The following is a 576,716-nucleotide window of genomic DNA, read 5'->3' on the forward strand; positions in this document are numbered from 1 at the left end:
GTGTCAAAGCCTATTTAAATACATAACAGAGTGTGTAAAATCAAGCCTTGCAGGGTGCCTTCTGTAAACATAAATTCTTTATCTGTCCCCTTTTTCTTTCATCTTTTATAACTCCATTCTTTTTCCCTTACGTTCCCTGGGTTGTGTCCAAATACAAACTATCTCCTCATATAGCCATCCTAAATATTTATTACCTGTGTGATCTTTTTAATTTCTGTGTCTTTGTTTTACTCTGCATATTTGAACTACGCATATAATAAACTTCTATTACTATAGACCCCCTTTTACCATATTTCTCTTTCTTATCAAACTCCTTTGATCTTCTTTCATTTCATACATCTTTTTCCTGAGCTTGTGTCCTCTGACTAATGGCACCTTCCTTCACAAGCCAGCACTCCCCTGGCTGATTTCTTTCCCCTAAAGCTCATTCCCAGGATTTTTTTCTCCGTTTCAAACTCCTTTATTCCTATTCCCTGCTAATCCCCTGTTCCCCATCTTGCACTCACCATCACATATTCTTCAGTCCCTTGCTGTTTTACCACATCCCCTTCAGCAGATTGATAGTGCAATTTTAAGTGAAACTAAGAAACTTTAATATCGCTCTGATCCTTCTTGGGTTTAGGCTTTTGGTTAGAGCTAGAAGCAAAATGGGAAGGGGAGGGAAGAGAGGGCGGGATAGGAAAGGAACAGCTGAGGAGAGACAGAAATGCAAACTTGGTAGCTCTTCACAGTCTGATGATTTCCCAAAGAGTGTCCGCTCAGCTGGGCAGCAGAGCAATGTGAGCCACCAGATGTGCTACTGTAACGCTGGTGTCAACAAGAGCTGTTCATGCAGCTTTTGGCCAGCACATGATGCAGGATGTCATTGCCTTTCTGTGTAGCCAGGATGCACCCCACCAACTTAGCAATGCAAGGATTTAGAAAACAGAGCAGGATAAGTAAACAAAGAGTAGAACTGTCTATTAGGAGGACAGGCCTATCGAGGAAAGCCCCAGCAAAGTCAATATGGCAACAGAAAGGTGGTTGTCTAGCTTGCCAAAGGAAAGCCATGTATTTATTGACAAATAAAGGTAGGTCTATACTGCAACAAATTTCTCTCTGCTGGCAGAGACACCTTAATTAGAAAGTCCATACTGCATGGTTCTGTTTCGACAGTGCCCTAACTGCACTCACAACACCGAAGACAAGAAGCCAGGCAGCTCAAGGCCAGCATCCCAGTCTGCTGCCCTTCTAGACTTGATTTTGCCATGGGTGGAATATCACCTCAGGTATCCCTCATTTATGTTCCAAAGCATGTATGGCACTGATGTGCAGATTTATACTTCTGATTTTCTAGATCTTCTGGTATTAATATTTTCAAGAATCCAAAAGATGAAAAGTAAGTTTGTTGTTGTATATAAAATGCTGTTCAGTACTGGTGGGAAAATTTGTATTCCTGAAAATAAAATGCATAGCGAGAAAGGAAGGATATATGCATTGCATTTGTGCTAGTGAGTAGCACAGATGAGAATGTGACCCAGAAAGGGGCTTAAACCCTGTGCAAGCACTAAGATTTGGTATTACATTTATTAAGCAAGACTCAGACAGGAAGATTATTCACCTGTTATTCCTTTCAAAAATTTGGCCTACTGTGTTACATGTGACATAATTAACAAAACATTACAGCATGTTTCAATGAACCCAGCTATGTGCAATTTTCTCCGAAGTGTGATTAAAGAAATGATTGGAGAGCAAATGGAACAGCTTTTACTGAGACAGCTAACAATGAGACACATTGGATTCTTATTATCTGCTATTAGCTTTGGCTTTCAGGTAGGAGAAAAATACATTTTAGGAATCATTCAGTGTCTTATTAAAATAAGTCCTGAAACATGCCGGTTGGTCAGAAAGTTGACTATTTGTTTTATTTTACTTATCTTCACAAAAAATATGGAGCCTGTGGAAAGCTACTCCAAAAGATTTGTTTAAAAGCTCAGCTCCTTAGAAATCTCTGCATATTCCACAAAGAAGCAGAGACATTAGCAATAGATGGAGCTGGAGTTAACGCTCTAATTTAGGTTCTGTTTTTGACAGAGTGCGACAGTTGTAAAACCTTTGGCAACTCTTACACAGCTTTCAAAATCCCTGGCAGCTGGGTACCTGCTTAGTAGTTCTGGGCCTTTGTCTCTTTCTGCCTAAGTTTCCAGGGCCCATTTTGAATGAAGTGAGAGTTTATCACTCTGCTGAGAGTGCTGATGCCCCAGCTAATGTTGCCAACCATGGAATAGGTGCCTTGGGTCTGGGATCCAGCCCAGTCTCCCCTGTGCCAATTTGCCTTGTATTTAAGGCAACCAGCAAACCGTTACAACTTCCAGCTGTCATGCAAGGCTGTCTTCTTCTTTCTGGAATAAAATCCTGAGCCTATTGGGAGGAACTCGTATCAGGAGCAAGGAGATGCTGTCTCTTTAAGAGGCAAGCCACCTCTAACTTCTGCCAAACTCTGACCTTGAAGAGGGAATCTCTGTCTCACTGGTCTTTCACAAGACTTTATGTTCCCCAGCTCCCAGCCCTGGGTTGACTCAGCCTCACACCATTCAAAATGCACCAGCCTGTGGCACCATGCACCACAGATCATCTATTCCTGCTCTAGATACTATCATAACACAAATAATCATAAATGTGCTGTGTAAACTGTGGTGTGATCCCTCCCTGCAGTGCTAAAAGCCTTTTGCTTCTCCCCATTATTCTTGGAGGTGAGGATGCCCAAAGTACTATTCTAGACAATTGACTCTCAATTGCACTCCTCTTTTGTGAGGATACTTACTTGTTCCTTTCCGCTTTCAAATTTCAGCTTTCTATTTTTCCTTCCACTTGCTGACTGTACAGTACTTTCTGCTTAACTGAAAGCTTTTGCAGCTAACCGAGTAAAGCTCTGCATTTGTGGTAGACCTGGAGGGTTAAGTCCATTTTCCTCAGAGAACTGAATATTACTTCCCACTGCAAGAGAACTTGAAATTGTCTTTAGGAAATTAAAACAATTTAGTATGTGGCATTGCAAAATGTGTTGTCTGAGGACAGTCAATATCCACAAAAAGAACCACTTGCCCCTATCAAAAACCTCAACCCTTCCCCTGGAAAACAGCTTAATCCTCTCATTCCCCTAACCTCTTAAGGAGCCTGGCCTCATTGAGAAAACTGTATGCAAGATTAGGCCCAGGAGTGTTTTCTCAGTCTCTGTCAGCTTCTTCTGTGCTTCTGCTTAGAACATTTTTTAGCCACTGTTTGGTTTTCCACTACAGATTTCAGTACAAGGAATAGTACACGGATTCCCCACAGAAAGCCAGAGTGTTTTAGTAAAGCACAACAGCAAAACTGAGACAGATGTAGGTGTGTTGACTTCCATGGAGTGTGTCAGCTTTCACTTGCTGAGTCTAACAGCTGTTGATGGTCCTTAAGAACTTGCTCAGAAAGAAGAGTCTGCAGTAGATCATGTGTGACTTCCAGACAGGATTAGGGAAGGAAGATTACTGATGCATGGGTTTACAAGGAAGGCAGGTGTTTTGGTTTCACAGCAGCTAATTGCACCACTCTGCACCTGTGGGCCACGTTCATGCCCACCTGCATTTGAGATTTTAAATTTATTTACATTAACCTCATTATTTTCCCACAACTGGAGATCTGTAAGAAAAACATCGGGAAAAAAGAAGACTGGAAAAAAAAAACCCAACATTCCCATACAAATTAAACCCAGTGCCAACCTCCTGGGTCAGAAATTACATCTTCTACGTAGATGGTTCAGTACCACTTATCCTGTCATTTCAATGCCTACAGATCATTTTTAAAACTGCCTGCTTTTTGTTGGAATAGCCAACAGTGGTAGAGCCACTGGGCTTTGATTTCCTTTTGCAGGGAAGGCTCAGGTCTCAGTTGCTACCTTTCATGTTTCCTGTACTACTAATGACTACTGTGGAGCTCCTCTCTGTGGGAGCTATGACACAGAGAGCCATTTCACTACTGCTACGAGACACATTCAGTTGAGTTCCTTGAGTGTATATATCACTAAAACAGTAGATTCAGATAAAGCAAGGCACATAATTCTATACAGATTTCAGAAAATATTTTCTACTAAACTGCAATAAGAAAATGCATCAGTAAAAACCACTGTTTTAAGGAGGGAAAGTAGCAGGAGCCACTTAATGTATTAGCCTACTACCAAGACAGCCAGTAAGTACTGCAGAACTGTTCACTAAGACACAGACATAAATTAAAACAAATGAAGACATCTATTATAACATCTGATCCAGACTCATGTTCTCTATGAAAGCCTGTCTGAAAAACTCCCTTTTTATATAAGTAATATCAATAGTTATCAACTTTTTGTTATCTGCCATTTACAAGAGTACTATGAAAAAACAGCCAGTGACTCCCGGCAGGAGCATATATATTTTTAAATGCATGACAAGGCCAACTGTTTTACTTCCAGACACAACCTTCACTATCACTGAAATCCTTTTTAATATCAGAATGGTACTAGAGGTGCTGAGTAGTCACAAATCAGCAAGAACCAGACATTCCTTTCACAAGCTCTTGGAGCTGGATTTAGGTGCTCAACTGTAGACACATGTGATAACTTTAACCACCACTTCTTCATAGGGGTTATTTTAGACCTATCATCTCTCTTGGATAGTGTAGACCATGTGGTTTTTCTGACACATAACGAGAATGTTCTTGCAATAGATAGATACACTCTTAAATCATTATTTTCCTTTCATTCCATATGGTCTAGGTGCCTTTGACATAATTTAAAAATACAGTGCAGCAGCACAATTTAAGATAAACCACTACCAATAAGCCAAGCAATTTAAAATCTCATATCACCTTCACTTTCATACAAGTCCACCCAACATACAATTCCTCTCAACCTTCCTGGAGGAAAAAAAAAAAAAAAAAAGAACTCAGCAATGTGGCTTTAAAATGTCATTTGAAATTATACAGACATTCAGTAGTAAAACAGTTGACTGAGATATTTGATCTATAACATCACTGCATGATAGAAAACCAGTTGCAGAGACCACAATCCTTCAAATGTAAATAATGAATTAAAGATATGATTTTGGATAAATATAAAATGATGCCATTCTGGAGGGCTGTCAGTTCCTTCTGACTCATAGCTCCCCTCTTCAATTTCCCCTGCAATGGACCTACATATAGCACTTCTTAAATCCCAGAATCATCCCCATATGAAGTTCTCTAGTAGACTACTTTGTCATTTCTTTAAATCTTCAGCTTTACGTGAATTGTGTCCTTATCAAAAGCCACTGGAGCAGTTAAAAGTCTGTTCACACGATGGGCTCAAATCAAGCCCTTCATGGAAAGTTACACACTGCAGTGCCGCTATCCTTCTGACAATGGCTTTATATCACTGTTTCAAATGATCCAACCATAGCAGTCAATCTGTTAGCATTTTACACTTACTTTTCCTAGGTGCAAACAGTGAAGAATTGGGCCTTCCGTCACTTCCAGCTTTCATAAGGTTTCAACAAACTGGGCAGCATTTTGCCCCTTGTTTCACCCCTGAAACTACATCCCTGCCACAGGTTCACAGCAGCGTGACTGAGCACAGCATCTGGCAGAAAGCCCAGAATTTGACCTGGCAGGTTTATGGCGTATGGAGATGATATTAACACACATCATGAGCCAAACCTGCACTCTGGCTGCTTAATAAAAATGCTACCACCTCCATTGTTACATTTAACCTCTTATACTAACAATAAAGCAGACCAAAATGCTAAGAACGAGTTAGCCCACAAAATTTACTATTTATCAGCCACAAGCAATTTGCATTTTGTAACCCTTTTTTACTGTTAATAACTTTTTGAGTAACAGCAACTGAACGGTAATAGGTGGACCAGCAACATTTCACTGTACATTTAGAGCATTTATTAAATTTCCATGTGGTTGCAGAAGCACTAGAAAAATGTATTTACAGAGCAAAAGTTTCGCTTTAAGTTAATACAAGGTGTTTACTTAAGTATAGACATCATAGTAAACAAATGGTTTTCAGTGCCATGAGACTAATCCATAATTTTTGGAAAGAATTATTTGTGATCTGATCTTTTTCCCTCACCTAAGAGGCTAAAATAAAATGAAGTAAAAAAAAAAAAAAAAAACCCACACGAAGTTAACCAGACATTCTGTTTGGATTAAAAGAAAATAATTTACCTTGGGACTTCTTAGCTGTTTCTGTCATTAAGTATTTTAATAAGGAATATCAAGATATTCTGAGATATGGAATGATTTCAGGCAATGTAAAAGATTAAAAACATCATTCATTAGATGAGTGGTCAGCATGCAGTGGCAGAATGGTCACAATTCATTTTCTTGCCTATATTCAGCTAATTCTAATTACCCAGAAGGTATAATAATATGTGAAGAGCAACAAACACGTACCATACATAGATTTGCTCCCTGTCTTTGCCTACATTATCTTCCCAAGCCCCTTACCACTATTCCTTCAGCCAGGTGACTGTATTTGACTAACAGCTGAACAAAACAGCACTAGTGCTGGGATGAATTAACATCAATTAGCATTTAAATTGCATGTTTAAATGAGTGTGTTAATGGATGCATGCAATTTCTAACTCTCTCCCTTCCACTTCCAGCCTTATCTAGTGCCAGAGATTTGTCAGACAGCTCGTATCAATCTGCCTAATCTCAGATTTAGAATGCCTGCTCCCCTGCATACACTTTACTGGAGGAAAATAAGGAAAATTCTTATAGATTGGCTTTAAATTTACAATGGACTTTGACGTACATTTTACCAACTGCATCTGATTTTACAGCTACCTTTGAGAGGCCAAATATTACCTGATTTACAACTGCTTCCTGGTGCCTTCACATGTGCTGTGCTTCTTGCTAGACTGGAGGAAATTTGGCCCTGTTTCGCTGTCTGTCTGTATGGACGGCAGTCTGTTAGTGCCTGTGCCATGACATCTCTCCCTTCCTCTTAGATGAAGCTCTGAATATCAAACCATGGTTCCTAATGGGTGGTACGAGTAAAGTCCAAGAGAAAATTGCCTACTGCTAGTTGTTAGTGCCATGAACGAATTCATTCTAATCTGCATACCAAAATTTTTACTGATGGATATTCTGGAGTTTTAAATTATACAGAGTTCCTCTTCCCTAAGATGAATTTGTAGTATCACTGTATTATGAGAGATAGCTTGTGCCGTTCATGGCATCATTATTATATTAATTTATTATTTTTTTTATAGAAACAAAGAATCTGTACAACCTCAGGTAATAAAATAAAAATAGGAGCTACGGTAAACCAAAAATCACTTCAAAAGTTTTTTCTGACTTGCCTGTCAGTTCTGGCTCCAAAGTCAAAGCCACATCAGTCTCACACAAAGACTGTGAGCTTGGGAGCCCAACCAGAGATCCACCTTCAGTACCTACATACCCCATACGCCCACACAGTGCTCAAGTAGCACACCAAGCCTGATCTCCATGTACTCAAGATGCCCGGGGACAGACTAGCAGGTGTCTGTAGGATTTATACAAGGCAACTCTGGGAATAGAAGGCTCTATAGATGTAAATAAGACTACCTCCAAATTATGCTATCAACAGTAGACATGAGGGTCCAACTGCTTAAAAACATGAATCCAGCTCTGGACCAAACCAATACTAAAAATATAACACCTATACAAATACTGTATCAAAGCAAAATTTCAAAAGCAACTTTATATATCCACATTGAAATATAAAGCATCAGAGACAATAAAAAACATTTCAGACAGATTTTGATGGGAATCATCTAATCTACAATTAACTGAGAAACACCACTATTACAAGAAAATTGCAGTAGGCAGAGAATTGTAGATGAAGTGCAGCAGCAGTTGCAATTCTGTGATAATTCCATTTTGTTCTGCTGTCTGGCCTCAAAGATGTTATGCTATTCTTTAGATATTCCATGTCTATGCACTGTCCTGAGGTTGATTTTTTTATACAATAGATGAAAGCTCCTAAGTTTTTCTTGAATAACATACTACTATGGCAAACCGACTTATCAAGGTTAACCATTCTTCTTGCCTACTACCTTCAAAAATTACATCCTCAAGAGAAATTAACCAACTAAGTCAGATAGTGTGGGCAAATTTAATTAACTAAATGTCAGAGTCCACAGTTTTTACAGATGACATAAAGAGAAAAAGGGATAGGGCATAACCTTGAGGTACTTGTTATTGCTGCCAAATGCTTAAAGGATTGTTCACCTGGATATGAAGCTTTCTGTCTGTGGCCCCAATTAATATATGTGTGTATCACAGCATGTCCCTCAAAAGGCAGTTGCAATGTGATGTTTCTTACTCTCATTGAAGAAAGCCCAGGGTGTAAGGGAGTAAAATACAAAGGGCTCTGCCAGAGCAGCTCTGAGCAGCTCTCACACTCATCAGGCAGGAGAGATCTGGACCCAGTGCTGCTCCTTAATTGCAACCACGGCAGGGAAGCCCAAGCTTTTGCCCAGCTCAGGTTTATGCTGGCAAACGGCCAGAGACCTTGGGCTGGCCACATGTTTGCATCAAATCGTAAATCTGCAGCTACCCTCTGCCTTACCACGGCTGCTAGAAGCTAGGCACCAGGTTGCTAGAACCTAGCTGCCCCAGCTAAGAGAAGCTGGGCAGCAGGTCCCCAGGCATTGTCCTGAAGCTTTTTTTTTATGTCACAGCATACACTACCTTTGCAAAAACAGCTGTGTGCTCTAAATACTGAACAAGTATATAATTTCCTGTTCCATCTATACTGGTTTTGGGGGAGACAATACAGTATTTGTCCAGATTTTTGTAAATCCCAAGGTTGATTAAAAATCTGTCACTGACTGAGCTCTAATATCCTGCTGTTCTGAGCCAGTGAAAGCTTGAGGTGGTGAACATTAAGTTTTGCCCTTTGCTCTGGGAGAGAGAAAGGAGAACACTAATTTCATCAAGAGCAGTCCCTCCTGGTCCCTCGTGGGAGCCCTTGGTGCCCATCCACTGCCATCCCAGGAAGGGGACAGCACAAATCTAGCACTTGCTTTCCCTCAGTGATGCACGCCCATGAGGTGCAAAGCCTACACAGGACTGCCAAAGAGTCAAGACTTACATGATGCCATGAGATCATTAAAAACCATTTAGCTGGAATGACCCAATGAATTGCTATTATGAAGAACAGCTTAAAAAGAAACTTCTATACGTTTCCCAACAAACTTACTACAGTGTACCCATAGTCATTTAAAACTAGCCTGGGAGTGGTAGATGGAATCGGCAGGAGGATTAAAGAGTTAAAAAGTTTCATAAGCAGAATGGAAAATGAATGAGGAATCACAGAGAGAAATAAATCTTACACCAGGACTTCTAAAAAAGATCTGCAGTACACTAACCAGCCTATGATAAACTCAGGAATAAAGAGGAAGAAAGGGGAGGAATAGAATGCAATGGCTTATAGGAATAATTCGGCCCTAGTAAAATTCTTTTTAATGCTTATAAATGACACAAATATATCAATTCTCTAGTCTGAATTATCATAAATAAATAAGAAAACAGCCTTCAGACTATAAGTTTTTGGAATCACAACATAAACATAAACATAAACACAAACATAAACATAAAATAGGTTTGGTTTTCTTTAAAGAAAATATTGGATATTAATAGGTGAACATAATGGTTGGTGGCAACAAGATATTAATTATTAAGGTTTAGCAGACAATACTCTATATTTGATATTTCAGTGAGATGCAGTAAGGTGGAGGTTTTTTATTATTTTTTACTGAGAGTCCATAGACCCATCTCTAAGGATTTATGGGAAATATAGTTGTTATTCCTAGGCAGAAACAATCTTCAGAATTTTCCAGGCAGCTTCATATTGAGAGAAATTTTCCCATAATGTAAACACTGTTGGGAAATTGTCCTTTCTAGACATCCTTTCTTAGGCTCTGTTCTGATAGGAATGAGCTAAAATAAAACCATAAGAAGTGAATATGCACAAAGAGCATTTGTTGTTTGATTCACATTCCCCAAAGACTGTTAATGCCTTCAGAGATGTCAAATCATCATAAAGGATATACTGCAGAGAAGCACTGTGTGAAAGGAGATGAACTTTATTAGAATTCAGAAATAATGAAATAACACGGTTGACTGATACAAGTGACACTGATTTACGCCAGCTAAGGGTCTCCTCTGCTGATGCTTTTGATATGTACCTTGAAACACAGTCTGGTTATGCAGGCTTTTGAAACAATTGCTATATACACATACAGCGCTAAAAGTACTGAGTTTTCATATGTTTGACCTGTGGTTTATCTGAAAAAACTTTTGTTCAAGAGCCATGTGGGCTATATATATTAAGGAGGGTGAATCAAGGAGAGATTTACTGCAGAGCTTGCTTTCTGCTAATAGGCTCTGCCCTCTGCTCCCCAGGAATGTGTTTCTTCTCCCCAGTAGCCTCACTGCTTCCCTAATCTCTACTGTCCCCTTCCTCTCCAACCCCAGTAAGGCAGAAGTGAGGAGGAGAGGGAAGATCATTACTCCCCTGTCTGCTTCACGTGGGTGTAAAGCACCCTGCAGTAACAGAGGGAGGCTACCAGAAGCAGCAGGCTCTATGAGCATTTGGCTACATGAGTAGTAACACACAAAAAACCATAGTCATCTGCTAGTGTTACTTCCCTTTTGTCAAATATTCTAAAGCTAATTATAGAGGATTAGAAGATTGTGCCTGTTGCTGCTCAGAAATCCTATTGTTTGCCATCAGGCTGAGGTGCCAATCATCATACAACAAAGCTGCCAGGCGGTGGTACCGCTGCACCGATGTGCAGGCAAATACCTTTTGCCAGTTCCCAGAGTGGTTATGAGCAGACACAGTGCAGCCTGAGCTCACAGCAGAGGGGCTGAGCATGCAGAAGAAGCCAGGGAGGCTCCACATGCCCCAGCAAGGACACGTGCCCAGGAATGCCCTCAGCACCCTGACCAACGGCCCCAGAGGGCCTCAGTTCACGCTATTAAATGAGGAAGCAACATCCAGACTGTCCACTGGAAATGGTCCCTAGCTCATGTCAGCTCCAAGACCCAGCCCAGAATGAGTTTGGGAGAAGGGTCATTAGCCTAGACAAAAATCACACCAGCTCCATGCTAAAATGCAACATAGACAGCCAGTTCCTGGTACCCAGGAGCATCACATGGCAATTTTTAACCTACTACACATCCAGGACCAGGATCCTGCTCCCTGTGGTACCCATGTGAGTGATACTATCACCCCTGAGTACACACCATCATTTTACCCCTAATTAGCATGTCCAAGCATCCCTGTTTTGAGGGGGTTTACCTTGTTACCAGCCAGCCAGAGCTGTTCCAGCTGGGATTACAGCACAGCAGGATTACCTCCCTCTCAGTTTGAGGGGATTGCAGGTGGGGAGAGGGCACGCTGCCATGTCGGACACCCCATCAGCCTGGGGTAAGCAAACAGAAGATGCCAGTCAAGCCTGGCTGTGACCTCGCTCAGCTAATGCTTGATGAACAGTTCCAGTGCAGTATGCATCCATCCTCTCCATAAGTATAAAAGAAAACAGCTATACCCTGGCTGTCTTCCACAGAACCCTTCATCCTAACCATGCTGGGTCAGGGGGTAAGACTGGTGAATAGCACTGCAGATGGATTTTAAGACTACATGCTGAATGCAGCAAAAAGGCAATTAGGATAGAACCTCAAGTCTGAAAGGGCTGAGTACTGAGGACCTTCATTACCCACAAAGTAATATAAAACTGAATAGACAATTAACCTGCAGTCATTGATAGCTACTCGTGAGTGCTTAAGCACTCTCACAGACACTGTCCATCCTCTTTGCAAGGCACAAATAAGAAGTAAAGACTTAGAACAAGACGTTCATATTGCATTTAACATGAAAAATCAGTCTTCATTGAACTTGGATACAGCAATCCCATTTCCTACAATGGTTCTCTGTACAAAGGCAAAATCATTCACTACTGTTTCATGAATCCCAAAAGTATAATGTTAGTAAGAAAAAATTCCTATTACTGCATATTGGAAAAGAGAAAATTCCTGAAAGACAGCAAACAGAAAAGAGAGAGCAGAGCAGAGCAGAGCAAAAAGGAAAGGGGAAGGGAAAGGGAAGGGGAAGGGGAAGGGGAAGGGGAAGGGGAAGGGGAAGGGGAAGGGGAAGGGGAAGGGGAAGGGAAGGGAAGGGAAGGGAAGGGAAGGGAAGGGAAGGGAAGGGAAGGGAAGGGAAGGGAAGGGAAGGGAAGGGAAGGGAAGGGAAGGGAAGGGAAGGGAAGGGAAGGGAAGGGAAGGGAAGGGAAGGGAAGGGAAGGGAAGGGAAGGGGAAGGGAAGGGAAGAGAAGGAAGAGGAGAGGAGAGGAGAGGAGAGGAGAGGAGAGGAGAGGAGAGGAGAGGAGAGGAGAGGAGAGGAGAGGAGAGGAGAGGAGAGGAGAGGAGAGGAGAGGAGAGGAGAGGAGAGGAGAGGAGAGGAGAGGAGAGGAGAGGAGAGAAAAGAAAAAAGAAAAGAAAAGAAAAGAAAAGAAAAGAAAAGAAAAGAAAAGAAAAGAAAAGAAAAGAAAAGAAAAGAAAAGAAAAGAAAAGAAAAGAAAAGAAAAGAAAAGAAAAGAAAAGAAAAAAGATAAAAGAAAAAAAGGCTTGAGAAAGGAAGATTTTTTTTTCTTCGTAGTTCAAATGCAATAAACTCTAATTAGAATTATTTTATTCATTCAGACAGACTTTACTTCCATCAATATTTTTCTATGAATTCAAGTACCTGAAAAGAATGTTCTATTTCTTTTTTTATGCATCTCTGCTGTTGGAATTAACCCTTCAAGGAACAAAGAGGCTGATAGAGGTTCCTGCATGCACTCAAAGCCAATTGTGCTACCTACTCCTTTAGATCAGCTTCAAATCAAATTGTAACAGGCAAGCAATTGCTCACTCCTAAGTGCTTATGTGGTTCTGTTCTTGTTTAGATCTTATGAGACTGCTAAAGCCATCACTTAAAGCTTGCTTGTAAGAGCTATGTCAAATTATTTTGTACCAATTTGAGTTCTTGTATATCTATTATTTACCACTTCAGTGATTTAAAACACAGCAGAAATTTCAGTGGTTTTGCTGCTGAACTGAGCTAGATTGGCTGGAGAGGGAGGCAGAGACAACAGTGTGAGCAAACTGTGCCACTGTGCTGGTTAAATGAGGCTAATGGTTATTTTTTTGTCTGGACAAGTCTGCCAAAACAAGTATTACTTTTAGCGTGCTTTGCAGTTTCGGAACGTGCTACTTCAATTATTTTTCCTATTAATCCTTCTCCTACATATTAATCATTTCCCTATATATTCCTTCTCTTTTTTTTTCTTTCTCTTTTTTTTTTTTTTTTTTTTTTTTTTTGTGATTGCCTATCCTGTAATACTTTCAAAGGACAAGTGATACATTTACAAGAGTCAAAACCTGAGCCCTGCACTGGTTTCCTTTTTTCTGAAAGGACAGTGTGACATGTCTGTAGCTGTGCAAGTTAGAGATAGAGTTAGATCACATGGTCCTCTCAGGCTCTGTCCAGTACGACGTTTTCTTTCACAGTAGCCCGGTTTGTTTTTAGAAGTCCCCAAAAACGGTTCCCCTCTCAGTTCTGCCATAGCTTCATCTTCTGCACTGAATGGATGTTGTCTCAAAAAGCTGTTCACAGTCTTAACCTGACTTTTTTATGGAAGATAACCACATTTCCATTACATCTGTGCACAGCTTTAGGGTAGTGTAAAAGCAATCAGTGACTATTACATATAAATACCACTCTGTTAGAAGTAGTGCATGTGTTGTTAAAGTACATAATTGGTGTCCTGCAATGCCATTGCCTTGTACCTAGGTATATTCCTGGATATGCTGTAATGAGGCACTTCAAGAGGTATTCACACCATCTAACCTCAGCTGGCCTATATAGTCAACAGCAAAAGGTAGGCATCTAACTCAAGTGCTTCAGATTGCTCTCTGGAGGAGCCTACCTTTTTCCATTAACTATGTAGGGTGTTTAGGTGCCTCGTTTCAGTGCTTCAATTAGATGCCTAAAGTTTGAAGACTGAATACCTACTTTGTGACTTTACTATCTTAGATCTCCGCTGGCTGTGCTGTATATCATATTACTTGACAAATTTGGGCTTTACAAGATGGTAATTACCAAGTTCTCTTCATTTCTTTTCAGACTTGCTCACCTAAATTGTACTTTTATAGTGAAGCGCTGGCACTTATTTCTGGTGAACTGAATTGCCCTTCCCTATTGCTTCATTTCTGTTCTTCATACTTCTGCTGTATTTCTGAGCCTATAGTAATTGTTCCTATTTCCACTCAGTCTGTTTGCGAAATTTACATAATAACTTTTCTTTATTCCATACCTGAAACCAACAGTGTTATGATCTATGAGATTTGAGGAATGTCAAAAAGACAAGTATTTCTTCACCTGTGGAATATTAATATTCTGTGTCAAGAAGAATATCATATATCAAAAACCACATTTTTTTCTCCAGATCATGTAATTGTCATAGGAAGGCAATATTCTATGCTTAAACACATTTATTGCCTCTGTTACTTTCTCTTTGCTATTAAATATTTTTATTATATTGGCTAACTAAAACCTTATGATTTGTTACAGATCTTCCAGAGCTGCTGACAGAGCTAATTGCTAAATAGCCACTGATCTGTGCTCCGGGTAACTTTATTATCCGCCTTGATGTCACCTCCAATCCTTTTGCACAGAAGCTTTATAAGGCTTTAACATTTATTGAATTTGACCAAACAAATTGACCATCCTGTTACATGTGAGAACAAGATTTAGTAATTTGCCTGGATCTTTTACCCTGGAAATTTCAAGCCAGCACATCAATTTTCAAAGGTCACTTGCTAGCTCTATTTCATTTTACTTTCCTTTTCCCAGTCTGCTTGCTTTCCAGTGAGTCATTCTTGTTGCTTTTCAGCCCATTCTGGGGTGACAGAGCTCATTACTTCTTCAAGACTCAGGAGAAGAGTACACTGCATGGCCGGTGTCATGTAGCAAGCCAGAATCGCTAACGAAATTCACCTGTATTTGCACGTGCAATAGGGAGTCTTGACAAAACAGAGTTCCTGAAGGCCACCTACACTCTTCACTGCTTGTATCATGCAGTCAGAAATAATGCTTGTGATGCAGGCATGGGTAAAAACTTGACAGAGCAAAAGATGGGGTCCAAATAATTAATTATTTAGCTCCAGCTGGAAGAATAAATTGAGAATCAATATGTCTGCATACCCTAAAACAATATTATTTTTGAAGGCTGGGTTGCACACTGTTTTTTTCTCTTCAGTAAAGTTACTTTTGCCTGGCTTCTTCCCCTACCTTCTGCTTTTTCCTAAGTTCTTCAACTGATATTGTTATGTCAGCATGTTAGTTAATCCTATTGCAGCTTTTATCAAACTGGCAGACTAGCTCTGTGGTGGTTTTATGACATGGTTGTTCTGACAGATTGCTCCCACATGACACTGGAAAACACAGTGACTCAGAGGAGCAGGTGGGAGTGTGCACTTTCAACCAGCTGATTTGATGGATGAAAAAACCTCATAGAAGCCTATCGTAGTGAGAGGTTATAATGCTGTCTTCCAAACACATTCACTTTCATCACACCTGTAGTGAGAGGCTGTGCAAATTGTTGTCATATTAATTTCAGTGATAATTAGGAAAAGCAAAAGCCCCACGTTTCTTTCTGTTTCTGTGTCTCACAAATATACATATATGAAGTTTCTTGATCAGACCAGTACTTCTTACAGTCCATTACCCTCCCTTCTGATAAGGACCACTATTAGATTTTTCAGAAGACATGCACAAAATAGTCACAAAATAAGGGACTTTAAAATGACTAGATTAGGTTTATTGCAGCCTTCATGGTCTAAAGGCAGGTTTATCCCTTGAAGTATGTGAGATTGCAATCAATGAAGAACTGTTAAAATTTACTGTTCTTGCTATTGTAGTTCTTGGTCGTTTTGTTAGCTATTGAAAAGTCATATTTAAGTGTCCTGCTAAAATCCGAAGTGTCAGTAGTAGCATACAGCAATTAGATCAGTAGACTGATTGCCCCTTGTCTGAAAGAAAGTTTCCATCCAGCCACATAGAGTTTGCCAGCTTCTAAGCCCACTGTATGCTTTTCTGTTCCTTGGATTACTAGCCTCCGTGAAAATGCTCTCACAGTTTACCTCCTCTAAACTTCTTGTTATCATTTTATGTTTTTGTCATGAAGTTTCTTACTTCCTTCCTCCTAAATGAAGCAATGTCTAGATTTCTTACTCCCTTTTTTTGTCACTATGTCTATATTGTTTCCTAAGCCTTATTTGACATTCCTTTTTCACTAGCAATGATTTTTGTAGCCTCTGGCCACAAATTATACTCATAAGTGCAGGACACAACCTCCATATATACATATATAACATACATTTAGATGAAGTCCCTTCTCATATAGGAGCCATTTGTATTGTTTCTTAGAAAAGGATGTGACAGAATAGGGTGCAGGTAGGAGAAGAAGGAATGAAACCAAGTGAGCTGTGGTGATCAGAGATAAAATGAGCTTTTTCCTAGGAAGGTTTCCAGCCTTCCTAGGAGCTGCAGCAAGTGCAGGTACATCCTCACAGGTTACATCCACCTTGTTACCTGTGCATTATTAAAAAGCTCCAAAGGCCAGAACTGGTTTACATCACAATTAAGTTCCACTTCAGTGAAATTTAGTATTAAAAGTACAGGGAAACCTAACAAAAAATACAAGTTCTCTCTTCTTCCTTTCATCCCCTAACTTCCTTATTTCTTTCACACCCACACTATTTTTTATGTATGTGCTTGATGCCTCAGAGTTCAACGTGAACGTTTGGTTTGTGTGAAAATTATCTCCTTGCATTTCAGGTAGTTATTACAATAGTGTATTTGTACATTACTGTCTAATCAGCTTTACCATGCAAGAATAGATGATCATTTATATTACCTTCACTTCATAACCCACATCTTTTGTACTAGTTAACTCAGTCAGAGTAATACAAAGCATGTTGCATATTTCAGCTGAAAAAGTCATCCATTAACAAGTTCCCCCATTAATGGTTAAGGATTAGTTAGTATGTCTCACATCTTGCTACATTTATTTGCTAGAATTTAAACAGGCAATATGAATAAATTCAAGATTTTTTACTCTTTGATATTCTTATATGTACACATAGCACCTATTATTAGTGTTTTCTAACATATTTGGGCAATTGAATGGTTTGGCATGACCCTGGACCAAAATTTTCTAGACTAAACCTTCTGAAATCAGTTCAGTTATGTTGAAGAGACTTTCACCCCTGATACAGGAATTTCTGCTGTTAAATGCACACCAGAAAATATCAAATATGTACTTTCTAAATATTTTTTATGGAGCACTATATTAACCCTTTCAAAGATAGAATTGCATGAATGTTGGTGACCACTTTAAAATATATAGACATGACTAATTTTAACCTGAAAAGGAGGGGGGGGGGGGGAGGGGGAGCATTTGTTGTTTCCTTCTTCTCCTTCCCTCTTCAACGTCTATCATGGCAAATACTAGAAAAAAAGATAAAAAAGCAGGTTTCCCATTACAGTACTTATGGCTTTGGGACTGCAAGGTGCACCAAGAGATAAGAATTCAGAATTAAAAAAGACCATGATAAGACTCTCAAAGACCATTTCACTCTTAAACTACCTGTTCTAGGAGACACTCTCTGGGTGTGCATTTTATTTATCGGAGAGCTATGGTCAGTGAAACAGTAGCAATTGGCTAGTGCAAGTAGACTGGAACTAGCAAGTAATACATCTGTGGAAAGCTGTTCGCTGTGAGTCATACTCTGGTGAGCAAACTGTTATAAGTACTCCTAAAATACATGGACTGTGAGGGGAAGGAGAGAAGCACAGGTTTTTAAATAGCAATGATTTTCAGAATTAGGAATACGTTGTGGAAGTTCAGCTGTACACAAAATTACATGTATGCTAAGTGTAGGCTAGTGTTACTACAATGCACCATTTTGTAAAATGTTTAAATATGGATGAGAGTATGAATGTAAAAGCCATGAACAATCTAGTCTGTTTCCCACACATACACCAGAGCAAATAATGATGTGATTTGAGAGGCATAATGACAATATTGTGCCTATAATGCATTTGCCCAAAGGTACACTTGTGCATATGTTTTCTATTCATTTTTGTTCTCTATTGCACATTTCCCTCAACTTAATTATTCCATTGATTGTAATTAAGCTCCCTCTAAGCCTGTGAGTGTGGAGTGCATTTTAAAAATAAATATGAGCAAGCTGACTTCCTTCTGAAGCTTTTCTAAATCCTCACAGCTCTATAACATGCCTAACAGGCACTTTATCTGAGAACAAAAATGCATTTTATTTTAGATACTTTATATGACTTTATCCATTTTTAAACAGAGAGAAGGAAAATCTGCTCATTTTCAAACTATGGAAATCAAACCTATGGCAAATCTTGTAATCTATCTTTCCTGTTATTTGTATTACATTAGCACCTATTACAATTTGGGCATCCCTACAGAGATAAATATTCCTTTATGGTAGCTGCTGAACAAACATACGTTAAGGAACACTCCTTGCCCAGAAACAAGGCTTATGCACAGATACCTTGATGGGCTGAAGACAAGAGCAGAAAACATAATAGTAACTAGATAGTAACAGAACTAACTGTGTAACTAGATACAGTTTTTGCATAAAGCAGTAGTCTCAGTTTGCCACCTGTCTAGCCATCTCAACATTGCAACCTATTTTCATAACTTGAATACATTCTTTGTATTCTCAAATGTTCATATGTTACTGATATCCCTCAACTGCACTGTAGCACCCGATGGCTGGGGTATTTTTCTCTCTCTCTCTCTCCTCACTTCTCCAAAGCTACAAGTTGTCCCATAAGAGTAAATGATGGTACAATAGCTTTGTCATATAAACAATAAATGATATGTCATGTATATATGCTTCTGAGGTGAAGGTGCTGTGAGAAGCTTGCATGAAGTCTGTTTTCATCTAGCTTAATTAATGATCAATGAGATCTCTTTATACCTCAGCATCGCCATGTCTATCAATAGTGCAATAATATTATGTGACTGTAACATGTTCTAAAACAGGATAATTTGAAATCTATAGGTATCTAAAGAGTTCTGGTGACAGCTGATGCCAGAATTGAACCAAAACAAACTGGAAAATATTTAATTAGAAACAACTAGCAAAATCTCATTTATACAATAGGGTATAGGTATCCAGTATATCATCAGATGAAACACAGCATACAAAATATCAGATTGCAGCAGGTGAAGTAGTAAGGGCAGAAAGAGGGATTTGCAATAAAATAATAAGAATTATGCCTCATCATTTTGTACCTCTTTGCAGTATATTGAAGAATCACAACATGCATTCCATTGTGCCTCTGGCGAGACACATCAGCTAGCAGCTGCCTATGGACCTCTTCGCAGCTCTCCAGCTGTTTCTATTTTTCATTAAGTCTGGGTGGAGGAGGATACAATGCAGTACCACAGCCCCATTTGCTACCTGCCTCATACACTGAAATTTCTGAGAGGAAAGTAGTGGTTTGTTCCTGAAGTGGTGATATTTTCACTGACTTCTTAGCTTTAGTATTCCCAGAAAAATGCTTAAAAGCTTCTCCTCCTGCTGTAGCCAGCAGGAGTGAAACATCACTGTTATCTGAAACACCACCTTGTGCAAGTGGGTCCTGTAGAAGGAAATGTAAAAGGAGCAGGAGGTCATGGATATGCAGTGACCATCGTGTCAAGATGGCACAGTCAATGAATGGCCAGCCCTCAGTATTTGGCATTTCTGTGGTGATGCAGAGAATGTAACCAAATTTCTGGATGTGGGTTTAGCATACATGAATCACTGTTTTAGCATAAACATATTTAGTATTTTGCAGACCATATGGTAAGTAATGTAACAGCTTAGATGAGCTGAGATTGATGCCTTGGATTCATTATGCTATGGTGACTTACAGACTTCTGTGTGCTGGGAGAACTAGAAAACTTACTCATGATAACTATATGTTGCTGCACTTGGATAAACTTGTGGATAGATATAGACAATAAGGGGTGCTTCTGTGTCACGATAAATCTAAGGTGTGTTGTTTCTGTACTGGCCGTGCCTGTACCGTGTTGTGTTTCAGATTTGTGGCTAAACCAGCTAACAGATAACACGCCAGTGTCTTGGCTCTTGCTGAACAGTGCCTGCACATTGCCAGCGCGGTCTCTTTTTCCCGCTCTGCCCCCCAGCAAGCAGGCTACGGGAGAGCAAGGAGTTATGAGGTTACAGGGTTGGGACAGCTGACCCAAACCAGGCAGAGGGATATTCCATACCATATGATGTCATGCTCAGAAATAAAAAACTGAAGTAGTGGAAGAGGGAACAGGGAACTTTGGCTTTCAGAGTGGCCATTGCTCAGAGACTGGCTGGGCATCAGTCTTCTTGTGGGAGGTGGTGAGTGACTTCTTTGCATCACCTGCATGACTTTGCATTTTTTTCCCTTTCCTTCACCTATTGAACTGTTTTTGTCTTAACCCACCAGCTTTCTCACTTTTGTTCTTCCTGTTCTCTCCCCCTTCCCCTTGCATCTGTTATGGATATGCCGTGCTTTCTAATTTTTATTTGGGGAATTGCTTCAACAGTCTCAAGTGGCCGACCTTGGCAACTACTGTATGATACTATGGTAGCCAGGAGCAATTAGAATCTCTACAAGGACATTCACAGAAGTAAGGCCAGATACTGCTCCAAATAACATTGGTGGTAAAGTTTCTGCTTGCTTCAGTTCTCAGTAGGTTTGACTCACAAGATAAAAGTGGATCATGTCCTGAACTCTAAGAAACACTGGCCAGAACCCAAAAAAAATAGCAAGAAGGAAGGCTACCAAGCCTGTACCTTTGTACACTCTATCTGTAATTATTTTACAAATTTGTCCAGAGAACTGATTAAAATGTTGACTAGGATTCAGCTGCAAATGGGATCTCTGCAGTTTTTTTATTAGAGACTGACTTCTGGCAGTGTTACAGTTACTCTGTGGGATTTATCAGTTTACCACTTTTTAATTCCTTCAATATGGACTACACTGATTTTGTACAGTACTAATTTTCATCATGTTTAATTAAATAAAACATTTTACATAAATTTGTATGTCAATACAGTTACTTTCATCAGCTGTACACACAATCTCATCAAAAGCAATACCAAATTTACTCAAAAAGACCAAATTTCATTAAGACCATGTTCCCTCATGTTAAATATATTAACCTCTATCAATTCTTTATTAGGCATATCAATATCAGCTCATCTATGATTTTTCCAATGGTAATTTCATGCTGACCGTTTTAACACTTCCCAGGAAATTACCATTTTCTGTGTTTTTGAATTATTATTATATTAATTATTTGTGTCCTGGTATATTCTGTCCTCCAATATTTGTCACAAAACAGTGTCAAGACTTTTAAGAACTCCACTGACCTTTGACAAAGAAATTCAGACACAAATTGTCTGGTCCTGAGAATATAAACTTTAAATGTAATAGTTGTGGCCTGGTATTATTCTTAACCACTGGAAGAAAAAAAAGTAATATGAGCATCATTTCTCAGATATAAGTGTGAGATTGATAGGTCTGCTAAATATAAGATATATGTCTATTTTATTAGGGCATTTCTAAGTTTTTCCAGTAGGTATCTTACTTTGCTTCCTCCAAAAAACTGTAGAGAAGTAGCTGGTGAATATTTCAGACTTTCTTCCATTGTGACACATAATTTAACATCTTTTTCCTGGACTCACACCTGTATAAGAGGTTTCATGCTGTCCTGATATATTTAAACATTCTTTCTCACTCTGAGGAAGAAATCCTCAGGATGTTTAAACATAAAAGCCTTAAGGCCAGCTGATGGCATCTTGCTATTATGAGCCCTGTGCATGCCACTGCTCCTTCCTCCGCTCCTTCATCAGATCCTATCTTTAGCTATTTACATTATAAGGCTTTAATGCTGACCTTTTCCTATTCTCATCCATGGTCTGCATTCTAACTTACTGATTTATTCCCATCGTCTACAGAAATCCTCTACTTTCCTTTTAAAAACAATCCAGTTATTTATTTCACCTTTTTTGTGAAGCTTGATTATTTTTAGCCAAAGACAGCTTTTTTAATTGCTGAATTGTGCTCTGGGGCAAAGGTTCATCACCTACTGGTTCTGTGTGCAATGCTCAATTAGCATTCGCATGGGTATATTTGATTTTTTTTTATTTCTGGATATTGCTTATTATTTTCAGTTTGTAAAACTAACTGTTCAAAAGAACAAAGTATGAATATTACTGGCCAGAACTAATATTCTGTATAACTATAGCAAAAAAAGTGCTAGATCTTGATTGTTCATATTAGCCATCAGATTTTAGAGCAAGGATCAAGTCCTCATAGATCTACTATGGAATTACTCCGAGCTTGTTTCGTTTGTCTACCAGACAGTTACTGATTTCATTGCTTAGGAATTCAAATTGTTTCTAAAAAATGCAAAATAAAACCTATGGTTAAAGGTGTCCTGGATCAAATTTTCCTATAAAAATTGCTGAAAAGGTGTTTATTCCCTCTAACATACTAATTTGTTCTCTAAACAATTTTAATCAATATGTCCCTCTATTATTTATCAGTCTGAATACTAATCCGTACATTTTCTGCTTCCTGTCCTTTTAAAATTTCAGTTACTTCGACATAGAAAATATCTTTACAACAATTTCTTCTGCCCACATTTTCATTTTTTCCAAGGTGTTGCCAGCAATGTTAACATCCAAGTCATGTGAAACACCCTTCCGCATTTCAGTAATAGCCACCCAATCAGATATTGTTTCATAAATGAATACTTCTTATTCCTCTTATTACCAGGGCTCCTAGCTAGTACTAATGTAGAGACCACTGAAAAATATCTTCTTTCTCCATAATATGACACCAGGATTCTTTATATCAACTTATTTTATACACCCATGAGTAAAGGATAGCATATTTTTTCACACTTCCTTGAAAGCCATTGCAAGCTGTCGTAAAATGAATTTTGATTTGATAGGAACTGATTAGATTAAAACCTTCAATATTGTCAGATATTCTTTTAAAAAAAGTGAAAGTGACCAAATTAATTCATTTTCTGCAACAAAAAGGCATGACGGTCATAATATTAATAATTTAAATTACTATAACACATTACAGTTATAGCAATCAAATTGCCAATCTGGAATGGCTATTATATTTTCAACGTTCATGAACAATGATGTAGATGTTGGTTCCTTAATTATTAACTCTGCAGAAAAACTAACCCCTCTCAGGAATTTGGCATATTTCTTTCAGCTTCAAATTAAGGAAGAAAACAACATAGCAACAACAGTTTTTACAATACAGAATTTAAATATTTGAACACTCTAGTAGGAGAAGTGATCAAATCAAATTTAAGTGTGACAAGTCTGCTAGATTCAGGATACATCTCCAGTGAATCACTTTAACGTTGGTTGTTTTTTTTTTTTTCAACTGGATTGCTGCATTAAGAATGATTTTTAAAAGATTTTACAGGTTTTGCATGGTAGGTCTTCTCAAGTCTAAGAGTTTGGACAGGTCCAAATGCAATTAATCTATTTGAACATAGGCCAGTGGATTATTTAAATGCAGAGTTTTAATAGTACTTGCTTAAATAGTTTATATCCTCCTGAATTAGAGAAACAAATCCTACAATCTGACAGTGTATTATTTTTAATATTTTGTTTCATCGGTTTCAGTCTTGCTGACTGTCACTTTTCTGTGTTTATTTATAAAGGGAGGGCATCGAAAATACTGACCTAAATGCTAAAAAAAAATGCATACAGAAGTTAAATAAAGACCTGAGGAGGAGGTTAATATTTAGGGTAAGTCTTCCTATACTTGAACCCTTCCTGTTAAATGTCATCTTAAAAGACAGCCTAAAGGGTCTGTCAATAATGTATATTTCATAGTAAGATAAAATGAAGAAGAAAGAATTAAAAAGATCACATCCCACCTACCTTTATGATCAGCTAAAATATAAAGGAGATTCACCTGGAATTCTGAATATGTTTCAAAAAAATTATCCCCAATACTGTCTAAATTACTATTAATAACTATGGCTCTCTAAAAAGCAGGATGTTATGGCTTGTACTTTGCACTGAATTTCTAGACAATATTTAGCTTATATTCACCCAACTTGCAGTAGAGCCAGAGAAGTTCATGTCTGTCCACATCCATCTACTTACATAATTTCCCTTTACAAATGAGAAAACAAAAGAAACTTTCAGAGCCTATAAAGGCTCAGGAGCTGTATACAGATGATAGTCCTGCTGGGGGAACACAGGCCCTGGCATTTCCCCTTCAACTCCGTATGCCTGGCGGAGTCCTGAAGGAGCTAGCAGATGTTATGGCAGGACCTTTTTCTATTGTCTGCCAAAGGTCTTGGGAATCTGGGGAGGTCCCTGCTGACTGGAAGCTAGCTAGATGAAATTTAACAAGTCCAAATGCTAGGCTCTGCACCTAGGACAGAATAATGCCGGGCACAAGTGTGAACTGGTAGAGGAGTGTCTGGAGAGCAGCACTGCAGGAAGGGGTCTGGGGGAGCTGGCTGATGACAGGCTCAACATGAGTCAGCAGTGTGCCCCGGCAGCCAAGAGGGCAAACTGCATCCTGGGTGCATCAAATACAGCATAATCCCACAGATCCATGGGCTCTGATAGGATGCACTCATGAGTGCTGAAGGAGCTGGCAGATGTTATTGCTAAGCCACTCTCTTTGAATGGTCATGGAGGACAGGAGAGGTGCCTGAGGACTGGAGGGAAGCCAATGTCACTCCAGTCTTCAAAAAGAGCAAGAAGGAGGACCCAGGACACTACAGGCCTGTCAGCCTCACCTCCATCCCTGGAAAGGTGATGGAACAGCTCACCCTGGAGGTCATCTCAAAGCTAGAGGAAAGAAGATTATCAAGAGTAGTCAGCATGGATTCACCAAGGGAAAATCATGCCTAACCAACCTAATGACCTTCAGTGATGGAATGACTGGCTGGGTAGACAAGGGGAGAACAGTAGATGTTGTCTGCCTTCGCCTCAGCAAGGGTTTTGGCACTGTCTCCCACAACATCTTCACAGGTAAGCTCAGGCAGTGTGGGTTAGATGAGCGGACAGTGAGGGGGACCAAGAACTGGCTGAATGGCAGAGCCCAGAGAGTTGTGGTCAACAGCACAGGGTCTCGCTGGAGGCCTGTAGCTCACAATGTTCCCCAGGGGTCAGTACTGGGTCCAGTCCTGTTCAACTTATCCATCAGTGACCTGGAGGAAGGGACAGCGCATACCCCCAGCAAGTCTGCTGATGATGCAAAACTGGGAGGAGTGGCTGGTACCCCAGAAGGCTACGCTGCCATTCAGCGAGATCTGGGCAGGCTACAGAGCTGGGTGGAGGGGAACCTAATGACATCCAACAAAAGCAAGTGCAGGGTCCTGCACCTGGGGAGGAATAATCCCATGCACCAGTACAGGCTGGGGCTGACCTGCTGGAAGGCAGCTCTGTGGGGAAGGACCTGGGGGTTCTGGTGGACAGCAAGGTGCCATGGGCCAGCAGTGTGCCCTTGTGGCCAAGAAGGAAAATAGCATCCTGGGGTACGTTGAGGAAAAATGGCCAGTGTTGATGGAGAAGATCCTTCCCCTCTACTCTGCCCAGGTGAGGCCACATCTGGAGTGCTGGGTCCAGTTCTGGGCTTCCCAGTTCAAGAGAGACAGGGAGCTGCTGGAGAGGGTCCAGCAGAGGGCTATAAGATGATGAGGGGACTGGAGCATGTCCCTTTAAAGGAAAGGCTGAGAGAGCTGGGCCTGCTTAGCCTGGAGAAGAGAAGACTGAGAGGGAATCTTAGCAGTGTCTACCACTGTCTTCAGGGAGAGTGTCAAGATGTTGAGGCCAGGCTCTTTTCAGTGGTGCCCAGTGCCAGGACAAGGGGCAATGGGCACAAACTGCAACACAGAAAGTTCCAGCTGAATATGAGGAAAAAACTTCTTTACCTTGAGGGTGACAGAAGTGGAGTCTCCTTCTCTGGAGATACTCAAAACCTGTCTGGACACAACTCTGTGCAATCTACTCTAGGAGAACATGCTTTAGCAGGGAGTTGGACTAGATGAACTCCATAGCTCTCTTCCAACCTTGACCATTCTGTGATTCTGTGATAACCAGCCAGTCAAAAGAGGTGATTATCCCACTGTATTCAGCATCTGTGGCCTCACCTTGAGCATTGTGTGCAGTTCTGGGCCCCACAATTTAAGAAGGATGTGAAGGTCCTTGAATGCATCCAGAGGAGGGCAACAAAGCTGGTGAAAGGGTTGGAAGGCATGCCCTATGAGAAGCTGCTAAGGACTTTGGGCTTGTCTAGTTTGGAGAAAAAGCTGAGGGGTGACTTTGCTCTCCACAGCCTCCTGAGGAGGGCAAGTGGAAGGGGACATGCTGATCTCTTCTCCCTGGGATCCAGTGATAGCACGTGTGGGAATGGTTCAAATCTGCACCAGGACAGGTTTAATCTGGATGTCAGGCATTTATTGAACAAAAGGTTGATCGAACACTGGCACAGGCTTCCTAGAGATGTGGTCATCCCCTGAGCCTATCGGTGTTTAAGAGACATTTGGACAATGCCCTTAACAACATGCTTTAACTTCTGGTCAGCCCTGAACTGGTCAGGAAGTTGACTAGATGGTCCTTGTAGGTCCCTTCCAACTGAAATAGTCTATTCTTCTCTATTCCATTCTGTTCTACCTTGGGATGAGCTCTAGTACCTCAGATTCAAACACTGCTTAGAGAGGGAGTGTTGGGATGAAAAAAGAAGAAAAGGGAAAAAAAAGAAAAAAAAAAAGATGTTTGAAAAAAAGTATGTAACTCTGTGATTGGATTGCCATGAAGTCAAGGTTTGATAACCAAATTACCTTTCAGTCTTCCATTGACATGTTTCTCAGTTCTAATAATGTAGAATATAAATTTCTACAAAATTAAATGCAGGACATCTCCCATAGGGCTTTGAAAAATGTTCTTATGATGTGTGGTAGGCAAAACGTTACTATGTCTTTTCAGAACTCTCTTCAGTGCACTTGTAATCACATTGATTTAATGAGTACTGTTGTGTACAAATACTCACAGGTGACACAAGACAGCCAAGAATTGTTCACTCCCAGGAAGAGAAACCAGCTTTCATGGAGCTGAGCATCCCACACTAGGTTGTGAACAACTTTGTCAAGAAATTCTTCCACTTCTAGGCAGAACAGGAGAAAGGAACAAGATGTGAATGACGACATTGTGGTTAATGTCAATATTTAGAAATTATTGAGAACTGCACTCTTGCATTCCTTTGCCCTGTTGAACTCCTAACAAACTCAAGAAAGTCTGATCTAAAAGAACAGAGATTTTTACTCCCTTTCTTTTAACTTTTCACTCTTTAGTTGATGTTCATGTTCCTAATAATGAAGATAAAAAACATACATGTCCACATAGAAAGATATATTTATTTTCATCCTGTTTAAATTTAGACCTCCAAAAAACATTCATACAGCTCTAAAGACACATCCTCCTATTACTTAGATATTTTTATACAAATGTAATTCAGCTGACTACGCCGGAGTTATTACCTATTTATACATGTATAAATAAGAAAAAACTCAGGGCAATATTTTCCTACAATGGCATACAATAGTCTATGTGACCAGGAGACTGAAAAAGTCAGGGCAAACGTTTTTCATTTTAAGGTATGCTGAATCGTATGCTTCTTAGATGCTAAACCATATTTCCATGGACCAATGTGCATTCAGGTAACATACTGTACCAGTCAGAGAAATTGTAATAAAATACAATCTTGTATTAAACTCTAACTCATATATATATATAGGGAGAGTTTAATCATACTGGAAGAATTCCTAGGGTTTTTATAAGTTTGTAAAAGTAGCATCATGCCTTTTTATATCAGGTGTAGGTGAACTTGAACATGAAACATACAGCTTTAAATAAAATAAGTATCAAAATCCACTAATTTATAAATTCAAATCACTTACTATAATGAACTGGCTAATCCAGGTTTAGAAGCAGAGCAGTTTACATCAAAGCTCTATTGTCAGTACTTTATTGTCAAAAGCAGACAACAAAAATGATAAAAGTCTAGTTTTCTGGAGAAGTTTTCTGGTTTAACAGATCCATAGTAAAGAAGTGGGGATTTCATTGTGAGGTCAACTTCTATCATCCTGATACTGGGCAATTCAATTTCCTGATTTTTTTTTTTCCAGCTAAAATCCTTCACTGTCATATCTATATATAGACTTAAATTTTATACAGTAGGACTTGTCCTTTGCTGGCCTATCATTGACCTCAGCTCAGCTGTTGTAGTAACAGTATTAACTTTATTAGCAATAGCAATAGCAGTAGTAGTCTATTTACCCAAATGCAGTTCCGCTGTTGCAATATACTTTAGTGCAGTCAACATTTGTCCAAACAAATGAATCTTCAGGTTTGAAGCATTTCTCATTATTCATGCACACTGCCATTAATTTGTTATGCAGGAGATTCAGAATGAGGGAATGAGCTGTGTTGCTGCGTTTTCTATGATTTGGCTTTTATTACAGCAACAGTGACTGATAGAATTATTCCCTTATCTACAAAAACACGAGCAGACTTATGCAATTTTAATATCTACAGCTAAGTCCAGGCAGATAGCTCAACAGAGGAGTTCAAACATTCTTATGCAGTTCTAGTTATTCAGTGGTTTAGAACATCCCTTCACTGTCAACAGCAACCATTAAGGTAACATATAATGTTTAAGTTACATTTAAACATTTACGGACAAGAAGAACTACTGGAAATTCAAACTATTCTCTTGCTTCTGCTTTGCTGCTTTGTATTACCCTGATACTGTAAACCAGTCAGGCAATCTGCTCACTCAAGCCCATGCTCTATCTTGACCCCCTGTACACTCCCTTGCAGGTTGCACCAAGTCTTATAACTCCTTGGCAAGAGGAGCATTTGCAATTGTGCTCTCCATAGAGTGGTGTCATCACAGTACTTTTCCAGTGATGTAAGGAAAATTCCATAAAGCCCTCAATAAGTTTTCCTGAGTTCATCCACCTACTTTTGATTTCTCAGCTTTCCTTGGTTAGTGTTAAATTTGTCTTTAACTTCTTCCTTACACCATCCCATCGCTTCCTATTCTGTAGCATAAAATCTGTATTCTAACTGCTTACATGATGTCTGCAACAGCTCCATTTGTCCTTATTCACAGCTCCAGACAACACCATGAACACAGCATTTACGTAATTGTAGTTTACATATTGCAAAAAAAAATATTAAATTAACTGTTTTAAATAATTGTGGGGAAGATTAAATGGATCAGGAAAAAAAAAAACCAAACTTCACATGACAAATTTAAGAGAAGTGGAAAAGAGTCATTATTTGTATCAGTTTTAGATGTGATGCTCAAGAATTCTATAAGAAGTAATAAAATGTATTTATCTACTTGTCATTCTGGATACTCCTAACATTCATACTCCTAACATTCTCAGATACTTTTTCCATCTGTGGTCTTAAGACTTTTACTGTACTTCAGAAATGATTTTGCAATATAAGATATAACTATGCAGTATAAGACAGATTTTTTTACTGCATATTTTGTCTTTACAAGGTAATTGCCATTTCTTCTGTTTTTCAAATTATAAATATTTTGCTTTTGTTACAACCTGTTCTTGTTATGTACGCTGTGGTTCTTTTAAGCCTCTGTTTTCTTATCTGTGTGCAAACTCATACACAGATTTATACAAAAATCTATTACAATTCATTTAAGTTGAATCATCAACTAAAAGGAAAAGAGGAAAAAAGGATGAGAGCTATTTGATCTCATTTTAGTTATTCGGTAGGTAGATATCCAGTAGCTGTCTAGGACAAACCGTGTTTTGGAGCTCCATCTCTAATTACTGCAAAGAGATAAATACATTCACCTTGGTTTATATTTTCTAAGAATATTATACTTGTGCCTATTATAACCATGACTGATAACTTTGGTGGAATATGCGGGTAAATGTCTTACTAAGCAGTTTTCTCCTGTCCACTCCTTCACAGATGTAGAAATAGCTCTTTTTGTATTAAATAAAATGGTGACTATTTCATACTAAATTAGTATTTTCTTTCAGAGATCACTTCTTGGTGATCTCTTTCTCTCCTTTCTTCATTTTTCTAAACAAGTCCTCTAATCTCAGTATAGTTGTTAAACATGAGTGTTTTCAATAACGTCACACATTTTTGATAACCAAGTATGATTCAAGATCTCTCAATTATTATACCTCTTTATGTCCACTTTTGCATGTCCACTGAACAGTCTTTATATATCCTTCATCATACATAGCTGTCTAACAATCAAATTTAAGAAAAAATGGTCAAAGCATTAATAGAAATCTTAAGATAAATGGTCTAGTATTTCACTTCACTACCTTTGTGGTAACAATAGTGTCTGGTTTACTGGTGGGTTTTTTTTCAAGTCACTTATGAACATTAGCTAACATATTCTTCAAGTATCCTTCAGCTTTTTCATCAATGCCTTTTATCTAGTTCTTTGCCAAGGAACAAGGGAAGAGGCAGGCAGTGAGTTTAAAACTTCAGAAAAGGAAAATATCTCTTCAAAGTCATTGTATCTTAGTAGAAATATGTTGTACCACAAAGTAGATCTATTTTCTAAAGGAAGGGAAAATCATTTTGGTCAGAAGAAGTCACTGTTACATGACACAAGTTTGTGTATGACATATTAAGTTGAGAGAAATAATATTTTTGTTCAGCCTAGTGCAGCTTTAACTATTGGTCAGAGTTGATTTTTTCACTGAATAATGTTTATTTAAAAATTAAAAATAAAATTTAAAAGCGCAAAATGTTCCTTTAAATACATTGCATGATAATTGCACTCACTGAAGTTACTTCTGTTGTGAGGGAGAACACCTAAACATTCTGCATTTATATAACTGTCAAAATGCACAGTGATATGCTACATCACTTACTAATGGACAACATCGGCATTGTTGGGAAACTGAGGTAGTTTATTAATCAGTTAATCAATGCTCCTATTAGCTTGGCATTTAGCATCAAGACACTTCTAGTTTAAAATAGGAAGGGGAAAGAGATTATGCCATATTTTGGAAAAGTAGTGGTGGTGGTGGTGTGAAAAAAAACATAAAATCAACCCTCATTCTGCCTGTAGTTGAGGAAGGGATCAGAAGTGAAATGAAAAGAGGGGATTTATTTAAAAAACGCGTTGCCTGAACACTGTCTGACTGATCTTTTAAAATAATTTCTGAAAACATTTGAGACAGTGCGGTTCACATATGTTACTAAATTTATTGTTTGGTCTTCTTAATGTAGCGAAACATTAGTAAACCGCACCTGTGCATGGTTCGGAGCATTGTGGCTGTCGTGCGATTTTACACAGAAAGGATGAAACAGAGATACTTCTCTCTTGGCTCTGACACAGATAGGAAAGCTGTATTCATAAAGTATGCCAATATCTGAAATGATAAGGACATTCTGTCAACTGACAGGAATGGGAATTTTTGAAGTATATGCTGCACATCTGCTAATATCCTTTAAAATTAATGCTGCCTTCTATTAGCAAGAGAAAGTAAGTGCTCAAATAAAAGGATAAAGAGAGCTGGCGGGAAGAATCAATGAAAATTAGCTTCTCGGTTTTCTGACTGCAGGTGGTAATATTTACATTTCTTTTTGGGGTAGGATCTAGAAAAGGATCTAGAAACACTAATAAGAACTATGTCCTAATATGGACAAGTTACTGTACAAATACTGAAATATAGTAATGGGGTAAAGTCCTGGTGCTTACGTTACAAGCATGAGAAAATCAAACAGATGCAGATACAAAATTGACGACTGTGATACCCAACAAAGACTTCTCCTACCTCATAATTAATGGTAATTGTATTCTTACTGTGATTTAATTAAAACCAAATGGAATTTTACTCATGAAAGGTTTCATCATCATCATCATCACATTTTAACCCTACATGTCCGCTGAACAGTCGAGAAGCTTCAGTCTGCTATCCAAAGTCCCCTGTAATCAACATGGAAAAGATTCAAATGGTTATTTTTAAAAATAGTTCTTCTACAAATATTCAAAGTGAGAATGGTTCGTAGAGGATAGACCATTCTTTTAGGTTGGGATGACATGGAAATCAGTTCTGGGCAGATTGCTCCAGAACTGTGAAAGACCACTCCATACTTACACAGTTTTGCACCCAACCACTGCTGGAGAAATAATACTGACATTTTGTCTGACCTAAAAAAGTTGTTCTCATCTTCTCATGTGATAGTTATTCTTTAATAGAAAAATGTGAATTATAATCTCTTTTCCAAAGAGCCAAGTGTTAAGGGACAGATAAATTTTCTAAAAGTGTGTAAGTACTCTTCAGTAGGTTAAAAAATAAATTTATAGACCACTTCACTTCTAGATATAATGCAGACAAAAGTGCTTCACCAGTATGTTAATGAGCCTTTCATCTGAGAATTCAAATTCTTTACAGCCTTTCCTTAATTAATCCTCTCATCTAACTTAAGAATCTGATTCTTAAAATTGTTTTTGTGGTTTATATGAAAGCTTGAATATAAACAGAACATTTCTCATGAAGATTTATTTGTTTCAAAAAGGCATTTCCATCAACATAGATTTAATGTTGGTCTACTCATTAACCAAAAACAGCTGTGTTAAACTTATGTAAAATAAACTGCAGCAAATGGTTTAGTAAGATCTTTTATTCCTCAATGTAGTAACAGAATCCAAGGGGAAAATTGCAATAAAATTCTGGACTTTGAGTATGTGCTTTATCACCATGTATACTCATTAGATGTCCTGGTTTCATCCTTTAAAGTCACAGAAAATGTGACTTTGAAGAATAATTACCTAAGGGAGAACACACAGAAATGTGAATGAGAAGGATCCTCTCTCAAAGATATTCTGAATGTGTGACTAAAGAGACACAACCCAAAAACAGTCACAGAAGACAGAGAACACAATTTTAGACTAAGATTATAATCAACTTTGTTGAGCATAATTGACTTTTCAGGAATGTGAGACTGGAGGAACAAAACTCTAAAAAGAGATTTTCATTACACAGAATGAAGCAGAAGAGATATTTCTGGGAGAAATTCAAGGCAGCTAGTCCAAATACCTTCAGTGGCAGAAAGTTAAAAGTGTGAATGAGACACTATTAGTTGTAATACACTGTAAACCACATAAATATGGGACATGAAATTTATCTCACCTAATTTAGGTCTCTTAAAATTATTTACCAAGTCTAAGTCACTTGGTCTTGAAAGAATGACTCTCTCTAGGTGGGTGTCTCCAAAGACTGCAGTGATTTTTCCTGAAGGGTCCCAGCACTCTCCACAGTTTGTAGAGCCTAGACTCAGCAATTTTATTTTTAATACAGTTACATTTAAGTGAGGAGCTAAAGAATGATACGGTAAAAGGGACACAATAATCAGATAGGGAATGAATTTTTGTTGGTTACTTCAAGGCCAGCTACTGTCGGTCTCCCCCACAATGGCATTTCAAAGACTGCTCAGCTTTTTCAGAACTAGGCAGTCTCCCAACCAGGCAGCCCACTCCAGAGCCTGCTTCTCCCATCGACAAAGAATCCCAAATATCTCAGCCCTTTTAAATATTGGTTTATCTCAAGATTGGATTTGCAATATTAGGTCCTTTTATTGAAGTCTGCAGTAAGGATCAAGCAAAAACCTCTTCAGTAGGTCTCAGTTGCATTAATCTGTTCAGCAGCCCAGTTCCAGAGATCCCAAAAGATACCGTCTTTCGATCTTAACTCAGTTCTGTTATTAGCTATTATCTGCCTTTTAGTTATCACCAGTCTACTATGCATTTAATTAACCATATGCTAAAAAAGTTTGAATCTAATCGTTGCTATATACCAGTTCACCTATAAGGCTTTTCTTAGCATGCACATTTACATCATAAAGTGACACCATTGCAAGTGCAGACTTTCATTATCTTCATGGGGTATTGCAGACATCCTGCTTATTAAGCTGTTGTCCAGCTGTTTAGCAGTCACACCTTAAGCAATCCAGCACCCCGTTTGCACAGCCACAGAAAGGCGGTTTTCTGCTTTGCAGGCACACATAGTGCCGCTTCAGCAATTATTTATAACAAAGATATTGGAGTGCATTACAGTGTACAGTAAAAAACAAATCAAGTGAACAGTTCTTTCAGTGAATGGTGATGATGAATCAATAAATTAAATCAAAAGAATACAGAAAAGGAAATACAAGATTTTTAGTCTGTACAGGTCATCAGCATTGGTGCTGAAGTCAACAGATAGGAAAGGAAACTCAAACACAGGCATCAAAATCAGAGAAGGGGTGGACTGGAAGAAAATACTGCTGGAAGATCACAACCATAGCAGAATTGAAGAGATGTGTCAAAAGCAAATCAAGGTACAAATCATGAGAGAGGATAAGGAAGATAAGAGACTCTGATAGAGACTAGGGAGTTTTGATCCTAATAATCAATGTCAGTATATGACTGTGTGTCTAAAAATTATTTTGAAGACGAGTGAAAATATGTGCTTTTAGATTTGATTGTTTCCAGGGCATTACATTTGAAAGATATTCTATTTACTATAGGCTTGGAGAAAGACTATATTTGTTCTTTGAGCTTTGCATCATAACAGAAGTACTCAATATACCTTTTCCTTTAAACATAACTCATATGGAAGAAGCTATTTTGATTATGATTCCTGTTCAGTTTGAGTTCTTAAGCCAAAATAAGGCTTGTTCTAGCCAACAGCTGAGCTAAGATTTTTGCAGTTTAGTCAGCTGAAAAGTTCTCTGGAATATCCTTCTATAAATTAGAAGTAATCAATACCATCTATTGTGCAGCATTAAAAAAACTTTTCAGCAAAACCACAGAAAGATGGTAGTGAGCCTAACAATGTAAAGCAAAAACATTAGTGTGGCACAAAGCCGCCGGCTTTTCTTGTTTGTTTTTTTTTTTTTAAACACTAAGTTACAACGTTTCTAATTTCTGATGTTACTAATATAAAAGAAGGGGAACAATTTCTTTAAACAATTTCCTGTATTTTGATCGACTCTCCTGTAGCTGAAACAGCTTTGAAGGGAGCAGCTGGGTCTGTCAGGGCTTATTTTAAAGAAGGGAGAAAGAAGTAATTGTTTTGGTCTGCTCACCTGGGTCTTTTGAACTGGAAAAGACTGATGGAAATTTTACAGTAAAGGAGGAAGAACTAGTATGACTATTCCATCAAAAAAGCAAGAGGAAATTTGTTGATGAGCTTGTAGGCTTTCCTCCTCTTTGCAGTATAGAAAAGTAAGTAGCTTGTTACAGAAAGGCAGTAAAATGGGAAGAGGGGAGAAAAAAAACCACCTTTTTATGGAAAGAGATACTTTTTTTCCCAATAAATTGACATTAGAAATATATTGTAAATTAGCTGCTGTCATTATGTGTTTATATAATGTTTTCTTCTTTGACTGTACTAGAATAGTCAGTTCTACCTAGAAAGAACTTGGCATACTCATCTCAAAATATTAATGAAGAGGTTTTTCATAAACTTATGTTTCTTTCTGTGAAGTCTTAAGATGGCTAACTGCTGAAATTTATCAGAGAACAAAGGTGAAAAAATGTCTTTTTTGAGATACAAAACAAAAAAAACCTATCTGAGAATGTGATCAATAATTTTCTGAAGGGGCAATTTTAAATTACTGGTTCAGTAGAATCCAAAAAATCCAAAGAGATTTATTATTCTAGCAAAAATTCATTAAAAAATATAAAACTTCTAAATTAACAAGATCTGAGTAACTGAATTTGAAAAATTTCATTTAGAACTTCTTTTAGCTTTTCTTTCCTTCCTAAATTAGGAAAGAGCAAACTACAATAAAAGCCCAAATAAGATCACTTCTGTTTTATTAAAACAATCCTCTTATGTTGACCCAGGCTGAATTATCTGAGAATATTTTATTTCATAAGAAACTTCAGATACAGTTACTTTTTACGATGTAAGAGGTAAAGAAATATACAAAGAAATCAGCTGTGTTATGGGAACGCAGTGACAGCCAATTCTACCACTTACCTTCTTTCTTTTCCACCTGACCATGTCCTTGAGAAAACCCAAATAAAAGTTGTCTCTCTCTGCACGCTACTAGACAATCCTTAGAATCTGCCAGCTCTGGATATAGGATTGATGCTTCCTGGAAGTAGGTCTTCGAGGCTCCCTTTTATAGCCCATGTGCTACCATTTCTTATTCTGCCAGGAGAGAGAAGTATTTAGGTCTTACTTCAGTTCTCTGAGAACACAGTAATGGCAGATATTCTTTCCTGAAAAAAAATACTGCTATCTAAATGTTTTGGCTAGTCATCCCCTTTGTGGAAATGTGATTCAGTTTAGGTTCCAGCCCAGAAACACTTCTTCAGAAGTGGCTGGCTTAGTTAAACAAAATAAGAGGTGGATGATATTCCCTTATGTTTGAACTGCTGCGTGGTTGTATAGAGTGAAAAGCAAGAAACAGTAAATGATTCCATTGTTAGACATCCTTTGTCTCTAAAGGCATTCATGACATGGATGCATTCAAAATATCTTGAAGTCTAATGGTAACAGATGGATGAGAGTTAGTGGCAGTTACTCTCTGTCGTATTTACAACACACGTTTGTTTTAGCAAAGTTGTGCTTGTTCCTTTTTGTACATATTGTTAGGAATAAATTGGATACCACAGTTGCAGTAAATAGAGTAAGGTGATGCTCTCACTGTCTTCTATGTGTTGGATTTGTTCTTAACTCTCCTGGGTCCATGTTTTTAACTGACCTATCGTGCACCTAGCTGTTGTTTGGTTTATTAACCATGATTATTATGCAAATGAGAAACAAGGCTGAAAGAAGTCTGAAAAATCAGAACACAGCAACGTACAAAATACCGTAGGAAAAACAACACAGAAACTAAGTGAGACTCCAGAATGTGGCAATTCCATTCCAAGAGGCTTTCTGCAAATAGAAGCAAAAGTATCAGGACCTGGGGATCCGGGTGGAAACCAAGCTGAACATAAGCCAGCAACATGCTTTTGCTGCAGAATAGGCTAGTGGTATCCTGGGCTGCATTAAGCAAAGTACTGCCAGCAGGCTGAGGGAGGTTAACCTTCTCCTCTACTCAGCACTGGTGAGGTCCCACCTGGAGCACTGTGTCCAGAGCTGGCAAAGAGGTTTGGACATACTGGAGAGAGTCCAACAAAGGGCCACTAAGGTGATCAAGGTGATCAAGGAGTGGTGGAAGGCAGGCAGGCAGGCAGGCAGGCAGGCAGGGAGGGAGGGAGGGAGGGAGGGAGGGAGGATGGAAGGAAGGAAGGAAGGAAGGGAGGAAGGGAGGAAGGGAGGAAGGGAGGAAGGGAGGAGGGGAGGAAGGGGGGGAGGAAGGGGGGGGAGGGAGGGAGGGAGGAAGGAAGGAAGGAAGGAAGGAAGGAAGGAAGGACTTCAGCTGCCACCTAAATTCACTGGACCCCTTCTTTGATCACAAAATTCCTTCTGCACCAATCATTTCCCCCCTGAACATGTCCAGACATGTCCTGGACTAGGTGAATTTGTACCTTGCACATGACCCTGGATTTCAGAAGCCAGGCAGCACCCTGTTAAATTCCCAGCAAGGACTGAGTCTTCTGCATATGGCTAACAAACACATAGAATTGGACTTCTCACAAAATGCAATTATGGAGGCAGGCAACAGAGCCTAGCTTCTGTATAATTTCCCTTGAGCCTTACTATAAGTGAGAATCATGGGTTTCCACTTTATGCTGCATACATTTTATAATAAAATACATTAACCAAACTGAAAAATTGTTCCTGTGATTTAGGAATCAAACCCAGGGTATCCCTGGCCAAGGACATCAAACTTACCTCTCACCCATTCCTCCATTGCCTTAGTTTCCTAAGTTGCCATGTATTCCTTCAACAGAGGGCTGAATATCTATAATGTGAATAAATTACAGAACCCAAATCTCTGACCTTTGAGTTGTCTTTAAGCATTAAAATGATGTGCAAATTGTGAGTACTGCCAGCATTTTTCCATACCAGGCCTATGCTCAATATTTCTTACTGTCTTCTAAATTGTATCATAAAAGGGAAAGTAACTGCATATACAGCAGAGTGTTCTGTAATAAATTGTAAGGATTTTTCCTGAAAATTTGTTAAAGAATTTGTTAAAACTACCCTTATTAAATAAATATTTCTGATTCTAAAGCTTCTTTTAATTATATGACCTTCCAGTCCTTTGCAAAGGTGTGTTAAATCTAATTAATTTTTTTTTCAATGTATATGCACTGGTAAAATGGGAGATAGAAACATCAAAATTAGTTTACTAACATTTTGCTTAAAGGCAAACTTCATTACAGTGCTAATGCAAAATTTTGAACACTCTTAAATCATAACGACGGAATTACTACCACCAAGAGTCAGCAACCGCATAGAGGCAGAACCTAGTATTCTTCATCCAAGGCCCACGGTCTAGTTGTGGAACCAGATTCCATCAAGTCCCCAAAACTACTTGTAGAAGCCAAAAGTTTTCAGATTTTCTATTAGCTATGTTGAAGTGAACACTTTCAAACTCTGTATTAGCGAATACAGAAATTTATACTATAATTTGTTTTAGGTTTGATTATAGACTCACTTTGCTGAGTGATGGAGAATGAATCATTTCAAGGCTGCTGGATGGAACCTCAAAACTCAACAAAATTAGGAAAAGAGTCAGTCAGAAGGAAGGCATACCAAAATCTTCCTCATAAAAAATTTGTTTGGTTGTAAAATAACATTTTTCATTGCAAACCACCACAGATTAACATTTTTTACCTTTAAAGGCAACGTCATGATAAATAAGTGGAAAAAATCATCTTCTAATTTTTATTTTCAAAAATCTGAATATTATTATTGATTTTTTCATCTTTTACTCATAGAATATATAAAATATATTACTGTGTGTTGATTTCCTTGGTCTTCCACAGTAACTTCTCAACTTGTTTCTATCTTTTGCCAAACTCTAAGGGGTAGACATAGGCACAAAGAAGTGCCACACATAATAGATTCTATTGGATCTACTGATAAGAAGGAAAAGGCATTTCTGTGAAAGTGATCAAAATTAAGATTTTTATTATAAACATAAAAATGTATTGGAAAATCCTAAAAGGAAAGAAGTATGAAATGAAATTTGGAACAATTTTCAAAAAGCATATACTTCCTTCCCTGCTTTTTCAGTAAGTTGCTAATTATTCTTTGCAGCCTGAAAGCCACATATTTCTTAAGCATTAAAGAGTGAAAGGGTACTGATAAATCAGCAGGTGCCTCTTTCCATTTCTAATAATACAAATAACTTTAGAAATCCACCTATGTATCCCAAGGACCTTCTCAATTTTTTGAACATTCAGAACAAATCAGTTTTGACGTATGTTTGAAGAATGGGCAAAGGTTAGGGCTTGTTCCTATTTCATCTGAGTTAGTTTGGCCATGATGGTTCGGAAGCAACTCATTCGTTCCCATGGCAATGCAGCAAATTCTGTAAAACTCTGCTTCTGTCATGGCAAATGAAGAAATTTTTTTTGTGAAAATATACCAGTTGAAGGAAAATATCAGATAACAGACAAACCTAAGGTCCTTGAAGATAAATAATTAATTTCAAAGGGATTTGCAAGCAATTCATAGACTGAAAATAGGTCAATAGAAATTTGAGAGCACTCCAATATGAAAAAGTGCAGAGGAAGTCAAGGCAGGAACTCTTAATAAAATAAGAATTCAAAAAGTTCCCTTCTGGGACAGATTCTGCCATGTGGACTCCTTCTGGGTATCATGAAGGGTCCTAAAAGCCCCTCCTGAATAGCTAACAAAGAAATAGCAGATAACTTCTTTGAACATCAAACTCCAAAAAGCAGGAAGACCATTCCCTGAAGAACACCTTATTCGGGCTTTAGAGACAGGAGGAGGGATCACTGCAAGAAACGCCATGTCTTGACCCATCAGGGAGCATGAATTGTCTCAAAGAAGGCAGGAATAGGCTTTTTGATAGGGAAACAGGATGGGCATTTCTCTCACTGTAGTTCTTTCTGGCAGCATCACAGGGCATTACCCAAGGCATTACACCAGGAATTAATGTAACCCTAATCTAACCAAAAAAAGATGTTTTCAGAAAAGCATGAGCCATTCCCTTACAACAATCCTATTCATTTCAACTACAGTTCCCATCCATGAACCTTCAAACTGTTAGAACAGTAATGAATCTAGTTCTCTGTTTTCATTCATCTGCCCCCCCCCCAAAAAAAAGAACAAAAAAACCCAACCAAAAACCAAATTCTAAATTATCTCAAATCACGTGAAACCAAAAAGGTCAAGACTTAATTGTGAAGATCCACAAATCTAGTACAATGCTAGTATATTACAGCTATTATTTCATGGGAATAAACCAAATTTTCACCATATGAAATGTGGATTTATGAGCGTAGTCTTTCTTATTCTAAAACAAATAGGAATAATTATATTGATTATAATAGAAGTTGCCAAATAATTTTTCTTCTAATAAAACAGTAACATTTTAGTGGAAAAGAAAAAACATAGAGGGTTGTGTTTAGACGGGAAGCCTTTTGACTACCCAGGCAAAACCTGAACTAAGTTTATTGCACTGAAAGTGATTTAATTTGGAAGGTAGCCCATCACTTGCTTTGTTTGCAGAGTAAGTGGGTCACTATACCCACAGAATATGGTTTCATCACTTTCTTGATAACGAACCAATAATGTAGTCAGAACAGTTACCATTTCTCTCACTTACTCTAGCTGAATATAGATGTTTCGTTCACTATTGCTTGATTTCTGTTTAATGCTTCAAGCATATATGCAGCAATTGAATGCAGGCCAGCCTCTCCAAAGTGAGTAGTCTGTTTTCCATGATCTCTTTGCCTTTAACATCACCATTAAAAGAAAACTTCTGCCATTTTCAGTCTGTATACATAACCTCAAATGGTCCTTTGAAATTTTAAACCCAGAACTGTTAAATAGAAACTGAAGACTGCTGTTGCCATGTTTCAGTTCTATTTTGGATCTTAATTTAAGTGTCCATTTATTTTCAACTTTCATTAGAACTATTTATTTGTTTCCCAGTCAGCCCTTGGGGTCACCGTTAGATGATCAGGATTGTAGTATGCTGAACATAGACAGGCACGTGATGGGAAGACAGCCTTCAAGTCAAATAAATTACAGTCTAAATAATTCCCGCTCTCAGAGTCACTGCTTTGAATTTTAGTGATGAAAATGAGGGAAAAGTGGGCAAACTCTTTTCTTTTGTTTTTGGGTCGGGATGTGAGATGTAGGTGAGCTCTCTGTTGTTCAAATCAGAAGTGAGATAATCTAGATATCCTCTTGAACCTTAACTGTACTGCTGTTCATTCTTAATATGCACCTGTGTGACTGGGACAAAAAGATCCTCAATAACATGGGCAACTTCCTTACCCACTTGTGTTGTCAGTAGATTGATACTATGGAGAGATCATTTAATACAAACTTACATATTGTGTTTAAAATAACACAGGGAAAATCTACTTGCTTGTATTGTCCTCAGCATCATTATACTCTTGGAGCTCTGCAATAAGGGTTTGAGGGTTTTTACCTCTGCGAGGTGGGGGATTTTTCTTCACTGTAGTCACATTAAAATGGTAACAAACAGCTCTGAGGATGCTGTGACTCAATTTCTGGATCATCTTGTTGTCTCAAGGGCCTTTCCAGCCACAGGTCTCCCCTGCTGTCAACAGTTTTTGCACCTTTTGGAAAGCTGCAGAGGAATTTTGTTCCTGTAGCTCAGCTGCCTCAGTTCATCTTCTAGTGTATTAGATTCAGCTGTTGAAGCAAATGTATTTCTCCTGCTGCTCCAGACTGTGACTTCTGATCTGTGCAGAGCCACACATTTATTTTGCTGTCCCTGTTTTGGGGGAAGTGGGTTTGGGCAAAGAAATGGACAGGCATCTAGTGGCAGGTCTGTGTGAACCACCTCAGTAAGCTAGGTGAGCTCTCCAGAAGCTGAGTTCTTTCACTTTTGAACCAATTCAGCAAGTTACAGCGTTTTAAGCCTGAACCCTGTAAGTGAAGCTGCCTCTGAGGAACCCACGATAGACAATCCTCAGACAGGTTGAGGAAAGCTTTGCTTTACCAGGGTGTGGAGGTGGCATAGCTCTCCAAATACATCAAGCATAATAACGTCAAAATGCAGATTATTTCACCCTCAAATGAAAAGGCTGTACATGGATCCTAGAACTAAAACCACAGCCAAAGCTCCTTAGCAATGACAGAAAACAGCCAAAACTTATTTTCAGTAGGAAACAAGTGGCAACAAATTCTATATACCATGTGTGCATCTGGCATGTTTAATTATTATTTTAAAACCTATTTTAATACTGTTTGCATCCTACTATAACCCACTTAAACCAAAAAGACTAGAGAGGTAATTCAGACAGACACTGAGTGAGGGTGCATAAGATAGGCAGGTACTCTGCTGCTCTTTAACTGCATCAGCAAGTCTGACAGTCCTCATGAGCTGGTGATTATTTAGACTTAACCATGACCTCTGATGTTGGTCTTCTTTCCAAAGGCAAGAGATATAAACCACAAAGATCATAAGACTTGCTCAGGGGAAACAAAAAAGTCACATGTAAATTAACAATTTCTGAATCTGATATTGTTCTATCAATGGTTTATAGTTAAGGTCAGAAACAGTAATTCCATTAGTGGCCACTCAGCTAGCAGAGTTCTTTTGGATCATTCCCATGAAATTTAAGAAAAGTACAACTCTTGAACTAACACCCCAACAGATATCTTTGTTTAAGTTTGCCAATGACCACACTTTTAAGCTTGTGTTGATTCATGCCAGCACAAGAAACAGGGTGCTGAGATATGCCGCTATCCTGAGGCCCTTGCAACACCTCCTAATGACACTGCTGCATGGCACTGCTGTACCGAGAAGGGGAAAACCAAGCTGGAAGGTAGACAAAGTCTGTACAACTGTAAGCGGAATAAGCACCTTTTAGCACACTATTCCTATTTTGATCACTAAACACACTGCTTCTGTTGCAGTATCCTCTGCCTTTAACAGTTTTTTCTGTATAGATCATGCATGTATTTATCTATGGCAAATAGGCCAAGTTAGCATTGTACCATCCAACTGTTCCCATGAACTTTTCATGTTGAGTATAAAAGTGTCTTACATTAGTATAGAATATCCTCTATCTAGACAAAAATAGTTGTATAACAAAAAGTGTTTTCATAATTAAATCTAGTGATAAACATTTGGAGGCAATTTTTATTGCTTTATCATCATTAGATTAGCTGAAGTGGTGGACTTTTAACATGCAGGTGAGGTTTATATTATTTTTTTAAATAACTGGTATGAAGAAAGGGTTAACACATTTTATAATAATTTTGCAAAGTTGGTATTTAGCTTTGTTTGAATTTAGAGCAAAATCTCCACAGCTCTGCCTAAATTTGTAATGAAAAAGAAAACCTGGCAGACCACAGTTCCATGCTGTCCCAGACCTAGAGGTTCAGGGAAAGCAGTTGAACTCCAATCATAGATATTTAGAAGTGACTATGCCCATGATTTCTGACTCAATATGCCAGGGAAGTGGTAGCCCAAAGCCCTGACATTTTTTGTCGAGTGAACTGCAGAAGACGTGAGCCTAATAGCTTGAGAGCTGCATCTTTGCTGTCCGTCAGGAAGACTGCTAAAATTGGGTTACAAAATTTTGCAAAAAACTCACATTACCAATGGATACCCACAACACAAATAGAGTTCAGCCAGAACAATGCCTAATGACACCCAAAGCTTCAGTGACAGTAAATGATCATCATGTAGTATTTAATGTATCACAAATTAACTTTCTTCAGTGAAGGTATTACATCTGTGAGTTCCTCAATAGCTCTATCTTAAAGTCATTGATGCCCTTTAAAAAAACAGAGAGAGAAAGCTGGGAGCATTTATTGATTTCAACTCAGACCTGAACCAAAAGTAAAAACCTTCCAAAGTCAGGTTGCTGGTAGGAAGATAATGACTCTATTACAACTAGGGAAAAATAGACCTATCTGGATATGAAGCAGAAACAAAACTTATCAAGAGATGCAGGTAGTACCAACATTCTATCAGACTACACTGAAGTTAAAAAAGTTGGCATCACAGTAAATGAAAATCTGAGATTGTTAGATCTGTAGCCTGATTTTGAAATCAAAGCATTTTGGCTTAATGAAAACAAGGAAAAAAAAAAAAAAAGGGGGTGTGGGGTGTGGTAGGGGGTGGGGGGGTTGGGGGGTTCTGGAGAGACATTTTAGCTGAACCATCTTCAAATCCATTTGCATTTATCCACATGGAACTTCAATATCTTTTGAGGTCCATTAATTAGTACCCTGACTGCTAAAGTTTCCCTGTGTCATCCAGTAGAGATTTTTAACCTTAAAAAGTATAGGATAATGAGTGCTCATATGACACAAAGGAACTACAGTGCACACAAAAAATGATTCTGTCAGTTACAAAAAAAAAAGTATTTAGTACCATAGAGTGATTTTTTCCAGTGTCGCAGTCGACTGCCTTCAATGTCTGTTGTCTCCAAGGCTGAGTGAATCACCTTTTAAATATATATAAAGTTCTCCTGTGAAATCACTTTGTCAGTAGCTCAGCTGCACAAGGTAGGGATAATCTATATCAAAAATTCCTGACAGGGACTGTGCTTCCTTAGCAGGTCTTTGAAACCTTCCTACTCAGTGACCTCAGACTTCAATGAGTCACTGTAAAAAAGACAAGCTGCTGTATGTAGGTAATGAATGCACAGATTCATACTGCCGCTATTACAGCTATGAAAAAAATGAACATTTCTGGAAACGAAAACCTGTGAAGTTTATATTTGGAAAAAGAAATGTAAGAAAATCTCACTGATTTCATAGTGTGTGTCTATACCATCAGATGGGTTCAGTGCCTCTTTCACTCTGTGACATGTATCTCCAAGTCATCTGCACTGCATATACGTTGCAAACCAGGTTCTCTCCTTAGCAAAAAGAGCCAGAAGACATTTTTGCTCAGAAGGTTGCATTGTATAAGCAGTATGAATGTGGCTAGCCTACTGCATAAAGCTCTGCACTTGAGTGGTACAGACATGAGCTTGCTTGTCTGGAACGTCAAAGACATAGTAAGAGTACTCATGCTGTAATACAGCATTAAGAAGAAAGTTTTTATTCTTCCCACTCTAATCACTCATTATGGCACTGTTCCCTTAGGACATATATGTGGAATAGCTCTTTCTACCAAGGCCCAGGATGTAGTTTTGTCAAGACACACTGATCAGCTAGAGGAAGAGGGAAAATTATGTAGTTCCCTACTGCCTTCCTTTTTTAATTTCATTTTTCCCAATATAAAACCTTTCCATCTTATATTGTAGACTAAGGTGCCAGACTAAGGTCTTAGGTGCCAAACAGCACATAGCATGTTTGCATATGCATAGCACACAATGCATATGACAATATAATAAATGCAACTTGCTGTAGTCCTTTGTTACAAAAATCACTAGAACCAGTAGAAAATTGTATTATAAATTATCTCTTTTACTCCAGTGTTTTTACAGGTTTACATAAGGACAAAGAATGGCAGATGTATTTCTCAAAATTCAGCTAGTGGCCAAAGTGCAGGATTGGATAAGTGAGAGCTGGATGAGTTCTCCATCTTACTAAATTAATTTGAAACCATAGTCACTTCACCTAACTACACCTAGCAAACGGCCATAAGTCAGGAGCACAGCCTTTTCCCTTTATGCAGTCTAGAAAAATAGGCAACTCCAGGGAAAAGTTCACCCCCTATAACTGTCTACAACTGACCAGTTTGGGAATCACCTGTCTGAGTTCAGCAGCTGTATACAAAGGACGTGGCACATGAAGAAGCATCATGGCTGCCTGGAGGTGGTTTCTGTAACTTGCAAGTGTTTTAATTGGCTTCTTCTCCTATGAGCAGGGTTAAGGACACACATCCACGTTCCTCCTTCACACTACTTTTGAGCAGATGCCCTCATCCAGACCTAGCTGTGCTGAAAGCCATTGCTGTTCCCTGCTGCTTATCAATCACTTCTGCAAATACCCAGTTCACTGATTGTTGTACAAATTCACACCAGAAGCAGGTGAAACAAAGCCCATGTTCACTGTGTATCTTTTTTTTTTTTTTTGTTTAATTAATACTCCACATGGCCTCTCAAGGAGGGAACAAGAAATCATGAAAGCGATGGTTTTTTTATAAAAGCTCAATGGAACTTCAGAAATTGCCCCATCTTTTAATAAATTCATTATTGTTTGTATACATTTAGACAGGTACATGCATAACACACATAAATGCGTATCAGCAGTCACACCTTGGAAATGCATGAATACAAACATTTCCAATTAATTACACATACATCTGGTCTCTGTGGGTTGTTAGCAGGGTACTTTAGTTTTATAGTTACAAACTCAGGAGCTCACATTCAAATCCAGTTTGTAAGCTGTGGATTGCACTCCAGTCTGTAGTCATTAACTGCTCTCAGCCTGAGGGCCATACTCTACCCCCAGGGCTATTTTTGAAGCATAACTCTCCAGTCCTGGGGTGCAGTTTTCCTATATTTTATTTTTCCAGCCATGTGTATACGATTTATTATGCTTTCACATCTGTTTAATACAAGAGCTGCATGTAACACACAAGGACATATAGTTTACGTGTTACCATGGCTTATGACAGAATCTGTATTTAACCAGCTGAAGTGAAGCACATGAAAAAGCTTATTCTAAAGTACTAAATATACATAGGGTATATAAGGCACACATCATTATCAGGAGAACTCTTCAAGTAGGAAGAAGGCTGCTTTTGTGATCTGTAACTTTTGACAGCCTGAGTTTTTTTACTTAAAATTGATAATAACTGTATGGATAACTTAAGACTTTTCCTAATAAATTAGGCTGTGTGGTCACATGTTTTGACACATTAATTACTTTTCAGTATAAAACAGTTGTCAATCTTTCCAGCAAAATTCAGTGAAAACCATGGTAACTGCCATCAGAAAACAATTAAACTACTTCCCATTGTCTGTGTTCCTGTAGCAATTGGTCCTCTGTGCAGTACAGATGACATAGGCTCTAAAACCTGAAAATTGTATAAAAATAATTTCTAACAGGGGTTTTACATGTATTCCAACCATTACAACAAACAAGGAAACAAACAGGTCAATTTGAGGGAAAGCATTCCTTTAATATTCACTGTTTCCTGGGTCTTTTAGGAGCTGGGAAGATACAGAAAAGAAAAGGGTTCCCTGGGAAGTGCCAGGGCAGGGCCTCTGGGTAGAAGCAAAAGGGAATGCTCATTCCTTCTTGATGATTATTGTTTCATATTTTTGCCCTTCCTCTTATTAATGCATAGCTAACGCATTTACTGCACCAGTTTCTATCATGAGTTTCTAACACTGGAGACTTTTGTTGTTTTTCTGATGTGCAGAAAACTCAGCAGGGAATAACCTATCGTTTCCCTCCTGCTGTTTTGTAAATTGACAGATTAGAGTGTGATCTAAGTCCTTTTTTACCAAAAAGTTGTTTCAACACTCTTCTGTACCAGCCTCTAGGGTTCTGGACAATGAAGACAACTGGTGAAGTGTCTGAATCCATAAATTCCTTGCAAACTGCTTAGACTCATTTTGTCATCCCACTGATACTGCTATGCCAGATTATCATGTCTCTTCAAGAACACTGATATGCATGAACAAAGCAGTTTAATTTCCAGGAAGATAGTCCTGGGAAAGTGAGGGTAAGAGGCAAGGGCATGTTTGTTTGTGGGTTTTCTCCTGTGCAATTTAGGCAGTTCTGCTTGTTTTATTCTGACCAGTTTCTTTCTTTTTTTCTACTCCTGTATTTTTTTTTAATTTGACCAATGTGTTTTGCCAAATGAGGTAAAACATTGTCTTCAATTCTGCTGTTCACTTGAGATCAGTACAAAGCACTTCTGTGCTTTCCTTACATTTTGTAAACCTTACATGATGTGTACATTTTTCCTTTAATCCATTTGGAATGAGCTTTTTGACATCTTTTTAAAAAGTCCTGCATAATATTAGAATACGCTTCAGACTGAAAATACAGCCTTGAAATATCTTGTCCCAGCAATACTATGTTAATAGACCTATTCTCTGTGCAAGATGTTGTCCTCGGCAGTTTCAGTTCACTTTTCAGGTGAAAAAGATGAACATTTTCCTTTCTTGACAAGGCAAGTACATACTTCACTCTAGAACTGACTCCAGCATGGTTTAGCCAAATTATATAGTGTGCATTTTAGAAGAAAAAAAATCTGTCTGTTCTGTCTTCAGTTAAAAAAACATTTATAGTAACTGTAAAAGTGATCCTTGTGTGTTTGTGGGAGGCACAGGGACTCACTTCTGACAGTAAAATTAGTGGACTGCTTTAGATAGTCTTGAAGTCACAGAAATAAATTAACATTTCTCTGACCAGCATTCAGCTTCTTCTAATCTTGGAAGGCAGCAGATACAAGAAACACAGAACAATTTGGCATCAACTATCACTCAGAAAACTTCTGTCCTTGCAGACAGTGAAGAACATTCCCATGTTGTGTATTTTAACTGTCCAGCTCTGCTTAAGAGGTCACATGTTCCACCTTTTTTTCTGCAATGATCAGTGCTTTTTTTTTATGTCAGTTCTTCTACTTATTCTACAATTTTCAGAAAAATATGTCCGTTGACTTTGACTTAAAGATTCAGATTTGGGAAGATGGATGGCTTTTAAAGCTTTTAATAATTTTCCTATAAGAACACATCTTCTAGTCTTCCTTAATGATTTTGAATCTGTGTTCTTCCATTCAGTTCACCATCTGATTGAGCCCTGCTGATTTCTCACCTGCACTGGATTTTTTTCTTAGTAGCAAAGTAGAAAGTAAACATATATTTTACGGTTTATTGTTTGCATATCTCTTTGCACTCAGATTTAGTCCATGTTATTCCACTTTCAAAACTTAGAAGAAAGACCTGTGTCAAGTGCCTAGTTACCTGAGGTTCCCTTCACAGTCAGGAGTGAGACAGAGCAGGAGATCCTCATAGGCTGACCTTACATGGTTCTGCAAAAAAGCTGTTTGCAGAGAGAAGGCACCTGGACTCCCTGTTTAGACACTGATTATTTGGTAAAGTAGACAAAATAAACCAGAATCTGATTCACTACTGAACTCCATCCATTTACATTCAGGTGCCGATTACTTTGTTTCTCTCATTGCATTGAATTGTACATCTCTGAATTTAAATCAGTACATATTCCATATGATTTCAAATTTTCAGTATATTTTTCTCACTTTGTGGCACTGTTGATTTTTCCCAGGAACAGATCCCCTGAAATAAAAACGTTATCATTATCTCCTTTGTCTGGGCAGTGCTTCCTATGTCGGCACTTACAAACTCTTACATACTGACATAATTCACAGTAGTTTTTGCAATTTCCATCTCCTGTGAACCACTGTTGTGCTCTTAATTGTGAACTGCTCCGCGTGGCTTCACGATTCAGGTATACATCCTTGCAGTGCTTCAGATCTTCCATCACTTCTAACATGCAAACACTATGGCTCAGGGACTTCAGTAGACAATTTCTTTGGTCTGGAAAACATTACTTTTTCAGTGGTAAGTTCTGAATCTTTTAGTAGCTTCTTTTGGAGTGCTTTGCCCTAGATAGTCTCATAATTTAGTCAGATATTAAGGACCAGGTTAACTCCAAAACCAAAAGATAGCTTTGTATAACTTGAAATTGTACAAATTCCTCCACAAATTCTTACAAACCTTTTCCCGAGTCTGTCTAAAAATTGTTCGCATGCTTCATTTTTATGTGAAGTGTGAAGTACTCCTTGAATTTTGTACTGCACTTTCAGAGTTAGCCTCTCTGCTTCAGCTACTGAAAACCATTAAAACATCAAGCAGTTCAAAACCACCTACTGTCAGAAACGAGGCTGCCTTCTGTCTCTTTTTGCTGCTGCTCATTGCTTGTAGTTCCTTTTAAACTTCCTCTAGTTGTCCTCTACGTTTCCCAAGGGGTTTAACTCTGCTGGGGTCTTGAAAACTCCTTTCTTCTATTCAGGGTGTAGCTCCATTGATTTTATTCCTGTTCCAGTGTTTGGCTCAGCAACTGCAGAGAACAGGGGGATGGCAGAGACCGGCTCCACTTCATGAAGCCATTCTTAAAGTTCCTTCACAACAGGTCATTTTCTTCCAATTATCACAGACAAAAACATCCTAAAAGGGGAGTTTCCCACAAAGTGAAGGGTAGCAAGAGACAGGACATAGAGAGAACAAGATGAGAAAATCTGTGGAGAGCCCAGAACTGGCTGTGGCCTACTGAGAAATGTCAGACTTGTCAGAAAGAGAATCAAACAGAGCAGCTAATGAGCCTAAGTAACAGGCACAGTCCTTTCCCTTGTGATCTTCCTCTTTGCCTCCTTCAGGCTGCCTGGGCAATAAATATCCCTTGGGGCAGAAGAGGGCATTTGCATCTCAAGGGAAATTGCAACCTGAGCTAGGGCTGTTATGCTGCTGAGGTTTGTCCTGCCATCTTGTGAGACCAGCAGCAGAGGAAATGGGCATATCTCAAAAATAGGAAATGGTCAGATTTTTAGCAAAAACATACAAAAGGTCTGTGATGCTGTTCTCAGCTTTACCTCTTCATTCTTCTGAGAGTTCAGAAATAGCTTCATTATCTATAGAAACACAACTCCCCTCAACTGAAACATTTTCTGCCATTGACATTTGGCTTTGTACAATATTGGCATAGAACCAAAATATTTTAAAGGTGTTTTGCTTTGGGTTTTGGGGTTGTTTTTTTGGGGGGCAGGAGGTGTAGGGGGGAAGAAGCAAGAGGCAAATAGAAACGGAAATAAAACCAACAGCTTAGCTAACTAGGTCACTTGGTAGGGATATGAACTCTTGTGTCAGTGTCTCTTTGTATAAATAATTAAACATACACTGCATTAGAAAGGTGGAGATTAGCTATCTATGCGCTGATAATAAAGGACCTTGTCTAGGCTGCAAGACACTTACAGAAAAGCCCTTTTTCTTAATTTTGTAAATCAGACACTTGATCTATCCATAAGACTCAACTGAATCTTGTAGCTACCAGTATACAGGTGTCCTGTGTTGAAGCTCACCCTTTATGTCACCCCAAAATTCCTTCCTTGATGCCAAAAATATTTATATGCATTACCTTGGAGATGCTAAATTTTGCAAACACTATTTTTTTTCTTAAAGTTTTAATTATTGAAAATTTCTAACTAATTATAGAAAAAGCTGGGGTTTATTTAAAGTTAACTGATGAAAATGAACAAGTGTTTCATGACAGAAACTTTTTTGAAATTTATGCATTTTCTTCAAATGTAACAAAAGTTATTCACTTTCAACAAAAATAGAAAACTAAAAAATATTTTAGTAAAATTGATATCTTTTTAAACTGAGATTTATAAGAAAAAAAGATTTGTAGTTTTTTCACTCAGAAATATTTCTTCCATTTTATTAATGAGCTTTGCATGTATTATCCTATTTACAAAGCAACCAGGGCAATTCTTCATTCAGGACTTGTATGTGAAAGGTTAAGTAGTTTTTCTCATCGATGGCAATGGTTACTTCATTACTACAGTATTTCAATTGTGTGCTGTTGTGATAGAATGGAAATAAAACTACTTATGCAGTGGTAAAAATGGAGTTATGCAGGAATAATCAACCTCCCACAAACAGAGGAAACTTGTTTGCATACAAGACAGTTTTTAAAAGGCCAGGTAAAAGGAGGTTAGATTTGCTTGCAAGGAACATAAAATCACCACAGAGGGTCCAGTGCTCCCTCTTCATTACAGTGCAGGGCTGAGTTCCTATGCAAACATCTGACCAGCGCACTTTGGATTCCAGGACACCATGGTACCCTGCTGTTGTTTTGATGGGAAAGAAGAAGTGATGAAACAAACTGGGCATTTCAGCCTCTGCCCTACCTCAGCTTAAAACATAAGATGCTGTGAGTGTTGTTCTGTTGTACACTGATCAATGTGATTGTAGCTTTGAAGCTGGCTCTACATCATGCAGCAAAGATATCTTTGATTAATCCCCTCCTGGTTAGTTTAAGTGATAGAAAGCCCCCTGAGGACTTAGGCTTGCTCTTCTTCTTTGCAGAGATCAGAGACTAATAGTTTCTTCCTGTGTTATTCTTGTCTTGTGTAAAGAGGATTTGTACAAGGAAGTCCCTGGTGTAAACAGTATTGAAAAATTGTTCTAAAGGATTAAAGCTTCTCTAACGATCTGATCCAGGGAGTGTGTCTTCTAGCAGCCTGCACTGATGTACTGAGGTCTGGGCATCAAGTAATGAGGCAGTGCACTAGACATAATGTTTTGAGAATATGTGAAAGGCAGAAGCATCATCTATCAGTATATTTATTAGAATAAATATTAGTGGCAGTCTGTAGAGGGATGAAGCTGAGTTAATTAACATTGATAATATACAGCTGTGGGCTGGCTTCAGGGACGATGGGTGCAGCTGTGGCTGTTCTGTTAAGAGGCTGGGCAGTCAATGAAAAGGGAGCAGCCAAGGAAGAGAAAGGAGGAAGAAGCAGAGAGAAGAGAGAACATGTGCTCTGGGTGAGGAGAGATGAGAAGGCAGGGGAGGGACTGACATGAAGAGTATGTTGGTATGGGATGGTAAAAGACCTTGTTGCAACTTGATAGTTTGGACAGTGCTGCAACAGCCGTCCTTCCTGTTTAAAGGGAGGTAATTTTGCTCAAGAAATTACATATGTGAGAGCACACTAGTATAGTATTTACTATTTTGCCTTGATAATAAAAGCAGGTGAGTACTAGGGAAGTAGGGTGAGGGTGAAATCCTACAGCTTCACTAAATTCTCAGACTGTTCCTGTACTGTTACTTTAAGACTGAAAAGGACAGGTTGTTTTATTCCCATAACAAAATGTTTTCCAATGTCACTTCTAATTCAACAAACAGAAATGTCTGTATGACTGTCAAAAAAATCTCTAAAGCTTAATGACCTTTCAACAACTTTTTCCAATATGTATTTGTCTTCTTTTCAGACACTTCTGAAAACACCAATTTTTGCAACTTAAGCAGATCTTCAGTGAGGAGTTCATGCTTAGAGCATCTTTCAAATTCATTGCTTGTTTCTTACCAAATATGCATTTGTTAGTTTTTTCTGTTAGCCGAGAGCTTAAGGAAAAGGTAGAACAATTACATTTAATGGGCAGGATTGTTGTGTAAACATCCTGCCCATTATTTATTTTTGGAAATATAGAAACCAATGGAGCCATTGAAGTGTAAGGTCACATTTGCTTAGAGCAAAATCTGTGTCAAGATTTCAGTCTCCCTGCATCTTTTTTTTTTTATTTTTTAAGCATGGAGGCTATATAGGAAAGAGATGTGGACTGAATGCCAATACAACACTTGAAAGAATGCTTGTGCTTCCATAGAACAACTCAGGAAGGAGAGGTAAGAGGAGAAGTAAAACAGTTGATGCTTTTCTGTGTAAACAGTGACTCTTGGAAAAAAATACTGTTTGCACACATACATATGCACGCAGAGATCAAATTAAGATGGCCTGGAAATACTAAGTAATTTTTTCCGAAGGTTCCTACATCTTGACTGGGCAATTGAGATGTTCTTTATTGGTCCTTATTTTCTGATGTGTGAGTGGGAAGATTCTTCTTACTTTTAATGAAAAAAATGTATGTGAAATATTGATTATATGGATTAAAAGTTATGTAGTTCTTAAATTTATCACCCAACACCTGTCATATAAGTCAGTGGAGGAATAGATAACATCAGTTATCTTCTTTACAGATGGCCTCTTTATTCTGGATTAGTCTGAGAATTACAGCAAGAAATACAGATACTTGGCTATACATCTGCCCTAGGTCCTGGAGCATAGCCTCTGGGTCACAGACCCCCTGTGCCTTTCCTGGCATCGTTCACTTCCCATCTCTATGATCCTGAACCTGTGCTACCCTCATCCCTTCCAACTTCTCTTTGCTCATGTGTTGTCTCACCTCTCCACAGCCCTCTACCTCAGTTCATTGTTCAGGTGACACCAGCTCTCACACGGATGTCCTATTTGAATGCAATGTAGCAAACTGATAAATTCTTAAAGCTGACACCGAAAGAAATAATCCTACCTTTCTTACCTCCCCATTTGGCTTATTCCAGTCTAATGTCTTGCCAGACTTCTACCCTGAGCCTGCCTCAAAGCGGTCCTGGTCATAGTCTGCCCATGGATCGTTTGAGAGTCTGCAGCACTCGCACTCCTTGCCCAGGTTTTGTACTCTTGTTTCACCGGTGTCCTCGCATGGACCAGCTGTTGTTTCCCTTTTCCCAGCCTATTCACATCTCTTGTTGTCCCTGCTGGCCACATTGCCTCCATTTGCTTCCTCTGCCCTGCTTTCACTGCTGACTGAGTACAAAAGTAAATGGCTTGTGGCTGGCCTGCTGCCGCTGGGCTTTTGCACCAGGGTTGCCCAGGTTCCTACCCAGGCATGAGCAGCAAGATTAGTCCACCACAGTGAATGAGAGGTGGCTGCAGTATATTTGAACAGAGAATTGTAAAGAACAAGTTCTTTGGCAGAGGTGAAAGGAAGCAGACTAGATGGGATCTTCGGTTAATAAAAATCAGCATAATTACATTATTTTATATTTCCAAACTTTCCCATCCTTGTGTATGAAATAAGAAAATTGCCACCACAGCCCCCATTTCATCAGGGCACTTCAGCATATATTAGTAATCTATATTTATTCAACAAAGTTTTCAGCAGATGTTTTACTTTAATTCTCACAGAGGTCAGCATATAAGAGCATATTTAAATGCTTACCATAATAGAATTAGAATGAAGCATCTGGGTGTAAGAAGAAAAGCAGTCTGCTGCACAAAAGGTAAAAGAAATCTGAAGAGATAAAAATATCAGATTCATTCTTCTTTTACACAACACCTCATCAAAGCTGATTACTAGCATATCAGACTCAACATCAAATTTTGGGGTGCTTTTGTAAATTTGGTGCCTTCTGTAAATTTACTTTCTTGGGTACATTTCTTGGTCAGCTGAAATGGTCTGCATAAAGATTTCAGTTACCTTCTTCTATCTGATCTTTCCTTTCCCCCCCCCCCCCCACACACACATTTAATATACAATCAAGGAAAAGAAAACCAAGAACACAGAAGCATTCAGGAAAGCAATCAGATTCTCCAGTTACTGCTGAAATAACTCCCTGAAGATGACATGTTATGCTTCCTTTCCGTTTTTACTTGGCAATCCTCAAAAGCACGTCACATAGGTGACCTCTCTCGTCCTATCTTTGTCCTCCAACATTAATTAGTTTATGCTTTGTGACTGACTCCTGCTGACTAGTATCTCTGAAGTTAATCACGTCACTGGGGACATTTGTGTAAGCTTAGGTTCTATGTAATAGCACTAATTATAAAAGGAGATGTAAGGTTATTTGGCTACAGAAGTGTTATTTCTTGAAGTTACAGAAAACAAAGGTAAGTTTTCAGATAACACTGGTGAGAGGAACAAGTCAAATATGAACTGGCTTTGTGCTGCTCGCTAGTTCATTAATACCTCCATTTGTCTTTCCTCATTCTTCCTCACCCACAACAATGGTATTAGTCCTTTTTGGGAGACAAGGAGTAAGACTTTAGTGCAGATTTCTTCAGAAAAGCTTAGGGCAAGGAAGAAGGAGTACAGGAGAAGAGGTTGCTTGAGAGGATTTTTATAGGAACAAAGGACTATATCTCCCTTTTGTGTATGTATCCTTTGGTAGTGCCATCATCTCATTATGGAGGTGCTCTGTATTTCACTCTTACAAAGATTTATTTTTCTATTTGGGTTTTGCTTTGAAACAGAGAATTTTGGCATTTAAAATGTTGGTTTCCATTGGCCTGACCCTGAAAGGCAGCATGAGGTCAACTTCTGGCCAAAAGCAATGCTTTGGGCCAGTGACACCAATAGGAGTTCTGATAAAGTTAGCACTGGTAGTTCTGGCAGTAAACCGTGATGTTTACCCCTGCTCTATAGCTCTGAAGTGGTCTTCAGTTAGGACAGTGGTACAAACGCAGTTGAACTGAGAAGCAGTGTGAAATTTTACCTATGACACTCATTGGATTGTTCTCCCTTTGTGTTTAAACTAGGAAGCAGAAAAACAAAACCACTAGAAAGCAGAAGTATTAACCACTGGCTTGGAAAGAGAAATGGCATGAAATTTTACCAAGTGCCCAGTGGATTTTGAATTAGAAAGGGTGATCTTTCTAGTTAAGTAAAGGGAAAATAATTAACTAATGTGGAAGCTGAAATTATGTTTAAAATCAGTGGGTGATTCATATTTCAGATGTGATGCAATGCAATGGGATGGGATAGGATAGGATACAATACAATAGGATGCCTGCAATTTCTAAGTTACTTAATAAGTCACTGGAAGCGTGAAAGTGCCAGAAAATATGCCCTGACCATAGTCATAGTTTCATAAAACTGATTGCCAAGGAGGATAAAGGTACATGCTGAAACCAGAATAATTCTGACCCTCATAGCACACCTCCTGCAGTACATGCGGGTAACAGAACAGCTGTTTCAATAGCTAACACTCCTCACGATTGACAGCGTGAAGACTGATGCCAATGTCAATCATTTCTCCTGATGCTAAAGCATTCCTCCTGATGCTAGATCTTAAGCACAAAAGACATAACCTCACTTCTGCTGCCCTATCAAATACAGGAAACCAAAATGTCTTCATTTGCAAAATGCTGGTAGCACAATCCAAGCCCTGCAGAGATCCACTCGCAGTGCTACAGCCAGAGACAGGCTGTGAGACTGAAATGTTCGTCAAAGTTTCAATCATCCAATGTGTGAAATGACAGCATTTCATCCGTATGTTCTCATTGCACATATTTTAAAGGGACAGTTAAGCAATTTAAATCAGGGACAGTACTGATCACATAATTATACCTAAATATTTTCTGAATATGTGCAGTGAAAATGTAATTTCTGTCTGGGAGACTGGTTGGCTTAGCACTTCCTCCAGCAAGCTTGTTTGAATTCAGAGCAGACTGAATTTCTTGGAAACTCTCATGCTTCAATATGCTGTTATTTAGTCTAAGTAAAATACACCAAAAACTTCATTCCAGTGTGGTCCAAAACTGAACAAAAGTAGGAGTTGTACATACACTTTTTGTCAGGGTTAACTAGGACAGAAAGGATTTCCCATCTTCCCATGATACAAAGGTCATGCAGATTACGATCTTCAAGGCAGTATGCTTTGAGAAACCCAGCTTTACCACTATTCTGCTGCATTAATTTAGTAGATAGAAGATTCATGATAAGATGGAAGCCAATCTGCTAGCCACCATTAAAGTAATTATTTAGTTTTCTATCTATTTTAAAAATAATTCTCTTTACGTTAGTAGTTTTGTCACAGTCTATATAGAATCAAGTGAAATGATGTTTTTTGAGTTGACAGACAGGATATTACATGAAGCTAAGTAGTTCTAGCAAAATTATTTTTGCATCTGCTTGGAAGAACTCTTTAGTAGTTTATGCATTTGTTCCTTAATTTGATTTAGAATATTTTATTTGTAGAAAATTGTTATTTTCTGGGTTTGGCTTTCCTGTTGCTTTGGGGTTTTTTGTTTTCCTGTCAGCGGTGCAAGCCCATCCTTTCCACACCTATTCTCCTTACAGTGTATGTATAACCTCTGCATGCAGGCATCTGCAGGAGCCATCTGACTGGAGGAAAAGAGATGATGGTCAAAGATTAGCAGGGCAGTACTCTTCTTACCATAAAGATGTACTTTGACGCAAAAGTTCTGGCTCTAAAGATCTGGAACAATCAGGAATGTTCATTAGATGTAAGAAATGAAACCAATTGATCATCATAATTAAAGACTTTGGAAACAAAAAATTCTATTTCTTTTTTTTATTATTATTTTATTTCCCATCCTCAGTCAGAATTCTGAGTATCTTACTCACCTGGACAAGTAATGTATTGGAAGAGGTTTCTCCAATACAGTCTTCTCTACATGAGCATAAAACCATGAGAATTACTACAATGGTGAGCAAAATGTTCCACATAGTCCTGCACACTGTATCAAGGGCAGAAGTTGTTTTTTTCATCATAAAGATCCAATAATTCAGTCCCTTGGATGCTTTTTATGTGAAAACAGAGCCTTGAAACTTTTTCTAGAAATACTTGAAACTGATACTATAACATTTCAAGAGGAAGGACACTCAGGGTTTGTGTCTCTACTGTGCATTGCTTGTTCCATTGTTTTCCTTAGCTATTTTATAATGTAAAGCTCTGTCTTGTAAACCCTGCCCAGTCCTGGATCTGGATTTCGTATTGTATTACAGAGTCCTTAAAACCCATGCATAGGGACAGCCATGCAGACTTGCATTCCACAGGCAAGGTGGTGCGGAGTCTGGTCCAGAATGCTGGCTGGTGTTACAGTGAGACTATCATCATGAAAGGCAAAATGGAAACCTGTCAAAATATCCTGTTTCATTTGTTCTTTGTTAACACCAGCTTTGTTTTCCTGGATATTTAACACTCATTCAATGCAAAAGTCATAACCTAAAATTCTTATCCTAACACGTAGTCCATGAGCCAGATCTGGCCCACAAACTGTGTTAGTCATTTAGACCAAGTAACGATGCTAAGGGTATATAAAGTGTTGCATGGGCATGCAGGCTGCATATAGACAGACCCAGGTCAGGGCTGGCTGGATTTATTAGACCACATGAAACACAGTGCAAATACGGATTTACCTGATCCTGCCCAGAACAGCTGACTCAGGGGAAAAAAACACACTAAGGTTAGCCCTGGGCAAGTATTGGAAGCTGAAACTGTTAATTCCTGTTTGGTCATTCCTCTTCTGTTTTTGCATTAAATGATGCTCTATTAAAAGTGTATGGGTACTGCAAAAAAATTATGTTGTTCCTATTGTAGCTAGTAACATTTAGAAATGGTGCAAGGCCAAAACATTTATTTAGAAAATTTTAGCAAACTTTTTGAAGATGATCTTTTAAAGGTGAGCTGGAACATAAAGTTTATAGTTGTAAACCCATGAACAGGTGGAAGAGAGAAAGCTTAGAAGTTTGAAATTCATTGCCAGAATGCAATTGTTTGTGCCTTCAAGCAGGAAATGTTTCAGGGGGGTTACTGGTTGTGGGGGGTTTTTTCAGCATTGTTGTCCTGACATCATCCTGCTACATTTATCAAAAGTTGCTACATCCTCACTAGACCCAAGTCCAGACCCATGTACATACAACAGAATAAAGATGAGCTGGGCAAGCAGCACCATATTTGATCCTCATACTTGTTTCCCAGCCCAATTTTCAAGGTCACAAGTTATGTGAGCTTCTTTCTATATGACAGCACCTATGTTTCTAGTCATCAACACTGTCTTAGAAGGGAGCACTGCATTTCAACCTAGGAGCTACATAAATGGCTAAAATGTAAGAGAGAATCTTTACTGGTGCAGTTTTCATACTGTAGTCCAGGCAGGTGTTGCACACCTGTACAAGTGTACAAATATTAATGACTGCATCTATGTAAATATCTATTAATTTCATAGGTATCCATGGAAATATAAATCTTCCTAAGCTTGCTTTGAACAGAGCTCACTGAAGGAGTGATCAGTTTTCCTATGAATCCCCAAACTTGGTTCTGACAGAGTTGATGGGATTTTAAGGCATATTCTTAATAAATGTGCTCTACTTGGGCAGTGCATTTAGTTTGTCCTTGGGAGTTTTTCACTCCGTTCTCCACACTTGATCCTCCAAAACCCTAACCCAGTAACCTTTCACCAAACTGTGTGTGAGAAGGAAAAGCTAATAGGAGGATTCCTGATGTCCTGGAAATGGAAAAGTCAGGCAGAAATTGGGTTTTGAAGTGGGTTTTATCTTACTCAGTTTTAGCTGTGTAAAGGCTCTGTTATCTGTGGTGAGAACTGGCAATGCACAACTATCCTAAGCAAAATATCCCTGAAGGTTTCTGTCTCTATTGACTATTAGGGAAGTCTGTGAACAGCCTTGGCCCAGAGACTGAACTTTTTGATTCTAAAGCTTGGAGAAAATAATTATATCCATGTCCCCCGTAATAACTGTCACAATAATCTTTAGTTATTACAGTAAGTCCTTCAGCACAGGAAAGATCATAGTGGATCAATTTTGCTGCATTTGATTAATCATCCTTTCTTCAGTGTTGTGCCCTATCTAGACCACTAAGTAATTTCTAGAAATGTAAATCAATGTAAAACTTCAAATGCACCTCTATATTAAAAGAAACCTAGTATTTCAAATTCCTTATGCTTTATATAAGATGATACCCATTGCTTTGAAGAGCAAACTGCTTCTGCAAGGGCACTGTATTGATTCAAATAGAAATGTCCAGAAAAAAGAGAGAAGCACTAGATAACTAAAAGGTTAAATAGAAAGCTAGACTTAAAATATTCATGCTGCTAATAACAACTAATTACATGAGTTCTCCATTTGCAAGCAAGCCTGATCTACAAATACCTTTCATAGAACATCATTCAAAGTAATTCAAAGTAATTCCCACCTTAGCTAGGAGAGTAACACTCCCAAGGGGCATTAGGGCTGTTTGATCTGCATGTTTTCTGGGTTTTGAATTTGAATGAAAAATTGCATTTACTCTTCCTATCAGAAAAAGAAGGCAGGAAGGCAGGAAAGGTCTGTGTCTTCTTGAATACTTGTTCCTGATAAAAAAAAGAAAAACATGTTATAGATCAACAAACTTGAAGAACAGCAGTTCTGGCTCTTCTAAATATTTGTGTTAAACCCTTGCAATCCTTTGGAAGAATTACGGTTTAGAACCACGTGGATTTGCCATAGAACAGTTTAGCTACCAGCAGCATCCTTTTTACAGCTCCCCATGCATTTATTGCTGTTTTAAGAAGGCAGAGATTAGGAAAGACAATATGAAGTGTTTTGCTAACAGTTTACTCTCTCAGAAAAAAAAGACACGTTGGAGGCCAGATCTTATTTCCTTCACACATATTGGTCCTGAATCAACAATGTACTTCAGCACGTTCCTAGCTTTAAGCGCTTAGATATGCATCCCCAGACTGAGTCCTGAGACTAATGTCCTGTCGTGACCGTATTAACAAACATGATCTTACTGCATCCTCCAGTTTCCTTAGGAGACAAGGAGCTGCTCAACAATCCCACAAGGCCTGTAACGTAGATGATCAGAGGATTTGCACAGTGGAACATACTGACTATACCTGTCACACAGGATAGAGACACCCACTTTGAGCTGGGAGGCTGCAAACAGCGTTACAGTTAGACATAAGCTAAAAGAACTTGCAAAATTGGGGTCACTTGGTCCTGTCCCTCAGGAAAAGCATCAACTTCTGAGGGATTATGCTTACCAAAAAGCTGATGAGACTCATGCCTTTTACATATGATATAGCTTAATCTAAATTGAAGGGATTCTAAGGGAACTATCCTATTTCCTACTGACTCCCATAGAATCAGTCCATGTGTTATGACAGCAAAAAAAGTCTATAAAAAGACAAGCACCTTGAAACGCAGACTGCTACTAAGTCTTCATCCCCATTTACAGGATTTATTAAAATAATATAAAAAGGAAATAATAGGAACCATCATTTTAGCAAGGTGACCTTCAGAAAGGACACTTCAAAAAAGAAACTGTAATTCTTCACAAAGAATACATAATGTGTACAGTCCACAGCCATGTAACTCTGAACAGACTGCACTTAGAGCTTTCAGCATGTTGGTGAAGAGAGTAGGTATGTTAATTGCATAATTACAGCTTTATATAGTGGTATTTGTGTTAGATGAATTTATAATTTACTATTACTGTATGTTGTAGTGGATTAATATCCACTTATCAGTCTAAAAACAGCCCTGTATCCATTACACTAAAACTCACTTAAAGGTAGAATAATCACACTAATAGAATAAATGTTCTGATCATAGGGAAGTCCTTTTATTTAAAAGAACATGTGAGGCATCAGCAAGGACAGAAAGTCCTTGAAAGGGTCATCTGTCCAGTATTAGACTATAAGATGTATGCAGAGACCTTCAAGGCTTCTACTGAAAGTCAAATTTACCATAATCTTCATCAATAAGGGAAAAATAGATAATTTAACAACTTGGTCCTTCACATTGCTGAGTATCAGGGCTAACTCCTTGCAGTTTCACAGTCCATCTAAATAATAAAGACTGTGAATGTTCAATTAAGTAGATAAGGATACAAGGCATCAGTACACCAAGACAATGTATAAACCACTGCTCCTGATAGGAACACCTGAACTTAATTAACTCTTATCCTGTTCAGAATGGGAGTTTTTAGCACCCTTCATCTATATTATCTTTACTGGTGGCAAATTGACAGTTACCAATACTTACCTTTCCTTCTGACAAAGCTTAAAATGTAAAGAATGCAGGAAGAGTACTGAAGCAGAATATTCGGATGAAGTAGCTTAAATTTATTATCAAAAATAATAATACCTAGTGTATAGCTTTACTTGATTATTAATGGTTGCACCTAAACCAGAAAAGCTGTAAAAATGCAGGCATTTTTATTTATATTGAAATTAATTGGAACTCCAATGAAAGTAATATTTCCAAACAGTGTTAATGTTTTGTGTCCAGCTCTCTTTGGCTACGTTACACTTTTTTTTACCCACGAAAGCAAAGAAACAGCAGTCCACAGCCCAAGGTACCACCTCACAGCTACACTGCTGAAGTTTTGGGGGCATAAGAAGTATGTCACACTTAAAATGTGTGAAGATCATAGAAAGCATCAACAGGATAATCAGGAGAGCAACAGTGTGTTTAGGATCTAGCTCCAGCTCATTTCTGGTGTGTGCATGGGATTTACCACTGAGATGACTATTTAGTTTGCATCAGAACGGAGCCCAGGTGAGAACAAGGTTGTATTTCTATATGTATTTCTGTATATAAGATATTTCTGTATCCTAGATGCCTTAGTATAATATTAGCAGCAATTTTAGGCACTATAAACAGTAACACTGTTGCTACCTAAAGGTGTCCTAAGCAAGATAGACTTGTCACATATCAGTGGTACTGTCTGCTGATATGGCTTTTGCTTCTCCCAAGAGGTAAAATCTTCTGTACCCAGATGTTTAGACAGGGGTTTATTGATCACTGTATGCCTTTCTGGTTTATGAACATGTATTATGAGGGATTGTATTTGTGACAATCACTCTGTTTTTCCTTTTATATATAAATATATATATGTATATTTGAGACAGGCACCATCTATTGATTTTGATAACTCACGTATGGTTTTATGAACATCCCTTCTTAGTAACAGCAGTAAGGTGGAGACCACATGTAGATATTTGTGCATATAAATGGAAACATTTTTTTCATTTGCTTTAGCTTGTACTTCTGTTCTGTTCTGTAGTCCAAGGATGTAGCACCTGAGAAAAAAGCAACCCTGTTAAGGCATCACATTCTGATACCTATAGGATCATGATTTTCTCCACTGAAAACAGGCTGGTTGTCTTCATTATACAACAAAATATATCATCTGTGCAGAATGTGTATGTAAAGTAGTTCAGTGTAACTTCAACAGACCAGATAGTAGACTTAGTCACACAGTTATTTCCACATCTAATTTCTATTATTAAGTAAAATTGCAGCAGCGGTTCAAAGTTCAGACATACTTAGGTAGGAAGCTAAGAGGAAAAAATAATGAAAAGGAAATACATCTTCAAAGTGCAAAAGACACAAAGCATTGATTGAGAAAATAGTGACTGAATGAGAGTTGCAGTAGCTGAAAACCCTCTGACAGAGTACTTAGCAGCAATTTATACAGGCACATAAAATCCCTGTATGCAGACAGAGATGTCAAATGCAAATGTAAATATGAAGAAATTATCCAACAGTGCGATGTGACCAGAAGCAAAACATTTCTGTATCTGGTCACTGTATTTTAAAAGTAAAATGACATAAATGAGGACTTAAAAGAGGGCAAACAGAACAACAGAGAGATTCAAAAATTCCTTTGGCAGCTCAGAAAGCTTAGAGAGGTTGCTAGGTAGGCTTTTAAGGGAAAACTGCACTGAGAGTAAGAAAAACCAACTCTGCAAGAAATTAGTGTTTGAGTGGATACTGCAGTCATGCCAGCAATGAAAGTGAAACCTATAGTATTAAAATAGTCTGAAGTTGTGGTGGATTTTTTTTTTTTTATGAGAGCTTAACTCCTTCCACACCGGCCTTCTACTAGAGCTTCTATATACACAGAACTCTTATTACCAAAGGCAGATGTCCAGAGGTTCAAACCCAAACCCGAAAGCCTTTGTACATACAATTCAAAGTTGGATTAGATCACTGAAGTTAAGCCATTCCTATGCACGACTGGCAGCTCCATAAAGAGCAGTAACACATACTTGACAGCCATGGGGTAGCATGCTCATAGATGTCTCCACAGCACACACCCTAAACAAGGCTGAAACTTACACCTCAGCTTGACAGCAAAATGTTTTAAATGCTTTACTGGCATATGCCCACAGTGGGGCAAAGTGTGCTGAAAACCTGCCAAAAGGCTAAAGTACATGAATACACACCTTTGGTGACAGCTAGGCAATGCCTGGGCATAGATGAAGTTCCACAGGAGCCTGAGCGAAGTATTAGCTCATAAGCTGAGACAAAATGACTTTTAACAGTGGTCTTTAATATCTATTTTGTGCTTAAAAACAAGTTATTTTGTGGTCTTTCTCTCATTTCAGTCCAACATCAGATGCATTTATTCTTTCTAAAACATCATATATCTGAACTAGGGCAAATGCATAAATTTACCTAAACATGTTGCCTGTGAGGTATTACCAAGGAAAGTTAGGATTTACAATGCAGAAGTTAATTCAGAGGTGATAAGGTGATAGTAGGTTGACAACAGAGGACAAATTTCAGCTTCCTTAAGACCAAGGACTGAAAGAATAAGTAATTTTCTTTTGGATTAGGATCCAAAGGATTTCAGAAGGCCCAAAGATTACAAAGGGGGGGGGGGGGGGGGGAGCGGGGAGGGGAGTGACAGAACAGAAGGAAATAATATCTGCATAACCACTGTTAACATTTATTTCTTAACAGTCAAAACATTACAGTGTTTCCCTAAACTAAGAATTCTTTTTGAAAAAATGAAAAATGTATGTCCCCATTCCTTATTATAAAGCCAAGTTTCACAAGCTTATCTTACTCTAACTTTATTGTGTTGTATCAAGAAGCATGTTCATGACTAGGCCTATCTCAAGTCAAAATCAAATCTTTAGATACTATTTAGAAAACATAAAAAAGCCCATCAAAGTTCATGTATTCTAGAAAATTAATGCACTGTGCCCTTACTGCATTTCCTTAATAGACGGGAAGGGAAGGCAGGACTTTCTACCTACTAGCCAGTTTCTCTCAATTCATGCAGACAGGCATGCCTGCAAAGGACCATATATCTCATATGAAGATAGGCACGTGACATTTGGGGGCTGAATTGCTCTTTTGAATTACTTCTGCCTCTAACAGGGAAAGCTAGTTTGGACCAGCCAGTGAACTTTTAGATGACTGTGTAATGACTGTTTATCTACGGTACACACATCCTACCAATACAGCAGCAAATAAAAGCTGTTAGTGATTCCAGGGCTAATTCATAATTTGTTAATGAAGGTGTAGGAAAAAATGTAAAGCCTTCAATTTTCCTGTTACTAACAAGCAATAAAAAATTTACGTTAGGTTTTAGCAGTAAAAGATAATGAAATTATAGCAGGAAAATGAGTACTTGGTTTACTAGCAAATACCAAGTAAGTGCTAAACAGAGCTCATACGGGTCCTAGAGGGAGTATAGAAGAGGCAGGATTACGCCTAAACCTTCATATTGTGCTGAAATCCAATGTGCACTGTTTCTCACCTTGCGGATCAGAAACTCAAGCAAACAAAGAGCAACTGTTTTAATGTATACTTCAAATTTGGGGGTATAATGCAAGACCTCCCAGAATAGTTAGGGTGAATAAACTTAGAAATGAGGACACATTTTTCATGGGTTTACTCAGCATTTAGTTATGTAGATCGAGGGAAAAAAAGTAAGTGGAAGTAGTGCGAAGAACATATTGTTTCTTTCAGATAAGAAATGTTTTATGAATTCCTATGAAGTGTAGGAAAATGCATAATGAAAAATTATGCCATCAGTAATGTAAAATGGAAGGAGAGAAATGGAACAAGTTAGGCCTGCAGCATTATGTTTGTGTAAAAGAGCTCTTCTATAACCTTGTCCTGATAAACAAAGAAAATATGTTTCAAACTTTTTTTTTTATAAATCTTTATGTTTTCACTCTACCGGTGAAATAAGATAGACAGTAATTAGTAAAAGATACTGAGTACAGCATCATGTCTTTGAAAGCAGCATATGTGAAAGATTTGCTTTAACAGTGTTTAAGTGCAGAAAGGAAAAAAAACCCCACCACTTATTGCTCATTCCGTTATAATACTTCCGATTGGTAGAAACATAGCAGGATACACTTACCCTTACTTATTTCTAAAGGTAATGCTGTTTGCACAGGTGACAATTTTTTTTATGCTCAAAGGCACATTCATCAGTGATACAAATAATTGTCTTAGGGCTACGTATGAACCTGCCTGTAAAAACTGTACTTGGGAAATGTTCAGGAAAAAAGAAAGGGCTAGAGTAAAACTGCAACATGGTCGACTTGTCTAGAGTCAATATATTATGTTGTTATTAGGAAATTTAGTCTTAGTCTTGCCCCTGCCAGAGTATGCCACTTTCACCTGAGATGGGAGGCAGTCCCCATGTGTCAAAGCGGTTGTCCTCAGAGTGGGATCAGTTGAGAGGAAGGACATAACCTGATCCAATGTCATCAGCACAAAGAGGATGAACAGAGCTCCTCCAGCTTGTAGTAGCAGAGTATTAAATTAGAGGGAACTCCAATTATCTGCCATGGCTCTATTTGTGCAATAGCAAGCTACAATAAAATTAATGCAGAAATATGGGCAGAAGAGCTCAGTGGAGACGAGAGACTTTACAACATAAAAAACCAACTCTTGGTCTTTGACACTTTTTAGGGCTGTTTTAAGAGGACTATATGCTAAATGTTTCATTGGAGTTATTCATAATATAATAACACTACTGGTAAATGTAGGATCTGGCAGCAAAGACTAGATCTTTCTTGACTTTTCTTGAAGTTAAGAGTCAAGAAAATGTCAACAGTTCAGATCTCTGTAGTTATTTATAGATTGCACTTTGAATGTTATCTTGTCTGCAGGAGCAGGGAGTGTGGCAGCCCATGCTCTGGATAGGCCTCCACAGATCAGTGAAAATGGCTGGAAGCCCTCAAAGTGTGCAAAATGTGTTTTGTGCCTGGTTTTTGCTTCCTGTATAACATGGGAGTGATGTCTGTGAGCTTAGGAAGATTTGTGTACTGCAGCATTTCTAGGCTAAGGTCAGGGGTTAAATCTAATGCTGCTAATGAGCTCCCTGCACAGGAGCCCCTTGTGGGGGACCAAAGGTATTTTCAAGTCCAGTGGAGCCCATTTTATGAATGCAACCTCTTTAGAAATAAATAGACCAGATTTAAGGTAATGCCTAAAAAAAGTCATATGAATGAGAAAGTGCCTGTATTAACTGGATTACTATGAATTTAGATAAAGGAAGAAAAAGTTGTTGCTTAGAACTGTGATGGTGCTATTAAAAATGGTCATTCTGGGTGTAATCTCCAGCTATATGCCTGAGGTCAAAAAAATTGCATCACTGTTCTGATGTTAGTATTTAATATGAAATTATATCTTTGGTGGAAAAGTGCTCTTTGTCTGACATAGAGCATGGAGCTTTTGTTTATGATGTTTATTAGAGCTTACCAGGAAAGGTGGGTAATGTAGGGTGATAAAAGCATACTAATTTTCTTTGACAAATATCTCTCAAGTATTTTCCATTGTGAATTGTACATTAAACTGCTATTTCTTTCATGAATTTCCTTTTCTTACAGCTATGCGATACTGATTCCACACATATTGTACAGCAATTCTAATGCTCACACACAATGAAGTAGTATAAAGAGTGTTAAGAAAACAAGATTATAATAAATAAACATAAGGATAAATATTTTTGCAGTCATGCTTCTTCAAACAAGTCATAGCAATACAAAGCCTGAAGTAATTCAAAAACACATACGTAATCCAGGTACGTTAAAAGAAATTATTGACTTCTCTTCCCGCTATAAATTTTGGTTTGCCTTGATTCTAAGATACTGCTTTCAGCTAAACTAAAGCTGACGGACCTGCCTTTCTGCATAAGAGGTGAGACCAGTGTAGGCTTCTGTCCTTTTACTCCTGGCAGGAATTTCCGGAATAGTATGAAAGATGGACAGGTAAGAACTGAGATGAGATACTTTGGTTAGAGAAATTATTCCCTGTCCTTAGCAAGAACATCAGAAAGTGTTTAGATGAAAATAGCTATAACAAAATATGAATTCCATGAGCTTTTCCAGCTGAGATAATTAATTTAACAGGAAATCTCTAAAACCTGAAAAACTCCCTACTTTTCATCAACTGAAACAAAAATATTTGACCTGAAAACAAGGAAATCCTGGAGCTCTTACAGGCAAAATAAATGAAAATGAGAAGCCTGGGGAACATGGACTAACAGTTCTTCAATTTTCATTAGAAAAAAATGTTGAAATATATTATTTTTTTACTGGGACAAATCAAAAGTATCTGAACTTGATCTGAGGGGCTGTGGGATCTTTCACAGTGATCCCTTTCACCCAGACAGCCTCTTGCCAACTTTAAAAACCTTGAGGAGTACACAGAATCATAGAATCATTTAGGTTGGAAAAGACATTTGAGATCATCAGGTCCAGCCGCCAACCCAGGACTGCCAAGACCATCACTAAACCATGCCCCTATGCATTCTTTCATCACCTCAGTCCCTCACAGCTGGTCCCTGCCACTCCTGCCCCCTCAGGGGGAGGCTCCTCACACCCTGCCCTGCCCCAGCCTGGGGTCCATCCCACGGGAGACAGGGGAGACAGCTCTCCAGGAGCTTCTCCAACGCGAGCCCTTCCCACGGGCAGCAGTTCCTCACATCCTGACGCAGCACAGGTTCCCCCGGTGGGCACAGCCCCTCAGGCCCAGCCGGCTCCAGCCCAGGGCCTCCGTGGGGCCACAGGCCCTGCCAGGAGCTGCTCCAGCCTGGGCTCCTCTCCCCATGGGGCCACAGGCCCCGCCAGGAGCCAGCTCTACCACAGGTTTCCCAAGGGGTCACAGCCTCCTCCGGGCATCCCCCTGCTCCGGCGTGGGGTCCTCCAGGGGCTGCAGGTGGGGATCTGCCCCACCATGGGCTCCCTGGGCTGAGGGCACAGCTGCCTCACCGTGGGCTTCACCAGGGGCTGCCGGGGAACCTCTGCTCTGGTGCCTGGAGCCCCCCCGCCTCCTCCTGCACCGACCTGGGGGGCTGCAGAGTTGTCTTTCTCACATATTCTCACTCCTCTCTCTGGCTGCAGTTGCACAGGGTTTTTCCCCCCTTCTTAAATACGTTATCGCAGAGGTGCTACCACTGTCACTGATGGGCTCGGCCTGGGCCAGCAGCGAGTCCCTCTCGGAGCCAGCTGGCATCAGCTCTGTCCGACATGGGGGACGCTGCCAGCAGCTTCTCACAGGAGCCACCCCTGTAGCCTCCCCGCTACCAAAACCTTGCCACCCAATCCAGTACAGAGGGATGAGAGAAAACTAAGTTGCAGAGAAGGAACCAGTGTGCAAAGAAAACAGAATGGCGAACATAAGATGATAAATAGAAAGGGCAGAAAAACATGATGTTTACACAAAAGGAGTTAAAGAAAGGTCAGAATGACTCTGGGATTTATGAGCACTAATAAGAAAAAAAAAGATTAAAAAATAAAAAGAGGCTTATTAAAGTGCTTATATACAAATGGAAAGGGCTTAGCAGCAAAGATAAGAGAGCTGATGGCATACATGCAGTTGGAACTTGTGATATTGTGGGAATAGCCAAACTGGGCTAGAAAATAACAAGAATGGGGAGATTACTGTGCGTGGAGGTAGAGTTCTGAGGAGACGGGGAAGGAGGGAAAGGGGGACATGTAGTGGGAAGATTCAGGAGTATTGCAAAGGATAATTTAGGGAGGATATAGAGGTATATTTGAAAAATAACTTATTATAGGCATATTCCAATACTACTCAGTGCAGCGGATGAGTGAATTTCAAAATTCATGTGCAAGTTGCAAACAAGTAAGCTGATGTAGATACTTGCAAAAGAGTAGTAAGGGTACCAGTACAAATTAACTCTACACATAAAATAAGAAGATACCAGAAGTGCATTTAGGCATTTCTACTTATTCTAGCTATTAGGTACTTTATACAGTAGTAATCAGCACACTGAGCTATATGTCTACAAGAGTTTTACTCCTCAAGGCTCTAAAGTTGACTTATTGAACACCTCAGTTACCACAGACATCCATAAGAATGGAGGTCACTTAACAGTTGAAAGGTCTTTCATTCACAAAAATCAGTCAGTCAGGAAAAAAGTGGGCAGACAGACAGCACAGGATTCCTTATCTTCAGAGGAGAGAGCATAAGTGAAGTAGAGAATCTGGAGGGCTACAGATGAGGCAAAACAAGGATGTATTACTCAGAAGGAAAAGGAGTTCTTTACCTGGTGGTTGACTTTTCTGAAATATGAATATGCATAGCAGTCATCTTAAAAAAAAAGAATGCAGTGGAAAACTTGAGAGATGAGAGGAGGATCAGCACTTGGGGGTGCTAGCTAATCAAACCCAGCAGTGCCTGCCAGCGCACTCTTCCATGTGGTGGAGTCATGCTTTAGAGGGATAGTGTCATCTCTTGTCAAGTGCCCTGGGGTAAGCAGCACATGACTTGCTCAAACTCTTGAAATCAAGATTTGTTGATCTATGGTAGCTGGATTAACTACTTACTGCTCCTATATGAAGCCTGAAGGAGCTTCTTTTGCACATGGTTACTTTACAGATGAATCTTTATTTATAAGCTGGTATAGATCTTGGAAGGAGAAAGTATAGCAAGGACACAAATGTCTGCTGCAAATTGCTTTACTAACTTTACCATGATGGCTGCTGCTTTACAAATAAGAAAATTATTATAAAAATGACCATAATCATACCAAAGCCCAGCTAGCCTGGTATCCTGTTTCTAACAGGCGTTTCTTAGGAAAAGTAGAAAGAGCTGACAAGTGTGCAATGAAATTCCTACAGGAAGCCCTGCCAGTTCCAGCAATCACCAGCTCAAAAAGCCTTGCTAACAAAGACATTGGGTGTTTGTTTAATGGATTTTTTTTTCTTCCTTGAATTTGTCTTAGCACTTTTTCAACCCATTTTTGCCTTTAGTATTAAACACAGTAGCAATAAAGTCAAATTGGATCCTGAGCTGCATACATAGGGGCATTAATAGCAGACACAGAGTTGTGATCATCCATCTCAGCATTGTCAGGCCACATCTGGAGTAGTGTGTTCAGTTCTGGTCTCCAGAAGTCAAAAAAGACATTGACAGACTGGAGAGGGCCTAAAAGAGGGCTACAAAGACAATCAAAGTGCTGGAGAACCTGCCCTGTGAGGAATGACTGAAGTAAAGTCTTTTCTCCCTGGAGAAGAGAAGGCTCAGGGGACACTTTATCACAGTATTCTAGTACTTAAAGGACAGCTGCAAAGAGGATGGAGGCTCTCTCTTCACAAGGAGCCATGCAGAAAAGACAAGCTGCACAAGGAGAGGTTTCATCTCAATATAAGAAAGATTTGTTCTACATTGAGAACCACCATTTACTTGAACAGCTTCCACAGCGATGTGGTAGAGTCCCCATCACCAGAGGTTTTCAAGATGCAATAGGACAGGGTGCCAGATAATCTCATGTAGGCTCCCTTTCCCACAGAAGGTTGGACTAGATGATCTCTCAAGGTCCCTTCTGATCTGCCTGATATTATGATATCCTATGGTAATGATTCCATGGTTTGATTATGCACTATGAAAAAGTACTTTTTGTTTGCTTTAAGCTTGCTACCTGATAATTTCATTTGGAGCCTCTTTAAATCTTTCATGAAACAATGAATAAATGTTTCCTGCTCACATACCTTATGAATAATTCATTATTTTATAGATCTCTGTCTTAATCATCTTTTTTCATATACAGAGAGCTCTAATCAACAATAAGCCATTCCTTACCTTTGATCTCACTAGTTGCCTTTCCTTCTACTCTTTATAGTTCCCTATATGTTTTTAGTGATAAGGGACACAAGAACTGTACTCAGATACTCAAAGAGTGGGCAAACCACTGAGCTGCAGTGTAGCATAATGATTTTTCTGTTTTGTGTGGTGGTCATGATTGTTTTGTGCTTCTTAATGACTCCTAACATTTGTTTTGCTCTTTTGATTGTTGTTCAGTATAGAGCTGTTATTTTCATAAAACTGTCAGCTATAACTCTGACATCTTTTTCCCACATTGCAATCTGCAATATAGAGAATATCTGTGTTTATTTATAATCTTGGTTTTTCCCCAAATGTACTACTTTGCATTAATGAACACAGAATTTCATCTGCCATTTTGTTACATTTTGTGTATTTACGCAGTAACATAAACAGTAGAATTCCTTTCAAACAATCTGTTTTCATAAACCCCATATTTTGATAACTTTGAAAAAGCTGTTTATGCCCTCTGCACCCACTACGTCCTATGACACTGAGATAAGAGCAAGTTGAGAAGAATGTAGGAGAAAAGAACTTGAGAGAGAAATACATATGTCTAGGTTTTCCAGAGCTTCTCTTCATAGAAAACCTATTTGCGGATTCCAAGTTGGCGTAAAAATAACCTGTCAGTCTCCCTTGTGACTGTGTAGCTGGCACTACTGAAAAGTACAGATTCTTTCTATTAGGACCATCCTATACGATGTCTGAAAGGTGTTTTTTGATAGAATTCAGAACATAACCCAAGTATGAGAAACTATATATATCATCTTAAGACTTTGAGTCGCCTAATTTTACAACAGACATTATGTCATTACCTTGAAGGTCTCTGAAAACCTAGATTTAATAGCTAAATTGTATATCTGTAGTGAGATTGCCCTAATTGCTCATCAGCATAAGGGAATTCACAGAGAAAGTGCTAAATTTTGCATTTTGAGAAAAATTCTTCATCTGTGTTGAAATACATAACATTATAAGTATTACGTTTTCTGGATTAAAGCCCTGTGGAAGTGGATAAGCCTAATCCATCCAAGGCATTGTTAGAGTGGCCTAAGATGGCAGAATTCCTCTCACCTGAATCTAGAGAATTGCCTTAAAACTACTTACAAGCTTTACAAATCACCATCAAATGTTACTGTCATGAGAGAGATACACTTTTTAAGGTGTGAATCGTATGACTTGCTGTAGCAAGGGGTGAATCTCACATCTTCCTTTAACTATACTGACAACATCTTCAGTGACCATAAGGGGATTTGGGGTGATCAACTCAGCTGGACCCAATCCCAGATCAAAATGATGCCAGTACTCCACAGCAGCTATTCTAGGCTGTAAAGCATGCTAAAGTGTGTTCCAAAAGATCATATTTTCCCATCAAAACGATTTAAAGTCTTAAGAGAGTAAGAAGGTAATGGTCACAGAAGGAACAGCCAAAGATGTCAAATAATATAGTAGTACTCCAGGAATTAAACTCCATTTAGCATTCAAGCAGAAATCTGAAATACTGGCAGTCGTGGACTGGAGTTTAAGGCATATTCTTTTCTTGATAGTTTGAATGTGTTTGTCTTCCTGCTCAGCAGGAAACACATTAGTGAAAAAATATCAGATGTGGTCTCACTGGAGAATTAGTCTAATTTATACAAAGATCCAATAATTATGAGGGAGTAACAATGGCAAAACCACTATTGGAATAAAATTCTCTTTCCTAGGCTGGGCAAATTACAGGAATGCTCTCCTTTTTTCTGCATACATTCAGAAACTTTGATTTTTTGTTACAATTTCATTTCTGAATTTTCTGTTTGGCTGATTTTGGTTTTAGCCTGGCTTCTGGAGGAATAAAGACTATTTGATTATGTTGACAGTTTGTCTGTTCTTTCCTCACATATTTTTTACACAATTGTTCTTGAAAATAACAAAAATCTCAGTGAAGCTAAGCTCCTAAAATCTCTATGAAATCTGGAAGAAAATGGAGAGAGACTTTGAGTTCTTGAAAGCCTGCAGTAAGAATGCAATTCTTATTAGATACCAGAGAAATTATGCAAAAAAGCAAGTATGACAAAGTGTCATAAGTCTTGTCTTGAATGTCATGGGTATTTTTCATCTTGTAACAAAATACCTAGTTTCTGTTTAGAACATTTTACCAGAAAATAAATGAATGCAAAGGCAGTCTAAGATACCAGTCACAATGATGGGAATGATGAGTTGACACCACATCTCCCACTTTCTTGAGAAATAAATTATGTACATATGTGCATACAATAGATGAATTTGCTGCTCATTCTAATAAGACCAATACATATGTTACTGTTAATCTCTAAAAGCTGAAAGTAGGAAAAAAAAAAAAAAAGAAGAAGAATTAGAGCAGTGTCAATTCCAAAAATTCCTCCATATTAAATTTGCTAGATTTATATATATATATATGTGCTGCTGAATTGTTGCCAAAAAGCAATGTGACAGATTAAATTTTTCTGGATTTGCAAAAATCTTTTGTAACTCTTTGGATGTGCTTCAGTGTCTCTTGTCAGATTAAAAATCTAATGTTTTTAATGCATGAAAACGGTGAAATAAAACTCAGTGATTCTGTCACCCTAAGGACTTACTACAATCAGTAACACCAGTCTTGATCAGACAAAAACCCAGACAAGCAAGGAAACTGAAATTTTCCCAGATGTTAATTTTTAGTCATTAAAAAAAGTTGAAATTTTTTATTTTCTTTTTTCTAAGTATAACATGGCAAACCTGATCCAGAAATATGAAAGAGGCCTCTTGAATTCTGATATATGTTTTGAATCAGGAGACAGACCACTGAAACTAGCTCAACAGGAAATACTCTCCCAGAATGAAGAGCATCCATTCACATCTCCCAGCACTTTAGGAAACCTGCAGGACTGCATCAGTGCATGGTGGCATCAGTGCAACAAGTATCTGAACCTATCCTAACTATAACACCATCCTCTAAAGAAAAGAGATTTGGATGGACTAAGATGCAGAAACAGTATTGCAAGATTTTATGAGAATAACTTGTTAATAGCAGTTTTCCTCTGCAGGTGTGTTCACAGCATACATGCAGGCTAGCAAACTCTTAAGATACGATCACATGGTCACTGTATGGTTGTGTTCCACTGAAATCTTCAGGGAAAGGATTTAAAAAAATGGAAACGATGCATGTATTTGTGTTCCTTCTCTCCAGCTGAGGACAGCAACAAAACCATTCAGTAGATGTTGATGAAGTTGCTCCATTAACTTCATGGGAGATGGAGCAACTTTCAGCAGCTGATGAACTGACCAAATGCCAGGTGGCATAAGGAGAGTAACAGGGAAATTGAAGGCAACTGAGTCTGACACAAGCCCTGTTACTGCAGAAGATCTGTGTGTCATGTAGGCTCTATTCCTCTGTGAAGACAACCCCACCAGGTGCTTTAGCATTTGACTTTGTGCCAGTCCAGGCTTACATGCATGCTTAGCTTTAAGCTTGCCTCCTCCTTTAGCATTTTACAAGATTTCAGCTATAGTGCCTGCAGGACTGATCCTTTTTTCTATTGGAATTGCAAAATTCATGTTAAGAACAAAATCAAACAGGTCATGGCAGCTGACAGAAAGGCAAAACCTCAAGCTGTATAAAAATGACTGGCAGGATATTTCTGGTGTTGTCACATCACCAAAAGGCTTGTAAAGCTTTCAGGCTTTCACAGTGAACAGCACCATCTGATGCCAGCTATATTCCTGGGACTGCTCTTCCTTTTTCTGGTGTAATTCAGAGACAAGTTAGGCATTTCTCAAAAGACTCCAGTTTGCTCTTTGATTAATTGCCTCTCTCCAGCCAACTTCAATTCAAAGAAGACAAGGGCCTCATTCTTAACAATGTTGCATATTTTATCCTCTCCAATTGTTTAGCAAATCCCTTATTCTGTTATAAGTTTTTCTTTCCCCCCCCGACATTTCACCCACTATATTATGGGCATCATCTGAGGATTTAAATCCAATAGCTGTTACTGTGGCTCCAAAGCTTCAAATCAAAATTGAAATATGTAGTTCAGCTGTTCTTCTATAAATATGTAGCAATTATAAAGAAATAAGGGTCAATATAGAATCCCAGAGAGCTTTGCAATAACCTGCATTCACTATATTTAACTAGAGACATAAAAGCTACTTAGTTTCAAGGAAGCATTTAAGTATTACAAATGATGAATTTACAAATTCATGAATTATTGATGAAATAGAAACCTCTCTGGAATTGAGCAACTTTTATTTGAACATATTCTCCATATTTATGTACAGGCATCTTAACAGTGTTTTTCAATTCCAGTTTTGGATTTTAAATATACAGCAGGAATCTCTCATTTTGTAAGCATCTGGTGAATTTGCATTACAAGTATGGTTTGCACCAAAGGTTGTCAGTATATTGTCATCCCAGTCTAAAGTTCTCCAGCTCAAAACCACATCCAGTTTTCCTCTATCCTTCCTGCTTTGCTCAAGAAGGTGGCATTTGGTGTACAAGGGTGTCTCAGTGGTGCGCCGGCATCATTTGGGAAGAAGTATGTGGTTGATTGTCTGTTGGACTCACAGCCCTCTTTGTCATTCCAGAAAATATTTCTGTTACTATTCCCATCTACAGGATTCAGATTGAACCAGTTCATGCACTTCAGAAACTGCTGGTGCAATTTGACAGGATAGCACCCCTTATTAGCAAATATCAGCATCCACTGATAACTTTCCAAATGAAAAATTAGCCACTTTGCAACACCTATTTAAATATACAGTGTATTCAACTCTCAGAAAAAAGAAGACAAATCCTGTGTCTGTGGTTCTCATGCCAGTGGAATATGAGCACAGGAAAAAACAGTGCCTTGTTAAATTATGAAAAAAATCTCATTTTGGTATTCTCTTGAAGGAAAATCTCAGATTCAGGTGTGGAATGCCATATTCAAGGAGGTTTGGGGCCAAGATTTCCAAGATTTTTATCTGCTGGAATAACTTCATGCAGATGCAATTTCATCCAGATGCAAAATGATGTCACTTATGCATCAGAGACATTGATTTTTGCAGCTCACTGAGAGGGCCATGAAGCTCAGATTAAAACAAGTTGCCTATAGGGAAGCTGTCATTCCTAGAAATCAGTTGTGATGAGGACCAACACACTGGTTGACACTGGGCCCCAGTCACCCTTCCTTGTTGGTTTTCTTTGAAAGCGGTCTTTTTGGCAAACACATGAACCCTTCTTCTAATGGGGAAAATGACTAGTGAAGGAAAAGTTGTGAAACCAACTATTTTTAAATCCTTGTTTGGACACAATGAAATGGATCTTTGACAGGGATGAATGAAATAACATAAAAGTGGGAAAGCCTTTCATTTTCTTCAATTGTCTGGAAATTGACTCTAAAAAGGACAAAAATCTATGAGCTACCCATTAGCTTTATTACTGTTACTACTGCAAGAAGCCTATCAGGACAACATGCAGACAAACACATAATTCTGAGCCTTGCTTCATCCCCAACATGACAGTCACTGTCCAGGTGCCCTCAGACTTTATTCTTATAGGACACAATATGTGTTACATCAAAACTGGCAAGAGAAGTCAGAAGAGCTAGAGATCTCCCATCCTGTATTTAAACAAGTCATGGTTTCAGCCACACAAAGTCAGAAAAAATTATCAACTCTGTTTTTCTGCCCTCTCTTTTCATCACAGGTCATCTAATAATGCTTGCTTTCCCAAATTTAATTTGGAGCATTAGCCTTTAAAACACAAGATTTACACCTTCCATTACAATTTGCATGTGTCAGTTAGATTCCCCAGATGTGTATGTTTGTCCAGTCAGGCCAAAGGCACCAAACTTTGTTTGATTGGTGTTAGTTACCATTAGTTACTCTGCAAAGCTATCATGATTACCAACATGTGGGCATCACAAAAAGAGATATCAGTTGGATTCCGCACTGCAGCCTGCTGTACAACTCCCCAGATTACTCTTTGACAGTCCTCAAGGCTCTGCATCTCTTGCCTTTTCTCAGTCCTGTCATTGTTCTGTGGAGACTGTTTTCCATGATTTCTCCATCAATATGATGGTTTCTCCCCTGATTTTTTTTTTTCCTGTTCCTGCTATACTGCAGCCTTTTACCTAGGGCTGATGTTGCTTTCTAGTATTTTCACTCCTGGGTTTTGAGATTGTGTTCCTTCCCCAAGTTCAGAAAGAAGCTGAGACAAAGAAGCCAGCCCAGGCAGAGGGTTTGGCACCTTTTCACACTTACAATCATTATTATTTTGTAAACCACCTACCACCTTAGGCTCTGCTAATCAGAAGGAATTTGAGTGCCCAAAATTGCAAGGACATTCAAGGCTACAAATGATTTGTGCACATCAAGGGATGAAACTGTACCTTTTGTACCAGTGCCGGTGACATTTCTTTTTACTAAAAGAAGGTGCTATGCTACGCTGTGAAATCCAGTCCTAGCATGGCTACCCAGCACAGAACGATGTCTGCTCACAAGCCCTGCCTGTTGCTTGTTGCCTCTTTACCTCCATAACAAAAGTCTTCTGAAATGGGGAATATGGAGAATGTCCTTGTGTCCAGAGAAAGACTGTAATGATACAACCTCACTGAGTGTGGCAAGGGACTTCTTGTGTTGTAACAAAGACAAAAGGGAAGAAGCTGGGTTTTGTGGCTGGTTTCACATTATAGTTTTAAACTGAGGCTTAGTAGGAGATTCAGAGAACACTTGCTGAAAAATTTGAACAACTTCTGTGCTAAAACTGAAAGAACTCTCTCCCTTGGGTCTTTTCATCCTCGATGGTGAATGGCCTGGCAAAATTTCCCAATTTTCTCTTGCATTGCATGTTTCAGCTAGTATGTGATATATTTCTGTCCCACTGGGGTAGCCTGAGAATTTGACAGCTTCCTAAGCTATGAAGGAAGACCAAGGTTTTTCACCATTCCTTTTGTAGCCCCTCAGGCCATCCTTGCCAGACACGGGAGCAAAAACAATGCTATTCTTTTGGTGAGTCTATTAATAAATACAATGATAATTAAAGAAACCAAAACCAAAACCAAAAACCAGTAGTACTTTTGGAGCATAACAGCAGTTTCCTTTACAGGGCAGGATGAAGAAAACAGGATACGAGAGGTCATTGCTGTAAGGAGAAGAGCAAAATGTCAATTTGGCACCCCATTTCTGTGACCCAAGAACTAGCACAGCTGTTTACCATTTCCATCCCACAACTACCTGACCAACTACAGACCTCGTGGCCTCAGGTCTGGCTCAAACTGTGTGCAGAGCTGTGCCAGCCGTTCTGTAAGGCTGACTGCAAAGTGCAGAGCACATGTAGGACAGCAGTGGCAGGCATGGTTGCTGGCAGAATACATTGCTTAAAAGGTTAGTCCCTTCAACCATCCCTCTTCTGTTCCATGTTTTATGATTATTTACTCTGCTTTTAACAACAAAAGAACTAAACCTCACAGGATAATGACCTGTTTTCAAGTAGGTATGAATCAATGGAGGAAGGAAATGGAGGAAAAGGTGTATAATAGGAGTTACATCTTAAGCAAAAATGTGATGGCTGCTGGCCCCATTCAATCCTTGGTCTAAGGCTGTACAATTTCTCCTTTTGCCCTTCATCCCTCTGCAAGATGATTCCCATGCTGTGTTTCTAGAGGGAAACAAAACTGCATGGCATAACTCAGTCTAGAATGACACATTTCCAAGCATTCATCTATAAAACCCTTCTTATTAAATGAAAATTTTGCACTGAGAAACTACTATTTATTCCATAATGTTTGCTTAATTTCTGTTTTTATCATATGAAGAGGAATTCTGTAGTTCTGTTTATGATATCAAATGCTCTGATTTTTCATAATTAAGAGCTTTGTTTGTCAAATTGTTGATGTTTGCACATCACAGCAGTGGAGAGAACAGTGCTGTGTACACATAGAGGATGTTCAAAGAGAATGCAACTGCAGGCTGTTGATGTTTGCACAAGCTGTAGCTCTCAGCAAAATCTGCAGTTCTATATTGGGACATCTTTGTATAACATATACTCATCCCAAACTTTCTCCCCTTCTTGCATTAGGGAAATCTTTCATTCAAATAACGACCTCAGAACTATAAACCCATTTCCTGCTTGACTTAACACTGTGGTTTTGTTAATCTGGTGTCTAGGATTATCCAATTTGCATGTGAAGCAGGAGTATTTTCATTCTGGGACCTGGATGAAAAGTTTTCCCCATGAAGTGAAAATGACCTTTCCACAAAAAGAAACAACAGAAGAAGATGTTTTTAGTCTGTTACCACTCTGCAATCAGGAGAAAGACTTAAATACCTTGTATGATTCTTAGTTCTTTAAAAGAAAAGGGTGGGTCATGCCTCTCTGTGCTATGGTGTTAGAGGGAGATGATCTTCACCGTGAAGTGTGTTTTAGCTTCTGCAAGCAGAACTCCTGAATTAACACCATTCCCCTACTGCTTTCTATTATATAAAGAGTTGTGTATATGTATAAAGATAGGTTGGTTACAGTCAGTGAACAGCACAGGGCATTCCTGTTGGTTTTCTTGAAATGTGGAAAAAAGTCTGCCTAAAACTTTTAACTGTCTCATTAAAGGAAATCAGTGTTTCCTCCTGCTGCTACAGAAGAGGCGTGCTGGAAAGTACAGTTGGGGACAGTCTCCCACGCATGTGTGGCTGTCTTCAGGACTGTCCATAACAAAATCCTGATTTTCTGTGAAAGTTTTGAAGAATGCTTCATCTCTTCTAGATTCTGTTCTGGCAACCACCCTTTCAGAAAATTAAACAGTTTTCATAATTTTCTTTATTCTTCAATGTCTCTTAGTGATTCTTGTCAATGCTTATTGTGAAGACAGTATTCTGGAAACAGAAGTCAAAGCTGAGCAATCTCATCCACCCTGTATTTTTCATGAAAAAAAAAAAAAAAAAAAAGCCATCCTTTTTTCTTGCATATATTGTCATGTAGTTTTGAAATGTATTGGTGCACAGAGCTTCCATTTCTCATAGGAGACACCTCTGTGGTCTTAGAGGCCTCATTATTAACCATTTTCTTAATAGCCAAAATTTACTTAATTTCTGGTTTTACAGTTATGACTCAATGAACAAGCTTTAAAGTTTCTCATCCTTCACTGGAGCAATAAAATCCTGATCCTATACTTCCATGAAAACTTTAAATGGTATGAATTGAATTTCCTCTTGTAAAAATAATGATAATGAGGCTATAGATAGAACAAGGTAAGCCTGTGTTTTTCTAAAGGGTTCATGTGAGTGACCTGTCCTTCTTCCTTTGTGTTGTGTGTAATTTGTTACACCATTAAATTTATATGTTTCAGAGTGCTGATATATAGTTCTATTCAGTTTTACAGCTAAGGACTGAGAGGTCCCACTCAGGGAGAAAAATTACTTGTTCCTAAGATGATACACAAAGTTTTTGCAGAAGAGGAAATCAAAACTCTTTAGAGATTCCAGATTAGTATCAGAAATATTACAGTATTTTAATTAGTGTATAAATCCATTTTGCACTTCTGTAATAGAAATATTTCATTTAAAATTATTATCTGAAATCATGGATACCAACTTGTTAGCAATTTTGGCAGCAATGGCTGTCTTTGTCCAGGTGGTTATCCACAGAAAATTGTGGAAGATACTCTGACAGGGCTATGACACCCTTGACACCCTGCTTCCTGACACCCTGTCCCTTGACCAATACCAGCAGCATAGACAGACTGCTGACACCCTGACCAACATCAGCATACTCATGTACAACAATTCTTTCAAATCACACTACCATCGGTGGCGCCAAGAGGCACCGTGACTCTTACCTGCATTCAGAAGATATTTGCACTATTGAAAGTTGCTGCCAGATGACCCAGACACCAAGTGTCCCTGGCAATCCACCAGAGCCGTGGCATTCCCGTGTTTACTATCGGTGACTGGGTGAGTCACCTCATGGGTATGGTTTTGCTCATCTTTCCTACTGCCTCAAAAAAGTTTTGGTTTCTAATGTATTGTCAGACTCTGTCACTGTTCAGACCACAGACTATCAGTTTGAATAATTGAACTGAATATATGTTGGAGATGTTCCCTGGGTTGAACAGTTCCCACTCTCCAGTAAAAAGCAAATGTGTCCCTGACTGTCCATGCTAAACATTCACCCACTACTACATATTCAAGACTTCAATTTAGAAATTATATTCTAGCTTTAACTGTCATAATAGAGCATAAAAGTAAATAATTCAACAGCAAAGTTCTAGAGAGAACTAGGAAAATTGCACCAATATAGACTTAATTATATTTAAAAAAAAATAATATGTAGTTTTGGATCCGTGTATGTTTCAGATTTCAAAGCTACAACTAGCATATACAGTATTTTAAAATATGCTTTTCTTAAAAGAGCACTTGGAATTCATTCTACTGGAACTTTATGTTTACAGTGTGAACATTTTTAAAGATCCTTGATAAACATTAGAGGTTGCTGCTCATTCCCTGTATAATTGTCAGTTTTACAGAATATTGCAAACCTTGTTTTTGAACTGTGTTAAAACCTGTGCATTTTCATTGGGATTCCATAATTTCCATGTCATCCAAGGAAACTCATCAACTCCTAATTCTGAGCAGTGATACTGTTGATGTAATAAGAACACTGAAGAGCCAATTAATAGCATGATATAGTCTTATGACTTTTGATATACATTTGAATATGATGCATTCATTAATTAGGCTGAGATGCAGTATCTTTTATTGATGTTATCCTCAATTCTGGAAGAACTTTCTGAATTACTTTTAATAATTCTTTAATTAGCTCTTAAGTTTGCAATAGAGAATTCCATTCTTGTTAGCAATAGAACATCAAAACAATATCTCATCGGAAAGTAGAAGTTAATCCGTAGATCATGTTAACTTGGTTTCTGAGTCAAGCACACCTGCATTTTCGTGTACAATACATGCCCCAGTTCCTGGAAAGCTTTGAATTCCAGTAGTGTCTATTGTGATACTTCCTGAAAACATATGTGCGCTATCATATATTTAAACTAAATGCCCTTCAGCTAGAGCTAAATCATAAAGATTTAGTAAAGATGCCAGTGCAGGACTGATTCATTCTTCTGTTTTCTCCTTTGACATGAATTCATGCAACTCTTCTTCAATAATTGCAATTCAGAGCTTGACTTGTTATCTTGCATTTTGAGGTTTATAGTCTTTGAGGTAGCCTAATAACTATTTTTTTTAACATTTTGGTGAACATTTAATATTTCTTAAGGTCTTGCAGGCAAAACACAAGAGATCCAGCAAATATTTTTGTTATGCAATATTACAAAAATTTGGGGGTTTGGAGATGTCATTCTGAACTGAAAGTGTGAGTAGGTGGTACTGCAGATATGTTTAATTTACAGTAAAGATTTTCTGGTACAAATATTTTGTTCATATTATAATTTTCTAATATAATATCTTTTTGATAGACCAATCTTAAAACAATAGTATTCTTTCATTCCTTTTTTTTTATTTTACATTCTCCATTCTATATTTAATCTGTGAGACAGTAAGACAATTTTTATAATCAAAATTTGAATCAATTCTATAATAATAATATTAATTTTTTATTATTATTTTGCACAATTGTACAATTATAAAATGTGTATTGATGTATTAAAAAGGTCAGCATAGCTGTCCTGGAAAATGTTTTGACTATTTCTTCTTCAATGGAACTCCTATCTCTATGTCTTCTCTTTCTGTAATCAGCTGTTAGAACAGTACTTTTAAAAGCTGTTTTTTATCTTTGATGATCCATAAAGCATCACACTTCAGCAAATTATTGTTTAATAAGCTTGTCACAAAGCCCTAAGTGCCAGGAAGTTTCATTAGTCATTATATAATGGATTGATACTCACTGGTGTGGAAACCACAGTTCAGAATTTTACCTCCATATATCAGTATTTAAGGTTGATTGTTCTGAAAAATATGATGCAGTACTGTTTTGCTTTAAATGGGAAAGACAATTTTTATAAGAAACTTTTTCATTGTTTTGTGGGGTTTTTTATAAACTAATTCTTTACTCCATCACTCTTCCCTTTTCTTATTTGTTACACAATTGAGTACTTGACTGAAACCTGAGTTATTTGAGCCACTTCTGAAGTCGTTGGCACAATTGTCCTACTTTGTGCATCATGAATGATCAGCGACACTGACAGAGAATGGGCTGTTCTGTCTCAGGGGAGGATTTTGCTTAGTGAATACTGGTTCTCTGGGTGTATTACAGTAACTGCTAGCTTTCACATTGTTATGTAAAGTGAACCCTAATTAATCCAGCAGTGAAAGATGTGCTTCATCTTCTGAAACTAGCTCATTATGACAAATGTAAACAACTCTGTCCAAGCACTCTGTGTGCATACTAACTTCTGCCGTAATGATGCTTACTGTCTGATTGACTTAGCTTTGTCTGATTTTTTACTATAAATACACAATTTCTAATTTTTGTTCCCTTTTCATCTTTAGCATTCAGTTTGGTGTTTCATAATAACCTGCCTTAAAGTAAACATCCCTTTTAGTACTTTCAACTGCTTGGCATCTGTGCAGTACTCCCCAAAATTGCTACTTTCTCACTGGCCAGGAATGGTCCACCCATGGGCATGCAGTACAGCAAAGAGGTGGCAGTTCCCAGTGATGGGAATCAACAGGTTTAGGGAAGATTCAAAGAGCAGTTTATTTCTTATATAACCTTACATTAAGGCAGCTTTCTAATAGAAACCAAGTCTAGTAAGCAACTTTAATGGAATCAATAGTAACTTGTCCTTGGTGCCTTCAACCCCCCTGAGGGTGCAGAAGTCATCCAGTAAGAGATTTAAAGCCCTTAGGAAGTGGGGTTTTTTGGTTTTGCCTGTAAAGGGTTGAGAACACAAGCTAGTTACCAAGGTAAGTCAGGATACCCCATCTTTGATATCTATTTGCTGGATCCTCTTTCCACCGTGTGAAATAAGTCTATACTACCGCACAGTCATGTAAAAACCAATTAATGAATGGAAGGCATAGGAACAAGTACATCTTCTCTTTCCAAAGGAATAGAAGCCAGGCTTTGGCTCTTTCCTTCATTCATTCTGTGACTATTCAGGGATAAGAAAGAAAATTAACAGAAAGGAAAAGATCACTGGAGAAAAGAAAATGCAGAAGGGAAGAGGAGGCACAAGTGAAAACAGTCCCCAGTTCTAGCATGAGCACTTGCCAGGGCTTTCCTTTCAAGCCCAGCCACTTCTTTTTTCTGCTCTTCAGGATGGGAGCTGCTTTCATCTTCCCTTTCCCTTGTCCACCTCTTCTGGAGCTTGCTTGTTGCCAGAATACGAAGCAGCTTGGTTCAGAGTGTTGCCACTTAGAGGTTGTATTATAGATCATTTTGATCTCCGTTTAGCTGTACCTCATTAGAGGAGCATGTTTTGTTTAAGTAGAGATGAGGTTATTCATAAGTAATTCAGTGCCACTGAGAGAAAAATCAATTGTAGGAACATTAAATTTTCATTAAACATGTTAAATGTAACCTGACAGTCAAATGGTCTCCAGTCGTATAGGGTTTACTGCAGTATTACTTTAAGTAACAGATGAAAGCAGGATTAGGTGGTAAAGAATACTTTGCATGGCTTAAGATAAAGGATAAAAGTGGGGTATTTTTCCATTAGCATCCACTCTGCAGGGATCCTCAATTACTTACAGGGCCATGTGAACTCCTGGAGATATTGTGAGTTTGAAGTGAGTAGTACATGCAAGACAGGAGCAGATTGGAACTGTCTGGGCAAAGAAAAATCAGACACACTTGTTCTTGTGGAATATGACATGTTTTGTAGCTCTTTTAAGCCTGAGAACACTCCACACCACAATTTCTTGTGCTACATTCTCCCTAATCTCACAAAGATTTCCTCACTTTTCTTTTGATGATTTTGACAGGACCTCCTTGTTTTCCTGTCCCATAACATTGATCTCATCCCACTCAACACAAAAGTTTCTAGGTGCTCTCCCCCACAAACTAATTCTCGACTTCACACAAGTGTTTTGCCTCCCCTCTCCTTATTCTCTGTGATGCTAACTCTCTGCTAATATACCCAGTCATCTAGTTCATGGCCCATACTTCCCTCATAGCCATTAAACAGTCCTCAGTCCTGTGAGAGTGCCACACTTAGCCCACACTTAGCTGTACCCCCGACCCTGCTCCTGCAATTTGACTGTGCCCCAGCTTGCTTTCCTCCCATGCTCTTCCTCCCTCCAATGCAACTTCTCTTTCCTCCCACTTCTGCTGCTGCTCCTGACTTGCATTTGTGCCTGTACCCCAGGCTATTGCTCCTCCATTCCACTCTCCAGTCCCTTCCTTCCCTATTCTCAGTCACCAGCTTACCTAGGTCTTTTATTTTTGCCAGAGAACAAGCTGCAGATAACCCCTTTCCTGTGGGAAATTACGTTGCTGCTGGTTGTACATCCCTTGGCTGTAGCATGGGGTGGTAAAACTCCCCAGCCTGTAGTGTGGAGGACTGTGACTGCCTTCCAAATAGAGCTTTGCAGATGAAGCAGCACCATCATTAAGCTTGTGCTGTCAGATGTTTATGACATTCCCAGAATCTTTTACAGCTGGCCTTTCCAAGTTTGGCGTGTAACAACAGCATAGCATGATCCTATTAATTTGAGTGTGAGGTTTCATTCAGCTCTTGCCTGTGATGTTTCATTTCTGTTTATCTACCACAACTAACTGACTGCTTTTCAGAATGGGATGTATGTGTGTGACACATCTTTCTCTGGTTCCTCTGATAAGTCAGTGTGTAGCAGTCAATCATCAGGCACAAGTATGAGAAGAATCTGAATTTTATTTCACAGTTGCTGCCTGTCTCTTTTGTTCCGATACATCTACCTAAGCATAGAAAGTGATATTGTAGAACTACAGAAGATCTGATTAGATATATTACTGTTTTTTTCTGCCATCACAGATAACTGCAGTAATGCAGCTATCATAGTGTTTTGTTACTTACCTGTTCCAGCCTTTGGAAGACATCAGCAACTGCTCTTCAGAACAAGTCCGCGTTGAAGTTTGCTCTTGAATTCTATGTAAAGAGAAAATAAGTGTACATATGCCGTTAGTACCTTGACTGACTCTTCTGCCTGGATAGTTTCTGGTAAAAATCTTGATCTTGATTGACCCAAATTAAACAGATATTTTTCATGTCTTACAGCAGACCTCTACTGGTTTATGTAGAGCTGAGCTGTGATAAACATGTCTTTGCTCCACAAGTCATCTTTTTAACATCATTATCTTCTTAAAATAAAGATGGTAAAATAACAAAACTGGTTGAATTCACAGGGAAAAATTCTTTAATTCACTTGAAAATAAACAAAGCTCCATTTCAAATACAACTACTTTGTAATAAAATATGTTAATCAATGCATTGTCCAAGGTTTCATCTTTAAAAAAGCTGAAAGCATTTTTTTTTTTTAAAAAAAAAAAAGATCTTCTGCACTCTCACTTAAAAATTTTATGGACCCAAAACCTTTTATTTGCATGTGGAAATCAGACTGATAAATGAACTGTCAATTGGCACATTATCAAGTGGTCTGAAGAATTCAAACTAAACTATTTGCCTTATGAAGTTGTTCACATATATCCACCAAGCTGTTTTGAGAAATTCAGGGTTCTGGTGAATGTTGTATATTTTCCTATGTGTTCCTAAGAATTAACCTGTTCGCCTGAGTGAAAAACCTTCGAGTTTCACAGGATCGCTAAGAGTTAGCAGACAGCCAGACAGCTGAATCCTGAGTGCTGTGTATTGCACTGCAAACTGCCCAGTGACTGCTCAGTGACTGTGAGGTAGACTGTGGACTCGTATCCTTTGCCTACAAACACTCTCAACTAACTGAGTAGCACTATTGATAGACTATTGCTAAGAATAATTGCTTCCACACACTGAAAATAAGGGGTTTATGCGTACTCTGGTTTGAACAGATTTTTTCAATTCAAGAATATGCTGTTTTGGCTCCTTCCAGCCTGTTTTAATGCTGACCTCCCTGGAGAGTTTCTAAATAGTTATGATTGTCAGTTCAGGAAAGCAGCAGAATTTCTGCCACCTTAGAGGCAATGAAGATGTCACAGCAGGTTCGATCATGACTGCTTCAAAAAATGTTGCAAACTTTTGATGGATGGCATTTCGGAGCAGGGGGTCATGTCACTTAACTTGCTTTTAAGGGCAAAGAAAGGTGGGCTTGGGGTTTGTCCTTTTTTGTCCTTTTTTGGTGGTTGTTTAACAAATAAGCTTCTATTCATATGCCCTAGCTTTCAGCATATTTATCTTTGCATTGGTTAAGTGATGCATAGATGAAAGATGATTTCTGGTTTTGTACATGCAGCCCCCAGCAGAGAAGAGCATCTCATGAGAGAGGAGAGGACTGTCCAGCAGTGCTCTTCTGCGCCCTCCAATCAGCAGAGCATTTGCACGGGTATCACTTTATCTGCTACAACTTAGACTTGTAGATTAGTTTAATATAAGCTTAGGCAGTTTCTGTGTGAACAGAGGCTGTGAGACAGAAATGTGTATTACATCCATCCTGTTACCAGCATAGGTCTATTATTAGTCATGTCTTCTGAATATCTTTTTTTTCAAGGTAGTCGACAAGTTTTTACAAAAATCCTAATTAAGAAATTAATTTTCTGTCTTTTCTATAGGCAGTGAGTAAAAACTGGGTAAAGGCTATCAGGATCTGATCTGTTTTGAACAATTTTCTATTTCACTTTCAAAGAAACATGTAAACTTTCTTCATTTTGAAATGCTAGAAGTTGTTTTCATAACGAGAATGTTGGTATTTTTAAGCTAAGCCTAGACAGGCGCATAGAGGGGCATTTTAGGCTGTTTGCCACATCAGTCAAAACAACTTCATTGGAGCTGAGTAAGGCAAACAACAGAACAGCTGAACACAGGACACGACTTTAGAATATACAAAATGTGCTGGAGTAAATACGTTTCTGTGTTGGTATGACAGCAGATAAAGATACAGTAATGTTCTTTCAGGTTTATTTACAATTTGAGTATATCCCAATGCATAAAATCATACATGGTACCAGATCTTCTGAACTAAGGCTATTGGCCATAGCTCTAACTGAAGTACAATTGAAGTATGATTTAATTTGCTGCTTGCTAAATTCTGAACCATTTCAAGTTTTATAGGGAGAAATATTTTCAAAAGAATATCTATGGTATAACTTCTATATTACCTTTAGTTTATATGTACTGCACAATGCTTATGACAAACTCACAAATCCTTGGAAATGCATAGTTGTAGGAGCATGCGGCCAATCCTTCACATTAAAGAGCACTCTCACAGAAGGTAAATTATTACCACCAGCCTCATATTTATACAGTGAAGCTGAGGATGTTAAGAAGCCTGTGTGCTGTGAAGCCTGTTGTGGGATACTGCTCCAAACTTAAACTGTGCAGGCACGATGGAGCCCCATTATCACGAAGTAACTCATACTAGCAGAGGATTTGAATTTAGTCTATGTCTTTGTATTTCCCTGCCTTATGGATTTATAATTCATTCTTACCATATGTTTCAGTCAGATTCATTGTGAACACTTAGTTTTAATTTTTATACTAGATTGCTGTCAATTCCTATTGAAAAAATTAAACTAAGCTTCAGAGAGGTGATTTGTATGTAAGAGTTCAAAAGTTCTTAGAACAGCCATTCAGAAAAGTTGATATCCTAAGCTAAAAAATTCATTGCAGAAGTTAAACTTAAGACTTGTTCTAATATGAGAAACTGTAGGCAGGCCTTTTCCTGTCCCTCATTATTGTATGTAGTTATGAATATATCTAGCACCTCAGATCTCGCACTCGCTTCACTTTGTATTTTATGGTGCAGTTTTATGATATTTTTTGTATGTAAAGCACTACGTGATTTGGGATCTAAGTTCCAGTGCTCCAGAAGTGCCCTTGTCACCTTCAGAGATTCCCAGACTGGAACAGTGCCCATAAGGATTGAGGGTGGAATAAAGAGTGATGTCCTTGGGTCTTCTGGTTCCATTTGCTTTCCTTCCATTATGCTGTCCTGCTTACATTTCAGAATTCATTTTTCCTTTGAAGACATCCAAGAATGAAGTTGACTTGTTGGAGTGAGAACTCAACAGGGTGTCTTTTAGATTGTTGTTATCCTAACCACAGATGGCGGAGGGCTGGGATCTGGACCCTGAAAGCTTTCAAATCCATGGCATTTACTGCCCAGACAGCTGCCTTTACTGCTTTATCTGACCTACCCTATTGAAACCAAGGTGCGGTGGGAAATTCAGGAAGGACCCTTAAGAGGAAATCTGCGGCCCAGCAGATAAGGTAGTAATGAGGGAGTTTGGGGCTCAATTTTCTCTTTCCAGCACTATTTCACCTTTCATAAAAACCTTTGTCCATGAGGGAGTTTGTATACTTCAGTCTTTGGAGGGCTGTGTATCTTCTGTCTTTTGGTGAAGACTCTATCTAGTAGGTCTATATTTTTGCCTTCCAGCTGTCTTTTCAAAAGCAGTTACAATGAGGTCTGACTCTGCTAGTGTGTGACAAACTCAACTTGAAAGCATGTAGGTCCCTGTAGGCTTCCCTTTCACATCCTAATGAGGTAGAGAGGCGTCCAGAGCCCATAGCTTCTTGAGTTAGAGTGAGCCTGTAGATCCTAAAGAAACCAGAAAGGCGTTGAGGGAACCTTGAGATCAAAAGGACAGACACATAGTGAATATCATCTGACCAGTTTTTTATGGTGCACCATTACTGAATTTGTTGGGTGTTTGGAGGTAGTCTTTAGGGTTTTCTTCCTGTCAATTCCTGTTTAGTCGCTCAGACTAAAGCAGAAACTGAATAGCCAAAAGAAAATAGTTTCAATATTTTTAAGGAGTGAAATACTGTAAAAAAAAAAATCTTTTTCTTAATTGCACTAGATTAAAAAGTGCAATTTCCCAGCTTATTTCCTCATTCTTTTTCTTTGCATTGGACAGAGCTTTTCTGACATTACAGACTGGCTTCAATACATAAAATCTTTCTAATAAATCTCAGTCTTGTTTCAGATATTCCCACTAGAACTGCTGGAACTGCTTTTGTGGGGGTTTGTAATGAAGATCTGTTGCTTCAAGCAAACTGAGAAGCTCCTTCTTTCATTGTCTTGATTTATCAGCAGCCTTTGATACTGTTGACCATGGGGTCCTATTACATTGCCTTCAGCACCTCCTGGGTTTTTCAGGCTCCACGCTGGCCTGTTTCACATCTTATTTAATGGAACACTGTCTCTACAGTTATATACTGCAGTTCTCTCGTCATACTGATGCCTAAAGCTGTGTTGTGCAATTGGATTTTGATGGTGCAATTTGCCATGACAAAACTGCAGTATAGTAAAACTCTCACTTTTCTTTGTTAATTTTTTGTATATAACATACACACCAGGTGTACAAGGGTGATAACTGTTTGAGAAATTATGCAGCTGTTTGTTTATAGATCTGTACGGTAATGAGATCTCTAACAATACTTGACACTTGCATGTAACTGATTTAGGTTCTAAGACCATATGGTATTAAAATTGCTGGTTTTATGCTGAGAAGAAGCTATTGTAAAACAAAAAAAAGTGACTATATTACTAAATATATTCTTTCCTTCTCAATGCCATGCATTGAAAGAAAGGTGTTCTTCCTGTTGGCAAGCAGTGTCTGTTACATACAGATTTTTTACTGTTTCCATCAGTCACTGATGTTAATGGGGAGCCAGTAACTTGGTGACAGAGCTTGGGCATCAGAAAGGTAAATGTGGAAAATATCCCAGGGTAAAAGTTTGTTCTGTCTCTGCTTCCTGCACCTGTAGGCCAGAGACACACTTCCTTCTTTGCTGGATTTCCTGCCATTCATCCATTTTGCAGCATCCTGTGCAGCAGAGGAGCTATGCCTCCTCTCTGCTGCAGGGCTTCAGCAGATGCAATGTAAACGCCACTCCAGGCCTGACTGAAACTAGCCCCCTGCATGTGCATGTGCATGTGCATGTGCATGTGCATGTGCATGGGAACTCCTTTGTAGTTATCTGGACGTTATGAATCAGGTTTGATGTATTTGCTGTAAAACTGCCTGAGCATCACTACCAAGAAAGAACATTGATTGCTTTTACTATTTTATATCTCATGAGTTTCTGAGATAAGTATTCCCTATTCTGGTAATTCTAGAGCTTTATAGCAGTGAGGATATGAATCTGAGATTTGTATCCACTAATTCAAAATTAACTCAGTCTATATTAGGTTGTCTAGTACTTAGAACAGAAAGTAGTAATGAGATTAAAAAGGTTTGGGTTTTGTTGTTGTTAAGGGGGGTGGGGGGAGTTGTTAGGACAGGTCCATTTAAAATATTTCCAATGAAAAATCTACAGCCTATTTCTCACTTCCACCTTAAGTCCTTGGATACACAAAATACTTTTTAGTAAAAATGGGAAAGGTAAGAATTATCTACATGACCAGGTGTGTTTTGCTGGTTCCATTTTCCTCTTTCCAGTTTATCATTTCTCTTGTGGACAACCATGCCAGGTACAGTGATGTAAGAGAAATGGTGAAGTTTTCAGTCCTTGATTTTGCAGTCACACCCCCCAAGACCTCCAACATGCCTTTGCTCACAAGCCTATCACTGTTCTTGCAATTAGGATTGTGGCAAGAGCACACAGTGCTGCATCCATTTACGTTGTGTCCAAATTCATAGACATGGTATCTTGGGATTGAAATGCTACTTCCCTAACCCATGCTGAGTTTCTGGGATAGATCTTGCCTTCTTCCTGTATGTCTGTGTTCATGACCAAAAAATACATGTGGAAACCTCTTCATGCTTGATATGGAAGTTTTTGCAGTGTGTAAAGAATAGCTTTCATTTAAAGTGCCATCTTCTGACCTTCTTTAAACCTTGTTTATTCATATAGACTCGTCTCTAATCTAACAGGGTATTATGCCCAGTTTAATGCTTGCTTATAATAGCATGATAAAATTTCCTATTGCATGCTATTTGATGGATTCCAGCAATTTTTCTCTGCTAGTTTAAAAGCCTGTGCTTGTAGCTGTGGAGGGCTGCTTTCAATGGACCAATAACTATGCCCACACTGCTAAACAAAAGCATCAGGGAATAAACCTAAGATCTGTGTCCCAGACCACTTATTTCTTAAGTAACAATATCTTTGTATCTTTGAGTCAGAGAATGGCCCCTTTCAGCACTACTAGGCAGCTCGAAGGACAGCATGCACAGAGGACACTGGGCTCTGAAGGGACGGACCCAGGGGCAGGTGCTACAGCGTGCAGACCTGACCAGCCAGTGCTAGCTGGTCTCAAGGCCAGCTACCATTTGTGCTTCATTCATTTCAGACACAGCTAATGAATCTGCCTCTAACAGGGAAAAAAGCCTGTGGTGACAGCTGGTACCTGTTAACAGAGAAAGTCTAAGGTAGTTTGGGGTTAAGAATGGGAAACTTGCTAGGTTAGAACTGTGTCTGTTAAAAAACATAGGCCACTAGAGTGTATTTCTATAGGTTTGGCAATTCAATTTGGTTTTCTGTGAGCTGACATCAGAAGGGGAAAAGATGTAAATAAATGAGGCCTACCAGCCTTCCCTGTAATGACTCTTGTATTCCTGCAGGCAGAGCTTCCACCCTGGTTCCTCACCTTCAGCTGGGCTAACCAACCAACTGCAGTGTTAGCTTATTGCAAATTAGATGAGATTTCTGGTTTTGTGGGATTCTTCTGACAGCAGCTTGACCTTCAGCAACCTACATCAGGGTTTTTTCCATAGTAGAGATGGGCTTACAGAATGAAATTCAGTGAGATTTGTTAAGGTATTTAGCTCCAGTGTTTTGGTTCAGCCTCATTTCTGCTGCATTATACTTCACACTTTCCATTAGGTGAAGTGTAATTTAAAAATGTTGGAAGAAGCCCTCTTTTGAAAGCACTCCCTTTATCTTTGCATGGCCCTCACTTCCAAATGTAGCAAAGTAAAGCGATGTGGAATCCATTCATTAAATGACACATTAAGCAGCCAATGCCTTTTTTCTATATTGCCTGCAATAAAATATATTCAAAGCACTCCATATTTCATTAAAATTATCAGCAAAATGATTTTCATCTAATGTTATTTCTGCTTTTAATAAAAAGGCCCTGCAAAATGAATAAGTGAACATTTTTCCTTCCTTTCTTTCTCTTTTTACAATTATGATATTGAAAAAATCCCACAAGTGAGGGAATGACCCATAAATTGAGTTATGAAGGTCATATTCTATAAAGAGCAGATATTTTCCATATATCTTTAAAGGCACAATCAGTCCTATGGGGTATAAGCTATTTTAGTTCACAGTGAATCTTAAAACTATGCCCTGAGCATGATATAAGACTGGTTACAGTAGTCCATACTGACTCCAAAGTGCATGTTTCAAATACTTGTACGTACTTGATCGTTGTGAATTTTATAGGTGCTATGGCCATATTAACATTGTAACAACAGGTTTTACCTAAATTGTCAAGTTTAGAGTAGTCTTGAAAGATTTATTTGAAAGTCTGAGCTGTGACAATTAGATTATTTCACTATGATGGTGTTCATTGTTTACTGATTAGAGAGAGACTTTGAAATCTGAGAAATTATTAAATCTGAAATGGTCATTTAGAAAAAAAAAAGACTTTGTAGACAGAATAATTACGTTTCTTTTGATCTTAAGCTTATTGTGAATATAGATAAATGTAAGCTTTGCTGCAGGTACCTCAGATGGCTGCCACATACCCTGGAGAGCTTGAAAGTAGGAGTGCAGCTCATCCAGAAGTTACAAAGAATAGTAAATCCATGGGGTGTGTGGAAATTATCTGTATTTATAGGAATTAAGGTAATTCATAGAACTGTGTTTAAAATAATTATACAATTGATAAAAATAATGGTTTCCATTTAAACAGTTAAGAGATGCTTATAAGGTTACAAAAGAGGTACATTAGAAGTTTTTTAGCTTTCAATAAGGTTGTGAGTCAGGATTCTCTCTTAATTTTTAATGTTAATGTAATAGAAACAGGTCATATCATAGGAAGGAAGTTATGAGAAACTGTTTGCCCTGAAGCAGAGCAATGGGGATTAATATAAAGCACGTAGGTTTATCACATAATAATGTGCTATTTTTTAACAGCTTTAATATGAGCTGTAATTATAAGTATCCCATCTGCAGAATTAGGAAAGAATAGTGAGATAAAAAGTGGGGAAAAAATTAAATTTGGGTCTAGAAATTAAAAAAGAAGAGGCAAAGAACAGGCAATTATTTCTTGGCACTATGATTTGGAAAGTCACAGTCATATTTCATTCCAGAATCCTGTGAAGACATACAGACAATGAAGTACAAAGCTGGAGTAGTACAGAAGAATTAACGTATTGGAGGAAATAATACAATCAGATAAATTATTTTGTTGGCTACTTCTTTAGGAAGCAGAAACTAAATGTTATGTCTTGAACAATCTTCCTGAGCTAAAATGTGATCCTCTCCATGTGCTAGGATTTCGAACAGCAGTGTTTCAGGGTCTGTGAGGCTGTTGAGCCCCACACTTTGGTTACCCCATTTGTTCTGTTTGAATGTTGCTTATCAGATATTTTACAGACCACCTTAATTCCTTTCTCTTAGATCAGCCTGCTTAGCTTCTGCACCTCACATGCTGCAGGTGTCCCTTTAGAGATACCAAGGCTCTAGCCTCATCAGTACCCTGCCGAGACCTTTATCAGTCGCAGGCAGAGAGTTTTCTGATTGGATTAAAGATTGATTATACACTAATCACACCATCTAGACAGGCAGACAGGCAGCTTGTGGTCAATGGGATCTTGTAATCAGTGCTGGGATAATAACATGCATGCAGCTGGGATTGTTGAACAGCAGGTTTCAATGCACAACCTCCGTACTCTGAAAAAGACCATTTACATCTTAGACATCTTTGAGAAGAAATGGATAGTCAATTTGCCAGCGGGAACATTAGTTGAAAGTATTTCCCAAAGCATTAAGACTGCTATCTAATGGTGGTAAGTGCCTTCCTTTCCAAAAGCTATCTGTAAAGGTCTCCGCAAAAGGTCCATGAAAATAGCTGCAGTCTACCGACTGCACATTTGTAACAGCCTTGGAGATACTAAAAATTTGCCAGTTTCCAACTGTATCAGCCAAACACGACGATGAAGTTTTACTTACCTTGGATCAACTCAATATTCACTTCTGAAGACAGCAAATCTCCTTGAGGTGAATTTGCCCCTGACACCTCAGCTCATTGTGGAATGCAGCCCTTGCTCAAATGTACAGGTGAGATAAACAGAGCTGCAGAATATATCGTCTCTGAGGTTGATTTAGGTAGCCATATGTTCATATGCCTCTGAAAAAGAAATTGACTCACACACAAACACATCCTTCCAGAAAACAGGTGGCTTTGCAGCTGAGAAAGTGTGTTAGCAGCTTACTGTTTGAGCCTGTTTCTGTGGGGAACAATGATGGATGAGTAGCCCTTGGAATTGTCACTTTATGGCATTAAAATTAGAGGTCTAAATGTGTTGTGACATTACTGACTGCCACTTTTAGCACAAATGTTCTGTTTGGGAGTATCAGGACTTCCTGACTTTTGGGGGAGCAGGGGTCGGTGGGAAACAATCACCTGGCTATCTCTCTGTTCCCCTCCAGTTTTATCGCAGGACAGGCATTCAGCAAACAGAATTAGGAGCTGCTTTTGGAGGAGACTGTCCTGCTCACATATTATTTTGCCAATATGTTAGTTAAAAAGATACATTTTTTATTGTTTCAAAAGTTAGTAAAATAGCATCTTCTTGTAGGATTCTGACAGCTGTAATCAATGCCTAAGCTCAAACATATGAGGGGTTTTAGGATTTTTGTCAGAAAACAATACTAGACATGGGCAACAACTCGATGGCATTTCTAGAGAATTTTCTTTCTGTCAACCACCGTACGTTAAGTAGACCCATGCTTCAAATTACACGTATTTGAAAACACCAGCTAGAACTCTTAGGATTTGCCTCCGCTTCAAAGCCAAGCAGAACCGTGTATAGAAAAACCTGTAACAATCTATAGCATGGCTTTTTGTTACCTACATGTTTAGGAGAATCTTCTGATTTTGCAAGAAATTGCACAAGAATAAGTTTGGATAGGTGGCTGTGCAGCAACACCAAGTATTACTATAATACAGTTGGACACCAAATGTGTAAGATTATTCACACTTTCAGTAAGGAGCAATAAAATAGATTTCAGCATTTCTTTTAACTTGTAAACATGTGCAGATAATGATTATCTTGTGCTCTCCGTTTGCAAGCTATAATTACAATACCTGCATAAAGGCAACAGTGAATAGAATCCTAATCACCAAGGGTGGCTGTTACCTAGCAGAGATTCAAGCAATATTTATTTCATTTTTAAAATTGAGTGTTTCCTTAAAAACGTAAAGTATGCATAAAAGTCAGAGCTAAGGGATACTCTATTTTCAATTTCTTATTACTGAATAGAAAGCTTTTTTAAATTTTTCATAAACATTTAACATTTAGGCAAATTCAAAAAACCATTTAGTTTTCTTGATTATGTTTTTTCTCGCTAGAAAAATCTGAAGGTTTTTTTTTTTTTAATTAGAGGGAAAACAAACAACAACAACAAACCCAAGAACAACCCACCAAACCCCCCGTGGCTTGAGTGAAAATTGTGGACCTCAGGCTCTGACAATTGGTTTTGTCACAGTCAGGTTTTGTTTACTACAGGAAGATTCCATGCTGTACCACCATAACTACTATTTCATTTAAAGACTCAGGTTTTTACTTTCTCTAGTTAAAGATGGGCTAATCATCCAAGGTTTGGAAATCTTAAAAAAAACCCTGTAACAACTCAAACTGTTAATATCTACATGTGAACACTGACTACAGAATTTCCCATTTTCTCATTTCCCAAAGGGAGAGAAGACTGCCCCTGTGAGATGCAAAATTAGTTTTGCCCAGCTGTCTGTAAGGAGCTCTGCAAGGGAGAATATAACTTCCCTTGGTACCAAAGGCAGGGACAAGTGACATCTACTCCTTCCACATGGTCTCCCAGGTGTATCTGAGGAGCATCCCCACGACCATGGCTTGCTTCCCCAGGACCACGGAGGTAGAAGGCAGAGAGCACAGCAAGGAGATGACAAAGCACCAGGAGGCTTCCTGAAGGAGGTGGGAGCAAAAAACAGCTGTTATGCACATCCTCCCCTTCGTGAATGGTGGCATAAAAGGAATACTGAGAATTGAAAACCTGGGAATTATCAGTAACATTAGATCTATGCTGAAGGGTTTAATGTCACACTTGGTTACTACATAGAAGGGAATGCATCTAATCAGAGCATCTGGCAATGCAAAAGCTTGTGATTTCATTTATCTTTTTTATTTTATCTATTTTGGGAAAAAAAAAAAGAATTCCTTGATGGTGGTTTCACATGTTGAATTAATCTCTAAAATGAAAAGAGGTGTGGGTTTTAAAAATTAAAATAATTAATATCCTTTCTGGCACCTTGAAAAGTCTGCATAGGTTACCATATATTCTGATTACCCTATCCTCCTCTTTTCCCTTGAATGAACTTTTCCTTTTTTATATTGTCCAAGCTTTAAAAATCCAAATCTGAACTTGAAATGAAAATAGAGAACCATTCTCCCCATGACTGAAATACCATCAGTACAACTATTGTAGACTTCAGTAAAGATCAGTGAAAATCAAACTTGTTGTCCACCTCACCTTCTACCCAAAGGCCACAAATACAGGTCTCCTTCCAAACACCTCTAAATGAGGAAAGTTTCACTCTAAATTGTGTCCTTGAGTCCTAGAGCCCATCTCTGTCACTTGTAGTACGTACAAGATCTGACTCACCAATACTGGCAAGTTTCTTATTTCTGTACTAAGCAGAAGTGTTTGTGATAGCATTATCAGGAGGAATTTATTTCTGTAAAAATAAAACATATCTGATTAATGTGGATAAGTGAAGAACCTGAAGATGGAGATGATCTATTCAGTGCAACAGTGCAATGACTGAGGCAAAGAAACTTTCTTACTAGAAGAGGGAGAACTATGAGAAATTCTATTTAAAAGCACATTGCTTAAGCTGATTTAATTAATTAAAATCTCCATAATGAAAAGATTCCAGGGATGCATACGTACATGCCTGTGTTTGCCCAGGTCACTCGTACCAATATTAAGTTTTAATCAATCTCATTGGGCAATTTTAAAATACCTAATGAAAGTCTATATAGAACATTTCCATTAAAATCTCATCTCCTGAACAGAAACATCTCTGATTGAAATCTACATGAAATTCCTTTACATAGGAAAGGTACAGATTTAAAACATGAACTGTCTATTTACCCTCATTTAGTTACAGGTTGCCATAAATTCATATATAGAACTTTAACTCAAGTTAAGGTGAAAAGGAAAAGTTGGAAGTCAGCATAAGATATGAAAATATGTGCTAAAAATTCTGTAGCAATGATCATTGCCTTCTAATAGAGTCATTGAAGGTTAAGGTAAAGGTTGTCAAAAAAAGAAAAGTTCCCCATCATTTAATGTTCTGCTGATGAAATGACAAAGTAATAATTACACTCAGGGTTGTGAAATTCTACAAAGTTGGAGAATGAAATTATATGGAAGACGTTGTTGAAAAGAATAAAATACCCGTTTCACTGTTAAAGACGGAAGAGCAGAGACTTTCAATTCACTGGATGATGGGAGCAAGGTAGGCTTCAAGCACGAACCCAGCAAGAAATAAAAGCTGAAGCCAACAAGGCTCTATACTAACAAGTGCTGAGAAATCATGTGAAATGCTTGAAGTGATACCGGGAACTGGACAGGATGAGTGAGTGAGCAAAGAGCTCCATCAAATTTAAGTGGGAAAAGTCTGGGTAAGGAAAGGCACTATCTGCAAAAGGAAAAAAAGGGAAGTTTCAAGGGTGAAGTCAGGTTTGCATCTGGTGAAAAGCCATAAAGCAAAACGATACTATCTGCAGATTTGAATTTGAAGTGGACTAACTGAATAAAATCCAGAAGACGCTTCTCTTAAAAATGTAGAGCATACTCTGCCCTTGGATTGCTATTTCTAGATAACATGGTACACTTAGTAAAATTAAAGTTCCTAAGTAAATACAAGGGTAGATAATTTATAGTTCCATTTGCTTCTTTTATATCTGAATGCAGTTTCCCTAAGCACATCACCAATGGATGTGGCTTGTTTAATCAAAGAGATTGCTAGCTTGTACATCTTGTGAGGAGTTTATAAATGTTTTTGTTCCTTGGGGAAAAAAGGCAAGTTCGGTTGCAGGGCTGTTGTACGACTTATTCCAGACAGTTAATGTTGTTTGATTCCTCCCCACAGACCTGGCACCAGAACAGTGTTTGCTCTGAGGGAGGCTAAGCCCAAATGGGACAACGTCTCTTATTACTCTTAAGGAAAACATTTACTGAAAACAGTGCTTGTGGTAGCCAGTATAGGAAAAAACAGCAAGATGCTGTTTTAAAACAAAATCAAAACATATTGTAAAGAAACAGTAATGCCATAGGGATTTATTTTGCTCTTAGAACTGCTGGGGGTGTTGCAGACAGGGAACTAGTATATAGATTTGCTGCTTAGTATATTTGTTTGTTGGTTTGTTTTTAAGCTGAAAAATCTATTTACATCCCTTAAGTCTTCAAAGAAAACCTTTCTTCCAGAATTGTTTTAGAGAATGCCAGAAACAGAGTGCCACTGCATAGTACAGGGATTACAGAAGTCAAATAAATTTATTTCCGGTCTCTAAACATAAATTACATTAACTTTCTACTTTTTTCCTGGTCTTATTAAATGTAGCTCTGTGTGTCATGCAGAAATGCCAGCTGTTGTGTAATGAAGGCACATGAGGTGCTAGTTCTTTAGTGAGGATGGTCTCAGTGGTGTTGAGCTACGAGATTATGAAAGACTTCTCTCAACTCTAATACCAAACTGAACAGGTTCTTGTTGGATGAAGTCCATCCTTGCACTAAATAAACAACTGAGGAAAAGAACATTTATAGTTCAGTGATAAAATGGAGACAAGTTGGCTTGGGTTACTTAAACAAAAGACTGTTTACTTCAGAAGTGTTCAATATTATTGCATTTGGAAATTGCATTTGGAAATAGGAAGGGGAGTTAAGCTACATAACAAGATTTTGTTTAAAGTGTAAGGTAGTTTCCTAATGCAGTGTAGTATGATTCTCACATGAACATCCAGCCTGGCCATCTATAAAGATGCGGGACAACTAAACGCAATAGAAAAATTTCATTATAGAGATCCAGAACATGACATATGTAGTGCTTATTGGGTTTGGACCATTATGCTTACACAGCAAACATGAGTGAAAAATTAATCTAGGCTTTTTATTCTTTGTTGGTTTTTTTTTTTTTTTAAAGCAGTTATGACACTTTATTATGCACTGTTTCCTCTCTTCACCGTCATAAATATTACTACTTGTCCTACAGGATGGCATGGTTGTGCGTTGCTAAGCAATCTCTTGATATTAATGGAAAGAATCTAAATAAATATATAGGTTGCGTGGAAATACATACACAAGTAGTCACATAGCTAATGTCAGCCCTTCTTACCAACAGCATCTTGAGATCATTGCTCTGTGTTTCAGTGAAAGAGCCAGCTTCTGCTAATTTGGCATCCCATTCTGCAGTTATTCGTATTTACTTGTATGTTTTTGTACAAAGGAACCACACTGAAGTCAGAAACGTTTCCTTGATTAAATATTAAAGCACTGGGATCTTGCAGAACTATAGTATCTTTTACTGTGGAAAATAATGCTTTAGTCTTTGTTATTTAAGGACAAGGCCTTCTGCAAAAGTGTCTGCTTGTGGCTAAATGCAGGCAATGTTATTCATGTGTATTGCCAAGTGCAATTCAATGATGATCTTGTGTAACATGCAACAAGTTTTTGCCTGTTCAGTCCCTGTTAGGTTCAGGCAACAGCTCAACACCCACCAGCTCCTGACAAAGCCTACTCCTGTCATGTGCCTTTTGAGTGCTCAGCATCAGGGAAGAGATGAAACTCTGACTCCACTTCTGTGCATCAGGCCCATATGAGAAGGCCACAAGGCTCCAATTAAGTAGCTGTATAAACTCCCATGTCTCCTACAGGAATTCGCCTTTCTGTTTCCATTAAGAGATGAGCAAATGCCCAGCAGTAAATAGCGCTGCACATATGCCTTTAATCTAATCAAATGCCTGGGAAACTAAGTGGTCTTCAGTGGACTTTGACTCAGGATAGTGCTTTTGTTGTATATGAGACATCTTGGGCTCCGGAACTGTTTTTGCTTAAAAATCTCAATATATTGAGTCTTTCACCTAGCTTCTTCCTCTGAGACAGATCTGTAATGCTGAGGTATTAACTGGTAGAAATGACGCATTAACTGCTCTTCTCTCAGCCTGTTCCTTCAATGAAAGTCTTTCCCATTAAAATGTAACTGGATGCATTTCATAATTTATACCATATCATGGGATTTGGACCTGATGTCAGATGCTTCATAGTTTCTTCTCTGTATTAAATCACTGCTAATACTTCCATTCTTTATATATCAGAAAACAGATATTTCTGGAAACAGAACTGCATGATGCGATAATCTCACCTCCAAATAGTGAGATAAATACAGAAGTCTTAAAACCATTCATTAAAGAAGTCTCCAGAGTTGGGCAACCCTGAAAAAGTCAGAAAACTCATGGGAGGCTGAGTAGAATTAAAAAAGAAAGTGATTCACTAGGTTATGATATTCTTTGACCACTATTAATTCACCCTTTTTAAATGGGTGAATTTTCTTTCTAGTGGAGGATTTTATGGCCTGGAAATAGGAATGATTTCTACTCAAAATCTGGACATCTGTGTGTCAGAACAAACACAAACCAGTCTGTAATCTTGAAGACTGGCAAGGTCAGTTAAACGCATTTAATTTGATTTTAGCTATCTCAGACTCCAATGAACTCCTGCCTAATAGAAATGGATTTTATAAACAACCCAATACATACGGTCCATAATGTTGCCTTAAAAAGTACGACAATCTCAACCAATCCTTTCCTTAGACAAACTTGGATGTGTTTCTTTAAAATCAGAATCTGGCCTTTATCTTTCCTGCCACCCTATACATTTTCCCTACTTAAAATGGGTTGGAAAGACACATACAGAAATAAGTTTGTAAGCAGCAGAACAAATTGTATTGGATTGGTTGCTTTAATTAAAAGGTATTTTGAAAACAAGGATTCAATATTATTATTTTCAATTGAATGTATGAATAGGCATTTAACAAGATAATCAGACTTTTATTAAAAAATAAAAGTAGTTTTATAATACAGGCATCTAACTTTTTCTTCTATGTGATAATTATAAATGAAGAATCTATAGGAACCTTTAATAAAGGCTTGTAAAAATGAAATGCAGTGCTGGAATTTCAATATAGGAGCCTACTGTGTGACACAGGTAATCCTTATTGGTTTTGAAACATTGTGCAAACACATCAAACAGTAAAAATCTGACTTCCTGTGGGTCTGTGACTTACGGTCACAAATATATTCTGTTGTGTAATAAAGGGCTCATATTGCTGCCTTTCCCTTGCAAACATAATGATAAGGTCTTTGATCTGTAGTGGCCACCTTTTTGCATAAAATATGTAGGTATGAATATCTTTGAAATTTCTGCCCATTAGCTTTGGCTGAAATTGGCCAAAGAATCCCAGAAGCTTTAAAGGTGACAGTTAGAGGAGTAAATACGTGCATAATTCTCAGGAAACTAGGTGGAAGAAATGACTGCCCAAAATAGACTGGGTCATACAAGAATGAGATCAAGCTTGTGCCAGTGTCAATTGCTACATAAATTTAGTGATATGATTCACACTGACACATTTTATATTTGTACTGGTGATTTTCACTGACATTTAACTCAAATGTGTAGCTCTGTAGAGGCAAAGAAAACTTGTGCGTGAAGAATAGTGAAATCCAGATTGTTTCTTAATACTGAGTGATAAATTTAAACTACTTATTTTACTGTTGAGGGTTTGGCATGATCAAATTCTATGTGATAAAACTGTCTCCCAGACAAAGTCCATCACTGGGTCAAATTCCTCTTTACTTTGAACTCATAGTTTTATTTATGGCTATAACTTGATCGATGATTTGAATAGGAGGCTTTATACTGTATGTCTGTAATGCCAAAAAATAGAACATGATTTTCACTGTGTGATGCATGTGAGGAGCTAACATCAAATACTGTCATCTATTACACAAGTACAGCTCTGCTCACTGAAATGCATATGTGTAAATTTGGTGTGTAGTTTCATTTTACATCTGAGATATACTGCTGCCAAAAGGGGCTGCTCCACCCTTTGCTAATCACACAGTCTTTTTGTCCTTTCGTTGGATGCAGTAATTAGAAGACTGCAGGATGGAACAGAAATATATGTTTCATGGCTTACTTTTCTGTCACGTAAGCCAGTCAGGCTGTCCTACATTGTACTAAATGTTGCTTTCTGGCAAGACTCCTCAGCACTTAGATGGAAGCAACTTTTAACTGGCAGGTGAAATTAATTCATTGTGCTCTTGTTTTGGGAAGATAAAGGAAAGGGGATGATCAAATAGGGAACACATCTTCTTAAACTGCCCAAATATGAGGCATTTATAGTTCCTGTGGCTGAACTGAGGTATTATCAGCTTGTCCTATCAGGTCTTCGTGACTTTGCAGAATGTATCTATCTCTGTGTGGCTCTGTCCATCTAGGAAAAAAAAAAAAAAACCACAAACAAACAAAAAAAAAAAAACACAAACCCCACACCATAGCAGGTCTGGAGATGTATCTGAATCTATACATAAGCAAACTGAGCAACAGTCTAGGGCAGCAGGCTGTTGGGACAAAGTGATAAACGGTAGCTTCAAAGACAGAATTTCCCAGAGATCTTTTTAAGAGATTTTGATCTCCCCAAGTTTTAATGAGGCTAGTAACCATCATCCGGAACAATCATGTGTTGTTGAGTTTTAAAGAAATGTAGACGTATCTGCGTGTTGATACAACAACGTACGTGAAATTCTCTATACAGTTGGATGTTTTGTGTTGTGATTGTTGGGCTTTTTTTCCTGGAATTCAAAGGCAGTTTGTATATTGTTCACCTTTGTAACTGAGGTGGAAGCAGAGTGATGAAGCGTAATGTTAGCTCAGGATCCATTCAAGACTCAGGCTGGTGGGAGCAAGGATGAGAAGGTGTTGCTGTGTGTCCGGCCAGTTCTGATACTCTTCTTCTAAGCATCTTTATTGGAAAATATATAGAAAGAGTTAGAGTAAATCCTTCTAAATAACAAAGAGCTTTTGAAAAGGGGATGGGGCTCAAAACTGATGAAAATTGATACAAATATGCACAACAAGTGTAGAAAAAGACAGAAGGGAGGTTCAGAAGAAAGAACCAGTAAGGACATTGAGCAGAGTATCCCTGGCTGCGCAGCAGTCCCTGAGAGCATCTGAGGATCCTGTGGGTGCCACCCAACAGAGCTATGCAAAGAGGTGTGATAATACTGAGGACCAGAATTAGACTGAAACCACCCCATTAAGTTCCTTCCTCATGGCTACAGTTTGAAGGAGATGAAGGAGAGAAGTCCTTTGATTTTCTGAGGGAATCTGTAAGCACAAAGATACAGAAAAATGTTCAGCCAGAATATCAAAATGTCCACCAGAGGAGGTAGAAGAAGGCTGCAGTCTGGTGCAGAGAACATAAGTAAGCAGATTTTCTTTTTGCTACAAAAGGGACTAGAGAAGTGCAATGAATTTCCACTGACCCATGTTTCCAATGGAAGACTGTAGAATTAAAGTAAAATAATATCTACCTAACGAAGATTTTTTTAACCTTTTTGGTGATAAGATGCCTTGCCTTTTGGTGTTTAGATGATCACAAAGCTGTGAAAATTGAAAGTATTGATGATGCATTCAAAATGCAGTCTAGAGGTATCTGGCTGGACAATATTTCTCTTTCTCCACTACTTGCTGGTATGACCTTATGAGCTCACCTGACAGTGATCTCTGTTGGACTAGGAACCAGGACCAAATGAAGGCTTCTCTTCCTCAGAAAAGAATTATTTGCCAGTCATGGTCAGAAACAGGACATAGAGATGTATTTTTCAGGTGACATACTATGACAGTTCCTCTGTTAAGCAACAGAAAACTCAGAATGTATCTGACTACTTGCCTCCCAGGCTACTCATATCACAGCACATATAACAGGAGCATCCAAAATGCATTATGGCTTTCTAAATGCAGGTTAAATAAAACAGTCACAGTGTTGCTACATCTCCTGCTAAAAGCAAGCCTTGGGTAAAAACTTTCATTCCTGGCAAGTTCTCATTTTCTGACATTTAATAGGAAGTACAGGATGTGATGATGCTGATTTCTTTTTTAAGACAACTTTGTTACAGAGACTTGAGTGGTTAAAGTTGCAAATCCCCAAGCAAGTAAGTCAGGAGAATGTCAAGTGAACAGAGGCAAAGCCATGTCTGTGTTAGGCTGTCATTACTTCAGGCGTCAGTCACCAATGAAACCTAACAAAAGTCAAAGTAACCTGTTTTCAGACATTTAAATCTCCAGTGAAGCACATGCACTCTGGTCAGAAAAAACCACAAATTTTCACTCTTAGAGACATTATCTGGATGTAACAAACAGTTTTTTTCTCTGGATGTAATAAACAGGTTTTTTAACTTCAAATGAAACTATTTGTAAATAGACTGATGTTAAAAACCTGCCATCATACTGTTAGAAAATTCTTCATTGGCTAACAGTAATAATTTTCATAGACATTTGAACAATGGATTGCATCCCTCTTGAACTTTAGAGTAGATGACCTTGAAGTGCAAACTGTCAATAATATCAAGTAAAACTTTTTTTTCTTATAATTCTGAATTATGGCAATGATTTGAGAACACGAACAAACCTGTCAAAATTCACTGATATTGCAATAATGAGGATCCCTACTCTTCATCTTGCATGTAAAATAAACATACTATTCAATTTTTGATGCCACTTTAAAAGCAACTTTCTTTCCAAAGGCACTTTCTGTGGCCTTTTTAATCTCCTTTTCAAGATTTCACCTGTAATTTCAATAGTAAGATTATTCAGAAAACGAATTTCCTTTAAAAAAAGCAAAACCTTTTTCTAGCCATGCAGTGAATTGAGACCCTGTGTGCATCCACATTGCTAAGCATGTGTTGTGAAAAGAGCCCTCAGCAGTGTACCAGTTTCCTAGGCCTTGTCAGCGGTGTGATACACCATCACACTCTGGGAAAAACAGTTGTATAATTTTGTTCAGAAAAAGTCTTCAGGGATATTTCACATAAAGGGATTTTATTCACTGACTATGATATGAGTCAAAATCTCTTAGACTTGTTACCATAGCTATTCTTGACTGCTACTGCTGGTATTTTCTATACATATAAAATGTACTTTCCTTCAGAATTCAGGAATGAATTCTTGTAAAAAGCTTCAATAAATGATAGAAATACATTTCCTGCCTTTACATATAATTATGTAAAATAAGGATCTTCAATTTTAAACTTGTTCTTCATTCTAGCGCAGAAAATATGCTTAAGAAAGGGGAGATGATATTATCAGTTGAAATACTGCCGTATAACTAAGGATAAAAATTGGGGTTTCAAAAGATGTCTATCATTTATTGAAAAAGCAGGGATGTACGGAGACTCAGTCTATTAAAAACTTCTGTAGATAGTGTTACTCTACGCTTGTAGAAAACTCGGGTTTTTGCTGCCACTCCCACCTCCACAAACCACAGGCAAGCAGGGATATGGGGAGATTTCCCCGATGGGCTGGCAGAAGGAGGCAGCGCTGCCCGGAGAGTTTGCGGCTTTACGAGAGTTTGCAGTGGAAGCTGTTCCGTTAAGTATTGCTTATTGAGGGCTTAAAATGAGTAGATGGCAGGATAAAATACCTGCAGTATGAACAAGAGAGAAAACTTAAACATTAAAAAGAGAGTTTGAGTTTAATTTGTGGAAGAGTGAAAGCGGGTTAGAGAAGCATATATGTTATAGCAAATGCAAGAATCCATTAAGTCAGTTAATATTGTCCCTAAGGTTCCCACTGCAGAGACTTAGCCTGAAAGGTTACAGTGCTTATTGCTCAACAAATCTCTGAAGGAGCTTCCCCAGGTACTTAGTATAAGCAAACATTAGTGCAAATGTATGTTTTAGAAGGAGTGCTAATATCTCTCTCCTGATCTCTGCCAGGGTCTGCACTGAAATACAGAAATCATCCATTATGTAAATGAGATAGCCAACAGTTAGGAAAGATTTGTTTTTCATTTAATGTTATAGAAACATTTCCTGTGGCTTAAATCATAGCAGTTCTACCTCTTTAAACAAAAACTGTGGAGAGGAAAAGAGAAAAAACCTTCATGGAAAATATGCTGGTGCAATTGTGAAGGGAGCATTGGCAGGTGCTTCATGAAGCTTCAGGAAAAGCTGACTGACATTGTATGGGTAAAGGAGGAATTTTGTCTTCAATGGAGCTTCTTCTTTGACTGTTCTGCCCATCTAACAGAAATCTGTCCTTGATGTGAGCCTCTGGCTGCTGAAGCTTTTGTAACTCAGCCACATGTGCTGCTCTCTGCACTGTTTTGAGCATTAAAGTGAGTTCTCCACCATTAAACTCATTCCTCTGGCAACTTTCCCTGTATTTCTGACCTGTCCAATAATTTTTTTAGCCCTCTGGCCGATTTCAACCAACTTGGAGATAGCGGTTGGAGAAAATGAAGTTCCTACGAGTACTGTGAAAAGCAGTGACAATATGGCAATTTTATGAAACTGCCACCTCACACTTCTGAGAATATCCTGCTTTCTTTATCTGATTTTGTACTAGGCAAAATAATGGGGGGGTGGATGTTTAAGACTCAGATGTTTACATTCCTGAAGAAGATATCTGTACACATCTCTGTGCTGCTGTGCTGTCTGGTCCTCATATTCTCATGTTAGAGATTATAATCTCCTTGGCTGGAGCAATACTGTTAACAAAACAGAACTGGGACCCCACTTTGCTTTGACACAGAATGAAAAACTCCATTACGTGAAGGCATGAAGCAACTCTGTGCAAGCAGCACAGAAACAACAGCTCTCATGCCCAGTTTAAATAACTCTTTAAAACAAAATACAACAAGCATCCAGCAGTCTGCTCAGTAATGTGACCATTTATTTCCAACTTCATAAAGCCAAAGAAAGCCTGTTAATATCAGCAGCTAATTACAGTGCCTCCTTCTCTCTCCAGACACATAAAAGAAGCTGTGAAGTGCAGAAGGGAGAGACTGCAGCAGTGGCAGATTGAGGCTCTTCTTGTTAAATTAAATCTGGCTGAAGATGGAATGTGTTAGAGTGGACAGCAGTGATAATGCGTACTGTTTCTTTAGTGTGTCTATGTATAAATTAACTACCTTTAAGTGCTATTTGGACAATAAACCTTCAGCAGTTTTCCTTCTAGTTCCGCATATGCTGCAATAATTACAAGCATAACTTTATTTACTCCTGGCAGTAAAAGTATGAATAAATGATGTCTCATTGCCATGGTCATGTTCTTTCTTTGGCCTCTTCTCTCATTCTGCTCTATCTCAGATCACGTCCTCTGCTCTGGTACTGCTATGAAACACAAAGTTGGCAGAGGTCTTGCTGCATGACATATTTTCCTTGCACTCAGGTCTTTAAACATTTGGTCTACCTATTTTCTGAAAGAAATGTGAAGCTGTGATAGAAAAACAGAGCACCTGTAGTGCTTGTGCAATGCCATGGTGCTGTGTCATGGCCCATGTTATTTCCAGATGATTTAAAACATTGCTGACTATTACCTCTTTCTTACTTTATCAGGTTTCCCTTTCAAATCATAGCACCTTGCCATCAGTACTGAAACTAATTTGGCTGTGACCCTTGTGCTCGGTGGCTAAATTGATTTTTCTCTTCCTAATTCTTGTTTTCCCTTCCATTACAAAGTACCACTAGGATTCCCACATGGGTAATGCATCAGAGTTTTTAGACAACTGGGTAAAATAATCCTGTATTCTCATGACTTGCAAAAAAGTGGTCAAAAAATAACAATATCCAACAGAAGAAAAAGCAACCTAGGATTAAGATGTATATAGACTATGTCTTGCTAATTTTGCACAGGAAATTTGGAGAGGTAGTTGCATTTCTCTTTTGTGCCTGTAATGCCTGTAATTACATTTTCAGTTTGTTTATAAGATTCTCATTATTTAAGAAGCACATTAGGCCAGTATTTGCAAATAGATGAATTTTTACTTGAATAGACAGAGTACAGGAAAAAAGATACTGTAATGCCAGTAAAGTTGTAAAGCCATCTTTATCTGGAATACTCGGGTGATGTAAAAATTAGATATTCCAATTACAGGCAGAAATTTGGGGTTTGAGTTTTGTATGTGTGCATGTGTGTGTATTGCATTTGTTGCTTTTAATTCAGATTTCCTAAGCTCAGGGTTATATAGAAAGCCACTGATATATTTTGGGAACAACAAAGGCTTGATTTTCAGTCACCCTTCATATTCACAGCTTTCAGTCAATGTGTTTTTCTCTGAAAATCAAATTAAGGTTCCTAAACACAAGGCTTTGCTCCTAATTTTAGGTGTTCAAGCAGTGGTTAATTGGAGCTTAATGTTGGATTTACATTACATTTCACTGTATAGGGTTGCTTGTTCCTCCCCTCCTTGTGATCAAATACTTAAAGGCACAAACTCCAAACCTCTTATGTTAACACACTCTTCAGATGAAGGTAGGTGCATCTAGGAATCTTTGCAAAAGCAAGACAGGTTTTTTATTTGCTTCAAAGTTTCATCAGAATAAACCTATTTTTTATATAAAAGCAAAAGTTTTACTGTTTTTCTCTTCTGGAAGACTTGGAGGGGGGATAGATTTTCTTTTACATGGCAGGAGTTCTATCCACAGAGCCTTATGCGGCATCTCCCTGCTGCTGGTTGCTGGACCTCATTACAGAAAGCAGCGTTGGAGCCTGCCCTGCTCTGCCGCGGTGGGGTGGGAGCTCTTTTCCACACAGGTGGAGCTCTGTTAAGCATCAGGGGGTAGATACGATACTCTTGATTTTTAACTCCCATTTGGAGATTCCCTCAGCCACACTGCACATCTTGGCAGTGCGCAGCAGTGTGCTTTTCCCTTTGTTTGCTCGGTGCTTAGGGGCAGCTGGCTGGCAGGTTGGTGACGAGTGCCTGGGGTATGGCCAAGGAGAAGGTAGGGGTGCTGCTTCAAGGAACACACACCTGCTGGAGGAATGGGCCAACGTGACCTCACCTCACGTGCATACATATACCTGCCAATTCCTAACCGGCACCCGCCTGCGTCACACTCTTTGCTCTATACATGTTATATATCAGGTGCCTACAGATTATACTCCAGATCTGTGGAGTGAGGCTTGCTCTTGTGACTGCAGAGATCAGGAACCTTACTCCTTCCCAGGGAGGCTGCGGATGCTGCAGAGCAGAGTTTTACTTTTCCATTGACCTCTTTTGTGCTGTGATAATGAGTGCAGATAATGCTTAAATATTTTTGTTTCAATGAAAAGAAAGACTATAGATACACTGTGACTTTAGGAATATGTTTTGCTGTGCAACAGTGGACACTGAACTAAAGATCATCTAGACTAAGAGGAGAATGTCCTGTCAACCAACACAAAGCATCAGAAAGAAGGGGAAGCCTTCATTTCCCGAAGGTATAAAGAGGATCTGACTCTTCCATCCTGGCACAGAATAACATCACAACACGGACAGATATTTGGTCCTAAACCCTGTATCTTAATTTCTTCTCAGTCGAAATAAGTTTACTGCCAGCTTTATAGCACATTCTATGATTCTTTGATGAAAAATATTTCACCAGTGCAAATTATTATTGTATTACTTTTGGCAGACAGAATGTTTAGCAAGTCATTTGAAACGTACGCTTTTTCAAAACCCGCTAACAGCACTGGGAATCTTTACATAGAATCTTAATTTATCCCTTTATACTTCAATTGTTTTTTGAATATTTCCTTTGAACCACTGAGCGATTTTAAATCTGAAAAGAGAATTTGAGGAACAATATACAATTTAAACACACATCAGGTTTTTAAAAAATTAGGTTTATGCCTTTGATGTAGCCTAGACAAATGAACACATTTCAGAAACATCTCACTTCTTTAGCTACTGACTGATGAAAGTGCTGCCTAATTTTTAAGCAATTAGCTCTTCTAGTTACTGAGATATGAACAACTGCAAATGAGAACTTTATGCGGCAAGTAAAGTCAGTCTCCATACAGACTTTCAAAGCTGGAGAGCAGATGCTGCTCACCATCCCATGCTCTGCAGTTCGGAATATTTCAGCTAAGCATTGCGCTCCTTCTCCATTGGTTAATAAAGGCAGGCAAACCACAGGGAATGACAGAAAGAAATTAAATGCTATATGAACAGGCACTTGATAAAAAAATCTCTCCTTAACAGCATGAATATACTCATGTATTTATTATATATATATTTATTTATTTGAGTGAAAGTGCATTTTATATTGCAATGACCTTTTGGCAGCTTTGTACTTTCCTGTATCATAAGGCTAATGAAACAGTCAATTAAATTAATCCTCTGCAAAATTAAAGTGAATGAGAAATGAACACAGCTATAAGCTATAGAATTCACAGCCAGAAGATACTGGCAGGGAAACAGGTTAGTGCTGTTTGATAAAGAATTAGATACTTAGCCCAAACTGCAGATGCTCTGCACAGAGATCCTCGGAAGTCAATGGGGGTAGTTTTGACAAGGGTTGCATTGTTTACATGGCAGAATCTCTTGTTTATCTTCCCACTGACCCTTCTAAAGAAATGGCTTTTTCCTTAAATTAAAACTGATTCTTTCTCGACTGGAAAAAAGTACAAGACTTTCTATCTTTGCCAAAATCTCCAGATATTGTGATTCTGAAATTATCCTTTACCTCTAAGATGTAGCTCCTTTTGGGAAGAAACCATTGCACTGGAACAAGAATAAGCATATGGAATTGCCAGTACAAATCTCATTAATCCTTTAACAGAGTAACCTTCATGACTGGATTTGGAAATAGGGAATGCAACGTTGCCTCCTTTATTAATTAGTGGGTGGAATCAATTAACTGCTAACTACTAACTAAATAGCCAATCCTGCAAACACTTAAGCATCTGCATATCTTTAGGCACAAAAGTAATCCTGCTGACACTGATGAGAGAGCTCTATGCTTAAAATTAAACCAGGTTGTGTTAGAAAAATAGAGGTCTTAAATTACAATATTTTTCTACAGAGAGCCTGTGTTGCCAACTAACTCGTAGAGCAGTGGGTTTTGTATTTACCTGTGACTATTCACCTGTTTATCTGAAGAAAGCCCTATTGAAAATAGTACGCTAATCAAGACTGAAATGCACAGCCACATTCTGTACTGGTAGAGGGGGGAAAGAGGTGTGTCAGTAATTTAAAAATAGTGAAATAAACCAACCATATATTGCTTAACAAATTTCTGTCTTGTTATGATAAAATTCAGATTTTAAAAATACAAAGTAACTCCAGGAATGTAACACAGAGTAACAACACTACGATGAAAGTGGTTGTTCATATGTATTAATATGTTCCACTCAGTTCTCAAACTCCGTGCTTTCTCCTGCGCTCTCCCCTCAGTTTCAGTTCTCACAGCTGTCAATAGCTGTCTGTAAGTGTCATTGGCCTGCCTCAGGCCATTCATCATCATCTAGCAGATCCAAAATCCTGGGTACTCTGCAGCTTGTTGATATGATGACCATCACCAGCAAGATAGTTAACATCACCTCGCTGAGTATATTTGCCTGGTAAATTTAGAAGAGATTTCTGGTGCTACTCCATGTAGGCCATGGTGAGCATTTGAGGCTTTGTACAAGGAACCAACTGCAAACATCAGCCTGCACCTATCTTGCTCCCTGTAGTAGGAGCAAATGTGTAGTAGCTTAGGAGAAGTATAAACTGTGCTCTGTCATTGGGGTTTTATTCTTTTTTTTTTTTCCCAACTCTATCACAGAGGATTGTAAATCAAAGTACGAAGAACACAACAAACAACACTGAAACAGGCGACAAACTGCATTTTGCAACTTTGGACTTAATATTCTTTTAATGCCCAAACAATGCTATGTCTTAGGAACAAGATAAAAGCGCTAACAGTGTATCAAATTCCTGTGAAATGATTCCCCTACTTTGCATGGTATAACATCACCTATTGAGGAATGCATTTGTTTAAGACACTGCTACATCTGATTATAAGATTATATTTAAGAAGATAAATATACTTTACCAAGTATTACTTTAGCACTTATTTAGTGCTAAACTATAATCCTGTTCTATGTAAATGGCTAGAATACAAAACAGATCTGCCCTGACTTAATGAAAAATATTTTCTCCTTTCAGTTTATGTGCTTCTACAGATGTGGGCTTTTCTGAGTTGCAAATGCTTCCTTTTAGAGTTCTTCCTCTTCACACCCTGGAGGGGCAAAAAGCAGATTAGGATTTTGGGGTTTTGTTGTTTGTTTGGAATAGAATTTTTTCATGAATACCAAAATGAGAACTGTAGCATGAAGAATAACTTAAATAGCTTTCTAGCATTGTACAAACAAACCATGAAAACCTGAAATAAATGAAAAATATTGAACTATGGAATTGAGACTCTGGGTGAAATTAGGTGCAGTATCAACTTAATATCCAGGACACATCTTCCATATGAGATTACAAAGGTCACCTGTTATAAAGTCCGCATTTACCAACAGTTATATCCTGCTCTGTGAGTGTGTGTTTATGTGTGTATTTCACATGTTAAAGAATTGCAACTGTTGTAAATTATTATTTTTTTCTATGGAAAACAATTTCTATTTTGCACTGTGTTTACATACACCAAATCATTAAATCTGGGGAGAAGGCTGGCTATTTAAGCGCTGAAAACACAGGCTTCTAGGTTTAAAATGTATGTCTTAATGAGGGAGCTGCTGGAGGTAGCAGCATGGGATGGAAAGGCACATTGTACTGATTCAGCAATATTTTTTTTTCCTTCCACGCATGTGAGTTCACACAGACTGACTTTCAGCCCTAATTTCCCATTCTCCTTTCAGTGGGCTGCGCCCCCTCAAGGAGATAATACTCCTATGGCTGCACCATCCTAGAGCTGTACAGCTATTGCCTGACAGGCACGTCATTGATGTCAAAAGCTAGTTACATCTAGAAGGTATAAAATAACAGAGAGTACTTCAGAAAAGATGCTATATATATAGACCCTGCCTCACTCCTGTGGGCCAGCTCCCTCTGCCAGCCAAGCTTTTCAAAAGCTCTGCCTTCTCCTGGGGAAGACATCTGCTGGTTGTAGCAAAGCATCTGACAGCTGGGAAACCCAGAAGTATTATTCCAGGCTGAGGTGGTGGTGGTGGGACGCTTTCCACCTGGGACTAAGGGAGCGTTATGGATGAATCTGTGTGACAAATCATGCAGGCAGATCATCTCCTTCTCCTTGGCAAAAGGCTCCTCTGGAAGCTCTGTGCTGTACAGCGGCTCCAAATCTGCCCTCAGCATTCTGCTGTCACATGTGCAAATTCAGTACTTGAACTAAATTGAGGTTAGGTATGGTCTAACATGAGCTGCAACAGTCAAATGCTAACTGTGTTACACTTCCAAGTCCTGTAGTTGTGAATTTCTGTAATATGGCCTCCCTTCCTCCAATTTCCTTGTGCTCAATCCACAGTTTGATTAGTCTTCACCATTTTTTCCTGTGGGCTTATCGTTCCCAGTAAGATATATCTGACAATGCAGATTGCGGTGTGACTGCTAGGTGTTAACAGACACGGATCAGTTTATACCTGTTATGGGATTACATCCTGCAGTGGTGCAACAAGGTCCTGGTTTGCTGTTTGTCCCACTCAGGGTCAACTCAAAAACCAGGCAGATGGGTTGACTTGTTGGTTGTTTCCATTTTGGTAAGAGTCAAAGCTTCCCATGCTAAAACTTCTTTGCATGACAGACCTTCTCAAATAAGGCAATCCATAAGAATATTTTTATTTCTTTTGCTCAGAATGTGAAAATATTAAAAACACATGTGGCACTTATATTTCCACTTCCTCACCTCATTTACCAGCCTTGCTCACAGCCTGTATCAGCCATTAATTTGTGCAAGGTACCACTGAGGCACATACTCCTGGCAGGGGAGAAAGAAAATTTTTGTGGTTGTTTTTAATATAAGAATGTCAGCTTTAGTTTGTCCCTGTGTATACAAATTTTACGTTTGAATAGTGAGTGATACACATAATACTAAGAAGTTGAATTTGTGCAAGTTCTCATGTTCCTGAAGCTGGGATTCATGGTGAAATAAGAGCGAGAACAGAGAGCAAGGAGAAAAGTTTGTCTGAATTACCAGTGTCTGAGACTTCTTTTAATAAGACACTGTTTAAAGGACTAACAAGCAGCTCTGGTTCCTGCTGCTAATATAACTGTATTTGAACTTAGACTTGTTAATAATACTATCTTTGGTTTATTACATCAATATTTTTTCCAAAGAATGGTGAATTTTTCTCTTCCTGACTTTTCCTGATAAGCTTATGTGCTAAAAAATACAATGAGACTATTGGTGTAATTTGCTGAGCAGATAATATTGTGTGACTTTAAGGTCAGCAGTGGTGTTTGCAAGAGGGAAGGTGGCTACATTTAAACAGAAGATTACACAAATGTTATTGGCCAGTCACAGGATATAAAATTGTAAATCCTCTTTTATAATAAATTAATTTGGATATTAAGGAAGCAGTGAAGAAATATAATCACAGGTAAATGTAGCTGGAAGATGTAAAATTATTTTTGGATGCTTTGTCTTTTTTTTGAGTAACCATATGATGTTGTAAGGGGGGGGGGGGGGGGGGGGGGGGGCCCGAGGGTGGAATGCACACAAGTTATCATTTTTCCTTGTTATATGGACATCCAGTAAGTAATATTACCCTTTTGTCCCAAAGAATTTTTGAGACAAAATTTTGGTATTTCTTTATTTTGAGCAGACAGTAATTGCTTGGACATAGGCTGGATCTTATATATATAAATTTTTCGCTTTGTTCCCTTGTATATGCAGCACACAAAAGCAGCAAGGTCCTATATCATTTGGCTTTTTCATTGGCAGCATGAAAGAACACTATTTTGTTGAAAGTTTAAGTCTAAAATTATCTTAACCTTTCCTGTGCTGGTTGTACCACTGCTTTACAGGTTTTAGAGGGCTATTGGAGAAGCATCACGGTTTCTTCCCCCAAGACAGTTTAGAAAATAGCCACAGAGCTTTCAGATTTGATTTTTAACCAAGATGACAAATAAAAGTTGGAGAAATCCTAGTTAAATTAGAAGAATGGGGTGAATGATGCCCACCCTGGTTCAATGAATTCTTGTGAGACCAAACAGACTAAAAAAGTTGGCTGAAGTCCTATTCCTCCCAAATATGCAGCTCTATCCCACTAGATCATATTCCTTATAAGACAACATGGGTGCATGCGTACATTCTCGGAATTGGCATAATCTCATGTCACAGTTTTTTCTACAAAAGATGGAGGCTAATGATAAGATTTTAGGTGGCTCACTTCCAGACCTTCAAGCTTCTTTACCTGCAGGTTGAAAAATTATGATTTCTCTGGGGAGAATGTCTTAAAATCTTAACACGAGATATATTGAGCCTTACTGGAGTATACAGCTGCTGGTAACAGGGATTGTCCAAATTCATGGGCTGACTGGGCCTTTCTTATAAAGGTATATTATAAGGAGGGATGAAAAATGGATGTAGATTCACCAGCTTCTCAGCTGTTTTATGTATATTGGGGATAAGAATGGGAGTTGATATTTCCCTTCCCAGTAGTCAGCTTTCCTTTCCTGCTCCCTACCACTGGCCCTAAGGTCTAGTGCAAATTGATTAATGAGCTCTGCATTCTCACAGCTGCAGATTTTATCATATCAGAGCTGTAGGGCTGTCCCGTCTCCCCATCCATGCCCCCCTGCTGCCCCCCACAATAAGAACAGCTCAAAAATTATGCATGACTGCTTATAGGTTTTGCAGACATTTTTTCCTCTTACCAGGATCCCCTCCATCATGCACTAGTTTTAACTAGTTGTTCTTCATACCAAAGCTACATGTAGAAAGAATTGCTATACTGTGCCAACTCTTAAATTCACAGTGACTGAATTGTGAACTAACAGTTGTCTTTGTATAAATGCAGCATATAAATACAGTTCAGGTGGGCGGGGGGGGAGGAGACCAAAAAAAACCTGGTTCATTTACCTAAGCTTTGTTCATGATGAAAGTCACTTTCAGGGATTCTGTTATCAAGGTTATTTATTTTGCAAACCAGGGTGCCATTTCTCGACATTTTTTCAGTAATCCATTAAGGATATTTTGAAAACAAGATCTTACTTTTATATAACACGTTATTTTTTCATAAATAATCCTGAGTTCTCTCTGGCCTCAGTAGCCTGCATTGCAATTCTGTTTCAAGTTTTGTCATACTACTGAAGTAGAAGGAAAAATAAAACTGAACTCTGCTAAGCTATTTTCTTTGTCCTACAAGAATACTAAAACTGAGTTACACAGAGCTGTGTATTCCTAGCTGGGTTGTAATCACTTGCAGTTTATTCTTTTTATTTATGGCACACATCTAGGAAAAAGTAAAAAGAGAATAAGCTCTCAACAGCCTCACATCTGTCCCCTTCTATTGTTACAATAACATGGTAGAATTCTGTTTTCAAATGTTTTACAGATCCAAAGTATTTCTAAATTTAATTAATATTGAAGTTTAATAAAATTATGCACAAACCCATTATTTTGTGACATTAATGAAGTCTACTTTTTGAGCACAATTTGTATAGACAGCACTAAAATACATTAACATTAGGTCACCTGCTTTCCATTTATAACAATAAGCTCACATTTTCAGAAAGGGTAATCTTAAACAACAGTTTTTCAGTGCAAACTGTACATCTTTATCTTAAAATTCCAAATGTTTCAACAATAGAAGATGATTAAGAACTACACAACTATTCTTCATCTCTCAATGATTTATGACACAGAGAAAGACCTTTTCTTGAGAGTTCAAGGTGCTAAAGAGGAGTATGTTTAAGTTGCCAGCTCCCTGCCTTCCCCTTTATTTACTAGGCACAGAATTTACTCCACTGTGCCATCATACTAGAAAATGAGCCTATCAATTTTATTGCATGTTTGGCCTTTGGCGTGGACATACATATATATATATACGGTTGGGATCTCCACCATTTATATAAGCACATGCAGAAAATGAAAATAAAGCATACACATTCCTCTAGCAGCTAAAATAGAAAGACAAAATGCAATGGCAAGACTCATCTTCCCATAATGGGCTTTAGTATTTATTTACAATAACCTGTACAACATGTTATATGATTTCTAGTCACTGAAATAAGTGGTTTGCTTGTCCCAAGGAGCTCACTATTTAATCATGGAAAAATAAATAGCCAGCAGGGAGAAGAAAAGCAGTAAATATTTGAGAATGTTAACAAAACCCTCTGCTTTTTTTTTTTTCTGTGTATATAATTTCAAGTTCATTGTTCTTTAAATTTTGAGCATATTTGCAATAAATCGCACGGCTACTGATTTTAGGTTTTTATTAAAGTTGTGGTCAGTATTAATAAAACAAGTGGTACAACTGAGTACTACTATTTCTGGTTGTCTTGATAATGAGGTCAGTGAAAGTTTATAATTTACCTGAAAAGGGCTAATATATCACCTCAACATTCTAATTGAATAAAATAAAAAGGAAATCAAAACACAAATAAAAATCTGATAAGATTAAATAATCCACCCATGCATTGAAGTAACTACCAGCAAACTGAGGGTATTTTTAAAAATGCTGTTAATATCCTGTGTCTTTCCTTCACCTACTTTGTTTCCTCTTTTTTCTTTTCACATGACATCTCCTACAGTAATTGTCATTCTGAGGAAATCTAACAATAACTAAAATCATGCCCATAGGTCTTAAGTTCCCTGTTAATAAATTGGCGTATGGGCTGGGTACAACACATTAGGCCAGAACCACAGGACCTTCATTACTTGGAATTATGCAGGACATCTCTGTAGCATTCACCTGTGGACTGGCTGCTAAACAGTGGCACAGGACGGTTGTGTCCTGGTTTACCCTGACTCGGTGTTGCACTACTTATCACCTTGGTGTGTGGACAGACGGGCAGAAAACACGTGCACGTACTGGTCTTTAAAATTCTCATCTGTTCAACCCAGTTATCTAGTAAAGGATAATAGTTGACATGCAATTGATGAGTTTGCAGTGGTGAGTGGCAAATCAAAAAGCAGTGAAGGAGATACTACTGTGTGTAATCTGTGGGGTCAACCAGGGGAGGCAGCGCTGGAGTTATCCCTCCCATTCCTTCTCTTTTAATCCCATCCTTAAGGAACCAGTTACTGTATTTTATATGTTTCTGTTAGCTCCTTTGCCTTCTTTCCGTGGATGTGATGTTACTCTTGCACGTTCTTTGTTTCCTCTGTCATGCCCTAAACCCACATCTACCCAGCTCCTGCACTGATCAAGAGCTGCCCACTTGTGTTAATACCACGAGGACCTCTAGTTTTGTCCTGGGTTCGTATGCTCCAGCCCACCATTCTCATCCTAGGCTTTCCTCTTGGGGGGCCACTTTTACATTCCCCCCCCCCCAGGATTAGCCAGCATCACATGGCGTATACATAAGGAACACCACATTGAACAGAACTCCCATGAAGAGTTGTCAATGATGGGAAAGAGGCTTGGCCCGTTGCCTTTACTTTCTCATTCATTTACTTTTCACTGCCTGGAGTTTGATGGCAGAGCTCTCTTGTTGCTGATATTCTCTGTTGGATATAGTAAGTATTTTCATGTGTTTCATCCAGCAAGTTTGGTGTGTTGGAGTTTTTTTCCTTCATATCTCATGAGCATGACTCAGATTTGTGTGTCTACCTCCAGCATACTGAGCAGCTGAACCTGTGGCCGGGCTTTCTGGGAAAAGCTATGATAAAAGAGCTGTTCTTGGTTTTGTTTATATTCTAAGGTTATTTGGAACAGCCTGAGGTAGACTAGAGGGCATTCAGATGGAGCGCTGTTCCAGACAACTTCTGTGATCTTCACAACCAAACCAGTGTGCTGCTAGAGCTGAGCACAGCTGATAGAGAAGTTAGATGATGTCCAGTTCTGTGGTATTTCTCTCAGAAAAAAACCCAAACAACAAAACCAAACCAAAAGCCAAACTAAAACTATTCTGTGTCGTTTAGGAACCTGAAGCTTTGTAAGAGTTTCCACAGAATTTCCCCAGTCTATATGAAGGTTGTCAGACAGATCGCCTAGGTGAGTCACTGAAATAGGTTGTTACAGACATGTATTCCTGGGTGATTTGTAATCACTATGTGCCTTTTATGTATATCTGGCATCAAGGATAGAAGTACAAAAAGAATATAATTCTTAAATTGTATTTAATGGACTAAGAGTTATCATTATTATTATTACCAAAAAGATTTTGTACTTCTATTTTTAAATGCTGTGTAATTCTATGATGCTTCTCCATTTAATTAATGTGCCAGTACAATAAAATAAGACACAAAATCATTATTTTGTGACATTAATGAAGTCTACTTTTCGAGCATAATTTGAATAGGCAATTGAACAACAGTGCACTAAAACATATTAAAACCAGGTCATCTGCTTTGCATTTCTAACAATAAGCCCACACTTCCATGAAGGGTAATCTTAAACCACATTTTTTTTTCAGAGCAGCCAGTACATCTTTATCTTAAAATTCCAAATGTTTCAACAATAGAAGATTGTTAAGAACTAGACAATTATTTTTCAGCACCCATTGATTAATGACTTAGTCTATGACACACAGAGAAAGTGTAGAACAAAGGAGTGCATTATAATAATGCACAAGCATTAAACCATCTTCATTAATAGGGTCTTTTTGGATTCTGCTTAGCATAAAACAAAATATGCCATAAAGAAAGTGAAGTATTAGCTTTAAATATCTCTTTAAACTTGCTTGATAAAAATAAAGCTTACATTGTGCCCTTAATCTTAAAAATATTTTGTTTTCCTGGATTTACACATCCTCCAAACTAGGTGAACTGTAGCAGTATTTCTGAGCTATGATTTCAGCTCAGTTCTTATAGGCCACATCCTACATATTTCATATTTTATATTAGGGCTTTACATTAAAATTTGACCGTTGTTCTTTTTCCTATTCTGTGCAAGAACAGAGTTAAAGATACTGCTCGACATTACTAGGAGTAACAAAATCTGAATATTTGAAATTAGTTAACCTGTTGAGATTTTGTAATACAAAGAAGTTAAATCTTACTGATGAACATAAGAAATAATAACATAGCAGAAGTACAACATTAACTATAAAAGATTCAACTTTGTTAATGCTTTTTCAATTTTTTCAATTTTCAAATTTCATTTTTTTCAATTTTTTTTCAATTGCCACAATCCTATAGATGCTTTCATGTTTTTATCTGTGAGCTGTTTTGGCTCCTCCTTTTACAAATTTATTTTTAACTCTGGCATCATGCCTCCTCCCATTGATCTTGTCAAGGTTGATACTTACAAAGTGCATGCCCACATGTTTCCAAGACTGGGACCTTAGGTATGTTCAGTGTGTTCTCTATCTTTTTACAACTATTTGTACTTAGGGCTTGCTTGTTTGCTTTCTTGTTTTTCAGCTATTAAGTTCATTTGAAATAGAATAATATTTTTTCCCTGTGTTATTGTGAGTCTGTGCTCCATGTTCACAGTTTGCATCACACACATCTCAAAGAACGAGGCTAAAATATGAGCGAGGTATAGACCGTGTTCATAGCACTTGGGATGGACGGAAGAAGATGGATTATGGAGAGGTTGTTGGAGCTAAGTGAATAATTCACAGTGAATAATTAATTTGACAAACTTAGCCTCTTTGTAAGTACAGACCAGATAACAGTCTCTTCTCATTCATTCATTATTCAGATTTATTCAGTAAGTATCTTTTGAATAGGGCACAGCACAGAGAAGCTAAGGCATCTCATCATGGCTGTGAAAGCATGAATTAAAATCTCTCCTTGGATTCATATTTCATTTAACTCCTCTGCAAATGGAGACCTGCTCATCTGGGCCAAGCAGACAGTCAGAAGAATTGCTGTGGTGTGGGCCAAAAGCCCATCCAGCCCAGTCTGACACCTAGAAAGCCGCGTTTGTCTCCTTTCCTGATTTCCACCTTCAAAAAAGAATTGCTTTATAGGATGAGGCTGGCCGCAGAGGATGATCACAGTTCACCCTGGCTGTTTTCAAAAGTGGCAGGTTGACAGAAAGATATGGGTTTCCAGGGATTCGAGTAAGGTAAAAGGGACATTTTCTTTTAAATTTCTATTGGAACGGCAGGCCTGAAGAATGAGGTCCCACTCACATGTACTACCCCAGCTGCATGTTGCTGCATGTTCTGCACACACCTACAACGTGCAAGCCTGGTTAACTGGGATATTGCTTTGGAGGAGAATCTCTTCTTGGGCTGAGACTCTTGACGCTTAATGGGAAGCAAGAAATACTGGGAATCACCAGCTGAGGTACCCAAATGTTTGGTGGTTGACAATAAGCAATGTAACTGTTACTGACTGTAAGTTGTTCAGTTGCATGCAGGGTCCCAAAATAAAAGATTTCTGCCCCAAAGAGCTTATAGACAGACAAGATATGAAAAGTGTAAGGGAAAAAGGTTAAAGATATGAAACCAATTTACAGCAGGAATTCTGCCAGACTGGCTTTAATTGATGAAGCTTTTATTCTTATTTACTTGCCTAAGAAACTTCCACACAGAAAAAAAAAATTTAATTTGAATTCCATTTGATGTAATGTCATATACTGTACACTATATCTAATAATGGTAATTAGTATTGTTTTTGTTTTCTACCCAGATGTAACAATGCTTAGATGAACTGTTTTTCACTTTAATTTCATTAATTTAAATATGTGTATCTGATAAAATATTTACTGACAGCTTATCTGGCAAGGACATACATGGTTCAATAAACACGAATCACACTGTAGTTTGTACATATTTTATAACATTAATTTGTTGGTCGATGTTTAACAGCTTAACGCTAGAACCATTTCATCATGCATTCTATTAGTTTATCAATAAACTCTCATATCTCCTAAATGGTAAGCTGTAAAAAAAGAAAGAAAGAATAATCCTCCCCATCTCTATTAGCATATGACTGATGAAAAATAAAATTAATGTTAATTAAAATGTATTGATGTCACAAAGCAATCATGATTTTGAACTTGCATATGAAAGAAAGTATTTTTCTGCAAAAATTTATGAAACACTTTCTTTTATAGTATTAGAGGAGAAACTCAGTGTCATAGGTACTGCATTTTCATCAACTATTTTGATTAAAAAGAACGTTAAAAGCAACAATTCAGTTTTTTTCAGGCTTCTAGGCTTCACTTTGTTTATTTTATTTTGTGTCATGTCAATGACAAACTCTTAAGCACTGACATAACTTTGCTTTTATGTCTGTCCCCTTCATGTCCCAAATGGTCTCTTACTGAAGCAAAGTTAGCGATAGCCTCTGGTCCTCAAGGGCAGACCCATACCATGTTGAGATAACAGAAGAAAGCCTCAGATATTTATCTTAGCTCTCAAAATTTCTCACAGCAAAATGGAGTTGGATGATTTTTAGGTTTTTAAGTAGCCACTTTAGGTATTCCCATTTAGGTCATTGCTAGACTTCAGGTTCTTCCTCCAATCAGCTCTAGATGCTGACTACCCTTTAAACCTTGTCCCCTCAGTGCTGGTGCATACTTGAATTAAACCCAAACTAAATCTTTAGAATCAACAATTTGAAGGACATTTCGCTAAGTGCTGAGTCAGGGCTAGTGTTTCTGCTCCTCTGCAGGATATCCTGAGCCTTATGGCCAGCGAGACCTTGCTTACACCTCAGCGTGGCATCGTGACTATTGCAACTACTGCAGGATCAGGATTTGGCATTAGAAGTGAATCCCACCCAAAGCTCACAAGTAACTTGGATGCTTAACGTCTGGTGCACCTACAATTTCATTGCTGTCACAGCACAAACTTGTTCTGTTGTTAGGGTTTTCTTTCATACAGTTCTTGAATCATCTAACTTGATCGTATTTCTTCAGTGACAGTTAGAGGGAGCTTAGATGAAACATTTTCCTCCACGCAACAGGAGATGGTTTTAAGAATTGACCAAAGCCATTTAGTGTAGCTTTTGCTGCAATTCACACAGAAAGAAACCACCAGCAAGGCATATGCACAGTGATGGCTTATCTAAATCGTCCTCAAATTCAGCTTATTGTTTTATATACTTCAGAAGAAACAATGTAGCTTTGGCACAGTTTTTACTATATTTGAATTGTTTTGCTGTGATGCTTTTGTACTGTCCATATATTTCAGTGATTTATTTGGACAGAAAATAATGAAAAATTTAACTAATTAAAGTGATTTCACATATATTCCTTGGGCAGGAGAACTGCAGCTACAAATGTTGTTGTAAGTGAAGTTGAAAGTCTTGTATGTGTTTGCAGGATAGTAGATGTAGCTTGAAATACAGAGCAGGCTCTTGCACATCAGCATCTTGCCTGTCCCTCTGCTGGTCTATAACCACTTTCAAACTCCATGTCTTCTCTTTATTTTTTATTTTGTTTTGTTTTAAAGGCATTACAAAAGTGTTTGTATGAACATAATGCCCATGAAAAATGATATAGTGGCTCGTTTGAAGACTGAAACGCACTCTTCACAGGTTGAGTGACTCCTAAACATAAGCAATAGATGCTTCCAGGGAGCATCTGACCTTAACTTTGGAAGCCCAGAGGTAATCAGAATGAGGTATAATCCACATGCTCAGCTTTTGCCATGCCTTCCTTCCATTCTGTCCCCTGCTGGAAGAAAACAGTGCCATATCCTGTACCATAACATTTGGTGGCTCTTTGCAATTGTTACTGTTTATAAAGAAGGGTGTTCAAATAATAAGAGATACACAGAGACCTGATGCTGTAATTTTGAGGCTTGGGAATTTCATGAACAGTCATCTTGTTGTAAGACTGGGTTGTGGGGTAGGGTTTTTTTCTTTCATTAAGTTACATTAATTGCTCCTCTTTTTAAGCATTTACAATGATAATTTACATTAATTCATATGGTCTGTTGCTTACCCCTTTCTCATCCAGCAGATGCTTTCCTTCCTTGGAGTAGTTGCAGAGGACTGCGTGCCACAGCACTTGCTTTGCAAAGAAAGAAAACATCTACTGTTGATTTGTTCCTCTCAGTCAGCCCACATACCTGTGTGATTTCATCCATGGGTGTAGAGATCAGACCATTTTTACTGAGTGCTCTTTTTCAGAAGGTAACTACAGTGCCTAGTAAAAGTGGGCCCTGATTTGTAGTGGACTCTGCAGCAACAGAACTGGTTTCTGCCTCTCAGCTTGCCATGTGAGTTTTATTTGTTACAGATGCATAAATGTTCACAGCAGGGAAACAACAACAATCTGCTCTGACTTTAAATTTCCGACATCTAGCCCAATTCTTAATGCTTTCTAATTTGCTCACTGATATCTCTTCATACCCTGAACAGCACTCAAATTTACAATCTGGTATCAGTCCTTCAGTCCATTCTTAATTTAGCCTATAGCTCCATTGTATGTCTTCCCACATAAAAACCATCCACTTTTTTCAGGCATTCCCTATAATTCTCTGTTCATTTCAGTAGCTTTACTGTAGACATTTTTTCCCCTGTGGTCCATATTTTTCCTGAACATGCAGCGCACAAAACCACACACATTACCTGAGGACTTAGCAGAGCTAAGTAGGTCAGAAAGATTGCTTTCTGAGCCCAGTAGATGGTACTCCTGTTTAGATAGTTCAATCCAATATTTGCTAGTTTTGCAGCAGAGTGATGTTGCTGACAAATGCAGGCTGATTGAGCCAAAATACTCCAAATATACTACAGAAAATGATCCTACAGTAAGCAAAAGAGATGACCTAGACAAGCTCATTGATATTCTTCATATTTTTCACTGCATTATGAATATTATTCATATATATATGAACTATAACTATATTCTATATTATATCTAATCCTGTTCTTATTGAAGGTTTGCAATAAACCTTTATTGACTTCAACATCAATGGGAATGGGTTTGTCATTTCTGTTGATTATATAGAGGCATTTAGTTATACTTCTCTTTTTTATAGTGTACTTTCAATGAACCATAGATGCATCCATATAAGATGATAAGAAGGTATCAAACTCAGTACTTTCAATGCCAAAAATATAAGTTGATGCTCTTTCAACTAAGCAGAATGCCATTAATAGAAATTAGCAGTGTAAAGGCCATGCACCACAGGGAGATGCAAACTTGGGCTTCACAGACAGATATCCTGGAATACTTTTTATTTTACATAGCCTTAAAAACTAAGCAAAAGAACTCAAAATGCCTTTTATGAATTTGTAAGTCTTAGTCCACTATTGTATACATGCCTCAGAGGAATAAGAAAGCTTTTCCCTTTTGACTTGAACCCTCACCGTCCCTTTCCAGGAGGCTAGGTAAAGCTTCAGTGCAATCTGAATCTTTGAGATTAAAAGACTGATTTATCATTTGCTAACCAAAAGAACCATGCTGTCATAGGAAGATGGTGGGTTGATTTGGAATACTTATCAACCACAAAGAAAATCCCTGGAAACAAATAAAATCACTAGGAAAAAATACAAGCTTATTTATAAATTCCTTAACATTTTGCCTGTACTCTAACACAACAATGATTTTTGACACTAGTAGCTTTACCCAGCGCAGGCAAACAAGCTTTGAATTATTGCTCTGCTGCAATGTAACAATTCCATTGCTCTGACCCTTGGTGTCTTGCAAAATACAGTAGAACAATAATTGTCAATCCTTCCTATACAATGTGTTAGATTTGACAGAGGCCAGCATTAGCTACAAGACCTTTGGCTGGTGCTCAGAGAGGTAATATCTCTTCTCTAGTTCAGCTGATAAAATGTTAAATAGAATCAATGTTTGCCATGCTTTTGCAGAGAAGGAGATAAAAACAGTTTTTACAGTATAACATGTTTTTTAATAGACAGAAAGTAGATGCCAGTATATCTCAAAGTGCTTTGGTAAATACCCTATAAAAATGTCAAAAGTTTTAATTTTTCTAAAGAGAAAATGGCATAAATATTACTTTCTATTCGGAGTGTGAATAATTTAACAAGGCTTTTCCATGTGCAGAAAATAGAGGGGTTTGTTACGTACCTTACATGAGTAATACATGAAGGAAAAAGACTGACTCATAGACATTTTGTGTCAGCATGTGATTTGTACAAAGTGAGCACATAATCTGATGTGAAAATGAAATGCATCAGCATGGTAGATGCTCCTCTTTGGCACTATGAAGGAGCTGGTGGCAAGGTCAGCAGTTGCATCTTCTAAGCCCCTCACGTTGTAAGCTGTTGGTAGTTAATATTTAGCTTCGGTCCTAGAGCCTGAGTCTTCTGTCTGTCATCTCTGAACATTTTGATCGAAAAAGTTAAAGAGAAAGAGACAGATATGGCATGAGGCAGTGCTCCGTATCTAAGGGGGAAATAAGACTTTTAGACCAGAAAGAAAACCAGCATGTGAAAGGAAAGCACATATTTTTGTAATTCAATTTAATAAAATTATTCCTTTTGGTACATTTCTAGGCTGTGCACACAAAAATGTATAATGTTGAAATAAATAGCAACAAAGATGACTCCTCGTGATTAAATTTATTCCCTAATCTCTACCCATATAAAACTAATTGTGAACCATACAAATCTTTGCTTCCTACTTCTGCTGCATGTTGCTGACTATGCTGTCAGCTCAAGTTCATGAAGACTGGGGCAAAGAAAAGTCACTGTTCAATCAAGAAGCTGCCTGTGAGAAAACAGCTACTGCACAAGACAATAATTTGACACTGAGCTTGAGTATCCATCGTGATCTTCATGAAAAAGATGAAACTAGGATGTGCTTGAATCCTAGAAATTCAAACTTTTGAATTCCTGGGAATTTTCTCTGTGCTGGGACATTGAGGGTCCCAAGCAGTTCATCATTACACAGCGAAGACATGCACATCTTCAGAGCAGTAAGTATTAACAACAAGGTGAACAAGGTGGAAAACAACCGCTTAGAAGATCTTTCAGGTTTTGAGAAGAATTTGTATTGTGCTTATTCACACAGAAAATACACTTCAATTGGCAAGCTGCCTTACCTGTTGCATTGTGGATGCTGGTAGAGTAAAGCACTATTTGTGCTGAGTCTGTGTGGCAGGATTTAGGCACTGCTTCAGCTTTGTTTGCTTCTCCCATTTCACCCCACGCATATCCTTGCTGGTGTCCTTATCCCCATCCCTGTCCCTGCTTCCTTCATCTTCACTTTCTCTAAACTCTCCAGTGACTGAGGCGCCGTCTTTGCTGGTACAAAAGTCTGGTTCTACAGCAAGATAACAAAGGAGATAATTATCTAACTGCAAAATGTGATGGAGACAAAAGACTCTTGTGATGTTTACTGAAAAATACCTTCTGGAGTTCGTCTTTCTGCATCCTTCAATCTCCCATCTCCCCCCCCTCCTTGCCCAAAGGTTGAGTCACCTAGTTTTTACCTTGCAACAAACCTCCCATGCCTTCAGTATGCTGTCAGTGACATGTTTGGTTTTCAAGATGGGGTAGTTACAACATTTTGTTTTTAAGGGTCTCCACTCCCAGTCTTAGTCAGCTGGTCTCTGACTGTGAATTTTAAAAGAGGATTGAAAAACATGTTAGCAGACACTAAATTTTGAATAGTAAGTATTTGCCTCAGAAATTAAATGATGACCTATTATTTGCAGGATAGAAAAGCAGTACTGCACTGGCTGGCCCCCTGTCCTCAGGAAAGGATTCATGTTTCAGGGTTTCATGCTTCAAATAGGAACAGTCACCAGTAAATCTCCCACAAACGAGTTGGGCTGCAAACATAGTTATGCTTAAGGAATTCAATTTCATTTGATAAACAAGAAGAGCAGCAAGGTATCCTTCAGCAGAGGCACATTAGAAGCAGCCAGGAACAGTACGGGAGAAAGCATCCAGAAAGACAAGCAAGGGGAAAACTAGCTGAAAATGTACTGAACGCCCCTGAAAAATAAATAGGTAGAGAGATGCATAGATACATACATACATACGTACACAGATAAATAAAAGCCAACCCCTTGAATGTTGGCTAAATATATTGTGTGGAAAGAGGTAACAGTAAGCACGAACATTTATTGTTTGAAAGCATGGGAGAAAGGTTTATGAAGCAAAGCAATCTGTAACCAGTCCTTTTTTTCTCTTTCCTACATTTCCAAAAGATTAGCCCAATGCCAAACCAGTTATCTATCCTCCTGCCTCTGAAACAGGCACCTGGCAATTACAGCTTTGCAAAGGTGCCGGCTTCCCTTTGTGGCTGTGTGTGAAAGAAACAAAATACCCACTTTCATCTTTGCATCTGAGTGCATTTGTACTACACACATACATGGGATTTTTCTACAAAGACAGAAAGGCAAGGTCTGATTTTTCATCATACATTTAAAAGTGAACTCTCACTGCAGGCACAAGGCTTTGTAAGCATGGGAGCAGCTAGCTCTTGTCTTCGCACATTTATTCCTGAGGAACCCAAGCTCGCTGAGGAAATATGCACATTTTAGTACTAATGCTGCTAGATTGTGTATACTGGTGGTTGTACATATATATTCATGCATTTACCAACAGCACTGCTTGGAGGTAGGGCGAAGAAACATACAGCAAAAAAAGTCTATTACCAGGAAAGGTAAAAATTTAGCGACACAATTTAGTAAATTGTATGAAGCGTGGCGTTCAGCACTCAGGAAAACGCCCAGATATTCAGCTCCTTATCTAAAGCATGTCCAAACTATCTGCACTTCTTGAGTCTGCAAAGCTGAACTGGAAATTGGACAAGACAGGCTTTTCTGGTATTGCCTGTTTCTGGCTTAGACAGATAGGGGATGATAGCATCTTTCTTTACACACTTTTGCAGCCTTCCAGGCTAACCAGAAAGCACAGTGATGTGCAGGAGAGATAATGAAGCCCAGGATTATCTTCAGCAGGCCCTTGATTTTATTCCCAGTGGAGGTCTGATCCTGCGTGACCCTTTGTGTGAGGAGTGCGGCTAGTCTGCCCTCCGAAATGTGTCCTTCCCATCCAGTGGTAAGGCGGCGTGGATGGCTGCGTGGTCTTACTCAGGGCTGCCTCTGCAGAAGATGGGCAACCCATGGATTTGTTTCCTTGATGACTTCTCCTACATAATTGAGGCAACAATGGAAAAATTAAAGCAGTGGATTCCACAGATACCAAACCCACTGTCACTTGTAGGTTTAACTCCTGGAGCACCTTCCTGTGTCAGAAAATGTGGGTACCTGCCAAAACTGAGCTTTTGTGGCATTTTGCTTAATATTGGAGGATGCAGACCCTGCTATGGACTCCTCAAAGCTTGGGAAGTACACCTACCCTGATTCAGCTGAAAGCTGTCTGGCCTAAAGAAACTAGAAGAAAAAAGGCAAGGTTTGTTCACTGTATTGAAAAGGGGGAGGGGGGAAACCAAACCAAACCAAAAAAATCAAAAGCTTGAATTTGTTTGCCTTGAGCTCATTTTCGTTTGTAGGCAGATGCATTTGCAAGAACCAGATTGGTTCTTTATAACAGTGAAAGCAAGCAGCCACATTCAATGATTGAAAACAAGGTTACAGAATAAATCTGATCTACATTTAAAGTGCATTAATAAAGAAATTGAACAAGTGTTTTGTTTAGTGTACGTTTTACTTTAACCAGAAAAATGGACATTCCAGGGCTCAGGTGAAGAGAACCATAAATAAAATTACCTGGTATTATGAAGAGGGGGGAAGGGATGTATGGAATGTTCATAAATAACAGAAAGCATTGATCAGTGATGGTGAAATATCAGTGAACTCTGCAGAGCACTTTGAGTCACCTCCTTGTCTTCGATTATGTTCAAATGTAATACTTAAACTGTAAACCTTTAAATGGGAATCAGACCCAAAAGTCTTGAAGACCTGAGGCTTCAGAAAACGGTCACTGAATTTGATCCAAATGTCAGAACAAAATTGCAGAGAAGGACTTCACATCGCTGGACTTGGAAATGAAATTAAAAATCAATTAACACTTTTTATCCATTCTTTCTCTCCTTGAATATTAATGAGTAAGTAAGGGGAATAGTAGCATCTGAAGAATTTGCAGTATTAATACTGTATGTAGTCAAAAGCTTCTTTTCCAAGTTGTTTTTTTTAAAAAAAAATCATATACTATAAATATTTCTTTAAATGTAAAAATAATAAAGTCAGCGGGTTTCTTACTTTCTACATATGATCTTTTGCTTCCTGAAAGAAAATGCTTTAGGCTACTGTGTTTCTTTGGCTGCAAACCATGTTTTTTAAAAAACAAAACATAGAGGTTTCACCCTATTTCTTACAGGACCAGCTCAGATATTCGGCGTGGTTTCAAGGACAGCCTTGTTTTAATGACAGCCTTCCTGATTCTTAAGGAAATGGAGTTTTCTCTGGTTTCTTGGTCCACTTGGGAGGTGGGCACTGACACTCCGGATCAGCTGCTGGCGGCAAGGGCTGCATTGTAATGCAGAACAAATGAGGGTTGGATACATGCCCTCATCACATTCAGCCGCCACTGCTGCCACTTACAATTACAAAGGACAAGAGCAGGAGACACTTCAGCAGCGGGGAAGCATGACCTGCGAGCCGCAGCTCATTTTGCACTGCACTTATTCAATACAGCACTGCCCTATAATTTCCTATAGCATTGTTATCTGTTAGCCGTTTACACAGTCACACCTTCATTATGTCCCCGGTTGCCAGCGCCGGCTGCTTGTCACATCTATTGATTGCACTGAGGCTGCAATTTGCATGGATCAGTCGTGAATGTCCTCAGAGAGACTGATACCCCTTGCAGGGGCTGATACGCCTGCCGAGGACTCATACCCCATAGAGGGACTGGACTGATACCTCTTACAGGAACTGGTGCCTCTTACAGGGACTTTTGCTCCTGTCAAGGCCTGATACCCCTGCTGAAGTGTGACATCTCTTGTGGCAACTGATAACTGCTGGGTGCTGATGCCCCTAGCAGGCACTGATCCCCTTTCAGGCAGTGATGCCCTTGGGGGCACCGATACCCATTGTAGGTACTGATACCCATTGTAGGTACTGATACCCATTGTAGGTACTACTGCTTCTGCCAAGGACTCTGCCAGGACTGACATACCTGCCAGGGAACAATATCCCTTTTGAGGGAACAGCAGCCAGCAGGACCTTGCTGAGGGCTCTGGGTGGCTCCCCCCAGCAGCTGGCAGACCCAGGCAAAGATCCCAACACCCCAATGGGATACCCCACACAGGAGGGTCTCAGAGAGACCGTCCTTGCCTTGGAGCAAGCACAGTACTTGGTAGATTCCAGTCACCGTGATTGCCTCATAGATAGGCACAAGGGGCTCAACATCCACATCCCTCTGTCGACTTGGCATTAATCTCTGCAATTATTGGGTGGGTGTTTTAGTGCAGAGGCTTGAGGAAGGGCCGAGACACAGAGCACAAGAAGGGGAAATGGTATTAGATGAATGTCAGTGTTGTCTGTATTGCGCTAGGTTTTCTATTACCCGACCGTAATGAAAGAGACTCTCAAAGGGTGCAAGTATGTGCGTGAACCTGAGGGTGTCTCCCACAGATGCAGGCTGATATGTCAGCAATCACTGCTGGCACATCCAAGAAAGACAACACCCCACAGCGGGGGTTGGGGTGGGGGGGTGGGGGGTGGGGGGTGTCGTATGTCCTGAGCTGGGGATGCTGTGCTCTAAACACTAAAGTTGTGTGCATATGTGCAAACCTCACTGAGATGTGGGTGTTTTGCTGGAATCAAACAGATGCAGTACTTAATTCTGCTCGTGTTTTAAGTCAGTAGTAATGGTCTGCTGTCTTTGGCTGGAAGCAGGACTGGATCTGATATCCGAAGTAGCTGAAGATCTCTGCCTAAAAACTGTTTAAGTGGGTGCACAAGCAGAAGACAACAAGGTCATGAGATGGGGCTCAGAGAAGCGCTAATTGCCACGTTCCAGGAGGAATATAAATAGCCTCCTGAAAGGTTTGGTGATTCATTTGCCCTTTCTCTCCTGTACCTTTGTGTTTCAGGGAGAGGTTTTGTGAGATTTTGGCTGCAGAAGGAAGGAATACAAGCTATCTGAACCAACGATGGTAGCTCAGCTGGATAACAAAATCCTCACATTATTGCAGAGCAGGCAACTACGCAAACCGTTTCAAATCCTCTCCACAAGTAGAGTGCAGATAAAAGCAGGCAGCAAAATGTTTCTGAAATTATCTGTGATGGAGTAAAATCATGCATCATTTCATGAGGGATGCCGAATCAATGCTTATTACTAACAAGTAAGGTGTTTAAATCTTTCAATGGATATGGGAAGAAAAGAAAGAGAAGGAAGTGTCTGAGATGAGCACAGTAAATTGTAACATGAATTTAAAATAAATCCATCGTAATTATTATTATTTTAAGTTGTAACATATGTATTCCTGGTCATTCTCTATCCCTTCCTTTCAGTTTATGACATCGGTTAATGTACTTATCCGTTCACTTCATTTGTGTCTTGTATTCTCCTTTTCTTTCGCTGTCACACACAGCATTTTAATGAAATGACACCAGTACATATGAGAGCCACCGACTGTAGAAAAACAATCTAGTGCCAGTAAAATGTTGGTAATTGAGAATTTTGCCTTTGTCTTCAGGGGGAGGAAAGTCAGGTATCCTAGTCTAAAAACAAGAATTAGCATAGCTGGTTTTGAGAACTAATTCTGAAAAAAGCCAGGTATGTCCCAGTGTGGTGTTAAACATTTCACAGTTTCAGTATTAACTAATGCATAACAATTCTCAGTTTCAGAATTTTTCAATATCCACAGTAAATTATTATCATTTTATTTGTTATTGCATCAAAGTAGATGACATTAAACGAACTGCTTTCTACATACAGCTGGAGCTGTTGTTTTGGTTGGATATTTATTTTTTTGGTGAAGTATTACATTTCTGTTCCCAGTCAGAAGGTCATGCAAGCCACAGTACAGCCCGGACACTTACCTTTCACTAGTCCTGCAATACAGAACAACACAGTGTTGCTTTAAAAATTTACAGCTAAGGTCAGGGCCAAAGGAATCAAATCAGCCCGTGCAAGCAGCGGAGCACAGGGGTTGGTGCGGCGGGGTCATCCATATGTCAGTGGTACTGCAAAGGGAGGGCGATGGAGCTGCTCAGGCAGATAGTATCGCACATGGTTACCTGAATTTTGATAGCCATTAATATTTATATTTTTAAAAGGGTACTGAAAATAGCTAACTCAAAAGTAAGACATCGTGGAAAAACATGCTGTACTGAACGTAGGCTCCTCAGACAACAGCACAGCTCATCCTGAGACAAATCCGGCCGCAATTTCAATCTCTCTGCTTGAGCAGCATCGCTTGGGCAGATGTAGAAAGAGAGAGGAAAAATCCTGCTAAAACTTCCAGAAGTCCTGACAGGCTCTGCATCGGGCTATCAGCGTGAAACATGTTTTCTATCCAGATTGTCCTCTGAGCTCAAGGAAACTATACTCCCAGCCTTCTATCTCAGTATGATTAAGGAGGCATCCCGTACAATACAGCCCACTCTAAATTATGATTTTTCAATGTTTGTAGTTTTACCCAAAAGTTTTTATGTGAGTTGTTTAAATCCAAGAATAATGGTGAAGATAAAAGAGCAAGAAAGCTTTCTTGTGCTTTTTCAGTATTTGCTGAAACTAATAATTCAGTGTCATATGTGATGATGTAGTGAGTCAGCAAACATGAAATATCTCTAGGAAGCTCTTTGTTCTGCTATTTTTTTTCACCCAGTGCTTCTGGTTGTCAACAGGAACACATAAAACAAATTTTCAGATTCTAAATAAAGCATCTTACATATGAACCTAATACTTCTTGCTGGGGGGGGGGGGGGGGAAGACAATTAAGAAAATTAAGTAAAGCACTGATGTGTAATTTTATTTAACTGTTTTCCCCTTTGATAAAGATGTTAACAGAAATCTTGATCATTTGATCATTTGATGAGGATGTTTATGAAACTGATTCTATAAATGGGAATGTCTGGTTTATAACTCCGGATTCAGGAGACTATTTTGTATTTTACATTTATGTAATTCCAACCTTCCTTTCCTTTGTCCCTCTCTTATTCTTATACTGGGTTTGGTTTCTAATAAAATCTAGGGAGAAACAAGCAACGGTCATCAAATTTTACCTATTTTTAAGGCAAGGTCCACTTGTACCTATGTTGGCTGGTTTTAGGATTCAAAGAAATGCTGAAAAATCCCATATTGCCCAAGATTCACTCAATATTCAATTCACTTGTGGAAAAAGAGAAAGATGTTTCCAAAATAAACTTTGTGCTACCATCTGGAGGCCTGTCTTTTTGCGGCTGTGTACCAAGGAGCACAAGTGACAAGGCTTTTCACTCAGTTCTTCACCTGTTTGAAGTGTCAAAATTAGATGAGATTAATCCAAACTCAGGTCTCCAGCCTTGTGATTAAACAACGGATTTAAAACTGTATTTCCACTGAATCTTTCCCTACCACTAAGCCTGGCAGAGTTCACATCTGCCAGTTTTATTCAAAAACTGTCCAGCAGTAAAGAGAAGTTCATTATTTTAAAATAACTCATGTCAGTTTGGCTACTGTTTGATTTGAAACAGCACTTGCATTTTAAGGCTTCAGTGGCTGCCTGTCATTGTCATCCTGATGTAAAACTGAACTTTACTGGTATGACACGTAGAAATTAATGCCTGAATGTAGATTCAGTGAGAAAAGCTAAGGGAAGAAAGTTTTGGACAGAGGGCAGAGGCAAAAACCTTAACGTGAAGGGCTCCTTAGCTACTACTAATTAACATCGTAACTGGCAGGCCCACCATGTCACTAGTGAATTGTTATGAAGTACAATGAGTTTGTCTTTTTCTTATATGAAGGGAGGCTTCAGGATTCACCACTGAGATGGACATGTTGGGCTTTAACAGGTTTACCTGGGGTCCTAGAATAACATCTTTGACTTCCATCTGTTTGTTGAGTTTGGAGTGAGACTGGTTTGCTGAACCATCCAGAGATGTCATGTTGTTCTTTGGGACTTCTGGAGTGAGGGAGACACAGGCTAATTACTGTTGTCTCTGTGTCTCTTGGTGCCTCTGCTTCTCTTAATGTATGTTTTGGATCTGTCATCTGTCTTTGCTGCTGCTTGAGTTTCCCTGACTAGTCTGTGGACCCTGGGTGGAGCAAATATCACTCTCCTTCAGTGGCTCAGTTGCTGTAAAAGACCCACATGCAAGCACCTCTAGCTACCTTTCTTTTCTGCAGACAGATGCTTCAGCACCTCTACTTTCCTGATGCCTATCTGATAGGATTTGGATGAGCGAAAATCAGTAGTAGTGCAGAAGAAATAAAATTAAGGGGGAACTGATGTGGGAAGTAAAGGATAAACGTATAACAGTATTGACTGCATTGGATTATGCCTTCCCTTATTCAAGATAATTCAACAAATTTTTTGATTCAAGAACTGCTACTGTTTTCTCAGTGGTGCTGATGGATACTTATTTAGGTCTGTGATGGCAACTATAGCTCCCTGACATTCCTTTATTCACATTATGGCATCATCTAGACATCTCAAGCAAGAGTTGGGGGTCCATATTTGTAGGAGCTTTGAAACAGAACAAGGTCTTAAAAAAACAGATTAGTCAGGATGAGTTTGGTACAATGCTCTGGGTGATGCTCTGTTTGTGTTGAGAAAGGAATGTACTCTGAATAATTAGAAAAGACAGGTGGGCATCTGAAGGAGAAAAGGAGACCATCAAGTCAGGAAATCGTTTAACAAAGAAAATTGAAAGGTCTACTCCATCTAGATCTCACCTATTGTGAATGAAATGATTAGGTGTCAAAATCAAATGAATATGTATGTAAAGATGTTGTGTAACCTCTCACGAAAACTGTATAAAATACCTAACTTTTCACTGAAAACTTTGGAGCTAGTTTGTCCAGTGCGAATCAGCTAGCTCCCCAACATTGCACAAAATGAATACCTTTGCTGCTTAAAGACAAAATTTGTCTCTGAGCAGTTACTCTGTGCTGTCTTGGCATCAGCTTCACCTAGACACAATCAAGAGACAACATTTATCTCAATAGTTTACTGACAAACCAGTGAAACAAAAATGACAAGAAGCAATATGGTTTGCTGAAATTTTATAGAACATAGACATTTAGATGACTTACCTAAGGTCATGTCCTTCAATGTCAGTTAAGGCCTGACTTCAGACTTGGAATGTTCAAACCCTGCACTAATTCCATGATGATATTCTAGTACAGTAAGGTTGTCTACAAGAGGAGTCTTCAGCCAAATGATGCCTGTCTACATTTAGCAACATGTCATAATTTAGAACCATCCTAGCATGAAACAGAAAGGGACCCAAACAGCTGCTGAGTGTGGCAATCAGGAGGAATACTAGCCAGAACTTCAAGCTACATTTAAACTGTTCTACATCAATTATCTATCATATAGGAAATAAACCCCACAGAATTGTTTAATAGCACTAGGTAGCCTTTATGTCACTTGTTTTTCTCTGCTGGCAGTATGTATCCTTTCTGTTTCTGACTTCGAAATGGCCATACTGTGCAACACAGACAACCTTCTGCAGGCAAATTGTTGTATCAGATGGTTTATTAGGAGGATGCACAGGGACAAATAATATCTTTTCATGATCTTCATTATAGACTTTTTAGGCTAGTTCATTCAAAAAATATGGATTATTTTCTCAATGGCTTCATTCTGACTGTCTGTTTTAGGGTGCTTAGCAGAGGCTGTAGGGCCTTACAGATCTTAGAAAGCTGTAGGACTGTTACTGCTGGCCAAGTGTTGGAAAGCATATGTAAATACAGAGGTCCTCCTTTGTTTTCATACAATTTTGTTCTGCGTTTACATCCTGAACTGTTCCTTTTGGGTTTGCAGTGATTATATATCATATAAACCAGAATGACTTTTGAAAGATATGTTTAAAAATAAGGTGACAGAAAAATGCAGTGAAACACCTTTTGTAAAGTAATAGGATATCACTGAAACCTGATGAATCTGCCAGGGAATCTAACCAGAGGTTAATGCAATTTAATACACTTCTCTTACACTGACCATTATTATACCTTAGCCTCAGCCACTGTCACTAACAAGGTCAGTGACTGGTGCTGGAGGTCTAAAGGGAAAGGCTGTAATACTAAACATATGTATGCTTGCAAACGTAAACTTTAGTCAAATTATAGTTCTATAACAACTTCTTTAAACTCTAACACATTGTATTACTGAAATAATGCTATACAATAACTATGCTGTAGTATTTTTCAGTACTGCCTTATTTCTGTACAATGCAGTTACTGCATGATTACTCTATAAAACATTTTTAGAGTCCCTGAGAAGTTGGTTAAGGTTTCTCATGACATAGGCTAGCAGCATTCATTTTAAAAGATGGTAGAGTCTTTCATCAAAAATTTTGGAAGTCTTTGTAAACCACGTGACTGCTAGGGGGAGAATTTACTAATTGTTTAACTTTTGGAAGATTTCCAAACTGAAAAGATTAGGGGAGCAAGTATATTGTATGCAAACAGCCCTGGTCACTTTAGCTTTCCTTAATCCCTGTGGTATTTGCATCTGTATATTACTGATGAAAAAGCCATCAGCACAGAAAAATTAAGGTCTTCATTTTTAAGCCTGGTCACTGTTTTGCACAATCCTCTTCTCAGGTGATGAGAGTTCCCAGTCTGAGGCAACTGCATGATGAGGGTGATGCTGCAGTCCAATCTCTTGGGAAATCCTTGCAGACGTCCACCCAGAGAGGTGAGCTGGGGCCACAGTGGCACCCCTGCACCCCTGCCCCACCGAGGGCTGACCAGGTGCCCCTCTCCTCTGCCTGTGGGTGCTGCCAGAGCCAGGCAGTGCTGGTCTGTGCCACTGCCCTTGGCTGGTGCCGGAATGGGCACCGGGCAAACTGGGCTGCAGTTCCTTGCACTGAACAGCCTTGCTGCAGCATGGGGAGCTTTCCCCCAGCAGATTCATTGTTTTAAATGGTTTATTCAAATAATGTAGAAGGACTATAACGACTTTTCAGCTTTTCAGTATTTCAATATTACAGAGTGAATATTTAATCATTTAAAAATAATAATAACTAGCTGTTGCACCTTGATGCATTTTCAAGTGCTTAAAGGAAAAGTGTATTTGATTACCTGCCTGCATACTGGGACACTGGGGCACAGGAAGAGTCTGGTCAGTGGAGGCCTTATGGAAGGTCTGTATATGAACAAACCGACTATGACCAGTCGTGGCCAGGACCGAAACATCTGAAGGGAAAATCAGGTTTCAGCCGTCCCTGCTTTGGGGATACTTTCATTCCCCTTTTTGGTTTAGTGTATTACAAACACAAGAAATCCTATTAAAATCAAAACTGTTTCTAGTGATGAGCTGTATCTCTGGTCACCTCAAGAGTCAGAGCTGCTGAGTTATATTTTCATATGCCCATCCAAACATCTTTCAGAAGAGTTTTGTTTCATCCCCAGTGACTGCTGCTGGTTTCTGTGGTATATACAGACTTACTAATTACAATGATTTGCAGTCTTTGGCATCTAGGTATTTTCCCCATTAAAGTTACTATTGTCTGAGCAGCTTTGAAATGTTTACCTCATGCTCATCACGGAGTTGGACGTCGCTTGTTGCTGGCATGTTGCACAGAGAACCCCCATCAGAATAGATGTGGGGCCTGGAAGAAATGAGGGGAAGAGGAGGAGCTTCTCCTGTGGGAGATGAAACTTGGCTGCTGTGGCTTTCCCATAGCAGGGAGTGTATTGCATCCCAAATTCCTTCTGTTCTGTTGTAGTTCAATGAAGAGGGAAAATCCTTTTAGCATTGTCCCGCTATCCAATGCCACAGCATTACCCAGATGGGCTATTTCATGTGCAATAATATGCAAAGCAGACAGGAAGACCTGTCTGCAGTAAGGCGTTTTGCTGGCAAACTTGATACACTGAATATGGATCCATACCCTCATTGCTTCATCACCACCCTGTGATGTTTGGCCCCAAAGCTAAAGAGGCTGTTGCTGAAATAGCCACACTGACAGCTCCTTGTAAGTAGGGCAAGAGTGGATTAGTGCAGGCATTTTGCGGCAGAAGGCTCTGGAGTCTCACCTGTGCAGCCACACGTTTGCATTCATGTCCTGCTTTAATGCCCTTGAGCATCTTTTGTCTTCCAAATTTTAAGGGCCTTATTTTTTTTCTCTCTACCTGTGCAGACAGGAGGGAGAAAAAATAAGCAGAAATGGGGAGGGGAGGATGGGAGAAAAATAAAGGGTGGCTGCTACATCCCTTTCCCAACTCAGGAGCCTATAGGGCACGTCTGCTCCCAAGCAGCAAATTACAAAGGTCTCTACCATGGCCTGCTGCTCTCAGCATCCACAGCTCGTTAAGGAAGGGACAGTGCAGCTGGAAACTGGGGAATACGGCAGCCAGATGGCCTCTTCTTCAAGGGTTTGTGCATATTCTGGGAAGTGCAGAGTCTGGAGCTTGCTTCTCCCATTTGCTGTGCTGCTCACCAGGACCCTTTTTGCTCTGGCAGGAGCAGCCCCTGCAAATGCTGCAATACTGTTGTGGAACATCCTTGGTACATCTTAGATGCTCAGGGTCATTTTACATATTTGCATTTCTGTAAGTTCTATGTAGCATTATTTATTTTTTAAAAATCATTTCACCTGCAATTTTTGTGATAACATGTTATTGAAAATCAAGTTACTCCAACTTTCAGAAAAACAGAGGGATAAAGAAAAAACAGATTTCATATTGATTTTACTTCATCTAAATATGTTTGTACAGAAAAAGTACTGGCCACCCATAATACTCATGGGGTTACTATTCAGATTTGGATAACTGTTCCAAAGATTTATTCCTCAAGTTGCTTATCTGAAGTCCTTAACTGAAATAAGGGTGGGCTCCTTTTTTTCTTCAGCCATTTTCATTTTTCTCCATTTCTGTTGATTACTAACTCTACACTATATTGCTTAGGCATAGAAATTTAAATGGTAATGTATAATTAAGGTGTGCAACCTGGCATCCAGTTTCACACTCTCTTTCCCCGTCATACTCTCATGGTCACCATCACTCTTCCAGTTAATAAACTATTTGAACTGCCCTTCAGCTCTCCTCTTTGGAGAGAACCTGAGCGAAGTGAATTGTCACAAATCCTGCAAAGCCTGGACTCCTTGCTTGGGTACCTCCAGTGCTGAGAGAGATCTGTCTATCTCACAAGAACAGCAATATAGGTTTTGATGTACTGGCTGAGATCAGCAGTTGTGATGGGTCACGAGAGGAGTCCCAGCTCCCCAGACAGAACAGGGAAGAGTATTTCACATCAGGACTCACACCTTAAACCCTCCTGCCTGTCTGATTCGCCTAGGCCTGAGCAGGTGGCTGTGCATTGGTGTGCCGTGCGTTTCTTCACGGGCTGTAAGTCAAGGTGTGTGAAGTTATTGCCTTTAGAACAATCTGAAATACTTCAGCTTGAAGGTAATAAACAAAACAACCTCCATAGCCAGGCCCATGCAGATGGGAGAAGTCCTAAGCTCCTTTACTCAACAAAAAGGAGCATGAAATATCAGGAATGATCATTACCAGGGCACTCAGGAACAACTGTAATTTCTGTGGGGTGGTAAGGTTATCAGGTGCATTGGCCATTAGTAGACATAAGCATGTAACTGAAAGCCAGCTAGTCTTATTTTATAATTTAGCTTTTTTCCCACCTTGTTGATACTGCTTTCTTTTATTTCCTAGACTAAGTTTATGCCACTTTACCATAGCGCTTGAAATCATATACCTGTTTGCCTGGGAGGAGAGACAGACCCATTTGTGTGGGACTGGTAACCTTGTATTTAAGTTTAAAAAGGGTGTTGAAACAGGGGATGTCACTGGGTGAAGAAGCTGACTCCTTCCATTACTGAGAACAAGAGGAATAAGTACCACACATTCCTTAAATGGGAATCCTATTGACTTTGCAGCTGGGCAGTATAAAAAATGACAGCCCTTCACCTCTACTCATAGCCAAGGGGACACCTTCCACCAACATGACTTCAGCTGTCTTCATGCCTTCACCAGTCCTTCAACCAGGCTAGGAGGGAGCTATACTACCAGTAGAGCTCAGCTGTTGCTGTTGGCTTGCTGATGCCGTGCCTATGCCTAGAACTGAAAAGCAGTTCAATGAAATTGTTAGCACTGAATGATAGTTTCTGAGAATCGGTGGCTTTTCGGGTTGGGTTGGTAGCACAACTTCTCTAGGGACTGGCAACGCCAGTCTATCTTTTTAGCACCTCAGATCCCAGTAATTTTAAGAATATAACAAAATGTTATCAAAAAGAAAGTCTTCAGAAACTTTAATGAACGTGTTAAGCTTGAAGCCACTCCTAAAAATGAATGAACGTTGCAGGATGCTTATTTTCTTTCTAATTGGATCTTGCTTCTCTTTTAGATCCCTAATGGATAGAACACAGATTGGTACTGAAGCACAGAAGACACTTTTCTAAATGTGGCTTCTAAATTGAGTGACTTAAATTCCAGACTGGTCAGAAGTTTGATGTGCAGCTGAATGTGAGGTGGGTTTTGTGGTAGCATTACTACCTCACACACAGCTACAAGATTTTGCCATGTTAATAAATGAGGGTCAGCTGTGGTCAGGACAACAGAAACTAGAAGGAAAAGGGGAGAATAGTTAAAGGCTGAAGGCTCAAACGAAAAACAAAAAATAGTGAGCACCTCTCTGTTTTCCTGCAGACCTGTTTTTCTCCCTGAAACAGAAGCAATTTAAAGAGGTGTTTACTTAAGCTACATAGCAGTTGAAAGGTTTGATTCTTTTGGGTGATGTGTATGTTATAAAAAGAAATCCAGCCAGTAACCTGTAAAAGGTAGGCATGTAAAAATCTACTTTCACACAGGGCTTCCTGAATTACATCTGACATTCAAGCCATGTGGGTCAGAATTCACAGGCTCTCCAGCCTTAGCTGGTGAGGTAGGGAAGGCAGTTCCCCCCTGTGCTCTGTGCTGTGCCACATAGCTGGAAGTGAGGGTACATAGGGCCTTCTTACCATATGCAACCTGCTTCGTGAAGGGTGGGCTCCAAGAGGTGACATCACCTTGTCACGCTTGTGATATCCAAACCCTGGTTTAATGAGCACTTTTAGAGACTTTAATGGAAATATTTTTGTTTGTTTAATTTGAAAATCTGTGCAATGTGTAGCTCTGCCTCATCCAAAAATGACAGAGGCCTAAAACTGCCAAACACAGAGGGTTTCTAATAGCTGGGAGAGTTGCAGTGGAAGTGCTTAGCAGCAGGAGCTGGGTAACCTACATTCCAGCAAGAGGAAGTTTTAGATTAAAGGAGTTCTGATAAACAGGGTTTTACTGCGCTCCTCCAGCCAACTACAAATGCAGTAAGCACTAATGATGACATTAATTATTTAGCATGATTTTTTCTTGATATTCCTCTGTTTTCCATCTGCTGCGTAGGTTTCCAGATTCGTAATTTTAAGTTAGATAATAACTAAGGAGGACAGAGCACAGAAACAGTAGGTCCCTTGTAACTTAACGCAGTATCTTATCTGTTGCATATCTGGGCTTTTTGTAATGAACGTGTAATGCTTTGTAGCCAAGCTTTTCATAGGAATGCTGTTGTCATCTTTCCTCTCTGTAAAAGCCCCTCTGCTCCCGACACTTTAATTGCACAGTTGCCTAAATGAGGCACTGCGGAGTGTTAATGTATGAGTCTGAGCGACAACACACTCCTCTTTTCACAGAGCTTTTGCCCTTGGTCCTGAATTTAGCAGAGCACGTACCTGAAAAATAACCGGAGATTCAAGGGGAATCGCTACACTTATCCGCTTGCATAAGGTTTGTTGACACAGGGATCCTTCAACAGAAACTCATACTCTTTCCCTGGGAATAATAAGCAACGCAATTAGTGAACTAGCTACTAAGTGTGTGGCTGGGGAAGACAGCAGCGGCATTTCTGTATTTCTGGAAGCAGTGTTCAGTGTCCACATGGTCTAAAACAGAAAAGGGGGAAAACAAGGGGGGGGGGGGGGGGGGGGCGCAAAAAAGAAAGCCAGAAAAGGCTTGCAATCCAGCCTGCAGCCTCCCTTCTTGCAAGCTGCCCCTCCGGCTTCTCCCAGGCAGGCGGCAGGATGCTGTCGGTCCCTGCGGGGCCGTTCTCCCTCGCGTTCTCCCGGGTGCCGGGCACAGCCGGCCGCCCAGGGGGAGCGGGGCTGGGGGGCGAGGGCTGGCGGAGCTGATGTCAGAGCAGGGCGGCGGGAGCGATTGGGCTGCGGGAGACTTTGCAGCAGCAAATCCGCCCCCCTCGCCTCCCCCCACCACCCTCCACCCCCCACCCCCGCACCGTTGGCTTCAAAGCGGCCGGTGCCCAGCAACTCGCAGCGGTGCAAAAAGTGGGCGCGGGGCCGGCAGAGCCGCCCCCGGGCATCGCCCCGGCCGGGCCCGGCACGTCGGGGCGGAGGCGCGACCCCTCGCCGTGAGCGCTGGGCAGCGCCGAGCAGCCGGCCCTACCCACCGCGCTATAAAAGCCGCCTCCAGAAAGAGGAGAAACTCCGCGGGAGGAAAACATCTCGCTGCCGTGCCGTGCCGTGCCGCGCCGCTGAAGTACGGGCATGACATCCGTCCTGGGCAGCAGCAGGGCGTCGGGAGGGCCGAGCGGGCAGCTGAAATGCAAGTCCAAGAGAAGGAGGAGGAGGAGATCAAAGAGGAAAGGTAAGGGAATTTTCACCTTTGGCTTTTTTTTTCTCCCGCTCTCTGCCGGTCTCCCGCACGACACCGGCTGCTCCTGTTTTTATTGTCTGGGCATGGCGCACCGGCACCGGCCCTGCCGCTGCCCCGACGGCCGGTGCGGGGCGGGCGGCGCCTTCCCCGCTGCGCCACCGGCGGGGTCCGGCCGGAGACCGGAGGGGCCGCGGCTCTGCCCCGCAGGCGGGTCCTCTCCGCCCCCTCCCCTCCGTTTGGGGCTGAGGCCGAACCCCCGCGGGGGTGCCGGCGGGCGGGGGCTCGGTGGGCTCTGTCCGGGGCAGCGCGGCGGAGCCGTCCGGGGATTCCGCGGCCCCGGCCCCCGCCGCGCCCGCCGGCCGGGCCCCTGGCAGGGCAGAGCCCCCCGGGGCAGCGCGCAGCCCGGCCGGCGGGCCGCCCCCCGCAGCTATCTCTTCTTGTCTTTTTGTAGATCAGGTCTACCGAGTTCGGCTGTCTCGGTGCTGTCCCCCTTCCCGGAGCGACCTTCCTTAGGAAGGCGCTACTTGCCCTAAGCACGGAAAGTGAAGCTACAGGGTGTCATTGCGAACGGGGACTGTGCCCTGGATAAAGGCTCCTCTCAAGGCTGTCCTGTTTCCCCTCCCGTAGAAGGGATGACACACTACTGCCGGGTTTTTGACGTTTTGCCTGCAAAAGCTGAAGTTAACAGGCTGTGAACACTTTAAAGTGAAATAAAGGGACAGGAGAAGCAGGGTGCCGAGGGTGCCCAGCCGCAAGGCGCTTCATTGCGGAGGCGCCAACTCCAGGTGCTTCCCTAAGCAGTAAATAGCGTCTAAGCTGGAATTGTCATCATTGTGCGGGACTAACACAAGTTTTAGCTAGGTGGTCAACTCGGGCTGAATATGCTATATCTTCTGCTGATTTTAGAAAACCTGATTGTAGGTGCCATTAGCTAAGTGTCTTTTAATTATTGATTACGGTAAAGCCGGTAGGCGCAGTAGTTGGTAACTTTTTAGAAAGGTGTCAGAGCAGCCTTTGTCTAGTAGCTGGTCAAATGCTCCATGCTAGACTGTCTCATTGGACTGTCACTGTTCTAACTTTCATCTCTGAACTCTCTCCATTCAAAATCACAGTAACAAACGGTGACCTGGCCACACGTGAAAACAGCCATGCAGATATATCAGGACTTCGAGTAGGGGTGTAACCTTGACTGTTACTCTGTGTCTTTAGCAGACACCTGGTCTCTGTTACTCTCTGTTACAGAATTGATTTAAAACACTTAAGTGAAGAGACACTTTCTGTACTCGGTCTCTTTAAATCTACTTGTGCTGAAGTTGTGCTCTGCAGACTTCTTTATGCTGTATTTAATCTAGCAAAACTACTTTTTTAGGGACATGCAAACTTAGTCTAGCTTTAGCGTCCCTGCACTTGGCCAAGAGGAAAGAGTAACCCATTAACCGATGCAATGGAGAAAAACTGCTTTGTTGTACATCATAAGTGTTAATTTTGTTTCTAAAAAGCAGAAAAAAGTGAGTCTTTCAATAAGACTTTTCTGATGTGTCCTTTGTTGCTCTATGTTTTGCCAAAATAAGTTGGAAATTGAATGTCTTTAAAAACCCACAAAAACTTCCTAAACAATAACTTGGTAGATGGCAGCTATTTGCAGAATACACAGCTGGAGGTTGATGGCATTCTGGAAGGTGCCTGGCTGACCAATATCAATAAGAATGCACTTGAAAGGCTCATTTTTTTTTTTATTTTATTCCTCCAAATGTGGTACTGCAGCCACTTTCCAAATAATGTAGTTGGTTAGTACACTAATTATGGGGAACAATGCTTGTGTTCTTGTGATTTTGATTTTATGTCATCACAGTATATATTCATAAAAATACACATTCCTGTAAATTTGTGCAGGCAAAAAAATGCATGTAACTTCAGGCATGCCCAGTATAAAACCTGTTGGATTTTACTATTATGCTAGTTTATTTACTGATCATCTATTTCTGTGTCTTTTTTTGGTGGTGTCTAAAGCAAAGGTGTTGTTTAAAAAACTGACTATCCTGGAGACTGGTCAAGAAAATGTTTGTTAGGCTCATAAATTACTATGCCTTTATGAGAATGAATATGGGCTCTACTATTTTGCAGGTTTGATCTGTTTAATAGATTGTGAAAAATCCTTGTAGCGAATTACACCAAAGACACTTGCCTTTAACTATTCTCCAGCACATATTTTGTTGTTTATAGCAAGAATACTTTTAGTAGATGCTTTAAAGTCTGTAATTACACACATATATTTACACACACAGAGATACCTATGGACCCATGTAGCCAAAAAATAAATAAATCACTGTAGACTTAAATTTAAACTGAGCATTAATCAGAGCAAGGAAATGAAATTATCTGTCACTTCCCCACTCCTTCAGAAGATGGACTCAAGAAATTACTTATACAACTTAATATATTTTATTACACGTTACATATGAACTATGCTTAAAATAAGGTTGAGACATTGCCTGATAGAATATCTAGGAATGTGTAGCAGTAGAAGTAAATATTATTCTCTATTTAATAGCGTCATTTTTCCTCTTCTGATTTTCTTTCTGTGTTTTCAGTCATATTTTTGTCCTGGTTAGTGTGAATTATAAATTAGTGTGTCTGGCTATAACACTTTACTCCATTTCTTTTGCACCTGAATATTTGGTTTTAGGAGTTTCCTGGGGGCAGAAAGCAAGTTCAAGTAAGGAAAGCAAACAGTGTTCTCTGAATAGTGGAATTTCCCTGTGCATTTAGGCTAAAAAACAATAAAAATTTGCTGAAAGAGAGAGAGAATTTCCATATATGCAAACTGAACACTGAAAAGTGTAGGACACTGAGTGTGATTCCAGTGTACAATAACATTGTCCAATAATTAATTTGCATGCATCTTATTTTTGCGCTTGTGAAATCCAGCAACCCTTTCAGTATAAAGATCCTGCCTTGAAGACTGAACGTTGAATGTCCATGCAATGAATATCACATTGCAAACATAGATTTCATTCAGTTTCACACTACACTCACAAAGTGTGTTAAAAAGCTAAAATGTGAATATTCATAACCATTTATTAAATTAGTATAGGTAGGAATATATTCATTGTCTTTTAGAAAATAAGTATGTTAACTCCCAGTGGGAAGTAAAAATCTTAGTTTCTCAAAGACTTAATGAAAAATAAATATGGATGCTTGCCAGATTGTCTGCATAGTAATTGTGTGTAAAAGCATTAATAAGTATTTTATGTTTTTCTCTGTTTAATCTGCGTGTATAAAATGAGTAGATGTTAGAAAACTATGCCTAATGATTTAGAGAAATCCATTGAAAATTTTTAGGCTTTATAAAAAGTTACTGTATTTGTGGGTTCTTGTTGTGTTTCATCCAGGGCTCTCGAGTATGACAAAGCACTGGCAGAATTCAGCACAGTGGCCTCGGCACGATTTGTGCAGATTTTATAGCCTGTGGTATAGATTTTGAAAAGGAGGCTTGTTTTCTGAGATAAATGATTACAAGCAGACCAAACAAAAGCAGAGTTGCCTTTTAGTGATAATACTAAAAAGGCCACACTTCAGCAGCCTCCGGCAACTTCTTAGAAATCAACATATAGAAAGTTAGTGTGAAATGGGTGATTGGAGGTATGCCCCTTCTGGGTTATTTTACACTATAAGACAACAAATAAGCCACCTTATTTGTAATGACATTTTATAGAGCTAGCAATTAAAGTTAATTACTGGAAACGGGAGGGAATATGGTATCCCTGATGTGGTGGAAAGCATGGCTGAGGTTGCTGCTGGTACAATAGGACATGAAACAAAAGTTGACAGAATAAACTAAATAAAGGCAGCAAGCGGGTGAGAGAGGCAAAGTGATTGTGAAATGAAATTCCATGAAAAATTAATGAAATAGAAAGATTGTGCTGAGAACGGAGGGAGGAAACCAGCTTGGTTCTTCATCATCCTGCAATGCCAAAGTAATAAATGAGCGTGTTTCATCTTGGCGAGGTTCAGGGACACAACTCCTTCCCCACAACAGGATTGCGCCGTGCTTCAGGATGTGTTCCGCTTATCTCAACCCCTGACAGCTCGAGAGGAAGGGACTGGATTTAGTGATAAAATTAAATTGATTAAACCTTTATCCATCATTTAATTTGGTACCTTTCTTTTTTTCTTTTCTTTTTTACTGTTACCTCCAATTTCCAGTGATCCATGTAATGACAGCAATTTGAGATAGCATCAAGGACATTAGCTACGATGACTGAACTTAAATTTAGAATAAAAATATGGGATTCATGAGTCCATATCTAAATAGCAAGTGATTGGGTTATAGCAGAGTTGTATCTACCTAGCAACAGCACGTAAGTGTGAGGACAATAAAATGGTGCATTTTACTTTCAGAGGGAATAAAATATATCAACTTTTATCTCAAAATATTAATTATGTAAGTATAAAACCCACTGATATAAATATTGACCATCTCTTACATGAGCAAGGACTTATATAGCCATTTTTGCCTTTTTGAACACAGAAATTAAGTCAGATATTTTGCTTTTTTCAGAGGTGATGCAGAAGTGTATAAAGCTAGTGGCAAAGTATCATACTGTTGGAAATTGCTTCATATTGCTTAAAATTTTGTAGCTTCTCCTTGGTGATTTGGGTAGGGAAATTCTCCCATAGGGTGAGAGCTTTGCTTACAAATTCCAGTTTAAGTGGTATTAATGGAGTTTTCAAAAGATTTAACGGCATCTCTTTTGAAGGGATACCCTACAAATGGGAAACACTGCACTAAAAATTAAAGATCAGATGAAACTGCCTTATGAAATATTGAAGTAACCAAAGGTCTGCGCAAACTGTTTTCTTAGGTTCCTTTAATGCACTTTAGGTTAGCAAGTTGCATTAAAAATGCCAACATTAAAATGTCTGTCTGATCTCTGTTAATTGTACTACTTTTGAATTACTGCTGGCCAATATTATATATGTTTTGCAAGTAGTAATGAACCTGAATTGATCCCTGTGTTTACAGCTAACTATCTCTACAACCTTTCAGGCAGTTTACCGTTTTTTCCATGTAAACTATTAGTTATCCAGACAAAAAAAGCTGATACACATCAGTAGATAAAACATTCTCAAGGCATCTGTGATGAACTTGATGTTTTCTGTGTAAAACAGCTCATTTTGCTTGCGAATTATTGAAGTTCCAGTAGTAAAACGAAGTGCTTACCTTTCTGCTCTAGCCGACCTTTGTTCCCAGCTATATGAATTTGAAACGAAGCAGCGAACCCAGAGGAGTTTTAACAGCATATTGTGATATATAATATATTAAAAAGACTGCTTTTTTAACTGGTGGAAGCAGCTTGTCAACCCATACTAATAGGCAACCCTCTCAGAGTCATAAAATAATCAAATTTAATGCTATAACAGAAAGCATTAAATGGATGGTGTTATCACCTTTCAGTCAGTCTAGAATTTCTTACTACGTATGATAGGTTTGAAATATGAAGGTGTATGTTTGGGTTCTGAATTAACAATACCCACTTTGAACTAAGGACTGGACATCGCCATGGATGGTTTAATGAAAATCTCTGTTAAATAAAGCGTGATAACAGGGGAAGCACAGAGCAGGGCAGAGTGCGTGAAGAGCAGCGTGGCTAATATTGAAGATATTACAGTGTCGTTAATGAATTAAAGGTTTATTTTCACTGGGTATATTCTGTTTCATTCTGGCTTTACTCGCTCCAAAAGGAATACTAGAAATAGTGAGGATTCAGAAACATATGGCAATATGGGATTAGAGATGTGTAAAATTTCAGTAGAAGAAAATTGTTAAGATTTATATTGTTACTTTGGGGATAAGAAAGAAAACAGTAGAATTATATTAAAGAAGGAAAGATTTTTAAGAAGGTAAACGGGCTACTCTGATTTATTTCGGATTCTTTTATTCACAAAAACGGGCCTTTAAGGAAACAGAATTTCAGCATGTTTAATAGGAGTGAAAGGACTTTTTCTGTTGATACAGTGTGTAGCTGGCCTGGGAAATACATTCATTCAAGCTATGGAAAAACAGAACTTATGTGTGCATAGGGAGTTGAGTTATTTGATTAGCTCAGCTGAGACTAACGTTAGAAAGTTTGCTGCTCGCTTCAGTGGATGTAGGCTTGGGCTTTAGGTAGGATACATTAAGAAGGATTTGGGTTTTTTAATATGAGATATGAATCCTCTTTTTCAGGAAAATATCTGATTTCTGACTCACTTGGATTACATGGGAAGGTGATTTGTAGGCAGTTTAATCGCTCCTGTTCACTGTGAGGCTTGTTGTACTCTCCTGTTGTCACAGCTGAAGCTGTAGCACGGCAGTTCAGGAGGTGCCTCTCTGCTTGGCTTCGCGGCAGTGGTAATGTGCATCCCTCCGCCCGTGTGCCTCCCAAAACCGGGAACACAGCTGTGAGGAAGGCAGGCGCATTTCCTTGGAATATTCCTGATGGCTTTTTAAGTCGCCTTCCTCTCTGTTCCCACTCAACGCCCTGCATGATGTATGTAAAAAGAGACTGAAGTTGAGACTGATTCCCAGTCTCTTACTTTGATGCTGTAGTGAGGTTAGGAGGATAACGACCTGTTTCTTATTCCCTTGCAAAAAGAAACAAAAGAGTGGCATAAAAGGGGGTACAGACAAACTTTAAAAATGCAATGATTTGTTAAGCAGAAAAAAAAGCAGTTACTGGCATGACTGCTTGTGCATCATCATCAGATGAATATTGTGTAGTAGGAGATTACCCCTGCAAACCAATAGTCTGTCTTTGTGAAAGTGTTCCTGCTGGGTGAGGTTTTGGTCCCAGTGCTGTACCAACTATTGAATCTGATTTTGGAGGTGTGCCACTTGCGAGTGCTGTTTCTGAAACCTGCAGTACGTTCTGGTGGCGTTTTATGTGCAGTTCAGGACTGAGGAATGGGCAGTAAGTAGATCTCAGCAAAATACTTCATGTTAAAGTGTGATATTCCCCCCCCCCCCCCCCCTTTTACATTATCTTTGTTCCTTATAAGAGAAATGGTGCTCAAAATTATTAGCAGAGTCACCTTTCTCTAACTGCTAATGAAACATCAGCATGAAGAGTCAAAGCTGCTGGGAGGAGTGGGGAGAAATAAGTACAAATTGACAGATATTTTACCTCCATCTCCATAGAAGAAAACTTACACACAACTAATTTTATGCAATTGCCCACTTCTTGCCACTTCTCAGAGACTGTGACTATTTAAGGAATAAATAGTGGGGTTTAACAAATGCAAAATGACAGCTTTCAAGCCAATTCTAATAATGTATTACCTTTGCATAAGGCCTGCTGCTGCTGCCCCTACTCCCAGTAAAACTGAAATTGAAACTTCCCAGCATGAGTCAGGGTGGCAGAACTATGCTCCTATATACATGTGCCTGTGCCTTAATATATATGTACATATATATATTTTTGTATGGAATATAAACTTTTGCTTCACTTGTCTAGTAGTATTAAATGAATGACTACAATAAACTCCAAGTTATATTAGACAAAGGGTCTTTAAGCCTGTAGAGTCCAAAAAATATTTACATAAGGGATTTTTGTATTGAAGTATTTTTAGAGATGTAAAAAAATACGTTTGTATAATTTGTGTGTTTATACACATCCATCTGTATGTGTTGTATAAACTTGTGATTTTAAAAATATGTGTATAAACATTCTCATAATATTTGTGTATGATCTTCCTCTAAGTAATACTGACGGTCTTACAGACAAATCACAAGACAGAACTGCACAAGGACTATAACATTATTTTTTTTAGAGTGAGGAAAAAAAAAAACCAAATGAAAGAAACTTCTTATAAGTGAGATTTTAAAAGGGTGGTTCTATATTCTATATTTGTAGGTATGTTTTTTGAGTAACTAAGTAATTCAGAATGCTGAAGACAGATGCTTATGTCAGGAAGCACCTGAACCTTTACCAAAAAGGTGGATTTGGGCTTAAGTTTCTTTGTGTGCTGATCTTTCTCCAGCTGAATCTTATGGAAGAACCGACATAACTGGGAGCAGAAGCCAACCCTGAGCTTGTGCTCTGTATTACATCCATGCCAGCAGCCCTGCCACAAACCGCCAGGCAAAATGCCTATGGATTCTTGAACAATATTTAACTGAAATCAGCTTTCATTAGCTGATTTCCAGGTTGTAATTTTGCTCCCTCATGCCAATGGTGAATTGCTATTTGCATGTCAGTATGAAGGGTGATTTGGGGAGTCAAGGGGCAGAGCCGCAGTGGTCTGTCTTTCTTCCATTGTTGAGCAGCGCAGATGGTAATTAAATTGGAGCTCAGCTCTTGCTGCTCCTAGATTTAGGAGTTTAAAAGAAACCATACAAAAAAGGGAATGTTTTCTAATATCACTGACAGCAGTCTCCTCCAGCTGCAACTGCTGCAAAGATTATTGATTGATCTGTGTTTATAATTTATTTATGCTAAAGCATCTGATGTGTGTCTGTAAAATCTGTTTCTAAAATAAAGATACTTGACTCGTTTTCAGTTCATGTTTATAATGGCCAGTTTTTACAGCTGTGTGACAGAGGTTTGCTTTACCTGGTGCTGTGCCCACAAGGAGCACTTTTTGTGCCTTCTGCTAGAATCCATAAGCACAAGTCATTCGATCCTTTTTTTTTTTTTTTTTTTAAGAAAAAGAAAAAAGTTTCACTGCAAATCCTTTAGATTTCATACACAGAAAGAAGAGGGAATATACAGTACTCAAGCATAAATGTGAAGCATTTTGGTTCTGCCAGCACAAGCCAAAAGCTAGCCTTTCTAGGTTAACTCATATGCTGCCAATAATACTTTCAAAATGAGACTTTATTTCTGCATTTGTTTTGCTAAAAAAAAAAAACAACTGAAGAATTTTGGAATCTTTGCATGGTATAATACAAGGTGTGAAATGTAAGGTAAAAACAGGCAGTGAGATACTAACAGTGCCAGTTACCAGAAGATGGTTATTAGGTGTCAAAAAAAAAAAATGTACACTGGTTTTGATTAGTCAGAAATGAAACTGCCTTTTTCAGTTTAGAAATGTGATTAGTAATAGAAGTAGTTTAACAGAACACTGCTTTATAGATCAGTTAGCTCAGGCACATCTTTAGGCAGGTGATACATTCTGCTTAAATGAGGTAAGAAACCATAGACAAAGAAGTTTTGGCAGATTTTCCTGAAGGCTACCAGTGAATTCCTTATTAAATTTATACTTTCATGATGTAATGCACATTGGACTATTTTCCCTGCCAGTGATGAAGATCATCCTTTTTAGATAATTCCAACTCACCCCAGCCAGCAAGGACTCTTATTGCCCAGAGTTAATAAAAATGCATCAGTGTAATCAGACTAGGTAGATGCTCAAAGTATTTATGGAAAGTCATTATTAACTCTTACAGACAGAGAGAGGCCACATTCCCCCTGTTTACAGAGAGGGAAACTGAGTCAGGGCAGTTAATCGTTTGCAGAGTTAATTAGCAAGAGGTACGACTTCAGGAGGCAGCAGCTCCCGTTCCAAGTATCAAAAGGAACTGTTTCTCGTTCTTACCCATCTTTTCTGTCTTTGCATCACATCGCTTAGGTCTATCATTGCAAAATACTCGTGTGACATGGCAGGTCCCTGGGAGCACCGCTCATTTCAGGGCGGACGGTGTGCCAGGCTGCATGCAGGCAGCCAGCACTCGCATGCAGAAGCAGGTATAATCCCTGCCTGCAAGGCAGCCTGCTACAGTTGTTTGCAAAACAGTTCTGCCTGGTGGTGTTTGAAAAAGGGCTTTTTATTTACTTATCTATTTCGTGTGTAAACAAATGCATGGGATCAGATTCTTCTTTGGTGTTAAATCACTTTTGCTCTTCAGTTCCTGGAGACCTTTGATTTCTGCCATGAATGGCTTGTTATACATGCTGAGGGCAAGATTTCTGTGGATCCGAGGTTATATTTAAAAGGAAACTTTCTTCAATATTAGCAGCACATTGCTGACATGTGTGTAGAATAACTCTGTTTTTATAACATGCATTAATGCCTTCAGATGTTACGAGAATTTGCTTATGGAATTGATTCAAACTGTTACAGATTTTTTTTAAAAAAATGAGGATTCTCCTTTTAAATGAATCACTTAATTTTAGTAGGATTAGATCGTATCTATATTTCATAACTTTCCATTAAAAATCTTAGTTACAGTGCCTACATTTGTGCCTTGCCTGTAGTTCATCAATTTTGTATATGCACGTGCTTCTTGGAAGACCAGCCGACTATTCCACTTTAGCTGAAACTACTGTAAATTGACTGTACTCTTTATCCATAAAATAATCTGACTAGAATGTGGCAGAGAATTCTAAGATGAAAAAAAGAACCAAGCCCTGGTTTCTAAGTCCAGGAAAGAAATTCTAAAATTTAAAAACAATTTAAAAAATTCTGTTCCCTATACTTTAATTTTGCCTCAGAAAACTCTAAGTCCTCATCTTAGAGTCTCCAAAATTAACTTAAAGCAAGAAGTAACAAATTACATGCTGCTTTGGGTCTTGTAGAGAGCTGTTTTAACGGGAGTATGAATTAAACAATATAGAAGCTGTCTCAATCTATTGTTAATGATTAAAAAGATAACCGCAAAGGCTCCAAAAAGCCAGTTGGTCTTAAAATAAAACATCATGTACGTAACACGGAAAATCCATGTGTTTATCACATATTTGCACTTTTTAAATTTGTTTCTTTCTTTACCAAAACACCCTTCTCTTTCTTCCCCTTGTTACTATCTTAAACCCATTGTTTGTATCCTCACCTACTAAAGCAGTTGTTATTCATACAAATTATGAAAATGAAAGTATATGTGAGATTGCTATCTGGATAAGACCAATAATATATCATTGAAGGTCTTTGAGGTAACGTATGGCCTTAGAACAGCAAAACCACTTGTTCGGTCTTTCTATTGCTGCTCAGAAAAACAGTAAATAATAAGTAACAAGATCTGCATACAAATATGCAAATGTTTCAATTTTTTGTGGAATCAGAAACTGAATAAGAAGTTCTCTTTTCCAAAAAACTGTCTACATATAAAAATTCTTTAATGCACTTACTTGCCAGCATGTATTTCTTAGGGCTCGTTCTGTTTTAGCACGTCTAAACGTATCTTCCTGCCACATTCTGAGCTGAATAGATGTTTCGCTGACACTGGCATGTAAAGCTAGTTTCTGCGCTGTTTAGGCAGAAATAGGAGACAGCAAAAAGTAGTGGTAAGGGGCTGAGACTATTACTATAATGGCCATTATCGCAAAAGCAATGTGTGCTTCATATGCAGGCAGTTGGATGAAGAGAGTGGTTTCTTAATCTTGGTTAATCTTGTTTTCAGGTAATTTTCCTTTTGTTGGTTTGCCCCATGCTATATTGTTTCAAATGCTGGCGTCGGGCACATACCTGTCTGCAGATGCAATCATGCACAGACCTCATACAGACAATTGACTGAATTTCCATCTGTCATTTCCCCGGGCTCCAGCAGGTATCAGTGAGTTTGTGCATTGTAGAAGAGATGATGATGACTCACTGAAACCCACATGGCAAAAAAAGACTTCTCAGTGATTGTCAGCACAAGCTTTGCATAGAGATGAAGTACAGGTGGGCAGGCACGCTAGAGGAGATGAGATGCTCGCAGCACATCTGTGGCCAAAAGCATGGCTTAAGCACAGCAACAATGCAGCTCCCTGCCCAAATGCTGGAAACTGGTTTCTATCAGCCCTTTCTAGCAGACAGCTTGTCTTTGCCGAATGTTGACAACATATTACATAAATTTCCCTGCAACAGCTTGTTCCAGAAACTTTCCCCAGTAATGTAGATTAAGTTAGAATTCTGTTTTGACTGCTGTAATGCATATTCATTAGATAAAAGCCCAGACAATTACTGTTATAGTTTCACTAGCAGGTGGAGCATGTTTTAGGATTTGATGGGCATAGGATTTGCTGGAATAATCTCAGAGAAATTTAGGGGATTATTTATGTGAATGGGGGGGTTGTATGAAAAGTGAGAATGTAAGCAGATTTGAAGGTGATTTCATTATGGTTTTATATTAGTTTGCTTTTACTATTTTAAATCTAGAATAAGTTCATACTTTGAACAAATGAAGTCTCTTAGGGCAAGTAACGAACCACACAAATAAAAGCTACCTAAGTAATATAGTTTAAAATTGTGTAGATAGTAAACAGCGGTATTTCTAAAGGAATAAAACTTTATTGCGTTCATTTCCCAAAACTAGAAAAAAAATATTTTCTCTTTTCACTTGTATAATGTTCACTTTCAACCATTACGTACATTAAAGTTGTAGATTAATTTTTGTTGAGTAGGCAATATTACAGAAAATATGCATGCATCACCATTGCTGAGAATTTGTGAACAAAAGCACCATTTATTTGTTTATTTCCACTAGAAAAGAGGAAAAGGTTGAGAGCAGAATCGAGACTAAGAGAATAGGAGCCCGATCCTGTGCTGTTACATGGGAATCTTTCTTTTTCAGGTGCACCAGCCCCTGCTGCTTATGGGACCTTCATCTCATAGGTCATCCTCACATGTGAGGTCATGTTGTCTTCAGTGGAGATTGACCTTGGCAGTAATTTTTATAGGGGTTATGGTCATGCTAACTGGCATATCAGTAGTAGTTCACTGCCAAATTAGAGTTTCAAAAAGAAAACAAGGAAGATAAAATTGCATGCTCAGGAAAGCACTTTATTTTGTCCCTGCAACACAGCATCAGAATTTCACATTAAAGGAGTTTTAAAAATATACTTGCATAGCACAGAAGTTATCAGTCTAGACTCCCCATCTGTTGAACGCCTCGTAAGTAAGAATCAGTAGCAGTTCAGTATCTGGTTTAAACAGAAATCATAATGTAAAAATGCTAATAATTTCTCTACGCTGTTTTGTTAGTAATGGAACTTCAAAGCTATGAATGCATATGTTTATATTCAATTTCTATTTATATACTTAAACACAGTCACTCTAGTACTATGCATATTAATGTGCCAATATGTGCTCCAGCAACGCGTATATTAACGGGTATGCATATTTATATAAAGGGCTGAACTCACTGGAAGTTTTGTCTTAGGCTTCATAAGAAGCTTGGCTCAAACCCTGATTTTTTTAATAAACATTGGGCAAATTTTCCAGGAATGGATTTAGATCATAACATTGTCTTTTTGTTGTAGCTGTTTTTTGATTCTTAAGCACAAGTTTTTTACAAGCTGCATCGTTTTCACCAGCTTGTGTAGAGATATTTCTCTGTTGACAGAGCTGCTTCCATACTCCCTTTGCCATCCTCTTTTGTCTTTCTTGTTTAAGTGTGTTTTAATCATGTTTTGTAATCCCCTATGCTGTTATAACTGATTAATTAGCAAACCTTCAGTTTCAGGCTCTGAATTTTTCTCTTAGGCTCAGACCATTTATAATCTTAGCTGAAAAGACAAAATTGAACATCTGCCTTGTAATTCATCTCTTTGCATCTTGTACCCATCGTGATTATTGTTTGTTCTTTATTAAGGGTGAAATGTTACACTCTGTGTTATCTGGGCTCTTCGCCTGAAAATAAATCCATGCTGATGGGCTACAGGGAAATGGTGAAAGTCAAGGAGTCCACAACTTGCATTCTTTTATAGAAATTTTGGACCTCAGATGTCCATTTTTTCAAGAATCAACTTAGAGAAACTGTGGCTGGGAAAAGATAATGATAGAGATGAATTGTTTGTTTCAGAACTTTAATCAGTTTATATTTTCAAAATTTTCTTTGCAAAGGTGAGAGATAGAAACGTACATTTATTTGTATATTTATGAAAAGTAAATAAATCCAGAATTTCATTCAATCATAGGATGCCAGAACCTATGGTTTTCAGAAAATCACATTACAAGACCTGCAGCTGTACCAACTGCTGGTGGCAGTGAAGGGACCATGCTTCTTCAGAAGTTCAGGTCTGAGCTTCCCTCAGCTCCTTGTCAAGATTTCCACATGAAGCCTGTTTTCTCAGATCTTCTGCAGGGAGCATTTTTTCTTTGCTGCACTTGCTGTGCATTTTTGCCAGAACCAACCAATTCCCCTAAAAATAAGTCCATTCACCACCACCCCCCCTTTCCCCCCCTTCCCCCCCCCCCCCCCCCCGCCCCCAAATGCCAGCCCCAAGCTGGCATTTTTGCCAGAACCAACCAATTCCCCTAAAAATAAGACCATTCACCACCCCCCCAACCCCCCCATGTGTCTTGGTATAGCCAGGATTGACATTTCAAGGGATTGAAGGGGGATTGTGTATCCATTTGCCATTACCTATTTACAGCTGGAAATCATGGGCTGGCAAACTTCCTCTCCCCCCTCACAGCGTGAAGGAATAGTGGAAGAGAAATTCTGCCAAGATGTTGTACATTTGTCAGGACAGCTAGAAAAGTGGCACATACAGTTATTTCTTTGCTTATCCAACCTTCTCTCCTAGTCACAGTCTCAAGCAACAGGCAGCAGCACAGAGAGGACTTCTTTACCCAAAAGTAAGGGGGTGTCTCCAAGTGTCACATAATTTATGCAGAAGTTGCTTGTTTCTCCTGATACCCACATGAACTTAGTCATCCGAAGGACCCTGTTCTCTTTGGCGTGAACTGGGCCAAAGTGGGGTATTAAGGCTCTTCCGTATATAATGTCTTACATTGGTTAAAGGCCTGATGGTGGTAACCAGCTGCTGGGGTTTCTTGCAAATACGCATTTCTGTTATTCATGCAATGTGAGCCTTTCAAAATCTTTGAGAGCTCCCAATGCTTCCCAACAGGGTTACTGCAGGTTTTGGAACAATACTGTAAAATAATATAGTTATAAATATTTTCATTATGGAAATAAAAGAGGAAAGAAAACAGCTAATGTAAAAAAAAAATCAACTGATTTTTGTATTTCTTTCACAAATCTGTGCTATCTTTGTAGATACTAGATTAAAAAATAATTGCAAATATGAATAAGAAATAACATGTGCAGAAAACTTCATTTCAGCTAGAATTAGCAATGTGAAGTGCCTTTCTGAGGCTGTGATTCCAGTCTGCCAGTTTTCCAGAGTGCACAGAGCAAGTGTGTCTGTGACTAACGGAGCCCGTGAAGCATTTTGAAACAGTCTCTAGTGCTCACTTCGTTCTCCAGGAAGAACTAATTTTAAATGTTGCAGGCCTTTCAGGAGGTACAGCATCTTCCTCTCAACTGCCTCTTTTTTTCTCTTTGGTTTGTTTTTTTGGTGGTGTGTTGTTTTTTGTTTTTTTTTTAAAGAGATCTCATCTCTTGCAGATGTTTATTCACTTACAGCCTCCTATTGTCCAGCTGCACTGTTCTCTTCTCGGCCTCCCCTCAGCTGCTGTCTTTGGAGAGCAATGTTCAGCAAGGAGCAGCTGGCTCTGATGCTACTTGGTTAGGCTGAATTCTGGGGCAAGAGAGTGTTTCTTTAGAAGAAGCAATGTCTCAAGGGTTGATGGGGCTTAGGGGAGATGCGAGACCCCACCTATAACAACGTGTCCTCCACCGGGAGAGCTGATGTGAGGCTCGCACGCAAGGCACACATCTGTGTTGCCTCTGCATGTGTGTTCCATAGCGCTGTTTTAGGAAGTCCATGAACCCTGTGTGTCTGTCCAGATGCAGGTCAGGGACTTCTGTCTGGTGTGTGTGAGTGAGCTGCTGAAATTTTGGGGTCACAGGATGGTCCAAATAGCAGCCAGCTCTGCTGGATGTGCTCACATGAACCTGTGAGAGGTTTGTTACTAGGGAGACACACAGCCGTGTTTCTTATGTCTGCTGGTGGCATGGTGGGAGCACAGTGGCCTGTTGGCTCCCCCAGCCCCTTCAGCAAGGAAGACGTGTCTTACCTGACTGTTATCTGGGGTCTGGGGGCAGGTTCACACACTTGCAAAATGAATTTCTGCTAAATGAAGTTCTTTTCTGAAACTGGCAAGGCTGAAACTTCAAATTATCTCCTCCTTTATTACTAGGACATATTTTTAGGCCCTAATTCATGTCTCATGTGAGCACAGTCCTCCCACTCCTATGTTGGGAGTACTGAACCGGAGGCTGAGGGCTGCGTGTTACATTTTCTAGGAATAGATGCTACCCAAGATTTTGAATATTTACATTCTTTAACTTGAAACAAAAAAATCTGCCCAGTGGTTTTAGTCCTGCATATGGTTTTAAAATTGTGAAAAATCAAAGCATGAACTGCTATCCTTTGTTTTCTTGTTGCTCAATCCTCATTTTTATTTTGGTTGCGTGGAAGGGGATCTTTGCTTAGTTAGTTTGCATCTAGCTGCTGCAAATGGCAAAAAAAAAGTAGAATATATGCCCGATTCCTATTAAAATATTTTGGATGTCTCCTGTTTTCTGCACTCTCCTCTTGAGCTGCAATACCACAGCCATGGCCCCCCATGAGTGCCTGGAGCCATTTATGCCCTGCTGGGTTCGGTGGGCAGCGTGAGGGCAAATCCAGCAGCACACTTGTGTCCCCTTCCTGCCGGCGCACTGCAGCCAGTGTTTAGGGAGGTAAACTCTGCTAAAAATTCCCTCCTGGGAGCCCTAACGTGCAGCAAGGGCAGCCTCTGGTCTTCAGAGGAGGCTCCGGCTGATGTTGTCAGGTGGCAGTGAGAGGATCTTACAGAGGGGGCTTGGCCCCACCGCAGCCTGGCCAGATGCGGTGGCTCAGCACACTGGTGAGCTGTGGGAGCTGTGGCTGCAATGGCACAGCCCCTGCCCTGCTGCGCAGCCCCCCGCCCAGCGCCCCTGCGGACATGGGCCTGGAGGTAGCTGCATCAGCGCCAGTGGCTGTGAAGCAAGGGACTCCACTCATTAAAAAACCCTGCTGGTACGTGATTTAGCAAGCTACCGAGCTAGATGATGAGCTCCAAAGAGGACGGGGGTTTATTTATTCTGCAAAGGCAGCCACAGCCCCCATAAGCACTGGCCCTGCAGGGGGAGGCAGCCAGGGCCGGTGGGCCAGGCCCTGCCCTCCCTGCGGGCGCACGCTTGTGCCCATGTTATTCCTCTGCTGTTGGACATCCCTGTCCTCCACCCCCTGGTTATGGTGTTCATGCTGTGCTGACACAGGGTGGCCCTGCAGCCTGCATCCCATGGAGCTGCTCTCAGGCACACAGGCTTTCCGTAGGATGCCCGCAAGCCCAGGTACTGCAGGAATTCGCATCAGAGTAACCGTGGTCTCCTAAGGCAGGGTGCTCGGATCCTGGATGTTGTCTGGGGCCATCGTGCTCATACCATTCCAAGGAGCAGAGAAACAAGGTTTTATCAACAAGGGAGGGTGGCAGGAGGGCTGTCTTGGTGCCTCTGTGTTTGGAAGGGGAGACAAGTCAAGAAGGCTCTGGGTACTGCCACTCCACAAACAAATTATAAAATATATATGTTTCGCTACAGAACAGGGATGGAGTGATACATCAGATAAAACCTAAAGTCAGTATTTTATTTTTTAAAATAATAAAGTCTCTTGTTCTGCCGGCATACTTCACAGACTAATATGATCTACCCAATAACTACTGTCTTGAAAAAGAAAAGAAAAAAAGTAAAACCAGTGTATAGAACCTGGGAAAGGTATGCTTCATACCTTTACATAAATCAGGCAAAAATAAATGAGACATTTAGAAAATGCAAATCAAATCTGTTCTTTGTTTTAATCTGTTATTATAGGAGCTTGCAATGGTGGGATTAGAAAATGATCACTGAAAAATATTATTGGTGTACTGAATTTCAAGTCACTGAGGACTCTTTCATTTAAAAAAAACCATCAGCAAAAGGCTATATCAATATATGAATGGAGAGGAATCAGATATTTCTGTTACTGCAAAAAATTAATAACATAAGTCATTAGCATTAGTGCAACTTGCTTCTCTTTCTAATTTACAGCCACAGATCTAGATTAACTGTAAAATATTCCAGGGTTTAGGACACACTGTCCTCTATTGAATGCTTAGCCTGGAAAGGTTATTAACATTGAATGGGGACTGTTCTCTCAGGAGAGCTGCAGATAAAATGACCAGGGAAAGAAATAGCACAACTTCTTAAATTAGCATAATTAGTAATTATCTCTTAATAGCCCCACTTGGCTTTGGAGACTTGGCACTTGAAATTCCGCTTAAAGTTCAGTGAGGAAAAACAAATTTCACGCTGAAATGTCTCAATAACACAGCTGAGCTGCTGAGGTAATCGTCTGGTTTAGGTAAAGGGAAGGAGATGAACATATGGATAGGGAAGATCTCTCCTGCTTTCCTGTAAGCTCTCTGTTTATGTTTGCATATGTAAAGCACTCGAGGCTTAATGGTACAATTCCACTTTCTCTGGCGGCCAGGGGAGGGCAGGAGGATGAGTGGGACTTTTCTGTCTTCTTTAGTGGAGAGAAATAGATGAAGATAATAAACTGAAATGAGGAAATCCCATTCATTTTCCACTAGAATAGTGTAATTCCTTTTGCCATTCTAGCTGAAATAAAAACCCCGGAGACAAACAAGCCAAGCAGTGTATAGAAACAGGAGCCTTTATCCTAGCCAGTGGCAGAACTAAAACCTTCTCAAATGGGGACGGTTCTCTAACAATTAATTCAAGGTAAAATCAGATAAATAAGAACAGGGAGCGTGGTAACCCTAATTTCTTTCTTTCTATGGCAAGAAAACAGATGGCGCTCTTAAGATGCTTTTGGCTGGGAAAGAACAAAAGTGGAAGATAAATATTTACCAATTTTACATGCCTAAAGCCCAGCCTTCTTTATCCTCAGGCTGAAATCAATTTATCAGTCCTTCCTGATCAAAACAAGCCCTTGTTATTAAGAAAGCATGTTTTGATTTACATGTTGCACAGCTGAGTGGAAGCTTTCCACTGGGAAACACTTACACATTTACATATACAACTGATAAGCCTTCCTAAACTAGTTTGAAATAGGAAAAGAAGTTTAACTCTAACCTCTTTGGCAGGCAAGGAAATTCATGTTGGGTGCCAAAGCATCAGTAATGGATTTATTGAGGTGATAGTTTGGTTTTTTGTTTTGCTTGTTTTCTTTTTGTTTTCTTTTGGTGTATATATATATACACACACACACACACACACACACATATATATATATGCACATATATTTTTTTTAAGTGCCAGACTGCCATATCTTGAAGGTGCAGAGAGTTGAGGGTGCAGTGGTTCATGCCATACATGACCCCTCCTGAGGTAGGGTCAGCTGCCCTGTAGAAGAGGCACTTTTTGTTCCACCAGCAGAGCGAAGGACCCCTTTGCTGCAGGGAAATAACTTTTGGTGCCATGTCAACGCACAAAATAGGAAAGATGAAGATAAACTAGTCAGAAGAGGTTGACAGCTGTTATAAAACTGATCGGCTGACACATTCATGGCCAGAGGAGGAAAAGGTTTGGCTTAGAAACTCTAATTAAGGCTGGCCAAGGTCCATTAGCTCATCTTCACTAGTAGCTTCGCAGCCTCACACCCTATGTATCACCCTTATTATACAGGTTCTAGGTGATAAATGTGATTAAGCAAGCTGCTATGCTGTGTTTCCAAGGCCCAGCCTCTGAAAGCAATTCAAATTCTTCTATCAACCAGCAAAATCCATTTCAAAATTCAGAAAGAGCATGAAGGCAAAGAGGGAGAAGGGAGAACAGAAATGGAAGCAGATCAAAAGGGATGAAATGACATTTGAGAGGTATGGAAATGAGGAGAATATTGAGACTGAATTAATTACAAAAAATCCTAAAAGATGCAGAAATCCAGCAAGTCTGATGTAAATATTTGCGTATTGATAAAAAACAGGGAGATGGGGCAAACTGAAACAAATGCATTTCTCCTTGTTCCCCACCACTCAGTCCTACTCCCAAATGAACACTTGACAAATAAATTAAACTCAAGCACTAACAGTGGAGAGAGTGCAGAAAAATACTCAGATGGACACCTGAGATATCTCCTGATAGGCTGTACGTGGGCAGCTGCTGAGAAGAAAATGCTACAAAAGAAAAATGCCCGCTCCTTGACAAGCCTCTTTGTTGAGTGATTGATATGTTTCTCCTTTCCTCTTTCCCTGTAACATTGGGAATGTGAGCTGTTGCTTTGAGGTCAGAACTATTAAAAAATAATAATCTGTGAATACTAGCTTGACTTTTTTTTTTCAGTGCATATATATGGAGGCAGCGGGTTGATTTTTCTTCGTACCTTAGACTGGGTTTTTTAGAGTAGATTTTTCAGAACAAGTCTTTGTCATTTTGCTCTTAAGTTTCATCTTAAGAAATACAGGAGAACCGGTTGGGTAGTTGCACACACATCTTGTTTGCTTGCAAAGTTCATTGGAAAGATGATCACAATTGTTAAATTCAGGAACCCTGACTTTGATTTTTGACTCTGCTGCTGGTTTTTTTTGTGACTGTGGCAACTTGCTTGCCTCCCCTCTTCATAGAGTCCATGAGGGCAGACAGAATACGTTCATCACTATTATTTATAATCTCTTTGCACTGTGAGACCTTTAGAGAACACAAATTATGTCTGAAATGACGTGGTCTTGATCTAATTTGGGACTTCTTGGTTACTATTGTAAAAGTAATAGCAATGTAACTAATTAGCATTAAGTTTTATTTCTAGGCATGGAGGAGGCTGAGTGTATAATCTGCAGGTGAAATTCCAAAGGCTACTTTTTTGACATTTGATCTTGTCTGACAGTGATTAATTATTTTGCTTAATTGTTCGATGCTTGGAAAACCTTAGTGACGTGCAAAAGGCATTTCTGTTCTGTTAAAACCAGTGCTAGAGAAGAGTACTCGGCAGTTCAGTCAGGATTGGATCTTTAAAACTGGACAGAGCAAGGAAGAGAAGAAACGCACAAAATTACCTGAGTAGAAAAATGCCTGAGGATAATTCATTCTCTTAAAAAATGCCATTGGGTTATATCAGCTTCATAGGTAGCATTTAATTGTGTCAAGCTGATCATCTGCCACCTTGTTCCATTTTTTCTTTCCTTTTCCAATTTTTGGAACCACCAATTTTGACTATTTCTTGAATTGCTGGTAATTCAGAACAGGGGGTGAATAAGAACATCCTGTGTATTATATTTGTGTTGCTTTCAAACAGAGTTAAGCATAACCTACATATCTAGATCATGGTAAGGAAATATCAATAATTTTAAGTGGAAGAGTAAATTGGACAACCTAACAGACCTATAAGGTCTATTCTCCTTCATTTAATGGAAGTAGGTCAATGTAGGTTTTATGCTGTTCACATTAGTGTCATTCATTTTAGCTTTTCTAATAAAAGCTAATGGCTAGTTAAAGGATTATTGGAACAGAATATCAGAAAAGAAATCAGAAAAAGATAAATGGGTAAAGAAACATAACAGAAAGGAAAGCCCTAAATCATTGGAATGTTCCTATAAAATTTGTTAAATAACATCAACTAACTCTCTGGTTCTGAAACTCCTATTTGCACCATGACTAAAGTACAAATGAACTGGAACATGAGAAAAAAGATATCTTGTGTACTTCTTTGGCTTCAGATCAATTCTTTAACACTCAGGAGGTGCTAACAATGGGCTTTACAAAATCCTGCCGTAATTCCCATTTAAGTCTAAGAGTGGTTATTAGATATTTGAGACTACCAGGATCTGGCTCTATCCTGTGTGGTTCTGCTTTAGCTATGAAGAACTTGCTGGTTTAGCTCCTATTCATTTTGACAGCCAGGTGCCTGCCTGAGGGAATGATCAGTGGCACAAGGAATGCTGGGTCATAATTATAAAATAAAGATAGGGAGAATCTTGTCCTGTCTGCTGTTACTAGCACAAGGAAGATTTATTGAAAAAAATCAAAGGGCAAATCAAAGGAGTATATAAACTTATATACAAATGCACACACAAAAATCCCATAGCAGTTTTTTTCATTTGCCTTCTACAGTTTTTGATAATATTGCAATTATTCTTGTCGTTAAGAAACTAGTACTTTAATATTTCTCATTCAGGGACTTGGAAAGTCATGAATGACAAGAGAAGGAATTGGGATTCTTTTTATTTGCTTTTCAGCTTTCGGTTAAGGCATAGACTATGCTTTCATATCTTTCCTGAAAGACTAGAAAGCTTTCAAAACTCTTCAGAAAGGGTGAAAAACTTGTTCAGCTTCACACAAAAAAGCATACAGATCTCCTTCATATCCTGCACTTCAAGTCACTGACTTTTTCTCAGTCTTTTCTTAATAATACTTGAAAGAAACCAAGTTAACATGTGTACCTTAAACTGGTTCATGTTAAAGTGCATTTCTTGCGCTGAATTCTCATTATGGCACTTGGGGAACCGTTAATATTTAGTATGTTTGTCTTAGACTCCTGCCAGGGTACTGTGAATGGTTCCCCTCTTGGGCCACAAGCTCCGTGCAGGCTGTGCCTTGTCCCTTCTCATAGCCTGGAATGGCTGTGGGATGTGGGAAGACTTTTGGCTGATGGTGTCGTCTTTGACTCTTCATTGCCCCACTTTCATTAGGCCACTCCAGCCCCCCAAAAAAACAGAAGAAGAAGAAAAGAAAAAAATCAGCACATCAGCGATAGTAAAACCCACTAACAAAACGGGTGAAGAGCATAAGGAAATTTTAGGTGGTTTAGATTCTTTACCTCAAAAAACTGTTTCAGGACATACCTTAGATTCAGTCTGAGCCCTTATGGACTTGGCATACCTTAGGCTTTGCTAAATTTTTTCCCAAACCAAGAGAAAAAAAATCCCGTTCTTTTACAATTGCCAGAGTCAAACAAATTTCCCATTGCATGCTGAGCTAAGGATATCTCTTCTTTGTCCCCAAGCAAAATACTCTAGTAGCAACTGGAAGCCTTATAATTAGGAGAAAGTGGGAGAAATTAGTTATTTCAGTAGGTCATACTCTAGTAAATGGAAAACTACAAAGCGCTCTGTGCTCCTCTGCTCCTCACACAGTTGTGAATTCAGTTGAGGTCCTCTAGGCTGCAAGACTGAGCATGTTTGCGTGGTCAGGAAACCAATGAAAACACTTTTTCTTAGTTGCTGTGAAACAGAAAACCACAGGCAGATGTCAAGAAGAATGAGTGGTAAAATTTCCTCCAGGGCTGCTTTGTTTTGGAGTAAGACCAATCCCTAAGTAGCAGTCATCAGTGGCTGACCTAAGAGATGGTTCAAGATGCAATGCGCACTTTATATTAGGAAACATGGGAAATAGAAACAATGTTTTGCATTTTGGGAGATGGCAAAATTTTGGATGAACTAAAAGGTGAGTAGATAATTTTGTAAAACCATTGAAAAACAGTCTCTGGAGCAGTAAGAGTGCATTAGTTCCAATTAGTGGTATTGTAGAAGGTGTTTGAATTTATTTGACAATCGCTGAAGTCAATCATTTTAATTTTACCCCTCAGTATGACACTGTTTTAAAAATTCTTTGAATTCAGTTTTGAAAAGAAGTCCCAAGTGTTTGCTCTCACTTCTGAAGGAATTATTTTATTTTACACACACACACATATTGTAGTTTCAATTCTGTTTTTCTTTGTTTCTGAGAAGAAACTGAGAAGTTGATTGACCCTCAGATGACTTTTCTTAATCCAGTCTCTCAGCTTGGTGAGCCGTTCTGGAAAAAAACTAATATATATATATATATTTATATATATGATTTCAAGGAGATGCCAGTTTGCATCCTGGGCTCATCAAAAGCATTGTGGCCAGCAGGTTAAGCGGGGTGATTCTCACCTCTACTCTGCTCTCATGAGAATTGACCTGGAGTACTGCATTCAGCTCTGGGGCCCCAGCATAAGAAAGACATGGATTTGCTCGAGCAGGTCCAGAGGAGGGCCACCAAGATGATCAGAGGGCTGGAGCACCTCCCATGTGAGAACAGGCTGAGAGAGTTCGGATTGTTTAGCCTAGGGAAGGGAAAGCTCTGGGGAGACCTTATAGCAGCCTTCCAGTACCTAAAGGGGCCTGCAAGAAAGCTGGAAAGGGACTTTTTACAAGGGCATATAAGCAATAGGATGAGGGGGAATGGCTTTAAACTGAAAGAGTGTAGATTTAGATTAGATATTAGGAAGAAATTATTTACTATGAGGTTGGTGAGGCACTGGCACAGGCTGCTCAGAGAAGCTGTGGATGCCCCATCCCTGGCAGTGCTCAAGGCCAGGCTGGACGGGGCTTGGAGCAGCCTGGGCTAGTGGCAGGTGTCCCTGCCCATGGCAGGGGTGTTGGAACTAGGTGATCTTTAAGGTCCCTTCCAACACAAACCATTCTATGATTCAATCTATGATTCTATGTTTTGATACCACAGAGGTGCCATTTAGTGTACATCTTACCTATTAAGGTCTTGAAGGATACATAAAGTTGTATACTAACATTGCAACTTACTCCAGGTGAGCAGCTTGCAGATGAATTCCCTGTAGTCTGATGAGTCATGTGCAGCTTCGATTTCTGCAGTGCTGTCTGAACCATCTGTGGCCCAATGCACTTGTGCCTATGCAGCATAACTCCTAAGTTGTATATACCTAAGGTTAGTCAACAGTATTTTAAGTGTATATTTATCCTCATCCCTTTAGGGGTTTGATAATGAAATCGGTCCTTTGCTTTTCCCTGCCGTTCCCCCAGGCATCTGTGGTTATAGAAAGAATCCGGTGTCATGACAGAGATGAATTGTCATTGCATACTTAATTCTTAAATATAATGTTTATCTTTAACTCCCACTGACTCCAGATGGATTTGTATGAGACCTTATGAACTTTGAACTCCTAGACTTGCTGTACCCTCCTTAAAGAACAGGTGATCATGAAGCTTTTATTTTGGAAATAATAATTTAAAAAACTTGGGAGAGAGGATCAAAACCCAGAAGAACTCAGCCCAGATAATTACATTGAGATTTTATAACCAACAGGTTGCATCAGTCACAAAGAAATTAATCAGAAAAAGTAGCAGTTCAGCTTGCAGTGGCATGAGCTGCCAGTTTTCCTTCTGTCTCCCAATGAAGAGCGAGCTGAGATCTGCTTTAAATTCTGACGTCTGGTGAAGTGTAATGATGTATGATTCGGTACACAAGCTAGTACATTACACAACTAACTCTGCCATTTATGAGGCTCTCTAAATACAGAAAAGCAGATTTTTTAAGTAATGCAGTAAATAACAGAGTGGATATTTTGGTTCAAGGAAATGTATAAGCCTTGAGGCTGAATTCAGGCAAGGACATTTTTATGGGGATACAGATCCTGGATCATCAAGACCATATGCCTACCTGTCTGTAGTTTCTGTATTACCCAGTGATCATTACTGCTTGACATCTTGCAATAAATATTCATAATTGACTAGACATAATACAAGAAACAAACTGATCTCATTTAATTTAGCCAAAAAACCCCCCACCAAACCAATAATCTGAGCCGTCAGTTTCAAAACTTTCTTATACAACTGGTCTAGTGGAAGATGTCAGTGCCCATGACAGTGGGGTTGGAACTAAATAATCATTAAGGTCCCTTCCAACCCAAACCATCTGTGATTCTATGATATGTAATTGTGGGTCTCTGTTGTTCAAATCAGTGGAAATTAGATGTGTCAGCATCACCAAACATCTTTAACTGTGAAATCTCAGTGAAAATAATTTCTTTGCTCATTCCTTGGCTGAAAGGAGAGTTTGGCCATTGATTTCAGGGGTGGAGCTTAAGTTCCCACAGCCCTGCATAAGACTTGCTGCGTTAGCTCAGAGCTGGGAGTTGGCCAGCCTTTTGCCTCCAGCAGCAATCAGCAGCAGACCCTTAGGAAGGGGCTAAGCACAGGACGGGCAATGTAGGAAATCTTCCTGTCCTGTATGTTTACATTGAGGAGGTTACGGGAATGCCAGAGCCAGAAGTTACATCGGCACAGCAGTGTTCAGTGGCCACTGGTGGGCATGAATGTGTCCCATCCTTTTGAACATGTGTAATTTAATAGATACATAGTCTTGCTTAAGCCAACAGGTTGACTGAAAGGTAGGTATTATGCAGTTGTTTGCTAGTTCCAGACTTTTCCTATCAATTACCTTTGATAAAGTTATAGTGATAACAATAGCATCTATAATTAACTGTTCAATTCTTTATTTACCAGCAGGACATTAGTTCAGCACAGCTCAAATTCTGCATCCACAGCACAAACAGAAATAAGTGATAGAGTACAGCTTCTGGACCCCTCGCCTTTTGCTTGCAAGCTGAAAACAGCACATGAGGCTGTTCAGGTTTTGGCTGATGAGGGACCTTCTGCCATGGCCGTGCCAGGGGGCACCCTTACTCTCCCAAATTCCACCACGAAAACGCAGGTGGAGGGTGCAGAGGTCTCCCCGTGCACCAGAATCCACAGGGAGCTGCAGGACACCTCACACTGAAGGAGCTCCATCCTTCAGCTGCAGTGCCAGACCCAAGCTTTACTGGGTTTCACTGGGGGTGAAGACAACTTCTGCTACATTGTTCTTTGGAACTGTGAGGTTTTAAATGAGAAACTGATGGGATCACAGAGGAAAATTGACTCCAGTGGAGTCAGTAGATTGCATTGACTTGCACCAGTGCTGCAGTTACCCGTAATTTTCAAAAAGAGGTTCTGACTCTCCAGTTTCCCTATTAAGAGATTTAAACTTTTTTTAAATGTTATTATATTACTACATTTTGCTATTTATTTTTGTTCTACCATGTACTAGGTTTGCATATACTCCTAGGCAAAAAAATGTTTACTTCTAAATTTACTGCTCTCATGATTCCTTTATTTAATATCACAACATAATACATGAGGAAAAATAATACATTTCTCTTTTTATATCAGCTCCAGAGTTTTACTATCCATCCAGCTGGCAAGGCCCACAGAAGTCACTTTCCCATGGAGCAAAAGCAGCTCGGAGTCTGCGGCTCACAGTGCCAGGGGACCTGGTTCCCTGTACATGGTCCTGTACCCAATTATCCTTGTAACACATCTGCTCTGTGTGTTTCCACTGCTGATTACAGGTCCCCCTTACCTTGACATTATTTTCAAAAATCTGTTGGACTGGAATGGGCATTTTGTTATTGTCAAAAAGCTTAGATCAGATGCAGACTGTTGATTATGACCAGCAAATAGGCAGCATACGTGCATCCATACGTGCCGTCATGTGCTTTATTCTAACTACACGCATAGTCCTGTTAAAATAAATGGGACAGTGTTGATTTAAAATAAGTATATTTCTAACAAGCTGTGTAGGAGTGGGGGTTATGGACACACACATTGTTAGCTCATAGATACCATGTGCATCTAATTAAAAATTTTTTTTAGCTTTTCTATTCAATAGCTTAGCTTTTCCTGTGCTGCAATATTAGAAAGCTGGGAACTGAACTTACTGGCTATTACTGATAAATCATGGCTTATAATTACTTTTAGTTGATTTATGCTTTCAGATTTTGGGGGAAAATGTTTTCTTCTCAAAGAAGAGCACATTTTGACATTTATAGTGAACTGAAAATCTGGAAAAATGTTTCTGTCAAGAAGCAGTAATATTGTTATGACTGAAAGAAAACATGGCATGGAGAATAAAATGTTTATTTGCCATTTATAAGACTAATGCAACATTTAAAAAGTTTTGAACTGAACACTTACAGATATTGACACATTTGTAAAAAAAGTTGCTGTTGTCAAATCTGTAGGTTTTCAGCTGAGAAAACAAGCTCTTCACTGTACTCCAATGCAAGCTAAGGTTCTGTCTGCATCCTTGTTTCCCACAGCACCTGCAGCTTATATAGATGTATCCAAGAGAAGTTGTTTGGGGTTTTTGTTTTTAGTATTCCTAGCAACACAGCCCTTTTTTTTTTTTTTTTTTTTTTTCTTTTTTTGTCTGAGCTCTGTTCTATTCCAAAGACTTGTGCTGCCAGCTGCACTAACTAGTTTAAAGCTAACAGGAGCCTGTCTGTGACTGCAGTGACAGCCGTGGGGCTGGGCTAACATCCACAGCCCTGAATGTGGAACATAGCACATGGACGGGGTGAATGCAAACACCCCTAATAGCAATAGATGACAGAAACCAGGTGGTTTCCTGGGCTGTTTGCTGGCCTATGTGCTGCAGGTATTGCTGCATGAAGCCCTCAAAAGCAATGTCAAACTGAAGCAAAGGATGTTGTCTCTCAATGCCTTGCTGAATTCACTCAGCCATTCCTGTATTGGCTGCCCCACGTGAAAGAGGAATGCAAGAAAGATTTAACAGTGTTGTAAGCCCAGCTTGTCCTGCTTTTCCCAAAGAAGCCAAATGAAAGGCAAAAGGTTGGAGGAAGGAAATGTGGCTTTTGATTTTTTTGTTACTTTGCCCTTATGGCCATGTACTGCTTTGCCAAACCTATCATTCATAGCTCTGAGAAATTCTGGCGTGTTGCAGTAAACCAATGGAGACACTTTGTGCATTAGCTGCAGACTTCTGTTATAATCCAAACAACATTTAACTTGCTTCCAGTTTCATACAAATTAGCTGCTCATCAACTCCGTTATTACACAAATGTGTAGCAGCTGCACTGCAGAAACTGATTACTTTGAAACTCCTTCAATTCAACTCTCTTATGCAACCTTCTCGTCATTTTACTCAATTGATTAACTCAGTCCAATTTTACTATTAATTTAATTTCACTGTTGTCCAAGGCCTCATATAATTTTTCATATGTTTGTATCTTTTGGGCCTGGCTGTGTCTAATACACCCTTAAATCAATTATCTAAAGAACTCTGTTAGGCCTTAATAATTTAAAATATTATCACCAGGCAGCAAGTATCCATTAAAAAGAAATATTGTAATAGGTATAAAACCTGAAAAATTTAATGGCATAGAAATAACATGGGTTATTTTGCTGATTCAAAATTTTATTGTCTACCCCTTCTTGCCATATCCAATAAAACCTTAAGCTAACTTCTGTGAAAAGCTCAGAAAGCAGTAAACAAATAAATAAATAACATTAAGGCTTGAAGAACCTTAGCGGTGGTATCTGTGGTTAGAAAAAATGTCAGTTATTGTGGAACTTGTCTCTTAGATCTGATGCATTCTGGACGCATTCACTCAACAGATGAAAAAAAACCCTTGTTGTTTTCATTGGGAAATTCATTGAAATGAGAGTCAGTTCTCTGCACACTTAATTTAAACTTCATTCAGGCTTACAAAACCTGTCAGGCTGGTCATCACTAACTATGTTTAAGGTCAGGATAACTTTTCTTCTCCTTTCCCACTTACTTTTTCTGTTCCTATTGCCCATCAGCCATCCAGACAATATTACATAGCACTGTCATCTGTGATGATTCTTCTCCAGATTGACCAGATTGCATGTTATACCTCCGTTAATCATTGGACCTGCTGGTACCAGGTTACTGGCTCAGGGGCAGATGTTTTTCTATCTATATATTTAATCCCACCACCAGAAATGGGCCTCAGAGCACCCTGACCGCCAGCAATATCTATTGCTGTTATTAGGTAGTGATAGGCCACAGAAGGTCATTCAAATCAGAGGCCCTGAACAATGGATGATACATGTTGGTGGAAAGGGTATGGAAAGCAAGAGCAACAGCTGTATACAGACAAATGAGATTGGACTTATTTCTTCCGAAGTGACTGTGGGGAAAGGAAAGGAGAAATGGAGAGTTGGGCAGGTTACTGGGCTTCTATGGGGAGCACTAAGGTGCTCATCTGAGATGCTAATAAAGAGTCACTGCCAAGAGACAGAGTGGAAGGTTGGGCAGTGGGAATGGGAGGGAGTATATGGGGGAGCTGAGCAGTCAGAAATTGATTTGTTGCTAGAAGTGTGCTATAGCACTACTTGTATAGTTCAGCAGAGCCTTGTCTACCTAAAGCAAACACTGAAACTCTTATCTGCGCCCACTGGAAATCACCACAGGCCAACTGTGGTGTAAGAGCCCATGTCAAGTGATTGTGCCAACACCCATTTGATGTCTCCGTTTAAATTAATCATATAGTATAAGGCTGAAGGAAAGAACATATAGCTAAATGTTCGTCTTCTGCTTTGAAGTTAACGTCTTTGTTTCACTTTTGCTTTTTCTGTTACAGCAGGAGACCTGTACTTTAATTGCAACAGTCCATTATTCTGATCTTAGCCCATCAAGAGGCCCTTTATTAAATAATAGGAAGGATGATTTTCTGTAAAATCTATCCTCTTGGAAATAACTGATGGCCTGATAAGTTCGAAAGTGGGTGATTTTTGTAGTCCAGTTTTCTACCAGGAGATAAAGCAAAATTGTCCTGCATTTAGAAGTTAATCCGGTTCTTCTACCCCTCTTACCTTCTCTGTAGAAGCAAAGGCTCCCCCAGGCACGTGTTTCCAAGTTCTCTAACAAGTCTGTGAGCATGACAGCCATAGTCTGACTGCACAAGACCTTAGGGACAAGCCTATCTTTTCTGTTTTGTGTTATTTAATGCTTATCATTACAGAGTTCCTGCGTTATACTGTGATATAAATAATAATGATAAAGTATGAAGATATTTTCTTAAGTAAATCAGCAAGCAGTCAGTTCTAATACTGTACTGCTATTTGTTTTACGTATTCTGTGCAGATAAACCACAGGTGCTCTTTTTCCATATGAAAGGTAACTTATCTATAAAACAAATAAGATGGGCACCAGCTGCCCAAATTGCTCTCTAATGCTGTTTAAACAGTGTTCTTTGTGTTTCCAGGAGAAAATCTTCTTTTTAAGCCTATAAATGGCAGCATAAGTTCACTTAGGTGTACAATAAATATTCTGCTTAAAAATAAACCCCAAAGCTTTCCTCATCAAGCACCAGTAGCTTAGGTCCTGCCCTTAGGAAGGTGCTTTTTTGAGGGTTTAACTCATGAAGTTGTTGATGAAACAAGAGACACTGAAGGGCCCAAAAATGTATCTGAGAACCACTTACATTTTGTATGGGACATAAGCCCCTAATATCCTCTGTTCTCATCCTGTGACCAGTATAAGAGTTTTGGAAACCCCTTCTGACTTGATGGAGAACACCACGGCCCAGACAGATGGCAGAGGAGAAGGTAATAGGGCTTATAAAATGTTGGGACCCTCTTGATACGTACAGGAATATCTTGGGGAGTTCATTCTCACTTACTGTGTTGCGCTGCTTTAACCTACAAGCCATTCAGACAGATACCAGGTTTTAGTTTTCCTCATTCAAAAAGCTGTTTGTTTTCCTTTCCAGAGTACTGAATCAGCTCCCTGATGTTCCTTTCTTGCTCTTTCTTGCCCCCTTCCCAAACTAAGCAGTAGGAGGAGATGAAACGTTGACAGCATGTCCATCGTACAGGGCAATTTCCACTGATGGATGACACGTCCATAACAGGTGAATCATCATTCTCATTTCTGTCTTTGAAAAACATTAGTAACTATTAGTCAGTGTTATCACTGGACTCTCCTTTGCAGCAGCTGCACTGCTCTGACTGCTCCACTTTGTCACTGTCTTTGCCCCTTTGCTTGCCTAGCATTTGACATTATGGACATTGACCTGCCTTGGCCTCCCTCTTACAGGTATAAATTATGCTATTCTAATCCTCTGGCTTCTTTTCTCACTTCTACCACTTTTGTGCTTATTCAGTTCAACAGATACCAGTTTACCTAGACACAGGTGTGGTCTTATCCTCTTTGGGTAGCCTGAATCCACTATATATATTAGATGCAACCAGACTGAGAGAGTTGTAACCCAAATTCTGAATCTTCTGGCTCTTCCCATAAGATGCTGAGTATCTCTTTATAGCCCTTGATGTTGTCTGTTTCTTTCTAGAAGGCTGTTCTGCTTTTTTACAGTATGAAATGATAATAAATGAGAAGGGAAAAGAAAAGAAGTTAGACAGAAGTGGTAGTAGGTGTGATCATGCAAATATTTGAAATGAAGGCATTTAAAATCATCAGCTGTTTTCACTGGTGTCACTAGGCTTGTGATAAAGTTTAAAATGGGAATGACCGGGATCAGGTCTTTAATGATGTCAGATTTATTAAAGTTTAGTACTTATCACTGAGAGTGCACATGAAAACTTTTTTCCCACCTTAACCAATAACGAGGATATAATTAGCATACAAAGAAAATGAAAGATAAGACGAAATCACATTTTAAATAAAGTTTGGGGAGGTTAAAAAATGCCTCTTAGAAGGCTCAGGGCATAAAATTCAACAAGAATCAGGATCCTCTTCTCCTCCTCTTGTCCTTGAGGTTTTTGTGTTCCAGGAGCTGTGGAATAAAGTGATAGAGCTCTTACCAAAAGGATGCAACGTACTTGAAGGTCTCTCTCTCCCCTATGTGCTCATCTGTCACCTGCACTCCTAAGTAAATAGCCAGGTCACAAAGAATTAATCTTGGAGAGGTCAAAAGTGCCATAGCATTTGCCAACCAGCCTTTCAGTTCAGAGTACAGATTAAGCAACCACAATAGAGAGGGAGCCTGATGAAATCGATCATTCAGCTTGGGAGAAATCATAATTAGCTTTCCTGTAAAGCAGCTCCACAGGAACACAGCCTCTGAGGCTCCCCAAGACTATGACAGATCTCTGGGAATGTCATCTTCTTATCCCTTCTGGGATTCAGCTAGTCTGCTGCATTACGTGCGTGAGATGTGCAAGCCTTTCTCCTTCTCAGGGTGCTGACCAGCCAGGTGGGAAGGGTCACGTTCTTGCATAGTCACCACTCAAAGACTTGGTCCAGTTTCCTTTTCCCAGCTGTAGCCCCATACTATGCAGTGAACAGCAAGGAAGGGAAGCAGTGAGGGAACCAAGGAAGAGGCTATTTTTAGCTCCTTGTTGTCCAAAATCTGTTAGCTGTTCTGCTGCTACATTATTCCTGAGCATGTATTTGTAACTGTACTGGATGCAATAAGAAAGTACACTGGTGCTCAGTGCAATATGTGACAGACCCTTATTCCTGCACCTGCATCAGTTTCTCTCTTCAGCCCTGCTGGAATAAAAAAAATATTTCTTGCAAAGTCGCTTATACTTGCTTCTAACTTTATTGTAATAAACACTGACCTTTTAAACCACTAAGCCTATAGAGGGCTAAATTATAGAGTTTACCTCCCTAGATGCTCCTTAACTGTCATAATGAAGGAAGTTTACAGTGGGAAAGTGAATGAAGCAAGCATGTTTTTAACCATATGGTAATTATCTGCTATCTGTACAAAAGACATAAAGTGTTGTTTACCGGATGTGAAAAGACCATCTGAGAAGGGATTCCCTGGAGAGGGAGTAAGGGAGATTTGGCACGGTGGCTGCTCTTCAGATGGCTTGTAATAGACTCTATAAATTTGGAATATGCTATTGTTAATCAGTAGAGATTGGAGATGCTTGGCACATAATGTTTTAGTTTTAAGGAGCAGGTGATTGTCTTGCCAAGCAGACTTTTTTTTTTAAAAAAACCTCTAATTGAATCATGCAAATGCGTAATTGTTGGTCGAGCTTTTAAAGTAATAATAAAGAAAAATGTGTAAAATCACATCCTTAACTCTTTTATATCAGTGGCACATTAAATACGAAGGAAAAGTTACTCTGGTAGTAGAGTTATCCTAAGATGAATAAGCTGTAGGCTGTATTCAACTCACTTAAAAATTATAACTTAGTTTGAATTCTCTTGTCTTGCTTCTAGTACCTAAGTAATATATCCTTTGCTTCCTAAAAAAAAAGAAGGGAGGGGAGAAAAGAGAATGTGTCATGGTTATAATTGTAACCACACAAGATTGCAAATAATTTAATTTTGAGTACATTAAATTATTCAGAATAATTGCCAAGGGTCATTTGCACAAATATACTTAAACCGCTTTAGCACTTTAATACTAAAAAAATTAGTTGTGAAAATCCAACCAAATCATTTGCACTAGAGCAGCTGAGTCTGTTGCACACTTACAGGCCCTTAAAACTGCCCAGAATTGCACAGAGACAGTCAGCCTCAGACATGTGAAAAACAGGTTTTGGTGAAAACTGATGTGCTAAGTGTCAAGTAAAGAACATTAGTTTCATTATTTTATTTTTTGACCGATTGTTTAGAGCTTTAGTCATAAAACCAAAAATTTTTTATGTGCTCTATGTTGAAAATATTCACTCTATAGATAATGCTGATTTCTTATGAAACTGTCTTTGATGTGGTAGGCATACATACTGCAGAAAAAGTATTGCAGTTTGAACTGAGAATGTGTCTGATCAGGCCCTGCATAATTTTTCATTTTCATTTGTGTGTTTCTCAAAAACCCTCTTCACTGAAAAAGGAAAAATATGTATTAGTCACTCTTATTTGCTGTGTTTCATACTTGGCATGCAGAAGGATTCCAGGCTGAACATGCCAAGTTCAAGCAGTGAGACCCTCAGGTGGAGATTTCAGAGAAGTAAAATGAGAAGCTGAGTTGTATAGATGGAAGGAGCTCATGAATAAGAATGTAGGAGACATGAAGAAACAGGCTAAACCATGAAAGGATATGAAGGAAATAATGTGAAGAAAATGGAGATAAGATCCGAAGACAGAGCATGATCCTTAGAGGAGAATGAATGAGCCAATGAGAAGGCTTTAAGAGAGCAAAGCTGGGAAAGAAGGTGGGATGCTGTGACGGACAGATTCAAAGGCAGCAACAAGGAAAAACTTGAACAAAACCCCACACTTTTTCCACACGGCTATATGCTGTCCCTCAGCAACTCCTAAAGATGTAGGATGTCAGCCTTAAAGTCCTTACTTGTATGAGAAGTCCTTTGGTACCTGTCAGACTTCCAGTTGGGTTAGTCACTTGAGTAGGTATTTCAAGGAGTAAGTCCTTAAGGTATAAAGTTTTTATGGCAATTTTTCAAAGCAGGCTCTAAAGCCCAGTGCACATTTATGGTCCCATTTAAATGAAAAACAATAATATATGATGTTGTCTGAATATTATACTTAATGAGCTATATTTTCTTTTAAAATAAAGTTACAGACTATAACCAGAACATTATGCTTCTATAAATTTCATGAGACTTTTTTCTAAACACCTCAGTCTATAAAAGTCAATGACTCACAGAGTAGACATAATCTAAGGGAAACTTTGACCTTTTGCATAATAACAGCCTTACAGCCTGTCATGTCAATGCTCTGCTTCCTCTGAGTGTACTCTGAAGGCCTCAGTAAAATAACCATTACAGCAATTTCCATCTGGAACTTGCATTTTAATAATTCTGTAATTATATCTAAGTAGTAATTGCCTTTACGTGATGCTTTTTTTGCATTGTTACTCAATAGCCCACATGATTATGCACCCCTTAACTCAGAGCAATCCACCTTGTAGGACTTGAGGAAGCAGGTTGCGAGTGGTATGATGGAGCTCTTGTTTCTTATGACTGTTAGAGCAAACTGGATGTCTTTACTCAAATATGAAAAATACTACTGTTCCACTGATCTATCTGGTTATAGGTTATTTAAGTCTAACTGTTCAAAGCTGCCTAGTTCTCATTGTCCATCAAACCCCCTTCTGTCTGACGCAGCTGCCATTCGCAGCATCTTTGGTCAGGTGCACAGAGGCTGAGCTCAGGTGACATTTCTTTTTACTCGAGAGGAGAGACAAGATGTGCTCACATCTATGAATTGCCTCTTCTCACTTTCCTCGTGTCTGACTTTTCTTGATAGATGCAAGAATATGATACCTGTTCTTCCTTCTCCAGTTGTTAATTTTTATTCTACATTTCCCATATTGTAGAGTATGTTCTGTTCTCAGGTTAAAACAATTTACGTAGATTTCAGGACTTTACAGAAAAAGTTTTTGTGTATTTGATGTCTGTGGGTTACACTGGGAGTAACTGTGGCAGAGGACATGTGCAGATTTGCCGAAGAATTTTGCCCTTTACCTTTCCTAATCTCAAAAGTCATAAGCCAACATTCCTCTGATATCAGGTTATATACAGTAGACACTGATAAAATTGACTTTCAGTTACTAAGATGGCATTCAACAGGAGATGAAAATTAATTTTTGTGACTTTTTGTATGGAAGTCCTTGGGTTTCTTGAAAGGGCTTTTTGTGAAACCAGGCTTTGAATGCTTATTTAGAAAGTCAGGAAAGAAGCTTGCTACGTCCTTCATGCTGGAGAATGTCCTGTCTTGGTAAACCGGTTACCTTTGTCTTATCAAGTATCTGCTCAAAGAGTAATTAAATAAATAACTTGTGCTAAAGTGTGGGTTGATCCCTGCAAAAATACTTACCAGTCTATGCTAATTCCATGAGTTACGGGGGTGGGGGGGTGAGGGGGCAGGGGTGTGTAATGTGTGTGTGCGAGGAGGAAGAACAGAGGAATTTAAAAATAGCTAAACGGATTATTTTGAATTATTACCCTACTTGAAAAAAAAATCAATATATTATTTTGGCTGTATTTTCCTGTTTTTTCAGAAGATTCTCAAATTATACTCAACTTTTTGTCCTATACAGGGTTACATAGTTTGCTTTGTTCATAGTTGTGTCCTTTCTTCAGCAAATAAAAAATAGAAATACTGCTTTTCTTTGCTGCAGAGAGGACACACAAAAAAGTGTTGTGAGTAATTTTTTCTTCTGATTTATCTACTAAGCCAACCCTGGAACTGAGCACAATTCTACATACAATCTTGTGGGCTCCAGCATATCATCTCTTTTGTATTTGGGTGGAAGAGAGTATAAGAAGACATGAACTCATGCATGATCTGTGTAAAGAAAACTCCCTGAAGAGAGAACAAAGATCTCGAGTAGCCTTGCTATTTGTTACTTACTCAAGTATCTATGTTTGCTTCACTGTAGACAAGCTGTGAGCTCCACCAAGCAAATATCTGGTAAGCTGTATCAGCATTCAGGGTCTTCACAGTACTTGAAGTGACTTGAGATTGGATTCGGTACTGCTCCACCTGGTGAGTGATGCTGGTTTGAGGTTGATTGATAGAATAACACGACCAACCAAGAGCAATGTTTATTACCTATCCTAATTCTAAGATGCTAAGACTGAAACACTGGGAAAGCTTTGTCAGGCGTATTTTGGAGCTGTATGTGATTTGTCAGGCCGTGTAACACTGACGGTGTGATCTGGAACAGGACATACAAACTGCACTTCTTTCACCTATCTAGGCAAAAATGCATCCACTGTACTTCACTGAAACTTCCTTTATCTATATTCTGCTTGTTTCTTTCCTGTGTCCTTTATTCATGCTTTCTGATTTATTCGATGTTTTATGTTTACTGACCCCCACTGCTTCACTGGGAGCCTTTTTATTAGCTTTGGATCTCAGTCTAGTACTTCATTCTTATCCTAAGTCCAGAAATCAAGATAATATTTTACTCCTTGGATCTATACAATCAAATACAAGTGTTTGACTTCATGCATGTTTTTAGTCCCTTTAAGTTCATTGGTACTTTCACATTCATTTCAGTGAAACTGATGTGCAAAGTACTTGCTTGAAGTTAAGCATGCATTTGTTTGCAGAAAGGGAATTTAAGAAATATGATTATTAAGTTAGGTGAGAATTACTGTAATGCCTGATCTTTTTATTTTATAACCTTCTTCACAAAGAAATTGCTTCCTTCTCTTATCATTTAACAGACTAACAACAAAAGATTTTATCTTTCCCTGCACACAACTCACTTCTGTTATTTCCAGTATATACTCAAACAGTGTTTTGACCTCTAAATGGTGATGTGCACAGGTTAGTAACATTTATCTTGTAAAGTTCTAACCTTCAGGTTCCATACAGATCATCAAATAGGAAGATGAAGAATGCATACAAAATGTTTAATTCCGCTTTGCAATGCAGAGCATTCAGGAAACTGGCAAAAATAATTGCAGGAGGGTTTTTTTTTATACTTCAAGTGAATAAGCCTGACTTTGGGATGTTTGTATTCTTTTTTTTTTCCTGTAGGAAGAGCAAGTGGCTGAGAATTCTGGATGGAAATGATGGGGTTTTGTTTTGCAGTAGTACGATGGGTCTAGTGTGTTTTCTGAATGTGAATGTGGTCTCACTGGCAGGGTTCGCACACAGATGTGTGGTGTTAATATAGTGGATAATTGGATATTGCAAATGAATTATCCAAATGTGGTAACTAACAGGATAATGACCCTAGCTGATGTATTCAACACTCTTTTAACATGAAGAAGGAAAAAACCCCCACAGTTATAAGAATAAATGTGCCTCATTACATTTGGATTTTTTTAAATCAGTAGCAGTCTAAATTACCATGATGTAATTCAGAATATTTCTGTATGCACATATATTCTCATATGCAGAATATACCCACACAGCAATATATATACATGTGTAGAGAAGTATGCTAATGGTATAGGTATTCTGTTATAGTAGATATATGATATATATTAAAATAACAGATTCTCTGAGAGGTCCTTGGCACATCTTACAGCACAATGCCAGAGAAGCTCCCATTACATCTGTAAGAGTTATGATTACAATGTTGAGATAAATTAATTAAAAAAAGCCAAAAGAGAGGAAAACTGGGAGATCCAGCTATCAAGGATATTATTACAGATATTGATCAATCGGGAGATGCACTGATCTTACCAGCTGAAAATCTAAACATGATCTTTTTCCTCCACTTTTTTTTATCTTTAATTGTTTTTTTTTTGGTTTTTTTTTTTTTTTTTTTTTACTCCTATTATGCAGTTGTCTGTCTTGGTCACTTCTGTCCCTTGTTTCACACAAAACTACACTATAGCAAGAAACATTTTGAATTTGTTCAGTAAAATACTGTTTTCTGCTGTATGTGGTAGGGAAATTTCCCCAAGCTTTATTTTCCTTCCAGTTAAAATTAAATGAAAATATTGTGATGAGTTATCATTTCAGGTCCTACTGAAAACTGAATTATTTTCTTCTCTGAATCTTTATTTGTAGAGTATTATTCATTTTCTTAACTAAATTAACCAAGGTTCCCAAAACCGTGATTACCTTCTGCAAAAATGGCTTAAACATAGCATAGTGTCTGAGTTCATAGAGTACAACCAGCATCTTGTTTCTTATTTGGGTACTATGCTTGCAATGAATATTTCTGGTTATTATTTTGAGGGATGTTTCAGGGGTCAGATATCCTGCAATTCTTGTAATTTTTCGTTGAAATTTAGCTCTGGAAACAATTTGCTGTTTATCACTATAGGTACAAAAATTGCTTGGTCTGCATTGTCCAAATGCAGAATAACTTCTCCAGTCACCATTATTGTCAGTAGAATTCACATGCTTTCTAAGGTATTTGACAGTGCTGCTGACATCTCACAATCTGTAGGCAACCTGGGTAAAACTTAAGACATATTCCCTTGCAGTATTTTTAATAAAAATAGCTACACAACACATTCAGTGATTTCATTTCAGGTGTCACAGTTTGTTTTATTTAAACCAGAAAACAAATCAGATATTACCTTGGTCTTTTATTGTTTGTGGCATTTAATATAATTTTGGAGGGCTATTTGGTGTGTAATTTTAGATCATAACAATATGAACTGTGATATCAAATAAATTCTCCTTGACTTTTTAAAGGATTAAAATATTATTTTACAAAAATGGTTTTCAAGTTTGCTTGCCGGACTGTGCTTCAAAAATAAATTCAGAAAATAGATGAATTGCATTTCTATCATCTTGAAAATTATGCACAATATTGGACATAAAGGTCACAACATTTTTAACTATTTAAATTCGTAAGATGTACAGGGCAGACTAAATCCATCAAAGGACTCACTCCTGGCTGACTTACTACACCAGATGGATGTACATGCTGTTACATTAATTTTAATGTGTTTGCCTTAAAAGGTATGCATTTAGGTGTGCCAAAGACCTAACATTCGTATGCAATAGGAAAAGCATAATGTTTTACTTCTGGGGTTAAGAGGAGAAGGCGGCAATAGTAATGAAAAGTTGCTAGGCACAAGAAAGGGGTTTTAAAGGTATGTGGGGCTGTAAAAAATCATGTGTTATTATGAAACCCATCTTTTGTAAAAAGCAAAACCTTCCAAAACAACTTTCCTTAGAGATTTTTAAAAATAAGGCAATAAATGCTGCACCCCTATGAGTTAATAAAGGAAGCTCCTGTCAGTACATGTACACGGCTTAAAATGGAAATTTAAGACATAACATAAAATAATGGTTTTGTTTATTCCAGACTGGGTATACTTATGACTCTATGTGTAGTTGTATTGCTTACACACTGCTAGAGATCACTAATGCTGATCCCATAAAGGATCAAACTTTGCACTTTCCTTCAACATGAGGAAACTGAAATATAAATTATAGCTGAACTCTAACCACCAAAACCATGGAATACAGACTACTACTGTTTCCTTAGTTACAACAGGTTTGCAGACACAGCACACTGAATCTTTAAAACAATGTCTGGAAACCTTTGCCCAGCTTGTGATTTACAACCACAAGCTTTGTGTGTGTGTGTGAGTAACAGAAGCAGCAGTTTCTGTGGGCATCCTGCTTTCCCCTCTCCACCTGTTCCCTCCTCTGTACTGTCAAGTCCTTGATTTTGCAGTTTATTTTACAAGCAGGAGTCTCTTTTTGACGAAATCATAAGAAAAGCCTAAGTATTACCAGAACTATTGTCATGTATTTGTGAAAATATGCTTAATTTTGAGATGGACAGCATAATCTGATGTATAGATGTGTAAGGTAGGACCTGATTTACACTCCTTTCTATCTTGGATGCAGAGTTTGGTTATGAATCATGTTCCTTTTGCCTCTCCTTGAGTCTGCCCTGATTTCACTGTTACCTGTGTGGGTCAAGGACTAGCCTTTTTTTGGTGTTTGTGCTGGTCCTAATACTGTCTGAAGCTTTTCAACAAAGCCATAATATAAAATAATAAAAGACACATTATAAAACTTAATGGGAAATGAAAATAAGTTTTCATCCTGGGGTGGAGGGGGGAATAAGCTTTTGAGGAGTGGAAGTATAAGGCATGATCACAATGATCAAATTCCATCTTAAGCCATACTTGACCCTTTCATCACAACCAGCAATTTAAAAAGTCTTAAATATTAACTTAGCTGTGCCTTGCTAATATGCTATGAAAGCTTTGCAGTCTCAGAAACACGTCAGAGACCTATCGATGAATTTTATCATAAAATACAGAAACTGCCTAGTTGCTCAGAATGTGCTAAAATGAGAAGGTGAAGCAGCGCTGCATGCTGGAAATGTCACTGCAAAATGAGAACCATTAAGACAGTGTCACAACACGTCTCGGGGAGAGACGGCAATTGCTGCCACTCTGCCAAGGACATCATTTTAAAGGGTGTACTGAGTTCAAGACAGGCACGTAGTTGCAAAGCGTGTCTTTGTGGAAATGAACAGGGAAGCGTATTTTGTTGGTTGGTCAAGAAGCAGCAATCCATGTTGCTGCCATTGGGGATTAAGATACAGCAACAGCAACCTCAAAAGACGTATGTCCCAAACTTTGGAAAAGCTGAGTCCTTTCCTGAGACATGTAACTTCTCCATTCAACCTCCTTCTTTGTCTTCTCCCCAAGTTGAGAGTAATCCAGGTTTTCACAGAGGAAATGACAACCAGCTACTTATATTCATCTTCTTGCTCCAAAAACCTGAGCTGTTGTTGGCCATCAGAAGCGGTCTGCAGCTCCCTGAAAAAAACATAACCTTTAACACCATCTGCCTTCAAGGGACGAAGCAGCCACTGTCCAAAACTTTGCAGTTCTTTGAACTAAATGGTGTTTTGGAAAACAGTGGTTTGGAAACGCTGCTGTTTGTGGTCATATTCACTGTCCTGTAAGCTACAGAAGATCATCATCTGTCTGATCAAAGTAAATATTTAAGGAAAAATTACAAAAGTAAAGTACTGGCTTTCAGCTCTTTAGCTCTTATTTAAAGGAAGGAAGTCAATAGATGGGATAAAGGAAGGAAGTCAATAGATGGGAATGATTGGACTTGGTACTTGATTTTTTTCTAGTTCATCAGTGTACTTAAGTCTGCCTGAAACAGAGGAACCTTAGAAGGATGAGACAGATTTGCTCTTTATGGCATGAGAAAATCCAGAAGATTTTTTTACATTAATTCACTGTAAAGATTATTCTTTTTTATCACCATAAAGAAAGGAGGAGTTAATATATACATTTTAACATGGTGCAATCGATTTCTTGTCTGATGTTGGTAAAGGCAGGATTCTAAGTCTGATTGGCAGAAGAAACCCTAGGGTTAGCCACTAAAGATAGCCATTATCATTTATTAAGCAGGTGTTGAAATGAATTGGTCTTTTATCGTAATGCAGATTTACAGTGCATTAGGCAATCCATTTTTCAATTTAGTGTACTGCCTCTGATAAATTAACAGATGTCGATTGATTTTTTTTTCCTTCAGTCCCCCTGTTTACACCTGACAGCCAGTGCTTTATAGCTGAGCAGTTATTTGAAGTTATAAACATTATAATTAGCAATTTTTTAATTAGGCTGACAATTAACAGGAGATTTGCAAAGCTGCTAATTTGACATGTCATACTCTCTACAGTGTTTATGTTAACCACTACTTGAGTGAATTCAATTGAACAGAACTACGGTGTCTGAAAAATCAATCTCAAAAGAACTCTTTTCCCCACTTGGCTAACATTATGGCACTTCAGGCAGAGAAGTGGGACTTCCGTGAAATTTTACAATATGACATTTCCAACAATTGAAGTTTAAACAATGTGCCCATGTTAGCTCAGAGATGCAATTAAACATGATTTGCCAAACACAGGCATGTGCTAGACCCTTTTACTAATAGTAGGCTTTTAAGGTTTTATTTTTTAAGGACTAAGACCAAAAGAAAACAACCAGCCACCCACCCACAGACAACACAGAGCCTCAGCCCTGAAGATAACCTTTGTTCTTTGAGATGAACAAAGGAAAAAGAAAATAAATCATTCTAGTAAGCGTCTGTGTGGTCATGGATGAAATCCATGTAGCTTTTCCAGAAGAATTCTGCATTTCCCAGTACAAACTGGTGTGGTGTGAATAGAAGTGTTACAGCAGTCCAGCTGCAGCAGGTCAGAATCTCCTGGCTCTCTCTGTTAATCTGACCTTCCTCTCAGGTGGTACAAAATGCCCTTCTTTGTAATTTGATTTTTTCTGGGGTCATGATCCAGTGAATGCTATGGCCAGTCCTGACACAGAGCAGGCTGGGTGGACACAAGGCAGTATGGGGGTTGGAGTGCTCAGTAAGAGAGAGGAGCCTGGGTATGGGAAGAAACAACTGATAAAAAGTTGTCTGCCAACACCAGGGTTAAGATAAATTGGTGGGGCAGCTGAGAAAACATGTTTCTGGTTGGCTGCGGTTGAAAGGACCAGAAGTGATGTGTTCTTAGGTCTCTGTGAATTAAGGTACCTCATCACATGCACTTTGTAAGGGAAACAAAGCTAGCTTTTAAATGCGAATGAACTTGGCTTTCACTGGGAAAGCTTTCCTTAAAGAACAAGGGTATTTCCTTCTCTTACATAGGCATTTTCTTAACTTTATTTCAAGGGTTTTTTGCATCAAGTTATGTACTTTCATCAGGTACCTGCTTCTTTTGTATCCTGTTTCTGAATTGGCTCCTCATTCTCTCTGCTTGATGGCTCATCTGGTGGAAGCACCAGATTAGCCCTGAAAGGAGAACAAGATAACAATAAAAAGAAAGAAAAAAAATGCAGCCTTTTGCACACCTTTTTAAAATCCTACTTCTTTAATCCTCTGCAGCCATTGAGAGATAATCACACCCCTTCCCATGTCAGCCTTTCTTCTCTGAGGTCCTCACTTGTGATGGAGGTGAGACACATCCCTAACTTGACTGATGGTGAAGAAGTACCAGGAGGAACCAGGATGTGCAGAAAGTGCCACTCTCCGAAATACTCCCACCCTGCAGTCTCCCCACAGGAGCTCAAAAGAAGATCTAGACACAGTTATTGAAAGCTTTTATTCTAGCAATACCTCTACCTCCACGTATCTGTGGTTTTCACCACTTTCTGAACTCATCTGCTTCCTAAAAGCTGCATGAGAATGAACAAGATGAGGTACTTATGCAGATTTCACTCCAGTCCAATAGGAAGGTAAAGAAAAGGGCTTATTTAAAGGGTGATCTCAATAAAGGTCTCGGGAGTTGATTCAAAATGGGAAAATACTTTGTGTATCCTCACCTTTAATGTGGGATTTAACAGGTAAATAGTATCCTGCTAAAATTAAAAATATGGTCCCTGATGGTGACATGGCATTGAATTAATTTCATTTGAATAGTGAAGATTTTTACTACCTGGAAGTCTTACATGAAGTCACTGATGAACAGATCCTTGGCTGGCGCAGACTGTGACAGGATCTGCCTCTAAAATATCCTGTTTTCTCACACAGAGTTAATTACTTCATTTTCTATTTTTTTTCAGTGTGCAAATAAGACATAGTTTTGGGATCACAACCAGATATGTTTTATAACTTAGAAAACTTAAATGCCAATTTCTTTCTGGAGCAATTGGACAAAGAGTATCTTAAAATGGCTGTATCAGAACAAATGGGGAATCTATACCAAATGAGTTATAATTAAATATGTAAAGCTGTGGTGCGAGCATCTTACTATTTTTGAGCTCAAACAGTTCTAATTAGTTACATGGATATTACCACGTTTGACATGAAGTATATTGAAGAATCCATCTACTACTTGTTTTATGTAAAATCCTCGTTGCTCATTTCAAACAGTGAGTCAAGCACTGCTGCCAGGGAGTGCTATTAAGGGGTGAAGTATCCAATTTTTTCCCCTGTGGGACCAACACCCACCCCCTAAGCAGTAATTCTTCTCTGAGAATGAGTCAGAAAAAACATATTTAATCACGACTAGCATTCACAGCAAAGCTCATCTTCCTTACGTTAATTGGGCAGGGAAGAGAGAAAGTTCTGGATTATGAAGATGTCCTTGGGAAACTAAGAGTCAGGGAGAACTCAAGAAATGAGTAGGAGGGGACTTTCACATGGAAATTTTTGAAAAAGGAGAAGAGATTGTTTAAAATCTGGAGTTCCAACTGGGTTTTTCCCATTAAAAACCTGAGACACTTGTGGTAGATGGACTGATTTCTAGATAAAATACATACAGGTCACAACTGAATCAAGAAGAAAAGGTTTATCTTGGGAGAAAACGGAGAGGGGGAGGGGGTAAAGGTGGACCCTGAGGATAGTTATTAAGATAGAAGTTAGTTCTAGACAGCAATTACAAAAAAGAGAAGAGAGTATCCCTGCCAGCATGGGAGATAGGATCACTATTTGAGGACATCTGGAGGTGGTGTAGGCTCCAAGGGCGGTACATGGGGCACTGACAGTCTTCAGCCCATCAGGGTAACAAACCCTACAGCCAGGATGAAACTGCACATCATAAAGGAAAATATATCTTTACCATAAAGTCCAATAAAATAGATACTTTGGGAGAGGATTTAACTCCTCAAAGCAAACTGCTTAATGTCATTATTGCCCTTTGGAACTCTTGCATAACATCAAGACCCCATCCCATTAGGAAAAAGGAGAGAAAGGAGACACTCTGCTAATGAATATCCCAGAAAAGGACGTGAACAACACTCTAATTGAGAAAACTATTTATTTTGAGCTGTTTATTTAAGCACAGGAGGATTCCTAATGGAGCCATCAGACCTCACTCATTGGCTAATAGTTTAATTAGGCCCATCTGGTGGAGGCTGTGGAGAGAACTGTCCCAGCTCTCATATTGGCAGAGAGGTAATTTGTCATCCCGTGGCCCAGTGACTGGCACGCGAACATCTCTAAAGCCAAACAGAAGCTCAGCAATCTGTCTCACATGAGAATAGCTGAGAGCTGTTGGAGGCATTTGTGTGGTTCACCTTGGCACACCGAGGAGAAATGAGACTATTGCACAGTATCCTTGAGATAACCTCAGCAGAGAAATTCAGACAGAGTCCCTGAAAGTCAAGTCAGTCTTGCCATTATCAGCCAAACTGAATATAGGGAAAAGATTTTTCCTCTCTTTTTCTCAACATCTCCTCTTCTTTGCCATCCTGATAAAACAATATGGTAAGGACGTTTTCTATTAGTTTCTGCTCAGGAGCATCTGTACTTCACATACAAATTCACTCCTACAAAGTCTTGAAACAAAAGAATTTTCCTCTTGGATAGGAGGAACTTGCTGGTTTGAAGATATCCCGTTTCTACAAAATGGTATCAAGTGATGAAGCTGCAAATAAAGAACAGCACTGCAGAGACTTCACGCAGCTGTAACCAGTCTGTAAGCTAAGTTGATTAAACTATGGGTTAATTCAACTGAAGAAGGAAAAAATTTCAAAACTGTAACAGCAACTGCTTTAAAAGCTGAAATTGATATTTTCTTCTCAGTTTGGTGTTACCGTTAGTATTGGTGTTAGAAGATGTTAAAACTAGCGCTGCCTCTTTAGGGGTAATACCTGAGAAAATATGGGACAACATACCAACAAAAGTTGTATCTCACATTTGTTTATCCACTAGTATTTATGTGGTACTTTTTCTTGTTCTTCATTCTATTATAATGCACTGCCTTTTCCAAAACCTCGAAAGCACTTAATATGTCAAATATTTTATCAGCTTTTTTTTGCAGGCTCATAATATCAGTGCTGACTAAAGTAAAAGAAGCAAAAAGCTCATCCAATGTAAACATAGCAGTTTCATTATAAATGACACTTGAAGACTGTGACTGGCCTCAGAGGAGGCATCACAGCTTATAAAATCTGTAAGTCAATAAATCATTCTGCTTTATACATGTCAGGTACCTATCTGTACCTTAAGAAGAAAAAGGTGGAGACAATATAGAGATTAAAAGGAAATGATGCTTAAGAATTGAAAGCAGCTGAAGTGATTGTTTGAATTAGTCTCATGGGCAAACAGTCCATTGTGATCTCTTGGCCAAAACATATTAGTATCCTTAAATTATTTTTCTGTACCTGGTGATATTCACCATCGTTTTCTCAAGTGAAAGTTAATGCTCCTTTTTTATGGTAGGATTTTTTCATGAGCTAGACATTGCAGAATCAAAATGCTGTGTTTTAATATCATAAATTGAGCTTGAGCAACCTGATCTAGTGAAACATGTCTCTGCCCATAGCAGAAGGTTGGACTAGATGATCTTTGAAGGTCCCTTCCAACATAAACCATTCTATGATTCTATGAAATTGGATTTTGCTGCTCTTCTCACCTCATCTAGTAGTGCATGCTATTGTAGATGCACAGTCATCTGTTCATACTTTGTAGAGGCTAAGTCCTGTGTATCATTCTTACAATGGATGCAATGCAGTAACAAACAAAGAAGGACTGGTTGGGGATGTGAAGGTTGGGAGCAGCCTTGGCTACAGCGACCATGAGATGGTGGAGTTCAGGATCCTGCATGGAGGAAGCAGGGCAACAAGTAGAATTGCAACCCTGGACTTAGGAGACCTGACTTTGGCCTCTTCAAGGGCCTGCTTGGAGGGATCCCATGGTTTGGGACTCTGGAAGGTAGGGGGGTCCAAGAGAGCTGATATTCAAGCATCACTTCTTCCAAGCTCAAGATCACTGCATCCCTATGAGTAAGAAATCAAGCAAAGCGGGCAGGAGGCCTGCATGGATGAACAAGGAGCTTCTGGCAAACCTCAAAGAGAAGAAGGAAGTTTGCCAAGTGTAGGAAAGGGGACAGGCCACTTGGGAGGAATATAGGGATGTTCTCGGAATATGCAGGGACTCAACGAGGAAGGCTAAGGTCTATTTGGAATTAAATCTGGCAAGGCAGATCAAGGACAACAAGAAAGGCTTACTGGAGGCCTGTAGATAACGATGTTCTCCAGGGACTACTGAGTCCAGTTCTGGGCTCCCCAGTTGAAGAGAGACGGGGAGCTAACTACTCTAGAGGGTCCAGCAGAGGGCTACGAAGATGATGAGGGGACTGGAGCATCTCTCTTACAAGGAAAGGAAAGGCTGAGAGACCTGGGCCTGCTTAGCCTGGAGAAGACTGAGAGGGGATCTTAGCAACATATACAACAACTTGGTCTACAAATATCTTAGGGGCAGGTGTCAAGAGGATGGGGCCAGGCTCTTCTCACTGGTTCCCAGAGACAGGACAAGGGGCAACAGGCACAAACTGCAGTGCAGGGAGCTCCACCTGAATATGAGGAAAAACATCTTTACCTTGAGGGTGCCAGAGCCCTGGCATAGGCTGCCCAGAGAGGCTGTGGGGTCTCCTCTGGGGACATTCAAAACCCGCCTGGATGTGATTGTGCAACCAGCTCTAGAAGACCCTGCTTTAGCAGGGGGTTGGGCTAGATGGTTTCCAGAGCTCCCTTCCCTGACCATTCTGATAGACATGTTTTGAAATTTACACAAGTGAGTTCAAAGAGTTTCAGTCTGCAGTTTCAAACCTAGGAAATAATGCAGTTTACTAAAATTCTGCCAGTCTAGTTGCCCCTTTAATTAATTTTGCTTCATATGCAAGTACAAGCATCATTAGTTTGTATCATTTTTAGCAACATCCCGAAAGAATCAGCAAGTCAGCTTTGTGTTCAGCCTGATAAACTGTCAAGACAATTTTGCCGGCAAAGCTAACTCGCGCAGTGCAAATATTTACCAAGAGATTATCTATTCTTAAAACAAAGTCACTAATCCAGGTTGTCTCTTCCAGACATAACTCTGAACATGTATACTGAGTGAGCTAAAAGCATAGTAACAAAAACGTTTTGCAGTGTAAGAAAGAGCCTCGTGATCTTCTGCTGCCTTCAGCCAAATCTCTTTTGAAAGCTCATTGTTGTGTGTCTTACTGCATTGTGAATTCTGTTGTTTACAAAAGTGGAGGAGACAGTGGGTAAAGTGGAAATCTTGTTCTATTTATATATGTACTTGACTGGTATTAACTGGTGTTTTTTACTCCTACTGATCAGTTTCCTCTTCACTTGCCTGTCTCACTTGTCAATACCACCTAGGACAGGTGACAGTCTTGTTCTTGTTCCTTGTATTCCAGCTAAAATCTGTTGTGTTTTTTGTCTGGAGTGTCTAATTTTGGATTTGTATTTGTACTTCTATGATACAAGTACTTTATAATATGTGAAATGCTACTGGAATTACTCAGCAGCATGACTACTTGCTACTGGAAAAGCACAAGAGTGCCTCACATAGTTTGCAGAACACGGAATTGAATTGATCTGCCATCATCTTTATGCTGGTAAAGTTGACATATAGAAATGAGGCCCTGGAGATAAGATCAGCCTGAAGCTACAGCAGAGCTCCATGGACCACAACAGCCACATCCCTTCCAGCTTGGGAGGTGTAGGAGGGGTTTCTAAAGGAGGGGTTTCCACGGGAGCCGCCCCCCTGAGTCCTGGTGCCACAAGGAGGGCAAGAAGGACGGGTGTCCAAGACACAGGACTGCCCAGCTGCCCACCCTGGGGGGGTATAGAGTGGCTGTCTAACACATGCGGTGAAGGGCAAAAATGGTAGCAGGATGATAGATGACTCAGAGCAAAGTGGTGTATTACTTCAGGGAACTCAGGGAACCCCAAAGTAGATTAGAGGGATATTTTTCCTGTGAAGAATGAGAAAAAAAAGATATCAAAGGTTTGTTCACTCTTATATGTTAGGAAAAGGCAATCCAACAGGAAAAGGCTCAAGCTATCAATTTATCTTTGTGGGAGACTGTATGGTTATTTATCTTTTTTAATTATGCTTCAAAAGAAACATGGTGCTGCAATAAATAACATTAGGCAACAATAAAGGGAACAGCACAGAGAGCTGACTGTAACGTGTTCCCCTCACCCTCTTTGTTTTAACCTCCATAAAAGTATGGGGTTTTCCATGTTGTTTGAGATGTTCAAGACTGTGATATTTCTGGAAGCAAGTGAAACACAGCTGCTCGCTGATTAAAGGGATACAAGAGATGGCAGGATTACATTAGTATGATGCATGTGCTGCTACTCAGGGACCAGTGAGTTTGCAAATTTAGTGCCAGATACACACACACAGTCGCACCTGAGCACATCTGAAAATGTGCCACTTTCACCAAAGCCTGAGCAGAGTTTATCATCGCTCATCTACTGGAGAAAAAACATAAAATTCCTTGATGAGGACTGGGAAAGCACTGATACCTCTTTTAATAAAATTCCAGTAACTTTGAAGGATCTTTTTCTCTTTTAACTCTCAAAATGCCAGCTAGGAAAAGCACATGAGCCGCAGTGTTTGTGTTGGGCTAGATCTACTGCACAGTGAAAGCATTTTCAGAAATAAATAATATTATAGGGCTTACTTTGAGAGGTTTTCACTCAAGACACTTATGAAGAGGTTTGCTTTCCAGAAGGTTGAGTAAATGGCATCTCTCTGAAGTTTGCATCTTAAAGATTGACACAGCTTGGGCAGTCAAATTCACTGCTCTTTCATGTTGTTTGGTATTTGGAAGCAAATTAAAGGGAGTTAGTTAAGACTTTTTCTGGTATAACTTTGGGCCTAAAATTTTTTTGTAATCATGCTGGCAGTAATGTAACAATTTATCTTGCAGACAAGTTAACAACGTCATAATTTCAAAAGCTAAACAGTCTTTCATATTTCTTTCAGTGGGAGAGAACTGTTGGGATTTTCATGTATGTTTTGCCTTTGTAAAAAATTCTTTCAGCAGGAGAGAACTGTTGGGGTTTTCATGTGTTTTGCCTTTGCGAAAATAGAAGTTGGAGTGTGAAACATAGATCATCCTTCACACTCATTAGCATTTAATGGCTTCTCAATTGTTAACAGATTTGATGTAGCTATTAGGAAAGATAAGACTGGGTTGTGATTTACATCTACATTTTCCAATCCTGTAGCAGTCAGTTATATTACATTTTCCTAAGTGTAGTGTCAGATGTCTGAAATAAATTTTCAATTCTCTGAAAAAAGTAATACAGACAATGATAAAGGAAAATGCTAATATGCCCTCTCCAATGTCTTTGCAAAGTGATCATTCTGATATTTTTTCAAAGCACAGGAAATTTTCCCCAACAGAAATAATAATTAATTGTGCAATTTGAAAATGTAAGATGAATGTATTCTGCACAACTTAACCCTATAGCATAATAGCTTAAAAAACTATAAACTTTCACAACAGAATGATTTGCCTAAATTGTAATACAGAAAAGTTATTTGAAGATTCATATTTTGCTGGTTTTTTAATGTATGACTTTACATTTTTATCAGGAACAGAGTATTTGGTTTGGCTTATTGAAAAGCAAACACCCTTCTGTACATGTGCAGATGGACTAGGATGTAGCTATTACACTTTGCATATATTTTAACTTCTCAGAAGCTATCAGCTCCAAAAAGAGCTGTCAAACCCAAGAGCACCATGGCATTGTATTTAGAAATATTTTTAGTGTCAGGAATGATTTGAACTATCCAACTTGAACCACAGAGTATATGGCTAGCTGAATCTTAACATCCAAATATAGGCTACTGCAGTCCCATGTGTTCATGGCATGTCCCTCTTCCTTCCTTGCCCTCAAAGACAGGGCTGAACCTAACCCTGAAAGAAATACAGATGTTTAGGATCTACACACTGGCGATATATACTTGACATGCCTCTCTGGTTTGATTCCTTTGCAGTCCAGCACTCACTGCCCAATAGTTGTATGTCCTGTAGCACTAGAACAAGCCAGACTCCAGAAAATCACCGGGATCACCAGAAGGTCCGATAGAAGGTGTTTTGTTGGCAGGAGTGTCATTACAAACATAGCTGAGACAGAGTCAGGGCTTTCAGATGAAGGAAAGGTTCCTCTTGTCAGAGAAATCAATATGCCGCCGCAATATGGGAAACAATATTCTGAGGGGGGTTTATTTGGAATTTTCCATTTTATCTGCCATCTCCTTCTGCAGGCAACTGTACTCACAGAACATTGATGGGCAACTACATACCACTGGCATTTTGACATAGGATATTAATGTACTGTCCTGTGCTGGCTGTATTATGGTCTAGACAGTCTCCGGTGGAAGCTGAACAAAACTCTTGCCTATGTGGTTTGTTTATTGCAGCAGAGGAGCTTTAACAGGAAAGATAGAAACTTTTGGTATTATTGTGCTGTACTTAATGTATGGAGGCAGAGGATTTGAATTTTCGGGTGTGCTGATTCAGTGTTTCATGACCTTTGTGGACTGAAGGCAAAAGTACAAGTTTTGATTGCTATTTTTAAAAGAAGGAAAATGGTCTGGAAAGTTCCCTTGCATGGTTTGTCCAGTAGGTTAATGATCTAATGGCTCTTTTGGATCTAATGATCTGCTAATCTTCCTCAAACTGAGAGGGTGACTTGAATGCATGGTATTAGATATTTCAGTATTGACTGCAACCTTCTGAGGACAGCCTTTACGTCCTGCTGTGTTAACCCTTGCTTTGAACCATAGTATCAAAAGTTTCTGCACTTGTAAATCCTCAGGCTGGTGTTATTACCTCTCCCATATTGGGGGCAGAAGAAGGGAGTAGGGAAAGAAATGAGTCAGGCAGCTTTTCTTAGAGAGGGCATAGCTTGAGATGATATTTGCACGGTGCTGTTAGAAAGTGCCCTGAATGCACTTTTCATCACATGGCAAATTAGATGTCTTCCTGTCAGAAAGATAGACTCTAAAAATGTAAAATGTCTGCGGCAGAGATTTCCAACTGCCAACAAAAGGCTCACTTTCATGAGGAAAATAATTTAAAATGCTTCTGAGTCATTGTGAAAAATACGGGCCATGACTGTGTCTGCAAAACCCCATTGAGCTGAGGCAACGCAGACAAGAAAAATTGCATTCATACCACTGTGATCATCATCTGTCCATTCAGCACGGTGCTCTCCAGGAAAAGACAAAGCTGGAGTGACAGCTCAAGGAGCAGCCTGCACCTTTCTGTGTCACTGCTTGTGCTAACCTGTGGCACCGCGTGGGATTGGGTGGGGGGAGAGGAGTGTGACAAAGGAAACCCTCCACGCAGGTTGCTTTTTCCTCCTCTCTTTCCTTCATCCCTGAAGTCTTGATGTAAACTTGCTGTGATAGATGCAGGTGGCTAAAAATAGTGTGGGTTTTGTGTACCATACTAGCAACTGAATAATTTTCTGCTGTAAGCAGGATGCCAAGGGACAGCAAAAACCTGATGGTAATGGCAGGTAAGGTACAATGATGGAGTGCAGCTTCCAGCCCACTAAATCAGTGGCAGAGTACTTGGCACATTTGCCAATGCTGCTGCAGCCAGAGAAAAGCCCTGGGGAAACACTCCCTACATTTAAAAATTATACTTGAGGTATACATGTTTTATACTAGGAGTTTGATAATTTATCCTTGCAGCTTAGGAGGCCTGCAGTAACAAGTGATAGTTCTTGTTATATTACTTGTTGCAGCTTCTGCCTCCTGGATTTTCAGATTCTCTGCTTCTAGTCAAGAGTATACCATATATATTCCCCCACAAGTGTAACTGTCTTGGGGCATGGAAGTTTAAAAATTACAGTAAAGGATGGACACAATCTAGGAAGAAACCATCACAATCAGTTCAGCTTCTCCTGTTTGCACCTCTCATACCATCAGCACTACACCTGGAAGTTATTTCATACAATTACAGCAGATGAGACAGTTCTTTGTACAGGATTGTCTCTGACTTTTGGACAAGTAGGAAGCCCACTATAAAGATTCCCATTTTGACACTTCGGTGAGTATAAATCCCATTACTATTTAGAGTCCTAAGGCCGTACTAACTGTGAGTAGGGACAGTTTCCATCATCTGGAATGAAATCCCGATCCTTTTGAAGTCAAACAGCAAAATTCCCGTTGACTTCAGTAGGACAGATTTAACTGCTAGAGCTGTGCAAGATTGTAAGTCACCTGCCGCTAGTCAGATCCTTCAGCAGTGGGTATTTTTATTGAGTCGACCTCATTTATGGAGTTGCCTCAGAAAGTCTGCTTAGACTCAGGAAAGATACAACGGGAATAAAGCAGGTGCCTTCCTAATTGGAAAGTGGGGGAGGCTGAGTTTTTCAAGAGGTATTTAGTGCTAAATAAGGAATAGAATTGTTTCCCTGGGGAGCTTGAAATCCTTTTCAAACTTTTATAGCTTTCTGTTTCTTTGCCTCTGGTTCCCACTGCCAGATGGAGCATTACATGTCCCAGAAGGATGCACTTCTGTATCCTCACCAGGCTTGCCACACAAGGGACGATGGAGGAAGCAGCCGGGAAGCAAGCCTCCTATTTAAGGGGTGGTGGGCAGCGCTGCTGCTCATGGGGTGCAAAGAGGCAGTGCAGAACAGGGTGCCTTGCCCCTCCTGTGCCCAGTATTGTGAATTGTATGGCAAAGCATGTCTGAATTCCTGAGCTGAGTAATGGGCTGTGAATTGTATCCCCGCTGCAGCAGTATGATCTGAGATGTATAAATTTTCTACTCAGCATCTTTGTTTCTCCCACCACTGCAAGAAAATCAGATTTGGGAGGGTCCTTAGATCCTTTCCTCTGGATGATGAATGCAGTCTATAGCCACACTCTCCTTCATTATGCAAATGGTTCAGACTAATCTTCCTTCCCTCCACTTCCCTATTTAAATGCGCTATTGTGAACAAAAGACCCAGTGCTGTTGCAAGGACTAGTATTGAACTGTTCACATCATTAGTTTAAATGAGATTACGATTACACCATCTGCATTCGGTTGTACTCCATTCAAACCTTGTCATTGCTTTTGCCAAACTCAACATCTTTTGGGGTGTTTCTTTGAACACCATTTATCTGTATTTCCAGACCATTCAAAGACAGTTCACTGCCTGTAATGGGTGCATTTAATTTCCTTTACTTAAACATTGCTGATTTGCTGGGTCTTCATGTCAGATTTCCTGTTCCACATTATTAGTATTTAAACTTGCACCTTTTTAAAATCAGATGTCAAATTAACCTCACATTGCTCTTTTTCCAAGCATTCCTTGCTTGCTAGAATACCCTGGAAATTAGCTAATTTTCTCTCATGCCTGACACTGGCAGCCAGATACGAAAGCCAGCTTCACCAGCTGCCAGAATTCACCATCCAGTTGCTGGCCCTGCTAAGCACACGTAGGACTCAAACCAGAAACCCTGTGGTCTCCTGGCAGCAGATCTGTTGATAGATGTGAAAGGGAGCCGTGTCCTGTGTCACAAATCTCAGCTTCCATGAGCTGGAAGCAGCTCTTCCCACATCTCCTCCCGCCATGGCAATGTGCTGCTTGGCACACCCATGGTCCCAGGACCGGTTGACATCCAACTGCCTGAGCGGTACTTGCTCTCCTGGTGTGATCTGGCTGAAGTCTAAGGTGCTCTTTAGTTCTTAACAATGAAGTTCTGCCAGTCTGACTGATGCACCTTCAATAGCCTGCTTTATATGTAGTAGGACATTTCCAGCAATGCCCTCAGTTTTTATATCAATGTTTGCATTTGGTGACGTTTGCCTGTCGTGGAAGTCACCCTCCATGCCCCAGCTGCATTTAGCCACTGTGCTGGTGGCAATTCCCCACCGCTGTGTCCTTCCTCAAATCCTTTCTCAGGACTGGTGAAGGTTGCCAAGCATGGCATGCCTGGCAGCCTGCTCCTGTTCTGTTCTGTTCTGTCCGTCTCTATTCCCACTGATCCGACAGAGCACCAGAGGGGTCACGGGCATTTGTCCTTTGGCTGCCAGGGGTGGCTCTGGTGACCGGTGATTAGGCAGCTGGGCCTTCTTTTCCCCTTGCTCATCTGTGTCTTGCCTGAAGTACTTGCAGGGACAAATAAGAGGCTTGGGGAGAGCGTGCTGAGATATGGCTATAGGAGGAAAGAGGCACTGGACCAGCCCTTTCCTTTTTATTTAAACCAGCTGTTGTCACATGAGCTGTCTGCTGGCTGTCCCCTACCTTCCAGAAGAATTTAAGTTGAGAGCAGCCTGTGACATGCTTTGCATCATTTCTGCCATCGGAGGTAGAACTTCCGATTGCAGAAGACTGCATCCAGAATAAGGTTACAGCCATGTAACATGTAACACTAATCATTAAATTTGCATAAAATTGCACAGGGAGGACAGCACAACGTGGCTGCTCCGAACAAGATACATTCAGTGAGAACAAAAGTAGTCCCATTTATGTACGAGCACACAGGAGTTATTTCTTCCTCCGATTTTGTAAGTATTTCTTTTCCTTATTAGAGGACTATCCATTCAGTGTAAGGACTTTATTTTCTGTGTACTTTATGGCTCTGTGTGTTGTGGAGGCTTCAGGAATAGCAATAACCATACAACACAAAGTTACAACACGCACATAGTATACAACACAAATCTTTTATTAAAGAGAGATGAAAGATGGCCAGAGTTAAATTACTGACCTGGGTCTCCGTAGAGCTGAAAAATTCCCTGAGGTCTGCGCCATCCCTCCTCAGCATTTTCAGTTTCCCGCATATAAAATAGAAATACTCATTCCTTTCTGAGTGCTCTAAATATTTAAACTGTAAGCTCTGTATACTGTCTTATGGCATATATATACTCAGTACTTAGTTCAGCTGGCTGCAGTCTTTCACGGGGCCCCTAGATGCTACTAAAATTTAAATTATGAATGAGTAATGTTGCAATATTTTCTGTCACATTCACCAAAGATCATCCTACCGAGGTTTGGAATGCCACTTATTGATTAGACAAGATTTTAAATGTCTGCTTGAAGTGTCATAGAAAAAGCCCACCAATCCACATGGCTTTAATCAAATGTATATCAAATAAAAGCAATAAAAAAAAGGTAGCCAGCATCTGTCTGCATTCAGATTTGAAATATAAGGAGCATTTGGAAGATGAGAACAAGACCTTGAGCTTTGGTGTATTACAGCTTTTGCGTAGACCACTATTAAAGTTGGTTCATTAAGTCAGAGATATAAGTAAACAACATTTCTACTTTTTCATGACTGTTTTGCCAACCTACATACCTAGAAAATCATACCTTTTCCCAAGATGTCCGACTTTTTGTTATTTTCTGGGGGTGAAGTCCCTATATTAAGCTGCTTTCCTATGTTGCAGTGTAATTTCTACATCAGTCTTGCCATTATAAATTATTAGAAATCTGTTCAATTTTTTCTGTTTAGCTTCAAGTTTAACTAGTCCTTTGAGAACAGTAATGGCAGCTAATGAGACTTGTGAAGACTCTTCTGCTGTTTCAAAGTGCCCGTATAGCGAGGAGTGGAAAGCTAAGATTCCCTTATCCTGTTTATGACCTGACTCCAAATGATACACACTGCTGGAGAGAAGGTAATTTAGTGCCCGTTATTACCATACAATCCTGCACCTCCTTTGAAGCTGTCAGCTTCAAAATCAACTCCAGTCGTGTATGTTCATTTGAAACCTCTTCCAAGCTTTTTATCAAAGCATGACACAGAGCTGCTTCCTAAACACCTTCCCTTTCTCGCACACCCAAATTAACCACTTTCTCCTCATCTAACCAAAGGGGGAGATACTTTGAGGTCCAAGCATATATAGTAACTGTTGAAACATGGCATAAAAAGAGAGAACATGCTAATTAGATTACTGAGGCACTTTAAAAGGATTTGCTTCCCTTATAGAGTGTGCAACACGGCTGGCATGTTAATTCAGTTGTAAAGTAAATTATTTAAACTAATAAATCATTAACTTCACATTTTAGTGAAGTCTCTCGTTAAGATTCAAAACATGGAAATTTAATGCATTTATGAAAGTACAAGACAATGCTCAGGTTGTTTGTAAGGTGGCGGGTTTGGCTCCTCCTGTGCCTGAAGTCAGACGAGCGGATTCTCAGCTGTGGGGTTGCTATGATCTACAGGTGTCCTCCAGCCCAGTTTCTTCCTCTGCTGACCTTGGTATCTGATGTATGGGCACATCACTCAGCACTTGGCTGCAGAGAGGCTGGAGTACTTGTAAAGGTTTTACAAGTTATGAGGGAATTTGGTATTTGAAATAATCTATTTGTGGAAGGACATGGGGGAACATTTTATGACCCTTTGCTTTTTTTTATAAACTGAGCCTTCCCTGTGAATTTAATCTGTCCTCCCTTCCCTGTTTCTCAGCTACGATGAACGTGATGCTAATTCTGTCTGCGTGGAGCTATTTCTGTTGAATAGTGTTCTGTGCTCTGCAGCAGTCCCTTGCTCTTTCAGGCCAGCAATGGCCAAGTACACCTAGAACATGCTCCTTGATGGGTTGTTACCAGGGGATGCAGGCATTTTTCATTAGTAGGTGGAAAAAAAAAAAGAAAAAAATTGGGGAAGGCTGTGGGATACCTTAACTGTATTTTATACAAACTGTATTTTATACAATGCCTGAGGGAGTCACAAAGTCACCAATGCCCATGGATGAACCAGGTAGCCAGCAGGTTAGAAGAGATAGCAACATCTCAGGCACAGCAAGAGGGAAATGAAGACTTTGTCCATTTCTGGATCTCTGATGTAATCTTTAAGTTAAAAGGGAAAAGGAAGCTGAAGCAAAACAATGTGAAAATTAAGGAAGGGATCCTCACAGGTTCTGTTACCCTTCCACTCAGGTTTCTCCTCTAACTCCTCTAACAAAGGCACACAAGCTAATCCATATAGAAATCACCTTCTAGGTAATACAGTAAAATCAGTATATATCTTTGGCTGGTTTCTTGGCAGCTTCAGAAAGTAAATAAGTCAGGAGGTCAGGGAACCTTTCTGTGATAGGGGAAGTCACAGGAGCATGACTCCTCTAAGGATTTGGACTTCTAATTGCAAATCAACTTGAACATTAGCAAAGCTGAGATCCATGCAGCAGATTCCCATAGTTTGTATACAGACAACAGCAAATCTGGCAGCTGAATCAAAAGAAACCACAAGAAGGTTATCTCTACTGGTTGTGTTCTTTATCATATGGAAGTTTACTATCAAAAGCAGCTGTACATACCCTTCAAAGAGCATTGTCTCTTCATATGAAATTTTGCAAGAGATGGGGCTGACTTTCTACTTGCTAAAGGGAAGGAGGAGGACGCCTATCATTAATATGTACCAAAAATGTTAAGTGCTTAGTGCTACAAGCAGCAAAATCTTGTAACTGCTCCATGGAAGTGAAGTTCTGGAATAACCAGTTTCAAATATTTGACAGCAAGTTTCATTAATGTATATATTCCTGCTGTGCAAAGACATAATGAAACCAATTTCCATAGAAACATCACCAAACATTAGACTTCTTCATATGTGTGGGATTGGTATGCAACTATTGGTAATAAAGCAGTGTTAAAAAAAATAAGAGATGGCCATATAAAACCAGAATAAAAAGAATGTGCTTAGGATGCTTTGCAAAGCAACTGTGATATCTGGGGAAAAAGCGTGTGTCCTGTTCTGACTATGCACCAAACCTGAGGAGAAAACCTGTGCACCACTTGGAAACCATACACAGGGATCTCCACTACAGCCAGTTTTTAAGTACAGCTGCCAGTAATTTAGAAGTTTTATCATTTTATGAAGAAGTTACTTTATATTTTATATACTTTTATATAAATATAAATATATATATACACGTAGAGGAATTATAGAGGACTGTATGAAAAATTTATTTGTAAAAAGGTTGTAATGATTGTTAAAAACATAAGGTATGAAATGTTAAGAAAAAAAAGAAAAGGGGAATTGTAGAAGAATGAAGCTGGGTTAATTAGTATTGATAATATACAGCTGTGGGCTGGCTTCAGGGGTGGCAGGTTGGTCGATGTAGATAAGGTGCAGCTGTGGCTGGTTAAGTGAAGTGGTTAAGAGCCAATGAAGAGAGAGCAGCTGAGGAAGAAGCAAGAGGAGATAGAACATGTGCTCTGAATGAGGTGAGATGGGGAAAAGGTAGCAGAGGAACTGGCATGAAGAGTATGTTGGTATGGGATGTAAAAGACCATGTTGCAGCTTGATAGTTTGGAGAGTGCTGTGACATATACATATATACACACAGACTTTTATAGAAAGCCTGAATAGTTAGGCTGCAAGTATTGGATCACCTCATAGCGACAACGAAGCTGCTCTGAACAGACAGCTTGGTACTCAAATGTCGGTGCACCCAAACTGTGCTATTCAGATCAGTATGGCACTGTGTGCTGGAAGTAAATATTGCTTTGAATCCAAGCTTTTAAGACAGTCTTGTGACTATTTGGGTTTTAAAAAAGTAGCGCTTCTTACCCAAGCACTGCATTACAGTACTTCTGTAGGAGCACAGGATGTATTTTGATCTGTTCCAACCTGTTACCTCTTAAGAAAGTGGCTCCGTCCGTGACTTGAAACCTAAACTCTCAAAACTGCTGTCCTGTTGGTCATATAAGCTAACCATTGCTGGATGTTTTAAATAGACTCCTCATTTCTGATTAGAGTTGCCGCCTACATCTGGATCATCACTGATTTCAGTGAGCCATATCAGAGGCTGCCATATCAAAGATGCCTGGATCAGCAGAGTCTGGTATTATCAGAGACAGAAAAGGACCAGCTTTGTGAAAACATGACTGAGTGTATGTGAACATATGTGGAGGTTTGTTAGAATATAAACGTTAAGCTAATCTTTCCTGTTTAGAAATCTGATCTGCCTAAATTACTGGGAGGAAGAGGGAAACAAGAATACCATTAAAATAAAATCCTGTGGTATTATCAACAGCAAGCCTACTGCACTTCAGAAATGTGTTACTTGCAGTTAATGTGCAGTGGGTGTTAAAGAAATATTTAAACTATCTTTCAAGGATTTAAATGAAAATTGGCTTCTATAAATACCAATAGGTTTACTTAAATGCATCCAACTGTGACAAAGAAGTGGTAGGAGGGGAAGTAAATCAGAAGGAATTAAAATGCATTTGTTTTGAGAAGTGACTACTGATTTCAGTGAAAAGCCATATTGGGTTGAATAGAAATGGTGAATATTTGCTCATTTCTTTAAACCACATTCTTTCCATATATCAGTATCGGTTCCACTGTTAATGAAATGAATTCAATTAAATGGATTCAGCAAAACCTTATCAATTAGAAAAATTAAACTGGCAACAGTAGCGGTAACACCTAAGTCTTTGATGCAAAAAGAATAATCCCATTGAAATTGATAAAATAAGCACAGAATTAATCCCAGGTACTGGATTGAATATAAATGAGTTGAGGACGTATCCTGGCTGTAGCCTGTGTGTGTTTGTACTACATAGAATATAACTGCAAGCAGCAATTAAGCATGGTACTAGAGCATGGCTGTAACTGTTCATATATATGTATAGCTGTTCCTTAACAAATTCATCTAGGAGATGCAGGAGTTTGGGAGTCTGGGATCACATTCATTGGAATAAGAACAATAGACAATCAAGGCATTTAGGGAAGGTCAATTATACAGTAAGGTGTGTTCATGTAATATTTTGCCATATTATTATCTTGTCTTTTATGTAGTTTTAAACCCATGCATAGATTTTTGTGCATTAGACAGTGGATTTTTCTGTGACTTAATAGAGACATAAGCAAAGTGTATTACAGAGCCACAGATTTAATAGAGAGAAGAGCTGATCCACTGTGTGACCTTCCTGCTCTTTGTCCTTTTCTAGGCTGGAGAAACGACAGCTGTGGTTGATGCAGGGCCACACTGAGGAGCGCTCTGTGCAAGCGGGGACGGTCCCGTTCCTGCCTGGAGCGTGACTTGCCCCAGTTGTGTTTCCTTTGGCTACAGTAATGAGCTCACAGTAAAGGTCAGGCAGTACATAAACCTGTGGGAACAGTGCTCTTGAATTCAGGAAACCCCATATTTGTCCATGCAGTGTAGGACCTCAAAGAGCTCATAGGGAGTGTGATTAAAGGAATTTCTATCTCAGCCTCCAAGCTCAGCTCCATAGCTCTAGAGCTGCATCTCTGCATCCCCCCTAATCAGAAGCTTCCAATCCCAATTCTCACTTTGGTGGAGTGTTTGCAATTGGATTTGTAGGTGGCAAAGGAAAACATTAAAAGGGATGCATTTTTCTCAAGCTGGGGAAATTTCCTCTTTTGTTTCTATTTCCATATGTACTGCATAAAGAAAGGACCATGGGATCATTTTTATAGGATCAAGACATTCTGATTTTGAGAGGTCTCTGCCTTGTCTCAGTGGACTTTTAAGGTGCATTTTATATGTTTGAGATTATTTCCGCTCCCCACCCTCCCCGAAAAAAAAACCCCAAAAACAAACAACAAAAAGCAAACCTGATTTGTCTACTTTTATTTTGTAACATACTTCCTATGCTGGGATTTTACCTGGTTAAATCAGTAGATCCATTCTTCAGCAGATGAAACTGTCAGAGATGCAGAGATAGTCACAGGCAATAGTTTCATGTATTGCACCAGTATGACACCAATAAGTCTCCAGTTTTACCCCAGGCAAGGAGCAGGTCATAGTTTTCTTTGCAATAAACTTTTTCTGCTACCACATCCCTTTTCCATAGCTTAGCATCTCCTTGCTTCCACAGTAATTAAATAACTGAGCAGCTATTGGTGAAGTACAAGTATATATATTTGAACTGGGGTCCCTTCTCATACCAAGAAGAGATGTTGATCTGTTCTGTAACATCTTCTTTTCCAGATGGCTAGGCAGAATGTGCTGCTGGTTTGGTTCACTAATGATTTTATAATGTATTTTAATCTGACATGACAATTGCCTAGATCATTCTTACAGATATATTTCTTAAAAGCCAAATAAATATATCTAGCAGTACCACATCATCTGAATGTAATTGGAGGAAGCCACAGGCTTCCTACCTGCATTAATCAACTGTAGATGAGCTTAATTAATCTCTCAGATTTAAATGGAGAAAGAGAAATGAGAGCTATTTGCTTGAAAGCCAGTATAGCAGGCTTTGAAAACATAAGAGCTGTCCTGTTTACAGGTAGGGATGTGTAATGGTTGGTGTCTTGCTTAAAAACTCTTCATCTCTGTGAAGGAAACACAGTCAAACACTTGGGGCTTGATTTTGTTCCAAAACATAATTTTTTTTCCCAAGACAGAACTTGCCTAAAGCTCAGTTGTGTATATGAAGCTCCATCACTAATAATACCTCACAGACTTACCTCCTTCAATAACTCTTTATCACTTATTTCCTAGGAGAGTAAAAATGTGTCATTTTTATTAATATTTTATCAAATTTATAGGGGCTAAAAGAGGTAGAATAATAACAGGATACCCAACTACAATCTCCTTTTAGGCTGCCCCATTTTCTCTGTTACAATTTGGGTAGCTGAGGTGATGCTTAAATAGAAATGTAAGTCAGAGGTAAAATTTAGATACAAATAACAAATTATGTTGATAACAGGATTTTGTGCTTTAAGCATAAGACAAAGAAGTGCCTCTTTTTGTAATTTTTACATTTGTTTCGTATTTTGTTTGGGGGTAAATCTGCCAAAACTGTAACACAGCTGGCAATCTCAAATTTAGGAGCTTTTGTCTTCATCTTCTTCCTGACACAAATAGTAGCTTTCTTGTGCTTGCAGATTCATGAAAACTAAATCCAGGAGAATAATTATTTTGTCCAGTCCAACCAGTATATTACAAACTATTAGATCTCATTGACTCTGAGTTCTGCAATTTGTGTTCAGCCAAAGCATGCTTTCCATCAAGGCCTCTACGGTTGCCTGGAAGAGATACAAGGACAGAAACTTCACCACTTCCTTTAATAATTTTTTCCAGTGGTTAGTCAGCCTCGCTGTCTCAAATTTGTGCTTCGTTCCTAATTAGAACTTGTCTGACATCAATTTTCAGCCAGTGGTGTTGCTGGGCACAGAGGTGGTCTGGCCTCTTAGGTCTCTCACTTTTTCTGTCACGTAATTGATTTTTCATGAACAGCACAAAGTAAGGCTGAAATTAGACCAGCAAAGCAATAGGGGACATGGTGGATCAGAAAACCTTTCTGCGAGATATGAAGGTAATTTTTTATCCTATTTATTCTAATATTTTATTGAGCTTTGCATCGTTAGTGGATACTCTTTAACCGTGACTTCCTCTGAGGCAGCACATTGATGATGCTAATACTGAGAAAATATATTAATCATTTGGCCTCTGGCACACTCTGCTGTAGTTTTCTCCCTAGCTCATTCTCCCATTTCTCAACAGTATGGTAATCAACCTGCAATTTTGATCTCTTGGTGATGGTTCAGACACATGTAATCCAGATCTCCGTTCTACAAATCTGGGCTTGTGAAGCTGGTTCCTCTGGATTGCTTTAGACTCATAGAATCATCACAGAATCAGAATCATTTAGGTTGTAAAAGACCTTTGAGATCATCAAGTCCAACTGTTAACCCAGACTACCAAGTCCATCACTAAACCATGTCCCTAAGCACTGCATCTACGCATTTTTTAAAGACCTCCAAGGACAGTGCTTCCACCAGTTCCCCAGGCAGCCTGTTCCAATGCTTGACCACTCTTTCAGTGAAGAAATTTTCCCTAATATCCAATCTAAACCTCCCCTGGCACAACTTGAGGCTGTTTCCTCTTGTCCTGTCATTTGTTATCTGGGAGAAGAGACCGACCCCACCTGCCTACAGCCTCCTGTCAGGGAGTTGTAGAGAGCAACAAGGTCCCCCCTGAGTCTTCTCTTCTCATGACCAAACCACCCCAGTTCCCTCAGCTGCTCCTCATCAGACTTGTGCCCCAGACCCTTCACCAGCTCCATTGCCCGTCTCTGGACACGCTCCAGCATCTCTACGTCCCTCTTGCAGTGAGGGGCCCAAACCTGAACACAGGATTTGAGGTGCAGCCTCACCAGTGCTGAGTGCAGGGGGACAATCATTCCCCTCTCCCTGCTTGCCACAGTATTTCTGACACAAGCCAGGATGCTGTTGGCCTTCTTGGCCACCTGGTCACACTGCTGGTTTATGTTCAGCTGGCTGTCAGCCAGCACCACCAGGCCCTTTTTTTCCAGGCAGCTTTCCAGCCACCTGCCCCAGCCCATAGTGCTGCATGGGGTTGTTGTGACCCAAGTGCAGGACCCGGCACTGAGCCGTGTTGAACCTCATACATCTGGCCTTGGCCCATCAGTCCAGCCTGCCCAGATCCCTCTGAAGAGCCTTCCTGCCCTCGAGCAGGCTTAGGCTCCTCTGCATGTAGGCACGTCTCTTGTACATGTAATCTCATTGTATAGGCATAGGTATGCGCATGCAGATGCTCTCAGACACTACATCTCATTTAGATAATAATGGTAGTTGATAGCAGGAATTGATTTACAAGGTCTCTTGATGTTTTCATTAAATGGATCATTTATGCACTTTATATATTTTTAAATATTTGCTCTTTAGGTCTAGTGGTAGCTCTTCCCGTATGGAACTGACTGGAGTTGGCTTATAGATTAAAACCTAAGAAATAAAAATGAAACACAAGTTCCACCAGCTTTGAAGGTAATTTGCTAACTAGCAGTGCCCAGTGCATTCCCATGCACCTAAGAAATCCAAACTGACCGAATGTCTCTAAAGCCTTTTTCCAGAAAGAGGTCAGTTGGGTTGTAAATTTAATCATGACAGAATAAATGTCATGGGATGCAATCTGTGGTCAGAAGGATCTAGTGATGGCATCTCAGAATGGGCAAATGCCAGTAACTCAGATTTTATGCATCCCATATATTCCATTTTTGGTTCTTCCTGCTGTCCCACACCCAAAGTATGTATTCCAGCAATTTCAGCGTGGAGTCTGTTTCTTTCAGCTATTGGATCTGTTCCACTTCGTTTAAATAAAGGTCCCAACTCTATTCTGATTCAGAATCAAACCAGTTTCCAGCATGCCAACATTTCTAGACTGTATTTCAACATTCCCTGTAGATAAGAATTAACAGAAAACCTTGTTTTGGAAAGTTTCAGGACAAATATATTGAAAAGGATTTTTAAAAATATTTTTCTCAGTTTTAGATACTTTCCATTATGGGGACTGTTACCTAAAATTTAATCTTGCTTTGAATTATCAGAGATAATTACTGATTCAGATTACTAAAGGGCATAGCAGCCTATTACTGCTGTTGTGCATTGCACAGCAGTCTTGCATGTCTTCCCCACAACTGCACCATGAATAAATGTTTTAGGGCTGGCCATTATAAAAAGAAGGACATCAGCAGAAAATAATCAGTTGCATGTGTTTTGGTGAAGTTAGTGCTAACTTTGAAGTACTGGCATAATATAGAGTGAGTGGCAGACCTTTTATCAGCAAGCAACCTTTTTTGTGGTTTGATAACATAGTATTTTCTCTCCTCTGAAACGATCATTAGTACCATGCCCATCTCCTTAATAATAATAATAAAAATAATGTGGGGTGAGGGGTTTTTTCCAAGTCATGAGGGATATGCTATCAAAAATTTGATTAAAAGATTCATTCCAAAATTTTGGAATCTGAATGAAACCTTTTTAATTTCACTTGCCTCATGTGCCACAGGGTATTGGTTTATGTGTGAATGGATGAAAAAAAAAGTTTCAGTGAAGTCTAGATAGCATGCCAAATGTCAGTGCTGTCTTGGAAGCACCTTTATTATCAGTGATAGCTTATCTGGTTTCAGATAAAGCAGAATTATTCAAAATGTCTTAATAAAAGTATCTCTCTTTCATCTGCTAAATGGCAGCTTATTGATTTCTTCGCTGTGCTATTACAGTAAAAGAATTTGAAATGTTTTGAAAACATCCCTTAGAGCCACACAACAATAATTAACAGCATAGCAAATGCTGAGCAGCAAGTAGCTGATAATGACAGAGTCTAATGTCGACTGAATGCAATTAATCATGGATACTACCCATAGAGCTTTGGATTTATACTCACTTATTATAAAGCACTGATGAGGTCCCCTCTCGATCTTTCACAATGTATGTATTAAGAGTATCTCTTCACCCTAAGCAGAAGCAAGCAGAAGGAATGCTTTGAGACTTGTATTTCTTAATATGTTTACTATCGCTCCATTATGCAGTTAGTGGCTGGTATTCTCCTAGGAAGGCAGTATCATAGAGAAGCAGGAGCAGTTCACGCCTCTAATCTTTCCAGCAGACAAGACAACAGCACAGTTGTCTGAGATTATATATATATATATATATATGCACAGTCGCAATGTGGCAAAGAAGTGCCACTATTTTGATACAGGATACCTTTACACAGCTTGAAAACAACCTTTCATTGCCCAGCTTTGCTGAGGGTAAGCAACCGTGATCAGTGCTGTGTGCATACCGGTGGCTTCATAATTCATATAAAATTGCATTCATTCTTTTCCTCCTTTGTTGTTCCTGCCATCATGTTCCACTTGATCGATCCACTCTTAACAGCTGTTTGGCACTTGACAAAGTGACTAGACTCTTAACCCTGAAGTGAGTTCAGAGCAAGTAAAAGGGCACAGGAGTTTGTCATGTTGCAGCACACTTTCAGTTCGACCTGAACTCTTAACGGATGAGTAAAGAGGATCTCAATATTTAGAACTGCAGCTCTCCAAACTCAGTTCAAACACAACTCACAGACTCACCTAACCCCCAAGAAAGGAAACAGGAGGAAATAATGACTCTTAAGCGGAAGGATGTATGCATTCCTAGTCCTTAACAAATTCTTGGTGGGAAGACCACCCATATCTCCTCCTCTACGTACAAAAGAATTTAATTTCAAATTTGAATGTGAAGGAATAACTCCAGTGGTAGTCAAGGCATCTGGCTGATAGGTGTGGTCATTGGCAGACTGATCAAAAGGCTTAAATACGCTCTTAAATGTTTCACTAAATATGGGAAATGAAATATACTGGTTGAACCTTACTGCTCCTTGTTCCTCACCAACCAATTCAGGAATGAAAGTCTCCTGACGAAATCAAATCATCTTCAAGGACTTGCAAGAAAAAACACAGCAACAAAACACTTTTTAGAAGACAACGGGGCCAAAAGAGTGAATAAAAATTCTTGATATGGGTGGAAGGGTTCTTTAGGAGTGACTGAAGCTGGGCCCTCAAAACTCCATTGGTGCTGAAGACACGGCTATGGAGTCAGATCCCTTTCTGGCTACTGCCATCCACTCCTTTTTTGAGTTCACAGTAAGTCTGTGGAGCACATAGACATGAAATGTTACCTAAGATGACGGTTTAATTGGATTCCATACCTGACCTGATACTTCAGCAAAAAGTGAAAACATCCACTGAATTGATGTGGTTTTTATTAATTTTGGAGGACTCGAAACTACTGTTCTTAAACTGGAAAGGATGTAAGTTTCTGGGGTTTAGCCAAAAATCAGTATTGGAATGAGAGAATGGGAAGGAAACCTCCCACTTGGCCAGACTGTTCCCCAGCTGAATTTCCTCAGAATTGGAGCATATGATATGAAAAGTTGTTTTCAGTAGAATATTATATTATATGATATTATATTCAACTTTTGTCTTTCTGAGGTAACTCCTATGAGATAAACTCACCCTGAAAAATTTTCATATATGAAGTCAAGAAAACAAAGCAAAAAATGTGATTGACAATATTTCACTCTATCTGGAAAGAATACTGGGGTTTTGCTCCTTGTCATCTCTCTTTTAAGGTATTCCTCCGTAGCACTTTGGTGAGTGATAGATGGACGTTGCTTTCCTAATACCTTGCTTTAAGTAAGTGACTCACTTGAAATCTGATTTTCAAACAAGAAATAAAACTTCAGAGCATGGGTAATAATTGCAAAGAAGTCTTGAGTAATTTTCCATGTAAGTAGAATGCCCTTGTTTCAATATCTTAATCAACTTATATTCATGACTATTCAGTACTCCTGCATATTCAAATGGATTTCTTTTAATAACACCTTTCTGATTAAAATGCTTTTTTTGAAAACAGGAAAAGAAGGAAGCAGTTTGTGGGGCAAGTACTATATGACAATAAATGAAGAAACAATAAAAAAACCCAAGCAGTAAAGACTGAAACAATGGTTACCTGGTTGACTTTCTGGAGTTGCCTTCACAAGTTCATTTTCTGCCTGCAAGTGAAACAGACAAAAATGTTTTAGTTAGGCAACTGGGAAACCAAAAATTTTATTTTGTTTTCCCAGAAAAATAAACTTTTCAAAAATCCTCTGTGTCCCTGTAAATCAATAAATAATAAGCAAAACCAATAGGAAGTCAGCAAAATAATCATAGTTTTTGAATAAAGGGGAAATTTCAGTTATTCAGGATTTTTTTTTTTCCTAAGGATGACATTTGTCATGTGTCATTCTAGTCTAATTAAAGTAGAAGACATCTTTAAAGCCAAAGATACCTGGAAGCTGAAATGATCATTTTCTTTCCTATCACCCACATTTTCTGTCTTCCCGTTTTTTTTTCCTAAAGCCAGAATTGAATGCAACACTCCTGAAAACCGGAGGACCATACAGGCATTTTTTCTTTCATGTGTATCTTTTTGATTTTACTCCTAAGTGCACTGAAATCTTTTGGTTTGCCATTGGCATTAGTGGAAGCACTAATGAGAATGCCTATCAAATGTCTATCTGTCCAACATCAACATAAGGTTCATATTTTGCCCTTGTTTCCATACCAAAAACTATAGAAAGAGAACTGTTTGTTCAAGACAAGGTGTTACAAAGTATCAGTGACATACTAGTTATATAATCTGTTTATTTTCTGCCTTATCACTTATTATCAGTGCTTGTTTCGCTTCTCACCACCACAGAGCAAATGCCAGGCAAGCAGCAGATTTTTACATAATTTTCTACTACACCTAGAAACACTGTCCCTTTACTTCTATAAGAGCGGCTGTCATGAGTCTGAATTTATGACTCTGTATGTGTGTTATGTTCATGATAGACATTAAGTCTTCCAGGTATAATTTTCTGTAAAGAAAAGTAATTTTATTTCCAGCTGAATAGGCACTGTATCATACTACCCAAGTCAAACAAAGTTATTATTTGGCTTTTCGCCAAGTTGTACAGTATAGAAAGGTCATATTTTTAATAGCTTTGTACTCCATGGTAATCAAATTTGTAAGCCTGGAGAAATAAACTACTTGAATATATCAGTGTTCGCTGTGCATGTTTAACCACTGCTGTTCTGTTCATGTGGTACTCCTCCTCCATGCTGCCACAGCAGAGCAGGCTGGGTTTTACTCTTATCTTGGTTATTAGCTTTGTACATTAAGGTGTAACATGCTATTTATGTAAGAGCAGGACTACTAATTTGAACTGTTTCTTGCTAAACTCCAGTTTTGAGGACTAAACCAAAAGATACTGTTCTCTATCAAATGTCTGCTGACAGGCAAACAAGGTTACATCTCTGTAAACCTGGGTGCACGTAAGTGTTAATAACTTGCTCAAATCAACAATAATTAGAAAGAACACCTGCTTTTAAAAGTCATTTTTCTTCTGCTTGACTGGGCATTGCATTTGCAGGAAATGGATGCTGATTACATGCAAATGAAATTTCTAAGGGTTTCTTGTGTTTCATTTTTAAAAATGATCATGCCCTGTTGTGTATCAGGAGCAATCCAGCTCAGTTATTGTTCAGCAGCACCTGTTATGTCAAAAAAGAGCTGTGAAACCTTGAAAAGTCCAGAGGAAAAGAGAAAATTTTGCATCAGCACTTGGGCTATCTATCTTCTTAAACATTAGATTAACCTGAGGTTTTTGTGATTTTATAATAGCAGTTGTTATGAATTGGCTTAGAGTCAAGGTGCAGTCTGACTGGTGAGAGGAGATGAATTATTAACCTGTAACACAAGGGTTGGGAATTGGGGCTGCCAGACAGGACTGTTTGTGCGATGTGTATTGATGGCTTCTTGACAAGGAGCTTTTTGTCTGTCTCAGAATAGCTAAGGCTAGTTGCAATAGCCACACTGCTTTGGTAATGATACCTTTCCTGGTCATTGCTTTCATTGACCTTTTCCTTTTTCTTTCTTGAATTTTACCTTGCCTACAATGTGGTGGTCAGAGTTGGAATTCTACAACCTTTGGCCATGCTGCTTGACCTCTACAATACCGCGAGACTCAGAATCTAACCACTATTTTGAATAGTCTCTCTTACATTTAATTGCTAAAAAAGGTACTAAACACCATTTAGTACTTAGCCAGAAAACCTAAGCAATATTGTCATGGAGACAGAAATCTTCCTCATTTGTTACAGATTTCATTGCTACAGCGCACTGCTAGAACTGGGCTTTATGTTTTGCCTATACAACATACGCTACAAAATTTGAATCCAAATGAATTAAAAATGTCAATTTAAACTGCATTGTTAAGTCATATGTTGTAAATCCCTTATTTAAAATTAAAGTGGTCTTCATTGGCTTTAGCTTAATTCACTTTGGAAATGTCCATATAGAACTGCAATGTATTTTAATTAGTCAACTTAAAAAGCTCATTTGCTGTCATTTACGTGGGCATTGCTTGTACTATCCTTTGCCTAGAACATGTTCTCTGACAAAAAGCCTTTACTTTGTCAAACTGGTGCTTTTCCTAAGCATTAGAGAAGCAGCAAGACGTTTTACCACTGTCAAAGAGTTTTTACTTCATGACTGGGTTTCATCGTATTGTTCCCAGGACTCACCTCTAAAAGGCACACACTGCTGTGTGTTCTAGTGTGTTCTGGGCCCTCTCCTGCACCAGCTTTCACACAGCAGGGATCCCCAGCCCATCAGAGCACGCTGCTCCATCTACGCACAGATCTGTCAGCTTGCAAGTGCGACAGGCTGGGGGCCCTGCTTTGCATTTTGAGTAAGTAGGTCACAGAAGCAATGGCTTTTGTGAAGTGAGCCTGCATAACTTAGAAAATTATTATTTGTGGAGGATGAAATGGTTGCTTCAGTATGTTTGACAAAGGTTCTTCAGAAGTAGTCTTTGGGCGTGCATTGAGAAATAAAGAAAATGTAGTGCGTTTTGATTTTTACTCTTTTTTTCTTAACTCTCCAGTTTGTAGCCAACTTTTCTTCTAATGACCATTTTTTTCTTGCCTACTGAAATTTCTTAAATATAACCCAGAAAGAAATGCTTTTTGTTCAGAGAAATTTTTTCCCTTTCTTTGAAAAGTTCCTCTGCCAGCTTATTCTAAAGTAAATTTTAGTTTCAATTAATTATCAACAAGTAACTTGTGTCATCACATGGAGAATAGGATTTAACAGAACAGAAATATGAGCAGATTCTTGATGTTTGAGATCAGGCATCACAAAATTTTAACAGATGAAATGGTGTCATGAGCATAATTACATTTAAAGTTCTATGATTTCTTGTTGCCATGTTCATAATAGGGTCACCATCATCTTGGTGATGACCAGGTACCAAACATCAAAACTAATTTTCTTGAGATGCAGTTACAGACATTTACAAGACGAGATAAATTTAAACTTGCACAACTTTGTTCCAACAAGAGGTATGTCAGGACTGAACTGGATTGAAATCTTTGAAGAGGCAATTCATTTTTCCATTACGGAGGAAGTTGTCTTCTGATAATTTTAACAGACTGAATTAGATCTCTGAGTTAAGATTTGAAATGACAAAAGGCTGATTTTAAATACTTCCTATGTTTTGCATGTAGGGCTCCAGGTTGTGACTGCTCTGCTGGCAGAGTGGTTGTGTACGGCAGAACAAACAGCCCATGGCAGGTACACACCACTCGTGTGGCAGCTCCATTCTGAATGAGATGACTGATTGCAGTCCACTTGCAAAGGATATTGTGGATGGGCTCAGTGGTGGCTGCAGCCAGGCAAAAAAAAAAAAAAAAAAAGTAGCGTCAAAAATTTCCTCCTTTAAGAGATGTAGACTCTGACTTATGGTTAGGCTTTGACTGTATGATCACCATCTGATACATCCATCTTTGGGACCAAGTCCTGTGAAGGCAAGTGTTGGGATACCTTACCTTTCCATATGTTTTGGTATTTCTTTCCAAAGATGTCTGTGAATCTGTTCCTTATTGACACATGTACGATACCTGAAATGTTACATGATGTCCCTCTTTCCCTCCTGTTTGGTGCCTGCTATTTCTCCTTTCCTTGGACTAGTGCTACAGGACAGGGATGGCACATAAGCAACAAGGAGGCATTTTGCACTCTGGTGGTGTTTACAGTTTCAGCACAATCAGTCAAACATTTGGACTGAAATGGCAATGTCACGATGGACCCACTTCTATTGCCTCCCAGGAAAAGCATCCAGTGCCTTATGGATGCCAGTCTCAACCAAAGAGACATTAAAACCAAATAAGGTCATTCTCTGAAACTTTCATCCAGAAAAATCTCATTAAAATCAAACTGAGATCTTTACCTCCTTACAAGTGCAGAAAACAAGGGATTTAATTCACTCTATGCAGCTGTTATCCCCGTGCAGCAGCTGGAGCAACCAGCCAACTGCAGGCTGTTCTCCCAGCTTGTGACCTGGAACTCCTTTAAACCACACAGCATCTTTTGTGCAGTGCTGCACTAGCCTTTTGGCCTTTAAGTCAACAAGACACTATCCCAACATGGGAACATGAAAATCTGGAAGCAAGAGCTTTATTTTGATGGGTGGAAATGTTTGGGGTTTTTTTGTTTCAGGAACTGTCAAACTTAGCTGGGAATGAGCTGTAATTCCTAAGCAGTGCAGTGTCTGCACCCTGGTAATGGTAAGGTGGTCAAAAGATTGTCTGGAAGTCATGGAGGAAAAGGACAACAAAAGGGACATTAACTTAATTAAGTCAGTAAAGAGTAAAAGAAGGCCACATGAGTGTTTGTCTGTGTGACAACGTACCTTTTCTTTATATTCCCTTTAAGGTTAAACAAGGGATGTATCATTGGAAAGGCAGGTTGATTGTCTGTGAAAACGTCAGTTAAGCTTTAAAGGAAATAGTCAATGAGCATAAAATTCACAAATTCATAAATCAGTAACTTTGTATGATATGAAAAGGAATCTAGTGCTGCATTTTCCTTATAAGCCCTGTCTCATTATGGGTGGTTCTAAGGGACCGACTGTGGAGAACTGAAAAACAAGAGGTTTGAGTACAGCAGGAAGTTAGAAGGTAAGTACAGGGACAAACAAGCAGGGAAATCTGCAGGTCCCAGCAAGACGGAACAACTGGCGAAATTGTGTTGATTACATGATGAGAGCCTGTGACATGGGCAGAGACTTGATGGAATACAGGGAAGAAACCTAAAACACGGGATTTCCAAAGCCACTAGAGGGGATGAATGTGTTCTCAACCCGCTAAACTCCTGCACAGTACTTGATCTTAACAGTTTGATGTTTTCTCTTGTTTAACACCTGTAATATAGTCTGTGGTCACTGAGACAGAAACGGTTTCCCAGGATGTGAAAGGGCAGTGCCTGAAGTCAGACTTCCCACTACCCTTCCTTCTTCTTACTGTTCCCCTGGGCCAGGTGGAAAAGGACAAAGCCAAATCCTTAAAATTCTTAACTCATATTAAGTAACTGGCACATAGGACTTCCCAATATTTCCGATGTATTTCATGCCTGTTTTTGCTGTGCCTAGTGCTGAGCACATTTTTGATGGCTAGCGCTGCTGTGGGTGGCTCTTTCCAGGGGTATCCAACCAAAAGCAATGATGATTTAAGGTAAGACAGAGGTGAATGAGAAGGAGTGGTGCAGGATACAGATATATGTTTAAAGGCAGATATGCAACTAATTTGCTATGATGCCTAATCTGTAGTCCCATACATATTAAACACTGAGGTCAAATAATTTCTAATGTATTTTGCACAACTGCATTAAAGATTTCTCTGAACAGAAAGAGATGGCGCTGTCAAGTGTCAGGGACAACCTGTCCCTGCCTTCCCCAGGCACTAAGGAGGGCAGTTTCCAGCATGGAGCAGCTATGCAGCTAATTGTTTGCCTGTAAAAGTCTGGTAGACTGCATGATAGTGTAAGTGATGTGTATCTAAACCGAAAGAGAAATCACTTAGTGATTCCTTAATTGCATTCATTTGTATGGATGAAGAAATAAGTTGTTCCCTTAAGATTTCAGGTAGCATTGTCTAATGTTGGGCATCCCATGTATGTATTTTGTAAGGGAACAGACTCCAGCCCAGCCAAAAAATGAGTGAGAAGTCCAGGAAGGAACTGTCATACTCTGAAGCAAAACATTTCAGTGAACAAAGGAGAATATGAACTGTGCTCTCAGGTCCAGAACCAAACTCAAATATCATTGTGAATGTGCTTCTAATTGTTTGGATCATGCGAGGTATTACTGATCCAGGAGCTGTCTGGGAAGGGAGTACTCATGTCTACAGGCATCTGAGGAATGCATGGAGTCACAAAATGGAAAGAGTAGAGCAAAGAAAGGGGGGTGGGGGGAGGTACAACACAAGGTTTCTTTTGCTTGATTTCCCTTCTTTTTCTACTTAAATATTTGTATTGCAGCCCTGAGACAGCAAATGGTTAACAGCCAAAGACAAAACCCACTGTGACCGTCAGGTCTCTGTGCAATCATCAGCAGAACTAGCTATTCTAGCCAATTTAATAGCTTGAAAATGAACTCATTAGTGGTCTTTTATCAGTGGAAAAAAGTCTATTAAATCCGGATGTGTGAAGAAGCAGTACAGAGGCTCATTTCCATCCCACTTGTGACCTGAACAAATCAGAGAAATGCTTTTCAAGGAACAGGGTCAGGCTTGACTGCAATAAGATATTTTCTACACACAGCACCCAACTTGTATCTTTCCTTCAAGTTTCTGATGCAGTTAATTTTAATTTACAGTCTATTTGTCACTCCCCACATCTCTCCCTCTCGCCTCCTTCCCAGTACTGCTGTCATCCATAAACATCTGGGCTGTTTATACTTTATAAAGAGAAAACGTACTATAGTCTGTTGGATTTCTTGGTATACCTTCCCAGTGATAGCCCTCTGACAGCTCTGGGCTCCGCTTCTCGCTGATCGAGGCAGTAAGTAAAGATTCAGATCCTCATCTGGAAACTAAGGACCACAACAGAATGGTCTGGCTGGAGACCTGGTCAGAGCTATGGGCAGAGGGAAAACATACTCTAACCTTCTTTCTGCCCCTTTGGAGAACAGAAAACCACATGTGAAGTGTTTGAAATTTAGTTCCCCAAAAAGAGGCAAAAGCACTGTTTATGTCAGGGTATCGACATTGCTCTGGGACTATGCTTTAAAATTATCTATAAACAGCTGTTTCTATATTTCTTGCTTCTGATGTGAAACACAATGTTGAGTAAGCTGATGAACCTGGCACTAAAATACACGTTTGACTCAGAAGGTGGTATATCTTGTGGGATAACATTGTCAGGCAGCTGTCTGCCTTTCAGCAACAGTCCACAGTGAGTTTTAAGAGGAGATGAGCATTTAAGGACTGTTGTTGGTAGAAATACTCAAAAAACATGTCATGTCTTAGCATGAATGAGTTAATTATCTTTATAGAACTAACTGTACAAACAACTGCTTCAGACACTTCTGGAACACTGCATTTCCACGAGGGATGCTATCGTTCCTAGAGAGCTGTACGCTGCCACTGCACACACAGTGAAATAACACTGTCTTCAACTCAGTATCGGAAAGACTGTTTCCCTTCTTCCTTGCAACTATTTGGTCAGAAGTTGAACTCGTAATGGAATTAAATTATTTTTTAAAAAATTTTAATTCCAGACATTTTATGCACATGTATTTAAACTTAAATTACTTAATAATATACTAGGATTACTAAGTGGCCTCTCATCCTGCCCTGAAACATAACCCTATTATTCCAGTCTTAGCTGTCTTATGAATAGAAAATCCCAGCTATGGTAAATTCCTTTGAAATGACTCTGGGATTTTACAGTGAGTCTGTGGGCTAGTTTGAGACCACCGAACTCATTTACTGTTGTCTGTTAAGCCAGGCATGAATCACAAATCTCTGGGGTGAAAATTCACTTTATTAACCCCCTGGATCACCCAGCTACCAAGGCAACAGCTTGCTGCAATGAGTAACTCCATAACTAAAGCATCAACCACACGAAATTGAAATCCCTTGATTAGAACAGGGGCTGGTAAACCGCAGACTGGGCACATAAATACTTCCCAGAAGTTTGTTTAGCTCTTAGCAGAAGCTGTTCTCCTTCACTTGCTTTGAAAGGAACAAAATTGAAAACTGTTCCCCAGATTGCTTTGCCAGCCCAGAGCCGGCCTGATAACTTGTTTTGCGTGGTCCCAGCCTCATGGCACACCGTGGCGATTCTCCTGTCATTGCCTTGCATGCTCCTTCTTGCGTTCCCCTGTCCTGGGGGATGCCCGTCAGTCCAGGAGGTCTGGACATCTTATTAGCTTGTCTTGTAGGTGCTGTAAGGTTTGCTGAGAGCCTATCATGCACTTTATTGTGCAACAGAAGAAGAGACGCAGGTGATACTTTACCCCATGCAGTCCAAACGTAAATTTGGAATTAAGACTACATATTTATTTAATATTTTAATGTAAACAGAAATCTCATTTACCTAGGAAAAAGGTTCTACCTTATTAGGCCTTCTGAAGTCTGGTTTAATTGCTGTGTCTCTCAAAGACATAAAAAAAGGTCATGGAATTACAAGAATATGGCAAGTGATTGCAACAGGAAAATTTTGTTGGAACGAATAAGTGTCTGTCTGACTTAAGGTATTAAGATTTGTATCCCTGAGCAGCAGAAGGTGTCCTGCAGCACAGGCAGGCTGCGGTGGAGCACTCTTAGGCAGGTACCATTATTACAGAGCATCATTCAATCTGCTTTCTCACTGAAGCTTTTGACACGCTGAAAATTTGTTTGTAAAATTCCACTGTGCTTTGCTTAGCACATCTATAGACCGTCAGATGTGTGCATTTGTTACTAAGAAGTAATTTTATGTTATCTGAAGTCCCATTTTTATGTTTCAAAGTCTTTCTCCACACATCACTGGGAATGTTAAATTCTCACAAAGGAAGGGGAGAGAACCATTTAAATAACACGCATACAGATAACATGCTGCCTTTTATTCTTTGTTCTCAGAAAGTATGTACTGTACAAGAAAAGAACATGGTCACCTATCCCCTTACTGGAGAAACTGTCATTCCTAATTCATTTAAACAGGGTACTTAAGATGCCTTGAGCAAACTGAAATAGCGTTAAAGGAAAATTAATCTAGTCTGACTGGAGAAAACTAGGGTTTTTTTTCTTTCTAGAAGTGTAACACATTTGTTAAAGAAAGAGGTCATGCTGCTTTTGTAGGCTCATTTGGGAGGAGTGTTAATCTTTGCCGTGCTTTCACCTCCCCATGGTGGGAGGATGGCAGCACAGCCAACACTGTCCGAGCCATAGTGATGGGGTGGATGCTCCTGGCGTTGCTTGCATTTGGTTTGCATCTGGGCAGCACTGCAAGTCGAAAGGGGATGTTCTGCCCGGCTGGGAAACAAAGCCCCTCATCCCTGCCTGCCTCGGGAGGGAGACCTGATGATGGCAGGGCAGCAGCACTGGCTTTGGATGTCTTCCATAAAGCAATCGTGAAATAAAAGAGCAAGTCCTCTGTGCCCAAGAGGGTGAACCAGGCTGCAGGGTTATGACTGCTGAGAGGCTGAACCACTCCGGAGTGAGCCTCCCATAATAACTCTACAGACATTATCTGTTGGCCCTGCCTGAACTAGGCGTGTTAAGCAGACACCTTGAAGGGCAGAGTTTAACCTCTTCTCTGCACCATAATTGTTGGAAGAGGCATGTGTTGGCTGAGAATAACTTCTCAGCCTTGTCTTTCCTTCCCACATTCCAAGGAGCCCTGTTCCTGTAGCTTTTTGTGTTGAAGGATTTTTACGTTGTTGCTCTGTAAACGGGAGATCTAAAGCAGTGATTTTTCTAGGCACCCTAGTGAAAGTACTTTGTAGAAATCAACATACTGTTTTGCATTAATCTTACAAATTTACTCTTTTCTGGAGAGGGGAGAAAGACAGTACTGACATGCATGGTGGTTTGTTGTTTGTTATGATACATACTGCTCGCTGTCAGCTGGGTGGCAACGTCAGTGTGCTATTCCTCAAAATAACAGTTGAGATTAATTAATGGGTAACGTGTCAAGGTAGAAACCCTTCTTTATGTGGCTGGGTATTTTCAAGAATACCACAAAAGTCTTTCTAATGGTTGTGCGGTGGTATTTAATGATGTTGTTGTATAAGACTAATATCACTACTTGTAGAGTTTTTTCCTACGACTTTAGAAGCACGTTGATTTTTTGAAGGGCTAATTTCTGTAATCTGTATTCTTGGAAAATGTTTGCACCTTTGTCCTGAAAATGTATTTCAGGGAAAAGTAAGAGCCACAGTCAATTCTGAAATTGCAAAGGTAGGTAAAAAAACCCAACACAAACAAAATCCCAAGATGTAAATTTTTCATTGATTATATTAAAGTTCTATAAACGTGTCAATGAGGGAAAGGTTCTTTTTTTAAAAAAAGAGAATTATAAACTCACATGATTTCTCATTAAAAAAAAACGAACTAGATATTATCCTGGTTATAAATAAAGTATTTAGAAGAAAGGTGAACAGACTGCAGTCTTTATTTAGGGACTAAAAAAATATTCCCAAAATTCTATCCTGGCATCAATGGAAAAAAATTTTTTGGAAAATACTGAGGTATAAGCTGTTTAGAAAAATAAAGGAGTTTGTCCATATACATATACTTAAAAATTCTGGACTATATATGTGTAGCATTTTTTAATTTTCTTTATAGATTTACAAATCACCATGCCATAGTATATCACATGGATATTTAGAGCTAGACATTGCAACATGGCTAAGATACTTATCTAGTACTACACCCCAAAAATACATTAAGTGAAACCTTCCAGAAGTCCAGGCCAATACTTACCGCTGTCATGTTATCTTCTTTGTAAACTTAAGTGGTCTATACATGCTAGCATAGCTTCATTGTTACACAGGTTGCACAACACCTGATGTGTAAGTTAATATGTTAGATAGCAGCAGGACAAAACTGGATATTTTCTGGACAGAAGTCTTTCTGGGTTCTGATTTGAATCCTCTGAAATACCCAATTTTATACATCATAGCTTGAAGAGTGTGATGCTCTTAAAGAAACACATCATACCTAGGCTGACACAGTCATCCTGAAGGTCAGATCTTAATGTTTAGTAATTACTGGTTTTGAATGCAACCTAACATTACTTTAAAGTGCTTATAATTATGTGTGTTTATAATTTATTGTCATATTAGAATCTCATTATTATAGTAACACCAAGAACATTAGGTTCAAACGTCTTTTCTCTGTTCCCTGTTCTGCTGACCAAATTGTTGCTCCTTTTGCAGTTCAGGACATGCTTCGAAAACATACCTTCTGTTCTGCTTCAGTGGGGAATGAGCAGGAACCATTAGCCTGTCTGATGAAATGGGATTGAACTCTTGCATAAATCCCCAAACAATGGTGAATTCCACCTTGTAAGAAAAAAAAAAAAAAAGAAAGAAAAAAAAGGCATGTCATTAGTTCTCTGCTGCCATTTCCTGCAGGTTATCAGCTTTAGAGCACTCCTTTGAAGTGTCATATAGCTGGTTTTGAAATAGGAAGAAATGATCTTGGAACTTTTGAAGAATATTGGCATTTCTCCTTTAACAAATTAGAAGCTGAAGGAAAGCAATTGAAAAAAAAGTGTCTTGTCTCGCCTCCCTGCTCCATCAAAACGCTGTCCTTTAGGCAAGATCTTTCAGGGATATACTGTCTCCTGACTGTCATCACTTATACCATAGAGAATCACCTATGCAAAGCTGAGAAAATCTGAGAAAAGCAATGTTGTTCCACCAGTCTGCAGACTACTGTAAGTATTAATATGGTCATGTAAAGATTCCTACATAAATTACAATGGTACTGAAAGGATGACAGTAGCATCTGATAATGACTTACAGTTCTGAGACCCCAATGTCAAAATTTTCTTGTTCAGACAGATGAATTTCATAAAACTGTTATAGACAGACAGAGAAAATATAGTAGCTGTGACTCTTGTGTTGCTCCTGTCTAATAAGACTGAGCTTTGAAAAAGTCATTGCATGATTATTTTGATTTAAAGGAAAGAGAGGTCATATTTTTCCTGTATAGAATTGTGTCTATAGAGGGACATGTTATGTAATGCTGGCTGCATTTAAGGACCAAAAATCTTAAGATAATATTGATTTAATCTGTTAAGTAGGTTTTCTGTTGCAGTCTTTTATTAATTGAAGTGGTCACTGCAGCACTGAATGTTCTTATTCCTGAAAATTATTTTGGCATAATGGGTTCACTCTGACTTCAGCCTACCTTTTTATAGCCACTGTGAGTCCTGAGTAGCACAGTCTGAAAGGTGAGATACCCAGCTCACAGACACGTGTCGCTGTACTGGAGGAATGCACAAAGTGCAAACACATGTATCTGTACAACAGTAAATTACCCAGGCATCATTTGAGCTGCATCTTTTAGCACTACAGTTCAGCTGATAAAAAACACAGCTGGGAGCCCCCATCCCAGAGATGCTGCTGCAGCTGGCAGCCATGAGCAGGGGGAAAGCATAGCACAGCCTTGAGTGAACTCAGCAGCTCCTGAAATAATACTGGAACTGGGGTTCAAGGCTGCTCTCTCCAAGATTGTTTTCACCATAGCAGTGGGACACATCAGCTTTCAGCTGACTAAAACCCATTCAAGTATCTCTCCTATTCATTCCGATAATTTTCATTTCTCTTCTATGTTTCCCACAAAAGATGTAACGGAGACTATCTAGATGAGTAACATAAATAAAATTTTACCTGTGATTGGAAGCCCAGCACTAGTTTGTAAGGTGTAAGAACAGATGTGATGTGATCCACTTTCTATCAGGCCTTTGTTCCATTTATTCTCTTTGCTTTCCTGTTCAGTTAACTTTTAACAAGAGTGAACTCCTTTGAACAAGCCCCTTGTTCATTCATTTTAGTACTTTCATTTATCTCCTGGTGCCTGCTGTGGATAAGAAGCCTAAAGGTATTTCATTAATGAAGCATGTGAAAATGAACCAAGTGGACAAAGCTATTAATTAATTTTCATGTTTTTGCTTATCAGGGTTGTGCAAGATAGTTTGGACAGATTAAGAACACATTTTAACCTTATCCCAAATGCTAACTGAATGAAACTGGAAGTCAAAGTATTTAGCAGCTTCTGTAGCACACACCACTCACATCTGCCCACTGCGGGTCAAGAGCAACACAAGGATTGCTGGCTTTCGGCTCAGGAAGTGCAAGCGACAAACACTCATCCGAATGGGGAATACTCACTTGCAATAGCAGGAGTGTCTGTAATCTCGGGTACGCAACTATTAGCACGTAGCTTCTCATATCAACATTTGAACAGGTGTCTTAATGTACAGACTACAGAGGAAAACTCTAGCAATACCCCTTTGCAGGTTAAAAGGGGACATATACATCAGAAATACTAGTCTTTCAATTAAAAGTAACACAGAAATTCGTGAATACTACTTTTATTGTAAAAACCTAGGAGTGGCCCTGTGGCTCACAGCAGGTGTGTATGGAGCTCAGTCCTGTGCCTCTGCCAGTGTGGACACGAGGGCAGCGCATGTGCTGCTCTGCGTAGTCTCTCACCACCCACTGACCCGCAGCTGAAGCAGTTCCGGAGCTAGACATTGTGTTTTCCACTGCTGCAGGAATAACAGGAAAAAAAAGGTGTGCAAATGACTTGACTAGTGTATATAAATTGTCCAGCTTAAGCCTAATTGATATGATTGCAAAAAAACGCAGAGTCAATTGATTTCAGAGCTCTTTTGAGTTTACTGTATATGAGCTATTCTTTCTAAAGCTGCCTTGGTGCAGTTGTCCCAGGTTTTACCTGATTTATGGGTCCATGCCTATAAGGGCTAAGTGCCCTTCACTCCTCGTTAATTAAGTCCAACTCAAAGTCACCCATTAGAATTTCTCTTCTAATTCCAGTCCCTGTAATCACTTGTTTTCTTATGCACTGTACGTTTCACTCCTTTGCCTGGATTCCAGTTTCAGAAAACTCTCCCTATAATGCTGCTCCTACTCTACCTCCTGAGTTACATGAAGTGTCTCGGCATCTCATTTCTCTACACTGCATGTTACTTTTAGAGTTCTGGTCAGATCTTCCCCTGCCTAGAAAGCTGATCTTCTTTAAAAATCTGTTTGGATACTGTTTTCAGCCTCTTGAATGTAGATGATATTCCATTTTTTGTTGGTATCTGCTAGTGCATTTTATTTTCCTTGAACAAATGCTTCAGTACAGGTCCCTATTCCCCTCTTACTGTAGGTTGCTATTTAATGAGTTTTGGTAAGCTTAGATGCTGAGATAGATAGATAGATTCTGCTTCCTACATTTAATATAATGTGTTGCCATGGAGATAACTTCTTCTCTATCTGACAAGTGACAAATAAGCCAAAGAAGGCATTGCCAAAATAGTTCAAAGACTGGAAATATGACATTAAAAAAAATCTTTTTTGCCACTGAGCTAAATTATTTATTTTGCCGCTCTTTTTGCTGTTCTATTTTATCTCTTCTTTCTGGAACCAACTTTCACATCTCTGCTCCTGCTAACAGGACTGGCAGGCATGTCCCTTTGGAGCCCGTCCCTGTTCCGCTCCATGAACTGGATTACGGGTTACTCAGGATGGAACTGGCATTTGCCTCCCTTGTCTTGCTCTCTGCGCCCTCATTGGCAAACGCTGAAAAGATTTTCTTCATCACAGATCCATTACTTGGGTTTTTCATGATCCCACATCTAGCAGTTCACTGTGCAGCACTGCGGGAATTGTACCAGTTGGGATAACTCACAAGCTGGTCTCCTTCTGGGGTTTACAGCCTCGTTATTTTAGCTTGTCCTTGGTATTTCTCCAAAGCTGTTTGCCATTGTGTGAGTAACTCCACTGGATTAGCAATTTAGGGTTTTGTTCTTGGGGGTTGCTAGTTTAATTGGTTAGATGGATTGAATAATCCATTTAAAATATCCACCTGTCAGGGTAGAGCTAGACAGTCGCCACCCTATATGTGTTCAGACACATGCTGAAACACTGAAGTCAAAATTGTTCTCTTTTGCCTTATTAAAAGCCCTCGGGAGCATTGCCATTTGATTTAGCCCCTGACTCAGCAGTGAGGGCAGTGCGCTTGGAAAGCACAAGGCAAAGGAGTCTTCTCAGCAGTGGAAATGGCATGAATAGTGGGAGCAGTGCATGGAGCTTCTCCGGAGAAAGAAGATAGAAACTCTGTTGACCTTGAATGCTTCCAGTTGACCAATGAGCTCCATACTAAAAGATACATTTTCTAAGGTTATCATTCATTTTCACTTTGCAAAGGCTGCTACAAGGGCTGTGCCTTACTGCACCAACCACTACCCTGGCTTGTCTCTCCCGTCTCTGGTGTATTCACGTCAGCACCATTTATTTGTTTCCAAAAAGGACTGACTGAATTTCACGTCTGTGATGTAAATACCAACATCTTAAGAAAAGCTTTGGCTGACAGGAATGCACATGGTAGAGTTTTCAGAGCAAAGCACAATGAACCACTAGGTTAGGAAACCTGAAATCCCACCCCGCTCTGCTAGGAAAGCTCACCGCTCTCTCCATTGCATATTAATTTATGGAAGGCATATGAGTTTGAATATGAAATACCAACACATCTGAGTTGCAGTGAAATGGTGCTCCTGTAAATATACAAGTTGTATTTTTCAAATTCTTCAGAAATGTAAAATTTGCAAACTCTAATTTTTTGGTTTTTTTACCTGAATATTGAGTAATCTTCAATTGTATTCTTTCCATCAACAGAATAATTTGTCACATACCTCACAAAAGTTACTTTTTTCCCTAGCTTTATGATCTAAGCAATATAGGAAAGGCATATCCAAATGGTTGCTCTGGCCTCCACCAAAATTACTCTAATTTGACAAAATAATTTTATTTGTTGGTCAAGTAGTCTTTTGAAATGTGTTGTTTCTTTAAAAAATATCTAAATGTGTCTCAGGGAATCCAAAGTAGGAAAATTGCAGCTAAGTAGTCAATTAAGTTCTTAATTGCATGTAAGTATTGACAAAAGCACTACTCTTTGGTGTTCTCCATAAGAAAGAAATGACAGAGAGCTGAGAATTCAGGAGCAAGAAGGTGAGAACAAAAGGATGGGTATATGCCATGGAAGAGGAAAAGAACATTTCTGATCTGTGCATTTAATAGTTCCTGAATATTTTTTGCTTGAAATTAGTCACATGAGAACCTGGTAGTCCCCATTAGCAGCTCTTCTTCTAAGCCTTCTCTCGGTTGTGAATGTTCACATTTTTTGAATTGATTTTTCATGTTTAAATGTATCAGTTGAAACCACTTAGTTTCACTTGGCTTCACACTAGAACTATTAAAATTCCTGTCATTATCTTTCTTTGCTGTAAATTGGAAGAGATTTGGAAAATAGTAAGTGCAACTGAACTGAGATTCTAAAAAGGATTTCTTGTGAATATTTTATGTAAGGATTTTTAAAACAATGGTCTAAAATATGTGTGGAAAATATTCTGAATCTTTTGTATTGAGTAATGTTGATGTGCCGGAGTGAATTGCATTTGGCCATTCCAAAATAAAAATTCTGTATCAGTCAACTACCGCAATGATGAAGCTGCATCTGACTGTAAGAGAGAGTTCTCACTTTAGCAATCTTTTGTGTATATTAGAAAATTATTATATTAGGGTATACATTACAAAATAATAAAATTTCTAAAATGGTGGTTGAAACAAATGTCATGAGGTCTCCAGTCCAAACTCCTAGTCAAAACAAACCTGTTGCCAACACTGGATTAGGTCAGCATGGATATGTCTAGCCAAGGATGGCGCCTATACAGCCTTGCTCTGTCATATTTTCCTGTTAAGGAGAATTTGGCTCTTCCACCTTTGTAAAACCCCTTCAGGTACTTGCAGGCTGCTACTAGATCACCTGTTAGCCTTCATTGCCCCAGACCAAGCAACCTCAGATGTCTAGTGTCCCATGCTCTAGGCCTTGGACCATCTATGTAGCCTTGTGGTGGACTCTGCCAGTTTCTCAGGGTAACTCCTAAACATGGGGACAGAAACCTGGGCACAATATTCCATTTTTGGTGTCACCAGTACCAACTGGAGGTAGGTTGTAACTATCCTGACCTGCTAGCCAAGTTCCTTCTAAGGCAGCCTTTTGCGCATTTTGCTTTATTTGCTTTATCTGGCTCACATTCAGCTCATTGTCCATCACTACACCAGGACTTCTCCAGCAGAGCTGTTACTCTCAGCAAGTCAGTTCCCAGTGGGTAGTCCTGCCTGCTGCAGAACAGTTCACTTACTGAGCCCCAGGAGATTCTCCAGGTTTTCCAAAGTCTGCTTTCTCCAACCTTTACCTGCTGGAGGACAAGCCATTCACCTTAATTTGGGATCATTTGCAGGGACGCAGTGCTGACATCATTTGGGTTGTAGAGGTAGATATCACACAATGTAAGACCTGCAGCAGTCCCTGGGATATTTTTGGCAAAGCAGTGGCTGTCATGCAGTCCCCATGATGTAGCGCATAGCCTGATTTCACTTTGCTGAAAGAGTATTGAATAAAACATAGAAAGAACACAATCCTAATATTCTCTTACATTAGGGCAGAATCGTTCTTTGTATAAGTCTTCTGTATTTGGAAATTATTTTTCTCGTTATTTGTGCGAGTTGATAATCTTTCACATTTTAACAATAGTAAACAATATTATTAGAAAGGTTTAATGTTTTGTATTGAGAAGTCATAACTTTGAGAGAGTGGAATTGATATTTGTAGATCCTTGCTAGCTAATAAGTACCTTCTTTTTTTTTTTTTTAATTTAAAGAAATGCCTCTTCTGTCCATCTAGGTACTGAAAAGCTTCTGTGAAATGTTATTAGTGTTTAAGAAGAAGCACTGGGTATCCGTCAAGAGCTTTACTGCTAGCAAACTACTGGCGTTTACTTCAAATCTGTGCATTTGTATATTTTAGTATTCACCCTGTGCTAAGAAAATAATCTGGCAACTAATTATCTGCACAACTTTGTACAAGTCACTTATGCCAGCTCCAGTGCATATTCATAGAATATTCAGTATATCTGTTCCGAAGGACTGTAATTCAGAAAGGGACTTATACAGCCCAGACTGAGGCAGATGCACATCTGAATGAAGCCAAGAGGTGCAGCATGCAGCGTGCTCTCCCCTGTGCTTATAGTCAACAGACTTCAGCCACGGCAAGGTTCAAACTCGTATTTTCTTTGTTTTTGATAACAAAAGAGAGGACTTACATCATCCAAGTCTATTGGAAAAACATCTAATATGTGAAAAAATCCCACATATCACAATAATAAGGCAAACGTTTTTCCTCAGGAACACAGGCGGAGTTCAGCTTCGCTTTAGGGCATGGATATGCAGACCCAGGGTTACCTGGACAAGAAGTGGCTGTTGGGCCAGGTGTCCAACATTAGCTGCAGGAGAGCTGAAACTAAAAGGTTACCCTTTTGCCAGTAATATCCCTCCTCTCCTCCTAGGGGAGAACGCATCCCCCTCAGTGAGGGAGTACAAATGAAGTTGCCTGATCTCCTGCAGACTTCTCTCTCTCTCCTCTCCACCCCCACCCCCACCTCATCCTCTCTCACACTCATGCTCATCACTTTCTGGGAGCAGGCATGCTCTTGACATTTTACTCATAGCAAAGAGGGCAACCATCACCTTTGACTAAAAACTTTCTTTAGATCAGTACCTAACGTGAAGTGTTGACTGCCTGCACGTCAGATGGCTGTTTTCCTAAGGGTTTTGGAGAGCAAGGATGTTAACCTGGAGGGCCTGTACGATCGTGTAACGTTGCTTCTGTTGTTTCTTACTGTTTGTTGATGACAGTAAAGGGATAGACTGACTCGGTGCTTTAACCAATACCGTAGCCATAAGACAAGTTTGCTTCTAGTTTATTACATCTTCTGGCAGGTTGCGTATGTAGAGGGTGTCTCTTGGAGAGCGAGCAGGTGGACTTATCCACTGTTGTTTAAAGTTGGCTCAAGTCCTTTTGCAGAACCATTGCCATGTTTTTATCCAGGGTAACTTGGTAGCTCGAGGGCTGGACAGTCAGTCCATGTGATTTCTCCCAGGATTCACTTTCAGGCTCTTTGCTGTTTTATATCCACCTGCTTCCTTTCGGAAATGTGGTTAGACTGTAGGATTAGAGCCGTCACCACTCTGCCAGTGATGAATAACCAACGTGCTTGTCATTCTCCTCAATCGTGCCATGAATGCTTTATGCCACCCTTAGCAGATGTTCTTTGATGGAAAACTTGCAAACTAGTTAGGATAAAAATCTCATCAAGGAAGGTTTAGTAAATATCTCTAGACCCAAGCTTTAGTATTCAGTTGAAATGTGATTCTTGATTTTTTAACAAACACCACTGGAAAGCCTGGAATGCTTCCCTTCTACTAAGTTTGAATGCCCTTCATTAAATATCAAAATATCGAGTGCCAAGTTACCCCTAAAAGGTAAAGGCTGTGTTTTGAGGCATTCATTCTTTATGTACAGTCTTATCTCAGTGAACTACCTCAGCCAAATCAGCTGCAGTCGATCACTGTGGGAAGCCGCCCCGTGGGACTGGGGCTGCGGTCCCCCGGGGAGGGCAACATACATTCTTGGGCTAGTCACAGTCATCAGAAATGGTTGTCCTCAGGCTGTCCAAAGTAAGGCTGAGGTGCTCAGTGAGGTGCCAAAGGCTTTTATTTGGGTCCTTGGCTTTGTTTTATGTGGTCCCCTGCCCCTGACACTGTTTTAAATTTTCAGAATTATTTTAGAAGTTCCTGGCAAGACCAAACAACACTTTAAGGAAACAGCATCATAATTTTGGTGTACATTCGCCCCATGCCTCCGTGTCCTTCATGCTCTCATAAGCCCCTTTATCTAAATACTACATCTTTGTCCAGAGCCTGCATAGCAGAACTTACAAACAGAAATAGATTATTACATATCCTTCATCATATCTTTGAAACAGTTTCCTTCATCAGCATCAAAGCAATCTTTTCATGCATTTGGATCAGAACAAAAGACTTCTGAGCCACCTTTCCTTCCATTTATGTAGGTTTTACTTTAATACCTGGAGAGCTACCCTTATTTACAGAGGACTAATCAAATGGATTGATCTTCTGCCTAGTTTTGCTGCTCCTGTTTTACTTGGTAATGTTTTCTTATTTCCCTCTGTTTAAAAATAATGATAGTAAGTATTTTTCTCTGCTGTCTCTGGTGCAGCACTTATAACAAAAGTATTGCTTAGGTTTTCACACAAATGTCATCTTCCTGATGAAGTCTGACAGGGCAATTGTAATTCCTAGAATGGAAATGTTTCAGGGATTGTATATGTTCGGTGAAAGTCTTTAAAAAAATTGGTGAATGTTGGGTCAGATATAAGGAGCCATAAACAGTTCTGGGAAATGAACTGTTAACTATCTTCCAAACACTGCAGAGGGATACGTCTCAGTGCTGATCCTCAGGGATTACTCCTGTGGGTGATCTCCACAGGCATTCTGCTCGCCATGTTTCTCATGGTTTCTGTAATCAAAATGCCAGCTGGTATTGCTTGGGGCACCACTCTGTTAAGAAACAATTTAAAAACATGATGAGTTGAACTAGGAAAGGACCCCTGAACTTTTAAGGGTATTGAGTACCAGGAGAGTGGAACTCCTTTGGAAATGGTCAGGCTTGGTTCTATGGGCATGAGGAGGAACTCGGCTGAGTTTATCATTACTCTGCCTTCAATAACCATCCATATTGTCATTTTTAGTTATATTCTTAGTTACCAAGGGGCAACTAAGCCTGATGCCTTGCATACTTTCACATTGATGTGGCTCTGTTGACTTTCCTTTACAGGAGTGTGAAATAAAAAATTAATGTATTAAGGAAACATTTTACTCTCTCTAATCACACAAAAGGTAATATTTTTAGAGTAACGTAGGGAAAATAAAAGAGGAGTAGCATAGCTGAATGTCAGACTTGAACATTCAGTAGAAAAATGAGGCTTGGGATGCATAAAATTTCTGTTTAGGCAACTTCAAACTAATTTTATGAACTGTTCACCCAGCTCAACTTTCTTTTTCTATCTCATTTTCCTTTACCAGCTAAAAACAAATACAGCAAACATCAGTAGACCTTGAAAAACATTAAAATTGAGCACAAGGTTCCTCCTTTCTTTCAATATATCTCAGCTAAATTGAAACACCACTATATTTTAAGACGACAGCTTTCAAGAAAACATGATATCAAGTTTAACTTTAAAAAAAGATTATGTTTTAGTTCAGTCTAAGAAATTTCTGTAATGATATACTCCAGAATGTGTTGTAAAGAACTATTAAAATACACCTTCAAAAATGAAATGTGGTATACCAAATTATTTAAAGATCTGCATGTGTGCTGCTTTGTCTTTACAAGTTGATAATTATAAAGTTATAAACTGCAAAGAAACTACAGCCAAAGGCATTCATTATGGTGTTAGATTGAAGTGTATACTATTGCATTTGTAAGCACTCTTTTTTTCTTTTTTTTTTTTTTTTTGTTACTGCTTTTTGAATATGAATTGGCATTTGCATCCCTTGGAACAAAATGAGTTCCAAATTGATTCCATAGACCACAATAGCCGAGCAGCTCCAGTGACTGCTCGGTGCCAGAACCATTAGATTTGACATGGCCTTTTGTATGAGCAGATCTGAGTTAGAAAAGTAGATGCTATTAATTGGTCCCAAAATTCAGAGATGTGGGTAGCTGGCCATTTAACTAGGCTTCTCCACTTTAGAAGGCTTCTCAAGCTGTATACCTGTGCACTGACCTCTGCAGGAGAGTTTTGTTTCTGGTATGAGGCACACTCAAGGATCTGTTCCTTTATCCCCTTGAAGAACCAGCAAAGAAACTGGCTGTCTTAACCAGACAAGCAAACAGCGTGTCCGTCAGCCAGGGCAATGCACAGGAGCTGTTTGGAGCCATTGGGAACGGTTGGTGAAGCTGTCTCAAAGCAGCTCTGCTGCGGTGTCACTGTCCAGATGCAGGTTTGTTTCTCTGAGAATTGTTGATAATCTTCAGTGATGGGAGCCGGAGTGTGCTTTGAAGAAGAGGTGCAAAGACATACTCTGAATTTCATGGGTCAATACCCTGCCTTGAAACAGGGGTTAGTTACAGGAAAGACAGGCCATAAGCTTTGAGAAGGGAGGGCTTGGGGTTTTTGCTGAAGCTGCAAGTTCTGTGTGGCAACTCGGACTCTGCTGGACTTTGGGTGCTTTGCTGTTGTCCTCAGCAGGATCAGGATTACACATCTGGATTTGCCTCTCATGGCCCAAAGATCACGAGGGATGCAAAAGGAATGAGACAAATGCCCAGCTGGTGCCACCAACTGGTACAGGTACATGAAAGCCCATATCATTGCCTTGATTTACATTGTTTGGAGATTTAGTTCTGAACACAACCACCTTGTTAGAATTAGGACAGATGATATCTGCTGAACCTCATCACTGCCATTGCTGCACTGCTTAGATATGAAGACAAACTTCACCTCGTTAAATGAGAAAAACACACCCTCGCCTGGGGCTGCCCAGCTTCTCACAGGATCTGAACCTCTGCCTCTCTTGCCTGAAGCACAAGGCAGCCTGGCTTTATGGACTGTCAGCAAAAGATCCTTATCTTCACCCCTTCTCTGTCCCTCCTTGTCCTGTCTGAAGGACATAGCAAAACCAGGTTTGCTAAAACTCACCTTATGCATTGCTTCCATTTTGTTCTGATTTTGGCATGAAAAGCTCTCTTTTTCTGAACCCCATAAAAATTGAAGAACTGCTTAGGCTGATTTTATTCCTTCCCAAAAAGGCTGAAATCCAGCCTGTCTTCCTGTCTGAATGAGGGCTTAGGACATTCACTCTAACAGAAAATTGTTTGCTGCTTACTGTCTTAACCAGCTAGAAACATATGTTTTAACCATTATTCTTCCAGAGGGTTGTTAGAAGTTACTGCACAAGCATAAGCCAGCACGATTCCATTTTGTTTCCAGGAACTTTTGCATTTACTCTTTCCAAAGCAATTCAGTGAAAAATATGCTGATACCATAAGCACCGAGAGACAGAGATCTAATAATTCAGGATGCAAAGTGTTTCTACTAAAATTTACCAAAATATGGCTTTAATTGATGTCGTGACTGAGTACTGCTATGACTCATGGCATTTTGATGGTGTCTGTGAAATGGAAGGACCTAAAGCTTCAGACCATCCATCATATGCAGATGTTTATTTTACTGCAAGGATTCCCATTCCTGTAAAGTGGTTTGCGTGGGTGGGTTATAGTTGGGAGCACCAGCATTCTCCATGCCATCCTGACTCATAGCTAACTGGAGAAACTCAGCACTGCCAGGTGTGATGCCCTACAGAAGTTGTGTTTATTTCAGAATTTGTAAAGTATAAAAAGAAATAAAATGCTGACATGCAGATGATGCAGACAGGTCCACTGCAGATGACCAGTGGAGATCACTTGTGCAGTTATGTTTTCCACTTGGTTTAGTCAGGGCAGGATTGTTTTATGGACTCACTGTTGAGGTTAGGGATGGTTATAGACTGGGAAAAAAGTTAGAAGTTTCTTGATTCCAATTGGAGTCCACCTCTAATGAGAGTATTTTTTTATTGAGCAGTAAGGTGCTGTTAATAAAACATCAGTGATGATCCACTAGGGTCTTTCCTGTTCATATTGATGCTCATGTAAGGGCTTAGATGACTACACTGATAGGCCCAAGATAAGCAGGCAATATGAGAGTGCACAGATAAGATCATATATTTGCCTTGTTATTCTGCTATATTGTGTTTGTAATAAGTTGTGCAGTGCTATTTAATTTGTAGTTATTATGCACAAGATTGATAGATTCTCGTTATCTTTTATATAAAGCAGAGTACACAGACAGGGTCAGCCTTAGGTAAAAAATTCAAGGAATTTTTTGAGACCCTGCAGGCCTGTCCAGTCCATCCAGGCCAGTTTCCTGATGATCAGGTTATTTTCTTGGTACCTGGCCACATATACGGCTTGCCTGGTCATATCCCTAGGCAAGGTAAACTCTTCAGATACAAGGATGCCCAAGGAGGTAGCAGCTGCAGAGCTGAGGGGTAACCCCCTCCCACATCTCTTGTTCTAAACCAGAGACTAAGCCAAGACCTGTGCCCTTAGTCTGGGATAAGTGGTACCAGCCATGAGAGGCAGGAACTTAGGGATGAGCATGATGAGGATGTGATGGGGGACAGGAGAGTGAGGAGCCAGGGGCCCAAGTCATGGCTTGAGGACTAAAGTGCAGTCGAGTGATGTAGGTTGGGATAGAGGAGATGACAGCTACCACCACCAGCATGAAAGGTGAAGACAAATTTGCATTTTTCAGACCCACCTAGGTCCTAAATTTCGGTGGACTCCAAAATGTCTAAAGCCTATCCTGAAAGTGATTTTCAAATGTTAGTTTTTTTTAAAAAGGATATATGTTGATATTACAGTTCAGTAATACTAGACACTCACCTGGAGGGTAAAGTTAAGATTACATGTTAAATTTTCGGCTGTCATAACTTGAATGTTATTCAAGAAATATTTTTATAAAAGGGATTTGTATTTGCCTGCGTGACTTAGGGTGCCAGGTGGCTGAAGGTACTTCAGCTTTGTTTTCTCTAACACTGACTGGCCGCAGTTGCTCACTCTTTTAAATACTGCATGTACTTAAGGAAAAATACTGCTCTTTAAGAAAAAATAAAACATCTCACTGTTGCTAAAAGACATATGAAAAAGTCAGTTCTGTATAAAATCAAGAAGCACATCTCCTCATCTGACGAGAACCTACTTATGCTTCAAGCTCTCAAAGAAAACACCTCACCAGGGTCCACCTCTCCTAAAGACCTTGGTGATAGGATAAAGAGCCTGAGACACCTATACTAAATGATTAATTTAGCTTGAGAGAATAATGTCTTTGCCCCAGCTTGGAGATGTAGATGTGACAAAGGTGTATAGGATCAGATCTCCCTGTGGTATTGACCCAGTCTCAATTCACAGCTTTGTGGTCTTCACAGGACATGCCATCTTTTGTACAGTGCAGTTTCATGCCACTATCCATGTAGCCCTGCAACAAGTATTGCTATTGCGTGTAACAGGCCGTAGGCTCTGTGTTGAGTTTGTAAGGCCTCAGGACTGAGTCTTGATAAGTTTATTCTGTCTGAACTTCTCCTGACCTGCCTGCAGCTTTGATTTCCCTGGTTTAGCTGTGACAGCAAATTCTTTAATTGACCAGGTAGCTATGGCTAATTTGTTTTACTTTGTGTGGTAAAACCAATAGCTTGATATAGATAGCAGTAACAAGCACTTACGCTGCGTAGAATGAAATATTTATGGCTCTAACACAGCGATGTCATGCAGACAAATGCAGACTTGGCATGAAAGTAGGTGCCTTGAGAGATGGGGACATAGGATGGGCACAGAGGCATGCAGGCATGGGGTGACAAGAGACAGGGCACAGGTAAGCACTGGGGTCCCCATGGCTATAGACAGCTCAAAAGTGGTCAAAGACATGCAGACATGGAGATGGAAAAAAATGGGTTTGGGGTAACTCAGGGAACACAGAAATAGTATCTAACATGCAAAAGTCTTCATGTAATGAAATTTGGATGTGTATAGCTGCAGACCAGCAAAAAATGAGCACTGGCACAAAAGCATGTCACCAAATATAGAAAAAAAAACCTAAACAAACAAACTCAAGCTCATCCTGGAGTTAAGAAGAAGACACTACATGGACATCATATTTGTCCTAGTGTACGATGTATAACAAAAGTTGTGTGTCACAGCAAGGTGGAAATATATTGCTTTGTTTTGCTTGTAATCCTTGTTGAGTAATACTGGTATATTCAGCCCTTAACATAAAAAACAAATACTGAGAAGCTGGTTTGATTGAAGGTGATCTAGAGTTCTGTTCTGCTTCAGTGTTGCACTAGATGGGAATAAAGTCAGATGAAACAAATGTTTGTTTGGTATTAATGAAATAAAAAATCCCCTACCTTGGCACAAGAAAACTAAAATCTGAATGGCAAATAGTTGCATATTTTTCTTCCTAGTGTACCATCATGCATGAACCACAGCTTTAATTCCGGTGTTAGTCTTCATTATGTATAAAATGGCACAGTTCTGCTGGTATAACTCTCTTACCTTTAATAAAGGAATAGGATTGGGAAATTTGGCTTAATTGCATAGTTTTAGGTCAGAGCAGTATTTCAAGCATCTAAGTCGTGTTAGTTGAGACATCCCAGGGTCTGAAAGAGCAGAAGAGGCTATTAGTTGTTCTTCTGGGTACTAAATTGGTACAGATGTGAGATACTCCTGGTGTAGTTCAGTACCTGCTATGTCTCTGGCATGTCTCTGAAGTCCTCCCCCACAGTGGGTCTGCATGCAGGTGGGCAGGCAACGTGGCTTTGACTGAACTGTATGCTAATCAGACTTTTGGATGAAGATGGACAATAATTAAAGTCAGTGTAAAATTATCCAGAAGGCAGTAACACATTTTAACAGGCCATATCTCTTTGACATTTATAACATAGGAAGAGTATGTTTTCTCCTTAGGGGTGCAAACCCAGAAGGTGTTTGATCTGACCTCGCTGGGGACCTCACAACCTCCAAAAAGATGTGCCATGCCTTGCAGAATTCAGCTATAAGGCGTAAAAACATGTTTGTGTTTCTTTCTATTTCTCTGCCACAGGCATCAGCCTGGCTTGCAGCCTCACTCACATGCAGAGAACAGCAGCAGAAAACAATAATTCTGTTCTGCCGAGGCAGCAGTGCAACGGTCTTGCTTTGAACGTCACCTCACATATCAGCTACTTTTTTTGCTTCTCATGCATGGAAGTACTTACACTCACCAGAGTGGAAGAAATTTTTTTGCCGGCTCTTGTGGACTCATCTGTTTGAGCAGAATGGGCTTTCAGGTGGTAAAGGTGTCTAAAAAGGTACACACGAAAGGCCACCCAGGAGTTTTCAGATCTCCAGGGAGACATCTTTCCAGCTTGGACTCCCATAGAACAAAAATTACGGCCAATTCAAAGCAACTTCTACTTACCCTCTGAATGCATAGCAATGGGTTCCCTGCTGTCCCAGAGGAAAAAAGCTGATTTGGGATGAATAGTGACGCTGGTGTACAGGGAACTGCACAGAAGGAAATGCAGATGTTTCAGAGGTCATGTCATGCTTTTCTGTTCCACCAGTGCTGTGTGGTGGAGCACACATGTTTACCCAGAGTGTAAAAAAAATTTGTCGTTTGATTTAGAATGGCAGCTAAGGCAGGAGTTACACTATTGTGCACATAAATTTACTCATGATTATTTCTCCAAAATGAGATGTATGCAATGGGCCTAGAAAAATATTGGTGGGGGTCTAGAATATGGAGGTAGCAGTCCTGCACTAATACAGCTTTATGGCATCGGTCTGGCTGGTTTGGAGCATAGGTGGGACTTCATGAGTAAAACTCCTCCTGGGAGAGATATTAATCCAGTCTACCATGGTCTATAGGAACTTTCGCAAGGTGGAAATGATGAACAAGGTGGCAGTGTGCTATTCAAGAGAATTCCCTACACAGATAGCAGAGGCACTGGGGCAGTTCCCTTGCACATAAAGGGTTTGGGGTGTCATGGGGCTCCATAATTTTCTGTCTATCCCAAGGTGATCAGCCACCACTTAATCTATTTTCCCATCTCATCATCATGTAAATGCAATGTAGTGTGTTTCTTTAAGAAGCTATTAGACTGCTAAGGCAAATATTTTCGATTTGATTGGATAGACCTCAGATTCCAAACATACTTTCCATTTTACTTACAACCAATATACAGAAAAAAAATTATGGAATGTAATCAGGAATGAACAGAAGCCTCTCAAAAAATAAAGCAGCATTGTCACTAGGGTTGATATAATAAGGTCAATAATTTGGGAATAATGCTGCTGTGTCAGTATTTCTATGCACTTTTCTTCTCAGGGGTTCATAAATCTCTGATAAAAAAGCAGTTGTCTCAGAATGAAAAAACAGTGGGCAAAATTTTATATAAAATTAGTTCAGCATTGGTTTTAATCTGAAATATTTTTGTGCTTTCCACTGCTGGTTTGCTCATCTTTGACAAAAGAAGACAAATAGTTACTTTTATAAAATAATCCTGAGGAGGTAAAAAGCTCTCATTCGAGCTCAGCTGTTCAAATTTAGACTCCTCTGAACTGTGCAATTTCCCTCCCACTGTCATGCTGGGAGGCAGCAGGAGGGAAGGCTTGGAAGGAAGAATCGTCTTCACTACCTTGACTGCTGGCCGCAGCGCGCGCAGGTCAGGGCCCTTTGCTTGCACCTGGCCTCCAAGCATTTTGTTTCTGCTGAGACAATGCCCTCCACATCTGTGTGCCTGCTAATGGGCATATGTAAAACTGGCGGTGTCCTGGTGACGGTGTGCTATTTAATAGCCAAGCTGAGCAACAGCCCTCCAGGTGGGCATTGTGTTGCCTGTTCTGCTGGTAGGACACATCTGGACGGTTGAGGCCACAGAAGACTGGTACAAGTTGTGTGGCAATATAAAATAGCAGTGGAAGCAAAGGGAGAGGAAAAAGGATGGAAACGGTGCATTAGGGTTTTCGTTTGACAGCATAATGTTGTTAGGGTACTAAATTTAGGGTAGTAGAGACACAGATGGTGTAAAGATGTTCTCAGAACTGCATGCTCAACGTATCTTGAACTAAATGGGCATAAATAAAAAGGACACAGCTCAATGGTATGCAACATTAGACACCGAAATGCCTTTTAAAATCTGTCCTTTTTATTTAACGTCTAAATTGTAAAATCTGGACACCTGTAAACTTCTAAGAATTTCAGCCTTTGCATTCTTTGTCCATTTAGGCATTTCTGGATATTTTATCTTTGGTATAATTAAACTATGGGAAACTAGCAGATAATTCTGTAGTTTGAATGTTATGGATTTATATTTTCTAAACTAATTTTTAAGAATTATGAACCTGTGCTGGACTTCATGGTCTGTAGTTGATCAAGAGCTCTAAAATAGTAGGTAATGTTAATTAATTCAATCAAATGCTTATTAGTGTGTTTTACAAGTAGAATAATTTCAGTGGTTTTGACTTTATTAAAATAATAATAGATGTATTTTTACTGTGACATAAGAAGCTACAATAAATTAATGGTTATGTTTCTCATCTCATTAAAAAGGTAGCAGCTTGATATTGCATTGTTACTGCTGATTATTTTTACAGTGAGAAAATGTATGGCTATTCCTTGCAGGCAATAATGATAGATAATAATTGGTTTTAAAGATGCCACCAGAAAACCCTAGTGACTGGAGGAAGTAAAACAGTTCCAGCACGACCAAATGAAATAAAATATGCTATATATTGCAATGTATTATAAAACTACTTCTGGTACTGAATGCCTGCTCAATACCACAAAAAATGCTTATAAGGTTTTTCAATACTTAGCCAAAAGTCAGCATATGTTTTCATCTGATGTATAATTGCATATGACAATAATGTACAGGAAAGTGAACCAGTATCTGCAGTTCAGTTGGATTTGCACAGATACTATATTCAGACATTGTGAACAAAATCTATTATTGTCATACAAGCACATTTAGAACTCAGCTGAAAACAAGATTCAGTGGAACATTTGTACTATCCAAAAAGAACGGTGAATAATTCTGCAGAAATTAGGAGAAATGCCACCAGAAAGAGAATTGCTACTTCAAGTCTAACTATATTTGCTTGCTTTTCCTGTGATAATTTTTAAACTAATGTAAGGAACATATTGCATTTGCTGAGGTGTCTTTGGAAAATCACACTTCTTTTTCTTATGGAGAGCAAGGGGTTTTTTTACAGAGGACTCTACCCAGATAATGCTTTATTAACTGAACTTTATTTTCTGCACTATATTAATTCCATTCGTTCATCATTCTTCCCTGCACAGCTGTGTTGCTGTGGGAGCTCTGAGAAAATGTGTAGAGAAGGAGTGTTGTTGGTTGTCATGTGGGGCTATGGTGGAACAGAATTTGGCTTTAAAAAAAAGGAAATAATTCCAGACATTTTTGTAGAATAGGTCAGTGTTCATGCCTCGTAAGCTAAACAAAATAGAAGTAACCAGACAAAGGAATTATATTGTGGAATAAGAGATCCCCAAGGGGTTTTACACAGGTTTAACTTCCGTGTCTGTAACTATACCACTAAAATGCTTTGCCAGATTAGGCTGAACAACTGTTCCGAACCTAAAGACAGTCTGCGGTAGCTCTCTCAGGATCCCTTCAGTGTTGCTGTGAAAACAGGAGTGTGGAAGTTGAACAGAGGTCATATCCTGTGAGAGAAGAGGGTAGCCTTTTAACCCACTAAATGGATCTCCTCCAGGGTAGAGAGGCCAAGGCATCACCCTGTGATTACAGTGGGAAATGTTCTCCTTCCAAAGCCATACCCCTGGGTACCAGAATATACTACTGTGTGCTTCTAAGGACCTGCTCCCCCTAGTCTGTTCTTCAAGGGCCTTAATTTGGTTGGAAAAGAAGGATTAGACACTTCTATGACTTGGTAGCAGATGGTCATGTTGTTGTGTTGGCTACACCTGTCTTCTAGCCACTGCCGTCAGAGGCTGGCCTCCCTGCAGGGAGACCGATCCTAGGCTGAGCTCAAGCACTGCCTTGTGAATTGGGATGCTGAAGATACCAGCACCTACTCCCTTCTGCCCTGGCAAAGGGTTGGCAACCTCTGGGAGACATCAGAATTGAAGAGTTTTCTTTAATTAAAGCTAAATCAGCTAAAAATCCACTGTCAGAGCCCTACCTACACAGTGGTGGAAGTGGTCAGATTTGACACCTAAAGGCACCTAGACATGCAGATCCATTTCAGATCCAGCCTTCTAAAAATATCCTTTGCTGCATCAGTTCTCAAATTTGTTTTTCATTAACTTCCCTCTTAAGGCAAAGATTTTCAAATTTTTCTACCTTAATATCAGATCCTAGGTATCGAAATCAGAATTCAAAAGACATGAGCAGGTTTGAGTGTGTTCTGGATACCACTGGCTCTTACTAAACTAGTCAGAGCCAAAGTCACTTATTTTGAAGGCAGAGTTTAGTTTTATGTGTCAGGATGTTGTATCCAGCAGGTTTCAAAATAACTTAGGGATGAGTAATGTCAGGTTCACCTCCTTTCATTTTTGCCTTCCAATAAAGGTTCATTGGAAATTTATCTTGCCATGATTACAGAAAGTAGAGCAAAATTGCATGTTTTCCATCTGGGGAAGCCTTGTCGCTTCTAATGGGAAGTTGGTTGGGAAAATAATGACCATCTAAAAAGCCTGATAAGCTAGGAAATGTCAGACAGCTATTCATTTCTTCACATTTTTAATATAGAACTACAGTGAAATACTTAAATCACTATCATTTCATTATTTTAGAGCACCATGTTACGTAAGTAGCCAGAAATATCTTGCTATCCAGATGCAACAGCTAAAATGTTGAACAAGAATTTTTTCTAAACCTGATGTATAGAAACTCTGTTAAGACCTTCCTACAGATCTTTTCCATGCAGTGCATGCTGTCAATACACTTTTTATAGAGACTGTGCCTCACACAAAAAAAACCCCAAAACAAAACACCAAAACCAACAAAACACCAAAACCAAACAAACAGACTATACCAATACATGACAAACTATCTTTGTTGTAGACTAAAATAATTGTATCCAAAGTGATAACTATCACACCTTCCCATTACTTTTCTCTCCCATCTTTACCAACTATACTGTAGTAGTGGGCATAATACTGGAAATTTAAAGCTACCAGAAATTTCACTGAAATCATAGCTTTCACTGTGTAATTGCAATCTCTAATTGCCTAAATGCAGCCTATTTGCACTGTTTGGTTAGGCAAGTATACCACCTAAGGCATTTGATTCCTAGTCACACAGTTTATATTTTCCAGAACATTTTTGGTGAAAGCATCTCTTTCCAGAATAGTTTTTGACACAATGGGATCTTGATCACAGCTGGGGTTTCTGGTTGCTGTTGTAATGCAGAGCATAGTAATGACCTCACCTCCAAGAGAGGACAAATGAAAAACTATCAGATAAAATAAATTAAAGGTGAAGAAGAGGACTGAATTTGGTTTGAGAGTCATCATCTTTGGAGGGATATTTTCTTTCTTTTCTTTTCTTTGTTGTGAACCTCTCTTGGTTTTGCCTGTACTGTAGGTACAGTGTCATGTGGCTTGGTGCTTTTCCTTTTGAAATCAATAATCATTCAAATTACGTCGCACTTACCCTAACCCAATACATTTTTTTCTCTGTACAGAGCTAATAAATAATATTCAAAAAAATTTCTCCTTGGCACATGTTTTACAGAAAATTCTTCATAATTATGCATCCCTGTGCATGAGGAAACATATATCTACATGTTCTTGAGTTGGTTTACCATGTAAGTTAGAGTGTCACATATACACAAAAAAAACCCAAAAAATTAAAGGTTAGCTTTGAATTGTGCAAAAGACCAAAGATTCTGTAATGACTGCTTGTTGGAATGGGGGTTGTCAAACTCATTGTCATGATAATTACTCTCGTGTTCAGTCTTCTAACTAGTATTAGTTAGAAAGTGTGACATTCAAGGGGATTGCTTATGATAAACACTGTCAGCCTCTAGCGACCAATATTTCCATGCTCCAGCACTTACCATTTAATTTCTCCAAATAGAGAAAAAAAATTAATATTTTTAAAAGAAAAGGAATAAAAAGCCTTAAAATTGAGTGTTTAACCTGTTCTGTCTGCAGAGCTGTCTTGTTGGGTAGTTGCTTTGAAACACAGCATATTACAGCACCCAGTCACAGTTTTTCACTTTTGTAACATCTTCCTTGAAGAGGCTTCATAGTATTTTGTGAATATAAGGAAAGTTCTCCTTGTTACCAGAGGCAGACAAGTGTCAAATCTATTGTACTAATTATGAAATCAAAGTTTCATTGATGCTTTTAGTCCTTTTAGAAAGCAGAGTTGAAAGACACTTTCAGGCATTACACCTGCCTGTTGGTGGCACTGACAAAAAATAAGGTTTTACAGTTGAATCATAATCTTTAAAAAAAAATTTTCCCATCTTCATTGCTCCTCAGGCAAGGGCTTACATGAACAAGAGCAATACTAATACCAGGAGAGAGCAAAGGAGTATTGACTACACTCAAACTGCTGTCTAATGCACTATTAAACAAACTGAAAAGGGTGGGGGAAGAAACTCTTTTCCATATTTCTTTCCATTAAAAGGTTTAAGGGATTCTTTAATATATAGAGAGAATATTCTTATTCAGGGTAATGTGATTTTTCTTGCACTCTCTGAACCACCTCTTAGGCTGTTTGGCAGATATTTCCCATATGGTCCAGAGTAGGGTCTGCACCTCTAGACCAGCAAAAGCTGTCTCTTCCTTCACAAGGCTATGAGGAAGCTAAGAACAGCACAGCAAGGACCTCCTTCTGCCCCTCTCAAAGGCCATGCACTTGTGTCCTTCGGAGCCCAAAGCTCAGCCTTATTTGAAGCTGGCCCTTTGCAGTTTAAGTGGTGCAGACACCACGGCGTTGCTAGCATGGTGTCCTTAATGGATGCGCCACAGAAAGAGAGTGACTCCATCAAACCCAAGTACAGGCTTTTAATTCCCTTTGGTCCTGAGCGCTCACTTATCACTATCTCACAGCATCCTACATCCAAATCAAACCTGCCAGCTGCTTGGAGCTTGAGTTGTATTTAATTTAGTTAGTTAAAGCGGCACCTCAACTGTTCCCTCCCAACTGCAGACAGGTTCCTTTCAAGCTATGCTGAGTGGGCGTTTTCTCTCCTGACATGAAAGGGCAGCCAATTTGTAAGGGGGAAAATTAAATGTAGGACACTTAGTTCATATGAGAGGAAGGAAGATAGAGCAGGGGGGTGAGACAGGGGTATAGCATTTATAATGTGCGCTACACGCACCCACATTCATGCCAAAACAGTAGCAATACTAGATCAAACAGCTAGTAATTTTTGAGCAGTTGGTAATACTTTGAATCTTTCCACAACAAGCAATTCTGCATCTGTTGCTAAGACTTGATAAGTTTTATGATTTTTTTGTTTCCCCAAGGAGAAAGAAAACTCAGATTTCCTTCTACCCCTGGAAATCCACTAAAGCCCTAAACCAAAATATTTAACTACAAATGTGAGTGATCTGAATTCAAATTTTTATGTGCTCAAGAGTCCCTTTATGACTTTGAGCAAGTCACTCAGCAGTTACCACTACAGTGCTCCAGTTCTTCGTCTGTGAAACAGGACTAGATCATCCTCCTTTTAGGTCTCCATTTACTGTAGTTCACTCAGGAACCTTCTGAAGCAGGGACTGGCCATGGATATATGCAGCACCTACCAAAATTAACTCTAAGGTCTATTTTCCTTTCAGTCTGCCTGCTTGAATCCCCTTAATGCTAGTCTCTACAGAACTGTGACCCTGAAGCAGGGGATTATAAAAGAGGATTTAACTGTGGGAAAGAATAAGAGTGGATATGTAAATGCTAGAAGACACCAAGTGATTGTGCAGCAGGAGGGCAGGCATGTGCTGCATGCCTTAGGAAAGACAGCCATGAGTCCTGCTGAAGTTTTACCTTCTGAGATGTTTCCTAGAGAATGACACATTTCAGAGGGTAGATGTGTGTAGCTTGTACCAACGCATGGATCAAGCCTGTTTTGGCACACAAACTTTCTGCACGATGGAGAGACCACTGTTGTGGAGGCTTTTGCATCACTAATTTTTCTGGAAGCCTGGGAGTGAAATGCAGTAATTGAGATTCACATGTGTATTCATTGCATTGGTGTTCCTCACAAATGGCAAATGTGTTTTCCTTGGCGAATTTAGACTCAGTACTTGCTTTTTATCTTTTTGAAGATAACAAGCTCATTCACATCCTCACCCCTGTCCCATGCCTTCCTGCCCTGGAGCATAAGCTGCCTCCAAAAGCAAGAAGGCAACGAGTTCATCCAAAAGGGAAGAGCAGAGGGGCTGCTTGATTTTTTCCTAAAGAAAGCAAAGGTCTTTTGGCATCTACTGACAAATCCTGAAGCACAACTATTGCAGTATTAGCTGCTACAATCAGCAACCAGGTCCTCTTGCGTACAGTGTCATCCATACACCCTTAGGAGATCATTCCTGTATTAAGACCTTACTGTCTATGTAAACCAAGTTGAATGGCAAACAGATTTTGGAATTTGTGCTGACTTAGGTCTGTTGTCTTTATTCCTATGGCTGTGTCCTGAGTTTAACTGATTAGATTAGAGGTTCCCCATGGGACTTTGGGATAAACAGCTTTGTATTACTTAAAGTTCACAGAATTCAATCCGCTCTTTTGATATAGGAGGTCAGAAAATATTAAAAAGATTATGCACACAAATACAGTGTTTGATGCTGATTGTTCCTTTCTCCACGATTGATTTGCCATGGTGTCTTGTAATTTAGTCATGCAAAGGAGCGGTGATGGATGATGTAAATTATTTTGGTTTTCCCTTTTGACTTAAATAATAATTGCCAATATCTTAACGCAATATGGAAATAAGAGGATAAGACTTAGCAAAGTATTGAAAAGTTACTTTTTTTTCTTTAAGGCAGCAGCAATTAAAAGCATGAGTTTATTATTCAGAAAGACTTTCTTAAAGAGAGTGAAAACATCACAGTATAAGAACACCACCTGAACGCTGACAGGCAATGCTACCAGATGCACATAGAAATAAAAGACAAACAAATGGAGTTATCTCCTTTTTTTGAGCCAGTGGTCCTTTTTTCAAACCTTAACTCATTGCAAGAGATACAAAATTAATAGGTTCTGAAGATGAAAATACAGGTTCTGGCATTGAAGTGAGCATTTTGCAAAGCTGCCTCTTATGCATCTCTCTAGGGATGGAAGCTTAGAAACACAAATTGGAACTGGAAAATAGAATGTAAAGCAGCCCAAGACAACTGAGCTGGACCCTGCAGAGCTGCATCCATCCCCACTATAAATCACGGTATTTTAGTGACCCTACGCTTGTCTTCATTACTATCTTGATTTGAAAGAACTGTTTTCTAACACAGTCTGTTGTACAGATTGTATGTATGTTGTACAAACCATACAGTTTACCAGAAAGATCACAGGACCCTACACTGAGGCAGGAGAAGTTTCTTATCCAGGACTTGTCATCCAGGTTAAGGGTGGCCAGACTTGCTGACCTTAAGCTTGTTTCCCAGTGCCTTTGTATTAACAAGCCTCATTGCTTCTCCACCAAAGAGGCTGGTCTTCGAGAGATGTAGATGACAGGAGGTAACAGCAGTTCCCCAGGTGTCCCGTGGCTGGATTGTGTGAGGAGTGTGAGGACGTGTCCACAGGAGTGGCACAGGCAGTGAGGTTTCAGCAATGCCTGGTAGCCAACAGCAGCCAGGGACTCGGGTCACCTAGCACAGGTCTGCTGCCAGCTGTGCAATGTAGCCCTGACATGTGAGCCTCACTTGAACCATGGCTGTGCTGATAAATCTGAACAGATTGACTGTTTTGATGAAAATCAGAGAAAAGAAGACAGGAAGTGGAACAAAAGAAGCAGAGGTCTCTGAGGTCGCTCGTGTGAGCTCAGTGAAGAACTGCAAACCTGTATCCTCATCCCCTGATGCCCAGTGTCCCATGCTGCCTGCGGAAACCACACTGCCAGTTTTCTTTCATCTTCATACTGCAGAACTTGAGCCTCCCAAAAGTACCAGTGGAAAGCTGTGAGGGAGCTCATATTCCTTTTGTTCCTTTAGACCTTGTCCTTTAGAAGATATCTACTTATAGGCTACACATCTGATTTCAAGTTTCAATCTACATGCTGAATCCTGTTTCATAAGACATCAGTCTCTCAAGTTCATGAAATTCTCATCCTTAATGCTCACTCTTTGGACTATATACTGCAGCCAGGACCCTGTGTAGATGATACAGTGGCTCTGTTCCTGTTCACACAGAATTGCAAGACAGGAGAAGGCACGTGATGATAAGATGCTTTTGGTGAAAGCTTGTTCCTACATCTTCTGTATTCTGCTGTGACTGCCAGGTACCACTGGGAGAGGCAGGACTTTTTACAGCATCATGCTTTTGTCGGTGTGGCCCCTTGATGAAAGGGGATGGTGCTAGGTCACTGCAAGAAATAACTTTCTCTGTTGGGATATTGTGTTCTGAGTGAGGGCTTGCAAGGACAATAGACTGACCAAGAGGGTGGAATTTAAATAGTTTCTTTCTCCTGGCTGAGGCAATGCTTCCAGTACACAAAAGGCAGCTGTGTGTCTCTATCAGAAGCAGCTGTCTGCCAGCCATACAAAGGGTATTGTTCCTGCTGTTTCCCACGGAACAAAGGCACACATATGGGAATCACAGGATGTGATAAAAAAGGGGGAGATAGCCAGGAGCTAATTGGAAGTGGCAAAACCCTTCATACACTTTCTCATCCTGTAATATCTAAATTCACCACCTCAGATACAGAAAGTGCTCCTTCGGCCAAGACAAGGATCAGAAGATCAGATTCAAGTATGGAAAATAAAAAAATGATGTTTGATGTCTGATTCCTCTGTGCCATGGAAACATGAGACTTTCAAATAAAAATCCACCAAAAATAAGTAAGCTAGCAATGCATTAGAATGCGTGAAACCACAAATTATTCTGGTAAACCTGTTCTTACACTGCTTGTGCAGATAATGTGCACGTGCTTTTACAGTAATAAGCATATTCCATGGATTTCTGTATTACCTGCAAAGCACTCAGGCTGATTATGACCAAGTTTAATTTGGTCCTAATCAGCTCCAGGCAAGTGGACCGCGAAATTAGCTTGACACATTAATTTTATGTTTTATAGTAGGTAGCCCTGCCCAATTTGCCTGACTGTGCTAGACCAATTTTATAAGTCTATCTATAAATGCATGAATATAGATATATATATATAAAGCATTTCAGCTGTCTCGAACACAGGTGCCATGATATAAGATGTTCCACTTTTTCTTTGGACTACAGGCAATCCCTCTTGGGCCTCACATTTAAAGCATCACACTTTCTTTTAGTTCCAGTCTGCTGATGGTGCTAATGTTTAGTGACAGTTACTCAGTACTAATGATCACCTTTGGGGATTTTCAGAGTGCTTTCCTCTTGCTGGTCATTGGTGAAATGTAATCAATAAATCTGCCAGCCAGGCTTTTCCTCTTGCCTTTCCTATTGGAATTAAATGAACATCACAATAACAGATTTGCGATGGAGTTCCCTTGCCATCCAGAGCCATTCTGTACATGAGTAATGCCAGTTTAACTGATCTATGAAGTGTACTATAAAATTATAAATACACCGAAGAAAACAGATGAGTAATACTTATATTAAGATTGTTCTTGGGTATAATTCTTGACTGGAAAAAAGGGGGAAAGTTAAAAATTGTTTAAATATTTGTTCTGTTTGGTTCTTGCTTTTTTTTCTGATGAACTGCTCCTATCAGCTTTTCTTTCTAACTTGCATCTATTGGCATGAAGGACCGTTCCTTATTTTTCTTTTCTGACAAGTTGTTCCAACCATTTTTTTCTTTCCATTTTAAAGTGGCGTGTTACTGTATTTTACATTCTGCAACTGCCTTTAAAAGTTTTGCATTGCTGTTCACCAGGCTAGTTGTGTGTTCTCATTATGTAATTTATCAGTATTATCAATTAAGAGTTAATAATCTTTCATCTGAAAAATTACACTGTTGATTTTAAAACACTGTCCTTAGTACAGTGACATCATTTTCTATCTATGATTGTTAGAGTAATTTCTCATGGTTTTCCATCTGTCTGATACAGTATTCAAACAGATGTTAAACGTTTCCCGCGGAGAGTTCTGTGCCTTTGACCAGAGGTAAAGCAAGATATTGCAAAGTACCATGAGAAACTTCCATGAAAGATTAAAATTTTCCTCAAATTTTTATGCAAGTTTCAGGAGAACTGCTTCTGGAAGACAGGGTCTGTGCTCATGTGCTAAGAAGTAGTATAATTCGAGAGCTGCCTGTGTTTGTGTTACAGGGCTGTGGGGCAATAGCTAAAAGCATCTCATGTGATAACAAGTAAAGTGGGTGTTTCTGAATGTTTGTAACATTGTCACAGAGTGAAAGCTCCCAGGCCTTTCAAAACCAACGGTGGCTTTCATAGATAACAGGGAGGAAGAAAATCAGAGTAGGAAACCTTGATTGTCTACCTTCTGCTTCTTTGCTTCGCCAGTGGGAAAGCACAGAGTTTATGTCCTTCCGTAGCTCATTAAGCTTTTCCAAGGGTTGGCAACTTAAAAGCTGAAATCTGTAAATAAATGGTTACAATAATTACTGTCTAAATGTAGTCTAAAATAGCTACACCTGAGGAAGTCAAGAATTAAGTAAAAAGAGTCCTCTCATGGCAGTCACCTCCTTCCTTTGGCTGATCGCTTACCACTTTCTTGGGTATATCCTGGGCAAGCGAAGGACAGTTGGCTCAAGCACTTGTTCTTCCTGTCAATAACTTTTCAAATGCAAGTCCTGTGAACACCTTTTCCTTTGAGTGCAGCAGCCGAGGAGCATGGGAGCCGCTGCCCTGGCTGAGCATCCCGGGCTGCCCACACGGCTGAGCTCATGCTGTGCTTGTCCAGCTGGGCACAGGTCTGTGGCCAGGAGACCTTCTCTTTGGCTACTCAACAAGTGCTGCCATTTTTCTCCTGCTTCAGGAGCCAATTCTCACAGTGACTGTCTTGTTTGATACGTGGGTTTGAGTCACCAGCGAGAAACCAGTGTCAGAGCTGTGGCAGCAGAGTGGGCGGCAGGGGGCTGATAGGTTACATTCCCCTGAGCTTGCTATAAACACATTTAGAGTTTCAATAACTCTCAGTTACCAAAATCAAAATGACTCACACTCTGCCTTAGTCCTTGTAGGATGAGGGGCAACTTTTCTGCCAATTAAGAAAAGTAAATGCTATCAACTTGAAAACTGCAGTTCCCAGGACCGTGAGTTGTGTGAGCAGGGAAAGGAAAGGAAAAGCAAGGGAGACAAAAGAGGGTGAACTTGTGCCGTCTTACAGTGTTCTGATCCGGTGGTGCCCCAACTCCTACAAACTCAAACTGAGTCATCTTGAGGATTTAGGCCTATTTTGACATCATTTTCTTGTAAAAGCAACTATTGCAATTCTGCCAATCAAAATGTTTTCGATCCCATGTCTTTTTGAACATGTTAATCATAAATGTAATGCATTTTTCTTAAGCCAAAGGTAATCAAATAGTGAACCTGAAAATGGCATATGTGTAATGAAGTATTTCAGAAACAGAACTTGGGAATAAGCTACGAACATATGCACATACGAAATGTGCAACACCTACGTTTGTGTTCTGTATCACTCCTCATATATGAGTTCTGTCACACACATGTGAATAAGGAACATATGGCTTTCAAAAAATACTCCTGTGGATGCTCTTAAAATACATCTCACAAGAAGTGATTCCCTTCTTCTGAGGAAAACTTCCATAGATTTTCTCCCCCTGTGCACAGGTATTTTAATCTTTTCATCGACGTCTTTGTTGTCTGAACAGGCTAGCATGCAGAGGCTGCCCAGTTAGTCCCCAAAACAGCAGGGAAAAAACCTTCTGTGAACCCAGCCCAGGTGCTAACCAGGGGCTGTGACTTACCATGGGGAGGAGCTGCTGTCCCCACCAAGGCAAAAGGACCCTGGGAGGATTAAACACCAATCAGTGAGGTTACATCTTCTCAGAGCCTCCTTCTCCTCCTCTGTTTCTGACGTGGAGGAGGCATGGACATGAACAACTTTCCTGCCTCACAAGGATAGAGGGGAGAGAGGATGAGTTTTTAAAAGCCCAATGAGATAAACATTGCTGAGGTTATTCCAGTTGCTGCATCCTGCCATGAAGTTTTTAAGGAAACCCTGACAGCATCACTCTGAGAGAGCAATGCATGACCAACCCTGCCTGCTCAGCCTTCTCCCTGACCTTGGCCATGCCAGTCATCTGGCAGAGGGGCTGCCCTGTGATCTGAATCATTAACACGGTCCAGGTTAACAACAGGCCTCCATGAAAAACATAGAGGTTATATTTAACTCAGAGCTGTGATTAGAGCAGACCCTGCCACGGGAACAGCAGCGTGAGGTGGGAACGGTGAGATGTGCTGCAGGGAGAGGTGACATGGTGGAGCGTGCAAGGGAAGGGCTTCAGCTGGGCTTGTCCCTGGGGTATACTCTCCAAAATGTCTGCAAAAGAAACCATAAACAGCAGTTGATTTACGCTTTGATACTGAAGTGTTTCTTTTTAACAATTATGATAAATTACTTGAAAAGAAAGACTTCCAATGCAACCTAAATCCTGTATGTGATGCAGCATTGCTGTGCATCAGGGCCAGAGCTTTAGCTGGGACAGTGCAGTGCTGCTACCCCACAAGCATCACCCTCTGCAGCAAGCACACCGACTCGGTAGGAACTGTCTGAGCATACCTCCAGGTAGATGTGTCCTTGTGATCCTTCTGGCATAAATGTTAGGAAGGTAAAGACTTGCTGCTGGGCTTGGGTGGTTTCTGAGCAGTGAAGAATAACTGCATGAGGCTCGGCTGCAGGTTTGTGATAGGCAGGTCCATTAAAGCTGCTCTTTTCTGTTTTGTCACGTTTAGGTTTTGTTAAGCACAGAGAGTTGTGCTGCCAGCACTTCTAAGAGGGCATAATGAGAGCAAAGTCAGTTGCTCACAGGAGTAAGTGGCATGTCCAATAGAAAATACTGACAGGATCAGGCCCTGGTACTAAAAAAAATTCTCATTAAAAGGTTTTCATTTTTTATCACTTCCATTCAGCCCTGTCACCCTTGTTCAATAACTTAACACTACTGACTTCGGCTGAGTAAAGATTACACGTGAATGCCATGACTGATGGATTAGGCCACAACATGTGAGATATATTTTCTCTTTGGTCTTTTTACAGATGACAATTATAGCATTTGTGCAGGCTGATAAAACTACAGTGCTACAAATACTAAATTAAATATTTGTTCTAGTTTTTTTCCCTATTTTCAGTAATTGCATGCATGCCAACATATTTTGAATCCAGTCCAGCATTCTTTGCACTGTATAACTTTCAGAAACGTGACAATTATAAGCCATTAAATTGACAGATGCCAATTTATAACGTAAATCAGTGCTTGTGTTATAATACTGAATTGACATTTATTATGTAATTAATAATTAGAACGGGCATTCTTTCAAGCCATTCACCATTACAAAGGGCTAAATTATGTCCCTAAGGAGTAACCTTAAGTTAAGAAACTGCATAGGTGCGCACCTCGGGGGAAGCACAGGAAGGTTGGGAATTTTGGGTGGGGTCTCCCGTACGGAGATGGCACAGACTTTCTGCAGAAAACAAAATCTGTCCACCGGTGCAGAATGTGCTTAACCAGGCTGGAACATATTTCTGTACAGCCCTAAGTGCATATAGGTGCCCACTTATTCCTAGTGGATATCTCTATAGGAGCAGGACATAGCTTGGGCTACATGATACAGAAAATATGCATAAGAAAATAAGTTGCTATAGGCTATTGCTGTTTTAACATGAGTGTTGCATATTTCCATGTTAACATAAGAAGTATTTCCATATGCTCCACAACTTATTCACAGTTATCCATCCTGAGGCCATCTGCCCAGACCTCAAAGGACAGATATGGAAGCAAATTATTTGGCTTGTTCTGAGAGAGCATTTTGTATGGGAGCTCACTTCCCATATACATGCCTGTGTTGTTAACAGAAAAGCCAGTTTCACTGTAATCTGACAGCTGCTGACAGAGAAACCGTTATCTGCCCATCCTGGGAGGGCTGATAACACCAATCTTCATAGCATCTAAAAACCTGTGCTGAGGGATAAGGAAAGAAATTAACACACTTGGAAAAGAAAATCATTGCAAGTTACTAACATTTAAATCAGCTTTCATTAATGTGAACCATGTTCTACTGGGACATAAGTCTAGGACCACCCCATTACCTTTGTCTGACCAAATCACTTTGGGCGCAGTCTGACTTGCAAAAGGCAAGGCTTCTAAATAAATGCAGCTTCCTTTTTCTTTTTCTTTTTCTTTTTTTTTTTTTTTAATTTTATTTTTGGTAGTCAGTTTTTTTGTATAGAAACCCAGCTCGGCCTGGAAATGAAGGCATGTAACAATTTTGCTGTGCATCAAATGAGCATCTAACTTTTTCTGTTGTCATAAAATAAAACCAGAAGAAACAAAACTGCAAAAACATGCTGTTAAAGTAACTGTGTTTGGATGAAAGCAAGGAAATTCAGAGTTAAGTGCCTCGTGTCCTTTAACTCAACCCCATTGTGTCTAGAGAGATTGCACTTTGCAGCACTTCACTGTGCGATTTCCATCCCTGCAATCCCAAACACAATGGGGTGAATTAAGACTGGAGAGGAAGCATTAACTCTTTGTTGCTGTGGGTGCTGTCAGACAAGCTGGCTATTTGTGTAATAACTTGCTGAAAAATGAGATTCAAACTGCTAAGAAAAGTCAGGGCTTGGTAGTCCCCTCAGAGTCCAGTCTGCTGCTGAAGACCAAATTAACACAAATCAACAAAGCACTACAGCATAGCCCTATTTTTACTCTTTTTTTTTTTTTCTTCCCTGTCTCTCATATTGCCAGCCCCCAGGCAACAGAAGTGTGAAGTGAATATTTCATGCATATCCTTATACACAAAAAATTATATACATAATACATTATAGATCCTTTTACTTCCATACATAATATCCCACATGGTGATTTCTTCTCCAGAAAGGGACTTGTGAGAAAATGGCAAGTCTATTCTGGGTTGTAACTGTAGGCAACATGTTACTAAGCCTCTTGCCACCAAAAATTGAATATAAAAGAAGCTGTGCACTGATTCAGTGTAATAAAAGGCATTGTTGGTTTTGTGGTTTTTAAACAACTCTTATGTGTAGTACGTTATTTTTGGAGTTGTTGGCAGCAGTTGCTAGAGCTGCTAAAGCCCTACAATCAATTCTGTGTTGCTGACATAAGGAAACCAGTGCTTGATGTGGCTCATCAGAGATTCCAATTGTCCTATTGCTCCGCAAACATGGGTACTTCCAGTCTGCAACATGTGTGACAGAGCGTTTACCTGATCAGATATTCCTACAGACTTCCAACAGGCTGCAAATGACATTGGTATCTCTGAGAGCTCAGTCAAGAGCTTCCTCTCCTAATATGATGGATATCATAAAACTGGACATAGCGGGATTCACAGAGGAGATGGAAATGGCCACATGAACTCAGATGTGGCGAGCAAACCACGGCCACACATAGCCCTGCCAAACCAACTGGGGACAGACAAGGAAAGACACCCTGTAGGCTAGCTGTTAGGGCATGCCGCTGGAGGCTTAGCACAAGACCTTCATGTAACTATTCTCAAAGTCTGTCTCCTCAATGTGCGTTTATAACCCAAAGTGATGGCTTCATTTCCAGCATCAAACTCCTGCCACAGTCAGAAAATCAGGCTGCAGGTTTGATGTCATCTTTTTTTTTTTTTTTTTTCCCTAAGCAGGTAGTTTAACGTGAGTCCTCTCTAGCCTTGAGACTTATTTGTGTGACTTTGGATATTGAGGCATGGGGAGATTAAGCGACTTTGTCAGTGACTTTCATTACTCAGGTAGGCCTTTCATTACTTTCATTACTGTGGTAGGTCTAGGAATTAGACCTTGATGTTGGGCATTCAGAGGAGTACTTTTCTTCCCTAATAACTAAGTGGTAATACACCGCATTCTTATTTGGAAGATTCACATTTGATTTTCAGTTCTTTCATCTCCAGAGAAAGGAGTGCTCTGGAGTCTGAGCACTCAGCATCTGAAAGTACACAAGCCAGTATTCCTGTCAATTAATGGATGTTACAGGAATGGAGAATGTCCACTCTGACAGACACATTTAAAGGAAGGGGTGAAACAGTAGGGAATATTGCAAGCTAATTGTTCCCATCTGAACTATTTTTCCCAACTACTTTTTCTTGTGCTTCTATTACAGGTTGAATTCAATTGCTCTTTAAGCACATGTCCTACATAAAGGGCATAATGGCTGAGTTGAGAATAAACATAAAAAATGTGAATAATTTTAAGATAAGCAACCAGCCATCATTAATTCACTTGGTACTCATTAAAGTAATATTAATAATGACTTATGCATTGGATATTAATATAGTCTTCCACTAAAAAGCTGGTTCGCTTCTCATTTTATTTCAAAGAAAATAATTGATACTTAAAACTTCACCTATTCTGCCTTGTTTCCAAATCTTTTAAAAGTTAAAATCAGGAAAATAAATTATCTGTAAGGTGAGCAGTGAGCTATGAAGCTTTTTTCTCCCTAGGTCAAACATCAAATGTAAACCAGGGTAAAAATGATGAGGATTTGGTGGAAATTCAATAGCCCACCTAAAAGGAACTGGTGAGTTGCCTCCAGCTGCTGGCAAGCAGGTGTCTCTGGTGGCTTCTGCAGGGGTTTTCCTTGCAGAAGGGCCAGTGGAACTGCAGGCACACATTAGGGATGGTGGGAGCCAGCCTATGTAGGAGCCAGCCCACACAGTTACTGCCCAGTGTGTCTGTTTAGGTTATAACCCATGGTGGGAACAAGAGTTTCATTTCCATGGTTGTCAATCTAGAGCATTTCATGAGCAATATTACTTTCCAGATGCAAGGGTCAGGCTTGGCGATACTGATGTTTGCAGCAAAAGGCACAGTAAAGGCAGAATCCATTGCCTTGCTTTGTTCTGAGGGTTTTTTCAGGTGCTGCGTTCCATCATAAGAAAGATGAGAAATGTTGACATTGTTTTGCCAATAAGTTGAAATGACAGTCTCTCCACTAATATGCTCACAGTAAGTGCAAGCTTTCAGTTATGGGAAAAGATGTGAACGAAAATTTTTGTTTTCTTTCCTGTTTGAAGTAAGGAGACTTTATTGGGTATGTTCCACATTTCAAAAATTCGCCTTCATCTGGCAGTTTTGTATGGAAATTTATGTGTACCCTGGTGCTATCTGAAATGGAATGCATTCAGAACACTTTTATTCAATGTGAATTCTTTGGGGAATAAACATGTTTAACAATGAGTACTATCATCTGTAGATTGCTGAAGTTCTTAATTGGCCTCCAATTAAGCCTAAGATTATTGAGGATGCTATAATTGATCTCACTTTCAGATGTAATAAACTATTAAAAGCCAAAAGCAAAACCAGAATTCTGCTTCTGGACATAATATAAAACCAATTGAAAATTGCTTGAAAGGGAATGCCCTGCTTAGTCTTTACTCTTAGTCTAGTCTGACTAGCCCTCCAGGAAATCTCTGTGGTTTTATAAAATCAGTTTATATACTCATTAGTGTTTAATAGCCAGTATTTTCCAGCAAGTTTTATTTTACTGTAGAGATTAGTAATATGTTAACTCCTTAAAATTCAACCATAGAGCAGGCATAAGTAAAACCTGCTGTTGCAGGAAGGCTCATTGGGATGAAAGAGCAGCTATTCCTCTTGGAAAAGGAGAATATGAAATAGTGGGGGTGCACTTTTGCTCCTTTTGACCTGAAAAAAGCATCCACTTTGTGATCACAGCCTGCTCCTGAAGGGTGTGACTTGGGGCAGTTCCCACCACTAAGCAGTGCCTTGCCCTCCTTTTGGGTAAACACGTGCTCTCGGTTCGTTCTTCCGTCTCTCTGGCTGGACTTTTAGTGGTCTTGGCAGCATGCAGCCCATGGATATACCACCTTCATCCTGCCGTGTCAGACCCTGCATTGAGGTAGCAGAGGTGTCACCCGTGTCTTACCCACCACCCCTGCAGTGGAGCAGAAACTGCTGCCCAGGGACAGGGAGAAGGCTATGGCTGGGCTTCCTTTGCCCTAGCAAGATGTGGCTGGGCATGTCTGCCAGTTTGCTACCCTAGCTATTTGTTTCCCCTTGTTTTCTTATATTTTTTTTCACATGTACATTCTCCAGACATTGCCCTCTAGTGCATAATAGTTTCCCATGTTTGCACTCCAGGGCCCAGTGTCAGACATGGGCAAGGGATAAAAAATAACTTATTTTTCCCATTGTTATTGACAAGTGGGACACACACACACACCTTTATTTGGTCCCTAAACAACAAGAAGACAAAATTAAAAAGAGTAGCTGCCACTGCTCACATAAAAATCCAAACTGTCTGTTAAACCTCTAATTATCAGCTTGCCTTGTGGGTAAAATGGTACCATTCAATTATTGGTTTTTGTTCGCCTGTCAGCTGCAAAAAACATATTATCACTGCTTTTCAAACCAGCAAAAAGAGCAGAAATTCTGCAAATTGCTTTCTAAACGTAGTTACTTTAAACCTAATACCTCTCTGCAGTGTGTCAGCAATTGTATAATGCGATGTTGCATGCAAATTGTATTTAACGTAGGTATTCCAATTATTTGTTTTACATTATGTAATTTTAGTGAAATGATTTCCTTTGTTGCCCCATTATGTGTGGTTCAGTTTGACACATCCAACTTAGCATGTTAAAAATAAACACGCACACACACATACACACTTGCCTGCATACATTTTATCAAGCTACTGTAAATACAAGCAAAAATTGTCAAATGATAGTTCTCTGCAGCCATGGTGAGGTGAGAAATAAAACCGTTTTTTCAAGAATAATCTCAGGACTGATTGTATTTGACAGTCTTTCTATGTATTTATTTACTTACTTACTTAATCGTGGAGGGCATAGGTGTCTAGGATATCCTTGATCAATTCATTTCCCCTTTGCTTGTGTGTGGTGCTGGCAGCCGCTGCCAGCGAGCACCACAGCCCACACCCTCCCAGCCACGGCAGGTAACGCGGTGGCTCTGTTACACAGCTGAAACGACTGAAGCTCCACTACTCTCATGATAAAATACATGACACATTTACATCCTACTTGCCCGGTGGATTTTGGGTGTTTCACTCCCTTAGCTTTCCATTTTTCTATTCACATCATGTGAAATCTATTTTAGTAAAGCAGAGGGAGCTCGGGGAATATTTCCCATGGAGGGTGTTAAGACCTCTCCTTCCCCTCCCTGACCTCTCCCTCTGCACAGCCTTGTAAGTGCTCTCTGCCATAAGCAGGGATCTGTAACACCATCACTGGTGGCAAGTAAATACCATTTTTGCTGAGCTCCTAATTTGTGAGCAATGCATCTTATCAAGGCAGGCTGAGAGACAGCTCTGGTTCAGCCTTTTTGTACCACATATTGCTTCTGCCGTTCTATAGGATCCTGCAGGCAAGGATTCCTGGCATTTGCTTTCTTTGGCCAAAATTGTGATTTTTGAAGTATTCTAGCACTTGTTAAGATAGAGGTTTCTGTAAGGTCCAGAACCCTCCTGCTCCCAGTGGGAAAATTCTGTGGGTTTATTTGCAAAAATAATGCTGATGTATCTTACCGGCTTGAACCGGGTCCTACTCTTCCTTTCTAATGTTAGCCAGAGCAATTTGTCCACTTATTTTTTTATTTGTTTGTTTGTTTGTTTGTTTATTTATTTATCTATCTATTTAGGGGTGAAGCTGGAATACTGCAATTCTGCTTTAAAAAGCTATCAGGAAAAATTTCAGTTTAAGAACATAATCTATTATTCATCTTTTGCTATGGGAGGAAATACTTTGCTGAGGAAAAGCTCAGTGCTTGACTTGCCAGTTAGAAAATCTGCTTGCCTTAGGCAAGTGGTGAGGAGACTATTTCAAGGCTAGTTTAACCCCCAGATAGGCTTTCGTTTAGTTTTCACAATGATGGCGCAAGATGCTTTTTCCTGGACGAAGCACAGCAAAACAGAAGTACCAGCAGAGTGAGTTTCTCCAGAGTTTCCATGTCTAATCATTGCCTGTCCTTACTCAAAGACAAATTATGGTTTGACTTCTAGTGACTGAGAAGAGACCGCGAGGGGTCAGAGGCAAGGAGATTCAGAGAGGCCAGGCAGCCAGGAGAGGCAAGTCACACCTCATTAGTAGGCATGCAGGTAGGAGAGCTTTAGATTTGTTTCAGGCCCCTTGCAAAGGTGCCTTGACAGCTTGAGTTATGCTGACAGCCTCCCCTCAAAGGGAAAGAGAGTGTCAGGCAAGAGAGATGAAACATGTTTCACTGTCACCCTCCACACAGCATAAATGGATGGCCCAGCATCTTGCCATCAGCGACGTTCCCATCTGGGGAAAAAATGGAAGAGTTGAGTTTGATGTTATAAATCACCATAATTTGTTACAATTTCCAAAGACAAATATGACAGGGTGGAATTACTTTGCGGTGCTGAGACAGTCATTTGCAGAAGCCATAAAGTGCCAGTATAAATCTGAGGATGAGATATATTTAATCTGAAGAAACAGAGCACAATATCACCTCACTATATTGTGTTTACCAAGAATTTAGCTGCAGTGATGCTATGGTATTGCAGATTGCTCATTTCATTTTACCCTTTGAAATCAAAATTACTATTTTATAAAAATTTTAATGAGGCAGAAAGATTCTTTTGTATAGTCTGTATTTGCTCCATTGAAAGGCGGAATTATTTATTATGTCCTCCAACAAAATGATGCAATGCTCAGTTTTGGCAATGGAAATATTTTGGGGGGTTTACAAGTGAGATTACAGGGAGCCATGATGCACTGTTATGCATTCGGGGCTGCTTCTTCATGGTTGTTCCTGTTTAACAGCTCTTAAAATAACAAACCTGCTGACATACTACTCTTTTTGGAAGTGTCCAGGTCAAAAAAGCTGTCTCTTGAAACCTTTTTTTTTTTTTCTCCCCTCCACTGATGATGGCAGAGTCCACGAAGAGATTCTGAAGACAAGTTGGAAAAAATCAGAGATGAATTGGTGTTACCTTGTGACATTTAGCCTAGTTTATCGATTTTGTCTCTTCTGTAGCAGACACCATTGGAGGTAGTACATAGAAAGGAATGTGAGTGTTCAAAGTATAGAAACTGAAGACAAAATTGCTAATCATTGCCTGTATGTCATGGGTAGTTTGCTTAGCCCGTCTATACCTTGATCTACCCACACGTAACAGGACATTGCCAGTCTTTCTCACCCTTCCTGTAAAATGATAAGTGGCCCATAAGTAAAAGGATTTCCAAAGAAGAGTGCAAAGTCCTTCTCAATAGTATTCACTTTAATAGCAATCTTTTTATTTCCCAAGTGAGGGGATGATGGCATATTATGCATCTTTTTCTTTAAAGGCCAGAAGAAGAGAGAAATAGGTCTAAATGTTGATTTGGCACTTACTTAGATAAGCCTCCCTCAAGCCCTGCTTTTTACTTCCATAAATTCCAGCATTTTTATGTCAGTGAGTAGATGACGATATGTTCACCCATTCCACATTTGGGTGTTATCAGGAAAGAGATGAAACACATTTCGGTATTTCAGTTGCTACTGAATAAATCAAACCACTGTGATGCAGTGTGATGGTATGAAAATTTCGCAGCCTGTGAAGTCAGTCACTCATACGTGATGAAACTGGATCACTTTCCTTAAAACACGCTCTTAGCCGGAGCTCTCAATATGTCAGCTCGCTGCTCTGGAAGAAACTGGCAGGTGTTTGAGCTTGTTGAAATGACAGTAACTTTAGTATATGTTAAGAAGAAATGGCTTAGTGCTGCCTTTCCCTCTTCCTACTGTCCTACGGGTGGAGTTTAGCTTGTTTCAGCCCTTTGAGGTGTCATTCATGAAGTCTAACAACTACAAGCAGGCAGCCCACAATAATTGCCTGTACAATTTGTACCTTTGCTGCTTTCTAATTTTCTGAGCTCTGCACTTGTCAGTGCATCCAATACACAGCAATAATAATGGGACATTTGTTTTTATGCTTGTGTTATCGTTGTGTTTTCATTTTGGTTCTTAAAAGAGGAGCTAATGTGAGTGGCTACTACCCACGGAAAGTGAGGTGTGTTTCTGAAAGGGTGGCCTTTCAGGAGCGTGTGAACTGGCATGTCTCTGCAGATGCTAGGGGACCTGCAGTGGGTTTGTAATCCTGCTTTAGACAGAATGAAAATAACATGAGTAGAAGGGAAGAATATCCTTTTCCTTGCTGAAATGATGTATAAATAGCATGTGAAATCTCTTCGGTGTGACTGCACAGGTAGCTTCTGGTCTACTTCCAAAAATGCTCTCGCCTGTTTCCCACACCTCTTCTAAAGACCTGCTGTCTCTATTTAGAGGGAAAAAAGTTAAAAAATTACTGAATAAAAATAAACACCTGACTTCCATCATGAGGCAGAGGTTAACATAGGAGAGTTTCAAATCTTTCTCCTGTTATATATTCAGTTTAGAAGGAAAGAAGCAGTTCAGCATCTCACGCTGATTTACTCCTTCAATGGAGTAGCGTTGGAAGGAAAATTAAGGCAGTGCTCGCACACACACCACATACTGTGAACATCTGCTAAACTAAACACTGAAAAGCCAGGTGAGCAGAAGTTACAGCTTGTTTCCTACAGCCTGGCCTAGGCTGCCTCAGCGATGGTCAGACCTACTTTGCCCCGAGAGCAGCATGGTGCGAGGTGAAGGAGCAGCCAACAGGCGGGAAATGCCCGGCGGCACCCGCCGCGCCTCTAGCAGGGCGTGCAACAGAAGTGGGCGGCTGGAGACAGCTCGGGTTTGCACAGCAGGATATTTCCTTTCAGACAAAAACTGAGTTTAGCAGAGGAGACGGTACAGCTGGAGCCTGGCTGCCCTGGGCTGGTGGAGGTAGGCAGGGTGGGACGGAGGTTTGCAGTTCTCCCTGGCGCAAAAAAGGAGAGAGACACAAAAACTGAGGAAAAGAGTTTTGTGCATTTGTTTGTCTAAATTTCCCCACTTTTTTGCCTCAGCGCTGACCTTCAAGTCATACCGAAACAATCCTGAAAATGTTTCAATCCATTTTGCTGCGAGTGCTCCCAGAGGAAAGTGGCTGGACATTTCTCCGTGTGATGGGAGGGAGACATAATCACCCGTCTGGGGCACCCCGAGGTGCTGCGCAGCCGTTAACGGAAGGTGATAAGGGCAGCCATGCCTTTCTCCAGCAGAAACGGCAGCTTTTTCTGAGTGCCAGCGGCCTGCGCACTGCTGTGCAAACTGCTCCCCTGCCATTCCCACCTCTCTGCCCCCTCAGGGCCCAGACAACCTTTAACTCCCAAGTTGTCGGGGTTGGGGGCGTGGGGTGGGGTGAGGGTGGCGGCGGGAGTTCTTGACATTTTCAGTGTTTTAACAACAACAAAGTCCTTGCAGTTGTATCACTTTGTGCAAGCTGTTGCCTGACCTTGTAAAGCTGCTGCCAGCGTGGAAATGGTTTGCGGGCAATGTCAGCAAGAGGAAGAGGGAGCTGTAGGAGAGAGCGGGGAGAAGTATGTGAGCTGCCACCAGTGCTTTCCAGAGCATTCAGGGTGAGGAAGTACGGTGAGGAGTTCTTGGCTGGTAACTGCTGCTTCACCAGCTTGGGCTGGTCCTGCTGGCAGGGGCATTGCTCACTGACTCAACCACCTGCGTAGGGATCTCCTTTATGTGTCCCTTTGTCACCACACGTTTTACTTCTCTTACCGAGAATCTGTAAGACAACCCAAAGGGTTTTTTTCCCCTTTTTGTTCTGTCACTGTGTGACCATAGCTAAGTGTCTAACCATGCTGGCTGTGTTCAGATCTCCTGTGGTAAGACATCGTGACTATATCTTCATTGTCATGCTCTAGCAGCTCTGGTTCATAGAAAATATGAATTATTTTTTCATCCCCTTGACCTTAAAAAACAAGAGTAGTCATGATTTCACAGTTTGGCACATAGAGTGCACAATGTGTGTGTAGCTCCAAGAGCACCTGGAGTTTTTCAAGTTCACATGGTGACCTGTTGCAGATTCCTGGTATCTGGGGTTGAAGTAGAACCACTTATCCAGCATCTCTTGATCTGTGCAAACCGGTGGATGTTTAGGAATTGACTACAGCCACTTTACCTAGAAAAACTCACCCCAGTGAAAATGAAAACAAGTGATAGACATTTGCAGCATGCACCAAATGAAAAAGAAGCTGCCTTGCATTTATATACCCACTGCACCTCTTCTTTCTCATCGCCTGATCCAGAGAGGATCGCTGTGTTGTCCTCTCTCCTCATACACCCTTCTTTACAGCACTACTTCACGGAAGATAAGTTCTCTGTAAGCCATTTTTGAGACAATTCCAACCTTTGTGAATCAAAGTGAATGGAGGAGAGGGGAGACCCTAGCCTTGCAGATTACTTTTCTTGGTTCAAAGACAAAACCTGGAGAACCTATCTTCTGGTTCTGGCTGACTCCCGTCAGCAGAAGACCCCTGTGCTCCAGGAGGATGGCTGACCAGTCTTTGAAAGACAGAGGAGGAGCAGAGGCTCTGTGGCTTAGTTCTCAGATCTGGTGGTGGGCATCCCATTGCACACCTATTTCCACTGGTCCAGTGTAGATAGCTTCACAGGCATCGTGTCCTCCAGCACTTGCCATAAAGCTCTCTACAGTCCAGGCTGGGGAGAAGGCAGGGGATGAAAGGGTGCTCTGCTAAGCTTTCCTGTGCTCTAGGGCCAAACTCAGTTTCACAGTAATTTAATTTAATGCTCATTCAGTACCTAGCAATTGTACAGCCATTCTGAATTTGCCCTTTCATCAGTCTGATAATAAAGAGCATATTCTGCTCTGAAAATTACTGGGAATGTGAACTTCATTAGTGTTCATTTTCCTTGGGAAATCCTCTGTTTCTCTCTGTCTGTGGTCTCACCACAGGAGTTCTGTAAAAGGATAGTTTGTTAGAGCAGAATAACCGTGTTTGAACTACAAGAAGTGTATTTTGTTCTGAGAAAGCTGATTACAGAAGCACAATCACTTACAGTATCAACAGAGGATTCTTTTGGTGTAGCCTTGGCTTTTCAGTGGGTTTTACTGGTGCAACATATCATATCATGTATCATAAAAATGCATACCGTACAAGTGAATAAGCTTTTGTGGGTTAATGTGTCTGTTTCTCCTCCACGGTGTCAGTTTATTGCTTACTGTTTTGTCTTGTGCTTTTAGTGTCCCCAAAGGTCAGACTTCAAAACTTCCCCTTGGCAGATCCTTCTGCAATCCAGCAGAACTTTCAATTAGCAAAATGTTCATTATATGCAGCTAATACAGTAAGGATTTACTCATTCACTTTCATTGCTGCTTCTTGGGACACTAAATAATAAGATATTCCATCTCGGAATAATTCAGGGACTCTTTGCCTGAACACTGTATCTTTCAATAATCAATCTAAATTGCAAAACACCTTAAGCAACAGCATTGTTTGCCTCGTGCTACTTAAAAATCATAAGAGCACTGGAATGAAGGATGAGGGAGCAGATCCATTCTCTACTCTATAGTATCATCCTTGAGAAGGGGACACTACAGACATTGATATACAAACGGATGATAAAATTGAATTTTAACATATTTGGGAGGAGAGTCTGAGGTGTGTATCATGAACAGTGATACAGCTCTTTAACAAATAACAGTGTATATTCTAGAAAAGCATATAAGGAAAAGGGATATAATCTGTATTTCTGAAGTTAATTTAGTGTCCTAAAAGGTGCCATACTGGATGTAACCTGGGTATGGGCATTTCCCAGGTGAACTACACTTTCTGCTGTGAAGAGATGAGATGGACAAAAGAATAAGTGTTAGTTACCCTTCTCTAATTTTTCTGCCTTTATGGTGTCTGTAACCTTTCTAGGTGTGTGTGATGTTCTGTAGAAACACAGATTAAAAGCAGAAGGGCCTAACTGGAGAGGTTTTCTCAAGCCCAGTGAAATGGAATTGTGTGTCCCCAAGACAGGTGGTAACAACTTAAAAGGAAGGCAACCTCAGCGTGGTGAGGAGCGGCCTCAGCATATGCTGACGATGCTGCTTCTGCCAAGTGTCACAGAAGAGATTCACCATTTATTTCTGTGTTTCATTGTGGTTCCTGTTATACTCAAAATCTTGTTTGTGTGCAGAGAGAAAGCACACCTTATATATAAAGCCAGGAGTTTATTGTTAGTATAACTGGATATTAATACTCTAATGCAAAAATCACTACTGGTCCAGATCTTATCATTACAGAATGTGTCTACGCAGAAAAAGAGAAAAATTTTCAATAATAATATAGTTAACATTGTTATACACTCACTTCATAGTTTTTACCCCTTTTGCTGACATTATTCTCACCCTTCCTCAGATCCTCTGGATCATTCTGGTGATGGCGTGGGCACTATGGTGGGTCATCAGCATCTGGATTCCTTGGGAGAAGTATGATGTTCATGTTGATAGTTTCTTCTTTTTTCCTCCAGGAATCATTCTGGATCATTTTTACATGGTTGATAACAGGCTTTTGCATCTTACACTCTCATTTGTCTGCAGCTCCAAATTACATCTAAATTTCCATATATGCTGTCTTTTGCATACGTTAGGAATTAGTTCTTTGCTATCTTTGCTATGCCTAAAAGCAGCTTTGTCCAGCTCCCAGGCTGCATCAAGGGGCTATAGGTGAGTTGTTTATAGCCATGTGGGAAGCCTGTGCCAGCCTGTGCCCTGTTCCCTTATCATCCTGTGCCTGAACTCTTATATGCCCTGCTCTGTTTCTGCCTCTCAAGACCTCTGTTGTCATACCAAGCCTGTACCTCTCTTGACAATGTCATTGTCTTAGAGTCATAAAAATCCCATTCTGCACAGAATAATTGTTTATTTCTGTTATCTACATAAAACTATGGCTGTACAACACAGAGATAAGCGTAAGTGAAACAAATTAGCCATAGGCACCTGTTCAATTAGAGGAATTGCTGTCACAGCTAAACCAGGGGAAGCAAAGCTGCAGACAGGTCAGAAGTTCAGGCAGAGCAAACCTGACAAGCCTCAGTCCAAGTCCTTTCAAACTCAGTACAGAGCCTATGGCCTGTTACTAGCGATGGCAATACCTGTTAAAGGGCTCGGAGCAGTGTTATAGCCACTGCTGGTGATGTTAAATGCATGTTTGGGGTAGATCAGCCACTAAATTCCTGCAAATGGCAGCAGAAAGAGCTGGAAAGGCATTAAGTTTCTGCTTTGCTACAAATAGCTGCTGCAAGTCATTGTGGGAAACATATAAACTCCAAAGATGGTCTTAACCTTATACTTGGGAGTAAACACAGCACCTGAAATGTGGATTGTTCCTGTAGAAGTAAAAAGTAAAAAGAAGCAAGACACACCTTGCTGCCTACCATCCTCCCAAAGTAATTATCTTAGTCCTAAGAAACCATGTGTTCCTAAGAATTTACAAATGGTGGGATTTATTTCATCTAATATTAGAAATCTCTGCATCTACACTCCAGCTAGTCACCATAGGCTCTCTTTTAGTCTGCAGAAGAAACAGGCACTTTCAGTGCTACCCATTTGATCTCTAGATTCTTTGGAAATGGCAAAGGCAAACAGGAAAACTTAGTTTTCTGTACTGTCTACAAGAGAAGGTAACTAGCTCAGACGAAGACTGCAGATGTCTAATTTTGAGTGAGATAAATAATTCCCAGCATATCCACTTAAAATGTATTCCACAATTCCTGTTTTAAATTCATGCTTTGGAACTCTACATTGTTCTGAGCTTTGTACTGCGAAACAAAAGAAAAGACACTTGCATAAAATTAGTAGAGGGCGACAGAAAATTTCAGCAGTCACAGTTCCCCATTGCTGTCCTGTCTATTTAAAGAAAACTCACTGTGTATATTTTTGGTCCTTCCCTCTGTGGCAGAGAAGTGGATGTATTACCAAAGGTGTGTACGGGTTAAATTTACAACATCAACCTAAGCAAAAAAGTAGTCAAATATAGAAGCACTGTTTCTCAAAGGGAATAATTGAATAGGATGAATAATCACACCCTGTATTTCTGAGTTCTGGAGGACTAAGCCTCCTCTAATAAAAGATGCAAGGAGAACAAATGATTTAGCACAATTATATGCAGAGCCAACATCCCAAGAAAAATAATCAAAGCAAAGGATAGCTGGAAAGCCTAGAGGGTTCACAGCTGCAACTCAGCAAGCCCAGCTACTGGCTAAATCCAGACCTCATATATCACTGAAAGAAGGCCAGTAGGACAATGTGTCCTGACTGTGACAGCCCTTTGTGTGAAACTTATGGCAGAGCCTCACTTTCCATAGATTTATAAAGCTCAGGCCAGAAAAGATCATCTAGTCTGATACCTTATATATCAGAGAACATTAAATTTCTTCCAGTTAGCTCTCAGTTGAGCCCAATGACTTAGGTCAGCCAAATGCATTTGAGTCTTCAGAACATTAAATGACACTGTGTCAAAGAAATTCAGTAGCTTGCTGATACTTAGAACTATTTAATAATGAAGTTTGGATTAAACAGCACTGCAGAAGATAGTAACTGATTTTGCAGATTCATGAACTCTGAAGAGTCTTGCTTTTATAGTGTAGACATAAATTCATCTGTATAGTTTTATTTCAAGGTTTAAATAGCTCGGTTTCACCATACAGTTACCTCTGTCTCCTAGCAGTGCACCTCTGCACACTCCGTCAAAATCAGAAAGTCTGGTCCAGGATCCTTGGGATCCTTCTTATCTTCTCCTGCACAAAAGACCTATGTAGAACATAGAAGTTTCACAGAAACTTTTCTTCTTGATACCTTTTTTTTTTCTTTGTCTTATGACAAGGTGATTTGGTGCCTCTCTGCCCTACCAAAGCAGGAACAAGTGGAAGGCTGTGTTGATTTGTGACTGTGTCCCTGTGTTCTTATGGTGTTCCACATTTTGATCCAATCAGGAATGAGACGCTAATTTTACAACCCTTGAGTCATTCATTCTTCCTCAGTCTACAAACCATTCCTGGGTTATATTTGATTGGGCAAATTTTCATCCAGGCTCCTGCTATCAACAAGGATATCCAGGGAGCTCCTACAGTCTTCTCCAGGTGAAAAAATGGACAGTACCACATCTGTAGTGTGTAGCTACCAATTCGTTATCATGTCATGGTGATATTTTATGATGGTATGTAAGTATAGGATTAGGTGGCAAGACCTTATGATCCTTTGGGGATGCTTAATGTAGGAGTTTTTGCAAGTTAAAAAAGAATGGTGGAGTGTGATTCTTCATAAGGTAGTGGCAAGGTGGTGTGGAAAGCTGGTGTCCTTAGATTCAATGCCAATGGAACCGGGACAGCAAATGAGGACCAAATGCATGGGAGCTTGCTGTGAAAAAGTATCGTTCACCTAGGCCTATCACCCCAACTTTTATATTTCTTGGAAAAATGATGATTGGGACTTCATCCACCTAATTTGTAGATCTGACTTATGCCCAACTATCACCTGTTTCATGAAGCAGCTAAGTAAGTGTCCATATTCCCCATATGTGCAATACAAGTAATGAGGTGCCTCTGGAGGCCTCCAGAAAGGGTTCCTTTCTACCAGTTTTAGGTAACTAAACACAGGCAGACAGAGTGCACTCCTTTGGTCCTTCAGAAGGTAATCACAATAATCTGCTTTTCTCCATTGGTTATATTAGGAACTCACTCCATGTAGGCTGCTTTGTTACGTGCCTAAAATGTAATTAAGCCTGGATGTTTAAGTTAGGTGGATAGGCTCTTCTATAGGTATGTTCTTACCATACGCTAATTACCTCATGTCGTGTAACTCCAGATAAGAGCACACCTTTAATAAGACTGCACCTTTTCCACTGGTGCTTGGAAGGCAAACGTGAAGGATGTGTGTTTTTTTTCTGAAAATGGACTGTGTTCTGGTAGTCAAAGGCAAACCAGCAAATTGTCTTGGATCCATTACAGCAGAGTACTAACAGGCTTCATAGCTTTGTATTTTTCTTTTCTGAACCACATAGTCGTACTGGGATTGCAGAGCTTCTCCAAAGTAAAAGAGAGCAATGGCTCCTTTTAAATTTGACTGAGTATTGTTCACATAACCCAGCAGAGAAATGCTAATTAGTAGTTAAATTAGATGCCTCTATCTGCATTTGTCCTTGGAGAGATGGTAGATATAATTTTCTAGCAACCTTGTTAGCCTCTTCTCATTCAATGCTCTGGATTAAAAACCAATACAATGACCCAATGGGTGTATCACATAACAGAATATCTGTTATGAGTAAAACGCAGTTTAACAGCCAGCCATGCAGACAGTGATGCTTTACCCTCTGTAATATAGCCACGTAGCTACCTTGTGCTGTGGCAAAACAGAGGACGAGGAGACACTGGGGACCACAGATTTCTTACCTCCTCACAGCCTCTTGACAGCTAAACTATATAATCCACGTTGCGGTATATTGCCTTATTGTGAGAAACATACCTTGGAATATTGCAATAAAAAAGAAACATTTGAATATTGTACATCTCCATTGCACATACCGGTCAAGTTTCAGGTGGCCATTTAGATGATGCTATTGCAGTGGGCAAGTTAATACAGGAAGCAACTTACACCTTCATTTTTCAACCCAGCCCTGCAACCGAGTAAGAACTGTCAAAGGCTGGAAACAGTATCTACAGAGTCCCTATGCAGAGTTGCTGTTATAATGCCATGAGGGTGGTTTAGTCTGACATGTTTTACTTCACGCTTGTTGTTGTCTTGGTGCATGCCCCAGCTGGTTATGACAGCTTAGTTTATTTGCAACAGCTCTCTGAACAGTGTTCACTTGATTGTATGCAGGCATCTGGGCATAACTGCAGGAATAACTTGCTTCTAAAAGGGGACCCAGTTTCAGTAAGAAAAATACTCCCAAACCACGTCACTGTCACAGCTTTACACCATAACAGGACAGGCAAGTGCTCTGCCTTGTCACCACACTAGAAAGACCTCTCCATTTCTGGCAAATGAGAAATTGCTCTGGGAATTTGAATTTGAGTGTTTACAAAAAATAGGATTACATTTGCAAGATATGTAACTCATTGGCTGTATGGCTTGCACTCCTGAATCACTTAGGTGCTCATAAAATGCAATTCTTGGGCTACTTTTCTTTACAACTTCTGCCTAGCTAATCTCATAATAGAAAACGGAGGTATATTTCATAAAACAAAGGAAAGATAAGAAATACTGCCTTCAAGCTATGACAGGTTAGTCTGTAAGAATCATTGACATGGTATCTTTTTGGCCAAGAATACATCAGGTTTCAAAAACCATTTGGTATTTATAAAGACAACACAAATATCCAGCAATATTAGGATTTTAGAAGATTTTAGTAGTAATACAAATCCCTGTGCTTCAGGGCACAAGCCAATGTCTAATTAATCAAGGTTAGAAAGAAGTCTTTAGGAAAAACTGCTCTATTGTGGGATTTCTACAGCAAGTTTTTAGCTTGTTACTCTCAAGTATTTGATGTTGAAACAAGCCCAGACTAGAAAGACGAGTGATCAGGTTCCATATGGGATTTGCTGTTTCTGTTCCTCATTATGTATTTATCACACAGACATATATAAGTCCCTCACACAGTATTTCTGTGTTGTTCCCCATTTTCTGGTGTCACAGTCTATACAAACTCTCATTGAACAGGATATTCTCTGTGCTCTCAGGAGCACATCAGTGTTGCTTCCTAACTACATGACCCAGCTGTCTTCATTACATGCCTGATCAATAAATATCGAAAGAAGTAAAGTGAACAAATGAAAAGCACTCACTAAACACGTCTTTTCCCCAGGAAAGTCATGATTTCAGATATTGATAAATATTTATATCAAATTCATTTTTCCCATAGACTATGGAAGAATGGGGAATTTGCATTGTGCTTCCAGCAACCCATGCAAATTACTTCCCTGTTTCTAAAGTTCTGTGGTCATTCTGCACAAGAAGTAATGCTCCCCTCATGTGAGTGCTTGTCCTCTGTGCTGCCAGCTGTTGCTCCCAAGTCCCAAATCACAGGTCAAGAAGAGGCAATATGCAATATGCAACCCTAAATATTTCAGAACTGCTCCTTTTTGTCTCCTTTCCTCACACTGCCATCTGACAGCCAGAGCTCTTTTGAAGTATTTTCAACTAAATTATCTCCCATGTAGTGGTTTCTCAATTCCAGAGAGAACTTTTTCATGAAAAGAGGGGTTGTACAACATTGATCTGGTGGTGAGATCTTCAGCCAGAGTACCAGAGACAGGCATTTAGCTGCTTCCTTTGCCTGATTTAGATCAGGGGCATGACCCTGGTTTTCCCACGTTTTAGACGAGTGACCAAATCACTGAGCTATCAAGGCAATCACTTCTGCTCTCTGGCCCTATTAGTATTTCATTAGTGAATCAAACAGAGCGACATGCTGAACCAGGGGTCTCCCACTCCCCTGTGTGCGCCAGGCTGTCCCATACTTGGTGGTCAGGTTCTATGGCTTCTGTGACACAAATCCAGGAGATCTTGGCTTCATCCCACTGGGAAAGAAGATAATTTCCAAAATGTCAGGAAGTATGACAGGCTATAAAACTCTTACTTGGCTCCAACCTTGAGTTTCTCATAGGCTTGCATCCACCTATCAAAGTCTGTGTAAGTATGACTAATGGATAGTCTATATTTCTCTCATCTTGTGTGCTGATTTTTGCAGAGCTAGAACAAATGCTATTTCATCAATTTAAACAATGGATGGGGGTGCAAAGAGATGATGGGTGCTATGGGGTCTGTAACCACTACTGAGGCCACCCAGTAACATGACAGTCCTATATGAGAACAATCACCCAGACCCACACAGCCACAGAGAATGTGCACAAATTCGAATTTGCAAGTAAAAGACACAACATCCAACAAAAACGTTACCTACTTTGGCTGCCCAGTTGGGACAGAAGAGAATGGCACAAGGTGAATGATAAGGGTGCAGCTGGACATGTGTTGAGCTACAGACTGTCAAGGAAATGTGCATACATATGTGTGCTGAGATGTCTTCCGTCCACAGAGACAAGACTGAAGAGGAAATAAAGAAGTGTTTTCTTTAACATTCTGGGAGTTAAGCAGACATATTAACTCTGTGGAATTGCTGAAGCAAGTTGTAAATTATGTATGAAATGGAAAATCCTTGTCCACTGCATGGAGTATATGACAAGCTGTGCATTCGCTGCTGTACTGTGCTGTTTGCTGTGCTAATCAATTCAGACAGAGCCAGAAAACTCCACCAAGCTCAGAAGTTTTGCATAAAAGAAACTAAGGAGGCAAAACATGAGTATTCTATTTTGTGGGATGATCTAGTGGTTTAAGCATCTGATCTGAAACACCTAGGCTCCGTGAAACCACAGGTTTAAATCCCATCTAGATTCATTTCACCCTTTTATCTCTCAGAAAGACATAAATCGAGTACTCTGTACTTTTACTCTGAAAGGGTTCCACAGACAACATAATTTAAAAACAAACTGAAAATCTTCATATTTTGGAATATTTTGTTTCCCTGAGTTTTAAAAAACATTGTGTTAATCTTGATGGCAAAAGATAGGTCCCATTTACTCTTGAATGCCATGGAGTCAGGGGAGTTTGCGCTCATACTGCCCATGATGAACACCTCTTTGGCAATTCCCGTGGTTAAAATACCCCAGGTTACATATCACAGTATTTTGTGAGGCATCAGTAGGAATCAAGGACTGACAACCATTTGGTTAGCACCGACCAGCCTGGACGTTTCCAATGAGCCCAGCTGGGCTTATCCAGAAATCAGAAGCAGCACTGATCAGTACATGTGTAAGAACCTGGTACTAAAATACTGAGAAAATTTCATCAAAGATGAAAAAATTAAGACAAAGAAGAAGAAGAAGAAGAAGAAGAAGAAGAGTGCATAAAAAATTCTCCCACCACTTTTGAAGTTTGATAAAAAAGATATAATCACAAATTTAAATTCTGATGGATCAACCATCTTTAGGCACACCATCCCAGGAAAAATAGGACACAGTCAGATCCAACACCACAGAGAGCTGTGTTAATCTCCTCCTCAGTTAAGTGCCATTCAGGTGAGTGAATAAACAGCATTTCCCATTTAAGTTGCCATAACCACATCTTGTACTTCCCCTCTTGCTCCTCCTTCACCCTGCCCTCGCCTCTCCACTTCCCTTTGTATTGATACTCTTGGCCTTTCATGGTGGCCTCACGATCATGTACTTGCATGGGAGTAGCTTGGACTAGAGAGGTAAACTTATGCTTTTAGATTTCTGTCTCTCTCTGGAACCACAGAAAAATGTAGGTTGGAAGGGATGTCCATGGCCCAACCCCTGCTCGAGGTAGGGCTGCCTTCACAGGACACATTCTGTCAAGGATGAAAACCTCCAAGGACAGAGACCACAAGCTTTCAGCAAGCTGAGGCTCCTGTGCTTCCACTCTCATACAAGGAATTTTCTCCTTATGGCCTGCCAGAATTTCCCCTGCTGCAATTATTTCTTCCTGTTATTAATATATTCTTTATTATAATTTCCCTTATTGATAGAAAAGAAAAAAAAAAACACTTTGTCTTTTTGTGAACTTGTTCACACAGCAGTTTCTCTCCCTGCTAAAAGGTGTGATTTTCAGTGCTGTCACCCATCTCTGCAGCAACGGGGGAATCTTCTGAGCAATCAGGGCTCAGTTTGTCAGCACCAGGTTCCCCAGGATGCAGGAGGAGCATGTCAGTGCAGTGCAAGTCGAATGTAGAGTACTATTGCTCTTGGGTTTGGATTTATTACATAGGTCTTTCCTTTTCCTCTTTTTCCAGCCAACCCAAGCAGCTGGGGTTTTTGTGTTTTGGTTTGGGTGTTTTTTTGAAGTCATCCCCTATCTGAAAACAGATTTCTCCTCTATCCATGCTGACAATGGTTCTTCGAAAAATGGCATCAGTTGCTCTGGTATTTCATGTTAAGCCTAGGTCAAAGCAGAGTGTGAACCCTTAACTCACATAGTACTCAAATATCTAAACAGCGCAAGACTTGGTGCTCCACTGCCAGACTGTGCAAAGAGGTGCTGGACACCTTGAGGTGGGAGGAAATTATCTCAGTCAGTTCAGCACTGGATGAAGCCCAGATAAGTTACCACCAGCATCCCAGAAACAGGTCAAGAGGAGAGCCCAGCCTGGAGCCCTGACCTCAGGAGACCTCCCCTTCCTCGGTTTCACCCTGGCCAAGGTCAGCAGTGCTGCTCAGCTGGGACTGGATCCTGCCACCTGCAAGTCCATCATGCCGTCAGCCACCTCCAGCCACATCTCCATGCCCGACCATCTCCATGCCTAACCTGTCTCAAAGGTCTCTGCACTCACATTCAGGGCATATATTTCCCAGTTTCATGATTTTTGCTGTTACATCTTGAATCCTTTGCTAAATGGCTACCAAAGCAGAATGCCAAGGATGCTAAAACACATGAAGCTGTACAGGTGAAGACCTGGTAACGCAGCAGCTGAGGCCTTCGTGCAGCAGAGAAATGCTACCTGCACCGAGGATGAAATGAAAAGTACATCCTTGTGTTTAGCACTTCAGAAGATTTCCTTGGGTGGAACAGCTTTTGTCTCGGCCAGAAGCAGTGTCATCCCCTAGGAAACAGTCATCCTCTTGGAAATAAAGACATATTTAGATTACAGAGGCTTCCAATAAGAAGAGAAGAAAAAAAAAAAAAAAGAAAAAAAGAAGAAAAAATGACAATACAAAGCATTAAGGTTAGAATGTGATGTCTGCTTTGAAAAAAAAAGGATCAAATACTTACCAGGGCCGAGAGTGTTCTGCCTGAAAGAAATGCCTTTATGAGAGATATAAAAGTAATAAAAATAGCCAGTACTCACAAGAAATGGTAAAAAATTAGTCTTTTCCTGAGAGCAGATCTAGCTGTACGTTAGGTTAAAAAAAACCCCCAACAACCTAGAGCAATCAAAGAGGATTTTTCCCTCTAGTGTGTATTTTCGGGGCAGTTGTGCTCACTTGTGGATGGTGTTAAAGCACTTTAGTTTTCATTGTAGAAAATAGAGTTAGAGAAAACAGAAGTGGAACGGACCTCGAAAGGTCATCTAGTCCATCTCGTTGCCCAAAGGCACAGTCATCTACGCCGACAACATCTGGACAGATGCTTTGTTTCTTAAACAGCCATTTCACACACTGATAAAGGCTGGTTCAAAATTAAACCACATTAAACACCAGCTATTTTAGAGATAACATGTCTCTACATTGTCCTAGAAGCACCTGAGAGAAGGAAGGAGCTTCGCGTTTCTGTTTCTCCTCTGATGTCCTGCTTTGCTGTCAGGGAACAGATGCTAGTTCACTGTTCGTAGGCAGGAGAGGGGGGTGGCAGGGATGGGGTGAGCAGTGCTGCCCCCCTGGCAGAAAAGGCAGGCAGAGCAACCACGGGGGCTCCACTGGGAGAGCCACCACCATCTGCAATGACAGTGTGTTGACGGCCATGCAGCCAGAGTTCCCAAATTTAGCCAAGTTGTGGTTAGACCCGAGTTGTGAACCCACCAGGAATTCAGTCTGAGAACAAGAAGTGACCACAGGAGGATGTCACTAGCTCAGAACTGAGACAGAAATGAAGCTGCTGGGACATTTGGGGGGGAGATGTTCAAGCTGTACTAAGACTAAGCAAAAGGTCAAGCAAATGAACTGTCATAGTTGTTCACTCTGGGACAGTTGTAATTTATTTGAGGCTAGTTTCTGCTGACTTTAATGGAATTTTGCACCTTATGCAAATATGTACTTTATTTGTCCTTGTCCTTTAAATATTACACTTTGTGTTGCTCTTCACAGCGTTTGTGGAATAATTTGTTGAAATCAGATGTGAGCAGAGAAGACGTTTGGTAGAATGAAAACAATTAGATATGCAAGTGGCAGAAAAGTGATACAATTATTCTTTTCAGCCAAGTCAGTTTCCCTAAGTGAGATTAGTTAATTTTCACAACAATTCTGCTTTCTATTTTGAAAGTTAACCTGTTGTTTATTTAGTTTTTTTGGTCAGCCTAAGCTGTGAGAGGATCTCACACACCCCCTTTGCAGCTGATTCAAACCCCTAATTTAAACAGTTAAATCAAAACCTTCCTTGACTGCTTGTTTTACAACCATTTAAAACTAGTACTGTCTAAAACCTTAGAAAATATTCAGATGGACACCTGAAAAAGTATCTTAAAATAGTTTCTATTTTATGACATTTAGGCACTATATAATTGGATTGCAATATAAACTGCTGTGAACGTGTAACTGTGGCTTGCGTGATGCACGCATGGAGTGCTGCATGCATGGCTGACAGAACAGTAGGACCGTAGCAGGGTGTAATTCTTTGCAGTATCCTGGAGTGTTTCAGCAAATGATTCCCAAGTAAATTAATGGATTTTGTCCCTTGAAGGTCAGCCCTCTTCAGAGCATCTTGGTTTGGCTATGAACACTGCGAGCTGCGTGAGTACCGCGCGGGTGTGTGTGTGTGTGTATGTAATGGCAGCTTTTAGCTGGTCACAAGTCAGTCACCATACATTGACTTTCACCAAATTTTCATTTCTTTAGTGAGGACATTTTTTCCAGACCAAATTTCAACCCCCAGGTATTTTCTCTATGGAGGCATTGTAACTTTCTATAACAATGGAAATAGTTTTACCCTGTGTTTGGGCAGAAGGTCATAGCCACAGTGGAGAAAAATCCTCCTTGTGCTGCTATAAGCCTAAGATTTTATTTGGACCTCCTTTCAGCTCCAGCTCATGTGTCTGTGTTCCAACATCTGCTCTAATGAGAAAGCAGCCCTCAGGATGGTGTTTCCCATCTGTAACAAAGATAAAGCTCTATCTTTGAGACACATTTGTTGCTGCTATTGTTTTTTGCAAGGACATAACCCAAGTCCTTTTAAGTCATTGTGAAGACTTCACTTGCTCCCTGGAGAACAGGGCCCACAGTGAGGAAAAATGCCATAGGGTAATTTTGTTGTATTTCATTTTGATGAGGCTCATCCTTTTTAGAATTATCATCTTTGGGATTATCTCCACACATCTTCCTCCTTTATTTTCAAGACCGTTAACGTGCATGAATGATGATCTTTTTAATATTTCCTTCCAGAAAATATGTTTCTTTACCAATATCAGCTTTTCAAGGGCAAGTTTGAATGTTGATTTTCAAAGCTAGAGCATTATGGTGCTTTCTGTGGCATCACAATACAATGACTCATGTTATCAAAACCTGTGCTTAGTAAAGAAAGTATAAGGACAGAGAGTTTCCAGTACGTATTCCAGAGGTGGGAAGTTTGGAGTTGTCTGAAGAGATTGTCACTTCACATTAGTGTTGTCAAGATGAGTTAACTGAAGCATGATGTGCACAGAAATTACTTTTTCAGTTAATAGATATAAGGAAAAATAGACGTAAGTGTGATATCATCAGTAAAATATTTATTGCATAGCTGTTTAGGTTCTATGTAAAGACTAGAGTTGATTGAAGATGGGATGCTCATATGCAGACCATAGCTCTCAGCACTGCCCAGGCTCCGTTATTGAACCCACTTCAGTTTTGTCTTTACTGACTATTCATAAATTATTTTGACCTTTAGTCCATGGACTTTTCCAATACCTTGCACATTTTCTGGCAAGGAGAGAATTCCAAAAGATTAGGAGACTCATTTCTTTCAGTCAAAAGCTTATCAGTACCTTTTGTACCTATCGAGCTGCTCAGAAAAAAAACCACCCACACTTCAAGACAATTTTTAAAGTGCAATTTCTGATTGAGTTAGAAAAGCTGACAGACAAGCATTTGTTTTATCTATTTGTTTTATCTATTATTCTTTAGTACTCCCATCCAGGACATCTGGATTCAGCAAAAACAGTCTTAACCAAACCTGATCTAAAAACCTTTGGACTGAATTTTGCACACATCTTTCTGTTGGGTTTCACCTCATTCACACTGACCAGTTACCTCCACAGCTGAGCAGCAGACACTCCAGCCTCTGAATGCATTTTATGGAAATTGCATTTGTAAGTGCAAAGTAATCTCATGATCCTCACAAGGTCTATAAGCCACTTGCCTGTAAGCCACTTGCACCCAGTATTAGCATCCTGTTAGCGCCTTTTGCACAGCAGTGAGTTTAAGCACACTCTATGGTCTTTTAGACTGGAAGGATTTATGCACGTGAACTGTGAATAGGTCTATAAAAACCAGGAATGCCCACAATGCATGAAATTAAACATCTTGTAGGACCAAGACCCAAATTCTCTCCGAGCATCAATTTTCAGTTTGTTGTTTTTCTTTCTTTAGGGGGGTGGCGGTGAGGAAAAATATAAATATTAATCCCTTTCTCACTGCAGCACACTGTTACTTAATTGACTGTGATCTTCCTTCAGGCTATCAGAGATCTCTGCTGTCAGGGAACTTTCCAGGGCCAGAGCGAAGGAGTCTGGAGGGATGCAGGGAAGGAGAAAAGGAGCAAGGCTGTGGAGAGCCATGCTGGGGATGCACAGGGGAGGCCAGGGCTGAGACCAAGCAAGCAAAGGAGGAAGGCAGAGGAGAAGGGGCCATTTCATTTTGAGCCCAAGGCTCCTCAGAGGTGCAGTGGAATCTGCTGGGAAGTGTTTTAATGACTGATTGGAGAGCTGGCTGTGATTTAAAGTGGTGGTGCTACCAAATCAAACCAAACCGTATAGCCCATATAACCACATATAACCATGTTTCCAGGACAGCCCTGTCTCCTTGGATTGAATGAAAGTAGAATCACAGACCTGTTTTAATCTCCTTGAAAAATATTTAACTTTATGGAAAGTCTCCTTAAAAGAGTCTTTCAGGAAAGGGACTTATTCTACTTTTTTTCATGTTCTTCCTGAGATTTTGCACAAGATTTGTGTCTCAGATGGCGATATTTTCTACTGATGCAAACAGAGTCCTATTATAGCTGAACTGATTTACAACAGCTAAGAATCTGTCCATAAAGCCAAATCAACCTTCAAATTAGACTCAAAAGAAATACTACCAATTAAATTTAGTCTGTGACCTCTAACATAAGTTTAACAAGCTCAACACATTATGGATATCAGTAGGGGAAAAAATCAATTAAACTTAAAAAAAATATCAAATCCCCAAAGTCTAAATCTTGACAAAAGTAGTTCAAAAATCGTGTAGCATCCAGCTGTTTCCATGGTTTCACATCCTGTGTTCCAGTTTTTAGGGTGCTATATAGGATATGAAAGCAGCCTGGAAAAAAAGCCCTCCATGAGAAAAACCCTTATTTCAGTTCCCTTTTGCTTTGTTTCATTTTTTTCCAGATGCTAGAGCTTATGGGTTTGTGCTTGATTGGGTTGGGGGGGGGGGGGGGGGGGGCAGGGAGCGGGGCATGGAAGTGGAGGGGGGCTCGCTCGCTCTCTTTCTCTGAAAAAGCCCTGTATTTTAATTTGGATTTGAACACTTCAAAGCCCTCAGAGATCCTGGGACTGTTTCCACTGTAGGCAATACCAAACCTTTCATTGCCTTTGGCAGGAGCTGGATTGGGCCCCAAGAAAGAAACTGAGGGAAAAATACATCACCTTTTCTCAAAGCCCCTTTCCCCCCAGAAATAAGCTAACATAACCACCCTGATGCAACAAATTTATTAAAAGCAAATAGTCATCTTGTGCTACAAATCCTTCTGAATACAATGTTTTGACTAAATGACATTTAGCAGTATTGTAGCTTTAATGGTAAAGAAAACACTAGCAGCTCAGTACTTAAACCTCTGTCCCATGGTGAATATCATTTTCAATATCCTGTAAAAATTCTTTGAAGTGTTTGTACCCAGACTGCCCCAATGGATTTACTCAGAATTAGTTAATAGTGAGAAAGCATTGAACTAAATTTATCGGTTACAGTCTCTCATGATCACATAAAAAATAAAATTAAAAGAAACCCTCTATAGAATACTTTATCAGGCTTGGTAATGGCATCATCTCTGACAGTGAGGCAATAAAAGCATATTAGTGACCCCCTGATGAAACATGTTTACAGGCAAAGTCAAAGAGATTGATCATTCTATCTGGAAAGTGGCATTTTCCTTCTATGTGCTGTTACTGCTAGCTGCAGAAGCATACTGATCCACTAATGTATGACAAGAAGGAAATGTGTGAAAGGGGATGCAATTATCAAGTCCTGTTCAGCTTCTCAAAGAAACTTGGGAATCCCTTCTGTTCCCAGCCTGAGCTCCCTTGTTATACCGGTAATGTTACTAGCACTAAGAAAGAGAACGAAAAAGTCACAGCCAAAACTCCAGGTGTTGTTGTGCTGGGCTTCACCAGGTATCATTTGTCCCAGAAATATTTGCAGTATAAATAGGTAAGAGAGACAAGAAAAATGAGAAAAGAGAACAGTTAATTAAGGGAGAAACTTTCCCAAGATCATAGCAAGGCCAAGAAAGAATCTGTCTTCTAGTGCCATGAGACCATGCTGGGCAACCTGTCCTTAGCAGTCACTGCTGGGGTTTTGAGATATGGTCTTTGGGATATTTCCTATATGTTCATACTCTCATATTCAAAATCCCAAGCCCTAGTGACACACCGATTTGTTTCCTGGGGTAACATTGTCTTGTAGAGTCCTTTTAGTCCATTGCAGTTTTTCTCATTTTAAATCTTTTTTAGTCTGTCACTCAGTCTGCTATATTTCTTCCTGTTTCTCCAGTTGCTTCATTTATTATTTGGGCAAGAATGGCAATTTTTGTATGACATACATGACAGTGGGAATTGCATTTTTTCTATTTGAACAGTTCACCTCTTAAACAATGGACCAGGGCTCTATTAGGAAAGGATTGGTCTTGCTCAGAAACTGTCCTGCTTTCATTCGTTCCCTCTATATTTTCTGTAAAATGAAGCAAAAACAAATCTATGCATTTCTGAACCACTTTTAGCCCTCAGCTCATCTCCTATCTAAATATGTAAGTCAAACATCACCTTGAGTGTTCCACAGTGCCTCTGAGCACAAACCAGAACCTCGTGCTTTCCCAGTCCTACATCTCACCCTGTCCCTCATTACACAGTCAGTGTGGCAGGCATGGCTGCAAGAGAGGGTAATTAATGTAAATATGTTTTTCCTGCTAGTTTTCACAAACAATAAATGCTTGATGATTAGCCAAGTAAAGTGGAGCTATTACTGCTGTAAAGCTCTCTTCTTGATTTCCTTGAGCCTTCCCCTTCCCCCATGAGGAAAACTCCAACATCAGCTCAGCCCTTCCACATGGACCTGTGTTGCAGGGTGAGCAGGGGAGATGGGCAGCTGAGGCTGCGTGCAGAACGGGAAAAGGGATGGGCTCAGGGGGATGTCTTTGGAGCACTGCAGTATGTGGATTGGCAGTGGGAACAAAGCAGGATGATGTGTGTCTTGACAGAGAAGGAGGACTGGGGAGGGGTCAGGAGTCACGGCCCAAGGACTGGGTGTCATTGTATATGAAGGAAAAGCTTCAAAACATTGAACATTTTTAAAGCCTTCTCCTTCTGTTAGTTTACTGATTGCCTTAAAAGTCAAAATAATCACAGTTCTTGGTTAGTCATTCACTTCTGTGTCATTATCCCTGTTTCTGTGTTAAAGTCCAGCTGAGTCATTGCCTGGCTGAACTAAAAAGGACATTAAATATGAACCACATAGGTGCAGGCAGGAAGAAGAAAAAATTTAAAAAATTGATTTACTACAGTTTTCCTTGGTGTAAGGGATCCATTAAGGTTTTGCCATCTCAGCTGGGTCCCATGTACTTTGTTGCTCTTGAGTGCTCAAGACATGCCTAAGACAGAAATATCTTCTTCTAGCTAATCAAAAGACCATATCTTTTCCTGCCATGTGGCAGGAAGATCAAGCAGCCACGTGTTTTTCACCTTTGCATTAAATTACCAAGCGTTGCTGTACAATGGGTTGATGGAGAACATGATGAAGAGTATCCAGATGGTCCAACACATGGTGACCTGTCACATCAGCAACACAGATTGATAAGAGTTGATCAGTTCAGTTCATCACAGACCACCCTTGGCTCCTTGTTCAGTACTGTGTTTTATTCTTAAGACATTTATTTTCACGGCTTTCAGCTGTCTGAATCTTGACTCTTTCCTTGACCCCATTTCTCACTGTGCTGATCACCTATAGCAATAATCATCCATGGCAAGTTCTCTGGAGCAGCAACTGATGGATACCAGAGCAAGACTTCAACAAAGATGACAGGACCTTCTAAATGGACCTTGAACCAGACTATGGCCAAATGTCAAATCAGCCATGCTCCTGGCAACATCTAGAATGAGGTATAGAACCATATAAAATGCTTGTTTCAAGACGTTATTTCCAAGACTCACAGTCTGTAGGGAAATGAGAGAAGAAAATAGAATATTAGTGAGAAAAAACAGGTATAGAAAAACAAACAAAATTCAAGTTGTCCCTAAAGAAACATTTTTAGAGGGGCATAAGAGAATCTGTTACCTTCTAATATTAGCAGACTTAAAGCTCAAGTGGGAAACAGTCACCCTTTGTAACTGTGGCTGGGTAGAGGAGATTTTGGTTCATATATCTTAATGAAGAAGATTAGGAAATATAGAAAACATAAGGCTTAAAAGCATTTCTAAATAGAAGTTTCCCAAAGACTGTCGTGAGGCTTTTGCTTTAACACTTTATTACTGCAGCACAGAGTTGTACTGTGGAAAGCATTTTATCATTTGCAAGGCAAGAGGTTGTTGGCTCAGACAAGTGTCATTATCAAAGACAATTTTCACAATGCATTCAAAAGCTTCATTAAGTGCCTGTCTGACAATAATATTGGCCCTGCTGTGTTCAGGCACTGGAATTCATATCCATAGCTGACTACTGTTTCAGGCATGAGCTGAATATCCATCTTTGACCTGCAGATTTATCTGAATCCGTCACATTGCCTGCAAGACACAGGTCAATGTGGGTAGATCTCTGTGGTAAGAACGTCCTAGTACTATATGCTTTTTGGTTAAAAACAAAAACAAACACAAAATTACATCAGAACTGGACAGTGAATTGATCATTTTGGTAGGACTGCCTCAATCAGAAGAGAGCAAAGGAAGACAAGATAAGGGCAAAGCTGTTTAAGGTTTAATGTAACTCAATAAATAAGATCTTAAATGCTTTCCTCACCCCATACCTTAGCAAAAAATGACCAGAAATCAGGGAAGGTTATTTCCTCTATTTAACCGAAAGTGAGGCTGTTATGTTTGCGATTTACGAGAAATGAGGAAAAATTAAGCAGAGATACTTAAAGAAACAAAAGGGGGTTATATACCCAAATTCATAACCATTTCAGAGGGATCTGGATGCTCTGGAATCTACGGCTGTAAAACAAAATAAACAAGAGTCTCTGAATTTTCAGGTAGCTGGGACTGTGGCAAGTCACTTAATCTTGTGTTTTAGACAGGCTGCATGGTATAAAACCAATTGGAGCCACATGGGCAGGGATCAGCAGGGAATTAAAATGTCCAGGCTTGTCCTCTGGGGACTTTGAGTGGCAAAAAAAGAAACAAAGAAGTAGGAATAAGGGGGCAGATTTGATTGAAAGGGAATGGGACATTCCTTTTGAAGGTTCATGAAAATTCTCATCTTAAATGCTAAAAATTTAGTGGATTAAGCACAACTTAGGGTCTGATTCAAGTTGCGTGAGGTAGAAATTAACTTCATTGTCCTCAGTAAGACAGAGTGAACGTGGTGATTAATGAAGAATTGGTATATTGTGCCATTAGGTTGAGGAGCCCTGGTATGACAGCCCTGGTTGAACTCAGGTGAGGAGTGCTTCTGCACCCATCGGTATCTGCCTGTCCTCAGCAGTACAGGTTTCTGCTGGATTTTCCTGGAAACAAACAGTGGTGCTGTTTGTTTCAGTGGTCTGGAAGCCAGGAACTCCCACGCTCCTGGCCTCGAGGCTGGTGTCCTGGTTTCGGCTGGGATAAAGTTAATTTTGTTCTCAGTAACTGGTGCAGTGCCATGTTTTGGATTTGATAGGAGGCTAATGTTGATAACACACGGATGTTTTAGTTGTCACTAAGTAATACTTACTTAATCAGGGACTTATCTAATCAAGGACTTCTCAGTTTCCTGTGCTCTGCTGGCGAGCAGGTGCACAAGAAGCTGGGGGGAGCAGAGCCAGGACAGCTGACCTGAGCTAGCCAAAGGGATGTTCCATACCACAGAACACCATGCTCAGTGTATAAACTGGGGGGGAGTCGTTCAGGGCTGGCTGATCACTGCTCAGGGACTGGCTGGGCGTCAGTCAGTGGGTAGTGAGCAATTACATTGTGCATCACTTGGGTTTTTTTTCTTGTGTTTTATTTCTCTCCCTTTGTCATTTGTTGTTGTGGTTTCTTTTATTATTCTTATAATGTTTTATTTTCTTTCAATTATTAAATTGTTCTTATGACAACCCACGAGTTTTACCTTTTTCCCAGTTATCCTCCTCATTGCACTGGGAGGGGGTAGCGGGGGAGTGAGCGCGCAGCTGCGTGGTACTTTGCTGTCGGCTGGCATTAAACCACGACAGGCAGGATGCCAAAACCCACCCTTTTATCTCAGTTTGTCCTGAAACAAGGTGGGGGAAGTTACTGAGAACTATAGGCTGTATCTAAATGAAATCTTCATCAAAAGATACAGAAGTGTTCCAGCCAGGCTCCCGTGTCCATATTATAAAAGTTTACTAGAAAAATACTTATGTTAAAAGAGTTGTACTTTCAACAAGTTTCTGAGCCCTATGTGAAATGAGGTATTTCATTCTACAGTTAAAGGCTCTTTCTGATAACAGACTGCTCTCTATTCCGGCGTGTTGCACAGTGGAAAGCTTGGGTTCAGTCCTCAAGGGACATTTTCCTTTCAGCCCAAATAACATTTCTAGTCCATTTAGGTTGTGGATTATGTATTTTGCTCAAATATGAACTCCAAATAATTTTGTTTCATTTTAAGACTTTGTAAATATGTGTAGGGATCATATCTCCTTCTTATATATCATTGCCTTTCATTTTATCATGCTATAACAATAATACTTTGCACTCAGTCCCTCATACTCTGACATCTTAAAAGAGATAAAAAGGACTCTTCTTTAAACTAGGAGAGTCAAAACACGTTGGGGGAATTTCAGTTGGATATTTAGGCCTTCTGAGCACCTGAAACTCCTTTATGAGTCATTCACATAATTTGACAACTGATGCATTAACAACATGCCCAAGGTTGCACAATGAGTCCCTTGGTAGGATACAGGACCAAGCTTAGAAGAAATTAATCATAAGTTCCATAGCAATTGGTTAGTATTCTCCTACCTAGAAAGCATCAGACAGTTCATGACAGTCATCCTTCTTGTGGTTTCAAGAATTCTAAATTAATCTCATCTTATATTTAGAAATCAGAATGTACATAATCCACTCTGTCTTGATGAAAATAAATAAATTTAAGAAAAAAAGTTCTAATGCTTAGTAGCATTGATGCCACACAAAACCCATGAGTTTACAGGAAAATCATCCCTCCTTTTTACAGTTCTAATACCAGCATTTCCCCCTTTATTTTTCCTGATCCATTCAGAACATGCCTTGCCTTTGACTCCACCTTTAACTGCAATGTCTGCAACTATTGCAATGTGATGGGGAAAGAGGATGGCAGCAGCACAGTTGATGACATAGGTGGAAAGCTGTGGCAGCTGATGTGACAGTACTAATCCACTAAAATGACACCAATTTATTGCCCTGTTTTTCACACAGTATTACCAGAAGCACTTTTGTTACCATTTGTGAGTAAAAAAGCCCTGCTCAAAAAATCTACAAGAGCAGTATGTTCATTGCCTTTGCAAATCTTTGTAAGCCTGGTTTTGTTTTGGGGGGCTCAGGAATAAACCTACCAGAGCTTCAGTCCGCTAAAGGTCATCTGTCAGCTAAAGATGCTGAGCCTTAACTTTGCTGTCACACTGTCACAGGTCGGCACTGGGGAGGTTGGCAAGGGAGTACAGTATTTCAGCATTTTATCACTCGGGCTGGCTGAGACACTGTAATATTTCTTCCCAGCTTAGATCTTCTCATGGGATGCTTGAGCAAGTGTCACCTGTGCTAAACCCAGCACTGTAAGTCCCGGGGGACATGTTTTGGAGATGCTTGTTCTGGTCCTGGCTAATGAAGGTTGGTCCCAGTGGTCACTCCCAGCTGCCTCAAGATAACATTGGGTGAAAATCACTTTGGGTAGACAGAAGAAATCTGGGCTGGTATCCATGTGCTATTGCATAGCATGAACACTCAGTGTTTCACCTAATTTTAGACATCTGCCCTGCGAATGTCCAGAGCTGAGCTAGTGTCCCTTAGTGTCAGGAGACAGCTAGTCACCAGTGGTTCCCTCTGTGGTCAATGAAAAGAAATAAGCGCTTTTCATGTGGCGTTCATCTTATCTATTTTAATTTACTTCTTTGAGAGGAGAAAAATCATTCCCAACTCTGTTTTGGGTATATTGACTCTTTGGTGAGCTGAGCCAATTGAGTTCCCGGGTTGCTCAACTGATCTGCACAGAATTAAGGTGGAGATGAGGTGGGAAACACTGCAGTGCCTACAGCAACACTGGGCACCTAAGTTTAGGACACCGTATCCCATTCATTCTCACCTCTGATGCTTGCTGACTGCCTGTTAGCATTGCTCTTTGTCAGGATTTACTAGCATGGGTGTCAGCCTCCCATGAGCAGCCCAGCATCAACCACACTGGTTCAGCTCAATCACTCATATTCCTCATGTTCTTCAGTAAGTTGTCTCTGACGACAGCCTTGTTGGATGTCTAGGGAAGAGTGTAAGAATAAGGAATGGATATAGCAATATTTTCCTAGTGTACATTCTCAGTTTCGTGTGATCTGCAGCTCAGGATCATGAGTATCTATCTGTACAACCTCAGTCACTCCTGTTAGAGTTTTCTTCCAGTAAGTCATTTAACTGGTTTTGGAAACCATTTACTATGCAAAGCATCATTCTGCAAGAATTTCCACAGCTTGACTATGCAAGGTGTAAAAGTGTCACCTTACCCTGTATAGCGTCTGTCCTTTGACAAACCTAAGTCATTAGCTGCAAGTAGCTAATGATTTTACCTAAGACTGAGCACTGTATCCTAAGGGACCGCCTCTACCTCTGGGAGCCAGAACTGTTCTCCTGGTCATACAGCAAAGCAGAGACCTGCTTTTATTCATGCAGTAATGAACAGGAGGTGTGGGTTCTCCCTGGTGTTGCAATGGCCACTCTGCTGTCCTTGACGAACATAGGTTTCCAACATATGACCCCTAGCATAGCACTGCTCTCAGCGCCTAATAACCGTGCTTCCATTTGTTTTTGTGGAGACTTGGATTTGAAAACACCACCTGTAAAATTCCCTGTTCAGCTACACATATTACCTATTAAAGAATAAGAACACGTCTATCTGTACACACAGATTTGTGGTTGTGCTTTTCTATTTCTGGTAAGCAAGGGTTCACTTTAAAAAATAATAATAATAAAAAAAAAAAAAAAAGGCAACATGGAGAGGTTTGGAAGGCAGGCAATGAATCGTGGATGCAAGGGAGCCCAGCATGCAGTTTTAGAGTGCTAGATTCGGGGAAAACAGCTTGCATCTCTCAAGCATATGCTGCTGTAACAACGGCTACAGTACAGAGAGCTCTGCTCAGAGGCACTTCGGAGTGGCAACCTATAGGGCTGCCATCTGTCCTAGTTCAGGCAGGGAAAGCTTATCTTTTCACAGGAATGCAAGCTGCAAACTGATCGCAATCATGTGGGGCTGGGCTTTCCTTGCTGGTTTATGTTTTTAAGAATGAGTGGCTAGATAACCCACTGTTTTGGACGAAATTATAAATGTTCACAGTTTGACTACAATGGTCACATTCCAGCGATCAGCATCACAAGGGTACTCAAGCCCTGTTAAAACAGTTATGATCTACATGGCATTATGAGAAAATCCTGCACTGGTGATGTGCACTGGCTTTCTGGATGAGTCTTTTAAAAATTATTTAAGATAAAAAATATTTTCTTCTGGGATAATAAATGGCAGAGAAATGCACTGGGTGACTCTTGAGGTCCATCTCTCCTGCTCTGTGGTTATACAATAGCTAGAGTTCAAGCTCAGGGCTTCTTCAGTTTTTTCCAGAAAATCTTCCTGAGGCTCTGAATAAAAAATAACAGTGAATCAGAAAATAAAAAGTAACGCTCAGAATATAGCTGATATGTCTTATGTTCCTGTACCAGTACCCAGGTCACTGCTAAGGATGAACCCTTGTGTGTTTTTCCTGCCTCCTCTGCAGGAGCCTCGGTGTGTTCAGCAATCATCAGTAACTTCTCAGCACACTTGTGGTTATAAGCCCAGGATGCTGGATTCGCAAGGTACAGAAGATCCAGAGGATGATTAAATACCGTAGCTTCAATTTACTGCCAAAGTAACAGGAATACGCTTTAAATAGGGTTCATTTTCAGAGTTGCGATATTATTGCTTTAACTGCAAACACTGTCTCCCTAACCAGGTCATCTGACTGTACAGAAACATGCTCTCTTCCTTACGAGATACAAGCAAATGGGTGAAATTAAGGCACAAAGGTAATAGCATGTATCAGGGGAAGAGAACTAAGCTTTTGCTTCAAAAATGTTCTTCACAGAAGGGTCTAGTGGGATTTGAAGTTTTCTTCTGAAAGTAGGAAAGTTAGAGCTTTCATTAGAGTTCCACTTTATGTTTCGTGTTCATTTCAACCTACAGCTCAAAGTGAAACTCCAGGATTTGTGGAAATGAGTAGAAAACTGAAGATGTGCATTAAAAAGTCACGTGCAGGAATATTCCAGTTGGGGCCATAAGGCATCATCACTTTTAAAACTACAATGGAGTTTTGATATTTGACCTGCAAAGACTGCTTTGAAATTCCAGCCTTAAGCATCCTGTTCAATACTGGGCAGCTGTGAGGGTGCCGGACTGTGTCCTTCCTTTTCTACTGCAGATGTGTCTTACGCATATTGAAGGTGGAGCAGGAAATGTGCTAAACACTATAGTACCTGTCATCACCTCAAAAATCATTTTCCAGTAGCAATACAGATGATATACAGACATGAATGCTTGAATATACATTTTTTTTGGTGTATTGTGATATTAGAAGCATATTTGAGGTGATGTCCAGCCAAGCAGGAAAAATCATATCACATCAAATATGCATGTAGTGACAAAGGGAGGGGAGAATAAAGTCTGGGGGGGAGTATCACAGTTCAGCAGGAAGCAAATATAAATACAAAGATATTTGTGTTCTTTAAGAGAACAATACAAAGATATTTTATGTGTGTTCTATTAAAGAACATAATGGCCTTGTTCCAGAAGCAAAAAGCTCAATTTCCAGCTCAGGTGCCTGAGCAACCACCTCTGGGAACCGCCTGGGGTTGAGGAATGACAGGGTGAGTGGTTGCTGAGGAGGACGGAGTGCCTTAAGGGTTCTTGGATGCTGGTCTTCTTCCCAGGTGTTGATCTTTTCAAGGCAGCAACTTGTGCCTGGATAAATAGAGATTTCTTAGTCTTGGGCAGATCCCTATTTTTTGAAATGTATGTGTGTGCAAGAGGTCTTCTGTGCCATTAGCAAGCTGAAGTTCAAGTAGAGGAGTGTTATTTCTTACAGCATAAAATTTCATGAGCTCTTACCATCTCTTCAGTGAGAGGTTGATAGAACTTTATACATCAAAAAAAGGAAAGGCTATTCATTCTTAGAATGGAAGTCAGATAATAATTTCCAATTTTTAATTTTGAAAAGAAATGTCCATAAATACACACATTTTTTATTTTTATTTACAACTATTCAAAACCGGTAAGAGCTGGGATTACTTTTATTTATGTTGCCTCCCATCAGCTGAATTCAGAAATTGTTGGGATTTTATCTACCAGCTTTTTTTCATTCCAAAAGGCTGAATGGGAGTTAAAGGTTAGAGTTCCAACCAAGCTTTCTTCAGGAAGTTTCAGAGCCCCAAGGGGGAGGTTCTGGTCAAAACCAAAGGTACTAAAATGGTGCAGGAAGCAGAAGACGCAAATCCTGTTGTGCTGTTCTTGCTGTTTTGTCGCATGTCTGAATGGAAACAATCTACCCTGTGAAAACAACTGCTTCCCGCAGAGCAGTACCAGTCTAGCAGTGGCTTTGCCTTTCTTCCTCCAGTGGCACTAAAGCTTCTTTCTCCCATTTTCTCTTAGACCTGTGTTTTCCTTGTCTTCCCTGTCTGTTGCTTTCAAAAGAAACCCCTCCTACAGTATTAGAAGCTCTTCGAAGTTTGCTGGTTCCTTTAGTCCTTCTAGTTTTGTGCTCTTTTTCTTTTCCTTTTGTTCTCCTGTTCAGATGGATAAAGTAGTCCCAAGTCAGTTCATAAAAGCAGATTGGCACACTAAGTATGGCCCCCAGCTGCATCATTTCCACTGATGACCCCCCTCAGCACTCATCATGTTGGAAACTTCCTCAGTTATTCAGAGAATAAATATGAATTATTTCCCTGCTAATCTGAAGCCTAGTGTTGTAAAAGGGGGATGGAGACAAAAAAGGGAGTTCAACATTGCCAGCCAGAAATGGGAAACCAACAACGTCCCCTTCTCTGGTTTAAAGTCACTAGGCAAGAGGGAAAATCTGCAAATAAGACCACTACAACCTCTTCCAGAAGCCTTGGTGTCTTTGGTGGAGAACGGTCCTTTTCACCTGTGAGAGCAGCACCACTCAGTTTGTAAACGTAAAACCTCTTGTTTGTGCAGTTACTTAATCACTGTAAAATTGCACATTACTGTTGTCACATGGCTATACTAAAAGGAATATTTAACAGGAAACAGAGCTTAAGGGTAAGCTAGGGTTTGGTGATCTGCCAAGCTGAAAATAGCATTTAACAGGCTTTTAATCTATTTCATAGGTTATTGTCCCCGTGAGTGCTGTTATAGTCTACAGATAAGAAAAATGAGAAGAAAGGGTTATTTTCACTTACAATTCAGCAGCTGCTGGTATTATTACTGTGTCATTGGTAATCAAACAGAGGTACGCTAATAATTGTATCCTTTAAAATGCAGTGTGCAGTAAATATTTGTTGATTTAAAAATAAGCAGGCTGTAGAAATAAGACAGCTTTTTCTGTCAAAGTTAGTAGATTGAATGCTCAGAGAGCCAAGCAGCGCCAAGAGAGAAACGCCTAGCATTTGTGGAAGATTTTGTTGATCTCTGCAAGATTGCTCAGGTCTGTTTGCACCAGGGAGAAAAATAGATGTTTGAAGTAAAAATGCAATTAAAATTAAAATTAAACACATGTTTTTGCTTTTGAATTCTGATTTGTAGATAGTATGTAATATACTGTTTTATACCTTTGAGACAGGCAATTACCAAAATAACCCTCTACTTGCATCCGTTTGACTCGCTGTAATTAGCAGGATACGCAAGGCATGAGAAGAAAAACTTTTACACCTTTCAGCTCATCAGCGCCACTTGGGATGGAGAGCAAGGCTTTCCTCACATGTTGCAGAGGACAGGCAGATGGCCCAACAGGATGCTTTTCTCCATGCTCAGCAGCACAGGGGAGCTGCTGGAGACTTTATTTGGCCTTGTAAGGGCAGGAGAACAGAAAAGGGACTTGCTAGAGTCTGGCAGGTTCCTTTGCCTCTCCAGTGGAAAAAGTGATAGTGTAGGCTAGGACGGCAAAATGTCTTGTCCTCTTCAGTGTCTGACAGTTGTCTTCTTAGGACTTGCTCATGTTGCTTTTGAGTGTTACATCCTGGAGAACCTGAGACAAGACTAGAGCCTGCTGTGTTCATGGTGCACATTTATAGGGTTGGACAGGCCTTAGCAGGGAGAAGTGATGCTATGGAGATGGGGAGTGTTATCTTTCTGGCACAGCAGGACACAAGGTGCATGAGTGCATTTAGCTTAATATTAGATGCCTACAGTGCAGACTTCTCCACTGGAGCTGTCTAGAGTCGACAAGGAGAATCTGGCGTTTCTAGTGCCTTTGTTGGCTCTTACTCGTGCAGAAGAGGATGCAAAGAAGGATCTCAGGGAAGGCAGGTGAGTTGTGTTACAGTCTTACAACTGTGCCTTGTTTCTGACCAGTAACTGTAAAGGAAAGAGAATAATTAGCTCAGATGAGTTCATACATTCTGGAAGTGCCAAAATTATTTAGGAGACTTTCCCTCATTTTCAGACACATATAAGCCTATACGTTCTTAGCAGTTGGGAGGATTTAGGTTCTAAAAATGACATTTCAGCTTTGAAAGCACTGCAGACTTATGAGAATGTTCCCTAAGGTGACTTGGCCTGGTCACACAGTAAAACTGGCGTAGCTCTAAGGTACAGCACATGGCTTGAACAGCCATCCTGGCTTTGCTCTCCAAGGGGTAACACACCATCTTACACAGAAACAGCAGAAAGTCTGGCTACTCTGATTTGATGAGGTTTCTTTTGAACACCTTGAACTATTTGGGGGTCTTCGAAATTTGATATGATAGCCATAATAATAACAACAACAATAATAATAGTAATACAGCAGCAGGCTCCAGACAGTGTTCCCGCTGTGCTCCAAGCTGCATGCAACAGCTACTGCAACTTTCAGTAGCCTGGGGTTTTCCCCTTTAATCACCCTTTGGTTTTGTAAGTGAGGAAGGTTCAGACAGTAATAAACTGAATCTGAGCTACACATCTGCTTTTTCAAGTAGTGTTTGGTGCAGGGGCAACACTGACAGATTTCATTACAGCCGCCTTTGCAGGCGTTGATGTATTAACGCTGTCATCTTGCATGCAGTTTGGATGAGAGAGCCCCTGAATGAAGCTGAGAGCTTCTGATACCGATGTGGCAAATGATTCAGCGCAGATCATTATACGCATTGGCCTGTTATCTCCTCAACGACGTGTGAGGCTGAGAGTGAGCTGTCTCTTCGGTTCATTATTTATTTTTCCTTAGCGCAGGGTGCTGCCAGCTGAGCAGCCTGGAACAGAGCCCGAGAAGCTGTTTTGGGTACGGCAGGGCACGTGGAGGAGGCGGTGTGAGATTACGGCACTTGCAGCACCCCCGCCCATGCTGGAGCACCAACCCCGTGCCTCTGAGGTGGCAGGATGGCAGGGATGTCGCAGGACATCCTGCTGGGAAGCATGGATGTCTTGCAGCTTGTTTTTTCAGCTGAGGCTTTTATTGGGATTGTTAGCAGGTTTTGCGGTACCATGCTTCGAAGGGAAGGTCTGCTGTCATCCTCCTGTGCATCTGTTGCATCTTGCATTGGAGCAAATTTAAGCTCTTTGGCAAGCATAAGGTCTTTCCCTGCTACCGTCAGATAAGCTAAATTAACTCTGTTTTGTAGGTCGGAAAAGTGTAACAGCAAGATGAGGTCATTTTCCTCAGGTCATGTTTGAAGAGTGGTAGCAGAACTGGGAATAAAAAGAAAAATTTCCCACCTGTCCCAGCATCCCAGCCACCCCAGGGATGAACCCCATCTGGCTGGAGACTCTGGGACCTGCCGGTGAATATTTATTTATGGAAAAGTGTGGTGGTAAGAACAGAGCATGGAATATTAGAAGCATTTCATGCAAATCGCTTGGACAGGAGCTGGTGCTGGGAGCAATGCCTGTATCGTGCTGTGCAGTGTATTGAGGGCCACCCACAGGCTGGTGCCAGCAGTGTGGCTGGTGCTACTGGTCAGACCAGTGCCCAGCACACCCGTGTGGGGGCTGGAGCAGGATTTGGTGAGTCGGGCAGCTCAGGCTCCTCCGCACATGCCATGCCCTCCCCTCCTGGGCTGCTGCGCTCCCTGAAAGCACATAGTCCTTCTTGGTACAGCCAGTCCCTTGGCTCGTGTAAACTGATAGTGCAGTCTTATTTCAGTGGAAATAAGCCGGGTGAGTCTAGCCAAGAGTCTGGTTTGTATCACTCACAATAGGCTTTAGCTTTAAAAAGCCAGAGGTTTTCTGCTTGTCAAAAAAAGGAGACAAAAGCCCTGTCTCTGACAAGAGCTCTCTATAAGCTCCAGCAGCTGTGTTGTAGAGCAGGGTGGGGATAACTTGTGTCAAAAGCTTTTTAAAAGTTGCTTTGAAAGCATATTTCACCTTCAAAATTTAAGTGGCTTATCCAACTTATGGCAACTGAAATCGGCTTTCCTTATCTTGATGTATGGTGTCCCTCAGCCAGTCACCAAAAACCATTCAGCTGAGGCAGCAGTTTTGGGGATATCAGAAGTGCCAGTCTGGAGCTGAGACTGCTGAGAACGTGTATGCTGTGACATGCCACAGCCCCATAGAGGGTGTAGGGCTGCCAGCACTGCCTGCCTTCTCCTGTTGTCTCTGGAGATCAAATCCAAGCCTGGATCCACAGCAGGAGATGAAGCTGGTGGCCTTATCTCAGCCCCTGTGCGACCACAGCACAAAACTGCCAGGAGGTCTGACAGTTTGTTTTGGGTGGAAGAAATAAGAAAAGCCCATGTCTGGCACCATAAGGATGTTTCAGCTGAGAATTCATAGCAAAACAGCCTGGAAATACTTGTACACATCCCACTAGCATCCGGCATCACTGTAGCTACTGTTACAAACTCTTTATTGTAAGTAGGTTTAATTTGCTTCCTAAGTGCTCTCTACAATCCTCTTCTCACCCAGCCAAGCCTGCCCAGATGCCACTGCATGCTGGATATGGGCATTATTGATGAAAGATGAGCAAGACACCACATGTGAGCTAATTAGAGGGATCCCAAAACAGTGAATATCCATGAGCACAGTAAAATATGGATGAATAGAGTCAAGGGAGTATATTCTCAAATTAGACTCGCAACTTGCATTGGAAGTGGAGGGGAAGCTATGTATCTGAGCTCTGCACACCAAGTTGCAATCTATTTCTGTACACGTTAAGGCTGATTGTTTGCCGAAAATGCCTCACAACTCATTTGATAATAGCAGCAAATAATCATTGTTTGTGTAGACGAGGTGGGGAAATGTACATTTAACTCCCTAACACAACTCCCCTAATGCTGTTAGGGCATTTGTCTATTTTTACACCAACTCAGAAATACAGTCCCTGAAGGTCACTCTTTAGGAAAGGCCTTAATTAAGATTTCTGCCTGCAGCAAATCGTATGAAATATAATACATCACGCTATAGCAACCCAGATACAGATCATTGGCTACCTTGATCCAGTCATGTGGTATGAGAAAATATTACCATTTTCTTATCATCAAGGATCATTTTACAATGTGAATAAAAAAAATAGCAGCATTCAGGTTTTCTTAAAATGTCCATGAAAAGACAGAAAAATGTCTGCCATTCAGGCTAAATAAAGCGTTCACTTAGGGAGTGAAGGTCAAATGGAGACATACACTTTACTGAGAGAAAAATGCAAATCTTGTGTGCATCATAAATATTAAAAACAATACTGTTTAAAAGGTCTAATTTATTTTTATTGAATTAATTTTCTTCCATCTGTTTTTCTGCTCTTTCCCTCTAGAGCTCCAAGGGCTATTCTTCCCAAACCAAGGACAAATCCTTTCCACGTGCCAAGCCTGAAAGTTCAGTTTGGATGCATTTCCAAATCAGAACTATTAAGCTCTTTTTTCCAAAGCACCTAAAGCTCTAGCTATGGTCAAAAGCAAAAGCACCTATGCAGTACCACGTTGCTGTGTCTGTGTCCATCTCTTTAACCCCTTCCACTCTCACTTCCAAAGCTTCCCCTGCAGATCTCTATGGGAGAGCCCCTGTGCATTCGTGAGGTTGCACAGATGAAAAAGCCCCTCCTTCAGAGACAGCTGAAAGATCAGTGCCAGAATAGCCACCCCTTCATTTTCTGATTCAGTTCTGATTTTCATTTCTATTCAGCAGCAAATCTTCCATTTTTGCTTGGGATATTTGTGTCTGTGCATCATGACCCAAATAAACTTCTTGTGCAAGAGAAATTATTTCCACTGTGAAAAGGAGCTTACTTTGGGTAGCTCTTACTTCCCAAGGATAAAGTATTTTCTGTTCAGATATACTCAGAAACACTCATTAGTTAGAAAAACAAAAGCACTCACCTGTTGCTGATGGCCGTGCCTGTGAAACCGCAATCCTATTACTAGGAGTGAGGAAGACAGAGATGCTTATTAGTGGACTGGATGAGTGGTTTAATTAAACAGAAACTAAGCCCAGCCATTGCTCTGAAGTGTCAAAGGTTTACTTATTAGGGACACTTGAATCGGGGGCAGGGGACTAGAAAAATTCACACAACTACTGATCCTATTTCCCCCATGCAAATGACACGGTAGAGTTAAACCAAGCCCCTGTGGCAGGTTGATCATGGAGTTTGTTTTCAGCTGGAATCAGCTATCAGCAAGGCGGGAGGATCTCCAGCTCCCCACTTGGAAACCAAGAATCTCTCTAGGGGGAGGAGGGGTGAAATTGAAGCTTTCAGTAGCTGGGATCTGTTCCCTTCCACTCTCACTTGTTTGTTCTCCTCACTGCTGATGTCCAGCTCTGTCCCAAAGCAGAAGTGACTAAGAACTAAAGAAAAAAAACCTTTTCTGGCACATTTTCTCTCCTGGCCAGAGATTTCCCTGAAGAATCTTTTGATTTGAAAGCTTCCCACCAAGTAGTCCCATGTTACCCCAGTAACACATTTGCCCAAAGATTAATATTTCCCATCTGTCCTTCTCCTTTCCTCTACTGCCTGGCTGCAATGGTTTTGGCTTTCTGCTTCCACTATGACAGCTGCAATTACAGGGAGCTGGCTCTTGCAACAAGATTCTCAGGGCGCTTCCTCAGAATGCCTCTAGAAAATACATGGCAGAAATGCACTGGCTACAGCAATATGCAGCCATCTCTCACAGATCCCACCTTTCCCTAGAAAGACCAGGGATTCCAGCCTGCTAGATTTGGCCTGGTATACATCAAGAACGAAATGCTCTGTAACGTCAACACCATCTGAATTTTTTAGGAGCGCATCAGCCGGTCTTCTGAAACACCTGATACTGTTGAAATGCACAGGAAGGGCGAGGAGGAATGCACATTCATACAGAATGGCATCTTGGGCTGTATCCCAAGCCCAGTCTCTGCCCCTGCTCTGAGTTGCAGAAAGTTTACTACTTCCTCTGCATAATGTGAGCACTTGAAAGGAAAGGCAAAAGCAAAGGAAAAAAAGGAAAAGGAAAAGGAAAAGGAAAAGGAAAAGGAAAAGGAAAAGAGAAAAAAACCCCTGCTTAGTCTTTAAAAATTTGCTTGGTTTTTAAAACTAGAACTTACTCTAAATTAGTTTTCTGTTTTTATTTGTTTTGGAGGAAAACATTTCCCATTACCAGCTGACAAGATAGTGAAGAAAAAGTGTTTTAGCCTTGTGGGTCATAAAAGGCCAGTAACCAACCACCCCTAGAGTCCTGGTAGCATTTAATATTGCGTTTTTATAAGGTATGGCAGCATATGTAGCCTTGAAAATGTGAGGGTGAATAACAGCAGTGAGTATTTAAAAGATGCCTGTCTCTACATACAAAACAGACACTATTATTCCTTTCCTGATATGCAAAATGCTCTTGTGATACAAAGCAGTTAGAAACATATGACAGTTGCATTTCACAGCAATCAGAAGCACAGCAGCCTACCTACCTTCTTGTCTTCCTTTCATTATTTAACTTCACTGTCATGTTCAGGGAGGGTTTTAGTAAATGATTTGCTGCAAGAAAGATGGTAAATAGATAGATAAATAGATAGGAAAGTCTTCACATGAGCAAGAGGCAGTTTACCTATGACTTTCTTGCATGTCACTTTTCAAACAGATTTTCAAGGATTTTTTCTCCCCTTTGCAGCAGAATGAGAGAAATATAGCCTGCACATAAGAGATAATATTGTCCTGGGAAATATCCAGTGGATTAATGTATTTCTACTGAAGCTAGCAGGAAATTGTGTTTCAGTTTGTGCTTATGGGCTTATTGTGAATACGTCATATTGAGAACAGTTTGTTAAACAAGTAACATAGGGTGTTAAAAAAATCAAAAGGGAAAATAAACTGGGAATGTCAGGTTCTATAATAGGTTTGATGTGTATCTGTATTGTCAATAACCCTGATGCCAAAGACTGACTCCCTTCATTCTTGTTTTATAATGAAACAAAGAACACTGTGGTTTTGCGAGTTATTTACAGTCCATCTCTAAGCTTTTCTATGTAAATTATACCAGCGCTGTACTCTAGCAAACAGACTTTTGATGACATCATTATAGGCAATTAGTTCTATACCTTAATTAAGTAACAAAGCTTTATCTGTAATGCAGTTACTCTTAAGCAAGATTCATCTTTGGGATGGGAAAATTCTGAGCATGAACAGGAGCCATGAGAGCCAGGTCTGAGTCAGGGATGTTAGGGCACAGTGGATGGATGGCCCTAGTGAGTCAGACCCCGGGGAGACAGGATCAATAAGAAGTTGAAGTAAATTATGTACCTTGGGTCAGCCACTTATATGTGGCCAGGATCTAACGGAAAATGGCTCCTTTCTTTGTTGTTTTTGCTGAAGCTATGACAGTGTTCATTCCCTACTGGTAGAACATACTATTGATGGGACCCCAGGCTTAGTCACTGCTGCAGCAGGGTGAGATGTTTCCATAGCCACCTCCTGCCTTCTGTGCAGGAGCCTTCCTAGGATTTTGTCAGCTTATTCAACAGCAAGTGGGTTTTGCAGCGTGTAATTAAAGCCTCTCTATTTACAAAAACAGACCTTGCCCCTTTGGTGTAAACTGTAGACATATATATGATATGAAGCCAAGGTAACCCAAAGTAACTAGTGATGCTGGGCACCTACATTTTTTCCTGCCTAGCAGGATATGTGTCTGAGAGGCTTGATTTACAGAGGGCAGAGGGTCTGGTCCTCCTGTTCTTCCTTTGAAAGTGAAATATTTTGCTTCAAACCACTGACAGCAGATCTGCATTGGCACTTTGAGCTCTCAGAGTGCTCACACTGGGGTGTGTGCCTATGTTGGGTACCAGTTCCTTTCTGTAGGTGACATCTTTAAGTGAGAGTTCTTCCTGATACTGATGTGTCTGATCCTGTTTCCATGGAAACCAAGGTCAGATAACAGAAGAAAAGGTTAGGGGATATTTTTTTCTTAATTATTTCAAAATCTTCACCTTATTTTCCTCTTTCTGCTGTCCATTTTCATAGAAGCACATATGTTCTATCTTGTATTTATGTAGCACCATCTATATGCGGGTGTACGCACACGCGCGCGCGCACACACACATGTATATGATGAGATCACTCCGAAATTTACATGGCATTTACTAGAGAGAACCTTAACTCAACTTCAAATGTTTTTTCTTGTTTACATATTTATCTTCAGATTAGAAGCACAAATATGATACAATGCAACACAAGTAACACCACAGTGCTTGTATATTTTGACTGCTCAGCATTTGAGACAAATTACTTTGACATTGGAAGTAAATTAATTACTCCAGGCCAGGGTTGTTGTACCATGTAAGGCACTTTTAAGGACCACTTTCTGGTTGCATCATCAGTTAGGTTCAATCTCTAGTCATTCTTTTTTCCTTCCATGGGAAAATAGCATATTTCTAAGGGGCCTGAATAAAACAAGTTCTACCTGCTGCTCAGCGATTTGAGGATATGGCATTGAGAAAGTGACCCATGTCACCACTCGAAAACAGACTGGAAAACATGTCACCACAACAAACAGGTTACTAGAGCTGATAGTGTATGATATTTCATGTGTTTCCAATGGGCTCTGTCTCAGCTAATGTTAGGTAGGGGGTCTGAAGAACTTCTTTCTGCAGTAAAATGATAAGGGAGACAGACACTTCCAGAGGGAGTCTGCCCTGTCCTGAGCCAGGGGTATTCAAGGCAATTAGCTTCAACATTGACCTTTCAGGTGGGTAAGGCCAGATAAAATAGTAGACTAGGGTTTCAGAAATAGACTTTGAACAGTACATAAAAGAAATGGATAGAGATGGCACATACATTGGAAAATCCTCCTTACAAACATCTTTAAATTGGAACCAATGCTAAATACCAGAGCTTGCCTTCTTATATGTAATGTCTCACATTAGCTGCATCTCATATTTAGCTTTTTCTTATCCTTTTATAGCAAAACAGAAGTGTTTTTGTAGATCTGTCCATACAGAATATTTTCTTTTCCTGAATAACACAGCAAAATGTCTTTTCCATGACAAAAATCAATTGATTTTTGCAAACAAAAAAAAAAGGGAAGATGAGGCTTTGTCTCTGCTTTCATGCTGGCTGGCAGGAATTTTTATACCTTGGCTTTTTATTTTATCCTGAAACTCATATTGCTATCAAGGGCACACTCTACACTGCAATCAGTGTATAAAAAAGCAATTAAATTCCTCCTGGGTGTCAAAAAGTAACCTGGCTGTCAGCACTGAATGTGCAGACAATCCCACATCAGTCAGTAATGCCAGAGATGTGACCAAATGAAGAAGTTAGAGAAATGAATGTATGGGGGTGACACTTAACCCGTGTAGGTTACCTAAGTTTGCAACCAGCCAAGGGAACAGACTGTTTGGATGCAAGTTTTGAGAGGGAGGGTAGTGACTGTGGGTGTTCTTGTGTGCCAGGGATCTCGTTGGTGCAAAGCAAGGAGACAAGTAGTCATGGGTCCATCTGTTCTGCCAGGTGAATGGTTCATAAGCATATGCATAAGCACGCAAGGGGCTTCCCCTATGCCTCAGTCCTTTATGGGTGCAAGAATAAATGGAGCCAGTCACAGAACACAAGTATGGGTCAGAGTCCGTAAGTGTCCATTAGCTGGCTGCTGGTGAGGGTAAACCATCCTCAGGGTCTCCGGGATGTGTCTGCCGGGATGCGTCGTCAGCCTGCCCAGAGACCCTTCCCTGCGTTTCAGCTTTCTCCTTGAAAGTGCTCGGCTGAGTGAATCTTTGATACAAGAAGCTAGTTAAGGTGAGTGTCGTCAGATCACTGAGCTGGAACAGCACAGAAAACCCTCTTGCCTGCTGAATAAGCATCAGGCTCCGCCAGAGCCCGAGCAAGCAAGCGGTGCAGAGAGCTTTTGACAAAAACTGTATCGCTTGAATTTTGAACTAGTGTATTAATTAATTGGGTATGCAAGTCAGGATTTTGCAGACACTAAATCAACTTCATAACACGTTATTCATGAATAATTTCAAGCTGTTTTTCCATTATTAATAATTATTTGTACAACAATATGACATCAAAAGCCCTAATAAATGCAAGGCTTCATTGTGCTGGACACTACAAACAACGTAATCAGGGACAACCTGATAAGCCTTATTAGTGGGCTGAAGGAATTGATCAGCATTACCTGGAAAGACTCGCTTACCATAAAAAGACTTAACTGTGGAAAAATGTTCCTCGTGTTTCCCACAGAATTGTCTGAGTGTAGAAATGTCTTGACCCTATTCCCAGAGGAACCATAGGCCTTTTCAAGCTGCCCAGAAATATCAAACAGAGGGGCAGGGACAGGATGACACGACACTGCAGTGAGGGGGAAAGGCATCTTTTGGTAGGTCTGGAGACATGGGATCCCTAAGCGGTCAGGCAGGGGTCCAAGCCTCAATACAGACCAGGAGGGTCAGACTGTAACATAAGGGAGATCTTTCGCAAGAGGGACGCTTCTGTAACTAGTGATTTCTTGCTTTTCTTCCATTAGATTTTTTTTCTCCCTTTGGCCATAAACTCTGCAATTGGACACAAGAAAACTCTCCTGATGGAAAGTTTAGTGTTGTCTGAAGTCCTACATCCCCACAGAAACCTTTGGTTTTATCCAGGTGATGGTTTTATCCAGGTGCTGCTTTCTTACAGCCAAACTTTAGAAACAGTAACATACATGGCTTTCTCTACAGTTAACTGTGTAACAAATGTCATTTGTAACACATATTTCAGCTAGTGATAGGAAAGACTGGTGATCTGGGTAGCTTACAAGTGATCAGATCAGAAAAAGCAACTAATCCATCCCTGAGGCTCATTATTAGATGACTACTGTAAAACTGTAACTAAAATATTTGAAGAAGAGAGTTTAAACAGCAATTTTCAATGAGGTGGCTGGACTCATGGAGTGCTGTGAAATGCTTTGGCTTGGTAGGCTGACCTTGAACCCAAACCTACTGTCTTAACCTTGTTACATACCATGGTGTTTTGATTTTTGTGGGTTTTTTTAAATGTACATATCTTATTCCGATGTTTCTTTTACCTTATTACAGAGGAAGGACCAAACCTAATCCTTTCTAATCCTGATAAATTTCACAGGTTCTTTTTTCTTTCCATTAAAAATACTATAATACTGTAAGCTTTAAAAACAATTTGCATTTTTCAGCCATTTTAGGCAACTTATATTTATTTAAAAAAAAAAAAAGAAAGAAAAAGGACTGTTTTGGAAAATCATACCATCCTAAAATATTAAAAACATATTGCCTGAGAAGTGATGATTATAAATAGCTGGCATTATAGCTCAATACATTACTGTGCTAGTCTTTGATTCCTCTATAATTATAGAATGAAAGCTTCAATCTCTGCATTGGGTGAGCACTTAAAATTACAGTTGAGGTAGTAAATTACTGGTCCTCAATGTCCTAGCCAGACAGATTGCTTTCAGTTCATAAAGAGAAATTCAGTGCTGTGTTAGAGGCAGATTCCCCAGCGAGATTATTGTCTTCTATTGAAAACTAGTCGGTGAAGTTAAAGGAAATACTAGAATATTTTACAATGTACCAACATAACCAACGATTCTTATTTTCAAAAACAAGCAGCACCAGTGCTGCCTCACAACGTTCATGTTGTTCATATTGATTTTCGTTTTATACATCCCCAGGAACAAAATGTACTGGCTAATAGATTGCTTTTATTAGTTTCACTGGATGCTGTATCAGTAATGGGTTTAACTCTTGCATGAAGGTAGCGTGCTGGGCCTTTTGAACCTGTTGATGGACATTTGATTTAAAATGTCATTCTGTCAGTAGGAATCCTGATAAGCACAAAAAACAAACAAACCAGGAAACACCCCAGTGAATTCTCATTCTAACAAGTTTAGTCTTGTGACAAATGATTATCTTCTAAGGATTGTTTCTGAAACGTAAAGTAAAAATAGGTATGAGTCCTAGAGGTTAATTTCACTCTTTCAAAGCACTGCAAAATACTCTGAATGAAATCCTTTTGCCATTGTCTAGGGCAACGTCTGATAATAATATAGCTAAAGATTGAAAAAAGTCATATATGCACTGTGTCCACTTAAGCAAATCAGATTTGTGCATCGATCCAAAAGTGTGTTCTCTTAAACCTGTATTTAGGTGTGTAAGTAGCTACCTAGTGCAAAACTGAGTAAATTTGATGGGCAACTGCCCACCGAACGTTCTGGCTCACAGTGTAAAATGGTCCTGGTTTTCACAGCGGCGTGAATTTGAGAACAGGCACTTCAAAAGCCAGAGGATGTGGGTAATTCGAGTCAGACTTCCATTGATGTGTTTGGATGCTCTGGCTGTAGCTCTTGGAGAGGTGATCCCTGCATCCGCAGCACAAGCCCATGCCCTTCTGCCTTGAGGGCACACAGGCTAAATGGTCATGGAAGGCAAATGTGCTCTGGATATATTTGCTGAAAAGAAGTATTTCCAACTTTTTAGACTGTTAGACCGTTCTAACCATGATTCAGTCTCAGCAGTAAGGTCAAGAATTAACTGGCATTGGGATGAAATTACTTTCAGAAATAACCAAGTTAGTGTTGAAATATATTTGTGCAGTGCTACGAGGAAAAGTTCAGAAATTCTTAAAGGACACAGGAAAACTAAGTGCCAGTGGAATCTGCCTATGAAAATCAGAAGTTGCTTTGGAATTTTTGGAAAATATACCAATACTTAAGAAGTCAGACATCTACCTTATGAAAAAATCTATCAGATTAGGTTAAACAAAAGCTCAGCTGAGGACACATACTTTTAAGAATGCCTGGTATTTTTCCCTGTCCTTTACTAATATGTAGCTTATGTGCAAGAAGTAGTAGTTACTGTCTCAGATCAGTTAATATCTTGAATCTTTCACTAGAATTATTAAAAAAATAATACATGACTGTAGGGATAATGCAGAACATAATCTTGAAAGATGAAAAGCTCAGTTCTGAAACTAAAGAGATATTAGATACAATATTAAATTCACAGAATTATGCCTTTTAATAGGAATGAGGAGACTCTTTTGAACAGGAAAACTGGAAGATCAAGATGTCCAATCTGTCATGAGATCATTTCAGCCATGAAGCAGCTAGGCATCGGCTCAGATTCTGTGAAGAGTAACTTTGTAGTGCATGCTGTACACTCTCCACTCCACAGCTGGGACCAGACAGGCAGCTCTGTCAAAAACATCCACAGAAATACCCACAGAAACTTGCCTCTTTAGTCTTCATGTTTAGATGCTTGTGGACAAATGCCGTGCTAAGGGAGACGATAACCAGCCTATGTATGACCAAGGTGCATGTTTGCATACAGTGGTAAAAACAGGGCTTGGAGAGTTGGGGTTTTTTTAATTGCTTTAACAGAGAAAGTTGAATAATTCACAAGAAGAAACTATAGTAACAATACAAACTGGAAGATCAATTGAACTCTTATAATTTTGGTTTTTGTTCTCTTTATGCAAGCATTGGCTGTGGTATGTAGAAATGATAAAAGCTTGCTCATCTGGATGACCTTTCACACAAAAGGTCTTTCAATAGTTATCCGGCAGAGTTAAAGGATCAGAGCACTACTCAAGATGAAGGTGACTGCTTACAGTTTGAAACACCTATTTTTAGCTATAAAAAGTTAAATGGGAAATAAAACCAAAAAAACCCCACCCACAACCTAATCCTTTTAAAATAAATACCCATTGTTTTTCAACATATTAAAATAGACTGGGAGCTTATCTCTTGCTGTTGGATTGGCTTGTTTTTTGCAGTGTGCTCCAAACCTTATTGTTGTCTTACTCTGGCTTTGTAGGAAGCCTACACTTAACAGCAACAGAGAGCGAGCAGTTGCTCCTTATATAGAAAAACTACATTTACAGTGGGAAGCATTGCGTCTTTTCTCTAGATCAGGATGTATGTAAAAGTGCTAAAGCAAGACACGGAAAACTACAGTGATTCCATAATATTCAGAAACTGCAGATATTTGATTAAATTCCAGGCCACTGAGATTTCTTTACACATATGTTTTTAAGTCAGAGAAATATTCTTACTTCTCAGGCAAATGGATTAATCATGCTTCTGAGGTCAGCATTTTGGACTTTGCTTTGGATTTGTAAGCAAGAGCTTGATAAGAAGAGAAACATTTTATTTTGTTATAATTACAGGCAGAAAAATCCACTTTACTGCAGAGTTTTATGTAGCAAGTGAGATGAAAATAATGACATCTTCCCACAAGATGGATGACTCTATGCATTGAAATACTTGCCTTTGATGATAAAGAGTAAAAGTTAATTATTCCATGTGGTTGAGTCTGAGTTTCTATTTACAACACATACCCCATATTAACAGAATCTTAGCACAGAATAATTTAGGTTGGAAGGGACTTCTGGAGGTCATCTTGTGCAACCCGCTGCTCAGAGCCTTGTCCTGTCAAGTTTTGAAAATCTCCAAAGACAATGTTTCCACAGCCTTTCTGTGTTACCTGATCCAGAACTTTCTACCCTGGCTGTGTTCTGTTTTCTTCTGTGTAGAGAGCAAGAATTTCCCTTGCTGTAACTTGCAGCCTTTGCTGCCCGTGCTTCCACTCTGCCCCTCCCAGAAGATTCTGGCTTTGCTTTCTCCAAAACTCCCTATTAGGGAACAGGGACAGTAAATCCCTTCCCCTTGTGTTGCCCACCCTCGTCAACCTCTTTGCATCCATCACGTGCACCAGCGCAGTGCCTGAATGCACCAGCTGCGTGTTTCAGATGCAGATTCAGAAGTTTCTCCCAGGTGGAATAACAACGTCCCTTGATCCACTAGTTGTGGTCTTGCCAATGACAAGTCTCGTAGCAAATCTGTCTGCCTCAGCAGTTTTCTACTTGTGTAGGAAAAAGCCCTTTAACAGAGATAACTTAAGACTTCAAACAAAACTAAGCATGAAGCACCAGATTCTCTTAATTTTGAGGATAGTGAGGACAACTTTGACTGTCTGGCCTGAGACCCTGGAAACAGATGACAATCCTGCATTAGTACTATCTTTAGGTGCAACAAAAATACTTGCATTACAGCACAAGTATGAACCTTGACTTGCAGTCACCAGCAAATCCCCATTACTTTGATTAATTTGTTCCAGCTGACTGTTTTAAAAGTGTGTTTTCGTTTTATTTTTAATTTAGTTTCAAACTCTAGACTTCAATTTCTTCATATAACTTTGCCTGCAAGGTTGGAAAGCCTTCCAAAGTCAAATTTCTGTCCCTCATTTGGGTTCTTAAAGAGTGTAATAAAATTATTCTATAATCTCCTCTTTACTTAACCAAATACTTTTCACCCCTCAAATAATGCATAATATAGCATTCTTTCCAGTCTCAGAACTGTTTTCATTATTCTTCTCTGAATCCGCTTAAGATATCCTCTCTGTAACACCAGAACACGCTGGAGCTCTCTGGCACCAGCTGTACCATATCAAAACCCACGTACTAAATTTACTAAATAGAAAATGTACATTTCCTATTCAGTGCTTATGTATCCCTAGTAATTCCTGAACCCTTACTAGTCGGTAATGATGGCTTATGCCAGATGTTTTCTTGACTCACTGTTTCTTATGCCAAAATCACCTGTCCTGTTAGCAGTCAGCCTTCCTTGTTTCTCCATATTACATTTGAGCAGCTTCATCAGAACAACTGTACTTACCCACAAATGACCTAAATTCCATTTGCAGTTGGTGGAGAGAAATTAATAATTTTAGGGTGCAGTTCATCTCTTTATAAATTAGACATCTTAATTGGTTGAATGAATCACACTAAAAATTCTTATATCTCCCTATTGTCTCTTCATATGGTTAATGCATTCCTTTCCCTGAGGAGAAGAGGAATGTCTTCCATTGATTTCTGTAGAAATCTTATGTCCCTTAAATATAAATGTGGATGCGTTTTTGTGCAGACACATAGGTGTACATACAGCTATACAGATAGCTTTGTAAGCATGCATGGGATTGAAAAGTGTTGCTATGCTGTATTGGTGAATGTAAAGATAAATAGTTGCGCTGGAGAGTTTCTATACAGCTTCCCCGCATGCACCAGCAATACAAATCTGATGAGATAGTTATCTGGTTCATACCAACACTCACTGTCCTGTGAGCAGCTTGGGCTGATGAGATGCTGAAACAACTGATCTGAAAATATACCGTAATCTTTCTCTGATCTCTTTTTTTTTTTTTTTTTTAATGACCTTTAGCTAAGCAGCTATTTAGTTCATTTTTCAACTTTAAGTAAAAAAATAGTAGGGGAAAAATCACATTACTTTTAATCGAGCTCTTTCAATTTTGGAAAACTGAAGTTAATATTTCATTATCATTCTTCAGACCTGTGCATTTCTTTCAGTTTACTCAATTAGATCTCTGTAATTAAGCAGCATATAGAGTGAGCATTGGAATATTTGTATGAACATATAGAAAGAAAATACCTTTTCCTCTTTTAATTTTGTCAGAAGCTACTAAAGTTTCCTTTGTACTATTTCAGTTCCAAATACCAGAAAGAAATATCTTGTAGTAATTAATTTATTATATAGCCAATCCAATCTATTATTCCCTATAAAAACCAGTCTGCCTTTTTCTACCAATTTGTTCTTACTAGTGACTTCGGTGGTAGCAGAACTGACCCCTGTAAATAAACAGAAGTGATGATTGTATGGGTGGTTTTTTTTTTAATAAATACACGTGAGAAAAAAGTCTAAATTAAAATAAAACTAAGTGTAACTGTGTGATCAGATTTTATGAGAATAACAGTTGTTATTCATTCCTTAATTATATTTGTTTATCAACTTGAAATATATTGGTGTGGCTTACATAAAATACCTCAAAACTTGAAAAAACAACCATTTATCTTCAAAAAGTATGAAATTAGGGAAAAGCAGGTAGATGAAACTATGCGAAACCATATACTTCAATGGAATTTTCACTCACATGCTTTATGTTTTATTGCTGCTAGAAGGTTTCGGTCTAGCAGCAGGTTAGCACAAAGTGCTTGCTTTGCACATGGGATTCATTTGCAGGAAATCTCGAGTGGAGGTGCACGCTGCTCTTGTTATGGAGCTGCAAAGAGTCACGGATATCTATTAAGGGCATAACAGGGAATCTCAAAAGGCAGTGATATGTTACCACATCTTTCATCCTCGGGCCAGCTGAGGTGTTTTGTAATGGTAGCTCGTGAAAGAATGACGACAGAGAAAGAAAACTGCCCTCAAGCAGCCTTCGTTAAACTAAACATGTTCCTGGCTGCCACATTAGAAATGTTCTGGGTTCAGCTCTGCCTTTACAAGCATTTATCTCAGTAGTGCCCCAAATGTGCTGCCTCACAGACCCCAGTTTTGAGCAAGGCAAGCCATCCAGCAGCACGGGACTTGGTGCTTCCCTTCATCCTCAGTTTTAAATTCTTAATGCCTTTTGTCAACAACTAGGTTTGGACAGACTCATGGGCATGGGAAGTGGGAGTCACTGGCTCTCATATTTGCTGCTCTAGCAAGTGCTGACAGACTGGAGAAGACCAGAGGCAAAGCGGCTCCTCTCCTCCAGCCCTGTTGGCATCGGCCAGGCTCTTTACGGCCAGGCGTTGCACGGTTGCAGCCTTCTTTCCAGACTGGCTTTACACCCACGATCTTCCTGGGCTTTATAGCCTCAGCTTTCCTCAAGCAAAAGGCCTGAATTTCTTCAGAAAACTTGTTTTGTTATTTTTTATTTTCAGAATACATCAGGATTATAAGAATTTTGAAAGGAAAAATCTATTTGATAAGACATAATTACCAGGCAAACATGCCTGGAAATCCAACAAATGTAATGCCTTTTACTGTCTCCCATGCTCCTGAGACCTGCAAAAGATGGTGCCTTATCTTCCTTGTGGTGAAACTGAGAAGACTGTATTTTCCCCTGTAGCAGGAAAGGTTTAACATAGGAAGGTTCAGTGTTTCTTGAAAACCTCAGGCAAAGTTTTCTGTTTCACTGTGCCTCAAGTCTTTTCCCTTGACTTTACATCGTACCCAGGTGCCTGCTTGCTTTGGCACGATGCAAGGGCACTTCTAAAGCTGCATCTCTCTAACCTTCAGGAGGTGTTGCTTCACCTTCAGGGGTCAGAGTAAGGAGGAAGAGAAAAGGAACATTATATTTTAAAACTTCTTATGGGCTGAAGCCCTGGAGCTACGCTACTACTGAAAATAAGTGATAGCAGAAAATCCATTCTTCTACACCCACTTCTACAGAGCACATATGACATGGTTAGAAAATAAATGGACATGGAAGTATCTAAGGAGTATCAATTAGATAAGGAAAAGGTCAAACAAAAAAAGACTTCCTCTTTTTTATAATGAACTTTCATTTCATAAAATACTAAGTCAATAAATTAGATCAAAATTCTTTGGTCTTCTTGTAATTACATATTACAGGTTATCCCATCTATTAATTATCCAAGAAAAGATCCAGTAATATAATAATCAGAAGTGAATTATGCTCTTTGGGAGCTGAATACCAGTCTTATAAATGAACTCTTTTCCTGGAAATTCTATTTTTCGCTGTTGTTGATGTACAGATTCAGATCAACCCTGTGGGAGAGAGGATTGTTATATTTTAAGAGGCAAAGGAAAAGAAAACCTACGCCATTAAGGAAGTAGGTTCCTTTATTCCAGTTTGAATACCTTATACATGATATATTTCATGTAAAACCCAGATTTTCTATTTTGGATAAGTCTCCATGATCAGGGTTTATAACTTAGATGGAATTGACTTATGCTTAGAGATTTACATTCACTCCTACAAAACTTTTTTTTTAACTTATAATAAACTGAGGAAAGGACAAGTAGCCTCATTAAAAATAGAACCCCAGGAAGGTAAAATGAAGGTATTGTGAACAACTCCCTTGAGATCTTCAGATTGTCACATTATGGTGAGATGAAGTGTTAACAGAAAGAATACAAGCACTTTCTCCAGCTGTTAACAGAAGCTTAACTTTCCACCATGAGCTTCAGTTCAGCTGAATATCTGTGACCAAGAATCCACCATGCCCTTTATTTACTAATAAATATGGGAAAAGATTTTTGCTATTTTATTGTATTAGATTGACAATGGCTCTTTCATTTGCAAACCTAGAAAAGTAATCAAATATTATAGCTACTAGCACTACCAGTCACAGCAAATTAGCATTGTATTTCCTCATCAATTACCTAGTCCTTAAAACATTCCAAATTAACATTTTAAATTCATCACATTGCTGTTTTTTAGAGTAATATCTAATGAATAAATTCCTGCCAGGTGGTGTCTGATATGCAGCTGGCAAAAAAATATCGAAGCAGCTGCACTTTAACAAGTAGCCTTCTTTTCACCTGCTAACAAGCATCTGTCAGCTGGCTGTATGGATAAGCAGGACGTGGATTTTGCTTGTAAATAAATTGTACCTGTGAAAATCATGTGGTGCAGCTCTTCCCTCTACAGGATGAAAAAGAAGGGGAAGGACCCCTTCAGGAAACTCTTTCAAGCAGCGTTTCAGCTTTGATGTAAACTGAAGTCCTGCTAACCTAGAACTTCCACAACCCCTCTAATAAATGGACACCTTTTGTGTCAAAGCCTTTAAAGGGCAGAGGGCATTGGAGAACTTAGAAAAGGGAAAAGGGGAATACACAGATACCACAGGTTTTTGAGGGGAGGTAAGGTAGAAGCTGTAGCTGTGAAAAGGGGAGTGCTTTTATTCATTGCAAAAGCAAAGACCTTATGTAGAAGAAAATTTATTTGATCCTTCATGGAGGCCATCTCAAAGCTTATTCTAGCCTGTGCATTTTAAGAGCTTTTTGCTGGTTTTTAAATGGATTTGAAATTTGCCTGAAATTATTTGAGCTTCCGTGTTTGAACACTAGTTCCTGTGATGGGGTCACTGTGGCCTGAACTCAGATCACCTGCTACCTGTACCAGTATAAGTTGTGAAGCTTCTCCTCTCCCTCTCCTGGCAGCCTCTGAGGAGAGGCAGCCCACAGTGTTCTTTGCCTTTTGAATTTGGCTGCTAGATTAATTGGCGCCATCAAATGTACTCCTAGAAACTGGTTTGGATGCTGCCCTGCGTCCCCAGATTTCTGTGCCTTTTGAAGGGACAGAAAATTTACTGGAGCAAGGACTGTGCTCACTATCTCCAAAAGCTTTATTTGTATTTAGGAAGGTCTAAATTCCGGAGAGAACCCAGAACTTTAGATAATGTCCACAGGAGAAAAGTTCCAAGCCCTTCCCACTTTTCTTTACCCAAGCAAAACCTGGGGACTGTCAACTGCAAATGTGTACATCTTGGGAGTGTGTGGGATAAAAGGCAGGGGCAGCTGATGCTGATTGCCTGCAACAGCATCCACCTTACAGAGATGCGCCTTCCCACCCCACCGCACAGTGCCAAGTGCAGTCAGTCACCACCAGCACCAGCCTGCTTGGGGAAGCCCTCCCTGAACACTGCAGCGAGCAGACCTTGCTGTGACAGCAGAGCACTCAGGTCATACCCCACCGGTGCCCCAGGGACAAACATCACATTTTTTCGGAGGTGACAGCAGTCTCAGGGCTTCCACACCTCCCACAGTGTGCTCTTGGGCAGAGGACACAGCATAAAGCTGTTGAACTGACAAAACCTGTGTCATGAAGAAGCAGTTTTGAACGTGTATAAAACAAGAACAAAATAGAAGACAAAAAGTAATCAGACCACAGATCAGATTGCCAAGTGATTTCCAAGTGTGATAGAGAAAAACTGGAAAAAGCTGGCTGTGCTTTCCATAGGGAGCTGGTACCTTCGCTTCCATCCTCGGCACCCTCACTCTCCCCCTCCTTCAGCCCATCTCATTTTTGTCCCATCTCTCCAAACACCCTATAAACAAAGTCATGCTTAAAAAACAGGACACAAGATTTCCAGCACCCAGTGGTGCTCTGGTGGGGAGCCTTTTGCCTAAGCACAGGACAGTTCCATTGCAACTCAGGAAAATATGAACCCATCACAAATATTGAAGCAATCCCCGTGAGTCACTGATGCATGCTATCATCATTAATTGCAAGGATCGTTGCAACAGCTCACAGCTGGCTGAGGGCAAAATGGTTATATTCAGTTGTTGTTTTATTTAAGGACCTTTTCTTTTGGCAGATAGTGTTCAACTCTGCAAAGACAAAATGCTGTCAGTGTTATTGACAAAAGACAGATTTGAGGTCAGAAATCCAGTGTAAGCTTTCTTGTCTTTTTGCATAATAGAATACTCTATGGCTTCTTCCTTTACAGCAAGCTGCTAGTCAACAAAGAAGATGATAATAAAAATATTTACACTAATAAATGGGAAAAATAGCTAAATGTCCATGTAGTCTCACTAACTATGCAACTTTCTCATGATAAATTCCATTGGAGCAAAAGTAAATATCAGGTCTTGAAGGTTACTTTAAATAAATAGGTAATTTAAATGCAACAGTAACTTCCTCACTGCTTGCTGTTTATTTTTAAAAAGACCGCTTATCAGGAGTATGAACTCTCTCTCCTCTTTCACAGCATCTGAAGGCACATATCAAGGTCGCTCTACTTTTAACAATGTGATTCAAAGTCTGTCCAGCCTTTTCTAAATCTAACCTGAATCAAAGATTCCCTAAAAATTATTTCCCTTTTAGATTAAAAATCAACTAAGTTTGAGAAGCTGTAAAGTGTAGATCTTTGATTGCAGAATAAAAACTTTTCTAGTCTGCATCCATGAATGCGTGGTTGAATATTCAACATACAGCGAAAGAACAGTGGAGAATTAGAAGTTTTGATAGACTGATGACCCTTGCACAAGCTCCATCAACCTGAAAAATAGACACTCAGTTTCAAGCTGTTTTCTACCAAAAGTGTTCCAGGCAGCCCTCAACAAGTCATATAATTTCTTTTGGATTTAGATAGGCTATAAGTATGATGGATTTAATCCTACTTACCTGCCCAGGGCATGCCAAGATTTAAATTGCTTTTATTCAAAAAAATTATATATAGATATAAATCAGTAAATACACACACACACAGAGCATCGTGCATGTAACTCCATGCATGGGAGCCGAGGTAGTTTTGCCGTGGGTTCAGCAGGGGAAGATTTTCAGCCATCATGTTTTGAAACCTCTTGTTAAAACTATTGTGGAAAGGAAGTAGCAAAAGTGTTTGCAGATGTGAGGTTTGCTTTCTTGCAGAGCTACCAGTTTGAGATAAGTCTCTGTTCTCCAGCCAGGGGAAGCCTGTTTGCTGAGCCCTCTTTTAGCTTTGTTTTTCATTAGAAACGGATCCATGTTCAGTAGTACAGTGTATTTTCTATGCAGATCTTCGTTTGTAACCACTTATCAGCTCAAGAAGCTCAGCAAGCTATAGGCATAGTTTACCTGAAGCTTATTACTAAAACATAAGCATGGTGCTGATACCCAGATAAGACTTCCACAGGATTTTTTTTAGCTCTCCCAAGTGTATTAGTCTCAGAGTTGTCAGAGCCATGCAGGAGGGAGGAGAGGAAAGCCTTCCTTCAGCAGCAGCTGGGAGCGCTGCAGGCAAAGCGCAGTCCCTCGCTTTGGCAGTTTGCAGTGTCCCTTGGGACAGCTAGAAACATCAGTTCAAAGTTGCGTGAGTTAAAGGTGGCATTCCCAGCCTTGGTCTAACACTGCCAGGGTTTTCCCAACAGCATTGCAACGTTAGGGAGCAAGTGAGGTGATGGATCGCCCTCTCAGGTGTAGCAGGAGCCCTCAGAGACCAGCTGGTATCTGCAGTGCATGGTCTTTTGACCCAGCAACATCAGCTTGCAGGAGTGCATCACTCAGGTCACGCTTGGCCTTTTCTCATGGTCAAGGCTTGAGATGTACCCTTCAATTTTCATTAAGCCACTCCAAGGAGGTGCCACTTGTACCTCAGCAAGCGTGAATTAACATGTCATTGACAGGTCAGACTCTTTGGGGTCAGACACAAAGGGAAACTCGGGCTTGTTTTTAAATGCAAGTTTGGGGGTTGTTTTACCAGTATTCCAGGATTCAGAGACTTCCCTAGGTTGGTTTGGTTAGAGGTGCTATTATCGATGGCTCAGGACTTGCACCTCTTGCCCATTAACTTACTTTTCAGATGTAGGGGACTCTGCCATTCCCCACACAGCTGGGGGATGGTAACAGCTGCTTTACCTGAGGCTGTGCCCTCTCTACCATGCTCTCCTCTTTTTAAGCTCTTGTTCAGTAAAAACCGAGTCTAAGCTCTACAGTTTAAACATTACTTATGTTGCCAACAGAAGCTTCATTATTATTTATGAACTTATAACTCTACAACCTCACCTCAGATAATAATTCAACATCTTAGATAGGTTTTCTAATGCTGTTTTTTGTATAATTTATTGCAGTCTTGATATTATTTTACCATTAAAATATAATATTACTCCCTACTTTGATTATAATGATTTATATTTCTGTTTTTAAAGCTGCCTGTCTAAGACTTGGAAAGACAAGAGCGGAGGAACAGAATGTTTTATAACTCCTCATGATTATCAGGAGTTTATCCCAAGGAAATCAGTAGAGTTTTCTTTAAGGAAATTGTCCTGTTTATGATTTACAGTAGTGCTGCTGATGCAGTCAATTTTCATTCCCCCAGTGTTCCAGATGATGATATAGGGATTAGTACATGTCATTTCAACTCTTTTGAAGGAATTCATGACCGCTTCAAGCTCTTGTCTGCTATAGATTACTCTTTTGCCCATATGGGAGATGACCAGCTATGCAGCTTCTTGCCATGATAATTCTCTCACTGCAAGTAGAATATGTAACTGCTCTTGTCCTTCATCTCCAGGCCTGGCTCAGAATTTGGGCAAGGCTGGTAAGGATATGTCTCGCGTCCCACATACCCATAGGCATCCCACATGCCCATAGGTGTCCCACGTACCCTGCATGGTCTTACTGTGGCCTTGCCAGGGAGCATTGCTGTAGCTAATGGTCTCTGCATGTTTGCATTATAAAACCTGCTCACAGAGGTTGATGAGTTCATGGTACTTACATTTTGCAGCTTTGTACATGTCAAAAGCTGAGCAGTGGTCTGTCCCTGGGCAATTGTTTTACCTAATCTTTTAGTCTGAGTCTTCAGACTGCTGCCAGCCCTCCTGTGTGCCTTGTACGGTTGTATTTTGTATTATCTTCTTTCCTCTGTCTGAAGTTAAGGTTTTACAGCAGCTGCTGCAGAGCTGGTGTTTCAGCATGAGCATTTTTTAACAACCTGGACAGCAGTGCATCCCTAGTCTATCAGGGAATGTCTGGTTATGGTCAGAGAAGTATCTCCACCAGTCTTAGCTCTTTCTGACATGAGTGGTTGGGCTAAAACATTTTGGGAGGATCCTCTCATCTGCTGTGTCAGTGTAGCTGCTTCCCTTTCTGTCAAGGTTCTGGCAATGATACAGTAAATATCAAGGCCCAGATGGGACAGAAAGCTGTGGATGGAAGATGCAGGTGAAATCACCAGGACCGTGCCTTTGTCTGAGCACAGCTTGTGTCAGCACCATCTCCAGAGGAGCTGCTGCTCCCCGTCAGGAGGACACGGTCCAGTATTTCTTCTGGAAGCAGAGAGACTGATGTCCTGCATTAAAAGAACTACTCTGATATTAAGGCAGGCCACTGACCCATTTCAATATTTCTTGTGTTTTTCTCTCAGTTTGAAAGGAAACAGCCACAGAAATGAAATGAAACAGAATGAACATAGTATGCAGAGCTCTAAGGTGTTTCTGTCACTGCTCCATGTGATAACGTTGTATAAGATCTGGTAAGAGTTAAGTATCCAGTTAATAACCTGTCCAGCTTCTTAATCATATAAATAACAGGAGTTCATTCTGGTGCACATGGAAGGCAAATTAAATTCTCACTGTCTGCCTTTCTGAGGTCTGATTCCTCCAGAAATTGTAATGTATGTTTCTTTTCTGAATTATACAGTGTTTTTTGAAAACAAGCCCAATCACTGTTTGCAATCTAGGGCACCTGGAAGCCTTCCTACTGGAGTTTCTGCTCCATAGGTTTTACCAGAGTGCATCAAAATGTCCCGCTAGTGACCCAGCTGACTTCTGACCCGTGACGGGATGAACACCTCCTGCCATTCGCCCTACTTAGCAATGGGAGGGAAGGCAAGGCACTTTCCTCGGCTACGGCAAAATTACACTGATCAGAACTTAAGGACAAGCGAGTTTTAACGCAGAGATCCGAGGGAGATGCTCATCATCATCTCAACTGCTGTAGAAATTAAGATGTTTCTTCAAATCTGGAGGCAGAGGATATGAATGTAAATGAGGATTTATGATCTGAGATGTCTCCTAAAAATAAGATTTGTATAATAACAATAAATTAGAAGCAGCAGCCTCTTCTAAAATTACTCATCTCATTTCACAAAAGCGCTAATTTGCTTTGCATGTTTCTTTTTAAGTAATTGGGACACACACACACATATTAAAATAGTTTATTTTAAGGAATGTAATATGAAAAGCAAATTAACATAAGTTGTGTACAAAAGGAGAAGAATGTGATTTTACATTCTTCTGAATTCCTATAAACACAGGGATTCCCTCCCCTGTGCATTTGGAAGGAAGTGGTATATGGGACTGATATTACTAACTAGTCTATAACAAATGAAATGAGGTAACAACGGTACAGAGTCTTACAATTGTCTGCTAGACTCGATAGTTCATACTTAGCAGTGATTCAACTGACACCAGCAAGTAAGCTTGAAAACTAGGCTGTCACACTACATAGGGAGAAGTTTTATTCATTAAAGACCTGTATAGAAGGAGCATTTGTAACTGGTCTGCCCTACTCGACACGTTTGACTGGCTGTATTTGGGTTGAGTTCACAGCTATAAAAAAAACCTTTTTATTTCAGTGTGTCATATTCTATGAACACTATGTATAAAATAGCTCCAATATTTATCTTAAAACACCATAAGTCAATATATACTATAGTAAAATACTTTTTGTTACAGAAATACCCAATTAGAGAAATATTTTTTTTGGAATCTGTATCTCATTTATCTTTTTTTTTTATTTCTCTTTTTCCTTTTTCCCATTTTTCTTTTTTCCTTTTTTTTTTTTTTTTTTTAATTCAGGCAATAAAAGGAGAAAATTGCATCTCTAACATGCTGGTATAACAACATTTTATCTTAGAAATTACCTGATCATATTCCAACAACACACTTCTGCAGGGAGATTTTATGATTTTAAATTCAGGTCTCCAGGTGAAAGCAGTGAAAAGACTGATTTAGTGGGACTGTTAATTTAAAATTGCTGCTTTTAAGCAGTGACATTTAAGAGCAGCTAAAAATCTAAGATGTGTTTAACTTTTGTTTCTTTCCCACGATTCATCTGCTTTTAGGCCAAAATAGACGTTGCTGTGGCAGGGAATGAATTCTTTTTTTCATATTGATCCTGCAGTAGCAATTAGTACATCCCAGACCATTATAATGTATAGATATACACACAACCCAAGCAAGACCTAGCAACTGCATAGTACTGGAAAAGTCTTGCTCTTTATTTAAAGTACAGCTCTTCTCTCAGGTTGCTGTTGGAAGCAGACCACACTGTGTTCATGCGCAGTAGTGATGATGGCTCCCTGATTCCACTGAGCAGATAATATTAACAGCCTGTATCCAATTTTACCTTTTGCTGTTATATATGAGAATGAATTTCATGAGTTTCAAACTGCCCTGTTGGAGGAGGACCTCAGGTTGTTTTTTAACTGCATGAATTCTCCTCCTAGGGGAAAAATGGGAAGCAGCAATGAACCGTGTGCCCACCCTGTGTGAGAAACCACAGCCAGTTGCCAGCTGTCCCTCCCCATTTCTTCTGCAAAAAGCCTTTCCTTCAAAACCAGAGACAAGGAAAAACATGGTGTCCAGGAAGGACAAGTGGATTTTCCTTCTAGTTCAGTCTCTTTCTCCTGCTTCCCAGCAGCACTAGGAATCACAATGGCAGTGTCCTGCACTAAGCAACAATTAGATTTTGGCCAGTACAGTCTGTTGAGGAACATTATTAGGCATTGAGGTATATTAACATCGTTCAGCTTCAGCTGCTTATTTACATGCCTTTTGGTCCCAACAATCCATATCTAACTCAAGATCCTGTAGTTCACGGTCCTTCCCTGACAGCCAAACCATGCAGAAGTTTATGAGTCTGTGCAACCTTTGCTTCAGCACAGCTGGATCTTTTTGAGCAAAAGACATTTATGATTTGAAATTAAAAAGCATCATCCTTGTTTCCATCATAGAACCATTGATTGCAGAAATATGTAGTTTGAAAAAACCTCCTACTTCTTTCTTCTCAGAGAGCCAGACTACACAGTGACCACCCACTTCTGATTTACTATTAGAGCTCAGTTCAGTAAGATTTTGACTGCACATTAATTAACACTGGAACTGTTAGGACAGGCACTTCCTTAAAAATTAATGTGAGCTGCTTACACTTGTTCCAATACAAAGGCAGGTTTTCCTGTGTGCGTGAGTGCTTGCTGGAATTTACAAAGTGCAGTTTGTGCATGAACGAAACCAGTGTTAAGTTGGTGAAAAGTTATGCTAACCAGCCTTGGGAGAGTTCACCCAATTTTAGTGCATAATAATCCTTTTTAAGTCATGATCATATAAAGGTATATAACGATATAGCCTTCGTTTTAAAATTTAACAGGAAAAGTGCAACTGGAAGCATTTTTTTCAACACTTGAAAAGCAAATGTAAAGATTCTCAGCAGAAAGAGGAAAAAAAAGACTTCCAGAAGTCTTTTTTTTTTTTTTCCAAAGGTACATCTTAAGCCTAGTTCTACTGACAGTTACAGTTTTGGAAAAGTAAAAGTGGAAACTTGAAAAACTTTTCATTTCTCAAATTATGTGGAGAAGATGCTTTTCAGATAGGTAACTTTTCTCTTAACATCTCTAGTAGCAGACAGCAGAATAGTTTATTCATGTGAACACAAAGCATTAAATCCTGCAAATGTATTTATCCAAATATGTAATTACCTTATTTTCCACTTTTTCCTCCCAAATTTCATGGATGCGGATACGGTGAGATTAATATAAAGTGTTATGTAGCAAGAAATATGGGGCTGGGTGTAGAATGTCTTCTTAAGGAATCTTCTCCTTGAAGGAGCATATAGTCAGTAATAAATCAACATGCTGCAGGGTTACTTGAAGCAGCTGCATTTCCATCCCAGAATATAGAACCTTTTTATTTAAATGAAATAGCTGATTTAAAGGAAGAATGTAAAACATGAAATGACAGTTAAGTCATCCCATCCCCAGGGGAAATTTAGATGTACCTGGATGCATAAAGAGTTCCAGCACTGATTTTTTTACCCCCTCAAAGCCATTGCAATTTAAGATACACTCTTGAAAGTCCCAAATGAAGTGCTACTTCCCACCAGCATATTTGTCTCAAGAGACGGCAAAAGCCTGTCCTCACTGTTGTTAGTAACAAACGTCCTGTCAGATCCAGTATGGCCAATGTTCCCTTGTGGCTGCTCCTGTAAGAACCTTAAGTCTTAACAATTTAACCATTTCCATAAAGACGGTAGCAAAATTGCAGGGGCAGGGATGTGGCAGTCCTGAAGAAGTGCATGGAAGTCATAGGTGCAGAAGTTCAAGTGCCTACATATTACATTCCATATAAGGAATCACAAGGTCAGTCCTCAGGTTTAAAAATACCATTTAGTAAATATGACGCCACTACATACCGTCCACTGAAGCTGTCCTCCATGTTATGCTGGTTAATAGATGCAGCCAAGTTTACGTACTGTTGCTTATTTTTCTTCTGTCTTTACCAAATGGAAAATGGGGTTTCAAATACTAGCCCTAGGTAGCTCATAGGTGATCTTTGCAGCAGGAATAAAAATCTTGAACTACAGGAAGGCATGACGCATCTTCCAAATTAGATCCCATTCTTGTCTGTGATCACTGCTATGAAAACTGCTGGTGGCTTATGGTTGTATCCTGGTACTGCAAACCTGCAGGAAATTTATGGGTGTTTCATAAATGTAAGTGACTTCAGAAGAACAGCTCATATTTGCATAACTTTTCATTCTATTCACAAAAGATGCCATGAGTTTTTAAAGATTTAAATCTGCCATAAACTGAAATGACATTGAAAGAGATTCTGGTTGGTGACGTGAACCTAAAATATCTTCCTGCCTTTCCATGGTGAATAAACCATTTTGGCCAGTTCAGCTAACATTTACTTGCTCAACAGGACACGTGCACCCAAACCAGAAAGGAGACTCGGCAGCAGAGTGAAACCATGTTAACCACTGCCGCGAGCCTTTCTGCACGACCGTGCCAGTACAGGCAGGCAGAGCCAGCCTCTCCCCGCTCCCAGCTGGTACGTAGGGCTGCCCCTTGCAACACGCATTCAGATGCCACTTCAGGGTACAGCTGGGAGTGACATTCAGGGTATAATCCCTTCACAGGTCAGACTTAAGAGCTGCGGATCAATTCTTGTTGTTGTACACTCTCCATTCACCTCCCAGGTTTCCCATCTTTTGCTTGGCCTGAAAGAACGAAGGTGGTAGAGAAGCAGGAAACAGTAGAAATGTGGGATTTTAAAGACAATAAAAATCCAACCTGGAGGTCTCCCGTCATGCACCAGTTTCAGCCCATGGTGTTTTTGTCTTTCTGTTTTCACTGAGAACTGACAGCAACTACAGAAGCAAACGGCGTGATCATTTCCATAGGTGCTGTAGTCCTTTTTCACAGCCAGCAGAGATTATAAAAAACCCTAACACACAGAGTCCCACCAGAATTAATCCCTGCAGGAAGAAAGGGTTTTCAGAAATCTCTGTCACATCAATTTTGCACTAAGGCAAACAGAAGTAGACAGTAAGGAATTTTCAAATAAAGTTTTATTTGTTTGACCCTGATGGAGTCAGTGTATGACACTGGGAAAAAAATGTGCCCAGACTTTCAATGTCCTATGAAGTTTAAATCAAATGATGCTAAAATTGGGTTGCCTCTCAGGTGCCTGTCTTGTGCTGTCTAGCTTTGGCTTCGATTGTAAGCAGTATCAATCAAATTCTCTCTAAATTGACCCTGATTTTCTGTTCCACTGGATGTAAAATATACAGAAAAGTCTCCTGGTAAAAGCTCTTCTCATCAGATATCCTCCAAGGCTTTGAAGTTCTACAAGGAATGGGATGTGTAACAGAAAGACCTGCAGGGTAAGGAGAGAAGGAGGAAAGTGAAGTCTCTCAATTCCTGGAGTCCCAGCTCCTTTGCTGGGATTCTTAGATGAGGTACGGATTTATTTCTGGTGCATGTATAACCACCTTCTGAAAACCTGGGAAATTATTATCTTCCGATGTGAAAGCATCCCTCAAACTAGTTGGGTAAGAGTCAGAGCCAAGGCAAAATACTTCAGCACAGACATTACTGGCCTTATGCAGCCTTCCTCTGCGAGCTGCCTGCCAACACCTCTGCCTCAGACCCCAGTCATCCTCCTGGGCACCTGCAGCTGCCACTGCTAGGACCGGCTTTAGTTGCAGAGTCTCCATCCCTGAAGATATTCAAACCCCAACCAGACGTGGTGCTGGGCAACCTGCTCTGGCTGCCCCTGATGGAGCAGAGGGTTGGCTAGATGATCTCCAGATGTCCCTGCCAACCTCAACCATTCTGTAATGAATCCTGCAACCTCAAAGTTGATTTTCAAGCCAAGACCACTAAGTGAGAGACTCAGCGTTAACGTTAAGGTGAAAAAGGAAATAGCAAAAGCAGTTGTTTTGAGCTTTACAAAGATATAATTTTGATATAAATCCACGGTCCAGCATCATACTGCTGCTTTCCACCAGAGCTACACGCCCAATGCAAGTATTTTTTAGAACACAATCTTATTTAGCACACACCACACCTCTGTGTTTAGCAGGCATGTGAAAAGCTTAAATTGTGTGAGAACACTTCATTATCAAATTAGACTTTCTGTAAAACCAGCCACATTATGGGCTGTTTAATCCTCAAATTACTCAGCTCAAAATGTGCTTTGCAGTCATGGAAGGCTGTCTTTTTTTTTAAGGATTGTCTCAGCATATCTATTCTGGTATACTAGGTCACTGCTTCCTCCCCCCCCCCCCCCCCCCAAAAAAAAAAAAAAAAAAGGCAAAATAAAAGTCTGCATACGCAATTTAAGCAAGGTTTACCCCACTAGAGACATAAAATGGATTTAAGAAAATAAGACACACTGGCAGCATTCTCATACACTGTAATTTAGGTATTGGTAGGAGTGAGGAGCATGCTCTTCCATCACATCTGATTGCCAGTTCTGGGCCCGATTCTTGCACTGTTTGCTCACAGAGGGAGCCCTTCTTGCAAACAGTCAGGATCATGCTGCATCTTGGGGTTTGTTGGCTGTCAGTCAATACCCTCCTGAGACATCTATCTGAGGGTGAGTCTCTGACACCAAGCCAACTTCTGTTTTGCTTTTCCTTCTCAGGCTTGTTAGTATTGCACCAATTACACTAAGCTGAATTTTGCTTTTAATAAAATTAGTCACTATTTTTCTTATCTCTGCAAATTGGATATTCACAAACCAAAGACAAAGTAAAAAATCCGAGTATTAAATGACCACATCTTCTGAATATTGTAAATTGGTACTGCTTAGATAGTATGTTTGGATAAAAGGAGTGTTGTCATCTAGTGGTTAGGGGACAATTCACATGAGACACTAGGAACTGAGGCAGCCAGTTTTTTAGATGATGCTAAATGGCATATATTGGCTCAGACCATCTGAAAAATCTGGCCCCAAATGGCAGTAAACATCTCAGGTTACCAGAACATAATGAAGGTCTGCCCATCTTTTTGTCAGAGCCCTAAACTATTCAATAACTGTATGTATTGGAGAGGATAACACTTGTCTGAAGGTGTTCGCCTTGCTAAGTTGGTTTTGGGTTGTATCTTTCATATGTAATTCAGTTATTAGCAGAGAGAAAGTGTGAATGCTTTTCTTTCTCTTCACACTTACAGAAGCCTCTGGATCACAACACATCATTAAATTAAGGCAGAACTCACTTGGGACTCATTTTTAAAGCTTAGGAGCACAACTTGGACACTGTGTAGTCTTGTGAAAAGCTAGCAAGCATACACTATGTCATTATCATTCCCATACAGATAAGGGGCTAGTTCTTCCTTCAGTAATGTTAGAGAAACAAGGCATGGCCTGTTACTTGGATCAGTAGTTTCCAAGGATTATATGCCATTAAGTAGAAAAATCTTATCATTATTTGAAAATGGCTGTCATTAAGTGCCAGTTACGCTGGTGTATTGCTGATCATTCAGATTAATTATAAAAATGCATGAGTACTTATTTAACTACAGACAGTTCAGTCCAGTATTTTTGGAAGTTACGTGCCCATTGAATGGACACGGGAATGCTTCCACTCTGTTTCATAGGCTTTCTCATATTTCTGAAAGCCGTTTATGTATATATTGCCCAATTATTAGTAGAACCTGAAATTCACACCTTCAAGCAGACCTGCACAGAATAGCTCTTGACTGAAGAGAAATGCCTTAAATTAGTCACACAATCAGAATTTAGTGTAATAAGACATTTATAATAAGAAAATAAAAAAATCAGACTGGAAAAGAAATTGCACCCAACACTGATTCATTGGTAGGGAAATGAGGCAAAATAAACATAACAAATCATAAATCACAGGACTGTCTTTCAAGAAGATGATCAGCATGAAGAATGATGGGAGAAAACATTCTCAGCCTGTATTGATCAATCCATATAAACACCAAGGTTCCTTTAGGATCTTTACTTTTCCCTGACAAACCAATCTATTTATGGTCAGGTTCCTGACATTAAAAACCTAGCATACAAAGATGAGTGTTAAGATCACCACATGCACACCACCAGCAAGTGCATTTTCTGCCCCCTGCATCCCTCCTGTACAGTCAAAGAAAACTCACCCAGCTGTAGAAACAGATGGAAAAGCGTACACGGATAGCGAGGACAAACAAACTGTCCCTTGCTCAAGTGATTCGGTTTCTTCTTGCAAATACAAAACGTCTGAGGAGAGATTAAACTGAAATTTCCACTTGTAAAAAAATACAGAAAGACACAAACACACCACTGGTGATCCTTGGAACAGCTGTTGGTTTCTACCAGTTAGTCCCAAGTGGCCAGCAGTCGCAATTTGTGACTAGTCTTGTCTTCAGACATCTCAGGGCAACCAAAATGCGACAGGATGACAGATAGTCATTTCAATAGATACTGACAAACAAATTAGTGCAAAGATGCTTTTCATAGCATACCAGATGTGTTGAGTTCTATCATATGGAACAAGGAATGAAAAACTGTCTATGTCCCATCTGTGCTTTTTCAGTAATCACTGATGCACTCGTTGTGGAGTGTAAGGTACAGTAAACATTTGGACTAGGTTTTACGTGTGAAATAAATGGAAAACCCCAGGCCTTGGCCTCATCATCGATGTCTAAAGCTTTTATATTAGCAAGAATACTTTAAATGCCTGGGAGAGAGATGTTCAGGAGTTATCGTCCTGGTGATTAATTGAAAAAATATGCAAATACCAAGAGAAAGGTTTATGCAAATCAGAACAGACTGCAAAAATGCACTTTGCTTCCGATCGCGTGCAGGACTTCAAGCCTGTCATAAAAAAAGGAATAGGTTAAAGAATTGCTGTTTAGATTTACATCATTTCCTCTCTTGGGGCTTATCTGTCCTCAGACGGTTAACCCAGATTTAATTCAAAGAGGCTGCAATTGCAGCTGCAAGAACAGCGTTAAAATGGAAACAATGAAAAGTGAGTGCTCTCAGTGGGTGATGGAAAGGCCCAGGGCACTGCAGCACATGCATTTCTAGCCCACTGTAAATTAAACCAATATCTCTCAGGAAAAATGGCCTTTGTGAGCGTTGTCCTTCCATTCAGAACAAAAAGCCGCTGGGCTGGGGCAGGAGCAGGAGGTGGTGGGGGAGACATACAATAACGTATGTCAAATACCCATAATGAAAGAGTGCAAATAAAAGGAGCAGGAGGCCTGATCCAGACCCTCGGTGTAGGGGTAAGCATTACCTGCTTTTTGCTCTTTTACCTTAGATTGAAACGTTGTGTGTTTTCCCTAGTTTCCTCCCAGAAAATCATTTCCTAACAGCTTACAACTAAGGGACCTGCTCTTCGCTCCCAGCGCCATTGTTCTCTCTACCCTGCCCAGCCCTGTCCCTCTCTTCACATCCACACTGAACATCACATGGGGATGTGAGAGGACATAGCCACCTAGCCCACCTCCCGTCCCACATGAGCCCCTTGCTGCAGGATCTCCTCTCGGCATTGCAGCAACCACTTGCCCTGCCTCCTTTCTGCCCACATCCAGGGCACCCCAGGAGGCAGCTGGGCGGAGGAGACATGCGACCAAGTCTTGTGGCTCATTGACACCCTCTCTGCTGTAAGTCCAGGACACCAGAAGAACTCTTTCCTCACTGGCTGTGCTGCTTTTGTAGCTGCTGATAGATGCTCACCCTTTTGTCTGCAGTCACTCTCAGCCCTGCAGACATCCAAGCCCCCGCCTCTCTCCCACCGTGAGACTCGGTCTCCATTTCTTGTCGCTGCCCTCTCTTCCTCCCTCTGCTCTATTGCACAAGCTCCTTCCTATTGCATGAGAAATAATCTATTTCTCTGAAAAATCCATTTTGCTTTCTCTTTCCTTTTTGGCTGGTTAGACATTTATTAATCCAACTCCTTTTCATAAAATAGCCACAGCCATAATAATAAAGTCAAAATATGGTTTCCCCATAATATGGTATAATCTCTCCCTTTTCTTTATTCCTTGCAGATGGTACACCTCTTAGCATAAAAAGCATGTTAGTGTACTGGTTCCAGATGCATAAAATACGTACAAATCTTCACATTTTCTCTCTGTCTCCCCCCCGAATGAGTGTGTGTATTTATATTATCCTTGCCATTTAATTTTCCCAGATTTTCATTTTGATTTCTCTTTTAGGACGACACGGACTTGTCATAATCCATCTGGGATTTTATTCTTCATCATACAAAAATGTTGCTTGAAGGCCAGTTTTTACTTGGCATTAAGAGACTGAAGATCAGCCTAAATCAGAGTTTTATAAACCTCTTATAACAAAATCCCTCAGTTGTAAATGTGTTGTCTCAATAATTAGAGGAATATACCAGACCACTTGTTACCAGAATAGCACAGGAACTGCTTACATTATTTCCTGTGACTGCATGTGATGCGCCAATTCACCATCAATTAAAAGGCTCCAGTATCCCTCTGTCTTCTTCTGACATTGTTGAAAATAACTCTAGTTTTAAAAACGGGTTACAGCAAAGGCACTATTAGAAGCAGAAGGCATTTAAACAGAGAAACCTAGGAATATGCCGTCTGGACTAAAGGATAAACTGGATGTATTTTGCATTGGTAGGTGAGGGGGTTTAAAATTCTCATTTGATCATTCACAGAAAGCTTCTGACTTGATTGTGAAATGTTTTCTCTTGTGCTTGAATTTCATGCCACAGATTATTAAAAATTGACTTTGCAGTATTTATTTTACTTATCTACCCCAGCCAGGCTGTGCTTAACCATAGATTTTGTGAATTATTAAATTTTAAAAGCAATTTGTGTTGGATTTTATACTCGAGTTCCATCTGGAGTGATGTGCACCTACAGTCCTATCCCTGAAGCTGAAGCGCTTTGATTCATCTTTAATATGAACAGTTTTAAAAGTGCCCATTCCAAGATGTGAGACATGATTATAGTCTCCAGTGTAATGCTTAACTAACTGCTTGTTAGTTTTAACATTTAACATATGATGAAAAATAACTAGCTTCAATAGGTTATCAGAGCCATAACAACTCTCAACGTAATTCATTCAGTCAGATAACAGGAACTGTTTTCCAACATAATGAGAAGCTAATAAAGGTCGCTGTGCCTACAAACACACATACATCACTATCAGTTTAACAGTACCGATGCTGAATGCATGCATTTCAAGTACAAATCTCTTTAACTGAAATCACTTGATGTTAGAAGGAGGCAGGCAACTGAATAAATCTTCAGTATTGAAATTAAAGCTAAGCCCAAGTTACAAAACTTAAATCTAATTCAAGAATCAGACTGGTACTAGAATCAGACTAGATTTTGACTAAAAAGCCTGAATTACCCAATGAAGATGTGTGAGGTCTAAAGCTGAAAATACGATCTGCATTTTTCTGAACTTCGAGGTTAAGATCCATTTTGCCTGTTAAATTTAAGGACAAAGCTGAGGGGTTTGTGTGTAAGGTTTGGTGCCTCCTTTTTGGGTTATGTAAATAGATTTCCAGAAAAATATTAACACTTTTTCAGGATATTTTTAGACTTCTTTAAACTGAGCCCCTGTGTGAAGGTGAGAAATGTGTAATGCTAGCATTGAAAATTGAGAAATCTTTTAAAAATTCTGTCCTGTCACTCTCTAGAGGACAACAGCAGCAGCTCTCTTCAATGCTGTATGCATTAAATGCAAATACAGATTTGGGATTTATGTGGAGTTTGCCAGTACGTTGGTCTCAATGACTTTGTGAAGAATTTTGCTGCCAAGTGAGATGCATTGTGGCATTTCCCCAGTCATACAGGTGCAGCAACAGAAAGAAGCAACAACTAATATGCAGCAAATAGGTTGTGTAAAATAATTGCTAAATGGGTCATAAGCAAAACCATTAGAAAATACTTCACATACAAACCTCTGTTCTAACCAGGTCCATAAAGACAAACTAAAATGCTGCAGCCTGGAGGTGCACCATATTGTAATTAATGCTAGATTTCAAGGTGAAAGTGTTTCAATTATACAGAGCACTGGCAAGATTAGAACGTTCAGTGTTGACCTCATTGGTTTTTGTTTGTTTGTTTTCTGGTTGATTGCAAAATTGATGTAATTATTTACAAGAGGAATTTTTATTTTAATGGAGGGTTTTTTTTATTTTGTGCCACAGAGCAAACAGTAAATCCCTGTTGTCCTGTTGAGCAGCCTGTCAGAACAGAGCAGCATGTAAGAAAGAGGAAAGAACAGAAGGAAGCCTTCCTTTTTCTGGTTCTAAATTGTTTTGGGTGAAGCTATGATATTTTTTGCGCTTTCAATAATACTTTAGAGCACACCTTCAAAAACAAAATCATCTTTGTGAGCCAGGAAATCCCATTCTTCTGATGGGCTTAAAGGCAGTATCTGGGATAGTTGTGCATCTTAAATCAAAACAGAATGTCTTTCTAAATATGTATTCTGTGCTGCTCTTTATGAAGCCACCATTCATCCACATCATCCTCTCCCCAGATCTCTGTATGGCCCTGGTTTCTCTTCCGCAAGCCTAGTCAAAATGGCTTTAAAAACCAGTGAGTCTGCCAGGTCTTACTCTTTAAAACGAGTATGAAGATTTTCTCTTGGACTTCTTAGCTGGATGCCAAGAACTCTGAGGTGTAGGTGGCTCCTATATGTGTTTAGGTGTTTGGAAGTGATTTACAAACCCAGTGCCTGTGTTTGGAAAATCACAAAGGTTCCTGTAAATACATGTGTGCATGCATGCAAAGGTGATGTATATGTACACTCTCTCATAGACATCGTTCATAATAGAGCTCCAAGGCTGTCCACCGGACTTGATAATCATTGTTGTCCTGTGCTAAAATCCTTTTGGATAACCTTGGCTCGTTTTTGTAGATGGGAGGCAGCTCATGGAAGAGATTTTCTAAACGGTAGAGGATTGCACGTATATCCATTAAAGTTGAAGATATGCGGCATGGCTTTGAAAATTTCAGAGCATCTTTTTGCCAGCTTTTTCTGAGTCACACCTTGAAACCGGCTTACGGTATCTTTCCATTGACAACAGTGCACATTGAAAGGACAAATCTACACAAAGGGCTATAGATAGTAGCATTGAAATTAGAATGTTACAGAAAAGCCTCTGTCAGCAGAGTCTTCAAAATAATAGTGCCAAATGACCTTCGTCTATGCTTAAAAATACATGCTGCCTGTTTTAGGTCAGATATCTTTATTTGCTTTTAATTATGCCACATTTAAAGATGTTACCACAAGGAGTCATAACAAGGTATTTTGAATAATGCACACTGTGAGTCAGAGGTTGTCATTTCTGAGAGGCTGGAAGCATCTGGGGGAGGCCCCAGTCTGGACATTAAAAAACGCAAAATATTCTAATCTGTACATACATATCTAACTAGATTATGAGAAATAAACTTGTCCCCAAGAGGTGCCTGGGACTTCACTGAGATCATATGTGGAGCTATGACAAATGACGCACGTTTGGGAGCACTGTTCTGTTGCACTCCGAACGCTGTGGCACCTTTGCCTGCAGAGGTGTCATTAGCAGCTGTATTTCTACTGCAGCTCCTTTCTAAAAGCCACGCTAACTAACCATAAAAACGCCACCGTTGTTCTATAGGGGACTGTCCAGCTGGACGCAGTGATACTTCTGTACTAATCCACCAGTCTTTTAGCAGCCTGGCACTGGGTGTTTCCACAAGTCAAGACTGTCAGAGTGGGGATCATCTCATCTAACTTTAGCCATTACTGTGCTAAGCATCAAGTTGACCAGAGGAAAGACTCTGGAGCAGCCAAGGGATTTGTTGTGGTTTAATCTTGAGAGGGTCTCTGTTCTTATTCACTGGGAAAGGAGGTCTGCTGCCATTCATCAGGAGCAGAAATCACATCTCTTTTTACACGGTAAAATACATAGGGCATTGCCATAACTTGCACAACAGATTTGAACTGGGCATGTAGTCTTGCCATCCAGACCTCCAGATCTCTTCATCAGCAGCCTGATTAGAGATATACCCAGCAGAGACCTAATATGCATCTATGTTAGAATAGAAGCTTCGTTGTACTTATTTTCTATGAAGACTTCTGCAAGCTAGCATTTGTATTTATTATTAGTTTAGAAAGAGATTTGGAAGTGAGATTTACATTTGAAATGAGTTTGAGTTAAAAAGAACCATGAAAATGTTCCTTTTCTTACTTATTTTGTGCAAATCACTCCATCATTGTTTTCATTTCTGTCAGGACACTAAGCATATCTGTTAAGAGTCAACAGACGCTGGCCCTTGTTATGTGACTGAGAAATAGCTTTTGGTAACCTTACTGGGTGACTGGAGACAGATTACAGTAGAGATTTGCAAAGCAGTTCAGGGGACTTCAGGGATCAGTCATCTGAAAAAGCACTGGAAAACTGCAGTTTGCCTTAGGTGGCTGGTTATACAGCATAAGTAGTGAACAGTCAAAACAAATAGTTTGCGTAGGCTGAAATATGTTTACAAAGTGCATTTGAGCAAATTCTGCTGACAAGCGTATTCAAAAAAATCAAAGTCTGATACAATCGTAATAACTACCAAGCGCATTAGGTACAAATCACTCTCTCAGCAGTAGGTGTGAGCTAGGCAGATCCCAGGCTCTACACATATCAGTGACACAGACCTCAATCTGTAGCCTGTACCACCTTACAGTACCAGGGCCATATGGAGCATGACTTTATGTTCTTGTCCCTTTGGGGGGAAGATATGGCTTTGTTTTTCTCCATTTCTTTTTGAATTGAACAAGTTCAGTTTTTTGCTAGTAAGTCATTTGTGGAAGTGGCAAAGGTCACATTGCAACTCTGAAGTTATGTCACTCAGGGCCAAGGAAAGAAACGATGGAATTGTTTGCATTTAAATCATCAGCATTGGACAATTGCATTTATCCTGAAAACCATCTATAAAGACTGGAAGCAGAATAGTGGAAACTGACTTTCTCTCATAAAACTCTGTTCACTGGAGATTTACTATGTGGCTACTTCTGGAGACAAATTGCCACCTTTTCTTTACCCTTCTCTCTCTCTCTCTCTCTCTCTCTTTTGTTAACAAACATGAAGCAGAACCATCTGCTGAAGCTCAGCCAAGGCCAAAGTGCTTCAATTTTCTTAGCACGAGTTCTCCTGGACACAGAATGGTCCTGGACAATCAAATGCCTTGGGAAAGTTAATAAATATGGTTGCAATGTCTTGGTCTTTAGCCATGGCACTACAGATGTGACCCTCATAACTCCAAATACATTGCACTGTTCTGGATTCAGAATTTGAACAAGAATACTGCAGAACTGAACAAAACAGAGCACAGCAGATTTGTTCTGAGCGCAGAGCACAGAACCCAGCATATTTTAATCAATAGCCATGGAAGTTGAGCGAGGCTTTGGCAAGCACGGTCATCAAGTGTGTGATTACTGCAAGGACTTTTGGTGCAAGGTATTTTGGGCATATTAGTGCCTCCTATAATTGGCAGTGGGGAAGAGCAGGATTACTGTTAATTTTTCATTATTATTTTTCCAACATCGGAAACTCTCTGTTAAAATATATGTAGAAGAGCATTAAAATATACATAGAAATGGAACTGTGTGTGCAGGTAGCCAGGTTGTATTAAAAGCCTGGTGCTTGTGAGGTCCCTGAGGGCACTGATGGGCTTCCACACCCTTCCCACCACCCAGGACCCTGTTTCAGCCTCCCCCAGGACCATCAGTTCCAGCCCTGCCACAGCGCTGCCCTGGATAAATGCAGTAATTGTGTCAGGCTGGGTGAAAAGGTCTCCTTTCACTGTCATCCTCCAGCTACAGTCTCTTAAAAGACATGATCCCTGCTCCCATATCCTCCCAGTTTGAAAGACAGGGCCTGTACATCAGGAAGAAGTCCCAAACAGACAGGGTCCCTCCCAGTGACCCCAGGCAAGCTCCCCAAGCCCTGAAGAAGGGTGGTATTTAAGATACACTCTAATCTTCAGTGTTTATTACTAACTACTTTGATTGAAACCTCACTAAGACACATCTGTGTGTCCCTTTTTGAGGTATCTGATGCTCTCCAAACCTAAGTAATTCTCTTAGGCTCTGATGCAGGGTTACAGGTTCCGCTTTGGAGGCCACAACCCTATGCCTCTATCTGTATTTCTATACCATCTAAGTACAGGTATGAGCCTCAGCCACCTTCTGATGCCATGTTGTGCCTACACTCTGGTGCCATTATTTTCCCTTCTGCTGCCACCTTGTGCCTGAGATTCCACAGGAAGAAAACCTAGATGCAAGCCAAGCAGGACATTTCTTGGAAGCAAGTGTTAGGGGTCTGTGGATGACCAGACATAGGACACTGGTTTCATCTGGCCAAATGCTACCTCTGTATCTGAGCCACTCACATAAGTTTCCCTTTGTAATCAATGGAGTTTGAGGCATCAGTCATCTTATCTTAAAATTCAACTCATTGCTATTAGAGTTTGCCACCAGTGGTAGAACAAATGGTATATAACACCAAAAGAGTAAGGTTTCGTTGACAGTGAGTATATCCACATCTGCAGCACTTTAAGTCCTGTAAAGGGGTAGCTTGTATTTTCTGGTGGCTTAGGAGAGGACTGCAGTCATGTTGCCCTACCGGCGCATCCCTAGTTTGTTAAGAGCTCATTAGCTATGGCAGATACTGTGGTCTTTTGAATCAGTGCAGTTCAAATCACTCCTGCTTTACCAGTAAAGAGGATTTTCTTTGTTGTTGTGGAAAGAGGGAAGATGGCTCCTAAGCGGGAATAAAAGATACTGAATTCACGTGACTAATGGAGTTAGATACATTTGAAGAGTGTGAGCTATACATTTTCTAGTAAAGGGGCCCTCTCCTCACCAGGATTTCCTGTGCCAGAGGGAAGATAGTTTCAGATTGCTTTAGCATTTTAAAATGAAATAACAGGGCATGGGAGCTGTTTTATAATCTCTTGCTGAGATCAAAGGAGAAGGGAGGTAAATGCGTATGTACTTCTTTCTCTAGTGCTGCACCAGCTATTTAGTAGAACTAATGGAGCCTCCAGTGTAGAAGAGGCAGAGATTAGCCTCTTCATCTCTGCTAACTGTGAAGAGTCCGAAAGGATTAATATTATTAAGAGTGAATTTCAGCTAGAAAGTAGGAAAGAAATTATCTCTCTCTCTTCTTTACCTTTTCATCTTTGTTTCCAGAAATAACTCTGAACCATGGTTTTCAACCTCCCACCCATTCCTATTTTTTTCTTCTTGTTTCTTAGTAAAAAAAGACTTGCAAATATCTAACACCTCTGAGAAGGTTTGACTTTGTTGAATTTTTGACCAGTTTGCATGAGAAGTGTGAAGGACTAACGAGACTGAATAGTCATGATAAGTTTATGAGATCAGATACTTAACTGGTTTGAAACAGTGTAATTCCACTGACCTCAGCTGGTATGACTCCGTGTATGTTCATGGACTTCAATAAAGCCACACAGGCTCACTCCAGCTGAGGATCTGACCCTTAAAAATTATGAAGTCTTATTCAAAGCAAACTGAACTCTCGTGAATTGGTCTTCAAGGGAAAATAATTGCTAATTCAATGACCTCACTGTTTTTACTGCAGCTGCTAGTCATTCTGTGCTGCAGAAAATCTTTTACTTTTAACTGGTGAATCAAGAGTTTCCCCAGCAGCTTCAATACATAGATGATCAGAAGCACAGAAGTGTATACACAGTCCTCCAAATTTTATGTATTAGAGGGCAAGCTCCAGGGTTAGTCTATGAAGCAAAAGTAACATATTCAGGAGAAATCTTCCCAGCTAGACATTATACCTTAATGTCCCATGAGCTTTTTGGGTTAAATGGTAAGAAAAAATCCTAAAATTCTGGTTTAGATGGTACTTTTTGGCACATAGAGGGTTATAGTCAGGGTTAATTTTGTGTAGAAATAGCCTGGAAAAGCTCACTGGGACCAGTTTTCAGCGTACCAAAGCAATAACCCTGGCAGGTGTATTGATGCTGCAGCACCATCCAGACAAATTAGTCCTCAGAACTGCAGAATTTGGATCTGAAGAAAGCAAGCAGCCTGCTCAGGAGGTTACAGTACTTCTGTTCCTCTTGGCAGCCACCGAAGGGAGATGAGTAGAAAAGAAACGTGATAAAAAGTAAATGGCACTTTCCTGCTAAGCTAATCAGTTCTGTTTGAGAACAGAGGGCTGTGCCAACTGCAAATCAATGCACTAAATCACTTTCATTCTTGTGCGAGTCCTGCTGCCATGGCAGCTGCTAACAAGGGAATAAAGAAAACTGTTATTGGATATTTAGTAGACTTTTTAAGTGCTTGTGTAAAATAACATATTTAATTTAATGCAAAGTTATAAATGTAATTGGAGTTTATGGACATTATAGCAGGGAAGAGAAGAGTAAGATTCCTCTTCTTTCTGCATAAAGAGCTGCTTTATGTTACCAGACCATCCCTATCAAACTCTGCCTGCAGTGTTAAAGAGCAGCTTTCCTATTGGATTTTACCACTTCATCAGTTTATTAAGGAGTAAACACTGAGGTAATAATATGCCTGATATTTCACATGACTTTTAACATGTTCAAGTTACAGAACAGGACTAACACATACTTACTTTAGGATGAACTTAATGTACTTTAATGCCATAGGCTATATTGACTAAATCTCCACTGACTATAACGAAAGACTACAGTGACTGCTCCAGATGTGGGTATGTACAAAAGCATATGTAGATCTAATCGGATAATCCCACTACTTAAGACAATAACAACTGCACCCAGTGGATTTATTCAATGATGTAATATTATATATATTTCATTTTCTATTATTTTCTAAACAATTCGAAAATAATAATCTTTTGGGTTTCGAACTGGAACTAGTCCCTTCCTGTGAGTAGTCTTTGGGAGTTTTCAGTGATGTTATTAGATGGCTTATGACAGGATTGCAGTTTTCCTAGAAAGCTCTATTTCAGGGTTCTTTTAGCCCAAAATATAGGCTTCACATCTCTGAACGCCCAATTTGAATCACTGTTGCACATACAAAGCAGCCCAACTTTGTCATCATTTAAATCATCAATAACAGCTGTGCAGTGAAACGCCTGATATAAAATACCCATGGGCGAGCAGTAGACTGCCTTCTCTTTAATTACATCAATCCTCAATCACCCCAAAGCAATGCCATCCTTGGAAGTACTAACTCTGACAGGTAGTACTTCTGGGAATGCCATAAAAATGCCAGCAAAGCAGCAATGGCAGAGAAAATAAGCTGCCTCATCTTTGGAGAATTATTGGACTGTACTAACATTCAAGGGTACAATGTCAGCACAATGCAGAAACAGTTAGATGCATAGCCCCCATTATTATTGTTGATGGGAGTCAGATGTCAAGTTTCTTCTGCATCACTCTGAAAACTTAGCCTTCTTTGTAAAGCTTTAGCCAACTTTTCCTTTGTTGCCACTGTTAATTGAGGGATAGTTTTGAAGCCATTTGTGCTGCGATTGAATTAAGACTGAAAAGGTAAAAAGAAAATACTAACAAACTAACAGTGATGAGCTTGATGCTTTCAGACTCTGTACAAACAGTGATAGAAAGCTTAATAAATATTAAAGGCTCATGCCTTAACAGGGGAAACTGGAGCAGTTGCTTTGTAGTAAATGGCACTGTAATACCAGTAACACCTGGGACAACCCCAGAGCAGCCCCCAACTCCTTTCAGCTGTCTTAGCTCCCTTAGGGTCAAATGGGAATTTAAGTGCTAAATAACTGGCTTAATTAGCAGACCTAACTTCTGTCAGTAGCATCTTTTCTGAGGAAGCCCTGTAAACCTCTGCCCCTTTATATCACCTGGAGTTAATTGTTTGCTCTCAATAAGCACATGTATCTCAGTAAGAGCATTCCTAAATTGTGAGGGTATTGCCTTTAACTCTCTGCACACAGACCGATTGGTTAACACAACACTGCCTCGTGTTATAAAGGATAAATCAGAGCAGGATTCTGGTTCAATATGCATTATTATGGAAGTACAAGAGAGAGAAGTCATACTCGGCTGGCTTACACTAGATGAACAGAGAGCAGATTAAAAGAAGCGTTTCATCACTAATTGCTGAGTGGACCTTTCTGATGCAGGCTATTCATTCCCTAATGCTTAAGCAGGTATTCGGTTTGGGAAGGAGGGGGTTAGAGCTCAAAGGGGAGTGCTGACAGGCAGTGTCTGCCCTCAGCTGGAGCTGTTTCAAGTTGGTCCCTTCGTCGGTTACAGAGGGGAGATGAACAGCTATATCTGTATGTGCATTTGTAGGCATTACTGCAGGTTGGAGAATGATAACTTAGAAGAACTAAAAGAGCAGTTTGTGTTGAGGTGAAGCACGTTATGCCCATGTTAGGTGATCCACACTTTAAAATAAAACTATTATCTTAAAAATTATAAAAGAAATACTTAGCTGTTCATCTGTGCTGCACCTATACAAACGTCCTCTTATAGTTTCCCCATGTAATAACTCCTGTCCTCAGTGTGAGCTCTGTGAGCATAAAGGCATCCTGATCCCTCTTTCAGAAGCAAACCGTTCAGTTCATTACTATGAAGATCAGGGACTATGTGAAAAGCAAGGACTGAAACAGTATCCAGAAAACCTGTCAACAGCAGTGCCTTCTGGTTGGGGCTGCATTGCTCAGGGAAGCAGGACATGTCCCTCTGCACCATGAGATCTAGCCACAGGCAGTAATAATGCCCACCAGAACACAGGTCAAGACTTCCTGGCAAGGTAGGGTAGAAATCCTGCCTCCAAACTTTGAAGATCTACAAATTACTCTTCTAGTCTAAATCAATAGTCCAGGTCCCAAATAAAATTAATAAGCACCTTCTGGGAGGAATTTATTGTACTTATCTCAGAAGGTATTTATCAGTACATATTCATGCTGATGTCTCCTCTCTGAAGGCAAAGTGAGAGCAGCCCCTCCTAGGGTTGTTCAGCCCCTCTTACAGCAGATGACTGAGTTTGGGGAACTGAAGTTTTTCTTTAACAAATCAGCCTCACCTTAGACTTTATGTACCTGAGTGGACTGCTGGTTTCAGAAGGTGGAAAACCCTTTTAAAATCAGGTAGTGAAGCACAGAGCTTTGCATCCTCCATGTCCTTCTGCATGCACCATCCTGAGATGCAATCTGTAGTAGTGCCTGCATAGGCAGCTGCTTTGCTTCCCCAGACCTCAACTCCACTGGCCCCAGACATCCTTTTAAATACCTTTGCTAATGCTGATACTCTTACTTTGGCATAGACCACCCACATTTCACACTCATAATTTAGTTAACCGGTTTCAATTAGTGATGGGCAAACCTCTCTTAAGCTAAATTGAGCATTTTCATTTAGTTTTCTCTCCCAGTTTAGCTAAGTCTCCTTAAGTAGTGCAGACTTGAATGTAGCCACAGCCTAATGAGAAATTAGCCTGTTTACCTTAATACTGGTCAAACTAGTTTCTGATGTAACTGAAGAAGCCCTCCAGTTTGCCTTAAATGTGTAGACAGATGCTCTTTGATAATACTGTTTGATATGCGGCTGGCATGCAATCAAATAGTCATAGGTAGTGTTAATCATGCAGATTTATTATATGCTTAATAAATCCACTGACCATTTTTATGATCTTCATTGCAAGACTTCAGCACACAGAGCTGAGCACTGATGGATTTTATGCAATTATTCTCTCTTGTGCTTCTCCTGTTTTCTAAAGTAATGGCATCCCGAAAAAGGGAGGGAAAAAGCCTTTCACAGTTTATAGAATGCAAAATAAAAATATTTGTAAAATGAGTGTTCCAATATCTTAAGAAGCTGGTGAAGACATCATTTTTAAACTGCCATCTCCAAGCCACAGCCAGATCACTTAGAAAATACATAATATAATATATTCAACAGGCAGATGGAGATGCACATAAACAGATAATAACTCAGGAGTTTTTATCTCTGTGTGTCCTCAAGCAAGGCATCAGGAGAAAAAAACACTCTTGCAACAAAATTAAATAGTTTTAGATCTAATTTTACTAGGCTGAACTAGATTTCAGATTGATTTCTGTGGAATCTAATAGAGATCAACACACATATACATTGCCTTTCTTATAAAAAATCCATCAACCACCTTGTGTTTTTACTTATTTTGCTCTTTACTAGAAGTAATAAGAAACTAATATCTCACAACACAACATGTTTCATTCTGTAAATGATCTTTCATGGTAAAGAAGCTTGGAGTGGGCTGTTACGGAATGCCTGAAGGAAATGCCCCTGAGATTTTACTCCTCAAACCTGTATTTATATTCATATGGTGAAACTGCAGCTAAAACCCACAATCTCCATTCTGGAAAAGGAGGAGAACAGAGCTGCAGGACATGCCACTGTGGAAAGAAAGAATGTCCCAAGTGGGCTAAGGCCCATGATGCAATCAATTAAACATATCCTATATCTCAAACCATATTGGATGGATCAATGCAAACGACATGCACGGCTTCATAGCTGGCCCTTTCTGCTTCATAAGTGATAAACCAGAAGTTACTTTGACCTCAGAGTGAATGATCATGGCTGTGTGCAGAGGCCCTGGTTGGGCTGGGGGGCTGCAGAGTGGCCAGAGCACCGGGCATTAACCTGCTGCTGCCTGTTAGGGGCTGGATCATCACTGGCAAAACATTTCACAGAGCTTCCCGAAAAGCTTTCCAAGGGTAGTGCTTCTGGGTCAGTAAACAGCCAGAACAGGATGCACAGAAGTAAAAGGATTAGCCCAGTTGCCAGCCCCCTGAGCTAACCAAAGTTTCCCATTGAGTGTTCTCTGCAGTATCATAATACCATAAATTGGTATTGCTATTTAATATAATGGCATTTCAGAGCTCTTGCCTTGGGCAAGGATCCCATTCTGCTAAGCACTGAACATGAGTAGAGCAGAAAGATATTCTCTGCCCCAAGAACTAGATAAATAAATGACAAAGGCAGCAAGCAGACCTATTTACAGCAGACCCCTGCACTTGGCAGGCCATGACCAACTTCCAGCCGAGGCACGGGGACAGGTGCTTCTGTGCCTGGGCACCGCATCATACTGACCAACTGGATGCCCTGTTTCAGAGGAAGACCGCATGGCTCTGGGCTCACACCTCTGACTTCTAACTCAAGGCACAACCTGCCTTGTGCAGCTGAAAGTCTTTCCCTGAAACACTGACTATCCAACTGTTCCCTGGTTTTGTCTTCCCTTTGGTTATCAGACAAGTAAAAAATGTGTTCTGATATTTTACACCTTCGTTTCAGGTCCCTGCTGAAGCAGAGAACAAAGGCAGTAATGCTGAATACTTTTTATTTCTTTTAAAAACCTAAATTCCTTAATCTGAATATTCCCTTGACTCCCCGCTTTTAAGAAAAATGTTCCAAGCAAAAGTCTTGTTCAGCCAGAAGGTTTTTCTCTCAGCATATTCCTCTGCTACCTCCAAGAGAAGCTTTCCTTACTGTTCCCACGTGGGCCAGGGTGGGATACAACTGCAAATGCCTTGGATTGAAAACCAATTATAAAAAGCAGATCCTTAGTGACTGCTTTTTATAGAGACTGCTAGATCAGAGGCCACACTCTCAGGGGTGCCAAGCAGCATACCTGCAGACGGCAACAGTCCCATGTATTTTAACCCTTTCATACCCGCCAGCACACAAGCTCTTTCCCCCCTCATATGCTGCTCAGTTAGATGTGCTGCTCTGATTGCATTGACCAGTGGTTCTCAAGGGCTCATGATTCCAGCAAGGCTTCACCTTCAGGCTTCACAGAGTAGGAGTGAGAGAACAAAACCAAGGCGGAATAAGCCAAGGAGGAACGGGCATGTGTTAGGAGCCCCTGTCAGATATATGCAGGCTTGAATTTATCCTGTGCAAGGCACAGAACTGGGGCCCTGCACCAGGCACAGCTGCTGCTGTGTCTGTACAGAAACATGAGCCCTCCAAAAGTGTTTAGGGCAGCCATGCTTCTAACTTAAACGTGCCTAGAGGGGATGGATAGAGCTGGTCCTCCCAGCCCCACTGGTGCTGTGGTGGTCATTCACAGGCACCCCAGCACAGCTTTGTCAGAGTCGGTATAAAAGAGCGTTGCACAGAGCCTTCCCACTTACCTGTGAGGCAAAAAGCACTTGGGCAATGCTGCTGCAGCCCTGCAGCCTCAGTAACTCGTGACTCAACAGCTGGTTCTTGAATTCAGCTGCAAAGGCAAATTCTGACACCGGGCAAGTAAATCGCTACCTGGAAACTGGCTGCTTAAACTAAATGATGCAGCGCGGTGGCTGTACAAGCCATAATTTATAAGGCTGCGAGGCCTTCTCAGTAAGTGCTGTGGTTTAAAGAAAGACGTAGCTATTTTCCCCACAAATTTGCCATATTTTTCTTTTGTGTGAAGAATCCCTTCTTCCTGTCAATCACTGTCACCCCAAGCCTGAGCGGACTAAGACACAAGAAGGAATATAGACAATAATCTCCTGATGTGCAGGCTCTCTCCCCTCCCTATATCCCCTGGCCTTTCAAAATAAATCAAGGCTAACACAATTGTAAAAACTGTACAAATGGAACTATTTGAGTAGCAGCAAATACTGCTTTAGAGAAATAAAAATAATTTTTTTCAAGAGGTTTTGCAGCTCATTTTACTCATTGCATCAGAGTTGACCCTGACTGAGTAATTTCATACTCCATGCAAACCAAATGAATTACTTAGCACTGGTTTATAATGTCCACGTTGTGGTTTTAAAAGAATACTGTTAAAGAAACCTCTGACAAGTAAAGTAGCTTACAGTAATCAATTAGAATATAAGAATTAAACTAATTCTGTAAAACATTGCTAATGCTGATCTGGCAAACCACTGGTAGCCATCTGTCTAATCCTTCTTGTGTTTGGAAGTTGCATTTAAAAAAAACAATTATTAATAGTGCTCATTAGGTGCCAAGCAAAAGAGCATGCCACAAGCTTCTGCTCAGAGATTAGTTAATACTAGGAAATACTACTCACTTTTCCAAGTCTGAGCTAGAACCTGCTCTGTGATCTCACGGTGAGGACAAGTTTTTCTACTGGGGTCCACAGGAATAGGGGAGACTCTAAGGAATGGGCCCAAGAACAGGTGCAACACCTGAAGATGCCAACTCTCTGCCTACAGCCCTTCAGAACCAACAGGTCCTCAGCCTCCCCACTAGACAATCTGTACCAGTGCCGCACTATTCTTACTGTTAGGAAGGGTTTTTTTAATGTCTAAAGTGAATTTTCCTTGGTGTGATTTAAGTCCATTACTTCTAGTTAACACACATGGGATACAGTTTGCTCCTTTCTTCTGTGCAGCAGCTTTTTATGTATTGGAAGACTGTTGTTATGACCCCGCTCAGTCTGCTCTTCTTAAAGCCAAACAACTTGTCCAACATGTATAAGGCCTGATTTTTAAAAGTGTTGAGCTCCTGCCGTTCCCATTGCTTTTGTTCAAGTGACTGAGAGTGAAAGAACTTCAGCAGAGTTGATGATCAAGCCATATTGTCTGGTGCCCTTCAAATACTGATAGCTATGAAGGGCATGAATGCTGTTTATAGCTGTATGTATGTATTCTTGTCTTCACAATAAAAGCATTTTTACAGGACCTGTGACCAGGGTTCTGACTGCATCCACAGGGCAAGAGCAACTTCACAAAAAGAACAGATTTTACTGGAAACTTGTCTGCCTTATATGCCAGCCTTTGCTGAATCCTTTGTACCAAATAATTTTCTGTTTTTCATGCAAAACATATCTTGGCCAATGGGGTTTTTTATTTGTTTTTACATGGCTACTATCAAAACAGTGTTCATGATTATTTTTTAACTATTTTCTATTGGAAAATGTGTACTTAAGAAGCGTGAACTGAAATCCTTTTCCATCCCAAATCAGAAGGGGGGTGGGGTGTGTTCTTCCTATAATGGGCTTCTCATCAAGAGAAATGGTGATTTTTGTGCTTAGAATACTGTAGCAGAGTTCCACTTGGCATCACTTGGAAGGATGTTTTTATAGTGAATACACTACGAAATATGACGCTATCATCATGCCTTAGTGTTCCAGGGTAGCTAGCACTAAATCCCGCTATAACCTGCTCTTTTTCTTTCAATTTCCATTGTAAATACAGCTTCCTTCATGTCCATATATGCCTCATGAAATTGCTCCTTCATGTCATTGGAGGCTTTTGGTACAATTTTAATGCAAGCAATAATAGCTTCTTGTTTTGGTTCTCATAAATGTAGGGTTATGTATTCTGCTTTTGAGAAAAGAGGTTTTGAAATGTCTTGTTTTCTTCTCTTAGTCCCTCTCTCCTAGCCTTGAAAAATAATTTCTCCAACAAATACAGAGAACATTTACAATTATATAGTACAAAAGGCTGGTCTAATTTTAGGCTGCTTGCCACTGCTTCTTTTTGGAAAAAAAAATCATTGAAGGAAAAGAGACTGAGAGAAAAAAGGAGACTTTAAAGATATTTTTCTGTATGGCTTTTTCATATCCAGACATGTCCTTTCTGCTAATTCATAAGATTTCATCAAACTGTTGGAAATAAGATTAATTGTGACAGACATTAAAATACATGGGGACTGTAAATTGTGAATACACAACTCTCCTAATCTTGCTTTCAAGTGGTAAACAAAAATAACACTGAATATCACCATTGACAACAAAGATGAAGTATGTGGTCCTATGGTACATATAAGGTAATAGGCAATAATGTGCAAAAGATGGAAGTGCACAATCATACCAATAGTTTTATACCTAGCCAGATTATTTCCCTGTAAACACCTACATTTAATTATCCTGTCATCTATGTTCCCCTCCTCCATAGGCTCAATAATTCATCTGTGCAACATGCATAGTACAGCTTTTCTCTTCTTGCATTGCTCACTCAAAACCCCTGCGCTCCTCCTCCTTCCAGACACACACTAAATCTTCCATTGCTCAACCAATGGATTGAAATATTAAATTATAATCTTTATCATCTGTATTGATTGAAAGATATCCTGTTATTAGGACCTGCCTGAGTTTGGTTGACATCAACCCATCCATTGCTGCTCTAAAAGTGCAGTAATTTTTACAGGCCACCCCATTTCTCTGCCACACAAAACAAAGAAATCACCAAGGTCTTTATGGAAAGGTAGGAAACACTAACAAAAAAAAGCTTAAGATGGCTAAAGGTTCTCTTAAGGCAAAAGAGAAAATATTTTGATACATTTTAAATCCACCTTGTAAATGTCGCCTATCAATTGCACAAAATCACTTGGGGTAAAAGGTAAATCATAGAATTTTCCTTTCCTTAGTAATAGTATGGTATAAAATAACATGGTTTTGCTTTTTGATTGGTGGTAGGAATAAGAATTAGCAACCTCAACAAGAAAGCATGTGTCATCATTGCTTGGTTAATGGATTAACTCTCTGTGAGAATTGAGAATATTTTCTCAGCAAATAAGCTTTAAGTTTCTATATGACACCCAGGGTCTTGAGGGTTAGCCCTGAAGGTCTAACAGCCACCAGCGGTCAGCACAGGCAGAGCACGCCTCAGCTCACTGCACCTCAGTACCCAGACACAACAGCCAGTGCTGGTGCTGAAGCCCAGGACTGCCCTGATCCTACGTCTATCATCTGAAGCATTTGCCTTACCCTATGTAGCCTTTGGATCAGGTCCCAAAAGCCTACACTCATTTCACTTTAATCAAAGAAACCAGCCGAGAAAGTCAGGAGTGAGGATCAGCCTTTATCCTGATCACAGCCCAACAGTCTCTCACGCACTGAGATAGTGTCGCACAGAGATGCCTCGTTTCTCAGTGAGCAACACCTTAGCAAAAAAGTGTCAAAGCGTTCACTTAGGAAAATCTTTTTGGCTAAAGCGTTCATAAATAGCTTCATTCTTTTGCTTTGTGACATCACTACAATCCCTTAATGAAACTGCCATTCAAGGAGGCTAATTTGTGCTCTAATTATATATTAGTCTGGGCTGAAAGGTTTCTGGACGGAGAAAGGTTTTCTTCAGGCAATCTTTTATTCTGCTTATTGTATTTACTTAACAAAGAGCAGTCAGCTTTTACTGTGATTTCTCATAATAGAGTTGAGCTATGGTGTTACCTAGCTAAGGGCAAACATATGCAGTCATTTTTGATGGATTATGATTAGAGTCTTTAACCAGAGCAAGGATTATTTGCAAATGTAGGATAAACCAGGCCAAAAAGCTAACAGATGTGCTGCTGAAAAAGTTTAAGAGCTTTTTAGCTGGAATGCCTTCCAGACCAGTGATAGATTAGCAGCCAGGTAGTTTAAGGAAATCCAGAGGAATATTTTCTCACCCATAAAGTCCCCATGGACATAATTTTTCCTGTGCCACTTGAAAGAAGACACACTTGGTTTGCTATCGATGCTTCTGCCACAGGATGAAGGTCCAGAGTTGTTCACAATGTGCAGGATTCAGAGCATTTCCACCTAACTGAGGCTTTCTAAGCAGAGAAGTACTTTAGGAAAGCACCTAAGTCCTTCAAAGCTGTGTATCACCTTTGTAAGGTTGTGTTTCTGTTTCTTCTGCTACCGAAAGCAGACACTCTGTTAATGTTGGTCCCCAGCAAAGCACCCATAGTTTTTCAGGACGAATTCAGCCAAACAAGCTAAATAACAAACTAAATAAGCTAGTTGTCAAACTAAATAAAACACACATATTCAATAGATCTGTTTCTAGTGTTTGTGTTAACAGCAACTTTTCCCTATAGATAAATCTTGAGCCAAATTTTGGACTAGTATAAATCAGTATCAGTTCTCATTTTGCTGAATCTACCCTGGCACCTAGTGTAGAGCCTGTTCACGGCACTAGAAGTGAATGTCTGTGCCACCTACTCCCAGCAGGATAAACAGAAACTGCAGGTAGAAGGAACTGCACTTAATATGAATGTGAATAAGAAGGATCTCAAATAGTATTCTTATTCTTTGGATAATAGCTTCCTGTGCACACCATGAAGGTTTTCCAAAAATCAAATCAACAATTTGTAGAATTAAAAGCTGATGTAGTCTCTGTGCCATCAGCGCTTGGGCTTTCTCTGGTACTTCTGCTTCAGCCTCTGTCAGAGAGAGGAAATGAGAGGAGATGAGCTGATTGTCTCATCCATTAGAGCAGTTCTCATGTCCCCCCTCCCAAGGCTGACTGCCTCCCCTGTTCCCAGCTGGACTGGCTCAAACATCCCACATTTCCAGCTCTGTAGTCCTTGGGACCATCACTGGGAAGCACAGCCAAGGAACACTACCCAGGGGCAGAAACCAGGAGGAATGTGTGTGGTATTTGCACGTGCCAGCTGTAATACAAGCATTGCAGTTCAGTGAACTTTGGCGGGGTTGTAGAGTCCAGAAAAACAAGAAAGAAATGCACTTGCCAATATGTTTTGACTTGAGAAAAAGTGTGGAGTAAATCAGGATGCAATGACAAAATACTGATTTTATATGTATCTTTTCTTTTGTTTTCTTCCAGAAAAAGTAAGCATACTGTCAACATTTATAGCACCCTTCAAGTACCTGAGTCCTGGCGCAACCACCATGGAGGATGAAGACAATTTAAGTAAGCAGTCTTTTTTCTCTATAGACAGATGAATAATAAAGTTCCAAAATAAAAGCTCTACAGTGTAGGTGTAATTCTGGAAGGGAGGTGGATTTGCAAACATTGGCAGACCGTAAGTCCAGCACTCATGTAAAATGCAAAACTCTCTGATGCTGAGTGCAGATGTTCTGCAATTTCCAGTGAAGCAAGGGTTAATCTCAGCTCACCTTCCCAATTTTCCCTGTGCAGACCCTGGCAAGAGGAAGCTGTAAACAGTATGTCACAAATAGAAAGGAAAAACTTACAAAAGGCGGGTGTTTACACTCAGGTTTACAGGACTGTGGAGCTCCTTTTCCTTTCCTGTTTATGTTACCTTATTTTGCTCACTTGCTTTTCTCACAGTCCCTAAAAACGAGGTCATTTTGATGCTGTGTCTTCACCCTGTTTTTATTTCCTCGATCATAAAGGGACTTTTCCAAAAGGAAAGATTTCAGGACCGAGCCATCTACTTAAACTCTTTTCTCTTTTACTTCTGTGATATGACCTGGAGAACAAAACTAAAAGAAAGAAAGGGGAAAAAAAAAAGGAAGGAAAGAAAGAAAGAAAGAGAGAGATAGAAAGAAAGAAAGAAAGAAAGAAAGAAAGAAAGAAAGAAAGAAAGAAAGAAAGAAAGAGAAAGAGAGAGAAAGAAAGAAAGAGAAAGAGAGAGAGAAAGAGAGAAAGAAAGAAAGAAACCAAATCCAATTGAGAAGAGATGATAAACCAGACCTAAATAAACTAGTTGTAACTGAAAAATTAGCCACCAGATTTTCCTGAGCCCTTATGTTTGAACAAAGCCACTGACATTGCCTGAATCCATGACTGCTGGAGGAGCTGGAGGAAAGTGCTGCTCGGTTTGAAGGAGTTGTGAAGCCTTCAAAACACCAAGAAGTCTGTGAATGTGCAGTTAGGACTGAATAACCCTCAGTAAGCCCTCCTATTTATCAACTAGAAGCAATTATTTTGTGTTTTCCAGCCCTACTTATTGTAACACATCTTGAATCATTAAAAAAAAAAAAAAGGAGGAAAGCTTTCTGAAAGAAATGAACAACTATTTGAGTTTTAGTATCACCTACCAGATGGGTTTCTTTTCTAGCCAGACACACTTTGACATGTTGCCCTATTAGAACCAGTTGGTGGGAGGAGTGGGGTTTTGGTTTTTTCGCTGTTGTTGCTAATCTGCCTTGGTTTGATCATAGTGTGGCACCAACGGGAATAGCTGTTGAAGGACTGAGGGAGCACAGTCCTCTGTTCCTCTGTTTTCTGCTGCTGGGTATCACATGGACTTCACACCGTTCTGCTGCACAGGGACCAGCAGGATTTTACATATCTTAGCAAAGGCAAAAAAATCCTGAAAATCCTTCAAAATTAGTCCCAGGGAGGCTACATTTTCAGGAAGAGATATCAGAAGTACACACAGGAAACATATTATGCACATGATGAGCTTGTGCAAGCACCTCCTGCATAATGTTTCCCAAATGTGCTACTCAGTTATTTTTAGATAATGTAGGAAGTTTGTACAAGCCAAACACTGTAACACCATTTTCTTATTGCTACTGTAATGCCCATACTGCTTGGTGCTTGTGTGGGCTTTAAAAGAGCTCACATGGGCAGGGTAAGCTATGTTTTCTGAAAGGGAAATAACAAATATCACTGTTTTCAGGGTTATCCTGCCTAGTCCTTTCTTGCGTCAAATATACACTCCAGTGGTAAGGCAGCAATTTGTATCTTGGCACACATAACACATTTTAGGTGTTACTATTGGAATCTTAAAAAAAAAAAACACCAAAAAAACCCCACAAACAAAAAGATTAGTTTAAAATCAGCCATATCTCAGTGTTCACTTCTTGTAGAGCAGTATAAATCCCACTAATGTCTATAGCACACATGCACCTGTGTAGTAGTTTAGCGTTTTAAAGAGCTTCAGTGATTTCCTCTGAACAAGCGGAGGAACCTTCTTCTGTGTTAACAATTTCACAAAAGCCTAGAAGAATGCTGACCAAGTAGAGAAGTGGTTTGCTTATCCCTGTAGCTTTCTGCTTACTGAGCATCCTATGAGAGTGCCCCTTCCCAAACTGTGCTGTATCAATAGGCGGTCCCACTGGCTGGAACAAACACAAATCTTGTTTTACATTCCTTTAGGCCTTCTTTACAAAGGGAGCCATGCCAGGTTAACTGTACATGCATTTTCAGCTAGTGATTATTAGCCTTTAGACACTATTATTGTGCTTCATGATCCATGAACTAATACTAGAAAAAATGTATCAAAGGCACTATGCACCTTTGGAATGAAATTTTTGGGTAATTCAGTCTACGATGAAGACCTTATCTTGAATGTGCGAGAAAAGGACCACGCTGTTCATTCCCAGAAGTTAGCGTAGCTAAGAATGTAAGAAATGTCACACAGGATTAGAAATAGGGAGTTTAGCTCTGCACACTGCCTTCAACATTTGCTGTTAGTGATGCATTGAGAAAAGGAAATTTAAATAGGACCTTCCCCTCACTACGTCTTTCTAGCACCCAGCAAAAAATTTACTCAGCTAGAGTTTGCACCTGAATCGTCATATTTCTTAGACATCAACAGGCCTGTCTAGTCCTCTCCAGAGCCCACTGATACTTCTGATCTCAGTAACAACCAGGAACAGGGACTGATTTAGTGTGTTGTCAAAAAGTGCACCCTTTTATTGCTTCAAGCTTGCTGTCTCTAGTGCTTGGATTGCATGAACAGTGAATAATCATTCCCTGTTCACTGCCTGCCTGCCTGCCTTTCATGATGTTACAAACCTCTGCGGGTCACTGATCTTTAATCGTTCCATCCACGCTATGCCACGGCGTCAAGGCGGACTACCACCAGGCACAGATACTTGCAAATCTAGGCTGTATCTCTAGCAGGAGTGTATGGTTCCTGGCATTCTCATTACGCAATGCTGCCATATGCACAGACGTGGTGTAGCACCATTCTTCACGCCTGTACCTCTCCCCAGTGTCTGCAGAGGAAGCTCATGGTGATGGTCCCCAATACGGATTTCAGCCACTATAATAGTCTTGTAGGATGAATCCCAGCCCCAGATCCAGTGTACTGAAGCATGCTCGGTTATAAGCATGTTGGTTAAATTCCTCCTCAGGCAGCATGAGGCCCCAGAGTTTTTGATTGCACAGTGTGAGATACAGCAGGGACCCTGCCTCTACAGAACACAGTGAATATCCCCTTCCACGCAGTCGGAGCCCCAAGCAATCCCCTACAGGATCAACCCTCCTGGTTTTGTTTTGAAAATTGTGTCTATTGCCATTTTTTTTATTTCTCCCATGCCTAAAGGTAAGCTATGGCCTGTCCTGATTTAGGAAAACATGTACTTGGATCTGTTTCTGCTGTGGGCTGACCATGCTTTTTGCTGCATGCACTTAATTGCTAACTTGGACAGAGAGCATTGGAGTCCGAGTACCGTCTAAGTCAGATCGTTATGTCATTTGAGTAATCTTCCTAATTGGTAAGAGTTATAGTATATATGCATGGATTTCACAGTTATTTCAGATAATAAGGTGGGCAAAGTAGAGTATCTTCATTGTGAAACAGCTAAAGGCAATGGCAATCACCTTTCACAAATTTTCCATCTTCACTTTCAGTGAAGTCCTGTACTTTTTTGCCCTGGTAATCATTCCCCTCATAGTGTGGTGTTACACACCAGTAAAGTTTAATGATATTGCTTTGAACAGGCTTAACCCTGCAAGCTGGTTGGGACTATTCAGTAGCAACAGAAATATCATGGCAGGTTTCCCTTAAGCAGACTTCTTTTGTGAAGCTTTAAAAATACATATCTGTGTGTTTTCATGTAAGAGAGGAAGGAGCGATTTCTGTTGTTAGCTACAAGTTTATAATAATAAAGTTAGCAGTACAAACCTAAGAATTGCAGCAGAAGAGCTCCCGGTCCTCCATTGTGCATTCAGTAAGTGAAAGAAAATGCTAGCTTGCTTGCGAGAGGAGACTGCCCTACATTGCATTTGATGTACTAGCTGATCTTGGACAAAGATGCCATGGCTCTGGCTCTTGGGTTCATACCTATTGCTTCTAATTTAATTTTTTTCACTTTCAAGTATGCCAGGAATTACAGAGGTCAATCCTTCTAACCTCTGCAGTCAATGCGATGTAGATGGACAGCAAAAATGTACTTTACATAAGCAGGGCAAACAAGGGTTAGATACTAAAATGCAGAAAAATGAAAATTATGTCCTACCTGTACTGTTAAAAATGTGTTGGTAGCAGTCTGGTGTTTACCAAACATTTCTAAAGACAGTAACTTCTTGTGTCATAGCTCTCAGCTGAATCAGAAGTTTACTATACTGCAGAGGCTGCAAATTCTTTCTTTCAATACCATAGCTTTTCAGTAATGTATTGCTCCTTGTAATCCAATCACAAAGATGCCAGCCAAAATGAAGGTGCCACCTACCACCTCTCCTTTCCCATCCTCCCTGGAAGTTGGCTTGGCAGCAGAATAACCTTCAAGAGGAACAATATTATCTCTTCAAATGTAGCGTGGAGTATCGGATGGCTAGTTCTGCAGAGCCCTTATGACCCAGAGACATAGGCAGTGTCATTATTAGTGATGCATTATAGTTCTGAAAAGCTCTTGATGATGCAGGCTCTCTACGTTAACTGTACTGTGCATAATGACCAAAAGGACAAAAACATGAAAGAGCAGACAGAAGATTGAGGAATAGTGCATAAATAAATATATTTCACTAACTGCTTTCCTCTCTTCCATTCAATTACTGAAGCAAATACAAGGCTGCAGTGTCTCCTCTTGCTTGTGGAACCGCAAAAAATCAATGAATAAAGTTACCTGAAAAGATACTATAATTCAGAGATGTGGGGCTTTTTAGAAATCTTACACAGTAAATCAGAAGCTATTGCAAAAAAAAGTGTTTTTCTTTCACTTTTTTTAACTTCTTCCCCTTAAAATTTTATTATTCTCCAACCTTTCATCGTAGGAGAACCATATTTTTTTATCTTTTTTTTCCCCCAAAATGTAGAGAATGTGTTTTGGCAACTCTAGAGCAAAGACTTTATGAGAGATAACAGGACTGAAAATGATCCACAGTTTTGCATTTTCCTGGTGTGCATCCTCTGACTTACCCTTTTCCTTTTAGTGCTCTTCATTTCTAAAATTGCTTGTGATTGTTCTATTACAGCTGCTTACAGTATTTATCTTATGTAGTTTGGTGTCATTTGCCTGCTTTGTCTGATTTTTGCAATAGAAGTACATGTGCCACCATTAGAGCGGTAATCTTATGTCTGCTACACAGAGGTCTCATAAAAGACGCATTTCAAAGACCTCTTATTTCAGAGACCTGAAAGTATGATATAATTTGTTGTTGCCCAGCAGCTGCCAGGTATCACACGAGTCCGTCAGGCTCACAGACGTTCTGAGGCACTTGCTGAATTTAGGCTGCCTCTGATTTACATGCCATGATGACTTTTGGCCTGCTGCAGCTCTCACTGAGGTCTGTGAAGAACCAAGATATTTTCTGGTGTGTCAGAATCGGGTCCTCTAGAAATCTGATGGACTATAAGGACACTTGCATGGGTCTCCTTTGCTGTTACTAGGCCCCAAACATACCATAAACACAGCCACATACCCGCTGCACATGCCCAACATTGTCCCTGATCTCTGGTAAGTTTTACACTTGCATCTCTGCATTTTTTTTTCACTACATCAATGCTAACTCCCTGTTGACCAAAACCTGGACTAGACAATTTCACAGACAGAATTTAAGCAAGTAATGTTTATTTTATGTTGCCATGTTTTTTAGTTAACTGCTGTGTGAGAGTGATTAAAGTAAGATGTTAAGGTCACACATTCATGTTCGTAAATCTGAGGTTCTCTGACGATGAAAGAAAAAACAGCTGGAGTAAGACAATATGAATTATAAATACAAATAACCCCTTCGGTTTTCCTATTCAGTGGCGCATAAATACAAATTCTTTTCAAACCTGGATATTGTGTGAAGCAAGAGCTATCTTTCTTTTCATGCTTCCTGACTACAATATCATTATGTACCATAATTGGCTCTGTAAAAACCTATTAGGTAAGATGAGAGAGGAGGTGTGACATACAGAACCAAACCTGCTTCCTGCTAAAAAGTATGTCTGAGTCAAAATATTTCACCTTTATTAAAAAAAAAAAATATGCATGCAACCAAAAAGGTGTATCCTGAGTGGGATGGAAACATGATAAAGGGTCACAGGGGAATATGGCTGGCCAAAGCCACTGCCAGGATAAATAGAGGAAAGTTAAATTTCTCATCTCCTTCCCCCTCAGATCAGAGTTTCCATAGAGTTGTGAACTCAATGAGAAAAGACCACATTATCCCTGTGTCTTAGTTAACCTGACCTTTTAAATGTCTTATTTCCAGAAAGGCTGGTTTAAAGATGTCATATTTTATACAGCTGAATGCCATATGATGAAACTTTTTTTTCCTATTATGTATTTCTTTTTCTTTCCTTCTTCGCCTGTCTTCATTCTCTTCCCTTAGCTTCAGAAACTAAAAAGTAACTAGTCACTAAGACCTTAATCTGTCAGTTCTGCCTCAGCAAAGCTCTGCAGCACGTAGCTGTGCAAGTAACTGTGGTGAGACATAGATGCAGGCTGGAAGCTCGGTGTGTGCTGAAGGGTTTTCAGGACAGGGAGCCTAAAGACTCAGTCCTGCAAATGAGTCCACACACGTGCAATTAAGCCACGATTTTTACTCATTTCTAGCTGCTTTCTGTGGAACAACTTGCATGAATGCAGACTTATTGCTCAGAGAGGAAAAAGTTTTTGGGTACTTAATACAAAGTGCAAGAGGATATAAAGGAGGATTTAATCTTGATTGTTGGCTCCACATAATTCTCTGCAAGCTCCTGTGCATCTATTAGCCCAGCCTAATACTGGGCTGCTGCAAAGGCACACTGTTCCAGCAGAGGTTCCTCGAGGCATAGTTAGCAGCTCACCCCTTGCATCCTCGCAGCCAGCTTGTACATCAGGGTAGAGAGAAAGCCAAGTAAGACCATGGCCCTGCAGAAAGTGGGAGGACCATTCTCTGTCCTCTAAGGACCACAGGACCTTCTGTGTGCTTGGGATTCACGCAGCCTGCACAGGTGGCATGCTCATGTCTGACAATAACAAACCATGGGAAAGGCTCCACGATCTATGCTGACTGGAATGCAGCAGGCAGCCAGGCAGTGCTCTGCTCAGGAAGGGATCAGGTGCATTGCCCCAGGAACAGGTTGCTTCACTGGTTGGTTACACTCATGTTTACTTCCTCAACTTGTCTCTGCCCCAAGGAACACACAGGAGGACTGGAGAATGTATCAGAAATGCAACGCATTTGAACAAACTCATAAAAAAATGACAGAAATGTTATAGGATGCTTATTTAGCAGCACATTTTCTGTCTCATTGAGGACATCAGCGAGACGAATCTCCATTCTCTGCCTGTAGCAAAGAGCAGTGCCTTGCAGCATGGGCGTTGCACAAGCATAGCTCAGAGCAATGTGTGATTCATTGGCTCAACAGCTACGGAGTGTTCCTTCCACAGCTCCCCACTGTCATTTCATTCCCTTCCTGGTACTCCTGGCAGTCACTCACCCCAATTCCTTTTCTTTGACATAGGTAATTCTTTACTTCAGTAGTTACTCCCATCGTGATGCTCTGGCTTTTCCTAGTCTCATCTAGATTTATCTAGAACTTTTGCAATATTAGTTTTGCTGATGCAGAAACTAGAGTATCTGCAATTGAATTTGACAGAAAGATGCTCACTTACCGAACTGGAATCTAAGTCCAGAACAAATTATTGTTTCAAATGCTAGGAAAGTCTGTCATATCATTTCTTAGGCTTGCTTTGTGATGTTAGCAACACGAAATCCTATGGTGTGAGTAGAGCCAGTCAATGTATTCATTGCAAATAGATTATTCAATGCATTTGCCCATTTTTCTGTTTGTGAATCATTTGTGAATCATTTATGATTTCTAGTAATGTGTTCATAAGCATTCACCCACATGGATTATAGAATAAATCTCAGCCTAAGGGGACTTCACAAACTATTCACTTTTTACTAGTAATTATCCAGTGTGAATGCAGTAGTTCATTTAAGTCACATGGCATCAGTTATGCTTCATCTTCGAATGATGTAATCTTTTTTTAAAACAGGAGGCAAGTGACTAATACAAGTAGAACTTTAGGGACAAGTAAACATTCAGGACATGCAGAAAATCTGTGCTATAAATAATAAACCAACCATTATACAGATATTTGAGGAAAAAAAACCAAAAAGGGCTGAGCAAGGATATCTATCATTAACTTTTTATTTCTGTTTTGGCTATTCTGCCAGCCCTAGGCATAATGTCAGCTACTACTATGACAACTGTAATGTGAGATTTTTTTCTTTCTTTACTGACAGGTACCAGTAGTGCAGAAGTAAAGGAAAATCGAAACATTGGCAACCTGGAGGATCATCCGATACCATCTAATGAGAGGGCAAGAGGGGGAACACTTAGCAGTAAGAGAAAACGACCCTTAGAGGAAGGCAGTAATGGCCATTTCTGCAAACTCCAGCTCATCTGGAAGAAAGTCTCGTGGTCAGTGACGCCAAAGAATGCTCTGGTTCAGCTACATGAACTTAAACCAGGTTTACAATATAAAATGGTTTCCCAGACAGGTCCAGTGCATGCTCCAGTCTTTGCTGTTGCCGTGGAAGTAAATGGACTTACGTTTGAAGGCACAGGGCCCACAAAAAAGAAAGCCAAAATGCGTGCTGCAGAGCTAGCTCTGAAGTCATTCGTTCAGTTCCCCAACGCCTGCCAAGCTCACTTTGCCATGGGCAACTGCATCAACCCATCCACGGACTTTACTTCTGATCAGGCAGACTTTCCAGATACTCTGTTCAAGGAGTTTGAACCATCTACACACAGCGAGGACTTTTCAGTCTACAACCCCGTTAATAATGAATTGCTTTCCACCGCTTATCGACACGGGCGCTTACTCTGCCATACGCTGGACTTAATGGGCCACGGTAAGCAAAGCAAGCACAAGATGGCATCCAAGGCGGAGAGTGAGAAGAACCCAGTGGTGCTGCTAAATGAGCTGCGGTCAGGCCTGCGGTACGTCTGCCTGTCAGAGACAGTGGAGAAGCAGCACATCAAGAGTTTTGTGATGGCGGTGCGAGTGGACGGGAGAACGTTTGAAGGCTCAGGACGTAGCAAGAAGCTGGCCAAGGGTCAAGCGGCACAGGCAGCCCTGCAGGCCCTCTTTAACATTCGGCTGCCCAGCCACATTCCCAGCAGGAGTAAATGTCACCATTTGCCACAGGTGAGAGCTCCTGGGTAGCCACCACCACATTGGAGTAACTGTTTTGATGAATGGCATCAGTATTGCTGTAGTTGTTGCTGTTCTACCAGATGGTTCCTCCGATGTTATAGCAAGTGCCACCCACAAAATAGCTCTTTGTCATAGAAAGAGCCAGATGCTACAGGCAAAAGCTTTAAAATAGTATCCTGAAATCATTGGGTACGATGTGCAGCCCTTTCCATAGGAGGCATAGATGAGAGGGAAAAATCCCAGGGAAATACCAATGTTTCAATTTGCTACAGAATGATAATATTGACACGGGCAGAAAAATCAGGTGATACTGCACCTTTCTTGACAGAAGGGAGCCCATAAACAAAGGGATGCCCCATATCATCTTCTTAGAGTTAATTTTTGATGAGGACACTGCCATTCAGAGGAGAGTGCAATGACAAGGAATGTGCCTGTTTCAAAGTAAGCTGTCCAGACAGTTCTGCCACTAGAAAAGTGAAGGATTTTTGTTTATTATAGATAATTTTGGGGGGTTGTTGGTTTTTTTTTTGGGGGGGGGGAGCGTTTTGTTTTCAAATATGCCTCCAACCGTACAAGGGATAGTGAAAGCTCTGAAGAATTCCTGGAACAAATGTAGAGATTACTGCTGTATTCATACAGAAAATATAGATCTGAGGCACATACTTAGCATATCAAAATTTCATAGTTGGTCATATGCCAAAGGCTATCTTAGCATTACTCAGACTTGTCAATTTTCTAAGTTCAAAGGAAGCCAGGATTTGCAGACATTGGGAAGCATTACATGGGTTCAAGTAATTTCTTGATTTGTTTGCGCTATCATAAAAGGTTTGATCCACCAGCACCAGGAGGTGATCTACCACTACAGAGCTTCCTTTATGAAAGGAGCTGTTAATGTCCAGGATTTAATGCAAAGCACCGGGAGCACTAAGAGTCATTCTGCTGCTGGCTTGCTGTGAGACCCTAGGCAAGTCATTTAAATCCAATATGCCTGTAATAAAAATGAGCATATTATATGAAAGAACACTTCAAGATCCTTAAGTAGTGTGTAAATGCAAATTATTAGCAATTCTCATTAACGTTAGTAAAGATGTTCATTATATGTTCAAGGAGTGTGATAGATGAATCCTTTAGCTGACACAATTGCCTGCAGGACCCAGGAATTATATTTGTTGACCCAGAAGTTTCCTTCCTATGTTTCCAAAAAGAAAACATGAAAAAAGTAATAAATTTTAAAATACATCATAATCCTCCATATTTTCCTTTTAATTTTGGTTTGTAAACTTCATGAAACAGTGGGATAACAACATAATTCAATAACAGCAGTGATCTTCACAGAGTGCTTTGCAAGCATTTTGGAAGCCTTGGCCAACCTGGCAGTTCCATCCTCCTTCCATCCTCCCAGTACTCTTCTGAAGTACAGATGGTTTAAAATGAGAAATCTGTGCTGTTTACTGCTCAAATTAATTCTGGTAAAGAGTAGTTTGTTTTAATGGACATGCCTATCCTTCCTCATGGAAACCTAGCACTTGGATATAAAGAGGAATCTTTAGTCCCATCCTGCTGGCTGCTTTGCTGCCCCCAGTGAACTTTGCTGGGTGGGTCAGCAGGTAAATACCATGCATTCATCGATCGATGGATTGTCATGTTCTAGAAACTGCGCCACAAGTTTCATTGCCTAAGTTCCTGAGCTCTCTGAAATATTCCCTGGTTGCTTGACATCGCCACTGTCTTCTGCCTGAATATCACATCTTACCTGGATTCCTGATTATTCGCTAGGTGACACATTTTTTAATGTATATTCCCTTTTTTTATGGCCTTTTCTCCTTTCTGTAGACTTCCGCCCTCCTTATCTTCTTCTCACTGTTCAAGAAGTATAAATGTCACTGAAAAGGTGTCACTGAACTTTCTGTCGGTATTTTTTGGGTGGTTATGTATTGTCCAACTAAAAGATTACTCAGGTACTTAATGCCAGCATTCAGCACATTAATTGAGATATAAGCCTTAACGCTGATTTCTGCTGACCTCCTTACTAGCTGCTCTCATCAACAGCCATAGCAGCCATGACACAAAACCTGAGTTTGTGTTACTCAAGTTATCACTTCCACTGAAACCAACTGACGTATTTCCACTGGCCTCAGCTGAACTATAGTTCAAGCATTAAATCCAGAAGCATCTTTACTTGTTCTTGCTGTGTGATGCAGTATCTTGTCAAGTAACTGGTTTTGCTCACTGCTTCAGTCAGCCCATCTGGCTGTTTGCTCAGTTAAAGTGGTGGTAACCGTACTGGGGAGAGTGTAGTTCTCATTGAGCTGTGGTCAGAGCCAGCTGCTCAAAAAGTTGTTTCAGCTCCTTCTTGTCTCCCTGATCTTCTATGAACCACATTTTTGAGGACACATTTCAACCCAAATTTTCAAAGCTATTCTGACTTTGTACGCTTAGCTTGGTTTGTGTCCAAAACTGTTTAAAATCAGGAGAGCACCCTGAACCCCAAACAGCTTAGGGATAGAATTTGAAATATTAGCAGGGGGCTTGATTTCTTCACAGAATAAGGAGTAACTTCATCGTATTTGTTAGGATATCAGATAGTTAATTCACTGATAGTAGAGACAGGCAAACAAGACCAGGTGTAACAGTTTCACCTATGTTTTGAATATTTTGTAGAATTCACGAGTATGTTTATCTCTGTGATTTCCCTTTACAACTTTGCATGTCCCTGTTCATGTTCCTGTTGCTGTTATCGGTGGTGTTAGGGGGCCAGAATTTGCCATTTCCTGATTACAGCCTGACTGGAAACAGGAAAAGCCAAAAATCTTGTAACACTGGTAGTCCAGTTGTGTTGAACTTATGGATTTCACAGCATCCAAGAAAGCATCGAGAAAGTTCAGATGTTCTTACAAGCTGGCTCTTCTGACCATTGACATTTCTGCCTTGCTCATCAGGGCTCCCGGGGGACTTGGCATCCCTCAGCCTGGGCCTTGGGCATACCCTCGGTCTGACAGCCACTTTTCCTGCTGACCAAGGGAGATTCAATGTAAAATGTCAAAAGAGGTACCATATCCTCCAGTCTGTCCTGAGAGGTGCTGCCTACACAAAAGGCTTCCTGAATCACCAGGGAATTCAGAGCATAGATGTAAAATACTGCCACCTTGATCCCTTCTGATTTAGGCAAAACAAAGAAATGCAAGAATAGCAAAGCCAGAAATAGATTAATTCCCTGGGGCAGCTACAGTCCAACTTGCTTCTTCAGCTGCCTCTCCTGCTCCTCACCTGCCAATGCTGAAAACCCACAATGAAATTGTGAGCACTTTACAATATCGGTGCTGTCTTAAAAGGACATCACTGTGCCTCTGATTTTCTTCCCTGTGATTGTTCCCCAGTGTTTTTGGGCTGACTGCAAAATTATACCCAAAAAGTAAACCGAAGCATACCACACTTTACACAAGGTAAAAATTTTAATCCCATAATTTAAAGCCAAAATAATTGAGATTGTGGCTTCTTTACCACCATCAACAGTGTTTTGATCAACTTCTGTAATTCTCATACAGATGCAGTGATGGCTGGGGGGCCTGAGCTTTTTGCCTATGTGTAGGGTGAATAGAAGGTAGCTGAGACAACCCAAGAATCAGCTGAAAAGGCCACAAATTTGCCTGTCTATCTGCCTGCTACTCTTCTTCCTCAAACCAGATGCCTTATCTGTGCTATGCCACTAAAATGCAAGATAAATACTATTAATGGTCTGAAGCTGGACACACCATGTTGATCACAGTAGCTGAGACAGGAGCCTGGAGATCTGCTAAACTAATGGCAGAGACAAAGTGAGTCAGGAGAAGGGAAATTACAACGCATCACTGTGAACCTTCGCTAAGTCACTAAATATTGCTCCTTGTTTCCTAGCATACTTGGTCTTGATTAATTTTGTTTATCAAATAATGCACAATTTCTTCAAATACCAGCTTTTATGGAAGTCTAACAATTGTTTTTACCCATCTTGGGAGCTAATTTTCTTACATTCCAAAATAGGAGACAACAGCAAAGGGTGCTGACCTATCCTGTCCTAATGAGTCTGCACTGGCAGAAAGACATCCACACATTCTCAGATTTTCCAAGTGCAGTGTACTCACTTCAGGAGATCAAGGTGACCCTCAACTGCATCTGACCAGTTTACAGATTGTTTTTCTAATCTTGTAGACCTTCTAATCTATCTCACTCAGTCTAAACAGCATTCTCTACTGCTGTAAAGCAAAAACGTTAATTAATATTGCCATAACAAATTAGTAATAGAGGGGTGGTTGGATTTCAAATGGACCTAAATTAAAAAAGAATAGGTGTGAAAATCACATTCATTCCGCTTTGCAATGGCTTAACACTGCTGTTACTAGTTCACATCCAGAACTGCCAGAGCAGTGGTTGTCAATTTATTTATTTAAATGAAACCTCATTGTGTTTTGTGTTGTGTATCATCCAAAAGAAGCAGGTTTTTTTTTTCCTTTGGCAAATAAAGCTAACCATTTGAATCCAGTTAAATCCCATATTTGCCAAAGGCTTTGTCTGCAGACCAAACCAATCTCAATATCCCCATTGTACTGATCCTTTACCCTGACCAGGTCAAGGATCCCTGCCAGCTAACTTCAGTGTCACCTTGGTGAGCAGTGTCATGGGAAGAACAACCACCGTGACGGGGAAAGCCCCATACCCTACACCTCTCATTCACTTCCCTCCAGAAACCTGTGTTGCAAAACTGGTTCATTTTCATGCAGTATCCATTGTTCCTGCCTCCTTCACTTTATTTCTCTCACTATCCTCATTTTCCAACTTCCTTGCAACCAGGCCCTCTGGCCTGTGTCACAATTAAGGCTGGGGCTGAGGTTGGCATTGATAGATTTGATTCCAGTGTGAAGAGGAACAGCACACAGAGCAGGCATTGAGCTTTAAGAAGCTGTTCCAGCATGTTTCTGTGAAAAGCCTTGTCTGGTCAAGTGACCAGGCACATTTTTAATAACCTTCTCTGTTGTCTCCTGCACCAAAAGAAACAGCTCATAGGGGTGTGTGTGTGTAGCTCCTGACAGTGAGATGCAAGAAAGGGAAATGGTGGGGACTGGAGAGATGCCTCTGCAATACAAATAATGTTTGATTTTCAACCATCTATTTCTGACTCTGTAGGTGGGGAAATTTGCTTTTTATAATCAGAGCAACGGGCAGTTGAGACATTTATAGGATTACGGTTTCTTAAGCAAAACAATAGAAAAAGAACCTATTTAGAGGCACAGCATTAGTGCCTCGGATACTGCTATTATTATCCTGGCTGCTAATAAGATTGCAGTCGCTTGTAGGCTCACAACTGAGGAACCTGGACCACCTCCTCACCCCTCATACAAGTCCAACATAAAACATGATTATTGCCCTAGAGAGATTACAGCTTGAGTCTTAGATGAAGAAATTACCATGTTTTAATGTATATGATCCATGCAAGATCAAAGGGAGATACAGAAGGGTTACCTACATGGAGTCACGGGAAACAAATTAACAGGGTAGAAAGCACAACGGTGGATCCTCTTGCACCCCTCCTGGAAGATACGTATGCTCAATTACCTCTCTGAAATGCCTGTGCACCAAGACACACAGCATGGGAAACAAACAGAACAATTAGAGATCTGTGTGCGGTCGCAGGGCCATGATCTCATTGCAATCACAGAGAGATGGTGGGACAGCTCGCATGGCTGAAACACTGTCAGGGATGAGATGGACTGTTCAGGAAAGACAGTCCAGCAAGGCGAGGTGCTGGAGTTGCTCTTTATGTGAGGGAGCAACTGGAATGTATCGAGCTCTCCCTTGGGGTGCATATAAAATGAGTCGAGAGCTTCTGGGTGAAGATTAAGGGGCCCGTCAACATGGAGGACACTGTTGTGGGTGTTTGCTACAGGCCACCTGATCAGTCAGAGGCAGTTGGTGAGCCCTTCTACAGACAGCTGGAGGGAGCCTCATGATCACGGGCCTTGGTTCTCATGGGGGATGTCCACCTCCCTGATACCTGCTGGAGAAACAACCCAGCCAGGCTCACACAGTCCAGGGGGCTCCTGCAGAGCATCGATGATAACTTTTTGATGCAGGTGGTGGAGGAGCCAACAAGGCGAGGTGTACTCATAGACTTTGTATTCACACACAAAGGACTGGTTGGGGATGTGAAGGTTGGGAGCAGCCTTGGCTACAGCGACCATGAGATGATGGAGTTCAGGATCCTGCATGGAGGAAGCAGGGCAACAAGTAGGATTGCAACCCTGGACTTAGGAGACCTGACTTTGGCCTCTTCAAGGACCTGCTTGGAGGGATCCCATGGTTTAGGACTCTGGAAGGTAGAGGGGTCCAAGAGATCTGGCTAATATTCAAGCATCACTTCTTCCAAGCTCAAGATCACTGCATCCCTGTGAGTGAGAAATCAAGCAAAGGGGGAAGGAGGGCTGTGTGGATGAGCAAGGAGCTTCTGGCAGACCTCAAAGAGAAGAAGGAAGTTTGCAAGGTGTGGAAAAAGGAACAGGCCACTGGGGATGTAAGGATGTTGTCAGAGTATGCAGGGATGCAACAAGGAAAGCTAAAGTCCATTTGGAAATAAATCTGGCAAGGCAGATCAAGGACAACAAGAAGAGCTTCTTAAGTACATTAGTAGGAAAAGGATGACTAGGGAAAATGTGGGCCCGCTGCTAAATGAGGTGAGTGTCCTGGTGATGAAGGACACAGAGAAGGCAGTTACTGAATGCCTTCTTTGCTTCAGTCTTTCCTGCTAAGGCCAGCCCTCAGGAATCCCAGAGCATGGAGGCAAGAGAGGAAGTCTGGAGAAAGGAGGACTTTCCCTTGGTGGAGGAGGATCAGGTTAGAGATCACTTAAGCAAACCTGACACCCACAAATCCATGAGCCCTGATGGCATGCACCCCGAAGTGTTGAGGGAGCTGGCAGATGTTATTGCTAAGCCACTCTCCATCATCTTTGAATGGTCATGGAGGACAGGAGAGGTGCCTGAGGACTGGAGGAAAGCCAATGTCACTCCAGTCTTCAAAAAGGGCAAGAAGGATCCAGGAAACTACAGGCCAGTCAGCCTCACCTCCATCCCTGGAAAGGTGATGGAACAGCTCACCCTGGAGGTCATCTCAAAGCATGTGGAGGAAAAGAATGTTATCAGGAGCAGTCAGCATGGATTCATCAGGGGGGGAAATCATGCCTGACTAATCTGATAACCTTCAATGACAGAATGACTGGCTGGGTAGACAAGGGGAGAGCAGTGGACGTTGTCTACCTTCACCTCAGCAAGGGTTTTGGCACTGTCTCCCGCAACATCCTCACAGGTAAGCTCAGGCAGTGTGGGTTAGATGAGCGGGCAGTGAGGGGGACCAAGAACTGGCTGAATGGCAGAGCCCAGAGAGTTGTGGTCAACAGCACAGGGTCTCGCTGGAGGCCTGTAGCTCACAATGTTCCCCAGGGGTCAGTACTGGGTCCAGTCCTGTTCAACTTATCCATCAGTGACCTGGAGGAAGGGACAGCGCATACCCCCAGCAAGTCTGCTGATGATGCAAAACTGGGAGGAGTGGCTGGTACCCCAGAAGGCTACGCTGCCATTCAGCGAGATCTGGGCAGGCTACAGAGCTGGGTGGAGGGGAACAACAAAGGCAAGTGCAGGGTCCTGCATCTGGGGAGGAATAACCCCATGCACCAGTACAGGCTAGGGGTTGATCTGCTGGAAGACAACTCTGCAGAGAAAGAGAAAAAGACCTGGAAATTCTGGTGGACAGCAAGGTGCCATGGGCCAGCAGTGTGCCCTTGTGGCCAAGAAGGCCAATGGGATCCTGGGGTGCCTTGGGGAAGAGTGGCCAGCAGGTTGATGCAGATGATCCTCCCCTTCTGCTCTGTCCTGGTGAGGCCACATCTGGAGTGCTGGGTCCAGTTCTGGGCTCCCCAGTTCAAGAGAGACAGGGAGCTACTGGAGTCCAGCAGAGGGCTATGAAGATGATGAGGGGACTGGAGCATGTCCCTTTAAAGGAAAGGCTGAGAAAGCTGGGCCGGTTTAGCTTGGAGAAGAGAAGACTGAGAGAGGATCTTAGCAATGTCTACAACTAGGCTGTGGAATCTCCTTCCCTAAAGACACTCAAAGCCGGCCTGGCTGTGATTCTGTGCAACCTGCTCTAGAAGAACCTGCTTTAGCAGGGGGTTGAACAAGACGATGTCCAGAGATCCCTTCCAACCCTGACTATTCTGTGATTTTGTGACTCCGATCGGTTGCTTTCATAGCATCAGCACATATGTGTAGACACATTAAGGAGTTTGCACATGCAAACCAGTCATCACTGCAAAATAACACACTACTTTGCATCAGCTGGGCCACAGTATTGCTCCAGCTATCTGCTGCAGGAAGTGTTTGAGTTGGTGTATCCATCTCCAGCCTCCATACCTCTCTCTTTTGCTCCTCAGTTGCCATACCCTGTAACTCCCTGCTCTCCCCTAGCCATAGGTGACTGACAGAATCCCCAAAAGATTCCCCTGCACTTGTCTTTAAGTCTTACATGATACAGAACATGCTCAGGGCTTTTACAGCATTAGGTATGCTAAACAAAACTCTTCTAACAAGATGATAAAGTCTAAATATACTACTCACCCAATTAATAATACTTAGGGGAGCTGTAATAATGGTGATAATTAGTTAATGAATGGCTGATCTTCATTTAAAGAAGTGAAAAAATAGTATCTTGAAGGGAAAAACCTTTAAGACCAAAAGGCATTTTTCTCAAGTGTATATATAATCATGTAATTTAAGCTTATAAGTGTCCCAAACCCCTTGTTCTTCTGAAAAAAAAAGGAAAAATAAAAATATCTAGCTTTACTTTATACAGACTCTGAAGAGTCCACTGTGATTACAGTGCATTTAGAGTGGGGTGAATCTCATTTAGCCATCTGACTTGGCTGCTGGCTGCTCTTTCAGCACAGTTGCAAATACTTCATACCATCCATACATCCACAGAACCAGCGTTTGATTTCTTCCCTTTGGAGTCTAGATTGCTTATTAAACATAGCTAGTGAGACACAGTGTGGGCTCTGCTGACTTCTGCCATTTACCACAATGAACCGGCTTTGCCAGTCCGGGAAGCTGGTGGTGTGGATCTGATTTGTCAAAAATCACTATTTGTGCGACCCATTATGGTGAGACAGTTTGTGCAGAATGATTAAGGCTCCATCAGCGAGCAGAGTGAGTTAGTACATAAAAGCTGAATCCCAGCCTGGTGTCATCCACACATAAAACTTCCTTCTAAACCAGACACTCTCGCAGCTGCCAGAGTCGTCTTTGTTGCTTTCTGGCTTTGTAAGTGAGCTAGGGACACTTCAAAAAGCTCCCAGTAAGCTGGACCTCATTAAAGCTCTCGCTTCATCCTGGACTTGCATCCTGACATAGTTTATGATGCTTCATTATTATCTACTTAATACAAGCCATGATAGTTCTGCTCCGCTAAATGGAGCTGTAATACAAGTGCCTGCAGTGAATTTTTCTTTGGTCGAGTTCCATGCAAAGCCATCTCTGCTTGAGCTGAAGTGTTATAATCATGCCAAAACCACGTTCTTTATCTATTTTTATCTGTAGTCACATCTAGGAAGCTTTAATTATTCAAACAGATATTTTTTTCTTCTATATACAGAGTATCAGAAGCAAGCTCCTACCATTTGTTTTACGATGACTACCTCCCTCTTGTGGTCCTTGTGCCAACCGTGTGGCAGGCAGATCATCGCGCGAGAGGAAGATTAGTAGCATAAAATGCCAGCGCACCTTGGAAAGGCAGCAGCTCAGAGCCTGCAGTTTCCCCAGTGATGCTGCTGAGAAGCCCAGTGTCACATGCAGCAGAGGGACCACTCCCTTCCTGCTGAATAACAGGGAATGTCTTTGTCCATTTTATTTTATTGCATCCGTTAGCCTTTAAATAGTGCATTTGTATAGTATTTTTAGAGAAATCCAACGTTTCTCCTGCCCCTTTATCTCAGCTAAACTGCTCACGCATACTGTAATGTGAAAGGATTATATACATACACACACACAAAATAGTATGCACGTCATAAAATTCAATAGGTGGAATATATTTAGGGCTTAATCTTAGGATAGTTGAGAATTAATGGACAGAGCAGACTTCAGACTTGTTATAATGGATGTAAAATGTGATTTATGTGTTTAGCCATTTATGCAGCCAAACAAAACTAGAGAACTGGTTCATGTTCTTTGAGAGTAAAATCCTTTGTTGTTCATTTAGTGCTTTCTTTATATGAGCATCTTACATGTGAGTTTGGATCTCTAATGGGAGAAAAAAATATTTCATTCATGTGCATGATGCATGATGTAAACTTTTGTTAAGATAAAATATTTTTGCAAACTCCTGAGAAATAAAAATGGGAGATAAATATGCATATTCACTGGGAAAGTGAGTAAATTATCCATTTCCTTTCATCACAAAGTTTTATTCCATGAAAACTATCCATATTGTCTATGTCTCATTATACCCATCAGCTTCTTAGGCTGAATTCTAAGACACATAAAATATTAATGCACCCATAAACCTCTCCTCCTTTACTTTAAAAGCTTCAACATTGTCTTTAGACAAATTCATTTTGCTTTTTCATCCTTTCAAGTTTTCTAGTTGATAGTTTACTTCCAAGCAAGCAACTGTTATTTCCTATTGTCTTCTGAACTGGAGTAGACATTTGGTATGAAAACACCTAAGCGTGATTGCTCTTAACCTACTTGTCTTTACATCTACTGCAGACACCAGCCTTGTAATCAGCTCCGAATTCAGACAATGGTACCTTAAAATCAGTGCTACACTGAGACGTCATCCAAATAAGCCCATGCTACTGAAACCACAAAGATTTGCTGTATAAATTCTTTGTGTGCTATTTCTTCTCACTCTCTATATCCAATTCACCTTTAAAAACTAAAGATGGAAAGAGAACAGTCCCTGAACAAACATAGATAAATGAAAAAAATGAATGTGTTTTGGTTTGTTCAGAGAAATAGCCTAAGTGTCCCATGACCTCTAGATTCTTTGTTCATGTCATTTAGTTGTTGAGTTCCTATTTTTAGGCCATCTCCTATGAACTTAGCACTATTATTCACAGAAATAATTACAATCAACTCCTTTCCCTCCTATGTGTGTCATTGCTTTATTAGGTTAAACACAAGGAATAACGTGAGTCTCTGAGGTCTTGTGAAGAGGGTGAGAACGGCAACACTGGCTAAATTTCTTGTCTGATAATTAGCTTTTATCCAAATCAACTCTGCCCTGTACTTTTAAGGAATAATCCTCACAGGGATATATAAGAATAAACTCATTACTTCTGAATCAGTCTCCTCTTTTTTTCTACTCTCCTTGATACACATACAAGTAATTCTAACTCTTGGTGCCTAATGACCCTTGTACACCGATCATATGGACAACAGTTCATAACAGCACCACCAATACACTGTTAGGCCTTGGTTATCCTGGTCATTGCAGACAAACACTGTCCAAGAGAGGTGCAGAAATTGAAGACGCTTGTTTAAACCTGATCCAGCTATACTGCAAACCGAGGGAGTGGCCATCAACATGCAGCAGCCAAAAAAGCCAAGCTAGAAAATAACAGGGAGCAGTGGTTGATAACACAAGAGACATAAAATCGAGTTCCTTGAAGGCTTATGATTATGGCAGCAATGCCAGCCAGATGAGCTGACTGATGCACACCAGAAGATACAAATCAGAGCCACACTGAAGCTTTTGTGTCTGAGTATCAGCAATTCAGATGACCATGGAAACAGATCACATAGCTCTTAAAGCTGTTCTCTGAACCACAAGTTAGCAGGCACCACTTGGAAAGCAGCATGATTTGCCTCAAAACAGTGTCCTGTAATAATGTATTATGGTGACTCATAGCATGATAACATGGAGAGAAGAGGAATGTCCCATGAGGGTCACTGTTCTGGAAAACATCTTCACAAATGCTAAAGGTAGTTATCAACTCCTGTCCAAGAAAAAAAGAAAAAGCCCAGGCACGTACATTTCTATTGATCATATGGATCATGAAGCTTGCAGGTCAGCCCAAGGGTTTTGCTATTCCCAGCCAGGACTGACAACACATTAAAACACTGACATATTTTGCTGCCTTTTGTGGCATTGCATGTTCCTCCTTCAGTGGTCAGGATTTTTTCCTATATAGAGTTACATGGATGTTACGAGAACAGCAGGTACAAGTTCTTAACACAGAGATACCTTTGCCCATTCTGTACTTGTCTTCTTCAAAAAGAAACCTTCTTCAGTGGTGTAGCACATTCCTGCTGATCATCATTCATCCACATCTGTCTGGTTCTCTGATGGTTTAGGCCAAACATCAACCATCAACTCTGGCAAGCATCTCAGCCTGACTGCAGGAGTCTGTGTGTTGTATTTGCCCTTCCACTAGGTGCTGGCTACTAGTTAGACAAGACAGCAAAGCAACTGAAAACCTATTTATTTACTAAAAAAGCAGATGATTTTACTGAAATCCACAAAAAGTTCTGAAAACAAAAACACAAAATATTGCCATATGAACCCTCAAGTAGAAATTATTTTTTCCCTTCCTTTTTTTTGTTTTAGTGTAGGATATTTTTGGTGACAATCATAATAATCCTACTGATAGGAGATGCCCTCTGCTTCTGCAGGGCAAGAACCTTCAGCTGCATGTTTTACATTTTGACTTTGAGGGAAATCAATGTACAGGAGGGATGAGGCTGCTTCTGTCACCACGTTCTGGAGAACACTGATGGGAAGAAATGAATAGCATTCCTCAAAACACTGACAAGCTACAATGCATAAATTTTCATCTCAAATCCTGTATTCATAAAAAAAGAATGTAACAGATCTTTCAGATTTTGTCTTTGATGTAGATATTTTGAAATTTATCTCTCTATGAATAGGCAGGATCCTAAAATGAGTGTAAGTTTTCAGAAAATTACATCTTTGCCTCCATCTTTTCTTGGACATTTGTGGACTTAGAGAGATCTTAAGCCCTCCCTCTCTCAAAAAGAAAGAAAAAAAAAAGGAAGAAAAAGTGATCTCCTTTATATATCAAAAGTCGAGCAAACAAGCTAAACTAGAAAGTCCTTACAGGCAGGTTAACACCCTTACCATGTAAATGAGCTGAAATCAAGGAGATATCTGAGCAAAGCTTCACCATGGTAAAGCAGGAGTAACTTGTGCAAATCCGGGGGATCTGTTGGGGAGCCTTTGATAACAACAGGTCACCAGATAAATGCAATGAGGCTGAACTGAGCAGCAGGAGAGAAAGAAACATTGCAAAGACAAGCTGGAAAAAAAAAAAAAAAAGCCTTCCAGGCTGCCTTTGACAGAAATTGATCTGAGCAAATTAAACACTCATACTGTAGCTGTTAGCAGCCTAAGGTTTTTTTCCTTCTCCCTTTCGAAACAAGAGATGCTTTCAGGGACATCAGCACAGGCAGATTTGCCTTTGCTAGGCAGTGGTATCTGGTGTGTGGGAGCAGGGCTGCTCCCAGCTGCAGATGTGAGGGAGACTTGATGGGGTCAGGAATAGAGGCTTAAAATACAGAAATTACTCCACTGAGGACCTAGGAACAGCTTTTGGTATGAGAAGCAGAATTGACACCTTTGTTAAAAATCAGGCAAAACCCCCAAGTCTGGGAAGGAAGCTGTTGGAGTTACAGCACAGTCCTGAAGTGAAATCTTTGCAAAGGTAACCATAGGGAAACGCTTTGGTGGTAGCTGGGAGCTGTGTTTTGCTGCCTATGCCACGTGCTATATTCTGGGAGCTTATTTCTTTGCGCATATACATGCTAGCATTACAAATATTAAAAGTCTTTTTTGTGGCTGGGAAATTAAGGTGAATAACTGAACCAACATAAACTATTTGCTGTGATATATGTGGGCATGAAGACACAAAACAATGTGGGAAGCTAATACCTTTATTCCATATTCCCACAGGCATAAACCAGAGCAGAATTTGAACCTGTGGATTTATAGTGAATAAAATATAAAACTTACCCTGAAATATGTTGCAGCTGTTTCTCATTCCATCATGCAGCTGATAAATAGCTAATCTCCAGTTCAGGCCTCTCTATTTAAATGAACACAGTAAAAAGTTTAAATATCTCTGACTGAACTACTTCAGCTGAATATTCTGAGTTCACTGCTTCTGGCCCCTATTAAATGCAATTCATATAAAGAATTTTTTTTACTAGTATTTGTCTCTTGACACAGACGGTATCTGCTCCTCCTAAAAGCTTTCAGACTGGAAGAAATATATACTAAAAAATACATTATTTTGTAAGCATAAGCATCACTAATGCTAGGAGGACAAAGGATTTCTTCTGTGTTAACTGTTAACAAATATTTTGCTCTCCACAGGCAGTCTCACCCCCACCACTAAAACTGATGATTTCCCAAAGCTGGGACCAAAAAAGAAAAAGGGGACTACATCTTTCCCTGCAGCACAGCAGACAAGCGAGAGCTGTGAGACACCTCCAGTTTGCTGCATATTCTGCTTACTCGCTCATCTGCTTTCTCAGCTGCCTTCTGCCCTGACAGTGTCAGGCAGCTGCCAGCCCCACACACCCGGCTGCAGGCAGCGAGCAGGCAGCTCTGCCGTGCCCCACGCGTGGCCAGTCCCCCCTCCCGTGACACGGCCTCCCACAGCATGGGGTCACACGCAACTTCCAAAGTCCTGAGCCCTGATTCCCTTTCCTGGCTCTGGTTGTCCTGTTGCAGGTTTCCATTTTCCCTTCTGACACTGCTGTTCCTAGGACTGGTCTCCTCTCTCCTGGCACGCCTCATCCAGGCAGGAGCAGGCTGGAGCTGGAAGTAAGAAAGCAGCTGTATGAACAATTCAGTAAAATTTTAGGTCAACTGTTAGGTGCCCCGTGCTTGTGATAATTGCTTGCATTAGAGCACATTAACGTGATTGCACTTGCAGCAGACTAACAGTGATCTGTGCAGAGGCACAAAATCAAGTGCAATAATAATACACACGTATGAAAAACAACATGATCACTACCTAATTAATTAATAACCGGTTACTGATTAAAGGGGAGCATTTGGAGCTAAATGTGTCCTTGACAACACTAACAGGATTGGTTTAGCACTGATTGTATTTTACAATAAGACATACAAGTGCAAATAATTGCTTCCACTATATCATGGAATTACTTCCATGACAGTTCAGCTGATTACTTCGAGGTTTTATCTGCGTTTTGTAGCTGCAAGATCCACTACCATTTTGCACCTTGCTAGCCAGTAGTGGAACACTCTTGTCTGTTTACATGTATTGCATGTAATGTAACAGGAGAGGCAGAATCAATACTATAGATATATACAGTACCTGCATCACAAAGGTTACCGTGCCCAGAAAATAGCCGATGAAGACTTGAGGTAATGAGCTGAAACATCCTGAAAGTAATTCCTAGCAGCACTAAAGACAATAATATAACTTCTCTTGACATGGGTAATCCTCCACAGACTGAGGGAAGCACAATTTTTTTCTGGAAGGGAGTTTTGTGGTCCACTGGGAGTTTGAGTGAGATATGGGATATACCCTACAAGTGAGCAACGGCTCATAACTCAGGAGAGGTGGAACCTAAATGAAGTCACAGAGGTCATTCTTATTTTATCACTGGGGGAAATATGCCCTGTATATCACTCAGCCTTCTCATACTTTCAGTTACTGGGATAATTCTGGGTACAGCAAATTGTTTGTGTTTTTTTCATCTAGTGTTTCATGAACAGAAAGCTTTTACAACTAAAAACAATTGCAGAGGGACCGTTTGCCCTGTGAGTCCAAAGCTAGGCTTCTTTACAGATAAGTTTAATGAATACATGGGAACTTTTGGTTCCTGTAGGGCATGGAGCTATCAGCTAAACATTTTTGTCCTCTTTCAGTAAGTTTTGTGCTGCTGCTGCAGTGCAGAACCTAGAAGGGCCAATGAAGCAGTCAGAGAAATTTGCCAATCCTTTTATCTTCCTTCACGGTAGCAGCCATTCGTGTGATGTGAATATTTCTGCAGAAGAGACTTCTGTGCATGTTTTCAGATGGCTTTCCTAATAAAATTGGTTTTCTGTGATCAGCTTTCTGCTGCAGCTAGTAATCCTTGAGACTGTTCAACGATATTTGACAGCAGGAGATATCTCAAGACACTCGGTCTTTATATATTCAATATAAAAATGGGAACTTTGTAGAAGCAAGAGCAACCCAAACTAGTCCCACACAGAGAACAATGCAGTTACCCCAAACGCAGCAGTAAGCTGGCCAGGCAGCATGTTGGCAAGGTGTACCAACACATACTGGTGTCTCCATTTGGTCCTGTTGCTTCTCTTCTTAATGCAGGGGCCCTGGGCGTCCTCTTTTTTAGAGTTATGAGCCTATTTGAGCATGCAGAGTGCAGAGTCACAGAGGCTGTAAGGGGAGTCTTGGGCTTTATAAGTGCTTCCTTGTAGCTGCATGTTATCAAACTATTTCTTAATTAAAGCCTACACAATGGATCAATTCTGTGGCTGTGACCTGAAACAGGTTTTGATATGATGCATCTCAATTTGTTTTCTTGATGAGACAGCTGTACTTTTTCACTTAAAATGGAATTTTTCAGGCTAGATTGTGAGTTGCATAAAAATGCAGGCATCTGGCAGCGTCATGAGCCACCCAGTTCTGACCTCAGCATCTGGCAGGAATACTTTTGCTGGCAGTACAACACCGACCCAGACTTTGAGGGTACCACAGGTTCACTAATGCCAAGCTGCGCCTGTACTGAGCCCAGAAGCCCACAACAGTGCAGGCCTGGCTCCAGCATATACACACCCAGAGCCTGTGCAAAAGCCCCTCCTGCCATGCCTTGGCAGCTCCCTCCTCCCACACCTGAGAAGGCGGCTGGAAGAGGAGTATTTGTGGCATTTGTTGCAAGCACGGGGTCAATGGGATAGCAGAGGCATACCACTATGAAGGGATGAAGTCTCTGCACTTTCTTTTGGGGCAACCTGGCTGCCATGGACACCTCATACTTTCTGCAGAGGGGTACATTGCATCCAGAAGTCTTGTTTCTATAATGCATCTGTGGGCCCTCTAGCATCAGTTAGCTGTCAATGTAGGAATAGAGAATACCAGGAGGCAGCAGATTTCTGTTGTGTACATTTGGATTTGACTGTATTAATTATTTTCATACAGAAAATTTTTCTTTTTTATGAGATCTGTGGGCCTCTTCTTGCTTTATACTGTACAGAATGAAGTAGCGGATGACATTGTGCTAACGACTGGGGCACAGTTCTACTAAACCAAGGAAAGCGCACTCTGACGGGTTCCCTGTGGATGGAGAGACTGAGCCCACATGTCAGTCTGGGAAAAAAATGGAAAGGGAGAATATGAGGGCAGTCATCTCAGTGCTTGATTGGTATGGCCAAGGGATCAGGCAAGAAAAAAGTACTGTTTCTTTTATTTGTACCTATGATGGTAACCTAAAATTTATCTTCTGAGTTTAAGTGCATTCTAGTAACAGCTGTGAACAATTTCACTGTTTTTCAATGCAGTATGTTGCCAGTTCAAAGGACTGCTAGTAATCCTAACAAAGCTCCTTCTGGTTCTCTCAAATGCTAAGATAAATTCAGACATAGAATTATTAAATTCTTTTTTTCTAACATACCTGGTTCTGATTTCTGAGGGGCTTAATTAGCAAAAAGCAGAAGGTTGAGAAATGGTTGATTAGAGGTTCAGCTGTAAACTGGAAATATAGTAAGTCAGATGTCTGTTGATGAGTCTACTGTGGCACATTTATTATAGGATAGATGGGGCAGGTGCTAAAATCCTTACTTAGCAAAATTGAAGCCAATCAATGTTGACACTGGATTAAACAGCAGCATTTGTTGTATTTGGCAGCTGTGGAGGGGTTTGCAGTTTGTTAGAGAAAGGGAGCAGTCTGCAATGCATCTGAGGGGTTTGTGTGCAATACATCAAGAGATGAATGAGCCAGTGTTAAGAGGAAACTAAGTGAGTGTGCTGGTTTTGGCTGGGATGGAGTTAATTTTCTTCATAGCAGCTTGTATGATGCGATGTTTTGGATTTGTGACCAGAACAGTGTTGATAACACAGGGGTGTTTTAGCTACTGCTGAGCAGTGCTTACACAGCGTCACAGCCTTCTCTGCTTCTCACCCTTTCCCACCAGCAAGAAGGCTGGGGTTGGGCAAGAAACTGGGAGTGGGCACAGCTGGGACAGCTGACCCCAGGTGACCAAAGGGATATTCCGTACTGTATGATGTCATGCTCAGCAATAACAGTTGGGGGAAGAAGGAAGAGGGGGATGTTCAGAGTTAAGGCATTAATAATAGACCTGTTAAACTGTCTTTATCTTAACCCACAAATGTTCTCATTTTTACCCATCCATCTGGGAGGAAGGGAGGGAGCAGCTGCGTGGGGCTGAGCTGCCTGCCAGGATAAACCCATAACAGTGAGTAACACTGGGACACGACTGTGGGAAGTATATGAAGTCACCATGTATAAATCTATATTAACATACTGGTTTCCACTGAAGCTGGTGGCAAATTTTTGTTGGGTACAGGTTCCATGTGAGAGGAGCACATTTAGGGAATATTTGGAAAGGAAAAGACTGAGATAGTACAATTTAAAAACCACATTGATGGTTGTTCTCAAATAGCTGCCTGGTTTCCATTCATACCTTGAAGGGCTAATCAATAAAGCATAATTATCTCTTCTGTTTATAGGGTGATGCTTGTCCTCAGTTGAATCGAGAGCTATTGAAAGGCCATATGAGGAAGACCTGAATGTATGTGTCAGGATCAATTCAGAGTTTAAATTGCTTATAATGGCTTTTTAATATCAATGCAGATATCTCCAAGTGGCCTAAAAAGACAGTGACAAAAAAGTAACTGGCTGTGTCACGGGCTGGTTTTGCTTTTGTAGTTTAAAGCAATATTGTCAACTGGAAACCTAGGCAAGGAACTAAGAGTAGTGCTAAATACAACACTTTACATCTTTCTGAAACAGCTTGTGATTGTTTTATTTATTTTAGCTTTCTTTGCTGCCTGATTGTTGAACAATTCAAATTTAAAAAAAAAAAAAAAAGATGACCACTATGAAATTTGTTGAAAGAATTAAGTTATTTATAAAGTTTTGATAGATGGAATCACAGAACAGTTGAAGAAGGAAAGAATCTCTGGAGTTCTTCTAGTCCATCCTCCACTCAAGCAGGCAAGCAGGATGAGCTACAGTAGATTGTCCAAGCCCATGTCTGGTTGTGTTTTGAGTATGACCACAGATGGAGAGTCCACAGCCTCTCTGGGCATCCTGTTCCAGTGTTTGACCATCTTCACACACACACACACAAAAAGTGTTTTCTTGTATTCACGTTGAACATCAGGGTTTTAATTTCTGCCCATCGCCTCTTGTCCTGTCACTGGGCACTACTGAGAAGAGTCTGGCTCCCTTGCCTTCATTTCCTCCCATCAGGTTTTTATACGCATTGATGAGGTCCCCCTGAGCCTTCTCTTTTCCAGGCTGGACAACCCCAGCTCTTGCAGCCTCTCCTCATATGAGAAGTGGTCCAGTCTCTTGATCATCTTAGTGGACCTTTGTTGGACTCAGTCCAGTATGTTCTTACTGCTCTTGTACTGGGGAGCCCAGCAGTAGACTCAGCACTCCAGATGTGCCCCACCAGTGCTGAGCAGAGAGGATCACCTCCCTCACCCTGCTGGCAATGCTCTTTCCAGTGCAGCCCAGGAGGCTTTTTGCCGCCTTCATCATGAAGTCAAATTGCTGGCTCACAGCTTGTTGTCCACTAGGGCCCTAAGCTCTTTCTCAGCAAATCTGCTTTCCAGCTGGTCATCCCCCAGCCTGTCTGGGTGCCTGGGGCTGTTGCATCCCAGTACAGGACTTACCAGTTCTCCTTGCTGAACTTCATCAGGTTCCTGTCAGACCATTTCTCTGGCCTGCTGAGGTCCCCCTGGATGCCAGCATAATCCTCTAGCCTAACAGCCCAGTGTTGTATCACAGCCAAACTTGCTGAGGGTACACTCTGCCCCATCATCCATATCATTTATGAGGATGTTAATATTATTGGACCCAGTGTTGAGCCCTGCGGTACACCACTAGTGACATGCCTACAACTGGACTTTGTGCCACTGTTCACAACCCTCTGGCCTCAATCTTCCAGCCAGTTTTCAGTCCACCTCACTGTCTACTTATCTAACCCATACATTGTCAGCTCGTCTATGATGCTGCTGTGGGAGATGGTGTCAAAGGCATTTCTAAAGCCAAGGTAAACAACATCCATTTGCTCTCCCCTCATCCACCAAGACAGTCACCTCATTATAGAAGGCTATCAGGTTGCTCAAGAACAATTTCCCCTTCTTAAATCAATGTGGACAGCTCCCCAGTCTCCTTCTTGTCCCTCAGGTGTTTGGAAATGCTTTCCAGGAGGATTTTGTCTACCACCTTCCCAGGGGTGGAGGTGAGGCTGTCAGGCCTGTAGTTGCCAGGATTTTTCTTCTTGCCCTTCTTGAAGGTAGGAGCGACATTTGCTCTCATCCAGTCTTCAGGAACCTCTGCCAGTTACCATGAGCAGGAGCAGAATAGAGCAGGGTATTTTCATATTGGTTTTCCTCTGAGCTGCAAGCTACTGAGCGCATTTCAGGAAAAGTTGTTCCAACACTTTCATGGTAAGGGCTGTGCTGGAAGCTCGATGAGGAGATCAAAATGGTCCCTTCTGGCTTTAAAATCTTTGGGTTTGAAATTACTTATAATTCTGCCGAGTGAAATGCAACTGATACAAATTCAACACCTTTTTTATAAGTTGATCATGTCCCTTTAGCACAATTATTTAATAGTCCTAAACACTCTTGTTAATAATGTGTGACAGACAGCTGTGGTGGGAATGCTTCATGATTGCTCCTTATGCAATATCATGCTGAGATTGCTCTGCTGTTTATGTTATCTGTACTTCAATTCAGACATGTTTTATTATAGTACTTTAAAAGGGAGAATGGAACATTTTATCATATTTTCCTGCCAAACCCCTTGTGTCTATTTTTTTTTCTTGAAGAATTGTTTTTATCATCTATCTCTTACTGTGTATCATAGCATTATCTCCACCTGTTAAGGGAAAAAATGAATGGACTTACAGTGTACAACAGACTGACAGCAAATCATAGCATGGATGTTCCCTTCAGAATGACAGTTATACCCTAGATGGCATAGTGACTAAATAACTCATTGTGAGAAACTCCTTTTCACAGACAGTTGTTAAATTGGAGGTATTACCAAAACAGAACGTAAGAATTATTGCTTGCTCTATGGTCATTTTTCTTTAAGTAAGGATATCCACCTCTTCAGGTTTTTTGTGTTGGGTTTTTTTTTTTCGTTCTATAAGAAACAAACTGAAAGAACCAGCCCAGTCCTCAGCATCATTACAGCATCATTATGGTTTTTGCTGACCTAGTGTTTTCACTATAAATCCTGTTTTCCACATGCCTTGAGATCAGGGTTCATTTGCAGTCCAGGCTTGTGTGTGGGAAAGCGTTTTTTAAAACACTTTGAGGGCTAAGCCTAGCCTTGTTAAAATTTACAGGAGAGTGACATAAAAATAAAAATGAATTATTTCAGATGCTTTCTAGTACTGCTCTTTCATTCCTGTAGCAAAGACGCTAAATCTCAGTTTGAAGCTGAGATTTTGCTAACATTTAATGGGAAATTTCTATAGCTCTGCATAGATTAGAATCAACACATTCAGATGAATGGCTTAATTTATATAGAAAATTTTTCATAGTGAATAAATATTCCAAAAACATTACTGTATGGATATAATAAAAAACCCCTCTGGTAGTCCAAAGACTAAACACAAAACCAAAAAAGGGCATTTTGTTTTATTAGAAGTTCAGCAGCAGATCAGTAATGCAGATGGGCAGATCTACCAAATTTAAGCTGAGTGCTGACATAAAGATTAACAAAACAGCATCCACTGGAAAACAAAACGAAAGAAAGGCAGCTTGTTCCTGCTGAGACACCCTGCAGGAGTGCACTGAAATCCACTGGAGATGGAGGGTTAACCTTAGCGTCCACAGTCAAGGTGACCTGAAGCCTTTGCTTTGGAACAAGGATCCCTGCTGGCAGCAAGCTGGGCCAGGAGGGGCTGCCGGGGGTGGCAGGTCTCCAGCCAGCATGGCTGCCACTGGGAGAGGAGGCCTGACCACAGCCCCAGCTCCTGTTGAGGTCCACACAGCACAGCTCAAAGGAGGGAAAATCGTGCTTGTAAGCATATTTATAACACGGAGTCCACCGCGTGCTCTGGCAGTGCTGTGGCAGCCTGAGCAGCTGGGTATGGGCTCTGCAGTTCCCTCAAGCCCAGAACGCCCTTGCTGCGTGCCACCATGGTGGGCTTCACGGGAGGGCCCTGGTTGAAGACACAGCATCTGTCAGCTCCTCAGCAGGAAAGGGCTTCTACCTGCAGCATCCACAAACACCAGATAAACCAGACTCTCATCCAGCCCACTACCTGCCAGGACAGTACTACATTCTGGACAGGCTCTTTCAGGTCCCTAATTAAATCTAGCCCTGGTTATTAATGAGTGGAAGGCCCCAGGTCAGGCCCTGTTGCATGGTATAAGTCATCTGGATTCAGCCAGGGTTTGTTCCTACTGCCCATAATGTGTTGGCTCAACAGTGTCAGTGTGCAGAGGCAGGAGAGGGTGCCAAGCAATTCTCCACGACAGCTCTTGTGCCTGCGGGGTGTCCTCCCCTGGGCACTAGAACAGCTCACACTGGGCAGCAGACTTTGCTTCACCCATCAAGTGAGTGCTCAAACACACAAAAACCTGTCCAGCAGGATAATGGGAGGCATCCTCTGGGCTAACTGAGCCTTGTCAGCCCAATTCCTGCTTTCCAGAGCCTGACGATGAAATTAAGATTGACTCTTGCTTAAAAATGAAAATGGGAGGGAGGAAGAAGCATTTATTCCTGTCTCCCTGCCATCTTGTAAGTACATGACAATAGCGTGGCTGCACATGGGGTTACACTGGTTTAGCTTCACACAGTTTAACAGCTGATTTAAATTCAGCAGGTGCAAGTTCTCTGTGTGGACAAGACTCAAGTTTATAGGAAATCAATGGGCTCAGACATTTCTGAAATCTTCCCCTATGCCAGATACTATGAAATTCTCTAGCACTGGGGTAAGTGACTACACGAGATGCAAGTCAATTCCAAGTCAGGCCAGCTGACTGATTCTGATAAAATCTGTTTTCTGCCTCCCGTTTCACATCCTCCCTCATTTATTTATTTTTTTCTCTTTTTAGATACCATTGTTAAAATGACATCAGGATCCTAGTTTCATCTGACAAAGATTAGGGGCAGAGAGAGACTGAGAGGGCTGTTTACGAAACCGTCAAGAACACAGAGCAGTCCAAGTGTAAAATCTATTCACCTTCACTTTATGCTGCTAATGGGTATAATAAGAAAATATTTTTCATTCATCCGTCAAAAAAGTTAAAGCTGTTTACACATCTATATGCAGAATGCACAATGTGATTCGGCATGAACGCTTTAATCACAGGCATTTCGGATGTAACCTACTTGTAGCTCCACACTGGGACTGTAAGGCATCTGTCTCAAGTGCAGGCTGATAATAAGAATCATGAATCTTCTCTCCAGATCCCGCAGCACTTCCCAGACAAGGGGCATGATTTGGCCTGGGCTTTCATGCAAAGCTTTCGCTGAAGGCAAAAGCAATTCCATGCACAGAAGAGCCCACTGCACCACACAAAGACAGCCACTTCTGGGCGGGGGTGAAGTGCTGCAACTTGAGCCAGAGCCTTGTTATTGGGAGAATTACCTTTTTTCTCCCCAAAACATACTTGAACCAAAAAATTATAAGTGAGCGTAGAAAATGTGATGCTATCATTAACATCCAAACACAGAGGACACATTCTGTGAGACCCCTCTGTAAAATTTGTGTGGCTTTATCATGCTTTCAAAGAAAAAAAAAAGCATCTGCTGCTCCAGCACACTGCAAAACACAACACAAGGAGAATGATAGAAATGCATGGAATAGTCTTTTGTGACCTGCAGAACAGGCAAAAAGTCAGTAAAATAAGAAGCGGTGATCATTTGTAAATGGAGTATCATTTTATTTCCTTATATTTATACCCCAAAAATATTTTCTTTCCTATTTCAACACTGACAGGGAGAAATAGCTTAAATCTGATATCATGGTTAATCAAATGAAAAGCAGCTCTGTTGTAACTGATTTTGCTAAATTTCGCATGTACACACACATACATATACTCATAATTGCGGAGATACAACAGGCAAATTTGCAAGGTAAACTCATTTTCTAAAATAAATCTTTAAAAACAGCTTTTCTTTTTCATAAAAACTCAAACAGGAAAAATAGATATTAAAGGTGTCTAGAAATATGATTTTAAATCTTAAATACTTGCAAATATTTAAATATTTACAAAATTATCAGAAACACTCCATGTACCTGGTCAGATACTGATTGGTGATAATTTTTTTCATTGCTGCCACTGGAATTTGATTGGGTCATATTTAAACAGATGGATCCCATTTGAAGGGGGAGGCAAATACATTTTGTTTTCAGGATTGTCAAGTTTTGATCTTTTTTTGTCTTAGCTTTACAGGTATTTATGAAGAAGGATTTTTTGCCTGGAAATCATGAATATAAAATTCAGTATATTTACATTTCGTGAATGAAGCCAGGTTGAAATAAGTGCTACAAAGTAAAGTTCATACATGGTAAAAATCTCTAGCATTAATTACTCCTGAATGTTTGTGAGTACCCAAAATCCTGACATAAAAGCTGTAATTTCTATGCAAAGTAGATAGGATGATTGAGTTATAATTAAAATGGTAATTATACCCTTAATGCTCTGTATTTGACTTCTCAAAAAATGTTATGCTCCAAGAAAAGCCATTTAAAGATCAGAGAAAAATGTTTGAAAAATGAATTTATTCAAGACATTCTAGATCTTTTAAAATCCAGTTATTGATTTTTACATGCTTTCATGTGTAGTCTGAAACATTTTCTTCATTTATTTTGGTCGATGGAAATAATAAAAAATCATTGGAACGTGAAAAGCTTAAACGAACGCAATATTCTCCAAGTTGATATTTAACACGATAAATATTTGAAATGTTGGAGGGCAGGCAACAGTATTCATTTGCTGACTAAAAGCCTGGCCTTCGTCCTCTTTACTGGGTGACTCCAGGGAAAGAGCCAGTGGGGAATTCAGCAGCTCTGTAGCTCCTCCCTCGCCGGTTCGAGACGTGTCACTCTGCACCCTGCACAGGATAAATACATTTCCTTTGATCCCTCATTGACTCCTCTGAATTAAAACAAGAACACCTAAAGCTATACATCAAATGTCAGGAGTGGCAGCCTACTGGAACCGTATCAATATTTGATAATGTATGGCTCCCTGGGAGGCATAGAAAATGCTGGCTGTGGCAGTGGTGACATGGGTTACTTTGCACTCACCCGGTCGCAGTGCATGCCCAGAGCTGCAGGAAGGGGTGGGAGAACACTGCCTGTGTGGTGGGATGTGCATGCAGGTCTGAGAGGGGACTTCCAGCAGAGCAGGGCCATTTTCCAACCACTGCCAAGCTTGTTTTATTCAGTGCATGTCACTTGCTTGCCTGCGCAATTAGTATGTCCAAACTGGGATTATGAGCATCTTTATTCACTTTGGAGTTGGTACAGTAGTCCCATCTGCTGCTTGAGTAAGCAAAAACATTTACAGTAAAATCAGTAAAGTTGTGAAGTCTTAGCTGCTTGGGGGTTTTGTAGCACTAGTCACCAAAAAAAGCCTTTGCCTCCATCCATTTACCCTGTGTACCCATCACTTAGAATCATAGAATCATTTAGGTTGGAAAAGCTAGTTAAGTGCAACTATTAACCCAGGACTGCCAAGTCCATAGCTAAACCATGTCATTAAGCACAGCATCTATGTGAGTCCACCACCTCCCTGAGCAGCCTGTTCCAATGCTTGACCACCTTTTCAGTAAAGAAATTTTTCCTAATATCCAATTTAAACATCCCCTGGTGTTACCTTGAAGCAGTTTCCTCTTGTCCTGTCATTAGTTATCTGGGAGAAGAGACCGACCCCACCTGCCTACAGCCTCCTGTCAGGGAGTTGTAGACAGCGATAAGATCCCCCTGAGTCTCCTCTTCTCCAGATTAAACAACCCCAATTCCCTCAGCTGCTCCTTGCAATAATTGCTCTCTAGACACCAGTTCCGTTGCCCGTCTCTGGACACGCTCCAGCACCTCTACGTCCCTCTTGCAGTGAGAGGCCCAAACCTGAACACAGGATTTGAGGTGCAGCTTCACCAGTGCTGAGTAGAGGGGAATGATTGCTGCCCTTGTCCTGCTGGCCACACTGTTTCTGACACAAGCCCGGATGCTCTTGGCCTTCTTGGCCACCTGGGCACACTGCTGGCCCATGTTCAGCCGTCTGTCAACCAGCATCCCTAAGTCCTTTTCTCTGGAAAGTAGGCACTTACCTTGGACTTCATGACTTTTCATTCATATTAATCTCCAGATAAGGATGGATTTTTTTCTTATGTCCCACAAAAAACACGATAGGGACATTTTAGATCAGAGTGCTGAAATTTTGTAATTTCTGTAAAATACACAGCAGTGATTTCCTAGTTTCTAGCTAGCATTCTCTAGCAGTAAAAGATAAAAGAGCCAGGGACTTCACTGCTGCTGTTCTATTTTCTGCTTTCTCATTCCACCCATAGGTAGTGGTGAGGAGCTTTGGGCAAGCTCTGAAATTGGGGTAGAGCTGAAAAGTCACTGAAAGAAATGAGCTTAATTCCTGTTATGTGCAGCCCCTCTTCATCCACTACCTGACCCAAAGCCAGGACTTGCATTCACCTCGCTAGTGGATAGTCCTCCTACCAACCCACAGTATCCATCCATCTGCAAAATGTCTTCTGCGCAATGGCAGGGACAATCACATTTTCTAGTGTATGCACAGAGTAACATCCTTGGCTAAGTGTGTCATGTCTCTGCCCAATGCTAGGTCATACCACTCAGGTCCAGAATTTTAGATCTTCCCTTCTTATGCCCTTATGCCATGTACCTGTACTGATCAGGATACTCCTCTTCTCTGAGCAGACTAGAAATGGTAGCAGAAGAAAAAAGAAAAAAAAAAAGAAAAAATGAAGGGTAAAAGGGAAAGAAGTTCACATGTGATAACAAGAAAGACAAACCTTCATAAAGAGCATCTGAGAGTTATTCAGAAGAAACAGTAAAAAGCCAAAGGGTAAACAAGCAAGTAGTGCATGAGAAAGAATGGAGAAATCTGGAGGGAAAGGCAGGGGACAAGGACAACTGACTGTCCTTTTCTCTTGCATTTTTGCAAGAAACACTTGTAAAGTTTTTGTCCTATTGAGTGAATCTGTTTCAATATCCCATCCCTTGTTTCATACAGTGGGTTTTAGTCTGTCTGCATTCCATAATTGAGAGCTGCTATTTCCAATCCCCTGCTGTAAGTTCAGAGTCACTTGAGTTTCTTGCAAATCATTGAGATTTTTAGAAATAGTACTAGTTAGCAAAAGACATGCTACAGGTATACATCAGGCCAGTTGGCCTGAAAAAAATGTGTTGGTAGGCCTCACTGATAGCCATTACCTATTCCAAATTTCTACAGATGTAGACTGAAATCAAATGCACAAGCAATTTTTTTAAAAGCTTTGCATTAAAAGTTGAACTCATGAAATAGAAGAAATGTTCCACTTTTAAAGACACAGGAAGTCCAAACCAATGCCTGCTTCAGCAAAGGTAAATGTTTCTATGGATTTCTCCAAGGTTTGGTTCAGAGTCTGAATTCTTTCCATGCGTAACACAGCTACAGTCTGGCAGGGAGGTTTTGTGGAGGGAAAAGGAAAAGCAAAAACTTTCTTAAAATTATCAGTGATGGTGGATTTAGAAATTGGGTTTTGAAGTGCTTTACCACTAAAAATAAAGCATTTTGGATGGCAGTCTCATCCATGTCCAATTGGATTTGCCACATGGAAATGAATGTGGCTCGCCCTACTCTTACTAATTGAGAACCTCAGCAGCTGTGGTTCCTTTGCCAAAACTGGCATGAGCAATGTTCCAGTCATTAATAATTATTTCTCCTTCATTTTGTGCTAGTCTAAGCCTTTTGAGGTGAGTTCTATGTTTGAGGCTTTCTAAACTAAAATTTATGAAGTAGTTGCACTCCCTTTAAGGGACTTTGCTAATCTCTTAAGCAATTTTTAGAAATTTTTGTGATATGAATGCTCCTGGATCCTCAGCCTTCCTGGGGAAGAACAAGACCACCAGCCAAGGAGGTTCCTTCTCCCTTAGCCTTCATTATGTACAATACCTGTGAAGCTGGTACAAGCTACAAAAGCATTTCACTCTTGCCAGGTACTGAACTAGAATCAGAATCAGCCCTTGGTCTCCCTAAGCCCAAGCAAGCCATTTTCTCCTTAAAATAAGTAGCCCTTAATGGTACTGATGTCACTGGCTGTGATGGAGGCTCATGCCCAAACAGTCTCCCAGAGGCTGCCTCTGACCAGTGATATACAAGTCAATGTCTGCTGTATCCTTCTGGTGGGGCAACTGTGTACCTCCCCAGAGAGCTTGCAGCTGTTTATTTGCTACCAGCCAGTACCCAAAGCAAGCAGCTGCTGCTGGACCCACGTGGTGCAAAGTGGTTGTCCTCCTGCCTGCAAGGTGCGGCGGCAGCCCATGCACACCTGTGCCTTCCCAGAAGGGCAATCAAGAAGGCAAAATCAGCACCTTTCCATGTTATGTTAAACACAGGGGAACACAAATGGAAGGATGGTTTTGCAGTGTCATCTCCCATTGGTGTTGAATGTGTTGAGTGACTGGTTTTATTGCTGAATTTCACCTGCAAAAGAAGTAAGTGTTAATTTTGTCTCTCTGATGCAGATGAGCTGTCCCATGGTGCTAACATGCTAATGCTGTGATGGCAATGCTTTGCTTTGCCACAGAGATTTATGTACTGAGACCATGAGAGAGGTCATCCCTGTTGTACTGCAGGCAGATAAATGCAGGTAAAAAACCTGAGGTAGAGGGATTCCATAGCTGCTTCACAAAATTGTCGCAACTTCTGACCAGGTCTGTCATGTCTATACCAAAAGGCATTAGAGACTTATGTCCTTGACATCATATAACATAAAAGGACAGCCTTATATCTAGTTTGGGCCTGCAATGACACTGAGCTTTCAAAGGACTCCAACCATCTACCTATGTAAGTCTGATACTTAAAAACCCAAGGGAAGCTCAGGTGTTGTCCTTTTCTGTGGCATGACAATACATTTTGCAATGACAGTAAATTTCCTCAAGTGTCTCCCCATTTTATACCCTGATAGATTTCCCACCATGCTTACCTTGAAAGACATCTCTGTACCTCATTGATGAGAGTTTGTTCTGAGGGGTTTTTTTATTTTTATATGCACAAAAATGTTAAGGACAAAATAAAAGTAGTAAAGCCTGAGATGTTAAGTTTGAATAGAGAAAAAAAGGGGTAACACTACTACATCCCTGTTAGAAACCGGTGAATGTTAGTCTTCCAACAGTTAAACTCTATATGTGCAAAAGAAACCATAAAACACATGATACATGGCATAGATTCTAGCAAAACAGTTGTTGAGATGTGTTGGAAATGTCAGCTAAAAAAAGCTTCCTTAACCACCTTAATATATATATATAAAATGGCAATCTACAATTTGGCATGACATACGCATATATATATATATAAAGTACATGACAAAATGCAGCTGTACCACATCATTTTAGCCAGCAAGGGTAAGACTGTCTTACTCTGTTTGTTTTCCAGGTCGTAGGGTCTGTGATAATTTCATTAGCTGCCGAAACATATTTTTAGTGTGTTCCAAGGACAACGTTAAGTGCACAGGACTCCCGTTATTGGCAGTGAAAATTAATATCTAGGACATTCCAATAGGATCTGAACATTTCACTACAAAAGCATGTCAATGTAATGAATGTAGAGCTAAATGGTATTTAGGAGAGGGGATTTTATTCCATTTTCTGGCATAAGGAAATCACTCTATTCTGATCACTTACTACTGGTACCTATTCACTATCACTACAGCAATGAAATTGAAGGGTTAGACAACCTATTAAATCTGCTGCAGAGAGCCAGTAGATCTGGGCACCCCATACGACCAGGGAAGAGTAATAGTCTCTTACGGGAAGAGATAGCCAGAATATGGCCATCACTTAGGACTCTTGCATGACTGCAGGCTGAGCGCTGTAGATGAGGGTAGTTACTAAAATGTTCACATAAAGATAACAACCCCAAACATTCAAGAAAAGGCAAAGAGTGCCGCCAACTGCCTAGACACCACTGCACTGCTTTCCATCAGGGCACCCTGCCCCTAGGGATTAAAGCTTGTTATCCCTGACAGAGAGATGCTACAGCTCGCCACGCTGTTTGGCTCAAAGTACGTTTTAGTATGACTAATCAAGGAGACAAAAATGTATGATGTAACACAGCATCCTTTCACAGCACAGTCTCAACTGAACAACCACTTGATTGCCTGTGGGAGCAGAGGGGTGGACTACCCCAGGACACAGATAAAACAGACTAATACACAGATTAGTTTTTAAGAACATACTGGATTATAAGAAGAAGGAAGAAGAAATATAAGGAAGAAGAAACAGAGAAAGCTTGTCTTGACTGTGGAGGACAGAGACGCTGAGGTACAATTGTGTTGCCCAGCCATGTATCACCCAGCCATTTGTTAAGACAGATATCTTGGGGCACAGTGTGGAAGTGGCGAGAAACCATCAAACAGAAGAAAGTGGTTCTGTGGAGCTCAGGGATGGCTTGAAGGCATACAGCTTCAGTGAAAGGATATTTTGGCACTTTGACACAAGAACCATAGAATCACGTTTCCCAGCTTGGTGACCTTGCAGAGCATTGTCTGCATTGCGAAAAAGAAAATGTGCTCATTTTAGCTGTCGCTGCTGTATGGGCAAAATATTATTATTATTACTGCATTACTTCACAACTAACCAAATGTTAAAATGCAGTAAATCACCTGCCATTTCCCCACCAAGAAATATGACTGCTTTTCTTTCTCTCTCTCCCCATTTCTTTTTCTTTTTTTTTTAATCAGTTTCTTTTCTAAACAGACACAGAAGTTGTTGTGTGAGTCACACCAGCAGTGCTCAATCTTGGCAAAGGAACTTGGGGTTTTTAATGTTTTGTCAGTTGTAATCAATGACAGCAAGTCTGATGCTTTTAAATTCCTGTCTGAGGTTTCCTTCCATTCACACTGCAAAGCACAAGAGTTATACCTGCAGCATATAACTCTTCCATGAGGAAGGAACAAACGGCTGGCCAGGTCTGAGAGTGTGTTGTGTACCCATGTTCACACACACACACACTTTCATACCCCTGCTGCTCTGAAAAGAGAAAAAAACAAACCCACAAACCACTGCTAGAGGAGACTGTGCCAACCTGCTACTCACCTGTGAAAATGAACTACCCAGATTAATTACCTGACAAAGACTGGACCACAGCTGTCAACTCAAAACAAGAGTAGTGTGTCAACAAGAAACAAAACCTGAGACATGCTGGAAGGACTTTGTGTAAAACAGGTTTCTTTATTTTTTTCCCTTTTCTCTTTTTTTTTCTTTCCTTTTTTCTTTTTTTCTTTCTTTTCTTTTTTACTTTTATTTTTTCTTTTTTTCCATGCCTTTTCTTTTCTTTTTTTTTTCTTTTTATTTTTCCTATTCTTTTATTTTTCCTCTTTTCTGAGAATTTACCCACTGTTGTTATCATTTATTATTTGCCTTGCAGTTGTACCAAGGCTCTCCGGTCCTGGAGCACACCCATGTTGGCAGAAACTCTACACAGACATGGAGCAAGAGTGCTGCCAACTGAAAAGCGACACAATTTTAATGGAATTGGGAATACTAACAAGGTGGCTGCAGTATTAACCACTACCACCAGTATCACATGCATGGTGGTTAAAATGGTGATTGCTGCTTAAGCTTCATACTGGTTGGAGCTTTGTCCTCTTCTTGATTCCTTTAGAGAACTCAGAAGTGGTACCAAGAGAGCAGTTTTCCTCCTGGTGTAGACCAGACAGACACCTTCCATGCTCGTGTTGCTGAGTGCAAGCCCTGGCTGCTATCGGGGCTCGGCACAGCCGCAAGGCCAGTGCTGGCTGTAGCAGAGCTGTTTTACTGCTCAGCCTCCCACATTGCCGAGGTCTAAAGCCAGGCACTATGCAGAGTGGAGGGATGGGCAGGACAGTGCTAATCCCATGGTGACCTTGGCCATAAATTGAAGTAAAACAGTATTTAACCCTCACCTATATCAAAGAAGTTACACACATAGCTTCACCAAAATGTGCCTGCAGGGGATCCAGGCACAGGGGCAGAAACTCGGCCCAAATCTCTGCGCCTTCACCCACCTCCTTCCCTGCCTGCCTTCCTGCCAGGCTTACCATTTCTTCTTTGTGCTAATTTGACCATAGTGAAAACAGCACTAGAGGATCCTGCAGTCTGAAGCCTACATACAGACTTGGGAATGGTCCTGATCCTGTAGTTGAAATATTTGCAATGCAGGCAGGGGCGACCTAGAGCCAGCAGTGAGTGCATAAATCACTGCTTACCCTGGAGCTGCCTGAACAGCTACCCCATCCGTTACACCTCCAGTTGTTTGCAAAGCCTTTCTCCACCAAGGGGGAATTTTCAGTCAGATGCATGTAGAAATTCTCAGATTAATTTGATGTTGGGGGGAGGCAAGGGGATTTATGTGAGGGTTCTTTTTGTTTGTGTTTATTTCTCCCCTCCGAGCTGCCTTTCATTGCGCATTTACTAGTTCTGGAAGACAACACCCTGCTGACACTTAGAGAAGCATCAGTGAATAAAGTCTGTTGTACAGGCTGCAAAGCCATCTGGACTTTCTACTGAAAAGGTTGGACATGGTTTTAGGCAAGATTTTATCACGTCTGAAAAAAAAACTTCTGTACTCAGTACCTCTTCCAAGGTTGATGTTTTTTTTCTGTTGTCGGTTGCAAAACAAAAAAATTGACAAACAGTTGGAAGGCAGTAAGGATGGAGATATAAATCTCTAGAGGAAGCTTTGTCAAAGGTAGTGGAGTATAAACAAAAAATAAATTAGTTTTGGTGTTATCAGAAACCGGACAGACTTCGATTTGAATAATAGTTTGTCTGGGTTTCCAGACCACCTAGACAATGCTTCTGTGAGGCTAAGCACAGATTTACTTAACAGAAGAAGTGGGGGAAATGGTTAAATACAGAATCATAGGAGGAGAAGGAATGAAGAAACACAAGAAGACAAAGGTGCAAAAGCAGACAGCCTTGAAAACCTTCACTTCTTTGCTTTTGTTGTTTTCAGGGGCTCCAAACAGCATGTTTTACCTTGCTGTCCATATTAGTCCGTTCTTGAGTCCAAGAATTTTGTGTAGCCCTCATGTGCTACACACAGAGAGACCGCACCAGGTTCTGGCAGGACAGTTTCATAGACTGAAAAGGGTAGTTCAAGGTTTGTGTGCCAGCTCCTCCTCACTGAGGAGCCCTGTGAGTCACACAGGAGAGAGAAAGATGCTGAAAGTAATTTATTGGAATGCCCTTTAGGTTATGTGTATCTTCGCAAGTGAGCTAATATCCAGTGATTACCTTAAAAACACAGTTTAGTGACATAATTTTATATATTCTGAGAGCTGAGTATGAAGCTGGTTATTCCTCTTTTTTTCTCTGGAATTGTTTGAATTTTGGGAGAATCTTTCTTACTCCATGGCTGTAAATAGGAGCACAGACGTACAAAGCCAGACACCATAGAGATCCTTTAAGGTATCCTTCCAGAAGTACAGTGTGCTAATAAAAGAAATTTATTCCTATTAGTATTATGCCTTTTTTTTTTTTTTTTTCTGTAAAAGAAGAATTGCACATTCTGGTCTTTGGCACTGACTTACCTAAACCAAATATTAAAGTTCATCTATTTGATCATCAGTTATATAAGAATAAATATAATTTCCTATCTGACATGAATTTTATAGGGTTTGGTCAATTTGAGGGTAAACTGCTTTGAGGTTTTTGTGTGAGTACTTAAATAAATAGAAATATTTTTTAATTTAATTACTGGGTTTATCCATTTACTCTTTGTCTTCTAAAAGCAACTTTTCCATGATGAGGAAGTTTTCTTAGATTTCATTTGGCATAAGAAATCTGAGCTGTAAGTGAAAACTGTAACATTGCACATATCTGTAGGCAGATTCTTTCCACCCCTCTCACAGGTATGGTCCTATGGGAGAGTCATCCTGTGGAGAACAGCCCAGAGAGCACGACTCCACAGCCTCCTGGCCTTATGCTCAGTCCTTCCCTGGGCTCTTGCTTAAGGACAAGTCTGATGAAGCAATGGGATCTGCCCAAAAGTGTTGTCACAGGGTTTAAAAAAGGCCATTCCCAGGTTCTAGGTGTGGACTCTTGGTTAGGTGTTTCTTGACCGGAGGTGGAGGGGAGGGTGATGGGGAAGTGATATTTGGGGTTTAGAGCATGGGCTAAGAGTAATGCTGAATATTTAGCTTCAGATGCAGGTTATATTGGCAGATATATAACAATAAAACTTTTTCTTCATTTCAGCAGTGTTACGTCAATCACTTGTGTTTGTCCAGTAAGGAACAGTAAGTCAGGGAGGGACTGGTTTTAGCTTTGGCCCCAGCCACACAGCAGTCCCCAATGGCTATGCTGGGTGCCTGAGTGGCAATGGGGATTCAACCGCAATCATGGTTCTGCCTCTCCTGGCACAAAGCCATCACAGATGATGAGAACTGTCCCTGCTAATTACACATTTGAGGAGAGGCCCAGAGAAGAGTGAGGTAACATGAAATGTAGATTGCCTTACCACCCCTCCCAGCCAAGGAAAGGGTTGTTAGCAAGGTTACAGATTGATTTCAAGTCATTACAGCAAATGACAGCAAGATCTTTAACAACAAGAAAGGAAAAATTCCAATGTCTGTATAGTAATTGCCATGCAGTGTATTATATGCCTTGCTCTGCAGTGATTCAGAAAGCTGAATTGTGCAGTGCCTTGCTGGGATCAGCAGTTCAGAATAGATTAAATTTGTTTTGGACACTGCCTGCACCCTGCTTTATCTAACAAAGCATATGTGTGATGGGGAAGGTTCTTAATAGCGCAGCCCCTTAATGAGAACCATAAACACACAGGCGTAGATTTTCAAAGTGATGCTCAAGGGATTTGAGCAAGCACTGTTCTCTCCCTGCTTTGAACATTTACCCAAGAGCTGCTAACTGGTTAGGCTTTGGGAAGAGTGGACCTCGAACAGCCAAGAGTATTGTATGTGATGAGGGCTTTACCACCGTTAGTTTCCAAAAGATATTCGTTTTAATGCACCTAAGAAAGATAAAGCCAGGAAACAGAAAACTGAAAGGACATTTCTCAGATAAAGCATTGATTTTATTAAAGAGAGACAGCTCATAATATGAATCTAAAATCTAGGTTTTTATAGAGAGCATAAAAGCCTCTTTACAGTGTTTGCCATTCCTAGGCACTGGTGGCTTTATAGAGCTTTTATCTAGTTAAAGAAAAACCATTCGTGCTAATTTAATATCTGTAGTGTACGACAGCTTGACACCTGAGGCTTGTCCTAAAGCAGGCACAAGGCTGCAAAGCAAACACTACTTCATTGTTTTGAATTATTCAGCACTTGCAGCCAACCTTATGTGTGCATCTGTAGGAAGACGGCTTTTGGGTTAAGGATCAGTAAAAGAAAAGAAAAAAGGCAAACAAACAGCCCCTCCTTTCTGGAGTTTGTTAGCAGGTGCAGTATTGACTCCAAGAATGATTCTACAAGATTGGTATGGACATTCTTCATTACTGGAGCGATAAATGCAGAGCTGTACTCAGAAAAATCAAAGCTGGAAACTTAGCATGGCCTCCTTTAGGGAACAACTGTTCATGTCGGTGGAAAAAGCTTGTTTCTTTTAAATTCATTGAAATGATACTTATTGGTACCATCTTTTTAGAGCAAGATGAATGCAGACAGCAATGAATCAACCTCAAATAGAGGGGCTCATATGTTAGCATCCTAACGTTAACACACTAATGTGAATTTAAAGATTCTAATTAAACCTACAAACAAAATGTTTTCCTACTAAATAGAAAACCATACTTTTTGGAGGAGCTGGGGCATTTGAACTTGACAGCATTTCCTTTTTCAATAGTATGCTTATTTTATGTGTTCTATTTTCTTTCAGTCACTCCAGGGGTTTCTGAAACAAATAAAAAGATACATTATATTACATTTGATTGATTCCCTGTAGTCAAGGGATATATTGAGAAAGCAGACCAATTTTTTTCACTGAGCTTGTAGAATAAATTCCTGTTGATCTTTGTACTTTCTACTGTTGCTACAAATTTCTTTGGAGATATTTAACATTGATTCATCTCATTTACAGGATCACATAGTAGCACTCATGCAAAAATTCAGAAGCTTTTTTATTATACCAGAACTCACATCATAGCCACCGGTTTCTAAATTTGTCCCTCCCTCCCTCCCCAAATGCCCCAATAAAACTTGACGTACACCGCATTTCAAACTTGGTATTTGTGTGGAAAAATTCAACATTTTAAGAAAAGTTCTGTGAACATTGACACAGTACCTGGTTCCCAGTCATGACTGAAAGTATCATTGAGGAGATTCAAAACAGAGTTTAGTGGGAGACTTTTGTGTTCCTAAGTAAAAAGGTTTCAGATGGATTGAAGGACTCTCAGCTTACATTTAGCCCCTCAAGAAACATCACAAGTGAGAAGCTTACTGCAGCCTTTAACCGCTGCTGGAGCATATGCTGGAAATATGAAGAATTAATCAAAATCTGATAAAATGTTTTTTTAGCGGACCTCACTTTCATTAGAACAGACTTGAATCCAAAGTTGAATCTAAAACCTAAAGAAGTCATTGGGAAACCTCCCAGGTGTAAAGGTACTGAGATCCACCAAAGATGGGCCTTACCTAACCCTCCCATTCCACCTCTGTCTCATCTTAATTTCTCCATGCATGCTGTGTCCTCCCAAGCACAGGTGGTGGCTGTCATTTTCATAAAGTCCAAGGTTTACTGGGAAACTCAATAAATAAATGGGTGGGAGAAAGAATTTTCTGTTCTGACTCCCATTCTAGGGGTTTTCGGGGCATTTTGTCATTCTTCCATCAGCCACACAGGGACTATCTTCAAAGTCTGCCTCATACAGCAGCCAGCACAGTGCTGATGTTTAGTAAATGATCAGTAATGATACAAGCAACAGCATAGAGGCAAATATGTTTTGTGGGGCCTGGGAAATTAGCAGAGCAATCAGCCTCCAGCCGGGGTGAGGGGAGGAAAGGGAAGTAGCCAGCAAATAATTGCTCTGAGCCCAGGAGCCCGTTGCACAGTCCGAATGAGTTGGCCAAGTCAGGCGAGGTCAGCCAAGCCACTGAGGAGCCTTCATGAGCGCAGAGCAAATTCAGGCCGTTGGATGATTATAGAAATCAGGAATTCATTGTGGTAGCTCAGCATCATATGTAGCTAAAACGTTTGTAACAGGACTATGAACAGATGGGAGGGGTTGGTGAAAGTGATTCGTATGGCTGAATCAGTAGGGGCAGTTGATCTTCCCCATCAATTTTGATAAGAAAACCGTGAGGCTATTCAGTGTCAGAAGTGCGTTATTGGAGTTTTCATTAGAAGCTCAGTGTGTGAACGTGTACCCAGCTGCTGCCTGTGCAGCACGCGCCCAGTCTCCTCTGAGAAGAATGAATGAGAAGACCTCTCTGCATCAGGATGTACACAGGATATATAAACGTGGTCAGCTGAAATGAAAACAAATAGCCAGACAAAATAAAGCCACGTCCATCTAAGATAAAATAAAGCCCATATACGCTGGCCTTGGGGGATAAGCCAAAACCAGACATAATGATCAATACTGTAGGAGTTATGATCAGGGTGAAATAATTACTGCACATCTCAAGGAAAGAACCACAATGAATTCCCTAGCAGTGCCTTGTTCTTTGAGTAATACTCTGTAAATGCCTGTGCATGCTGAAGGAAGGATGAGTTATGAGGGGCTGTGGACTGCAGCCTCCAGTCTGGCTGCAGAAGTCCTTGCATGACCCTGCTTGGAGAGTCTTAGCAGCATCAGTACCATTTGCCTCACAGCTCTCTTGAGAGGTGGGTAAAAATCATCCCCGTTTACCTCAGGAGAAGTGGGATTGATGGCAAAGCAAGCAGTTTGCACCGAAGCTGCCAGGAAACAGGGCAAGGAATGAACCTAGCCTACAACCCGCTGCCTATGACCCGCTGCCCTCCTTCCACAGGTCATCCCTGCCTGTCCATTCCTCCAGGTCCTCATTCAGCCCTTTCCACCCTGCTGGGGGAACTCCTGGCGTTAAATTGATGCTAGAAGACTGATGGTGGAGGGCAGCCCACGACCCTCAGCTATTTCTCTTCTCAAGGCTGCATCCTGAAGATGATGTAGTACCTGGGAAGAGCCTGACTAATTCATTGGCTCGAGGGTACAATCACTTAGCGATGAATCTCCAGCTAGCTACAGCAAACTTATTTACAAGCCTGGGAAAAAGTGTGTTGTGTAGCAATTTGCTACACACCCTGACCAGGAGCAGCGCTTCAGGATTGATATTCTCTGTGCTGTGTTTTCCTCCCCTCCTGTTTAGACAGTGAGAATTCTCTGCAGGAAAAAATACGAATTTCCACTGTCAACGAGTGCGTGTTTCCCCCTCGGCCAGTAAAAAGAACTAGGTGTGCATCTGCTTCTATCTGTGAAGAGAGTTGTGAACTTAATTCAACCTGATCCTCATTCATTGTGTGCAACATTTAACCCCCAAATGTCAGTGATTTCCTGGAAAATAAACTACTTGGGAGACAGGAGAAACAGAGCCCTTGGTGATATCTGTATAGCAGAATATTTCTTCCCATCCATATGCAAATCTAACCTTTTTGATATTTCAACCTTATAAACCCTAAGACAGGATTTCAATAGAAAATGTTTACTAAAGGCTTTCTCCTTTATAATCTATTGATTTTAATATCCTTACTACTCCTGTTGAATGTCAGTTTTACCCTGAAGACTCCCATTGCAAACTTGAACACATTTAATTATTTATGCCATTTGAAATATTAGTGCCAAGAAATGACTAAAAGTTTTTGGTTGTGTAGTGGTATGATCTAAACTTTGATTTTCCTTTGTGAATAACACAAGTAATTTGATATGGTAATCAAGGCCAGATGAATACTTCAGACAACACAGTGAAGTTTTAATACTAATGACATCTATTTTTCCTTTTTTCAGCCTCCTTGTGTATGTTAAATTATAGCTCATTAAGTACCTCAGGATCTCAGTCTTTTTTCACAATGAACAGTTTAGCAATAGGTTTTCTTTCTTCTGCCAGGCGCCTGACCAAGCAACTGTTGCTTCCACCAGAGTAGGCATTTAGGTCATGGGCATGGTTGGAGTGTAACTGCGAGTAGATTTGCCCCTCAGTGCCAGCCTAGCAGTCTTGTTTGCCTTACTCACATCACTCCCCATGTTATCAAGACTGAGCAAAGTTTTGATCTCAAAGATATTGCTTTGGAGACAAATACAGAACAATCTATGTGAGGGCCTAGGAAAGGTAAGACTTTGATAGCAGGCAAACCAAAGCAGGGGATCTGAAAGAAATGCAGCACCCATGAGGTCAGTTCTTCCCTAGAGTCATGGTTTTTTTCCCCCAAACACACCCCCAAAGCCAGTATGGCTGAACTCATCCTGCCTGGCTGGGGCATGGGCATGCCTGAGCTCCCACCCTTGCTGCTTGAGCCTTACGTGGAACACCTTAGAGTCAGGCACGCTTCCTCTGGCCTCAGTGGCATTTTGTGGCAGATCCCAAGTTAAGGTTTTCCAAGTTAACCCCCTAAGCAAAAGTCCTTCCTAGGTCTGAAACTAAAGTGGTATTTGATCATTTATTCTCCCATGTGCCTTGGTAAAAATTCTCAGTGTTCTGACTGTCTGTATCTTTACTTTCTTCTGTCCTGTCCCCCTGCCCCAAGCTGCCATTTCTCTGCCATTATGTGATCAGTGCAATTGCATGCACCTCTACTAATTGCACCAAATGTCTTTCACAAGGAAAGTTTCTACTCTTCTTTTCCCCCTCAGTCTTCTGAAATTTTCCCTTTTTCTACTACTAACCTGATAGTTCAGAAGCTGCCAAGACATATTTGGCTCTTGTACTTACGCCAGATGTAGACTTTTATTTTCACTCATATCTGGCAGTAGGAACTGTGGTATCACCAAATACAACTTTTCTCTGAGATTAATTGTTTTGATAGCAAAGAATAAAAAAAGAATGGTTCCTTTTGTGTATGGTTTTTAAGTTATTTCTGATGGAAGATAACATAGTCTAGCCTGTATCTTAGAAGTTCAATCAGGCTCACAATAGTCATCAATAGCTGGATTTTTCCAGTTTATATCCTATCAGGAATGATCATCTGGTTATCTAACTTTTAGTAGCCTAGGATTATTGTTTAAAGCAAGACAACCTCTGGAATGAAATCTCTGATTTTAAACTGAGCAGTGGTAGATGTGCCTGCTCTTATCTCCTCCGTATTTGTCCTGTATGCATTAGATATGTGTGTAACCAGTTTTGGTTTCATAGAAACATTGAGAAGCAGTCTAAAAGCTCAAAGGCTCTAAATAGGCAGAAATGCTGTTACTGATTTCATTGCACGTGACTGGGTCAGGCCAAATAGCTGCGCTGGTGTGCGTCTGAGGGGAAGGCAGTGTGCTGCTACACCTGTTGTAGCATATGGGTATAGCTCAGGAATGTTAACACTATAGCCAGCTCTGCCACAGGGCCAGCCTTCAGGGCCACAGTATTCAAGGCCCTGAAATCGATACTGCACTACACAGATCAGTCCTCGGGGTACCAAATTTCTTACAGGGCTGACCCATGCATCTCTTGGACTTCTTATTTTTCTGCATCTGCAAAAATAGACTGCTCTTTCTCCTCCTTTCCCTTTTACTTTGAAATATCCATTTGGAAACTTAGGGTCATACGATAGCCTGCAAATGACCCTCAGGTTAGACAGTATGATTCTGGTTGGTTTTCCTGCATCCTACACATATTCATGTATGTTACTCTTTCACTTCTATTAATTTCGCTGGCATCCTTTTAGGCAACGAATTCAAGACAGAAAATATTCGCCTGACTTATTTTAGCTAAGAGGCTTCACATTTAATGGATTTGCTATTCTTTAATGTCCCAGGTCACTCCTTGAGATCAGCAAATGCCGAATTCCTTATCGTCCCTAAATGTTATCTGAAGTCATGTCGTTATTTTGCCTTTAGTGAGTCTCTTTGCTCTCTGACTTTGGAACTTACTGCCAAATGAAGTAAAGAAAGCTCTGACTGTGGGGATTTCTAAATCCAAAGTTAAAAGTTATTTGTTCTATTTAGCATTTTTAAAATTATTCTTTTAGGAATTGTATGTGCCTCTAAGCTAATTAACTCTTAATGAGCACAAAATGCCCTGGGATACAGATTTGGAGGGTATGCTAGAAATGCAGGCATGGAATTGGACTGCAATACTGCAGGAGATGAAATTTATGATTGGATTCTTTTTTTAAATGTTGGTGTAGATAGTTTTATTGAGATACACTTCTTTTTTTTTTTTTTTTCCTAGTCTAAATAAAGCTGATCAGATTTTCAATCCACCATATGGGGCCCAGTTATATCAGTCCTGCAAGTACACTTCAGTTTTCCATTATGGATGAAGTCACTCTTCAGTAGGGAAAACAAGTTTGTTTCTAAACTTTCATATTATGAAAGACAGGCAGTGTTCCAGTGCTGAGCACTTAATCGGAGCATCAGGAAATCAGAACACCTGGCTGTCCCGGCTCCATGCTATTCCCTTGGACCAGTCCCTCGCCCCTTTTAGTGCCTTCACTCATTCATCTGTAAAGCAACTATAATTGCATTTATATCACAAGGGTGCCTTGATGCTTGACAAATGAGAATTGACCCAAAATTCATCCTTCAGAAGTGCTGTATGAGCAATACCTTGCTCACATGGTGGTTGTGGACAATTAGATTAGAAGAGGTATAAATGCAGTCAAAGTGAAATTCCATATAGGAACTGTCAAACTGCTCTTGATAATTTTTCTTAGTTTTCATCTAATTCTAACATAGAATTTTGCATGCATCTCCCCGAAAGTGTTTATATGCTTCTTTCCTTCTTTTGCAACAAGCCAGCATATTTTATTCCATGTTATATTAAACTGTCTTTTTGGGCAAATGGTCTGTTCCTAGAGCAATACATTGGACAGCTGCATTTAGTAAAACAAAAATTATCATGTCAAAGAAATCCTATCCTCTATATAGCCAAGCAAATTACAATCACTTACAAGGATTGTACATAGGAAAAATATTCCAGGTTTTATGAAAAGGGGGTTGCCTAACTGTTGTTATGTTTTATTTAATTAGATTTTTTATATTTGCTATAATAATGTTTAAAAATAACGCTGACTTTCTGCAACAAACTGTAGAAACATATGGTGTACAGCCTGCAGAGGCCTTCAGTGGCAGTAGTATTACTGATAATATTTGTGAATTAGAAGCTGCTTTCCTCTGAAAAATAGCTCTGTGTTCTCCCAGTTTAAAACACTGTGTTTTCACCAACATGTTTTCATCACCATTAAGAGTTTTGGGAGAAAAAGAATGGATATGATCTTTTTAAATACATTTCCTTACTTCTGCATGGCTGTGGATCTTTCAGGGTGAGGGAAGCTGAACATCAGACTCAGCCTTTCCTCCATGTGTGCCATGAACCCACTTAAAGAAACCAGGTGAAATCAAGGGGGCCTGTTTTATCACCACCTGGGGGGGGCTGGCGCACAAGTCTTATGAGGAGCAGCTTGAGGGAACTGGGGTTGTTTAATCTGGAGAAGAGGAGACTCAAGGGGGATCTTATCGCTGTCTACAACTCCCTGACAGGAGGCTGTAGGCAGGTGGGGTCGGTCTCTTCTCCCAGATAACTAGCGATAGGACAAGAGGAAACTGCTTCAAGGTAACACCAGGGGACATTTAAACTGGATATCAGGGGAAAAAATCTTCACTGCAAGGGTGGTCAAGCATTGGAACAGGCTTCCAAGGAAGTGGTGGAATCATCGTCCCTGGAAGTGTTTAAAAAACTGCAGTTGTGGTACTTATCTGCATGGTCTAGTGATGGACTTGGCAGTCCTGGGTTTACAGTTAGATTTGATCTTAAAGGTTTTTTCCAGCCTAAAGGATTCTATGAATCTATGACCTCCCCCAGGTAGCTTAGCCCAACACCAGGAGAAAAACTGGAATTGTTGCTTAGTTGAGCTTCTTTTCCTAATAAATGTGAGATCACTCAGGGCTAACTAGAATACAGGATGTCAGGAGGTCTGTCAGCACCCCAGAATAAGCTCCAGCCCCCAGGAACTGCTCCTGAAAATATTTTTAGGTACAGCTTAGTTTCCTACAAGAAATCATACAGCTAAAAAAAATTTAAAATAATAAACCTTTGGATCTTACTTTTTTTGTGTTCTGACTTGCAAAACACTTTAAGAACAACTCATGCTCACAAAGAGTGTTCTTCTGACTTCTCTCTAATGTGTAGAGCTTCGAAGGCTCTATGCCAAACAAAGTGCAGAGATTAAGTAAATTAAAAGATACTAAACATTGCATCAGGGGAATGGTCCAAGTAGTGGTGTTCTCAGGAGCACCAGAGCTGATTTAAATTCACATTCATCCATATGCAGTCCATAGAATTCACTTTTCAGACCTTTTGCCCTGCTTGGATTCAGTTAACCGGCTTCCCAAGGCTCTCCCTGGTGACTGGACTCACTCAGACATGAGGGTTCAGACCACACAGTCTCTAGAGCCCAGTCCATAGGAAAATTTGACCTCTCAACAAAGCTGCCATGCTCAGGAGGAGACCTGGCAGACCAGTCCCCCAACACTACCGCACACCAGTGAACCCGTGCAAGCAACATCTTTGGCATGATGCGCACACAGAGGCTACCCTTCCCTTCCTCCTAATGGTTGTTGAGGGGGAGGCAAGGCAGACCATGTACTCCTCTGAAAGTATTAAATGCAGCCCGGATTTCTCAGCTGATAGTTTTGCCTCAGTAGCTGTGAGTCACTAAAAGCTCACCTTGAATGCAGAAGTAGGTGTTCTTTACCTAAAACCTGGGCCTCGGCTCAGGTAAAGTGGACTAATGGAAATTTTCAGTGAGCTCATGGAAATAAGTGGTTTGGTGGGACACGCGTCCACCTCTGCAGCTCACTACAATAAATTGCTTTAAGGACCAACAAATTTCCTGTGAAATATTCCTGGACCAATATCTAGGAGGCTGAAAAAAAGTCAGCCTTGAAAACTTCTCCCTTTACCACTAATCCTAGTCAATACAGGTCTCTAATTCCATTCATTTGGCCATTTCTGAGGGTGATGTGGGTAGTCGACAGAGAGATACTCCTTTTATCTTTGCTCAGGGAGGTGGTGTCTAATTCTAAAAGGGACCTCTCAGCAGCTGACAGCAGGTGACTAATTTGCAGAAACGCCCAGGTTCCTCGATCAAAGAAGTGAAAATATTCTTTCTAACTGTGTCTTTCAGGATTTTGCCGACTCTGTATACCAAATGGTTGCACAGAAGTTCCAGGAGCTGACAGACAATTTCACTTCCATGCATGCACGCCACAAAACTCTTGCAGGCATTGTGATGACCAAAGGTAAGATATCCTCTCATTTATTTCCCTCTGGAATTTTTGATGACTAAGTAATACATTATTTAGCTGGTCCACAGTATTGAAGGATGCCTTTACTTCCACACAGAAAAATAAATAGTAATGCAGAGAAAAGAAGCATTAAATATTTACACATCAAGCAACTTCACACAAAAAAATATTGGCAACAGAGGTAAAGATTTATTCATAAATATGTCTCTACACTGCTTTGCTTACAGGACAAAATACAGACCTTTCTGATTTTGCGTTTCCTAATAGCTGGGGGGTTTTAGTTATCAATAAAAAGTTAGGTTATTAATTGCTTTTTTAGATCTGGAGACACCAAGTTCTTGTTGTACAAGGCTGCCATAAACCTTGTTTTAGACTGACAACAAAAGCAAATCTCAGCCCATTTCCTTTCCCTTCAAAAGAAACAAACCCAGAACATATGTAGTTTTAATTTTTCTTTTCTCTAACCATGGGAAATACATTTATCATCAGGGCCAAAACCTGATACTCACTTCTGTTAAGACTTGACTGGTAGACACATACTGTACAGAAAACTTTAGCCCATTGATAAAACTGTTGCACAGATGGTCTTTCTTTCTTTGTGAGCATACCTCAGTTCGGGCACCTCAGTATTTATGAGGATGTCAGCAGTGGAGATGCTGCCATAAACTTCATTCTCACTCAGACACGTGGAGCAGTGGATTGAGTTTAGAAATGAGAGGATAAGCTCAGAGGGGAAAGTCATGTATAATTCATCCAGGTTTGTCTTACTCCTTCCTTTCAACAATCACATTAGCTAGATCAGTAGGGACAGTTGTGAATATTGCAAGGCAACAGGATGGAGACAGGATTATCTGCTGGATCTTTTCCAACCACAGAACCTAAATACAGCTAAGAGTTCTGTGCAGAGTAACTTAGTCTCCTCCTTTCTGGTGTAAAAAGAGTAAGCAATCCTCTCCTGAAATTAGAAGTAGAGAAGTTGACCTAAAAGTCTTTTAGACCTCTGGTTGAAACTGAACTGCCTCTCAGCGAAATTTGTTATAATTTTGCCTTATCTGCTTTGGTTAGGTATTTTTTACATTGCTTTAGGATCTGGAATAACGGATAAGTCTTCCAGTTTTAAAGTGCTGCACAGACAGAGTGTTGTAAAAACACAAAACATAGTTTATAAGTCCTATAGACCACAGGAGACTTAGTACAAAGAAAAATAAAAGGGAGAGTGTGATTGATTTGGGATGGGGAAAATGCACGCTAGACTCAGCATTCCAGCTGCCTTGTCATAGCCAGACAACTGTGACACTCATCAGATTTAAACAAAATGCAGTAACTTATTTAGAGGAGCTCTTTCCAAGCAGGACCACAAAGAAGAATGTTTAAATATGTCTTTTATAAGAACCTACATTGCAGGAGCCGAAAGTTGTTGTTTTAACCACTTTTTGAAGCGAGGCTGTACCCAGCTCAGTGACCCTGTTCAGTTTTCTTACACTCAGTGTTTATTTTGCCTGTAAGAATTTCAACCCATTCTATCTTGCCCAGGCAGTACTCCCGCATTCTTTAGCCCAGGTCTAGACCTGCTTTAAAAAGCATTATGGAGCCAATGCAGCCTCATTGCTATATGACCAAAGAAGCATTTTAAAGCCTCACACAATATAGGAAGAGAAATCACCTGAAGGAGTCATAAGTTAGAAAACTGTGGCTGCTGAGTGCATGCAGTCCTAGGGGAGGGAAGGGGCACCTGCAGACCCCTGCTAGCCTTGTTGGGTAGTTGGGGCTGTCTGTGTTTCTTCTTTGGGGAAAGGAAGAAAGTGTCCTCCTGCTGTTTTGTTTTGTTTTGTTTTATTTTTTTATGAGTTCCATGCCTTTAGTGGAATTTTACACATTTGTATTTCATATTTCATCTTAGTCAGCGTTAAGACAAATTATAATTTTACTTATGTTCACAAACCATTTCCCTCAAGGCTTCTCTTTTAATTCTGAATTCCCTTTTATTAATTCCTTCAATCTGCCAGCCATCCAATCTGTCAGTATCTTACTGGGTTTGTGGAGCCTAGAAAGAAACTCACATATATGAAGTGATTCACAGAAGATGCAAAGTTAGAAACAGCCTTATCTTGGTACATTTTTCAGGAAGATTTGAGTTCTTTTCAGCACAAGAATGTCTGCCAATGACAGCAAGACAGACCATTTGCCATTTGTGTCATTATTTTTTGTACTAAAGTTGTAGATTTGTTGTCTGTTCCCCACCATCATTCCCAGAAGTAGCAAGGATCTTGACCTACTGTTCAAAGATGGCACAGACAGGTTTTCCACATCAAACACTCAAATAAGTACAATTTCCTGTGTTTTTAACATAAAACTTGGCAGAAAAACCCTTAGATCTCTGCAAACAATTTACTAATGACATCAACAAAACCAAATCTGGTAATGTCTTGTTGCATTTGGTACCATACACACCCATAACAGACAAAAATTAATTCTTTTTTACATTCATTTCAATTTAGTGTCATCCCAACTTGAAACAGATGTATCTGTGCTTGTACAATTCTCAGACAAAGCTGGTAAAAAGCACAATGTGATTCTGTGATAACTGCTGTTAAGATAATACAAAATCTCTACAGACAAACAAGAAGTGTGCTAGATTGGTTTTCTTTTCCTGAACTCTGACATTTTTTTCTGCTACTTCAGTTTCTGAGGGAAACCAAAGAGAGTTACATTTGGGCACTGTAATTGACTTATGATGTAGCACCTAGGGCAAATTTCAAAGTATGAGGAAAAAAAACCATAGAAAATTGTGCTATTGACTGACTGTGAATGTTCCACAGTAATAAATTGGTAGTCAGAAAAACAGGCAGTCCGGTGTATTTAGATATGTTTTGCTCTGAACTGTGGATGACAAGTTAAAATCTCTGTATTTTTGTGAAAGTAATTTTCCAAAACATTTGATTAGTAGACATCAAGATAACCTTGAAAAAATCTGCCTAGTTAGGAGCAAATTATCACACTAGATGCCAGCTAATGTGATCTTATCTGATATAATAATTAAAGATTATAATAATAATTAAAACAACATAACATAGCAATTCTTGAACTGTTTCAAAAGACGGAATAGTTGAAGTAAATTATTTAACAGTTCTCCAGTTATAATGTATTTGAAATCTACCAGTCCTCTAACACATTCTAATTTTGTTGAAACAATTTCAGAGAAGATTGTTCTATCAAAAATTGTTTGATTGACCCTAGGAAAAATTGTTTAACAAGTAAGACATTGCATTCAAATCTTCCATGTATAGAAAATCATATTCCCATAGAATATCTTCAAGGAGATCAGTAAGTACACTTATTATCGCAGCATAGTATTAATGAGAAGTTAAGTGTTATTGCATACTGACTATTCACAGTAGTTCTGACTTCTCTGAAGATATGATGGGTTCACATATGGTAAATTAAGAACATCAGTTCTCCTGTGGAAAAGACAGTCCAGATAACATCATTTGAAAGACAAACCATCACCTCAGAACATGCATATCCAGGCATGTGATGCATGGGGTTAACTTTCCTCATAGTGTATTGCATTTGTTGGTAAAACACAGTTGATAATGCCAATGTTTTGGCTATTGCTGGACAGTGCTTGCAAAGTGTCAAAACCTACCTTCTCTCTCCCATCCCCACCCCCAGCGAGTAGGCTGGGGTTGGGTAAGAGGCTGGTAAGGGGTGTAGCCAGGACAGTTGTCCCCAGCTGATGAAGGGGATATTCCATGTCATATGACATTGTCCTCAGCAATAAAAGTTCAGGGAAAGAAGGAGGAGGGATAGCATTTGCTTGCCAAGCGACCACAAATTGTCATTCTCTCAATCCAGGAGTCTTCTTGCCTTATTGCCGTTTTCTCCTGATTCCACAGGAGAAGGGAGTGAGCGAGAGGCTGGGTGGATGTTTGTCTGTTGGCCAGGATCAACCAATATTTCACTCCAGGGTGTTCAACACCAATAGCTGGACATACTGTTTCTTGCTGTCGCAGACTGAGGCAACCTACCAGCTCCCCCTCTTCCTATGTGACTCTGTGTCTCACGTGCAATTTGGACATCTTATTTTGACCAACTGGTCTGCTGAACCTTTTTACTAAAAAGTTTGCAGGGAGAAATAATTTATTGTTGTTATTATTATTGTCATTGTTGCTGTTATTACTGTTGTTGTTATTAATAATAATAATAACAGTAATGATAATAATAATAATATGCCAATTGACACAGTTGGAAAAAATCAAGGTCAAGCAAGCTAATTTTTTCTCACACAGGGCAACAAATGTGAAACCACAACACTCTCATGTACCTCCACCCTGATGCACAGTCACAGATTATCGGATGACAAGAGGCTGTGCAGCTGCTGGTGAGCAAGCAGCTCGTGCAGGGCTCGGGGAAGAGCATGGTCCCACCATGGGTGACGGGGCAGGGCAGCCGGCTTTACCAGTGCATGGGTCATCAAGGAGAGAGCGTGGACAGTGCTGCCTGGCCTCTGGAGCTGGGAGGTAGGAAGCCCCAGGGCAGGGCAGTGTGGGGTGGGAGGTGAAGGTGTGAGCTGCGCACCAAGCACTGTGATCTGAAGGATGCCGGCATTCACACTGTTTATTTGCACCACAGACAGAGTTTGCCTTTGCCAGCTCTGAACAGATATGGGCATACATTTGTGCTCTACCTGAAATCACTGGACACGGTAAAGAATTCCCGTCACTCAGTGCAGAGATGATCTATTATTGCTGAGGTCCTCTTTGAAAAAAAACCCTCGCATAATCATTACGGACAAAATGAGACTGCTATTTAAACACTATTTTCCCATTCGTGTTTGACAAATCTTAGCAGTTTAAATACTGATAGGAACTCTTTGTCATGCTTTCTGTTAAAAATGAAGCATTAAGAAAGTTCAGTCCTTTTCACAGGAGCGTGGCATTCACAGAAAAAGGTTATGAGTTGATTTCTCACTTCAATTTTCTCTCTTCTTCTATCTTTTTTTTTTTAGGCTGACAATCATTTTGATGTTAAAAGCAAACTAGGAGGTTTTCTCAGTTATCTTGTATGAAATAAAGATGAACTGGACAAAGCAGCCCTAAATAGCAATTTCATGCTGTGATAAAAGATGGGAAATTATCATCCATATCTCATGGAACGGATCTTAATCATTGCTAAGTGGAATAACAGAAAAAAGTAAAGTTGACAATATGTCTCCATGGATCTTTACAGTCATATTAAGACTCATAAAGCCTGACGTCTAAAGTACAATCAGGAATATTGATGGCAAATTGATTTCTGATCCTTAGCTTAAAAAGGGAAGTTGTAAAGTAGTAAAATACAGTAGAAAATTCAGGCCTTGCGTAGAGTATCAATCTGTTCCGTCCCAGGCTGGATTCAAGTAGGCAGACCAGTTGGAGGAAGTGTGAATAATTTACAGATTAGTGCCCAGGGCAGATCCCTTCAAGAAGAGAGTCACAGGAGTAATTTAGGCTTTCCAGTCCCATTTGCATAGTTAGACAGATGCTAAAAGCCTGGTCCCAGTGAGACTCAGTGTTTCAATGAGACTTAAATTTCTGAAATTGAAATTGGGTGCCCAAACTGCTGACATGCTTTTGAAAATCTAATGAGGTCTCTTTATCTTCTGTTGCCTGATGCTCTTAAGGACATGTCACAAAGTCATTTGATATTTTTGGAAACATTATCCTTTTCTTACATGTGTCCAGGTTGACACATCACCAGCAGATGACAGGTTTTCTCAAAATATTTTAAAATAGATAAATAGATATGTATTTAGTAACCATATATGTCACTCTTTCTCAGAAATCTGTTTTTCTCTGTTTATAAACCTTAAACCAATAATCTTCAGATTCTCTCTCAATAATTCTGAACTTTATGAAAGCATCCCTTTTCCACAGCCACCACTCTATTCCTGGATTTTGTAATGTGAATCTATAATGGGCAGACTAGGATTCCTGCAGCCCAACAGATTTTGTTTTCTAAATTTCAGCTCAAATGACATCTGAGGTTTTGCAGTTAAAACTGTGGCTCCACCAGGTTCATCATTTTTTTTTAAATATGGGCTCAGGCGTGCCACTGCAAGTACTCCCCCTACAAGAGCAATATTGCTCCTTTGTGTTAAATCGGTGCTATGGAACAGAAAATAGTTGAAGATACTTTACTTAGAAACAGAAAATATGAGATGGGACACACAGCCCAGCAGCCTCTCACAGAGTAGGGAAAAACAGGTTCAAGGTCATCTTTCCAGGTCAAATTGTATATTTTACACTAAATGTGACAAAATGCGTGCAGCAGCTGGGAGTAAGTACAGAACAAGGGCTTCACTTCTGGAGGTGAGCACCCCAACCAGCACATCACACAGCCCCTCCTTGCTGTTATTGTCGAACCTAACTCTGTCCTTTTAGCTGTTTGGTAGCACAGGTTCAGCAAGAAGAGTGGAAAACATCCCTCTTATACCAGCAGTTTTAGGCACTCCCATGGGAGAATGACGCAACTTGGGAAGGGAATTAAGCCCCCATTTTCCACCTGCTGCACCAGCTGTAGGTGTCTCCAGCACATCTTCCTGATGCCTTCAGGGCAGCTCCAGCAGCAAACACCTTCCCCACCGTGCCTGCTGGTTGTTCTGGTTTCCATTTCAGAGCAGCTAGCTCTTCTCAGACACTGAGCCTTTTATCCAAGACCATTTACTGTCTTTCGACATAGCTTTTGGTTCTTGCTGTTTAAATAATATTTCTAATTGAAATAGCAATTGGCATCTCTCAAAACCTGGATGCAAGCGAGGCCCTGGCTCCGTGTCACATATAATTGCATTGACCACAAGAATGGGTATAATAATTAACATAAAACATGGGAATGTTTCTATCCCTAAGTGTGTGAAGCAAGGAGCTGGAAAGTTCAGACTTTCATTCTCCCCTGTGATAAGCCAAACTGGAAATTGTCCTAGTCTCAATACAAAGAGTGCATCTCACCCTAAAACCAGAAGTTTCTTAGGTGAATAAAGGCTTAGTGACATCAACCATTGTTTTTACTTTACTGATCTAGTAAAACACATAGGAAGTAATTTTTTAAAGGCAAGTACACAAGAAAAGAAAAAAAGAAAATTAAGAATAAGTTTGTCCTCTACTTATATGGCAAAATCTACATTCAGGATTTCATCCTTTCTCACTGTAATTAAGGATCTCACCAGCATATAAGACTGTCAATTTACTTAATGCTCACTTATCAGTGGCACAGCATTTATTAGAGAAATACAGACATCTGCACTCAGGACCAGGCAGGAAAAGCGCAGTTTAGTCCTGTTTTAAAACTAAGATTTACCAGTAAGCCCACATACAGCTCTTTGTCTCAGGAGAAAAGCAGTGTTCAAACTCACATGAAGGGAAAGGATGCTCAAATAACTTTGATACTACCACTATCAATTTAAGTGGAAAAAAAAAATCCTCATGGATTTAGTATGGGAAAGAACCATCCAAGGGCCTGGGCTGACTGTCCCTCCTCTTGCTTCAGAAAGGAAGGGAAGGCAAAGGGAACCGGCGCTTGCAAACACAGCACTGTCTCCTTCCATACTCCTCAGAAGCAAAGGTGATGGGATTTCATCTTTTCCATCCGCTAAGGGGAGGAGGGAAATGGACCATAGAAATTAGAACTGGGAAAGACCGCTAAGTCATTCAGTCCATTTCCCTGCAAGCATAACATTGTTCCCCATGGTACATTCCCCAGTGCTTTTTCCAGTCTAGATTTAAATGAATCAATTAGCAATGGGGCATTCAACACTACCTTGGGAGACCATTCTAGTCTAATGGATCTCATTGTTAACAATTCTCACCAGTTATTCAGCCTGTCTTTCATTTTCTGCGGTGCCATCCCAGGTCCTCAGTTGTACTGCTCTAAATTTAGTACCCATCTCCCTTCTTGGGCTTTGCACCCTTCAGACACTTGGAAGAACTTGTACCACATTCATAGGTGTTGTTTACCAAAGATTTACATATTTAATTTTTGTACTCTTTCCTGCTGAGTCATACCCTCAGCAGTTTTGTCCCTTTTTTCTGATTCAACTCCACTTTGGCAACCTCCTGTCCATTCATTTGTGGGCTGGGAAATCCTCCTTGTGAATGAGGGTTACTGGAAAGTCCTGCATAGATCTTGCTAAACTGATTAGTGCAACAGTCCTTTTTCAGGTATCTGAAGATGTGATTGAGCAGTTCAAAACTGGCTTGTATCAGAGAGGGATTTTTCTTCCAAAGGAAATGAATTTGGTTTTTGTTCTCAAACCCACACCCCATGGTATTGGGGGAAGTTTACTGTGCCTGGCTGAGAAAGGAGCACCACGGCTGCTCTCAGACAATGCCCTGGCTCTTGTTTCCAGCACAGAGGGATCAGAGGTCACAACAGAGAGGACTGCTCCTCTGTCCCTGCCCATTCACTGACAGAGATGAAGAGCACTGCAGAGAATGACCTTCCCCAGGCAGTGCCTTCGGGGCAGGATTACCCAACACATTAATAAAGGAAGACAATACGAGGGTCTCAGAGGCTCCCTCTGCACCCTCTCTTTTCACAGAAATACAATATATTCACTTTCACATATCTCACAGTTTGACGTCAGGAAAAGAAAACCCTGCACAACTCCAGTTTTTCAAAGACTACATTTCATTTATACCCCAAAATATCTCTAACCTCACTGCCAGCCACTTCTTCGCTCCCGATATTTGCTACCTATGCAATTGCCTTTTTTTCAGACTCCTGCTGCTACATTTCATAAGCCCTTAACATGCTTCTTCCTTCCCAGTTTTTTTTGTCAGACACTTTTTCCCATCAGCTGCTCCCACCTCCCTCAGGGCTTCTTCTCGGGACACTCAGTTGTGAGCTATGGGATACAGCTGGGGTGCTCACTGAAGTGCCAGGTTCCCATTTGTCACTGAGATTATCACAATCACCACCACTGGTACAGTAGAAAATGGAGAGAAAAAATGGAGTTGCAGCAGAGTCTTTATGGCTGGCAGATAAATGCATACTGTTAATAGCTATATGCATATGTTAATCATGCCTGCTGTACACAGTTCTTCATTTATGGCTACATATTCCCTTTTTTTTTTTTTTTTCAGTCACGAGTGTGGCTTTGTTGTCCATGCAGAGCTGCCTGTGTCAGGAGTGCATATTCTACATTGAAACTGAAGGGCAGGGTACACCATGCTACACACCCCAGTCCCTTGATCCTCAGCTCCCTCCTTGCATGTGCATCTTGATTTCACACCGCTTGAAACCTCAGAAAAGAGTTGCTTGGGTTATAGATACATCATCAAGCTACGGGGCAAATGGACTGATAGACCTGGTTAAACATATCCCTCACTTCTAATCATAGACCTACATCTGTGAGAGCATTAACAAACAGGGAAAATATTTTCAACTTCTTTTCAGAGAAACGTGTCCTTTCCTTGCTTTCTCTCAGGGAGGAGATGGGGAAAAGAGCTCTTCACCTCTTTTGCAGTAGCATTTTGCATGGGGCATTGCCCACTGCCTGGCAGTGCAGTCCCTCGCAGGGCTCTGCAGGGGTGCAAGACTGCCCACAGCATGTCCTCACAGGCAGCTTTCCCAGCATCACTGCCCTTTCACGCCTAGACTATCTCTTATTGCAAAGTTAAAACCATTCTAAGGATGTGGCAGAACTACTAGGGAAGAAGATAAGAGAAAATAATGTGGGACTTGTCAGTGCTATGTAGCGTCAAGAAATTTTGCTTCCCTAAACAAACCTGAAACAGAAACCTGAACTTACTCAGAGTAGAGGGTATTAAAAAAAAAACCCAAAAAAACAAAACCACAAACCTCCTCTGTGATCAGAACTCTATTAAGCTGCCTTGAAAATTATTCCAAATACACTTTTTTGCAGATAACAATAGACAATCCTTTTGACTGATTTGTTAAAAAAGGCAAAGGAAGAGCATAAAATTATTGCTTATCAGAGAGAGAAACAGCACCGTTTAAAATAACATGAAATTGTACCCCATGAATTATTCACAAGGGCTGATGTTACACTATCATTATTTCTGGCTTTCCTTTTTACCACATAGGATTTTGTGTCAGCTGTCACCAACCCAATAAAAAAGGTGGGGTTTTTTCCCCCCTTTTTTTTTTTAGTTAATCAAACCTGTTTTTTTCTGATTATTTTTTCTAATTTAAAAGGAATATATTCCAAGCAGTGAGTTGTCTTCACAGTGTCATGTTGAAAAAGAAGATAGATTTCATTACCACTAGCAGGGTCTAAAACATGCAGAGAAATAGACGTTTGCATAGTGACTGGTGTTTCTTTACGTGTTGCACCAGCTGCTGAGAAGCTAAAGTGTGATCCCAGTTGTATGCTGGTATGAGCAGTTGCAAACTCCATCCTGTTCAATGTGAATGAAGCTCAGTGAATTTCACAGAAGCTCTCAGATAGACAACCAACGTGATTCCGCTTTCTGATTGCACGTAACAGTCAACACCTCTTGCAATTACCTAGTGATTTTGATTTTCCTTTTCCAACACATAAATATGCAGGACTACAGATTCTGTATTATGGTAGGTCTTAACGATCACAGCACATTAGAAGTGACAGTAACTCTATTAAAGTCAGTAGAACCACTGATTAGACTGGCCAAAACTCTCTGGTTTTATTGGTAGAGCTGTGTCTTGAAGCAGGTGGGTGTAGACAGTTTGTGGCTATGGCTATGGCTATGGCTGACTTAAAAGCACAGCTCATAACTGTAGTCTGTAAGACGTCAGCCAGTCCTCTCTATCCAGCCTATCTGCTGGGAAAACCTTATTTTTTCTTGCTTACTGTGTCTTCTGTCAGCATCTTTCTGAATTATTTCTATTGCAAGCTTTTTGGCTGCAGGACTGATGTTTTGGGAGGCCATGTAGAGAAGACGGCATTGTTTGCTTTATGTGTGTAATAGCTCAGCTCAAGGCAATATAACCATCCATTAATATATTAATATTAATACAAACAATTATCCTTAATTGTTCTGGGGGGAAAACTGGGAAAAAAGGTTGAACATCAGGAGAATTTTTGTGGAAGGCACCGAGTTTGCTTTGCTTACCATCTTGCAAATTGGGGAGTGCGGATTCACACATGGTTTTTGGTTACTTGTAATAAGAGAAATCTTACTACAAGCAGCTGTCTACAGTTCAGAAAGCTGAACTTCTGCTGGCGGTCTACAGGTCTTCAGAGTTCATGGAGAGAAGCTGGCAATGCTGAGGTGTAACGCGGACTATCCAAAAGCAAATATCTAAAATAGGCCAAATGAACCACCTCCCAGGAAAATTCCTCTCCTTTGACTACACAGCTTACAGCAATTAGCTCAGCTACAGACATCTGAATGCTAGTTATCCAGAACAGCTGAAATGGATCTCACCACTGGTGTCAGCAAACAAAGAGGCTTATAAGAAAACCTCTTTCTTTCCAATGGCTCACCTGTGACATGAAAGTCAACAACAACTGTGACTGTTGTTCTATAATGCAACTAATTAATTGACCGAATCTTTGGAAATAAAAGGCAGCAAATCCCCTTCCCCCTCTCTCAGCTGTCCCTGCCAACACAGCATTAGCCAGGACCCAGCCAATATGCTGACACAGCTCCTCAGTTCCCTTTCCCCTGCTCCATTTCCTTTTCAAATTGAAAACTATCAGGGGTCTTTAGGCAAATAATAGAGACCTAATGCAGGTGCCTGTTATAAATAGTTCACTAGTTACTTTTAACCTAATGTCTCCTCAAACATTACTTCACAGAAGGTGGTGAGGGGATGAAATGCCTCATGAGCTCCGACAATCAGTGGATTAGGAGTTAAGGTCACAATAATGTAGCCCATTTCTTCTTGTTTGTCAAATGACCTGAGCACAAATCCCTGGGTCTTTCACCTGAGACTGGCTCCCCTCAGTAAGAACATGGGTCTTGGCGAGAGCAGTCCTCACCTGGGATCGTACACCCCTAGTCAGGGAAGGTGGTGTTTGGCTGGTGGTGCTAGGTTAGTGCTAGTTTAGGATTTTACCACACCCAACACTAGCTTTCCTAGGCACAACTTGATGGTGTGCTTGGTCTAGATCTGCCACATGTCTAAGGTTAGATTAATCAACATTTAGGAGGTAACTTGGCATTCATATATAGAAATCACTTGAGAAATTTGAAGTATTCTGCAGGCAAAATAAAATAGGAAGCAAACATTAATAACAAGAGTTACTAATGACTGGTTTTTATGCAAAACAGACAATGTACAGAAATGCCTATTAATTCTGAATCACTGAAGCAAGTATCTAGGCTCAAGAGTTGGAAATGCTGCCTAAAATGCCAATGTGATCAGTCAATGTTAAAATTTGCTTTCATCAACTAGGCATCACGTGTCCTATTCTCAGAGACAAATTCCTTCTGTGTTCACTGGAAATAATATCAAGCATTTCACAGGGGATAAAACTCCAAGTCTATGTGTGTACAAAACAAGGCATGCAAGAGGACAATCTGTTAGCATATATGCTCCTGAACACATCAGGCAACAGTCAGGTTGTTGGAAATATTTCTCATCACGCTGGGTGCCCCCACATGCAGCACTGAACGGTGCTACATTGGTCACAGATCACTTTCCCCATTTGGCTCCCCAGTGAGGTGTAAATATTTCAGAGCTAATGCATAAGTCATGTACACCTGTGTTTCTGAGTACCACAGTAGTGAGACGTAACTCTTGGGTATTTCTGAGCATGGAGGAACATGGGTTATTTTCTGTCATTGCAAATGGAAAATACATGGAGATTTTTAATGTTTAACACTCAGGCTGGTTCTGCAAATTCTTGGAAACCATTGCCTGTAGCCCCAGGCAACATCTAAGTGATGTTCTGCAAACACATGCACCTTGCCAGGACTGCCAGACACCCCAGGCTGTGTCCACATGTGACTACCTGCTGGGTCCCATACCACTGAAAGCCAACATATGGAGTTAATTCACCCAAAAATGAATACCCCAAGCACGCTTGCTACTGCTGTGTGGGTGGGTGTCGCTATAGCAAACAACATGAGAGGGATTCATATTATTGCTGCATCAATAGGGGTTGGGGGCCTCTGTTTAATTTCTGAATAAATTTAGACCTCACAGAAATTTTTTTCATCATTTTACGAACATCTCAAACTAGAAGAGGGAAAGACTTAAGCTTATTTATAGATAAAATATTTGAAATAATAAAAGGCATCACAGTGCACTGGACTGATGGGGAGGGGTGAGTAAGGTATGGCTCCTGGAAAGCAGGAGAGCAGGATGGCTGCCCCAGATGGTTTGCTTTGTGTTTGCAGAGCCTTGTGCTTTGACTGTGAGGTGAAGGGAGAGATGAGGAGGCACATTAGGGGTATGCTAATGTAAGGAGAAGGAAGCAGTTGGTCTCACTGCCCTGAGGAGTATTGACAGGGGTCCTCAGGTGCAAGCAGAGAGGCTCATAGGTTTCTGAACAAGGAATTGTCTCCTGGTGTATTTCTGCTGCACTGAGGAAAATAAGACTGTCCACATCGGTAAATAAATAAAATAGAACAAAAACAAACAAAAAAAAGGGCAAAAAAAGCTGATTCTTATCATGTACCTTCCAACCAAGGAAAATACTATATACTGTTCAGGAAAGTATACTGAGTGGGACTTAAACATAGTTGCAGACAGGGGCTCAGGAAATGTTTGGTGTTAGTCCATGTGAAAGACACAGTTACCTAGATGGACATGTGTCTGATCTAAAGATATCCATTATTTTTCTCATGAAAGTAGTGACCCTTTAGCAAAGTGACACCAAAGCAATTCTGATGTACACACAGTCATCGTGTACAATGTCAAACACAGTCCAACACTCTTAGGCTACTTTGTCACATCTAGAAGAAGCACCCATCAGCCAGAAAAGTCCTCTTTCTCCAAGATCTGCTCCTTTGTTCTTTGGTATTCAGAAAAATGCATCCTGAAATGTGCTGTGCAATAAGTGATTTCAGCTTGGGCTCAGTTCATTCTTAACTCTTCTTTGAAATTGTCCACAGGGCTGAATGAGCTACATTTTAGAGTGAAACACAGGTCCCATTGAAGTCTGTAAGCATTTTTCCACTGACTCCAAAGAAATCAGGATTTAATCCTAGAAAGTGTCTACCTGGAACAAGAAAAGCGTGCCTTTCAATTGCCATCACCATTACTTGGAGCGGCAATGGAAGAATAAAGCTGGTCTCAGTGATGAATGCTCCATCCCTGAGACTGCAGTGGAAAAGGCACCAATGTAGCTGCTCTTGGAGACATGAAAAGGAAACCGGACTGAAAGCCAGATCTGTTTTTTCTCCGAGATTTTAAAAAAGCAGCTCCAGAAGTGTTGCTTGCATTTTATTTAGTACTTATAGTGCAACAGCAATGAAACCTAATATTACAGGGAGTGTGTGTTCCCACTAGAAAATATCTTGAACAGCTCATAAAAACCTGGCCATTTATCAGCACTGCAGGAGATCTTTATTACCTCCCTACAGCGTATGCTCTCCTATGATGCAGTTATTGATTTAACAAGTAAACTTCGTGGCAAGCTTTTATCTTGGAATTAGTAGCAAGACTGAAATAGAGCCTTCATTATTCTAATAACACAGAGATGTGAGATTCCTGCATATTCCAAAGGCCATATCATCACCTTAACAAGCATCCCATTAGGGCTGTCTGGGCTGCCACATCAAAGCGTGGGCTGTGAGAACTTTAACAATCATGATATCATACTCACCCCCGGCAATTTCACAGCCCTTTTGTTTTTCTTCCTACAGGTTTGGACATCAAGCAAGCTCAGGTTATTGTGCTGTCATCGGGTACCAAATGTATAAATGGGGAATACATTAATGACCAAGGGCTTGCGGTCAACGACTGCCATGCAGAAATTGTGGCAAGAAGGGCATTTGTTCACTTCCTCTACTCACAGCTGGAGCTACACTTAAGGTAACTGAATTCTGTTGATGCTTGGGGAATGTTATATGGCCTTCAGTGGAACAGATCTGTCCTCCAGACATTTGAACTATTTGGGGTTTTATGTTGTTGTTTCCAAGTCTTTAGCTGATAAAGGACCGATACACTGCACAGAAAAAGATGAGAGTTAGATAGTTTAGAGTGTCGGGTCATGAGCTCCTTTACTTCAGCTGATTTTCTTTCAGTAGCTATTAGATATGACTCATAAAGTTGGGGTTTATGAAGCCTGATGATTTTGTACAAATCTTTATGTGCAGGCTTATTAGCACCATTCACTGGCCAGAGACTGAGAGGGGGTCATTTTGCTCACTACAGCTGTTTTGCTGTCTTCCTTGCTGCTGCTGAAATATCTCAAGGGAGTGATTTATTGATCATTAATGCCTTCATTGACTCCCTAGAGTCAATAGTACAGTAAACTTTGTGCCAAAGTGCAAGATGCCATCACTCACTCCTTCTTTACCATGTTTTAAAATGTAGAACCATTACAGAGGAATGATCATTCCTGTCTTCAGCCAAACCCACCCTGTTACCATTTAAATTGTTAACGGGTCATACACTTCCTGAAAGCTGGTAATGAGTGGGGTACCACAGAGGTCTATCCTGGGACTAATCAAGTCTATCAACAGTCTGGAAAAGGCTATGTAGCGCTTGGTTAGAAACTTTGCAGAGGACACCAACCTGTGGGGAGAACCAATTGATATGCTTGAGGGCTGAGCTGGAGGACTGGGCCAGCAGGAACTTTGACAGAAATCTCAACAAGGACAAATGGAAGTCCTGCACAAAGGAGGAAAGAACTACCTGCAACAACACAAGCTGGGGTTTTACTGGCTGGGAAGCAACTCTGCTGAAAAGGGACAGGGTTTTTAGGCAGGCAGCAAGCTGAACATGACATAGAAGTGTGGCTGGTGGCAAAGAAGGTCAACAGGATCAAGGCTGTATGAAGAGTCAGTCAAGGGATGTGATCATCCCTCACTACTCAACACTCATTAAACCTACATCTACAATAACATGTGCAGTTTTGAGTCCCACAGTACAGGACAGACATCAACTATCTGAAGCATGTTCAGCAGAGGCCACCCAGACACTCAGGGGCCTGTGTGGAGGGGCTGAGGGAGCTGGGCTTGTCAGCCTGGAGGTGGGATGGCAGACCCAGCAGAACATATGTCAACAATACAATGGAGGTGGCATCTTTACCAAGGTGCACAGTGGGATGATGACAGACAACAGGCACACACTGAAACAAGAGAAGCTCAGTCTGAATATTAGGATAAACTGTCTGCGTGGGAATAGGCAGCCAGTGGAACAGGCCACTCGACAGGGTTGTGCAGTCTCCCTCCTGTCTTGCAGATTTTTGAAACCTGAATGGATAAAGCCCTAAGGAACTTGGCAAACTGCTTTGAGCAGAAGGTTGGGCTAGAGCCCTGAGGTCCTTTCCAGCCTGAATTATTGCATAAGCCTATGAATACTGAGCAGAAGTGAAGCTGAGGTGGCATTTCTTATATGGAAGGAACCAAGTAATGAAGGAAGCAAGGACAAAAAACAAACAAACCCCCCTTATCTATAGGTCATTCTCCTGCCCTCCATTCTTGCTTGCATTTTCATGTGACTTTATCTGAAGGCCATTAACCTTAGTGCAAAAACTCCTTTGACTTCAGAAGATTTTGCATCAGGTCACAGACACAAGGATTAACCTGAGCAGGATTGTGTGTTCTTGTGAGCACTTACTATGCTGTTGCACTGAAGCAACAATAATAGGAATAGTGGTTATTTTCACTTCAGGCTGGAGTTGAAGACAAGAGAGTATATCGAGTAGATGAGCTTGACTAACAAAGGGGGACAAGAGCCTTGAAGGGTTTAATCAAAACCAATATTCTCTCTATTTCAATCTGAATTGCTTTCAAGTTTACATTAAATTATTATGTTTTCAGCAGTGTAGCAGCCCTAGTACTTGCTTCGTGCTGTGGTCTCTTGGGAAACAAGTGCTACCACTGTACATTAAACTATTGTATTGATTCACCTCCCTAACATGTTCAGTCATATTATTATTTTATTTGGATCAATGTTAACAGTCTTTTGTTAAAAGAATCCTCAGTGCAGCACAAGCTCTGTTGACAATAACTTCAAATCACTCTGTTCAGCCAAGAGCAGGCACCACTGCTTCTCTGACCAGCACACACAATAAAATTCTCAACCAAAATTGTCAAGGATAAGCACCTTTGAAAGACAGAGATGGAGATATTATCAAATCAGATTTTGCTTCCTTAAAGTCTGTAGGGAAGCAAGGCTGTGTGTTATAACATATTCTTCAATTCTAGTATTTATTGCTACACTCAGGTGTATGCCATCATCAGAAGCTTTGTCATATGGTGAGAAAATGGGAGTGTTCAAAATTAAATGAAAAATGCATTTTGTGCACAATGGAGTCACGTTTACCCCTTTTTCTCTAGAAAAAGAGAGACAGCTCCCACTCGCAGATAAATCACATGGTCCTACCACATAGCTAAAAGGACAGGGTTTTTAGGATAAACATGTTAACTCAGTCCACTGGGACCCCCTGCACACCAGCTCCTCAAGCTTGGGGGAGACACAAATGTGGCTTCTGCATTTTCATGCATTTACATTAACCTACCCCAAATTAATGTCCTCTCCCAGGCCAGGAATCTGTTGCACAAAGTCACATATGAACAGAAACTCTAAAGATGGTTCCCTAATGCAAAAAAAAAAAAAAAAAAAAAAAAAAAAAAAAGAATGCAAGCATAGCAAGCATAGTTCTTGCCTCAAATAACTTAAATTTTCCATTCCTCCCTATGGAACAGGCAATTTTGCTGTGTTCAGATTATTCCCTGTTTTCCACATGGCTTCCTCAAACCAGCTCTACCTGCTCAAAGTGATCTCTGTAGCTGCAGCACAGGAATTATTTTTCTATATGATGCTTTCCTTGAAAAGGAACCACTTTTCCAGAATTTACAAATAATAGCATTGACATCAGTAAAAGCAATACGAGTACTTGCCTGAATGTAGCATGAAGACTTCAAGGGACAAGCAGGCTGGAGAAAGCAAGGGCCAGGATAGAGAACTAATGTCCAGGAGAGGTGGATTCATTGAGTTGAATTTACTTCATGACACCTCACTTGAGATGTCTAAAACTTAGTTGAATGTGAACTAGATCCTCAAGGATCCTTTTATCACCAGCAGAGAGAGATGGGCATCTCTGGACTGGGACTCAGCAGACCTATTAAAGTATCTATTGTGGGTGGGATGAATTGCCAGGTACTGCGGCAAATTTTTCCCCACTCCTACAAAGAGAGCATAGGGTGACCGCTTCAGATATATAAACTGTAGAACAGTCTCATCCACAAGACAAAGCTGAACCAATATGTAAATTACCTTTTTTTTTTCCTTCTTTTCATATTGCTAAATGTTAGAGGGGTGACTTTCCTGACTTTTCTTGGGAGAACTCCAGAATGGGAACTTTATCCTCTCCAAGAAGCAAGAGTGACAAATACTTCAAAAGGAAACTTTCTTTCAACAATTCATTGTCTAGAGGTCGAGTTAAATAAAAGCTAAAAACACAACTAAAACCTGACAGCTTCTAACCAGTCTGATTAAAACCCTTAGCCCTCCAAGATTTCTTTTTTATGACAACCATAATCCTCCAGTTCTCAAGACTTTTACGAAAAAGATGAAAAGTAACACATAAGTTTTCTAATACACTAAAGAAAGACAAGAAAGATCTTTTGAGAAGCTTTTTCTAAAAATCACCATCAAAAAGTACACAAATACCAAGTTTCATTTTCTTGCAACGATGGCAGCCAAGTTCCCATTGATTTCAGTGGGATTATTTATGCCAACTGTCCAATAGGGAAGCACAGAAAATCCAACTCTTCTTTTTAAAAGAAAAATAAAACTAATAGCCTGTTCTTAAAATAAATCAGCACCATAGCAGTCTTGCTGCTGTAGTGGCCTTGCAGGTGCCAGAGGGATGATTTTACCTGAAGTTAAGTTTTTCCAGCAAGTCAGATGCAAACTACTGTTTATTTTATACATAAAAAGCAAGGAATAGTCTTTCCCCTCCCCCCCCCCTCAGGAAAATGAGCTGCTTGTTATACATCTACTATTTCTTACTTTTGTCCTACTAACCTCCTAATGGGCACAGTTCCTTCCCTTTTAAGCCTGCTGTTAGTTTTCTTAGGATGCCCTGCTGTAGCATGTAGTACTAGAAACTTCCTGTACGTGCTAAATAAAAAAAGCATACATGCTAAAAACAGCTCCTCTGCTTCTCTTTTCGAGAGTAAGGCCTTGTTTCAGCAAAACACTTTGCATATATTAAACCATAAGTATGTTCAGTACCTTCTTGAAGTCAGCTCAAAACATATTCATGTTATGCTAAATAATGAACTTAACCACCAGATTAGAATTTAGCACATTCTTAAATGTTCCTCTTGAAACAGCCTCAAATCCTACCTCTCCCTAAAAATTAATAACAGGCAAAGGATTAGGGGCAAATTCCGCTCTTTTAGCCACTGCCAGCATGTGGAAATGACACTTTAATGCCACCTCCTGAATGACTGACATCTGTGAGATCACTGTGGGCTTCTCTCTTCATTGATTTGTGCAGGTGTGTGTGGCTGTGCAAAGCATCTTCGCAAAGGACTTATACTGCAAACTCCTTCTGCCCCTCATAGCTCAAAACAGCTCTCCCAGAGGGAAGGCAGAAGTGTACTGGTGCTGGGGGAGAAATGACTTTGCAGAAGTGAGTCTCATGCTCCACCCGGACCATTGTTACAAGGTCCCTGGGTCCTCCCGGGCTTTGAAATCCTCCAAGCATCCCATGTACGAGAATCCCTGCTAAGCCACGGCAGACAGTATTGCAAACCAAACTCTTTTTTAACAATACTCTCAGAGTTTTGTCGTTAAACTTATTCAGCCACTGTGCAGGAATGAATCTCGTGTCTGAGTTCAGACCCCAGAAGACCATCCCAAAGGCAGGTCAGGACCATATGTGATATGGAGGATCTCAGCCTGCAGGAAGAACCAGACTGCCTTGTCCTCCAGCCCTGCCATCTATTTTTAGAGCAGCTGTCCATCACCCAACCCATCAGCCACACTGGCCCCAGACCCTTCTTGGTACTCGGGGAGAGGGAAGAGAGCAAGGTTAATCAGTGAAAAACAACAACTGGTAAAAACAGGATGGGTGCTGATTACTGTGAAGTCCTGAAATCCAGCCCAAAAATGACTGCTCCAACCTTGCATAGCAACTGTTTCTAAGTACTGCAAGCTGCCCCCCACTCTGGTGAGGTTTAACATAATAATAGCAGACATTAAGACTGCACAGCTTTGTATTCTCCCAGCTGATTTTGCAGTGAATTATTTAAAACTAACTGCAATTGCTCTAAAGTCCAAGCAGCAGGACTTACAGGTATTTTATTATTTCAGAGGCTTGTATCAGAGAGACAATATAATTAGTGCAGTTGGGAAATTCCACCACAGCCAGCAGAAAATGAAGGAGCTGCATGTGGCAACCCCGGCTAGGCAGCCAGTGTGGCTCCCTGTCCCTGACAGGCGAGCTAATGTGCCTGTAAATTCCTCCTGACAGCAAACGCATCCTGGCATCAAAAAATGACAAAACACCCAAACCATGGAAGAGTGACAGCCAAACAGCTTCAATAGCACAGAGGCTGCACCGGGAGAAAACAGGCAGAGGCAGCTTGGATTAAAGCCAAGGACTTGCTCCAAGGCTGAGCAGAAAGCACCCCTGTTTACGCTGACAGGAGGCAGAGAAACCAGCAGAAATCACCTTGGTTAATGGGCTGTCTTACAGTGAATTAAACAAGTAGGATTCTGGCTTATTAAGAGCCTCCTAGGAAAGTCATTACCTGCAGGTGCCGTTCTGTTCAGAGATATTCCTGCAAAAAGACCCTTGGGTTTCTGAGGGAAGGACCGAGGCGTCAGAGGGAAAGGAGTCTCATTATAATTTCACTAATCACATTTTCACCTTCAAAATTGTAATCATGACCATCACCCAAATATATGTATTAGAGGCAGCTGCCTGTCAGAGAAATCGCCCCTATCTTCCCAAATGTAAATCATCTGAGGAAGTGCACGGCAGCGTAGCCCTAATGCGAGCTATTGCTGCAAACTGCAGGACTGGGAGGATTTGGCCTCCCGGGCAGCTGTTGCTAATGGAATATGTGCGCTGTGTCCCCATCTAGCTGCTGAACCACTGCAAAGATAAAAGCTTCATCTTAATAAGTATCTTTTTCAACTCTGCTGAGAAAAACCCACACAAGTTTTTTCCCCACTTCTCACGATGGCTTATGGTTTCCAGAAATGCCAAGTGACCAGGAGGACAGTGCTGGCTTAGATGGAGCGCTCGTAGGTGGCTCTGGTTGAACGGGGAAGAAAAGCAATGCCTGGGGAGCAAGGAGAGTTGGCAGGGGTTGTAAAATGTGGGTGCTTCAGTACAGGCCCTTTTCAGTGGAGCATACAAACACACATCTCAGCTGCAGTGATGTTAATGGGATTTAAACACGTGCCTGGGCATTGTGATGAGCAGAGCTGATTTGTTCGCATGAAAGACTAAGAGAACTTTTCCTTTCTTCATGCACCAGAACCTCTTTAAAATCACTGTGTTTATGCATCTGTGCATGTGAGGAAAGAGAGTTACCCTTCAAAAATCCACACATTTTATCATTAGAATATATTATAAGTAAGCAAATCAAAAGCATTTTGACACTTTTGACCCCCTTTACACATTTCTTCACTTGGAGAAGCTTACTGGTTTTCTCTTGTTGTCACTAGGCAAAATATATGATGCCAGGTACTAATAAAAACAAACAAACAGAGGGAGAAAAACAGAGAGAGAGGGAGAGCAGAAATGTTTCTGATTTGGAGTGTAACAAATGACCTGGAACCTCTTTTGTGATCATAGCAAACGGCGAGAAGACTGGGAGCGATCAATCTTTGTGCGATTAAAAGAGGGAGGCTACAGGCTGCGGGAGAACATCCTGTTCCATCTGTACGTGAGCACTTCACCCTGCGGAGATGCGCGCCTCAACTCCCCCTACGAAATCACAACCGACTGTAAGAAAAAAAAACTAAAAAAACTTCCCTCTCCTTTTTCATCTTTGCATGGGTTTTTTGTTTTTGTTTTTTTTTTTTAAGGTCAGTCCTTTCTTTTTTTTTCTTTGCTTGTGGAAAATGTTTCACTTGAGAGCAGGAACACCATGGGCTGTTTGGTGCACACACTGTGCAGAGTGTGCGTGTCTGTGCAACTGGTGCTTGCTCCCACGTACGGGGGGAAGGTGGGCAGGGAAAATCAGAGCTGGGCAAGGCAGTGGGAGGCTGTTCTGCATGCCTGAGGCTCAGAGGCTCATCTAGGGAACATGTCCCAAATAGCCTACATTGCCTTCTAGGAAATGCAACCCCAACAGTAAACAAATGCCTTGGGAAGGGTCCTCACGAGCAAAGAGATCCCTGAATCCCATAGGCTTACCCAGAGGATCAGGGTTCAGACAGTACGTACTGGTTGAAGGGCTGCATTGACATTATACCTGAGCTGTCCAGGCTGCAGTGGCTGGAGTCTGAAGCAGGTGATGGTACGATACGATACGATATGATACAATACGATACCATACGACACATCTGTGGTGTTGGTTGAAGACCACACTGTCTTCAGATACTACCTGCCCTTGCAGCAAATAACGTTAAGAAAGACCCTCCCAGGCCATCCTGCCTATGTCAAATCAACTGCGTAGTCACTGCACAGCAGATGGGCTAGATGTAGTCCACCAGGCCAGCCTTGGAGTCCCTGGGTGCATACCTATAGCATTTAAGCAGAAACATGGTTTTCCAGGGATTTCTCCTTTATGAGGTGATCCTGCAAGTGGGATAAACAATTCAGGTCTTGAGCCAGTGAGCCAGCGTGTGCCACAAAGAGACCTGCAGAACTTACTGTTCATGAAGAAACATCCCATCTCCACCACATGACCCAGCACTCTCATCTTGTCCCCCCCTAAACTTGCATGTCCCTGTCATTGCCCTGCCATCACAGACACACGTCTTTATTGTATTCCCACTGCACCAGTTTTGCCCCTGCCTAGCCACAGGGAATGCCCCCAACAGGGACAGGGGGCTCGAGAGGTCTGTGGCTGGTTATCAGATGTGTCTGTCACCACATGATCCAATGCACAATGCTCAAGGTGCACTCTGATCTCTGCCCCTAGTCATGCATGCATTTTACAGTGCTGTAATACCCATAGTGCTGGCTGCTAAATGTACATATAATGAGAAATAGTCCTTGCCCTGACTACCTTGAATGTGAATCAGGCAAGACAGAAGAATGGATGGAGGAGGAAGCATAGACACAGAAATGTAAAATTAATCATCCAAGGTCACACAATGACCTAACTTCCACACAGGCAAATCCATCAGAGAGTAGTTTCAGTCCCGGTTCTTATTTGTACAAGTTATTTATTAACAGTTAGGTATTATTCTCCCCAAACTGGAATCTTTTCGTCATGTGTGAAACAGCAGCTTGCTGGGGCAAGAAAGCAGAATGCACCCATTGGGGAAGGAAATACACTTCCTTACCCAACATGATTTCTACATTCTGTCAGCAGGGTTTATGCAATGAAGAAAAGGAAGTAAATGTTCAAATTGCAAACAGCAAAATGGCAGGTTTCTGATGAGTTACAGAATGAGGAGACTTAGCATCATCTGAAAAACAGAATAAAAAATAAAAAAGGAAGTGCCTATGAATATCAAAAACGAATGGTGATTTTTGGCCTCCTAGTTTATGTGTTTATCAAGAGATATCTAAAAAGGCCTTATACTTGAATAAAGGCCCTCATGCTTTCCAGAAGACAGGCTTCCTGGTGCACCCCTGACTTCACATAAGAAGTGGAAGCACCAAAATCTGTACTTATTTTTAAAATGTGGTCCATTCTCGAGAATGAGAGACCAAAGGCTCTACCAGCTATGTATAACTCTACCAGCTATGTAGAGGCAGCGCTTCTTTAGATAACAGTACAGCCAGGAAGCTGTGTTTAAAGATATATATAATCACGCAACGCCTGACACATACAGTGTCACAGAAATACTTTTCCTGTTGGTTATTACACCAATTATTGCGCCAACACAGAAGGTGAGGCAGAAAGGGCGGTGTAGCTTACCCAAGGTTACACAGTGACTCAGTAGCAGGACTTCAAGGGGCACCTCATCTGGTTTGAATTCACTCTTTTAAGCAGGTCTCTCTACCTTTGTCCTGTGTTCTTAAAATAATTTAGCACTCTGTAAAAAGCCATATTGCCAAAAGCTGTCCTTCAGTGAGATAAGCATTTCCTTTTAGCTTACATTATCCCAGAGACATCTGGGAAGATAAGTATTTTATGATGTTTATCATTCAGATCTTCTCTTTTCTTTTTTTTTCTTTACTAAAGAAATAACCTTTCTTTCATCCAGTAATGACAAGAAACTCCAGATGAATGCTGTTTCATTTCTTAAACAACAAAGAAGCCTCTCCTAGAGCTAGCGCAAGCCATCAAACATTACTGATTATTCTCTAAAGATGCATTAACATTTAAAAACTGTGTCTCGCCATGTGGTTTCTGGTTTTGCGAAGGAGTATGATAAGCCTTTATCAATATAGGGAATGAGTAAAATCCACTTCTCAAATCTCTTTCCAAAAATTTCCTATTATCCACCATGTCTTCCCAGTACCCTCAGGGAGGCCTCACATTTCCTTCTTATGAGCTTTGTTCTGGTAAGGGAGGAGATAAGCTAGCAGGCACTTGAAACCCAGTTTATTTCTTACTGGATAGAGCAGGGTACCAAGTTAGCAGCATGTGTAAAAGTCTGACCTTACTGCGGTTCGTATGAACAGCTGCAATGCAAAGGACAGGTCCAGGGAGCCTGCACCCATGCCAGGTTCATGCAGAGTAATAAGAGATTAGGGACAAAAGGATAAAATCTCACTTTGATTTGCAATGATGCCTTTCTTGGATCAGAAATTGTTTGTTGATACATCCTTGGGCAGCTCTAAGAGAGGCAAAATCTAGCTGGACCGGGGCTGCTCTGAGCATGGAGGGGGTTTTAACTCTTTTTTGGTGCCTATATGTCAGGAGGCTGGAAGAGCTTATGGAGAAGTTCAAGTGAAAATGAAGCTTTGGGAGAGGCAGGTACAATCCAAGAGAGTAGGGGAGAAGGCTGAGGGGAGAGGTGCAGGAGCAGGTGACAGCAGGAGAGGAGACCAGCCAGGGTCCCTGGCGTTGCAGCAACAGGATGCTGGGAAATGCCAGAGGGGTTTCAGATAGTTGTGAGAGTTTTTATGGGTTTCTCCTGGGTCATTCTCTCTGGCCAGACTCCTTCCCAAGACTCTTCCCATCATTTTCCAAGGTCACCCACAAAGCTGTCGCACAGCTATAGAGTGAAGAGGCGGCATGTTCCCAGTGTCCTCATGACTCTAATTGCTCCTTCATATACTCAGCTTCTGCCCCTGTTTCAAATCAGCACTGTAGGTCAGGGAGCCTGGGACAACACCTCCTTTTCTGATTCCTTCTCCCTTTGTGTACACCAGAGTAAGGTATGCCCCGACTTCTTAGGGCGCATTAACCTGGGATTCCTGAAGGTTTTGAGGGGGCTGATACTTTCCCATTGCAGCACACACACTCCAGCTCATGAGGTGGAGCCATGGGGGCAGCTGCTACCCCTGTGGTATTTGTCACATATTTTACACCTTCCCCTGAATCTAGGGCCAACCACAAAATAATCAAGTCCTTGATCTGCTGAAGTGCCTTCCTAGCTGAAGTGCCTTCCTAGCTAATTTAGGGCTTCTTGACTCATTGGCTTTTTTTTTTTTAAGAGTCTCTTGAAAAGCAAAATGAATTGCTTAAAATATGGAGCTAATAAATCCTCCACTTCCCCACTCCTCCTTCCCTGGCAGGATTTTACCTCATTGTCCATCTTTCTTCTAGAGATACACTCTCTCTTTTTCACTACACAGACTGCCAAAGAGACGAACAGAATCTGCCCCAGGGCTTGTCTCCATTCTTCTCCCCTGGGCTGCTTTTCTATCTCTTGCTAACATGCTGTATTGCCTTGTACCATTGACTTCTTGATAGCCCAGCTCCTGTTTTATCCCACATTCCCTTTAGGTCTGAAACACACCATTGCATCTGCTCCACATGGGGTCTTCCTCCTGCTTGTCTATTAACCTACAGCTGTGCTGAAGCTCTCATGCACACACATTTGACAGAACTCTCATCTAAACAGGATCCACTTGTAACCACGTGAGCTGGATCATTGCCTTGGTAGGTGACGGGATGGGATGTGCAATCCAGTTTTCGAAGAAACTGGGGAACTGAAGATTACCCAGAAAACCAAGTTTGCACTTTCTACTTCAAGTGTGGTTTTGGTGTGCAAACCTGTGCTTTCCTTGCCTGTGGCTCTGGCTGCTGGATTTTACATCCCATTCCCAGATAAAATGCTCTCTGATAACTGCCAAATCTGGGTCTGTCTTGAAGGGTTGCCCTGCTCACACCAGAGACTCAGCACTCTGTTCAGATGGGGCTGACCCAGATGGTATCAGCATACAATCCCCAGATCAGAGTCCCTGAAAGACATACCCTGAGCGGACTTGCAGGAGAGAGCCCAACTCAGACAGAGGCCATCTAAGGAGCCTATCCATCTCCAAGATACGGACAGAAATGATCTCCCGTGACTGTCCAGAGACTTCCAACCTCGGAACTCCTCATTCAGTGTCCTGCAGGCATGTATCAGGATGGAAATACAATGAAGATGCTTATGGCAGCAGCTGGGCTAGAATCACTCCCAAAAGCATTGGCTTTGGTGAACACTATTGGACATGCAAGGAGAAGAGCTCTCTGCCTTCCTTCTGCCAATCCCATGGGGTTTTTAAATGGACAAATTCTGTTCTTGTGAGTAGATGGTAAGGGGGAAAGCATTTCAAGAAGAATCATCTAAATAACTCAGTAATCTAAAAAGGAATTCGATATTTGTAACTACAAGAAAACGTAGGTGCTAACGAATTGATATACTGCCCCTGTTACAAAAACTGAGGGTAATCATAGGTCATCCCCTGGGCTTGGACACTGTTATTTGTTTCCATTGTACAAGTGCTCCCTGGTATCATATTGCCCTGTCACGGCTGCTGGCCTGCTGCAGCTTGGAAAACCATATTGGAAACTCGTAGCTATTCAATGCATGGAGCAGCTTCCTCCTGGGTTGTAAAGTTGATTTTATGCTGATGAATGGCCTGTCTGTGGAACTGGCATAAAGGTGTGTTATTTTCCTATTTTTCATATGACTGAGCAGAACAATACCTTGGGGGATCTCAGAACAAAATTATCATAGAAAGCCATGCCCAAAAGTAACACGAAAGAAAAAAAATGCACGAAACACTGTAGGCTGTAGTGCTGAACACTGCCTCAGGAGAAATAATCCTAGCACTGGATGAATTACTGTGGTCAGCCCAGATTGCTTTGTCACGTAAAGGATGCTGCAGGAATTGCAGACACAGCATGAGGCTGTTGGGTTACTTCAGGGGCTAGGGAACTGGTTACTAAAGAAGGTGAGGAGAAATTGTCATTTCACTTCATTAAGGCTAGACTGGGGTGGAGCCAAAGTCTGAGTTCATGGCATGAGCACAGCACCCTTTGTAAGCCTCCTTTGAGATCAAGTCCTGTTGGAGCAAGGGCCCTTTCCTGCTTGATTTACCACAGTAAATACAGAGGAAATGCAAAGACTTTCTGCAGTTAACTAGAAGCTGGTCTGTCACGGAGCTTACAACCCTGCTCAGGACTGTGTGCAGTTATCAGTTTTAGATGTAATTGCCCTGTTTTCTAACCCAGTCCTCCCAGGCTGCTGAAATGCTGTTTCAGAGTGTGGCTGCTTTCACTCAAGTTAACTCGGTAGGGAAAGCACAGTCACAGGACTGTCACCTCTGGTTAAGTCTCTCCATCACTTACATACATCACCCATGGCTGAGAGCAGAGGTGAAGCGTGCTGCTGGCTGAGATGGGCAAAGATGACGGCAGAGCCCAGCCCAGGTGTATTGGTCCTCCGTTCCCCCAAGCACTGCAGGTCTGAGCGCTGGTCTGATTTAGGTCAGGGCTTTCTGGGGGTGGAGGTGGTGCTGCGTGTAGTCAGTTCAAAGATTCTTCCCAACATCCAATATAAGTCCATGCTGGGACGGTGGGGGAGCCTTTTTCTTCTGGAGAAGGTGAGCAAAGGGATTTCAGGAGAAGGAAGCGTGGCTGAGAGGGATCAGTGGGACCCTGGGACAGGAGGGTCACAGTGAGGATAAGAAAGTTCAGGCAGGAGGAGGTCTGTGATGCTCAACTTTGAAGAGGAAGTGGGTGAAAAACAACATAAAGCCTGTGAGGGGAGTCCAGAAAGCTTTGGGATGAATGGAGCCCCTCTCCTTCTTCTAATGCACAGCACCCACACAGGACCTGCAGACACTGGCTTGAGCCAACTCCAGTGCTGCAAGAAGCTTTTCTGCCCCCAGCATCTCCTACTCACTCTTTGCTCATCCAGGGCTGCAGGGGAGGGAGAGAATGGAGGAGGGAGGAAAGAGTCATGTCAGAGGGACCAGAACATATAGAGATGGGGACTGGCCCAAGCCCTTTGCTGTGAAGCTTGCAGCCCTTCCAACGGCACCTGAGGGAGAAGCTGCAGAAGCAGTAGCTGTTGCATCCCTATGCTCAGATGGACCCACCCAGTGCAGCACTCAGAGCAGCAGTGCCAGTGGGTCTGCAAGTATGTGGTCCGTGCGTTCTGGCCCCTGGAAATCCCATCGCTTTTTGTAGTCCAAAGGAGAGGTCCAACGCCCTACGCAGCCTGCCATGCTAAGCCTTTTGCCAATCCCTAGGGTCAGGTCTAGCTCCTAAACCTGGCAGAGAAACCAGCAATCTCCTGACTTAGAAGAGTTGCGAAAGCATTCATGGTTTTATTGTTGGTGTTATCATGCTAGACCCCCAGAATGCTCCTCTGAAAGAGTCTCTTGTTTTGCTACACTAGAAGTTGTAAAGCTTTCAGTGCCAATTAATCAACCTGTGGAAGTTTGCTATTGCTTCATATTTCTTTACTAATCTCCAGCAGGCTGGGTAGTTAAGTTTTTAGTGTTTTCCTAGAGCTGACTAGCAAATAACCCCTTCACTTCATTGACAACTTTCAGGTCTCAAAGTACTGACTGGCTAGAAAGAAATCAAAACCTGTCAGGCAAATGTTTAAAATAAAATATTTGTGTGAAATTGGGATCACATCCGATATTTTTCATGTCTCATGGTCAGCAGCACAGTAACAAGGGGTAAAAAAAATCATCTTTCATTTCCTTCCATGCCTAGTTCAGGGTAAGCTTTTTCATTCAAGGCCACTTAGACTCAAAGGAAAACTTGAACCTTTATCTCGCGAGTCCTGGATCGGGGCTTCAGTGAATTCACTATCAGCTGAGCTAGACAGCTCCCTTTCTTCAGTCTCTGTTAGAAAACTTCGTCAGAACTGATACATCACGAGAAAACTCTTTGGCTTTGACAATGCATTGAAAATGTCCCAGTTCCCTCTCCTGGTGATATTCTTGGCTGGTTTTGCTTATTTGTGTTTTGTTGTTTCGGGGGGAGTTTCAAAGTAGCAAATAAGATTTTTTCAGAACAATGTGTCAGCACAGTGTGTGCCTATCTGGGAAAAGAGAAAGAATATGCTGGAAACTATGGATTGTTCAAAGCCAGTATTGGCCACAGCTTTGAAAAGCTTTCATGTAAAGCAAAATGTGTTTGTTAGGATTCAGGAAAACAGGTTTCCACAGCTATAATCAGATCCTAATTTTAACAGAATGCTTGAATCGCCAAAGGGCATTGCACTGTATTTATTGATTCTGCTTTGTTATGGGTTTTGCTGCTTTGTAAAACACTGCATTTGGACACAATGTTCAGATGTGATAAAAAGGCTACATTAATCAGCAAAAGGCCATGTCTGAGAAGGTTTCAGAACAGTAGTAGAAAATTTCAGCAAGAAAAGCTGTTTGTTCGCAAATTTGTTCAGCCCAAGGAATGATGTCTAAGGTTCTCCAAGGTCCTCTGCAGCAGGGACAAAGGAACCACATGCTCCTGGACATGCCTTCCCCAGTTCCACCCCCAACATCCTATAACCTGTTAGAGATACATGCCTAATTATGGCTTGTATTTTGGGTGGAAAATATAAAACCATAATTGGAACAAATCTCTGTGGGCAAAAACTACACCCACTCAGATCTGATTTGGTCTAATTTACCCTTCCACTGAGTGGGAGTCACAGGTAAAGCTCATGACCTGAGTTTTGTCAAGCTTGTCAGGCAACTCCAGGTCCAGTTCAGATCTCTGTGGGACTTTTTAGACACCTGGGGAGCTTCTTTGAGTGTTGTGAAGAGAGAAATCTGAAGATAGCTGTGTAAGAGCAAAAAAAATCTTCCTGACCGTGACTCTGCTAGCTAGCTTCTCTAGCTGGCACTGAGCAACTCATCTCACTCTGGTCATTTCTATTTCCATACCCATAAAATGGCAATGAAAGGTATCCAGCAGTCACAGCTTTGAAGAAGGATGATTAATGTTCAGGGTAGGATATTAAAATGGAAAGCACTATATATTCTAAGCGCTATTATAACATTAATCAGAATAAGTTATTAACTACAATCCATAGATTTTTAAGGCCAACAGGGACCATTTTCTGATGATCTACATTGAATTTCTCAAGCCAGAGATCATAGGACTTTACTCAGTAATTTCTATCTACAGCTCCAGAAGCTGAAGTTGAACTAGAGTGTGTCTGGTGATACAGCAGGAACAACAGCCTCTCTAGACTCACACCAGCCACAGAGGAGCTGAGTATTTGTCAATATTATTGACAGATTACTATTGCTTCTGTCTCACGGGGTTCATTTTTTGTTTTCACATTTTGCTGACTTCCTTCACAACATATTTCTTAAATCACTCTTGAAGACTTCAATTTCCAAACAAAACCAAAAATCCCAAAGCCATATGAATAACACCGTGTTTTGTTGATAAAAGAAAAGGTTATGATGAATAACACATTCCCTTTATGTTTGTGTAAACTTTTTGATTAAAACATGGCAGGGGAGAGAATTGTCACCAAATGGGCAATTCCAGTGGTGTTGACAATTTTTCCACACAAAACGTATTTAAAAGATAAAACCCAGCTTTAACAGAAAGTATTTTTCATTTAAAAATAACAGGAATAAGATACGATGATGCATAGGTTGGGATGTAGGTGAACAACTTGTCTCCCCTGGCCTCCAGCTGCTGGAACATCTTGCCCTCCCCACACAGCCTCCAGCCACTGCCCTGGCTTTGCTCGATGGGCATGACCAGCAGCTCCCCACACTGTCAAAGATGAGCTGATCATTGCTGGAGACCAGCTAATGTGCCTCTGTGACTCGTGACAAGGCTCACGAAGGCTGCAGAGCAGAAGTTCTCTGCACCACGGGATTCACAGCGCCAGCACAGCCCTTTGCCCAGTTTCCAGACTTTGCTGTGCAGGAGCAGCTGCACTTCCAAAGCAACAATGTTGCACATCTGATTTTAGCTGAGAGGAGAAATTAGTAATTAAAAATAATAATCTTGAGGTGTTGGAGTTGTACTTTCCTTGATTGCCACATGCACAGACTCTTAATTCCACAGATAAATGCTGTGCTTTTGACTTCCACATACTAATGGATTTGTACTCCAGAGCAGGCTGGAGTCTGCAGCCTGGGTTTGTAGGTGGCATGACAGAATCTCCACCATGCCTGACCCAGTGCTGCTCATTCTTCCTGGCCTGGAACAGTTATTTATAACTCTCAGAGGAAACAGTGAATGACTTTGTTGGCAATAAATTTTTAAAAGATAATCTTAACTACTCACATTTTGATGCTAGGTATTCCTCAAAGACAGACATTACAGAAAAACGGTTTGTAGGGTACATATTTTAATCTGTTTCTCAGATATGTTTTTTTTTTTTCCATCCCAAGGGCTTGCTGAGAGATCAGAGCTTACTTAGAAGTTAATCCAGTGGCAAAATGGGTTTCACATGTTATAGTGCCATTCTTTGCTCTAGCAGTTAGTTTTGTAAGGGTATTCTAGCAACTCTCCCTAGGATGAGCTTTCAACACATTTCATATTATTCTACAAAAATAATAAAAAGTGTTTTTTAAGGGTGCTATGTCACCTGAACAGATCAAATTTGGCCCCTCGTGATTACATATGGAGCCATTTTGATGGATCAAAATGAATAGTTTTCATTAAAACAGTGATGAACTTTAATATGATGGAATACTGTTCTTTCACCATTCCTACAGTTACTGTCTCTAACACCACAGCTCAAACCAGAAATTCTTACGTAATTATGGACGACATAAGGACAAACAAAATAAGGACAAGACAAAATAAGGACAAAAAAGGACAAACAATGCAGTCATTTCTTTTCTGTTCTTTTGGAATTGGACTTCAAGTTTTTCTCATACTGATACTTCTTCTGGATTAAATGCCACATATTGACAACCCATGAACAGGCAAATTGCCTTTGCTTTCACACCTTGTCCATACATCACTTGAAACAATTGGCAGATGAAAAACCATGGAAGAAGTAGAAAGACTGAAACATGTTATTTGAAGATTAACGATGAGGAGAAAGAATAACATGCAGAAGGTAACGCCTTTGATCAGGTCATGGTATACCCGACTGCTGTCCAAAGCCAGGATTTCAGGCAGGAAAGACACAGGGAGGAGGGACAAGGTAAAGAAGTTCAATTTCAAATGTTAATTTCAGTTCCATAAATTACAGACGTCCCAGGTTTTGTAACATTCTCAGGTAAAGTATTATATTCAGTATTTACACCTGTATATAGGGCTTAATGATAAGGTCCACAGCCCAGACCTGAACTGAACTCTGCCACGAGGTGGTAAGTGGCCACATGGCTCTGGGGGTGAGTAGATCTCCCCCGGGGCTGCATCAGATGCAATAGGCCTCCTGGCCTGTGTTCAAAAGCCAAGTCTCAACTTTAAAGGTTTCATCTCAATGTACTTTCAACCCATGCAAGCCAGGTGATTGCGTTCCCTCCTGGGAAGGATGCATCCCAGCGCTCACCATAGAGACAGCTCTGTAGACCCTCACACAAAACCACTGATTTTACCTGTCTACCCTCCTTGTGATGGATCCTACCCTCAGAAGCTGCAGTTCAGTGTTGCAAGTTGTGAGGCGATGCATTCTTTTTTCCTAAATCCAGACTCCTTTCAGAAGATCCCTAAAGTTTCTCATTTTCAAGAGCTGCCCCACTGCATTTTAGCCTCCCTCTCTGCTGGTCCCTAGAGCACAGCACAGCAGAGATTTGTCTGACCAACCAACCTACCCAACAAAGGAGACATATCCAAAGCATTCAGCATGCCACGACGCTCTCTTCAACAGTTCCAGAAATAGTAATGTTGTACATTTATTCAGCATCTGCTTAAGGAAAGCGCACCTCTAATAACCATTGAAATACAAAGGCAGTTGGATGTTAGCACTTCTCTTTCCACCCCTTTGTTTCAAACAGCTCTAAGGAAGCTTTATAAACCATACTGAGGAATGGAGGGTCCGGCACTGAAGAAAATGCAAGATAGGCTGGTTTATTTCTACCTTCCTGAGGAGAGAACTGCCTCCACTGAAGCAGGGAAATAGAAAATGAACCTCTGAGGCAGTCATGCAAAATTTCAGACAGAGCCTTACTCGTGTGATTCTGTTTAATCACCGTCCATTTCCTCTTCACTCTTCAACTAAATAATAAATATGGAGTGGCTTTTTTCATTAACATTTGAGCCAGAACTAGTCCTGGAGAAAATGTGAAAATAAGGGGTGAGCCTTAAAATCAGTGGGTTTCACTGATTTTAAATACAAGGCACCTGTGTAAATTTCTAATCCAATAATTAATAATCCAGCACCTTTTTATCTTAGGAACTCTCAGGAGTAATTTCCACATCTGAGTGTAGCACACATCATAAATCTACTCCAAATGATTTTTAAATTTGTCCTTTCCAATTCCAGTTTGAATTGACATTTTGTTCTGGTTGAAGTGGCATCCTCAGACGCCTTCTCCCCTGCAATTAGTTGAGATTAAGCAGTTGGAGAACCAGCACAGCAAAGATCAGAAATGCTTATAGTCACTGATGCTTTGATCATACTGAACAGCAGAACAGCAGTAGGCTGTAGTTTGGGGCTCTAAGTTGCATACATAAGTATTTTTCTGAGTCTGCTTTAAAACGATCCGTAGCAAGCTGTGCCAGCAAGTGGACTGCATTTTTTACTGCCGGCAAGCAGCTTATGTGCCAGAGTCTGTCTGCAGCTTCAGTGCAAAACACACGGAGCCTCATTTTTTCCTTTATTCAATATTTATATCATCCTGCACTACTTAAAGACACACTAAAAAAGAACTAAGTGCCTTTCAATTGCGGATCCGGATTTATTTAGTCATTGGCAATCTGAAAGTATTCAGAGCTTTGGGTTATTAGTATTTTCTATAAATGCTATAGATCATCTTCTGGAGCATGTGTGCCGGCTGTCCCAGCAATGTGAGCAGCCTGAGACAGGCAGTACAGCGCAGGGCTTTAGTCACACCCTATCCGTTGAATTTAATAGCAGTTGAGCAGCTAAAACCCCTTATCAGTGCTGTGGAAGTGTATCCCAGGGTGAGCATACACTGGCCACAGCTGCCTGAATCCTATCAGCTAATGCTGTCTGCTTGGCTGCACCCTGGGTAGAACGCACATTATGGGGAGCAAAGTTTGACACGTGGCCTGAGTTAATATGAGCATTTGGAAACTGAGATGATCTCTGCACTTGCACACACTTCCTAAATGCTTTTAAAAACTTTATTATTCGGTTTCTTGTACTTGCAGGCCAGGGCTGAGATGCTGTAATAACAACCAGACGCGGAGTACTTTGGCCTTTGTACTTCCTTCGGTCCTGAGGGAAATTAAGATCAAATAGACAAGAAATCAAATAAGCGGACCCCCTCAAACTCACAGAAATGTTTCAGACCCCTCTCCCTGCAAATTGTTGGCCTATGCATTAAATTCCCTTAGTGCTCAACAGTTCTTTGCAGGGCTGCTGCTTTTTCTTTCCCTGAACTGGCTCCTTATCTCTGTCAGCATATTGTGGGATACTTTGCCCCTTGCTAGGTAATATTTATGTAGTGAAATCAAAGTCATATAAATGATGGGCTGCACATCTTGTCATGCAGTCACTAAAATTCTTTAGCAGTTACATGTGCCTTATGAAAAATATAGGCATATCAACCTGGTGAAGTGTCTGAAAAAGAGAGCAAACTAGAAGACCAATACACCTGTAGGGGACAGTCAGAATGGGAACTGAGAAAGCAAGAGGAATGTAGAAAGAGATGGGAAATGGGGAAAGGTGTAGCAAAACAAAATACTTCTCTAAGAAAAAAAAAAAAAGATGGAGAAAGAAACACTAAAAATTCATTTTCTCATGGGGGGTTTCCTGCAGGTGGACTCCTGTGGTAGATCTTTATTGAAAGGATAGCATCTGCTTTTCATAAACCGTTTTTGAGCAGTTACCTTTAAACGAATTAGCAGAGGAAGGAAGCAACATTATCTTCATTATACCTGTGGGAAACCTTAGGAACAGAGAACTGATTTGCTTAAAGTCAAACTTTCTACCAGCCAAAACAGCAATAGTGTCTTGAGTCACTCTTCACTGCTTCCCTGGCAGAGGTCTAGCTCTGCTGTGCCATCAGTTCTCAGTGTGTGCAGACTAAGACAAAATGGTTTTGCTATAAGGTTCTCGCTGCTGCTCAGCTAGGTGTGTTTACTAAGCAGAAGTGATCACTTTCTCCTTTTGTTGTCCAAATTTCATGGTACCTTTCCCATGACTCTGTAGTTTAATAATAAAAAATGCTGCTCAGCACTGCTTGAAGTTTTTTAAAAATTAGTTTCCCTACAGAGTCCCAAGAAAAATATGGACCAGTTCCCAGATAGCTAATCCCATCCAGAGAGCATCCTCTGAATGATACTGCAGGAGGCATCCCAGACAAGAGGGATATACAAAGGATCAGCACACATGGCCGTGAAAATGGTTTCCCAACAGTGTTGGCATAGCCCAGTAATTACAGGGGAGAGGGATCTGAGACATTTCTGAGTCTTTGGCATTTTTGCTTATTGAAATTTTTATTTGTCCGTTGCCTCTTACCAGTTTTCCTCAGAACTGAAGCTTGAGAAGCCACAATACGTCTGGTGGTTACTGCAGTGTCTCAGTTTGTGAGGTGCTCTGTGACCACTGGCACAAGGACCCCCACATACCCCACCAGGGCACGGCTGCTGATGGGGGTGGCAGTGCAATGACCGCTCTTCCCTGCTCAGATCCTGTAGCAACACAAACAAGCCTTAGAGTATTTGCAAACATTTAGGCTGTGATGGAGCCTGGGTTTGGGTGGGAATCAGTTTTCACCATGGCCAACCAATCCAACTGGTATCTGGTCCAGTCCATTGCTGGCACACACATCCCCATCTGAAATTTTAAAAGAGCGCGAAGGAAGCGAAGAGGCAACAATCAGTGGGGGCTCAGCCGCCCGTCTGCTGGCAGGTCACAGCTCACTCTGCTGTTCTACATGTGTTCGCTGCCGGTGCTAATCCCAATGGGCTGAAGCGATTTATTTTTCCATTCCCTTTTTGTAAACCATCCATTGGCAGCAGCCAAAGTCAATCAATTGCTTCCACCAGAGCTTGCAGCACAGACAACGGTCGTACAAAGCAAAGATGGTAAAAAAGTGACAGAGGGAAAGAGCGGGTGGCTGGGGACTGTGCGCACAGCCAGCTGCTGGTGGCCAGAGGTTCCATCAGCCCCACAACCTGTGACACCCCGGCGTCACTCAGTGCCAGGAATGCAGGCAGCCCCACAGCCTGCCGAGGGCTGAGGAGCATCACCTTCACAAGCAGAAACCTTCTGGTCTGGCTGAGGGGCACGTCTTGGAAAAATACACAGGACAGATGGAAATATGGGCAAAAGTCTCATGTCTGTAGAAGCAGCACTCCTTTTCCTTGAAAGCAGAGGCTATCCTGTACTCTCATTATTTTCCTTTGGGCTAGAGAGAGACTAGGAAAGGTCTGCTTCACAGAGAAGGTGGCTTCCGGTGAAACTTGGAGGGGAAGACAGTAAGCAGTCCCAAAGGATTTCCTTGCTGTTCCTTGCTGTGCTTTTACAACCAAAATACCAAAGTACAGCAGCAGTATAAAGAGGGTATGAGTGATTTCGATAATGAACTTCAGTTTTTCTCTTTTCATAAACATGAAGGTGAAGTACTTTAGAAATGACATTATCTTCTGCACTTACTGCTTATCTGCAGGACTCAGTTAAGTTCATTGCAGTGCAGAAGTGTGTTAGCTGCTTGCCCTGGGCCACCCCAAAGGCAGCTGCTGCCTCGCACTCAAATATACAATATCACTGAAGAGACGGATGGCAATTACATAAAAGATATCAGTATGACACAAGGCAGGAGGATACCTGACTTCATGGAGACTATAGAGGGAATTTAAGCAAGTAATTAATAGCTAGCAAGTTTTGATTTGGTTTTGATCCAGATATAAAACTTCAGGGTTTGAGAATTTTCAGTGAATCTTTGTGATAACAAACCAAAACCTCAGTTCTGAAATTATTCAGAAAATGCCACTGAGTATCACAGTAGAGCATGGTACTGGACTGTGCCACGCAGATGAGTCTTTGATGACACTTGTTTAACCAAGGTTTTTCAGATATTCCCCTGACACAGCTCAATCCTATAAGCATGGGCTAAAAATAAGAAACTGTACGGTTTCTTTAAACAACAGAGCATCTCTGTTCTTTTAAAATATATAAGAGAATGGGAATGTGAGCTCAGTGTGCGCTATGTGAAAGTTTTGATTGACGTGAAAAGGCAGCCATGCTAGGGAGCGCATACTTTTCTCCACTGTGCTGCTTTCTTGGGCTATAATTTCATCTCATTTTGCATCCAATTTAAAGGACCTCTAGAGGTGGTTCTGCAAATGCAAGTTATGGCATCAACACAGCCCCTCAGGTTCTTTCTAAAAAAAAATTTAATTGTTGCCATTCTTGTGTTTATTTTGCCCAGTGAACAGCAGCAAGCACATAGTGAGAAAATACCGTGGACACCTCCGCACAAAGATTGAGTCTGGAGAAGGAACCATACCTGTCCGGTGTCATAACACAGCTCAGACGTGGGACGGCGTGTTGCTGGGAGAGCAGCTCATCACCATGTCCTGTACAGACAAAATCGCCAGGTACCTGATGTACATACGTCGCAAAACTCTTTGCATGTGGAAGCGAAATGTGGTGCCACAGAGGGCTATGGATGCTGGTGGGGAATAACTAGCAGGTGCTGACAAACCCTGCAGAAACAAAGACCTCCTTTGTATGCAAAAACAGGCCGTATAAATAGGACGGAACGTAAATAGGACATTTTCCCAAATTCTCCATGGGTTGTTAGTTGCTTTTTACAGTGTGACAAAAATATAAACTGTCTTTGCAGCATTTTTGCCAATAGAATTTCAGTGTGCAGATAAAATACATCCACTCTGCTTTCATTGGATCATTTACCCCAAAAACTTGCAAACCAACCATCACACAGATAAACTTAGTTCGTCTACACCCTGCTGGACAAAATGCCCTAAAAGCTGCTAGGAGTATTCCAACCACTTTGAATGTCATTGTAGAACTCTCGTGTCACAGCCCCTTCTGTGGCTTTCTGCTCTGTCCCGTAAATACAACATATATTTATGTAGAATAATTGCTGTATAATAAATATTTTGTGATTATTCTGTGGTGGCACATAAACACATTCACCATTCTCAGTCTAGGGTGTTAACTAATTGCAAATGATGGCTATCCCAAACTGAAAACAGTGTGTGCATTCAGATGCATACTTACATTATACTTATGCTTATTATAGATACATTATGTGCATTAGCTATAGATACAGCTTTACGTGTAACATACATTACATTATAGCTATAAAAATGATAATGTTGTCATCAAATTATCTGCTGAAATATCATGCCTAAGAATTCAGTTAAATTATTACCTCGGCCAAGAATCTGGCCCAATTATTAAAGGCCAATATAAACACAATCTTTAAAAAAAAGTATAAAGCTTTTATTTAATACAAATGCATAAATTCTGCTCTTAGCTTTAACCGGATGACCTACTGAAGTTAAATTAGCCTGTAGGCCTAGCAAAGCCTGCCATTTTGGCAGGAAAATGTATGACTGAACCAGCAAATGGAAATACTAACAGGCTCACAAAATCCACCCTCTGCTAAGTGTAACCATCACAACCGGTGTGTTTGCACAAAGGATAAAGAGCAACTTCTCCTATAATGTTTTCATTTATTCATAAAGAGATAACAGAAAACCCAAACTGTTTTCAGTGGATGTCCTGCACTGCTTTTAGATGCAGTTGGGTTTTCCATATTCAGACTTAGCTGGACTCAAAAAATTAAACAAATTTGAGAATGGAAATACTACACACTCTGTGGTTTTGAATGACATTAGCCAGTGAATTAAACATCAGCTTTGCAAACAGTATTATATTTTTCTATTGATGGGGATGTTGACTGTAATGCACAGTCTCAGAAGCTGGGTTTTCTCCAAGCACGTCTGCTAAGCACTTTCACAGAAGCCATTCCTTGTGGCCACATATCTAAACAGCATTAAAGTCAGTGAAGAAACAAAGAATCTACCACAATGTTTTTCCAAGCTAAAAAAAAAATCTTTCAGCTCTCATCTTTGATATTATTATTGCAACGTTGTATGAATTACTGCAATATTTATTGTTTATTTGCACAATTCAAATGGGCATGGGATTTTCCTAGACAAAAAAACCACCGACAATCATTATTCCCTGCTTTGAACAGCAAATGTTTACTCTCACCAGGAAGAAACAGTTAAAAAAGAGGCTGAGAAAAGGGGTGGGAAAAGCAACTTCTGTAGGAATGGTGGTAGCAGTGCTGTGGCACTACAAGTGCCTTAGAAGTTTGGACACTTCCAAGAACTGCGGACTCCCTGGTCAGGTTAAGAGCTCTGGTGCAGGGAAAATGGGTAGAACAACTGTTGAAGAAAAAAGATGACGAAAGCATGGAGATTCCGAAATCGATGAAGGTTGTAAGGAAGGGGAAATGGTCATTCCTAATAAAGAGGAAGGATGAGATGGGAAATTATCATAGAAGAGATTATTTGTGGGTCTGATACGGCCAGGTCCAGTAACTAGAATTGCTGGAAACCAAACAAGAGGGACCCAAACAGAGATTATGGGGAGAAAAATTCAAAGTTAATAAAGTAGAAAGAATGAAGTTGAATATAAAGGAGAAAAAAAAAAAAAAAAAAAAAAAAAAAGCAAAAGCTTTTCACTAAGGGAAACTGAGAAAGGCAAATGAAGTCCAGAGAGTACTGGGGGCATCACCATGGCATGTACTACAGGGAAGGGTGTGAAAGCTTCTAGAGAGTGCCCAAGGCTATCTATAGATGTTTGCAATCCTGGCTGCACTTGGAGGTCATGCCTTTCCCTTCCTCTCTTTCCGACAGTTATATTGTGAGAGACGGTTCTGCAATTTTATTTCCACTGGGCTCCTAATTACATACATTCATGGCATAACTTCAGTTTGGTTCACAAGTTCTGGTTTGGGGATCACTGTGCCAGTCAAAACAAAGCACTGGTAATGCAGGAAGCGTTAAAAAACTATCTCTTGCATGGCAGAAAGTAGGCAGTACCCTCAGGACTGGCCACCAGTAACAACATTGCTGGAGATTTTTAGGTGCTATAAATTTTATGTAAAGCTTGGCAAAGGGTCACGATAAGAGGTTTGGTTATGGCATCTTCCATAAACTTTACGCCAAATTTCAGTTTACCACATTAAATATGATCTAAAATCAATTTTTATCCTTATTATTCTCACTAACGGGAAGAAATCAAAGGTCTCTTCACCTGACCTTTGTTTCAGCACATGTAGGGCTGGTTTCTGCCTTCTTTGCCTCTGGCCATAGAAAGTACAGGCAGGAAAATTGTTCAGCGGACAAGGAGGCTGCTGTGTGAGGGCCCTTTCCCTGCTCCTGCCCCCACTGAAGAGATCAGTAGGTGGTTCCTGTGCTGCACTTTGGGCTCCAAATATTTGCTCTACCGTGCAGACAGCTGACTTTTCAAATGTCTACTGGCGGCAGGAATCTGGTTGCACACCATCTGGACCGGACTTGCAATGAGAAAAAAGTTCTCCAAAGCTGAAATTCATGTTTGTATAAGCAAGATTTGACAAAAAATTGGCTTGTATATTTTGGATTTTATTGCTTGTAAAAAACCCCTTAGGAGCACTGGGCTATTAGAGAATGTTTCCTCTTGAGCACCTAGCCAGTAGCTGCTAAACTATACATCATTTTGCATTATTTGCAAAGGACATTTCTATCAGAATATCAAAGACCCATGAACAGAGAGAGTTACTCAGAAAAGTGATTAATATTCTATAAATCATGTATCTAACGATTTATGTTCTTTCTTGCTCACAGGATAGCCATAAGCAGAGAATGGTTTAATCAGGTTTTTTTTGTTATTCAAAGGCATTTAGCAATTTTTATTACTATGACCACGATTTCAAGAGAATTTGATGCTTGGTATGCATTATTTGGGCTCTGTGGCTTTGTTGAGATTGCAGGATAAACAGCCTGGTATCATATACCTACTCCCTCACTGAATTAAAGCACAAACACTTCTGGCATGAATACTCGTGTTATTTGGCTCAGGCAGGGAATTACGAGGTGAAATTCTGCAACTGCATTATGAAGAAGGTCAGACTAGATCTTGGTGGTTCCTTCTGGCTTTAAAAACCTATGCATTTATATGTGCAAATTTAAAGTTTGGGCTCTGTGAATCCCCAAATAACCCACCCTAAGAGAGTGTTAGCTTTGACACTCACAACTTCTGTGAGCCTCACAGTGCAGCTGAAATGACTTCAGCCTCTCAGTGCCATAGATTTTAGGATTAAACCTTGTTCTTCAGACCCGTATTTCATTAACTACACTAACACCCAAGATTTCAGCCTCCATTTTCCTCTGTAATGTACACTGTATACACTTCTGAAAAAGCAGCAATATCACAAGCAAAATAATTTTGAAAATGATCAGCTGTTTGGGGATAGATTTGTGTCATTTAACATTTTCTTGATGCTAATCATAACCTATATTATGACCTTTATGTCGAGACACCACAGCCCTAAGAGAATTTAGGCTTTTTGAGACAGCAAACCCCTTCATACAATGGGCCAAATTAAACCTCTTTTCATCTCCCTCCCTCACACTAAGGCTGGACACAGGAGCAGCTCATACCTTTGCTTATTGCAAGGTTGGTGCAATGTTAATGCTGCTGCTGGTGGAAGTCTCTACAGCTGTTGTTCAGGAGCAAAGAAAGGTTTGAAGGAAAACTGAAATATGTACACACAAGCATGCATGTGCACTCACACACACACATATTTAGGTGAAAACCAAGGATATCTCTAGAGTTCAGGTCTTCTTTGAGCATATAAATGCAATAAACAAACATTAGGAAGGTTCAGCACCAAATTCTGTCTCAGACCCTTAAAAGTGTTCAGACCAGTGAGGACTGAGAGGTGCTCAGGTTCCTATCGGCCGCAGGGATGGGATTCACAAACCCCCACCCACCCACCCTTGGTGCCCTGGGGCCACAGGGACAACAGCTCTCCATGTCCCCTTCAGTGACAGGGTCTCCAGCTGCACAAAGCCAGCCCAGCACCCAGCCTCTCCTCTCGCACTGCTGGCTTCCCACAGCACACAAAGCGTGTACACGTATGCCAGATTTTCAGGTGATAGTTCACACAATCAAATGCATACATATATAAAATAAGAATTTCCAAATATCTCTACTTCTTATTCCTCCCGCAGAAGAAACATGAAAGACGGAACGAAATACAAAAGACCTATGCATTTCTCTTACTCAAGTCCATCACCCCTCTGGATAGACTCCTAGGGGAAATTTGGAGTCTGCCAGGGAGTACAGAAACCACCTTCCCTTCCATATGCTTTGTTCTGTGACTCATGGGAACAGTCTGAGCTTCAGGCCAGTTTCCTTCCACCGTGACCCATCCCCTAGGCCACCATGCCCCTGATTTGTTAACACACACCTCCCTTCTGCATAAAGTTTCCTGTTCTATGCTCTGAGCTCATCGAGTTTACACATCTTGTCACCAGCACCTGGGTCCCATCTTCTTCTATGCAGAGAAGCTGGAGAAATTATTTCTCCCAGCATCAGCCAATCCAAATTAGCAGGGCGTTCTCCCCCGAACAGCTGCACAGAAAGGTTTAATGATCACCGTTGCCTGTGGTTAGGCAGGGAAGGGCAATAGTGCTGGAGCACAAGGGTTTATTTTAAAAATTAGTTCTTATCTGGGTGTCTCATTAGACACAGAGTTTTGCAGTGCTTTGCTCTTTCCCAAGACTCTCTTCCTTGGCAGAACTTAGCAAGGCGACTAGAGACCTTGTGCTATGGACAGGTCACAGCATGTTCACGCACACTGAATATTTAGCTGATGCATTTATTTTTGAGAGATGCCAGCCTCCTGTGCATCAAACTTACATCTACACACACTGATAGTGTAAAGACTTACTTGTAAATGCATGAGCTTGGGCACTTGTCCTCTTTCAGAAGTCCCCTTGCAGGGTACAGGCTTGAGGAACTTACTTCGCAGGATGCAGGACTTGGATGGAACAATTCTCACAAACACTGTCTTTATACAGCAAATAAAAGCCAGAATTCAGTGTTTATTGTGTAAGCTCTGGCCTTAAAATTGTTTTCTTACTACCACTTCTCAAAAGGTCACCTTTAAAAGACTGTGTATTTTCTTGCCACCAGGTTAACGCTCATGCACTTCCTCATGCTTCACAAAAACAGTGACGTTAAGCCCACAGGTTAAATAAGACCTTGAACATCTAAACTAAACCTCACCTGTAAAATGACACAAACAGTAACAAAGGACCTCCAAACTTCGCATTACAGCATTGCCAGTCTATTCATGTCCCATGGCTAAGGTTTGTGGATTATTTGGGCCCACGAGCTAGAGAATAGGAAGGAATCTTTATTGACAACCCATTCAGAGTATTGCAGGGTAATGTTGTTAAGTCACTGTTTCAGGATTTAGCAGTGGGAGTCTGAAGTAGCATTTCACGAGATGAGTTGAGCACATTAAGCTGTATTTAAATGCAGTATATAAAAATGCAAGACTAAAAGTCAGTGGTAGAATTTGTCATTCTTAGCTCTATTTTAGTTTTAGCCTGTTGACCAGAGCCATAACAGAAGACTGAGCCTAACAAGGTAACTCTTAAGAAACGCTACTTCAAATGCTGCATATTAATGTAAATGAAAATCAATTAACACAGCTAGATCTTCAATTAGAGATGATTTGTGCACATGATTTGTAATTCTCTCTCTTAACCCCTTTCTGCGTGACTGAGGTTTCAATTTTAATCTTTCACCACAAGGTATGTTCCAGAAAACATATATAAACCACCTACTGTTAAAATACAGATCAAAAACTAATGCACTAGTTCCAGTTTCCAAACCAATAATAGCTAAATGGTCATATAAATAGGAACACCACAGGTGTTCTGCTGAGCACAGGCCACCCTGTATAACAATTTATATCGTCTGAAGCATAGCTGGAAATACTGGTAATAGAAACCGTGGTACAGGAGGTTAACAACACCCCAAGTGGGTAAGACTTAAAGCTCTTAATAACGACCCAAAAAAAAGCGTCTTTTGTAAAAAGCCTTAACAAAGTAAGCTTGAAATTCATCAGCAGTACTTTCTAATGGGCGAGGTCCCGAGGAGACACTTCGGCCTCACTGAGCTTCAATGGCAGGTGGACACAGCTCCCTGAGATGTTTTGAAGCGTTGCATGAATTTCTCCACATCTCAGCTTTGAGGGGCTCCAAGGGCATCAGCACATCAGCATTCTGCTTTGAGTAACGCTGTGAGCAAAGCCATGCTGGAAATACTCACCCAAGGGGTTCCAGGTGTCACACCACATCTCAGCGACGGGCAAGGAGCCACATGCTGACCCGAGAGAGGCTGCAGCCCTTTGCACCCCTGCGGCTTTGCCCCCGAGCCCCTTCCTCAACGTTTTTACCATCCATACTTAGGCTGGCCCTGGCGGGGGGGGCACAGCCACCTCACGCAGTGCGTTGGTACTACAGCACGCAGGTGTGGGGGCTGTGATGTGGTTCCCACTTGGGGACATGCTTCCCGGCACACATCCCCGGTGGTCCCTGGCTGCCAGGAGCGTGGGGATGCACCAGTGCTCTGCGGGGGTCGCCCCCAGCCCACGCCGGCAGGGCTGGGGGAGCACAGCGTCTGATTAAAGAAAGGCTGCCTGCTCTGGGATGCCTGCCAGCTCATAGCTGCTGTTTCTGTGGCTGACAAACAGGCAATAATACATTTATTCAAGGATTATCTATATTGAAAACTGGACACAGGATTTTGTCTTTGTAAACAGTGCAGTAATATCTGCTGTTTGAACAAAAGGAAGGGTATTCTTTCCTTCCATTTAAAGCACCAGAAGCTCCTGTATTTAAGTGAAAAGGGGAGACATTTGGTTTTATTGATTCTGGTTGCTGACAGTTTTGGTTTTTTTAAATAAGATCTGTGACTAAGGGAGCAGTGGATTGATTTTCATTTTATTGGAAGGGTTATTATGAAGCGCACAGCACATAAGTTATTAGGGAGATACGTGCCCTTGAAAACAGCCCTTAAAATCTTGCACAATTAGGAAAATTCAGAATGATCCAGCATATTTCCTCATAGCGAGAAAAGTCACTTTGATATATTGAGGACCCAAAATGTAACACTGCATTGCTCTGAATAGTAATTTTATTTTGAAAAGCCACATTTGAAGAGAGCACTTTGTTACAGATGGGAACACAGCTACATTCATGGACCTAAATTAGGCTACAGAGAAATAGCTCCTTCAGAAATGGACACCCTTATTGACAGTTTCACTGTTGCTCAGACAGATCTTTCCCTATCATCTACCTGAAACGAATCCCCTAGATCTTCAGATATCAAAGAGCCGAGTCAGTACATTAACAATGTGTGTTGGTCAAGGGATGAACAAGACACAGGATAAAAGACCTTGCCCCCAGTATTTCTCACTTAAATCTATTGTTTATGCAAAGTACTGAACTGGCTGCCCTCCAAGATAGGTCTTTTTATCCACAGAAAAGAAGCAGAATGAGTAACCAAGAATTTCCCCCATCATTAATGTGCTTTGACTGTGCTCTGAAGGACAACAGGGGCAATGAAAGGGTCTTGTTTTGGCTGGTTCAGCACAGGACCCCTCTTTTCCTAGGACCTGTGCTGACTTAGTGGGACTCATGCACACACTCAAAGCTGCTTTCCAGAAAGAAACAACTGGTCAAACCTGGGCTAGACTTGAAAGCAAAGTTCCTTCTCTGCTTTCTCATCCCTCTTCTCTGAGTAGATGCTACTAGAACAGTGCTGTGTCAAACTGTGAAGCGGCCAGTGTACACGTGGAGGTGCCATCACTCTCATCCCATTTCCCCACCACCACCATGGGGGACACCAGCCTTGGCATTGCTCAACAAGACCCGGCAAGCAGTCCCCACTGAATATTGCCTTCTCAGTGTCAGCACCTTTTCTGCCTTCTCCATCCTTCCTCCCATGGGATGCTGTCTGGGTCTGGGACAGTCTCTTTCTACACCACCTTCTACCCATCAGGCATAGCTTGGTTTTCTGCTCTGTATTATTTGTTATGTTTCTTCTCCTTTGTGTTTTTTTGGTCTGACCCCTCCACCCAACCTGCCTTGTGTCTACTTATACCTGGAAGTCAGAACCCTCCATGGCTGATATGGAAGTTTCATTGCCACCTACACCTTCCTGGGCCTTCTCTTGGGAAGGGAAAACAGAGCTGTCTCAAGGAACAACTATTGCATCCAGAAGCCATGGACTTTAGCTCAGACTTCAGCAAAACATACTGCCTTTCTGCCTTGATTCCCCAGGGTGTATAAAAATGGGGCTTTACCTCACAGCAGTATTGTGAGAATTCATTAATGTTTATGAAATGCTTACAATACATAGGGGATGGCCTGGTCATGCTTATACTATGGTTTCCAATAATCTAATTTCATTGATATATGAATCCCTTTTTACACTAGAATGAACATGTTCAGAATTAGGCAGAGAAATATCTCTAAAGAAAATGCAGGTTCTTTGCAAAGAATTTAAATTAAATAGTCATTATTACCTTGTAATTTATGATCTGAACACAATCCCCTATTTTGGTAAATAAAGCTCAGATGATTCCTTATGATGTGCATATCGCTAAAATTCAAATATTGTTGAACATATGTTGTTTTTCTGTTTAGCTGCTTTTTTCTCTCCTTCAATCAAATATACAAGGGTTTTTTTTAAGGAAATGTCAAATGTTGAAAACAACATTGATATCTTACAGGTTTCCATCTGGACGAAGACATCGCTGTCTAATTTTTTTACTCGCCTTAGAAGCTGGTCAGAGGCATAGTATCATTAGCTGAACTCAACTCTGTTTCTTAAGCCTGCATTATTAATTTTGCATCATGATAAGATATTTACCCAAAGAGGCAGCTAGTTCTTTCCTTCAAAAGTGATGTTATTTGCAGGAATGACCACACTTTTTTTTCCCCCAAATGAAGTTATGCAAATCTGATCGACTAAAGTAAATGTTTCATAAAACCAATGACTGTTTAAATTGTGGGACTAAATTGTTTGTATATAAATATTACCTTTTATATTCCATTTGAGTTTTATGTAGATGAACACATTACTTTAATGACCTGCATTTACAGAGGGAGACGGGGAGAGTCTGACTCTGAAATCCTCAGCAGCCAGATGGCTGCCTTTTCTTGCATGAGATTAAAAGATGTTTCTCATTCACAGCCCTGCTTCGGAGGCAAATTAATATAGCCAGCTAAATTGCTTGTGTTTTTGGAATAAAATTTAAAGAGAACTTTTTAAAGCAATTGGTGTCACAGGTTCCTAGAGCAGATTGCTCTCCAGGTACAGCATGCTGGTTTTAAACATTCAGTAATTAATGGAAAGTATTCCGTGTTAATTGACTGCTTCAGGAAAGGGAAATATAATGACTCCTTATTAATCATGAAAAGAGACATACAGCACGGAGGCACTGCAATAATTGCACTAACGGTTGAGAAATGTTAATTAATGAAAAGAACAATGATGTAAGAAATTAGCTACATAATGTTTGCTGCTGATGGAGATTGTGCTTTAAACACATTATTTAGCATGGCAGCCACTGGAAGTTGTCTTAAATAGCAGACACCTCTTACCCTTTCCTTCAGTGAGCTCTGGAATTCCGAATGTTGCTCGTGTTTTGGTTTTTAATGACCCAAAATATACTCTCCAAAACTACATTTTCTGAAGCATTTTCAGTTTGAACTTCTGAATTCAGATTGACAGTGTTTGACTTACATAAAAAATATTATCCAAGTGTAAGAAAGCACGTTAGTGTTTGTGTGGTGGGGAACTTCTTGTTAGATGGGCTGAGCTAAATCGGTTTGCAAAGATAACTGCATCATGACTTCTATCCCCTCTTTTAATTTTTCCACTTTTTAACCAATAACCTGTCCCCTGAAGAATTTAGAGCAAGCATCCTGTCATATTTGTGTCTAGCTTGGTGTAAAAATTCATCGGCTATTATAATGCAGAGCAGTTCTGGCAAGTAATCCAACACCAGTGGTATGGAGCTCCCAGTCATTAACAGGCTGAAGACCCCAAGGTTTCTGCCATCACACTGTTGTTGCACCTTTAAGACAGCAACAGGGTGAGACATACCCATCAGCCTGAAAACCTTAGAGCAGGTCTAACTATTGGTTACAAGTAAATTGCCTAGGAGTGTAACTCTTATTTTTCTCTTCGGGAACAGGATTTGATTCTTATGGATGTCCTTGTATCTGCATGATCATTTGTGCAAGGAAGAGTCAGCCCGTGAAGCTTTCAAGAATTATTCACAAGGGTTTTGTGGGAATTTTGGCCACCTAAGTCATGTGTTGTCTTGGCTGTTTGACTAGGGAATGGTACTAATGTATGAGAAACGGTAAATAAAGATAGAATAAAAAAAGCTCTCATTTTACGTCTACCATTGCAAGTGTAAAATTACAGGAAAAAAAAAGAAGATTCAGCTAAAGACATGCTAAGTGAACATTCATCAAACAAAATGCTTTTATAAAGAACAGCTCTCAACAAGAGGCTTCTGTTTGCAGTAACACAAGACAGAAATACATCCCTCAAGTCAGTGGCATCACAGCAATCTAAAACCATCACAGAGGGAGAATCAGCCCGTGGGGGTACAATAACCCAACAGTGCAGTGCTTCATGCATCATAGGACAGTGACAGGAATGGTTTCATCCCTCCAAGCCACGTGCTGGCCTTTGAGGATTTTCCCAGGGCAGCTCTCTTGTGGCCGTTCCTCCACCCATGTGTTTTATTGCTCCTTTATTTCTTTTCCAGATGGAACATCCTTGGGCTCCAAGGTGCTCTCCTCAGCTCCTTCATCGAACCCATGTACTTGCACAGCATCATTGTGGGAAGCCTCTACCACACTGGTCACCTTTCCCGGGTAATGAGCCATAGAATAGAAGACATTGGTCAGCTGCCAGCGTCATACCGGCGCAATCAGCTGCTTCTCAGTGGTAAGCAAACACCTACCTGCAAGACAAATGATCCCCTCTCATCACTATTTGTGCTGGTCACCAACAGGAAAGCTTACTTGTTTGTAAGTAAACCGTTAGGTCCTGCCTTCTTTTTTTCCTGCAGAGTATGAATTTGTAGAAGGAAGAAACTGATGCATTTAAATCCAGTTCCATTTTCATATGCAGTGACCACAAAAAGGATCAGTAGTGGATATAAGCTCACTAGGAAAGCAAACACTGTACGAAGAATGCTCAAAGTGGAAAAAAGTGTTTGACTAAGTAAAAGATTCCTAAAAACTGGAGAGGAAGTTTTTAGTAAATTTTCAGTTTAACCCTCTCCCAACCTGCTCTCCCTCACCCAGCGAACATACCATGCCAGCCTTCGCATCTCTGGCGCCGTGCATGCAGCCCCCCACCCAGTGTCCCTTACTAGGAGCCCCTGCTCCTTCACCATCGTGTTTGTAGCAAACGGCCATGAGAAAAGGGCTGTTCGTTCGTGCAGGAGACCCTGCTCAGCCCAGGAAGGCACGGCTGCCATCTGATGAGGCTGCTGCCTGCCGTGTGAGCATCTCCACAGTTTCCAGCTATCTTTTGGGCTACTTTCACTGCCACGGCTTCTCCTTCCAACCTCGTGTCCCTGCCCCAAGTCTCAGGTCCTTTCTTCTCCTTTCCCCTGACTCTTACTTCCTTAACCCCCAGCAGGCAGCAGCTGTCTGGCCTCATCCCAGCAAAATCCCACAAAGTCTTGAATGCCTTCAGATCCTTATGAGACGTGTAAGTGCTAAGGGCCTCCAGTTCTGCACAGGATTAGACGTTTGTTTTACTCTTAGACTCTGATAATTGTTCTTCAGGAGGATTCACCAAGCCATTGATTGGATGTCAGGGTTACAGAGCTGGGAGGTCAGGATGCTTTAGTGGAGTACACCATTGCCTTTCAAAGTCCTCTAGGTTCCTCAGTCAGAAGACTGGGTTTTTTATCACTTATTTATTTCATGGGTTTGGGGATTGGTTTTTGTTTGTTTGTTGTTGGGGTTTTTTTAATATTTCCTTGTGACAAAGTTAGTTTGGCTGAAGCAGAAGTGATAGTTTAGCCACTGGGGAAATTCTCAGGTTCTGTGTGGTTTAGTACATCTGGCAAGTGTAATGTGCATGTACATGTTATGATGTGAGTAGGTCAAAAGCTGTTCCTTATTGGAACAGCTTGTCTCCATTTTTTAACTCTTCAGTGCAGCTAGCCAAAGACTGCGCAACGCAAGTATGCAGGAAACTGTGCTCCACGCCCCTCCTCTACCTACGTCCCCTCCTGTCCCTCCTGCCCTGGTCCAGTGTGGGCATGGCTCAGCTCCCTCTTCCCTCCTACGCCACATCATGGGAGGGAGGAAAGGACTCACAGCTGGTCAGGAAAACTCTCCCTATTTCCCAGACCTGGCTGTTATTTTGGCAACACACCCCTGTCTGCCAGAAGCCTCTGGATGTCCTGCTGGGGCAGCTGCTCTCATCCTGTGCCAGCCCTACCTCATTGTAAGTCCACCCATATATCAAGATCAAAATGACACCCACTTCCACTGTCTGCAGGATGTACAGAGGAACCACTTGACCAGTTGAAGGACTGAAAATACCATAAGGGATTTAGTCAGAGATTTCACTGCAGAACAGCTATTGCTTTGCTGGATTGGCCTTGCAGAGTAAAAGTAATGGCTCATGCTCGGCACAAGCACGTATTTATGTCCAAAAGTCATTGTGAGAGATTTCAAGGGAGTTAGAAATGCATCAGAAGGCCCTTGTGTCAGTTTAAATATCTGCATGTTTCATGGCTGGCTTCCTTCTTCCCACAGGCTTCTGTTTGGAAAAGCTTTTGTTTTGCTTTCGGTTGTGTTTGTGGATTTTCTTTCGTCCAGGAGAAGCAGTGGGAGGAATCTGTCTCTCTCTGTCTACATTGTTTTTGTCTCTAAAGCCATTATTTGTAATCTTCCCTCCCCCACAAATCCCAGGGAGCCAATACTGCTTAAAAATTACATTACTAAGGCTTATGTTCATTTCTCTTACCTGAAAAACTGTGCTGACAGCATATCCAGTGACTGAGGAGATGGGCACCTCACAAAAGCCATACCAAATGCATTAGCCACCAAACCTCAGCAATGTCAGCCAGGCAAGTCCACCTCCCACACTCGTCTCAGAGATCAGGCCAGCCAGGGGTTTCAAACCACAGGACTCTTTCAATTATAAGGATGCCAGTTACTTTGTCACTTGGAGCCGTACAAACATTTCAAAGGAGAGGAAAGTCATGTTGTGTGATGAGATATCCTGAGATAACATCGTTGCCCCACAGAAAAATAATCGGTGAGGTTTTCCACTCACACCAGTCCTTGCCAGGTGGAAATCCACTCATTCACTGGGATTACTTTTGGGTGTATTTTTTTAAATAAAGAAAAGCCCTGTGTCATATTTATTTCCCATTCTATCAAGATCAAGGCTATTCTGAAGGGTATTCTGAAGAGGCATGAGGTTTTGCTGGGGGAGAGAGAATGAGGAGAGTCTTCAGTTGATAGCCCACAGTATTTAAGATCATATTATTTGTACAAAAACTTTTCTTTTCCTTGCAGTTTCTACAGTCTCCTATTATACTCTTTATTATGTTGGTTTTAAGGAGGATCTTCTATATAAAGGAGATAAAATTATGTAGATTATTTGGGTGTTACCTTTCAAATCAAATCAGAACAATTATCTGTCAAAAGAAAAACATGAAAGAAGTGTTAGAAAAGGATCAAAAACAACAATTGGAGACTATATTTAGGCTCTATATTTGTGTCTGTCATGAGTCTTATGTTTTTTTCTTTAAAGCCTCTTTTCTTGCATTTAGAAAATTATGTGAAAATATCTTCTACTTACCTAAATACATGTACTTATATATGATAGCTGGGAATAGAAAGCATGCAAGCCAAACCAGCACGGAGGGTATTCCAGGTACTGGGACAAGCTCTTGGCTCTCACAGTAGTCCACGAGAGCTGAGAGAGTCCCCAGGCTGGGAAGGGGTGTAAAGCCCCCATCTGATGGGTGCCCCCTCCATGCAACCTTTCCATCTTTTCCTCTGGTCAGTGTTTTCACAACATTTTTATTCATTTACTGGCCCGTGGCAACTTTGCACGGCAGGGTGTTCGCTATCATGGTTTTTGGCACTTAAGTCCTCTAAGCTTTTGGGTGCTATCTTGACAGAGAGTAGTGCATAGTGTCAAATAGCTGATTTTGATCTGTTTGCATCTTGTTCTGTATAGAAGCGTTTGAATAGCACCAGACAGCTATCTGATTTTCAGGCTCTCAGTTTATATCCTGTTGCCTAGGTGAAATGGAGTTTCAGATGCAGACTGATCTGTTATCTCAGGGGGGAGAAAAATTGAAAGAAGTATTAATATGACATGAATGTGTTTACAAATCCAAGGTGAGGTTATGACTTAGCTGTAATTCTCTTCTACACATGGTAGCGAGTTCAGTCCCAGTGACTGACAGGATTTCTGCAGTTCCAGCTTTGCCACCAATACACAATGGTTGTGCCATATAATTTTTTTTCCCTTCAAAGGCCACCTTTCTCTCTCCGTGCATGCTCAGTCCCACCTGGCTCTTGAGCCTCCTCCCAGGGCAGAAGGGACAGGAGGAGAGCATGTCCCTCACTGACATTGTTTCCCATGGTGCTGAGAGGTCCCAGGCAGGAGGCAGGAGCTGGCAGCATCCCTGCCACAACCAGCTCTGCACAGCTCTCCACTTCTCCCATGGTCTCTCTCAAGGGCTTACCAAGATCAACATGTTTAACACAGTGATGGATGCTGCATTCCCACCAGCTCCCATCTCCTCCCATTCTGCCTGAGATCCACACGTGTTCACGGCACGCAACTGTTCTGAAAATGAGATTCCTGAGTGAGAAGGGCCAGTTTGGAAAGGAGGGGCTTTGATCTCTCTTCTTTAATCTCCTCCTCTCTGAACAGCCCTTACCAGTACTTCTCCCTCCCTGAAAAAGTTCTTTGAAACCCTTCAGCAGAAAATGCAAAGGACCTTTCTCTGTTGCCTTCCACCCAGGAGTGATGAAAGCAGGTCCCGCCAAGCTGTGCAAACCATGAGCTGTTACTGGAGCTGCTGCAGGCAGGGACTCCAGTGGGAGCTGCCATTTGGAAACAGAGACACAGCCCTGGCGCTGGCCTTGCTGTGGCAGCTGTGCCAGGCAGCTCCTGCCCACCAGCATGGTCCCCACCTGCCTGCTCACCACAGTGGCTTTTGTTGTCCAGGTTTGCAGGCTAGTGGCCCACACAGCAAATTAGTAGAGATGGACTCAACAGCTGGATCCAGACACGTCATCCAATGCCCATCTTTTCCAAAATATTCAAACTGCTTCAGGTCACTCTGTCTTTTCCAGCCTTGGAAGCTCCCACTGTTGGTTCTTTGCTCCCAAAAGCACTGAGCTGGGCAAGGCAGAGCTCACTTGGTTGCATTTATCCTGAGCTGGAAAATAAACCAAGCGCTCCCTTTATTCCTCTTGTTTCCTTGGAAAGACTCATCTTTCCCTGGTTTCAGGTACAAGAAATGAGAAAGTGGCAAGACTCATGGAAAGGTTGAACTACACTAAATGGTTAAGAAGAGACGGGAATTTACCTGATTAAAAATAACTGCCTCTCAAGTACACACCCACACCTGGCCTTGCAGCCCTGATCTGCATTTAGAGCCAAGGGAGATCTCACCCACGTGGGCAGTGGACTCCAGTGTGTGATGTCCAAAACTGGCCGTGTGAATGACACAAAGGTCATACAGTTACCCCAGGTGACCAAAAGCATCATCATTGTAGGTGTCTAAAATTAAAGAAGGTGCATTCCACTTAAAAATGTCCAAAATATTGCTGTTAGGACATGAACTAGCTCTTGAAGAGATTGTTGCACCCGTACAGAGTAGGAATCTTGCATGTAGACACAAGGTGGGCAGCAAGGGTTTTCTGTGTAGGTTTGTGATGTCTACAAGGTCATTATTAACTTGGATCTAATAATCTCTCTGTGATGATGAAATGCCTGTTGTATATTTTCTCACCCACCGTTTATACCCTCTGTGATCCAGACTTCCCATCACAGTGAAGGCCTCAGCAGTTAATAGTAGATAAATATGCTGGACCATGGATATCTCACCAGAGGAACTCATGGCAAAAGTACTTTGCTGCTTAGTTCCTTTTAAAAACCAGTTATCCCGTTAAAGCCTTTCTGAACGATTTCACGCGGCGGCAGCCATCACATGGCTGTCAGTAGGATGCACTACAGTCTAATGGCTTTCCTTAGGCTAATGAAAGGTTTGCCTGCAAGGTGGAAAAAGATCTATAGGAATTGCTAAATTCTGTCCCTCTAAGGTACTCAGCCAAGTAACATTTAACCGATGATGACAACAGCACATACAGTGCACAATGCCAGCGTGTTCGCTCAGAGATGTCTCATGTACCACAGTGACCCACCACATGTTAGCAGCCTCTGAAGGCTTTGAGCTCGAGATGTTACTGGGGTCCTTCTCTCCTGCTAGGGGTTAGCCATGCTGATGCTCGGCAGCCTGGAAAATCTCCCAGCTTCAGTGTGAACTGGATTGTGGGGAATGCTGACCTGGAGGTTATCAATGCCACGACGGGGAAGAGGACCTGTGGGAGTCCCTCACGGCTCTGCAAGCACATGTTCTTTGATCGGTGGGCAAAGCTTCACGGCAAGGTAGGTCTGATGCACTGACAGGGCACTGCTGCCAGCCCTAGGTGGGCTAGTCCTTACCCTGGAGTCAAGCCTGTTTTAGCAATTTCATGATGAAGCTGAAGCCTCCACAGGTGCCCTGCCTCCCTCCTGCTAGGGCCTAGGAGGGGGTTAGGAGCTGAGAGTCTGTGGAGTCAGCTATGGGAGCTGAGAGTCCAGGGAAAGCCAAGAGCAGAAACCCAGGCAGGTTTGGAGGGAAGATGGCTGTTCTGACTGTCCTTGGTGATGAAGCCATGCTCAGACCAGCACTCAAAAGCCAAGAGAGCATTGAGCATCCATACAAGCACAGCTGGGTAATTTTTTATCCATCTCACCCCAAGTATCCCTTTGACTTTAAGGGGAGTCTTCAACTCACTAAGTCTTAGAAAGCCTGAGGGAAGTTTCTTTCATCACCTTGGAGGCATCTACCTCACTTCATTGTTCCACAGGGGTTTAGACTCCCAACCTAAACTGCTCCCAGTCTCACCTAACAAGAGTGAGATGTGCTATGGATTGCCCATTTCCCTCTTTTTCCCCATTGTCCCAGATGTGCTGATAAATCCGCACAATTCAGCTGCTCCTCTCAAGCTGCATGGCCAGGTGCTGAAGGATCTCTGATTTCATTACACTCAGCAGCAGTACAATTTAATGGCATTAAAACTACAGGTTGTACTTAATTAAAATGACCACCACCCCTTGACAGCCCTGCTTTCTCAAGGGAAGATATCCATGAACTCCCCTTATTTGAAATGACACCGAAGTCAATCTGTCCTCACGCTTCAGTTACCTCCTGCAGACAGGAGACAGTGTCAGGACAGAGAGATGGCCAAAAACTGCAGGGTGGAGCCTAGGGGTGTTAGACATATAGGAAGAAGTGTGATGTAGAATAAGAAAATTTTTTTCTTGTTATTTCTGATGCCGGAGTCACAGTTTCTGCTCTTGCCTGACCCTTCATGGAAGTGCTGGGGAAGAGAAGGACACAAACATCAAGGTGGTGAGCCTGAGCCCGTCACTTCCAGGAGGAGCAGCAGGAAAAATGGAAAGTGTCTCTTCAGCCCACTGCTTTCATGGCTACAATATTAATTTGCTATAAGGAGGCCTGTCAAGAATTGTCCTGCAGTCTATGTAGAGTGGGAGAAGATGATGAGGAGAAAAAATTGTTTTATGAAGCGCCAAAATCTCTCTCCTATTGGGAAATGAGTGGAAAACAAGGCATAGTGGTGGCAGGGAGGTCTGGAGCCACTTTAACCTTCGAAATCATTCAGGAAGGCAAACAGCCAGGCAGGGTGGGGAGGTATGAGGACAAGCTCAAAGGGATTGTTCGGCTCTTCAGGAGACTCCAGGGAAGGAGGCTGGTGGGACTCATCCCATCCCAGGCAGAGGCATCACCTGTCTTAGGAGGGACCCTGAGCCTGGGGGTGAGCAGAAGGAACCAACCTGGGCTTCCTGCCCAGGGCTCAGTCACAGTTTGGTGGCACAGGTCACAGCCTATTTCTTGCGCAGCAGGCGGCATGGGAAGGGGGGTGAGAAACACTCCCGCTGCCCCCAAAACACAGGGATCCTCACAGGATCAAGTTGGGCAAGCTGGGCTCCAGGGCAGGCCATGGCCAGAACTGTGGCCAGGAGAGCTGGACTGCCCCTGGCTCGCACCAGGGATGGGGCTGGGGTGAGCTGGAGTGAGTAACTCACGGTGAGCAGGGCACCTTGCTTTTGATGAAACTAAGCATTAGATGATAATATCATTGGTGTCCATGTCTGGGGAACAAAGGGTGGCTGGACAGAAGCCACCACCTGCCAGGCCAGCCTGTGGCCCATTGATGCCCGGGCTGGCAGCACGGTGCTCCCTGCGCTGGCTGGGGCAATGCACCCCTGGCCAAGCAGCCCCACAGTGTGCCGGCACCACGAGGGCTGGGGCAGCTCCTTTCAGGGTACACGTTCACCTTTTCCTTTAATTTGTCTGCCAGCATCTCTCCTGTTTAGGCAGAAGGAAGAGAGTGCTCTTTGCTCACCAGGCTGCGCTTTGAGGGTGCATTTTCCTTCAGGATGCTATTTCCCTGCCTTGAGAGTGTGGGGCTTTCACCTGCCTGCTTGTTCTAAGGCATTTTCCAGGCTTTGGGTTTTTTCATACAATATCAAAGCCTCACTGCTGTTTCGGCATGGTTAAGTCCTGGGCAGGTCAGAGGAGGTCATTTATTTAGTCCTTCTGCAGAGCGAAGGGTGCTCGCTCCTGCCCACGTGCTCCGGGTGATGAGGGGCAGTGGGCATGTGGCACTGTCCCCAAGGCAGCTCCCGGCAAATGGCTCCAGTGTCCTGGCAGAGCACGTGGTTTTCCCACACCAGCACAGATCCTGATGCCTGATTTCTGCCCTGTCCTGGGCAGGTTTTGCAGCATTTCCAACCATAAGAGACTAAGGAGAGAAAAGGGGTGAGTGTGGGAGGGCACCCTCCTCCTTGTGTCTCTTGGCATTACCCTGGAAGCACCAAGCTGCTCCGCTTCCCAGGCTAAACTGAGCACATTCTTTAAAGATCCTCAGAAAGGACTTTTTTCTTTTTTTTTGTCCCTAAAAATCATCTTAACTGAGAAGCAGAGTTTTGCCTTTGTAAAATACAGCAAGATTTGCTACTGCCTATGCCCACTCCGAGGCAAAGCTCTTTACCCTGTTCCTCTTCACAATGGCTTGAAACCATGTCACAGGCATTTATTGCTTCCCTGTTTTTCTGTTGTTAAACCCAAAGCAAACACACAAAGCACAGTGATAGTTTGTTTGTTGCTTATGAAATTTAGACAGGAAGATTATACAGCTACTGAAGCCTCCTGTTTCTTTTGGCTCATCAGTTGATTTTTTTATGATTTTTTTTTTCCCCTTCCCTGATTTTTGTTCTGCAGCTGAGCACACGAATACCAAGCCATGGAGACATGCCATCGGTGTACAGCGAGGCAAAGCTGGTGGCTCAGACATACCAGTCTGTCAAGCAGCAGCTGTTTAAAGCATTTCAGAAAGCTGGTCTGGGCACCTGGGTGAAGAAACCCCCAGAGCAAGATCAGTTCCTACTAACTGTATAAATCACTTGACACCTTTGCTACATGACTGGATCAAATCAGCTGGAGAGAAGGCTAGGCAGGATGCGTGAGCCAAGAGAACTGAAGCCGTTTGAGATCTAATAGCAACCTCCATGGGAATATTTGCTTTTAACTCTGTATTGGAAATACGTAAATAGAAATGTGTCTGATGCACTGAACTCAACTTTAGAAAACTGCTTTTTCATGATCCTTTCCCAAGAATGTACCTGCCCAAATTATAATGCCACCCCCACCAAGATTCTGCTTTTCATTGTTTATTGCTGTCGGTTATTGCTGATTTGAGGCATTAGCAGGCCACCTGTCTGATCCAAATTTGAGTGTTTTCCCTCACACAGTCAGTGCAAGAGTCATTACTGAATAATGGAAAATAGTGAGCAAAGATGGAAGTACCCCAGGCACACGGCATGACAGCAGGTCTCAGAGCATCCATAACCATCCACACAAAAAAGGTGTCTAACCTCTATGCAAAAATCATCCTGTTAGCTGCCTAAATCTGGGAGAAAGAATTTGGACCTCAAAGGTATGCAGCATTTTTAAACTCAGTTTTCCACTGCTGGATCTGAGCACAAAGCCTGGTGTCAGGATTCCCTTGGTTTTCACACTTATTCCCTCCGACATCTTGGACAAACCACTTCCCACCATATCTTCAAATCTGGCTACAAGTTTGGCGTGCTGCAAATTTTAATTATCCAGGCCCAGTTCATCACACGTGCCCTTTAGACACAGCCAGGATGGAGATGCTTGCCAAGAGGGTGATTCAGCCCTACGCTGCCTGCAGAGGTGCACAGCTCCGCAGCAGCTGCTGGTGGAGACTGGTGTGGTGATGCTCCTAACTCTGGAGCTTCAGGTAGCTGCCTAAAATCAGGCAGGCTGGAGACAGGACCTAGAGCCTCAGTTTTCCAAGCTTCTGATGATCCACAGCTCTAAATTAAGTGAGTGTGAGCTCAGGATGCTCCGTACCTCTGAAAAATTGCTGAGTTGGGTAGCCACAACTAAGACATCCCAAACGAGACAGCACGTTTGATACTTGGCTCGTTCCTGCCTCAATTTCTCCACCTGTCAAATGGGGATAATAACACTTACCTGCTTCACATCTAAGGAACCTGGCAGGGTCAAAGTGCTCTGGTCATCTGCAACTGCATAAACCAGATTCTGTCAGTTTTGCAGAGTTTTACCTCCCCACATAATCCAATTGAGTTAAGTGCAGCAGATTATAACTACAGGCTTGGGTAAGGTCTTACTTCAATGGAAGAGCTTCTAGAGTCTCGCTCTGTGTAAAAGCCAAGCAGTACTATTACTCATGTTCGTCTGCAGCCTGAAAAGCAGGTGGGCTTTTTTAGTTAGGAGACGAGTATCACCCAACAGTTAAATATTTTCTTCATAAATGTGGCTGGGTCTGATAGAATCTCATCTTTGAGATATCCCAAACTTCATCAGAATGTAGAAGATACAGTCATGGGAGAACTGAGCTTTGACAGTCCCACTGCAGAACCAACCTTCAAATGCCCTGTACATTTCTTTCAGTTTTTGGTTTTTTAAATGACAGGATTTGCGGGTATATAACTACTGGTTTCTCTTTATTCCTGTGATTCTCTTTAAATCTGTATATAACATGCTGCTACTGATTTGTGATAATTGTCTTGGTATTTTCTCAGAACTGTCAAGCTGAGTTACTTTTCAAACAACACAAGGCTCATATTTTTCCATGTAATTTCCTTTACACGGGAAACTGTTCCTATCAATAAAGATAGATGCTCTTTGTATAGGGTTTATCATGTTTGGAGAGCCATATACAGTAAATACATTGTTTATTGATGCCCACAATAGAATAGCTACAGTATTTTGATGAGATTTTATTTTTAGATTATAAACTACAAGATGTATCTATAGTGTCTTGTATAAAAACAATTGTGATAAACTAGAATTTTTAAATTAGATAAAACAAAGCTCTCCCCTTCCAGAAACCTTTTCAGCAAAATAATACATTCCGTATTAACTACCAAAAATATTTAAAAATATATCCTTAGAGTAGAAATAGTTACCAAAAAAAAAAAAAAAAACCCAACAAAAAAACCAACACACACAAAACAGAAACTTGAGACATTTCAATAATGGAAACATCTTGTGTTCACCACTCTCAATTCTTTGACCACTTTGTCATCTCTTCTGATTAACATTCAGAATATATTTGGCACCTTCTGGGGCTTCCCAGTGCCTCCACATGGTCCCATCCTCCAGCGCAGCTGTCACTGGTGCAGACCTTCAGCGTGACCTGGGCAGCAAACGTGCCCAGAGGGACAGTGGGCGGGCAAGGGGTCAGGCTCATGACTGGATGTGCAGGAGAAGCTGCAGGTGACACTGGCAGTGGTGGTCCCAGGGGCTCCAGCTGCTCCCACCGAGGGAGAGAAACCACAGGGCAACCAGATAGGAGGACAAAGTTTTTCATGTGGAGATCCACAGGGCAGGGGGATCTTTTCCTCTCCAAAAAAAGAGGTCTTTATCTAGCACACAAGAGACCTCAACAGCTCCTCCTTACATCTCCCTGCCCTCATTCATCCTTCCTCAGTCCTGGCATGACATTAGCTCAACTAAAGCATATAGCTCCACAGGCCAGTGTTAGAGCTACTGTGCGAACAAAACACTATGCCTGGTTATTTTTAAGGACAAAACAGAAAGTGTGATGGAGTTGAATTATCCTTTGTTGCAAGAAACACATAAATGCAATCCTGGATTCAGCTGCCACAACAAATTTAGTATTGGGGACCAAACCGAGTCCCCACCACAAATGGGCATCAGCTGATCCCATTGAAGGCAACAGAGTTGCACCTGCTTGCACTAGGGTCTAATATGACCTTAAATGTCTACTTCTTCTCATTACGTGCAGCGACAGGGTGTGATGGGACCACATCCCAGAAGCACACGACCAACACGTAGCATTACCTGAAGGAAAGGAAAAAGTGCTCAGTAGTAATTCTTTAGTGAAGATTCTGTACATAACACGCATGAGTGAATGGCAATACTGTACTAATGGATGTACATTTGTAATATTTGTAAAAAAAAAAAAAAGAAACAAAAAAGACAACAAAAGAAAATAAATCTGAATTTACATATGTGAATTTGCTGCTAAGTTCTGTAAATTGCACTTCAGTGATACCTGATAAGTGAATGTTTCTGTTAAGTGAATAAAATGCCAAGTAAAATTGTTCTTTCACTGTTTGTTGACCATTTTTCACTGTGGCTTAGCAGTCAGTTTGAATGTGCTCCAAAATGTTAGTATGTATTATATTTACACACACCTTCTGTAGAACTACAGGCAACACATTCTTACTCAGTTTGTATTTGATACACTGTAGGAATCACACACTTCCACTGAGAGATGGATGTGCCCATTCATGTAGAAGAAGCCATACAGGGACACAGCCTTATCCTGGAAGAAGAGTGAACTGGGTTCCTCTCTAATTCGATCCCTGCAGCTCCAAGATCTTTCTTAAAAAATGTTAAGTATGTTTTTGTAAACTCACACTGCACGGGACTTGCTGCTTAAGGAAACTAATGTGACAAACAAAAGGTCAGTACATCCCTGCAGATTTCTTCTTATTGGTGGGGTGGCCTGGGTTTGTTCTTGCTTTAAACTGCCAGTGTTCAGCTACAGCAGAACAGTCACACTGAGCCCAAATGACACCATCCACACAAAAGTTTAAAATGTATTATTGTATGAGCATCACATGGTGCCTCAAGGTGATTTCCATTGGCCAGTCCTCATAGAGATCACCAGTGTTACCAAAGCCTCCAAAGCCTTCCAGAAGCACCTACTGTGAAAATATAAATAGACTAACAGTGAAAATTGCCTAAAAAGAGATTCCCCTGTCCCCCTCCTTGTGAAGATTTGGTTCCAAAATGAAATTGAGCCTCACAGCTCACAGGGAGCCCCACCAGCTGACTGGCCCTGCAGCTTTTTGCGTGGTCATGTTGATGTTCATGTTCATGTTGAAGAAGTCAGTGCTGGACCCACACAAACCATCCCATGGGTTTCATTCCTCAGCATAGCAGGGCAGGGGCTATGCATAGGTTTATTTTCAAGCTAAGACTTTGCTGCAGTTACATCTCCTTAGCTTGGTTCTATGTCTTTAGGTACTGGGGCAGGATGAAAAGAAGGAAGGAGAAGAAAGCATTCGCAGGGGGAGGATGTCTGTGTGGAAAAAGTCACCGTGACCTGACCTAATTCCACCACCCACGGTGGATTTTTGCCATGAGTAATAAAAGCAAAAAATTTTCAGTGTTTGTAAATCTCAAAGTGTGCTTGCACACATAAATTTTACTGCTTTAACTGAGTACAGGGAAAACAAACCCCATAGTCCCTCCCTCACCAAAGCCTTGGACACAGCATGCACTTCCCTACTGGTAAAACTGGTCATGGCAATGTAGCACTGTCCTAAACAAAGGAGAGAAGTTACACCAGTAGAAAGGCAGTTTGTTCTGCTATCCACCCTCCAAGTGATGAGCTTATCATTATTTTGGTGTTATAAAATGTAAACACCCAAATTCTTCACTTGGCAAAAGCCATGCACAGCATCAGCTTTCCTCGCAGAAGGGCTCTGGAGGGCCCACGCTGAGACCAGCCCCACTGCAGATGCAGGGAGCAAGCACAGCCTTGGCCATGAAGGGCAAAAGATGGTGAGTAGGTCCCTACAGGGGATTCCCAGCAGCCTGACAGCCCCCCAGACCACTCCTGGGCAGCTGGGCCATGGCTGACATCACAGCAGGAGGCTCCCAGCCTGTTTGGAGGATGACTCCAAAAGTAGCTGCTACTGCCTGACCATGGCAGACAACATGACACAATTTGGCTGCTGAAAACAACTACAAAGCAGTCATTAGGGTAAATTGTATGGATGGATTCTGTGTTTAATCTCATTAAGTTTAAAGGCTAAATACCAGAACTGCATTTAAAACTCTACAGTCGTACACCCCAGCGTCGTCAGGAACAGTCTTTTCTTTTCCAACTGTATATTAGAAAAACAGCAACATAAAACATGAACAAGCTGATGTATCAACGAATAGAGGGCTTCAGAGAAGTGCTTGTTTCACAACTAAAGTAAATAAGTCCTTCTGCTGCAGTTAAACCTTGATAGCCATGCTTGTGTGTTGAAGAATGAAATAGTAATTTAAGAGCTTTTTAAGCCATTTGATTCATTACCATTGTGCCTACTTTCCAGCCCTGACACCTGATTACTTTGGCTGGTTTCAGCTTGATCACATGGATACACCAGTTTAGCTGGAAATCTGGGTGAAGTCAGAGAAAATCTGAGGCTTTTTAAAAAGTAGTAACAATCTGTTTGGATACAATAAAAAAAAAACCCAAAACCTAACCAAAAAAAAAAACAACCCCAACCCAAAACCAAAAAAAATCCAAGACAAAGACATACAAGCACATGCACACATATAGACACGTGTGGTTTCTTAGTACTCCAGCATCCTGAATAAATAATGTGGCCTTAGAGAAAGAGGCTTAATAATCGTTGCCTTTTCAGCAATGAAACAGTTCTGCTCAAATGCTTCATTCAGTCTGGCTTTCCTGGTAATTAAATCCTCTATTAGAGAAGTTTATGTTCTATTTTATCAACTTCCTTTGCAATACAGAATTACTTCCACTAGACCATTAAAGTCTTGTTCTGCCGTGGAGAGGAAAAGGTCCTGTTCATTTTCCTCTGGCCCTGAACAGATGCCTTCACAGCCTACATTGCCATGAAACGATCCAAGCCAAGAGGAGACAGCTCCTTCCTTTACACCCAATGTTACCAAAATAACCTCCCCCAAAGGAAAATAAAGATATGAAGAATGGTACTTACTGTTGGGTCTGATTAGTTCCTATGATAGACTAACTGGTGCCTACTCCTCCTTCTCTTGGAACTTCAAAGTCACATTCAGGCGTTGGCAGAGGCTGTTATGTGACAAACCACAAAGGAGGTGGTTTAGCTGCAGTGCCCTTCCCTCCCAGCACCACCCACTTAGCTAAGTAAAGTTGCTCACTCACTGAAGAGTGTTAACTCTTAAATCTAAGACATTTTTACTGTGGGTTCTATAGTAATTTTTTTTTCTAATTCAAATTCCTTGTTCACATCCTGGTCTCAGTAGTAAAAAGAAGCATTTTCAGGATTAGCAACAGGTGCCAGCATCTCCTTGACACCACAGACTCCTAAAATTCTGACCATCACACAGAACAGCAGGACTTGGGCACCTAAATCTCAAGTTTCAGTGGGAAATGAGGTGGTATAAAAAGGGACTTGTCATCCTGCCTCTCACTATCAATACCTAAACCCCATATTGCTGGGTACCAATCTCTGGCATCAAATGTCCTCTAGAACCTACACATCTTCTTCTGGACATGCCTTGTCTTGGTTGCCTGGTGTGTGGCCTGGTGCTGATCCCCACCGTGCTTTGACCTGTCCAGATTCATGAACTATACCTACACATCCCACCTGTGGTCCTCTCAAAGCTTCCACAAGACCACATCCCAGCAAAAGAGGAGGGTCCTTTTTCATTGAGTGAGTCAACTGATAAATCCTTCAGGCTGATGTCTAAAGGGACAGGCAAGTATTGTAATGACCAGAAAGTCAGGCACTTGAGAAGGAAGGTATGGAGAAGGTTTGTCTCACATTTATATAATTTCATAATAAAAAGAAGAAGGTAAATTATTTTTTATTATCATTTAATAACTTTTTGGCCTGAGAGAGAACAAAAAAGACTTGAAAACAGCTGGTTTAGGGATAATTACCGGTGAAAGAAGCAGATCTGTGTTCTAGTCTAGATTTTACCCTCTGAAGTGGGAAAGAAGTGTGAAGACCCCAGATAGGGAGCTCCTGCCTTCCAGGTGATGAGTTCACAACACCCAAAACCCTTCATTGTGCAGGGACCATCTCCACCTTCACCACTTCATCCACCCAGAGGATAGGTGTTTAGTTCAAATCCATTTTCTAAGCTTTCCAGATAGAGAAAAGTGGTTCCATGACGTGATTCATGCCATTTAACACGGTGTCTAAGAGTTGTGGAGAACTTACCCTCTCAGAGGTCTGGCCTCTCCCCACTGATGGGAGAGGGAACATGGATTCAGAGGACTGTGCATGGGGAGGTGACTCCCAGCCAAAGAGTGTGCAAGCCACAGGACCTTCTGTTTCTCTGTTTTAAAAACCAGTGACTATTCCTTGTCACAAGGAGCTGACTATTGAGTATTAATACTATTAGTCTGTAAGAAAACAATATAGTACATATATATTATATGAAACAGATGAAACTGCTTTTAAAGTTAAATGTGAGCATTTCCAAATTCTGGAAAGTAGGCCTTCCAGCCATAAGTTTTGGTGGCTGACTAAATTAACATATACATACATATTCAGAGATGTGATGAGGAATTTTATTCTTAACAACTTTGTTGCCATCAAAATCATTGAAAGAGTCATTACTGGCAGCAAGCAACAGGGTTAGGTTGATACCAAATTCATGTTTCAACTTGAGAACTAAGAGAACTAATTCCATATGAACCGTTTTCCTGTGCCACAACTTGGTTCCTAGCCCTGACGCATCTGCACTCCCTGGAAAACCAAAACCATCCATCACTGCCAGCTGAGCCTTCGCATTAGAATTTCCTTGTGGTGGCTCAGCATTTCCCAGATCTATTTTTTTCATATCTGACCCAGTAACTCTTTGACCCTCTAACAAGTGGAAATACATTTGAAGAACCTTTCTCCTTATTTGAAACATTTGCTGTACAAGTTCAGCCCTGTTTTCTGTGTGTGGCTTTCCTAAAATACTCTTTTATCTTCTTGTTCAGTTATTCAAGGGGTGAGGCAGAGATCAGAAGTAGCTGGTTTCTCCATCTATTTGGCTCATTGCCTACTGGTCTCTCCTGAGGAACTGTGGCAAAAGCAAAGACTGAGTCATTCTGAAAACCATCCCTTTTCACCCGAGGGGTGATGCGGAGAACACTCTATCCCAAAAGTGTCAGTGAAATGTACAAAAAAAAAAAATTGGCTCACTGCACTACGGGATTGTCCAACTAAGGTATAACTCTGCCACCTTAATGCAAATATATTGACTTCCAAGGACTCAGACTAATGTAACTGAGCAGAATTCCATATATGAAGGGAATTGAGGGGTTAAGTTCACATGATAAAGGTACATGAAAACACTCCATCATTCCCTCTCCTTGTACTTTTGCAGTGCAGCTCAATGATTTGCACCACTGAACACCGAAGCAGCCTGCTAGTGTCTCTAGACAAGGCTGGCTGAAGATTACCCTGTGAAATGACATTAAACTGGTGAAGCATTTTAGTGCTTATGGGATTGGCCAGGGAGAGCCATACATTACTTCTGCTGCTAATTTCTCTCCCCTTTTGTCATTCTTCCTCCAGTTTTCATGGGAGGAAAGCTCTATTCAGCCATTGCAGTAAGATTAGACAGACCTTCATGGGAAGATGGACAGTTTAGTGTGGTCCTCCAGATAACACAGCAGATACCTGCCCCAGGACCAGGGCTGTAATGCCATTTTAAGCTTCCATAAACATGCTCAGTTTCTACTCTTACATCTTTCTCCTTGCCAACCCTCTCTACAAATTGCCCTGACAGAAAGCTACACGACCATGTTCCAAAACAACCGTTTTTGGTGTCACCATGCCACTGAGGTCAAGTGCTTTTGGGTTCCCCTGCTAGGACTGCTGAGTGCCTGCTGCTAATAGAGATAAATGTAAAACAACACACGGAGAAACAGTAAACCAAACTAAAAGTATGCCTTAAATGAAGCAGCTCTCTCCCATCTTTTACAGGGAGGTTTGCAATAGCTCCTGACTTCACTGTTATTATTACTGGCTGAATGGCGTGACAGTCTTTCCACTCTTGAACCTGTCTGGTTTTACTGTGAGAGGGGTCCTGAGACACATGGGGACAAACTGCTGCAGAGTTGCTAGGTGTGGAAATTTCTTGGGCTGCCCTGTGCTTGTTGCCTGGTGTCTGCAGCAGCTGGAGAGCTGCTCGTGATCCTTTGCCTTCTCCAGCCCTGCATGTCTGCTCCCTCCACCTGCAGCAGGGCTGCAGGAGCCTCCATCAGATGTGATTACTGTATTACTGCCACTGATGATAAGACAGATCATGCTTATGAGTCATACTTTAGTATGTGCAAGCCAGAGAAAAGAAAACTGCATTAATTTATATTCATTAAAATAAATTAACAGACTAGAGCCCTTCAGTCCTTCGCATCCTTCTCCCTGAGCACTGGCAGCAGGAGCCTCTGTACTGGGAAAATGGCAGGAGCTGCCCAGAAAAAACAAGCAAACAAACCAGCCACACCTCGGAGGGCCTGGCTTCGGCTTTGCTTTTCAAAAGAAAAAAAACCCTCACTGTACACAGGGAGCCGCTGCAGCCAGTGGGCTGGTAGCTTTAGCATACATATATGTTTGTGTGTGTGTGTGTGTATGTATTTATATATATTTGCTTAAGGACTGAATCCCACATGCTGAACTAGGACATGGATGTGCTGAAATAGGGCACATCAGCTGCCCTGTGCCTTCCCCACCAGAAAAGGCAGAGGTACAGGGCTATATATCCTGCTGTTTAAGCATTAGTTTTACTTGCACTTAAACCAGGACTGCCTCTGAAAAAAAGTATTGCTCCCTGTGTCATTCTGTCATTCCCCACCTTGTCCCTGGCGCTGGAGTCCAGGCGGGTGCCCAGTGATGCAGAGCAAAAAAGCTGATCCTGCTGAAAACCTGGTAGCCTTTTCTTTCTCTTTTTCAGCCTGGGATATTGTTTCAGTGCTTTGCCTGGTTCACCACAGCACCACACACACACCTGTGATGAGAAAGTGCAGGGGACAAAAAGGAAGGCAGGTGAAGGGACCTCTCTGCATGGTTATGGTGACAGTGATGCTGCAAATGCAGGTCCCCCTACATGCTGATATGTACACGCAGACCACCAGCCCTCACCTCCCTGCGAACACACTGAACTGAAAAAGAGCTTACAAACAATGCTGGAAAAATGCACATGTTCACTTGTGAGGTCTCTGTTTGTCAGAGCTCCCCACTGGAGAAACTGCTGTTCTCCTTGTGTCATCATTTCCCTTCCTTGGAAAAAACTCTTTATATGTCTGAATACTTTGTGCGATGGCAGCACCGCTTGCAGGGTAAGAGATGTTAATCTATTGGAAGAAGCTGGAAAGTCTGCACATTGCAGCCCATCGGCAGCCTGTAAAGCATTCACCTAGGGCACAGTGCAGGGGGGTATTCATGTTGATATGTGGATGGGGGTTTCTTGCTGCCTGTTCCTACTGAAATATAATGGAGTGGTTGCTCAGACAGGCACCATGACATGAGCACCTTTATTTAATACGTTTCTGTCAACTGGAAAATTGTGTGCATTCGTGGATGTGGCCATTTAATGTATTTTGGTTCTTTTTGAGACTTCCCACCCCTCAGAATAACTCACTGCCTGCTCCCCTCCTGTTGTCTTCCACAAAACTGGAGCAGGAATATGCTGTGAGGAAGGATGCGTGGTTTATAACCCAGGAGAAAGCAGGAGGCAAAGCAAGGCCTATTCCCACATGCTTCTTTCCAGGCTTCAGGAAAGTCACACAGACCTTATCCTTATCCTTACCCTTATCCTCTGCAGGGCCAATAAACACTGAACTGTTGCTGAAGTCTCTTTATGAATGCGCTAGGGCTAGAGTTGCAAGGGTTAGACCAGCAAACAGAAAAGTTTTTTCCGCTACATCTGAAGTCGAGTCAGTATCTGCTATTAATCAATCAAATAAAAAACTGAGCCAGTCTTCTCTGCCTCTGTGTACATCCCCAAAGGGCACAGCCCCATGAGATAGGTTCAGTCAACCTCACTGCTTGCTGCCCCAAAAAAGGGAGATCCCCTTTTCTGCTTCTCCCTGCCTTCCTTTCCCTGCATCTGCCTGCACCTCCTGCCCTCACCCTTACATCCTCCCAAACAGCTTTGAATCACTAAACATGCAGAAAATTGACCCAACAAAAAATAAGATAAATGTCTCAGGCTAGGGAGCTGAAGTCATCTTCCATGGGGTCAGGAGGCTGCAGAGCCAGGGAGGCGGGGAGCGGGGCAGGGGAGGTGAAGAGGGATGGGGATGGTGACATGAAGAGGGATGGGAATGGTGACATGGAGAGGGATGGGGATGGTGACACAAAGAGGGGATTTTCCTCCCCCATGGCAAAGAGCCATTAGCTCTGTAGCCTTATGCTTAAGCACCAGTAGTTTCTGACTTTTTTTCCCCCATCTTGCAATGCTGCCTGTCTCTGTCTTCCCTCACTGCCTTTGAGTGCCCTGGAGCTGTCCTGGGTCATCTCCAGCCCCAGGGAAACTTCAAGTTCCTACGGGCACTCAGTCAGCACAGCGATGCCTCTGCCCTGGCAGCAGCCCCAGGCTCCAGGGGAAGGGGAAAGCCAGCTGAGATACCAGGGATGCCCAGCCCAGATAACAAATGACCAACAGCAGCATTTGCAGGCATGGGATAAGGCCAAGCTTTTGGAAATGCTGATCTCTGCATACAAGATAGTGCGTGAAACACAAGTGACAAGAGGACCAACCTCACAGCCCTTGCTGCCCCTTCCACTTCTTCTCCCCTCACCTTCACTGAGTGTGCCACAGCTTTTCTAGGGCATTTCTTAGGCCACGTTGAAGATTTTTTTTCCTAAAACTAGGTTTTTACACATAGGTTAGGTGTTTATTGCTCCTAATGGACCCATATTAGCTGTAGTACGTGTAATCCATCCCCTGTCCTTGGTAGCAGTGGATGGCACATAGCTTTTATGTTGACCCCTTACTGATGGGAAACTGAGGCACAGAGTGCCGAGGTGGTCATGGGAAAGTCCTGCAGGTGAGAAGTGCCTCGGCCAGGCCATGTGCCCTCCGAGCAAACACCGCACTCCACCGGGAGCCTTCCTGCCCTCCAGTGTGGAGCACAGCAAGGGAAAAGGCTCTGCCCTGCTGAGCCACACATGGCGTGCAATGCGCCCGGGCAGCAGGAGTATCATCATTTCTTTACTTGCCCTCAGGAATCCACTGTCTAGGAAGGCTGGGGAATCTTGTTCTTGCAGGACTTTCAGTGTAACCCAGACAAAAACCGGTGAGGAGCGCAACACATGTGTCTGACTCAGCCCAGTGGTGAGACCACACTGGATCGTCTGAACTGGTACCCTAAGTCACCTGAGCTACAGCACCAAAATGTTTCCTTTCAATGCAAATCAAGCCATGAAAGAAAAAGGATGGCAGCTAGCCAGAAAGGGTTTAAAATAAAACACAATAAAATACATTATGGAATATTTAAATGTAAAATGTATTACTACGTCATAGCATGTTATGGCATGTAAGTGATAACCATAGCACATCAGTAATATGTATTATCAGCATGTATATATACACGTGCACACGCATATTTTATAATAGGCACAAATAATATACCATTATGCACCACCTGATGTAACCCATATTTTTGGCACATCAAAAAACAAGATTGAAAACCCACAAAGATAAAATTCCATGGAGTATCTTAGCACCGCATAACTACTTATTTATTTACTTATTTATTTGTCTCTAAGAAAAAAAGACAACTAAGAAACGTCCCAGTTCCTTCCCAGTGGCAGCTCAGCACTTCAGTCACCCTCACATAGGTAAGGCACAGGGAAGCAGCCAAAGTGGGGAGGTGGGAGCCAGAGTTGACTCTCATGGGCTCCTCAGCACTTCTGTGCTCAGGACTGATCCAAACCAAAGCTTCCAGGTGTACGTTTCTCCCGGCCTGCCAGTTGCTATCTGGCATCCTCTGTGTTTCACTGCTGCTGCATTTAGGTGCAACATGTATTTTTTCACAACTTTCTATCCATCACCCGTAATGTATAGCTAAAGTGTTTGGCTCCAATGCATTTACATGGTAATCAAATCATTAGCCTGGGGGAGGCATAACACATTAATGACTTTAGAAATGTTGGTTAAACTCCAGTCCTGATCAAAGAGACCAAAATTTATTGTCATTCCTCTAATAGCCATGTGGTAACCAAAATGAAATCAATTTGATGAAGTTAATTATGTTCCCATCTCCATCAACACGCTTAGTACAATTAGGTGGAATGAGCTTCCCCTGCTAGCAATATGATACTGTTAGCGCAGACTAAAACACTTCAACAGCACCAGCCAGGAAACACTTACTAAAACAACTTTTTTTAAAATTAGAAACTGCTGGTTCACCTGAAGCTGAATACTCCCAGGAGTCTCCATACTTCATGCATAGGTCCTGGGCAGACCTCGCAGGTGGACGCTAGCGGAGATCTCCCCTGGAGCACAGAGCATCCTTCTAAGACTTTGCCTGGGCTTTTGGACATGCACAGTCAGGTCCTGCATCTCCCTCAGGGGCTTCCTCCTGTTACTGTGGAGATGGTGATCACCCCAGGGGCACTGCTGGTCCCTCCCCGCTGAGCCATGACCAGCCATCATAGTGAGTGGGGTCAGTGGCTTTTTGGTGATCCAGCTCACTGTGTCCAAGCCAGGTGCAGAAGGATGCTGAGGCAACGCTCTGCAGGGAGGTTTGGGGGCAGGGAGGTGGCTGTTTCCAGTAGGGATGAGGCTAGGATGCAAGATCCTCTCCAGGCATTCGCTTCTCCCAACAGCTGGAACGTTTGCAGACTTTACACCCTGTGTCTCCATATGCTGACACCTAAGCACAATTATTTTTCTCTCTGAGAGGCCTTTGTATCAGCTTGGTGCTGAGCAAGAAAAGCAAATTAAATCTTTGCAGAATAAGAAAACCTTCTTCCAACTCTGAACTGACTGGGTTCAGCATTCCTCTTAGCATCAGCTTTGCAGGCAGAATATATCGGTGCCCATGCTAATCAAATAATGGGAAACCTGATTTGTTAACATACTCATTCCATTTGTGAATATTCAGCTGATACTAATTTAATTTATTCTGAATGTTTGAAAACTTCAATAATTGCAGGGATTTTAGAAGAAATGACCCATATCTTTTCAGTGCAGACCTTCAGCTACCCAATAACTTTTGCCAGCACTTTGAAACAGAGGTAAAGATTAAGTGACTTAGGAACCTGAGACTGATTTTTGATCAAAGCTTTTGAAAACTACTCTCAAAGTTTCATTCCCTATCTTTCAATAAACAAGATGCTTTGTGCCTGACATAATCCTGCCACTTGGAAATAAAAGTCATTGTATTTCCTTAGATTTTAAACTCCTACACAGTGTTCATATCTTACAAGCCAACTTTCCAACAGAAAATTATTTATTACATTTCTATGCAATTTCTCTCCTCAGATTTTCAAAAAGACCCTTTACAGAGTCATAGTCCTGTGTGGTACAGGACATTTGACACAGGTTTTCCAATAGCATCCATTGACATCATAGCAAAAAGGATTTTATATATGCAGGAAAGAGAGGCCCAGAGAAAATATTTGTCTATTTTATGTCCTTTTCTCTTCCAGGTGTGTCCCCCTGTGTTGCACTCAGAGTCCTCCCTGGGCGCATTTTGAACAAACGCAGCCTGTATCTCCTCTGCAATTTCCAGCAGAGCAGGTCTGGCTTCTGCAGAGAAATTCTGAGGTCGAGCTAATGGAAACTGGTGGGAGAGGAAGATGGGGAGATAGGAAACCACAGCACCAGGGCAGCCAGGGCCAGAGATACACACCAATCCCACCCTGTGACAGCTGTGGAAATGGGCCCCACACCTCCTGATCTGCAGGCTGGGACTGTAGGCAGAAAATCATCTGTTCCTCGTAGCACTGAACCTCCTAGATCCCTCTCCTGTCCTCATGAAGGACCATGGGTTACTCCTCTCATGATGTCTATAATTAACAAATTAACATAATAAAAACCTGTCTAAAGCTATGAAATATGAAGACAACCTATCTGGCTCAGGAAGGTCCTGCTGCTGGAGGCTGGGACAATATTCCTGAGAAATATCACTGCCTGCTTGCCCGGTTCTTACACTGTGCTCTATAGGCATCCATCGCCTGTTGCCAAAAACCAAAGTGTGGGGTAACTGGGGGGGTGTCGGCCCAACAAAGACATTCTGTAATGTTTTTACATTAATCTTATGCATCAGGATCAAAGCAGGTACTCCCTTGGGTTTAATCTGGCTTGTTTTGTGGTTTCCATAATATTTCATTAGACCTTGCCAGACCTTGAGGCTTTGAGGTATTTTCCAGGTGGAGCTACTAGTCCACGGTGCAAGCAGAAAATAACCTCAACAGAAGCTGAAGAGCAGAGTTGATGCGCACGGTGCTGTGCATTGCCACCACAAGCACATCCGGAACTAAGGCTGTAAAACAATTAGACCCCAAAAAGGTGATAGAAATCTCAAAGAAGAAACTACATGAATTATTCCTGTGCTTAATCACAGTCGCTGGTATTCTCAGGGGAAATACTATGATGAATAAGCAGAGCAAATGATCAAAATTCTTGTGTAATGAGCCCTGTGTTAATTGCCCTGCTGCCCATTGAAACACAAAAGGTGCTAATGAAGCACGCAGTCTCATCAGCCCCCAGACTGGCTTTCGTTAGGCCTCTGTCTAAAAGTCATGTATCCAGGAGAAACCGCAGGGTACAGGGAACTCCAGTAAAGGAACTCATCTCTCACCTGGAAGTGAAACGTCCTTCATGGGGACCTGACTCTAAACGGGCTGTATGAGCTAAACTGTGCTGCTAGTGCGCCATCGGCCATCGGCCGCGGCCTGGAATAACGCTGGGCTCCTCCTGGCACCAGGTGGTGGTGCCCATCGCTCCCTTACCACCCTACGGGCCACTCCAGACTTCACAACAGCAGGAGGGACAAAGGCTGGATTTTTTCTCTGTATCAGTGGGACAAGTCACTATCGCTGGAGTTCTGGGAGTTTTTGCTGGCTGTTGTATTGTGGGATTTAGGACATATCCATCCTACTGAGTAAATCAGCTGTAACTCAGATACCCATGCCCCTGTGTGAAGCTCACCAGGGTTACCATAACCAAAGACCATGGCAGGTGAGGAACAAATGCCTTCAGAACAGAGGCTGGGCAGCAGAGTGGCCCTGGCGATGCTGAGCATCTGCTATTTTTTTGACATGCAGGGGCCGGGGAGGGGGGCATCTGGAGTTTCTCTGGACCTGCGTGAAGGTTACTTTGATCATCTGAACGGAAGCTCACTCTGACTGAGATTTCCCTAAAAAACCAATTGTTTATTTTGGCATGGCACCTCTGGTTCTCCAGTCAAATGCCCCAAAACAGACAACAAAACCTTTGTACTTTTCCCACGTCACGGATTCAAGCTGCAGTGATAGCTCGCAGCAGGGAGAAGGACATGGAAGGCAGGTGTGGGCATCCTATGCATACACCAGGCCGTGGAATGGACACACCAAACCCACCCCCTCAACCCACACAACACCGAAATTGGGTCTGGAGGAACTGCCTTGAAAGACTCAGCCATCTGCTGTTAGTTGGCAACAGCCAGCAACAACAGTTATCCTTCCCCTTCCTGCTAAAACACTTTGAGATCCCTAGATGAAAAGGTACTTCAAGTGCAAAGTATTTTTGCTTATGAAGTATTTAAGGCACATCAGTCTGACACACAGAACTCATTTCAAACAAATGAACGGCCTTTGAAAACATTTTATGGACATTATTTCCTCTCCAGCTGAACTTCATCTCTTGAATTTAGTCCTATGTTATGGTCTGATTATTCTCAGAAAGAATTAAATTGGAGGAGGGAAGAAATGAAGGTATTCCCTGGAAATCCTTTCATTTTATTAAAGCCTCTGTTATTGCTTGTGTTGTGTTTGTCCAAGCCACTTGTCAAGATTTCATTACCCCAATTTAAAACGGCAGTGCTATGTCTAAATGTGGTTATGACTGAAAATTAAGGTACTCTACAATATTCCCAGAGAGACTAGAGCGTGCTGCTTTTCTGGGCTGAGCTTCAAGAAAATAGGTTATAGATAACACACACATTCATCCATCAAATATCACGCTACAAAAGAGTGCTAATGTGCTAAAAGAGAATTTACAGTCCCAAAACATTAGTGAGTCAGATAGAAGTTACCCTTTTTAAGCCAGGAATGACCAACACTAATCAGTACAAAACTGAAATAAATGCTATTGATCATTAAGGGCCAAAAATGAACCTGGCCCTCTATGAGAATAATTAGCAGCAGCAACTTCTCCAAAAGAGCTTGTGAAGAAAAACTTGAAAAGAAATCAGCCCCAAAATGTACTGGGCCAACAAGTCACAGCACCTGCCCACTGACATCCTTGGGCCCAAACCACATGCGAAGATGAGGCTTGGGCTTCAAGGACCAGGAAAGAAGGGTACAGCCCAGTTTACTACAAGACAGGAGCAGAACATGAACAAAAACTGAAATATTTAAGAACAGACAACAAGCTGTCTGCCCAGAGCTGGCTTTCAGGAGCAGTGGTCTGCACCTTTCCCTGGTGTGACCACTTGTCTGAGATCTGCAACAGGGAGGCTCGAGCAAAGCCTGTCACCTTGGGGTGATGGCAGTGGGCTGGGCCCCACACCAGCTCCTGGATCACACATATGAAAACAGCACACGGTGAACTTCATCATGGTCTATCTCCAAGCTCTAGAAAGGTCTTGTGCCATTGTTCTTATCACTGTATGAGGTGCTGCACAATAAGTTTTGGAACGCAAAAACTGGGAAAAGAACATTTCAGAGAAATGTTTTGAAAAGCCCCATTGATTTAGCTATAGCGGATGTCCAGTCTGAAGTGATAAGATTGCTGTACATCTTCCAAATATACTAGATATTCATATTTGATCTCTGCAGAACAAGGTTTATATTTCTTTAATAATCACATGCTTCAAGATAAGCATTTAACTTAGATCTGACACACACATACACAAAGTTAAACTACTGCTTGGGATGATGCATATTTCAATGTTATTATTCATCTCCAGCAACTATGTGTTCTTGGTATCAATCAAAAGCAAAATTCATGACTGCAGTTTTACTGTGCCCATGCAGTTCGTCAAGTTTAATTCCCATTCCCCATAATTACTGAACTTGTTATCATTCTTTCTCTGTAGGAACATATCATCTGTATTAACCACTTACTAGAACTGTATATATAATTATTCCAGTTATTTGAAACATACTGCAAATGTGTGCCAGCACAAAGGTAGCTACTGTGAAATTCTGAACAATATACAATATCCAGAGCACAGTCAAGTGTTTCATTCCCACCTAGTGACTTAAATATGCATACTTCTACATTTTGTTATAGCTTTTGTTATTGAAATTAGCTGGAGCCTGGTGTTGACTTCAATAGGAAACAATCAAATCCCAAAACACCTGAATTCAACACTGTCCTCCTACAATAGCAGTTTTGGTCCCAATTCAGAAAGTCAGCCCTGCTTAACATGTAGTTAAATCGATGCTTGAACGCTGGTCAATGAAACTGAATCCGCTTATGGACTCCTGGTGGCAAAATCATGGGATTTAGATAAAACTAAGAAATAAAACTCTTGGGGGGGAACAAGCGCCAGCTCCACCACAAGAGAAGGCAACCCTTGAGCCAGGGCTGAAGATGAGGGTGGCAGGCAGCAACCCCGCCGATAGGGGTATAGTCCCACCATCCCTGAGCAAGGAGGGTCAAGCAGCTCTGGTGATAGAAACCAGGGACAGCCACAGCACAGCAGCTGCTGGGCAGGTCCGAGCTGATGAGGCAGGTCCATGGTCAAATCAGGAAGACAAGTCCTTGGGTCTGGGCAAATAAGGATCAAGGGTGAAAGACTAAGCTTAATGCAACTCCGGACCCCACGGGTGCATCACTGATGGATCGGCTTCTCACTGCTCTTTCTTGCATCTTAGCCATTCTCAGAGACACCTCTCTTAAAGTTACCTCAGCACCATACCCCAGCCATCCCTGTGGGGGTGCAGGAAGGGGCTGCCCACCTGTTACACAGCCACCAGGCTGGGCTCCAGTGGTCATGATCACTGTGTCTTAAACACAGCTGAGGGGGTGGAAAAGCTACACCCACACCCACACTTTTTTATAACAGACATGTTCAGAAACGAGCATTTAGAGACGGGCATCCAATGGAGGACACGTACCATGTGCCTCTGGCCACCCTCCCCAGGCCCTGCCAGCTCGCTCTGATTCCCACCTACCTCCCTACACCCAGGCGCAAAATTGGGTGGTTTCAAGCAGCAGCATCCTTAGAAAACTAAAGGTCAAAATGTTGCTCACCCTCAGCGCAAAGGATTATCCATCCTCTCTGCTCTGCCCAAAACCAGGAAGGGGAACGGCTCGGTCCTGCCCAGCAGAGGCGTTTTTGTGACAGCACAGGTGACAAGCTGTGTCACCATTTAAACCCTCATCCACTCAGTATCTGGGACAGGCAGGAACAGAAGCGTCAATTCTGGAAGGCAGCAGAGGCTCACAGATCTCCTCCAGGAACCAGCCATGGCCCCATCTATTGGACTTCAAAAGCGTGCCTTTCTGCGGGGGGAAAGCTATTTACAAGAGACTGCTTATGATCTACCAGCTTACATTTTTCTCTTTCCAGGAGCTTTGCATGATTTGCCAGTTAGAGGAGCACAAAATAGGCCTAATGATTGTATTCCAAGTTTTCTAAGGCATTTCTGAGGTCTGTAATCTATAAAGAATATACAATAGCTTCAGTTAATAGTGTAGAGTGGCTGCCACTTAGCCTGGGACTAAGTTGTGATAAACACAGACCCAGCTCACAGAGAAGAAAACAAGTATATGAAGGGTGGAAAAAAAGGAAATAATTATAGGTAGATATTTTGCTTTTTTAAACCACCTCCTTTATTTAGGAAAACCACGATAGCTTCCTATAGTTCCTTCAGAACTGCCATTTTGCTGAATACATATATTTTGCTATAACAGAAAGAGATGTAAAAATACAAGAGACTCTTGAATTTAACTTTGTGATTTTTCAAATGTTTCATAAATCCATACCAGTTACTCCTCAGCTGCTGGGAACAACACATCTACTTAAAACATCGCATATATACCTACAGAGTGGGAATTTCTCTCCCACGACATTTGCCTCCCACAAGCCACACGCTCGGTGTAAGCTGGGCGTAGGCACCTACCGCCATCATGACACCTCCTTTTTGGAGGGAGGGAGGTGAGATGAACTCTCTCTGTTAACACAGCACTGACACAGCCCCTCGTCAGCACATGCCGTCAGCCCAGGCCAGGTCCTGGGTACCCAGTGCCAGGCCAGAGGCATCCTGATGCTGGGGGTGGCTGGGGCGTGCAGCAGATGCCCGGCAGGAAGGCACAGGCAGCAGCACAGGCTATTTCCCTGATTACTCTATTGATTGTAATGATCGTTTAAAGCAGGGATCGAAGCAAGCTGCAGGCATGGCAGCAAGCAAGGCGGTGGGACTGCTGGTTACGCTCAGCTGCTAGTCCTCTTGCTGCTGGCTGAATTTCTAGGAGTTTATCCTGTTTAGGGAATTACAGAGCAAGAACTTGGCAGAGTAGACGGCATGAGATGAAATTGGTCCATAAGTTTACAGGGCAAGGTTTAATGAACTCTTGTAGAGTCTGCGGAGGGTACCAGTGCCTTAGGTGTTAAACATGTTTGTTTATTGCTCCACCAGTTCCCTGTTAGTTAGAGTTTATATAAGTTTTGGCCAACCAAAACAAGGTTTTTGAGGATTTTGTGGTTCTTGTTTTAATTCAGTAAAAGGCTTTTATTGGGAGATTGTTTGGGTACCAAAAGGCAGTATTGGAAATACTACTGTGTCTGTAGTAAAGAAATCTTCTCTCATGAAGTGCATGATGCTTTCCACATACACATTGCTTTTGCAAGCACAGTTTGGACTATCCAAATATATCTACATGTCAGGTAATTTCCTTTCTGAAGGGAAAAATGAGAAACTTTTGGCTGGATTGAAAAAGATTTTTTGGTTGACTTCAAACTCCTCATTTCATTTGGGAATCTTTTTGCTGCTTAGCTAATAGAATCAAAGACTGCTTAGTTACTTTGAAAAACCACATATTACTTCAAAGCAATGTAACTTTTCAGGGGTAGAAATGGATTAGATGTTGGAAATTGATGGATTTGCAAGCTATGTCGGTCAACCATAACCACATCATGTAGTTTTGGGTGGGAAATTTCTCAAAGAAATATTACCTAAAATGACAGCAAAGACAAAGACTTCAGGGCGTCCTTGAAGCAAATTCTAGATGAGTAACAACAAACACCTTGGAGCTGCTCTCACCCATGGGCTTGTGCCAGTAACCTCCCAGCTGACAATTTAAAAAAAAAAAAAAACTGAAAAAACCTAAGTCAGGTACTGCTGTGGACTTTGTACAACCATCATGCCTAGGTAGAGGCTACGGGCAGGCTGGTTTACCTATTTGCAGGTTTATAACACTAATGGTTCCTGCAGTCAGGTGCTCAATTCAAGCCCATGCCAGTCAAAGAGGGAATCATCAGAGGTGTTGGAGTTACCACCTCCTCAAACAGGGTTGTCCCAGACATTTCCAGCTGACCTCAGGTGTCCATCTGAGCACACAAGGCCCTCCTGGTGGAGGGGCCTCCCCTCACTCCATTACGAACACATACAGATAGTGTTTCTTTGAATGAGGCTCTTCCCATCCAAATCAGGATGGGTTTAGCCAACTACTATTTTGCCTGGAGGCCAAAAGACAGGGGTGCAAGGCTGAGGGAGAGCCATTAGACATTTCACACTACACAATATGGAGTCTTCGCTATGCTGGGAGCTTGCAGAAAACATGTCTTTTGAGGGAATTTGAAATTGTTTACATGATCTGCTCTCCCTGGACAGAGGATTTCCCTTAGGAAAGCCCTGTGCTAAATAGGACTCCCCTTAGCGAGCTCCATCCCACCAGGCGGAGGGAGCTGGCAGGGGGCCAGTGCTGCCTCTGGACATTTGCTGGTGGGTTGAGACTCCCTGCGTTTTGGCATCTGGGCATTGAAGCCTACCTGCTGGCACTGCCTGTGCTCTCCTGCAGCTTTGCCAGGCCATTTTGCCAGGCGAGACTGGCGCTGCCGTCGTGACCCAGCACCAGCGAGCAGCAGCTGTGCAGGGAGCTCCATGTCTGGCCCTTCCTTGGGTTTACAGCATGGCCCTGAGCAATGCAGTGCCTGCTCCAGACTGGTGTTAGCTTGATGCAAGGAAGGACCAAATCCTGTGCATCCACCTGCCGAAACAAAACCACATTTCAGTGACTCTGAGGTGAGAGTTGTGTTCCTGACTTACGAGAAACTGAAGTGTAGGGAAGTTTGATGGAACACTTTGCCTGATTAGCTAAACCATTTTATTACCCTTAAATACTTAAAATAAAAGTTTATATATTTCTTTGAAATGTCACAGGTTTTCCATTCCCCTCTCTGCCCGCAGCGAGCATCAGCTCCCTTGCACCTGGGTGGATGTGGGCCACGGAGTCACCTTAGCACCTCATCCCCCCAGCTCCTGGTCCCACCACCAGCAGCAGTGGCAGTGCAGCAGAAGGCAAACACCAGCCTAAAGCATCAATCCATGGACACATCGGGCAGGGGACACCCAGGACTTCATGGCTTTCCGTGGGGCCCTCTGGGTAAAGCCATCCATTGCATGGTTTAAATTTACAGCCAAGGAATCAATAGATGTCATTAATTATTTCTTTTGGAGGTGATTGTATATTGGTGCTAGCTAGCTGCTTGCATCTACTGGTAGACAGACATTTAGGGGATGTCTTCTTTCCCAGGAAGATTCACATTTGGGTATTCGGTGTGCATAATCTCGCCCAGACTAGCGCATTAAGCTGGAAAACATGCCAAAAACCTAGATAGTGTAAATCTAGCCCCGAAGAGCAACAGCAGCTAGTCCATATTGAATTAAAATAATATAAAAATGAGAGATATACTTATTAAAACCCAAAAAACAATCTTCTGTCTTTAAAACTGCAAAACTCTGCTTACACTATTACCTCTTTCTAACTGTTGTGGAGGAAAGGTTAATAGAAGAGAACCAGGTGAGCCAGGGGAGGGGAGGCTCTTTTCTTTCCATCAACACATCGAAAATCATGTTACATTCATAGATGTTTTAAGATATTTTGTTGATAGCATTTTTCAAAGCAAAATACCACCAATGCCCTGACAGACCAATTATATTCTCTTACAATGTCCTACAGGCACATGAATTATGAACCAACAGTTTTGCCTCACTCCTCAGAGAAACCCAACACGCGTAATTTTATTTTTTTCCCGTCTGCATATCTTGGCGTGCCCTCTGCTGGCATTTATTCCTAACAACATACCGCCGTGTGCTCGGCCTTCCTCAGGGGGAAAGCAGCTCTGCTCACCCAGGGAGAGGTTTTTTGGTAAATGCATGCAATACAATATTTCTGGGAAAAAAAAGAAAAAAAAAAAAAAGAAAAAAAAAACTGGAAAAAGAAATATCAGGTGCATTAGCAATAGAGCAGAGCTTCAGCAGAGCTATGAGATAAGGGCAGGTCTCAGGTGGGTGCTGAAATTGCTCTCCCCAGCCCTGAGGCAGAGGCTCCGGGAAGGCTCGATGGGCTGGCTGGAGGTGGTGGTCCCAAGGGTGGCCCCCAACGACTCATCAACAAGTCTTTGACATGGGTAGGAGATATGGTTTGGCAGCCACCAGGCACTGGCAAACACCACCTCCCGGCACAAATCAAGCACGTACCTATTGTCCTTGCACAGCCAGAACATTTCTTTCATTCATTCATTCATTTCTTCCATCCTTTAATTTCTTCATTTCTTACATAGCTGGGTGCTGATTTACCCTTTGAAAATTAGTTACATTGAAAAAATTGAAAGATAAATACCAAAACTTAAGAATTCAGCCTTGATTATTAACTAATTGATAAATAAATAAATTATTAAATTATGCAGCTTTAGGGGCAGTGTCAGAGATTTCCTCATTTAACGCCTTCTAAGTGTATGTAGATTCCTGAAGAATCGCTCCTTTTTAAGACAATTAGATCTTTCCATCAAAAGGGCCAGGGAGCATATGGGCAGGAAACTGCAATCTTTTCCCTGCAGAGCCATTCCTAATGAAGAAGAAAAGACTTGTTTTCTTCCCAAATAAGAAAAAGGATCTGCCTCTGTTCTCAAATATCCCATGTAAAGCTGATGTTGCTGATGGAGCTACACCAGTATAAAATCGCTGTCACACATAGGAGATGGGCTTTCTTACAGGGAAAAATGGTGTGGCCCTAAAGCAGCACTCCTGGCATGCAGCACATTTTCCGTGGAAAACCCTTGGACAAGGGTTATTCTCAACACATCTGTGAAGGGCCAATTACTCAGTGAACACATGACACTGTCCCAGCACCTACAGCTCTCTGATGGCCAGAGCTCACCTGCAAGCCTGGCAATTCACCAGTACGCCATGGGCCCAAGAAAGAAAGGACAAGCCTCATCACTTCACATCCCCCTGGCCCAAGTAGTCAGATCCCCCGGAGCAAGTAGTTTCCTTCCATAGCACCTGGGTGCTAAAAAGCCCATGCTCCCATTCGTCTTCTAACTGCCCCTCCAGAGGCTCCCAGAGGATCCCAACCAGGTCTCCATGTCCCATTGCCACTGGTCCCCTGTCCTCAAATAGGGGCTGACCCACATTTGCACCAACTGCTTGAGGTCGCCCCCAGGAAAGATCCCTCTCTCCGCTGCACCATGGGCAGCACAGAAACCCACAGCCCTGCTCCCCCAGAGACAAAGTGCCTGTATCAGAGGCTCCAGCGCACCCGCCACCATCCAAACACACAGCAAGGGGGTTGACCCTGTCCAGGAACTTACCATGTGAAAAAAAGAGATGACTAAAGGCTGGAGGGAATAGAGGCAGGAATCCAGGATGGCCAACAGCAGCACCTTTGCTATCCTTGGGCTGAGCACCAGGCTGCTACACTGCCTCTAACCCCAGCCGGGGGAACTACCTACCCACGGTACTTACAGAGAAATCACTCCGTGATACTCACCAAATATTTTGTGTAAATGACCCAGCTTACTGGCAGTTTCCTCAAGCCAAAACTTGCACACCTGATGGAACTACAAGACTGAAAATCTATGTCTTGATAGGGATCCACCAAGCTCAGCTGGACTTGCACGATGGTTTGACTCACAGGACCAAGGTCTCCATCTGCATTTTGACATCGGTGATTTCCAGCAAGAGCTCTGTAACTTGTTGGCAAGACTGACGGTATTTAGAGGGCATTTGTTCTGTTGCATCTGGAGAAGAGGAGATAACTTTAAATACTTGTAATCAGCTTATTAATAATGTGGATCAGAAGTTAGATACCATTTCTCCTATGATTTTATACTTGTAAACTTCAGGAAAACAGGTTAGAGGAAAAATCAAAAGGGTATTAACTGAAGATCAAGATCAAATTAAGCCGGATTAAAATAGCTCCACGTGTTATCAAGTATAACACAAAGCTGTGTTGCAAGGTGGAGTGGACGTCCAGATAAATTAATCTCTGGCCTTCAGTATGGCAAAATAAATACAGAGGCTATTGACAGAGCATCTTGGTTGCAGCATCACAGAAGCTGCTTAGGCAAAAGCGTGATGTGGACTTGTTCACGTGTTCAGCTTCAGCTCTTTCTGCCCCCTGTCACTTTGAGACAGGAAGACACTGAAGGGGGAAACTTTTTTTGGTGAGGGGGAAAAGGCAGTGAAAAGGGACATCTCAGTGGCTGTGGCTTTCTGGTGGGAGAGCAGAAATATGTTCTAGTCCAAAGACAGTTGTAAGAGGTTCAAGGTAGAGACTCAAATGAGCAGATGAGGCTCTTCCGAACACTTTATTGCTGAAGGCTTGTTGAGGCCAACAGCACTGCACGGAGGGATGGGGTTTGGAAGAACCAGAGCACAATTCAATACTTAAAAACCTAACAAATGAGACACTTAGAGGCATATAACATTATATTCCTGGCACATATTTGGTGCTAGCATATTCCTAGAGCACTCAGGGCAATGCACAGCAGTGCTGCAAACAGTTAATTTCTTGTTGGGGGAGACCTTATCTGCAGAGAGATTGCTACAAAGAATGCTCACCCTTTTGGCAAAGCTGAAACTGCGGTCTCCTTGGTAAATTCCAGTCTTTCTTGAACCTCAGTCACAAGGCAAACCTTCTAGGAGTTTGGGAAAGTGGGTCTTTTTTAACACTCAACCTGGTTTCTCAACCAGTGAAAACACTAGTCAGGGTCTGCCTGAGCTGCAACTCACACCCACAGCCTCAGCGAAGCCCTCCTCAGACACCTGGGTCCTCCTGCCCCCGGGTATCGCTGCTCTGAGTCACACCAGCTGCTCCAAAAGAAAACGCAAAAACACGATGTCACCCTCCCTGTCCCACAGCCCGTTCCTCCTCTCTCTCACACAGACACTGACTTTATGCTGCTTTTTCACCTTCTAACTCCTTCGCCCACCTTAGTGACTCACCGAGCCCTTCACACCCTCTCACTCTCTCCTGTGCCTCTCATGCCAGAACAGACATCCCCATCCTTGGGGTCCTTGGCCCGGTCCCATGTGCAGCCACCTGTTACCACCCACCCCAGCCCTGCCTCCTGCAGAGCTCCTGGGGGATGTCAGGCACGGTCCTCCCGCAGCACCACAGGGCCCTGCCGTCGGTCTTCTTGCAAAAGGCATTTGAGCTCATATCCTGATGGCTCACAAACCCGTCTCTCTCCAGATCTTTTACTTCTACCCAAATTTTTGTTGTCCTTATCCAACACTCAGCCGATGCTGAAGTAGAGCAGAGATCTAAGTTCTGCCTTGCTCTTAGCTGTCGCCCTTACTTCAGGTTTAGTTCTGGATTTTTTTTATTTATTTTTTTTTACACCATCAGTGAAGCACAGCCTTTCCCTGTTCAACCAAACTAAAATAATGGTTCTAGTCACACCCCGACTTATTGCCAACTCATTTCCTTTGGTCTCTCATGATACAGCTCCAAACGCCAATCTCCTCTGAACATAGCAAATGTCTTTTTAAAAGCTCTGCAACAATAAAAGTTCATTCATTTGTTTGTTTGTTTTAAAGGCTGCACAACTTCACAGGGCACTTGTTTTCACTGCAAAGGGCATCTGCACTGATTCCTCCCAGCTCCCCCTCAGCTGTTTGGATGCCCACCCTGACCCACCCTGGCAATTACAGACACTCGTTACCTTTCCAAATGAGCACTTTTGTCCAGTGCCTCATGCAAATCCCTCACTATTCTCCTTCACCTTCTGTCCCTGGCCTCACAGCCTGCCACAGTGCAAAGAGCTGGTGCGAAGAGGTGGAAGGGGAAAGCGGGAATTTTCCAAGTCCTGAGGAGCCTGAAAAATGTAAAGGAGAAGCCTCTGGCATCTGTGTGTGCCTATGAGTACCCTGACTGTCTAACACTTCAGCTGTGGAGCGGGAGCAACCCTTGCCATGCTATGCTGGCGGGGTGTTTCGCCCAGTACTCCCTTACTGGCTTTATACATGGTTAAGGCTGCTATATATTATGATAACAATTATGATACTGGGCTATCACCCTAATTTTCTGTACATCATCCCCCAGAAGTACCTCTACCTAACTTGTCTCTATTTCCAGCAGAGCCAAATTTAAGGATTTTGCATAGTCTTGCCTGCTGATATTCATATTTTTCCTCATGAATGCTGGCTTTATGTGGACCACAGCTAATCTCTGCAGAGACATGCCTCTAACGAGCTCTTGGTCTTAAACTTTCCTTTAATGCGCTGTTCATAGTTGATCTGTTTATAGCTGCTTCTTTTAAGACCTTGCCAGGCTGTTTTTTAAAAGAAAATACCAGTTTGACAAAATAAAACAAATCATTAAAAATACTACTGCAGGCACACACTTGCATAAACATAAGAGAGATGCTGCAGCTGAGCAAGAAAAGGAGAAAAAGTTCAGGGTTTCGAAGGTAGATACAGGGGCCCCTTCCAGCCTAGTTATTCTCCAGCTGCAAAATCAAACTTTGCTACAAGGGCTGCCGTGACGCCCCAAGCACTAGGCACAGGGCATCAGGGCTTTAATGTGGGTAAATAATGGCCAAGTACTGAGAACTGGGCTCAGTCACCCCTGCGGGTCCCTTCCAACCCAGGCTATGCTATGATTCTGTGGTTGAGTAGGGAAAAGACTATGAGACTAAGTCCTTGAAGGCATTCTCAAAAATGTCTCTCCCCTAAAAAGAGGGACTTCTGGTCAACAGAAGCACTGGGGAGGGATGGTGCACCACCAGCTCTGCAGACAGCTTCCCAGAGCCCCATTTCTTCCACCAGTCTGGTACAGAGCAGGTTTTTTCCTTCTGATTTCTGCCATCTGGCTCCTATTTGGCCTGAGCTGCTATAGAAGGCAAAGCCCTCCACTTTATCTCCATGTGGCTCCATCTCTCACTGGCACAAAAAGTTACGATCCAGTTTGATTTTATGCTATTTCAGGTACAGTAATTGATATTCAGGGTCAAGCCCTGTGCTTCCACCAAGGTAAGTAAATGACGTGCACTTGTCACTTCAAACAAGCTGTATTTTCTGGTCAAAACCCATGTGGAGATGGAAGTCTGTATCTCCTCTCTGTCACTGCCTGCTTTTACAGTTGTTTTTAGACACAGAAGATCCCCCTTGGCAGCACATCTGCAGATGGGCATCCAGTAGTGTCCTCACGTTAAGCACAGGAGAGATCTAACTGTAACATCAAGGTTTCACAGAAATACAGCATCAGTTTGAATGGTCAGAACCATATAAATACATTCAGATTTGATTTCCTTGGTTTTGCTCATAATGGCAGAACTCGGGGGAGTGGGGGGGTGTTACATTTAAAAATGTAACTTCAGCTAAACCTTTAGCTCCCTTTGCTATGGAAAACTTACACTGTTATTTCTGCAGGGGTAAAAAAGATTTTTGCAAGAGGAGCAATGAGCATCTGAAATTGAAAGTGTTTGTTTACTGATCAGTAAGTAGCTCTATGTGGAACTGACACAATGTAGCTTCAGTTTCCCAACAGAAAACTCCAAGTAGCCCTATGTAATTTGGGAGAGAAAATTACCTCTCTGACTTTCTTGTATTTCAGTAAACCAGGCATCTGTGTCCAAGAACTTTTCAGTTCATTAATTCAGCAACAACACAATATATATACAAAATTAGGGTATAGTTTTAAAAAACAGGCAACTAAAATGAAGCTCCTAGATACATATTTAGGCCCATCTGAATGTGATTTTCCCAACTCTTAACCACCTGCCAGACTCCACAGAACATTGATGGGAGCTCAGCACTTCTGAAGGCTGCACCACTCAATGACAGCATCCAACTTTTTGACAGCCTTCTGGCAAAGACAGTTTTTGCAAGCTTCATAGAACACCAAAGGCCAAAACAACATGTCCTGCAATTATCCACACTGAAAAACAATCTTAATTAACAATGATATCATCACTATTCCCTCTACCCTTCAACTGCTGCTGAAAAGTTTTGGGTTTCCTTCATTTCTCTCCCTTTTCCCTAATACTTTAATCCTGTACTTCAAGTTTTTATCATACGATCAACCTGATTTCAGTGTTTGTTCTGTACTGTGTCAGATTTTACACTTTTCTATTTATTGTTAGGATTACTCACCTTACCAGACACTCAGCAATTACAGCCTCAGAGGACACACATTGTTCCACTAAAATACCCGGGTTCTGTTTTCATCTGTACAAGGCTGATCTTGGTGACAGAGCAAAGATTTAGATAAGGTCTAAAAAACTAACAAGAAAATTAAAATCAGATTTCTGCCTTTATCCAAATCAAGCACTTAAGAGGAAAATATATTCATTAAAAGTATTAAATGCTAAACGCACATAAGTTTAGAAGATTAACTTAGGAAGTTACCCAGTTACTTGTTCTCCTTTCCATCAGGTAATGGTTTGGATGAAGGCACAAAATGCCGCCTTTGCGTAAGACTGATAATGTCTGTAATCTTAGGGGTGTATTTTGACCAAAAGTCATTTGCGTGAGCTGGAGTTCGAAGTTTGATCACCGAAGCCAAAAATAATCTTTTTACTTGGATTTGTGAGGGAGGGTATCAAATTTTGACATCTCAACAAAGTGAAAATTTGAAGGAAAGGCCAGTTTCACCTTTTCCAGGACTAAGACCCTACTGAAAATACAGCAGTGTCTCCCTGGTGTAATCTATCCATTCAGACACCTCTGTTTTCGCTTGGCTAAAGAGATTCCCTAGTCAATTCAGACTAAATTGAATTAAACAGAATTAAGAGGCAAGTGTTCAGAGCATTTTGCTCCAAAGTCGTCCTCAAGCTTAAAATACTGAACCTTACTTTCCAGACTGGCCACATATTCTCAAAGGGATCATGTAAAAGAGCATCTCCTCCTGCCAAATCAATTGTTCACTCAAGCGATTTCCACTCCAGGAGTGACTCCTACTCAGCCACATGCCCTGCTGTCATACCTGGAGTCTGTAGGGTAGAGCTCGTTTGTATGTAACATTTGCAACCTGTGCTAAGGTTACAAATCCTCGGAGCGAATGTATCAGCTGCTTGAGACATCTCTGCACCATTACAACACTTGAAATAGAGAATTGAGTATATACAGTTAAGATCGGCTCTATATAAGCAAGCTTTTCTCCAAACCAAGGACGCTGAAACAAACAAGCCTGATCTTTTAAAAAATACAAAGATCTTTAACTTCCAGACGATTCCGTATCAGGGTCTGGACGGAGAGCACGTCCAGATATCCATGTTTCCCAGCAAGCTCACTGCTTGCTGCTCCCCCCTCTGCAGGCTGTCCCTGCCCTGTTCCCGTCTCTCCTTTTCCTTCTGCTCAAGTCAGTGCATCCACTGGACTCCGGCTTCCCAGCACAGTTTATCCGCAGCTGACCAGCAAGTTTCACCTTTCGGACATGCACCTCCTCCTAACCACTCCGTGCTCTCTTTTCCACCTGGCTCCCTCAGCTCTCCCATTTTTTTTCAGCTTTTCATCCCCTTCGTTATTCTTCCTTCGTGTTCCTCATCTGCAGTTCAAACACTTTCATCACAGATTTGCCTCTTTAGGTTTCTCCCAGGATCTTATTTCGTTCTCCAATGCTGGGTCACCACTCCTGCATACGCCACAGACTCCTTCCCCTTTCTCTGTAACGCTTCCACAGCATTTGAAATCATTGTCTGCCCCTTCCTGATGCCTTAAGTCACCTACAGCAGCAGCACTGCAAATCTAGTTTCTCTTGTCAGTTAAGGTGCACAGGCTTGATTTAGCCTTCAGTAACCCCAGACCGTTAATGCGGAAAGTCTTAAGGAAGCTTCATTACTAACAATTAAAATGAACAAACATGAAGATGACAAAAAGCACGTCGACGTCAAAGTCAGCTCCAAGCACCAAGCCCCTGCTCCCAGCACAGGGCCGCCAGCCTCCTTGCGTGGACCTGTGCACAAGGGTTTCTTTTCATTGGCGCTGTGCTCTGAGATAAACACATAACTACATTTGTTCTACCCTGGGGAGAGGAGAAAGATGACAAATACAAGTGGGAGAGGGGAAACACAGAAAACTGGTGTTAAACTAAAGCGAATAGCAAGTATGGCAAAGTCTTGGTGGGAGCCGGCAGCACCATGCAGCGAGCAGCAGCTGGAAATCGGGCCTCAAGTAGCATCAGGCGACATGGTTCCTTAGCAGTGCTGTCATTCTGCTGTGCAGCGGCCACCAGCCAGACTAAAACCATTTCCATTTACAAAATAGTTCCAGCCAGAACTTTTTTTTTTTCTACTTTCAGCTCCCTTCTACTGCGCATGCCATCCCAGACACTTTGCACCGTTTCCATTTTCCAGCACAAAGTCTGAACGCTTGTGCTCTATGCGGCACACTGAACCACCCTTCAGAAAGTTGCAAAAATCATCCAAGATGCTCCAAGTGCTAATTCAGGCACTTGGGTTAGACACTGCGAACGCTCACCAGCCTCCCCTCTTCACTGGGAAACGGCTCGTCCTGGTACTGATGAATATTCTCACTCGCAAGACACTGACAAGCACCACCCACAGCACATCGGTACAACCCACACTTCCCCAGTATGACACCTCTCCCAGTCACTGGTACGTTTTGACCAGGATTTACAGTTTGAATTAAACAGGATTTCTTCTGTAAGCTCCTGCAAATTACTTATGTTCTGAAGACTATGACCTGTGGGAATTAGTAAAGGTAACAACACTACTTAAAAATAAAATATCGCAAGGCTGAGTAATTTTTCAGTGACATACTTTGGTCTCAGTGGAGCATTAAATAAAATTTCTACACCAGTCTAAAGAGCAAACTGTGATGCACAACAGAGTGGTTTTCCTGCAGCCCATCCTCAGGCTAACACAGACATCCTACTGAAACCACTTATTTGTGCACACTATTTACTCACAAGTTAAAGAAAAAAAAAAGAAAAAAAAGAAACAATATCACCACAAAACAGGCTTTAATGCATACTCATTTTCAAATCCCCTCCCTCCAAAATACAGACAGAAATGGCCTTTGTAAAGGGTATATAACTTAGACCATCAAAAGATTTAAGGAGGTTACAAGCATCACAAGTTTAAACCAGCTGCAATAAGCTCTAACTCGATTTAAACCCCTCAATTAAAATCAACTAAAAACAAGGGTTTGGCATTCTGCCTCAACCCCGCCCTCACATCAGTTGTGCCACCTTCTAACTTCAGTCTTTTATTACTGGTCCGTATCACCAGCAACACTGAATAATAACAGTTTTCCAGAGCACCACCAGCTCTGCAGGATTCAAAATGTGGCAATAAAAGGCTCCTAAAGGACACTGAAGGAAAACAGGCGATGGATGTCCTGCACTCGGGGGCTGGTTAGGCAGGACTTTGCCCAGGCATCCAAAACCCAACCGCATGGCTTACTACGACAACGAGCTTTTGGGGATTTATTTCAATATTGCAAAGCTTTAGGTTTTGAGTAATACGGGTGCAACAAGCAAAGACCCTTTACTTCAACCTAGAGAAAAACTGCTGGTGGGGTTCCCCCGCCAGAGAGGTTTTGCAATATTTTTGCTGTATTCTAAACATATGAAAACTGGTTTAGATTTCATTAAAAGTATCAATCAGAGAGCACTCTGAAGAGTCATGGGGAGACTGTTGTATAATCTGCAGAACAAAACGTAATTACAAGGTTTTTTTCCATACAAAACTGGAGAAGACAGTATAAATGCAGGTCTGAGCACCTTTTCAGTCTATGTTCTTTACTGGCAGCATGACCATTTGCGCTACAGAAGTCCTACTGTAAGGGACAGACCCGGCCTTCTTGCAGAACCGTGCCCATCAGTGCCTTGGAAATCAACTTTTTGAGCACGGAAGAGTGAAAAGTGGATAGGAAAATCCTTTTGACTACTAACACTGTGAAAAAATAAGATTAAAAGCAACCTTAATGCAACACAGAAGAACAGCAACTTGCAAAAAAAAAAAATTGTTGAATATTTTAATGCATTTTGAATCATAATGAAGAAAAACATTTTTACATCTAAAAACAAATCAGCAGAATAATAAAAAGTGGTTCCACATAACTTATAAAGTCTTTTCCCAAAAAGGTAGTTTTCACAGATTTACGCAACAAATGTTTCATTCCAGATCTTTCTGACCGTATACACAAACTTTGTGAAAACTGATGTGCATTGCTTGAGAGACATAAAAGCTTGATTTCGCCCAGTGATGACTTTTCTGTGAAATTCTGCACAATACTGAAACTGTAACTGCAACTCTCCTCCATTTTATGAAATGCTGGACATTGTTCAGTGCTGAAAAACACTCTTTAGAACATTCAAAGCTATGAAATGTTTTCCACACATTTAGTCTATGTAGCATTACTCACTACCACTGCTCACATGTGATTTGCTTCAAGGGGAATGGCAGCCTCAGCTTAACCTTCAGTACAGCATATAAAATTAAGCTAAGTGATAGTTAAGTGTTGAGCTGATTTAAGTATTAGCCTGCTCATAAGAACGTGGCTCTAGCACCTTGTTTGGTTGATTTTTTTCAAAGTGAAAGTGTGTAGTTGCCCCATTCCTGGTACCAGAGGACGGTCCCTCTGGCGATATAAAAAGTCTGCTGCAATGATGATTAAACTGCATAGAGTCCAGTGTTCCTCTATTACATATGTATTAGAGAAGCTTAAACAGACGATTTAGTTTAGCAGGACCAAAACCAGTGACACTCTCCCCCCACCTCAGGCAGTAAAACGACCGTCATTGTTCAAGATATTACATGCAGGCCATGCTGGAGAAATGGCTTCTACTGGCTAGAGAGACATTCTTCTCATTTTTTTAAACAGCGTCAGCCTGTGTAAAGTTCTCTCTGTTACCAACTAAAAGAAAAAGTATCTTTTTTTCTGAAAGAGTAAGACCTGCAACCCAACATCAAATGGCTTTACCCAAGAGTTAAAAACCCAGGAAAAAAAAACAGTGAAAATGAACCTTGACATCACCCTTTAACCCTTGTTATCAGAAGACTTAAATTCTGCAGCTGCTTTCTCCAGCGTCCCTAGTTTTGGTATTTTAAGATTACTTCAGTACAATTATGTATATATCCTGTATCTCAAAAAAAAAAAAGACCAAAAGACGACAAAAACCCAAGGATCAAGCTACTATGATGAACTGTACTATAAGATCACATACATTCTCCATTAAGTATCTTGAGCTTCCTTAACGTTATGCTCCAAAACTACATCCTGGACCCCCGTTTCCCTACAATTCCTCAACGAGGCATTCATCATCCCACGCCATTGCACTCCGATGCCCTTATATCTTAGTTAACAGGAGAACCAGTTAACACACCTTTCTTCATGTCATAAACAGTGCTGTAGAGGGCACAAGCACAGCTATAGTTTCACAAAATCATGATGAGATAAAAAGTTCCTGCCACTCCTCTTACGCCAACCTACCACAAACTCCATGATTCCCATTGCAAGACTGCACCCTTGGCTTACCCTCACCCTTCATCTTATACAGTGATATGTCAGATGGTTAGGGGCGGTATCTCCCTTTAGCTAAAAAGAAGTGTCTGTCTGAAGCGCCTTTTTGGTCTTTCGAAGACATCAGCTGCCACTTGCATTTATTTCTGTCATCAGGTGTAATATCCCACCGCCAGTGTAAAAAAGGCTAAGCAGAGTGAGGAGCAAAACCAGAGCAGTATCATTTGGGAGGAAACAGGGAGGCCTATGTTAATTACCCCCTTTTGGGACAGAAGAGGGACTGCAGCAGCCCTTGCCACGGCTGAGAACAGAAAGGTGACAGATGATGCTTACTTATCGTATTGCTCCATTAGCTTTAGGGGTTAATTATCTTAAGGATCGCATTTAATATGATTGTCCTTCCTCTCACATCAGAGATAGTACTTCAGCCAGAGACCAAAAGTGCTTTTTTCTAGGCTACAGAGAGATTCAATGCGTCTTGACCAACATTCATTTTTGAGGTAGTACTCATTTACTTTGTATTGCTGGCTCAAAATAAAAATATGGGAAGTGAACACAATTAAAAGTGTGCTCACTGTAGGTATATAAACAAAAAAAAACCCAACCCCCCAAAAAAAACTATTTCCTTTCTGGGCGGATCACCAAAAAGAAGCAATCCTTCTTACAAAGGTCAGCTCACATTCACTGGTAAAGTCAAACTTTCATAAATGGTTTATAACAATAGCTATAAACTAAAGTGCTTCAAAATTTGCTTGAGTAGATTTTAGTGATTAGAATTGTAATATTCTGGATTTTTGCTAGTATGAAATGCCATAAGATTTTAGAATAACTTTATATAAGAAGGGCAGAATGATTTTTTTTTTTCTCCAAAAGTACAAAAAAGCATTCCAAATAAATCTGGCAGCCTATATTCACTACAAGTTGCTTGTATTTTCCTTGTCAAATCTACTATTTCTCCAGTAACCGGGATAAAAATGGAGTTGAAGTTGCACTACACGGCAGCACTAAAAAAAGTATCCCAAATCAGATGCAAACAGGAAAATGTTTACAATCATACAACTAGTGAAATTCACACTTCATTTCAAACTTTTAGCCCTGCAGATCCTTTTTAACACAAGGCAGATATGTAGAGTAATGGAAAAACATAACAGACATATACACTCTCTACATTAATTACGTAAGTTTCACATTTATGTCACAAATGTAATGCCCTACCATGTATCTATTAAATGCTAAATAACTTATGAACATTTATGTGCTCTATGCAACAGTGAACATATTGACCAGTGGATGCCAAAATATAAAAGTTTATACACAAGACAAACTAATTTTAAAAAAAATCACATTTTCTGTACAATTCATGCAAACTGTGCACAATGTGTAACAAGAACAACATTTGCTTAAGTCTCCACTTAAGGAAGAGCTTTTACAGAGACAGCAGACCAGTGTTCAGAAAAGTCTGCGAAAGTGTGGAAGTCAATGGCAACATAAAACACAAACATTCTTCCTGCATTTCATTTTTCTTGTAACAAAGCAGGGATGTTGATGTTCCAACCGATAGCCTGACGATCAAATCCACAAGTGAAGAGGTTACATATTGGATGGTCCTCACTCCACGCTGAGCAACATACCATTCTTCTGTGGCCCTGCAACATTTCGGGAGGCAGCAGTATTACTTACAGTATATTTTGAAAGCTTCCATGTCAACAAGTTAGCAAGTTTGCATTTTGAGTTGCAATGGGGCAAGGTTGAGTTGCAAATGTGCAAGGTGGCACAACCAATGCTCAACGCTAGTTTTCACAAACGCTACTAGAAAATTATCAAGGTCACTGTTATTTTCACCTGCAAGGGAAAAATCTTTATAACAAGGAGACTCCCTAACACCAGCACCAAATCCGTAACAAGAGAAACACACAAACAGGTGCATCAAAACTTCTGAGTTTTCCAAGGTATGCTTGCTATCGAATCACATTTTACTTACAAAAGCAAAATGAATTTTAATTGTAGCATTTCTATTTATAAAAGCAATCTTAAAATACAAAACTACTTGCTGGCAACTACTCTGTCATAAACCTGTAAGATTAGGTGTCCATCACATTCATAATTCAGAAAGGTTAATACTAAAGCAGGGGGTATGTCATACTGAGGAAAGACAATGCCTTACCTATTCTTCAAGTCCAATAGGAACAAAAACACCCCAAGGAGCTTTCTGACCAACATTTTAGTTCAAAAACAAACAAACAAAAAAACCCCACCCCAAAACAAAAAAAAGCCATGATTTCAGTAGTGTCAGGCTGAATGGAAATATTAAGGGGAAAAAAAAAAGAATAAAAAAAAAAAAAAGAAAAATCATCACTAAACAACACACTGAAGACTAAAAAAGACTAAACAAGTCTTAAACCCCCTTCTTAAATTCTGTCAAGAGCTGCTGAATCTACCCAAAAAAGCCTACTGAAGTGGTATAATCCAATTAACTTCACTTAGTTTATTTTGCTCCATTAGCGATGCTTGCCATGCCAAGCACCACAAACACACAACATTTGATGGCTGCAGCAAGGATGGTTTAGTATGTAGTACCAAATATCAAGAATACACGTGCAAAATCACGAAAGGAAAGAAATTTATCACCAGATCACAGAACTGACCCCTACTTTTTTTCTTTTATGTTTCATTATGTAACAAATCAAACACTAACTGAAAAAAATCCCAAACACTAAACCTCATAGTATGTCACTTTTCTGACACTATTCACATCAAGACATTAAAACACATTTGAAATGCTTTTACACATTTTTTGCATTTCATAGAGAAAGCAGATACCTCTTTCACTTTAGTAAGGAGAAAAATTAAGACGAAATCCACTTGAAACATCATTTCCAATTCTAATTTAAAAAATCGAAATATGTTACTTATTTGCATTTTGGTCATTCTCAGCAACTAACAACAGCATATATGTATAGACAACAATGTCGTTCAGTATTTGTTCAGCTTTTAAGCTGGAGAGACCAAATTCTACTTTTAACCTGATAAGAAAGAAGAACAGACATACTTTAAGGCTATAAATGCTCACTTACCTGTCTATTACTGCGAGGGAGGCGTGCTAATCGCACTCCTGACATGTCAAATAACCTAACCTGTCGATTGTCATGTGGAAGGGCGATGATTCTTTGGCCAACACATACGTTAATCCTGCACAGAAGAGACAAAAGTAGGTTATGTATAAAACGGTAAGCCTGGCAAATAGAACCTGACAGTACAGGTTTAAGCTCGTGAGAAGTGATACAGCTGACTTTTTCCTGATTGAAATTCTCAAGTGAAAAAAGTATTAAACTATTTAGGTGTTTTCTATTGTACTAAATGCTCAAACAGCCTTAATATCTGCATCCTGCATAAAAAAAAAATCTCAGCAAAGCTATACTACGTATTTACTGAAAATTAATGTTGACTACTCCTGCGCTTTATAAAACCACTTCAGGCATTTTCAAAGTCTCAGAAACTTCAACTTTAATTTTAGTGAGTAAAATCAAATGCATATGCAGTGAATTAATAGACTAGACTACTTCAATTGGAAGGGACCCATTGTGATCATCTAGTCCCGCTGCCTGAACAATTTAGGGCTGTCCAAAAGTGAAAGTGTGTTGTTAAGGGCATTGTCCTCAAACACCTCAAACACTGCCAGGCTCAGGGCACTGACCACCTCTCAAGGAAGCCTGTTCTCAAGGAAGCTTGACCACCTCTCTCAGTAAAGAAATGCTTCCCACTATCCAGTCTAAATCCCCCCTTGGGGCAGATTTGAATCATTCACATGCATGAAAGAAATTAAGAATTAATTTTTAAAAACTGTGAATTGAGAAAAACAGTAACTCAGAGATGTGCTTACCTGTTGACTGCAGAATCTGTACGGATCGTTGCAATAGGAGACCTCATGTTTTTCAAATCCCAAACCTTTACAGTACGGTCATCACTACCAGAAACAACATTGTCTCCCACAGTGAAAACTGCAGATGTCACAGTGCTAAACAATCAGGAATAAAAAGAAAGATGTCAAGCTCTAAAGTTCTTTATTAAACTACCATCTGATTTAAAGCTCTGTCTCCTGTTCCTGTGTTTCCTTTAAAATATGTAGCTTGCCTTTTTTTTTTTAAAAAAAAGTAACCTGAAATATTAAAACTCCAAAGGAGTACTTCAGAATTTAAAAAAATACATATTCTTACAAAAAGCTGTGTCACTTAAGTATAACAAGGCCTGACTGGCCCAAGTGTTAAGAAAAGAAGCCCAACAGTGGACAGCCACTCCAGACGCATCTCTCATATTCCACTATTCCTAGTACGAGTTAAACACATCCAATCTTGAAATCTTAATTAACTTTTGAAGTTCTGTATTAATGTCCAGTAGGCTTATCAGACAACTGAAACTGAATTAGTACCATACAGTACAATTCTTCCTCTCAAGTGTTTTGAGACTGAGTCAAGTTCTTTTACTTTCCATCCAAAGACTTTTGTAGAACTACCTCAGGCATTTGTCATTCATAGCACAGACACTGAAAAGATCCAAAATACCTACCTGACATATAGCTAAAGCTATTCTGCATGCACACCTAAACGTGCTGTAATACATACGCAGAGCTTCCCGTATAATTCCACTAGCAACAGCTACAGCAATCTAATAATTTCTCATTTTGATTTCTATTCATATTTTACAAGCAGCTAAGTCTGAGAGCTAGTTTAAAAAAAAAAAAAAGGGCAAATAGTAGTAGTACAAAGCATGACCAGTTCTTCAAATTTCACCCATTCTGTCTAAAAAAGCACAAGGGCAGCCAGAGAAAGACTCCCAAGAATATTTCAAGCCATTGGAAGTGCAACATACTACTTTCAAAAAAAATTACATGAAGGATTTTATTTTAGAATTTTATCTTTGTATTTTATATTTTCGAAGAACAGCATTCTGCTGAGCTCGAATGAACAGTTCTCATGACGATGAGCTGATTTTTAACAAAAATCTTTTACCTTTATATCATATTAACTAATTAAAGTTTTTGTAGTACTATTTTCGTTTTAATACTGTGCAAATTCCCAACTCAAAACCAGTTATTCTCTGCCCACACAATGTACTAAAAAAGCATTTTTGTCTCTCCCTAAAATCACAAGGGAAGGTTTCTCAACTCTGTTTCTACAGATCTGATTTAATGACTATCTTCTAACTTGGGTCATGCACATCAATTTCTTAGAATTTAGTAATTTTAATTTAAGTTGTCAGTTGTTACTGTCACTTTGGTTGTCCTGCAGAAATCTGAATTCATGTCCTATCCAAGCTGCTGACTGAGATTAGCACTAGCCAGGTCACAATGGACCAGTTTATGCAAGCCTTTTAATTTAAATTGACACCAAATTAAGTTTTAATTAGGATGAAGGCCCACTTTATTCATCATACCAAGTTTCCTAATGCATTACTTGAGTGCATCTGAGCTAGCAGGGAGATGATTACAATAAGAACCAAGAGGTCTTCACCTAAGCTTCTGGACTTTATGAACCGGAAGTCAAAAAGTTAAAACATACATGAAGGCCACAACTGATTAGTCTCTTTCATTAGCCACCTTCGCATTTGGGAAGAAAACTCGTTCACGTAGCCAAAGTTACTGCAAAATAGGATTGGTATGCTCTTAGCGCCAAACCTGTCTTCCACCATCCTGACCTCTGTTAAACTTACCAACATCTGCATTTCTCTCCTCACTAGTTCATTATACAAGTGGCAAAATACCTCTGTAAAATGTTTCAGACTTTCACTGAGCTCTATATTGCTGTAACACATTTGCAACAATGTTTTTAAGTATAAACTTCACTATTAAATCCCCATACTTTGCACACACATTGGGAGACTTCCTTGCTCAGAACAGTACAAGGAATTCAAGTCGTAGGAAAGCTCCAGGTGAATGAATATACTGTGTTTTAGTACTCTGCTGCCAACACAGAAATCTGTTTTCCCATCATACGTTTTATTCCAGTTACAGGGGGAGTATGCTGTGAAACTGTGTTAAAATAACCCTCCAACTTTGCATGCTTTTTTCCACAACTTCAAAAAGCTTTCTAGCTTCTTTGATCTCATATTGGTTCTCCTTTATCACTTATTGTCAAAACATAGTTAAGTTTTGTTGACGCCATAGAGTTATCTCCTTCTTAGATTTACCATTTCTCAAATGAAAAATTCAAAATTATCACCATGCAAACAAAATGCCAACTCTAGGTTAGTGCAACACTATTCCTGTAAAAACAAAAAGACTCAAAAGAAAACAAAATCCTTTTCTGTACTGTTTTCAGTTTAACTATTCATCCAGGTATTACTGGGTACACTAAGAAAAAATTTGATAAATAAAAACGCAATAAAGTTCTGCCATAGCTCTGTATGGCAACTGGGAAAGATAGAAAGGCAGCCAGGTCATTTTCCGTGACATTTTTAAAGGTGTTTAGCGGTCTTAGTCCTCTGCCTACCCTGCCAACAGGTCAACCCCGTAAGGCACTGCAGACTGGGGTATGCACTACTTGCAAGCACACATGACTATAAAACCAGCCTTTTTAAGGAGCTTTGAATTCAAAGGCTTGATATAAAAGTACCTTTTACTGAACCCAGTGTTCCCCATCAAGAATTCTGGTCACAGGTTCAAAGCAAACAGCATACGGATGTACTGTGTAACAGTCCTAGATATTATGCTTTAAAAATATGCAACATTATTCTTCTAAGGGAACCTACTGATATTGATACATCTAATTCAGTCCTCAAGGGTATCTCATTTTCAAAATAAGACTGCAAGACTAGAAGTTTTAAGTAACTCAACACCAAGTCTAGAAAGGCCAAAAGCAGCATCATTCTCAGACACCTGACAAATGTGGGGAGGTTTCTCAACACTTGACTGTCAACAGAGTAAAGATCAGCTGGTTTTTCTGGTCATCTTTTTTTAAGTGGAATATACTGTGTTCATACTTTAAAAAACACAAACAAACAATACACACACACACATTTAAATTCAAGAACATGTACAACGCTACTGACTTAAGAAAACATGAGCAAATGCTGTGCTCATAGGTTTTCTTACGCACTACAGCTCACGCTTTGTCTCCTCTGTTATTCCAAACTGGAGCATCTCTTATGGTGAGACAGATGCATCTCATCTCATTTTTTGTTGGTTTGTTGTTGGTTTTTTTAGATTAAGAAAAAATAGCAACAAGAAGAAAGGCCAATTCCTACTTAAAAACTAAAACAGAACTTCAACCCAGCTGAAGGGGGAAGGTGAAAACAAAGGGAAGCAAAGTTTGTGTGGGAAGAAAGAAGTTCGCAGAGGAGCTGATATACAAAAAATCTTTCAAAAATACTCCTCCCTAACCCCACCCATATCACAAAAATTAAAAGACTTTTTCCTATATTTTCATGTGGCTAGTTTTACTTTCTTTTTATACTAGTCTTCAGTTTGTTCTAAGCCAGCTAGAACTGTGGTTAACATCCCCTTGGCTACATTAATATGACAACAAAAGATCATCAGACCCCGTGTTAATAGAATGCTAGAAGACATTAGGTTTTTAATAACTCAAAAAGATGACAGATATTGTAGGACATTAAAAAAAAAAAAAACTGGCGAAGAGGAAGCAGTCTTATGACACTTCAAACCATGGGTCCCACAGGGAGTTTGGTGTGCTACAACTATTCTCCAGAAAAGCTTCAGCCTCCGCCAAACCCCAGCAAAACTCATTTATCTTGTCATAGGGAGCAGCCGAGCGTGTACTTCCAGCTGACAGCGTGGCACTTCCTCACCACACACCGCTGCCTGGCCTCGAACATCCTGCTCCCTCCGTGGGTCTCAATCAACAGAAATACTGTAGTGCTAGCACTCCTCATTAGGCTGAACAGCTGTCTCCCCAGTCACACTGAGACACAAAACTGTTTTGCATAACAATCTGCTGAAATTTCACACATAGGGGAAGGGGAAAAAAAAAAAAAATTATGTTGAAAACATTGGACCATGAAATGCTGATGCAGAATCCTTATTGGCAACACACCAGAAAAGTTAACACTGCTCTTTCCATTTTGATTTGCAGCCTACACTGGGATTTACCCTTGAACATCGGGAGACAACATGTTTTCGTGCCTGTGAAAAGGCATCTAATCTACTCAGATGCATTAAACTTTGTGGGGGATGAAGTTCTGGAGAAAACAGTCTAAAACAGAGCTTTCAGATAAATTCATTCAGTGTATACCAAATTTAGTTAAACAGCAAATTTTGAGTGTTTAAATATGCCTCTCATTTTAAGCAGTAAAATTCAGGAACAAAACCTAAAGGAAGGTTTATTTGGGACAGCTTTTCTGCACAAGAGTTTCCTTTAGAGAAACAAAGTGTATCCCCACACAGAGCAGTTTGCAGCCTGAGGGGAAGCCACAACCTGGGTTTAAAACCTCCAGATACGGACAACACTTTCCCCATCTTAGAGGGCGATAGCAATGGCCACACGAGTCCCAGGTGAGGAGCATACCAGTACCTCCACGTCTGATGGTGCATTCAGGTTTTAGAAGACACGTGATTCCAGGAAAAGCTAAACATACAATTCCCAAACTCTGTTTGTAGATTTATCTCCAAGTATCAGCAGAGCTTTTTCCCTCCAGCTTGAGAAATGGTAAGAACAAACATGAAGCAATTAACACTGAAGAAGGATGGGGAGGGAATTCAGAAAGAACTGTTAGTACTGAAAAGTCATTTTTTTGGCATTTAAAACAACATCTATTCCAGAGATGTGCATTTCATGACATTTAGAAAAAAATGTCAGTATCTCCTCTTCTCACCATCTTAAAACAATAAAATGATACAGGACTGAAAACAGTAACTAGCTTTTATGAGAATTGCTCAATGGCAAGTTAGTAAATTAGTTAAGGTGCAGATATTTTTTAAATCAATTCCATTACATTTTTGATGGGATAAAAAAGGTCCATTTATCCCTGCAGTATTGCTGCATATGTTATGTAAGCTTTAGAACACCACCACACTCTAAAACATTATGCTCTACTCAACAGGATACAAAGAAAAGGCCTTTGGCTATGCTCTTTTGTGGGTCATTTGAAAAAAAAAAAAAAAAAAAACCAACATAGCACTTTTTAGTGCATGCATTCAAGAATGGAATTAAGATTCTCTCCATCTATTGCAGTGAAGCTTAAAGCACTCATAGGCAACTGGATACAGATTTATTGCCTACATCTTTTTTAAAGTGACTGACAAAACTCTAGTGGCTAGCATTGTAGTGGCTAGACCCAGTCTAACTGTGTATGTTACATACCCTATTCCCAAAAATAAAACACCTAAAGGATTTATTTTCTTTTAGTTACAGGCTTTTAATTTTAATACTCTTACAGCTAAAGGAGTAGTTCATTCAAATTTTTATATTTCTTTATTAATTGGGAAGCAATTCTTACAATGAGGAAGTTTGCTAGTAACAACAGAAAAGGTTTAAGAACATAAAGGAAACAAAACTATCAAAGAATATTATCTTTCAAATTGCTTTTTCAGCACTTCAACAACCCCATGCCAGTGCTGCGCTGGGGGAAGGTTAGGAAAGAAAATGGAGTATTCAAGCTGTGCAAGAGAGAAAAGACAGGTAACTTGGATGAGTTGAAGGCATGTAAAATATGCTGGCCCCAGTCTGTCCTGAAACAGACTCACAAAGAAGCTAAGAGCATTGGAAGTTAGACAAACTCGAAGCTAGATGCTTGAGCTATCAGCTAATAAAACTAACAACTCTTAAGAAAACTGCTGAAACCTTAACATGCTCTGTAACATGTATGCAATAAATGTAAACAAAAAGATTTTTACAGGTATGTGTTTAGAAGCACAAAATTAAAAAAACCTAACCCTAGAGCTTACAGTCCAGGCCACAATCTTCATATAAAGAATACCTAACATGTAAACGTAGGATCACAGCAGTGTCTGAAAGGCAAGTTTGGGGCCTTTTTCAATGAAATGCAAGAGAAAAAAAACCCCACAGTAGACAGAACAAGGTAGGAATACTAACAGTAATATCAGAATCATCTAGTTAACCAGTAAGGCTTGGGGAGAAAACTGTATGTTTCATCAGAAAAATTTTGCATTTCTTACAAAAACCCTGGACTGAGAGATCCACACACCGTGAATGCCTAAGGCATTCTTTGATGAGAAAGAACAGAAAAATGGTAGACAAAGCATCACTGATAGCATCAATAGCTGAAGCCAGAACAGGACTATCTTGAAAAGAACAGATGCTTTCAACTGGTCAAACTCCATTGACAGCACCCACCTTGTGACATTTTATTTGGCACAAGGCTCCCTTTCCTAGCACAGCTTTTAGTCAAAGGTGCAAAACTTGCATTTTTAGAATTACATCTAGATATGCCTTAGCTTCACCAAGAGAATGTAGCTGAGTAAGAACACCTAACAGTGACCTTGTAATATCGGGGATGTCTAGAATAAGACTACTTTCCAACAAGGATGTCTAATGACATTGCTGCCTGAAGAGAAGGCATTTCCCCCCTGCCATGACTTGGTCTTTCAAGAACAAGACAGACACACATCAGATTACAAGTATTAAATCTTGCAGAATAAAGAATATGCGTATGCCAGCTGATCTTGGCCAACGTGAGCGTCCACGAAACTAAAGCAATTATTATTCTCTTGATACAGAATGCCACTTTGACGTTAATTCCCAATTCACTAAATGTCAGAATTCAGCCCAGCATCCTAATTAGTTGTTGCTTAAGTATTTTTTAATTCAGATTTTCCAGCAAGCGTAAGAGTTTGAAGATGAAAAGTTGAAGCAGCAAGACATATTTGAAATTCTTTAATTTCAGAGTTCTCAGGATTAAGCACAACTCACCATCCAGCTGCATATTCAGAGACATACAGACAGCAAATGAGCAGGAACCTACCCTTTCAATCTCGTAACACAACCAGAGTGAAAGAAGGAATATGCTGTAGTCTGAAAGTGCTATAAGCCACCTTGTTCAGCTCTTTGTCACAAATAAGATCCACTTTCAGCATTTTTTTCTCTGAGTTTACCCAGAAAGTAACACAAAAATACACATCCAACAGTTAATGCACATTCACGCTTGACACCCTGGCTCTATCTAGCTACAAATACCAGTAAATTTGAGAAGTCATAAATAAACAAACTGTAATATTTTCTGGCTAGGTCAAAAGTGCCTGCTCTTTTTTTTTTTTTTTTAAGCCAAATATGCATTTAATCAGCAATACAAGTTGGTGCATAACTATATACTGATCAAGAAGCACTAGCAAAGGATATTCTTTTAAGAATTGCAATCCAAAGCTGCTTCTGAAGACAACATTTTATTCTTTGAAGGATGGTATTTGCAAGTCCAGTCTTGGAAGTCCTGCACATTTTTATTCAAGCATTTCAAGGATTATGTGCCCAACCACTGTGCACCTTTGGCAGTCACTAAACAAAACAAAGGTCTTTAATATTTACCAAGTAACTCATCGACTGCATATAAGCAACAACATAATACAGATAGATAGGAAAATCAATGTATGGTTCAAAAGATGTATATGAACTCATTAGCTAATAAGCATTCTTTTGCCAATAGGGGATTCACTTATTTCCAGTATTACTAAATTGTCAGAATAAATGTATAAAATCTGTAAAGTACTTGAGTGGATCTGTGCAGGCTTTTTTTTTAAGCTACAAATGGTAAGGATTTCCAGCATGAACATTTTAGAAGACTCCACGCATCAAGACGGACCTCAGCACATGCTGAGTACTTGAAGAGATGGAAACACTCATCAAGCACATATGCAAGAGCATGTCAATGCCAGAGTTTTTCAACTAGGACACCACGCTGGAAAAAGAATGGCCTTCAAAGCCCCGACGAGACACGGCTGCACAAGGCTCAGCAAACAAAAGCAGAAGTGAAGCTGGAATGCAAATTGCCATGTAGATGCCAGAAGCGTTTTGCTCTTTGCAGAAAAACCTTAGTTCAACTTAAAGAGCTCTAATCAATAACCTGTAAATGCAGTAATTTCTCAATAGGTGCTATATATTATCAAACATGTATTTTAGAGTGGTATCTGCTGAGAAAAAGGTGTTGCAATTTGAGTTCCCAGTATAATTTTTGGAGGCTTTAACTCAGGAAGTCAATTTAATTAACATGCAACAAGTAAGTGTCTGGATGATAATATAAACGTAACCTTTTCCCAGGGCTCTGTTAAACACCTCATAGAGGGATGTGCCTGGGGATTAACAGCACTAGTAATAAAAATTGCTATGGGTACGCACATAGAAATCAGCCTGTCTTATTTTTAACAAAAGTCTTATTTTTAAGAAAAAAATCAGTCCCGCGGCGCGCAGCCGGCAGGGCAGTGCTGCCACCTGCTGGTGCGAGTGTGACACCGCGCCGCTCGGCGGGATGGCTGCGCCCCGGGCGGGAGCCTGCGGCCGGCACCCAGCTCGCCCCCGCCGGCTGCCCGGTCCCTGCGGCGCGGAGGGGCGCGGAGGGGCGCGGAGGATCACTCCGGAGAGAGGCCGGGCAGCAGGGAAGGACACCTGCACTCCCGGCCACGCACCGCTGGGGCACGGTGATGGTTTGGCTCTCCTGTGAGAAGGACCGTGGGGATGGAGTAAGGTTTTGGGGGCTACAACACAATAAGCCCTGCCTGCCGGCCTCACTATTGAGATGTTTGGCATCTAATTATACGGGTTTAACGCGTTCGGAGTTGACCTGGTGAAATATACATGGGGGAAAAAAAGAGCTGCTCTATGAGCTCTAGAACAGCTATTCATCAGATCCTACTTCGAAGAGGCTATAAAAACTTATGCTTGAGGACTTTAAATTATCAGCGTTAATGGCTGTAACATCCATTTAGAGAACTGATTCCAACAGCCTATCAAAATATGAAAAACTTGGCAAATTATTCAATTAGACATTCATAGAAGCCAAAAAAAGTGTCCTGTGTGTACATATTTTCCAGTCAACAGATAGAACAGTTTCTTCTATGCTGCTTAATGTGAGAAGATTGTTACAGTGTTGATTACAGAGTAATTTAAAAATATTTTGCCAACAGGCAGCACAATAATGGACCAAAAATAAAATCCCTCAAAGTATGTCTTGATTCCAAAACACTGAACTTCCATCTCTGCTCTGACTGCATTCCTCAGTGAAATACTCATCTTCATAATAGAATCATCTCTTTGAGAAAACAGAGCACTGAACAACCTTAGCCATTAAACAGTAAAATCAGTTTTGAGACCCTTAATTAGAGCATATTTTGTGAAAAAGCCTATGTCAATACTAGAAACTCATACATTCAAAGAACAAAATGGAGATAGATGATACAACACACAAAAATATGAAGACAATTAAAAGCCGGAACAAGAGTGGCCAAAGAGGTTGCCTAAGGTCTATTCCATTCATAAAAAAAATACACTCCCTGATAGTTTATAGGTCTCAGTGATAGAGGCCAAAATACCAGCTAACAGCTTTACCAGTATGCACCATCTCCCCAGACCAACAACGTCTGGTCTCAGCATACTTACAGAAAAACACTAATGTCAGTCATGTTCCTTTCCCTGATAAAATGTCCTGGGACAAAGCAATTAACCAGCTCAGAAAAAAAAACGCAAGCACCAATGGAAATTGGTCACAAAACTTCTAATTTTTACAAGTCATTCTACAAAAAGTAGAGTACAAAAATTATGGCATGAAACAATTATAGGATGCAGACCACAAAATTAAGCTTAATCTCCTATCAGAACATGGCTACTTATAAGGGATGATGATCATGCACCACGTAAGTTATCAAGCTGAGGAACTCAGGGCAGGGCAGGTTTAAAGAGGTTTTATTTTATATAGAGGTTAGCCAACAGCTGGGAAAATGAAAAAGTAGATACTGAAACTGAGTCATATGCAAACTACACGTTCAAATTAAAAAAAAACAGAAACATGAATAAACATTTGTGGGGTTTGTTTTGAGCTCAGATTAACAACCACGTTTTGTTCTGAAGGAGGAAGGTGGGATTTGTTTCTGAAACATTCCAAAACCTTTTAAAAAGATTTGTTTTCTTGGGTAAAGTATTTCAAAGTTACTCCTGCATTTTCTGTGCACCAAAGCTCTGATTAACAGAAAGGTAGGTCAACACCGTAACATAGATTCCCGTGACTACATTTGCTCATATTCCACACCAGCCAGTTTAAAAACTTAAAAGTCTTAACTGGCAACTAAAAATGTTACGCCAAAACTACTGTTTTGACAGAACATGGTAATCTATGCCCTTATTTTAATTTCTTATCTCATGTACAAATTAGAAGCTTTAGCTTAAAGTGTAAAAACTAACCCTGCTTTTTTTCCCCCTACTGGTTCCAAAGTAACCTTTATTTCATACCGAGTGTCATGACAGGCAGGGGTAACCTGCCCCATCAACTGCACTACAGTGATACCTGTAAACTACAGGTATAACCAATGCTGGAAACAACCTCATACCTTAAATTACCTTTAACTGTAAGGAGTTTTAGCTAGACTTACCATATAAGCAATATCACACCAAGAGCCCTGGGTGCTGTTTTGGAAATTAAGTACTGCTGTGTTACATGTGAAGGACAATTAGGGGTTTCTGTGAAAATCAGTCTCTTAAAACAGGGGAATGAACTTAGCACCTCAAAAAGAGCACAGGAACAGTTTTGTTCAGATTAGCAACTGAATACTTCATACTTCTGGAACTTGTAAAAACCTGTAAAGGAACTGTCACTTACTCTGTGTGGCCCTGAAAGACATTCACAGAATGGATAGAAGGATCTCTGAAATCCCACAGACGGAAGGTTGTATCGCGTGATGATGTCACCACAAGACGTTGGGTAGGATGTGTACAACAATGTGTTAGCTCTTGGTCGTGCCCTACAACGACAGATAAGAACACGTAAAGTAATGAAGAAAAGACTTCCCATTTCCACATACACTTTGAATGAAATGCTGATGATTTTTTCTTTTTTCTCCAAACAGAAAATAATAATAATATTAATAATAATTCTGAATTTTAATGTTACTACTGCTGTAAAAGTTTGGAATTGTATTTAAAAGCAAAAAAACCCCACTACTCATTTCACATTATTATGAAGTAGTGATAGGTTATTGCTACTTGATACACCATGAACACAGCAAAACCATTTTGCAAGAACTAAAGGTTGGCTACAATCAGTTTAAAAACAACTACTATCATAGGTTATATCACAAGCCTAAAAGAAAACAAATTCACGCTCAGAGAATTTGCAAGGTTGGAATTTTAGAAACCATTAAAAAAACCGAGCAGCAGCTTAAGTCTTGTACACACTCGCATCTTACACCAGAGAAACTACTTTTCCCAATGTTCTGCTCTCTACAAGTAGTACCACACATAAACATAAACGACCAATTTATCTTTGTGTGAGTAAACAAATACCTGTAAGAGAATGGACAAGTTCAGAAGTCTCTACATCATACAGATTTGCTGTCCTATCCCATGATGCTGTCACAGCTTGCTTCCCCCCAACAAGCCAGTCAGCTGCTATGACCACTCCTTGATGGCTTTTCAGTGAAGTTAAGGGGGCTCTGACAGTGGGACAATCACTAGAAACATCTCCATCTCCGTCAGGTTCGTCTTTATCTGAGAACTCAACTTCATCTTCTCCAGACATTTGCTATAAAATATAAGAGAAAAAAAGATTTAGAATAAAAGAGACTGAATGTCTCTAAGTTACATTTTACAACATAAATGCTTTCCACTCCCCTTACTGTGAACGTGGGTGACTTAATTCTGTAGAATCTAGGCTATTCAGGTACTTACTATCAAAAACTTAGTTGGAGGAATAATACCAGTGAGTTAAATGCAGTTGTAATAACCACTTCATTTTAAAATCTCTTCCAAACTGTTTAGCTCTGATTATCTGTCCCCTTTACTATCTGGCAAGCCTTTTTTTGTTCCCCTTACTGTATTACTCTAAAGTTTCACCGGAGCGCGTTTACCAATGGACTTTTTCCCTTTCGATTTTTAAGAGAAGGAAGCATTGAACAGGACACTGACTGTTTTAATCTTTGGGAAGACAATCATTTACAGCTGTATTTTCATGTATTAGTCAAAATCAGGACACTAATATTTGTCTGCTGGTTGATACACAGTCATCATGCAGGGCTGATGTGAACTAGATGCAAAATAAATTTTTTTGCTAACCATGAAGCATCGATCTCTGAACCCTATTTCACTTAGGCAAGACAAATAGGCTTTTCTTTCATGATATTTGCGTGTGAAAAAAACAACACATTTGTACTGCTCTTTCAAAATGGAAATGCTAAATCAAATAAATTTCATCAAACATTTTCCATTCATAAATACATCTTGTATTACACAGCTATGTCTTGTCCCTACTCAGCTTACTGAGAAGCTCATGCTATAAACTATGTTTGTCTTCACAGTTTAGCATGGGTGCTTTTAAGTCAAATTAAGCATCTGACGGTCTACAGTAAATACTGACTAAATAAAAGCCTGGGGACAACAACATGAGATAGTGTGATGAATGCTGGCAAGGATCAATTAGAAATCAATAAAGATACAAATAAATAAATGCCCAAAATACAAGTCTTTAACCATCATTTTTCAACTCACAGCAACTACAGCTAATACAGGTGCCTCAGTAAGTTAAGCTACAAGAATTTAACTAGTTTAAAAAGAACATAATTATTTATGATTTGAATTATTAAAAAAAATTATTCAACAGTTATTTACACATTTATTACCTTGAACAAAACGTCAATTAATGTACTTACAGTGGCATATTCTATTCTGCACCACAGATCTTTGAAAACACGAAGTGAATCTTTTTCAAAAGAAAGGCTGAAATATATCTGTTAAACTAAAACCTTAAAATCCCACCTTTTGCAATCCTGAAATCATGTAATTTTTCAATGATGCACAAATTTAACATTCAGTCTTATAAAACTTGTATTCGATGAAATTGCTGTGCAATTAGTTTAGTAGCAGTAAGCTGATTGCTTACATTGCAGTCTGCAGTTGGCTGAGGTGTAGGCAACTGTACTATGTATCTCCAGATGTGAGCTGTCTGGTCTCCAGATGCTGCGCAGGGGGAAAAAAAAAAAAAGAGGTAAAAAACCAGAGAAAATGAAATAAGAGCATTTCCATGGGCAATAAAAACAAGCTTTAACATTACATTTGGCAATACTGTCTGAGTTGCACCTTTTTCTAACAGATACCATTATGACCTTTTTGGTAAGCAAGTCTCAACATCTACCATTACTGTCCTGACTTCAATACTGATATGAACATAACTCATGCAAAATATAAGTAGCTACCAAATTAATCATTCCTCCAGTGAAAACATCCACTTAAGTACTACACTTGCTGCTCTAATATGTAACATGTGAAGAAGGCATTTAATACATCAACAGGTGCCATCCTTCATTTGCTATTTATCAGAACACGGGGGTCTTTTTCATTCAATGATTTCTTCCATCAAATGTTTTTAACATGGTTTTAATGAGAAACCCAAAAGAGCAAGTGCGAAGCTATTCTGCTTCTGCCTTAAGCAACTCAGCTTAACTAATATCATTTTACAACTCAGCAGGTATCATCTGATTTTAGACTGCATTTGTTTTGGAAATAGACTTATCTATTATTAACTAAAGAGAATCTACAGATTCTCCTTGTTAAGGACAGAACAAGCATGCTCTAATACGTAGGGGTACAGTGCTGAGAGCTCTTGATTAAGAAGAACAGTTTGTCATGAGTATGCATCACTCTGGCACGTGCAATATACATGAAAGCACTAGGAAAAATATCTCATCTAATAGACCAAGTAAGAAAGCTATAACCTTTTATTATTTCTGGTGTCACTATTCTGGATCAAGGAGGCAGATTTTTTTGTTTTGCTTTAATCAGTTCTAAATCAATCAAGTGACACTGAAGAACAGGTCCCCTGAAAACTTCCAGTGGAAATAATTTGCAGAACCACCTTGCAGAAAAATTGTAGAACAAAAATCTAACTATGGGCAGCTTTTGTTTGGTTGGTTTGGGTTTTTTAAGTCAGCTTATATAGCAACATGTTTATGGTACTGAAAAAATAGCTACAGTTAACATACGAAAACAGGAGAATCCAAACAGCCAAACTTAAATCATTGTCAGCCTACATAGAAGGCATTCTACTCCTCACCTTCCTTTAAAGTGGTCACTGCAGATGCGGAAAGAAAAAGTGGTTTTATTTTTAACCTCAGTAATACTTATCCTTATTTTACAATGACTTACCTAATAGCAGCAAATTGAATCCAGACCTCTTTAATCCCAAAGCTAGCGCCCTAACTGCTGGACCATATGAACCATAGTATTAGCCACAGTAGACAGTTTTCACACCTGAGGCTGCACGGATGGTATATTCTCAGTCCTTAAAACACCTTTACACCAACAGTCATAATATTTTTCAGCTGTTTTTTCTGCACAGTCAGTATCTCAATATTCTCTTCCTTTACTTCTGGAAGTATGTATTTTAAAAGGGTTAAGATAGACTAGAATATAGACTATTTCAGTTGGAAGAGACCTGCAACAACCATCTAGTCCAACTGCCTGACCAGTTCAGGGCTGACCAAAAGTTAAAGGATGTTGTTAAGGGCATTGTCCAAATACCTCAAACACTGACAAGCTTGGAGCATTGATCAGCTCTCAAGGAAGCCTGTTCCAGTGTTTGCCCACCCTCTCGGTAAAGAAATGCTTCCTAATGTCCAGCCTAAACCTCCCCTGGTGCAGCTTTGAACCATTCCATGCATCCCATCACTGGATACCAGGGAGAAGAGCTCACTCAGCACCTCACTCCACTTCCCCTCCTCGAGAAGCTGTAGAGAGCAATGGGGTTGCCCCTCAGCCTCCTTCTCTCCAAACTAGACAAGCCCAAAGTCCTTGGCTGCTCCTCGTAGGCCATGCCTTACAGACCTTTCACCAGCTTTGTTGCCCTCCTCCAGATGCATTCAAGGACCTCCATGTCCTTCGTAAGCTGTGGGGCCCAGAACTGCACACAGTGCTCGAGGTGAGGACACACCAACACTGAACACCCCCAGATAATCCCCTCTTTTGACTGGATGGTTATGGTGTGTTTGATGCACCCAGGATGCAGTTTGCCCTCTTGGCTGCCGGGGCACACTGCTGACTCATGTTGAGCCTGTCATCAGCCAGCTCCCCCAGACCCCTTCCTGCAGTGCTGCTCTCCAGACACTCCTCTACCAGTTCACACTTGTGCCTGGCATTATTCTGTCCTAGGTGCAGAACCCATCATTTGGAATTAGAATCATAGAATTATTTAGGTTGGAAAAAAGACCTTCATGATCATCAAGTCCAACTGTTAACCCCACATTGCCAAATCCACCACTAAACCATGTCCCTAAGCACCACATCTACGCTGTCTTTTAAACAGGGACGGTGACTCAACCACCTCCCTGAGCAGTCTATTGCAATGCTTGACAACCCTTTCGGTGAAGAAATTTTTCCTAATATCCAATCTAAACCTCCTCTGGTCCAACTTGAGGCTGTTTCCTCTCGTCCAATGGCTTGTTACTTGGAAGAAGAGACCAATACCTGCCTCACTACAACCTCCTTTCAGGTAGTTGTAGATAGCGATAAGGTCTCCCCTCAGCCTTTTTTCCACCAGGCTGAACAACCTCACTTCCCGCAGCCACTTCTCTTAAGTCCTGTACTCTAGACCCTTCACCAGCTTTGTTGCACTTCTTTGGGCAACTTATTAAAATTTATCTGATTAATCACAGCCCAATACTCCAATCTATCTAGATCCTTCTGAGGGATCATCTTGTCCCTCAAGAGTCAACAGCACCTCCCAGTTTGGTAGCATCAGCAAACTTGCTAATGGTGCATTTGACTCCTGCACCTAGATCACTGATAAACATACTGAATGGAATCGGCCCTAGAACTGAACCCTGAGGAGCACTGCTGGCTACCAGTTGCCAGCCAGATGTAGCCTCCTTCACTACAACCCCTTGAGCTCTGCCCTCCAGCCAGTCCCTCACCCAGCACACCATGAACCTGCTCATCCCACAGCTGGACAACTTGTCCAGAAGGATGCTGTGAAGGACTGTATTAAAAGCCTTACCAAAATCCAGAAAAACTACATCCACCATTCTCCCTTCATCCACTAGATAAGCGACTATCATAGAAGGGTATCAAATTAGTTAACAGGACTTCCCTTTTGTGAATCCATGCTGACTGCGCCTGATGACTGCATTATTCTCTAAATGCCTTTCAGCAGTACCCAGTATAATCTCCATCATTTTTCCAGGAACTGAGGCTGCACTAACAAGTCTGTAGTCCCCTGCATCTTCCTTCACCCCCTACTTGTAAATTGGAGTAAAGCTGGCTGGCTTTCCGTCAGCAGGCACCTCCCCAGACTCCCAAGACCTTTGGTAGATGACTGAGAGGCGTCCTGCATAACATCCTTCAGTACTCTGGGATGAATCTCATCAGGCCACATGGATTTGTGAACATTCAGCTGACAGATCATTCCAAGTGTCTGTTTTCGAGCAGGTAAGCACAAATTACAATGGTATGACAAACAAATGCGAAGATCTAGCTCTGATTTGTTATGCCTTAAAATAATGCAGTCAACAGGGATATTGACAAAGCAGCAGGGAGAGGGACTACAACCAAAAAGGTGCTAGCAAATGACACTTATTTTGCCATCATGATTAACATACTCGGCATATGAAAAAACTTTACATACCTGTAAGAGCCACTTGCTCAGTTGGATGAAACTTTATGGAATTTACTGTGTGAAACAAAGTAAAGTTTTAAGTGTACTAAAACCATTATTTCACAATGTTTTATCATTAAAAGCATTGAAAAATCAAGAAGTCTTCGGTTTTAATCATTTTTTGTAGTATAGCAACCTCTTAAGTTACATAAGGCAAGATGGTATATTATTTGAGGAAACCTATGTAGTATCAAGGAAAGCATCCATAACTGATTATACAACAACATATTTTCTAGCAAGTTATTTCCTGAATCTAGTACAAGTGTTTCATGTTACAGAGGATAAACAAATCACATTCAAATAATTGTAAGTTGACAGGAGATAATGCTCTGGACTTCCATAAAGAGAATTTTAAATATTCATTTCTAACACAATCAAAAGTTCCTATATATGACCATCAACTTTCTGATTATTACTTAAGATTGCAAGAACAAATGCCTGAAAACCTAATGCAAATCCTACAAATTAGATTTCAGTCCTGCAATCATATGTACTCAAAACATGATTATTTTAAAATAGTCCTGCAAGACTCCTATCAGCCTAAAAAGCTGCTCTTCATTCTTTATTTCACTGTATAAGATTCAAATACCTTTTATTACTAAGCACTTTCATTTGCAAAATCCTTAAGATTCTCTTCAACAGTTCTTCAAGAAAGAACTCAGAAATCATTTCCATCCATCATACAAGTAAAACAGATGCTTATGCTGTCAGGAAGGCGTGGTGTAATGAATCTGAAAAGATACTCCTCAAACTATTCACACTGAACACTAACTCAATCGTGCGCCAACTGCTGGCATGCAACATCTTTGCTCCATTTCAAATTAACTGTCAAATGTAAGTAAAGTTTTAGTAATGAAAAATACATTATTTTAAATATAATTTATATAACCTTATGAATTACACTGTATATAATTTTATATTAAAATATATAGGGTTTTTTTACTTAGTTTACACACAACTGTTTAAATACAGGTTACAGATATTATTTTCATGGTTATCCAAATAGCAATTTAAAAAATAAGTATCTATTAGCATGAAAATGCAAGTGACTGGAATTTTTACACATAACTTTATAGAGCCTAAAGGTAACCTCTCCACACAGCAAGCAACCTGAGATATCTGAATGAATTAATAGCATTACCTGTTGTTTCTGTGCATCTATCTATTAGCATCTTTGTGCTGTGGGAGGCAGAAGTCATATAGCAGGAAAAAAAAGTAGAACTCACGGCTGAAGCAGTGGACCACTCTCTGGAGGACTTAATTTTATTTGCACCTTTGCCACAAAGTTCCTGTGATGTGCTAGCTGAGTTACTTAACTAAACGCAACAGGTCAATAACTGCATTCCTCGTTCCGTGGGTGCATGACTCTACACTGCAGGGTATGATCACTCAAACTGCTCAGCTCTCAACAGCAAGTGAAAGCTATGGAAAACCTCTCCACCCTCAGTCTATAAAATTCTATGTTGTAACCCATTATGAGATAGAAGGGGGCTACCGAGGTGCTTGTCAAACCGGACACCAAAAATTAACATCAAAAACACTCACTTACTGCATCTCTCCACCCAAGCAGGGGTTTAAAAACACTGCTTCTGAAACATTCATACTATGACAGAGGAAGACAAATACCTATATTGAATTAACTGTCTCCAAAACAAGACTTTAATACTCTGCAACAAATTCTATACAGGATCACATGTTAAATAAACAAGTGCAAATAGATGTTCACCCAGCATCTGTATTTTGTATCCCAAATATAACAAAGATCCTGCAAAACAGCTAATTTGATTATATAAGCTTTTCTTCTTGTGCATATGCATGAAACCTCAATGAGTTCTGACATTTAACTTCTGAGTATCCTAACTGCCTGTAAATCTCTTTATATGACTTGTTTATTCATTTAGCATTTACAGAACTGTTTTAATATGCCTCTCCAAGAAAGAATCACATTACAAAACATTCTCTGTATGAAGATTAGTGGAACTTCACAATTGACTTGTTAATGGTGTTGGCAAACCTGCAAGTGAAACCGCAATAAACATTTCTGTAGTTGCCCAAAACACGTTTCCCCCTCCCACACAGTTTCCAGTTTTCACAACATGCCCTTATCTTACCTGATCCAACATGCCCTACATACTTGACAAGGCACTTCCCTGTTTCTATGCTCCACAGCAAAGCAGTGTGATCTACAAAGATTAAAAAGTATCTGTAAATATTGTTACAAACGTATGCTTTTCACTTTTAACCTATTCAACGAACAAGTTGTCTTTGGATGTAGAAACAGATTTCACACACACAACAGACAAGATGCTCTTGACTACTACCCTATATATAAAATATAAAAAGTTTCCTGTCATTACAACTTAATACACATCTCCCCAAAAAAGTAAAGGTGCTGTCCTAATCTGATTAATTTGCAGTGTACTGAAAGGCAAATTCTACTTCTGATATTTTTCTGACTTGGTTATACACTTGAGTATAATGCTTCAATTGGGTATCATGAGATTCAGAAAGAACATAGAAAGCATTTAGTGGTGAAAAAGAGTCAGGCAGTCACTACCAACAGGAGTTCTACGCACAAACTATTTCCTTCCTGCATGTAAGTCCCAAATACACGTAGATCACTGCAGAATACAATGAAAACTTACTTATAAAAGGAAATCGCTCCAAATCCCACTCCTTTACCCTGCCACACCCCAAAATAAATAATTAATTAAGTATCTGTAAGTGGGGAGAAATTTAAAGCTGGAGAATGGCTGTTTCCACGTTCCAGGACAAAGACAAGACATCCCACACAAAGATAAAATGTGCCCCTCAGTGGGCACAAAAATTATGATAGTTCAGTTTATGAAGCAGAGGTTTCTGGTCCATAATATTTATGTCCAGTAAGTGTCTTCAGATTCTGTTCCAGCTTCAAAAGACTGTCACTTCAAACCGATCAATTTTGACTGGCTACGGTTTATTTCCCTAATAATTTTTATTATTATTATTTAATAATAAACAAGCCTCTAGATTGATTTTTGGATCATAACAGATTTAGTGACATATTCACTAGTACTTGTTCCCTCTCAAGCGGGAAGGAAGGAATCTAGTAAGTTAACACAAACTGAAGATTAAGATTTTTAGCTGCCCCTATACTCCTAGGCAAAAGCCAGATGAATGTAATACAAGAATATGCGAACCATGACTAAGCCTAGAGCTTATACGAAACAAAGGTTAAACAATACTATGATAGAAAGTCTGCAGGGATCTCTGTATAGCACACAGCTGTACAGCATCCTGAGAGAGAGACTTCTCCAAGCAAGCAGTTCCCCAGCCCACCCACTTAAACCATCCAAAAGGCTAGAGGTGACTAAGGAGAGCATGACCTGCACAGAAGTTAACTGGCACATATTTTACAAAGGTCAATAAGGATACCTGAAACTTCTAGAAGTTAAATGCACTTCAAGGGAACTCCAATTTAAGAATTTTTCAGCTCCTGAACAGCTTTAAATTGGCTTTTTCAGTGTGTAGCTAACTATTCAAGTATGGGTTTTATCTAGATTTGCTATAGCTTAAGGACTAAACCAGGGTTTTCTAAAGATTCAAGCAACACAAAACTGCAAAACTTTACCAGCAGATGCAGTTCCCAACACCACTGGTTGAGTTTTCGCGACACTGACATCCCAAATACCATCCCTGTGGCCAACATATTCCTTTACCAGTTGACAGATTGCCCTTGATGTTGTAGTTTTAAAACTGGATACAATCTGAAATAGCAGAGACACCAACATATTTTTTTTCACATTGACCCAAGATTAAGTAATTACCTCACAAATACAAATAGATACTAACTTTTTCATAATGATTCTCAGTGTTCTGACAGTTCACTACTGTGAAAAATTTGACATGTGATGGTAGGAAAGTGAGTTTGGATGCAAACATACCTCTTAATTTCTTCTTTTTTTTCTTTATTAATAACACCCCCCTTCTTACAGAAACTAGGTAAACTATTTTGTACTACAGTAACACAATCTCACTGAAGTAATGAGTTGTACAAATGCAGTGTGCACTTCCTGTTCAGTTTGGGTAAAGGATTATAATTATTAAAAAAAAAAAAAGACAAAAATCTCAGAACAAAACCAAAAGATAACATGCTCAAAACTTTCCTTGCCTATTCCTAAACAGGTACATCTGATAACTTAAAGACAGTCCATGCTATCCAATGTGTCTTTGAAAAAAAAATACATATTACGTAATTATTGTAAATCCAGAAACATTCTCATTTTAAAGACTCACTACTGTTTTTCTTCAAAACCGCACAAAGCTAATCAAATCAAACATTAACCTGAGAGCATATGCCAGTTGTGTAATAAAGCTTAAAAAAAAAAGCATCAAACTCATCTAAACATTTGATAAGCACATTCCCTGAAAGTCAGTGCTATTAGAGGAAAACAAAGAAGACTCACTGAATCCAAATTAGTACACATGTAAGGAATACCAAATGAAAGGAAGAAAAAGTCTAGCAAAAATAGTAAAACTACAAGGCAGTCAGTATAGTCCAGGAAGGCTGAAAACACTCAGTATCTACAGAAAGACACCAAATTGCAGAAACTACATTTTCAGATAAAGGGGAGTACAATAATTAAAAAAGTAAAAAAATAATTTTGTCTTGCTGGAACACTTCCAGAGACAACTGAAACCAAGAGTGGCAAAAGATTACTTCAAAAAGCAAAACGACTGTTAAAAATACTTTATTTTTACCCCACAAGTCTTGAGGCTCAGAGAACAGTTATCTGAAAAGCTTTCCAAATCTGAAACAAAAAGATTACTTCAATTTACCAGTGTTTTCCTCCACATGCATTTATGGGCAGGTATCTCTCTGACTAGTTAAGTCAAAACCTTTAAATCCTTCAACACAAATCACATTAAGACTTATCTACAGCTTAGTAAAACTTAGCAAATTAATTAAGTATTCATTTCAGATACCATAAACTAAGGTTAAAATCCTATCAAGTTTTGTTATCAAAAAAGAAGGTCTTAAGCACATCCTTAAAGCAAATTACTTCCAAAAACGTTTTTAAAAGTTAAAGAATATCTGCAAGAGCATTCCAAATCCTAAGCATGTCACCTTTCCAATGATGAATGATAACGCCCTATTTGAATTCCAAATTAACAGCTAATACACAATCAGTTTCACAGCAGAAGGAGAAACAATCATTAAGGACGCAATGAAAAGGAAATGTGTTAATGGTAAAGATTATTAGTTCAACCGTACTGCAGAGTTTCATAAACTCGGAATACAATCCTACAGGTGCAACGTCCACATTGAATATAGTCCTTAAACTAAACGGAGTCAAGTATGAGAAGTGGAACAGCAGAATTAAGCAAGCAGTTAAGGACTAATATAGTGCTCAGCTCAAATGCCAAACCTTAAGTTTTTCAACTCTCAACTCCACAAGCTCATACGCTTGTGTTCTGTCTTTCTAATTTTGAGTCAAACGCTCATGCAAAGGTTTTCTGGGAGAAACTATCTCTTACTCATAAACAAGCACAGATTTTCCAAAACTGCTGGATAGTGGTTTCATTGATCATTTAATGGCAAGACTGTAAAACTCCTTTTCGAGTATTAGCAGTCTCCATGGAATCACAGAATCATTTAGGTTGGAAAAGACCTTTAAGATCACTGAGTCCAACTGTTAACCTCACACTGCCAAATCCACCACTAAACCATGTCCCTAAGCACTGCACCTACACCGTCTTTCAAATACCTCCAGGGATGGTGACTCAACCACTTCCCTGGGCAGCCTGTTGCAATGCTTGACAACCCTTTGGGTGAAGAAATTTTTCCTAATATCCAGTATAAACCTCCTCTGGTCCAACTTGAGGCTGTTTCTTCTTGTCCAATGGTTTGTACTCAGGAGACCAACACTTGCCTCGCTACAACCACCTTTCAGGCGGCTGTAGAGCTGAACAGGCTAAACAACCCCACTTCCTTCGGCCACTCCTCTTAGGAGTGCTCCAGACCCTTCACCAGCTTCACTGCCCTTTGCTGGACATGGTCCAGCACCTCAATGTCTTTCTTGTAGTGAAAGGCCCATGGAAGATAAGAGCTCAAGAACACTAACACTGGATATCCATATAGATATTTAATGTACACTTTTTCTGTACTTTTTTTTTTTCCCCATCTTTCTTTTTTGCTGCCCTCACCTCAAATACCAGTAACTGGATAAACCAGATAGTGCCTCGATTAATTCCTGGTCCCTTAACCATACATAACAATTTTCCAAGATGGGAAATTAAATACTTAAATAACATGCAACTTGTTAAAGAGAAGCCTCTGTACTGCAGAAATTTTTTGAAATAACTGCAGATTTCAGATTATCATATACAAACACAAGTAAATGGGCAATTGTATCTTGACTGTTTCAACTTTGTCTTCTTTCTTATATCCATACAGTTTCATGTACGTCCTTCTATATAGAAATTTGTTAATAAGGAAACAATTGTTTACCATGTAAGCAATTGAAAACTCAATATAAATTGAAACAACTGCATGGCAAACAAATTGAAACACCCTGTAAAAATGCCTCTTAAGCAGAGAGGACACATTAGAAATAAGAATGAGAACTTGGTCAACTCAGGACCAGTCCAGCAACGTGACACTGTGACTGCTGAATGGAATTTCCTGTGGAGCAACTTTAAGCAGCGAGGTCAAAACCTACATATTTCAAAAAGTTTTATTCCTTTCAACTGCTGGGTGAAGAAATACCTTCCTTTAAGAGTCCTTTTCCTGATCCAAAAGGATCAGAGGTCCTGGAATTTAGTTTGTGATGGAGAAAGTCGTATCATTTCAGTTTATTTTAGGACTCTGCATAAACTCCTAATGTTTTCCTGATGTCTTAACAACTGTCACAGCCAGGGATTGTTAACATCAGCAATACCACCTTGTTAATATCAAAACACAAATTTCACACAGTGATTCCTTCATCTACAAACAACTGCAGTTAAATTACAGGATCTTGTCCATTAACATACACAAAAAAATATTTTTAAGAGTGCCTAGCACTAAATCTACTCTATCTCTTCAGGATTTGGGCACTGGTAGATACCCTCTGCTGCTAAAAGCATCCTTTTCTGCTATGAGTTTTGTCAACTTAATATTCAGACTTTCAACACAGCTAAGGGATGAAAAGTATCCCCATATCGGTATTTTCTATGAAAGATTTGAATTAAGTATGTTTACCTCAGCATTTTCCCAAGAAAATTAAAAGATTGCTTTAGCCTTAGCATATTTTACCAATACTAAAGCAGTTAAGGATCAGCCTTCACATTAGAACAAGCAAATATTGAAAGCTCTTTTCAGAACAAACCTAATCTCTTCAGAGGTTGACAATCAGAAAAATGTAATCATTTGCAATTACACAAAACAACTGGTTTGTAAAAAGTTTCTTCTAAATTCCCACAGGGCAAAAGGAGGAAAAAAAAAAAACAATTTTTTTGGTTTGCCAATAAAAATGCCAATAAAAAAATTAGGCATACAGTAACAGTATAAAGAATGGGCTGACAAGAAAATTGTGATCACTACCCCACTGTATTTAAAACAGAACCCATTTTTGGTGAACAACATTGTTCATTCAGTGCTCACAAAAAAACACAGACTTAAGAATTTCAGAACTCATATGTTGAACTCATAAGACTCTTCAAATGTTATTTTCCCTGACAGGGTATTAGGGAACTCTAACTGTATCCAGTCAAGATACAGAAAGAAAGATCATAATTTGTCAGAAACTTAGTTACAGCCTTCTCTGAGTTTTAGCTATAGTCTCCGTGGGTCAAGAGACAAATGGTTACAGCTTCAACTCTTCTGTGTAGGAAGAAAGAAGCTGCCAAAATAAAGCCACTCCTATGAAGTGCAGAAAGGTTTCCATGAATACACTGGACAGAGATGCTCTCAGCTTTGTCATTTCCCTCAGTTCTCCTCTCTACCCCCTATTAAATTCAATTCAAAGTCATGGAAAGAAACATGTCAGCACATTCCAACATCTCTTGGTTACCAATTGGTATAATAGCTATGTACAATGTCTATGATAAGGTGTTAAATTCTTCATGTTCCACTACTCATGACTACTTCACTGTGCATGCATATCAGAACACCAGGAAGCAAAGCAGTTACCCAGGAGTCTCCACCCCATACTTCCCAGCTTCCCACGCTGAAGTTGCAAGGTCCACCTGCCTTGCCCAAGAGAGAAAATGAGCACTATATTGCAAGCAAGTGAAAGATGACAAGCATGTAACACCAGCCTTAAAAAAAAAACACAAACAACAAAAGCCCCACCACTAAACTAGAGAAAGTACTAACTCACAACTACACAGTAGGTGTGCTAATACTATATTGTCCCTACTAATAGCATGTTGCCCCTATTTAAAAGTGGCCTCATCAAAAAATTTGTGTATCGTTAACTCTCAAGAAAAAAAGGCACCTGTATGCATCAGATTGGCAAGCATAAAAAAAGTCTGAGAAACAATAAAATAAAAATACCGAATAAAACATAGTAACTTAGATCTATTTCACCACCCTATTCTTTTATTCTCAGACCTTCAGACTACTTAACAGATGGTACTTCCAAGACACCTACAGTCATTCCATAACCACGCATTAGCCTGCAATACAGGTCACCACAGAGCTTCTTATATAGTTGGTTCACGTACAAGATCCCACTGTGGTTCCCTCACATCTCATTTACGCTTAATAATGTATCATGAAATGACCCTGAGGTAGGACAAAAAGAGAAGTAGGTAAACTCTCCATGAAAATTGTAAAAGGGGAGAGCAAGAGGAAAATAAAAATATCAGACAGATGCAGATATGCAAAATGTAAAACATGAGAAAGGTTAACTGTGCTGAGAGACCAAGCAAAAAAAGATCACCAGCTACTAATTTGCAAGGCTTGCAATGTAAAGGAAGGAAACCGTTCTAGTCTCATAGCTAAAAATAAGTAATAAAAAAGCCAAAAAACCTTAACCTATATTAGTACACTTACAGATGCCTACTGAAATTCCCATTTCAACTGCAATACCCAAATCTTTATTCAGAAATTCACTACCTACAAAGTTCTCTATTTCCCTCATGAAATTGCATTTTTTTTCAGTTCTATTTACAAAAGAGAAATCCCACATACACATGCGGGTGCACTCTCTCCCCTCCAACATTCATCCTTTAAAAAAGGTGAGCAATAATTGTATAAATGTCATATAGCATGGCTGAAGTAGTGGGTATTTGATGAATCAAAGACAACCATACCATTCCTCAAGAGGCAGATTTACTTAAAGAACAGCACTACTCAGCTTAAAGAAACGAAAATTTACAACTTAAAGACAGTCATGTTAGTCTCATGAGTACACATTGATGAGTAAAGGTTTAATTTGTCTCATACCTTGCTAGTTGAGGCCTTGTAAGTTGTCTTTAATTTCTGAGAAAGCTGACTGGTACTATGACTGGCTGTTGAGACAAACAAATTCAAAGGAAGATATTTCAAATACAGTATTACCTGGTTTGTATAAGTAACTGCTATTAACTCCCTTGATTAAGATTCTAAGTTTTGGCCAGCAAAGTACAAAAATGTGAATTCAAAACCACTAATTTAAGATTCTTTGTTGCTCTCTTACCTTTTGTTTTCAGCTGTCCTTTGCTCAGTTCGGCTCCATCAATTGTCTGTCCTTCAGCTGCTAAACGCTCATTCAGTGTATCAATCTCTCTACGTACTAACAAAACCAAAAATTATCACTAATACAAAAAATTGAGTATCTTTAACAACATCATTAACATACCATTTAAGAATTATTATGGTAAGTAATCTATTTTATGCTTAGGACAGGAGAAGAGATCAATTGTGACTTTATAAAAGCAGGTCTCACCAAGACAAACCAAGAGTCATGCTGGATTTTCCAGAGATTAACCTTGACCCAGATTCCAAGGAAAAGTATTGGTGGCTTCTTACTACTTTTACATGAATAAATGTGGCTAAGAATTAACAAACCCACTTCTGTGAAATACATGGCACCCCTGTATTGAATTAGATCTAACAAAAGACAGAAAACTTGCAGCATCAGAAAGATTTCAGCCACAGATTTAGTATGTAGTATCTTCTCAACAAAGATTTTATTAATCACAAAATAGTACTCTCCTCTGAATGCCTGTCCACTCTCAAGAGTTTCAGTAAGAAGGGCAGTGCAGCAAATGTATTTATGTTTTTTATACTTTGAAATACATTTAAAAACATAGAATGACATATACATTTCACATTTAGCTGTTTTAGAAACACATTAAATAAGATTGAAATATTTTCATTGCACATCAGACAAAGCATGTATTTATAACAAGAACATGCTTTTCTGTCAATTAATTATAACTCTCACCAGTGCCATTATCAACCCAGGACAGAGTGATGGCATAGCTAGAACAAATCAGGTCCTCGCCAATGATTTCCAGTGGCTGGGCTGGGTTAAGGTTGCTCAAATTCATTCTATAAAGCACATTTTCAGTGGTTTATAGTTTTTTCTCAAAATCGGGGCTGATACTCTAAGTCCAGGCCTGTCTCTCCACAGATTCTTAGGACTTCCTTTAGAACTCCCAGGCTTTGAAATGTGGGAGAATGTGATACATGAGGAGTATGACTCTTGCCATTTCTGAGAATTTCACATAAGTCTCAGTTCTCAGCACCAGAAGAGTCAGTTTACACTTCCACACCACACCCAAGTGCTTGAAATGAGCAAAGCAAGATTCTCTTTTCTGTCTTCCCAGTCACATAAACATAAACTTTGATAAAGCACAGACAATATGAAAGAGAAATAAACAGAGAGACAGGCTTGTAGTAACAGATAACTGAAACAAACAAACCAGGCAGATACAAGACTGCCTGAAAGGATTAAGACTGAAGCCTAGAAAGAGTAACAAAAAGAAGAAACTGAAATTAAGTTGTATGGGAAAGGGAGCATATGAAATGCCAGAGAGGAAAAAACTGAGATTCTTTACATATAGTAACTGCAACACTAGTGTAGGAATTAGAGCAAGAACAAGAAATAACAGATCAAGCATCAGAAAAAAAAAAATTTAGAAACTGTCTAGGGTGTGGAAAGAGATCACAAAGGCCAGGAGTGAACTAGAACTTTGAAATGAAGAAAGAAGATGAAGAAGGAAGAGAAATGGAACGGAAGGAAAATAATCAGACTCTGGAGGGTACAGACAGATTCACCACTTGTTTTCTGACAATTTTTGAATGCTGGAGAGGGAAACCCCTATTTTTTTTGCTACCATCCAAGTTCTCACCAGGAGGCTGTGAACTCAGTTGTGCAAACTGTCCCTAAAAAAAATGTGTAGTGTTGATGATAGTCTTTAACCAACACTATCTCAATTTTTAAAAGAATAAAAACCCAGCACATTTTCAAAAAGCACACAAGAACTTTTTTAACATGAGTGTTTGGTTTAACTGTGGGAACAGATTAGGTGTGGAAAAAAATTTGACTTGGAGCCAAATCAGACAGACTCCACAATTCAGAAGCCAAGCCACACAAAGCTTCCAAATTCCAGCAAGGAAAATGGAGCAGAGGTTATACTGTATGACTGTCTGTGTTACTTACTTTGGATCTTCTTATATCACCTTGGATCACAAAAATTAAAATACGACTGCCCTGTCATTAAACAAACAACATTTTTTGCAGATAACACCTGCAATTTTTATCTGAGTGCTCACCTTCAAAATTAATGAACAGTTGCAGGTGCTAGTTATGCAACGTACTAAGTAGCAGTACCACCACATTTTAAACTTTTTCAAAGACACTTTTCCAATTTTATTTACTGATATTACATCATTAAACTTAAGCCTGTAAATATACAACAAAGCCACAAACTTCAATGACTGAAAGGAGTTACTCCCAGATTAGCATGGTATGTACAGAGCCTTCAATGAATGACAAGGAGACAGCCACTTCAGTTTCTTGGCCTATGAGCCAAGGAGGATGACGCACATCAGTTCTCACTACTTGTGGCAAAGAGCTAAGAAAGTGATTTTTACAAAAAGGTACAAACTCCATCTTTGACAACAAGTTCAAAACAATTCTTAAATTCCTCAGAGAAAAGCTATGTTAATTACACTACAGTATCCAAGGAAAGCACCTCAGTTACCACTGCTACATCCTAAATCCGAAAAAAAAAAACATAAATTGCTGGAAAAAATAGATACTCACATTCTAAATTTTCAATATACAGGTTTTCAAACTCCCGTTCAATTTGTCCAAAAAGTTCAAGGAGTGTATTCCGGACAGATGATGGTAATTTAGAATCCTAGGAGGCAAAATATTGGGGTTTATATTTTTCTTTACATATATTTTATGCAGTTACTCTTCAATCTTAAACCAATTTTAACAGTTCTCTCCATCTCCCAGCAACAAGGGAAATTAAAACTACTACTGGTGTAGAACACAAAATTTAAAGCTCTGTGCACCACACAATTACTCATTTTACATACTCATCTTTCAAGGGACAGAATTCAAATCACCTGGGGGGGTGTCTTCATTAGAGAAAATTTATAAAACCAAGATACATGTACAACTTGTTAAAAAAAAAAGTGGAAAAAAATTACAATATAATGTCAAGGTGCTTCCAGTTCAGGGAAGAAAGAATACCTTTGGTTGACAAAGTAATTCAGAAGTTGACTGCATTAGGATAGGAAGTTGTCATCACAAAGCACTTTATTACCAAAGCCTGAGACAAGTTTGAAAGGATAGTTTATTTTTAACATTTACCTACTTTTGTCACTAACCACAACTAACTGTGAAGGAAACAAACTACAATTTCTAATCCTCCCCTCCCTAGGAAGTGATTAATCAAGCATCTCATCTTCACAGAAAGTATTTTGAAGCAAATTCACAGAAGGGGACTGATTATTTCCTTCACCATAATCAACATAGCAATTCTGAGGCACAAAACCAAGTATGTAATAAAACCACTAACACAGGATTTATATGATCTGAGCTCAATACACAGCTTGACCAAGTTTCTGTTGGCAAGTTACTTAAGTTTTATTAATCTGCCTATAAAACAGAGATCAGCACCATATTGTCCCAGAACAAATGCATACCATATCCAAAACAAGTAAGTACTGATTTCTGTTGGGAGTCAAGGTTCTCACTGTATCAATGATTCTGTTATCAGACACTGTTGAGCAGACAGCGAGTAAAGCAGAAAACAACTGACTGCAGTATTGAGAACCTAGTACTAACAAACATCTTTAAATTTAAAGCATAGCATGCTACTAAAAAATGGCAAATCAGAATGGACAAATATTGTCGCTACTCTAATAACTATAATCAATTAATCCACTACAAGTGAGAGCAAGGATGGATCATCTTTTGATCCATCCTTGCTCACTACACAAATTCTACTAAACCTGTTCCACTCTTCAGTTGTTGTTGGACCACAATACGTAGGTTGGCTTACTGCACTTATTTATCTAGGTAGCCAGCTAAAAATGTATTTTAAAAGAAGTTTCCACTTAACTGAGCCTTCCCCTAACAATGAAAAAGCTCAACTACTCCTTTGTAGCATATCTAACCCATCACCTCAGAAATCAGGAAGACAACATCTTATTATTGGAAAAACCTGTAAATAATGCAGCTATATTAAAAACCTGAGAAATACCTATGTAAGGAAACAAGTTACCAAATTTCAAAATGAAATTAATATGGTATCTTGTATATCGTATCATAAATATGTCAATGTTTACCTATCCAATATACAAGGAATCTGCCCATCAGCAACATCTACTTTTTTAAACAAAGCAAAAATATGTAATTTCAAAATCTTAACATCATCAGCTATGAGCAAAAAAAGAAAATGAGTGAGATTCTGCCACAGCACAAACCACTATTTCAGGTCTAGAAGTACCGAAGAAGCATTATTGGAATGGAAGTACAAATGTTATCACAGGACACCACCCAATTTCGAGTGAGCTTCATTATTCAATGCAAGTTTAAGGATGAATATAGCTAGTTTTGTTCTTCAGTGCTCCTGTACACCCAAACCAAAAGAAATCCGTTCCATTCCCACAGTGACTGGATCAGGAGGAATCGTGCGCACACTCGCCAGGCGAGGGCAGCACGCGCCTTCCACCAAGCCAGCACCTAAACACCAGAATTTAGTATCGCTCACATTTCAGTTCATACAGTCATGATTATTTCTTCAGAAACAATTAGAAAAGCCTATCATGATCCTGATTTTATAAGTTCTTTCTGAACATCAGTTTTAAAGCAAAAAGCAAGACAAACCACTAACAGCCATGACAGAGCACATCTGCTTTGTGCATAATTCAGTTTTAGACCGGTTTCACAGCTACTTTAAGCTGTGGCACTGTGCTGAAACAGGCACTGTGCTCAAAGAAGTGGCACTATGCTGCTTACGCCCCCCACGATATTCCTTCCTGCATCTTCATCTGCCTCCTCCTTGAGACAATACTTTTGTTCATGCATTCAGTGTCAACCAGAATGTGAAACAGATCCTGATTAAAACCAACTTGAAACAAAATTGATTAAACAAGAATACTATACAAATGAAACACTAAGAGAAACACTAAAGTTGGAAGAATTATTTCTGCTTCAATTACCCAATAATCCCATACAGCAAGGTTATGAAAGAAACTAAGTTGTCCTACAATTTTTGAAATAGAAAAGGAGAGGTAGGAAAGGTTTTCAATGCACTTCTCAGAGCCTGAAAGCGTAAGCAGATCTAAACCCATCCTCAAGTAACCAGCATAGTAAAACACATCCACTTTACCATCTTTAAAGTTGGCATTATTTAAATTAGCTTATTAAAATACCATGCAATAATGTTATCTGTTTATCTGCAAAAGTACCTATGTAGATCTCATGCGGTTCAAAGCTACACTGTGAAAGGGCATTAACACTCTCGTTAGAATCCGCCACTGGCTGTTCAAGGTTAAAAGTCAACAAAATTAAGTGAGATGATACATAACACACTTAAAATATGTAAATGTTTTAAATAGTACAGCATAATACACCTACAGAGTTTGACAGAAGTACTAAAACAGCTTAAAATTTTGATTTACTAGACAGAAGTGACAGTACGGCTTGACCTCTCAGCCACCCTTCACTCCTTCCCTGAAGTAAGGCTGAAATAGTCCAAATACGTGAACAGTTTTCCATCCAAGTACTTACATTCTCCAACTCCTACAAGACTAGAAGCAACAGCTTGGGCTCCGTTAGTTCCCAGAAAACTAACAGTGTAATTTATGAATAATAGATTCAATTAAAAAAAAAGTCACAAAACAGAGAAAAGACAAGGTTTTCCCTTCAGAGCATCTGCAGAGTCCATAAAGGGAGGTTTCTCGTAGCCAAACATTGTTAGCATTTCAAACCACTTCTCTGATAAAGTTTTTTGCATGATCTTTGCCAGGCCTGCATTAACATTGCACACTCAATTTGACAATAAATAGTTTTCAAACTGATATTTGCTTATCTATGGCAGAACTACTTCAAATACTTCCTACAGGAACCTTACCTACAGTTAATGTCAATATTATGTGGAACACTCCCAAGTGGCTCCAGACTGCATCCACTACACAGACTGACATGATTAAATAAACTCTGTTGTTGTTCTTCCCTTAAATTTAATACATAGAATATCACACCTTCATTTGAGCCAAATTTAAAAAAAAAAACAACACAGCAACCAAACAAAAACAAACCCACACAAACAAAAATCTCAGTTAGCTCATGCCTCTGTCAAGCAGGCAGTATTTGTTTACTTTATGGAAAGGAATGCAGAACAGCACCACTAATACCTTCCCTATCAGAGTCATAATAACAAGTATTTTGGTATATTCATATTCCTGGGTTACTACTATTCCAAATTCAAACTTAGGAACTATCAAAAATCAATCTTCAGCTTTAAAGGAAGGGGGGCAGGGGGGGCCTACAGCAAAATAAACAGGCTGTTTCTTTGTATTTCTTCATGATTTTATCATTCATGTATGAACACACAAAAGCCAACATAAAGCTCCACAGGCCTGACTGAATACAATCTGAAACACTGTTAACATCCACGGCAGTCTCCGAAGACAGCACTTACAAGCAAGACAGTCTGCTGGCCCTGAAGCTTTACTGGGCGTATTTAATTACTTAAGGTTTATTTCATTTCTTCACATAGAAAACACTCATTAAAAAGTTACAGAAGTTCCCTGAGCAGCAGTGTATGATCGTACCTGTCCTTCCAACATGTCTCTCTGCAGTCCTGCCCGTTCTTGCTCGGAACTGTTGGTTCTTCGGATTGAAAGACTGTGTGATTTACGCTTCTGCTTTGCTTGGCGAGCAGATGCACAACTTCCACTTTCTATTGGCATTACTTCAAAAAAACAGCTTCACGGAGGCTCCTATGATAAACTAAGGACAAGCATTACATTTACAAATTGCTTTGCAAACTAATCAGAGTTTAACATATTTTTTTCTCAAAATAGAAGTATTTAATTCTACTAAATTTTGGTGTTGTTTGGGTTGTCATTAAAAGGAAGGGTTCCCTATTACTTACAGCTATTCTTCAAACAACATTAAGTTCAAAAACATGTATGCATGTATGTAAATAAAGTGGAATCACTTCTGCATTACTTATTCATTAGCTAACAAACCTCCACAAAAAGAAAACAACTTCCACTACCTTGCCCATTCTGGAGAGCGCTAGCAGAGACAGCCCCAAATGCTTCCAGGAAACAACTATTACGCATACTATATTCCACCAAAATGCATGCAAAATTAAAACCCAGCTGGAAAATGAAAGCAAACAGACATGATAATTTAGGGACACTGTCAGGTTAAAAATGTAGTATGCAAGATTAAGTGTTAGTATACAAAATTTAATGGATGTGCTTGTCGACACATAAGCAGAAATTAATTTTAATGACGGAAGTTCTGAAAACTACTTTCCACAATTTTTGGCAGCTCACAGTTTCACTTTCTTGGTAGTAAAAGTGCCTATGAACTTACAAGAACAGTAAAAGTGCACCTGACTTACCAGGCTGTTGCTGTTAATTTTTGTCAGCTTGTTAAAGCCAAATAAGCATCTTTAATATCCCTAAGAGCACCTGACAGTATCACCAATTAATATTACCATGCATGATATACTGCTTTCCCCTGTTTAAGAAAAATCAAATTATGTTTGATTTCTTGCATAGATGTGGAGAATATGTACTTTACTGTCAAAATCTTATTTTTAAAAAACATTTAATTACTCGATTTTTTTTAAACCAGATATTCAACAGATTTTATTTTATTTTCATGGGGTACCAGTTGTTAAACATTTCAAATGTTTTTGAAAGTTTTTGAGTAATCAAACCTATCATGAACATTGAGAACAAAATAAAAATTCATTCTCCAGCATAAATGATTTCTGAAACAATTACAACTTAAAATAGCTGCAATAGTCTGCAGAGAAATAGGAGAGCAGAGTTGGCAAAGCTAACAAGGCAACTGAGCTTCCTTTTAAGTAAGTTGATCACAGAAAATTTACAGCAAACCCAGGGCCATTTCCAATTTAAGATCCACCGGCACACTAGATCTCAAGCTAGGAATGAGCACCATCACTATTAACAAGACTAGGCATTAACCAGTTCAGTGGTTTTGTCATGGTATTTTCAGCTTTTGAACATATCATAAAGCCAAGGAAACCAAAGAAAGCATACCTTGCTAAAAACACAGTATGTGCCATAAATAATAACAACTTTAAATTTGCTTTGGTTTTTATGTCATGAAAATATGCACAGATACATAAATTTATATCAAAATGAGACAGATTTAGTTAGGGATTTGATGCCCATCTATCCTCAAATTTTCTCATTAAAAAAATTGGTATTTTAATTAGCTTTTGGAACAGATGATTTCCAGTAACCTGACACCAATTCCATAGTGAATCTAAAATAAAATTCAGGTTGCACCTGTATCTTTTACTGCACTGAAATGATTTTGTTCATTTCCTCTGGACTCAGCACAGTCCTCCCCTGCACCTAATCCCAGCAGAGCTTTTTATGTGTGATTAATCAGGAGTAACTAATTAGCTATATTCACAAATTAAAGAACTAAATTAACTACCATTGGGCAGTTTCTTCTTTGACTGGATATCTTTTTTCACTGTGGCTAGATTCCTCTACCACAGAAAGACAGGATGAAATTAAAAAAAGCCCATCCCATAAACAAATTATTGCCAGTTTTCTGGGCTTCACTAAGTATCTTCCTATTCTTGGACATATGGTCAAGAATTAGGAACAGGTTTTCAGTGCTCACCACATTTCTGTTTCTTTTCAAAACATGATCATATCCCAAACACATATATATTCTCTTCTCTTCCACCCTCCTTCCTACCTCCCTTGAGAGCCACTCTTTCAATGGCTCAGTTTACTATTTCTGCAGTATTCAGGATTAATTTTTAAGGCCCAAAGCACCAAACTGTGTGCACACACATAGACAGCTATACATACACAGTTACATATCATGACATAAACCACTTAACACCATTTCAATTAAGCTCTGTGGGAAAAAAAAATAACCTTAATTTCTTATTCCTGCCAGATACGGCTCCTGAGCTGTACACAAATATGTTAATATGGTTTATGCCTTAGCAGGCATTGTTTTAACTACGTTAACTTCCATTTGCCCTCTGGTGCCAAACTACTTCATCTTAGAGGACTTTACCAAGAAATACCCTTTTCTGGATGGCTTCATAAAATCATGTAATGATTTCAGTTGGAAGGGACATTTAAAGGTCATCTAGTCCAACTCCTCTGCAATAAGTAGAGTCATCTTCAACTAGATCAAGTTGCTCAGAGCCCTGTCCAACCTGACCTTGAATGTTGTTTCCAAGGATGAGGCATCTACAGCCTCTTCAGGCAACCTGTTCCAGTGTTTCACCACCCACATCATAAAAATTTCTTCCTTATATCTAATCTAAATCTACCCTCTTTTAGTTTCAAACCATTATCCCTTGTTCTGTCACTACAGGCCCTCGTAAAAAGTCTCTCTCCCTCTTTCTTAAAAGCCCCCTTTAATTATTGAAAGGCCACAACAGGGTCTTCTCCAGAGACAACTCTTCCAGGCTAAACAACCCCAACTCTCTCAGTCCCTCTTCATAGCAGAGGTGTTCGAGCCCTCTGATCGTTTTTGTGGCCCTTTTCCGGAGTCGCTCCAAAAGGTCCATATCTTTCTCACACTGCCTTTCTTGTATTGCACATTCTCAGCTTTGTGGGCTGCAAGCACACATTGCTGCATCATGTCAGATGTTTCATCCACCAGTATCTCCAAGTTTTCCTCTGCACAAATGCTCTCAACCCATCTATTCTCTAGTCTGTGCTGACACTGGGGATCACCCCATCCAAGGCGCAGGACCTTGCACTTGGCCTTGTTGAACTTCATGAGGTTCGCGCGGGCCTACTCCTCAAGCCTGTCAAGGTCCCTCTGGATGGTATCCCTTCCCTCAAGAGAATCAACCGCACCACTCAGTACCAGTACGTACAGATTTGGGAGCTATACATTCTAGCATATAGAATTTAAAGGGACACAGTCAAATGGGTGAGATTACATGTTTACATACTGAAATTCTCACATCGACTACATAAAAGTTTCTACTGTCACAGCTCATAAGCAAACAGAAAAGATGAGGTAAGAAGGACCTCCGTTACTGTATTTATTTGGTAGCAGCACTTCATCTGCAGCCAGTGTCACTGACCGTGACTGCGTTCTCCTCATGCACCAGCATGACCACATCACTCATGCACTGTACTGGAGAGAGCAAGCATGCACGCTCGTCCCCAGGCTCTGCAAGAGGGCGCACACAGCCATAGCAAAGCTGAAACCAAAGAGGCCACAAGCAGTCATGTGCACACAGAGGATAGGAAGGAGAAGCCAAAGGGGATGAGCTTCACTGCCTTTAATATTGTTCTGAATTCCACCAAATAGCCTGACAAACTTTCCAGTAAGGGAGCAATAACTAAAAGTTTTTAGAACCAGGATGTAAATTCAGGTTTTAAAAGTGACAGTGTCCCTTTAAATATTAACTTCACTTTGACAATTTCAGATTTATTTTGATGCTAATTGCAACAGTAAGAAGCTGTAGATTTTTCAAGCGTAGATTTCACAAAACAGATCCTTGGCAATATGATGCTAAAAAAATAAATAAATAAGGTGCTCATTTCTAGCAGTTACCTGATTCCCCTTATTATGTAAGGTTTTCAAACAATGAAAATTACCTGTCCAGAATATCAGTGTCATGTTACATATCCTATGAAAACCATATTAAATATTGATTAGTGAAACATTCAGTAGTATACAAACCAGTCAAAGTCTTTCACAGTTTTGAAAATTTTGTAGTTAAAACACACCAGACAACAGGGAAGGGGGGTGAGGGAAAACATCAAAACAAGTCAAGGCTAAGCACCAAATCCCAGTCAAAGTAAGAAAAAAAGACTTCAAAATGACCCATTATATACTGTTAGTCAGATGTACCTAATCATAACTTTTGAGTGCTACAAATGGGTTCTGAAAAGATAAATTCACTTTCCTTCTACTTAGTAATACTACAAGATGAAAAATTACAAAGTACAGAACTCTTGTTCCCTGAACCAAATGAAGCTGAATTCACAAAAGCTAAAAATCAGCAATCAAGAGTAAAAAAAAAAAGCTAAACAAAAGTACTTTCCGACAAAAAACAAACAAGCAAAAAAAAACCCACAGAAAATGGGGGGAAATGTTGTATCACTAAACAATATTTATTAAGGGGGGCAATTCACAAGTACTGCAGTATTAAAAAGTGAGCTTATGAAACATATTGAGCTATTCTGCTCAACCGTTTTGGAAAATGCTGCTTTTGCATAGTGTTCTTCACACAGCGATCCATCAAAGCCTCAGGAGAATGGTACCAAATGAATTTCTGACAAATTCAATCAGCATAAGTAGGGGAGAAAAAGATGTCCTAGAAAACATCTAGACCACAGGTGATTACAACTTTCTAAATGCAAAGATACTTCAGTATTTCAAGTACTTTAATTAAACTCGCAGCATATTTTAGAGTGTGTTAAATTAAAGTTCTGCCACCTACCTTTCTGTGACAGGTGTTACCATGAATTCAGTCACAGGAAATATTTCATCAGAGTAACAGTAAAGAGCAGATGTGTAACCAAGTGCTGTTTTATTTAGCTACAACAAAGAAATGGCACTAAACAGAAGTGCACACACTGGTCTTACTAGACTTAAAAATTCACTGCAGCTATCAACTAATTCTACTTGCCTACTACTTCTACTCTTGAACACAGAACAAGCAGACTGCTGAAAGGAAAGAATTCCTGGAGTATGCATGCTGCTGAAGCCAGGAAGAAAATCTGTTTTAAGAAGTGTCAGGCACAGACAGAACGGCTACAGTATTGCATTTCCTTTTTTGTTCATACAAGACAACACAGAAGTCTGTAAAGGGAAAAGCATCAGGAAGTTTCAGCAACATCTTATCCAAGATTTCCCTGTTCCATTTTGTTTAGAGTTTCACAATAGTAATACTTACTATTTAAAGGATTGTATTACAAAAAAAAATAAATAATCAAAGAACACAGAATTTTTTTTACTGTATTTGCTCTTAAATGTCTTAGTCTCAGGTCTCTCATTTTCAAACAGTTTAGAACAAAATTTCAGTGTATACTATGTAAGAAACTAACACTTTTTACAATAGTAATTATTCTGTGCAACATTAAAACCTTAAGATACAAAGATGCCAATTAACATGGGTGAGGGGGTTTGGGGTTTTGATCTTTTGGTTTAGGTTGGGGATTTTTCCACAAGGCAGAGAGGGAAAGGCAAAAAAAGAAGAGAATGATTACAGTTATTACCTTCTTACTTACACATAACTCAATTTGACAGCATTACTCATGAGTTAAGGGAATTTAAGTACCAATGTTCGCCTCTACAATCTTTATTAATATGCAAAGAAACTGGATTTAAAAGAGCAAAACTTCCATTTTGAGGTCTTCAGTGAACAATTTGTTTCAAAGATGCTGTACATTCAAACTCCATTAATTCAATGCAAGCTCCAAGCATACAGCACACCTGAGAAAGACCAGGCTAAACAGACTTCTTTGTAAGAGTAGTTGTTTTGCTAAAGATAAATATTTAGGAAACAAAACCATCCCAGATCATGACAGAGGATGCTAGAACCACTGTCAAGTGTGCTCAAACCTTATGAAATCTCACTCAAGCACTACAACATTAATTCTTCTTCTAAATTTAGTGCAGCATACTTCAAACAAAACTGGATGTTCCTCGAAATGTAAAAGGGGAAAGCATCCACCACTGAAAAGGTCGCAACCTCCCTTCAACAGAAAGCATAGTAAAAAACTGTACCAATGAATTTGAAGTATGTTATACATCTGGAAATCGACAATAAAAGCTTTAACGCATTACTAAGTACCTACTCTGACCAAGCTTCTAGCATCAACATCCAAGTGTAAGCCAGCCCAGTTTTGCTGCTAGCAAGCTTTTATCTTGCTAATTCAACCATGACAGCAAATGCTGCAATCACACCAAAATGCAGTGCAGACTTAGCCTGCCAAACAGTCTCTACTAAAGCAAGAAATTGTACTCTCAACCAGACAGACTCATTTTGACTAACATTAAACAATAATAAATATCAAACTTGGATAGGGGTTTGTTTTTTTTAATTTATAATATAGAAAAAACCTGCCTGGGTCCACTAATAATCACGAGACCGAGACCTGTTAAGTGAACTTGCTGATGTCCTGAAAGCATACAACTCCTTTGAGATCTGTGCTACCTACACTCACTGAGTGTGCTCACAGTTTCAACCAGTTTAAATGGTACAGGGTACAATATAACCTTACATTTAACACTAGTTAATTACCTATGAGTATATATCGTACTTTGTTTTATCAACAGGTATTGGTTAGCTGACTTTACTGAGGAATTCAAAAGACAGAATCAGGTCCTGCTAGATTACTGCTGGTTAAATGCTAAAATATGTTTGAAGGCTACTCTATTTCCTTAGCTGTTTCACGGACATTTTAGCTCCCATTCCTGTATGAGCAAATCTGTAATAGCCTAGAAGTAGTCTAGATGCATGTGCAGGTATGTATGCAAATAGAAAACCTGAGGGTGAAGAATCCAAAAGAAGTTTAAGAGCAAAGGCAGTTTAATCAGGTATTTGTTTAAGGAAACACCGCACCATATTCAGAAGCCAGAATCTTATTGTGCTAGTCTAAACAAACAATATGTAGGTACTTATTATGAAGTACCAGACAAATTGCAATTATGCTTTTATGTAAGCAGAGTGACCTCTAATATCATTGCTCTTCATTTGGGAATATATTATTTGCTAATAAATTAGCATCTTCTACTGCTTCAAACACCAACAAAAGCAAGCAACTTTGACAGTAACTATAATACATTTAGCAAGCTTTTCCGACACACCAATAAATAAACTTTGTACAGCACATTCTTGAAGCTTTTCCTCATATGGCCTACCACAGAGAACTTACCAAACTTTCCAATAGCACATGTAACAGCACTGCAAGTACCTAGTCCTATCATCCTGAGACACTAAGACAGTCTCAAAACAGTCAGTAGGTATTACTCAAGGAAATAACAAACCACTCTGGCTTGTAAGAACACCATCGCAATTCTCATCCATTCCTCAGTACTAACAAACTCTCCACCACAGGGGTTTGAAGCAGTGGCCTCCAAAACAAGGCCCTCACCCTGGCCTTCAACCCACAAAACAAGCTACTAGTCTTAGCTCCAAGACTTAAAAATTCCATGACAAAAAAACATTCCAATCTCATCTCAAACATATAACTTAACTTCTCCTTACTTGATGCATACTAGTCCTGGCTTGCAGTTTCTGGATTTTGTAGAAGCAAGCTCTTCTTTCAAGACACTATCACCACACTCACAATATTTCTCCCATGACTATACCAACATTCTCAAGCACTTCAGTCCATACAAGACTGCATCCTTTAAACAAGTCCTAAATTTAAAAGAAAGATGGTGGAAGGGCATATCTACATTAGAGAGTCTCATCTTAGAAAGAGTTACCCTTAGATTTAGCATGATAAACTAGTTTAGGGACAAATGTACACATAAACAGGCAAAAAAAAAAAAAAAAGAAACCAAACATTACAGTGGCCTCTGCCTTAAATTCTGATGTTTGGTGCAGGCAACTTTTCTTAAAATAACTGCCCCAGTCCATAACACACAAAGCTACACCTTAAAGTTATTACAAGACACGTTAGGGCTGACACACGCACACACAAGATTTTATCTAATGTAAACTACTCATTAGAAAACATACTTGAGTATTCTTGACGTTACCAGCTCACTTTCAAAAACATCACATCAGAAACGCCAACAGCAGGCTTGTTCGGAAAACAGTTTCCAAAATTTGCTTCAGGATAATGATACTACTGTGATGTTGCAAAATGGGTGCCTGAACAATAGACGTTTGTATAATTTCAAGGTGTACTCAATGACACTGAATCATTTCAAAGAAGCTGTTCCACCAGTTCTTTACATAAACCTTCCATGAATTATTGTTATAGGAAGCATACTTTAAACCTCTATAACAAAACAAACTTGGACAAGCTGGAAGATGTAACAAGAGGGATAAAAAACACATGTAGAAGTTTCTCTTTTTTTTTTTTTTGCAAACACCAGTATGTTCTTGAACAGTTCAAGGCTTAACTTGACAAGTTTTCCTTGTCTTTGCATAAGCACAGTCTTTTTATTTAATTTTCTTCTATAACTGGCACCTAATATCTACTCAACCTCTGAATACACTAAGCATATTAATTCTTCCCTCAAGTTTGTCTTCACTGTTTTTAGCTCAGGAAGAGAAATACTGCAGAGAGAAATGGCTCCCTTACAGACGTAACTTTTACCCATCTCAGATGGTTCCAAGTCATCCTCCCGCTGCAGAAGGCCAGATCCACCCTGCTGTCCACAGACAGCACCTCCCCTCCTCACACACTCGTGCCCCCCTAGACAGGGAATCTGGGCATTTCATGTTTACTCCACTTGTACAGATATCAGAGGATCTGGACTTAACCTGTACACTAATGAGGTACGACACCTGGCTTGTCCTCAGGACATGCAGCAGCACACCAACAAAGCTGGCGAGCAGAGCCTCCTCAGCAGGCACCCTGGGTTCCACTAGCTGCACACCTGGAACCATCCCCACGGCCTCGGGGTGGAAGTGTTAGGGAGGAAAAAAAAGATGAAAAAACCCAAAACAACCTACACCTAAGAGAAGAGGAAGAAGGGCTCGTTTGCGGTTATTTCGGTTTTCTAGAAAGAACGTGCAAGTCATTTCACGCGGAAACAGACGGGAATGGGACGGGTTGGGAGGGGGCGCCGAGGCCGGAGCCCCGCGTTCCGCCACGGGCCTGGCGAGCGGCGGCACCGCGCAGGTCGCGCCCGCTGCCCCCGCCGCCGCGCTGCCCCCGAGACCCCCGGCCCGGCCCTGCCCCGCCCCCGCGGCTCCCCCCGCACCGGGCCGGGCCGCGCCGCGCCCGCACCCCCTCAGGGAGCCGCCGCCACCCGCAGCGGGGGGACGCGCCGGGCGGGAAGATGGCGGAGGGTCTGCGCCCCGCTGAGGGGCGCGCCGAAGGGGGGCACGGCGGCCGCCCGCACTCACCTGTCAGCCACAGCCGGGGCGGCGGGCGGGAAGGGGCAGGGCCGCAGGCGGCGCGGGAGGGTAAGGGGGACGGGGAGGAGGAGGAGGAGGAAGAGGAGGAGAAGAAGGGCAGGAGGGCCAACGGCGGCAGCGAGGAGCCCAGCGCCGCGCTCCGGCAGCCGCGCGCCCGGCGGGTGAGGAGCCCTGGCGGCCACATCCGGCGGCGGGCGGAAGCGGCGCGCGGCCCCCGCTCGCCGCTATGGCGACGGGCCGGGCTGTGGGCGGCCGCTCCAGGCCCCTCTCCCGCCCGGTGGCCGCAGCCGCGGGTGGTTTCGGCCCGGAGGCCCGGAAATGCCAGCGGCACCCGGGTACGGGCCGCCGCCGGACGGCTCGCTTGGCGTGGCGGCGTGAGCCCCGGTGGGGCGATGGCAGGGGTGCCGGCGCCGTACCGCTGCCGGGCGTGTGCGGCCTTTAGCCTGTGGTGCGGTCGCGAACAGGGGACCGGCACGCGAATCCCCCCGGCCGCAGGCCCGGGTATGCTGCGAGGGACGGGGCAAACGGCCCCGCGCCCACAGCCCCACGCCTCAGTGCTTAGCTGGCCACCCGGCGTCCCCCAGGTTGCACCAACATCAACACCTAGGGCTTGATTTAACGCCGATATTCAAACATCTGAATTGCATTGCAGCCAAACTGATGCCCGAGTGGATGGCTGTGGACTGGCAAGGGAGATGGAACTCCCCTGAAACACGCTGGAATTCCTTATTTTCTAATACAGAATGGCTGGAAAATACTGAGCCCAGACTTGCTGACTGCATCTGCAGATGATAGGAGAGAAGCAGTGAATCAAAGCTAACCACTACATTTGCAAGTAGGCTGTTCGCTTTGAAGCTTACAACACATAATTGAAATGTGATTAATTCCTTTGCTGATTAACACTTAGAAGAAACGTTCACCTAAAACTCCCATTCATTGTAGCAGACTGTGAAAGTCAAAAGAGGCCTTTGCCTAATTATTTTCTCTCTTCCTGCAGATTATCTGGCTGCCTTAGAAGAGATCTGTGGAAAGGCCAGAAGAACATGTGCCTCAGTGAGGGCTGAAAATATTACATTTTCTTTTCATGTGCTTCCCAGCTACAATTATGCCTGCTGCTCTTTCGTCTTCTTTTTCCTTTTTACCTCATCCTGTGCAGTCATGTCTTAACTGCAGCTGTATTAACACTGACAAAAATGGTGTGTTTTACCTATTTACTAGCATCGCTGTAGGTTTTCCATCGCTGGAGGTCATTCTACAAGATAAACGCCCTAACTGGTTGAGAACTTCCCATAATTTTAACCTATTCCCTTCTTCAAAGCCACCAAAAAGAGAAAAGGAAGCAAAATGAATGGCTAAATGGCTTTAAGGAGAGGAAATGGGGGAAGACAGAACAGGCAAAAGATGGACGAGAGCTGGAACAGAGTTGTCTAGCAGGAAGCCTGAACAGAACCTGACCAAATGCAACTGTTTGATGCTTTAAATTCTCTTTATAGTTGGTGCAGTTGCAGTTATCTCAGCCATCTTAGCCAAGTCACAACTCAAGTCCTCAGCTATTCAGTTCCCAACCAAACATTTTTTAAAGCCTCATTATTCCTACCAAAATTACTTCATCCAAATATAATTCTACTGTACCATAACAGCTTTAGCTATAAGTATGAAGAAAAAAGATGTCCAGCGAGGGCACAATGATCTGCATTTGAGATTTGCCTGGGAAAACAGGTGGCAACTTATCCTCTGGAGAAGTTCACTCTTTACCAGCAGGGGGAAAAACAGACGTGACCATTTTATTCCTGAAGAAATGAAAAATACTGTAATAAGTAAAGACAGGGGCTTACACAACTTTTTCGATGATACAGGGTGGCTCTGACCTGAAAATTAACAGGCCTTGCATGGCCGCAGTTGCTTTCTAATGAGAAAAGAACAGGAAGCAGCCCATTGTCACTCTAGCCCTGTTACCAGTTTGGTTTTGTCATGGCACTACAACAGTAGCAGCCACTGTGTAATATAAGAACAAAAGACTGCACCTGCTTTTTCACAAACTACTTGTTTTAAAATGAGACACAGATAGCAATACAGGAGCCTAGGGAAACAGTGCAGTACAAGTTGGTATCATATCTAACTAGCAGTACTAGTTAGCATCTGCTCTCGTGAGACTCGACCTGGAGTACTGCATTCAGCTCTGGGGCCTCAAACGTAAGAAGAACATAGACCTGTTGGAGTGAGTCCAGGGCAGGGCCACAAAGATGACCAGAGGGCTGAAGCACCTCTCCCATGTGAGGACAGGCTGAGAGAGTTGGGCTTGTTCAGCCTGGGGAAGAGAGAAGGCTCCGGGGAGACCTTCCAGTACCTAAAGGGGTCTGCAAGAAAGCTGGAGAAGGGCGTTTTACAAGGACAAGTAGCAATAGGACAAGGGGTGGGGGGTGAGGGTGGCTTTAAACTGAAAGAGGGTAGGTTTAGATTAGATACAAGGAAGAAATTCTTCACTTGGAGGGTGGCAAGGCACTGGCAGAGGTTGCCCAGAGAAGCTGTGGGTGCCCCGTCCCTGGCAGTGCCCAAGGCCAGGCTGGACGGGGCTTTGAGCAACCTGGTCTAGTGGAAGGTGTCCCTGCTCATGGCGGGGGCGGTGGAACTAGGTGATCTTTACTGTCCCTTCCAACCCAAACCATTCTGTGACTATCAACAGCTAAGAAGCTTTTTTAATACATATTGCAGTAAACAGACTGGCAAAAGTTAGGTTAACCTGGACATCACCTTCCAGACCTACTTCTGCACATTTGGCTGGCTGGACTCGAGAGGACAAGATACAAGGCTTAGGAAACCAGCAACAGAATAATAGCTGAATCTCCTAAATTAAGATTTTCCAAACCTGTAAAAGTAGCAGGAAAAGGCAGAGCATCCTGTCCAGAGAAAGAAAGAAAAAAGACAAACAGATCTAAAGGAGAAAAGGGCTCAAGGGTTATTTCTTCCTTCATACAGGAAACCTCCTAATAACTCCTTCCTAAAAGAGTTGTTTCCTATATCATTAATCATCACCTTATGCTGTACAAAAACATTTGGAAGCCATCCATCACAGCATTCTTTCCATTATGCTTGAGATAGCAAAACTGAATGCAAATACAAGATCCTACTTATATATATTTAGCATACATGTATTACATTTTTTACTACAAAGCCATCTGTCTTTGAAGCAAGCTGAAGCAAACCCACTTTCCTGAAATAGGCCTTTTAAGAGAGAAGGGTCAAGTGAACAACAGCAGATTAGTTAGGACTGGGAAGTATTTACCTCCCAATTCAGATAAAACCTGGGCTGTTGTTTGCTCTGTACATAAGTGGATCACTTAGATAAATGTTTTCTGAAGAGCTATGACTCCAGGGCAGGAGCAGACTTCTGAGAAGGATTCTTCAAGGAGACCAGGAACACGGATAGCTCTATTGCTGAGAAGGGTGAACTGGAAGTCTTAAACATTAGAGCCAGTGAACAGGAAGCTTAAAAAGAGGCAGGCTGGATTTGAAGGGTGCAAAGAAACCCTTAATTTTCCTTGGCAAAGCTGAAAACAGAGGAGAGGCATGTCTCAAGAGTCTATGCGTTCTAGGCTGGGGTCAAATCCCAAGTTTGTTCAGCATTTGCTTCATCCTGTGGTTTACTGTGTACTTGTTTAACTTGCTGGAGAATTAAGATGTTTTCCTCCAGTTTGGTGGGGGTTGCATTTCCCTTTATCTTAGTAGATAGCAAAATTCTGTCAGTGATTTGCAGCTAGTTGGATTTTCAAGGGAAATGAGAAGCTTCCCAGTGGTGCCAAGAAACTGCTTTTCGCTTGTTAGCAGAGCGTTTGGAAAGTCAGCAGACTTCAGGAGATGCATAAATTAAATGAAGTCTCAAGGGCATGTGTATGTCACTTCAGGCATGTTTCTGTTTATGTGGGGAGGAGTAAAGTTCTGAGGTTTCAGTGAAATGCATACCATTACAAAAATGAGGATGTTTTATTTTCAACACAAATTGCTTCTTTGAAGGTACAGGGCAAGTCTGGAAGGGCACACAAGGAAAGATGATACAGGTGACATAAAACACCTAATACTGAAAGTGTCTCTAGTTAAAGGCTTGGGAGGTCTCTCCCTTGTCTGTTTTGTGAAAAGGGTTTACTTTGTCTCTCTCATCCTTTTTGGCTGCTTTTTACCTCTCATTATCCACTAGGACTTGTCAGACGTGGTGCTCACCAACATTGCTCCAGGTGAAATGCTTTGTTTCTCTGCTCAAGACGGGAACTATAGTTGTTTCTGAGCATCAGGTTTTAAAGTGCTGATATAGAAGTTCTCAACAGTTACCACTAGGAAAAAAAGTCTCTTTTCTCCATTATCTATAGGGACATTTTTCTGGTATCCCTCCACCCTGCAGCCTGAACATCACTGTGTAGACCTGCTCATTGGTGTATGTCACCAATCAGCTGTGCCCCACCCATGTACAGACACTATCTCTCTCTTTTAGGGCAGAAGTTTCTGTTGCAACAGAGCTTCTCTCTCAGGAAGGGTTGGTTAACTCTGTTGTCTTAATATGAAATGCTGGTTTGCATGTCCATCTCAGTAGTTAAGAGCATTTTTGATAGATTTGTGTAGTTTGTAATTGGTTACATTAGGAGAATAATAGAAGATAAATTTGATACGATTTTTTTCACGTGGAACAATGAAACTAGCAAGTGATCAATATGGTAAAGGATGTCCTCAGTATTTCCGCAAAGCTCAATTTCCTGTTACTGTGTTTTCATGCTTAACAGCGACTCAGGATAAAAAGTAATCTGTGTACATTTCAGTCCTTTCTGAGAGCGCTTATTAATTATTATTAGTGTTCCTGTGATAATACTACATTTGTAGTATATTAATGAATAACAATATTAACATTAATGTTCTTACGTTGTGTTTTCTATAGTTAAAGGGATACGCAGCATCTGGCACATTCTCATACTTTTTTTTTTTTTTAATTTTTGATGCTCTCTGCTGGTTTCAAGTGGCTTCTACTCAAACCATCTTCTGCCCTTACTCTCCCTTCATCAAGCTCTGCACAGGGGAACCCTTGTAAGATACCCGTCTTTTAAGATATGCACTGTTAGTCTGAACATTTTGTTCTGCTACTGGGATCTCTAAATGGCCATCTGTCCTGTTCATAGGAAAAATCAGAACAAACCAGACTGAAATGCTGGAACATGAGTTGATAGGCAATCAGAAAGAATAATGCCTCACAAGACAACACATGAAATGTCATTTCTAGGCCTTTTATGGAATCAAAACATAAATCCAAATCTGTGGAAAGGCAATAAAACAGCAAAATAAGTCTTGCTCAGAAGGTACTCAACTACGGTGAAGTTTCTACAGAGGCTGGTATTGAAGCTCCTCTGCCTTTAGGCTGGGTGTCTGTGCCTATCTGGAACTACCCTATCTGAGCAGCTCATCTTGACATCTCGCCTACACTTGATTCCTGTCCAGAAGCCAGGCATTTCATTCTGTGTCCCTTAAGAACTTAATGAGTTAGGCAATTCCAGAGCTTGAGTAATACAGGAACTGTTTTCAACAAACTAGCTGTCAGTGAAGGAGACAACTGACCAGTACGCCCCACCTCAACAAGTGCCACAGGTTGTCATCTGTACGGCACAGACTTAACCTCTTGAATTCAAGGGATTCTACTATGGAGCAAAGAAAAACATCAAAGATTGCACGCTACAGAGGCTGCCGTAAAGCCCTGCAACTCTACAGTCTGGTGGTTATGGCATCTACCTGAAAGAATGCTCCCAGAACTGATCAGAAAGGCAGTCCAGGAATGGTTTGCCACAAACGCAAGAACATTTGTAGGAGCTGGTGCTTTGGTGCGGTCCTTTGGTTTTTACGGGTGGGTGAAAAGCCAGTAAGTGGTGCTTCACGTTAGAAATACTCAAACCTCCTTATTATAAAACAAACAAAAAACCCAACAAAAAAACCCCAAACCCACCATATTTCACCTTTGCGAGTCACAGCAAAAGGCTCGCTGCCCAGACGAAGGCCTGCAGGCCGCTCTCCTGCTGTGCCCGGCCCAGCCTGTACCACACTGATCAACACGCACCCTCGCCCCAACCTGGCGAACCTGCCCGTCAGCCTTGGCGCAGGTTCCACCGAGCGGCTGCGCACCCGGCACATCCCCCGCAGCCATCGGGCCCTGACGCTGCCTCAGGGGCGGCTGGTGACGAGACCCGAGCCCTCCACGCCCCGCCCCGCCCCGCGCTGTCCAGCCTGCCGGAAATGGCCGTGCCCCGCTGGGCGTGGCCGCGAGTCATGCGGCGTCCCCCTTCCCATTGGCTAGCCCGCCGTTAGACCCTCTCCGTATTGGTCAGTGCCTCTACTTAGCTGTGTTGCGGTTGGCTGCGCCCGACGCCTTTCCCCTCTGTTATTGCTAGCCCCGCCTCCTGGGCAACCGCGCCGCGGTGGGGCGATCGGGCGATGCGGTGACGTTGGTGCTCGGGGGCGCTGCCATTGGCGGCGGCGGGGTGACGGGCCATGTGGCGCGTGCTGCGCCGCGCCGTTACCGCGGGCGGCCGCCGAGCCCCCGTCCCTCAGGGGCGTTGGTGCCGCTGCCGCCAGCCGCTCGCGTCCGCCGCCGGCCGCTGCAGGGGGCAGGCCTGGGCTGAAAGGTGAGGGAGGGGAGCGGAGGGGCGACGGCCGCCTCTGGCGGGGAAGGGGCTGCCAGGGGACGGGGCGAGGTGGCGGGCCCGGCGGGCGAGGGGGCCGCGGCGTGGGAGGCTGGCTGGAGCGTGCAGCGGGGCCGCGGTGACGGTGTGGCTGTTCGGGAAGTGCCTTGGGCTGCGTGTCCCCATTAGGGAAGCCCTGTTGGTTCTTACTAGTGGGGAGAGGGAGAAATACCGGTGCAGACGGTGTCTGGCGTTGTAAAGGTAACCCCGCCTTAGTGCAGAGCATGCACGGGCTGCGGGAGCAGGCAGGGTGAGCGTTGTTGGGGGTCACGTTTGGGGTTCCCATTCTGCCAGCCGATCCACATGTTAACGTTTGGCGCGGCTCTCCTGCAGCAGCTGCTGCATGGGCCTTCAGAGAAACAAAAAATCTTTCAAGCTCCTACAAAATGTTGATATGTGATTTGTGTTATGGATAGGAAACGTCTGAAATCTAAAAGCTTGTAAACCCCCCAAAATACAGTTGGTGCACAATTTACACTGTGCTGGAAAACCTAGCCATTGGATTATTTCTCACACTGATCACAATCTTATAGATGTTACTATAACTGAATGACTTTTCATTGTTTTTTTAGTAGAACCTCTGCTACCATCAGGATGCCTGAAGTAAACACAGATCACCTGGATGAGCAGCAGGTGCAGCTCTTGGCAGAAATGTGCATCCTTATCGATGAAAATGATAATAAGGTTGGAGCAGATACCAAGAAAAACTGTCACTTGAATGAAAACATTGATAAAGGTACAGCTTGCTTACCTTCTAATTGAACCATTAAGTTGATTGAATATTATCAGAAGTATAGTCATGATTATGATTATGAAAGCCTTAATCTTAGGCCAGACCAAGTACTTCCCCACATCTTCCTACTCCTCCAGCATATAATACCTAATTTAAAAAAATACTGCAGTATGGAGGAACACACAATTGGAGGCAGCAGCAAAGGAGAGAAATCTGTGATTTGGGATATAAGCTGTACGTCTTGATGAATATTTTTGAGTCACATTTTAATGACAATATTCTTTTCCTATTGTAGCTACCTGATTCTGTGTAGCCTTTTCTAAAGAATGTGACTTGCTTCTTTGCTGAGTTCTTCTCAAGTAGAAGAGTCTTTGAATTTTAAATAGTACACACAGAGTTCTACTTCATATACTGCTAATAGGAAAGGCTCTTTTGTTGGTTGTCATTCTAACTGATTGTGGGTTTTATTTGAGGTTGGTCAGATTCTTGAATCTCATAGTAGTTTGTGACCTCCTTTTCTGTACTTGGGGGAAACATCTTCCTGAAGAGTGAGGAATAACAAACTCAAAAGCTGCAGAAAACAGCAATTGTACTGTTTTTAAGGGAGCCTATTTTGCATTGTACTTTTCTAGAAGCATCTTGAAATTCCATACAGTTTTTTCAGAATTTTTGAGCCATCTCTTTTTGATAGTAAATTCATGGATGCTGAGCCCTCCTTAGCTTGCTCAAAGGTGCATGTTCAGAATGGTGGGCTGACCAAGTTTAGTAGAACTCTTCTGTTGCATTGTTTTTCTTAGCATTTCATGATGTTTTGCATAAGCTGCCATGGAAACCTAAATAATAACTGTGAGTTTTTTATTAAATCCTTGGGTTTTAACATATATGAATTCTAGATTCATTATCCCAAAATGAAGCCATTCTAAGCTCTTAAACTGTATTTATGTTCTTTTTTTCCTCTGTTAAATAGTGCTTTCTGGTTTTTTTTATTTTTAGGTTTACTGCACCGAGCTTTCAGTGTTTTCTTATTTAATACAGAAAATAAACTGTTGCTGCAGCAGAGGTCAAGTGCAAAAATAACATTTCCGGGTTAGTACTGAAATATGTATTTATCAAAATGTTTTATTTAAATCAGTATCTTAAAAAATATGCCAGTCTAATCTTGCAGTGTTAACTCATTCCGAGGTTTTAGAATTTACTACTTTGGAGAGGAGATGGTTCTAAATACTCTTAAAGAGTTCAAGATGTACATATCTTGTGGATGAACTAAGGTAATGAGAACGCTAGCTTATTGTTATAGGTGTTCCTAGGAAATGATTGTTCCCTGACATGTTTGATCCTATTTACGCAAGTGCAGAGTGTGAGTTTACCTCCTCTGCTGCAAGACATACTTAGCGGAGCTGAAGAAATTGCTCTGGTAGCTGTGGAAGGTGTTCTCATTCCACTGGTAAAGACATGTAGCTGATGCATAGCAGAGCCCTACTGTGTGGAAGCAGTTGCATTGTGTTCTGGTGAGGTCTGCAGGCCTTTATCTGCGTATCTCTTAACAAACGCTTTTTTAACTATAGAAGAAATGAAACTATGTGGCCAAACCATATAAAGCATGATGTTTGAAGACTCCTGAGCTATTACTATCAAACACAAATGGAGAGGCATAAAAATAAGAAGTGGAATGAAAGAAAAATAACTTACATGAGACATGTTGGAGGAAGCATAAAGCTGTCTGTTTCAGCACTTCAGAAGGAAAACAAATACAGGTGTTTCTAATCCTCTTCAACTTGAGGAAGGAAGACCTTTTTTTCCTTCCAAAGGAATCTTTACTTTAGAGATTGGTTTTAATTTTTTCCTTGACTACTAACTAATCAAAATGCTTGAGTGTAGTTTGTAGGTAATCTGACTCTGGTTTAGATGATTTCAAGCTAGACTTCTACAGATAAAAGGTTGGCCAATCACAGTTATTCTACGTAACTGAGAACAGTTTTCTATACTTTGAACAGAGTATAGTGGGTCTGGCCTTTAAACACAAGCATAAACTGCTTATTTACTTCTACTGTCAGCTGGTCTTGAAGGTCTGGGAATATTTTCAATATTCTGTTGCATATAAGCTCCCCAAAGTAATTTCAAATAGCATTTGCAGATAAACAAGGTCTTTATCAACTTTTAAGTTGATGCTATCTTGGGTGTGAGAATGCACATCTTTCATGTGTATCAAACACTAACCTGCAAAGGAGTACTTAGTAGAGGTGAATCCTCGTGCAAAATGTGTAAAGAAAAATAAGAGGTGAAAATATCCTCCTTCTCTGACTCTTCTCTGCAAAAGAGAAACAAAACTGTGATGTGTTGAATGACTGTCCTACATCTCTGGGGATTTTCTGGGGGTTTGTTTTGTTTTCCCCAATGGTTTATACATGACAAAAATGTGCCGATACAAACTTCTTGCAGATTGTTTTACCAACACTTGTTGCAGTCATCCTCTAAGCCATCCACTAGAACTGGAAGAAAATAATGCCATTGGTGTTCGGAGAGCAGCACAGAGACGACTAAAAGCAGAGTTAGGAATTCCGATGGAGCAGGTAAAGGAGGGAGGGAGAAGCAATTTTTGCCAGTGTTTGCCCATTTACAAACTGCATCTGGCAGATAGGGTCAGCCTGAAACCTGAAAATGAATTTGGCTTCGGAAATGTAGGGAACTTAGTCAATTTGAGACTACTTTGTCTATATCCTGGAGTCTCAAAGCTTATCTCTGTAAATGGTATTTCAGAATATTCCACTGCTCAAACTAAATAGGAGCCAAAGAGGAGATCGCACTGTAAAGGATTGCATTGCTTCGTGTCTAATTTTGGGTGCCTGCATGTTTTCCAGCTGGTCAGGCTGCCCCGCTTGGCTAGGGGAAGGAGCTGTGCCATCCTTCCTCCAGGCTGACGGCTGAGCTCTGTCAGCATTCTCTGATACAGGAGCTCTTGGAGAGCATCACTGCGAGTGTGCTGCCAGCATCCCTGTACAAGTCCCTCTGCAATCCCAAATTCCCTACAGGAAGTAGGGTGGCCTGGGCACTCGGTGTTTCTTCCAGAGTAGTCACGCAGCTCACTTCTGGTACCTTCCTTTCTGGTGGCAGTTTGGGAGTATGCAGAGAGCAGGTTGAAGCTAGCTGAATTGTGCTCATGGCCAAAATCTCTTCCCAGGTTTTGTAACTAATTATGTTTGTGCCACAGGATGTGGCAGTAGTGTGCTACGGGGAAACACAATGCTCGGGTTGTGCCCAGAACTAATTACCCGGTCTGCAGCCTGTGCAGATCCCTGGTAGGTCAGGGTTCTGTGGGGTCTGTCAGTACCAGTTTTGACATTGGCTTTAAGTAGCAGTCAGGTGCTTTCCTTGGGAGGTGAGAGGTGGGTGCAAGTGTTTGTGTTCATCAGTGCTTCAGTAAATGTGTATTAAAGTCTGGTAAACATTATTTGAAATTACTGTATAGAAGAAATCCACTCAATTATACTCCAAAAATATATACTCACTCCAAAATACTACAAAGTGAGTCTGACTAGAGGAATGCTGTGCAATTCATGTCATCAAAGTGCAGTATATATATTTTTATTCATAGTAATTCTTCACAAAGAAGATGGCAATTGTGCACTTAGGGGGAGAATACTTTTTAAGGAAGAGCCTAATAGCTGTTAATTCTGTAATGCCTAGTTATGCACTTGTTCTGCTTTGGCTCCGGTTCTGACAAGCGTTCTGGTTATAGGTAACTCCAGAAGAAATCTCCTACCTGACGCGGATTCACTACAAGGCCAAGTCTGATGGGATCTGGGGTGAACATGAGATAGACTATATCCTGTTTGTACAGAAGGACGTAATGCTGAATCCCGACCCTAATGAGATCCAAAGCTACTGCTATGTGACACAGAAAGAACTGAAACAGCTCTTGGACAAAGCTTCCAAGAATGAAGTTAAGATTACTCCGTGGTTTAAACTAATTGCAGAGACCTTTCTTTTTAAGTGGTGGGATAACTTAAGTAACTTGAACAAATTTGTTGATCATGAAAAAATACATCGAATGTAAATAGATGGGATAAAAGATGCTGAAAGCTAGCAGTGATGTGCTGTCCTGTTAATACTATGGTAGATTATGACTCTTGAGTGCAGAAGATTTGCTCACCTGGAGCATGTTTAATTACTTTACACAGAGATGGTTATAGCCAATGAGTTTTTCTTCCGTATTGACCTCCCCTTCCCCCCAGCCCTGTTGTCTTGGGTGAGTTAAGCTTGCTGTCATGTGAAATGGGTGATGGTAATGTAAGAAACCCCTGGGTCCATCTTCCTCCGTTACCTGGTGTGACATGAGATCCTCAGTCTGTGTGTGCCTGGTTTGCTCTTACTCCCTCACCTAGCTACACACGCTGGCAGGGCAAGTTGGGCAAGTCCTGTCCAGCTTGTTAGAGCTGGTACATTCTCAGCTGTATGTTACTATGCCTTCTAAAGTAGTGATTACAAATGAATTTGAGCCCTGCATTGATGGTGAGATGACTAGTTGCCTGAAAAAAACCCAACAATTAATTCAAAGTAATCAGGATGATTTTAATTGCAGACAGCAAATCTCTTCAGCTACTCTATAATTAACCAAACACATAAAAGCTTAAGTAATTGGATTATCTGTGTGGACTGAGTTTCACTTTGACGTGCTGCAGTGTCACACACAGCTTTAGATAATAAACATTGCAGGTTTTGTTTGGGTTTTTTTTCCCTGCTACCTTTTCTGGTGAGTTGATGGCAGAGTACTGGACATCTCTTTTAAAAAAAAAAAAAGGTGGTGTTGGTGGTGGTTAATTATACCAAATGTATTTGGTACCTATCTAATATAGAAGATGGCCTGCCTTTGGAGAAGGGATGTGCATTAAATGACTCTTCCCCATCTTCCAGAAAACAAAGGCATCTTGATAAAAGCTTTTTTCCCTGCAACACCCACTGCAAATCATTCCTGGAGAACTCAGACCCCTAAAACTCCAAAATTTAAGATTGACAATTTATGAGTTTATACCAGGTCTTAATTTCAGTTACTTGGAAAAGAGCTAATCCTCTGATTGAGCAGTCAATTGCTAGAAACAAGTAAAATGGAAGGCTTTTTTAAAATCAGACAAATAATCAACAGTATCTCACTTTGAATTTAAAATTCTTGGATTTGGGTTTTCTCCCCCAAAAAAGCGTAATAGTGATTTCTTCTGTGAGCAGGCAACTCGACTGAGATTTCAGTTCACTTCTCCCAGAGGTGTCTTGATGAAATAGGATGTTTTTCATACCACTTCTCATTGCATGTAAAACATGGTTGTAACTAGTCTGTGGTTTCAAGGTAAAGCTAATTTTTTTACAGTGGCTAAGATACTTCTCTTTCTTGCCCCAGCTGTGACTGCAGCACTGAACCTTCTATGTGCTGCCATCTCTAGTGGTTCAGCACCTACAGGTTTTGGAGCCCAGTTTGTTGTAATTTGACCTGAACTGATTTATTGTTTTGAAGCAAATAGTGGGTGAGGGAATAGTGATGCAATGAACAGCTGTCTTGAACTCAGTGCAATCAGCCACATTGTACAAATAATGTAATTGAGTACGTTTCAAATACTTAAAATACTTTTTAAATAAAACACTATCTTAAATATAAGATTATGATTAAAATACCTAACCTAAAACTTTGGATTGTCATTTTTCTTTCCAGACTTTGAGCCACATGGAGAATAATCCTGGTCATTACTACACTATGAGCAACACCATCCCTGTTGACCACTGAAGCAGTGGGATGGGGGGGGGGAGGGCGGGCAGCAGGGCACGAATTTCCTGTAACAAAGTTCTGCTTTTCTAGTTCAAGTGCTCACCTTGGAGCACAAGCTGACAAAGCATATCCTCAAGTAGAAATAACGTGCATAAGGAAGCTGAAAGCAAAGTTCTAACAGTTCTTCAGAATCCCTTTAAAGTTTTGATATTAAAGTTTTTGTTGACATTGGACTACTTTGCAGCATTACAGTATGTTTTTAATACTGAATTTGTTACGTGAAGTAGATGAGGGAAAGGGTACGCATGTACACCCTGTGCTCCAGTATGCTAAAGGTGACATCTGAACATTTTCCTTCCAACCCTCCACAGCAGGGGCCTTGGAAACAGATGATCTTTAAGGTCCCTTCCAACCCAAACCATTCTATGATCCTTACCCTGTTGTATTTAAAAAGCAATAATAATTTAAGGATTCTTCCCTGTTACCTGGTTGATTGGTTGTTTTTTAATATGCATATTTCATTGGATACCCATTTAATCTTTAAAACTGTACATTTTAAGTGTGTTGTTCAGGCAACACATTTATAATGCACAATTTTATGAAACCCTAGATAATTCCTACCTTGTTCTTGACCAACTAGGGACAAAAATGGAATATTTCACATTTGACAATGTACTTTGCCTTGAACAGATGCAGAATTCTTGTCTATCAGCTTCTGAAGAGCAAAGGCTTCCTAAGCAGAAGATGATGACAGTAGCATAACTGACATGCACTCAGGACAAAATTTCAGTCTGATTGTCATTTTCTACATACCTGAAATATTTACATTGATCTGAAATATTAAAAGTTGTAACTTGTAACCTTCCCAGCCCATGCTGGTTTAGGTTTTAACAGATGGCAGGTCAGTGCTAAAGCTGGCAATTACTCCTTGAGCTTCAGTCACCGTTCAGCTCTGTGAACTGGCAGCGTTTCTCCTGGTCTTTCAGAACAGGGTCAGTGCAGGAATGTGGACTTCATGCAGTACTTTTCTGTCTCCCATTACCCCCCCCACCAGTTTCAGCCCCTACCTGTGACATACACTCATCGCTGACTACCCATCAAAGAATTAACTTGCACACAGAAAACCAAACCTCCCTGATGTGTTACTTTATGAAGCTGTGCATTTTTAATTCTGAGGGTAGCTTCATGAACAAATATTTCACATTTCTAGATTTAACCTCATTTTAAATCTAGTTTTACGTAGAACTTTGAATGCTTTACTGCTACGTGAAAGTCAGGAGTAAGAAAATGGAATGATCAACCACTAACACAAACCACATACTTTTAAAACACTGTATTACCAAAAAGGAAAACAGGACTAGAAATTAGTTTTAATAAACTGAGATTTTAGTTTTATTTCTGAAGACGGCTTATCTTCTCTGTGTTTTACCAGATTTTCTTTTTCCAGCCAGCAGATGTTTTGGCTTCAAGTCATATATGTGTCTGTCTGCCTCTCCTTTCCTTCCCAGGCGATTCATTTTCTTTTGAGCTTTCTTTGCCATAATCTTGACCTTCTTCACCATCTATTTAAAAACAAACAAACAAACAAACTCAGGTAGCTAGCTTTACCTTATAAAAACCCACTAAGCTAGGTGATTTTAACAAGGACATTAACTAACACCAAACATAGACAGCCATCTGCAACTCCAGAACAGCATCACTGCAAGTGACACCAATCCTTTTCCAGTACATTAACAAACAATACGGTCGCGCTGTCCCTGGAATTCCTAACCTACTAAGAGAGGAACTCCACAGTTTGTACAACTCCTCCTTCATACTTGCATTTACAGATAAAAAATTGACATGTACTTCCTTGGTCAGCATCATTACATCGTATTTGTAAGAATGAACTAGGCATTTCTGCAGTATAGAGAGTCCAAATGAACAGAAGATGAAATTGCAAAGAGAAGAAAGGTGAGCTCTGGACAAACACAACCAGCCTAGCATGAAGTTTCCCAGAAGCTGGTTTAAGTACAATCATGCTGTCTTCTACTATAAAGGTAAATAACTTTTAACAAACCTTTTCATCACGAAGGCCAGAAACATCCCGTGGTGTGCGAGAGGAGCTGCGACTGCGTGCTGTGGATTTAGGGGTTTCGGACTCATCACGCTTACGTTTCCTTGTAACACTACGGGACCTTCTGACATAATGTGCCTGAAATTCAAAATACCACTTTAATCATTATAACAAGAAACAATCGCTCAACTATGCTCCATTTCTAACTAGACTAATATGAAAAAACAGGAAGTGGACTACTGAGATACATTATATTGCTTATTCCATAGTAACAAAGACCTTATCAACTCTTGGTCACTGCCTTTCTGTCCTACAGTAATATTCAAATGTTGCTGACTATTAGCACATTATTTTCATTATCAATATTATTACTAACTCCAGTTTTCTGGTATTTTTTCTGAGTAGATTCATAAGTAACGGATAAAAAGACACAGACAAATTAATGGATAGCAATACTGATGCAATTTTGCAACAGCACAAGAGCAATGAAGAAACACCCTGCTTAGTGCCCTGTTTACAGGACACAGCCCTAAAGAATTTCAGACATGAAGGCTTATCATCCTACAGCATATGTATTAAATTCCTTCTCACTGTGTCAGCTCTGAGAAGAATAAATGCTTGTTTCAGATGTGTAGTGTTGACATTCCTTGTTTCCTAACTCCTTGTTTAGTTAAAAGAATTTGAGGTCTTAAGATCCAGATAGCCATAGTACTGCTGAACCTGCTGTACAAAATTGATTTTGTTTTAATTTCTTGTAAAATGAAATGTCTCCTGAAGGCAAATCTGTTTGAAGTCCTTTAGCTGCCTTACATCTAAAGATGCCAGTTGCCCTCAAAAACTTCAATTAAAACTCTACAGAATTAAAAAACTGTAGAAAGGTAAGCCTGATGAAGCAGACTTTGAAATTAAGTACGTTTAGCCAAACCTCATTCTTGATTCCTATGCAAAATCCAAGAGTTCTAATAGAAAGCAGTGCATATATATGTGATCCTTGATAAATGTTAGTTTATTTTTCTGCCTACCCAACATGTTTTGATTACATCACTCAGAAATTCCAGTATCAACTGGCTCATCTGGGTTCCCTACTTTCTCCCTAATAGATTCTACCTCTCTCTTGTGCCAACTGTAATACGCATTTTTAATGTGTTCAAAGAAATTTAGCATATAATTAAATTGATCTTTTAGATAAACATTGTGTTTAATTAGCAAAAACTTACATCATCTTTATTAGTCATATCAAGCCCAAGATCAGTCATTTCTTTCTCTAGCACCTTCCTCTGGACCTGTAAAAAGATAGTTAAGAAAACACATTTCTTTCCAAAAAGTATGGTTCCATCTTATCTTTTGTCTTAATATACCACCAAAAGCCCATTATATTCACTACATATTTATTCCTTTGGTATATCCCACAAGCAGATAAAGAAAGTCATAACTTCCCATTTCATTTATTGCAACTTAATTCTCTTCACCCATTAATACTTCTTCACAGGACTGCAATGTGCCAGCATTTCCTAAAGATCTTTCAAATAGTTTGCCTTTTTTGGGGGAAGGTGACAGGTATTTCAGTCAGAAATGTTTCCTTCTCTCCCAAAAGGCACACGCTCTGGGGAAGGTAAGAAATACCGGGTGCAAAATCAGCTAGATTCATTTTCTCAAAATGTCTAGTTACCAGTTTATTACTTTGCAATCGTCCTGGACTGGTCACAAAAGATCCTGTGAACACACCACCTTTTCCAGTACAGGGAGGGGCCCTTAACAAATTTTTCATGATTGTGCTTTTAAGAAATTAAATAAATCTCCTAATTATTTGAATTTAAAATAATCGAACAACTGTAGTAACAATATACAATGCAACAACACAATTAAAAGAGCTGAATCTTATTCTTCAAAAATTTTTCTGAAATACATACGGAATTTAACAACAGATGTGCTGTGTGACAGAAAACAAAAATGGCTACTCTCACTCATTTAGTTTGGCCTCCACAACTAAGTAGTGACCAGAACTCCTAGGAGGACAGAAGGAAGCATGTAGCAAGTGAGAGCATGAAACATGAGAAAAAGTGATCAGTTCCACTACCCAGTACTGTCACATGTTTTCATAAAGTTATTACACATCAGCAAGACTTTGGTAGCAGTATGTTCTATACTTGCCTTTTTAGCTGTTCTAGGCATCCTTGGACCTCGAGTATCTTTTTCCTTTGACTGCAGGATTTTCAGTTTCTTCTTTTCCCGGATCTGTTGCGCCAACCGTCTGATTTCCATCATTTCCTCATCTTCGCTTTCTGGTTCACTGTCGTATTCTCCAGCAGCTTCTCTCAGCTCTTCCTCTTTCTCCAGTTCTTCCAGTTTCTTAGATTTTGAAGAGATGAAATGAAAATCAAGATGCTCGTCAAATCCTTGACTTACAAACCTCAACATTACATTTCTGTATGGCCCAGGGCCATGACAGTATACAGGCCCTTCAAAGAAGGAACGACATTACTTGATAATGACCCCTTCAGCCACACTTAACACAGCTGGTGATACAGATTACTGTGAACTTACGGGGCACGATACTATGCCGACTTAACTTGATCACATCACTTTATAGTTTGGCTGTATTTTTGTGACTGCCCCGACACTGTCTACTGTGTGAATGCAGATGTACTGTGCTGTGAACTGTGCTAGCTGTGTCATTTCTGGAAACACACGCTGAATAAAAACCTCTTTCTACACTCAGCATGAGTCTGGAACACCAGCAATTCAGATGAACCCAAGCGTGTAACCGTCAGGCTCCACATTCTGCACAAACTACTACTCCTTAACAAACAGCAAGAAAGATGGACAGTGCTCGTTATTAAATAAAACTGTTATAAACTGAGAATTCAGTCAATTTGCTTTAACATTATACTCCAGTAGACATAAATTTGATGGGTGAATTTCGTATTAGTAATAATACATAAACTTTGCTAGCTACATTCCTTCTGGCTGTAGTCAAAGAATGAGGAAATACAACTTCTGCAAATCTCCTATTTTAGGATGGAAAAGATAAGATCACCGTCATTCAGACAAGGTAAAGCAGTTTTTCCGTTCTTCTGAAATTCTGTCCTTGATCATTCAGAAAACAGTATCTTCTCCCATGCAAGTGCAGATAATGTAAAAGAACTTGTTCTCACAACATATTGTTTTTTAATCTACAAATAAGGTAATTTACACTAAAATAAAGGAATGAAGAGTCAAGAAAAGTGTAAAAACAATAATGGAAAACTCACTCTCATTATATCCGGATCAATGTAGTCAAGGATATTATGACCTTCCCATATCTCTGGTATCTTATCGTATTTCTCAGATGAATTCATTAGGTCCCAATATTCTTAAAAACATAACAAAATGTAATAAAGAGTCAAAAAATCATTTCAAAGAATGTTCAATGACATAAAACACTACTCAGATCACAGTTAAAAAAAGTGCCATATCCCTAAGTGGCAAGAATTTGGTAGCATTTCTGACAATTACAAATATTTCTGGGCACCTTCCTACCACCAAATGCTGTTCGATGACACGATTCACAGCCAAGCCGTAATATGCAACAGATATCCAGCTGAAACAGAATACATGCAGCCTCTCTCATACTGATACTTTCTTAACACAGAGAGCATCAAGAATTAATGAGGTAGTGCAATATAAAATGGATGGGAAAAAAACACTCATCAGACCAGTCATTATACATCTGTGACTCTAAAATGGGAAACAACTGAGTGACATTACAAAACAAAGAACAGTCACTGAAGATCACCAGTTTCGGAACAGAAGTAAAAGACACTATGCAATAAAAGGGTGCCATTGGTACACAGTTGAAAGGTGTCAGGTTTAGGTATTCTCCCTTAAGACTGAAATAGCCAAACTTTACTACTTAATAATACTACTATTCTTATATCACACACTTACTCTGAAGATCCAAAATATAATCATCTCCCAGTTCAAGTTCAAGATCTCTCTCCTGCAAAGACACACATGGCTTTATATACCATCTAATTTAAAATCTATGGGCTCATACAGCAAATGTAAAATCCATCTGCTTATTTCCTAATTAAGAGATGCCACCTACCAATTTTCTCTTGGGTGTGTCTACTTCCATGCGCTTCTTGCGTGCTACTGCTCCCTCAGGTATAAAAGGCAGCCGCTCCTGAAATTAATGCAATGATCCACCCCAATAAAAAAGTTTGAATCAATTTTTTGTAACACTATAAATCACTATTGCAAAGTAATGTATTGCTAAAGAATAGAAATATCCCAAGCTAATTCTCCCACCAGCAAAGGCAATTATAGATATAAATTTCACCATATTATTCTGTTCACATGTCAAGATGACAGAATTCTTATCCTACTCAAGAGTACTGTGAAATACACTAGAAATGCTGTAAACATGCAGCCTACCTTGTCATCTCTCTTGGTTGGCATGGCCAAGTGTAATCTATTCAACACTTCATTCACTTTATTTCCCTTCATTTTAGTATCAACACGATGGGCCAACAGTCTGTCACAGGCCTGAAAGTGTATATGGCAACGTCAGGTAAGGAATGAGGCCTTTCTGATACAACAAATGATATAGCAGGCTTTCAATCCCAAATACCTCGCTTCACATTTCATCTTCTGTGTTATCTCTCTAGCTCTCAAGAAAGTACTGAATTATTTTAATATAAAAAGTGTCATGGAAGATGCATGTTTGTTTTTTTTTTAACAATGAGCTGACAGTAAAAGAAAGCAACAGGACTCAGAAAAAAATGACCTATTTTTCTTAAAATTATGACTTGTATTAGACACAATTTTCCATTTGCACCTAAGTCCATTGGGGCTTAACAGGCTATAAAGGGTAAAATGCTTAAAGTTTAACTATAATGCAAGTTTAACTGAGATTAAATTCATACAAATAAGGCAAAATGTTAGTTCTTCATTTGGAATTTAACAGAGAGAAAAAGACACCTACCTCTGTTTTAACTTGGATTACACCTTCTTCTGTTAGAGTACTTGTCTCTATTACAGAAAATCCTTCTGCTTCAAAAGTTTCAAATATTTTCTAAAATAGAAACATTATCCCAAAGAATGACATTCTGCCCATTTCTTAATATACCAATACATCAAGAACATAATCCCTAATCCAGTACCAATACATGCAAATTATTACCATTTTATTAGAATGTTTCTGAACAGATGACAGAAACTTCACAAATACAGTTCTGTATCTTTCTTCTTTTATGAACAAATAACTATTTTCTAAAAGGCCACCATAAATGACCCATAAGGAGATTAAAAGAAAGGGGGGAAAAAGAGTGAGAGAAACCCAAATCCTATGTGTCCCTGAATTTGTAGATACAAAAGAATTAGCCCCATATATACACAATGTGTTATCCAGTGGGACCTTCTATTGCAACTGTTCAGCAACACCTCTCAATCTAGTGCTCACTCTCCCTGAACTCTTACTGAAATTATTGAGCAAGGCTATTCAGCTTTACTTCCAACTACAGCAGTAATAGGAAGTTCTTACAGCATCAGAGATTTCTGAAACCATTAGCGACTTGCTTTGTATTTGGCGTTTATGACATTCGCATGTGTATCTAAGAGAATAGCTAGAACGCATGGAGCTCTGCCTCAGGATTGATGATGAGCTAACTGAAAGCTTATGGGTAAGGATTAAAGAGTGGATCAATATGCAAGGACATGCATTAAACAGTACTCAAGAAAGACACAGGTCAAGATCTGGAAAGCTACTTTTCCATTACATTACTAAACAGCCAGATAAAGAAATGATCATGTAGAAGTTTTTGCCTGATACAAACGACAGCTGTCCACGAGACATGTGCATGATATTTTTGTGAATGTCAGCAGAGAGATGAGAGTAGTAGTCTAACCTGACTCTCTTCAGGAAGTTCTGCAATCCTCTTCACATCACATTTGTTTGCAACAATTATAAGTGGCTAACAAGAAGAAAAAAAATAATTATAATTCAATGCATAATGTTATAAAAACCTGGAGCTTACTAATAATGTAAACCAAACCTACCTTGTTAGCAAACAATGGCTTAATATTTCTGAAGAGGTCTACTTGCTCCTGCAGGCTATGCCCACACTGCTCAGACACATCCATCATGTAAAGCACAGCTGCACGAAGATGTGCAAGCGCAGTTATAGCCTGCATCTCAATGGTGTTCCTATCCTCCAAAGGATGATCCAAAATACCAGGAGTATCTACTACCTAAAATTAACATAATTAAGTCAGGCATTATTACCAAATAATCAAAACACTCTTTTAGAATATGTGCCTGATTTCTCATCAATATTGTCTTTTTTGAGACAGCAATATTTTTTCCTTTCAGTCATAAATAAGACTGTAAACTCAGCCAAACTGAGTGTGAAAATGAAGTAACAGAAGAATGAGGTTTCAGAATAAATAACACTCCAAGTATTGAACAAGTAGGGAAAGCCCTGGCCCAGAATTTGACAGTGATAAAAAGTAGAGCTGGCTTGAGTGAGTAATTCCATTTCCATTCTTCCCTCAAACTGAAAACACACCGATACATTTTTAGAACAGATTCTGACTACTGCCCTTATTTGGCACACTGCACCTTGCACAGCATGTCTCAGACACAAGCATGTCTCATCAAGACACAAAAATATAGCTCATATTGCTAAACGGCAAATCATCTTATACCCAGCTGATTCTTTAGAGAAAATGCAAAATAGTAACAGTTCTTACCTGCCAACGCAGATATTTATAATCCATGTGTCCCACAAAGAGAGATTTTGTGGTAAAGGCATAAGGCTGCACTTCTACATCTGCTCTTGTAACCTTAAAACAAAATTAATTCACACACACGTACTGAAAATTTCCTGAAGTTGCAAGCAGCATATCACAATTATAATATACTTCGTTTGCTACAAAAAAAGTTAAAAAATAATTTTTCTTGCTTCTCTGCCAGCATTTCTCTATCAGAAAATATATTACTGGGATACATGCTATTTTGGAAAAGATAATTTTTAAGCATGAAACCTATCACAATTTTCCATTTATCCCTCCAGGAATTTCATTCAACCTCTACTCGCACATTTGAATTTGCTACCAAATTTGCTCACATAAGACAGTGCCATCATGGTATCAGATTGTTTAAATGTTACCTTATTTCAGTTAAATATGGTATGGTATACCATATAACCCATTCAGTTAAATAAAAATGGTATCTCAGTATTATTTCCAAAAAAAAGATTCATATACCTTATTTATAAAGCTTGATTTTCCAACATTTGGGTAGCCACACAACAGAAGAGTTCGTGTATTGGGATCAATGGTTGGCAAACGAGACAAATGTTGGCGCACTGAAATTTTAAAAAGATTTTTCAAACATTTGAGGTAAGTTTTACTGAAATGGAATAAAAATTCATATGCTGAATTGTTTATATACAAATTAATAACTTCTCTGACATTCCAATTTGATTAATCATTTATGAAAACATTTAACAGTTTGCAAATTCCACAAGTATCTATACAACAAAAAAGGGAACTTAATAAATATTTAAAAACCACTGTCTTTTAGCTAGAATGACCTCACCAAATCAGGCAACATAACCTGTAGGAATAGTAAGCCTGAAGTAAGTAGTAATGTTTGGCATTATTTTTCAAATATATGTTAGTGAAAATCAGGAGAAATAAAAGCATGGCTGTGACATAAGCAAAAAAGCGTGTTTTATAACTGTTAGTAACACCACAAAATTTAAAGAATTTTCAAAGAAAACAAGGTTCTAAGTACTTGGGGATTTTGGAAGTATTTGTTTCCTGTGTCTATATTCTGTGTTAAACACATTCTTCTAACTGTTATTAAGTGTAAGAATAAATTTTACATCCAATTCACATGCCTTATTTTAGCCTATCTATAACACAAACCTTGCTCCAAATACTCCAAGCTTTGTTTCTGCCTTTTGATAATTGTGCACATTCGCCCCAGAGCAGCACGTTTCAGCTGCTTGCAGCGGTAAAGAGAATCACCATATTTCATGAGTCGCACGTAGTCTTTAGCAACACTGTGGAGACAAGTAAGAATTTAGCCAACAACCAACCAGGCAGGTACAAGATCAAAGAAATCAATGTTCCTTACTTGTCAATCAAATTCTTAGCAATATTAATCTGTCCCAGAGCCAGCTTGTAGTGATCTTTGTCATAGAGAACATTCATCAAGTCTGCATAAAAAGGATGAATATCCTAAAAGGAAAGCATAAAATAAAATTAAGCCTAATATTTTCCTTCTTTAAGATGACTATTTCTTGGCAGCTATGTAAATTCTTTTTTTTTCTCCAGTACAGCAACAAAAATGACAATACAAGCCAGTTTTCATTATTATCTAAGAAAAAATAACCTGCTTGGTCATTACATGCACAAATCTTAATTGCTTTAAATTTCTTTTGCAAACACATCTTGGACTGCTTATAAATGAGTTTCCATTTGATCTGTTGCTTTGTAAAATACTTCGTATTACAACTCTGAAGGCTTTTTCTTTTTTTTAGTAAGAAACTGGAAGAAGCCTGCAGCAGTAGTTTCTAAAAGCAAATTTATGCTATACCAGAAACACAGAACAACATTAATTCTTCCCTTTTTCTGAGTGCTACATTAAATTCTGTGAAAGACTGGATAAAAAAGGTTTCTCCAGTACCCAAACAAATTCTTCAGCTTTCCAAGGAAGCAGCATCTTTCATTCAAATCTTCTAAACAAAATATTTCAGCTACTTATGTTATTTATTTGCAGAAATTTCATCATGCGATGTTAAACACAACACAGAAGATATTGTGGGAATTCTGCAGTAATACTCACTGGATATGAGAATATCAGGAAAAAATATGGTTGTGGGTCAACAATTTAAGCATGAGCAGAACACTGCCTATTAAAAAGCCCCACTGAACACATGGATCCAGTTGCAGCTGTTGGCAAGTCAAGACTATGTGCATCTTGTTAGAGTGTGTTTCCAACACTATCCTTTACGGGACCAAGAACAATGTTCATATTGTCAAAGTAACTTCTGAAAAACTGATGATAGGAAGCAATGTGACCTATGCGGACATTTGTTACTTCTTGCAAATATTTTCTAGGGAAGACTAACCGTAAACACAATTTACATACGCGTATGCCAAGAAGAAATATGCAGAAATAACATACTTAAAAAAATGCATGCATTCTCTTCATTCAGCAGCAACTTCTGGCAAACCTATCTGATCAGCTAAAACCTTGTAAAACCCATCCTTCAATGACCATTTATGGGCACAATTTAAGTCTTCCTTTCTTAGGAGGAACATACTATTTTTGCAGAACAAGTTTATCTAAAATTATTCCCCAGTAAAATCTACCAGGAATCAGTCAAAATAATCTATATGGTGCATCAGCAAGATGTTATCCAGGCTAAAATAAACTCGAATAAAACCGATAAACTGCTAAAGAAGTATTCCTGATGCCATGAAAGCAACGCTCCTTTATGATTAAACAAGAAAGCACTTACATCTAATTTGGGGAAATCTGTTAAGATTTGAGTGAGTCGATCGTGGTAGTTTTGTTGAGTATATTTGACTTTTCGCATGTAAAAATGTCGAATCCGATGGATTTGATAATGTTTATGAATGACAGTTGGGGTTTTCCGCTGAGTCTTTGACAATGTCAAATCTATGAAGTCCTGCAATCAAGGAAACACTATTAATTACAGGAATCGTCAAGTTCTTATAAAGCCATACACTTTGTTTTGGTGGAGGAGTACACAGACCAGTTAAGCACATGCCCTCCATATGTGGTTTGCAACATGTTTTAGGGCAGGTTCCCATCTCCAGGCAGTAACAGGCATTCTGCACATTCCCCCTCTGGGTTTCACTCCATTGAGGGGTGCTCCCCCGCCCACAAGCTGCCACAGTAGCAGCTCGGGAAGCCACCCCAGCTCCCCCGGAGCCCGAACCCGGGGGGTCGGCGGGCCAATCCCCTGCCCCCCCAGCGCAGCACAGCAGGCCCGAGCCCCCCGCGCCGCTCCGCGCACCAGACCTGTCACTAAAGCGCCTCCGTTAGACTAGGAGAGAACTTTATCTTGAATGCGCGCAGCGGTGGGGCTAAGCATGGCACGGGTTTGAGAAACGGGGGATTTCTGCGGGGGCCACCCCTGCGCGGCTGAGGACGCACAAGGCCGCAGTGCGCCTCTCTGACAAGACCACCGCTCCCGCTCCCCCCCTCCCCCTCCATGGTACCGGCCGCGAGGCCCAGGCGCACTACCGCAGGGCGAGTCCACGGCCTTGCGGGGGGGGGGGGGGGGGGGGGGGGGAGGAGAGGCCCGCGGCCACGCCGGCAGCGCCGTGAGGGGGTGGGCAGCGCTGTCCTCACACGCGGCACCAGCCGCCGCACGGCGCCGGGCTGAGGGGCCACCTCGCGCTGTGGGGCGCTGGGGGACGGGGAAGGGGCAGCGACGGCCGTACCTTGGCGGACGGCACCACCGTGATCTTCTTGAAGTTGTAGAGCGCCATGGCGGCCGCCCGAGCCCCGCCGCACGCCGCCGGAAGAGGAAACGCCGCGGTTCCGCTCGCGAGAGGCCGCCGCTTCCGGCCCGGGGAGGCGCCGGGGCAGGGCCCGGGGCAGGGCGGCCGGGGCCGAGGGGCTGGCGGGGCGTTGCGGCTCTCCTGCGGGCTCCAGGGCTGGGGCGACCCAGCCCCGCTCCGCCTGGGGCCCTCCCGGCCCGCCTGAGCTCGGGGCGCTGCGCGGCCTGCGGCGGGGCCGCTGGGGGCTGCGAGGAGCTGGGAGCTGCGGGGCTCCGCAGGGCCCTGCGGGGGGGGGAGCAGCACGCTGGATTAAGTTGGGGTCTTGCCAGAGAAAGACCTGAGCGTGAGCGGGGATTCAAACAACGACCTGTTGGTGTGATTTAGAGCAGCGTTGTTCTGTGCCCTGTAGGACCATGACGGCGAAATACATCCTCACCCTGTTGGCTTATGTGATTACAGGCTGGTTTCCGTTAGCACTAAGGAGAGTAAGGATGGGGGAAGGGACCCCAATAACCCTACTAGTGCCACGTGGCCACATGACCCGTCTCCTCCCCAGGCTGTCACAGCAAGCAGGCAGCTCTGTGGCCCAGAAGTGCCACCCGCTAAATGGGTCAACAGGAGCAGCTGCCTGGGTCGCCCTGCGGATTGCAGGGCTGTGGGACGCCTTAGGGATGCTGGGTAGAGCGTTCTGGGATTGTACAAAACTATGTAGTGGTTAGGGAACAGACCAAAGCTAGAAAAGGGGAGGGATTAAGGTCGTTAAGGGAGGAAAAAGTATGGGAAACTGGAGAGAAAAGGTGGTAAGAGAGGCCAGTAGCACGTCAACAGGCTGCAGGAGCGGTTCTGGAAATCAGGACCATGGGTGGCAATCGGGTAGCTGAGGGGAATGTGCTCGTAGCTGAGGGGAATGTGCTCGAGCTTGTAGGTCGCGAACCCTGGGAGGACAAGGAGTGTGAATAGATAACAATTAACAGGATGAACCATGCCGAGATGGCGACAAGGAGAGGTAATACCTTGCAGTTAGCTAATTGATGACTGTAAACACTTTACTTAAAGTGTCCTTTGTTTGTAGTTAACCACCAATCAGGGATTGCCTAGTATGTAATGCTTAGCTTAAAGACCCAATCTGTTTAAAGCGTGAAGCTTCTGAAAACATATATAAACTCGTGATTGTGTACAATAAATCGACATTTGCTTGCATCAAGCAGTGTCCCATCTCTCCATCGTGGCAACAGGCTGATCAGTGCATGTGACTGACCGTGGCCTGCACACCAGATCACCGTGGTCTGTCCTGCCTTATTTAACTCCACTTCTAACCATTTTCCTGGTTGACAGAGCTGTCTATTCTGCATCTGTGCATAAGGAGCCAAGTGCCTGCTAGAGGAAAATGGGCAAAGATTCACAGCAGCCATGTGTCTGGGGTGTCAGGGACCAGAGGGATGCACCATACTGTATGTCAGTGTATGTATATATGCATACGTACGTGTGTGTGCACGTATGCAACTGGGAGACCAGGGGCACCAGGGGCCAGCTACTGGACAGTCTCAGCATCAAGGGTCTGTGTGGCTGGCCATGTGCACAAGCATAACCATACTGTGTGCGTGTGTTCCCACTGGGGATATGCACTCTGCTTCCTGCCAGCTGGGCCTGGACCATGGAGCTGCAGCAGCCTCACCTCTGCCAGGCTACTGGATTCCTAACCCCAAACACGCTTATTTCCCTTTTTCTTTCTTCCCCCGCCCCCCACCCCTTTACGTTTTTTCATAGTAACTTTCAGGGACTTGTCTCATACTAAATTGTAAAACCTTTCAGATAAAGGCAAAGCCTGTGTGAATTCTGGAGCAGTTTATGATCTCGACTGCACCCCATGCTCTGTTCTTTTTCCTGTATCTCCAGGAAACATGGGATCCAAACAAGAGACCTAAGACATAAATATCTGTAGGATACCAAGTGTAGGGATGTACTGCAGTCTGCATGTCTGTCCCCATTTTCTACTTGATGCTAATAGTAAGTGGGCACGCACTGAAACACATCACTTTTAAATAAATTACAAATTACTTGATACACTGTGGAAGGCAAGTTAGATTAAAAATTACGAATTCCCTTGGCTTCCACACTTTTTTCTTCTCTCTCCACACAAAGCATGATGACATTTTCCACTTGAGAGAATTTAGTCATGTATTACTCTGTCATTGCACATTTTTCTACAGTACTAGAAATTTAAATGCATAACTCCTTCCATATTTCCTTTATTTCGTTGCATTCCCAATTTTGCTGAAGTGCTCCAAACAGCTGTCCAATGCACTGAAAATTGGTAAGGTGTTTGAAAAGATAGAATTCATCTATCAGCAAGCCAGTAGCTAATCCTTTCTGGAAAATAATTTCATTAATGACTGTATGAGCACTATTTAATTGTAAAGATGCTGTTAGAGTCATCCCTGTTTTTACAGTCTCTTGATGGTGCTGCAGCTGCCCCGTTATGAAGGGGTGTGCTGCTTCATAAACATTTTGATACGACCACTTCAGTCTGCTTTCTTGAAGTGTTCTTGAGCAGCGAGATTTGATTTCACACTTTATTTATATTGTGTTTTGCCTGCAAAAACATTGTTTTACAGAGTAGAAGGAGCTTTTCTCTAAGTCTCCACACCTCTCCAGTTTCTGGAAAGATCCCTCCAGTAGCTGGTCTGGGACACTCAGACTGCCCAGCAGCTGGGACTCAGACATCCTCATTTGTATTTATGACAAACTCCAGGCGTGTAACAATCTTCATTTCATGTTTTAAAAACACCACTCCAGTAGGCTATAACCCGTATCACTTTGAAATTAAAAAACAACACAAAATTACTCTTGTGCCTTGTATAAGAGCAACTAATGGCACCCAGCAAGACTCAGACCATGTGCTGTGCTGATTGTCCAGAGGGGTGCTCGGAAAAATGCACGAGAATGGACCTCATCCAGGGAGCCACCCAAGCATTCCTCCGTCATAAATGCTTCTGCAGGATACATGTAGCATTTGTGTTATGCCTAGATATGGCATTGGCTTAATAGTCAGGGTTTCTCTAAAGTCTTAGCTGAAAATTCCAGAACTAGCCTCAGATCTGGGGTACCCAATCTGAATCTCATTTATGCCAGGGTTGATTGAGTTGGACGCACTTAGGAAATCGGTGCATTTCAATTAGAAAGACAAATCATTGCTGTCTAGTCCCACAAAACGAAAAGGCCTATTCATGTAAGATTCTTCTACCTGTAAGCGTATTCATTCTGTAGAACCTCATCCAAATTCAGCTAAGTCTAAGTTGAGATTGTCTGCCATTTCAGCAATCTGCTATTGTAAAGCTGTTTTCACTGTCCGTCCTTATGTATATATGTGCTAAAGTTTTAAAGCTAGTCTATGAAGCAAACACTGCACACAATGAACCTCGCATAAGCGAAAAGCTCAGCCTCCAGTTTCCTTAACAGAAAATACTTTTAAGGAGGGTTTATTTGATAACCTGTTGGTCTGGCAGCAGTATACAGTTCCTCTCACCTTTTGATTTCAGCAGCTTAACTCCAACTAACAGGCCAATCAGAAAATATTTCTCAAGGCAATTTTGCTTCAGTTTGGTTTCTTGGTTTTAAGTAGCTGCTCCGTGTCAGCAGCCAAGTTGCAGAAAAATGGTCGGTCCCATTCTGGTCATCACAATGAAGAGACACGGGTCTGAACAGACCTAGCAGCTTCCCCCAGCCTCTTGCTCTATGGATGCAAAAGGTCAGGGCCTTTTGGCCAGGATGGATGCAAAAGTCAGGGCCAAGGGACACTGGTAGATGGCAGTTACAGAAACTACTGCTTCTTCTCTAGTAACTCCTCCAGACTTCATCAGAGAACATCAATCTCTGAACTGCCAATGCAGTAGTATCACATTAATTAAATACAGAAAATAAAGTTATAAATAGGCAATAGTGCTTACAAATAACTGCAGTATCTGAAATAACAAGAGCATGATTTTATTTTGAAACAGTGCCATTTCATATCAGCACACAAAAGACAGATAAGGGGAAGTTCCAAAATGGAATTATTAAGTATCAGACTCTTACTAAATTAACATTACAAAGGGCACGCATGGTGATGGATCAAAGAGCTTTGGAGAGCAACAATAACTGCTGCAGATGAGTAATGTCTTCTAATCTGTCTTGGTAACATGGCTGAGACACGCTTAGGAACGCTCTCAGGAATGCAATATATGCATGTTCATAGTTGTAGTTACCGTGTAATCCTGGGAAAACTTTCAAGTTGTTAAAGAAGGTACAATAAAGACATACTGTGATAGTCTTTCCCAGCTGCTCCTCTTTATGGTTTGTTGAGGAGGGAGACAGCTTTACCAAAATGGAGAAGGGGGAAGTGTCCTTTTGGTAGGTGATTTGCCATTGTAGCATTACAGCGAACAGCTATGGCAGGTGGAGGATTCACTCCGTGTCTGGCAGCAGCCCCTGCTGGAGCCTGGCAGAGGGGCTTGTGGAAGGAGCCCCTCACCCTCAGCATCAGGATAAGCAGGGGCACATCTGTGCTGCTAGGGTCAGGTCAGAGTCACACAGGCAGGGAAGGGCTCATGAAGAGCTGCCCTTCTGTGTCCTGTCCTCTGCAGGCATTCAACCATGAATACAGGCTGGGAGAGTCCTCTAAAAGCCTTAAAGAGCCCCAGATGGAGCTTCTGAAACATCTTGTCTCACACATCTTCCCTGAGGATCCAACAGCCAAACTGGAAGAGCAGAGACCCTCAGTAGATCACTTACTGACACTTACTACACCATACTTTCCTGAAATTAAAATGAAATCCTCAGGAACCATCTGAAGTCTGGTGATTGTTATGATCAGGAAGGAGTTGCTTTGCTAATCCCTCTGAATATGGATGCTCTCAATCTTAGGGCTGGCAGAGATTTGTCATGCTGTAAGGAACAGGTAATTTCTCTGCAAAAATAGTGCCTCCTGTCAGCCCTGCCAACCCTCTGATCCCAACGGAATGGTATCGGTGGGTTACATTTTCAAAAGAAGCTGCACCCAGCCTTCCTTTACTGGAAGATTCTCATCATGCATAGCACAATGCAGTGTGCCCTGGGCAGCTCTCCAAGACCCCTGAAGGGCACAGTAGGTTATTGCCTATTTCCTAGGTCCAAAAGAGGGGTTTTTACACTCCACTAACTCACCTTCTAGTATTGAATTATCACCCTGATTTTAAATTACTTTACATCCTAGGTTGCTGACCCATCCGTGACTCACCATAGCTCCATGGAAATTGAGTGTTGGCAGAGACCACGCTGAAACTGCTTGTGATCAGAGGCTCTTGACAGAAGGGCCCAAGGTGTGGAATCCATTGGCACTAATGATTAAACTGCACTCACAAAACGCTCATCATTTCTGCAAGCCTTCCCTGAATAGCGATGGGAGGAATCAGCCTAGGAAAATTTTCCATGTGAGAGAGAGAGGAAAAGGAGAGAAAAGGAAAGAAAATAAGAAAGAACAGTAGTGGCAGTGATGGGAGGTAGCACAGAGGAAGGCTATATTAATATTTTATTTAATTATTGTTTTATTTCTCCTTATTTAAGACTTAAAAGCCTTTAAGATCCGGAAGTGTAAATATCAGAAGGGTTGAGGATTACTGAGTGGATAGCCCTTAAAGTGCAAAAGTGGGATGTGCTTTGTATTTGCAATAGATACTCATGTTCTACTTTTTTCAAACTTTCTATGGGAATGTGTTTCCCAAACACTAGAAAGTGTTCTTAGATTTTTGCACTTGACAACATCTGCAGGTGTAATTTTTGCTGGCACATATAATTGCAGGCACATTTTATTGTACTTAGCTGTCTATTTTGTTTTGTCTTGAAAAGTGAGCCGTTTGACATCTAAATACTCCTGCAATCAGCTATCACATAAACTCTATCTACAGATGTGTTTTTGACATAAAAATGGAAATGAAGTTGACGTCCCTTCCAAAAGCAATGCCTTCATCCTCACATTGCTAGACTGAAGATAGTAGGTTTCAGGTTTTATAATAATACTAAATCTTTGTCAGCATGTAGTTAAAAGGTATTAGCAATGACATTTTAAAAATATCGCCCTGATATTGCTAAACCCTTTGAAATAGCCGAGTAGCCGCAAGTAGATAAAG

The 576,716-nt window shown here is 40.6% G+C and overlaps 4 protein-coding genes and 1 long non-coding RNA gene across 7 annotated transcripts; 3 read left to right on the plus strand and 2 right to left on the minus strand.

The window, feature by feature from the left end:
- Positions 1 to 146,122: 146,122 nt before the first annotated feature.
- On the plus strand, positions 146,123 to 465,386 carry ADARB2 (adenosine deaminase RNA specific B2 (inactive)). Its single transcript, XM_056338476.1, has 10 exons — positions 146,123 to 146,456; positions 350,396 to 350,482; positions 358,937 to 359,844; positions 404,611 to 404,725; positions 419,527 to 419,695; positions 426,654 to 426,805; positions 442,869 to 443,037; positions 454,332 to 454,513; positions 460,056 to 460,234; positions 463,137 to 465,386. The coding sequence occupies exons 1-10, from the start codon at positions 146,357 to 146,359 to the stop codon at positions 463,311 to 463,313; spliced, it is 2,238 nt and encodes a 745-aa protein (XP_056194451.1). The 5' UTR covers positions 146,123 to 146,356; the 3' UTR covers positions 463,314 to 465,386.
- A 31,374-nt stretch (positions 465,387 to 496,760) lies between these two features.
- WDR37 (WD repeat domain 37) lies at positions 496,761 to 544,938 on the minus strand. Of its 2 annotated transcripts, XM_056335669.1 has the most exons (15): positions 544,787 to 544,906; positions 539,346 to 539,377; positions 535,320 to 535,497; positions 531,289 to 531,385; positions 528,712 to 528,807; positions 528,480 to 528,544; positions 522,678 to 522,813; positions 521,179 to 521,250; positions 519,038 to 519,082; positions 515,303 to 515,379; positions 513,712 to 513,949; positions 513,029 to 513,170; positions 502,143 to 502,277; positions 501,337 to 501,451; positions 496,761 to 499,908 (listed from the first exon to the last, which is right to left on the minus strand). In XM_056335669.1, the coding sequence occupies exons 3-15, from the start codon at positions 535,455 to 535,457 to the stop codon at positions 499,777 to 499,779; spliced, it is 1,488 nt and encodes a 495-aa protein (XP_056191644.1). In that variant the 5' UTR covers positions 535,458 to 535,497; positions 539,346 to 539,377; positions 544,787 to 544,906; the 3' UTR covers positions 496,761 to 499,776. The 2 variants fall into 2 exon arrangements, with proteins under 2 accessions (XP_056191644.1, XP_056191643.1); XM_056335668.1 differs by lacking the exon at positions 539,346 to 539,377 and having other exon boundaries at positions 544,787 to 544,938.
- Positions 544,939 to 545,116: 178 nt separating this feature from the next.
- On the plus strand, positions 545,117 to 545,883 carry LOC130147873 (uncharacterized). Its single transcript, XR_008821410.1, has 2 exons — positions 545,117 to 545,633; positions 545,796 to 545,883. It is a non-coding gene; the product is annotated as an uncharacterized LOC130147873 (long non-coding RNA).
- Positions 545,884 to 551,237: 5,354 nt separating this feature from the next.
- On the plus strand, positions 551,238 to 557,910 carry IDI1 (isopentenyl-diphosphate delta isomerase 1). 2 transcript variants are annotated; one of them, XM_056336249.1, is made up of 5 exons: positions 551,238 to 551,448; positions 552,078 to 552,241; positions 553,232 to 553,324; positions 554,678 to 554,808; positions 555,975 to 557,910. In XM_056336249.1, exons 1-5 carry the CDS (start codon positions 551,315 to 551,317, stop codon positions 556,290 to 556,292), a joined length of 840 nt encoding a protein of 279 aa, XP_056192224.1. In that variant the 5' UTR covers positions 551,238 to 551,314; the 3' UTR covers positions 556,293 to 557,910. The 2 variants fall into 2 exon arrangements, with proteins under 2 accessions (XP_056192224.1, XP_056192225.1); XM_056336250.1 differs by having other exon boundaries at positions 552,081 to 552,241.
- A 1,444-nt stretch (positions 557,911 to 559,354) lies between these two features.
- Positions 559,355 to 570,659, minus strand: GTPBP4 (GTP binding protein 4). The gene is made up of 17 exons (XM_056336248.1): positions 570,514 to 570,659; positions 569,562 to 569,732; positions 568,172 to 568,275; positions 567,961 to 568,097; positions 567,295 to 567,395; positions 566,779 to 566,871; positions 566,086 to 566,277; positions 565,935 to 566,000; positions 565,013 to 565,102; positions 564,463 to 564,573; positions 564,134 to 564,211; positions 563,974 to 564,025; positions 563,298 to 563,398; positions 562,198 to 562,395; positions 561,264 to 561,329; positions 560,050 to 560,184; positions 559,355 to 559,552 (listed from the first exon to the last, which is right to left on the minus strand). Exons 1-17 carry the CDS (start codon positions 570,559 to 570,561, stop codon positions 559,400 to 559,402), a joined length of 1,896 nt encoding a protein of 631 aa, XP_056192223.1. The 5' UTR covers positions 570,562 to 570,659; the 3' UTR covers positions 559,355 to 559,399.
- Positions 570,660 to 576,716: the final 6,057 nt, after the last annotated feature.

The sequence above is a fragment of the Falco biarmicus genome, chromosome 4 (genome assembly GCF_023638135.1).
Source record: "Falco biarmicus isolate bFalBia1 chromosome 4, bFalBia1.pri, whole genome shotgun sequence".
NCBI classification, from domain to species: domain Eukaryota; kingdom Metazoa; phylum Chordata; class Aves; order Falconiformes; family Falconidae; genus Falco; species Falco biarmicus.

Bases quoted from the DNA above. Each gene is read 5' to 3' on its own strand.
- IDI1 (XM_056336249.1), top strand. From the start codon at position 551,315: ATGTGGCGCGTGCTGCGCCGCGCCGTTACCGCGGGCGGCCGCCGAGCC. The intron at 551,449-552,077 runs GTGAGGGAGGGG...TTGTTTTTTTAG, and splicing joins GGGCAGGCCTGGGCTGAAAG to TAGAACCTCTGCTACCATCA. The intron at 553,325-554,677 runs GTTAGTACTGAA...AACTTCTTGCAG, and splicing joins TGCAAAAATAACATTTCCGG to ATTGTTTTACCAACACTTGT.
- WDR37 (XM_056335668.1), bottom strand. From the start codon at position 535,457: ATGCCAATAGAAAGTGGAAGTTGTGCATCTGCTCGCCAAGCAAAGCAG. The intron at 502,278-513,028 runs GTAAGTGACAGT...CTGATTGTTTAG, and splicing joins GTCTTTCAGGGCCACACAGA to CACTGTGACATCTGCAGTTT. The intron at 499,909-501,336 runs GTAAGTGAGCAT...GAAATGTTGCAG, and splicing joins TCCCTCGCAGTAATAGACAG to GGCCACAGAAGAATGGTATG.
- GTPBP4 (XM_056336248.1), bottom strand. From the start codon at position 570,561: ATGGCGCTCTACAACTTCAAGAAGATCACGGTGGTGCCGTCCGCCAAG. The intron at 566,278-566,778 runs GTAAGAACTGTT...TGTTAATTTTAG, and splicing joins ATAAATATCTGCGTTGGCAG to GTAGTAGATACTCCTGGTAT. The intron at 564,574-565,012 runs GTAGGTGTCTTT...ATACACTTTCAG, and splicing joins TAATCCAAGTTAAAACAGAG to GCCTGTGACAGACTGTTGGC.
- ADARB2 (XM_056338476.1), top strand. From the start codon at position 146,357: ATGACATCCGTCCTGGGCAGCAGCAGGGCGTCGGGAGGGCCGAGCGGG. The intron at 146,457-350,395 runs GTAAGGGAATTT...GTTTTCTTCCAG, and splicing joins GAGGAGATCAAAGAGGAAAG to AAAAAGTAAGCATACTGTCA. The intron at 350,483-358,936 runs GTAAGCAGTCTT...CTTTACTGACAG, and splicing joins GGAGGATGAAGACAATTTAA to GTACCAGTAGTGCAGAAGTA.